At 46.7% G+C, this 566,376-nt stretch overlaps 18 protein-coding genes and 5 long non-coding RNA genes across 61 annotated transcripts; 9 read left to right on the top strand and 14 right to left on the bottom strand.

Moving 5' to 3' along the window:
- Positions 1 to 19,271: 19,271 nt before the first annotated feature.
- Positions 19,272 to 43,964, bottom strand: LOC110351701 (uncharacterized). Of its 8 annotated transcripts, none has more exons than XR_011809586.1 (3): positions 42,423 to 43,964; positions 39,716 to 41,916; positions 19,272 to 38,976 (listed from the first exon to the last, which is right to left on the bottom strand). It is a non-coding gene; the product is annotated as an uncharacterized lncRNA (long non-coding RNA). The 8 variants fall into 8 exon arrangements; XR_011809587.1 differs by lacking the exon at positions 42,423 to 43,964 and having other exon boundaries at positions 19,272 to 27,364; positions 28,060 to 38,976; positions 39,716 to 42,412; XR_011809589.1 differs by lacking the exon at positions 42,423 to 43,964 and having other exon boundaries at positions 39,716 to 40,591; positions 40,710 to 42,412.
- Positions 43,965 to 46,981: 3,017 nt separating this feature from the next.
- Positions 46,982 to 50,737, bottom strand: IRF2BPL (interferon regulatory factor 2 binding protein like). The gene has a single exon (XM_038180056.2). It carries the CDS (start codon positions 49,953 to 49,955, stop codon positions 47,730 to 47,732), a length of 2,226 nt encoding a protein of 741 aa, XP_038035984.1. The 5' UTR covers positions 49,956 to 50,737; the 3' UTR covers positions 46,982 to 47,729.
- Positions 50,738 to 51,994: 1,257 nt separating this feature from the next.
- On the bottom strand, positions 51,995 to 57,471 carry LOC140002598 (uncharacterized). Of its 2 annotated transcripts, none has more exons than XR_011809591.1 (2): positions 57,048 to 57,471; positions 51,995 to 56,245 (listed from the first exon to the last, which is right to left on the bottom strand). It is a non-coding gene; the product is annotated as an uncharacterized lncRNA (long non-coding RNA). The 2 variants fall into 2 exon arrangements; XR_011809592.1 differs by having other exon boundaries at positions 51,995 to 56,242.
- Positions 57,472 to 99,934: 42,463 nt separating this feature from the next.
- Positions 99,935 to 112,425, top strand: CIPC (CLOCK interacting pacemaker). 5 transcript variants are annotated; one of them, XM_038180028.2, is made up of 6 exons: positions 99,935 to 100,072; positions 101,018 to 101,138; positions 101,542 to 101,622; positions 103,052 to 103,226; positions 104,147 to 104,316; positions 108,084 to 112,425. In XM_038180028.2, the coding sequence occupies exons 4-6, from the start codon at positions 103,154 to 103,156 to the stop codon at positions 108,963 to 108,965; spliced, it is 1,125 nt and encodes a 374-aa protein (XP_038035956.1). In that variant the 5' UTR covers positions 99,935 to 100,072; positions 101,018 to 101,138; positions 101,542 to 101,622; positions 103,052 to 103,153; the 3' UTR covers positions 108,966 to 112,425. The 5 variants fall into 5 exon arrangements, with proteins under 5 accessions (XP_038035956.1, XP_038035959.1, XP_038035960.1 ...); XM_072038420.1 differs by lacking the exon at positions 99,935 to 100,072 and adding an exon at positions 100,121 to 100,228 and having other exon boundaries at positions 108,084 to 109,107; XM_038180031.2 differs by lacking the exon at positions 101,542 to 101,622.
- A 13,765-nt stretch (positions 112,426 to 126,190) lies between these two features.
- ZDHHC22 (zDHHC palmitoyltransferase 22) lies at positions 126,191 to 133,296 on the bottom strand. The gene is made up of 2 exons (XM_005013876.6): positions 132,407 to 133,296; positions 126,191 to 128,181 (listed from the first exon to the last, which is right to left on the bottom strand). Exons 1-2 carry the CDS (start codon positions 132,966 to 132,968, stop codon positions 127,916 to 127,918), a joined length of 828 nt encoding a protein of 275 aa, XP_005013933.1. The 5' UTR covers positions 132,969 to 133,296; the 3' UTR covers positions 126,191 to 127,915.
- On the top strand, positions 133,137 to 135,888 carry LOC140002597 (uncharacterized). The gene is made up of 2 exons (XR_011809583.1): positions 133,137 to 133,276; positions 134,717 to 135,888. It is a non-coding gene; the product is annotated as an uncharacterized lncRNA (long non-coding RNA).
- Positions 135,889 to 145,358: 9,470 nt separating this feature from the next.
- TMEM63C (transmembrane protein 63C) lies at positions 145,359 to 171,778 on the top strand. Its single transcript, XM_038180313.2, has 24 exons — positions 145,359 to 145,546; positions 159,568 to 159,682; positions 159,890 to 160,110; positions 160,491 to 160,570; positions 161,866 to 161,953; positions 163,047 to 163,084; positions 163,481 to 163,623; positions 163,854 to 163,905; positions 164,156 to 164,264; positions 164,836 to 164,909; positions 165,047 to 165,127; positions 165,223 to 165,343; positions 165,448 to 165,581; positions 165,829 to 165,951; positions 166,391 to 166,544; positions 167,111 to 167,217; positions 167,903 to 167,989; positions 168,147 to 168,212; positions 168,308 to 168,470; positions 168,689 to 168,794; positions 168,914 to 169,081; positions 169,355 to 169,470; positions 169,810 to 169,881; positions 169,993 to 171,778. The coding sequence occupies exons 3-24, from the start codon at positions 159,913 to 159,915 to the stop codon at positions 170,203 to 170,205; spliced, it is 2,493 nt and encodes an 830-aa protein (XP_038036241.1). The 5' UTR covers positions 145,359 to 145,546; positions 159,568 to 159,682; positions 159,890 to 159,912; the 3' UTR covers positions 170,206 to 171,778.
- A 1,371-nt stretch (positions 171,779 to 173,149) lies between these two features.
- On the bottom strand, positions 173,150 to 177,937 carry NGB (neuroglobin). The gene is made up of 4 exons (XM_038180538.2): positions 177,780 to 177,937; positions 176,990 to 177,101; positions 175,767 to 175,886; positions 173,150 to 174,990 (listed from the first exon to the last, which is right to left on the bottom strand). The coding sequence occupies exons 1-4, from the start codon at positions 177,881 to 177,883 to the stop codon at positions 174,844 to 174,846; spliced, it is 483 nt and encodes a 160-aa protein (XP_038036466.1). The 5' UTR covers positions 177,884 to 177,937; the 3' UTR covers positions 173,150 to 174,843.
- Positions 177,938 to 185,418: 7,481 nt separating this feature from the next.
- Positions 185,419 to 213,119, bottom strand: POMT2 (protein O-mannosyltransferase 2). Of its 3 annotated transcripts, XM_038180522.2 has the most exons (22): positions 212,887 to 213,119; positions 212,668 to 212,752; positions 212,180 to 212,284; positions 210,937 to 211,045; positions 210,642 to 210,750; positions 208,787 to 208,946; positions 205,985 to 206,091; positions 204,944 to 205,026; positions 203,971 to 204,080; positions 201,835 to 201,901; positions 200,859 to 200,931; positions 199,269 to 199,347; positions 198,393 to 198,544; positions 196,780 to 196,871; positions 195,434 to 195,510; positions 193,779 to 193,850; positions 193,537 to 193,596; positions 193,216 to 193,321; positions 191,586 to 191,726; positions 190,854 to 190,968; positions 190,160 to 190,294; positions 185,419 to 188,371 (listed from the first exon to the last, which is right to left on the bottom strand). In XM_038180522.2, the coding sequence occupies exons 1-21, from the start codon at positions 213,102 to 213,104 to the stop codon at positions 190,189 to 190,191; spliced, it is 2,226 nt and encodes a 741-aa protein (XP_038036450.2). In that variant the 5' UTR covers positions 213,105 to 213,119; the 3' UTR covers positions 185,419 to 188,371; positions 190,160 to 190,188. The 3 variants fall into 3 exon arrangements, with proteins under 3 accessions (XP_038036450.2, XP_038036449.2, XP_038036451.2); XM_038180521.2 differs by having other exon boundaries at positions 185,419 to 190,294; XM_038180523.2 differs by having other exon boundaries at positions 185,419 to 190,294; positions 200,859 to 200,928.
- A 13-nt stretch (positions 213,120 to 213,132) lies between these two features.
- On the top strand, positions 213,133 to 220,210 carry GSTZ1 (glutathione S-transferase zeta 1). 2 transcript variants are annotated; one of them, XM_038180533.2, is made up of 9 exons: positions 213,133 to 213,232; positions 214,257 to 214,308; positions 215,212 to 215,279; positions 215,847 to 215,927; positions 216,405 to 216,530; positions 217,030 to 217,105; positions 217,979 to 218,031; positions 219,245 to 219,294; positions 219,810 to 220,210. In XM_038180533.2, exons 1-9 carry the CDS (start codon positions 213,212 to 213,214, stop codon positions 219,934 to 219,936), a joined length of 654 nt encoding a protein of 217 aa, XP_038036461.2. In that variant the 5' UTR covers positions 213,133 to 213,211; the 3' UTR covers positions 219,937 to 220,210. The 2 variants fall into 2 exon arrangements, with proteins under 2 accessions (XP_038036461.2, XP_038036462.2); XM_038180534.2 differs by lacking the exon at positions 213,133 to 213,232 and adding an exon at positions 213,634 to 213,739.
- Positions 220,211 to 221,167: 957 nt separating this feature from the next.
- Positions 221,168 to 243,459, bottom strand: TMED8 (transmembrane p24 trafficking protein family member 8). 3 transcript variants are annotated; one of them, XM_072038414.1, is made up of 18 exons: positions 243,239 to 243,459; positions 243,040 to 243,118; positions 240,781 to 240,910; positions 239,711 to 239,852; positions 239,129 to 239,428; positions 238,018 to 238,146; positions 236,213 to 236,325; positions 229,604 to 229,780; positions 227,769 to 227,891; positions 227,018 to 227,237; positions 225,985 to 226,008; positions 225,058 to 225,180; positions 224,169 to 224,356; positions 223,222 to 223,421; positions 222,808 to 222,899; positions 222,420 to 222,474; positions 221,630 to 221,727; positions 221,168 to 221,469 (listed from the first exon to the last, which is right to left on the bottom strand). In XM_072038414.1, the coding sequence occupies exons 1-18, from the start codon at positions 243,309 to 243,311 to the stop codon at positions 221,255 to 221,257; spliced, it is 2,481 nt and encodes an 826-aa protein (XP_071894515.1). In that variant the 5' UTR covers positions 243,312 to 243,459; the 3' UTR covers positions 221,168 to 221,254. The 3 variants fall into 3 exon arrangements, with proteins under 3 accessions (XP_071894515.1, XP_071894517.1, XP_071894516.1); XM_072038415.1 differs by having other exon boundaries at positions 221,291 to 221,485; XM_072038416.1 differs by lacking the exon at positions 229,604 to 229,780.
- On the top strand, positions 243,363 to 248,201 carry SAMD15 (sterile alpha motif domain containing 15). Of its 4 annotated transcripts, none has more exons than XM_072038418.1 (3): positions 243,363 to 243,496; positions 243,609 to 243,707; positions 247,692 to 248,201. In XM_072038418.1, the coding sequence occupies exons 1-3, from the start codon at positions 243,374 to 243,376 to the stop codon at positions 247,983 to 247,985; spliced, it is 516 nt and encodes a 171-aa protein (XP_071894519.1). In that variant the 5' UTR covers positions 243,363 to 243,373; the 3' UTR covers positions 247,986 to 248,201. The 4 variants fall into 4 exon arrangements, with proteins under 4 accessions (XP_071894519.1, XP_038036464.1, XP_071894520.1 ...); XM_038180536.2 differs by having other exon boundaries at positions 243,374 to 243,523; XM_038180537.2 differs by having other exon boundaries at positions 243,399 to 243,530.
- Positions 248,202 to 249,344: 1,143 nt separating this feature from the next.
- NOXRED1 (NADP dependent oxidoreductase domain containing 1) lies at positions 249,345 to 254,429 on the bottom strand. 3 transcript variants are annotated; one of them, XM_072038417.1, is made up of 7 exons: positions 253,393 to 254,429; positions 252,719 to 252,958; positions 252,217 to 252,389; positions 251,679 to 251,859; positions 250,906 to 251,060; positions 250,487 to 250,709; positions 249,345 to 249,838 (listed from the first exon to the last, which is right to left on the bottom strand). In XM_072038417.1, exons 2-7 carry the CDS (start codon positions 252,871 to 252,873, stop codon positions 249,547 to 249,549), a joined length of 1,179 nt encoding a protein of 392 aa, XP_071894518.1. In that variant the 5' UTR covers positions 252,874 to 252,958; positions 253,393 to 254,429; the 3' UTR covers positions 249,345 to 249,546. The 3 variants fall into 3 exon arrangements, with proteins under 3 accessions (XP_071894518.1, XP_038036456.2, XP_038036457.2); XM_038180528.2 differs by having other exon boundaries at positions 252,719 to 254,429; XM_038180529.2 differs by having other exon boundaries at positions 251,679 to 251,856; positions 252,719 to 254,429.
- Positions 254,430 to 254,575: 146 nt separating this feature from the next.
- On the bottom strand, positions 254,576 to 265,357 carry VIPAS39 (VPS33B interacting protein, apical-basolateral polarity regulator, spe-39 homolog). The gene is made up of 20 exons (XM_038180527.2): positions 265,233 to 265,357; positions 265,057 to 265,149; positions 264,873 to 264,972; positions 263,882 to 264,025; positions 263,198 to 263,236; positions 262,806 to 262,870; positions 261,832 to 261,888; positions 260,797 to 260,889; positions 260,121 to 260,154; positions 259,569 to 259,671; positions 259,455 to 259,482; positions 259,189 to 259,262; positions 258,561 to 258,636; positions 258,129 to 258,263; positions 257,491 to 257,532; positions 256,985 to 257,074; positions 256,478 to 256,564; positions 256,004 to 256,093; positions 255,717 to 255,821; positions 254,576 to 255,497 (listed from the first exon to the last, which is right to left on the bottom strand). Exons 2-20 carry the CDS (start codon positions 265,147 to 265,149, stop codon positions 255,477 to 255,479), a joined length of 1,476 nt encoding a protein of 491 aa, XP_038036455.1. The 5' UTR covers positions 265,233 to 265,357; the 3' UTR covers positions 254,576 to 255,476.
- A 91-nt stretch (positions 265,358 to 265,448) lies between these two features.
- AHSA1 (activator of HSP90 ATPase activity 1) lies at positions 265,449 to 271,207 on the top strand. 2 transcript variants are annotated; one of them, XM_038180530.2, is made up of 9 exons: positions 265,449 to 265,642; positions 265,779 to 265,969; positions 266,142 to 266,224; positions 266,580 to 266,697; positions 268,300 to 268,388; positions 268,682 to 268,816; positions 269,565 to 269,666; positions 270,356 to 270,407; positions 270,798 to 271,207. In XM_038180530.2, exons 1-9 carry the CDS (start codon positions 265,563 to 265,565, stop codon positions 270,968 to 270,970), a joined length of 1,023 nt encoding a protein of 340 aa, XP_038036458.1. In that variant the 5' UTR covers positions 265,449 to 265,562; the 3' UTR covers positions 270,971 to 271,207. The 2 variants fall into 2 exon arrangements, with proteins under 2 accessions (XP_038036458.1, XP_038036459.1); XM_038180531.2 differs by having other exon boundaries at positions 265,470 to 265,642; positions 268,685 to 268,816.
- On the bottom strand, positions 269,996 to 272,596 carry LOC140002596 (uncharacterized). Its single transcript, XR_011809582.1, has 2 exons — positions 272,351 to 272,596; positions 269,996 to 270,197 (listed from the first exon to the last, which is right to left on the bottom strand). It is a non-coding gene; the product is annotated as an uncharacterized lncRNA (long non-coding RNA).
- Positions 272,597 to 276,896: 4,300 nt separating this feature from the next.
- Positions 276,897 to 294,807, bottom strand: ISM2 (isthmin 2). 2 transcript variants are annotated; one of them, XM_038179621.2, is made up of 6 exons: positions 294,217 to 294,807; positions 284,041 to 284,301; positions 283,352 to 283,736; positions 282,425 to 282,565; positions 281,139 to 281,216; positions 276,897 to 280,731 (listed from the first exon to the last, which is right to left on the bottom strand). In XM_038179621.2, exons 1-6 carry the CDS (start codon positions 294,352 to 294,354, stop codon positions 280,214 to 280,216), a joined length of 1,521 nt encoding a protein of 506 aa, XP_038035549.2. In that variant the 5' UTR covers positions 294,355 to 294,807; the 3' UTR covers positions 276,897 to 280,213. The 2 variants fall into 2 exon arrangements, with proteins under 2 accessions (XP_038035549.2, XP_038035548.2); XM_038179620.2 differs by lacking the exon at positions 294,217 to 294,807 and adding an exon at positions 284,456 to 286,188.
- Positions 294,808 to 300,968: 6,161 nt separating this feature from the next.
- SPTLC2 (serine palmitoyltransferase long chain base subunit 2) lies at positions 300,969 to 369,238 on the bottom strand. The gene is made up of 12 exons (XM_038179619.2): positions 369,014 to 369,238; positions 359,399 to 359,593; positions 350,632 to 350,786; positions 349,395 to 349,543; positions 348,941 to 349,065; positions 344,506 to 344,599; positions 341,923 to 342,028; positions 340,869 to 341,088; positions 339,011 to 339,137; positions 308,018 to 308,153; positions 305,966 to 306,095; positions 300,969 to 301,690 (listed from the first exon to the last, which is right to left on the bottom strand). Exons 1-12 carry the CDS (start codon positions 369,122 to 369,124, stop codon positions 301,571 to 301,573), a joined length of 1,668 nt encoding a protein of 555 aa, XP_038035547.1. The 5' UTR covers positions 369,125 to 369,238; the 3' UTR covers positions 300,969 to 301,570.
- A 402-nt stretch (positions 369,239 to 369,640) lies between these two features.
- On the top strand, positions 369,641 to 386,881 carry LOC113843916 (uncharacterized). Of its 6 annotated transcripts, none has more exons than XR_011809580.1 (8): positions 369,641 to 370,077; positions 370,168 to 371,638; positions 371,732 to 371,844; positions 376,140 to 376,268; positions 378,019 to 378,196; positions 379,311 to 379,544; positions 379,648 to 379,772; positions 386,746 to 386,881. It is a non-coding gene; the product is annotated as an uncharacterized lncRNA (long non-coding RNA). The 6 variants fall into 6 exon arrangements; XR_011809581.1 differs by adding an exon at positions 372,271 to 372,445 and having other exon boundaries at positions 369,641 to 370,323; XR_011809577.1 differs by adding an exon at positions 372,271 to 372,445 and having other exon boundaries at positions 369,641 to 371,638.
- Positions 385,835 to 399,081, bottom strand: ALKBH1 (alkB homolog 1, histone H2A dioxygenase). 2 transcript variants are annotated; one of them, XM_027459670.3, is made up of 6 exons: positions 398,948 to 399,081; positions 396,122 to 396,230; positions 392,841 to 393,003; positions 389,181 to 389,271; positions 387,834 to 388,027; positions 385,835 to 387,299 (listed from the first exon to the last, which is right to left on the bottom strand). In XM_027459670.3, the coding sequence occupies exons 1-6, from the start codon at positions 399,074 to 399,076 to the stop codon at positions 386,876 to 386,878; spliced, it is 1,110 nt and encodes a 369-aa protein (XP_027315471.2). In that variant the 5' UTR covers positions 399,077 to 399,081; the 3' UTR covers positions 385,835 to 386,875. The 2 variants fall into 2 exon arrangements, with proteins under 2 accessions (XP_027315471.2, XP_071894513.1); XM_072038412.1 differs by having other exon boundaries at positions 398,873 to 399,076.
- Positions 399,082 to 399,091: 10 nt separating this feature from the next.
- SLIRP (SRA stem-loop interacting RNA binding protein) lies at positions 399,092 to 402,697 on the top strand. Its single transcript, XM_072038413.1, has 4 exons — positions 399,092 to 399,250; positions 399,368 to 399,426; positions 401,063 to 401,170; positions 402,569 to 402,697. The coding sequence occupies exons 1-4, from the start codon at positions 399,160 to 399,162 to the stop codon at positions 402,626 to 402,628; spliced, it is 318 nt and encodes a 105-aa protein (XP_071894514.1). The 5' UTR covers positions 399,092 to 399,159; the 3' UTR covers positions 402,629 to 402,697.
- SNW1 (SNW domain containing 1) lies at positions 402,630 to 418,786 on the bottom strand. Its single transcript, XM_038179508.2, has 14 exons — positions 418,632 to 418,786; positions 417,472 to 417,625; positions 414,842 to 415,003; positions 410,736 to 410,831; positions 410,537 to 410,643; positions 409,826 to 409,930; positions 409,662 to 409,731; positions 408,917 to 408,982; positions 407,522 to 407,638; positions 407,027 to 407,168; positions 405,287 to 405,383; positions 404,658 to 404,775; positions 403,467 to 403,630; positions 402,630 to 403,382 (listed from the first exon to the last, which is right to left on the bottom strand). The coding sequence occupies exons 1-14, from the start codon at positions 418,718 to 418,720 to the stop codon at positions 403,178 to 403,180; spliced, it is 1,692 nt and encodes a 563-aa protein (XP_038035436.2). The 5' UTR covers positions 418,721 to 418,786; the 3' UTR covers positions 402,630 to 403,177.
- On the top strand, positions 418,175 to 503,380 carry ADCK1 (aarF domain containing kinase 1). Of its 9 annotated transcripts, XM_038179501.2 has the most exons (12): positions 418,802 to 418,940; positions 419,179 to 419,262; positions 427,184 to 427,321; positions 431,785 to 431,868; positions 455,293 to 455,496; positions 478,368 to 478,526; positions 482,307 to 482,465; positions 485,950 to 486,066; positions 497,271 to 497,420; positions 497,667 to 497,864; positions 501,260 to 501,453; positions 502,528 to 503,380. In XM_038179501.2, exons 3-12 carry the CDS (start codon positions 427,196 to 427,198, stop codon positions 502,697 to 502,699), a joined length of 1,563 nt encoding a protein of 520 aa, XP_038035429.1. In that variant the 5' UTR covers positions 418,802 to 418,940; positions 419,179 to 419,262; positions 427,184 to 427,195; the 3' UTR covers positions 502,700 to 503,380. The 9 variants fall into 9 exon arrangements, with proteins under 9 accessions (XP_038035432.1, XP_038035431.1, XP_038035429.1 ...); XM_038179504.2 differs by lacking the exons at positions 418,802 to 418,940; positions 419,179 to 419,262 and adding an exon at positions 418,175 to 418,305; XM_038179503.2 differs by lacking the exon at positions 419,179 to 419,262 and having other exon boundaries at positions 418,800 to 418,940.
- The last annotated feature ends 62,996 nt before the right edge of the window (positions 503,381 to 566,376 follow it).

Genomic DNA, 566,376 nt, shown 5'->3' with positions numbered 1-566,376 from the left:
GAGCTCCAGCCCTGCGCATCTCCACCAGCGCCTCTTGCCCCCTGCTTCATAATAAAAACTGCACCCCTCGCAGGGCCTGAGGAGGCTCCGAAGCTGTGATCTCATTATTTGCAAGCACTTGTAGGGGAACGGGTGTGTGGAGCCTGCTGCGGACCTGAGGGCTACCTGACTCGAGTACTGATTTGTGCCTTCCTGGCGCAGAGTTATCAGCGCAGAGCGTTCCTGCAGGGCCAGCGGACCAGGCCAAAGGTATCGTGGAGTTTACTTTCCAGCCATCACTGGATTACTTCCAACTCCTTCTCCTTTGTCTCTCCAAAGAAATGCAAGGAAGGAAAGCGGAAGGACCGTGAGAGGCTGTTTGTATTCTCCCCCTGCTTTGCCCCTTGTTTCTGAAGCCCTAGAATTTCAAAGCAAGATTTGATTTCAGTTTAAGGGAATTTTTGTGCGTGTGTGTTCAAATGGTTTGTCCTCTGGGACTATTTTTTCCTGGCTCCCATCGTTTCTGTTGCCAAGGCAACTACAGCTGGCTCAGATGTGCTGCTGCCATGGCAACTGTCTGGTCCTCCTTTCAAAGGATGCAGCCAGACAGGAATGATATTTGCATCCCCAATGCTGCACGGAACAAATCTCTTTCACCACTCCTGGGGAAGACATAAGACAACTGTATAAAATCAGCACAAAATCCAATCTAAATCCTCTCGGAGAGGGTTTTAGACAGCTGGTGATGTGAGAGAGCTGCAAAGAAATTGGGCTTGGGGGTGGACTGGCACTTGCCTGGCATTTTCAGAGGCTGTTCTGGGCAAAGCAGTACGCTTGGAAATACCCCTTAGAAATCACCCATGTGGCAAGAACACGAGATCTGCCAGGAACAGCTAATTCATGTAAAAACTAACACATTTTCTGTAAGATCTTCGGGGAAATTGTGATCTGGTAGGAAATGCACAGTGAGATACACCTACATGTAGGTATTTCAGCCCGGAGCACAGCCCAGAGCTTGCGTTCCGCGTGGCCGTGTGCTGGGCTATGGGCAGCACAAGTTGCCTGCATCCCTCTTAGACAAACGCTGCTGCAGACTCACGGAAGGATCAATATTCCCTGTCATTGTGTGATTTTCCACGCTGTCTGTCTCCCATCACCCTATCCACACACATACCCACCCAGCTGAGGAGGAGGAGGGGGAGGAAGAGGTGGATGAGGAGGAAGAGGAGGAGGAGGAGGTGCAGTGCCAGGCCCTGGCACAACAAAACAGCTGAGCCACAAGCCTCGAGAAGCCCTGACTCAGCCCGCGTGTCCCGCAGCGTGGTACCAGAGGGGTATTCCTTCCCAGTGGCACCGCGCAGTCGTGTGATTTGTTTTGTGGGCTGTCTACTGCCTGTATTCTTGAATCTAGCTCCCTCGTGTCATCTACGTGTGCCAGGCTGCGCTTTGTTCTTTGTCTTCTTGTTTGTTTCTCTCTCTTTGGTCTTGTTGCTGCTGCTGGGCTGGGTGGGAAAGGCAGACACAGAGAGGCTGCTGTGCGAGGCTCGGCCAGCCCCATCCTCTGCAGTTGTCTCCAGCAGCTTCCCCAAGGACTACGGCGTTCACAACAGATACCAAAAGACAACAACTGTGCAGTGGAGTACTGTGGAGAAAATGAGAGCATTTCCTTGGGGAAACAAGGAGTTGTCCCCTGGATTTCATATCACCAGCCACCAGCCCTGCCCTGTCCTGGTTTTCGTCACTGTGCTGGGCTGGATGTGATCTGCTAGAGGGGTGCAGCGGAGCCCGGCTGTTTTGCCCTGCAGACGTGCGCCATCCCTGCTGCCTTCCTGTAAAACAGTCGCTACCCGAACCACCGAATTCCTGACCCACTGCATGGCTCCGAGGTGAGGCACCTTTGGTATCTCTCCCATCAGCAAAGACCAATTAAAAGCAGTGCTGTTAGTAGAGAGGAGTAGGAAGGAGCAGGAATAATTAAGAGCAAAGATCACCGCAGGCTCCAGGCAGCTACTGCTAATTATTTATCTGCCGCGTGTAGGCCGAGCCTCTCCTATGTCACAGGGCACGGACAGCACACCTTATTTTTGAAGCATTTTGCCCTATAGCACTCCATCCACTTCCACTGCTGTCTCCAGGACTTATTTGGTCCCATTAGCAGAGAGAACATTGTAGACCGGCACGAATAAATCTATTCTACCACCTCATGCCAGAGGAAGATCATTATCCTTACTGAGCAGAGGCAGGGGAAGGATGGGGAACCTGCCGAAATGCGAGTTGGCCACACAAACGCAGGCGCTGGAATTAGGAAACCTTCTGCTCAGCCATCGCGTCCCTCCGCAGAAACCCTGGTGTCTCATCACTGCATCTTGTGCCCAGAGCTTTCGGGCAGTAAAACACTCTGCCATCCAGCTGCAGCCTCAATGTGTAACCAACAGATCCTGAGAAATTTCTGGATAAGGTGCCAAGTTCTGTGTGGCTTTCCCTCAGATATTTTGGGGATATTCAACAAAACTAACCTTTCGCTTCAGAATGATGGAATCAATATGCTTTGCCATCCGTTATGTTGGAAGGAGGACCATAATACAGCTCTGCTTCAATTACAGAAGATGGAATCAATACATTTCACCTCCATTTATGTGGTTAAGGTCTAAGTCAGCATGGCCCACCTTTTATTTATGGGGGCGGCCTCAATACAGTTCGCTTTCATTTAAAGGGGAGGAACTAATATGTCTTGCTTTCACTTATGGGGGGTGGGAAGGAGGGAATCGATACAGCCACCATCATTTATTGGGAGGAATCTACAGATCTCACCTTGATTTACTGGGGAGATCAATACCTCAACCTTCATTAAAACGGGTGCTGTGTTGGACTGAATAAGGCTCACCTTCAGGGAGAGCAGACTGACTGGACCTGGCTCGCCCCGTACGTGGTGATTCAGCGACAGCCTTCATGTGTACGAGGTTTGGGCACCGTGTGGCTCACCAGCTGCTTGGTGTCAGGCCTGGAAAGTCAGGGGCAGCTTCGATACAATTCAGCTCTATTAAAGCACGTGGGAGCCCGGACTCGGTGTAATATATCTTCCTTTCCAGGAGACGGTCTCAAGATAGTTCTTCATTTATGCAGAGGTAGATTCAGTGATGTTCTTCATTTGCAAAAGCCGGATTCCCTGTTCCTCATCTTCTTTTATAGGTAGCTAATGTGAACTGTAAATTAATTTTCAGAGTAGAGAAATGGCCGTGATGTATTCCAGGCCCACCTTAGGGCAGTCTAACTCAATGTCAGGGAGGGAAGTGCTGCTCTACAGCTCCTCGGAGCGCAGTGAAGCAGAGGAATTGAGTATATGGGTATGAAGCAAGGGGAAGATGGCAAGAGGCTCCTAAGTGATTTTTACACAAAGGCTGCTGCTGGCGTGATTTGTCTGTGCAGCAGCGCCCGGTCTCTGTGCAAGCAGCTGATCTCACTGCATTTTACAGCTGCTAATTCAGGCCTAAATCTTGCTGTCTTTCTCTCCAGCAGACACTAAGTGCCATTTTTTCCTACCATTCTCCCTGCAAAGAGCTCAAAGCCCAGCTAAAAAGAGTGTGACCTGATCTCCCATCACCTACTAACCACCCACGTCCCCAGGCCTGCCGGGAGAGCTGCGCAGACCGCGGCAGGGAGCCTTTATTTTGGCTCCTGATTTGTTTGCAGCTCGGATTATCAGTGACCAGAAGTAAATGCTACTCGATGCAGCCAGGGGGGATGCATGATACGCGTTAGGGGGCACCGGTAGGTTTCCTGGGGGAGAAATGTCAGAACAACTTAGGGAAAAACCTCAGCCCTACTGCCCACCTGGCTGGGTTTCTCAGCGGGGAGCCCGTGGACTGAAAAGACCCCAGTGACGGAGCTGCCCGGTCACTTCCCATCATGTGCAGCAGCTGCACGGCACACAGCACCTGCAGCTCCTGTTTCAAGGTGAAAAGACAAAAAGCAAACGGAGGAGGCTTTAATAACACCGCTGGAACACACCGCATTGAAAATACGGCCGTCCCTGCTGCCCCCTCCTTCTCCCTGCACACCCAGGGGAAATGGGTGAGGGTGGGGTGAGGAACCCAAAGCAGCCAGGTTCCGACTCAGCCCCACTGATGAAAGCCTGCAGCAGATTTCAGGGAGGCGGAAGGTGGAGTGTGCATTTTCCATCCCCGAAGCTGCAGGCACATTTATTTTCATGGCTGCAGCGTGTCTGCATCACTACTTCTCCACGCTGGCTGCTTGCAGCGCGGCGCTGAGCGCTGTGCGTGTCTCTGTGTCAAGTGGGGCTTTTCACAGGCTGCCTTCTACATCCTACTGGGTCAGCCAGCTAGATAGGCTGAATACGAGAATGCCTATTTGCACGCCGAGTATTTCTATGACAAATAGGTTAATTCCACAAAGAGTTTCGTTCTGTTCCAAGCCCTCTCATGTCTCTTACATTCTTGTCCTCAAATACCCTGCCTCTTCCCTCTTTTTTTTTTATTCTAATTTTAACATTAGGCTTTCTGAACCTCCCTTTCTTTATTCCCCAGTGCCCAGTGTCCTTTCTATCTCTCCCCAGATGCCTTCTTTACAATGCCCTTCCTTAGACCTCCAGGTAAGCTTCTGTCTTTTGTCCAAGCATCTGAACATCCTCCAAGCTCAGTCACCTCCACAACCCACGTAATGCCATATTATATCTCTGGCTAGTCTAATAGAGCAATAAATTAGAGGCAGAGTCATTCAGTAGGTCAGCCTTTTTCCTTAAAGCTTTCTGGGAAACCTCCAGCAGCTATGGGGGACTGCGTGAGTTGTGCTGCTACCAAATTCTGGAGGCCCACGGCACGGGCAGCATCTCCCATCGCCGCGTAGATGAACTCACGGGCTGGGATTTGGACAAGCACCAAGCACAGGGAGGAGATCCAGCAGGCTACCTCGGAAATTATTGCAAATTCCACCCAGAAGTGGTCTACAGCATGGGAAGGAATAAGAATGCCCTCCTTAGGGCAGAAGTGTGCCTTAATTACAGAATGCAAGGGACCACACGGTACGATGATGGGCTTCTTAGAATAATCAGCACTAATACCCAGCTCTTACATGCTGCTTTTTGTTAGGTTTCAAAACGCTTCACCAGTGGCACAGAAATGACAACGCTTGGCCAAAACCAGCCAGTGGCAGGACCACAAATGGAAAGCAGCTGTCCCCAGCGTCCCGGGAGAGCGCGCTAGTTTCTGGCCACGCTTCCTCCCATAAAAGGCAGAAAAAACCCAGCCCTGCTCCTCGCACCGACTGCACCGCGTAAAGGAGCAGGAGGGCAGCTATGAACCATTGCAGGGGTCCCCCTCGTTAAATATATATAGAGAGATTTATCTGTTTGCCCTACTTTTGGCAACCCTTCTCCCAGGCAGAGCTGCTCGGGGTACGATCTCCCCCTGCGGTCTGGGATCCTGCGTCAGCCCCCGCCAGCAGCCCGGGCAGGGGGAGAGGAGCCCAACCTGCGCAGGGAACAAAGCCAAGTGCCCATCGCTGCCGGCTTCCAGGCACGCCAGCTCCTCTCCTTTGTCTCCCCTTTGTGAGCAGAGGAGCGAATGCGGTGCGGTGATTGAAAGGTGCTATTTCGTGATCTGCGATGGATTTTCACACCTTTTCAACGTGGGGTGGCCACGCAGGCTTTTTGCACTCTTGCCGTATCTGTTTGATTGTGCTTTCAGAAGCTGTAAACAGGGACACAATAACAGTCTTCCGTCTGCACGGAGCCTTGCTCTGCATTATTCATACATTTCCTTCCCGTTTCACACACTTATGTCAGTCCTCATTCAGGCAAAATTCATGTTAAATGATTCACGCTCTCTTTCTCTCTCTGTGTCTTTCTCTTTTTCTCTGTCTTTGAAATAGGAACGAGAGAAAAATGCAAAAAAGGAACGTGTGATTAGACTCCTCTCTCTCCTTTGCCTTTCCCCTCCTCAGTCAGCCCCCCGTTCTCAACAAGATCTCTATCTGCTCTCTCGACTTCAGTGTCTGATGCAGAGGAAAATGAAGCAGAGGAGATGTCAGCGATAAAAAGTCCCATTGGTACCATCCAGCTATGCGCTGATTAATCCTAATTTCTGAAATTAAAGAAAGGAACGCCCATCTACGTATCCTCTTTGCCCCTGACAGAGATCTGGGCTATCTCCTTTTTGCCTTGCCTTGCCTTCTCTTCCCTTCCCTCAGGACTTTTGCCCCGAGAAGCCTCCCCACATATCCTAGGAGCATCCTAGAGATCTCAGTGGCAATTGCTCCGGGGCTTTTCACTTGCTGGGTGCTGTGAAGTTCTGCCTTGCCACTTTCATTCCTTGGTATTCATATGGGATTAATAGAAGGACGAGCAAGAAGGCATGGCTTGCGGCATTTGTTATACAGGGATGAATCCCGGCTTTGTGGTTCATCTTTTTTTGCCTTGCATGATGCAGCTGAACGCCTTAACCCACAGTTGCCCACCTGTGACTCTCCAGCACTGCATTGAGAGAAAACCGAGGTGCTGGTGACGGGCTGAAGGGAGCGACCTGGGAGATGGCAGGCCTGACAGAAGGCTCCCTGATGGCTGGGACCTGTTCTCACTGCCACAGCAGCTCGCACCACGGGGAAGCTGTCACAGCCCAGGATGGCTTTAGATTACCCCGGTGTGACGGTGTCCAGGAATGCATTTTTCTCTCTTAACGTGGCTGAAAGGTTGCAGCCATCCCTCTCGGAGCAGCAAGCCCTGCTGTCATCCGTGCCTTGTGCCGTGCCCTGCTCGCCCCAAAGCTCTGCACCAGGGGCCGTGCTCTGAGTGCGGCAGGAAGCCGAAAGCAGCGCAGAATGCAGATGACTGCCAGTGAAAGAGACTTTCTCACTGGGAGCTGCCAGTGCCAGCCAAGCTGCTGGGTGGCCACTGCTTCTCTTGGGGAATGCAAAATGCTCCTTTGGTTCCACAGAGCCCTGGGTGAGGTTTGTGTGACTGAGAGACACCCACCGCACACCGAGACCCCGCAGCGGCACCGCCACCGCGCCTCCTGCCCGAGGGAGGGGACAGGGAGCCCCTGGCAGGGCATCCCCAGAAAACAAACCCTAGTGCAGGGATTTGTTTTTCTCCTCTGGTTCTGAATTAACGTTTGTATTTTACTTTTCATCTGTTACCTTTCTCTGGAATTGGCTCCTGTCGGATGCTTACAGGGAAGGTGGGCAGACGGGTTGAGTATGAGAACGCTTTTTGTAGTACAGCTTTCAATTGCAGAATTGTCCTTTGTAATGTTGTAATGTTGCTAAAGAATTACCCTTTGCAAGGATTTTCACTGTTATCCAGAAATGGAACAAGCGTGGCCTTTTGCATTGAGAAAACCAGGGAATAGAACAAGCAAAAAAGCCTGACATCGATATTTCTTCTGATTTTGACAGCAAATGTTCTTTCATCTTTCTCACATTTGTCCTGGTTGGACCCTCTGAAGCAATCTGAGCACTTCCCTGTGGTGCTCGTGGCTCAGACACCTGTAGGCACATCGCGGTGCCTTTCCCCATTAGCCAATTTTTCTAGCAGCACCAGCCAAAGGAAGCTGTCTGCTGCGGAGGAAGCTGTGTAATTGTGAAACTGTGCAGCAAGACGGGCCAGGAGGAATGGGAATCATTTTATCCCATCCCGACTCTGCCCCTCTCTGTGCAACTTGATTTTCAGAGCGGTGATTGCCCTGACAGCTGGGTAACCTCACTGGGCTTGCCCTTGCTGGACTGTGGCAATTAGAGCAACGTCACTGCCCGTGACGCACGTTTCCGAGTGGCTTCTTGGCTCGGTTCAGGTGTGGGATCCACTTCCACGGGATCGCACCAGCTTCATGCTTCCGAGCTCCAGCACAGGGCAGGGCAGCTTCCCGGCCCTCCTTCTGTTCCTTTTTGCAGAGGGGGATTGCTGACATCCTCCCCGCTTCGCCTTCTTTCCCCCTCTCCCTTTTTTTTGCACCCAAAAGCCCTCGAGGGACCCAAATCCATCTTCCACACTCAGCAGCAGCGCTGGGGAAGGGAAGGGAGGGGGAGGGCGGGCTGCAGCCTGATTTCCAGGGGGACTGCACTGCTCATCAAAGGGCCTGTATCCAGGCAACCCGCTTCCCCTGCCTGAGACGGGCACCCGCAGCTGGGGCTTCGGAAAGCTGAGAAGGAGCTACTGTAAAGAGCAGCTCCGGGGAGGAGGTGGGGATGGCGCGGAGAGGGAGCCGTGTTATTTCGGGCAGGTTATTTCTGCCCTGGCACCAGCACGGCATCCAGGCTGCCACAGAAACCAACAGAGCCACCCAAATGCTCCTCTCCGGGTCCCCCCGAGAGAGGGAAGGTGCCGGCAGGTTCCTCACCCCACGGAAAGGCGATGGGGAAGGGCTCCCCGTGCCTCGCACAGCAGCAGGTCGGTTCCCCAGCTGGGGAAGGAGGAGGACAGCGAGGCACAACCCCTGCTGCTGGGGCACGGTGAGGATATGCTCTGTATGGCTCCAAAAGCTCGAACCCAGCACGTGAAAGTGCCAAACCCACAAGTGCACACGTGCAGGCAGAGATGGCACAGGCCATCTTAGATCCTAAGCTCCTGTTTTGGCCATATCCCTAGGATTTGGTTCCAGTTTAAGACCTCAGCTGATGCTCTCCCAGGCTGGAGCCAGCCCAGGTTGCGCGCAGCTCCCCAGGAAAGCCTCCCCACGTTGGCTGCCTTGATTCTGCAGCTGAGAGCTACTCCTGCCCCGTCCCAGGCATTTCCTGACCTCTCAAGCGCCTCTCTCCTCGGAGTACCTCCGCCGCCTGCCCTCTGACTCTTTTTTTCAGCGCTTTCTAACCTGTGGCTGAGCCGTTCACCAAGTGCCATTTGCTAGGCGGAGAGAAATAAGCTCTGGGGGGCTTGGAAAGAGCATTAAGGAGCTAAAAATAACCGTGGGTCAACTCTGAACCAGCCGGAGGCACTTCTCCTGCCCCGGCCCCAGCTGGTGCGCAGCCGGAGAGGACGCTCAGCCAGATGAATCCTCTCTGGCCTCTGCAGCCGCTCCTCTCCCTGCCCTCGGGGCATCGCTGCTGCCAGGACCGGGATTGCCACACTGCTATAGAAAGAGGAAAACAAAACAAATGAAAAGGAATCTGCCCCAGAATAACCCCTCCGCCTCCTGGCACCGCATCCGCCCGCCGCAGAAAGTTTTGTGAATCAGAGAGGTTAGGCAGGAAAAGGCCTATTAGTTCCCATGGCTGGCCAAGCAGGGGGATGGGAGGAGGAGAGGTTAGTGCCCGAATATCCCCTCCAGCACATTTCGGTCAAGTATCTTCAGCCAGGGAACCCTCCTGGGGCCCCAGGACAGACCCAGCTGGGGGCTCGGGCAGCCCCTCGGGGCTCCATCTGCGTCTGAGTCCACGCAGGGCTGAAGCGAGGAAGATCACAGCACCATGACATCACTCCTGATGTTTGATAAGATCTAACTTCAGAAAGGAAGAGAAAGGCTCGATGTGCTTTGACCGCCCTAACTGCTCACTTGGGCGAGTGAGAGTTTCAGCAGCTCGCGTGGGGCAGCACAAAGCAGGGGCAGCTGCTCCAAACATGCCTGGGAAATGGCGTAACATCACTCACTCCAGCACCTCTTACAAACAGCATTTAAAAAACCTGCATTAAAGTATAAATATTGCAGGGGCCAGCACTCCAAAATGAAGATGTGAGGAACGCGTGTGCAGCAACACAACCCTTCACTCGCATTCCTTAGCCTAAGCTCATGGACAAGGGCTTTAGCACCATTAGGAGGCTGGATGTTTTTTCAGATGCTCGTCCTGCTGGAGACGAGCAGTGACGCACACCTCGCTGATGGATCTCACAGCTGTAAGCTGACAGCTGAGAAATGTCGGTATGCAGAAATAATTATTCTCATCCAGATTCCGTAGGAGAGTGCTTCTGTGACTGCGTGTGCTTTTCCCAGCTTCATCAGTGTCCCTATAATCCTTCTGCTGTCACTCAGCCGCTTCCCCATCCCTGCTGCCCCCTCTTCTGTCCTGTCCCTGCCATCCAGCTCCGGCTCCTCCCGTGCTCTGCAAGGCTGCAGCCAGGAACCCAGGTGGGGAGGATCGAAGCGAAAGCGATGAGAGGCACGATCGGCGATGCTGCTACACGCTGTGATTCATTTCAAGCTTTGGGGAGCTTTAGCTCTGTAGCTATTTATAAGACGAAGAGAAAATAGATTAGTAGATAGCAGCTCTGCAGTGGGCAGTGAGAAGGGGGTGAGATCCTCACCATTTTTGTGTATTCCCATCCCCTCGACAGTAAAACGAGAAGGAATAAAAGTGCCTAGAGAATCGATTCCTTTCTGTGTGCTGGCTGCCTGCTGAGCTCTGCGCCATCATGCAGGAAAACATCTGCACGGGGAGTTGGTACAAACCAAGGAGACTGCCCAGCCCTCAAAGGCGGCCTTGCATACCCACTAATATGATCTGCACGATGCTCTTACGAGATGTTTGCTGAATTTACCTTCTCTTGTGTACACGGGGCATCTTCTAGCCCTCACAAAGTACTGTTTGACATGGCCAGGAAGCGCAGAGCTGCCAAGTCTGAGCAAAACCCTACTCAGCAGCAACGGGACTTTAAACTCCCAGCACCTGAGCCTGGAAGGCTGCCATTCTCCCCTAATCCCAGAGCACAAACCACGCCAGCCTTTTCCCACTGCAAACCACATCAAGAGCCCACCCTTTCCTTTTTTCTCCAAGGCGACCCGAGCCGTATCAATGAGCAGCCTGGTGTCCAGCAGGGAAGTGTGACTCATGCTTCCTTTGTCACGGCCACAAAAGCCACGATAGGACACGTTTCCCCTGATGGCAGGGGACAGGAGAGGATGATCCGGAAGGTCATCCTATATAAGCCTTCCTTCCAGCCCTGTGTTCCTTGTCCGGAGAGGAGCACTGTTTCCAGTACTGAGGGACAGGATCGAGAGACTTGAATTTGTCCCTGAGTTGCCTCTGAGTGTGTACAGCTGAATTTATTTGGTGCGTTACCTGGAAGATGCAGACAGTAAATGCATTAAACACGGAGAAAGTGTAGGATTCGACGACGGCTAATTGTGTATCTGAGGAACAAAGCATACATTTCTAATTAACTGAAAGGATCGTTCTTTATCTCCACCAGCCTTTGTGAAGTACTTTGCTCTGGAAGAAGCATATGATGCACAGTTAGCAGCACACGTTACTCAATTATTAATTCACCCTATTATTCTATATGCCAGCATATTTGTAACGTGCCAGTTGCTTTGGTTTCTACGTGAGGAATGCACAGTATTGAACCCTAATTAATGAAATCAAATACTTTCCACTACACACTTCTAATTAGAAATGCTACAGATGATTTCCAAAACGATATTGTTAACAAAACAACATATGGCTCGCCTTGTTCGCGAGCTTTTCAATGCTGCAGTTGGTGATATAGTTTGGGATCCCCAAGACAAAAGATGTTACATAAATATCAATTCAGAAGTATTTCAACAGTTTCCCTTGCCAACAAAAGCCCCAAGGCTTACTGCATACTGAGCATAGTTGTTTATTTATTACTTTTACTATTTTTATTGTCCCTGCTTCTAAAAAGTCAAATAATACAGCATATTGATTATGATTAAAGATTATTTGATGCATTTCCATTCAAATAGGAAATGAATCCCAATGACCGCCTTCCAGTTCGGACAGCAAATTTCGACTTTCTTTTATTTCCCGTCCAGTTTCAGCTGGATATAACCCGATTCCTCCCTTCCTTAGAGGATGGTGCAAGTGCTGCCCTGTGCTGTTCAACATTTGTCCTACTCAGCTCTAAGACCGACCGGATTTCAGCAACGGGAGAAGCAATTTCTGTGCTTTCTTCATAAACACTTGGCATATTCCAAATTAAAATGCTCGCCCAAATATTTACTTTTCAAATAGTTGCACGGAGTGATCCTTATCCCTTCTCTTTCCATTTCTTCCTAACCCAGATCTGCCAGTCAAACTGGGGCTGGGGGGAGGCTGTGGAAGCCAGAAGTGGCTTTAAGCTTCTTTACCATTCAGTGGCTCTGGGGCTCGGGTCACTTTGGTCACTGGGCATCATGCCAGGGTCACAGCCCAGCCAGCACAGGGCACAGAGAGGAGATGGGACCTGCAGATGTGAGCCTGCACAGGCCGGGGGAAGAGAAATCATCCAGCAAACTAAGCCTGGGCTGCATGCTCGTGGGATGAAAGGGCAGCAATTGTAAGAAAGGAAGATTTCTGGAGGCAGTTTTTAACTGCTGGTTAGAGAATCAGTCGTGATTTCAACAGCCACATCTACCAGACTGGACTGAACCACCTCCAGCACAGAAAAAGCCTCAGGGAGGAGATGAAAAGTGTAATTAATTAATGCTTGTTAAAATGCTTTGAGACCCTCAGATGGAACACACTAGAGAAGTAGAAAGACTTAATTATTTTTACCAGTGATATTAGGGGGGTTAACTGCTTCTCGCTGAGATGCTACAGTCCTCCTGTTCCTTTTGAGTTGGATCTGCTCTGCAAATGGCATCCCAGAGCAGAAAACAGCTGGACAAAAACGGTGAAATGGAAATCTCAAGGATTTGGTTTGTGGAAACATATTTCTCAGGGACACATCTGTTTGACGCAGTCAGACAGCCTCGTGTCAGACCTGACATTAAAGAGGAGCCGGGCTATGGCAGGAGCTCACCTTAATGCAGGCAGAGCTGTGCCTCTGGCTCCTGGCAAGGCAGCTCTTTTTCCCCTTATTTCCCTTTACATGATTTTGCAACAGGAAATGTAGCTATTAGCTAAATGGCAGCAAAATATTCGGACAGACATTATCAGAGCTAACCCCCCGACGAAGCACAAGGAAATATTGGCTAGCTTGGCAGGACAGGAAAACAGACTCCAGATCCTTTCACCTCCGCGTCACCAGGTCCAGCCCAGTCTGGATTGATCGTTAGAAAAATGCCATTTGACAGCTTTTTGGCACTCTGGACAAAATGAACCGGGCAAGGGAAGGATGGAAAATTCTCAGCCTGAGTCCCACTGGGACAAGTATCAACACCAGGAATGGCACCGCTTGCCAGCTCCGAAAAGAGGCCATCGCATTCCTCAGACACAGTACTTCCAGGAGGGCAGGAGGAATAATGTCAGGGCTATGTTAAAGCAGCTTGCCCTGTCCTGCATGTACCTTTTAGACTCCAAAATTAACTCAGCGCTTTCCACCAGAAAACTATTCACTTTGAAGAGCAGAGGAGAGAGAGTGGGCACCAGGCAGACAGGGCGAGTGTTATTTGTAGGCCATTTCCTGAAAGCAGGAGCATGCCTCGGGACAGCACCGTGAATTACTGCTAGTAAAAATCTGCCATAACTCAGCATTACTAAAATTGTTCTGTACCCTGGCACTGTACCCATCCCTAGCTTGTTCCCTGCATGAAGCATAGCTCATTTGGAATAAAACACAGCCAGACAGAGGCAGCACAGCTCCCAAAGTTATAGGATCTTAGATACCCTTGTCCTCCTTATGACACCTGAGCACTGCCTGGTCTTTGATGTATTTTTCCTTATGATGTCCTGATGAGGCAGCCCTTCGGCTGTTCTTTCAAACGCTGCAGTAACTCTGGATCTTGCCGCAGTTACACATGTACCTCCCGTGAAGATGTTTGGATGTTTTAAACAACAAATGTTGGCAGCGCTGAGAAGATCCGCGTGGTTCTGGTACTCCAAAGCTGGGGAGAAAAAGCAGAGCGGTCGAAACTGTGTTCCCCCAGGGCTCGGTGGCTGGGTTGGCTGGGGGCTCTGGCAGCACAGCCACAAGGCCCATGGGAAGCAGAGCATCTCAGATTTATTATCATGATTACCATCGGGTATCCATCAGGTACGTCATTCCTTCTTCTGTTTCTGGTGGGGATGCGGGCACTGCTTAGAGCAAGGAGAAGCAGCACTGTGGGACCGCTCACCCCGAGACCTGGATGCTTCTCCCCCAGAAATGGCACTGGCTCTGGCAGCTAGATCCAAAGCCCGATGCTGAGAAGAGGTAAGCAGGTTTCCCACGAAGCAGCGCCCCAGAATGCAAATAGCGGCATGTCCTAGAAACACCCAGCCCCTCTCCTCCTGTGCCGTCCTGCCACCAGACAAGGCCATCCCTGAGATCTGTTGTTGAAGGAGCAGAGGTAAGAGTTGCACAATGATATAATGAAAACTGAGGGCCTGAATTGGCAGTGGATCTGCCTTGAACTGTCATGAAGCGATAAGCCACTTCTTGACATTCACCGGGAAGGTTAAACGAGAGAGAACTCAGCCCATCTTTGCCCATGGTTCCTCGTGCCATCCCTATCTGACAAATCACATGTGTAAACAGGGTTAGACAGCCCTGATTTATTTTTTTACAAGGTGCAAGGCCACAGCAGCAAGGCCTGTGTGACGTTTCTTGGTCCTGCAGAACTCCAAGCCCACACAATTCCCCGTCCTTCCCGTGTGCCTGCAGTGCTTCGAGCCCTGCACAAAGTGGATTTGCTTCCTGTGGGCTGGCGGGGTGACGAAAGGCACATATGATGGTTTTAAAGCTCAAACTCGGTACATGGGAGTGTAAAGGGACGCGGCTCTGCCCGGCTCTGCATACAAAGGCCTACAAACGGTGCATTACAGTTCCTAGAGAGAAACCCGATGAACTCAGAAAATAAAACACGCCGAGCAACTTTCACCTCCGGTGCCCCATCCCTAAAAGCTGAAGCGGGTCCCTCCAGGTGCTGCCGGGCTCTCAGCAGCAGGGCTCGCAGCCCCGCGATTCCAGCTTTTGAGAGAGCCTCAGTGCAGCCCGGCAGGCCTCCTGGCACCCAGAAAGATGCTCACCAACCCCTGCTAGCTCAAAGCTGGGCCTTTCGGAGCTGGGAGCACAGCGGGACTTTGCCTAAGCCGCAGTGACCAACCCACTGGGAATGGGGACGGTGGCACGGCAGAGCTGGGCCTTCCAGGGAGAGGGAAAAGCAGCGGATGAAGGGGAGGTTAAAAAAGCAGATGGACTTGACCTCTCCTCCGGGGCCTTCTGCGTACTTTTAACTCACACCCTGTCTGAGAGCGCTGGTGACCTGGCATGGGAGATAGGAGAGGCAAGAGGAGATTCACAGGATTTTAACAACAAAGTGTGTTTGTAGTTCCAGGGGAGCTGGATCCAGGAAATGTCATTGTTCACAGCGTGGGCCGTGACCCCTGCAGCCTGCTTTGGAGGCAGTGACCTCTGCCAAGCGGTGACAGAATTCAGCTCTTAGGTTCGGCTTAATCCTGACCTGCAGCTCCACCTTTTAGCCCCCGGCTTCCCGAATCCCTTTGACAAGGCACTGAACTCCTGACCTGCGGAATCCCTTTTTATTCCAGCCCTGATCCCCCTCTGTCTCCATCTATCGTTTCATCACTGAGCTCCACCAAATCCGCTCGCTCTGGACCCGTGACACCCTTCTTATCGAACACTGAACGTGGGCATTGGCCACCCCGTTCTCCCCAGCAAACTCCTCGAGCCGAGCGTTGCCGACATTCCTTGGTTTTGCTGGCCAAGCAGGTCAGTTCAACTACACCCTCCCCAATCGCCAGCGCCGCTGCCACTGCCATGCAGGGCCCACCCTTCCTCCAGCTGTGTGGATGCACCTCCCTCCTCGCAGGCGTGATTCACAACGGCTCCAGCCTGCAAAGATGCCGAAACAGGAAGCCAAATGACTGCTGCGCGACCTTGGGAATGCAAATTCCATGTGTTTGCGAAGTCAAAGCAAGCCATTTCCTTCCCCAGGCCCTCCTCCCTCGGCGGGCGTGCAAGCCACAGCTAATGGGAAAACACAGAGGCGCACACAAAGCTTTGTCGATGCTAATTGCCAGGAGCTGAGGCCCAGTCATCCTGTTGACTAATTTGTCAGCCGCTGCTGACTCAGCAATCTGGGGGGACAGCTTCTCCCAAGCACTCGAGTGCATTGCAAGTAAATGCCTCTCATTGTTCTTCCCTTCCCCTCGCTCTGGTGTCTGTATTTGCGGATAATTCCTGCCCCGGGCTTGACCTTGGCTTCGGCGGGGACTGGAGGGCTCTGCTGGCCGTGGTGGGCCTCTCATTAAACCCGAAACCCGCGTGGAAGGAACGGGCTTGGCGGTGCTGGGAGGGAGAGGGGGGAGCTCATGAGCTGGGCTGGAAGCGGCCTCTGCACAAGCAGGCCAGGGCCGAGAGGAGAGGGCTGACCCGAGCTGTGTGCGTTATGTGGAAGAAAGGCAAGTGAGCTCAAAAAGCAGGCCCTGTCTGGAGCAACCGGCCCTAAAGCTGCCCGAAATACGCACAACTTCCTCGCTTAGCGAGCGCGTGGTGTGCGTGATGCTCGCTGGCACATCGGCACAGCCAGGGATCCTGCTGGAGCCGATTAAATAATTCATTATCAATAATATTGTGAAGTTTGGCAATATTTTCCCTGAATAAATATTCGCAGATACATTCCCATCATTTAGCCAGCCTTGGCGCTGTTCCATCCCGTTTGACGTGCAGCTCCACCAGACGTTGCTCCCAGGTAGGGAAATAAGCTGCCTCCTGTGAGACACGTGGAGCCCGGGAAGTTTCAGCCAAGTTCCCAATCAGCAGGTGGCATTTATGAAATTGTCTCTCTGTAAAAAGAGCTTTGCTATGCAATGCCTTTCTAACCATTCTGGAAATCCTAAAGGTGTTTATGGAGAGACCCAGGCACGTACCGAGGCAGTTACAGGATGTGCAGTTTCTGTTTGTGCACCTTCTTTGAATTCATTGTTTTGCAGCTTTGCAGAAAGAGAGATTTTGTGTTTTTTCAGTTCGATCTGTATGTCCTGCTGGCTGTAAACAGGCTATTTGGAACAAACGGCTCCTTTTGGAGAGTGTCCTGCGAGGCACTAACATGCGCGGGTCCACTGAAGGTAGCAGGCGTATTTCTTTCAGGGTCACTGGCTGGAGAAAGCCCTAGAAGACAAACCATCCAGGCTTCTCCTGCTGACATAAAGCCTTTCAAATCAGATATGAAATAAAACTCTGCAGGATAGTCTTCTGCTTTCTTCTAAACACTCTCGGTACAGCCCACTCTGCTCCTCACTTGCCAGAGTCTCGGTAGTTGTCTGGCTGTTAAAGAACCTGCTTTGGTTCCAGGCCTGAGACGTTTGCCTTCTGCCTCTCTTTCTGTCCATCTCACTTTTGTTCCAAATCTCTCTTCTCCTGGGAACTGCTCGTCTCTGCTAGAGAGTCTGCATCCTTTCATATGGCTCATAAAGAGCTCGTGGAGTCCTGAGAGGTTCGGCAGTCCATAATGAATAACTCAAAACCTAATCATTCAGCCTCATAAAAATACGGAGAGGCTCTAATTTCTATTGAGGACAAATCATACAACTGCGGCCCTTCGAAGCCAATCCCATTCGGAAATAGGATGTTCCAACAAATCACGGGAAGACTTTTTCAGAGATAAAAACCCTTCTCATTTTCCAGACATCTCCTTTATTAAATGTCTCATCCAGCTCGTTGCAATCTCTCTGTATTAGGCATGATACCAAACACTAAAAAATATCAGATAGAGAGGAAGATGAGAGTGACGATGCTGGAATATGAATTGTCACAGAAAATTACTTCATAGTGTTAAATTGGACTCGTGGCCGCAGTCCCATAAAAGTGGATATTTATCACGGAGAGAGGCAGACCCTTAATCTTGGCTGTGTTCTGTGTACGTGGTAAGCCCAAGGACAGAGGTGGCCTCAAAGCACCTTTGGTGTCACCAGTGGCACTGGGTTCTGGGATGTAAATTAGAGCTCCCCAGTGATCCTTGCTAATGGGGCTAGATTATTTCTGGAGATGTCATGAATCAGTCTCACACAGGGATATGGAATCAAGGCCCTTTACCTGCTTTCCTCTTCCTGGCAGATTAATGGGCATACGCAACCTGGCAGCAGACATACACAGCATTTCTCTGTCCTGTGAGATCCTCTAGCAGTCAGTCTAGGGCTTAGACTCAGGCCCCGTATATTCATTGCCACAGGATTGCGATCTGCACCTGCTCGACCAGCTTCGGAGAATGAAAGCAGTAAGCTCCTGAGAGGAAATGGAGGGTTTGAGCAGGCCAGACCCAGACCATGGGACAGAACAGAGCAGAAGAGCACAGCTCGGTTGGAAGGGACCTCCAAAATCACCTCCTCCAGCTGCCTGACCGCTTCAGGGCTGGCCAGAAGTTCAAGTGGATTCCTGAGGGCATCCACCACCTCTAGGCAGCCTGTCGCAGGGTTTGGCCACTCTCCTGGTAAGGAAACGTTTCCTGATGCCCAGTCTGCACCCCCTGGCTCAGCTGGGTGCTGTGCCCACGCATCCTGCCGTTGGCGACCAGGGAGAAGAAATCGGAGCCTCCCCTCTCTGCTTCCCCTCCTCAGGATGTGGTTTTATTCCCACTGCAAAGCGCCTTCCAGTTCCGTACAGAAGCGTTAGCTTTTGTGTCCCGAGACCTGAGGATGTTTCTCTTAGTGCAGGGAGAAGTCACAGAAAAGGAAAGCCCTGCTTCTTTTATTTTAGTGTGGATACTTTCATTTTACCTGTGAAACAAAACAGCTGCTTCAGCTGTCAGCTTCTCATGTGGAAATTATGACTGCTATCAAGAAGCCGGAGCCCAACAGAAAGAGATGAGGACATGACCCTGAATTTCTGCAATCTCTTTCTCCTTCTCCCTTTCTTTTTTCTTCATTTTTTTTTTTTTCTGTTTTGCTCTCCTTAGTCCAATATTCCTGTACTTTCTTTTTTTTGTGGGAATCAAGAATTTTAGTGATACAAATTTTAGCACCAAAGACATCTCCTGTAAAAGCTCCTCCGGATCCAGGGCTCTGTACCTCCCACTTAGCTTCTATTTCAGTTCCTGCTGACATATCCTTCAGTCTCTGCACGGGATTAAGCCCACGGGTTACCAGCCAGACCTGTCCGCTCGGCATCAGCCTGCACCACTGGCTTCCCACCCCTTCTCTTGCACTTGTGTGAGCTGCAGGATTCCCCTGATCCTTCTGCTACGTGTGACAGCTTATCCCCAAAGAGTTTAGTGCCTTGTGCCCTTCCCCTGGCTGAGGAATGAGAGCCCAGCTCTGCATAAGGAAACTTTCTGTCCTTCAGAAAAGGAACGTGGATTTAGGAGGTAAGAAAGCAGATTCCCATCAAAGAAAACAAGCGATTTCACTGGAAACTGCAAGGGCACAGGCTTTCGTGGTCCCCTTCTCCTCATCTTACCCACTCTCGTTACCTTGGCTTGCCCAGACAGTCCCTCAGCCTCTCCTGCCACTTCCCAAAGGGGCCCTGGTGAATCACCGGAGAGCAGCACAAGCCTCTTCTCCTCTGGGTGACCCTTCCTGTGGCTGTGCAGCCCTGGGGAAGGCCGAGGGCCAGCGTGGAGCTCCCACGGGGCCCCCTCTGTTCTGTGCCACAGCCCAGCAGCGTTTGGGAGGAACTCCTCCAGGAACAGTACCTGAGCAGGAAAACAACACTCAAACATGGGCTGCGTTGGTCCCTACAGCTCTTTCCTCCAGATTTTGGGCGACTTCTTCCTGCAGATTTTGCCTTCCCCTCTTCTTGTCTTCCCATCTGGTGGACCTTCTTGCTGGAGGACAGGAGCTGCGCGTTTCCAGCGCTGCTCTTTTTCCCCCAGGCTGCCGCTCCATCTCGGGTCAGTGGCCTTTCTGCAGGGACAGGGGCAGAGCTTCCTCGCACGGGTTATTTTTGCAGCACGGTTGCTGCATGCTGGGCTCCCGAAACCGGCTGTGATCCAGGACGAGGTGATTCCTCCTCTGCCCACCCGGCACCTCCTCCACGAGCTGGGCCAGGCGCCGTGCTGCAGCTTTGCTTGTGCTCGGGGAATTACACGCTAAGATGGTTCCTCCTCCCCCTCCCCCCTATCTCCAGCCACAAAACCCGAGCAAACGCTTGCAAGCTAATCCTGTGCAGAGACTTTATTCAAGAAACACCACTGGTGCTGCTGGCTTGTTTGTTTGGGGTTGCTTTTTTTTTTTTTTTGCTTTTGCTATCTTTGGAAAGCTAATCCGCTGGAGTTCACCCAGCGATTTCAGTCACCTCCAAATAACACTTACCAATAATCTTAATAAATCCGTCTGCTAAGCAGCAGCACTCCTGCCCGGCGCTGAAGCACACCGGACACCTCAGCAGCCCTGCTCCTGCTGCCACCCTTGTTTTGTCTTAGCCATAAATGACAACTTGCACTTGCTTGAGACGGTCACGATGCTCCCCAAAGGGCTCCAGCGGGCAGCGTGACCCCTGCACCGCAAGGGGAAGGCAGTCAGGAGGATGTGACTTGCAGCTTCCCCTCTGCCTCTGCCCCTCTCCCAGCCCGGCTGCTGGGCACTTTTTCACGAGGGAGCCACGTTAGGTCCATGTGTGGCCATAAGCACCGGGAACCCGCTTGGTTTCTTTTGGAAAAAGGAAAGCTCCTCACCCAAATAACGCTCCTAGCCAGAGCAGCGGAACCTGGGACACATTCTCCACCTTTCTGGTGCCTTGTCAGGTGTTCACTGCAAGAGACGGGGCAGACTCTGCTCTCATCTACTTCATCACCTTTTTGCATGAAGTCAGGACAAGAGCAGATTCATTAAGCACCAAGAACAGATCATCAGCGTGATGCATGCCCCAGACCACCCACCTAACACGCTTCCTAGGTCCAGCAGCCTGGTTTAGTGTCCACAGAAGCTTTGCAGGGCTCTTGTCCTTACCATTGTGTTTCCCCAGCTGCTTACAGACCCTCAGGCTTTATGGCTCTGAGGAGCCCAGTGCTGATCTCCCCGCACACACTTCCTCCCCTCTGCTCCTGAAGATCCTCAGGCAGGCAGGCGAGTTCCTACCAAAAGAGCCTCCTTCAATAAAGTCCCCATTTCCTCCAAAACAACCCGCTGAGAGGCACTTCAGTGTTATTAACCCCTGGTGCTGCTGCTGGGGAAATTAAAGAACAGCATGGAACAACTGGTTTAAGGCAGAGATACCAGGGGCAGATCAGGTACCAAGGTGGAAAAGGACCGCAGGTTTCCTGCGTGTAGATCCTCTGTCTGCACAGACAGACCCCTTTGAAGCTCTTCTGGTTAATGACTTAATTACAGCCTGTGATACGCTCTGAGATACCTGGGTGGCAGACATTATGCACGTTACCACTTCAGCTTGCCTGCTTGCCTCCCGCGAAGTGGCCGCCACGGGAGGCAGCTTCCTTTTTGTGCCAGGGTGACACACACGGGGGCCTCGCCGCGGGCTGGCTCCGCTTCTCCCTGCTGCTTTTCGGTGTCCCCTGCCTCACAGGGGCTGAGCGGCTGCGTCGCGGAGCAGGCAGAGTCATCTCAGCACACAGATGAGAATAAAATGGAAAAAGAAAAGAAAATTTGGGGAAGGATGCCGGGGTCTGGGCCTTGATTATATGAATTGGGAAGCGAGGGGGCTCCAAAGCAGCAGCTTGGCAGCAGAGGTCCGTACTGCAGATGCTGGAACTGGCACAGCGAGGGCTGGGCAGAGCGAATCCTGTTTCTAATACAAGCTCATCCTTACTTACCGCCATCTCTTCAGAGTCAAGGCAAGGTTAAGCCAAACACTAAGAGAATTAAGAGGTTTGCAGTTTTTATCCTACATTAACCATTTGGCCTCACCTCTCCAGGCGCCCGATTAGGATTTTCCTGGCTGAACCCTCCTCCGAGACCCTCGGGAGCCGCTGGGGAACTACAGATTTCGGGGGGCTTCTTTTTGTTCTGCTTCCCTGGGTTGTGCTCTCCAAGGCTTTGAGCACTACAGGCAGGGGCCCAATGAAGGGGGGAGACACGGAACCAAACAGCCCACAGCTCTACATCTGCAGTGTCGAGGTCCACTGTGAGCTAAGAGAAATAAGAAAGGGATGAGAAGAGGGCCCAGGAAGCAGTCTGTGAAAAGGAGCCTGAATCCACGTACGGGCAGGAGAGATCACGTTTGAAACATTTTTATTTGAGCAAGAATTTACAGTCTGATGGAGGAAGAGGCAGGGAAAAGACTAGGAGAGAAGACAGGGGAAGACTGCAGACAAAAGGGAGGAAGAAGAAGTATTCTCATTTTCTTCTTCATTTATATTTCTAAATTGTGGAGCCCCTTTTCGAGCAAGACATAAATGCAATGTCTGCTACCCTCACGTTGCCTTTCCCCTCGGTGTATAGTAAAGGAAAATCCATCTGGGCACAGAAAGAAATGCAACCCGTGCACTTAAAAGGGAAAAAGACTGAGCAATGCGGGCCCAGGCTGACAGATAAATACGGAGACAGATCCGTGTGGGTGGACAGTCTCAGGCAGTGCACACAGGGGTGAAAAAAAACCTCCAGGACACACACATGTGCGTGCTGCGGGCCCCCTGCCAGCACCATGAATAAGGGCAGCAGCCAAATCCTCCTCCGAGGGTGCTCCTGCTACCAGCCCATCCTCCCGGCACCGTCCCCAGCCCCGCTGTGGGAACTTCTCCCACGGCGCTGAAACCTCAGCAAGTTTTGTGTGCAGCTAAAAGGCTGAAATCACCCCCTCGGCCTCATGTGCACGCTCTGTTCCAGCTCCCCTTCCCCCAGCCTCGCTGCTCGGGCCCCGCTGCTGGCCGGCCGGCGGTGCACAAAGGCTTTTGGCTCTGCCCACGCGTCCCTCGGTCACAGCGCTGACACAGGGCCCGTGTGCTGGGTGGCAAAAGCTGCAGCCGGGTTCCCGTCGGTCTATTTGTGGTGCCGGGCGTCTATTTGATTTAACTCCATGTGTTTTAAGCCGAAAGGGTCAGGAAATGGGAGCAGGGCTGGCCTTGCCGTGGCCGATGGGAGTGCTGGGGATGGAGGCAGCGTGAGGCTGAGAGCACGGCTCCGTTTCGCCGGGTCTGGCCCTGGAGCTGGGGCGGAAAGCTGCGAGCAGTAACCCCTCCCTGCCTCGGCTGCGGGCGAGCCCGTCCCCACAATGTCCCCTTTGTCACCCCTCCCGCAGCCCCGGCCAACGCAGCCTTCAAAGCAAATCGCTTGGGGCCTGCCCGGGCTCCCATATTTCCTTTCCAAAAGGAATAAATCGCAGCGGCTCTGGCGGGAGAACGTTAACCATGGGGGGAGCGTGCCACCTCCACCGTGGAAAAACACAAGCCCCCGAAGAAAGCCTTGGCATTTCTCATGCAAATCCACAGCTGGGAGTGTGCAAGGACACGGACCTCCTGCTACAGACGCTCAAACCGGAGTAAATGTAGGCACTGCCTAAAGCCTGACATTTAAACACCCTTGTCTCAAGGCAGCTGGGGAGCCTTGAGGAAAGGAGGGCTCCAAGCCCTGCCTGCCCAGCGCGCCCGCCCCTGGCTGCTGCCAGGGGAGCAGGGGGCAGAGCACCAGGCAGCCTTCACCTGCCACCCCCTACAAACCTGGAAAGGTCAGGGCAGGTGTAAATGTCGCTGTGCTTCCACGCATCGCTCCGTGGCTTTGGGGCTCGGTGACGGTTTCTCTGCACAAGGCAGAGAGGGGGAACAGCAACCGGGAGGGCTGGAGCAGGCAGCACCCATTCAGCAGCTCTTGGGAATCTTTAAAAGCCTCTCTGGCGTGTACATCAGCCCTCTCCTTCGCCATTCTTCTCCGTGGTGGCATGGAAACAAGCCACAAAAAAAAAAAAAAAAAGGGTTCTGCAGGAAAACAATTTGAAGCTGTATTTGCACTTTTCCACAGTCAGCAATCCCCTAATGGTCTGGGGTCATTTTCTCTTGCCTATTCCTTTTTACTCTGGCATCTTATAAAAGGTCCTAAAAAAATACTTGTTCACTGTTCAAATAACAGAGAGGGACTAACTCGCCTTGCCCCAGTAATGCCAGAGAATCCCACAAAGAGCACTGACCTCTCCTTCACTCCCCCCTGTTTCACTCGGGGATTACAGCGGCCTCAATGCAGGCTTGTCCATGCATGGGCTGCGATTCCCAACCACTGCAAGACCTTTTATGAATGTAATTTCAGCCTTATCCACATTTCCTGACTTTCCTGCATTCCCATCTGACCTTTGCTGTAACAGTAACTAGCTCGGTGGTTAACCCTTTGGGGCAGGAACTCGGCATTTCCTCTCTCTGTAGGGGACCCCAAGGCAATCCTATATGTTATAAAGGAATTGATAATTTGGTGGTGTGTATGTGTGTGTGTGCATTAAACTGCAGAGGGGAGGATGAAGAGGAAGACAACGGTGGTTTGAAATACAGCATCTTTGGGATTTTTACAAGAAATCCTAAAGAAGAAGGAAGAAATATGAGATTTATAAGAAAGATTTCCCTTTATAAGACATCCTGAAAACAGGACAGCAGCACCAGACGCTGCTCAGGTGCGGTACAGCCCCTGGGCTCCTTCAGTTCTGCTGGGGTCCGCCTCAGCCCTCAGGTGAGAATCGGAGGAACACAAAAGCAAATTGGGAGCCAATTCCTGCTGTTTTCCTAAGCTGCAGCAAATGCAAATTGAGCTCATCCTGAACTCTGGTCCCGTCTGTTTAATTTGTCGGAGAGTGGCATTTATACGGCTGTAGCTAATGGATGAATCCGGGGCGCTGTGCACCACCCGCGCTGGTGACACAGCTGTACGGGTCAGGTGCTTGCAAGGGTATTTCCAGGGGTGTTACATGTGCATCGAGCACGGCTGTGGTTCCATTAAATAACACAGGTACATCCAGATATCTTCTCTGAGGGTGCCTGGGTCCGTAACATAGGAAGAACTCAAGCTGGGAGCAGAGAAAGGCTGCTTGGAGCACGAAGCACCAGCCTGCACGGCCTCTGGCTGAAGCACGGCTCCACGGCCACCCTGCACACCCTGCACGGGGGCAGCCCATGGAGGTAACTACTGATGGTGGGGAGCCTCAGGTGCCGGAGCAGAGGACAGGCCATTAGGAGGTGTTAAGAGAGCCTTGGCTGCAAAATAGGGGCACAGGAAGCAGCAGCGTCAGGCTTACATTCAGTGTATGGCTTGATGGGTCTCCATTATGTGGCAAATCCCTGTAAACCTTAAGCATCCCCTGTCAGCTACGGAATTAAAAAAGGCTCTGTGGTGGCTGGGAAATCAAAAGCCTTCCTCTGTAAGCTCCTGTCTTATTAACAAGAAGTAATTTGACAAATACTGCTCCACGAACCTTAGTTTTGGAGTCCCGAGCAGGCCAGCCGGACTCTGTTCCTTCCTTTATCCGCTTCCAGCAGAGGATTTTAACCCATTCCCTGGAGCTCAGGGCAGAGGGCAGGGAGCCCACAGCCCCACTGAGTCAGCAGCCGCTACACCAGCACCCTGCCGTGTGTGCCATGTCCCAGCTCTGGGGGCACGAGGGGAAACCCACTGCTCCCACGGGGTGCGTGTGCACGTGCCTGGGGCTCATGAGAAGCTTTGGGCAGCCTGCCTTCATTTATATGGCCGGGGGTTTATTTGTGTGCAAATCTAGGAGCCTGAGAGCGAGGAACAGCGCGGTTTGGAATCAGCAGATGGGTTTTTTGGTAGGAAAGGGTTAAGCAGAGTGCCCTTGCTGAGCTCCATGTCTCCCTGCATTCCAGGGTAAATGGTGTTTTGCAGAGCCCGGTTACCTATGGCAACAGCAGAGAGGAATATTGCAGGCGAATCTTCTGAATCACAGGATTTACAGCCCATATGTTTATTCTGCAGTGAAACACTTCCAGCTCCCGCTTCTGATGTGAGCTGGGAACCGCGAGAGGGCTTTGCAGAGCCATTTAAAAGGCAAGGCGAGCTGGAAGCAAGGCGTTTTTAATCAAAGGACCGGCTCAAAACAGAAAAACACTGCGGGATCAGAGGAGCCTTCGGATTGAGCCATCCTAGGGCGAAGCATACCTGTGTCCCCCCGCTGTCCCCATTCCACGCCAGGTCCCCAGCCCGTGGCCACGTTGCTCAGGGCCTGCAGCCACCCAGGGCCTGCAGCCTCTCTCCCCGTGGCCTGTCCGTATGGTTGCTGCGAGGATTTTTGTCCTGAAACACTCAAATTGTATTTTTTTAGTGGTCATGACTAGAGCAGGGTGCTTTAAGCAGGTTCACGGCGTCGGGTGCAAACCCAGGCAGCGCATCCGCGTGGCCCCGCGCAATGCTGAGCTGCCCAGGGCTGCGCTGCACTCGCTGCGGCTCACCCCGTCGCTGCTGAGAAAATAAGGCAAATAAGCAGTTCCAGGCCCGGCTAAACGGTGTGGGGAGATCATCTGGGAATTCAGGAAGCTAACGGCACAAGCCAAGGAGCTGTGGTTGAATGCTTGAGCGAGGATTCATTTCACCTAACTCTAACCCTCTGAAAGTCAGGAATCTGGCCCCGGCTCCCTCTGTAGTCAGCAGAGATAAATCCAGTTGCTCAAAGACAATTTATCACACCTAAAAGAACTACCTGCCCGGCTGAGTGCCTGCATGCAGGTGCATCTCGATGTCCTGAGGCCAGAAACGTGATCCTGCTACGGGCTGAGGACAGTTCGCTGTAAACAGAGCAAGACAAACACGTAGGGCCGAATTCACATGGAAATGTCCAGCTACATCCGTCTTTCTGCATCCTGAATGCTCCCATATGCTGCTACTTCACTGAGAAATCCGCAGTGTTGCTCCCTATTAATCTAGCTATCTCACAGCTTGGGAGGACAACACCAGCTGAACGCGATGCTGAACATTTTGCAGGAGTCTGCTGCTTAGTTTTGAAAGTACAAAGGCAGGTCACTGCAAACTGTACTTGCTGTAACCCAGGAGGAATTTGCCTTGCTGATAAATATTTAACAGTCACAAAGGAGGAATCTGTGACGCCTTGTATGGGCACCCTTTCAATGGCTTCAGAGCAGCGCACGCCATTTTTCAGGGCTCCAAATGTGCACTTTTTTGGAAAGGGAAAGCAAAAATAAGATACAAAACAGTTGAATCACAGGGCTTCTGTGCGAACCACCAGAACTCAGAAATGGCACAGCTGTTTAACTCAGATTTTTGTTCCATCTGGCTAAAAAGAAAACATTTACTTTTTCTTATTATTTCCCCTTCCCTCAATTTAGAAAAGAAAACAGAATCTGCGTTTATTGATCCGGTGAAATTTATTTGGGAAATCGCTTTGAAGCCCCGGACTAAGATAAACAGTAATTCATAATATATGTAGCAAACGATCACGCAAATCGCAGAAAAGGAGCGAGAGGAGGAGAGTGGGAGGCAGAATTCATCCTTCAGATGCAAAATGAATGGGTCTTTAAAATAGGAGCACTGGCGGGGTATCAGTCTGCCTATCTATAGATTGCTTTTTTAATGCAGCCATCGCTGTTGTATACAAGCATCAAATAAAAAATTAAAACTTCAATTCAGCTCGTCCATCCATCAGTCCCAGGTTCGGCTTTTTTGTCGGTTTGCTCCGAGGTTGTGTTCGAGCCTTTGTTGGAGGAGGGAGACTTCCGAGTGGCAGCGGGCTCTGCATTGTGCAGGGAAAACAGTCAGACTTCAGATGATTTTGGTCAGATGGAAGGGGGGGGGGAGGGAATGCCTTTCTTTTTCCCTGCAAATAAATCATGGATTTTGCCTTGCTTCTGGCTGAGGTTGTAGGGTTTTAGGAAGAGAAGCAGCTATTGTGCTAGCGGGAGGAATTTTGTGTGGTTGAAGGAGGGAGAATAAAAGCCATCTTTCCTTCAAACGCGTGCGCGCGCGTGTGTTAGTTTCTCATTCTCCACCATTTCCTGAAAACAGGGCTTGGGGAAAAAGCACACAGACACATAACATTTTTCCATTAGCAGAGCAAGCGGGGGAAGGTAATGGGCTGGGGGGAGGGGGCGGTAATCAGAGATCTGCTTAGTCTTCATAGAAAGAAAAATGCTTGGGCGCCTGCTTCGCCATAAATTGCATCTGGTGGTTGGAGCTCCAGCAAGTTATTAAAGCGACTGCATTAAAGTCATAATTCAGCAGGTCAGCAGCACGCTCCGCAGCCCCTCCTCCACCATCCCTCCCAGCCCCATTTTGTGCAGGGGCTGAGCCCCAGCGGCCCCAAGCAGCCCCCGCTGCGGCTCTCGCTGCCTTTTTCCCTTCGCAGGAGAGTCGGGGAAGAAAAGCCAGAGGATGCATGGTACCAGGGCGCTTGGCTTCGCACAGGCACAGCGAGATGGTGCTGCCCACCTTGGCCTGGCAATAGGGCCAGGAGAAACCCCACTTCCCCACCGGAGCATTCCTCAGGCAGCCGCCACAGCTCCCCGGCTCCAGCCCCTCTGGTGCTGTTGAAATCCCCCTCCTGGCTTTTCGGGGAGAAGAGGGTGTAAAAGACGAGATGTCAGCGTCCCTGGGGGGGCTGCAGGCAGGGGGCTGGCTGCTGCAGGATGGAGGGCCGGGGGTGAGGCTGCATCCCGCAGGCAGCGAGATGGAGGCCGGGGCACTCGGCTCGGCTCAGGCGCTCAGCGGCGAGGTCGGGAGCTGGCGTGGAGGAGGCAGCGTGTGGCTGGTGTTTTGTTTTGGGGGGCTTGAGCACTGCCCTGCCTCACTGCTGTGAGGAAAGCGCCCTTCGGATGAAAGCTTAGATTTCAGTTTCCTTTATAAATACACAAAAAAATAGGCACATGCAGCATCAGCGCTAAAAGGTGCAGGGGACCCCCGCAGCTTTTCCAGTGACGACCTTGTGCATGTGCGGTTAAAAAGGGATTTGTAGAATTAAAAAAACAAAGCAGAACCAAACCAAAAATGAGACAGAAAGCATCCCACGGTCCTCTAAAAGCCCTGGCTTGTGAGAAATCAAGATTATTACTGTAAGTGAATCACCTCGCCAAGATCCTTCTAAACATCCTCAGATGCGGAAGGCCACCACGGGTGGGTTTTGTCACCTTGTGAGCCTTTCCTCATGTTTCCAAGAGGCAGGAGTGCCCTGAGCTCACCCTCGCACCCTCGGTGTCCTCACCACGTCGGGAGGACACCAACGTGGCTGTGGGGAGCAGCAGGAGAGGCCTCGCGGGCCACGGTGCGCTTTCCTTTCTTCCCATGTTACATATTTTCATAATGAAATCTAAGGAGGAACACCGAAGCTGGAGCTGCTGAGGTGACAAGAAGGTGCATGAGGTCACCCAGCGATGCCAGCTCAGGGAGAATTGCGGGTTTTCTGTGCTCGCCTGTGGCCGTGGGCCCAGGGAGCAGCAGGAAGAGGGAGAAAGCACGCACACCGCTGTTCCAGCAGCAAGGGCTTCTTGCTTAACGCAGACATGCAAATGTGTATTTCTTCCTGCAGATTACACGAGGCGCTCAGCCTTTTCCTTCTGGTTTCCAGTGTGTGCCGTGCTGCCCGGGGGCTGAGCAGGACACGGGTGGGTGTCCTCCACCAGCAGGGTGCTGCCCAGCTCCCTGGGTGCGCAGCCGCGCTCGCAGTCACGACTAGGGAGGGCGAGGAGAACACGCCACTGCCTTCTGGGTCAGGACTTTGTATTCCCATTGAGATGTTATTATAGGCTTGAGATCCTCAGAGAATTAAATCTGCTGCTCGTCTCCAGAATAGATAATGGCAGGGCACGCTTCCCACATCGCTGCCTCCTGCCAATGCGGCTCAGTCCTGACCTGGCTACCATTCATGGCTGGACAGAGGAGAGTTCATTCTCCGTATCCCATTCATAGCTGCCGGCCTTTGCAAACGAGGAGGAATTTAAAATCTGATTTGATTATTTTTTTCAGAAGAGAAACCAACCAACAGACCAAGCAGGAACTGAGCTGCGATCCACTCGCATAACTCCAAATGGGTTTCCTCCCCGCGATATGGATGGCAGCAGCTTTCTGAGCGCTGCTGACCCAAGGAAAGCTTAGAATGAGTAACACAAAACTGAAATGTGGCATATCCTGTACCCACACGGGGCTGCTCCGTGCTGTGTGTGTTACGCAGGGCCACTTTGGAAAGGAAATACTGCTGCTGTTGCAGCCTTCTTCTCGAGCATTGCTAAGAGCAGGGTGTTTTTGGAGCTGCGGTGACCTAAGCATGCAAGGAAAGTGAGCTTGTGCAGGGCGAGCGTGTACGTACGTCTGAAAGCTCATCTGTATTGTGCAAGAATTAAAAGTCCAAAGCAGCTCCTGCCTCTGCCTGCACACCTCCCTCCCCAGAACTTGCCCCCGGTTCACATGCGCGCTTCCCAGGACGCAGCAGCCCAGGCAAATGCTCGGCATTGCAGCTGTAATTGCTCTATTTATTATTCCGGATACCACAGCAATGAGGCAGACATTCCTGTGCGAGGTCTACGACTTTCCCCCAAATGCGAGGACATCAGTCAAGCTCACAGCCCAGGGAGGAAGCAGGAGCCCGCGGTGCTTCCACTGTCACTTGCAGCAACAAGGGGGCAGCAGGGAGCCTCGCTGCGCCCTCGGACTCGGGCAGGAGCTGCCGGGGTTCAGCCTCTTTATTACAGCCTCCCCTAGGCAGTGATGGAGGAAAGCCCATTCCTTGAGGAGTCTGATAGAGCCAAAGGCCGGGAGGACACACGGAGACTTCAGTGCCTCTCCAGCAGCCTGTCTGTGTCCTACCGGGTCCCTGCGATCTGCCTCGCGCTCGTCCCCAAATAATCTTAGGATACGGATCTCCTCTCCTCAGCCAGCACTGCTGTTGTTTCACTTGCCTCAGAAGGGGCAAGCTGCCTTCTGTGGGATTTAAATGGTCAGGAAAGCATCCACAACTTCTACACAGAGGAACTGACTTTGCAGTTATACTGGTTCGCACAACACAAGCGGGGTTTTGGGTAGAGACCAGCCTGTGGGTGCACCTGCACCGTGGGCAGAAGAACCCCAAATTCCACTTCATTTCCTGCGGGACTCACTGCAGGCAGTGCCCCGAGGCAGCTCCCACCCCTCTCGCTTCAGGTGCTGGCTGCCCACCTCCTCCTGGCCACGCTCAGTGGGCTCTCGCCCCTCACCTGCCCCGAAAGACCACTCGAAGAACCACCCCGTGGCACGGCCCTGCAGGTTTGGGAGCGCTGGGTGTGCATCGCTGTGGGAATGCTCCTTGGAGGGGCACTGCGGGTGTGCTTGGGAAACACACTAAGGAAGCAGCACGTGTTGAGCCCTGCTGTTTGGACAGAAATGTAGAGCAATATTTGAGAAGAAATCCAAGGGCAGCTTCACTGGTCAGGCCTCTGTTTGGCCAGAGCTCCAGCCGCTGTCCTTCCCCACAACGGGGCTCCTCAGTCAATCACAGCAGCGTCCCTCCAGCGCCGGGAGCACAAGGAACCATTTTTTCTCCCTTTCTAACGTGGAAGCAACACAGGAAAGTCACGGCGCGGCACTGAGTCAGGGCTCTGCGGCACAGTGCATTTCTGAGGCTGCCTGGTATTCCAGGCACATCCTTACGGCAATAAACTCCTCAGCATCATCTCCCAGCCATGAGAGAATCTGGAGCAGCTAAAAATACCGTGCCTGCTTCTCAAAAGCCTGCGCACGGCAGCCTGCTGCTTGTGACCTCCGCACCCTCCTCTCCGGCACGGGCACGGAGGGCGGTGGGGCTCAGCCTCAGCCCTCGAGGCAAAGGGGAGAGGCAGCACGATGGGGATGGGTGCGTGGCGATGGGCACCGCACACAAACGTAGGAACAAACGCGGCTGCCTGGGGGGATGGAGAATTTCTCCTTGCCTGGCACGTGAGAAATGCCAGGTGGGGTCCGTGCTGTTCGGGGGGCGATTATTCCTCATTTTGCCGCACGTAGTGAAACACCCCAAAGATTCTGGCATTAGCGGGCACTATAAATCTCGAGGACACCACAGCTGTGACTGGATTATTTATAGCTCTGCTTTTACATTACCAAGTCCAAAGCATCGCACAAAGAGGAAGGTAATGAAATCTCCACCTCTCCAGCCGTCACTCTCTAATCTGAAGCGGCATTTCCAGGAGCCATTTTCACTCGACCAGGGAGTCTAGGAACAAACACGTTCTCACCCTCCCACTCCCTGTCAGACAGCCCCACAGCTGGCACGCACGTACACACTCACACATGCATTCTGGCTCTCCGTTTCTCCCTGCGAGATACAAAAAGTCTCCTGCATTTGCAGTTTATCGCACGCAAACATACACAGCTCTTCCCTTTCAGTGCCGCAAACACACGGCTGCAAACACATTCTGGGTTAAATTCTATTTTCACTTATGGTATGCAAATGGCAAAGCTGAATACTTCCATTAAGATAACAGATTTACAACTGTGTAACTGAGATCAGAATATGGTGCTGACTCCCTCATACATAAATTTCCATAGCTGCTCCTGAATTTGTCTTTTTCCTCAGCCGCCTCGCCGTGCATTAATCATTCAACATTTAAATCAGCCATCCACTTGCTTCTTTTTGCTTTGTCAATGAAAATTGTTCAGCATTAATTATAAAACTCATTCTCTGCTGAGGTTTTCTTGGCTTTTTTTCATTAGTGGGTGGAAGTGTCGATTTACAGTCATCTTGTTCTGCCTTCAAAAATACCCCGCGTCCCATCTCTATTGCAGAGCACGTTCCCCGGGTGCGAGAGCCTGCGAATGTGTGCGCGAGCTTGCGAACGTGTGAGCTCGCCAATGTATATGCAGGATTGGCATGCATGTGCATACATGTGCGTATGGAGAAAAGATATGGAGATTGCCTTGCAATTAGAAGGGCTGAATGTTTCACAGGGTTTGCTGGGCGGCTCGGCTTTCAGCCCCTTGCTGAACCTACCGATTTTCAGCCCGGCATTACGGATGATTTCAGGTTACAAAGCAAAGAGTTTATGGCAACTGTAAATGTGTTCTAAATTGTGCGTCTGTGGTGACAGCAATACAATACTGATCTAGTTTTACACAGTGGTAAAACCTCTCCAGATTAGCTTTCATTTTTTATAATCAAAAGGATTGGACATCCCCGGTCCGGCACGCTGTGCAATCCTGCAGCACGACACCACTGCGAGTACCGCAGTGCACATGGTAAGATAATAAACCAGGGTGCTGCGGCCAACAGCAAATCACAAGGCAATAAAACACAAAGGCTGAAGGATTTGGTTTATATGGGAAGTATTTCAGTGCACGGACCGAATACAGTAAGGGAGAGGCTGACTGAAAATACAGACTCATTAGCCAGAGAGTGACTAAGCGTGTCTTTGCAGGTATGATTTTCACAATGGTGAATTTTTACTCAATTATTACAAGGCATAAACTACACCAGCGCGTAAATGCTTTCTGATCTTTTCATTACACGGGGATGCTGCAACCTATATTTAACCCAAGGGGAGGGATGTGCTCCAGAAAGAATTCGCTCTTTGGCAAGCCTTTCTCTTATCGGTCGCGCAGAAATGTCAGACCCTCCAGTCGTCAACCAGGGATTACAAAAAGAGGAAAAAAAGGCGACCAGGAGCAAGCTGTGCCCTCTGCACAAATGCAGGGTGGAACAATGTAAGGTCTGAGGCAAGGAACTGCAGTGACCTCCGCAGCGACAATGCCAAGAGGCTGGGATGCTGGTGCCAGCTTGGCCATGGTGTGGTTACGGCGTCCTCCCCTTCATGGGGTTTTTGCTTTGGGATGAGCGATGGTGCTGCTCACCATGTATGTGTTAGGCTGACTCTCTCCCCAGCCCCAGATCTGAATTGTCTGGGCCGACAGCCGCTGAAGCACGCTGCCTGTTCTGCATGCTCTGCGCTGCAAGATGGGCTTGTAGTTTCAGTTCATTTTCCCAGAAGTGCCGCCCACCACACCAGCCTCCATTGCAGCAGGCAGTAATTGCCCAAATTGCAGAAAACACCCTGGGTAAAAGGCTGGGCGAAGAGATCGGGAGTGGAATCAATCCCGAGCGCTGAACTGGGGAGGAACGGGAAGCTGCAGAGAGTAGGAAGTTAATACTACCCAAGCTATACACATTCTGAGAAAAACAAGAAACCTTCAATCTCCACAACCATCAGGCAGTGTTTTTCACTCCTACTGAAAAATTGGAAAATGGGAAGTGTCTTTTTACTCGATGATGAAATAAAAATAAGAAGAAATAACAGTATTGAGTCAAATAACAGAGCATCCCTCCAATAGAGCAGAAGTTGTGCTTTAGCTAAACACTCAGATAGCGAGTTGGGAATAGAGCCCAGGGTTTTGGTTTATTTATTTTGTACAGAGCTCTGCGTGTGCTGCTCTGATGAAGGTAGCACACAAACAAAGAGGCAAGACGCGGTGTTAGTCAAGTCGTATTATCTCTCTCGGTGATAGAACAGTAGGAAAAAGAAGGTGAGCTTGAGTCTCATTTACATCAAAACTGTTTTGTTCTCCTGGGAGAGGAAAAAAAAAAAAAAAAGCAGCTCAAAGTCAAATCTGCATCAGGGAGCAGTGCTCTAGGGCAGGTAACCTGGTAAAGCGCTGCAGATGCAGGCAGGGCTCGCACAGTGAAGCTTTTGCAGTAGCAGGGTGGGCTCCGGGGTGTGGAGAGAAGGAGCTGAGGCTGTGCCACGCTCCCCACGCGGAGCAGGGGCTCCATCCACGCGTGGTGCCACGCAGCCCCCTCCCCTCCCCTCCTCCAGCTGCAGCTCTGTCCTCCTATGGAAAGTACCATTCCCTGCAGCTTGCCTCCCTGGCTGAAGGGAAAGAACCTGTTCCAAGACAAGCACAGGTTTGCCATTCCAAACACATCCGTGCTAGGGCTCCTTACTAGCGAGGCTACGCTGCTCAGAGGTGATCTGACACCGTAGCCGTGTCCGCAGAGCTGTGACAGACCCGGCCTCGGGTGGACACAAAGGGATTTTGTGCCAAATCCTGCCTTCCACCCAGTGCACTTACTGCACAGGTCTTGCCAGCACAGAGGGAGGGCAGCAGGGGCGTCCATCGCACCTATGTGACCCCCTTGTGCTTCATGCCTAAAGGAGAATTTGGTACTGTGTGTCCAGATCTGCCTCCAAATCGCTGCTAATTTTGCTCCCTGCTTATTTTAGTGGGATTTGTCACCCGTGCGTATGCAAATAAAGCTTGCAGAGGAGTTCTGAGTAATAGGGAGAAAACAGCCTCGCGTTGTTTATTAGGCTGCAGCTGACACCGCAGAGAAAAATGCTGTTGGGAGATTTCAGCTCACTTCCCCCCGGACGCTTCCTGCCCTTCCACACGGTTACAAAACCGCCGGTGACAGCGCATCGCCGCTCATCCCCGCGCCGGGAACTCCCAGGGACCCAGCAGCAAGCAGCCCGAGCTGTTCCTCCTCCAGTCATCCCCCAGGTCTTCCTCCCCTGGAGGTGAAGCACATGACACGGCAGAACAAACGGGGCTTTCACATCCCTTGCCCACCGTCTCCTTCTGCTGAGGTTAGATAACTTCATTCACAAGACCTGTCAGTCCCCTTCCTTCCCTAGCCAGGAAATCATCTGAAGGAATTTTTAATGCGCTCGGATTTTAGGGAGGTATTTTTACACTCCTCTTCTTAGGTTTCATTGTCTGCTGAACCACCTTCGACTTCGAAACCTCCATTTCTCTCCGAGTGATTCTGTCTTTTTCCACTTGGCGAGTGTCACATTTTCCTGCGATTTTCTGCTGGCTTTTAAAGCACCAGGATCCCTCTCAGGGACGGATCTCCCTGGGCATTCACACCACTGCTAATTTCTCGGGACAAGTGCACAGCCCCAGGGTTCCTGCCCCTGCGAAACCACCCACAGAAGCTCATCTGCATTTCATCTGACCTCCAAAACCAGCGATAAATTTTGCTTTTTCCTTGAGTGAAAATGAGGAGTGATTCAAACCATACACAGAGTCGAGTTTTCAGCCGCTCTACACATTAGGCATATACTAAATTTGAATAAAATCATTTGCACATGTGCAACCTACATTTATGCATGCAAATCAGGCAATTAGGTACAAAATTACCCGATTTGCATACATAATGCGAGAACCGAGCAAGTAATATGCAACAAAAACATATTCTATTAATATTATTTTCTTCTGTTCTGAAATTATCAGCAACTGGAATAGGATTTACCAAGTTTTCCACGGCCCCAAATGACGAGCCCAGTTGATGAACATCCCTAGGTCTGCTGATGACGAGCTAATTATACCAAATGACACCGGGTTTGTGCCACGTTTGGTAACCAGTCCTGAATTTTACAATGAAATGTACAATTCCACCTTTTTTATGGTTAGAGTTCATCTTAAAATCCATTTGCACAACTACACGTTGAGTGTATGCGTGTTGAGGCAACACAGCACGGATGCCCCCCGAATTTGCTTTTGCATTCAAACCCTTGCTGAGGTTTTTGTTGCTGCTGTGTGTGCACCCCAGCTGCTTTGCCGTGCATCCAAACACGCAGTTTGCTCGTAAAGCCAGCTGCACGCGTCGGAAAAGAAGCCGGTGGAAACCCAGGCTGTGGAGTCTGCAGGATATTTCCCGCAGGAGCCTAGCCGTAAGTAGACACGTCACACCTCAGAGAGAATGAAACCAGAAGCTCTCCCTCGGCACGCCAGCACCGCAGGGGGCCTGGCTTCCTGGAAGGTGAGTGCACACCCTGGGAGGGCTCCGGTGCCACCCCTGACCCTGACCTACCCATCGCTGCCTCTGCTGCCCTGCACGGGCACTGGCGCACTGCCTTTGCTCGGCCTCCCTTGGCTGTGCCCTGTCTTGCTGGGAAGGCAGGCTCCTCAGGCACAGACCTGTCCGATTTGTCTGCGAAGCCTTGTGCACACTGAGGCGCTTTAGCTGTGGAATAAATAAACAGTCACTGCACTGCTGCTGGGGCGCAGAGACGTTTTGCATGTCTCCAACTGTTCTCACGGGCTCATCTCCAAACCTCTTGAAACGCTTTGTTACCGTTTTTAAGATGGGGTCACCCAGAAATGGTTCATCACCATTTTTAAGATGGGGTCAGCCATGCTCTTCCAGAGGAGGGCAAACCTTTGGTTGCTCTCACGGTGTTACACAGCTCCGTACCATGGCTCAACACGGAGCTTCCACTCATTACACATCCTGAGGTTGTTGAGCTTCCAGCAAGTTACCCAGTGACAGCCAGGTCTTCCCCCAGATATTTTGGTATATTTAATTTCAGCTACGCAAAATGTGAGCAAGTGCTTGTGCCCTAAATTTCACCTGCTAGAACCTGGCTCCTTCACCTATCACCACCCAGTGTGCCAAGTCCTACTATTTTGATTTTTTTTTCCTGCTCAAACAGTGCTTTCCAACTTTTCAACATCCCTTTCTGTTCTTTCTCCCTTAATATTTAAATTGCAAGCATCTGGGGGAAGACCACGTCTTTGTCTTCTAAAAGCTCTGTTGCACATCTTTGGCTGATGAGGAAATAACAATTACCACCATTGAGATATTTGCAAGCTCAACATTTAAGGGCCGTCACCTAGTGACAGCGTTGCCTTTGATTATCTGCTGCCTCTCACTTCAGGAGCTCTCATTATTTCTTACTCACGGATGGACTGGTTACGAGGGACTCTTCAGCACACGACCTGCTGCCAGCTATCTCACGGACGGCACTCGCGGTGCTTTGCTGCTCTGTAAAGTTCTGCTGCGACCATCTGACTCTTATTTATCTGTCCGGGTTTATAAATGCCCCCCGTCACAACAGTTTCTGAGCATCTCCCTGGCATTTAAAAACAGAAACCTGCCTGCTGAAGGACAGAGCTCGCTGAGTTTTCCTTTCTTGTCTTTGCCTCTGGCACTTGTTCTTCCCCCAGCCTCTGTTTCAGGCTGACTCTGGAACACCTTGACGCATGTCCCCACCGAGGCACCTTTCCATTTCTTGCTCTTTCCTGCCAGAAGCCACCCCCCTCCCACAGTCAGCAATTTCACTTTTATTAAGGAAATAAATACCAGGGCCAGTCACACCGCCTTGGTACGCTCAAGTATTCCTAAGGGGCACTGGAGCACCACGCAGGCCAAGGATATAAGGACCTCTGTCGGTGATGTATATTTCAAACTATGAAGGTGAAAAATGACAGTGGCTCCTCTGTAACACGTACACAGGTAACGTGTACTCCACTCTGATCCCAACATCTATCGCACTTCCAAATAAACAGTGAGATTTAGAGAGGACTCGGGGCCTTGCAGTTCGCTCTTCGCACATACCTCGTTTACCCTCACAAATTCCCAAACAGGAAAAAGGTGCTTTGGTAGGAGATCCTGTGTTTACGCCATACACAAGTCTGCCTTGAGGTATTTGTAAACAAAGTGGTACTCGTGACCTGCCTCTTTAAGGACCTCTTTAAGGAGATGTGGAGCAAGGCAGCCAGGTGAGATTATCGGTCCCAGCAGGGAAGGAGGCAGGGGAATTACAGGAAGGACTTAGCAGTGGCAGCAAGTGAAATAGGTGAGCTTGTACGCTTTGTCTTGCTGGAGCAAACAGGCCCCTCTGGCTTCTGCCCCTCTAGCCTGGTGCTCAAAGGAGGACAAACTGCTGTCTGAACGGATTTGGGATGCTGAGACAGAATAATCCTTGGGGAAAGTAAACCAGAAGCCTGTGAAGCATGAAGCACGTTGACAGGCAAACGGACTGAGAGAAAACTGGAGCAGCTACATAAAAGATAGCGGCAAAGCCAATGGTTAGATACATCTCCATGGATTCTTCTGCTGTGAGGAGGAAAGACAGACATGCCGTCTGTCTGATGCTGAAAAAACACAGCAGCAGGGCAGGCACTCCTCCTGCAGAGTCAACAAAAGCAACAGGAACTGCAGCTCGCACCTCAGCAGGAGAGATTCCTGCAGCGCTTGCTGACCCGCGGGCTGGGGAGTGCTGCTGGGCTGTACAGGGCACTTTGGGCAGGCTCAGCCCCACGCCGACGGAGCTGAAAATCACCCTCCAACATCCATCTGCATCTCTGGGTGCCGAGTGCTGCTGGGTTAACACTGAGGAGCTGCAGAGCAGCTCCCCAGCGAGAGGGGCGACGCAGCACGGAGCGCCGAGCTCCTTGGCTCTTCTCCTGCCCACGCTGAGCCTGGCTCCAGAGGCGCAGTCACTGCATCTGGGCCGAGCTGCACGGCGGGGAGCGTGCTCGTTTACAGCAAGCACACAGCCCGGGAACATCACCAGCCATGTGTTCAGAGGCGAGAAGCGTAGCCTCGGAGTGACGTCTGCAGGGTCTGCTACAGCGCTGGAACTGATTGCCATTCCGGGCACTCCTCTGCAAGTGAAGTGATGGAGGAAACAGAGGTGGAGGGAATGAATTCATGTGACAGACTGGAGCATTCTGCTACAAAAAAGCAAGGAAGACTTGCAGCTTGCCAACAAGCTTTAGAAGAATATTTTAGTCCTGCATCAGCTTACAGAAGGTCCTCCTGAGAGCAGGGAAATTCTAGTAATACGCGGCTGGCACGCAACCGTGTGCACATGAAGGGATTGCTCGCCGGAGCGAATCTCTGCCACGTGCCACTTGAGCCACAGGTGGAGGTCTCCGTGCAACACGAACAGGCTTTCTGGACCAGGCAGCCAGAGAAAGTCTCGAGTGGAGAATGAGGGGTAAAAGCTTGAATTGAGACCAAATGGCCTCAAATTGTATGGGAACTCCACCGTTGCTCAAACAAAAAATCAGGAGAAGTCTGGTGGCTACATCGCCGGGCTTCCTTAGGGAACAACAGCCAGAAAGGCTTAAGAAGCTTAGCAGAAATAGCTACCCAGGCCCAGCCATCCTTAAGCATGAAGGAAAGCTGGTGGCTCAGCCTGCAGACCTGACAGTCTCGAAAAGAACATCACGGAGAAGCCCGTCTGGCCATGGGATGGGTCCCACCCAACTGCAGAACTCATCTGGACGAGACCCTGAGGGTAACTGCGTGTGTGCTGCTGGCGACTGATCCTTAAATGCTTGCAGCAAATAATACGATGCTGGAAAGCACCAAAATTGGGTGATCCTGCAAAGAGCTCACCTGAGGAGGAAACCGTGGAGCAGATGACACCGTAGTTCCCACAGCGCCGGACCGAGCTGAGCACAAAGGGCTTGCTTTGCTGGAGGAACAGCCCAGCTCTGCTCCTGTTGTTTGGGTCTAGGCTGAAGAACTCTTACTGCTTTTAAGCATTTGTCATCTGTTCAGGGCTAGAGGAAAGACCTGACAGCTACACAAGTGTATTTGCAGGCTGTGTGCTGAAAGATTTTTTCCCCCTTAAAATATTAGAAAATAAATACTTAATTTCATGTAACTCCTTATTTGCAACGGCAGGAAGGAAATGTGCTTTTTTTTAAAAAAGCAACTTTAATCTGGTGTTGTTGCTTTCAACAAAGGTGCTACATGCTATCTACTGTGATTGTTACCCAGTGCCATGAAGTTGTGCTGTAATTAATTGCCCTGCGCTGTGATCGTGGCACAAATTCTAGATTATAAAGCAGAGGGAGAGGGGATGGGAGAAGCACGGAATAAAGACTACAGAGCAGAAACTGCCCTGCTTGTTACTTGAGTCCTGAATGTTATTAGTCCAATTTGTTTAAGTAGTGTTTATTTGTAGGCAGTGTGGAGGATCCAGCCAGGCTGCACCTGCCTCCCCAGGCATGCTCCGACACGGGCTGGGATTGCACATCTTCAAGGGAGAGCAGGGTGGGGTTCCTTCAAATGACAGAGCCTGCTGCGAGGAGGAAGTTTCAAGCTGTAACTTGCAAAATATGCACAGCGCATTGCTGTACAAATCAAACCATCGGCACAAGGAAGACCGAGGCGGAGAGCTGCAGCTAATCATGCAAAAAGCCAGAAGGAGCTGCTCTTTGTCCTCTGCACGGGCACTGCAGTTCTCAGGGAACGCTGGCGTTTCTTCTAGCGTGAGGAACAGGCAGGTACACGAGAGCACGAGCATTTCCGTGCCATTTCCTGGCACTTAACTGTCACACAAGGCACCAGGCACCCTATGGAGGATGCTGAGTAATGGAGCTACCTTAGGCTGCAGGTCCTGGTCAGGGCACTGTGAGGAGATGGCCGTGGATCAGGGAGCGCTGCTGTCCCTGGCGGTTCTCTCTTGCTGCCTCCCCTCCAGCACAAGTGATGCAATGAGCACAGCTGAGCGAGCACAGCCACGGGCGGGAGAAGAGCTGACTGCAAAGGGGGGAGGAGGGGAGAGCAACCACTCGCAGCCACAATAAATGCTTGCCAAAATTGAGTATGGACACTTACCAAGGTACAGCTCTTGAAAGGCTGCTTCCTTTTGATAAGATACAGGGAATAATCTTGCACCAAAGGAGGTGGGAGAAAAGAGATGCACCAACTGGCCTCTCTTATCACTGCAGTCTGAGTTCTTCATGGAGGGATTATCTTTACATGTAGCACAGAGTCAGGCATATCAGCAACGCTGAGCGAGTAATAAGAAATGCTCAGAAATTTACTCCTGCAGGAAGGTGAGAGCATTCACTTGTTTTAATCCTGTATGTTTTGTACCTTCTTTTTTTGCCTTTTACAGGAATAAGCGGCAGACACTGGGAAAGAGAGTTCTAGGCACAAGCATATCAAGCTAGATCAAACGAGCCTGCCCCATCTTACCCAGTGGCCTGTATTTTCCAGCAGCAGACCAGATATTCAGGCTTCCCACTCCCTCCCTAGTTCTGCCCCCAGCTCTGACACGAATCAGCCCTACAGAAGCACCTTGTCCTTACCCCAGCTGCGTGCCAGCCTGGACATGTTCACATGAAAACCTGGGCTGCGCTCTGATCTTTTCCCTCGCTGCGTGCAGGGAAGAGGGAGATTGCCTCAGATAGCTCTGGAACACAGCGATTCAAAGCAGCCCCCGTCCTGCCTTTGATTCGAGCGCGCCGTGCTTTCCATCATCGCCAAAGGGGAGCTCCTACCTCTGACACACAGCTCTGCACTCTCCTTCACCCCGGCCCTCGCGGGGTTGCATCAGCAGGACCGGCTGCAGCCTCGGAGCTGTCTGGGGGAAGGACGGAGGCTGCGGGCACGTGGCGTGGCGCTGGGAGCTGCTCCTGGACACCCGTGTCGCACAGGCGCCTTGGGGTTCAGCTGTGCGCAGTTGTCAGTGCCAGGCCCTGTTATCCCAGGGGAAAGGAGAGCGGCAGCTGGGGCAGGAACCAGAGGCCGCCATCGCCCTCGCTCTGACAGGTGATTTGGCTGAAATGCTGCAGCTTGCCCGGCTGGGAGAGGGACAAACACAGAGCGCTGGGGAGAGTGGCATCACCTCTCCTTGCTGCAGCCCTGTTACGGCTAGCAGAGCCCTGTCCGGCTCTCAGCACCAAGCACTTACTCACAGAAGGGCAAAACATCATTGTGGCTTCGACGTGGGCTCGGGGCTGGCCCCGGGGCGAAGCCCCCACCTCGTGCCACTCATCAGTGGCCAGGAGGCAGAAGCAGGCGGCCGCGGCCAGCCCGAGGAGCGAGCGGAGGCTTGCAGCAGCAGCATGGCTGCTTTCTCTGCACATTCCTCTGGTGACGCCGCTCGTTACCCAGCATGCAGATAACCCTGAGTCAAGGCTCTGGTATGAGCGGCGCTGCCAGGAGCTGCGTGCTCGGCATACAGGGCTGCGGTTGAAGCCGAGGTGAAGCAGCCGGCTGCGCCCTGCCTGCCTCCCCTGCTCGGCCGCCCCGTCACCCATGGGCAGCTCAGGAGCTTTCCTGGCCCTCCCTCCGCCCCACCGCTCACCCAGGGATCATGCCCATTGAGAAGCTCTCAGCCTAGTAGTAATCCCGACGAATTCAGCCGCTGCTAATAAATCCCACCCCTCCGCCCCTCCCAACCTGCCTCCATGCAAATCCATTTGTAGGTTACTTGAACAATGGCAGCGCTGTGAGCAGCCCTCCCCTCTGGCAGCCCGCAGCGAGGGAGGGGAGGAGGATGATGACAGTGGGGAATTCTGCTCGGCTCCTTGAAGCTGCACAGACATGTTTCGTGTCCCCGTTCCCAGCCCCAGCACCCAGGCAGCCAGGCGGGCGGGGAGCGCACGGCACGGCACGGCTCGGCTCAGGCCCGGCACTGTCAGCCTCAGCCCTCACTCCCAGGGCACCCAACAAAGCAACGGGCCTTTACGTTGGCAAAAATAATAAAAAAAAAAAGGGTTTCCCCCAGTAAAGCCAGCTTAGAGGCAGTGCTTGCCCCGCTATGCCCAATGTGTGCCCCGAGAGCAGCGGCAGCTCCCTAGGATCGGTTTTGTGGTTTGGGGAAGGGGGAAACCACAGCCTTCTTGCCGTAGGGCCGCCCGGTGTGGGAAGGGGTTGTTTTCCTGAAAGTAAGCTGTTCTCCGTGGCCAGCAGCAGCTCACAGCTCTGGGATTGCTTTGCAAAGGGTCATAAAAGCAGCAGCACAGCGCATATGGCCGGGCGGGCTCCAGGGGGAAGGGCTGCGAGCGGATGCCAAATCAGCTGAAACCTAAGAAGCTTGACCTTCCTCACCTCCAGCCCTGCTCCCACCTCCTCCAAACAGCCCTACAAGGGCGCATCGGGCAGGCCGGCCGCCTGTCAGCAGGGGAATGCGGCCATCAGCAGGCAGGGCCATGTGCGCGGGGCGTGCGCACGCAGCGGCACCGCCACCAGCGCAGGGCCCGCAGCGCCCGGGCAGCGGGGCTGTGCCACGCCGAACCCACCCAGCCCCAGCAGCCCGGCCAGTTTAACCAGTTGGGGGGCCGTACTGGCCGGCCAGACCGGTGCAAGCATCCTCCCCGGCCTCGTTTGCTCGTCTGGCTGCTGCTCCTTCTCCCTCGCCGGTTCCCCGCGTGGCTGGAAGGAGCTGGGGATGGTGGCAAAGCCAAAACGGGCCCCGCTCCGCCGGCACACAGCGCCTTCCCTATCAGCCCATCAGCGGAGGCAGTGCCGTTCCCAGGCTGTGTTACGGGTTTTAAGGCAGGGAGCGAAAGAACAAAAGCTCAGGACACGCTTTCGAGATGCTAGGAAAATAAACCCAGCAGTTTCACGCGGTGCCTGTTTCTGCACGGGGAGGGTGTAGCCGTGCCCTCTGCGTCTTCCAGGGGAGGACTGAAAGGGCAGCGATGTAGGTACAGAGCTGTGTTTTTGGTAGAAAATGCATGCTGTAATGGATTCTGGTGGCTGAACGCCAAGGGGGAAGCTGTTCTGCTTCAAGAATAGCCTTACAAGAGTCAGCATTACAGTGACAGTTCAGTACTCTGCTGCAAATCTACAGGATGTGTCACTTTGGCAGAGAAAGAGGCTGCTAACGCACAACACAAACCACCCGACTATGAATGGAGAATGGCCGCATACCACAAAACAAAAAAAAAAAAAAGAAAGAAAGAAAGAGAGAAAGAAAAGAAAATGGCAAGAACGGGAGGAGAGGGAAGCTGCAAAGCAACTACTGCATAGTAAGCTGGGAACCTGAGAGCTCGGAGGAGACAAAGCCCTTTCCCTTGAGGGGAAGAAAAACTCAGCTCGCAAGACACGTAAGGCAGCAAAGCCAGCCCTTTTTCCAGTGACTACTGCAGCTTCGCAAAGCTCTGCTGGCAGGCAGCCGATGCGAAGAGATTGCAGTTTCAAAACAATGTTAGCCCTGACTAGTTTGGAGCTCAAATGCTGAAGGAGGAGGGGGGGAGGGAAGAGGAAGAGCGTGCTTATGTGCACAACATTGCTAAGCAAATAGGAAAGATAACAGGATTTGTAGGGAAGGAGGCTCCTGATGGAGCTGTGTAGTATTTCCCCCAAATGGACATAACATCTCCTCGCTGCACAAACACTTCCATCTCCAACTGGCGCAGAGCTGCCAACGCTTAAAAAACAAACATCCAGTGACACACATGTTCTAGCCCATTTCTTAGAAAATAAGGCTGCGAGGCTATTAAAAGAAACGTCAAGAATAATCTCACTGGAAAAAAAAAAAAAAAAGGAAAAAAAAAAAACTTTGGGAAAATAAACCATTTAAAGACTTCCCCTTTACAAGAAGCAGTGAGAGCTCAACAAATGGCCACCTGGACAAATAAATTCACGTTTATTCAGGCAAACACTGGGCTTTACCTTAAATAACTGGCAAAGCTGGGGGAGGGGAGCGCTGCCGTGAAATGCAGGCACCGGCCGAATGGCTGCACGTGAGCCTGGCCTGGCGGCTCTCCCCTTTCCCCCGCCTCGAAACACGGTTCCAGCCTGTTTGTCAGCTGGGGACGTCTGCGGAAAGTGAAAAACCTATGGAGTGGGTTCAAAGAGACGCTGGCTAATATGCCCAGACTGGCTGCCTAATGAGCCAGAGTAAAAGAAAAGGTCACATGGCTCCAAAAACCTCCCTACAACAAATGCCCCGTAGCTATGGTTAACTTTAATTAACTGCAGAATTACAATTCTCTTCAAGCTTATTTGCCACCTTTGTCCACTGCCCCTTACCTTTCCTTTGCCTGCTAAAAATCAAACCGATGGGGCTCCTAAGTGGCCTGACGCTTCAGAAATCCCGCCTGAGAAAAGCTTCTCCAGACTGCTCTTCAATTAAAGAAATCCACCAGGCTGGGCTCTGCCTACCTCTCACTCCTGATGACCGATTTCCACACTACCAGAGTGTCTCTGTTTGTACAGATCGGGGTATTCAGGCTCCTGTGACAGGATTTAATGTTGAACAGCCAGTAGTTTTTCCTTCTTGATAGCAGTTGCAATTCACACATGAATATTGCTTCTCTCCTTGTTAGGTTTAAAGTCAAATCTCTTGCATGTCTACGATTTTTTTTCCTCTGCCAGTCCTTAACCCACAACGTAAATCCCCCTATCGCTTGGTTTGGTCATAAAAAGCTGGCTGGTAACTGCATGCCTAAAAATAATTTAAAGCAGGATCAGTACAAATCCATACTCTAACTAAGGTATAGGTTGGATGCAATAATTAGCTCAAAACAGTCTTGCTCTGCATTATTCACCTACATTCACTACATAAGAACAGGACGTTCTGAGATTTTTAAGCAGCAGCATATCACTAGGGGGGGAAAATGGCATGTATATACAAAGGTATGGGCTGAAATAACAAATTTTGTGATGCAGAAGAATTAATCTGAGAACATAACCCCCAAACACAGGAGTATGCAGCTACACGAGAAAGCCAAGAGCCAGATGCACACTAAGCATACAGTTCTCAAGGCTTCTGCCATTGCAGTTAGCCTTTCCAGCAGGAATACAAATGAAGAAAGAGCAATTGGATACCAAATGCCATCCAGACTTTTGAAAAGTACCTCTTTGTGCATATATATCTAATTTTTGGAGGGTGGAGGAATCCTTACTGTTCAGTAAAACTCAGAGCTGATCCCTCTGACACTCTTACAGCTGGAAATCCCTGCGTTCTGCTGGTCAAACTGCAAAGCTGTGCTGCTGGGATTGTTCCGAGGTTGTTGTTGTTTTTTGTTTTTAAAAAATCTCTCCTCCATTTGAGTCATTGGAAAGGACAAAGTTCACATTAGGTTTGTTTGCCTTTTCTAGCTAGTGTGAGGCCCGCGTATTTACTTTGCCTGTTGATCACCTCACAGGTATTGCGCTGCTCCCCAGTCCCCACAAAACGCCAGTGTCACATCAAACAGTTAATTACACCAGGAATCACAAACGAGCCTCGCCAGAGGGAAAGCATTTCAATTCAGCGCTTTACAGGAAGCTTTCTCACCTGAAAACACAGCACACAACAGCTCAGATCACCAACCCAGTCCCCCAAAGCAAAAGCCAGTTCCCAGGCAGGGCAGCTCCCCACTGCCCCTTTTTGCGCCCTGCTCGGCTACAGCCCTGCCTCGCCAAGCCTCTGGCCAGCGTCGAGCTCGACAGCCACTTGTAAAAATCAGCTAAAAGTATTAACCACGTGATGCTGGGCTTTTTTGTTTTGCCTTTTTTTTGGGGGGGGGGAAAGAGGGCTTCGTTTCAAATCTCGAGCCTTACGGAAGGGCACAGGCAATGGACGCAGGCTGCATTGCAAAGGCTGCTTGCAGCTGGAGAGCTGGGGGTGGGGGGGGAGAGAAGGGAGGAGGAAATGAGATGCAGAAACAGTAAATAGAAAATGCTTAGTCAGCAACTGTTACTGCAACATTAAAGGTGAAATGCAAATAGGCACCGTGCCAAGATTTAGATAAGTTTGATAACACCATCAACATCATCGGCTCACTACACGTATGCGAAAGTGTGCGTACCAGTGCCACAATTATCACAAGGAACCAAAGGCTCTCGAGATAATGGAGACTTTTAAAAAGGCAGCACGGCACGCTCACGCTGCCGGAGCTCCGGGAAAAATAAAGCTTGCTACTCGAGAAGTATTAATATCAATTGAATTTATTACAATTTACTAAGCTCCAAGGCACATTACAGTGTTCTGTTAACTACAGAAATGTATAAAGGACAAACAGAGCATGTTTCTCATGTACAGCATTTTGCTCTACTGTTCAAAAGCATCCGTGCATCAATAAAAGCAAAAACAAAAAACACATGAAGATTAAAAACGTTCAGATCAATAGAAACAAACTGAAACATTTTCCTTACAAACTTGCAACAAAAAACACCCTCCCCCCAGAGCCACCCCACCGTTTTGCAAACAAAAAACGAAAACAAAAAAAATAAAGTGAGAGACTAACACTCAGGGCTTGTAAAACATAAGCTGTCACCATTTTTTGTAGCAATTTTTTTAGGCATCAACACTGGCCTTGGCAAAAAAAAAATTTTTTTTTTTGTATTTTTTTTTTGTGTTTTTCTTCTTCTTTCAGAGAAGTGCATACATTTACAAAAATACACACCAGCAGCAGGTAATCGCTAAGGGCTATTAACTTTGTACCTAGCCAACACACTGCCAAAGAAATGAGAACAGGTATTATGTAGTAACCAAACAATATTATATTCTGTTTAACAAAAACCAGCTCTATCCTTCAAATGAAGAAGAGTACATACCTTTGTTTCAAAATATAGAAACATACGACGAAAATAATGTCTATACATAAGACTAACTTTTGCAGTTTGTTATATTCACAATTCTACATCTTCAGGAGTCTGAAGGGATTGGATTTCCTATTCAAGGGTCTCTCTCCTTTTTCACTTTAACGTCCCCAGCTAAAATGGTAGCGATCTCGCCCTGCATGAAGGCCCAAGGCACATTGGAACCTACCAGGGGGCATTTCTCTCCGCTGGGGCAGTAGACCTCGCCCGTCGCCCCTTGGGCCTTGATGCTCTCTCTGGAACAAGGGAAGCAGAACTTGTGGCTGGGCACAGAGGGGCACTGAACAAAGTGGGTGTCCTCCAAGCGTTCGTGGCAAATGGTGCAGCACAGGGGCCCGCTGTTGGCCATGGGGGAGTCCGGAATGTTTTGGGGGTGCACTTGGTCCATGGCGGGGTGGGCGCTGGGGGGAGGAGGGGCCACTTGCAGGTTCATGTCCCCGTTGCGGGAGGCCAGGCGGCGCTGGCCCGGCACGGAGGCCGGCGACACGGGGCTGCTGCTGTTCCTGCGGGTGGACGTGGTGGAGTGCACCGAGCTGCCGTCCTTGGGCGAGTGGGCATTGCCCAGCGTGTCGGCCACCGACATGAGCGCGGCCATGGGGGACTGTCCGTTCTGGGGGGCGGACTCGGGCGGCGTGGTCCGGTTGGAGTGGGGCCCGAGGGGCGGCGGCGGGGGCGGCGGGGGGCCCCCGCCGTGCACCGCCCCGAAGCCCCCGGCCGACATGGTGAGCTTGAGCGCTTCGCTCTGGCTGGCCATCCACTGCTGCCGCTGCTGTTCGTCGCTCAGCTTCAGGGCCCCCTCGGCCGAGTCCGAGGGCTCAGGAGACGCCTTCCTCTTGCGCATGGCCCCGCCGCCACCGCCGCCGCCACCGCCAGGGCCCCTGGAGGCAGCGGCTGTGCCCTGAGCCCCGCCAGCCCCAGTCCCCGGTCGCGGGAGGCTCACCAGGGCCGTGGGCAGCATGGGGCAGCTGGCGTCCAGGTAGGGCTGCGGCAGCATGTCTGCACCCACCAGCTCCTTGAAGAAGCGCACCGACTCGGGCAGCAGGTCCCCCAGCAGCCGCCAGTCTCCAGAGCCGTGCTTCTTCTCGTACTCCAGGTACTTGAAGCCCGAGGAGAGGCCGCGGCCGAAGTCCTTCATGCAGTCCTGGTACATCTGCTTGGCCACGCCAGAAGCACTGGAGAAGACGGTGCCGGAGCCGCTGGGGTACTCGATGAAGAGCTTCAGCTCATAGTCCATGCCTGGCTTGGAGACGGCGTCGAAGGCGAAGACACGGCCGAGCAGGGCGTGATCCTTCTTGAAGCGCACCTCGTAGGGGGTGCAGCCGGCCAGCGTCAGCAGCGTGTCCCGCACGATCTTGGGCTTGCTGGCCCACTCCTCAGCCCGGTTCCTCAGGCTCTCGCTCAGCTCAGCCAGCGCCTCGGCATTGCGCTGCTTCTCCTTCAGCTCCCGCTCTTGGTCGCTGCTGGACACCGAGCCCGGCCGCTTGCCACAGGCCTCCGACGAGGAGCCACCGCCACCCCCGGCACCGCCACTGCCCCCGCCGCAGGTGCCCCCTTGGGAGGAAGCGGAGGGGGCCGGGGGCCCGCCACCGCCACGGCCACCCAGACCCCCGTGCGGTGGGGGCAGCGCCACGCCGGAGGCGGCGGGCCCGTTGAGCAGGGTCTGCGGCAGCAGGTTGGGGGGCACGTTCAGCTGGGCACCCGCAGCCCCCGGGGGCAGGCCAGACACCAGCCCACCGTGCGTGCCGCGGCGGGAGGAGGAGGACGACGACGAGGAGTTGGGGCTCTGCCGGTTGAGCTCCGGGGGCCCGTCCTCGGGAGGTTTGGGGAAGCCATTGGGGCCCCCCAGCCCGTTGGGCAGCCGGGCTCCGTGGCTGCCGCCCAGGCTGCCGGGTGGCGGCGGGTACTCGAAGCGGCTGCGCTGCTCGGCCGCCGCGGCGCTGAGCCCGTAGCGATCCAGGCTGGACTGGGCGAGCCCCGCCGAGGCCGCTTTGGAGGAGGCGTCCACATGGTTGAGCTGCTGCTGGGCCGCCGCCGCCGCCGCTTCCTTGGCGGAGAGGGGCACTGCCTTGACGCCCACCGGCGGCGGGGGCCCCGGGGAGCGCCCGTCCTGGAAGCAGCCGTGCGCCCGCTTGAGCTGCCGGGCCGTCTCGATGACGAACTCGATGCGATCGGCGCCCTCGTAGTTGACGCAGCCCCGGCACACGGGCTCGGTGAAGTCCCAGATCATGGCCCAGGGCATGCGGGGCAGGTCGCACAGGTAGCACGACTGCCGCCGGGACGACGACACCTGCGCGGCGGACATGGTGCCGCTGGCCGGGGCGCTGCTGCCGCTGCCGCCGGCGAAGGGGCTGGCTGGCTCGTCCCCCCCGGGCTGCTGCGGCGGGAGGGGGGGGGCTCCGTACCTGCTCCCGGTGCTCCCGGCGGCGCTGCGAGGGGCGGCGGGGGGCTCGCCCGCTCCTGAAGCGGCTCCCGCCGGGTCCCGCCGCCGGGCTGGGGAAGGGCTCGGCCGGCTCCTCCGGGGGGCCGGGCTGGGCTGGGGGGCGCCTTCTTCCTCCGAGCAGCCGCTTCCCTGCGCTCTCTAGCTCTCCGCCGCCGCTGCTCCTCCTCCGGGAGGAGGCGGAGGGAGGCGGGGGGGGGGTCACCTTCCACCCGCCGCGGCTGCCCGGCTCGCTCGCGGTCCGCCGGCTGCCGAGCGCCGCCGCCGCTGCTGCTGCTGCTGCTTCTGCTGCGGCTCGGCGGGGCTGGGGCGGCTCCTCCTGGTCCTGAGCGGCGACCCGGAGCGGGGGCGGCCGGGGGGCAGCGGCGGCAGCAGCGTGCCGGGCGGCGCCGCCTGCTCCGCACTCACATCCTCGCCGCTGCTCGCGGTCCGAGCGCGGGGTGCTGCTGCTGCGCGCCGCCGCGTGTGCCTGCCCTGCGCGCCCCCTCCTCCGCGCCGCGCTCCCCCCGCGCCGCCCTCCTCCTCCCCCCTTCCTCCTCCTCCTCCTCCTCCTCCTCCCCGCCGCTCTCCCGGCTCGGCTCGGCTCGGCTGAACCCGGGCGGGGCCCCCCGCGTCAGCGCCGAGCGCCCGCCCCCCGCTCCCTTCCCCCCCGGCCCCACTTGTTGCGCGGGGCGCGTGCCCGCCGGGCGCGCCCCCGCCTCTCCGTGCCCGGGCAGCACGTGCACGGCCCGGCGGCGTGCTGTGTGTGTGTGTGTGTGTGTGTATGGGGGGGGGGGGGTGTTGGTGTCCCCCCCCCGGCCGGGCGGGGTGTGTCTGAGCGGCGGGGGGACACTGGGTTTCCCCGGCGCTGTGCGCGCACACGCCTTCCTCCCTTCCCCCCCCACTCCTCCTCCTTTAAATGGCTCCTTTAACCCCCCCCCCCGGCAGCCCCGCTCCAAAAACAAAAGGCGCAGCCTTCCTCCCCCTCCTCCTCTTCCTCCCCCCCCCCCCCCCCAACAGCCGCAGCCGCCGCCCTGCGGGGCGGCCCGGCCTGGCACGGGGCTGCCTTTGCGTCACGGGCGCGCCCCCGAGCTGCCGCGGGGCCGCGCGCTCCGTGCACGGCGTGTGCGCGCCGCCGCCGCCTCCTCCCCAGCGCAGCGCCTGCGCCGCGCCCCCGCTGCCGGCTGCGGCGCCCCCCGGGGGGCTCCGGCGGTGGCGGCCCCGCAGCACCCCCGGGGGATGGCGAAACCCCCGAAGGTTGCAGGGGAAGCGGCGAGCACGGGGAGAGCGGGCTGGGAGCGAGCCCTGGGGGAGGAAGAGGAGCGGAGGGGGGGGGATTTCGCAGCGCCGCCACGGCTGCGGGCATCGCGGAGGCGCCTCCGGGCAAGGAAACGCCTTCGCTGCCAGCCGCTGCGCCCCAGCCGCGGCCGTGGGGTTGCTGTGCCGGGGTGGCTTGAGCTGAGCGAGCGGGCACATGCTCGCTGCGGTCAGCTCCTCGCACTGCCCCGCCTCGAGCTGCATGGGAGAAGCAGAAGTGGGCTGTGGAAAAGGTCGGCCCTGCGCTAAAAACTCAGGTTGCGAGAGCCGGGGCTGCGTCCTGAACGCCAGGATTGCGGGCTCGCAGAACATCCCGCCTGCCTTTCGCTCCGTGGGCTGCTCAAACCCAGCACAAACAACAAGGAGCTCGGTGTGCTCCGGCCGCCCCTCGCCCTGGCTCCTCGCTCCACTGAACCCTCCTGCAAGAAAGGCCTTTTTTGGTAACACTCACCTCCCAGGAACAGACTTCTTGGCTCACAAGAGCAGTCTTTATAGTGGGTGTAAATAATAATCACCTTAGATATAATCTAGCCTCAGCAAACCATTTACAGGTGCTGTCAACTCCCTTTATAGTTTGTGAATAGAGAAAGAGCAGAGATTAGCATCTGTGACCCGACCAAGCTGCCTTTACTTTTACTTGCAGGATACACAGTCGTGGAAATATGTTTGTTTTTCCGTAATGATTAAACCTCGATTTAAACTTTGGTCCCGGGCACGTACCGTGCCATTACGCAAGCAGCACTTAAGGCTGAAGTGTCAGCACGGCAACAATACGGCTAGCAGCGGCGGCGATCTCTGCGAGCTGATTGATGAAGAGAAGTGCAATGTAAATGCAAATAAATGCCACGCCGTGGCACCTTCACAGGGAACGAGTTGTCAGGATCAATCTCATCTGTTAGGGGAAAATAGATTGAACGGTGGCAACGTGACGGAGCTAAAACCCACGGCAGCGCGGCTCCTGCGGGGTAGCGGCACGCTCTGCTGCTCACCTTCCCTCTTCCCCGTCCTTCACCACACCGGCGGCGGGGCAGGGGCAATCCAGATCAGTCTCGCTGGATTTATACCGAACGTGGCTGGTGTTGATTTAGCTCTGAAATAATCCAGGAATTAAAATTACGTTTGGAGGAGGGAAAGAGGAAGCCCAAACAATGAAGCCATTCAGGTGCCTGATCTGGCTAAATGAAAGAAAGAAGCGGGCAAACAAAAAATAGCATGGGAGGGGGGAGAAAGGGGAAAAAGAAAAAAAAAAAAAGACAGTTGCTTGTTTAATAAGAGGGAGGAAGCACAAGGAGAGCTGGAGCTGGAGCAGCGAACAATTGATGCGTACGTATTGCTCTTTGCACAGAAAGGCGAGTCAGCACTTTGCATGGCGATCCCGCGCGGAGTGCCCGAAGTTTACGACCTGCCAGGAGTCCCACTGGACCCAGAATCTAATTTTCGCTATCAGAAGTAACATCTACTAACTCCTTCCTTTCAGTGCTAGGATAAAGACTGCCACCCAATAACCCCTTTCCCTTGATTCCTCTCACCCACTGTATTACAAACGGGCACAAGCATCTGCGTAACGTTAGGGCAGCAGGTGAAGCTTGGATTTGAGCGAAGGAGTCGGAATGATCATAGAAACATGGAGCATGTAAGTTGGCCAGCACCTTTTGTAGTCCAACTAGCAGAGGGTGCAATGCACCGTGAAGGAAAAAGGGCCAAAATCCACGGGCCTGGCCAAACCCCAGGTCTGCCAGGCTCTGCTCCGTGCCACCGCGCACGAGCGTCCCAAAACGCTGGGATTGCCATTGACCTCGATGCGAGAGTATTGCTGGCTATTGATCTGCAGCCCAGTGTTAATTACGCGGAATATAGGACAGGCCTGAAGTGCTCAAGCAGAAATAATTAGGAGCCCATGATCTGGGCAGTTTGGGCCTTGCCCTGAATGCTCCCAGCTTAACTCCTTCCTGCGTGCCTGCGGCATTGATGGGGGCAGCGGGCACAGCAGCTGCTCCGTCTGGAGGCGCTCACCTACAGAAACGGCTCCTTCCCCAGCAGCTTTGGTCAAAGCAGCAGCTACGGCTGGAAAAAAATGCAAGAACCAGAAGGGAAGAGCACTCCCAAGAGTGTGATTTACATGGATTTACCTCAGTACAGCAAATAAAATAAAATCCGTCACAATCAAATTACTGGCTTCAAAACAACGCAGAGATTAGCAATGAGCAGAGCACTTGGTGGTAAAGGGAGTGTGTTCAGCAAATGAAAACACAAACACTTCAGGAAGGAGTTGCAGAATTTTGTCAAATTAAAAGTTAAACAACATTGTCTTCTACCAGGAGCTGCCAGCAAGTGTCAAAACACCTAGTTACAAAGAATAGGAGTGTAATTACGTGTTTCTGTTTATCGTTTCAGTTCTCGTCTCATTATAATTCTGTTTTTTCCTACCATTCTTCAGGTAGTGAGCCTTGTTGACATACACAGAGCCGATCGCTTGCCTACCTAGGAATTCCTCCTTCCTTCCTTCCTCCCTCCCTCCCTTCCTCCTAACCTCAATCCCTTCCTTCCTTCCTTTCTCCATTCCTCCTCCTTTTTCTCCCTTCTTTTCCTTCCATCCTTCCTTACTCTCTCTTCGCTCTGCAGCACCAACACACTTCTCAAAGGACGCTGCCTGCTGTACCATCCAGTTTTGCTGTGGCTGTTGCCACAATTTTGCTTTCCACTCTTCCCGGCGTGCCTGCCCTGCGGCTGCACACCGAGGTAACTTCGCAACCCCACAGCCACCCAAATGCCCCATTTTTGCCCCAGAAAGCAGTTATGGCTTCTCCTTGAGACCCAGCCCAAGCGGATGTTCGTACAGCTGTCTCTATGGTTTTAAAACCTGTCTGCAAGCGCAGATTTCTGCATGTTAACCTTTGCCAAATCTTACAGTGCAAAGTAAGACACCTATAATGAATTCTGCTGGCTCCATGAGGGACTAAGGACTGGGTAGTATGTTTTGTGCCTGGATACGTAGAGGCTGGGTCCTCCGCTGTTGTTATTTTTACTTTATCCCTGGACTGTTTTCATCTTACATCCTGTGGACGTAGTAAACAATCAACAATAATGAATCAAGCGAATCAGTACATTTTTTTAAAGCTATTCCCACTGAGAGCCACTTGCACTTTCGTGACAGTTAAGAATCTGCCAAACATTAGCTTAGTTACCAGCAAGACAGGCTCCCCCCTCCCTTCACCCCATACACAGATTGTTTATCAAAACGTGCTGCCAAGAAAAATATCCCTGCTTTTGGCCTCCACCAGTGATTAATAACACTTGAGAACTGAACAAAACTTTACTGTGTTTTCCAAAAATGGGGGAGGTGGGAAGGAGGGGAAGCAAATTAAAAGAGAGAAGAAGGTGGGGGGGAGAGAGAGAGAGAGAAAGATAAAGAAAGAGGAAGAAAAGCAAGAAAGAAAGAAAGAAAGAAGGGAAGAAAGAATGGAAGAAAGAACAGAAGAAAGAAAAAAAGAGAATGAAAGAGAGAAGGAGAGAGAAGGAGAAAGAGAGAGAGAGAAAGAGAGAGAGAGAAAAGGAAAAGAAAGAAAAAGGAAAGGAAGGAAAGAAGGAAGGAAGGAAGAGAGGGAGGAAGGGAGGAGGAGAAGCCAAAGCCTGCAAAGTTATTTCACAGGGCACAACCTGCTTTTCCTCTGTAACTAGGCCATCTGAAAAGACCTGAGCCACTTTTTCTCCAGGAGCACGTTATAAATGCTGCTTGCCATTGCTACTGACCGCAGTATGTTACGGCCGCAGGACAAGGGTGAGAACAGAAGGGAGGGGAAGGCAGTTCCTTTTATTAGGACATATCAAGATGAGCTATGGGGGGAAACGGGGAGGAAAAAAAAGATCATTTACTTTCTTTGCAAAGACTGTTGGTAAAATTCCTAAGGGAGACTAAGTGCCAAAATTAACTGTCTTGGCGTATTACTTTTAGACACTACTGCCTGGGTGAATTAAGTCAAGTCTTTAAGCAGCAGACAAAGATAGCTGCGAGCTGAAAAAGAGGCACTACATTTCCTTGTTTTGTGGTGAATCTCACAAATTTGTGGAGATTGTCTTTGCTCCAGGGTTTTTCATCTCTCTCTCTCTCTCCTCCTGGGCTATTTTTACTATTTTCTGTTTGGCATTATAGATGTGTTTTGCAACGGGAAGGCAAGGTAAGAAACAAGCAATTGTTAAGAAAAACAGGAAAAGTTAAAAAATAGAGGTGCATCCATGTGTACTGCATCTATTTATACGGATACGTACATCCGAGAGTACCCGTACACACACGTCGTGTAAGGTATTTTTCATGACTCCGTCCTCCAAAAGGCATTATTTAGTAAAAGATAATAAACAGCTCTTGAACAGTGGGATATAGACTAGTGAAAACAGTTTACTGAAATTAATGATGCTGGATTGAACCAAACCTTCCCTTTGGAATTAGTGCCAGACATAGTTTTCCTGAACCCTGTCCAACTGCCTGAGCGACAGACAATTTTCATTCTATTTGTGCTAAAGGCTTATGACTAGTGCTGGAAAATGAAGCCCTTGCCCTTGATCTCAGTGCAGATTAAAAAAAAAAAAAAAAAAAAGGCAGAACTGTGCCAATTTGTTTCCTCTGCCAATAGAAGCCCTTGTGCTTTGGGTAATGCAGAACAATAAAAAGTTCACATGAAAACTCTCCATTGAAAGGAAACCCACCAAGAGCCATGTATCTCTGCTACATTCATCAGCCAGCTTCCGAGATTCTCACAATGTCAGCAAAACGCAGAGGGTAAGGGCAGAAAATATTTACCAGCCAGCAATACCGTCTTCTTTTTCTATTCCACGCCTCGCTGCTATGCATTTGATGATGCCTGCTAAAAAATATTCCACTGTAAATTACCACGCTCTCCCTTCTGCTGCCACCGATCGCCCTGCTCTCAGGCTCTGCATGCAAATCCGGGGCTGCGCAGCCCCTGTTGTCAGAGCTAATTTTATTTCTGAAGGATGAAATCCGCATTTGACACACGCACCCGGAGTTATAAACAGTGGCTACACTGTACTGCTGTCAGCCAACTCCGCTCCGATTGCTTTTTCCTAGATTATTAATAAAATTAGGATCCCGAGCAGAAGGCGTTTGCTTTCATTGTACAGTCTGCACTTGTGACATGGTACATGTGGAAAATTTTGAGTGCGCCGCAGTGAATGGTCGGGGGGTGAGTTTGGAGCTTCCGCTAAGTACCTGGCGGGCTGCCACGGCCCAGGGATTCTGGGAACTGAACGGCTCCCAAGTACAAACTGCCAGCATTAAGCAGTCCTGACAGCTCTGCTCCTTCCACACTTGGCAGCAGTTCAAAGTGCTCTTTCATTTGAAAGGCTGGAAGGCTGCCATGTGCAATGCAGATTTGCTGTGCCTGCTCTCATAAGGAACTGATAAATGCCGTTGCTGTTGCCATGGGGACAGGAGGCTATCAGAATGGCCTTGTGATCTGCAGCCTCTCAGCTCTGCAGGGTTTTTTTTTCCTTTTTTTTTTTTTTTTCCTTTCCCTGAGATGGTGAAATAAATGTTCTAGAAAAGGTTAACTCTTGAAGGCCGGGCAGGAAGCGCTGGTTTGAAAGGACAGGGCGAGCCTCTGTGCGTGGCTCCCCCAGAGAGCTGGGAAGGAGATGAGCACGTACCTGTGCAGCTGGGGAGCCAGGCCAGGAGGGAGGATGAAGAGGAAGAGGAGGAGGAGAAGGAGGAGGAGGAGGAGAGACCTTCTCCCTGCCAGGTCTCTGCAGAATTCCCTCCCAGTTCAGGATCTCCCAGCATAATCACAGGGCCCTCCCCCTTTCCTCCCCGCAGTAGCCCCACGCACAGTTTTCAGATGGTGGCAAGGAATTAATTTGCCACGGGCTCTTGCGCCATGCCCGGTGCCTTTAGCTCTCATTAAGGGCGCTGGACAGCTAGCGGGATCAGACGCATTATGTGGGCTCCGTGTGTGGCTAATGGGAGTAAAGGGAACGAGCTGTGTGACATAAAACTGCATGTCTAAAAGAGATCTCGGTGACAATGCAAGTCCTGAGAGTGAATCTCAGCTCGTTCCCATCCCCTAGATTAAAATAAACGCAGCCGTGAGCTATGCACAGCCTGACTGAGCACAGAAATGAGCGTGCACATCTACTTCTGAACAAGCACAGATAAAAACACAGGTGGCAAATATTTTAGCCAGGATTCATACTTGCTTTCCTCTTTCTCTTTTCCACATGTCCTTTCTCCCTGGTGGCACTACAGCAATAACTCTGGGTTCCCTGAAGACCCCTTGCTGCAGCGGAGCACCGCTGTGACGAGGCGAAGCCTGGGCACGCCAGCAGGGCGGACACAACGGGCGCATCCCTGCCCTGTGAGCGCTGCAAGAGGTGGAGGCGGGCACACAGCCGTGTCCTCGGAGCAGATACGAAAGCAATAAGCATTTATAAGCAAAACCCAAGAAAGATAAAGCCTCGAGGGAATTTTGTTTATCTGCTGGAACGTTATCGGTTTCGAGGGCTTTGTTTAAAACTGGGAAAAATCAACAGCCCCCCCCAATGAACAAATTCCCCTTTTCTTCTCTAAACACGGATGTCTGCCCTTCAAACCGTATACTTTCGCCTCTCCAATATATGTGAGCGGTATTACGTGGAACGGCACATGAAAGCTGAACAAACAGAAGGAAGTCAACCTCCACCCCACGAGCTTTCAAGTGAAACCCGACAGATAATCTGCTTTGCCAGTTGATGGTTAACCTGCAGCTTTTTCAATGAGCGCCGCCACTCTCACTTATTTTAGTTTCACTTCGCTTTAGTTTCACTTGTTCTTTGGTGGATTCCCTGCTCACGAGGCTCTTGGTTGTGATCGTGTTAAGCTGAGTTTGGACTGAATAAAGTGGCCACTCGAAAAACGCACGGGGGAGATGTCAGATGAGGGAGTTGCAGAAATAACACAACCGCCCAGGTTTGCGCGCACACACACAAACTCTTCACCTTTTTTGCATCCTCCTTCAGTTTCTGTTTCCAAACAAATTAAGGCATCTGTCATTCGGAGTTCTGTATCTGCCATCAAGCCCTGCTGGTTAAAACAATCTGCATATGCAAATCCAGCTAAAAGCTACTTGTACACATTTGCAAAGCAATTCCAAAATCGCAAACAAGGCTGCGTTTCACGAGCCCCTGAACCAGCCCGAGCTAGGCCAAAGGAAATATTTCTTCTCGACTGCCTGGGCTTTTTTTTTTTTTTTTTAAATAAATAAATATGAAGTTAACTGTAATTCTACTGTAATTTCTTTACCTGATTCTCCCTGGGTTCTTGCCTACGGTTGTCATGGTAATTTGATAATTCTGGCTTGCTCTCCACACATTCTGTTTGTCTCACTGGATTTCCTGATTATTCAGGAAACTCTTTTAAAAAACCTTCCCGTCTCTCCCCTCCTGCCCCCGTTCTGGGCTCAATCCTGCTTTTGTCATTCCTCCAGCACAGAGGAATGTGTATTATTTTGCTACAAACCTACTGAGGTGAAACTGTTCGCTCCACTTACCCGAAAATGGAGATAATGAGATAAGCATACATGCTAGAGCACTCCTTGTATTTTCTTTCATGGTCTGTGACAGGGGATAGGGAGGAAATGTGGAAAGATAACTACATATAGATTTCTAGTAAGGTTCCTGGATCTTAATCCTATAGATATTATTTAGGGTTTAACTGCTGCTTTTCTGACAGCAGAAACATGCATTTAACTGTTACCTTTTCAAACGTGACAGACACATTTGTACCTAGAGTGAGCGAGTTGGAATATGCTCTCTCAACATGACAGAGAAGAAGCAATATTTTTATTCAGGGCTTCAGCTGACAATTTATGCCAGAAGAAACAAGCTGATCATGCTTTGAATGTACTCGTGAAGCCCAGAGAAAAATGCACACTGCGAAGTCATATTTAGCTGGGGTGTAGAGTTACAAAAGGTTCATGTCATTGACGTGTGCATTTTTAAAAGTGCTCAGTGTTAGATTACATACACAAAACGCACACGTAATTACTGGGTATGTGTACATTATAGAGAGAGATCTCAAAGTACGTAAACTCTTTTTTTGGCGACTGTTCCCCCAGACATGATATTTTTTGGTAGGAGTACAGAGCTGCCATATGTATGGTTACTTTGAACAATTTGCATGACCATTCTGTTTCACATCACTGCCTTTGCCTGGGCCTTGTACCTTTAGCCTCTACACGCTTCAAGAAAGGGTCCGTGCTTTACTGTGCTGGTCGATGCCTCACACAGCGACACCCTGACATCATCAGGATCTCAAAGAATTCTTTCATTGCAAGCTTGTGTCATAACCGAAACTGTATTCAGCTTTATTACAATTTGGACCCAATAATTTCCACCATATACCTACTGTCTTTGCAGAAATAGCTGTACTAATGGAATCTACAAATTCTCCTGTCTCTTCTTTGGCTTCTCTTGCTTTCTTCTTCTCTTTCTTTTACTGAAAAGCACATTTGGGATTTCTTTCTAAATCATTCTGCTGCAGTCAGTCATGCTGTGGTGCCTGCAAAGCTCGGCGAGCATGCCAGCTGCCACAGCCTGCCCTGCCCCAGCCTACTGCCCTGCCCCAGGCCAGCTGTGACATCGTCTGGCAGGGTGTGACATCACCTGGCAGGGTGTGACATCAGCCCAAGACAGCCGTGACATCATCTGGCAGGGTGTGACATCACCCCGTGAACTGCCAGGCCCCAGAAGGCAGCTGCGTCTCATCTGGGAGGTGACTGCAATGTTCAGACTTGATTTTAGCTGCGAAGCTTCTGCTAAAATAAGCCTTTGTACAAGGCATAACGGGCCTATAAACCTGCTTGGAAACTTTTCAGCCACACAGACCCCACTTTCTTTCGACTTCAATTTTCAAATGTTCATTTTCAATAAAATAAAAATAACAACTTTTAGTCAGTTCCCAGATGGTGTAATAAATCAGCAAGGAACAGTCCCTCGTATGTGCTAAGCAACATAGCTCCCACCACTACGCAACAGAAGAAAGGGTTTCAGTAAATCACATGTATGATATCTAATGTTAAAATGGTCTTAAATTGACTCTAAACTATTTTTATGTTTTCCTACAATGCAGACAACTGCAGAACCTCGGTAGATCCTACGCTTCATTGCTAGCAGAAAAATGATGGCCTCTCTCCTCTCAAAAGAGGCTGAGCAGTGGAATACTCTGAGTTACATTCTGCTAACACCCAATTATTTTTACAAGATATATCCAGTAGCATTTCTTACTTGAGCGACCATAAATGTTTACAAAGAAATTACAGCCTCGAAAGCAGCCTACACAACCGATGCTTTTCTCTTTTCTTAGATTTTTGTTTACATACCTGCTAATTGGAAAAATTCCGTAATCTGAGGCGATCTTACTGTTATCAGAAGAAATTAGCAAAGCCTTGCCACACAAATTACCGAGGCATTGCCACGCAGATATAATAGGCTCAGCAATTTCTTCTACAAGTCAGCGTGCTCTAGTCCATTTTTTTTTTATTACTGTTATCTTTAGTTCTGCAAAGCTTTGGAACCTTTCCCAGGCTGGATCTATAGAAAGTTTCCTGGGAAAACGTATAAAGAGCCTGTGTTCTGATTTACTCCGTGCCGGCGGTGCCTGCGCGCCTTCGGTGAGCTAGGTCTTTGAAGACCTAGCCCATGTATGGAGTCCAGTCAGGCTGAAAAATTTAGCAGTTGAGACATTTTACAATCCAAAATCTCTTTTAAACAAAGGTGTGGTTTAGCAGGACTGGCTGCTTCTGACCTCTTTCAGCCTCTTATTATTGCAGCTGCTATGATGTAAGGCTGAGTATGGCAGAGCTGAAGTAGCTGAGGCTCGGGGAGAAATGCTGAGAACAGCTGTTTTACTGTAAACATTAACAAGGCTTTGACTTCATTTGCAAGCTGGGAGCATTCACAGCTTTTGCACAAATAATACTTTGGGAATTTGATCTAGATGTTCGCAGCACAAGGAAAAAAAAATATCCCTTCTATACGTTACTGCAGCTTTGAATGAAGCACGTTCTCTGCACAGAGACGCATCCCATTAAAATCAGCCGGGAATTTTTCACATTAATCCACAGCTTCACACGGCTGATACAGACACACATACACAGGAAAAGAAGCAGCAATATTTATCTGCCTTAGCTATTTCTAAAGCTCATATCACGTTGGGATCTAAGTGCCAATTAGATACCAAAAATACTCAGTTGTAGCAGACACTGATGTCTGCTGATTACTGCAGAGCTACAAACAGAATCCTATCCAAGAGGGCAGAGAGGGATTTGAACGCTTTCCCTTTAGCTTGGTGCTGCAATTCGTGGACATTAGGAAACAATTTTCAGCCCTCATTTCCCTCGTTACATTCTCCAGGTTCCTTTATTCTGAAGCAAGTGAAAAATCTCAGACAAAGTGACCTTTGCAGCAACTGGGGACGTTCGCTGCGATCACAAACATCTGCATATGCACACAGGCATCTGGGCCAGCTCCTCCAGACACTGAGAGCTGTTTCTTTTGCTTTTTTTTTTTTTTTCTCCTTTTGCCACATTATCTGCAAGGCCGTTCAGCCAGCTGCTTGCGGATCAACCAGCGTAGAAGGAAAAAAGCCTCAGCTATTTTACAGCCACTGTAAGGACTGCAGTGGCACTTCATTGCCCGAGACCTAGCGAAAGACATAACAGGGCTTAGAAATGGCTGAAGTGACCCTCTCGCTCACAGATCCCCAGTTACCAGACTGGTTGCTTGGGTCCACTGGTAGCCGGTGCAAAATACAGTAGCGCTGGTGGTGTTACAGTTCACACGAGGGACCACGCTGGCAGGGAGACAACCCCAGGATGATGCAAGGATGGCTTAAAGCTGCGCTTTCACCACCCTCTTTGAGACCTGCCAAGAACAGCTTGGCCAAAGCGAGGGGTCTGGGCAGCAGTCCCTACTTCCAGACTCCTTCCAGAAACTCCCCATATTAAATATAAGGCTATATAAATCCTGACTATCTTCCCCATTTATTATTATTATGGTTCACAGGCTAAGTAGCGTAAACCCTGGTCAGCCCTTTTATCAAAGACCAAGGGAAACTTGGGGTCCAGATAGGCTTGTTAAAATTCATCACTTCCAATGGAAATCTCCGAGTTGTGCTCCTGCTGCTGGATGCGGACCCCTCTGAAGGAGAAATGAACCAAACCAAAGGGACATCTGACCTTTTTAGAGTTCCCACAACATTCCCCACAAATATAGAAGTATCGAATTTAGCATCCCTCTAAAATTTAGAGCTAGTTAACTAGATTTTATTCTCAAACTGTTTGTGCTCATGCAGAGTGTGGGGAGGTTTTTTGTCTCTGTGCTGTTTTATGGCGTTAATCTGTAGTGCAATTGCCCAGCTACTGCCTCCTCCTACAGACTGGCTGCGTTTCTTCAGATTAGGATTTCTTCTGACGTTTCGGGATGGAGCAACATAAACGTTTGTCTACCTGGTAAAGCTGTAAATATTGGTTCCCCTGCATTCCTATGAAAAAAACAAAACAAAACAAAAATATATATATACACCGAATGCCAGTTATTCCTGACCCCAGGCATGTTCAAATCTCCAATTAAAGTTTCACCATCCATGTGTGATAATTGAGGCTTTGAAATGCACATGGAAACATCTTTCTCCTTTCCTTCCCTCTGACAGGATTTCAGAGCTCTGAAATCACATCCATTGCGAGCTGCCTTTCCCCTAGTCATACTTTTTTATTGAACAAATGTGCAGAAAACTGCTCGGTTGTTTGCCTAGATTAAAACAAGGCCCCATCCTGTCCCCTTCCACTGCCTGTGCCTATAATTTCTTCTCAAGCTGAATGCTGAATGGGGTTAAAGCCAGCACACTGTTACGTTTGGAACCAGCTTTCATCCAGGAAAATGATACAAATGAACCTGGGAAATAAGCTGCAGCTTGAGAAAGTAATAAAGCGTGTTACAGTGCTCGTGTGTAACTGGAGATGGAGGAGCTGCTTCCAGAACAGGGACTGGAAAGGACATACTGGCACCTGCGCAATTTCTGAACCGCTGCAGTCAAATTCTTTCCTCTCTGTCCTGGCAAGGCTGGAGACCAGATGAGATGCTGTGGCCCAGCCAAAAGAGATACTTCTTTGTGCCCTACAGCGATCTCCTCTGCAGCTGGTTCTTCCCGTGACAGCAGCTCTTCTCCTCACCATCCCCGTAAGTGCTCCCTGGGAGAGCAGCCCCGGCTGCGGTCACCACCAGCAGAGCCAGGGCAGCACCCGCTGGGCTCCGGCACCTCACAGCATCGTGTGAGCAGAGAGCAGCCCCGCTCGAGGCTGGCAGCGCGCGGCCGGGCAGCTACCTCGGGGCACAGGAATTCCAAAAGGCTTCAAAAAGCTCGCTGAGAAAATCAGGAACACCGAACAAAGTGTGGATTTCGTATGGAAATTCCCCATTGAACACCCCTGTAAGATGGCACGTTTGGTCTCACTGCCTGTTCCCATGTGCTAATCTCACCCAGAAGCCTTCCCGTCTCCAAACCCGCCAGACGCAGACAGTTCTTGACCTGAAAGCTGGTGAAATGGACAAACTCATCATCACCTTGATAACAGCACAAGCTCACACCATTTCTCCTTGCTTTTAAAAGCACGACTGTCAAGGTATTTCGAGATGTTAGAGAGCCTGGCCTCTGGTAACAGACAATCCAACCCATAAATACTATTTTTTATTACATCCATTCCTCAATTTCTCAGAAATAAAGTCTTACTTCTTAAATAAGACACTACATTTGAAAATCAGTTGCTCCTTTCTGGCTCTCACTGCTGCCCTGTGACTGATGTATCGCTGTGATAGCCCACTTCAAACATCCCTCACACCTGTAAGCTACCTGCGGTCACCAAACCCCTCCTAGCACCCCCTGATGAACTGGTTGAGCTTAAGGGAATGACTGCAAAGCTCCAGAACAACAGCAGAAACTGAACTCCCCAAGAAGCCAAACGTATTGAAAATGCTCTGGTTTTCCAAAAAAGAAAAAAAAAAAAAAAAAAAAGGGAAAAAAGTCCTGTGACTTTCCCCAAATGTTTTCCAAAGTCAGTTTCTCTCCAAATATAAACGAAAACTTCAGCTGGAAGGTGCATGTTTATTTCAGTCCAGGCTGTCTTCTGGAGAAATACGTAAACAGGGCACTGTATCACAAGCATTTCTGATTAGAAAAACAACTTCAATCTAGCTTGTTAAAGTTATCTGGAAATAAGCTTAGTCAAGCTTCTGTAGTGGGAAAATGGCTGCATTCTCTAGCAAGTGAAATATAAAGTAAAAAAAGTTTACCCTAGTCGAAGATAAAATCTGACCTGATTTTTGCAGCTTTTAATTTTAGTTATCTGGAAGAGCCAAAGCAATAATGGGGCACTTGTAAGAAGGAATATGAAAAAGCCAGTGCTAAATACAGTGGGAATGGAAATGTGATGGAGAAAGTACATCTCTAAAATAGATTTTTGAGGTGTCAGCATGAGGATCGGGTCCGATAAGGCGCTCAGTTATCCAGGACTTACACCTAGCAGAGCCAAAGCGAAAGGTATGGGGCTCCTAGAGGGGAACTCAGAACCTCGTGTTCTGTCTAGATTTCCTATATAGAGCATGGGAAAAATTAGGCACCTTTGAATACGGTATCCAAAACATCTGTTTCTGTATTTTATCCAGTGACTATTTATATGAAATATTTAAGAAACAGTTGTGAAAGCTGGGAAGGGAATCTAAGAATCTCTCTGCCAGATGGGTGCCTTAACTAGTACAGTCATGCTTTCTCTTACGTTGTCTTCGCTCTCCGTGTCTCCCATTCTCTCTCTCTGGCCCAATGAACTTAAATTATTTTCTGCACCATGGCACGGTTTCAATAGGAAGGGTGGAGAGTGCCTGCCTTCAAAACAGCCTGCAGCCTGGTGGTCAGGCCGCTCTCCTGGGACGTGTGAGTCGGAGGCTCCTCACGCACAGAACATTCCTGTGCTCGCAGCCAGGAAACGGCCAGGGTGCGCTTGAGAACTCACCTTGTTTTTTCTAAGCTCTGCCTCCTATTATACAGATAATAAAAGGAAATATTTAACAATAACCAAGAGAATTACTGACACTTACAGACACCTTTAATCCCTGAGATTCCAAAGCAAACAATGGGCTCTGCTGAAGCAGGTCTGCCCTTTGGACCGAGCAGAGGCACCCAGGAATGCAGAGATGGGCCTTGCTGTACTCCTTAAAATGCTGTAACACGTGCTCGTTTGTGTGCTAGATCCGCTCCATAGGCTGAGTCAGAAGAAAAATCTGCTTGCACAGTATCCTTTTTTGTCCACTCTACACCATTTCAGCTTTAACCTTGTTCAGCTCCTTCTGCTCTGAGTATAGCAGTTGTAAGTACGCCCTGTGCAGGGGCTCAGGGGTGTAAGTCTCACCCCAGGTGTGTACATTGGAATCAGATTGCTTACCATCAGTTTGTTATCTCCTCGGGCATCACACAAGCAACACCGCACCAGCTTAGGCTAGGGGATGAATAAAATTTCTACACATTGCTGTAAGTGCAGAGAAAAGCTTCAAGGAGGTGGAAAATAATGACATTGGATTTTGGCCAGGACAGTAAGAATTAATAACCACACTTCCAGCAGCATACCCTGGGACCGACACTAACTACAGCTAGGGCCAGTTGTCTGCCAGGTTGCAGGTTTCATTTGGATTTGACAGTTTTGCAGGCTGGTCCCCGTTGAATCTACTTTAATTCTTCCTGTACTGAAACAAAAGAAAAAGAGGAGGAATTTCTGAGTCTGCACAGCTCCTGCTGGCAAAGCTACACAGAGCTCACAGAACAGTAGGAAGGGAACTTTCCAGAATATGGAAGTCTGTTTTTTTCAGCCAAACCAACACTTGCTGCTCAGATAATGATGGCCAGTCAGCCTCAGGCCGCCTCCGTGCAGCCAGCCAGGAGCCCCAGCATTGCAGGTCCTACTTCCAGGTGACTCCACCATTCCTGCACCTCCTGCACTTGCAGGAGAAGCACTTACAGCGGCCCCATACTGTGCCTCCAGTGGAGTCAGTCCTCCTGTGCCAATTGCTCTGCCTTAACAGACCTCGTATACTGGAGGAACGTGAGCCAAACCTGTCTCAGTTTCTATTTTTTGGAATTTGGAAGTTTATGCAATGCAGGAAGTTATGGTTTCCCAAGTCCTTTCCATAAACAGTGAGCATTTTGCTCCTTTATGACCCAATCAAATAAGGGCAGTTAGCATATGAATGATTTCAAGTCTGTATTCAAATGCTTTGCTGAACCTGGGCCAAAGTAAAGATGTGTTTGGAGATAACAAGAGTTTCCTAAAATGATGGATTCTGAATTTTTGTGCATACCTTATAAAATCTAGAACTAAAGATGTTTTCTAATAGCATCATTAATATGAATGCCTTCCTTTTCCTATTTAAATGTATTTAAGACGTGTAAGACGTGCTTTTATCATTGGGATTTTGCTTCGCTATAATTTTGCTTGTGTATTTTTTGCCATGTGGTTTTCAACTTTATGCATTAGGAGAGCCCAGCTAGGATAAAGGAGGACCTCCTTTACAAGACCTCCCTTTAGCAGCACAAAGCCTCTAGCACAGGCCAGGGGAGAGAAAGGAATAGTACTAAGGCTGTAGGATGTAATCCTAACTGACACGGAGATTGTGTTCCTCTTTTTGCTCAATTCACAGGAATTGCTATCGCTGTATCTTATCATGACATTAACGAATCTGAGTAATTAGATGTTGAATACGACTCAGTTTGTCTCACAAGCAAACGCACAGAGACGCACATATGCAGCAATGCATTCCCCCCACTTGTAATTATTTCTCTTTATCCTGGTTTTCCACCTTGAAAAACGCAGTAAAATATACATCATGCAGAGGCTATTTTAAGTTAGGATTTCATTTTCTCTGCTTCCATTGCCAGTGACTACACTGTGATGTGGGCTACACACACTACTCAAGTCTGAGGACCTTTGGAGGAGTCGGGCTGTGCCCTTCCTCCCTGAGCACATAGTGAATGAGCAGGTAAGAACAGCAGAGCAAGAGCTGCCCTGCGAGCATCAGGGGATGAACGAGCTTTTGATCAACTGAACAAGGCTACCACGTCCTCCAAAGCTTTTACTGGGGTCCCTGAAAGCCCTTCCACCCAGAAAAGATGCTGCAAGCAGAGCCCTTCATAACAACTTCTCAAAAGCTAGAACCAGCATAGGCAGTGGGTCTGGCTCCTTGCTGGGGAGATGCCTAAGAAGAAATGCAACCATGGGTAAATGGCCACTGTCAGTGCTCCATTCTCCATTTCCCTTCACCACTCTTTCTTCCCTCATGACCCAAGCTTCCAGTTCCTCATGCCAGATGTCTTATTCCCCAGGAATCTCCATGGGCTTCAGAAGCCCAAGCTAGTTAGCACTTTCCAGTCACAGGGTCACATGCACTTGATATGGGCCCTCCCCTGTTCTTCCAGGAAAGCTCCTCTCTGAACTGCAGTGCCTCTTGGAGGGCATTCATCCCCCCCAGTCCCAGCCCCATTATCTTATTGTCCTATTCACTTCACAACTAGCTCCTTACTTTTGGAAAAAGCCCAGAACAGAGCAACAAACCTATTCTCAGCAAAAAGTAATTGGGGCACTAATAAGAATATAGCAGAAGGTTTGGGAGTTGTGTAGAAAGACCTTCTGTGTGTAGAAACACCTTCACACTTTGCCATCTCTTCTCCCATCAAGTCCTGCTTCTCACTGTCCACCAGCAGGATGCCAGGATCACTGGGAAGTGACCCTGGCAAGCCCAGAAAGCCCTGACAGAACATCTCTGGGGACACGCAGCGTGATTGGAAAGGTCAAGCACAGACTGGATTTGTACTGTTTGCCTATAAATTGAAGCAAGATTTTACACCCCAAGGCCTGTTTTGTTTGCCCTTTAGTAAAACCTAGGACGTGGGCACCAGTGTGAAATGGGTGCATGGTACAGGTACACGCCAAGTACAGCACAGCAGCTCCAGTTTTAGAATGGGTCGGATAAACTTTGCTGTTACCTTCATCAGGTAAACCAGGAAGGATAAACCTACAAGGAAAGGTCTAAGTTTAAGGCCAGTACATCCCCAAAACACTGAGAAACGGCCAAATTTGCCTCTTCCAACTGCTGTCACATGAACTGGCAGATCATTGATTTCAGATTGAAACAGTCCAGTATCGATGAAGCCAGAAAATCGATCAGCATACTCCTAACAATATTAGTGGGAACAGGGCCAACCACGGTCAGTTCGAATTTTGTTCTCAGGTGGAGCAGAACGAACCAAGGCAGCTCTTCTGCTCACAAGCTGGGACTTTTGAAAATCCCACCTAATATGGGTAGTAACACCACGCACTGCAGCAGCGATTCCAATTAGCTGGTTGACAAAAAGGAGCTGAGGACATATCTATTTTTAAAATTCAGTTATTAAAACGTCCTGGAATACATCGATGATAAATCACTTCATGATCAGCAGCACTGCACAAATGCTAGTAAATTACAGAAGACACAAACTGATGGAAATTGCAAGATAAAATGATTCAATTTTATATTTGGCCTGTGTGGTTTTGTTTCCAGCCAACAACCAAAATAAGCAAATTGTTTTGTTAGGGGCCTGTATTTCACACCACGGTCTTCATAACTCAGTTTATACTGACTAAAAATGCTGAATAGAGATAATCAATATAATTTTTTGAACCTCCCCTGCTAACAAAAATCTGTGAGATTGAATCCAAAAGCCCTTCAAAATGTTATTTTTCAACTATTAGGCTGGTTTGTTTGTTTATTGATTTCCCTAAACACTGGCAGGGAAATAAATCTGGTCTCTTTTGGGGTTGTTCACTTGGCGAGTCCCGTGTCCCTACATGTACCTCCTCCATTAAGGTTTCAGATCTTCCTAAGGAAGTTTGGCATTCATCAAGAGCAGGTACAGGACAGGAACAGTTACAAAGCACTTGCCATTATGTGGCCTTGTTTTAGTTACTTGTAACTGCCAAACTTTCATCATTTCAATTGAAATTTTCTGTGCTGCCTGCCTCCGGCTGATACTTTGTATAATGTCAGTATAAATGTCTCTGTCTTTGCTGATGAATAACTTATGGAAAGTTATGTTGTTTTGTCAATGATAAACACTTCTTACACTTGTTTTTGGATGGCTCCATACCTTGATGCTTCAGAACCACAGACAAAATGCTAGGGCAGCCCTGGGTGCAGAGGGAAACATTTTGTTGTTGTTCCCTAGGTAATTCATGCTGGTTATAAGTCTGCAGTGGCTGCCTGGTACACTCAGGCCATACAAGAGGCGAGTAGGTCCATTTGTTTATTATTTCATCCATATTGAGCACATCCTACTACAGGCTGAGCTGAGCTGACAGGGAGTTTCTTTCTACAATACAGAAGGAGACAGGCTGCAGAGTAAGATCAGAGGATCTTTCATCATTACTGCACATACGGTACCAGGACGGGGCTTCCTGAGGCTGTCACTCCTCTATTGACAGCAAACAGCCATGAAATCCCTTCGCAAAGTGGTTGTTTCATTTTGCCTTTAGAGGCTGGTTCACATAAAGGACAGCAGCCTGTTGGTAAGGTCAGTTAGCTCAAGCCGTACAGGTCTGTACAAGCACCTCCAGGTTCCAGCTCTCCTAATGATCCACGGGAGAGCTAACGTGGTTCCGCGTGATGGAATTAACACAGGAAATTATACATAAAGAGATTACGCTAGAAGAATATTATGGCTGAGGAATATTATAATACTAAGTCAAACACTCCGAAATTTGAAATACCAAGATTTACATTGCCCTGAAATCTTCATTCATTCATTCTTGTTGCACACAGAGCACACCGGCTGAGCACCATGGCTAACGAGCAGGCCCCAGGAACTCAGTTGCACCACCCTGTACATGGCAGAGAGCACCTACATACCTAGTTGTTGTGCCGAAGAAAACCCTAAACAGCCTAAAATGAGGACAATGACGTTAATGTTTTATGAGTGATGTTTTATCAGCCATCCATGTACCATTCGTGATGGGTGAATTCAGGCCTCTTTCTATCTCAAATAGAAAGAAAATGAGTTCATGTTTCTAGGTGTGTTTTGCACCATCAAAATTAATAATTTTTGTGTGTGTGTTATGCAAGTAATTGGTCCCCTCCCCAGACAGAAGGTGGGCTATGGAACAATTGAATATCCCAGTAAGTTTTCCAAGATCAAAATCCTGGGTTCTGCTTCTGATAAAATGGGGACTCTTTGGAATAACCTATAGGCTGCTGATAAAAAAAATCAGGGGCTTTAACAGCTCATTTTAGTTGCCTGACCCCAAGAATATTAGGCACCTTGACTTTCTATACCATGTCAGAATAAAATGAGATGCCCCAATCACACAAGTGAAAAGGATGAGTGGTGAGCTGTGCAAAGATGCATAAAGGAAGGGAAATATGAAATGCTGTTGAACCCAGGAATCCCATTTTCAGGGTGAGCACCAGGCTAGCAAGTCATGCCCCTTCTCATCTGCCATTCTTCTGGAACCATGAAGCCTCTGCTCCTTTCAGCACAGAACCAACAAGAAGATAAATGCTGCCCCTACCTCAACCAGTCTGCAAACTGTTAGGGCAGCCTGCTAGGGAGGAAGAAGATGGCAAATTGAACCTCCTCCATCAAACCGAGCTCAGGACCACAATGACTTCCTTGGTAAGCACTCTCAGCACTGGCTTGGAGGGTGAGGCAAGAGCTGTAGCATAAGGTAAAGAAACCACCTTATAAAAAGTGATCCTCATAACCTCATTTTAGGAAAAAAATAGTTACAATTCCTTATGTAACTTTTTCTCCTCAAAGTACTGTGTAGTGTAACAATCCATTGTTAAACAGCCACTAGATTCCAACGCAGAAGTGGCAGTATTTTAGCCATGAATGAGCAGCCACCTGGGATACACATAATTGGAAAAAGAAAAAGGGAGAGGATCTGATTATCTATGAAACACATTTTTCTATCCTTCAGGATGAATGACAACAGACGAAGATAGTATTTTTTCCCTCATAGTTTTACACCTTGCTAAAACAAAACAGATAAATCATGATATCTTCCATTCCCCTGTCTTCCTTGTTCTTTCCCCTGCAAGCAAGCACACACATTTACAACGGGCTTAGCTTTACAATCTTGATAGGGAGCCATCTGCCCAAGCAGAAAACAAGAAAATTAGTAGCAGAGCAGATTTTTACTTGATGCTGTGATGCTTTTTGTATTAAAGCCATAAACTCTTCCTTAAAAGAGTCCAGAAATAATAAATTCAACAGGTAATTATTATTTGAAGCTTGGCTACTTTCCTTGTGACCATCTTTTAGAGATATCTGCTTTTACATTTACTACAGGAATGACTGGCTGGTAATACAGATGCAGATACATTATGCTGGCTAATATTTCCAGATACTCTATACCGATACATTTTTATTTTTAATCCAAAAAGGCTGCAAAGTCTTTTTTTTTCCCTTTCACTCTTTTCAGTTTCCCCTGCACTCTGTCTTGCCTGAGCCATAATAATCAGAGTGGATTGAGAGCTGTCGCATAGAGACAGCCTCCCTCAGTACCTGCCCTGCATACTAATTAAGTGCTTCCAGTCTGCAGGCTGGGACATGGATTCAGTCTTTCAAGTCAGCCCAAGGCTGAAAATGAAAAGCTATAAACCTCACTCAGCAGAATGGAAAGCATAAGGTTGCTGGGATATTGTATTGTGCAAGTTACATTCATGAATACAGGGAAAAGGACAAACAGAATCTGCTGCGATAACAAATGCAGCAGAGCAGGGGGATTTCTTAGGAGAGCTGGGCATGGATCTGAATTCCAGCCACTTATTTGCTTTCATGTCACCTGTAATATTTGCCATCTCATTGTTCAACCCATTTTTTAAATAACTGCTCAATGTATTACACACAAAATTAGCAGTTAGTACTGGACCTTGTGGCACCCCGCTATTAACCTTTTGTCATGTGGAAAATCTAACAGTTCTGCCTTTTAATCAGTGTCGAATTCATACAAGTATTACCTCATACTTACGGCTTTGGTAACTTTAATAGTTTTGTCTGAAGCTTTGCTTGTGAGATTAATGATTAGTGAAGTGTGACTCCCTTCCTCTGTAGCACCCCTTCATGCTCTGAACAGAAAGCTGATGGGAAGGTGACATCAAGCAGCCGGGGGGTTCCTGGCAGAGTTCTGTGCAAGAAGCTCAGCCATAGCTAGGGGAAGACAAGAATGAAGGTTTGGATGAGCAGAGTATGCAAGCAGCCGTGCAGAGGTCAGGCTCTACCTGTACTGCGTGGTTACCTGTAACTGAGTTGGTTTCATTGTTTAGAACGTCAGAAGGGGTGAGACATCTCGGTTATTTGCATTTCACTTCAGTTGTGTCTCTCTTGCTCCTGAAGAATAAGCTCTACCTGTTCTGATTTGCAAGCAAAACCAGCTTGCGATTCAAGGATTCTCTTGAAAAATCGGCATTTTCTTTCCTTCTGGCAAGGAATGTGGAAGAACTCTGTTAATGTGAATGTTTACCTCAGATCTAGCAGAAGAAATATGTATCTTTCAATGACCTACTGACACACCAGAGCTGGGGTAGAATCCCCTTCCTCCTTCTGTTGGAAAGATGCTTCAGACCTCACCATTTCTAGGGGCTCTTCTAGGAACCTGGCAAGTGGGCTGCTTTAGAACCACGGATGCCTTATGGATAAACTTATTCTGTTGGTTCTTGATTCCTAGAGCATAGGATCAGATGTTCCCCACGTTTTCTTCTTTAAAGTAAAAAACTCTTTGCGAGAATGAACGTGTTTCACTTTGAAACTGATGCTGTAAGAAGCTTTGAGAGGTGCACAAAGGAGCATTACAGCATGGCTGCCAGAAAAGAGAGCTGGTAAATGGCAGGCTATAGTGTACTTGCTGATAAGTTTCCTCTGTGTTAGCATTATCTCCAAGGAAATATTTCAGAATTACTCTGTTATTGGATTGAAGACTCCTTAACAATCACAATTTTTGGAGCAGGATAAGAGAAGGGCATCTCTGTCAAAGAGTTGCATCACGTCTCTCATTTGGTGATGCTCCGAGTCCACACTTCAAGTGCTTATTTTGTACATTAAACTTTCTTGCTCTGGTATAGATCGTATCCAGACTGCACACCGTTCCTTAGTATAAAATTAACAAAATAATATAACCTGCTATTCTGTCATGGATGCAACTAGTCACCTGACTGCATATCATTCTTGGAGCTGTCCAAGAACACAAGAACTAGAGCCTGCCTGAGACACCGGGTGGCCTCTGTTAAGGGAAGAACCTGAAACTGGGCAAATGAAAGTCTTATTTTGACGGGAATTCTTAAAGTAGTTAATTTCCCAGAAGGCATGGACTACCCCGCTGTAAAAAATCTCTAATGATTAAGTTCTCTAGATAACTAATGCACCTGCAGACATGAACAACAAAGAACAAGATACAACCATTGCCAAGCATTTAATGATAGCCTAAGGACTAATGAAGATCTGAAGGAGAGCAACTTGAAAGGCAATGGTCACAGCCCACCAAGAACATGATGTATTTTCTTGTCTTACTGAGATCTAGATTGAAATAATTCAAAAGCCTAGAGACCTAAATCCATCCCAAATGTTGAAAGGATGGATTATTCTCCCCAAGCAAAGCACGTAGAATTTCCTTTTACTGAAGTATTTGTCCAAATTGCAGAGACCCAAAACCAGTATGTAGTTTGTGTGTGTGTGGTTAGAGAAAAAAAATACAACAATTCTTCCTCCTGGTAATGTCTTCCACGATTCACTTTTTCACCGTGACCAAATAATACTCTGCAGCTGTATTTTCATGAGAAGATACCTGGAAGGGAAGGAGACAAGACCTAGAGGTCTTGGTTGTGTTCCTAGTCAGAATCATCACCCTTCAGAGCCTTTCAAACCTAAAGATCCAAAGAAAATTCAAGACAAAGAATCATCACAAGGAGAGAAAGAAAAACATCTCCTCTCTGGCTTTTTATCTCTCAGCCGCATTCGTAATTGATATTTAGATTCAACTTAGGTTTTATCTTTGGATTTCTTTTTGAAGGGAGCAGAAGAGGGAGAAGGGAAAGAGGGATGTTGTGTTTTGCATTCACCTTTAATTTGGACTGCCAGATTCTTGTGGTCACTGCAGGTAGCCAGTGTGTAAAAGAGGCTTGCTACTGCTGTCACTTACAGAACTCCAAAGATGTCCTTGCAAAAGCAGAGTTTGATTCAAGGCCTGAGAACCGGCCATGAACTCTGTGGCTTTCAGCTCTTCCAAAACCTTGCCGGCCTCCAGCTAAAGAGATCTCAGCGAGTCCAGTTTCTCAGATGAACAGAAAAGGAATTCTCTCCTCTCTATTTAAGTTCCTATACTAGTCCCATCTCTGAGATATGAGGCAATAATATCTCCTGAGGAAACCCCTCATGCCTAAAGACCGTCAGCAGCACAAAATATCAAAGGAACCTTGAGGAAATGTTTGGACACCTCCTTAGCCTTTCTTGAACAATTCCAGATAATTCTGAACCCAGAAGCCAGCCACGAACAACAGAGCGTCTGCATCTGGCCATAACTACTCAATAATTGGCAGCTACAAGTATTGAGAGAGCCAAAGAATAAACCTTTCCTTCAAACATGTTCAATTGTTTGGACACAGTCTCCAGGGGCCGATGACACTTCTCTTGGTTTTAGACTTGTAGTCTTGCAGCCAAAACCACAACAAGACAGGGTAGGATGTAGGAAATAAATCAGATGCCACCCTTTTCTGGAAATTATTTTTCTGCAGCTCTTTGGCAACATTCTTAGGTTTGTGGACCGGAAGATTGTCAGACTGAACGACTCAAGAGACAGGGAAAGGCACAAGTTTCATCATGAGAGTTGCCATGGCTTCCTGCCTCTCTTCTCCCACACAGTTTAGTATCTGTTATCTCTCCTTTAAGGCCATTTTTAATTGCCTCTGAAAGGCTACACAAGTGGTTGGGTGAGGAGACAGTACTGGGTGATATCTGTATCAACCACATTTAGTTGAATCTGTAACATCTGGACTATGAACTTATGATTCTTATTAGCATTTTCTTCCCCAGAGTAGTGGTGTTGCAAGCTTTCCAACAAACTCTTTTCTGGTCTTTCCTATCTTCTTGAGGTTTTCTTGCTGTCTTTTGGTTTGACGCAGGCAGCCACAAAGATCCCCAGTTTGCATAGTGCTCCATGAGCCAGTGACCAGAGAGAGGTGCCTTAAACAAATCAAAACTAGGAAATGTCTTCAAGTGTGTAAGAAGAATGCTAGACCTGCCACTCCTGAATCAGCATGCTATGATACATGGAAAAGCTACTCTCACCCTGCATGCTATTTTTTCTTCCCGTGCATCTCTTTTTTTTCTTTTATAAAATAAACAAGAAAACAAACCAACCCAGTACTGGCACCCAGCACCACCAGCTCAATGCCACCTAACTAATTCTCTCCACTCCTCCACTTTTCTTGCTGTTGTTTTGCTTTGTTTACAGCAAGGACACTTAAAACCACTTTATAAGGCTTTTGGTAGAATGATCAAACCCAAGTGAAATAAAGATCTTGCTTAGCTTCCCCTCCCCCTCCTTTCCTTAAGAATAAATAAAATGGTTTTAAGTGATCACTTGCAAAGGAAGCCTACTTGCATATAATAGTACTTGCAAGGCATGCAACAAGCCACTCTGAAACTATCTGAAGAATTCCTGTGAAAGAGAGTGATGCCTGAATATTACCCTGACAGGTATAGGAATAACACTTCTTGCCAGAGAGCCTGCTGACAGATGAGCAGACCCGCAGTACCAACAGCCTGTGCTTGGAAGAAAATCCAAGTTAGAGGGTAAACTCTAGGGCTACATAAATTATCATCTGATCAATGGATTCAAAGGTGTTCTCTTGCTTAAACATGGCTTTCATAAAGCTGAGTTTCAAAATAATAATATGAAAGCAGCCCCTTGACCGAGAGATCCATGACAGCAAGACGGGATCTATAGATTTTCTGTATCTGATGACATAAAGTTGTCTTCGAACTTCGACTCTCCTTTCACAAAGAGCTCGTTTAATCTATTTTCATGGACTGTCATTTAATCCTGGAAAAAAAAAAAAAAAAAAGTGCCCTGAAGATGGTGTTGGCATTAGTAACTGTTTGAATACCTGACATTCCCTTCATAAGCACCTGCAGCGATGCTGAGTGATGGTTCATGGCTAAGCCAACTTGAGTAGCACATTTCTATAGATGAGTGATCCCATCAGTCTAGATGCAAGAAGCTTTTATCCCTGAGATAGAATCCAAGAGCAGTGACTAAACAGATCCTTTTGCTCTTGGAGCACCTTCTCTCTCTCCTTGCTCATATTACAGGAGCTGCTTTTCTTCATTTATCCAGCAAACTCTAAACCTTTACCCAGTGAAACCCACTTTGCAGTTCTGTGTCAGGGATAACACACACAAACTCCTTCCTGGTTCACTCTGCATTTAAATTCTCCCACTGTGTGAAAACAGGAAAGTAGCTCCTACATGCTGCTTGAACCAACAGCTGTGACTTGTTAGCCTACTAGAAAGAAGAGATGAAATCCCTCTTCTTAGTAGGGGAGGCTATAAAATAAGAAAGCAGAGGTAGATGGGAGAAGGAGGTGCATTCCTTCCATGGGGAGAAAGAAACTGAAAAAAACCTATAAACCAAGGAGGCTACCACAGTTTCCCAACAGCTTCTTCTAGTCTGGTTTTAAGAGAGAATTTCTCCATTAAAAAATCAAATGTAAAGAAGCTGTATGTGCCATATTTAGGACAACCTTTTAGGAGATGGTCTAGTTTTTTAGGTTTTAGCGGAAGGGTTTGAAAGTCTAAGTTCTCAAGCTGAGAACTGTGTCCCTTCTGGACCCCTTAGGGAAGGGCTTTCAACACCATGCCCCATAACAGCATGGTTCTCAGAGGCATAAAGGCAATTTTTGTGCCCTGGAATGACAAACACTCAGAATGAATCTGCTATTTTGGGCAAAGTCCAAAGAGCCTAAAAATGCCCCAAATTTTATAACCTGCTAAAAAATAATCTCTTTAAAATATATTGCACCCACCTACCTTTAAGATTTTTTTAAAAATAACTTACATTTCAGAACTTAGTTTCTTCTATAAGAGAAAGATGTGATTCTGCACACCAATTTCTAGTGCAGCTTGTAGAAACTGCCCTAAAAAACTCATTGCTTTCACTGAATTTAGTGTTGTATATCCAGTATCCTCCCCAGCAGCGTTCATAAATAGGTACTACCTCTATGCAAATATTTAAAACACCACAGTAACTTATTTCAGATTTCTAAAAGTACACTGAATATTTTAGTAGCAGCTCAACTCCTTCAAGAACTCTGTAAAAGCTTAAAAATTGATAGAAGATACTACTTTTTTTTCCTATTAGAATTTCTCATATGTCTTAAATTCTTCCTTATACCTTACTAGCTGCATTTGGGCAGTATTTTCCTTTTCTGGAGGTTAAAATACTCATTTGACTTGAATTACCATGTGAACTACTTTACTTAATGCTTTCCTTTATTATTTGTCTGGCTTGTGGTTTTATTATTACAATCCCTTTTAAAGTAGGGAATGCTTTTAAACTTTATCACATATTTAATAGTAAAGAAGTATAAATATGTCATAATAATTTAATAACAACATAAGATGATAAATATTAATGTTGCAGCACAATGTGTCTTAGAAATGGCTCTCTGCAAGATGGCATGATGATGATTATAAATTTCAACTGTCCCATCATTTAAATGCATCGAAACTCTCAAATGCACAGAAGTATGCAGCACGACTACACACCAGTTCGGGAAGTGATGAAGGATATCAGACCTCATTCAAACTTCAGAGGGAATATAATCAGTCAGCTGGAAACTAATCACAGAGCTGTAGTTAGCACCTCAATTCTTGAGAAGGATGCTACCAATCTTTAATAAAATCAAACAGCGAAGAGCTCAGGTTTATACCTCATCAATAAAACAGTACCTTCTGAGTCATACCTCTAGCATCAGGATCGTGCATCAGTTCAATCCTGAAACACACAACTTAGAAAGACACTACAAGCAACAAATAGGGCCCACAAGAACATTCATACTTTCCTGCTTTCAAAAGTCCCTCCCCAATACCTTTCAACAGTTCAAAGGCATTTTCATTACTCAGAAACTACAGTTCCACAGAAAGATATCAAGGAAGTCTGCAAAGCCTTGGGCCCCCATAATGACAGGTGATTTGTTAGGTGAAATGAACTTAAATGATCCTAAAATGAACCACTCTACGAACTATAGGGAAATGCTTCCTTTCCCCCATCCTCCTCAAGAGATAAATCATGAAAACTTGACCAGTAAAAATATTTTCTTTTTGACCTGAAGTCATGAACCAAATCTGAAATCCCATCAGAGCTGTGGCCAATTTCACCAGAGAAAGATGGGAGCGTGCAAAACAGCTCAGAAGAGAAATTATGCTAACAAAAGGATAGAAGAAACCAAGAAAGCGTTCTTTCTCCATTTTTCCAATCAACAGCGTCTCTGAAGTATGTGATACGTAATTAAATGCAATAAGTAATACATAAAGCTCATGATCCAGCAAAGGATGAAGTACCTAATCTAATGAGCTGTGGTGTGCTGGCCCATCTTCTGTCCTTGCACTTACCAGCCACAGAATCCTTTGTATCCCACACCAAAACATGTTCCTGAAAAGCCTGCTTCCATGGGCATGCCTAATGCCAGAAGGACGGAAACCACACCAATACTTAGTCTTCCCCTGTATCTGTGCCATTGTATCTCATTACCAACTTCTTCGGCTTCACTCTTTCCACCTACTAGTTTTACAGCACACAAAACACTCGACACCGAACACTTTCTGACACCGCCACGCATGGAGAGCAAATCTTCCTTCAGTGCTCTTCTAGGAATGACTGCAAACCAATTTCACAAGCCTCACTTCACAACCTTTACCTTCCAACTTCTTGGTTACCCTTAGCTTGTATCAAGCTTCACCCTGTAAGCCTTTCAGATTCCTTGCAGCCATTACGGTCTGGAAGACGGTTCCAGAAGTTCATTTTTTGACTGTTATTTCTTATAAGTTCCTGTCTAAATGTATTATTCATTAATTCATATCCTTCCTATCTACTCCCAAAGGTATTTCTAGAAAGTACTCATATTCTCTCTGAATTTTCATCTTGGTAAGCCAAAGGAGTCCATCTTCTTTTAAGAAGACTTTTTTGAAAGAATGGTAAAAATCAATCCAATGATCCTTGGAGACCTCCTCTTTATGGGTTCCAGTTTAAACTCACCTCTTTTTCCAGTACAGATGGCCAGACAGATATCAGTAATCCAGACAAGATCTTAAAAGCGTTTCGTCCTAACCATATCAGGATTTTGCAATATCTACAGAAAATGCCTTTTTAACATTTGCAGTGTTCTCTCACTCATAGCCAAAAATACTATTCGTGCATTTATCTGAACAAACTCAGAGGTCTGACCTCTGCATCCCTGCCAGCTGCTGTGAGCCTCCAGCTCCCAGCAGAAGCTCTTACAGTTAGCTCCCACCTGAAGGCTGTTGTGATACCACTCGTTTCCTCATTGTGATGCCTCCTGTTGGCAGCCACCTTGTTCTAGCGAGCCACCAGGCAGATTCACCTTAATATCAGTTACACCTCTCTGCTCTGGGTTATCTGCAGCTTTCATATGCACACGCCTTGCAGCAAGGTCACTGATGGGAAATATTAAACAGAAGCAGTCCCAAGACAAATCTTTGAAAAACACCATAAACAAACTCCCTACATTTTCACAACCTCTCTTTTGAAATACACAATGTCTTCAGCCATTTTTTTTAATTTCAATTCCTGTTCTCTTCCTCTTAAATAGTGGTTTCCATGAAAATTGTTTCAAATGTTTGGCTTAAATGTAGATATATTAGGCCCACTGCATTGCCCTTTTTTTAAAGAAGTGCATCATATCATCAAAAAAGATATGAGGTTTGTCTGACTTTTGAAAAAACCACCTCACATTCTGTCCCATTTTCCATTTACCTACGTTTACATGATCTTGATTACTCCAACCTTTCAAATCGTATCTAAGACCTTGCAGAGCACCAAGGCCAAATAACAATCCTGTAGCTTTTCCCTCCTTTCTATAGAAACAGAAATGATTTTTGACACCTGCCAATCACACAGCACCATTCCAGAACTGAAAGATTAATTGCAAACCCTCGCTAGCAGAGCGGCAATTTCACGTGGCAGCACCTTCTGGCACACAATACAGCCTTTCTGTTTCTTCAGAGTAAGAAGTCAATATTTGATGTGTGCTCCCATGTTGGTGATGGCCATTTCTAGTAACCTACCACGCTCCCCATTGGGTACACTACCACTGACCTTTGTATGTCATCACCCTTAACTTCAGCTCATTCACAAACCATGAAGATCACACTTCTTCCTTATAAAATCTCTTTTCATACGTAAGTGCAGTAGTTCATCCAACTAACAGCAGTGCATGCCCGGTACTGCTACGGTTGATGTGAAATAAGAACTAGGCTACACAGAATAAGCCAGTACAAAGGAAACTCCGTGAACATTGTCTCACTTCTCAGCATTTGGAGAACATCACTGAAATAAAAAACACATTCACAATGAGGTATAATTCCCATTGCTACTTCTTACTGGAGGCACCAAGGCTGTTGCAATTTTTCCCCTTAGTGAGAAGACAAACCTATTACAGGGATTTAATTCCTTATTTCATGAGATGAGGATGAGAAGAAAGATGTTGCGAAGGGAAACGAAGATCAGAGGAATCAGCAATTTTTTGCAATGAGATTTTATAAAACAAAAAAGTGTTTATTTTGCAAAACACAAGTCTGGTGTATAAACAGAATAACATAGAAATTCACTGGCTTGCTACATTTGCTTCTTATTACTCTGAATAGCTTGTTTTTTTACCATTACTAGTCCACGAGGAGCACATTTTAGTTCTTCCTCAGGTGGCATGTGGCAGAAAAAGCCATCACTATGCCATTACATGCAGCTGAGAGCGAGGAGCAACCACTAAATATACGTTCTTGCTCTCTTTTTATTCAGAGTTATGACTTTTTTCTCTATCTGCCTTTGCAGCACACAGATATGTGAAATAAAAGATCGACTTCTCACGGTTCTTTCATCGTAGTTTTCAATCACCCCTCAGAATGGAGAACCATATATAAGCAGTACAGAAATTACAGCTCTTCCCTTTCATTCCAGCATCTGCAGGCTTCCATCGAGGTCTGCTCTGCCAACCTACCACGCCTGGACAGCCATGGTCACCGAGCAGTCTGGTGATCTGTTAACCATCACAGCCTATTAGATTTGTCCCAAGTTATCTACAGCAGGACAAAGCAAGGGAAGAATTGGCTCTAAATAATTCTTTTGGAGGCAGAAACTATCCCGATTTTTCTTTCACAATATTTTTAAAGCACTCTATAGCTTGCTCAGAGAGATTTGACTTCAGGATTCCCTTTTTCTATTTGACTGCCTTAGCCTCTTTCTCATTCCTCGTCAATCTCGCTGCTCTCATTAAAGGATCACAGATGTTGCAGAGACAAGCATTCACAAGCTGGTAAATGCCAGCAGTAGCTTTTTTTTCATGCATATTCATTAGAATAAATTTATAATTACACGATCATGTAATACTTCCATAGTACTATTCCACTGCTCTACCCAGACGATGCCTTTTACCCTCCTTTGTACCATTTCTATCCATTTTCTACATAACTTCCAACATCTAAGAACATGTAATTGGACTATTTCATAATGCACAGATAAAGTGCTTCAGTCAAGTTTGCCCAGGAATCTTACATTCTGTTATTCCCTTTCTTGAATGCATAAATTAGAACTTTAACATTTTTTTAAAGATATTATTATATACTTTTCCATAAATGTGTGGGTCATAATAGACTTTTAAATCCTCTATATGGGTCTCAGACGTATCAAAATCTATTAAATCTCACTCTATGCTAAGGTACTAACTTATTTTCACAGAAGTACCTCCAAAAAAAACATCCTGTTTTGATTTGAAGGTTATTCGCAATTCTTCAGAGAAACTTTCAACCTTTCTGTTAGGTGATAAACAATCTCCATCTTGTTCTGCAGGTTGTTCCCTCCTTCAACCAATCTGAGTTTTGTTTCTAATGTGACTTTACCTGGGCTCAGGCTCCAGTACAAAAGGAAGTTGTGCCTATCTCCCTAAAATGAGCTGCCCTTTCGGATGTGGTATTTTTCCCATAGGGAAGTATTTATACCTTGTAATCACATAACCATTTCTCTTATTTTTGATTAGCTAAGCAGACTTGGGCCTTTCGGCTTTCAAACTACAAACCGCTTCTCCAGAATTATTTCTGTGGCTCTGTATCCACTCACTGTTCTTTTTAAAATGCAGGCCCCAGAACCATTTTCAAGCTTTCAGTGCCAATTCCGTATCCAAAATTTAAGTAACCTCTCAAGTGGTCTATTTCCCATTCAAATGACCTGACTTTGCCAAATCATTACACTGGGAACTCATGTTCAATCATTTGTCCGCTGTGACTTTGAAACCTTGTTAGAATCATCGTTTTCCAGGAAACGATTCCCTTCCCAACTGACCCTCAGACAGTATGTTCTCCGTCCCTAAATATACAATCTTGCTTTTGGCAGCGTTAAAATAAAACTTTGAACACACACAACTTAATCAAACAGTCCACATGATCCTGTAGGAATGCCCTGGCTTCATTAAGTATTAACCGTTTCTCCCACCTTTATGTTACCCACAATTTTTACCAAGTATGTTTATTACTATTAATTTATTAAAATAATGAGGAAGATATTGAATAGCATTAGAGTTTCACTAGCCTACTGATAGCGTTAGTACCAGTCCCTTCGCAAAGTAAACTCCAATCACGATCACTCCCTGTTGACAACTATGTTTCTGAGTTCAAGCTGTTAAACCAGAGCACCGTGTGCCTTTTTTACTCTGTACAGGGTTCTTTCTTGAATCGGGATTTTTTTTTAGTACCAATTCGAATACCTACTTACAATCTGTATATATTGCTTGTATAAATTAGTAAACATATAAATGTCAATCATATTTCTTCAGTTATACTGATTTTCTGTAAAACCACTTTGACCAGCACTCATTATGTTCCCATTCTTTCTTTTTTTAATCAGTCCTCAGTAATTTCCCATTATTTTGGCATGGACTGATGCCAGGCTAACAGATCTGTAATTACTTGTGTCAGTCGGCTTACCTTCTAGAATTACCTTATTACTTTTCCAGTTTCATGGAATAAATAATTAATTAAGGGCGAATGCAAACGACATCATATGGACTTGTGCTGTTCTCCAGAATCCCAGAATGGTCTAGCTTGGAAGTGACCACTGATCCCAAGTTAAAGGGGGTTGGACCCTATAATAATAGGGTTCTAACCTTAAAATTCACATTACATGCCACTGTCAATCAGGCTGCACTAACAAAAGCACTGGTCATGATGGTAAGCTGCAACGTAGGCTAAAGGGTAGAGGCGAGGAAGAAGCACTTTGCTACTAGATTTCAAATCTATTTTGGTAGCAGAAGAACAATGGGTCTCAGTTTTAGTTATATGTTCTGTTACTTAGAGAATTTCTTATTCTCCCTTTTTGTTTGCTCCTTCTGGTTTGTGCTGTTATTCTCATGTGTTAATAAATATTGTGCCCCTACCTGACTCCTGATGGTCCTTTCCTATTCATTCCTTTGCATTCCAGGTACTTTGCTCTCCCTCTCCCCCATTCCCCCTCTTAACAAGAAGTAGTTTTAAGGCACAAGGAGGAAGGTCTACCAGTTCCCTCTCTGCTGCCATAGCACTCCAGAAGAACAATGTCTGGGAAAATCATGGGCCGTGTTGGAGTGTGGTCAGAGAGGGTTTGGAAATGGACCATTCTCACTCCATTTAGGGAGGAGACCCACACGGGGGAAGGAAGATCAGTAGAGACAGAGAATGCTCAGCGGGCTTGGCTGCCAGATCCTGACAAACGGTTCCAGAATATTTTAAAACAGTAATTTTCAGAGATTAACAGTTCAACCAAGCTCATCTAAATTACCACAGAGGGATACTAAGCTTGCTGAACAGAACTGCATATACTTTGCAAAACTGACATCTTCCCAGATTTAAGTATCTATCCACCGTGATTCCACTCCCAACCTTCACAAAGTGTGACATAATTTATTTCCAGATGTCACATACAAAGTCTGTAAGTGTTAAAGGAAGGAAAAAACATAGGCTTAGAGCCTACTTAACGAATTCCTGCTACTTTTCTCTAATTTAGACCAAAATCTGACATTTGTATTAGCAATCAGTGATGCAGGCTAAATAACATTTCTAATTATAAAAGACAATAACAATCAAAAGCCACTTCTTTCTCCATGTGATTCTAGCTTATATTTAGACAAGCCATTTTTTCACTGTGCCTGTAACTGTAGACTTGTATGTTTATAAACCTTTTATCCCTCAAAAATGCTATGTAATAGCTTTTGTGAATACCGTCTTTGTAAAGCAAAACCAGTAATGTCTGTTGTGTTCTGATCACAGTTCCCTTTGGGCTCGATACAAATTTGAATGCCTGTGTTATTTGTGATGAAAGTGTAGAAACCTTTTAGATCTTCTTTCCTTTGACAAAAAGGTGACATAATTCTGCCTGGATGGTGTAAAATGGATTTCCAGGTGTGCTTAGGTCACTTGATGCAATGCAAGCCATCATCTTACTGTAAATGAAAATCAGGCCAACCATTTTCCATGGAGTTCATCTGAATGCTGTTGGGAAGATGAAGCATCAATCCTCTACTTTTAATCAAGTAAATATGAGACCGATGGCTGCAGGTGAGTATTTGAACTTCTGAAATGTGCCATATGACAGAGTTGGATGCTACATAATTTCATAATTCTATTTTTGAAAAATATTGAACATGTACCATGCAAAAATTTAAAGTGATTTTAAATGTAAATAGCTTTAATCTCTTTATTGCCATCATTATAACAAAGGCAAAGAACCCTTTCATGTTTTTCTTTTGAACTGGTGGGCAATATCTATTCCAACCTGGACACGACATTCTTTGCTTTTCTTTTCAGACACAAAATCGATAGCATTCAGTAGGAACTCATTTTTCTCTATGGATACTTGTATCCATTATTGGATCATTTCTCATGTGCAATGAACCATCTGCTGTAACGTCAAAGTTGATTCTTTTAGTTGTTCCTTTAATTTTTTTTCTTCTGTCTCTTCACTTGCACTATCTAATATGAAACCACAAATTTAAATCTGTCTGAATGAGTGTATTCAGGGCAAAGTGCTTCAATCACTTTTAAATTGCTCATTTTGTGCTACACTGAAGGTGATGTTTTTAGAAGAAAAGAAGGTTGCAACTTTCTATCAAGTTCAAGCCTTTGCCTTCATTTCTTTCTTTTCTTCCTTTTTTTTTAAGGTGCAGTCGCCAATTGATCTGTCATATTGTGGTTTTCAAAGATGAACTGAGAATGCTCTGAAAGGAGGTTGCTGCTGAAGAGCTGCTGGAAGACCTGGAGTAGAGAATTACATTTTCATTGTGGCTAACTTTCAATGACACTGAAGATGTCTCACTTGGAAGATCATCAAACCCATGTTTTCTCTTCCACTTCAACAGACAAAGCTTCATTCATTTGATGTGGAGAATCTGAAGAAACTAATTTTCTTTTTGAAATAAGTGTGAATTCTTTTTATCTTGTGATTTAACAACTCTTGACAATGCTTACATTTCACTTCAGAAAAATTAGCTGTTTTCCTAACTTCAGACCTTGCAATCACTTTTTCCCACTAAGTCTTTTAGTATTCTCTTTCTCAACCCAGCCTAATATACATGGAAGTTTAGTAATAACTACTTCTAAATTACCTATTTGTGGTATTAATAATAAAGCTTTCACATTTACTGTAATTAGCATAAAAATAACCATTTCTTGGATTTAGCACTGTAAAGAATGAAAATAAGATGTGCTAATCATGGTCTCCAATGCTTTACCTTTCATTAGTTTCTAGCAGATCAAATCCGTCCCTCATTACCTGATGTTCATATCCATTCTCTCCTTCACGACGTCTTTCATTTAGCTCCTTGCCTGTTCTCCCATGACTAAGACTATCACATATTCCCTGTAATGCTTCCAGTTCAGTTCCTGTGATAATGCTTGGTACAAATAAAAAGCATTTTGTGCTTTTGAAATATGTATTTGACAAAGATTTCGTGCACAAAATGGAGGCAGGAATACAAGTGAAATGAGACAACTTCTGGACGAGTATATTATTTGGGAGTTTCTTTGCTAAAAAAGAAACCTCTTTTGCCAAGTCACTGGAGGTCTGGAACTTGTTTTCCCTTTAAAAGTTCAACATTCACAGTGCTGTGACTTATCACCATGCTACTGGGCTATAAAAATAATGCTCGGAGATCTCTTTTTGTAAGTAGAGTGTAGTGCTAAGGCATCGTGATCTCCTTTGGTCAGAAGATGCTTTCCACTGAAATTGCAATTTCTCCCTGGACTAGTGATGATTTTCAGAAGTTTGTTCAGCGGAGCCAAGATTTTCTTACTAAATTAGAAGCCAGTTTAAAGCTCTGTACCTTAAACAGCTAATGAAGGAAAGACATGGGGGAAAGCAAAAATGAAGATGAATTACAGATGATGGTGACTTTTAGAGTGAAGAGGAGGAAGCTGGCTTTGGTTTAAATATCTACTACGTGTAAGTCTAACAGGTCCTGCCCCCTGCTCTGCACGGTATTTTACAGACACAGAGGAAGTCCTCCCAACAGCTGTATTATACAAATCAAAATCCCTGTTTCCTTCTTATAATTTTTTTTAAGTGATTAGTGGTGAAAAATGTTCAGCTGCTATCACTGTTGCCTGAAGTGCTTGATATATTCACAACATTGGGGCAGACAACTTTGGAGAAGGGCAAGCGTCTGACACAGACTGACCTAAGATGACACTGGAAAGGACCTTGAAAGCTCACCTCATCTATTTACTGTCCTAATGCAGCATAGAAATATCAACAACATTTCTGAGCACAGGTAGTCTGAACATAAAGAACTCCCATAACAGAGGCTGGATATCACCTCTTGGCACTATCTTCCCATGCTTCTTTACTCCTACTTTTAGAAAATTCCTCAAAATATCTAATCTGAATTTCTCTTGTTGCATTTGAAACCTCTTGTTTCTTGTCCTATCCATGCTGAATGTGGAGAAGAATCATTCCCTTTATTTCTGGGGTAGCCCAGAAGCCACATCTGAAGACATGCTTCTCCTCAGACTTTTTTCTTATAGACTAAACACAAGTTCTTCAAACCTTCCTCGTAAATCATATGTTAGGTCCTGATCATTCTTGTTGTTCTCCTTTGGATTCTCTCATTAACCCACTTCCTTTGCAAAGTGTAATGCTAGATGCTAACTACAATAATCTAGGTCAGACCTTACTGGTACTGGGTACTGTAATTTCATATGCCTTTCAGGCTATATTTTTGGTTTTGCATCCAAGGGAGATCTACTCTATCCTCCAGATCCTGTTCCAAAGGGCCAGTCCTTTATTTCCTATTCCAGGCTGCTAAAGCTGCTTATTCCCACCTAAATATGAAACTTCTCATTTCTCCCTATTGAACTGCGTCCAATTTTCCAGATTGCTCCTCCAACTGGCCAAGACCATTCTGAATGTGAATTCTGTCCTCTAGCTCGCTGTGACCAGCCCACTGCCATCTGCAAACAGAATAAACACGCTCTGTATTCCATCTCCAAGCCACTACTGAAAATACCACGGAGCACAAGACACAGGAGAGGCACTTGTACGACCCAGCTGATCGATCCTTCCAGTCTGACAGCGCTAATTGCTTCAGCTATTTTTCTACTACTATTGCTGACTATTGTTTGAGGATGCTTTCTGAATAATTCTGCACTCCTCTTACCACCACGCTGCTCATACCAAGTCTTCCCGTTTTGCTTGTAAGAACGTGCTATGTATCTATGTCAGGTAAACATTCTCAGAGACCTCGCTGGCATCATGACACTGAACATCCATTCATCTCTTGTTTCTCTCCTGTTCACAGCCCTATTAGCTCAAACCAGGAGGAAAACAGATTGATTTGACATGGGCTGCTCTCACCATATCCATTTTGCCTGTTAGCCATTTCTTTTCTGTCTTCCAGATGTTTCCATATAACTCATTTGATTATTTGCTCTAGTATTTTTTTAGGAATTTAAGTTAAAATGACTACCATAAAATTCCCTGGCTCTTCCTTTTTACCTTTTATGTGCTACATTTGTCCTTTTTCAATCTCTTACAGCCTTAGCAGCCATCTCCAGGTTATCAGAGATGCCTGCTGACAGCTTTAAATACCTTTGGCCAGCTTTCTAAATAAACTGGAGTCCATTTTATAGAGGGTGTAAGATCATACCCCTTTGGTTTTGATAATAATTGTATTAGCTATGTGATTGCAGTAGACTTTTAGTGAATGCTGAAACAAAAAAGGCATTAAATGTTTTGGTCTACGACATCTTACATTACTACTTTTCTCTCTCAACTGAGTATTGAATAGTTGTTCAATCTTATTCATTGCAGAATTCAAGTAGAAACCCAACAGCCATAAAATTCAATGTTCTTTTTTTTTTTTTTTAAAAAAAAAAAAAGATATTTTTAAGCTGGTCAATTGGAAAAGGCTTCTTGTTCCTTACAATGTCTTCTGTGTCTTGTTCTTTATTTCTGTCCCCACATACTTACACATTCCTTTATACTAATCCTAGTAATCTCACATAATTTTCATTTCCTGTATGACTTTTTCACGTGTTTGAGGTCAATGTATACGATTTAGCCAGATGATTTTTACTATACTTGCTATTCTTTCCTTTCATTGGGATTGTTAAACTCTGAATGGCTTGTTTTTCATCAGGAAATGCTTCGTTCCTTTATTCCTTCAAACTTTGCTTCCATGAGATGTATCTTCCAGTATCCTGAGCTTGTTGATGTTTCTCAAAATACTTTTTCAGTTTTCCCTCCTTTCTTTCAAAAGGATCAATGCTTTTGTTTCACATCACACAGGTTCTCTTCCACCTCCACATTCTCATCCACATCCCATTTAGCACAAGGCTGCTCTAGGGTGTATTCTAACCTCCCTTGTTGCTTCCTCTACTTTCTGTACCCAGATTCCTACCAAAACCAAATCACAGAACCAGAGTGGCTGAGGTTGGCAGGGACCTCATGAGGATACCTGGTCCAACCCCCTGCACAAGCAGGGCCACCCAGGACCATGTTCTCTCCAAGGAGGAGATCTTCAAAAGATCTTCCCCAACCTCTCAGGGCAACCTGTGCCTGTTTTAGCCATTACTAAACCAGCTGAGTTGGAGTTTTGCATTCAGAATTTCCGTTTCTTTTCATATACTTGATTTCTATTTTAATTTCTAGATATGGAAGGACATTTGGACTTTTGACCACCTGCTTAGTCTGTCATCAGGGAAGCAATTACCACCCGTTCTCCTGGAACGGTGTTTATTCATATTTTTCAATGAAAAACAAACAAACAGACAGATCTTTTCCTGACATGCATTCAGCACTAGGGTTTCTTTCAGTGACCCTCAGTCTGAGATGTTTTTTGCTGCTAGATACCATCAGAGGAAGGAATGGCACCTATAGTTCAGGTTTAGTAGCATTTGCTATATATAAAAGAAAAAGGGGAGGAACATTTGGGCTTAAAATTGGAAATGAATGAGAAATTTAAAGTTTTTTTTCTCTGCTCTACTACCTAGTTGGGTATTGTCTAATTTTTCTCTTCTGCCTAGGTGGATATTGAAGAATGGGTACTTTCGTTGTGCATTATGTAAGTGTGGCTATAACCCGAGTGAAGACAGAGTTACAGCACAGGTTCACACAAACAGGTTGAAAGATACTCAGATTAAAACCTTTTTTTTCCCCCTGGTGAAGACATCACCCCAGGAACGTGAACTTTGGCACATCATTTCTCCACCCTTTAATTTTTGGTTCCCCAGCTGTAAAATGACTATAATAATAGTTATCTACATCGTAAGTGGGGTGTTTGTCTTAAAGAATATTTATAAACCCATTAAGATGCTCATAAGATAAGTGCTACAGAAAGCAAAGGATGATTATTAATAATGCCCACTCAGAACGGTGCTTGTATCTCGGTGATAACTTTATCCCGAAAATCACTAGAAGAAGATTTAACAGCTTACAGAAAATGCTGAAATGAGGCAAATTTTCTCTCATCTCTGCAAAGCATCTTGCTGCACTGAGAGCTCCAGCACACATCTGTCATCTGGAGGCCAAGCAGGCCTTCCACGATTCCAGGAAATCAATTCCAAAGACTGTAGATTGTCAGTTGCTTGTACACTGGAGGCCGTCCAGGCAGCAGATTAAATTGTATGAGAAAATTGTAGCAGGCTCTAGACTGCACGTAATGGAGACCCCCAGTGACCTTTCTGAGGACTTGGGAAACATGCATTGAAATTACCAACAGGCCCTTTTGTAACACCAAAACAGCATGCTGAACTTCTCTTACGCATCACACAGGGTCATTCACAACCGAGCTATTTCTGAAGAAGAAAAACAAACCAGAAAATCTAATCACCATCCTTTCTTCTTGTAGAGAATGTACAGGGATCCCAGAGCTGCATTATTTGTAGGACAAAAAAAAAAAAAAAAAAGAGAGACCGAGGAGTTGGTACTTGTGAAAGCCTCAGTCTTTAGCAGTCTTTAATGGGGCTACTGTTCCTGAATCTTTCACCCCTGAGAGATTTCAGCAGAATACCCAAAATACTGGCCAAAATGATCACTGATGCAAAAGGCTGATTTAGAAGTGTAGCCGTTTCAGTTTGGTTGTTTTATTCAGAGCCTGTTGACTACCCTCTAGTTTCTGGTTTCATTGTTTCTAGAGTACCCTTGACATGGCCAGAGTTCAAACTGCTAATGTGACCCTTTCAGTGCTGCTCACTTGGGGGTTCAGGCTGTAGTGTGCAACCCGCCTTGTCGGGAACAGGAGCGCTGCATTACACAAAGAGCCTAATCCCTTTTGAAAATGATGTTTTGCCGTGCCAGGGAAGGGCGATTTACATAAAATGCTGATTATTACTTCTGATCGACCTTGGGTTTCAAAACCTGGGAGTTAACAACCCTGAATTCTACTTTCCTATTCATCGGGCCTCGGTAGGCAGGTCGCTCCAGCTCACCCCTGAACAGGGCTCCTGCTCCTTAGGAACACGGCACAGCCTGACGGAGATGTGTGAGTTGTTGTGGGGTTTTAAAGTCTGCGAGAAAAGAAATCGATTAGGAAAGAACATTTTAAGCAGATGGAGGCAGCACGCTGCTGGTGGTGGTAGGGGGGGCTGCGTTTTTTTAACAGCCCCTTCGACATTACATACATAGAGAAAAACGTGGTTTTCCTTTGATAAAAGATCATATGGAATCAGTTCCCCAACTGCCCATGACTTCAGCTTTGTATCTCTCTCCAAAGCAGCTTTTAGGGCAGCAGACCAAGCAAGTTCTCAGCCTTACAGCGAGGCTCTACAACCCCTCTAAGGCACATGATCAGAGAGGGAAATGGTGAACAGGAACTGCCCTTATCTTCCTCCCGTTTTTTTGACTCTGCCACAGACTTCCTATATGGCCTTGACCAAGTTTTTAAATTTATCTTCTAGTTCCCCATGTGCTATTTGGGGTTAATAATTCCCCAGGTCGGAAGGGCCTGGGTATAAATTCATTGCAAAATGAATTTAATGCTAAAACTTGCAAGTAATATAATCTTCCAAAGAAAATGATCTTTCTGCTAAAGTGGCAATTGCTCTAATGATTATAAAGTAACCTTGTTTGTATTTTTAACTTTCTGCTTCATCAGAGATGCTGGCCTGATCTGTCTGTACACTGTACTTTCTGCATTCATTTATACACTGGTAATTTTCTGCCACATATATTCGATATTTTTACACGTTTTGATCGCCTATAGGTGACTACTTTTAGTGCTAAGCACTGCAGAATTAGACCTCTGATGTTCTGCAGAGGAAAGATGGGAGGAAAGGTACGGAGCAGCAATCCCTGCACACGCGCACAGAAAGACAATCTCTGGGCTGAATGAATGAAGAATGGAATGAAAGGCACATGAATACGAAGAGGAGACTTTCAAAGACTGTTTTAGCCACAGGCCTTTTCATGTCAAATATCTGGTGCACCCAGGCTGTAAAAAGCAAAGCAGGAATTTCTAGGATCAATTTCACCCCTTTGACTCATCCCCTTCCTTTGCCCATTTGCTCTCACAAGACAGGACCAGAGTGTGCAACAGGAAACCAAGCAAAAACAATACAAGAAAAACACATTTTAATTTTAGCCACACAGCTGCCTCTGGGTTCTTTAAATACACTCCCCTCTAAGTGCTTCCATACACCAAGCCATCCGAGCGCTCTAGACAGGCTGAGTCTCAACTGCAAGCTCATTCCACAGCTAATCTCTGTCTGGCACTGCTTCAGCACTCAACCCAGGCTGGTCAAATGCCCAGTTGGGCAAACTGGGTCCTTATCCAAGTGCCCTTTGGCGGCCTCTGTTATGTGGCGAGCTACAGTCTCTGCATTCTTTGGGCAGGAACAAGTTTTTGGACGGGGACTAAAAACAACCTCTTTCCCCCTTATCATCTCCCTCTGCACGTTAATACACGGCACAAGAAACCAAAAATATCTTTTGAAGTCGTGCCTGCGAGTGACACCGTGCCCCAGTATAATGTGACGGGTGACCTATTCTCCTTGTGCCAGGCTGCGCGTAGCCTCGCTGTCTGGAAAACTATCTGGGGAATTTCAGGACTACCGAGAGAAAAATGGGAAATCTAAAAGCCCAGGCACATACTCAGTTATTCTTCATCTCGGGTTGTTTTTTCGCTTTGGCTTTTGAAGGTGAAACATAAACCACCTCTGAATTCCAGAGGTTTTCTACTGCCATCATGTGGAGAATTTCCTACTAAAATGAAAAACTGTCTTCCCTGGCTGGATATCATTTTTCCTGCCCTTGGCAAACTGAGACATCTAATTCAGGCTTACATCTGCAAAGGGCTAGCCCTGGAGCCACAAATGCCATAAACATCTGCTAAATATTCTACCACCCTTAGTATACTTTGCTTTTGCCCTGCAGAAGCAGTGTTTGTTGGCAGAGCAGCGCCAGTCGCAGCGCGGGTATGCCTGCCATTTCTGATATCCCATTACAGGTTGCTTTCCACCGGCTGCAGGAGCACACAAACATCTTGTAGCAGTGCTATTTCACTCCATGAAGCAACAAGACGAATGAAAACAGTATTACAGAAGGGGATTACAAATCCGGTTATATATATTATTGTAGGATCAGAAATTTACATTCTTCGGGCATTGCTGTTCCCTCTCTGCAATCCTCCATTTTATCTGACCACCACAACAATAGCACTTGAAGAATTTGATAAAAATTTTAAAGCAGTTCCAGCAGGCTATACATTTTAGGGGTCATATTCATTTTAATAAAAGAAGTATTTAATGAAAGAGCATTTCCACTTTCCAGGACGTTCCAAGATTTCAAAAGTTTTGACCCAAACCAGTGACCTCATTTCAATTTGAAACAGCAACATGGAACATCACCCAATTTACTTTCTATTTTATTTCTTTTTAGCTTTGCACTGTAGTGATTAACATTGCATTTAGTACTGTAAAAGTCAAAAGAAAACATTTAGGTAATTTTTCAGTGAGTGTTTCAGCAATACTGACACATTTGTTCTAAAGGTTTTACTCCTGTTAAATCAATACAATCTGTAAGACAAATATTGCCAGAAAAATTTCAAGCAGCTGTTAATTTTCCCCAAAACATGCAAATTAGTGGCCCCATTTTTAAGACTGGCTAGCCCTCAGTAGCTCCTCCTGAATTCAGCAGAAGAGAAATCAGCCCTGCGTGTTGTTTAGGAATCTAATTGGTATCTCCTGTCCATTCTGCTACCTCCCTTGAAACCAGAACTGTTTCCTAGTTTCTCCCTGAAGAGAGACTGGCAAACATACTCATTAGGCTCAGCGAGACCCAGAAACAACTCCAGACCAAAAGCATGTTCCAGTTGATATCAACATCCTCCTGTAGAACCAGACCTCTTCAGCAGAGCTGCTACACTCAGTAGCTGGTCTGAAGATCTTTGAGGACTGCAATCAAGGTGCTGCCTTCTACCAGTCTCATAAAAATCCATTTGCTTTTGGCTTCAGTATAGATAGGTTGTTAGAAAAATCAGCCCTCAGCTTCATCTGCTCCTACAAGAAAGCCCTCACAACTCTCGTAGCCTTGGACACAAACTGTTCAGTGTCTATCTGTGCAGCGTAGATTTCCAAGCCAGAGGTAAAATGGATCCCTTTATATCCCAGGGGATCCTCTACATCACAGGGGATCATACTTTATCCTGGGAATCAGAAGCCAGATCTATATATGGCTCTAGTAATTCTGCACGTTTCACTGTCGTATTAACAAGCAAAGCCCCAAGCACTGTAAGAGGACCCAGAGATGAATTCAGCCATCTACAGTAACAAACCTACAGGGAAAGTGAGTCACGAATGGCACCCAAGCTTTTGGGGAAGCCTACATCCCGTCCATACCCTGGGCTCTGTGCTATCTGTGTTATGAGGCACAGCACGCAGCTGCATCAACATCACTGCATCATATGATCTTTTTACAGACTAGTTTGTAGAAAACTTAATCCTTCTATGTGCAACTAACATGGCTATTCCTTTAATCCTTAGTAGCAGACGTCTGTACTGAAGGGTCAAAGTCCAAATTCTCTTCTGCATGAGGTACATTTGTTAGCCTTGCACATAACGTAATGAATTCTTGCCTTTTCATTTGGCTTTTAAAAATGATAGGAAGTAACAGGCCAAAATCCTTATCACAATAATATTCTCAAATACAGTTCTGTGCTCTTCTCATCAATTAGGAAATTACAGATTTGAGATTGCCAGTGCAGCCTTAATTCTGCTACATTATGCATTTGTGCTATCAGACTATCTTTAATTACCTACTGACATCTTAGTTTTTTTCCACCAATCTATGTGTCATTCCGGGAAAATGGCATTGGGAATAAATCAAAACCCTGTAGAGAATTAGGCTGTTGTACTTGCTGTCCTTGCTATATAAATAATGTTGTTTTAAAGGAAGATTTAGGACTATTTATTGTTATTTTATGTAAATTAAATAAAGCCCTTTTCATTCCGAAAAAAAAAATGTCCACAGTCCTTGATTGGACCGAGTTTGACCTTCTTCATCTAAGCAATCCAAAGAGCCACGCGACACCCAGTGGTTATTAGAAATAATGCAGGAATGCTGAAAGCCATAGAGAGTTCAAAGGTACTTATCCCCATTCTCAGGTTCACAAAATTAAGATGAAACTAGAAAAACGAAGACATTTGGACAAGTTACACTGCGTATTAAACAGCCAGTAAAGATGACCTTAACAGACTCAACATTTGTTACACAAACAACCCAAAGCAACCACCAACACTTAAACCCAAACCCAAATAACTTTCAAGTTAACTCAAAACTGAGTTAGCAAAGAGTTTAGGAGTGCCAAAGGTGGTATTAAAGCTACCTTCGTTGTCCTCCAACATAACGCAACAAAGAAGAGAGTCAAAAGCATTGAAGATGCTGGTTTTACATGTGGTGTGCCATCTTTGCTATTCATCCATTGTTGTTAAATAGCTTCTACTCTGCTTTTCCTTAATTTGGAGACATTTACGGTAAAGACGTAGTTGCAGATAGATACCTTAATCTGAAAGATGTGTACTTTGAAAAGGAAGCATTGCTAGGTAAACTTGAAACGTAGAAGAAAAACAAGTCAATGCTAAAATACTTCTCTAGAGAAAAATCTTGTTAAATAAAAGCTGGGTGAAACTCTATTACCTGTGAAAACTTTAGGTCAGCATAGGTGATCACAAAATATCTCTTTCATGCTTTAATACTTGTTAATTAAGATATTAATTATTAAAAACAAACAAACAAACAACAACACACATTTGTATGTGGAGTGTCTTTTTAAACAGATTTGTAAGTTAAATATTGCTTTAATGTACAGCAACCCAGCTAACACTATGTGAAAGGAAACATGTTTGAGATCTAGCGCCCCTCTGCTGAAATGTGAAGCAAATCCTTGTATCTGTATCTATTCATTCTTTGGTTAAGACTGACAAAATCTTAAAGGCATCATTTGAACAATATTCTCCTATTAATGTACTAAAATGGAAGAAATGAATAATAAAAGGAACCAATATATCTGTATCAAATACAGAAGTTGGACTTTGGTTCAATGAAGTGAGATGTATAAAGCTATTTATTTGCAGGCTAATACAATGCAATATCTACTGCAATGTATTTTGTTAGTGACAGCAAAAGAAATCAGCGAAGGTATAAAGAAAACAGACTGAGTACTTGCTGTTTTCAAACACCTAACCTCTCCATCTCAGACAATGTATTTTGAAACCATGTTCTTCTGACCTGATTATGCTTTACTTCCACAGTGTGCCAAACATTTATTTCTGCTGCTGAGTTAGGACAAAAGATTCTTTGTTCTATAAGCATGTATATGAAGTCCATGCATCATCATCTTTAATTATTCAGTTAACACTTAAGACCTATTATTTAACTGCTTCATTGGATAAATACTCACTTTTGTCCCTCTTAAGTCATCAAAGATTATTTCTACATCTTTTCCTGGAAGAAGAGATTTAACACCTCTTTTAAAAAACTAAAATGTTGAAACACCTAAACTGAGTAAACATGCGCTCATACTTTACCCACGTTCTTTTCACTCTTTTCCTGTTGCATTACCAAAATAAACAAGGAAGTGAATGAAAAGTTAACATTCATTTGCCAAAATGCTCACCTTTAGGATAAACAAACAAACCACAGTGCAGCATATGAAAAAAGGAAAACATCCTGTTGTCACTGAGAGTGAGCTCTGAAAGCACACAGTAAATGGGACTTTGTACCAATGAAGAATGAAATGAAAGGCAAAATGACATATATTATTAAAACCACAAAAAGGTCATGTTTTAGAGCAGGAAGAATTCAGGCGATAGCACTCAATATAAACCTAAGGTTTGACTCAACTGAATTCAGGGAGAATTCAGATGATAAGATTTATTTAAAACAGTAGTTTACCTTGACTATCTTGAGAAAAATTATCTACGAAGAAGACTGTAGTTCAGTTCTCCTACCTGTTGTCTCTTGGATGAAGGCCTGATTTCACACAGTCCAGGTCTGTTCTCAGTCACCTGAAGTGACAGGTGAATTCACCTGAAGTGAAGTGTCTTTCCCAAATACAGGTTGCTCTCCGATGAGCTGTTTTCAGTGAGCACCCACGGGCACTCCATATTCTGAGAAATCTGGTCTCTGTGGACATCAGTGAGGGTTGTTTCTGGGGATACGGCAATCAGGACCATGCCTGAGCAAACACCATGATGCAACAGCATTCTTAACATGCTTTTCCTCAGAACCCAAACATCTGAAACTGTAAGGGATCCAAATCTGCAGCCTAGATATCATACATCTCACAGTCCTGTTCAGATGTACTCAGAGACTCAGAGACAGCTCTGGTGTTTAAATACTTAAAAATGCATTCTAGAAGTATGTGTAATTACCATTCTCTCACAGCACTTTGAATTAGTAGGACTAGAACCCATTCTGTCACTTTTTCAAAATGGCAATGTCATTTCATGTCGTCCCAGCCATTTTTATTTGATTTGTATGTGACATGTTATTTGCGAGGCTGTGCTGAGATTAAAGGTCCTTTTCTTTTCCAATCAGTGATTATTAGATCATGTTGATCTTTGAAAGAAGCACGTTTCCTTTTTTTTTTTTTTTTTTTTTTTAAACAAGACCATTGTAACAAAGTATTTCTTTCATATATTGCTTTTCAGGGAAATCATTGTTGTTGTTCAGCCCTTCTACACATCCCTTTTCTGTTTTCTCTCATGAAACTGCATTTCATCTCCAAATGCAAAACATTCTGACAGACTTTTGGGTGCTGGCAGTGTTTATGGAGTTCTTAGAACATGAACAGCCATTCTTGCTGTATTCATTGATGCAGAAGATCCACTTTCACCTGCTTATTCCACCAGTGTGGACTGGCAGCCAGGAGGGCCAACTGTAGCCTGGGGTGCATCAAGCACAGCATTGCTAGTCAGTCGAGGGAGGTGATTGTCCTGCTCTGCTCTGGTGCGGCCTCACCTCGAGCACTGTGTGAAGTTCTGGGTACCACAGTACAAAAAGGACATGAAACTGCTGGACAGTGTCCAGAGAAGGGCTACTAAGATGGTAGCTGGAGTGGCTGAGGGCACTGGGCCTGTTCAGCCTGGAGAAGAGGAGGCTAAGGAGAGACCTCATCGTGGTCTACAGCTTCTTCACGAGGGGGAGCGGAGGGGCAGGCACTGATCTATTCTCTTTAGTGACCAGCAATGGGGCCCATAGGAATGGTGTAAAGCTGTGACAGGGGAGGTTCAGGCTGGATATCAAGAGAAGGTTCTTCACTGGGGGTTGTTGCACACTGGAACAAGCTCTCCAGGGACACAGTCACGGCACCAAGCCTGTCAGAGTTTAAGTAGCATTTGGGCTGTGGACTTAGTCATATGGTCTGAATTTTTGGGTATACCTGTATGGTGCCAGGAGTCGGACTCGATGATCCTTGTGGGTCCCTTCCAACTTGGGGTATTCTGATTCTCTGATTCTATTCAGGGACATCATTGTTGCTGCTCAGCCCTTCTACACACCCCTTTTACATTTTCTCTCATGAAGTTGCTTTTCATCTCCAAACGCAAAACATTCTGACAGACTTCTGGGTGCTGGCAGTGTTTATGGAGTTCTTAGAACAAGAATAGCTATTCTTGCTGTATTCATTGATCCAAAAGATCCATTTCCACCTATTTATTTGCCCTTGCTTTTCTGCAGTTCATGGAAAGCAGATCCAAACACTCCTTTCACTATCTTGTATTTACCTATTGTGTAGAAGAATAAGGGTATCCTTTACTCCCCATTTGCTCGTGACAGCTCCTCCATTTGCAGTTTTTCCTCTTGGAGATGACAAGCTTAAAGCCTTTGGACCTTTGATGCTGCCTCCCTCACTTTGTACGTGGCTGTTAGTGTGTGGCTTTTGTTACCCTCCCACTCCTGAGGTATGACAGGTTCTAGAGCAGCCTGGACTCCTGTGAGGGCGCTGAACTGCACTTTTTACACAGCACTTGGGAACTCCAGCAGCACCCCAAATTCCTCACCCTGCTCACCTGCCTGCCCCCCTAAGCACAGAGCCAGCTAAAGTTCCCCGCCACCTCCCTGACGGTGAGGCAGCTCCCCACAAGACTTTCAAATCGGGCTAGCCCTTCCCATGACAGACCCGAGGGCCGTCTGTGCCCCTACAGCCGCACCCCTTCGCGCCTTCCCGCCTTCTCCCCTCAGGCGGCGCCGCCATGACACCTCCCGCCATTAGCGGGGGGCAGGCAGCGGCGCTGCGCAGGCGCGCGGCGGGGCGGTGGGACCGCCATGGTGGTGGCGGCGCCGCGCATGCGCGGAGCGGGCGGCGCTGAGGCGGCCCGCGGGCAGGTGAGGGGCGGCGCGGCCCGGGGGCGGCCGCGGAGCTCGGGGGGGGCCCTGAGGGGCTCTGAGGGGCTGGCGGCGATGGAGGGCCCGGGGGAGGCTCTCAGGAAGGGAGGAGAAATAAATGCGGCGGCTCTTGCTGTGCCGGGTGCCGGGGGAGCGGTGTGGAGCCGGGACGGGGCAGGGCCGGGTGTTGGGGAGAGGGTCCGCAGCCAGGGTCGGGCGCTGGGACAGGCTCAGGGCGGGTCGGGCAGGAGGTCCCTGAGCGCCAGGGGCAGGGCTCGATGTGTGGGTACTCCTCTGTGGCACAGGGGTTGGGGCAGTGAGCCCCGCGGTCCCTGCCTGCTCAGGGTGCTCGGTGACCCTGTGATGTGAGGCCAGCAGCTGGGGTGTGCACATTAAGCTCGTGCCTAGCCCTCGTTCCATGTCCAGTTCTGATTTTTGGGGATTAACATCCATACGTATCGTTTCCTTAAGAGAAATGCTTTTGTTTTGGAGGGGGTAAGCGATAGAAGCGTGGGCCAGGACTTAACCATCATCTTCCCTTTAAACTTGTTTGTGCCATGAGCACTCAGCTGAGCTGTTCTGTTAGTGGAAGAGACAGTGGAGCAGGATTTATGCTTAATATTTTTTAATCCAGTTAAAATTCGTACTGATTAAGACATAGATATTGATATTTACCTTGCAGTGCCAGCGTTTTTTTCCTCTCTGATAAAAATACATGCTTTTCTTATTGGGTTACCTGATCAGAATCCCTTGACAAGACTTCATTAGAAGATTCTGTTAAGGGTCCCAGAGGAGGGGTGGTATCTGGGTTGCTTTTATGTAGTTATGTCTGTCCTCTATCTGTTAGCAGGTCAGCAGGTGGGACTGAAGACAGAAAGATGAGGCAGAAGGCTACTGAAGAAGTTCTGTTCTGTTCTGTTGAGCATTTTTCTGTCTTGCTTGTAGTTTTGTAGGTGGTCGCCCTAGCATCTCAGCACAGTTATCTAATGTACAGAGTTCATCACTGGAGGTGCCCAGGATCAAGAACTTAGAGCAGAATTCTGACAACCAGCTGTCAGGATTTAAGGTGAAATCTGCGTTTCAGCATAGTTTGTTCCAGAATGCATCTGCTGCAGCGTCATTTGACATAGTTATCAGTGGATACTGCAGTTAATGGGCTGCTGATCTGACCACTGTGTGGTCTCCTGAGTTCCTGTATTTGTGATTTTAAATACACAGCTCTAATGTGAGACACAACTTGAAAGGGTTGCTTCATAGGAACATAATTTCTACAAATATTATTAGACAATTTCTGCATTTCATCCTGTCACTTTTCTGTTAGCCAGTCTCAGCTTCCTTTTATGAGAAGCAGGAACTTTTTGACTTAATAAAGCCTGCCTACCTTTAGAAAGCAGCTGAACGCTTCAATGAATATGTGGTATAGAAGGTCATAACATAACTACGTTTTTATGGGTTTTGTTGATTTTTAGTTTCAGCCTTCCAGAGTTCTTGTTTTGAAAGGGTGTGAGGAGGCATTTCTAAGGCCGAGACTCCACCAGGAGTGATTGCAGGTATAGTATGTGTTGCACCTTCAGCAGTATGGATTTCTTCATCCCCAGCATGTTCTCTGATCACAAGACTTACCTCACTCTGAGAGTGAAGCAGGCTGTAATAACAAAACCACAGCTTTGGAGGTTCAGCACTGTTTGTTCTCTGGGCTTCACCCAGCACAGCTGACTTGGTTGGGGGTTTGGTGCCTGGGGTAGCTGCTTGTAAGATAGGTGTGGACTGAACGACTTTAATCCTTGAAAAATGTTTGTGAACAGCTTTTAGCTTGTTTTGCCTTTATGGGTGAAGAATTGGCTTTAATGTGTTAGTTTTCTATCTACATCTGGTTCTTTGACTCATGCGAGGTACTTCTGTTCTGGAAGTCCCCACTTAATTTACTGGCAGTGTGAAAAGAGATGCACAGCTATGCCACTTCACTCAGAGAGTCTTGATTTAATTACAGATAACAACCATACACAAGATATCTTCTATTTTATCTTGGTTACCCATGGTGCTGAACTTCAGAGCAGTCTAGAATTGCGCATTGCACTTTTGGCAGTTCAAGAAATTGCATTCCTATTTCCTAACTTGCTGTGCACAGTAATGGATTATTGCCTTGTCTGACAGAAATCGTAACAGAGTTAGAAATAACTTCAGCAGTGTCCTTTCCAGATGAACCTACCATGTACTTACTCAGTAATTTTAAGTATGAAACAACTCTACTTCAGGTAGTTCAGTAAAACTGGCTGACTTGTACTCTATGCTTGATTTGCTCAGCTGCTGAAGGAAGGAGATGAATGGCTCAGGCTCATTCTGCCCTTTCCACTGCATCCATGTCTGTAGTTCTTCTAAAATTCTTTCAATTAACTGATGGTGCTCACAGCAATCGTGTTTAAAAAAAATAAATTAAAAAAATCCATACTGCATTTCTGTCACAGTGAATTCTTCCTATGCCTTAGGTTTTTTGGCATCATTTAATCTATGCTAAAGGACCCAAAAGCCATGTCTACTATGGTATTGTTCCCTTGCAGTTGATGCAGGGGACTGAAAGATTGGATTGTGGGGTGTTTCATCCTGTTTCCTGAGGCAGAGGGAAGACTTGAGTCCCGAAAGTTCTATTAAGTTCTACAAAGTAATGCGTTTGTTGAAGCAAAAAAATTGTTGCTTATTTTTTCTGTTCTGTAATGCATTGTTAAACATGCATAGTTGACAGTATTTTGCAGGGCATAAACTGGTTTTACTGGGAGGTCTTTGCTAACCTAACTGGGTGATAAACAGAGCAAATATAAGGCTGGGGATTCTACTTAATTCTACAGATTGCTTAACAAATGCCTCAAACCTTAGGTAACCAGATTTCTCTAAGGATATAGTAGCCGCCTTTGTTGATTTATATTGTTGGAATTTTCATTAGATTCAGAGGAAGTCTCTATTTTGTTTTAACTGTTTTTGTAGATCCTCAATGGACAAGGTGTTGAAAAGTGCCTCCAGCACTGTGGAAGCATGGAGACAAAATAGCTGTGTACTGAGACCCTCAAGAAACTATTGGGCAAACTGATGGCAATGAAGAGCTTGAACCATCACTTCAGCATGGCGGCAACCGAATCTGACAAGGACTCTGGATATTCAGGTTTAGAAAAAGACTACATTACTTTTTTTTCTCTTTTCTTTTTTTTTTTTTTTCTGCGTGTGTTTGTTGGTGTTTTTACACAAATCTGATTCTAGCCTCTGACATTGTGTGTCTGGTTGCCTGTAAGGTCTTTGTATCTGGGACAGGTTGAAAAATCATCTTACCATCAATCCTGTTTGGGAGTGGAGCTTTACATTCATCCTGTGAATTTCAGTGGCATGGGAATTTAAAATGTGCCTAATAAAGAAATGAATGGAAGAATCTTAGACGTCATAGTCTAGAAGTAGGAATGGAAATATTAATTTTTGTTCTTTGCCAGTGATCAGTGAACTATTGCATCATTCCATCTAATATCTCTTACAATTTGACTAGATTGTCAGTGGTGCCTAATAAAAGAGTGCCTTTTATAACATCAGTAAAATGTAGATGGTGTTATGTTTTAATAATCCACAAAATTGTGCGAAGATTTGCTTTAAATGTTAAAAATGCTTAATTTAATGCTTTAACTTTAATGAGAGAGACCTGCATGACTGGATTTGTAGATAGATGTCAAGACACAAAATGACTGCAGCACAGACTGCAGCTGTGGCAGTGCTGGAGCTTGTAGTTCTTTCATGCACCAAGCTTTGGAGTTGTCTTCATAATAGCATGTAGTTCCTTGGAGACTAAATACAAAAGAACAAAAAGTAATAGTTTTTGGGGGGAGACAATACTTGCATGAGAACTGTCCTGAAATATGAAGCCTTTTAATAAAGGCCATTCAATAGCTGTCACAACAGTTCTAATTTTATTGGTATTCCAGAATTAAACTTTATTATTCATTGTGGCTCAGTTGAAAGGAAGCAGAATAGTGGAACAGAAAGGAGGTAGCAAGTGCGCTAGATATGAAACAACTGACAGCTGAATTCCACCTCTGGCAGATGGAAGTTCAGAGTGCCTGAGTGCGATGGAGCAGACTGACTCGGAGGACGTGCTGAACGCGTTGTGTTGGAACGCAGAGGATGGGCCTTGGCCATGCCCAGTGACCACAAGCAACTCCTTTCCTGCGCTTTCTCCCATGGTCGTAATGAAAAACGTTCTTGTTAAGCAGGTAAGGAAGAAGTAATATATTGGAAAATATTGCACATTTTTATTTTAAACTGTTTTCCTTTCAAAAAAAAATTTGTAGGAGGTTATTACAGCCTGGAAAGCAACGAGTAGCCTGAAAAGTTTTGTTAGTGACAGCCTGTTCTTTTGAGGTGCAGCTGAAATCACTAAGAGGAGAAAAATGTGGAATATAAAGGCTCTGCTACATTTGCTCTCTGTCTCAAATGAATCTGCGAAAAACAGATCTTCATGAATGTTATGTAAATAGCACCAAAGACTGAACAAAAAAAAAAAGTGTTTTTCCTTTTGGAATTTTTCTTTGTCTTTCAATTTAGACAGTACAGTAGGATGATTGCTTTTGCTTGATAATTCTTAGGTCCTAAAGGTGCTTTATATGTGATGTGAAACCCTAATCCAGAATGTCATAGATGAACAAATTAAACCTGTACCTAAAGTTAGCCATGGTACGTTTACTTCAACAGTTATTTCTCTTAATTATGTGTGATGGCTCTCACTGCAACAATTATATTCTCTGTTGATACCTTCCAGTATCACATCATGTGTTTTTCCTCCAACAGTTCTGTGAGACATTGAAAAGTTCTGCATTGTAACAGAAGGTGCAAGAGCTTAAAGTTCAAAGTATTGCCATACTACTAGATTTCTTGCTTCTACTCATGTTTTCTTAGCAGAAGAAAAGTTCTAATCATAAAAAAAGGGTTGAAGAATACTTCTGAGAATACAGTGAGAAGGGGGGAAAGTTTAGATCCTGATTCTTTTTCTATGGAATCTGTTGTGAAAACAAGCAAAACCTGTTCAACTTGGATGCTGTGTCAGTGCTAGCACAGAGATGGGTTTCTGTTAGTATTTGGCAGATTATCCGCTTGTGGAGGAGTTAATTCTGATCTGAGCATTGTGCTTTATCTTGACAAGAAACAATTTTGCTTTATAGTCATGTTCCGAGGTGCACGGACAAAGTCCTGTCTAAACAAATACAGAAGTTTTCACGTAGTACAAAAGAGGCAAGCTTCACCAAAGGCTGCTGGCCTGGGGCTCAAAAATTAAACTGTAATTGTAGTGGTAGTTTCATGTTAAAATCTTGGTCATGTCACAAACAGATAGGAAAAGTAATTAAATAATACATATAACATAAAAGTTGGTAGTGTAGCAAATGGGAAAAGTGGGGAGGAAGAGGTAGATAAAATTAACAGACCTGGTTCTTTTGAGCAATGCATAGTAACGTTCAAATCTAATTGTGTATGGCTAAGGACAATCACATTAAATTGGAAAATGTTTATTTCAGTAAACAAAAGCAACAAGTCGAGGTAAGAATGATGAAGCATCTTTCTGGTTCTTTCCACTAGGCCTAGTTACCTCAGGTAGCGATGCTGGTTGTCTTATTAAGATGGTCTTTTGAACAAAGTGCTCAATTGGGCTCACTGGACCAAAAAAATAACTCAGCATCCCCAGTTACTGCAGTTTATTTGTTCCAGTTTCAGTCAGAATCATCCTCCTGTCTAGATCCGCTCTGATCCTGCGTGGTGATGTTTACCTGCTGTCCTGGTTTCAGAGTGTAAACAGCTAACAGCGTTACAAAAAATCAGGCAGGGCTTAATTCCCTGAAACACAGTGCTGCTGTGGCAAGGCTTCTGTAAGGCTGGTCAAAGCCCTTAATAAGCAGGAAAGCTTTCTAGATGAGTGGTGCTGATATTTGCAAGACATTAGCCTTTATTTAAAAGAAACAACAACAACAAAAAAACCACAACTGCAGAATTAGTAAAAATAAATGTCTCCTCTAATGCAAGTTAGATTTTGTGTAGGAGAACAAGAGCAGAACTTTATAGAAGTGGAAAGGACAAGAAAGGGAATAGCAGAGTTAAGAAAAAAACGAGCAAGATGAACAGTTACCACAGTTCTCTTTGCCTCAATGAATTTGGGTCTCCGGTGTGCTAGGTGTTGTACAACTGTACAGTAAATGACAACTTCCGACCTCAAAGCCTTGCTTCCTAAGGCTGCATCTTCTGCCTGGTGTTAGAATCGTGGAATAATAGAGTCATTAAGGTCAGAAGAGACCTCCAAGATCATCTGGTCCAACCATCCCCCTACCACAACGTCACCCACTAAACTATGTCCCTAAGCACCAGGTCCAACCTTTCCTTAAAAGCCCCAGGGACGGTGACTCCACCACCTCCCTGGCAACCCATTCCAATGCTTGACTGCTCTTTCTGAGAAGTTTCTCCTGATTTCTCTTCTCCAGACTAAACAACCCCAGTTCCCTCAGCCGCCACTCCTTGTGGTCTTTTATATACACTTCACCACTCGTATTTCCAGATACCTTGCTTGTGAACGTGTTCTTTCTTCTGTGAAATAAGGACATAATGTTAACTTTTAGAGGTAGTTGTTCTGTACCCCTGTTACATAAATATCTTACCTACTTAATGAAAAGGATTTTGTGTCACAGTTGGTAATCAAGTCTCATCTCTGAGTTTTAGTGTCCAAATCAGTGGATGGTACCTGCTTTTGATGAGTTAAAAGTCCTTTGCTGGGGGGAATGGACTTCAGCAAAACACATTATCATTTGCCAGTTTAAACGTTATGAGACTGATGTAAAGGAGATGGATTTCAGATGAGTCAGTTCCAAAAATAATAGAATGTCTTAGTGCTAGCTAAAAACTGTGCCCTTGGCAGGCCTGCCAGCAACATTCCGAGTTGTAAGCTTTAGGAATTGGAAGAGCAGCTTGACAGTATATTGTATTCGTGTACGTGTAATGGTGATGACTTAAATATATGGGAAATGAGGTGGGTGGTAGTGGTGTTTTTTGTTTGTTTATTTTTTCCCCAGAAACAACATCTCTTACTAGACCATTTGATATGTTTACAGAAAAGCAGGCATGCTTTCTGGCCAGGAGATCTCATAAGGATCCCTGGTAGTGGATTTGAGAAGGAAGAGGTAGTAATGTCTTGTGAAATTGATGTATTCTCCCTCCCTGCACCGAAGAATATAACTTGTGGGAGGGAATAAAACTTGAACATCTTTCCTGAAATATAATGGTTTTAAGGCTTCAGCGCGCACCATTTCATCAGAGGTGTGGAATTCAACTGCTTGGGGCTTACAACAGACAGTTTTCCTTGAATTGATTGATATTCAGCATTTTTTCCCCAACTTCATGGTTTTAAATTTATTGAAACCATGTATTGTACTTAAGATTGGAAGACTTACTGAACAGCTGTCGTCTATGTTAAATAACCATTTCAAGAGCTTGCTATAAGAATAGAAATGACAGGATTGTAGTTGCTGCGTTTCGACAAAGAGGGTGTCTAAATTATTCCTCAAATATCTGAGCAGTCTTTGACTATTTTAGAATATTTCGTAACTGCAATGCTTAATTATATTTCAAGTTTTCTGTATGCTTCTTCTTTAGCCTCAAGTCAGTAATAATTTTACACTGGCATTTTACAATAAAGACATGCACTGTAATGCTTTCCTAAATAACTTCCCTAAATAGGAATGTATAAATTCAGACGGAATTGTTTTTAAATATTTGCTATTCCATAATAAAAGGATTATGGATTACAGCTTCTATTCTAGTGTTATGTTCTTTTGGCAGAGAAGGATGATTTTGATGGAAGGCTGCTCACAATGTGTTAGAGTGAATAGTATATATCAAGTATTATGAAGAAATGGCACAGTCCATCTGTTTCGCTGAAGGGTTTTTGGTCCTTTTCTACAGCATTGTTGTAAGAATTCTGTTTTTCCCCATTTATGCTTCTCAGGGCAGTTCTTCCCAGCTCCAGTCTTGGACGGTCCAGCCATCCTTTGAAGTGATTCCAGCTCAGCCGCAGCTAGTGTTTCTTCACCCATCAATCCCACCTCCCATTAACCCTCACCCTGCTGGGAAAAAGAGAAATGACTCCACTAACTACCTGCCCATCCTGAACTCTTATCCCAAAATAGCACCACAGCCTTGCAAAAGAGATCACTCCTTTGATCTAGAGGATCGTCAGGAAACCAGTTGCCATAAACGACTCTGCACAGAAGCACCCAAGATGGAGACTTCTCCTGTATCAAGGAGCACAGGTTTGCCTACTAGTCCTTTTGCCCACCTACCAGTTAGCTTTAAGACCCCTCAGGATTCTTCTAATCAGCAAAATCCTTCAACTTTAGTGACAAGTGGGAAAGTGTCAGCTCTTTCTGGTTTCCATCGTGTTTCTGCTGATGCTCAGAAACTCCCAGGTCTGGCTCCCCTCTTGCCTTTTGGAACTCTGCAGGCAGCAAAGTGCACCCCTCACGAGAATGAGAGTGCAGCACAGACTCCAATGCAGTCTGCAGTGTGGAGCCCCCCATTGATACCTGAAGAGACTTGCACTACCCCTGAGCTGCTGTTGCAACAGCAAAGCAAGTGCAGACGTTTTCAGAACACGCTCGTCGTGCTACGCAGGTCAGGATTGCTGGAGATAACTTTAAAAACCAAGGAGCTCATTCATCAGAACCAGGTGACTCAGGCTGAGCTGGACAGGCTGAAGCACCAAACACAACTGTTCATAGAGGCAATAAAGAACAACGCTCCGCAGTCATGGGCAGAGCTAGAAGCATCTCTAACAGGATCAGAGAAAACTAATAGCAACCTTGAAGACTCCGCTTATCCAAACATGTAGTAAAAAGGTACATAGCTGTTAAGTTATTTTTGTGCCTCCTATTTCCAGTCTCAGGCTTCTGCTTGAGCCTTCTCCGAGTCCAAGACTTGCAAAGTGGCATGCCATTAACAACTTGTCTTCAGTGCCGGTTGTGGGACTGGAACAGCACCGTGGGATCTTGACAGGATGGGTACTTACTGTTTCAACGTGCCGTTGAACTCCATGCTAACTCTGTAGTTACTTGGACTTGAGAAGTTTGGATGTGCTCTGCTGGCATGTTCTCATTCTTGCTGTGAGGAGGCAGTCAGTTGCAGTATTCTGCTAGCATTCCTGTTCCTATTTCCATCTTCAGGTAGTTCTGAGAATGGAACAGCAGAACAGGCCCCAGTATTGGGCCATCAGCAGTTGCAAGTAGATGAAGGGAGCTGGCGTGAGGAGAGGAAGCTTAGGTTTGTGGGGTCGTAAGTTTAGACCGTCACTGTCTTTTTTTTTTCTCGTAGCAGAGTCTTGCTTTTGGGGTTGTAACACATTTGAACTAGTGGAGATTTCCTTGTGCTGCAGCAGCATTCTGTGTTCATTGCAATCTTTGACCAAAGTGAAGAGTATCTTAGCACGTTAGTGGAATGACTTGTTTGGATGAGTGTATTTTCAATTTTGGTCTGTGAAGATGAGTAAAAATTGCAAGGCTTGTACTGGAAGTGTTTGTTCTAAAGCCGTGTTTATTTGCACTACCCATTAATAGCTAAGAAGTGCACAAGGCAAGTGGCTTTGGGTTTTCTTGGCAGGCTGCAGAGGCTGTTTTGAATATGGTATAAGGAAGATATTCATTCACCAGGGTTAACATAGGGAGACTGGTTGCTTACCATTTTATCTGTATATCTAACTTACAAGACTGAACTCTTCTTTTGCTGTGAAATTAGATTGCCAAGTAGGAAAAAAAGAGGTGAAAGGAAAAAGAGCATGATGGCCTGTGGTGTAATAAGTCCTCCCATCTCCCCTCCCTTTTGTTAGTGAGAGAAGTCAGATGAATATATCCATTATAAAAGAAGTGTCAGCTTGGATAATCTTCCTAAAAACTTGACCTACTTGAGTTTGAACTTAAAGAAATAAAACAAACACCAAAACTACTTGCTTCCACATCAATTTATCATTCCTAGCCTGCTTGCCTTGAAATACAGTTACACTGTGCATAAGATGTTAGACCTTATTAGTAGACATCCACAGTAGTCATGTTGCAAAAGCTGTTCTATGGATGCTTATTTCATTTCAGCTTCTCTAGACACTTAACTGTGTCAGTCCCTCCAGTGTGGAGGTTTTTTTTTTTTCCAGAGACAGGCTGCGTAAGAGAGCTAAGAATGTCTTTTCCTAAGAAGGGTAAGAAATCTGGATTGTTTATGGTGTGTTCATTTCCACTTGAAAATGCTTTCAAAAAATTGTTGTCTAGGTCACTGGGTATTTTGATGCTCTGATCACTTGTATCAGCTGCTTCAGATTTTTAGAAGAGGAACTTGAAAGTAGAGCAGATCTCATGCTAATTTTGATTAGACCTCTTCATTTTCTGAAGATGCCTCCAAGAATCGAGATTGCAGAAGGCTGAAGAATGTTTTTGTAGTCTTCCTAAAATACATGCATGAGAGAAAGTGTAAGGGGCTTCCCTCTCTAAGGGGTTTCCCCCTTTTTAGAGTGATGAAAAGAAATGCTGTACATGCCTCAAGAAGAGGAGAAATGTGAGTCAAGCTTGTACTACATATAGGTTTAAAGAGAAATTTTGTGGCAGGATTCACCCTAGAGCCCTTCTTGAACTGTAACAAACTCATAGCAATGCCTTTTCTGGTATCCTGCCCTCCTGCTGAAGGCGCTAGTGCAGTACGTGGGAATTCATTAAGAGAAAAATCTCATAGGCTGTGTTCTATCATGTTTTTTTTTTGTCTAAATATAACTGCAATGATTGTGTGTAATAGTACGTCTCGTAACTCTCAGCACAGCAATATCCAAACTCCAGCAAAACTGAAGGTAGCGTTATTCTGAGTAATAATGTAGAACACATCCAGCTCTTCTGGAACTAAGTGTGATATCCCCACATCTGGGGGCATAGATGTGATGGTGCCTTGGGCCATTTGCACAAAAGAATCCCAGAAGATAAGACTGTTTCTTCTGAGCTTCTTAGAAGGAGAGGAAGGAGTAGTTCCATTCATCTGATACCTGTAATAAGCATAAAGGTGAGGTGTGGGAAAGTGCATAGGATATCTTTTCTATTTTTCATAAGACTCTACCTATCAATTACAGAGGGGAACAGGAAGTTCAGAATGTATATATTTTTAGGAAGCGATTGTTCTACAAAACACAGTGATGGAGTCAGGCTTCCCTAGGAAGCCTGTTCCAGTGTTTGACCATCCTCACAGTACAGAAATTTTTCTTAGTATTGAGTCTCTTCTCCATTCTATTTTCACTGCTCTGATGGAGTAAAAGGAAGGGAAAAACTGCCCTTGCAGGGTGATGCCCTTTGACTTAGGGAGACCATAGCTGAGAAAACTCTCAGTCCACACTGCACCGAGGGTGGGCTGAAGTGTGTGTTTATAGATGATGGGCATCTCAGCTGGCGTAATTTATATTAGCATCTATCTCAGTAAATCTGTGAATAAATTCCAGCAGCTGGTTAGAAATCTACTAGCCACCAGGCCAGACTTACGGTATTTGCTGAACTAGAAAAATCTATTCTAGAACTATTATATTTAAATCTGGGGCTCCATAGGAAGGAACTATATCCCTAGATAAATGTTTCATCAAGATTTTCAGTTATAAAAAAGGTTGTTGAAGGCCCCTAATAATAAATCCATCCTGAAATACCTTTCTATTCAGTTTCTTATAGCTGCCTTTATTCTTGGAAGCCCTGGTAAAGCTTTAAACAGTAAGAGCTTTCCTTTCTTGGCTGCAATTTAATAAAATAGGTTAGCTTGGAGCCGTTTTGAGAAAATTAGTTGACTGTATTAGGACCAGAATAGATCTTGATTCTGGACAGGGTCTGGAATTGGTCCAGTAGAGATGAGCAGAAACATTAGCCTCTGATTGGAAACCTGTAAGCACTGAACTTACAGCTTTGTGGTGTTTGAAGGAGTAAGGCTTTGCATTAACAACTTTGCCTGAAGACAGCTGTCCCAGTCTGAAAAGTCAGCGAGACGGTCTGCTGGGGCTTCGGGTGCTGCTGACATGCATGCATGGTAGCTTGATGGCTCAGACAGACTGCCGTTTTTTCTATTAAGTTTTAATAAATGTTGGCATTTTTGGTTACTTTTGCTATGTATTTTTGAAGTTCTACTGCTCTAGTTGGAATGTAAACATTTTCTGTACTTTTAAGTCTCCATTGCCAGCTTTGAATAAAGTAGCCTAAGAACTCTGTTACAGAACATGACCTTTTTGTTAAATCTTTATAGAAACAGACTGTGAAATATGAATCAAATAAAGTATATACTTGACAAGTCTATGGGTTAGCCTAATGCTGTTGAACTGCAAAGTCCTTAATTCCAAAGCATGCTTTACATAGTTCCACAGGAGCACGTTTCCCATGTGGGAAAGTGCAGATCACAGAAGTGATACTATGGTTCCTCTCCGAAGGGCATCACGTGAGCTTTACCAGTATGTATGAATTAAAGGGTTTCTGGGAGGAGCATGGGTAAAAGTGGGCTGTACAGAACACTAAAAATACATTGCAGTGGGTGACCATTGCCATAGATCTGTCATGAAAAACCTGGAAGAATTTTTGAATCTCTTAACTGTTATCTCCATGTGATGACTGTACATAATGCTCACCGTCTGTGCGGGGTGAACTCCTACACTATCGCCATCCTGTCAGCCAGATATGCAGAAATTCTGAATTGTGAAGTGTGGGTGTGGGTATCTTGGCTGCTGAAAGAATTACTTGAGTGAAATTTTACTCTCTCTTGAAGAAGAAATGTTCTTCATCTGAATCTGTATGCCAACTTTTCAATAAAACACATTTTTCAAAATGTGGCCGTCCTTACATTTTTTCCTTTGTTCAGAGATCAAACTTCCAGCGAGAACTGAGCAGTTGTTCCTGCAACACCCAGCAGCCTTGTGGCTTGAGGTGCTGTTGTGAGGTAAAGAGATTCTGGTTCAAGTTCTTACTTGAACCAGACAGAGCCATACCTTGAACCTTGTTGCTTTGCATCCAAGGAGGAGTGACATCAATCGAAGTGCTTTTATTCCCCGAGAATGCAAACTCAGTATTTGCAACCCTGGTACTCCTGACGGGTATGGGTGCAATTCAAGCAGAAAATGTTTCACCAGAATTGTGTTTACGTCTCCTCTAGATAGGTTTTTCTTTAAACTGCAAAGTCTTATCTGCAGGGTGTCAGACCTTTATTTCACAGAGACCAAAAAAGTCAGTTGCTTCTTTTTGGTGCACTGAATCTATCTTTTTCTTGTAACACAAACAGCCTAAAAGGAGCAGAGGTCTCCATGGGCTTGGGCTGAGGAATCTCCTGGCATGCAAAATTTCTGGCACCCACTAGGCTGATTGTAGCTTGCTGTTACTGCTTGCTTACTCATGATTCCTGGGACAGAAATAGGGGCCCCTGCCTGCACGGTTTTACGCTCTAGCTGTATCTTGCTGCTTTTTGGGTATAATGTAGTCATACAGCCCCCCACTGTATTATATGGTCCAGAGTGTTGAAAGTGCGTGAGACTTCTCTCTAAATCTGTGTGTTTTGGGGTAAGTCCATGAGATGATGTTAATGTTGAGTATAAATTCCTGTAATCTGAATCAGAAGGCAGTAGGAAACACCAGGAGTTCTGGCCTCCTTTCTGTTGGAGCACAGTTTCCAAGACTTCTTCAAATTCTCATTTGAGCTAACGTGTGTTTTTAGAAGAAGCATCCAGCCTTGATTTGAAAGTGCCTAGCAATGAAGATCCACCCAAATTGTTCAGAAGGTAATTACTTACTGTTAAAAATGTGCCTTTTATATTGAATTTGAATGTGTTGTCTTTCGGTATCCAGCTGTCAGATCTTCTACCTTTTGTCTGCTAAGCTGAAGTACATGCTGTGACATTGCTGTGTTCTCTGTAGGCATTTATGAACTGAACAAGTCATTCCTTAGCTTTTTCTCAGCTTTCTTTGTTAAAGTAACTGATTACGCTCTCAAATCTTTTCAGTCTATTGTTCACCTGTGTCCATCTTCTTCGGATCCCTTAAATTTATTTAAATACATTTTTAAATGAAGCACTGAAAGCAAAACAGGATTGTAAGATGCGTTCTACCATGTCAACCTTCCGTACTGCTACTGTCTCATCTTTATAGCATCCATGGCATCAGGCTCGAAGTCTAAATCATCTCTGGACCTGTTGCTCCCAAGGTTAGTGAATTCCTGTCCCTCACTTATGTTTCCGTGCTCCTTTCATACTCCAAGCAGCCAGAAAGCAGAACAAACAGTCTCACACATTATTTACCTCTACTTCCGAACACTTCCACCTTCATTGTTACCTCTAATTTATAGTTGAATTACTGAAGACAATATTAAATACCGTCAGTCAAGAACAAATTTCATATTGTTTTCATTTTAACAGATGTTTGACAGATCTCTCTATACAAATAGGAAATTACACTTGTAATACATTTCACAACATCCAGCTAATTTCATGTAATTCTGGTTTCAGTGTGTCATGTGAGAAACTGTTAAATATCCACCAGAAGTATGAGTATATTCTTGTTTTGGCCTCAATCAATTTTTAATTCCAGTTCATCAAAACAAGACAGCGATTTTTTGACCAACTCTGTTTCTTTTGAGTCATGAATTTCAATTACTTTTACTTTCTGTTTATATACTCGATTAATACAAAACTAGAGGTTATTCCATTGTTTTCTCCCCATTACCCAGCTGATGTTCATTCAGATCAGTCTACTTACCCTCTGAAAAGCTGATGCTTTGTTAGTTTTTTCCCTCTCCTTAGACCACTGAAATTTTGCCTAGTGGTCTGAAATTCACTGAAGTAGTACTGATGGTCCGGAGATCTTCTTGCATATCTCCTGTTAAATTTTCAATCACAACTTATTCAGACTTGCTGACTTAAACAACGGCTATTAAACATTTTTTAAAATGTCCTGAATTACTTTTTGAAAATGGAAATCAAGCTGTTATGATATGGGAGGAATACATCTGGCTTTTTTCTAAGCGCTCAACAGAAATTCTTCTGAAAAGCTTCTGCCATTCTGCACTGCAGCAATATAATTTCCATCTTGCAATGGAGCAGCGCCAGCATAAAGATTTCTTCTGCATCTCATACATTTTAAGAAATAGAGGAAGTGTGGGGCTTTTCAGGGCCAAAAGGGGAGTTTCATCAACTTCTTCATCGTTTTCTTCTTGTTCTTCTGGTGATTAAATTAATTGAGTTAGTTTAATGGAACTGGAATGCCTCTTACCATGCCCACTTAGGCAATTTCACTTTTTTCCCATAGCAGTAGTAGGGGATATTTAGACCACTTAAATTTATGAGGGCTAAGAAATCCAGTAACAGACAGAAAACCAATGCTTATTGTTTTTTAATAGATAGGACCGCTTGAAAAATTAATGTGCTTTCAATGGAAAACTCCCATGTTTTTATTGGAAATGAAGATGTATTTTGTCTGGAAGCTTGGTGTTTTGCAGCATTAGTCACAGCACTCACTTTTTGGTGAATTTCAAGCAGTGTGGAAATGCTCTGGGCAGTGTGGGTGGGGGCAGATGTTATTTCCCTTAGCCTTCATCCTCTTCTCCTGGGTTGCCTGTATAGGAAACGGGTTCCAAGCTTTAACGTGTAGCTCCATCACCTCATGCTGAAGAAGCAAAATCTTGTAGAGACAGCCAAACTTGTCCAATCATCTGAGGTACAGGAGGACCGTAACAGGCAGCTCCTGATTAAGTGAAAATAAAACAGCTCTTCTTGAGAAAATTCGTAGCTCGGTGAATACAAATACCATTTTTTCTGCAATGTTGTCACGACAGCAGCATCTCATTTGAAAGGGAGGGTGTCGTGGTCATGACGCACCAGAACAGCCTACAAGGATTAGAAGGTTTCTTGCCATGGAGAAGATGGTCATGACTGGAGCCATGATGTTCCAGGTAAGAAGGCAGCAGTCTGATACCAGTATGCTGTCAGCACTATCTGCTGGACATATATATATCACCACATTAAATACTGCAAAGTTTTAAAAGTCTCAGTCTTATCCAAGGTGCCCGCTAGCATCCCAGTCCTTAGAAGTGCTTGATCTTTTGAAACTTGTATTTTTGCTGAGAGTTGTCTCCCATGCAAATGACAGTCCTATGCAGCATGCCCAAACACACTTGGAACTCAGGAAAGGAGTCTTCACCACACTGAACTTGGCTCCCCATCTCACTATGTAACAGCCTACGGCTGACCATGCAGCATATCTGCACAGCAATGCTGTCTGAGAACGCTCTGAAGGTGGGTGGCTGACCTAAGTTACATGAGAGAGGGCCAAAAAGAACTCCCAAATGTCTTTCAGCACTAATTGCACAAGTAAGGCAAGCCTGAGCTTGATGACAGTCATCTGAATACTGAAAAGCCTCCAAATGTGTAATAGGAGCTGCAGCCAGTCCAAACTGGAAGAGGAGCAGAGCAGTGACCTGCAGGTGAGGGTCTGTGGCTGTTGTGTTCGAGGTCTGCAGTGGCAGTGCAACTGTAGAGACTGTCGTAGTTAAAGAGGCGATGCTGTTTGGAGTGCTGTGTTGGTGCACAGATGCACCGGTGGCCCTGGTGAGTTTCTAGCAGTTCAGAATGAAGCTGAGCATTCAGGAGGTACTCCTCACAGCCAAAGCCAAGTGGTTGATTTCTTTGAAAGGCTGAGATTCAAAGATAACGATTGCTTGCACGTTATAAATGTTACCCTGCTCATGTTTTTCTACTGCCAAACTTAAGGCAGTGATGTTAGGCAAAGCAGAATGATGCACTGCCTCTGCCTGATCCTGGAGCCAGCAAACTTATGGGAAACATCACTGCAGCTTCTAGGGTTTTCTGTATTTCAAATCCCACTGCTTCTCCAGCACCTTAACAAATACCAACCAGAGAGACTGCAGCCAGCCCCTGTAAAAGCAGTCGGTTTATCAATGTGCTCGGGTGGGTGAGTGAAGCAGATGAACGCCAATAAAGACCCTGCATTCCTGGGGGTGAGGTTGCTCCCCAGTACAACTTTTCCTTTTCTGTGTCATTATAACATCTGTTTATGCATGGATGAATGCCTCAGAGGAGCACCTGCAAGATTATTTAGCTGTAGTGGCAGTTGGTTCAAGCACTCAGTAATCCTGCAAAGTATCTCTATTACCTCCTCAAAAATAATGACAGTAGCAGGCCACTGTCTGCATGCCATTATTAGTACAGGGAAGGGAGGAAAACACCCTGGTGTTCCCCAAAGCTTAATTTAATTTTGGGTGTGCTTCCATAATTCCCTTATTGTACCCTGTTCTGATGCAAGACCAGTCCTTAGCACATCCGTTTTCAGTAAATAGATGACTGCTTTTAAAATATAAATATGACTGAAAATAGGTCTGTATTTGCCTGGAATTGTTTCTGTTTGGAATGAAACCAAATATAGCTGCACTCAATTCATTTTGAACTCTTCTTGTGCATTTCCATGGCACCCAGGCTGCAAGTCAGAGCTGCTTTAACCCAAGCACTCATAACAACGTGAAATTGATATTGGCAATTATGTTTGCACTTAATGGCCAACAGGCAGTACCATTAGCACCGACATATCTAACATATGCTTTGGGACTTTTCCCTTTTCCTTTTTCTTTTTTTTTTTTTTTTTTAATTTGCCCTGGTCTCTATCACAAAGGAGATCTTGGTGTAGATGTTTATGATGTGTGATATCAGCGCTCAATCTCATTTTGGTGATCGGTATTGATGTGCAGTATTTTCTTAGCATGACAAAATGTTTGTTTTGAATCAAACGCTGCTCTCAATGCACTGTAATTTTCCATTCCTTTTCCATAGTCGAAGAAATCGCATCAGGTAGAAGATAAAATAAGAGGACTTTGAGTGAGGAACTGGTCGCCATATGGCTGACGCCTAAAATCTCAGCAGTTTGAGGGGAGGAAAGTGGAAAAAGATGAAGTAAATTCCACAAAATTTATACCATAAGTAGGTGGCAGCTGTTAGTGAAGATGAAGAACAAAACCAGAAAGGAAAAGAATACTAAACAGCAACATTATGAGGGTGTCTGAAAAGAGATTTTAAGGTAAACGTCCACACACACTGTCCTAAAACTGTTTTTCACATTTCTTATTAACAGTCTGAGCTCTGTATTTTTAACCACAAAGATTACTTTTCCCATTTGATCTAGATATATAAGCTGAAATGTATTTTGATGGTGGAGATGAACTCGCTGCTATCACTGAGTGCTTGCTGTTCTCCCCTCCTCTTCTCTCTAGCTCGAAGTATGCTGTAGGCTTAGGTTTGTGGCTTAATCCTGCAAATCACACCCAGCTCAAAAGCACCTGGCATTACCACATCTACTGCTGCACGAAATAATTCCAACCATTTTTATTTTTTAAACTGAGGTGGTCTGAGGTTGTTCCTTGTTTTACTTCAGACGAGGCACTTGAATATTCTCAGCCATAAAACGAGGAAAATCAATGGTCATCCCTTATTATAAATCACTTTAAACTTCTCATATAAGAACTTCAGTATTTGTATTTATTACAAGTCACGGCTGTGGACTGCCATGGTTTTGGTGCTGGATTTTCCAAAGGATCAACATCTATATGGTTATACTAACTTACATTTTGTTTCATTTTAATTTTATTTAAACTATATGGTTTTGGGGTTAATTCCCCCTAGTGCAACTGCAACAAGTGAATATAGAGACTTGTTCTTTTTGGTTTGGGAAACTGAATGGAAGGAATACAGGGCACTGAAATCTCTGATTCTGTGTCTACCCAGGAAAATTGTTGTTAATATCTCCAGGTTGACAAGGCTAGGGGAATGGTGAGAGCTAGCTTGCTATGTTGCAGAAACAGAAGGAAAAAAAAAAAAAAAAAAAAAAAAAAAAAAAAAAAAACTTCTGTGGTTTAAGCAGACATCTCTTGCCCACACGTGTATTAATTTGTGCCCACGCATGTCATTTTCCTCCACAGCATGTAAACCTGTTCAATAAACTGTAGCAATGCAACATGTGAAACTGGGGTCAAAAGCCTGGAGGCTTATCAGATGTTACATTTTCTTATCTAAAAAGTTACAATATTGGAAATCAGAAAAATATGTTGAAACTCAGTCCTGGAAGACATTGAGTACTGCAGCCTAACCGACAGAACTTAGAAGCAAGGGACTGAAATGAAGGATGTGAGCAGTTCAGCTGTAGTTACAGGACTATGTCTATGTTAGAAGCTAAACATATGCCTAAATCTTTTTTCCTGAACTGAGCTGCTCTGCAGCTGGCAGGACTGAGTATTTTCATTGTCTTTTCATCCATTGATGTTCTTTCCTGCTTCTTTATGCCTATTTGTATAGTTTGTACAATTTTCTTGCAGAGGCGGCAGGATTTATCAAAGTCCAAGGTAAAAAAGACCAGGGCATAGGATTTATTTTTATAAGGGTTTGACTTTTGAGACAGCTTAAATATTTATAATTCTCTCAGATGGTGTTGTAATTTGTAGTAATGAGGGGAAGTTTTGTATGCCTTGAGGGAACTTTTGGGACACAGACTTGCTATTTCTGCAACTATGTTACCCAAGCGATGGAGTTTCTTCCAAAATTCACATCTGTTACAAGACCTAACATTTGGAAAGTTAACTGCAAAAGGATAGACTCTTCTGATGTAGCACTGGAGATTTCTGACCACCAGAGTAGTGCTGCTGGTGCCTCAGGGATTTCTTATGGGGAGTGAAAACATGTGGAGCCTCTTAATGCTTTGACTTCAGCATAAACCTTAATTTAGTTGTTGTTGTTGTTGTTGTAAATTTAAATTATGTATTGGCTACATTTCTACTGAGCTTTCAGTGAGTAAATTTTATCAAATGAGTATAAAAGGTCATTCCAGCAGCTTCACAAATAATAATAGCTCAGATAATGAATTATCTACTTTCACCTCTTTAATATTTCCCAGACACTGTGATGGTCTCCCAGTTCTTCCACATAAATCTTTTTCAGGTGACCTGCTTTATGAAAAATATTTCCCTATATTAGGGGAGAAGGAGATGGAGCAAGGGTAGAAAGAAGGAAAGAATATCCTAAAATGATGAGTATGAGAGGCTAAAAACGAGCAGTTTGGGTTCTTTTAGTCCTAATGAAATGCTGAGGAAGATCATCACTGTACAGATAACAACTTTAGGGTTATAAAATGGTGAAGTTCGCTGCTGCCTGTCAGTCGTAGCATTTACAAACAGAAGCCATATGGGAATCACGTGCTTTAATCCCATGTTTACGAAAAGACCAAAATCCTGTTTTGTGCTTCTTTCAACACATCCCACTTATATATAATTATTTGCACAACTATTTGTATTTCATGTTACTTCAATTGAGTAAAGCACTCTGGTACTAATAAATATTTGGAACCCAGCTGAGATGGCAAGAAGCACTACCCAGAACAGAAAAAGGTCATAATAATATAAACGAATCCCAGGTGACTATGATCAGTACCGAGCCCCTCTTGACTTAAGCTTGAGCTACTGTCTGGGTAAAAAGTGGGAGTTTCTCTTTCTCTTTTTTCATCACTATTTTGCAGCAGCAGGTTTTTCTCTTTTCATTGTGCCTTTTTTAATCCTGTTCAATTCCGCAGCTCCCTAGACACAGAGTCTATCTTCTCCAACATAAGCTTTTTCTAAAGGTTAGCAGTGGAAGAACTGCTGTTTGGAAATATTTCCTGAAATGTTAAAGTCATTTCCTTTTACTGAGTTGAACTCTGTTTCTAGGTAGTGTCTGCTTATCCCACAAGAACTATTTCTCCAACCCTCCAGGTTGGATGGATGGTTGCCACATTTTCCTCACATCCACTTTGGCCATAGTTATGCAAAGCTAGGCAAATATAACCCCTTTTTTCCTCTTGCAAATCTATTTCTCAGCTTCTTAATCGTTTATGGCTTTTCTGTGAACACCATCTGGTTTGACTAGTGAGGGCAGAGCTGAATATAGTATTCCATGTCTTCACTGCATCAGAGCACCATGGAAAAGGCTTATTGTATTTTTTTGTTTGTTTTAAGATCATCTTCATATGTTTTCTGAAATGCTGGACCAGTTTTCACCAAATTAGTTCAAAACGAGTAGTCAGTACACAGAGCCAAAGAGAGATTGTCAAGGGGAGAGCTATTTGCCTCCGAACTGACTACAGAAGTTCTTCTATGCCAAACCTGGATCTGACAGAAAGCTTCTGAGATACATGGAAGATCCTTGCCTGAGCTAAGAGGCTTTCAGTGTGCAGTTGACAGCCCAGACAGTGAAACTCCTAAGCTGATGGCATCTCTTGCAGGACAGTGGCTTGCCCAGGCTGACTGTGCCTGCCAGCTGCATTGTTTGCACTGACAAATTTCTGAAATCTCTACAGATTGCACGACTTACCTGAAGTAATGGGGTGCTCCAAGGTGGTGTTAGGCTGAAATCATGCACCTGGAATATGCTCCAGTTCTGGGAACCAGAAACTGGATCTTATAGTTTGATTTGAAATTTCACCTCTCCTTATGGCTCTTACATTAGAAATGTAAGAGCTTTTTTGTTGTTTTTATCCAGAAGTTAATGGAGCTTTGTTTCCAGAGGTTTTACAAGAGATGCTAGATCTCCATGAACTATATAGCTGGTAGCCACAGTTTTCCAAGTCTTGAAGGAACTTCCATTGCTCAAAACATCAATCTTAGCAACAAGTGCTCAGTAGTCTTTGACTTTTTCTCAAAGCACCTTTCTTAGCATCTGGACCTTCTGGACCTGCTTGACTTTTTCTTGGCCAACAGTTTCCTCCCAGCAATCATAAACCATCAGGAGTCCTGTCTGATGATGCTGGGTTTGTCCCTTGTTTTTCTGTCACAGATCCTAAGGCTCCTCTGTGGTCTCCAGCAGTTTTGGATGACAAATAACATCATTCCTTGATAACAGCCTCCGTCACAGGGCTGCATTCAGCATTTGATTAACTCGCAGGACACTCACTTGGGGTCCACTGCGTTAACCCCCGTGCAGATATCAGATTTTTAATGGCACCATGATGGCAAATCAATCGATGCATTTTCAGCAGTCTGATAATAGGTAGGTTCAAGTCTTCACCACTTATCTAACATAAGCAGCTGAAAGACTGACCTGACATCCAATGGAAACCTTCCAGCCAGGCATGATAATAACCTGAATCTGGGAATGACTGGTGGCAGAGAGAGGCTGAGCAAAACAACTGAATAATATGTCAGAAGCTGTGCTTTCCCAATAGCCTTTGAATACACACCAATCATGGGAAAAGCAGGTTGATAACTATTCAAGATTAAGGTAGATCAACAGCAATGTCAAGAAAATCAGTAGCAGACGAATGAAACTTTCCCATCCTCGTTGATCAGAAGGTGAGTCTTTTCTTGTACACGCTGAGCTGACTGCTGCCATCCACCCCTTTGCCCCTTTTAAAGTAAGCGGATGCAGTCTGCTCCTCGTGGTTTTAATTTATATCGGCTCTGGAACTACTGTTAAGGTGCCTGCCAACATGTTAAATGAGGCCCTGTGCAAAGTGCTTGACACTGGTACTTGAGAACTTGTGTTTTTTATTTATAAATGTGTGGGGAGACTACGAGATGCTGACTCCAAAGGTCTTAAAGGACATGGGACCGGCCTGAAAAAGTGCCAGTGTTGCTTGCAGTTAGATCCCAAAGGGCACCTGTCCTGGTTTTGGCTCAGCTAGAGTTAATTTTATTCCTAGTAGCTGGCATGGTGCTGTGTTTTGGATTTAGGATGAGAATAATGCTGATAACATGCCGATGTTTTAGTTCTTGCAGAGCAGTGCTCATGCAGAGCCAAGGGCTTTTTGGCTTCTCACACCACCCTGCCAGTGGGGAGGCTGGGGGTGCACAAGGAGGTGGAGGGGACACAAACAGGACAGGAGGCTCAGACTTACCACGAGGATGTCCTACACCATAAAGCGTCATGCTGAACAATGAAGGTGTGGGAGGCAGGTTGGTGGTGGGGTTGTTGTGTGTGTTGCTGATTGGGGTTTGGCTGGGCATCGGTCAGCATGTGGTGACTAATTGCATTGTGAATCACTTGCTTTGGATATTCTTTTATCATTGTTTTCCTTTGAGTTTTTACCCTTTTTTTTCTTTTCTTTTTTTTTTTTTTCCTCCCCCAATTCTCTCCCCTATCCCATTGTGGGGTGAGCGAATGGCTGCATGGTGCTGGGTTAAGCCCCTACAGCACCCAAATCCAACCCCTGCATTGTGTAGTGAAGATGAGGAAGCTGGCTGGACAATTCCATAAGAGGTCAGAAGCACTTACTGGTCTGTATTTGCTGACTTCTGGGATAAACTCCAAGGGCTCTTTATTCCCTGGCTCTCTGGAAAAGAAGTTGAAAAGCAGAGAACCCACATTTGGGGACACAGCTATTAGAGAAGATCTTGCTGTTTGTGAATGTGATGCTTGACATTGTGATCCAATCAATTTAAATATCTAGAAGGGCACAGAGATTCCATGTATGTTTTATGTTTTCTTCTCCCTTTATTTATATTGAACAAGTCATTGCTCTACTCCAACCAGTCTCTAAATAACTTGAAGAGAACTGCTAGTGCATAGATTCTCCCCTTGCTACTTATGACTTCTACCCATTGGGCACATGCTTGTAGCATCATTTGTCATTCAACTGAGAAAAACTCTTTCAGCTCTGCTAGGGCTTTGAGTTTTGTTTTGTTGTTGTTTGTTTGTTTGTTCATTTCGTAAAAGTGATTAAAAATTAGATTTCTCAGGCTGGGCTTTCTCTGCGTCCTTTCAGTCAACAGTCAATGAAGATAACTTGAATTGTGTTGCCATACCTCCTACCACCTCCTGGACGTCAGTGCATCTTCCCTACCAACACAAAATCACTTCTGCTCTCGCCGGGGCCACTTTCTCTGATTGCTCTCCACCGACTGTTACAAAGATAGCTGCCCTCATCTCTGACCTTGGCTTTTCTTTCCCTCACTCCAGGACTGTCCGTCCTCCTCCAGCTATCTTCTTACAGCTAATGAGTCTCTTCATTCATTTATTCTGTCTCCTTGCAAGTATTTTTAGACTGTGATCATCTCCCTTGAGTTTGCTATTTCTTAAAGATGATAAATGCTGTTTCACACCACCTTTTCTCATATCTTTCCTGTGCCTTATTACTTGGGACTCTTCATATTTTAACTCTGTACTCTCTGAATATATCCAACGAAGCCTTTTTGCATGCAGGCCTTGAGGACTGCCCAGTACTGTGGTATGAAAAGGAGCGCTGCCTACTTCTTATTTTGTATGAGATTCTCACTGTATGTAAGAACAGCCTTTTACTGGTTAACTTCACATTTTCATTCCTCAGTTTGCTTTACATTGTCATTGCAAAGGATCCTGAGGCCTTAGAGGTGGCACTTCTTTTTTCAGATAGCCACACTTAAAATAGACAAGCCTTTCAGCATAAGTTTCTGGGGCAAGGACTTAGGCAACAGGGAGCTTTTCCTTCAACAGTTAGCATTACCAGAGAAGAACTGATGTTCACCTGATTTTCCAAAGCCCAGAAAATCATGAAATGTTTTATTTTAAAAAATGTTAGAAGTATTTAGGCATTGTCACAAGAAATCACGTTCTGAAATATTTTTGCTATTGCAGCCGATATTTAATAAAATGCAAATGATAAGTAACGTGTCTCTAAGCACAGAAAATGGGAAACGTATTTTTTACCCTTGCAAAACTTTAGAGCCATCAAGCATATTTAGCCAAGAATTTGTGACATTGCCATCAAGCTAAACCTTCATTTACTAATTCATAGCTAAGAGCAAAGGTTCTGTTTGGAGCTGTTGAGCTGTTACATTTTCTTCCCAAGGATTTCTACAAGAGAATGCACATGTATGAGTGGGAAGGGATGTCAGGGCAGCTGGATAGATAAAGAGCTGCTTTCTTTCAGCTGTTCCTGCAGAACTACTGCTCTGCCCCAAACAGGGCAGTGCACACAGCTAGGAATGAACAGACAAATAAGCCAATACGCAGGGTCACTGTAAGGTTATATTTTTATAGCTATTTCATCCCAGAGGATCATAACTGTAAAGGTTGCATACATTGGCAAGTCCCACCGCTGCTGCTGAAACCCAGCTGCCTGCTGCAGAGGAAGTGTTCAGCTGCACGAAATGGCGACACTGATTTGCAGTCAGGAGCACAGGTGTCTGAATATTCCTGGGGAAGCATAATTGGGTGAAGAATAATTTCAGAGAACCGTGCTGTGGCTGCTGAATTGGGATCCCTCTGGGCTTCAGCAAGGAGCGAGACTTTGCGGTGAGGGCAGACAGCTCTAACCCAGTACTGGTGTGAAGAGGTAGCAGGCTTCACGGACAGCTAACATTGTTGCCTTCATGGGGGCTGTCCTTGCAGGTGTCCCACCAAAACCGTGAGCTGGTCTTAGCGTGCAGCCCCCAAATAGCTCACCCCCCTCTCCCCCCGAGGCAGCAGCTCCGAGTGCCACAAGCTGCCCAAACTGCAGCATCAATCAAGTGCCAACAGCAGAGGGCAAGGATGTCAAAACATAATTTGTGCTGATGGGAGGAAGCTGCTGGCTGAAATCTTGGGAGCCTGTTGCCTTGAGAAATATCTGAAAAAGAAGTTGCATCAACCGGTCTGGGGAACGAGAATAATCCTGGAGGCTGTCCAAGGCGAGGTGCGTGGCACCAAGTGCTGGCTCAGCTTCCAGCGACAAGGTGACTGTCTGCTCACCTTGATGCCACCTTACCAATAAGGAATAATTTACTTAGAGATGCTGTTTGTGGGCAACGATAATACCTTAATTTTCCTGTAGCTTTCCATTGAGGTTTGTAGTGTAATTTATAAATAGCAATTAGAATGGGTCTCCAAGTTGCTTGTTAGATGCATTTTTAGATTGGGTCATTACATTAAAGTAGAAAGGATGAAAGGACTTGTCTAAAATCATATGATGAATTATTGGCAAACCAATAAGAAAATCCTGACTTTTTTCCTTCAAAGCGTTTGTGTATGTGGTGACAAACGTGGCTACTGCCATGTACAAAGACATCTAATGAACTGTTAAAAAGCACGATACAGCTACCATAAAAAGTCAAAACGCTTTTTATTGTTCACTGTTAGTGAAAATACAGCATATTACACATGGAAACAACGGTGCATTCATGCGAACACACAGTGTGGCAGGGCTTATATACTACAAGTTTTAATTACCCAGCTAGGGTTTGTTTTTTTTTTCAGTATATTTTCATGGTTATTCTGCTCATCACAACAGACTTTGTTTGTTATTGATCTGGACGTGTATGCAAGTGCGAAGCAGTGAAGGAAGGTTACGAAGCCTATAGGACTGCGTGCCTCTGCTGTGGCTCGTGAGAAATGCAGGAACACGAGCAGGTGCGCTCCTCTATCTGGGATGCATTGAGAGCATTTTGGAGGAAGGAAAACACATTTTTCACGGCTTATCAGCATACTCCCCAGCTTATTAAAGAGAAGCAACATATTCCTACCCAGCCCACATAACTTGATGGGTTTTACCAAAACAGTGGCTTCTTGTTGCAGCTGCTGGGCAGTCAGTCCAGCGCTACGATCCTGGTGGAGGAGTCGTGGCATCCTTTCTTAAGGCACCTATTAGCATAGGATCTCAGCACTGATCTCGGGGGCTGTTGCTGCAGCTGGAAAACAACTGACACATTAGGCTGATTAATCCCTGTAGTAATTCCATTAACCTCCTTAATGGAGTTATAACATGGATGAATTTACCCCTCTGCAGCAATGCGAGAGAATTGCCCTGGAGAGCCGGTAAATACGGTGTGGCAGGGATGTCTGAGGTAAATTTTTTCTTTTTTTTGTTTTAGTGCAAGGTGAAGCATGCTGATCAGCTGGAAAACCTCCCTGTCCTCTGGGATGTTGTGCTCCTCACAGCACTAATGGCTCAGGGGGCTCAGGCGCACCCGGAGGGCTCCTGGCACCCCAGCACCTCACCAGGCGTGCGGTTCCCTTTCTCCCTCACACACACAGCCTGATGATACATACGGCTTCCCAGACACTGCCTTTCTTTTCACCTTGGCGGTTTCCTCCCCCTGCACCTCTCTGCCTGAGGCTGATTTATCTGCTCGCTGCTCCCTGCCAGGAGGGCAGCCTGGCCTGGGCCGCGTCCCCAGGCACGGGAGTGCTGACAGCAGGCAGCAGAGCTGCAGTCCTGGCACGGGCTGTGCAGGGAGCAGGTCAAGGCAGAAGTGGAGAAATGCTGGATTTCTCTCTATTTTCCTCCTGCTTTCCTAGCCTGTGGGGAGAAGGTTTTCACGCTGCCATAGCCTGGTGCCTCACCTGCTCCTGTGGTGGCTCGACCGCACCGCAGCTCTGTCAGGAAAGGCCTCTCAGTGCTGGGAAGTTACCTCAAGTTTGGCAGAGCCGAAGGCACCCTGCAAGCCCGTCCCGAGGAGCAGAGGCTGTTTGTGCAGCTCCCACAGCAGCCCAGGCCCTCTGAAAGCTCCCTTACGGCCTGTCGGGGGGCACACATGGTGGCTGAGGGGGCTGGGGAGCCGTGGGGGGGCCTGGCCGGCTTCTCTGCGAGTTCAAAGCCTGTTGCCACGTTCGCAGGTGCAGTGATGGGGCTACTAAGCTGCGGTATCTCTTCATCTACGTGGTTTGTGATCTCTGTGTTAATACGCTGAGCTGATTCTGCCTGATTGCCAGCCCCTTCCTCCCACGGAGGCCGCAGTGCCGAGGGATGGGGTGGCCCAGCTCCTTGGGGATCCCGCAGGCAGGGGGAGAGCAGGGGAGGTGTCACCCACATGGGGTGCGTGCATGCAGGGTTATTTCCCTTTCTGCCTACGGTAGTCGCTTCCCACATTCAGCACGGGGATGAGAAGTCCTAGCAGCCACCTCTTGCCGAAGACCTCCCGCAGGTTCTCCCTCCAGGGCCGGGCTCTCACCACCACCCCTTTCCGCACCTGGTACCGCGTCTGCCCCCGTAAGATCAGCAGCATCTGGTGGCAGCAGAAGCCGGCACAGGCCAGTCCGATCCCGAGCCAGAGGTAGAGCATGAGGATGACAAACATCTCAGAGCTGAGGAGAGCGCCTGCGGACCAAGAGGCAGGGAAAGCGTCAAAGAAAGGCTTTAGGCACCCCTCACGTGTCAGAGTCACACGCAGCCCCGAGAAGCTGGCTGGCCCTATTTAGCAGCTGTACCGGTGGCGAGTTAGGAGAAAGGCAGGGTGGTTACTCTAACTACACAAAATTGTTTTCTTTGTAGTGCCTTTATTCAATGAACCCCACCGGGGAAGTACTAAAATAGTGACGGTCTCTGTAGACTTCTCCCTTTGCTGTTAACGTGAGGATCTGGATTGCAGGGGCAAACTCAGCCAGAAGTGAAAAGCATTTTATAAGAATTCAGCTCTATTTTGAAGAATGATTAAATTATTTAGGGGTCTGCCTGCTGATCAGAGGGAATCTGGAAAGCCTAGATTCCTTTTGAAGGGAGACGTGGGTCCTACAGCAAGTAGATGCTTCCAGAAGCCTTACTGTGTGCGTCAATACTAGACAGAATGATTTGGAGTTCATCACCATACCTACGTACAATCTATCTATCTACCTACCTATTCTATATATAATATATATATACATAATACATAAGATGATTAAAAAAAAATCAGTAATGACTTTCCTACCATCGTGCAAATGCAGTTTGCATATGAACACAAGAAACTGAAACAGAAAACTTCAAAATGCTATCCAAATTCCTTTTTTTTAAAGCTGCTGCCAGAATGCTCGAAATATTTTGTAGACCTAAAACTCTTAATTCAACGGTTTTTGTTGTGTGTGTTTATGCTGAATGTATTTATATAAAAATATTCTGTGGGCCCTTTCCTCGGCAATGATTTTAGAGCTCCTTCTGGAAAATAAGTATAATAGCAGTTATCACCAAGTGACCTTTTGGTGTGTAGGCAGATCTAAACCCATTGAAATAATATTCTCTCTGTGTGCATATGACTGAGTACACACATATTTTGTGTATATTGATATATTATTAAACACCCGTATTTGCACACAGGCACACAAAGGAAACGAAATATGTGTCACTACGTGAACAAATAGCTGGTATTATCTCTCTGGTTCCCTTGAGGTTAAAAATGAAAAAGCTGCTGCCTGCTGCCTTCCCTCTGGAGGAGCGTGGGTGACCAGAGCTCACCCCACGCCGGCGCGAGTCCCCCCGTGTTCCCAGGAGAGACGTGCTGCTGGAAAAGGGACTGCGTGCCAGGGGAGGTGTGCACGGCTGCTTTGGGTTTTAATTCAGTAACAGGGGCCTGGATAGGCACCTCTTGCTTCTCTTACACAGAAGGCCATGGTAGGTGGTGTCACCTGGCTCTGTGGTCCATGAATCCCGGCCTCTCCAGCTGGCAGTGTGGGCAGCGAGCGGCTGGGGCTGACCCGTGACAGGCGCTCACACTTTGGGCTCGGCCAGCAGGCCCCTCTGAGGATGATTCGTAAGGACACTGACTACAGCCTCGAGCTGTCAGAGATTGTTCTCACTTGAAAAAGGCACCGGAGTCATTCAATTTTCATTCTAAATGCAGAGTCATCTTTCCCTTCTCATTAGATCCCATTCAGCTCAGTGGGCTTCGTGTGCAATACGGCACGGGGAGAACAACCCCCCCCAGGATGATGACAAATCCTCAGACCAATTCTGTCGGAATCACTTAGGGCATCAGATGGGAAGTCCAGAGCCAAATTTGGGCTTCTCTGACCTTCTTTTGCTGGACCTGAGCGTGACAGGCACGTGTTCCCTTCTGCAGCTGACATTCAGATGGGATGTAGAGAGAGACAGCTATTTTCTTTAGAGCCTTTGGAAGACAGCCGTAAGCTTTATTTCTATGAGCTGCCGAAATTCAACATCAAGTAAGTAATTACCCTTGTTTTTCCCCTTGCAAATATTAAGCATACCTCAGCCATATTTTCCAGATATGTGAATTTTTTAACCTGGTTTTCAGGTTGCCCACAGAAAGCATTTCTTTGTGGCTCCAATCTGACCTGTATTTACAAAAGTACTCTCCATTTGTCCCTTCTCACCATGGTCCATTTTAGTCTTGGATTCACTTTTGCTCTAACTGACCTGATGTGATCTCGAGCTTATTGCCATACATTATCTTTGCCAGAAAAGCTGAATCACAAGCTGAAATTATAGACTCTGGGTCAGACTCTGAATTTCATGCCTGAGCACAGTCTAGGCAGAACAAGCCAAGTGAAAATTTTCCCAGCATGGAAGCAGGGATCACTCAGTTGACACAAGACCAGCAGACTCACCTTTGGTCCTCTTTCCCTCTTCCCTAGTGTCAAGGGCACGCTGGAGAAGAGGAAAGGTAAAGTTTTTTCTTTGTTATAGCAATGCTCCGTTTGGATCCTACCACAACCCATAAGTTATGTTAGCTGCATAAGAGAAAGACTACGTGGACAATCCTCCCTGGCTTCTTTTTCCTGAAATTCATTCAAACAAAATTTATTTTGTTGAATGTGCTGGGGGGAACCCAGAGGGCCCTTCCTTCCCAGGAGCCAAGACACCACTTGCCTGTGTATTGCTGCATGCTCTCACCCTGGCCGAGGCAGAAATTGTGTGGGATCTGGGTGCTGGTGCCTCTTGAGGGCATCCAAGCTCCCTGCCCTGTCGTGTCCCACTCAAACACTGCCAACATGCTGTTGGCACTGCAATTGCTGACACCAGGGCTGGGGCACTTCAGTGGCTCTTCAGACACACGCCAGGACCCAGCTCGGTGCAGATGAGCCCAGAGAATCAGGGAGAGAGAACTAATTCCTTGATAATCTCCTCCCACATCCCTGCTCCCCCTTCCAGACTGATGTGCCGAGCAGAGCTTAGGCACTGGGGAAAATCATGCCCAGTGTTTTTAATGTTACCGAAGCTAACATTATTCACAAAAATTCTTCTACTTGGAAAAATGACTCCATAAAAATGTCATGGCAGGATTTCGTGTTTATTGTCTCTCGGTGATTACCATGACAAATCTGCTCATTTGCCAAGTAGAGAGATATTTGTTTGTTTTCAGGCGGCAACCCTGCAAACCCAGCCTGGAATCCAAAAAGCAAGCTGGGGCTTCTCTGGCTCTTGTACCACCAGCAATGGAGATCCCACACTCAGATCATAATCAACACTTCTGGTGGTGGTGCATGAGCCAAAACAGACTCGGGGCCCTTCTTACTGAGCTCGGCTGAATCTGCAAGGCTAAAATATATGGAGTACCTATTTTAGGCTAACGAAAGCTGATCTGAGTGTGCTAGGCATGAGCTGCGTGTGGGGGAAAATGACATTTTTCTGCTGTCACTTTCGGGACAGAATAACAGTCTACGCTGTCTGCGGAGTCGCTTCTCCCAGCTCGGGTTTTATCTAGCTCTTAGGTTTGGGCAGAGAAAGGGAGGAGGTTGGAGAGTTTGGGGACACGTTGACAGGTGGAGAGATGAGGCTGGGAGAGCACGGGAAGAGTTATGGGAGCAGAATCAGGAGGAGGAAGGGGGAGGCTTGGGGAAATTCACAGGAGGGCAGGAAGAGAGGGGAAATCAGGAGGAGAAGGAGGGTAAGGGATGGTGAAAGGAAAAGAGTTTTGCTTTGGCTGCAGAGCTCTTCCAGAGAACAGGCAGAGAGGATTTCTCCTGGTTCTCTCTGGAGCTGTGTCCCAGCCTAAGCTCAAGAAAGAGATAGCTGATCACATCACATTTATAAACTCCCCACTTGGTCTCTTGCCTGAACCCAAATTCTCCGCACTGGGAAGACGGCAAGGTCTCAGCAAGTTTGTGCTGAAGGGAGACAGGAGATGGGTGACGGTGAATGGAGTGAGGGTGTGAACCTGGATGGAGAGAATGGGAATATCTCTGCTGGGATATGGGGGATCTTCAGACTTGCAGGCTGTGAAAACCCACAGACCCACCACCTCCGCCTGTAGGACAGGCAGAAGGTTCCCCTCACCTACAGTACCTGCAATGAGTGAAATCTCCCTCCTCTGTCTCAATGCAACGCTCCCTGGACAACAGACAGCCCTATTCCATCACCGGCCAGCTGTTTTTGGGGTGTTTTTCAGCATCTAACCCATTACAAACAGGGCTGCAGCTGTACCCTAGAGTGGGTCCCAGCCTCTATTTCAAAACACAGTCCTGTGCAAAGTGTCCCTAGCCGCTAAGAGGGGTTTGCTGAACACAGGCAGTTCTCCCACGCGCCCATTCCCCCCTCTAGCAGCCCCACACACAGCCACCAGGGAAAGAGCACGTCCCCCTGCCCCGGGGCCCTGCTCCCACCTCCTTACCTGAGAAGAACTGGCTGATGGAGTGAGGCAGAAGGGTGAGGAAGGCCAGCGGGCTTGCGAAGGACATGGAGAGTGCCGCAGAAATGTAAGCCATGCCTGCCACCAGGGAGTCGAGGCAAGCCAGGGAGGTGTAGAGGCAGAACATGATGAAGTTCCGCATGTTCCTGCTCCCGATGCAGTTCCCTGTGAAGAAACAGTGGTGGTCATGCCTCTGGGTGACTCTGGCACACAGTCTACAGAAGTGAGTGCTGGGCAGGGCTGAGCCAGGGGACCTGCTTCCAGCCAGCCAGTCCGCCACCACTTCGGCTCCTTCGCCCAAGTTTAAGCCCTTGCCCGAGTCCTCGGGGGAGCTCTGGATCACCAGGACGTAGTTGCCCAGGGCATTAGCTGAGAGGAAGAGGAAGAGGGCCCCATGCAGCAGAGCAGGAGAGAAAAGTGGGGTGGTGGAAGGGTCTCTGAACATGCTGGGGATGAAGAGAAAGATCTGGAGGACGAAGGTCACTAGGGAGATGCACAAGAAGTAGGCTGGAGCAACAACATTGAGCAACCTGAGAACTAGCATTGCGGATTACGTTCCTGCAGGGGAGAGCAAGGAGAGGACGAACATCACCGCTCCGGCCGCACACTTCATCCTTCCATTTCCAGCCGGCTCCCCGGCCCCGCTCGGCTCCGGGAAATGCCCCTGGGGGGGGGGCAGCTCTCCCTCGCCGCCTCCCCGCGGCCCCGGGACCAGCGGGCAGCCCCCGGGCACCCCCGGGCAGCCCCCGGGCGGCGGCCGCTCCCCGGCCCCGGTGGGCTGCGGGGGCCGGAGGGGCAGAGCCGGCGGCTCCGTGTGCCTGCTCGCCGAGCAGAGTCCCTCTGCCAGGCAGGGTCAGTTTTGGTATTGCATGAGAGGAAAAAAGGTGGTGCTGGAGGAGGGGGGAGTGAGCCGGGAGGGGAGGGTTGGGGGGGGGGGGGGAGGAGAAGAAGGGGAGGGGGGAGAGGTTGCTCTAATCCACTGCAATACGGATCAAATCCGATGCTCTAATTTATCCTTTAAAGCCACGGATCTACAGATTACCTCTCTGACCGCTGCCCTGCTCTGCACGAAATTAGAAAACGCTCCCAACAGCTGGGCAAGTGCCGCCCGGCTGCAACCTGCGGCGCTGGGCTACCGAGCCGGGGCGGCCCCGCAGCCGCAGCCTCGGCTCCGGCCGGGCACGGAGCATCTCCGGCGGCTTCCCGGCCCCCCCCCGGGGCTCCCCGGGGCTCCCCGGGACTCTCCCATCGCTCCCCCGGTCCCCCGGGGCTCAGCCGGCACCCCGCGGAGGCAGGAAAGGCCGGGGACCGGGGGCAGCGCGGAGCCAGCCCGGCACCCCCGGCACCCCCCGCCGCCTGCCCCAGGGGTCTGCAGAGCCCCGGCGGCCCGGGGGGGGGCTGGCACCCGCCGCACGCCGCCACCTTGCGGTCCCCTTGTCCCCGGCGAAGCTGTCTGGCACCCCCGGAGCCGCCGCCACCGCCCCCGGCCACGCCGAGCCCCCCGCGGCAGCCGCCCCTGCCCCTTGTCCCCCCTCCGTGTCCCCCCCGGGTCCCCGCCGCCCCCCGTCCAGCCCCACCGGCTCCGGGCTCCCTCCCCCGGTGCCCCCCAGCTGGAGCCAGCACCTGAAACAAGGGGAAATTCGGGGGGCAGGGGGGTGTCCCCGCGGGTCCGAGGCCTGCCTGGGTTTGCGGGACCCCCCCTCACCGAGCAGGGTGGCTGCCAGGCAAGGCTTGGGGTGGCACGGTGCTGGTGGCAGCGGGGCAGACACGTATTTCCCTCCGGCAGCTGCGTGCCCTCGGCCCCCTGTGCCCACCCACGCAGCCCCGGTGCCGTCTCCACGGGCGCTGTGCACAGCCCCTCGCTCTCCCGCACACCCACACGCTGCAGCCAGCAGCTCCGGGGGGGAGCAGCCCCGGCTGCCAGCTCAGAAGAGCCGCCCGAGGCAGGGGAAGGGGAGCGAAGAGGGCAGCGGGGCTGCAGACAACATTTCTGGAGACAGCCAGGCTCTGCACTGGTCAAAAGTCAAAAAAAAAGGTGGCTTTAGACAAATCGTAGGTCCTAGGCTTACTGGCCGACCCCTCAGCACACCCAGTAACAGGCTCTGCTTCCCCAGGAGAGACTCCCCCTTTGCCTGAATATAGAGAGCAAAATTAAAACGTGCTTCGTGTTGCATTGTCTAAGACCTGGAGGAGAGAGGGGCTGTGTTTGTCTCCTGCACGTGCAACAGCATCGGGTCGGTGGCAGCAACCAAGTTCAAGGGGCCTGTATCAGAAATATTTTTTTTCCACCAGATAACTTTCACAATTCAACATTTCTGAGAAAAACGGTGGCAATAAGAAAGGCAAGTGCAAACCAAGCCTGTAGCACCGGCTCTGCAGTGACAAGCAGCTAAGAGACACCTTCGGCAGATCTGGAGGTAAAGCTGCTCCGAAACGATCTAGCTCTCACTCCCACCTCCCTCATTCTCCTGTCACGACTACTGAGAATAAAAATCCTCCAATATTCCCTCAGCTCATCAATTTAAAGTAGAGTGAGCCTTGCAATAAAGATACGTGACCCAGCCAGGATTTTATCTTTCAATAATTAGGCAGTGTTTTCTCCATATTTTAACAGCTTACATCAAAATAATAATAATAATAAAATAATAAAACCACCACAGAAATCTTTTCATGTAATGAAAAGCTCTTAGACTGAAGGGACTGCATCTCATGAAAGCAATTAATCTTCCCTGTATAGGGAGCATAATAAGCTGCAGACAAAGGGGAGAAGGAAGGAAGGAAGGAAGGAAGGAAGGAAGGAAGGAAGGAAGGAAGGAAGGAAGGAAGGAAGGAAGGAAGGAAGGAAGGAAGGAAGGAAGGAAGGAAGGAAGGAAGGAAGGAAGGAAGGAAGGAAGGAAGGAAGGAAGGAAGGAAGGAAGGAAAAGGTGGTGAAGTGAAGAGGAGAATAGAGAGAAGAGAAGAGAAGAGAAGAGAAGAGAAGAGAAGAGAAGAGAAGAGAAGAGAAGAGAAGAGAAGAGAAGAGAAGAGAAGAGAAGAGAAGAGAAGAGAAGAGAAGAGAAGAGAAGAGAAGAGAAGAGAAGAGAAGAGAAGAGAAGAGAAGAGAAGAGAGAACAGAAAAGAAAAAAAAGAAAATAGAAAAGAAAAGAAAAAAGAAAGAAAAGAAAAGAAAAGAAAAGAAAAGAAAAGAAAAGAAAAGAAAAGAAAAGAAAAGAAAAGAAAAGAAAAGAAAAGAAAAGAAAAGAAAAGAAAAGAAAAGAAAAGAAAAGAAAAGAAAAGAAAAGAAAAGAAAAGAAAAGAAAAGAAAAGAAGAAAAGAAACCTGCTTTGCACTGGAATAGAAAAATGGTGAAGCAGTTTATCCCCCACGTTCTCATTAAAATGCTCCTGCAAATTGCTGCTTATGATTTGTCACTGTCAAAATACTGGCTTCATATTTTAGAATATAGTAAAAAAAAAAAATCCTCATTCAGTGCTGTTGTGTTGATATGATGAGATGTTGGCAGGATGGGGGAGCGGTTGTCTGGGAATGAATTTGCCTATTCACGTGGATGTGTATGCATAAGAGAGAGATCAGTAAATAAGGAGATTAGCACAAGGAGTAAGTGAATAATGAGAACAGTAGTTAATCTGGAGCAAGCATTAAAAAGTAGCAACATTTGCTGCAGGAATTTGATTTTTTTTTTCTGCTGTGAAATCAGCGTCATGAGAGAGCTTGGATGTGTGACACTCAGAAATGTTAGCTCCTTATTCCTTCTCTGGGGAGACAGACCCAGGAGATGGAGTGCTTCCCCATCCTGCTTTCAGCTGCAGATAAATCATGCCAGCCCTGCGTTAGGACTTTCCTGTATTTCCAGTAGCGTAGGGATCAAGCTACATGCCTGTCTCTGGAAAACCTTGACAAGCGAGCATGAGGAACACCTGTAAGAACAAAGTGTTGTTGTTATTACCAGCTGTGCGGATGTTCTCCAGAAACTGGCACAGCACACTGCAGCCCCAGCCCTAATGCTGCTGAGTCTCAGCTCTCCGCTCTCCCCTGCTGCCCATGTGTCTGGAGGGGGTTTCTCTGGCATGGACCTTTTCCCAATATTCCCCTTGAGCAAGTGGGGTGGGAGGCCACTGGCAGAATCTGTGCAGTTGTCAGCTGGCTGGTGTTTTCATCTTCCAGCTCAATAACTTGGGCTACACTTGGTCACGATGACTGGCAGATGAACGTCTTGGTGGCTTGGTCCCCGGGTCCCCTGGTTCCTTGTGCTCAGCCTTTTTAAGCAAAATAAAATGCAGTTCCAGTCAGTTCCGTGCTCTGATACACCTTACTTAACTTCTTTCAAGGTCTCGCTTTAAATTGCATCCCAAATTATGTATCATTTCTTCCATCTCAAAAAGTGCATCGCTTCAGACAGCCCCATTAGTTTAGCATTCAAGTTGCAGCCTGATGGTGATTTTTCTCTAAAATGAGCAAGTTAATATCTGCTATTTGCTGTGATAGTTTGGAAGAAATGAATGCTCTCTGTGGTGAACCCAATGGTGCTTGCTTTAAATTATCATTTAAATATAAACCTTTTCAAGTTCTTGTGGGCTTTTTTTTTTTCTTTTTTTTTTTTTCTTCTCCTTTTCCAGTTAGTTAACTTTCAAGATGTGAATGCCTGCAATGTCTGGAGAGGTTTCCTCTTCGGTTAGGTAAAGTTGAATGGTCATTAAATGTAGCAGGAGAGGCCTGATGTCTTCAATCTAGCACTAAAACAAATACAGCATGGTTGGCAGCAGGGCTGAATGCTTTTATGCCGACCAGCTTCGGATCTGTCTAGGTGGCAACTTGAACACTGAGAGAAAGAGGGGGCTCGGTCCTTTCCTCGCTCAGCTCTTGGCTGTACTGCTGAGGGTGTCAGGATGGACCTGAACTCCCTGAATTAAGAAGCTAATACCAAGCTCCTTATTCCCTCAGTCTTCCCTGTTGGGTTGTGTTTTGGAAAACTCTGACGGAGCCTGAAGGACCCGGGGTGTTGTGTCTGAGAGCTGGGGGCAGCCAGCCCTGAAGTCGGGCAGCTTGACAGTGTAGGTTTCCATAGCCGGGTTTTAATCATTTTGATCTAGATTGCCAGTTGTGCTGCATCAGTTGTGCTGGGGATTTCAGCGAGGAGGACACTTATTAACAAGGGAAGAGACGGTAACTAAGCAGCTGACAGATGGTCATGACTTTAACACCCTGTCAAGCGCATGCTGTATCTGAAATTATGACTTGAGCACTTCTGCTGAACCTCTTTTTTCAGCTCCCATCTGGGCAATCTTCACCTGCCCTCCCCTTCTCCTTTCTTCAAGGACGACGTTGAGAAAGAGAGGGGTTTTCACACAGCCATGCTTCCTGCCTCTGCGTGCCAAGCTTTCCCCAGGTTAATTCAGCTGTTGTTTTCTCGCTACAAACCTCCCAGCTTATGATTCAGTGTAAAAGTAAGCCGGGAGGTAATGCCTGATTGTGCAAGGCATTTAGGCAGAGACATCTTATGATTCAGATAGTGCCATACATTGGAAACTGATCCAGACATTTCTAAAGTAAATGAGCAAATAAGCTGCCACCTAAAGACATACCCATGGCTTGCTGTATCTTTGTATTTGAAAGAGACATTTTCAGGCCAATAATCCATGTGAATGAAGAGGAGAAAGGGAAAGGAAGAAAAAAATGCATCTAGATCCCCAGTCTTTCAAAAGTGCTTGATCACCACCTCCTCCTGAGACAACACCCTACAGCAAATGGATTCCCAGCACTTAAGAAGGCAGAGTAAAAGGGTTATTGACAAAGGGTCAATTGTCTGCAAATGAAGAATGTACTGTTGAATAGACTGTAATAGAAGTTTTATGTCTGTTGAGCAAACCCCACCTTCCGAATGTCTGAACAGCAACCCACAGCACATTTGTCACTTGTGCCACAAAGTCCACAGCTCAGGCAGCCTGAGCAGTGCGAGCACCAAGGATATATTTAGGCAAGGAAAAAAAATGACTGCTTTCTGAGATGTGTCAGCTGCTGTCTTCTAACCCACGGGGTTTAAACGGGTCTTGGTGCTGAAGGTACAAGGACAAGCCATTCTTCAAAACATTAGCTCCTTTGCTTCTTCATACTCTGCATGACGTGACAATGGTCACATTCCTCTGGTGCTAGCAGTGACAACCTCACACTCATTGAAGAATACAAAGCTCTTGCCACAAAAAATCAGAGCATTCACTGACACTGTCTCATCCCATGTGAAAGTCCTTACACGTCTGTCTCCCTGCTGTTCCTAGACTATCTCCCTCATTTCCATAGTCATAGATATATCTAAGTATCTTTCCCAGGGGAGCAGAGGAGAAAGGCTGCGCAGCCAGCGAGGTTCTGGTGGGTTGTAATATTGTGTTTTTGATGATAATCTGGGCACTTGGCTGCTCTAGCTGGCCCAGGCAATGGTACCTGGCCCCTTTGAAACAAGGGTACTGTCACGATGTATGATACATCCCGATGTGTAAGGAAAGCTGTTGCAAAAATCATCATTTGGTTTATTTGTTGCTCCCTGGTGGTGTTGGGAAACAAACTTTTGCACTCCAGTAAAGTTCAGTATGCCAGCAGGCAGAGAAAGTATTGATGATATTTGGGCAGCAAGCACTGCATTTTAAGGCATGAGCTTGTGGCTGTTGTCCCAGGGGAAGGAATAGGCACTGACTTGCCTGGTGGTAGTGCACTCACTCCTCCATCCCACTGGACCTGCAGGTGCCCCCAGGCCCTATCCCCATAATGGACCAGGGAGTGCTCCATAAGGGACTCGAGGTCCTTCCTGCAGGTGCCTGCAACCGACCCCTTCATAAAATCCCTTCATAAACCCTGCACACAATGCTGCTCAGCACCAGGTAAATGCCTGAATGCTTTAATAAAGGGAAAAAAATGTAGAAAAAGCTTGGGCAGTGAAAAAAAAATAGGGGCAGGCAAAAGGAAGGACAAGAGAAGGGGACAGTGCTGTGGGAATTTCTTCCTGCAAAGCTCTGAGCATCCTCTGCAAGTGTCGGGTGCTCTTGAATCCCCATCATCCCAGCACTGTTCAGTACCAGACATTATACCCTGACAACAAGGTGTCCCCCTGGGCCTCCACAGGAATCTTTTTGTTGCTTTCGAGATACTTTGTCTAGCAGGATAGCAGGAAAAGAGCACAATAAAATGTCTCCTTTTGTTTAAGCTGACTGATTTGAAGCTCCTGAGTAATAAAGCTCAAGCCTAGTTGGTGGTCCCCTCCCCAGGTGAATACTGCAGCAAGGAGAGGTGGCTGGCCAAGCTGCCTTTGTGCTGGGTCATTCCCAGACCTGGAAGAACAGCTCCTAAAAAATAGTGAATTGAAAACAAAAAGCAAGCAAACAAACAAAAATACACCCATAAATGCCTTTAATTGCAGGAGAGAATTCAAACCCAAATTAACTGGCATGAATTTGGTGGCCATCTTGAGCAATCTGCTGTTAGCAGGAGCAGTTGCTGCTCCAGAAGTTGTGCTCTGCCCTTTGCAGGGGCGGCATCTTTCTTCCCCCCCTGCAGCCAGCTGCCTGGCCCTCCTGTGCCACAGTCTGCTGCTGCCGAGCACTGAGTCACATCTGTGTTGTGCACATCCAGGTGCAGGAGCCCTTGTCTTCATTCCTGCTTGTGAAGTGTCAGGCACACCTAGGGAATCCTATAAATAATAAATAACAATCACACATGCACATATTCATAACCAAGTCACTGTTTACGTAGTGAATATTCAGCACCCACCAGATGGTTCTTCTTTCGCTGCCTCCAAAATGGAAATGACCAGTTACTAAAGATAAAATATTCCTTCCCTGTTGCTGCTTCCCCAGGGCTCCTACTTGTTGTTCTCTTGCAGAACTGCTGCTCCCTGGAGAAGCAAGCCTTTCAGCCCTGGAAACAGTGAAATCAGATCTGAAATATGAAATGTTTCAGCAAGAGCTGCAGATAAATGAACACAGTGTTAAATCAATTCCAGAAAATAGACTTGGATTAATCCTCCTGCCTGCCGCAGCGGTGTTCTGGGAGAAGCGATCTCCCTCCCTGCTGCCGCACGGCTGCTGCCCGGCCATGAAGATGCTCCTCCAGCACGTCTGTGAGAGCAGTCCCTAAATGACTTTGGCTCTGCAAAAATGCTAGCTGTCACCTAGTGCGCTGCATGCCCTGGATATAATTGCATTCTTCCTAGCCACTACCCCAGCTACCGTGCAGGTGGCGATGATTTTCAGTGAACACTCGCTGTATGGAGGGCCAGGTTCTCCCTGCTTAATTTCTGCCCGCTCCAGGGTGTGCCTTTTCCATTTGGGATTCACTGCCTAAAATGCACTCACAGCACCAGGGGCTGAGCCAGACCTGCAGCCACCTGCTGACCAAGTCAAACGCCATCCTGCCCACTGCCCTGCCCTGTCCCCGTGTGTCCTGTGAAGGGGCTGCTCCTGCCCCAGGCCACTGATGGCTTCGTATCAAAGGCTCTGGGCTCAAACTCCGGCAGGTGCAGGAGGAGCACTTGGCTTTCTGAGCACACATTTAAGCACTGGATGTGGTGCAGAGGAAGGGCTGTTATCCCCCCCAGCCCAGTGCCCACTGGAAGGGGTTCCTGCAGCACCCCTGAGTGGGTTGAAGTGTCAGCCTTCTGCCCATCCCCACCTCTGGGCACCTCTCTGTCCCTAACCGTGATCAACAGCATCTTGTCCTGGAGATCTGCCTTGATACCGAGAACCACCTGATGTGTCTGGTATCAAAGGAAGCCCTTAGCGCTGCTTCGACGAAGCTCAAGGTCAGGCTGGCGGCCACGTTTCAAGGGCAACTCTCCCAGGCTCCTGCCCGGCGGATTTGGGGCGCGCACAGCCGGCACCCAGGCGTCCGAAGCGGAGCCCCCCGCTCCGCGCAGGGGCCCGGGGAGGCCGGTAGGTGGTGCTGGGGGCCCGCCGAGCCCCCGCTGCCAGCTCGCAGCGAAACGCCACCTCCTCGGGGGCTGGCACGGGCTGGGCACGGTGCTGGGAGGGGGACAAGGCAACTGGGCAGCAGATTGGGTCAGTGGCTATAAGCAAGCCCCCCCCACACGCCTCCCCAGGTCGCTAATGGTGAGGACCTCGCCATCCTGCCCGCAGGAGGACAGAAGCTGCACCAGATGCGATTTTACCCGCAGCACTGGCTGCAGCACTTGCCCTTTGTCCCAACACGGCTAAATCTGCTCCATCCAGGAGCTTCCCAAGCTTTTGCTTCACTTCACGGCTTTTCTTGGCCCCTTACACAGCCCGTGCGCCCAGCTGGAGAGCTTGGGGGAGATTCCCTGGGCAAGGCAGAGGTGGAGACCTCGAGCCCCTTCAGTCAGCTCCTGGCATTTTTAAGCCTCTCCAAGGAAGTGCTTTGGGAGCAGAACATCTCCCAGCCTGTTTGGCCTGCAAGAGTCCCGAAGTAGGGCTGTGGGTTTATCACCAGGCTGCGTCCACCAGCAGCGGCAGTGTTTTTATCGCGGGGTGGCATTGCTAGCCATTAATAGCACGGCACCCACCCACGTTTCCCTTCCAGTTTCAGCTATGCAGAGACATCCCCGTGCTTTCCTGGTGTAACTCCAGCCTGACAGACACCACATTGCCTCTTCCTGGTGGTGGCTTCATTTCGGTGCCCATGGGAAGGAGCTGGGGGAGAAAGGAGGTGTAAGGCTCATTAGGAATGAAGTTGATGATAAATTATACACACAGTAAAACCAGTATAAGCAGGGAAACTAACCAATAATTCCTAGTTGATGAATAGGGCTCAAGCACTCAGAGGGTGGAGGTGGCTGGTGGCTGGGTCGGCACGGCTGGGAGGAGACGTGGTGCCCCCCACACAGCATGCAGGGGAGCTGCAAGGAGCTGTGGGTGCCCAAATTTTACAGGGCTTCCCGATCTCTTTCCAAAACTGGGTGTTTGCTTGTGCAGGAAGCCTTGAGCAGGACAGGACACTTCAGGAGGGGCATCCTGCTGCTCTCTTAGGCTCTTCTCAATGCATTTGCAGCCAGCTACATCCAGAACCACAATACCAGTCCGCACAATCCCCTTCCTGACCTTGGCTAGCCCTCTCTTTGTATTTTCTTGTGCTCTTTTTTCATTCTGATTCTATTCTGTCCATGGAGGAAAAGGCCCACAAGACAGTTAGCAAAGATGGTTTTGTGGAGTGTTTCGTGTATGAGACAGCCTGTTTAGAGTTAATGACCCTCGGAAAGGACCGTGCTGCTGTGCAGTAGCTAGCTGTGCGGCTGGCAGCTTGGTGTAGCCGGGGAGCACATCAGTGTGCTGTGTCTGCCACGTGCTCCTGGGCAAGCCAGGCATGTGCGCAGGGACACATCCTGCATGCAGAGCTCTGCCTTCAGCCCGAGTGCTAATATGGTTCATTACGTGATGTGCATCTTCCTCGCTGGCTTTCCCAGCTCAGGCTGTCAGCTCACATCTTTCCCCCCTAATCCATTGACATTCTCATTAAAACTACCACCGCTTTTCCCTGGTATCTTCGCAATCAATCTCTCATTGCTTGAAGCATCATCGCAAATGCCATTTCCTGATTAAGAAGGTCAAGTACTCAGAGTGGATCTTCTTCTAGTCCACCAGAAATTACCAGCAGTTCCTCCTGACGCAGGGGGGTTGTTTCCCTTACATTTGCAGGAAAGATTTGACTCTGATCTATGATCTTCATTTCAGGAAATTCTGCTTACCTCTCTGCAAGCTCCATATAGCTAAGTATGCATTTTATTTCTCTCTTCCACACACATGCATAAGAGAGAGATTTTTTTTTTTTCCATAGAATGAATGGACCCAGCTTCCCATCTGCACACATCGACGGAGCCACAAGCAGGCAGTACACACACCCTGCGCTTTCAGAGCCGACTCTGGCAGGATCTGGGGAGAAAGAAGAGGAACATTTGGTGAGGGGCAGGATGCTGGGGTGGAGAGGGGAAGGTCCTGGGCAAGAAGCTACACCAGCTGCCTGTGGGGACACGGGAGCAGGTGGGGACCCCTGAGAGGAACTGCTGGAGGCAGCACTGGCTGGGAGCAGGGGGCTGAGTGACACCTGTCAAGACAAGGAGTTGTGTTCAAACCACAGCAGTGGCTTGGACAATTTGAGCTGCCTGTGCTGAGCCATGCTGCCTGTTGGTGTGGGGCTTGGGGTGGTGGGCAGCACCTTGGGAACACCTCACGTCCCCCAGCCAGCCAAAAAAAGAAGGTCTGGAGCAGTGGAGAAACACCATGTCTGTGAGCATCGAGCCGCTCTGTCCCGCCAGGCCAGCAATTGTGAAGAGCCAATTAGCATATTTTAATGTAACTGATTAGTGCCTGGTCATGCAGCCTGGGTGGCGGGTGATGTTTGAGGCAGATTTGAAATTACAAGCATGCACACAGCAAACCGCGAGGGAGCCAGAGGTGGGAGAGATGATTTCCCATCTTAGCAGCTGTGGCCCCCATTTCTCTGCTATTACCCACAGAAAGCTGCCTTCAAACAGCCCTGCCAAGGCCCAGGGTGAGCACTTGAAAATTAAGAAATTAACTTCCTTAATTAACGCGGCGGAGGTGGCTGCTGTGACCGCCGGGGGGTACAGGTGGGGGATGCTGAGCTGTGTTTAGGCTCTGGGTGCAGCACGGGGCAGCCCGGAGGCCCCCACCCAGGCTGTAAAATGGGGGTGGCACTGCCACAGCCCTGGGGTGGCCATCACAGCTCCCTGGGAGTGCTCCAGGGCTGCAGTGCTGGTACCCAATAAAAGAAGCTGCTGCCTGCAGGAGCCTTGTTTCCTTAGCTACCGCAGCCAGGAGGTGTTTCGGGAGGTGGCAAGCAGCTAGGAAGGGAAAAGGCTGGGGAGAGGCTGGGGAGCAGCCTCTGCCTCCATCCCAGGGGCTGCCCTAAGCGGGGGGTTGCCTGCTTTTCCCTTGTGTGGTTACTGAACTGCTCGGACATCATCTTCTGGGTGTCTGGGGCCCAGTTTGAAGAAATGCTGAGCGCTTGTGGCTGTGATGGAGGTGAGCACTGAAGGGCTGTGGTGCTGTGCCAGCCGCAGGAGAACCACCCAACATCTCTGCATCATCGCAGGTTTAATCTCCTCAGGTGTGAGCTTCCCCCTCTGCCTGGGGGATGACCCCCCACTGGGCACAGGGATGAGAATGAACTCGTTCCTGCTTTCAAAGCATGAACATAATGTAATGAGAAAAAAATATACATCTCCCAGGAAACAGGTAATTCTGTCCTCAAAACAGCCTGCAGGCAAGGAAGCCTGGGGCCACATCCAGGGCTGTGCAGAGGGCGCGCTAACCCAGCCCTGTGTGCAGGGCTCCTCTGCCTGCCCCACGGCGTGGTGAGAAACCCCACTGTAATGCACACACATGGGGTGCCCCGTGGGTGACGGTCACCTCTGCCCATGGTCCCCCTGATGGACCAAGGGAGGGGAGCTGGTGTTCATTCACTTGGGAGCAGGGCACCTCACCATCCCTGCTCAGGTTCGCCAGCTCTGCTCAGGGGTCAGGGTTTCACCCAGGGCCCCGCTGATGCTGTAGGACTGGCGCTGGCGTGTCAGGGCGAGCGGGCGAGCAGAGTGACTTCACCCCCTGCGTGTCGCTGGAGCTGAAGGAGACAGAGAGATGGCAGCCCTTGTTTTTTTTGGCTGGTCCCTGACGCGTTACTCATGCTGTTCGGGCTGTGGTAGCTCCTTGGAGTCACGGCTGGGGGACACAGGTCTCATTTACAGCCAAGTTTTACCCGAAGGCATTGCCCTGAAGCCTGCCTGCGCTCCGCACGGCTCCAGCAGCGCCCAGCTCAGCAGAGTGCCAGCTCAGAGGCTCAGCCCTGAGGAGCTTTAAGGGAAGAGGAGCCTTTAGGGCCACCCCACGGCCCCGGCAGAGGCTCCGCAGCACCGGGGAGGCGGCGGGGAAGGAGGCGGAGGGGAGCGGGCGCCGCAGCGGGGCGGGCGGCGGGGCGGAGCGGAGCGGCGGCCCCGGCCCCTTCCCCTTCCCTTTCCCCTTCCCCTGCCCGTGCCGGGCCGGGCACCCCACGGCCGGGCAGGGAAGGAGGGAAGGAGGGAGGGAGGGAAGGAAGGGAGGAAGGCGGCGCTGCGCAGAGCCAGCGGGAGCGGGGCCGGGCCCCGGGCAGGTCAGTGCCGGGCGGGGGGCGGCCGCCGGGGGGCTGGGGAGGATGCTCGGGGCCGGGGGGGGATGCGACTTGTTGGGGGGCAGCCCCTGGGACCCCTCCGGGGCTCTCCAGGCACCCTGCGGGGGTGCTCCTGCGGGAGGTGTGCGGGCAGCTGGGGTGCTGAGCTGCGGGCTGCGTTACGGGGAGCGCACCCGGCTGGCTCTAAGCAGCGCCTGGGCGATGGGTGGCTGCGGCCCAGCCGCCTGCGGGGGCTTCCCCGAGCCTCCCGAGCAAGGTGGGGGCAGCCGCAGGGAGCCAGCCGCAGCCCCTCCGAGCGCCCGTGCTGCTGGCCCCCGCTGTGGTGAGATGGCACCGCCGCTGTGTCATGCCACGGCTGCTGCTCCGTCCCCGCGTCATCCTGGGCACCCAGGCCAGCCGCCACACCTGATGGTGACGGAGATGCTCCGTGCTAGCAGGGGAGCCTTGGCTTCCCCTCCTCTCCCCATCGCACCCCCCCAGCATCTGGCCCCAGCTGGAAGGGCTGTGGGGTCGCTCTCTGGCCGAGCTGCTGGCCCCCAGTTCACGACCACAGCCAGATTTGCCCACAGATCGAGGCCTTGCCATCCCCTGTCTCTCACGGCCGTGGTGCTGCACCCCCCCCAGGGTGTAATTCAGAAACCTCCCAGACACAATGGGTGTTATCCAGGAGAAAGAGAGACCTTTGTCTGGCCAAAGGATTTTTTTTTTCTGCATGATCATCTTTTTGCTTTTAACCGTTTACCCGCCATCCCCAGGGCTGATCCGCATGCCTGCCTCTCCCCTTGCGGAGAGTTCACTGGGGAGAGGACGCGGAGGCAGGAGGTGAGGGGAACGCAGGGTGGGCAGACGAGGTAGGAGTGAGCACCTCGCGCTGTGGCAGCCTGCCCTGCCTCGCACTGGGGTTTTACGGTGCTGTGACGAGCCCAGCAGCCTGTCTGAGCAGTGGAGGGGAAGCACCCTGTGCCGTTTTGGCTGCCAAAGTGGCTAATGGTGTTTGTCCAGAGGAGAGATGGAGGAAGGTGTGGGAGAAGCAGGAGGCAGGAGGAGAGGCCCTGAGGCCGCACCGGCAGCCGGAGGGGCAGGTGTTTCCCCCTGGCCACCTGGGAAGCGGTGCCCGGGGCTGGGTGGCAGATGGAGAGGGAGGCAGGGGCAGCCGTTGCAGGAAGGATTTGTCTCCAGCAGCCTGGCAAACAGCCCTTTGCAAACAAATGAGTAATAAATAAAAGCGTGGAGGCCGCCCGACCCCTGCAGCCTCTGACTCCATAGCACATATGGGCTTTTCCGGCTTCCCTGTAAGCTTCAACCTCTGCCTGCTCGCCACGGCAGCATCACAGCTCCTGCCTTCCTGCAAGCGCATCTGAACACCCTTCAGCCCCTTTTTTTGCATGATAACACTCGGATCCCTCTGTATTTGCTCTCCAAGGCACCCCGCCAGGTTAACCAGCACGTCCCCGGTTCGGGTGCTGCGGGGGGCACACAGCGCTGCTGCCTGCGGTCCCTGGGCCCTCACAAACAGACCCAGTCCTTCTGCCACGCGGACTGGTGGCCTGAGGTAAAGGGAGCGGGATTCAGAGCCGAAATCTGAAGAGTTGTAGAGGGAGGATTGTTGCTGCCTTGAAATGTTCCTCGTAGGAAATACCCCCGTCTTAACAGACTGTGATAGCTTTACCAAAGCGGCAATGAGAGGGAGAGATGTTTCTAACACCCACCAGTGAATTCAATTGATATTAAACTAATCAGTCAATCACCTAAACTCTTACGAAAACATCACTGTGCTTGCCGTGGAAGTGCTGACTCCTCGATGAGTCCTATAAACACCGAAGCCTTCTGCAGTCATCACTTCTGTGTCTGGTGAAACAGCTCTCCTTACCTAGTTTAATTGCTGTAAATATATTTAGCGTACTTAGGCCTAAGTTTGAAGAAAACATTGCATCGCTTATCTGCTGTGCTCAGATCGGGAGCAGTTTCGCTGTGAGATGGTTTCAGGAGAAGCAGTGGAGCATATCTGTTCTCTCTGGGTTGGTTTCAGTGCAGGAGCTCCAGCCTCAATTAGCTCCAGCTCTTCGTTATTGCATTCAGTCCCTGAACAGCTGTAAGGCCCCCAGCAAGGAGGTGTCTCAGCACTTCTGAAGATCCCACGTGGCATCTACCTGCACTTTAAGGTGCCTTTTAAAAACTGCCTTGAAGTTACTGCTGCTCGGGCTGGTAATTTGTTTGCAATCACCCGTTATTAGGTGGCAACAATGGCCTGAGTTTACTCACACCATTATAACAATGTGAATGACCAGGGCCAGGTAGCTGTGCACTGCCATTCCCACAGCCAAGGGACGATTGTTGGTGGCTAATGGGTGCGACGGGGCAGGGCAGATCCTGCACGGCCTCTACAGAGGCAGGAGGAGGTGGGATGGAGAAGCCTGAGCTCCCCTCACCCATCCTGCTGCCCCAACCCCTGCTTCTTCTTCTCTCTGTGGTGGTTCCTGCACCTCCTCGCTGGGTTTGGTTCCCCTGGTGGTCCACCTAAGCCTGAGCCCCCGCCTGGTCCTGCTTTGCCTGTCCCGGTGCGGCCCTCTCAGCAGATGACTGTATGGGTGGAGGAGTTTCATCCATGCTAAGGGCTGCGGAGCAAACCTCTTTGGCTGAGAAATCGCATTCCTAATTGAAATTACTGTAATGTTGCTCAGCCTCTGGGGAGCTTAAATGCCACTGTAAGGAAACCTTTCAGCACCAGGGTCATTTGTGGAGCTCCCAGCACTGCCTCCATGAGAGGCTGCGGGTACCACTTAGGCCAAGGAGGAGTTTCTAAAGCTGTTGTAGTTTGATCTCAGGTAAAGATGTGTTTAAAATGGAGTACCAGAGCAGAGTGGGAGCACGTGAAAGCTTTGGGTGACCTGAGTCCCCTACAAGTTTCCTCATGATTGCTCAGCATCGATGTCTCATTATTTGTAGATAGTTTGTGGGTGAGCTGAGAGGAGGGCAGGGTCTGAGTGAGCCAAGCTCCACTGCACCCCCGAGTGCTAAAAGGCAGGGTGTAAGAGGTAGGAAAATACATCTTCATGTACTTCTGAGTTCCTCCTAAGAGAGAGTGGAAAGGGCTCCAGCGGGGTTCATTTTATTGTTAGCTGGGAGGTGGTGGGAGGCAGCTGGGGACAGCTTGGGACAACAAGCCCCTGGGTGTGCCACGTTGGATGGTGTGGGGTAGAGCAAAATTCAGAGAAGGTAGAGGTGGTGCAGTTGAGGGAACCACAGTTTTGGAAGGGTATCTGGGTGCTGGTACCTGAGCTGAGGCCTGGGGACCCTGTGTTGGCCATTCCTAGGTGATCCTCCATAGGAGGTGGCAAAGGCTGAGGTGTGGAGATGTGGTGCTAGGGCTGGCAAGCTGAGGGGGTTGGACTGGGAGGTCTCCAGAGGTGCCCTCCAGCCTCAACATGTCTGTGATTCAGTCACCGCAGTGTCATCCCCAAGGATTCCTAATGGCTGTGGTTCTTGTGTTAGAAAATGGTGACACATCGCTATTAGATTTCACCTCATTCTTTATTATAAAATTGGTCCCACTACATTGCAGTGGAAAATGAAATTGTATTCAAAATGCAGAAAATAAGCATTGGAAAATGGTTCCTAGTTGGTTAAATAAAACAGCCTAAAATGTATGTGTCCATTTAAAAAAAGTTTATGAAAGCATTATTTGTATAAGTAATGATTTAACAATAATGACTCCATTATAGGAACAGAATTTAATTAGAATTTAGGAGATATAAAATAGAACTGCTGATATGATCAGATCATTTCTGGCTTTTAAGAATTCAGAACCAGCAGAGGTTCTCCTCTCACGCTTCGTTTTTATTGGGATTGGAAAGGCAACGAGGCTCTTCTGCTTTAATTTGCAGTAATTTTCTGAACTTTGAATAAACTAATCACTGTATTAATTAATTTAAGCTTTTTTTTTTTTTTTTTTTTTCTTTAAAAAAGGTTGCTGTGATCAGAGCTGATTTTGGAGTTCATCAGGTTTTAGTTCCAGGTGCTTAGGCAGTGAGCATCTCTCTGGCAACAAGGACATAATGTACAAATTTCTACTTATTTTTCACAGATTAGAGTGATCTGAAGTCTTAGCATGCAGCTTGTTATAATTTCAAGTTTTGAATTGTCTGTCTTTTAATTTAAAAAGTTTTTAGCTCAGACAAAATGTGATTACTTTTATGTCAGGTATATGTTTCAGAGAGCCATGGCTCTTTTATTTGTTCTGGTTCCAAGTCCTCTTTATTGCTTTTTCCTTTCATATTACACTGTTACTAATCTTCTGATCAGGCAGTTTCATTGGGTTTTTCTTTGGGGAGCTTTCCATTGAGTTTAATTTTCTTTCATCCAAGTTTTTAATTTCTTGTGTTTCCTTCCATGAAATTTCATCAAACTCTTCCTCGTTCAGAAACAGAACAAAAACAGCAACAAAGTGAATAATACTAATAACAGCTGCGGCGCTTGTGCCGCCTCCTGAGAGTGTCACATCTTAAAGACTTTTAGAGTAGTTCAGTCATTGCAGGGAAGTCAGGGTGTTATAAATCACTCAGTCCCAAAATAGGATTATAATCAAAGTTTACAATTTATTAAAAGAATAGAGGTAAGCAAACAGCGCTGGATGCATCGGGAGTCTCTGCTCCACCCAGACGTACACCAGTTACATCAAGTAGCTGATTTTTATGTTCCTAGGCTGATACATATTCATTACTACTTGTAAAAAAACCAGGTTATTATAATTAGCTTCTGGGATCCAAACCCTCCTACTGGAACATGCACATCTGTCTCTGGTGGTCCCCCTGGGGGTCTCTGGGGGTCTTTCATGCTGAAGGCTCGTAGTCTTCCTCTCAGTTTTTTTTCTTGTCCTTCCCCTTTGTACTCCTTGGCAGCATGTCAAAAGCTTACACAGTGTCCCCTGCAAATTTTGTCTCCTAGCCGTCCTTCAGCTTCTTTCTTTCTTCTCCTTAATCTCCTGGCCACCTGGCCAGATATCAGGGGCTTGCATAGTGTCCCACTCAGAAGCCATAACAGTCACTAGTTGTTAGCAGTTGTTCTGAAACCCCCAGACATCAGAGACTTCAAAGAAAGAACATACAAATACAAATAGCTCTCTATTGACACTTCACGTGTTGTTAGGTTAGATGTTAGGAAGAATTTCTTTACTGAAAGGGTTGTTAGGCACTGGAACGGGCTGCCCAGGGAGGTGGTGGAGTCACCATCCCTGGAGGTCTTTAAAAGACGTTTAGATGTAGAGCTTAGGGATATGGTTTAGTGGGGACTGTTAGTGTTAGGTCAGAGGTTGGACTCGATTATCTTGAGGTCTCTTCCAACCTAGAAATTCTGTGATTCTGTGATTCTGTGATTAAAACATTCCTCACAGGCCATTCACAGGGACACTTCAGTCACATCTACAGCAGTGCTAAATCAACCACAAAGAAGGCAAAAAGGCTGTAACTGTTAGGAATAAGAGTTCGGAATAACAAAAGCAAATAGGCTCATGGATTTGAGGAATATTTCTGAAGATTTGATAAATTGACTATAATGAGGGGGACTTGATTGACTATAATGACTGGGACACTGGGAGGAAAGGGAAGAAACCACATCTGTGGAAGAATTAAATTGCCAGTGCAGGACCCAGAGACAGACAGAACTGCTCTCTAGTGACACGAATTGTTAAAATATTCCTTTGCAAGGTACAAGAACTATATACATTAACCATTCTGTTTTTCTTAGACTTGTGGTTATACAAGGGTTTGTAAGACAGAAGGTCACATTCATCATACCATGCGGCCCTAGCACTGTTCCATACTGACACGAATCAGATGGACATATATCTCACAAGGGGATGAATGCTTCCACAGATAGGGTTAAGCCAAGTTATACAAAACTCTGGTAATGGGACTTATAATAAAAATAATGCTGAATATTGCCATGCCATAATTGCTATGCCACGACTATAACTGTACTTGTGCTCCAGGGTAATCATTGGGTTCAGGATTAATTCATCCCAGCAGCTACACGTGAGAGGAATTCCTCCGAATACCTCCCAGTTTATTCAGACAGGCCCTGCAGCTAAATTTCTGAGGTTTCTTTCCATCCAAAATGAGGTGAATTTCTGGTCCTGGTGAAAGAAGTGTTGCTGCTGGTTTCGGCAGGGAGAGGATTTCATCGTACATGTGATGGGGCTTGGTATTTTGGGGGACAGCCTGATGGTAGGGGGCAGAAGAAGGTTCCATATGCCCATTGCCTGCAGCCTTTAAAAAGGTGGTGGGCGCTGTGAGCTGGGCTTGGGGTCTGATCCTGCTCTCACTGCTCAGTGCCTGCTCCCTGAACAGGAGCCCAGGCACCAAGGAGAGCTCTCTGATCCCCATGGCTCAGATGGATCTTGAGGAGAGATCAGTTGTGTCAGCAGGCTGCTGTGGTGCTGCCTCACCCAGCTACCCTGCACGCTCAGCTCAGGTTTGCTCAAGCCAGCTGCAGGCTCTTTGTGTTTGTAGGTGGGGAGATGCTTCCCAGAGCTGGATGGCAGTACAGCGTGTGCAAACTGCCTGGTACCTCCACCCCAAAGTGGGAGCTTGGGCTGGGCCGGAACACCCCAGCTGCTGCAAACATCCCTTGGTATCAGCACTGCATCCCTGAGCATCTCTCCCAAAACAAATGCAGAGACTGCGTGGCCCCTGCTTGGCCTCCAATTGCCTCTGAGCTGTGCAGAAGCTTGCAGTGACTGTGTCTGGGTCACTGCTCCCTGCCTGGACCCCCAAATCTCTTTGACCAACTGCATTCCTGGTGCAGGTGCTGCTGAGCAGGGCGAGGGGCTGCCAGCCTTCCCCAGCGCCCACCTGGTGAGGTGGTTCTGCCTGTGGGGAAAGGCAGCCTTGTGTGGAGAAACTGCGGGCAGTTGTTGTGCCTCCCTCCCCTAAAACTGGCCATCTTGGTCTTCTCCCTGGATCCCGCTCTGATCTCTGGACTGCCCGGATCCCCACATCCCCTCTAGGTGCTGGGTGGGCACACGGCTGGGGCAATGCTGGGTGGCTGGGGGATTCCCCTGGGGAGGGGGGCACAGCGGTGATGGGGACGAGCTGTCTCGCCGGCACACCCGGTGCAGCAGGAGGAGGCCGGAACAGTGTGTGCCTTGCAGAGCCGCGGCTGCAGCTTGCTGGAGAGCCGCCTCCCTCCGCAGCAGCCGCTTCCCGCTCGTCTCCCCCCGGGGGCTGCAGGAGGCTGGGGGACTGGCTCAGCCTCCTCCCTTCTCCCCGTTCGAGGACCAAATTCACCCGTGCACTGGGGGAAGGTGGCCATTTGGTGGGTCCTGCTCCCTTCCCTACGGATGGGTCCCCAGGGGACAGAGGTGGCTTTGGGGGGCATTTTCTCTCCTTGCCCTCACCTCCCAGGCTGCCGTGTTCACCATCAAAGGCTTCCCCTTCCCTTTGCAGCCCTATTGACCCAAACCCGTAGGCTGAGAGCTAATCCCTGCAGCGCGGGTGAGGCTGGATGCACGACCACGGGGCCGGCCCCGTTGTGTAACCCGCCGGGGCGCAGCCTCAGCTGAGCTGCCAGCTCCCACGCGCTCAGGGCGGTGTGATTCAGCCCGGTGGCTGGTGTTACCCAAATCTGCCTGGGAGCTGGGCAGAGGTGGGAGGAAAGCCTCGCCGGGGCCAGGTTTGGCAAGCAGTGTGCCTGTGGGCTCCCACTGCAGCCCAAATCTCACTCTTTGTTCCTGGCAGCGAGCACAGGCGATAGAAAGTGTTCTAGCTCTGCAAATGCTCTAAAATTGCATCTTATGTGAGTGTGTGTGGAGTGCTGTAATCCACAGCTCTTGGGAAGAAGCTTTTGTGCTTGCAAAGAGGTGAGCTGAGCAGGGCAGGAGGGTTTCTTTGCTCTGGGAGCAGAATCAGCTGCAAGGGGCAATGCGGATGCATGAACCTCAGGAGAAAAGCCCAAGGGGGCAGCTGGCAGCAGCCAGGGGTGGAGGCCTCCCCGGAGGGCAGCACACAGGGAGGTGGCCAGGGAGAAGGGATGAACGGGACCAGTACGATGCTGCCCACCTGAGACCGGCCCCATGTGGATGTGGGGTGAGGATGCTCAGGGCTGGCTGTGGCTGACAGGGGCAGGGTGAGCCCAGGCAGTGCTGGGGGAGCTGTGACGGCTGCGTTTGGTGGTCCTGGGGGAGAAACCTCATAACAGTGGCTGGAGTGTGCCGTGGTGGGATTTGGGCATTCAGACAGGGGTTCCTTTGGCTCCCCAGCCTTCTGGTGTTGGGGGCTGCACAGCCACAGGCACAGTCCTTGCCTGGCCTCTGCCCCGGGCAGGTTCCCTGCCCTGCCTGGGGCTGTGCCGGTGGCTCCAGATGGAGAGAAGTCTCTGGGCAGCCGGTGGCTTTATAAAAGGCAGCACATGAAACTCCCACTCTCCTCACCACCTCCCACCGCTCTCCAAGCAGCAAAAGGGACCTGGGGAAGGAGGAGCTGCTCTCCTCCTTTTTCCTTTTCCGCATCTCCAGAGACCGCAGTGCTCCTGGTACCCTTTGGTCTAAGAACAGCAGCTGTGACCTGCAATGGGCCTGGACACAGCCACTGTCATTTTCCCTATGGATTTCCATGAGGGAGTGTTTTTCCAGAGGAGGTAGCACTTTCCTCCGCGCCTGCCTTGACACCCTCGTCTCTTTGAGCATGGTTACCTCGGCAGGGGAAGCAGCAATCTGCCTCCCAGTGCCCGACCTCCCACAGCAGCCTTCCTGAGAAGTCTTCCTTGGCTTTTGATGCCAAACGAGAGCAGTACGTGCTGGTTTGGCTCTGCCCAAACACAAGTGGTTGTGTAAACCCATTGGTTACTGGTTTTACAGGTGATAAAGACCCAAGGAGGACCCTTTCCTGTGGCAGCTCTGTCAACATGGCCTTAGGTTCACTCGGTGCTTCGCACATCCCAGGCGTGGCGCGTGGGGTTGAGCATCGTTACTGGGGAAACCCAATGTGCACAGTAGGGCATTGGGGTGTAAAGCAAACACAGGTTATGGCTCCTTCCTGATCACACACACGTGGAGGAGGAATGGGAGAAGAGCTGCTCTGCCCCAGGGGTGACGTGTCCCTGCACAGGGTTCCTGAATGCGGTGGCAACCTGTCCTCCTGAGAGCAGGGCCTCACCCGGCTCCCCAAAACAGAGCTGCAATCCTTCCCCCCTGGCAGGTCACGGAGCTGAGATGGGGGGTGTCGGTGGGACAGTTTGGGAGCAGTGGGCGAGGAGGTGGCCACCACCCAGGGGAGATACGGGGACAAGGGACATCCTTGGGACGGGGCCTGTGCCTGCTCTCTGTGACACAGCGGCCATCCTGCTGCTGGGACAGAGTCTTCTGCTGAAAGATCGTCTGTGCCGTGGCCTCAGCAGAGGGCAGTGCTTTGAGGCTTGGCATAAAGCAATCTCCCTCAATTTTACATCTGAGGAGTAAAATTGCAGTGCCCTGGGGGCAATGTCCTTAACACTGTCCCCAAGCCCCTGTGGTGGTGTCACACACCAGCTTCTCCTGCTTGCCCAGCTAAGATCTCAATCTACCATTTCTCTGTGCTCTCTCCAAGGGGGTTGAGGACTCTCCTTGTTGCTCTTCCCATCGTGTTTTCACATGGTTGATGCCCTCCGAGCCAGAGGGCTCTCTGTCCCCAGGCAGTGAGACGTGTCACCTGGCTGAGCTTTGCCTGCCCCACACAGGACATAGGGGCGGCCTTCCTGAACCTCCCCAGGGGCTGGAGGGGCTGGAGGCTGCTGCAAATGTTGGGAGGGAAGGAAAAGATCATTTCAAAGTGATTTCAGGAGGGACAGCAGGCAGTGTGAGACTGGCTGGTGGAGGGACACCTTGTCCCCTGGGGCCAGGGAAAGGAGCATCTCGCAGGGTGCTGGCTAGTGCGGTGCAAATGGATGCTGCTGGTGGCGGAGGCGGCAGCACCCGTGTAGGATCCTGCCTCAGCAGGAGCATTGCCAGAGGGCTGGTGCCAGCCAACACCATCCCAGCAGCCATGCTCAGTGGGTTTCCAAAGGCAAGGGACACGGTGTGATGGGGTGAGCTGTGCCATGCCAGCAGCATCCTTGGCTCAGAGGTGTGTGGGAGTGGTGACAGGAGAGCGAGGCCCCACTGAGGCCTGGAGAAAGGGCCATGGAGGTGGCCCACAGCGTGTACACTGAGCTACAGGGGCGGGGAGGTCACCGTGCCCTTCGCTGCCAAAGCTGCCTCTGCCAGGCTGTGCTGAGCTCAGCACAGGGTCTGGATGAGACTTCCCAGCCTGAGGCTCCGAGTCGTGCTGAGCTGGGTTTCCTGCCACCAGCAGACGTGAGTGATCCCCGTCCTGCCCAAACAGGACACAGAGGCTGAATGAGCACAGGCGTACAGAGAAACCTGGTTTAATCAGCTGGGCAATCCCAAAGCTTTGTTTTGGTGTTTTGCGACTCCAGCTTTCCATGAATACCCTAGCAAATGAATTTGCTGGCAGGGTGCTTAAAGAGAAAGACACGTTTTAAAAAAAAATTGCGTCCACATGAAAGAAAGCCTTTATATTTAATTGGAAATCTGATTCTCTGGATCAGTGCCCACCCAACCGGAGAGGAGAAGCAGATGCTGGTGTGTAAACAAAGCAATCAGGGCAGCGAATATTCAAGGCAAACCTTGTGTGCTGCAAATGGTTCCCAGAAATCATCCAGCAAATCACTCTGAATGGCCAATCTGATAAATCCGCTGCCCATTCACAGCCAGCGCAAAGAGGAAAAGCAATGATTGCCTTTCCTGTTATTCTGCATGTTTCCTGACCCTATTTCTCCTCTAACTCAGACCTTGATGGGTTAGGCCACATATTCTGCTTTCTGCCTCTCTGTTACTGCTTCATTTTTCCAGCTGCAGCCCTGCCTGCTCCTGTGTTTCCTCACGTGGCTGTCACTGTCACTGCCTGGGGACAGTGCCTGCCCGGGGGGACGCCTGCCTACAGCTGGCACACGGAGGCACTGGCCCATGCACAGCCAGCGGGGACCCCTCACAGCACCAGATGTGAATACACTCACCCTGCTCTGTCATTCACAACCACATCTCCTTCACTGCCCCATAAAGGTCAGGAAAATCCCAGTGGCAGGAAGGTGCCCTGCCAGCGGCGTAGCTGGGACTTGGGGCTGCTCTGCTGATTCAGGGCTTGGCTGGACCTCTCTGTGCTGTTACTGAGTGCTTCAAAATGCTGATTTGTCTCATAAATTTAGCTCTGACCTACAGTGCCCAGGTGACCTCTCACTGTGTGGACCTCTACTTTGTAAGGTGTCACCTTCAGTTGGAGGGGGGTTGACCACATCCTACAGGTCTGAGCTCAGGCTGTCACTGGTGCGCAGGAGCAGCAATCTCCTCTTGCCGTTTTTGCTGCATGCGCTGTTCCTAGGATATTTAAGTGATTTATTTATCTGTTTGTTCCCAATGGTTATTTTAATGGTAGTGCTGCAGCTATGCAACTTGCCTAAGCTTGTGGAAGAACAGCACCATAAAAGGTGAGATTAGCTGGAACAAATGGTCCAGAAAGGTACCGGTTTGGGTACCTGGGGGAGAAGGGAACAGGGAAAAGGCAGGAAAATGAGCTTGAGAGCAGCTTCAGAGGAGCTGTGAGGTGCCACAAGGGCTGTTTTACAGGACTGAGCACAATATGATGGCTCCTTTGGGCAGTGCAGATGGAGGTGCCCAAGAGAGGAGCCTGGGGGCTTCAGGCCTCTCCTGCTCCTGAAATTTCTCTGTGCAGGTAGAGTCTGGCATTGAAAAAACAATGTTGGGGAGACAGGGACCAGCTGGGCTGGGTGGATGAAGGTTTGCATTTAACAGGCTTGTGGACAAGAGAGCTTGGAGTGGATTGACCAGCAGCATCTCCAGGAGAAACCCATTGCTTTTGGCCACCAGGAGCAAAATATAATCAGCTACTGGGGAAAAAGGGCAGCAACAAGGGCTTCAGAGGGAAAGCCAACCTGGGCCAATTTCCAAGTCAATTCCCCTCACCTGCCATCCTGTGGCAGGATGTTCCTCCTGGGAGAGGGAACACGGTGCCAAGAAACAAGCTGTGGGATCCTACTGCTGGGTCGTGGAGTGGTGATGATAGAGGAGGGACCCAGGGGTTGCTAGGAGTCTCCTTGATTATTTGCTGAAGGTCCAGCAGCTCCCTCGGTCAGAGACACGCTCTTGGTGTTAACAAAAAGGCAATGAATTATTTAGCAGCTGAAAATGCCAGATGGTGATGGCTCTGCTGTTTACACGAGGAGGGGAGGGAGGGAGATGTGCACATGGGCAGAACAGATTGAGAGCACCCTGTAGGAAAGGGACGACCCTGGCCACAGGCCCCAGTGGCCCCCGTGGTTTCAGAGCCAGCTGACATCTCTGTTTAATTCAGAAACTGCCAGCACCAAGACCAGTTCTTAAGCTCATGAAGAGAACCCTGAGCTCTCAAGAGCTTGGGTTGAGAATCCCTTGGGAATTCTTGGTGTCCACCTGATTGCATTTGTCAGGCTGTCAGAGCCTTTTTTTGTCAACTCTGTGTTTGAAAACCTCTCTTCCTCAGTCTTCCCTTTCTGTGGATGAGAAGGTCAGAGACAGTGTGTTGGGCCTGTACCTGGGCCAGCTCCTGCCCCAGCACCCCTTCCTACCCGCTGTGCTCAGCAGTGGGACGGGGTCTTTGGTCCCCTCGAGAGCTTTAGGAGAGGACTGCAATCTCGGCTAGGAAGCTGCGTGGTCTGAGAGAGAGATGCTGAGGCTACAGCAGCGCACATAAAGCCATGTGCTATTGTAGTCTCCCATCTGTCACACTGACACATCGGAAGCAAATGTTTCCCAACAAAAGCAAAGCCATGTAGAGCTCAGGAATATCCCCTTTCTGGGCTGAGGCACTCTGTGCGTGCTCTTTCTGTGCTCCCCAAGGACCGCTCAATCAGGTTTCCTTTGGTGTCAAAGCAGAGTTGATCCTGTTTGGTTTTGATGGGAAAAAACACCATAAACACTTCGCATATCCAGGTCCCTTGAGGTGCTGGCTGGCTGTGTTTGCATCCTCTGTCACTGCTTAAACAGACCGTGCCTCCTGCTCTTCATCTGTCCTCTCCGTGTGGACGATGAGCATCCTGCAGCAGAGTCTCTGTTGTCTGGGATTTAGATAAAAATACAAAGCTCACAGGAGTCCATACTAATGGGCACAAGTGGGGTTTTGGGTGGCCTTTGCACATGCTGGAGTTGCAACATCACAGCTCGGCACATCTCCGGGGAGACCTTACAGCAGCCTGCCAGTATCTAAAGGGGGCTGGAACTAGGTGATCTTTAAGGTCCCTTCCAACCCAAACCATTCTGTGATCTACAGGGCAGGGCACCCCTATAACTCCTCACACACTCCAGACAGGCCAGGAGGTGTTGTCAGCAGCACAGATCCTCAGGAACAGAGACACAAAATAGCTGAGGTTGGAAGGGATCCCTTGGAGGTCAGCTCTGAAAGCCCCTGCTCAGGACAGAATCAACTTCAGAATTACGTTCGGTTCTTCCCCTGATCAGGTCCTTCAGCCCTTTGGCTTTATCTACCTATAAAGCACTAGGCATCCTACCTCAGGGCCTTTTTGAAGAGGCATTAGGGACCTAACTGGCTGCTGTAGGGTGGCTGTTCCCAGGGGCCCAGGTACTGTTGGTTTGGAGAGGATCCTTTCCCCCACAGCATGGTGGTCGGAGATGTTTTGGAAGCAAGCCACTTCAAGCATTTCCTACCAGTGCCAATGGCTGTAGCCTGTGCTATCAGCTCCCAGAGGAAAGGGGGGATGTCTAAAAGCTTCAGGATATCTTGGAGGGAGCAATCCTGCTCTGGTGGTAAGGCAGAAGGGAGGCCCCACGACTCTCAAATCACACAGACAGCGGTGCTGAGGCCTGGAGGACATCCCACAAAGAGGAGCTCTGGCTGAGGGCAGCGAGGCAGGCACAGCCCCAGCTGCCTGTTGGTTAACGTCGTCGTTTCTCTCATTCTCAGAAACTCAAGCAAATGCTCTGGCTCCTCGTTCCTGCCTGCTGACCACACCAGGGTAGCCATGGCTCAACCCAGCTTCCAGGAGTGAGGGGGAGAGGTGGCGAGAGACCTGTCTCAGGTATGATGGAGGCATCCAAACAGCGTGGGGTTTAATGAGCATGGGGAAAGGACACGAGGCGGCTGTGACATTTGTGCAGCGACACCCTCTGCCTTCTGTCCCACAGCCCTCCCCTGGGAGGGACTGGGATTAGGGAAGCACCAAGGTCACCTGCCAGCCCTTTTCAAGCAAAACTGCCCCATCCTCACCCCTGCCCCCGTGTTGCAGGCCGAGGCCCCGTGACGGCACCAATGGAGAGCGTGTACTCGGTGGACCCAGCGCCGGACGGTGCCGGCCCCACCTCGCTGGACGTGCTCAGCTTCCTGGACACCCTGGTGAACAGCACGGAGGAGCAATGCTTCAGCGCCCGCTCCCGCAGCACCGTCCTGCAAGGGCTGCCCTTCGGTGGCGTGCCCACCGTGCTCGCCATCAACTTCATCCTCTGGCTGGTGAGCAGGCCGTGAACAGGGCGCTGTGTTTGTGGGCAACACTGCCCATGGACCTCCTGGAGAACGTGGGGTCAGGGCTGGAATGGCCTCCTTGGCCAGTAAAGCCAGTTCCCCATGTCCCAGCCTCTCAGAGGAGGCACCCCTGGGAGACCAGGAACAGCAGGTGGTGGAGGTACACCTGAGGTGTGTGGGGCCGCGGGGGTTCACCTGTGCCGTGTGGTGTGTGCTGTCAGCCCCCAGCAGCAGTGGTGAGATCGTGGAGCAGGAGCAGTTTGTCCTGAGGCGAGAGTTGTGATGGGGCATGAAAACGGGAAGAAGGGAGGTGGCCAGACCCCATGACAAAACCCCAAAACCCTCCACCTTCTTCCCTCCTCCTGCAGCTTCTCCTCCTGATCTTCTCCTGCCTTCGGAAAGCGGCTTGGGACTACGGGCGCCTGGCACTGCTGATGGACAACGATAGGTGAGGAGGACACGAGGCCACTGCGGGTGAGACCAAGTGACGGGGTGGCCCCTGGAGGAGCCCCAAGGGTGCTGCTGTCCCCGTGGGCTAGGGGCGATGGCCTGGCTGCCTGTGCCCAGAGGGACCAGCCTTCCCAGCCAGGGGGCAAGGGCACTGTGTGCTGCAGGTGAGGGAATGCCCAGGCCAGCTTTGACCCCCTCCTGCAGGTTCAGAGCTGAGGCTTTGCTTAGGGACAGTATTTTAAGGGAAAAGAAAAGGAAACAGGGGCTGTTACCCAAACAGGTTAAGCAGTACATCCAGACAAGGACTGAATTAAAGCCATGGCTGCCCAGCTCCATTGCCTATTTCTCCAGGGGCAGCTGTTCAGTATGAGCATCCTTCTTTGCCCAAAAGTCCTGACCTGGGTCCTGGACTCCATCCTAAACCCATCAGTGGTTTATCCTAATCCAGGCAGCAGTGGTGGCCAGCAGCACCTCTAATCCTCTCCTTTTCCCCCGTGTCCACAACAGCCAAATCACTCCCAGCACACAGAGCTCCTGTGAGTAATGACACAGGGAGTCTGGTGACGGGGCTCTTGGTGCCAGCAAGTGCCCTGTCCTGGGAGAGAAAGAGGCCTGAGAGCTGCTTCTGGGTAGCACCGAGATGTGTTCCCCCCTCCTTGCCCCCTCAGGATTGTGCAGAGCTGGCCAGAGGAGGGGACAGGGGAGATCAGCAGCAGTAACACGTGTTCGTGTCACTGAGGTGGCCCTCCCCTGGCCCATCCATCAGGCTATGTGCAGAATCCTACAAAAAAAAATCCTGTTGCCATGGTGAAAGCAGCACCTGGACGAGGTTTCTGAGTAGGATGTGCTGCTCGAGCAGGGCTCGCCCCAGGCAACAGCACAGCTTCCTTTTGGCAGGCGGGTGCACGCAGGGGCTCTGCGAGGCTGGGAGCAAGCCTGGCAAAAGCCCCGCTCCTGTCTCCCCCTGCCAGCTTCTCCTGGGCTTGGGCTCTGGAGCCAACTGTGGAGGTGGCCGGGGGTGCTTCTGTTCACTGGGGTATCACATCTGCAGCCCCAGTGCAGGATGCGTGGTGAGGGGCAGTTCCTGGGGTGCGGGTGCCGTTGTAGCATCCTGCCTCCCCTCCTCTGTCACTTGATCTAAACTCACCTTGCATTTGGGTCTGCACGGCCCCACAGCGGCCAGGCTGCTCCCCGAGGAAAATCTCAGTGCGGGGCTTCCCCTGGGTGCCCTCCCTCTCCTTTCTGCTGCCTCTCCCCTGCCTCACTCCCTCCTCTCCTCTCCTCCCTCCAAAGCTTGACATCACTTTTCTACGGGGAGCAGAGCGAGAAGGAGAAGTCCCCGTCGGAGAGCAGCCCCCTGGATGCCGACAACAAGGACGTGGTGAGCTCACAGCTGTGGCAGGGACAGCCCAGAGCTGCTCTTGGCTTTCCTGGGTCACTTCATCACAGTCTGGGGGTGTTCCCAGAACACTCGCTGCCAGTGACACCACACAGGCAGTCCCAAGCTGCCCCCCAGCATCTCCCTGCCAATGCCACGAGCACCAAGAGCCCCCTGCATCCTGCATCTCCCCTCTCTCCACACAAGTGCATCACTGTGCTGGTGTCTTTTTTTCCTCTCTGCAGCATCAGGCATAGAACAGGTGTTGCTAGAAACAAGCAGGGACCAACGCATTCTGCTGTTTGTTTCTTTCTTTTTTTCTTTGTCAACAAAAGTTCAGAAATCAGTCACTGTTGTGGCTGTGGAGAAAAAAAAAAAAAAAAAAAAAAGAATTTATTAAAAAAATAAAAAGGAGGAAATTCAAAGAAGCAAAATCCTTACGGGTGGCTAGAGGACTAATTAAAGGCATGGTACTGGGTGCTCTGGGCAAATGTATATTGCTCATCAAAAATAACTGAGAAAGACCAAAAAAGCCAGCATGGCTAAAGAGCAGATTAAGGGAGATTAATAGATGTAAGAAGGCACCCTTTTAAAAGTTAAGCTGTTCCCAAATGAGAAAAATCTGAACTCTGCCAAGTTAGGTGTAAAATGCACTCAGAGGAGCGGCAGAGGAGTTTGAGGAGACATTTGTAGAAAGCTTAAAAACAAGTACTTAAATTCTTCAGACACATCAGGAACAGGAAACGTGCCAGAGGGCTTGTGGGGCTAACAGATGTTGAAGACAGAAAAGGATTGCTTGAGAAGCAGAGTGTGGCAGGAGCTCTGCATAAAGCCTCTGTGTCTGCATGCAGTGAGGAGCATCTTCACCCCCGGGTAAAGCTGGGGAAAGAGGAGGAGGAACAAGGTGTCAGCTCTCCCAGGAGGGTGAGGGCACCCCACAGGGTACTCCCTGGGCACCTGCCTCCGGCCAGTGCTGCAGCCAGGCTGCTGGGCAGGTCCGGGTGCTGCCTCTGCTCAGCCCAGAGTGGAGCCCCCTCAGACCCACACCTGAGGTCCGTCTCCATGTCCTGCTCATCCCGACTCTCTTCCCTTCCAGGGCTTCTGCTCCTGGCTCATTTCCATCTACCAGATGAAGTAAGTGTGTGCCGTCGGTGTTGGGGCTGTGCCCAGGGAGCTGGTGCCTGCGGGTGGTGGCCCAACAGCCCTGCTAAAACATCCCCTGAGGAAGAGGGCAGGGGCTCCCCTCTGCCTGCCCCCCGTGGCTCTGCTGACCCCAGGCTCCTGCCCCAAAGGAAAGGGCTTCAGCCTCTCCTGGGAGGAGAGATGGCAGCCTGAGGGCTGTTTGCTTCCCCCATTCCCTCTGTGCCTGAATCCCACATACCACGGGCAGGATGACACGAGTTTCTGTGGGTGCTGTGGGGCTGGAGCAGCCCCACGGTGAGCCCCAGGGGCCCGGGGGCGAGAGGAGGAGGTGGTGCTGACAGCGGTGGGGAGGCACCACCAACACTCACCCCCTCCCCTCTCCCCTAGGGATGAGGAGATTCAGAGCAAGTGTGGGATCGACGCCACCACCTACCTCTCCTTCCAGCGGCACCTCCTGGTCCTGCTGATGCTGGTCTGCGTGCTGTCCGTGGCCGTCATCCTGCCCGTCAACTTCTCGGGGGACCTCCTGGGTAGGTGCACCCCAGTCTTGGGGTGGCTCAGGAGTGTGGCACAAGGACAGGGAGCAGAAGGACCCCTCCATCAGTTGTGGAGCAGAGGAGAAGGCAGCAGGCTTGCTGGGGTCCTGGGAGGTGGGAGGAGAGGAGCGAAGAGGGGCCACAGGCACTGTTTGCCCTGCAAGCACTGAGATGCGTTGTGCACTGGCTTCCCGTAACCTCCTGCATGTCCTCTTCCCCTGCAGGACACAACCCCACGCACTTCGGCCGGACAACCATCGCCAACATCCCGACACAGTACGTGGCTCCCGCGTCAGGGAGCACCGACCCGTGATGGGCAATGGGCTGTGTGAGCAGCAGGGCATGCCTGGGAGACCGTGTGTCTGTGTGCACTGCCCGCAGCCTGGGTGTGCTGCCTGGTGTCCAGCCCTGGCAGCTGGCTCAGGGAGGCCTGGCTGGGTGGCTGGGGTGGCCATGGGTGAGGTGCTGAGTACCAGGCTGGTCCCTGTGCAGCAGCGTGAGCTGATCTCGGCCTCTCCTCCTCCAGGGACCGTCTCCTGTGGCTGCACAGCATCTTCGCCCTCATCTATTTCATCCTCACCATCCTCTGCATGGCTCACCACTCCATCCATCTGGAATACAGAGAGAACGAGAAGGTGAGCGATATTCTCCCCACAGCCACCACCCCGCCTTTCTCAGCTCAGACGGACACCTTGGAGCGTGCTTTGAGGAAAGGATGGTCCAAGCACATACGGAGAGCTTTAGAAACAGCCAGGGCCTGGGCAGACAGGGAAAGACAAGGTTGTTTTTCTCCTGCTTCTGGAAAAAGCCTGGCAGCCTGGAGGCAAATTTCCACTGCTGCCTTGTCACCGAGATGCAGGCTCGGCTGCATCTGGCTGGCTGTGGGGTGGCTGTGTCCGGCTGTGTCCCCGCAGCTGAGGAGCTCTGCAGTGACCCAGGCTGCAGGGCTGTCAGTCAGCACCCTCAGGCTCTCCTCTGCCTCCTGGCAGGTGGGACATCCACCAGGGGACCAAGGCTGTGGGTCCTGCACCTCCCTCTGCCCCCACCTGAGTGCAGGATGGTGCCTGAGCCCGTTCCCTCTGCGCACATCCCTTCCCCATCTGTACCACAGCAGATGTGGTCATGAAGCACGATCTGGTGTGAGCAGGACAGCTGCAAGATGCCTGTGGGCTCCAGCCCCATCGTCTGCCCCTTCTCCTCCCCCAGGTTGCCCGGACATTGATGGTTACCCACATCCCCAAGGAGATCACAGACCCGTCCCTTATCATCAAGCATTTCCAGTGAGTAGCTGTGTCTCGGCAGGACGTCCCTGTCCTACCTGGGCTGCCTGGAGGCTGGCCATGAGCTGCCCCAGGCCTGGGAGGAGAGGCTGTCCCCAGCCTTGTCCCCCAGTGCCACTGTGTCCGTGTGCCCGCAGCGAGGCGTATCCCAGCTGCACCGTCACCAACGTCCAGTTCTGCTTCGACGTACGCAAGCTGATGAAGCTGGATGTGGAGAGGTGAGCGCGTGGGGACCCCGCAGCTGTCCGTCAGTCTGTCTGCGTGAGGCAGGCAGCTCCCTGAACAACCCTCCTCTCATTCTGCTTCCCGGCAGGCGCAAGGCAATGAAGGGGAGGCTGTACTTCACCACCAAGGCACAGAAGGAGGGGAAGATCATGATCAAAACCCACCCTTGCGCCCGCATCTTCTGCTGCCGCTTCTGTGGCTTTGAGCAGGTCGGGTGGCGCGGGCAGGGCTGGGGGCAGCGTGTCCCCAGAGCGGGCAGGGCTGCAGGCAGCGCAGTGGCTGGCCCGTGCCCCAGCCCTGGCTGCTCCTGCAGGTGGACGCCGAGCAGTACTACGGGGAGCTGGAGGAGAAGCTGACGGATGAGTTCAACGCTGAGCGCAACCGCATCACGCTGAAGCGGCTCGACATGGCCTTCGTCACCTTCCAGGACGAGAGGATGACGGCTGTGTGAGTGCCCTCGGGCCTGCTGCTGCCAGCACGGTCCCCGGCCTGGCGGTGCTGTGGGATGGGGCCACCACCACTGGGGAATTCAGGGGACATGGGGCACCTTGGGGACTCCCCCGGCCACATCCCGGTGACGGGTCTGTCTCCGCTCTGCCTCTGCTGCCTGCCAGGGGCTGCAGGGAGAGGCTCATGAGAAGCAGGGGGGTCCCGAGCTGTCGGTTCAGACCTGACCCCGGGCTCCCTCCTGCAGGATTTTGAAGGACTACAGCCACATCCACTGCCGCAAGCACCCCCAGCAGTCCTCCGTCACCACCGTGGTCAAGTCGCACCACTGGGGCGTGCGCTACGCCCCCGCACCCAACGATATCATCTGGTGAACCCCCGTGGTGGGAGGGACGGAGGGAGGAAAGGAGGGCAAGCAGCTGGGAAGGGGAACCCACGCCAGTAGCTATAGGACAGCCACCCATGCCCAGAGCTGTAGCAGAAGTCACCAGTTGTGACCGGGATGATCACCCCACGGGTGGCAGGGCTCAGCCAGACAAGGTTCGGGGTGAGTGCCAGGCTTCAATTTTCCTGGCTTGACTCCAAAGCCTCCTCAGAGGATGGCACAGACCCCACTGCAGTACACCCAGCCCTGGGGGCTCTGCAGTGGTGATGCAGCAGTGCGGGGAGAAGGGAGAGGGTGAGCTCAGAGCAAGGGCTGCGGGGTGGTCAGCATGGGCAGCAGGACACAGAGCTGGAGGGCTGGGCTGGGAGACCCTGGACACATTTTTTCCTCCACACCACATCCAAGTCATCCTTTCTTCTCCCAGGGAGAACCTGTCGGTCCGTGGCACGTCCTGGTGGCTGCGATTCATCCTCCTTAATATCTGCCTCTTCATCCTCCTCTTCTTCCTCACCACACCGGCCATCATCGTCAATACCATGGACATGTTCAATGTCACACGGCCTGTGGAGAGCCTCAAGGTACTTCCCGGGGCCTTGTGCCAGCTTTCCTGAAGGGTCTGCATTTCAGCACTTGTCTGGGGCAGGGACAGAGCCCCAGCTCGGTGCTGGCCCCTGTAGATAAGCCATCAGTGGGATGGGTGTTGATGAGGGGCAAGGAGAGCTCCTGCCCCTGGCTGTCCTGTTCGTGTGTGTGGTTCTAGTGGCAGAGTCCTGGCCCCCTGGGTGTACCTGAGCATTGGTGTCCATGGGGAAGGGCAGGTTGGTGTTCATGCAGGAGAGGGGTGGGAAGAGCTCAGAAGCTGTCAGATGCTGCCAGCAGCACATTGCCTTCCTGCTCACGGACCCGTGAGCTGCTGGGAGGGCTCTGGGTCTTGGTGCGTGCCCATGGTGCACTTGGCTGTTCTTGAGCTCTTGTCTCCTGGAACCAGCGTCCCTGCTCAGGGAGGGGATGCTCCACATGCATCTGCCCAGGGAGCTGCCTCCAGCACGGTGGAGCGGTGGCAGCATGGACAGGCTCAGCTTGTTGCTCCCTGGAGCAGGGAGTCAGGGTCCTAAGAGGGTGTTCCCCATCTTTCCTACTGCAGAACCCCATCATCACCCAGTTCTTCCCCACGCTGCTGCTCTGGGCCTTCTCTGTCTTCCTGCCATTCCTCGTCTACTACTCAGCCTTCTTCGAGTCGCACTGGACAAGGTAACAGGGCCCTGCACTGCCCAGGGCTGCTCAGGGTCGTGTTGAACGGGAGGAATTTCAGTAGGACCCGTCAGACCCAACCTGCAGGGAGGCAGGCTGTGGTGTGGGAGACCCCACAGAGCCCCATGGATGTTCCCCTGGACAAAGATCCAGTTCGTACTCAAAGGAGCCACTTCCTTGCTGAACACTTTCAAACGAGTACAGGTGGAGCTGGCTTTAAGCTGGGTCTGAAGAAGTTTGCAGAAAGGATGACGTGATGGTAGGCTGGCAGCAGCAGGGCCCTGGTCCTGACTTGGGAGGCACATCCCAGCTCTCCGTGGTGGGCATGCAGGTTTAGGATGCTCAGGGTCTCATGGCAGAGGAAGCATTGCCCAGTTCCTACAGTTTGCTCTCTGTCTTGACCCTCTGCCAGCCCAAACCCCTGTGCCTGCTCTGCTGACCTCTTGCAGGAGCATTGCCACCACCTCCCACCCTTCCCTGAGGGGCAGGAGGTCCATCCCTGACTGCGCACAGTCTGGGAGAAGTTCTGCAGCACCCCAGTAGCTGCACAGCTCAAGGGCACGTGGCATCCTTGAGCTGGTGGCAGCTCCCTGCTGAAGACCTCAATCCAGCCCAGCCCCCTCTCACCCTGCTTGCTGCCTTGCCGCTGAGGAGTGCAAAGTTCTCTTTTTCCCCCTTTCCCCAGGTCAAGTGAGAACCAGCTCACCATGCACAAGTGTTTCTTCTTCCTGGTGTTCATGGTCATCATCCTGCCCTCGCTGGGGCTGACCAGGTAGGGGCCAGCGGGCAGCCTGGGGTCACGCTGGGCTCCTCTCCTCTGGTTGAGGGACAGGAGCTGCTTCAGCCACCGATGACACATGGAGGCTGGATGCTCCCCACATTGCTCTGTGCCCCCGCTTCTTTCTGAGCTTCTCCTCTGCTCCCCCCAGCTTGGACCTCTTCTTCCGCTGGCTCTTCGACACCCACTTTTTGGACGAGGCCGACATCAAGTTCCAGTGAGTACCGGGCTGCTCCCCGAGACACGGGGACCTGTGGGCAAGAGCCTGGCGCCATCCCCACTGTCCTCTCACCCTCCTTGTCCCCGGGGCAGGTGCGTTTTCCTCCCAGACAATGGCGCTTTCTTCGTCAACTACGTCGTCACCTCCAGCCTGATCGGGACGGCCATGGAGCTGCTGCGCATCCCCGGCCTCCTCGTCTACACCGCCCGCCTCTGCCTCGCCAAGTCCGAGCCCGAGCGGCTCCACATCAAGCGGGTGCGTGGCCACGGGCACCTCCAGGCACACACAGCTCCCGGGCACGGCAGGGACGCTCTGGGGAAGCTCAGGTTGTCCCGGTCCCGTGGGAGGTTTGTGTGGTGAGCCACCACACGAGGTGTGCTGCTGGCCCTGGCCCTGCGGGGCTAAGCGGGGTGAGGCAACCCTGTGCTCCCGATGAGGCAAAGGCAGTAACGGCGCTGCTGGTTGTGCCTCAGAGCCAAGCCTACCAGTTCCAGTTTGGGTTGGAGTACGCCTGGACCTGCTGCATCTTCTCCGTCGTCATGACCTACAGCATCACCTGCCCCATCATTGTCCCCTTTGGTGAGTATGGCCCTGCTGTCCCCATCCGTGCTGAGAATGGCTTGTCCCAGCCTGCAGGAGCAATGTGGGGGCTTCCCATGGGAGGCACGGCCGCCAAACACCCCCTGTTCTCCCGCCAGGTTTGCTCTACATGCTGCTCAAGCACATGGTTGACCGGTACAACATCTACTACGTGTACATCCCCACCAAGCTGAACCAGCGCCTCCACGTCGCCGCCATCAGCCAGGTCGTGGTGGCCCCCATCCTCTGCATGTTCTGGCTGCTCTTCTTCTCCGTCCTGCGCCTCGGTAAGGAGAGCTCGGGCTTGTTCTCTTACACTTCTCAGGGTCACCAGACTGAAGCTCTGGGGGACGAGCTTAACCCCTGACGGGTGATGGTGTCACCCCTGAGTTAGGCACAGCTGAAGGACAGGAAGGTGGGGTGGGGAGGTGCAGCAGGTGCAGGGGTATCAGGTATTGTTTTGGGGCTGTCAGAGCTCACAACACCCCCAGCACGCTCCAGCCTGGGGCTCGGCATGTCCTTGGAGGCTCACGTCCTCACCCTGTGTCTCTCTGCCCTAGGTCCCACCCGCCCTGTCACCCTCTTCACCTTTGTGGTCCTCCTCTCCTGCATCATCTTCTCCTTCTTTGGGCTCTGCCTGAAGAAGCTGCAGCCACGGAAACCATCCAGCTACCAGGTGAGCGTGGGCAGCCCTTCCCTCCTCCCGCCCTGTGCCCCCTCACTCCCCTGGGGTGTGTTTGCAGTGAGGGATCTGGGGGTTTGGCTGCACCCGGATCAGACCAAGGGCTCAGGCACCCACACGGCAGCTCCCCATCCCTGGATGCACCAGCGCTGGGTGGTGCCGTGGTTAGGGACGCAGGCAGCATTCCTGGCCTGCTTGGTTAAACCCTGGTTTGGCTGGGATTGAGCCTGGTCCTGCTGCGGAGGGGCCCCTGCACAGTGTCCCCAAGCTGGAGCTGCCCCCGGCTTTCCCCTGGCCCCATGCTGCGGCTTCCTCCCCACCTCCCCTCCCCAGATGTCCGATCAGTCCGAGGGCGCCTTCAATGATGCCGAGCGGAGCAGCGTCTCCTCCACCCCCAACTCCAACGTGAGTACCCCCACCCAGCCCAATGCAGCCCCTGGCTCACTCCCAGCCCGGGGGATGCGCCCCCTTGGGCCCAGCCCCTGGTCCCTGACCCCCCGCTGTCCCCCGGGGCAGCTCTTCGTGGCCACGGTCCTGCAGGAGCCTGAGCTGAGCCTGACGCCAGCAGCCTCCCCGGCACACCAGTCCTACGGCACCATGGGCAACCACCTGGAGCCGGCCGAGGATGGGGAGGACGGGGGCCTGCAGAGCTTCGAGACGGAGCTGGAGACGGTGGAGGGCGAGTACAGGACGGGCCCTGTGCTGGAGAGCCAGCCCCGCTACCAGTGAGCAGCCCCGCTGCCAGGCTGAGAGCCGAGAGCAGAGGATGTGCAGGGGGCAGGAGGGAGCCCGCCCGCGGCCCCCAGCTCCTCGCACCGCCCCTGCCGCCAGCACCGACGGGCGCCCACTTGGCTGACGGCCCCACGCACGGGTGATGCCGGACAGGGGGGCAGCAGGACTGATGCCAGGGGGGTCCCCAGCCCATTCATTGCGAGGCGGCGTGGCCCTGCAGTCCCAGAGCAGCTCGGCCGCCCCGTACCCCCCTGGCCCTGTCTGCCTCTTCCAGCCCAGGGTGGGGGAGAGGAGGTGCAGCCCCGTGGGGTGAGGTCTCCCGACAGACCTTACTGCAAGGAAAGGAGGGCGGCCCTGCCTGCAGCCGCATGTCCTCTCGGCCACGCCAAACCTTTGCTTGCCCACCCGCTGCTGCTGCTACCCATGACGGCTGTTTTGCTCCTTCCCGTGGCCCTGGGTGCTGGCTCCAGCCCCCAAAACCACCCCCAGGGCTTCACCGATCCAAGCGGGGGCTGCTGAGATGCTCGTGCTTTGGCCTGCGTGAGTGCACGGGGCTGGAGCAGCTCCTCCTGCTCCCACGCCTGCCTGAGCACTGTCTGCCCTTCCTGGGGGCAGCCTCAAAACGCACACCCCGCTCTCCCGTGGCGCCGAGCCCCCCATCCTGGTGGGGTTCACCCTGCCCTACGCCCTCCCTCTGCTGCTGCAACGTGCTTGTGCCCTCAGGTCTTCAGGGATGAGTGTGTTTCGTGGCCATGACAGCAGCTGCCTTTTGACGGTGGCTCCCATCCTCCTGCTCCTGCTGCCCGTGCTCCCCCTGGGACAGGCCATGGGGATCTGCACGGCTCCATCCCATTGCAACAAAGACAGGGGTGCTGGCAGCACCCAGGGGCAGTTTCTCCCCACTCTGCCGCTGTGATATGGGGCAGAGCTGGGGGAGAAAAGCTGGTGTGTGCCTGTGGGTGATGCGCAGGACCTCGCCTGGGATGTGGGAGAGCTGATTTGGGTCTTCCTCCTGCAAGGGGGACTCATGTTTGCATCGCAACACGGTGGGTGCCCTGTCCCCCACCCCTGCCCATCCCCAGGGGTGGCACAGGGGACACGTGTGCAGGGGACAGCACTGTGGGGACACCCCGTGCCACTTCCCCTGCCCAGCATTACAGAGGCTGTCGGGTGTGGGGGCAAGGTGTGCAAATCCTTGGGGGGGTTACAGGCAGCCCAGCAGTGAGCCATGGGTCTGAGCTCCCTGGACTGGCAGCCCCACCGACCCCTTGCCCCTGCATGCCCAGGCAGTGGCCGTGGCACCCAAAAAACACCTGGCAGGCTCCTGGATCCCAGACATCCTCGCCACTGCTCGTCCCGGGGCTGCCCCGGATGGCAAGATGCTGGTGGCCCCGTCTGGCGGCTCGGTGGCGTCTCTCCGAGGGGCAGCAGGTACCGTGAGCAGCACCGTGTCCTGGGGAGCTCGGGCTCCGGCTGCCCTTGGCTGCCACGCTGTAGGAATGTGCCAGAGGTCTGTACCTTCTCGTTATTTATTGCTATGACCGTGCCTTGAATAAAATGACTTCACCCAGCCGCTGCCTGGTGTCGTCACCCCGTGCGTCCCGCCTGGTGATGGATGCGTTGGCATCCTCTGCTCAGCCAGAGAGGGGCTGGGGCTGTGGGGAGTAGTGGGTGCCCAGAGGAGCCGAATGGGCTGGGAGGGATTTTTGGAGGTAAAGGGGCAGGCACAGGGGCAGAGGAGCACCCCATGGTGTCACCTCAGAAGGGCACAGCTCTTGGCACTGGTCCCCTGCCCGTCTTTCATCATTCCCCCACAGTGAGGGGCAGCTCGGGGCACCACCAGACAGCCCCAAAGCTGACCTGGCACAGGCTGCCCAGAGGAGCTGCGGGTGCCCCATCCCTGCAGGTGCTCAAGGCCAGGCTGGATGGGGCTTTGGGCAACCTGGGCTGCTGGGAGGTGTCCCTGCCCATGGCAGGGGAGTGGAACTGGGTGGGTTTAAAGGTCCCTCCCAACCCAAACCACTCTATGCTTCTATGATCCTATGTCCTGCCTGCCAGCAAGCCCTGGGGAAGCAACAAAAGCCGTTTTGGGTGCTTTTCTCTAGGTTTCAGCAGACAGCGCTCTTCTGCTGCCCTCCTCCCTCCCAAAACATTCCGTACCCAAATTCCCCCTGGAACCATCCCCCTCTGGTTTCAGCAGCAGAGAAAAGAGCATTGCCCTGGCTTACAGCATGGGGTGGGAGACATCCTTTTGGGTGAAAACTGGAGAGCAAGGCAACACCCACACCACACACACACCCTGAGGGCAGTCAGCCTGGAATCAGCGGCAGACTGGGCCGCACCTGGCAGGAGGAGCCCTTGCTGTGAGCAGGGCCCTCATGCTGGGGGAGCTCATCCCAGCCGAACGAGGCCCTACAAACCCCGTTATCCTGTGCCTTCACTGCTCAGGCCCCGGAGACTTGATTTGAGCCATGGGAAGAGGGGGACAGGACAGGACTTCGTGCCCAGGCCCGTGCGGCCCTGCAGGCCGCCCATCGCCCTCGGGGCTGAGGCAGAGCGCAGCTGCCGCCTCCCAGAACAAAAGCAGCACAGCACAGAAGGGCTCTGAGGCTGGTTGGTTGCCTAAAGGTGTAATTCTGTAATTCCATCTGGGACTGTCAGACCTGGCAGGCAGACAGCGGGCAGCAGCAGGCCGCCTCTGCTGCCCGTTCTGCGGGTCATGGCTCAGCCCTCCACCCCCCGTGCACAAAATCACCAAAAGACTTCCACTGCTGGGTGCCTGCTCCTGGCACAGCCCAGCTGGGCTACGTGAGCACTTCCAGCATCGCCAAGGCTACTGCTGACAAGAAACCAGCAAGCTCCCCCCATCATCCTTTATTATTATTACTTTTTTGCTTGCTCAGGCCTCTTATATTAAAATAAACATCAGGCAGCCAAAAGGGCAGAGGCTCACTGTTGTTCTTTATTAAACAGTACAGCTGGGTGTAAGAGGCACACGGACTAGTTTATTTCCCCTAGGCCTTACACAAAACGTGGTACAGAGGAGGAGAAGTCAAGGAGCTGGGAAAGCTGGAGGAGGAGGGGATGGCTGGGTGCAGCGCCATGCACCCCATCCCTCACCCGCCTGCCTACGGGGGGCCAGAAGGATCCTCCTTGCGATGCTGAGGGCTGCGGGGACATCCCCATCCCCATCCCCATCCCCATCCCCTGTCCCTGCTGCCCCATATCAGGGCTTCCCCTGCAGCTCCTCCATCCCTGGCTCCTGGACCAGAGCGGGGAGGAAGCCAGGGCCCCAGCAGGTCCTTGCCCTGGGGGCAGTGACAGCTGGGAACACCGCTCGGCCAGTCCCACAGCAGCTCGCCCATAGCGGTGGCCTCTTCTCCAAGCACTCACGTTCAGCTCCCAGCAGAGCCGTCAGGCGCTGCCTCTCAGCTGCTTCCTTGGCTTTCTTCCAGCAGGTGCTTTATTCCTGCTCCTGCCCTAACACAGCTCCACTGCACACAGTTAACGGGGCACCTGCTCCACCCCGAAGTGGCCGTGTCTCAAGTACGGCGGAGTTATTTCCGAAGGGCGAGGAAGCTCCGCAGATGGGCATTGTGTGCAGCTGGGAAGCACTCCAGGTCCCGACAGCATCAGCAGAGAAATTCCAGCTATGCTTCCTCTGGCCGAGAGCCAGAATCATTTCTGGAAGCCGTTGCCATGACATGATTGCAACCTTCATTTTTATTCTAAGGCATCGTTTCTTGTATTTACTTTATTCTCCTCAATACAAAGCATTAAATAGCCACCACTGCTGCTGCAATTCAGCGGGCTCTCAGGTTAAACCCAACCAGCCAAGCAGACAAAAATCCTTCCAGGCAGCAGCCCACACCCACTAGGAGCAGCCCTACCTTGGCATTAACGTGACCCCACTGCTCGAAACAGCCCCAGGACACACAGTAAGCCATGACCAACCTTACATAGGGAAAGACCCTGGGTGCCACGCAGGGGGAAGAGCACCAGGATGGACCCAGGAGCAACACCTGGGTGAGGAGAGTGGGTAAAAGCTCACCGCAGGGACTGGGGAGGATGGCAGCACTGCACGGCCAGCTCCTGCCTCTGCTGCCCAAGACGGCCGCAGCCACCCTGCCCCTGGAGCGAGCCGAGCCAGCCGCCACCTGCAGAGCTGAACCGGGCACAGCCGTGCACAAGAAGCGAGCGGTGACAGCCTCAGCAGGTCTCGAGCACAGCAAAGAGGATTTCAGGCAAGTGAGCCTCTGAGGACACCTCCCACTGTCATCTAACTAGGGTGGGCAGCGAGGGGAGAGGAGGGGAGGGGAGCCAGCTGAAGACCAGAGCACAGACACCAGCACTGGTGCTCCAGCTGGCCCCGAGGAGCCTGGGGCAGGGCAGAGGAGCTGTGCCGCGCCGCTTCCCCACTTCACTGCGGAGAAACACCCCACTGGCCACCAGCAAAGGCAGAGATGTGGTGTGTCAAAGCAAGGCAGGATTACCGAGAGAGACCTGAAGCACGCGTGGCTGGAGGAGATGGAGACGGGCTGGTGCACAGAGACAGACGGAGAGAGGCAGAGAGAGGGTGAGCGCCTGCCGGGCGCAGGGCTGCTGCGAGGCCAGCGGCGGGGAGGGCTGGCTGGGCTAGTCCCCCTCCGCGAGGGGCTCCCAGCCGCGCCGCATGGCTTTCACCACAGCACCGTAGAGTTTGGTCCAAGCCTCCCGCATGTCTGGGCTGAAGGCAGCGCCGAGGCATTTCTCCAGCATGTACAGCAAGGACTCGCCGACGGTCTGCAAACCAAACAGAGAGGCATCAAGCTTAGCAGCGGGGGAATAACAGGCAGCCCCTTCTCTTGCTCCACCACTGCTTAGGGCTTCTCCCATTGTGGGGTACCTGTGGAGGCAGCCAGCCCCATCCCTGGCTGTTCAGAGGAGCCCCAGAGGCAGCCTGGTTCCTGCTCAGGAGCTGACCCACACCATCCCCCTGCCCTGCCCTGCTCTCACCTCCCCACCAGCTCAGAGGGGAACAGGGCTGATGCAGGGTGGGTGACACCAGTGGAGAGCTGCACGCCATCCTCCATGCCTTCCCAACACCAGCAGCCAGCCCGGTCCCCTGGCACAGCAGAGGACCAGAAGAGCTGAGCCATGCCAGAGTGCCAGGAGACAGGGTGGGAGCCCCAACTGGAGGCTCAGGGCCTCCCTGCTCCTCATCCTGGGCTGTGTGGTGTCCTGTCCTGCCTTGCCTGGGCTGGCCGGTGTCACCACCTGGAGCAAGGTGGGTTTATGTCTGGAAACATGGAGGGGCTGAGGTTCAGCATTCCCTAAGTGTTTCCCTGGGAAACGCCTTGCTCCCCTCTGTCCTCACTCCCTGGGCAGGAAACGAGGGGAGCTCGAGGGCTTTTCTGACCAAGCCAACATCACTGCACAGCTTGGGGCTGCACTGAGCCTCCGGCTTTTTCTCCAGCCAGCTGAACCCAGCAGGTGGGCACAGGAGGGTGGGGACAGCCGAGGGCTGCAGGCAGCGCTGCACAAACACAGGCACAGTGGGATGGAAGGAAATGCCTCACCGAGAAAGACTCGACCTTCACGCCGATTGCCTGATGCTTCTTGCCGAGGTTGCAGAGATATTCTTCCAGGCAGGGCAAGTTTTCCAGGTGGCTCACGGCCGCATCAATCACCAGCATCACCTACAGGAGCACAGAGGCAGAAGGGCACTAACAAGGCTCTGCTGCCCTTCTGGAGGAAGGGGCTGACCCCTCGGCTTCACCCTTCTGAGCCTGACGGCCACCACCACCTCCCAGCACTGCAGGTACCCCCCGAGCTTTCCTTTGCTCTGCTGCAACCTGTGTGCCACCACCGATGGCAGCACACCCCACATCCTTCTGCAGGACACTGCCAGAGGTGCTACAGCAAGCAGCACTACTGGCCTCCCTGCCCCAGAGGAGGGAGGAGAGCCCCGCAGCAGAGCAGTTATGGGCCAAGATCTAATACTGACATGGTCTTAGGAGCCCAGGACAGCTGCAGGGGAGCCCTGGAATTGCCAGGACTAGAGTTGCCTGCCAGAAGTTACCAAGATCTAAGGTTAGCCAAGGTATTCTGAGGTGAGGGGATGGCTAGCACAGCCAAAAGACCTGGTCTGGCAGAGCACGTACCACGGTGGTCTGTGAGGTGCAAGAAGAGCCAAATGGAGACAAGACAGAGAAGGATTAACGAGGGATGAAGGAGCAGACAGACCAAATTGGAAGAAGAGATTAAAGCCAGGGCACGGTTGGCTTGGCAAAGCCAAGAAGTGATAGAATTGTGCTCCGCAATTTTAACAGGGAAATTATCTCCAACAAGAGCAAAGAGCTATTTCAGCTTAAAGCAGTAATAGCAGAAGTAAAAATGGACACAACTTGTCCAATAATCAGGGGCTGGAAAATAGCAAAAAGCTTGCAGCTATCAGAGGAGAGCAGTCCTGAAGCAGCCTCTCACAAGGAGCAAGGCAGGAACGCGAGGCACTGCGCTGGTTTAAAGATGGAGGCTATGAAAACCAGCCTGAAGATGGAGGTTACGGGGTTACGAAGGCATCTGCAAGCCACAGCTGTGCTCTTTCTCTGCCTGGCTGCTCCTCAGGGCTCGGAGGGCTCCTGCTGTGCTGGGTCTGGCTCCCTCTGTGCACGAGCTCCCGCAAGGCGACATCGGCATCGCTCCTCTCCCAGTTCTGGGGGGAGAGGAGACTGCTGTGTGCTCCCAGCCCAGCCCCAAACCCCAAACCCTGCCCGGAGGCTTCCTCCTGCCCTGCTCTCACCTTCCTAACGTGATCCAGGAACTCGGGGGCGGACAGGCACTCCTGGGGGCTGGCAAACTGCTTGCAGTTGTACTGGAAAAGGGGCAACAGGTCAGGGTCCAGATCAAACAACCTGCAACAGCAAGAGAGAAGCCCCCATCTCCTCACGTCCTTAATGTGGTACAGAGCCCCGCTCGCCCCACCAGCAGCGCCCCGATGCCCCCTTTCCTCCTGCTGCTCCCTCCCCACCTGTGAAGGACGTGGAAGTCCCAGAGACTTAGCCTGAGGAAATGCAGGTTAGCTGCTGGCAAAAGGGGTTCCCCTTTCCCTTTCCCTAGGTCCCAGCTCTCAGACCTGTGGCTCTGGCACCTGTGGATCCAGTCCAGCCCAGCCCCACTCCCCCAAATCCTGCTTGGTGCCTTCCCCTTCCCACTCCACGACCCCCTTGAGCCCCAAAGCTGCCCAAACCGGGGGATGCCCCGGTGCTGAGGGGAGCCCGGGTACTCCAGCAGCCTCCCCTCTGCCTGGGGACCCTCTCCATGAGGGGATCCCACACACCGCATCACCAGGTTTTGCTCTGGCCCCCGCTCCCCTTTCCTTCCACCAACTCTCTGCCGGGCTTTCGGGGCGACTTCTCACAGGTTTTTCCCCACAGCCGAGGCACTGATCTCGGGCGAGGGGCTCACCCACACTGCGCGTCCTCTGACCGGGGGTGGGGGGCACCGGGGCGACCACCGCCACCGCCACCTGCCCGGGGGTGACGGGGGACCCCGTCCCGTCTCTTGGCCGCCCCCCACTCTTAATCGCTCACCTGGAGAAGAGGACGAGGCCGTGCTGCACCGGGCTGCCGCTCAGCCGCCGCCAGCTCTCCCGGATCAGCGCCCGCTGCGCGCCTGACAGCATCCCGCTCGCCATGGCGGGGGCGGGGAAGGGCCCGCCGCGGGGGGCTGCCCCTTTCCGCCCGCCCCTCGCTCCGCCGCCACCTCCCCACCGCCCCCTGCACCTCGGGTCCCCCCCACCCCGCCACCGTCCCCACGGAGCCCCCCGGTTCGCACCTCACGGGCAGGGTAAGGGGAGGATAAAAGGAGCGACCCCGGACCCCCCTGAGGAGAATTGGGGCTGGGGGCGCTGCTCCCGCCCTCACCCCCTGCCTCCTCTGGGAGAGGGGGGACTGAGGCAGCCGGACAGGCAATGCTGCTAAGGAGAGAAGGCAGCTCAGCTCTGTCACACAGCTCCCAGACACCCAACTTCTTCCCTCTGATGCTCAGAGGGAAATGTGGCGTTTAATTTGGCCCAGGGCTGGAGGCAGCGCAAAGGAAACTTAAGAGCGAGCAGCCAGGGGCTGAAGTGGCACACCAGAAAGCAGAGCAGCACAGCAGAAAGCAGGCAGCCAGAGCAGTCATGCAAGCTGGGGGTAGCAGAAGGATGAAGGCAAGATGAGAGTGCAAATGGCACCAAAACCAGCAGCCAGCTCTGGAGTAACGATGGTGCTGATCGCATTACAAGTGTACTCCTACCCGTCAGGCTTAGTTCTTGTCATTAGGAGAGAAGACGGCAGCCTGGGACCAGAACAGGAGCACGTTGACTCAGTGGGTGCAGAAAGGAGGCTCTTCCACTCAAGACTACTGAAATCCAGCCCCAGAAGGAGGCAGGTTCAATGGCACAATACAACATCCTCTGCCCCAGCCACATCTCCACTCACCGGGGGTCTTTCTCCAAAAGACCCAGAGCTAGAGCTCTCTACCTAAATCCAGGCTCTTGAAGAGTCCCACGGACTCAAAGAAATTGAGCCATTAGATGGAACTATGGAGTCCCACAGATACTTCCAGATCTCTGGATACTGAGCCAGAGGAAAATGTGGTTCCAGGTTTTCTGTGCTTTGAATGTCATTGCTAGAAAATACTTCATTGATGCCAAAAGTCTCAGGTCCCAGTAAGACACACATGCAAGAATCGTTTTCTTTGTTAAAACTGCAGCATTTTATCTTTCACGATCACTAAGAAATGCCTGAAAAACATGACCTCTACACCTCTAAATTTTTGTAAAATGAAGACTAAATAAGGACCATGCAACACTGAGGAAAAGCCACAACTTATCACAGCTGGGCTTCTGGAGCACACAAAGCGACAACCCTCAGTGCTTCCCGCTGCTGGCACCATCTTCTGGTCTCCAAGTTAATGTTAAGAGCCGTGTCTTGGCCATCTGGTTGCAAAGGGAACACGGCCCAGTAATAAATCACTGCAACTGCTGGAGCTGCAAGGAGCCTGAAAGAGCAGCTAGGACAGAAGCAGGAACACCAGGTTGATCTGAGCAGAGCAGCGAACACGAGCACAGCAGTGGCAACGCAAACATGAACCTTTAGCTATCCTGCTGCTGATGGAGCACACCAGCAAAAAGCACGAAGCATCATCCCATCTGGAAGGATGTGTGTGCAGTCAGAGCACAGCCTAGGCTGAGTATCTGCCTAGCACCATTTTGGGTACAGTCAGAGCTGGGTGACAAGAGAGAAAGAGAAGCACCCAAGAAACAGGCTGGTGTAGTTAAGAGTGACCAGCTCCTGAATGCAAGCAGCATGGATACAGAGGGTGCAAGGGCAGGAGGGGAAGATGGCTGGAACAAGGAGCCAGTGCAGTGAGGCTCCCTGTGGTCTGGCTGGGATACAGGACACCTTTCCTCAGCTCTGTGCAGGCACCACACCAGCTGCCATGCCAAAAGTAACAAGGAAATGCAGGCCAAGCTGCTCATCCTAGTGGAAAGGACATCCCGAGCAGCAGCACTGAAGCCACGATGGCAATAGAAAATGGTGGCTCGCCTCCAGCTTCCCCTCCGTGCCACAGATGGTGGCTGCAGGCCGAGCCCTCGCTGTGGGTGCAGACGGGACCACAGCAGCAGCGACACAGCGACACCCACTGAGTCTTCTCCTGTGGAAGATGTGGGGCACAGGCAGGGAGGTGGTGATACCAGCAGCACACTCCGGTACTAAACCCAGCAGAGGCTGAGAACCAAAAGGAATTCCTTCCTTCCCACCACCACACCAGCTCCATCTGGGCAGGATGCGGGCACATCCAGGGGCAGGGAAATGCCACAGAGAAGCCATTCCCCTGAGGCCTATCCCACTGCTAAGGGGGCTCTCAAGAGCATTTTTTCCCCTAAAACAGCCTATGTCTTCCAGCACAGGAGGAAGGAGCTGTAAGGATGGATCTGAGGTGGGAGACAGGAAGAATTCAAGGGTGAGAAACACCCAGAAGCCATGGCTTAAAAACATGACTTAAAAGCGAGGGCTCAGGACTGGGGAGGCACGGTGCTTCTCCTTGTGTGCAGAGGAGCCGTGTGGCTGTCAGGGGAGCTCCTCCTGCTGCCACAGCACTGAGCTGCTGACAGGACGAGTGGCGTCCAGGGAGAATCTGAGGTACAAGAAAGAGCAAACAACCAACCTCCCCCTGGTTCAAGTATTTAGTGAGCCTTCAGGTATACAGAAGCCCAGGGATGCATCAGGAGGTTGAGCACTGCAAACATTTCCACAGCCTCTGGGTTTCCTGCCATGGCTGATCCCCAGCTCCCTTGGCTCCATGCACCTCAGCTCTTTTCTGAAATGTCCTTGGATTTCTACAAGACTTTCCTCAAAGCTGTCATGAGTGAAGAGCCACCAGGGCAGCAGCACAGGCTGCTCCAAAATCATCACTAGGCCAATTGAAGAAAGGGGAGGCAGATTTCCAGTGAAACACTCAGGCCTCCAATAAAGCCCTAGTGTGCTTCAGAAACCACACGCATATGTTTTAAATTTGTGGTGGATCTCATTAATCTAATCTACACAGTCACAACTTCCCTTGCCAAGTGCTTTACTTGTTCAGTGCCTCAGTTTACCCATAGGGAAAGAAATTTCCAAGTCTCATAAAATGGTTCAACAGGATAGGGAATAAGCTCCAAGCACCAGCCCCCAGCCCTGCCCTCATGGCCCAGGGCACCTGGAGAACAAAGCTCCCTGCCCAGGGAGGCCACCCGGGCCTGGCCTAGGGGTTATGGCTGTGCATGTGCTGCCGTGACACTGTCAGATTTTGTTCAGCTGCTGTTTGAACACAACCAAATCCCCCCTTTGGACTTCTGCTCATTTCCAATTCTACATCCGTGAGTCCTCATGAATAATGCCCCTCTGATCTAGTTGCTTCAGGCTCCCTGCTCGCCTTGGAGCCAGATTCCTGGGCTTGACTAACGCCCCCTTTCCACGCTTCTCCTCCACCACAAAAGCACAGGCCACGATGTCTCTTCCTTGCCCCAGCCCCCCTGTCCTCACCCTCAGGTGGGAGCAGGAGCCATGCCATGTTTCCAGCAGTCTTCTGAAGCTACCCCCTCAGGCCACGACGCGGCACAGCTCAGTGGCAAAGCACATCACAAAATGCTGTTGCATAACAAGAAGCAAAAGAGATGCAGGAGGGAATAATCTTACCCATAAAACGATTAAGGCAACAGCTGCAGAGCTTGCTGCCTGCCACGGTGCCTGCAGGGAGAGCAGGGCAGCACCACCGACCTTGAAGATGTGGGCTAAGGGGGGAGGAGGCACAGTGTATGGGAGAGAATTCAAAAGCAGAACAAAATGAAAATGTGTTTTTTTGATGTCCCTTTGGTGGTAAGCATCCACAGGTTCATCCTAGGCCTCCCAGGGCCCAGATGGGGAAAATTTTGTGCAGACAGGTGAAAACAAACCACAGGCTGACAAGGCAAGAAGCTGGGAGAGAATCCAAAGGAGACCACACATTGCTGCCAGCCTGAGTCTTCCTGCCTGTAGAGGAGAGAGGATGCCAGACCAGGTCTGGCAGCTACAGATGCATGGACCTTACCTTGGTTGTTATTCACGTTGTGCTCTCTTTAGCACAGTTGCTACCCGCACCACCAGGCCAGAAGCAGCCTCTGCCAGCATGCCCGGCCCCTCAGCAAGCAGTGTCAGCATGGTTACCTGGCTCCCGCAGGCTTGGAGCTTCCCCCAGCTGTCCTTACACTGGCTTGGATCATCTTCAGCTGCTGACACATCATGGCAAAAGCCTGGTGGGAGGATGCTTTATCCTCCCAAGAGGCTTCCTCTGAAGTTCCCCCACTGGTCTTGCCTCGTATCAGAAGCGCTGTTGGTACCAGTCTCTGAAATGCTCATTGATTGCCTTTCCTCTGATCTCAACTCCGTTCTTTCCTTCCTTCTTGCAATCCAAATGGATACTATTGACCAGGGCCTCTCCTTCAATCATTTGCCCTACAGCAGTTTTCTCTTAGAGCAGCGCCTTTGCTGTGATTTATTAAAACAGACATTTTGCCTTTAATTGCATCCCTTCCTTCATAGCAAGGCTGTGCTAGCATCACCACCTTTCAGCTCTGCACTCTGCCATCTGCTTTCAAAGCAAACCCCGTGTGTTATTCCTGCTACATGTACAATCCTTTTCTTGAGGAGGCTTCAGGCCTTCCCTTCACCTATCTGAGCCATCCCAGTTTCGTGTCCCTCTCAAAAATATTCCCCCAGTTCAGCAAGAAATCCTGCTGAACAGTTTTGTTGATCCCCAGTAAGAATGTGTTGTGTTGAATAAACATTTTGGCTGTCTTGAAGAGATTGACATACTTATGCCACATGATAAAGCACTTTCCAATCCATTAGTAACTAAATAGGATATTAAACAGCAACCATTAGCAAAGACTCGAAATCAGCAGGCACAGATAGCTTGCACCCATGAGTCCCACAAGAGCTGCCTGAGGATATCTCCAACCTACTTACATTGTTGTTGTTTTTTTTTTTTTTTTAATAATCCTTGGAATAAACAGAAACTTCAGGAGACCAAGTATAAAAATGCACTCATGCTTAAAAAGGCCAAACGGGATGATTAAGTAAGGAAGAAACCAACGAGCCTAACAAAAAACAGTGCAGACAATAAGAAAGCCAGGAGGACGTTTATAATAAAAGCATTTGAAGATGGGTGTGCAACTTCTCAGTATCTGTTAATCTGTACCTTTCCCTCTCTGCCAAATAGTGGTCTAATTCTTGATCCATCTCATACCACTGATGTCCTCCTGACAGTTCTTTGCTATCTTTGATATTCCTCATTGTGTCCATTGTGTCCTCCTTTTGTGAAGCTGCCTATTTTCTTTCCCCCTCCACAGGGCTCTTTCACAGCAGCCCTTAGTAACCCAACAGTTGTCACTTCATCTGCTTCTCTCTTGCATTTGGAATCAATTAAGAATTTGCTACTTAACTTTTGATCTTTGGCTTCTTTGGCTCTTCCTGACCTTGTTTTGCAAGTGGACAGTCTGTGCTTGTGCTCTTGTTATCCTTATTCTAAATCTCTCATCAGACTTGCTTCCCATGGGATTTTGCCTGGAAGTCATCAAATTGTTTAAATTCACTTTCTTCAGCTGTACTAGCTTTTTTGGGTTGCTACCACATAGTTCGTAAGTTTTACTAAGGGACCATTTCATGTACCTTCATGTTCTATCTCAACCATCTCCTCCCCATTTGTCAGCTAGTGTCCTTCTCTACCTTGTAACCAAACAATTATTGTCCCCAAAGTATTTTAAGGGATCGGCACAGCCAGGGCAGGACTCAGCTGGCCCAACACAGACACGTTCATCTAGGCAAGGAACAAACTCCCTTTCTGGTCAATGGAGCAATAAGGGTACTCCAGAACTACTTCATCCAAAACTCAACAGTGAGTAAGAGTTGGATGAATGAAGCTCAAGCTTTATCAACTGCAAGGACATCAGCTGCAAGACAAGAGGATGACGAGCTTTGGATGAAATCTGGAGATAAAAGAATGACTGCAGGAACAGTAAATATAGCAAACATTTTCCAGTAATCGTAATGCTTGGTAGGCTATGCACATTCAGGTAAAAGCACAAACTTTCTGTTTCCAGATCATGCATTACGTGGGACAGAACTACAGTTTAGAGATGGTAGATTAGAAAACAACTCCAAAGTCTAAGACAATCACATGTAAACCAGGAAGTAGTGGTAGGAGCAATGAAAATTTATATGGAACTGGGGAGACTGATGTTGGAAGACAGCATGCGGTTTGGGAAACCTTGGGGGTAAACTGAAGAATATGAAAAAAGAGGCACAGAAATCAGAGGGACAGAGAATGCAAGTTTGAAATCTGCAGTAAAAGTTTCTATATTTGGTTAGCAAAAAGATTAAGCAGCAGCTTGAAGACAGAGCACAGAATCTATATGAAGAGAAAATACCAAGTTATATAAGAAAACCCTCATTCCTGTTGAGTAACATGAAATGGAAAATGGCTGTAATTTAGAGACACAGAAACCTGGCAGATTCAGAACAAGATGTAATGAAAACCATGTATGGGGCATTATGCAAATGGCAATCATCACCTCCATGAGCTCAGTCACCTGAAGAAAGAAACCATTGTTTTAGAGGGCAGTGAGAAGTTTTATTTCACCTGTAATCAGCATACTCTGAACAGTATTTCATTCCTCTTCCTTCCAGTCATCTCCCTACACTCTAGAACAGCTTCTGCACCAGCAGTTCTTCCTTCCAGGATAATAGCCCGAATCAGGCAATACCCAGAGACCAAATTACACTTTCTGAAACAGTACAAAACATCCAAGGGCTTTCCAGTAGCCATCTGTCAGCCTATTTTATCACCTTGTGCAGGTCATACTCCAGTTTCCAGCTGTCCTGACTTTACTTCAACAGCCCTTGGACCATGTCTAAACAGACTGGCTGGCTCTCCTCCAGCAATGATTTAGGCATCAGTGTGTAGCCACAAATAAGGCGGCTGTATTTTTTCCACCTTCTGCTTTTACGTTAGTAATGGCAACCCCTTACTATCCTGTACTTAAAAGTAAACACTTCCCTGTCACTACAGCCTGGCGTACAGCCTGCCTCAGATTTACAACATTCCAGTTTTATTATGTTCTTACATTGTTTTATTAGATTTCTGCATTTAGTTCACAGCAAGGGCCTCATTTGTACAAAACTGTCATCAGTCTGATGTTACGGACACTACACACTCTAAGAATGACTCATAGAAAAATGTTGGTTCCTTGAAAAAATTACTCGATCTGTCAAGTTAAATGTCTAAAGGCAACCTACCAGAAGTCTGATGAATACACCCATTAAACAGGACGCATTACACATACTTACAATTTAACAGTTTTACCATAGAGAAATAAATCCATGTCAACAGACAGCACTTCATCTTCAGCCAAATGTACCAGCTTCGCTTCCTGCTGTGCTCATCAGCACATCGCTTGGACTGCAGCAAGGCCCGACCTCCGGGAACTGCAGTCCAGCAACATTTGCATGCTAAAAGCTGATGCTGGCACTGACGTCTGGTTTGTAGATCACTGCTGCCCTTAAGTCAGATTCACCATTGGAGAACTTCAGTTGTGCATGCGAGGAAAAGACTGGGATGGGGGAGCTGGAACAAGATATAGCCCCAAAGAGAATGCTAGAAAGAATAGGCATTTAGAGGTATTTATTACAAATTTGAATTCAAAATTCTACCACATTCTCCATGATTCCCTGTACAAAATACATTTATAGCTCAAGGGACGCTTTTCCCTTCCACATCGTATAGTGCAGTAATCCCACTTCTAGAACATGGTTCGTGGACAGATGGACACATGCACACGCACACACCAGCAGCATTAGTAAGAAAGGCTCAGATTATAGGACAGCTACAAATGAGCCCCTCTCGCCGCTACTCCAAGCTCTTGGTCCGTCAGGGACAAGTTCTCCAGGATGGCTCTGAACAGTTCCTCTTGTAAAACAATAAACTCATTCGCTGAGGTTTTAGGACCAAACACAAATTCAGCAGGAGGGGTTTCTGAGCTAGTACCTCCCCTACCACAGCTGTCACCTGTGACAATCATGGCCCTTGACATTCAAAGAGAAGAGCACAAGTGAATTAAGAAGTTAAGCAACTCACAACCAGCCATGCAACTCAGGTCTTAGTGCCTTAAAACAGACAATTTTCAGTCCTGGCTGCTTGCAGCCCACAGCACCATGAAGACAGCAAATATGCGATGGAGGTGGTCTTATCCTCATCTTCCCTTTTCCAGATGGAAAGAGCCTTATGATATTCTAACAGTCCACACGTTTCTACCTTCATAGCAGTCACATAGCAGTTAGATGAGGGGGAAGGTCACTTCACCACCCAAGGAGTGGTCACTTGCTGTAAAGGGGAAAAAAAATCTTACCTACATTCCTCAGCTGGTGGAGATGCAAGGCCAGAGCCAAGGAGATTTTCACATTGCTGCAGCATCTTGAGAGGAGGAAAGGGTGTTACAGCGGCACTTGTGCAGTGTGCCAACTCAGACTAAATCATGCAGGCATGGCCTCTGGAAGGGAAACATCTAAGTGCAACAATGGGGAATTTCAGGCAAATGCCTGTGTTTTCATGTTGACAGCTGGTTCACTCTCAAGTCCCTTGATAACGATTCTCAGATGTATACAGACAGTTGGCAGAAAAATCCTACCCTATGAAACATTTCTTTACCTTTCCATAATTTGGTTCTGGTTTTACTCTCACTGCAAGTGGTAGGTTCACTCAGGATACTGTGTGGTGTTCTGTCCTACCCCTTGTTCTGACTCCCCTATGAAATGGACGCACAGCCTAAAAAGTTGGAGGAAAACCAATGACATGTCCTGGACTGTGGGAAGCACTTGAAAAAGCAGAAGGGAGGAGAGAGATATAAAGAGGTAGAACCTATCGATGCTCTCTGTGCACCACCAAGGCCACCCGATTGATACAAAAAGAAAACTGCAGAGGAGAGTGGTGCTGGCTGTCCTATTCACAGGACTGCAAACCAGGCTGGTAAGTCATGCATGGCACACAATCCTCCACCTGGACCAAGGGTAATACTGATAAAGGAATCTCCACTCAAATCCTCATCACGGTCACAAGTCTGAGTGTGTGTAGTCCACCTCTTGGACACACACCAGTCCCTGCTGCTGGAATACATGTGTGCAGAGGTGTTCTGACGCAGCTGTTAACACATTTTTTAAGATGAATGGCTTGTCTAGGAGAAGCCAGATGAGCCTAGAGACCATCTATCTATCCTCCAAAGACTAAAGAGGTGAAAATATTTGCACACGCAGACCAAAAAAAAAAACAAACAGGGAACCTGGAGGCCTGCAGCTTTTTGTGTTCTGAATCTATACACACAGTTTGATGAAACACTTCACTAGTGATAAAAGGAGCCCTGTCAAACAAACTTCAAAGCAAGCAGCTGCTCCAGGGAGCAGCACCTTCTGGCACCTTCTGAAAAGCACCACTAGCTATTTTCCACGTGGCTTGGGAAGAGGACTAATAAGCAACCCTCAGGATGAACCTGAACACAAACACGTACAAAAAGCTGAACTAAAGCAGCCCAACTTCCATTCAGAATGCAAAGAGTGCCCTGTACCCATTACCTCACGCCTCCACCACTGAGACCTTCTATATCAGAGTCAATTAAAGGAATCCCATTCCATTTTAATGACCTAGCAAGATACTGGTTACTATTCTGTTCCAGACATGGCCTGACAAGTTGGTTTTGTTTGTATGTTTGCTTTTGAGAAGCAAATATTGAGAATCAAATACTATTTTTTTCCATTGCTCTTTTACTGTAAGCAAGCAGCAATATCCACTTACACTGACTTGAAAACCCAATCCTTGGAGTCCAGTGATTGCAGGTGAAATGCGTGCATTTTTTTTAATGCCTAGTCTTCAAATGTAGACCTTTTAATACTATTAACTACAGATTAAAAAAAAAAAAAAAAAGATTCAGCTGGAGGTTGCTCCCTCTTGTGGAATATTTGGATTATTTTTTTCCACTGTATGACACCATCCAATTACCAGCACACAAGACCTGAGAAATAGGATAGTCTCAATGCCAATCAAACGCTCTCGGAGGATTTCTGAACTGGCAATCCTAAAGGAAAAAATAAACACCTTTGTCTATATGGAAACAGAAGCAGGGGAGATGGGAGTAAGACAACTATCGCCTTCAGCCAGCTAACCCCCAGACTCGGAAGCATTGTGTTACTGCATAACACAAGTTTCTTGGTTTTTATTTTTATTTTTTTGCCATTAGTGTTAAAGACAAGTTAAAGGCTGGAAAAAAATACACTTCAAATCACAGCTTTTGTCAGTTTTTGTGGAAATTCCTCTCCATGGCAATGGGACTATTGTAAGAAATCTCTGGATCAGGATAGCAAGGCACTGGGCTGATCATCTCACCAAAGCAGATGCTGAATCACATTGCCACAGAGGCAGCACTGCAGTCTGTCTGCCATGCTGCCAGCAGTTAACGATTCGCAGCTCCTGTCACAGAGCTGGATCTGAAGAACTTTGCAGCCTTCTCCCCCGTCCTTCCTTCGTAGATATCACACCTTTGTGAACCCCTGGCTCATGCAGGTGGGGGCACTTCCTGCAACAGCCAAGTGGAAGAGAATCATCAAACCCAGTAGCTAATTAGTGCAATGACTTCCCACTAAGAATTATCAGCAGGTAATTAACTCAAAACCTTTAGAATCAAAAGCACACACCTCTACCTTCTGAGTTAGTTTCTATAAGAGTCAGCTTCTGGGGAGAGACGTGACACTCCACGCCAGAACCTTACAATAGCAAGCAGCTGCCTTACTGAACAATCCTATAACTCCTCTATTAAAAAGGAATGAAAGCCAGTCTGATGGAGTCAGTCCCCCATGGAGAACAACTATCTTGGGGATGTTAATGCAGCCCTTCTGTGCTGTAGGAGTTACATCAGAATTCAAGGTTTGATAGGAGAAATGAATGCACATTTAAACACAGACACACACACGCTGCACTTCCAGTACCCACAATTTTGATGCATGGCTAAAAAGCAGAGCAAGAAATCTGAAATGTTAGGCTTGAGTTCCTTGAAACAAACAAAAGTTTTGCAAATATTAGTTCTTGAGACAGGAACACAGCTGGGGTCTGAGTAGCAACCATGAAATGTGACAAGAAATTGAAACTGAGCAAAGCATAGATGGACTAAAAGGAATAATTCACAAAAGCAGACCTAATAGAGGAGAAAGGCACCTCATATTCCACTTTCTTGGAAGGGGTGGATTCAACATTCAAGAGCTGTTGACATTTAAGGAATTTTTGCCTGGCCTCACATTTCCTTCAATGCAGTAATTAATTAGCTGGACAGCCATCTATGAGAGGGAACTTACTCAGTATTGGAATATGGAGTGCAGATACCAACGGCCAGTTCTGTAGCTGCCACATTCATTAAGATGAATCCTTTTTCCTAAATGCCATAGGTACTGGCACTGGAATAGCTTGGATCAGAAGACAAATGATAGCTGTCTAAAATTTTCAAGCTATCATTTCAGTCACAATCACACACCCAAAATGCCCATCTTCACAGTGTACTGGGGCAGAAAATAAATCACCTGCTGTTTCCACTGTAATTTCCTTAGCAGTTTCAGAAAGAACTGCAAAACAGCTACGAAGTGCTGAGCTGGAACAGTCTGGCTCTGAGTGCAGGCCTGATAGGTGATTGCTCTAAATGATTAAAGGTGACCAGAAAGCAAGGCAGTATAAAAGGGTAAACAATCTCCATCTCCCCTGTCAGCAGAGCGCCTGGGAGACAGACAAGGCACAGTGGCTCAGGAGATTTCAAGCAGACCCCTTTCAGTCCCATTATAAAAATTCAGGGTCAGAACAAAAAAATTCCAACAGCCAGGGCTGAGCAGTACGGAGATCCCCACAGGCTTACTTGAAGCTTTAGGGAGAAACACCTTCCTGTCAAAAAGGTCATTAAATATGGTTTAAATCCCAATGCCTTGGACACTATCTGGCTCTCAAACTGGAGTGGTACTTACATTGCATGTAGGAAGACAGACACACACACACGTGAACATGCAACTGCACACAGTCCAGCTTGTCCTGCTCTGACTGCTGCAATGCCACCACTGTTTGCCTGTCAAGAGTTCTGATACACTGCTCAGAACTGAGAGTTAAGCAGCCCGCTGTCCAGGAATATAACTTAAGGATTCACAACATGAGTCTTTCTAAGAGAATCTTCTCATGGTCAGCTTTTGCATCCTCCAATGCAGGCAGTGCAAACAAATGCCAAAATAACAGGGCTGCTAGACCCAGAGTATGCCAGAGAGAGGGCATTTTACAGTCACATCTCCAAAGTGCCAGAATCAGTTCGACATGCAGCAGTCCTTGTGCTTCTTACTCTCTGTTCCCAGGCTCCCTTTGCTGGCTCTAGAACTCCCAGGAGTCCATCCATCGGAGTCCTGCCATGGGACTGCTGGGGTCGGAGGCCATCGGTCCTATCATCCCGTAGGACAGAGGATGAAAGAGGTAGAAGCTGTGGAAAGAACCCAGAATCAGAGACCACACAGTTTTCTGTCTCAAGAACAATGCAGCGTGTTAGTCCATACAGATATCCTATGGGACCTTTGTTTTTTGGATGCACTGGTGACATTCTAATCTCTGCTGAGCACAATATACACATAATACACAGTTCCTTTACAGGTATCATTCTTTTGTAGAAAACAATAGCTTTGAAGAACAGCAACTGAGAAAGCTTGCAGCAATGAAGAATTTGCCTGTGTTTGAGGGATCTGGCACCATCTGGCATGGGGACTAGAATCAGAAATCACTGAACTCCAAGTTGAGCAGAGAATGGAGCATTCATAGTGAGTGGTAGAATGAAAGAAAGATTCCCTGCAATGGAAAGATGTTTTAAAACATGTTGCTGGGACACAGATGCTGAATCTAATCAAATTTGAGAGTTTAGATTTGGGCTTGATGTTCAGCAGAGATGAGAGGCAGAGACAAATGCTAAGGGTAGTTACCAGGCACAAAGGTTCCACTGAGACTGTAGTTGTTACACATTCAGGAGAAGTTGAGCTTTCAGTGCTCACCTGTACACGATGAGTAGAACCAGCACCAGGATCCCTCCTCCATATACTCTTCTAGCTGCAGTGCTGGGGGACAAGAACCTAGCAAAGAACTTCAGTAGTGTGTCCCAGGTGATTCCTAGAAGGATGAGGCAGAAATCAGGAGCAATGCAGGAGCCAAACAAGAGTTGCTACATTCGGTCAGACTGGGCTGACCAAGCTCTATTAACACCAAAAAACCTTGTCAGTTTTTAAATCTATTTACCTTGCTAGAATTATACAGATTGTTTTCTATCAGCAGAGTTATTTTTTCTTTCTTTCCCACTTGAATAAATGCAAGAGATCTGGACCCCAGCCTGTTAACTAAGGTGGCACAAAAATCACAATAAAAACTACCAAGATTGAATTACAAATGGACATGACACAAATGTAAGGACAGCAAAAAAAAAAAAAAAAAAGGAAAGTAACACATATAAAAGCACAAAGTAACAATGATACAGCAGAGGATAGGAATCACATCTCAATTCAAATACCCTAACCACTAGACATGACTGCCTCTTCAGTGTGGCAATGAAAAAGAGACAGTTAGGCACTGCAAGCTGCTTTGTGAAAAACATTTTCATTTATTCAGTGCTTTCAAGCACTTTACACAAGCAGAAAAAAATATGAGAATATATTGTTTAGACTGAAAAATCTCCATTTAACAGAATTTCACCTGTTTCCCTGCCTCATCTTCTCTCAGTCTTCTGTATTTACCTGTCAACATGCTGGAAAAAAGCATGGCAGGAAAGTAGTGGTGAAAGTAGAGAACTCGGCCCATCATAAAGAAGGGGAGGTAATGAAGGAGCCAGCCCAGAGCAATCTGTCCTCCACCATGAAGCACAACTCGGTATAGTTCTGGAACACAAACAAACAGGCTTCAGCAGGAAAAAAGAAAAAAAAACCAACAACAAAAAAACAGATCCTGTTTACAAGCCTTGTCACAGTAAGTAGCATGTGAATCACAGCAAAATAAACAGGAATGATCTTTGGAGTAAGTCATGCATTGGTCTGAAATTGGTCCAAGCCTCTGCACTATCCTAGCTACATTCTTTATACATATACACAAACACTTTCCAGGAGAAAAATGAGCATTAGGTATTATATAACTGCATCTATGTTTATTATTGCATTTTATTATTATATAGCATTTTGTATGTTATTACATTTTACATAAGAATTATGTCTTAATATATCTTTTTTGATAAGTCTCAGTGGATTGGCAGGAGGTTGCCCTAGAGGCTCTATGTTAAGACCAAATTTGCAGTTTCTCAGGATGCACATTAGACTAATTAGGTCATTCCAGTTTCCGATGTTTTATGTTCTCTGCAATGAGACTACAAGCCATCTAGATGATCACTTTGCCAGCCTTTCCTGGAAAGAAATGCTGCTTAGCTTTCACAGCATGGGGAAAGGACTGAGAGTTCTGATGTCTGCATGCAGATTAGCTAATCACTTATTGTTTGACTTAATAGTGTCACATCACGTTTGATATTTCTCTTCCAACACAGATCTACAAAAGTAAGTAGCCATCGATGTAAACTGCAATGTATGACTTCTTAGGATTTGCAAAAAGCTGTATTACCCGGGCTGGGGTCAGTAGCTCTGTTAGAAAAAACATCAGATTTTATCACCTTCTCATACTGGTATGTCCAGATCAAAAACTGCTCCACAAACATGCAGCTGGTCATTTCTGAGCAGCAGTAATGCCATGGTTTTGGCTGAGACAGAGTTAATTTTCTTTATAGAGGCTTTTACAATGCTGCGTTTTGTATTTTTGATGAAAATAGTGGTGGTAACACACTGATTGTGCTGAGCAGTGCTTAGACTCAAGGACTTTTCTGCTTCTCGTGCTGCCCTGCCAGTGGGGAGGCTGGGGGTGCACAAGGATCTAGGAAGGGACAAAGCCAGAATGACTGACCCAGAAAGGGACATCCCATGCCATATGATGTCATGCTCAGTAACAAAGGCTGGGGGAAAAGAAGGAGGAGAAGGGGACATTCAGAGCGATGGCATTTGTCTTCCCAAGAAACCATTATGTGTGATGAGCCCTGCTGTCCTGAAATTGCCTGCCAATGAGAAGCAGCAAATGAATTCCTTGATTTGCTTCGCTTGCACATGCAGCTTTTGCTTCACCTAATAAGCTGTCTTTATCTCAGCCCATGAATTTTCACACTTCTACCTTTCTGATGCTCACCCCCAGCACCGTGTTCAACTTCCAGAGGCTTTAATATGATTTATGAGTAAGTTTTAACACAGAAATCCTAACATCAGCTTTTCTGTGCCAGGAAACGAGGGTGTTATAACAGATTCTATAATGCAGGATGCATAGGAGAACTGACCTCACCTTTGAGTTCAGATGACAGTTGGACACCTCTCTTCAGGGCCACAGCAGTGGAAATTGCTGTCAGAAGATACAACCCAATAGTGAACAGATTTAGCCACCAAACCACCTATGTAGGAAAAGAGAAAGACTTTTAGGACTTAAGGCTGTAAACAGGAATGAACATGTGAAAGGAAATGAAAAGCTACATGCAAACATTTAAGAATAAAATGAGAGAGACAGTCCAAAAGAAAGAAGAGTAAGAGAAACACTGTCACTGGAAAAAGCATGAGTAAGCTAAAATTTGCTAAAGACATTATCTTGGAACCTCCTGTTCCAACTTACCGGGTTTCCCAGCAAATAAACCCGATAATCTGTCTCGTTGACACCAGAAAAACGCAGACCCTGAAGAAACAAACCAGAAGTAAGCAAAAAGGGTTTGAATCCATGCAGCTTATTCTTATTTTCTACAGTGTCAAAGGTGAGACCACTTCCCTTCAAGGCAGCTTCAATGTGATTAAGAGGTCCTGTGCTTCCAGAAGCATTGTAAAGTACCTGAGAGCAGAAAGGAAGGGGGACTAACACACCTGGTAGTTGATAGGCCAGTGCCAGGGTTTGGATGTAACTTCATTGTCCTTTGGTTTCAGGCCGCTGTTCCCCTACAGATAAGAAAAAAAATGAAATGAGCGGGCAGTTGTGCTGCAAAGTCTGCTCATAAACATCTGAGTTTACAAACATACATGAATACTCTTCCTGAATAAAGACTGTTTTCTGACCACATGCACACATCATCTTCTGGAGATAGTATTAAAACATTCTTTGTCCTCATTGTAACTACTGAGCAAGTGAAAACATTCTTTGGGTATGATTAAAGGCAGTATTCTCTCATTTCTCTTCTCCAGGTTTTCTGTCACTAAGGAAACACGTTGCATAAGTAAGATGTCTGTTCAGTAAGAGACTACTTCAACAGGCTTCCTTTCACTCTGAAATAAAAACCTCAGAAAAGATTATTTTCATGGAAACTCTTGCAGGTGCTTTCTTACCTGAGACAACGTTATCACTGGTTGCCATGGAAATATTTAACATTACTAATAAGTTGTTTGACTACCTTTTGCAACTTTGAGAACACCTTTACAAACAAACAAATTAAACCTTGGACTCCCATATCAAAGTGGTACGTTCCATTCTTCAGGGCAACAGAGCTGGTAAAAGGGTTAGGAAGGCACCTCCTATGAGAGGCTGAGGGTACTTGTGTTGTCTAGACAGGAGAAAAGGCTCGTTGCTCTCTACAATTTCCTGAGGAGGGGAAGTGGAGAGGGAGATGCCAGCCTCTTTCCCCTGGTAACTGACGTCCGGGCATGTGGAAACAGCACAAAGCTGTGCTAGAGAAGATTCAGACTGGACATCAGGGAAAATTTCTTTAGTGCGAGTGTGGTTAAACACTGTAACAGACTTCCTAGAGAAGTGGTTTGTGTCCCATGCCTGTCAGTCTTAAAGTGGCATTTGGATAATGCCCTCATTAATATGCTTAACTTTTGGTTAGCCCTGAAGCAAGTCAGGCAGCTGGATTAGATGATCTTTGTGAAGGTCCCTTCCAACTGAACTCTTCTATTATTTTCAGATGGAGTTTGAAGCTAGAAGCGGAAGGGCTGTGGCTAAGATCAAAGAACAAACACAGGGAAAGACCACAAGACCAATCTACCCTGAAAATATTAAATCCATCTCTTTTGCATGTATCTTTAGGCATAAAGACGAAGCTGAAAATGCAGCATCTCAATAAGCTTTAAAAAAAAAAATATTCCATTTTCAATTCAAACATTTATTGTGTTTTTAAGTGTCTGTTTACCTAATTTTCCTGAGCGTGACCATAGTAGTATCCTCCTGCCCCACAAATACTAATTTAACTTCAAAACCTTCTGCTACGTTAGGAAAAAATCCTAAGCTCTCCTTTACAGAACAGGATTTCAGCAGCAAAGAGATTACAGAACTAGACTGTAGCTAAATCACCTTAACAGTAGAGCTAGGCATCAAGCCCAAGGCTTCCAAACTTTTGGAAAAATTAGCCTCAAGAGCACCTCTTTTTCTAAGCAAAAAGACAAGTAGGTTGCTGGGGCACACAAATTCTGCCCTAGCTTACAACCATCACCCAGGTATCTCAGAAAATGCTTTTTTTCTTTTTTTCCTTTTTTAAATGAAAGATAAAGGAAGAGAAAATGATCATCTGGAATTAATGGTATCTTACCCGGATCATAACCATGTGGGATTCTAGCAGAATTTCTGCAAAAGAAGGCTTCAAAACATCCAGGCTGATATTGGGCACTACAGAAAGAAAGGAAAGTAGATTAGAAATCTGTATGTTTTACTTTTATTTGCCTGTTGCATAATAAAACTAAACTCTCTCCTCCTGTGAGGAATCTGCCTCTAGCACCTCTTTTAATTCCCTATGCAATTCATTCATATTCTAAATGCAGAGGCTTGAATTCGAAGTAACCCCCAGTGAATTTCACATCTGATGTACTCCTAGATTTCCTCCTTTATTTCCAGGAGCAAGAGAAATATGTCTCTCTGAAATAAACAGATCTCTATTTCTAGATGAAATTAGAGACATATTGCTCATATGCTTCTGTTTATCTGTAAATGAGCCACGCGTGTGGGAATACAAAATGCAGTACAACAGAAGAGGAAACTCTACCAAGTCAACAAGCCCAGGATTCCTTTCCTCCACAGTTGCTCTGAAAAGGTGAGGAACACCAGGTTTTTGGTAACTCAGAACTCAGCCCAAGTCAGCTGCAATTCATGGGAGGAAAACTACACCAAACAATTCAGGCCAAATGAGGCTGTGACACATATCTAACTCTGGGATGAGGCTGCAAGGCCCATCTGTCATTACTGGCACACTGTTCTCTTCCCAGTCTTTGTCATACTTCTACTATCTATTACTTGATGGCACTGCAAAGTCATTACTTAGCATAACCCATAAGAGAAGGAAGCAAATAGAGCAGAGCAGGGTAGATCTTAACTTAAAAAACATCATTCAAATATACACAACATACTCATATTAAGAGCAACGATTCCCAATCGAACCAATGATGTTAACAATAACAGCTTACACTGCAGTACCTATAAAACTTCATACTTTTGTTATCCAGGAGAATCTCAAAATCCTTAAAATGTCCCAACAGTGAAGTCATAGAATCGTAAAATAAACTGAGCTGGAAGGGACTGTTGTATCCAAGTCCTATCTCCACACAGCACTACCTAAAAATTAAACCACGTGTCTGAGAGCATTTGCCCAAATGCTTCTGGAACTCCAGCAGGCTTGGTGCTGTGACCACTTCCCTAGGAAGCCTGTTCCAGTGCCTGACCACCCTCTCAGTGAAGAGCCTTTTCCTGCTATCCAATGTGAACCTCCCCTTGGCTACGCATCTCTGAACAACTGGCCCAAGTTTAGAAAGTTTGCGCCTGAGCTGTGGAAGAACAGACAAATCCAAATCACTGACTGCCAGTTCTTGCTGTCTGATAGCTCATCCTTTCCCTTAACAGGGAGCCAAAACGGACCCTCAAAGAAAAGGAAAATAAATGACTCACACTTGGGGTTGATATGATCTTCAAAGTTCCAGAGGGAGTTGGGAGTGTCCTTCAGGTATGGTGTGCAGGTGACTTCCACTTGTTCCCAGCCCCTGAGGAACAACAGAACAGTCAGACACTATCCCACCACGCAGAAACCAAAACAGATTTGAAAGAAAGCCTACATAAAAATTCCACTAAATATATGGGCCACATTTCTAAATTTGGGTGCCTAACGTCAAAACACTTAGCACAAAGAAGCTGCACGTTGACAACTTCAAGTCAACCGTTACAGTCTCTCCAGAAAAAAACGAAATCACCATCATTATTAAGTCAATCCATGCTTATAGAAACAAAGGATCAACTTCAGAGGATCCCACCAACATTTCACTTGCTCTGTCGCCCTATCTCTAGCAAGTCACATTAAATACTTGTGTAGAAAGTGCATCAGACCCTGCAGTAGTCTGACAGATTAATAAGGAATTTTCTATCAACTGCCACTTACCAAGCTTACTTCCGCTAATTAATTAATTACATTAATTAACCATCACTTAACTTTCTGAAGGACAGTGATTATTTCCCTTCAAAGTCTTAAAAAAAAGTCTTTATTTGCAGTTACCTGGGTTTTCTTCCCCCTCAGCTCTTAATGTCATAAATATTTTGCAGCAGTGACTTTCACTCACGGGGTAAGTTTGTGTTAGTACAAAAAAAATATATACCTCCCTTCCTGAATGCTGTTGTCAGAGACAGTGATTTATTTTTTTTAAACCAAACACATTATTTACTCATGAACCCAGCCTCGCTGAAAAAAGATATAAATGCCATTTACATTCCTGACCAGGCAGAGCTATCTGCCTGCACTCACCATGATTCAGCATCCACCGGATTTCTTAGTAGCTTTTTTTTTTTTAAACCATAAAACAGTGAAGGGAAACCTAAGATAGCAGTGACAGAAGCAGCTCTGGAAGCAGAAGCCTGCTGCTTCAGGATCCATGTTAGCATCCCACACAGTGGAGCTGTGCAGATACAGCAGCTTGTTTGGCATTAGTCTGGATGTCTCTGCATGCACCTCGTTTTGTGATAAAGATATATAATCCGTAAACATATTAAATCCCATCCCCTGTTAACATCAGATTGTTACCGTTGCCCTCACACTACAAATGCCTCATGTAAAAATAGCAGGACGGACTTCCAACAACAAAAGAAGTTAATACCAATAACAATAGGTTTGGAGGATTATGGTACGGAATGGCATGAACTGCCCCAGTTTCTAGCAATTTTGGTGAACCTTAAGGCTAAAACAGGCCTTGAAGAACACAGCTGTCATCCCCTCCTGGACTTACTGCATGACAAAATCAATACCTGTGCAAATCTTAGATCTCTTGGCAGGGGATATGATTTTTCAGAGCCACAGCCCAGCAGGCACCTTCACTGGAACACACTGCATAACCCTAGCCCTGATCATCTGGTTGCATTTTAAGTACCTGTTGGTTATTTTTTTATTCTTTTAAATATAAAGAAATGGAGGAAACGTGGTTACTGCTTAGTTTAAATTTAAAAGTACCAATAAGCAAACAAACATTGTAGCTCCTGGCCATGTGGGATGGGGCAGGGAAGGAATACGAGGTTCTTACCATTTTGGCAGAGTCTTTCCAGAAGAGCCCAGTAAACACCCTGTGGCCACATGGGTTAGCCGGACCTGACTCCGCAGGACTTTGATAAGCTTCCCAGGCTTTCTGCCCACCACTTCAATCCGCCAGAAGTCATTGGAGTCTCCTGTTCCGTTCTATCATGGAAAAACACCATAGGAGAGAAACAAACAAACCTAACCAAAAGACACGTGCAATTGAAGTACTGCAAATACAAACTTCTGAAACTCCAGTGATGACAAAGCTAAACAAAAGAGCCCACACTATCATTGCTCAGACTTCACAGAAGAGATTCCCCATTAAAAACAGAGGATTCTACACATGAGCAACTACCACAGACATTTTTATCTTGCCAGCCTTTTTTTTTCCCCTTCAAATTCATTCTTGACTATGGCTCAGAGTTACATTTCAAAACAGGGGTAACTTGGCTGCTTCACAGAAGGGGTTTAGGCAACAGCCTTTGGAAATTCAGCCCTCAAAGCAGATTTCATTTTCGTGATTCAAACTTCTGTCATCATTCTGTCAACAAAAGCCAGTTGTCTACGTGACAAGGCCAAATACACGAAATAATACTTGTCAGAGCAACTTCAGGGTTGCTCAGTTTGGCATTTATGGAGTTGAAGGCTGCCAAAGCTAGACTGACATTAAAGCTTACGTTATTTTCTTGTCTGTGTTCATATTAAATAGACCTTAAATAAGATAAGCTATTTTATACTAGACCAACTTCTCCTCTAATCCTGTAGATTTACAGCTACATCTACCACCCTGGCAAACAAATTAAGAGCAGAAATAAATCCCCCTGGCACAGTATGAACTCCCCCCCACCCAAACAGCTTTTGCTTCCTCTTGCCATTCACTTACTATTCCATAGCCAGTGACCTGAAAATGCTTCCTTGTCAGGGGAGCCTCGTGCTGGTGACTGTGAAGATTTCTTGAAGTTCTGGAATGAAATTAAAAGTCAAACCTTGTTTGTTTGTTTAAAATGTCTCAATCAATTTGTGATAAGATCTTTTGGTTTAAGGCATTTAGAGACAGCCACCAGCACTTCGACCACCAAATGGCAGAGCAAGATACAGCTCCGACAGCAATAGGGCCACAGAGCAAAAGAGCTGCTTCCCACCATGCAACTCTGAGTTTACGCCACACTGGGCACTTTTAGCAAAGAAGGACACCATGAATAAATCCAGCCCTCAGGCCATAAACCACCACCTCCAAGTGGTAATTTACCACAGCTCGTAAATCAAAAACATTTAGGTGAAACTGCCCTGAGGTCCACACACACACACACACACGTACACACACGTGCTTTTTTCCTTCTTATGAAAGGAGAAAGGTGGGACTGACAGTCCTGCTCTTGCAAGAAGCAAAACAAGATCCTGACCTCTCTACATTATCACTTTTACTTTTGAGGTGAAAGACTCTACCTTTTGGTCAGATTTACTGAGGTGGGGAATCGTGGCCCCCATTACACCAGCCACAGATGGAGCCTCTCACTCCAGCAGGGACTGGCAGATGAGGCAACCAGAAAAGTGGGTCCATATCCTGGTCAGTTCTTACTTATATTATGAACCTCCCTCGCCAACAACACAGCTGCATCTAGCCCTCCCTGCCTTATCTGCACACAAAGCCTCTGCCCACACTTGATGAAATCTGTCTGCAAAGAGAGGAGAGCCACCTGCTGGATCTTTACCCTAACGCTGCGGTTTTACCTCCCATTCTGCAGAATTCCCTTCCAACACATAAGTTAAGCAAGCCCAGTATTGCCAAACCAGGATTTTACCACTTTCATTATCGTATACTTAGCAGTAAAACCCAAAGTTCAATATATCATTTTTAAGGTCTTCAAATCTTTTTGGAAGACTTACACAATGACTTGTGGATATGCAATACTGAACACAGTAAGACATAATTTTCAGGCTCACAAATATAGAACTTCTGTTAAGAATTAAAAGCCGTGATAGCACAGAGCATTATGGCACTGTGACATTAGATGAGATGAAGATTAAATATCAAGTCACTAGGGCTCCCCTACGTCACCCTCATTTATTCATCACAAAGGCAAAAGCCAACATTTTCATTGAAAATGTCTCAGAGCTGTGATTTATGTCATTTTTGTGCACAAAATGACAGAACATGGGTTTTGAATGGCTTCTTCGCAGGAGTTGCCTTTACTATTGCACCTCACATAGTTGAACAAATCCCTGTGCCACCTAGGCAGGTACTGATAATGAAGCTGTATGGTTCTGTTAAAGGTTTCCCATTTTACAGACACTTCAAAACAGACCAAAGAAGAAAACCTCCACAAAGCCCGCATTGGCAATGCAGATGTACAGACATCTCTGCCGCAAAGCCAGCTTCTGCTGGCCTAACATTGTAGTCTTTGGCAAGCCAAATCTCCCTCCAGTTCTACTCAATCATTCAGTCTCTTCACATCCCAGAAATCGTCCTTACTCTTTATGTTCCAGGCGAATAATATCTCCATGCCTCACAAACTCCACAGGGCTGGAGGGGTCTGACAGATCTGCTGGAGGAAGAAAACTAATCACACCAAAGCACTGACAAACAAATCAGGGTCTCAAGGTTTTTTGTGAACATTCATGCCTCAAGCAGACAATACAAGGCAAACTAGTTTGTGTAAGCTTGGTGTAAATCACTACTCTAGTTTAAAGAACAGCCCTGAGGGTTACTCTATAGAGTAACATGACCCAAAGCAGCACATAGTGCCCTTAAATAAAGGGGATGCCTGGCTAGGCTAACTGAACTTCTTAACTAGATATCTACATTTTAATTTCATGGACTATAAAATGACACTTGTAAGACCGTTTATAGTTTTGTAATATATAGGTTACTTGAATTTTTTGTTGTTTAGAGTGTTCCTTGTCAGTTTTTAAATATAGGTGCTGTTTTATATATAGGTGCTGCAGGTGTAGAAAGGAAACTACCCTAGACCAAACATGCCTCAGCTACACTAATTGATATTCTAAATCAAGAGAATATCACCTTCAATAATCTATGTTGTCCAAGGAAGCATCTAAGCAAATCACTTGAACACCATGTATCAGAACATACCAAGAACCAACTTCTCCAGTAGTCACAGCCATAATAACAGACTCCACAAAATATTAACTGAGCTCAGATTAATTTCCTCTCTGTTATTGGCAACCCGACCTGACTGAAAAGTTGTCAATGCAACCTTCAGCCAAAAAAAAAGCTTAATTTACTTTTACTGTACATCCTGGAGAAAAAAAATAAAATAAAAAAATGGTAGATACAAATAGGGTTGATGAAGATGGAGTCAGATTCCCTTTGTTCTACCTCCTCCCCTCCTCTTATCTATGAAGGGCACTTTGCCCTGGAGGGAACTCAACATATTTATGTTAACAACTGAAGCAGCAATTATAAAAGGCTCTTTACTGGTATTTGTTACCTGTATCTGAGTCATGCTTCTTTATAATCCACAGGTTATTCAAATCTTTATGTAAGTAGGCAGTGACCTAAAAGCACAGGATAAATTATTTTACCAAACAAGAATAAAGCTGGTGATAGCAAAGATGCATTCGCCAGCAAATCAAAGTCCCAAACAAATGCACTACTAACAGAGAAAACCTGGGAAGATTTCTACAGCATTTCACTCTAGAAAGCCAGTTACTGACCGCTGCTTAACCAAGATCCCACCCTTTACTCAGGGTCCAGCATATCCACCCTGGAGCACTAGAGCACTACACTTAATGGCAGTTCAGATGCATCATGAGTAACTGCTTCCAACCACACAGCTTGACTTTAGAGGTTCCTTCTACAACAACAAGGTATTGAAATCTGGATTTTTTGAATAGCCACTGACCAGTGTGACTAGAAGGAAACAGCTCTGGCTCTACAGACAGACATTGTTGGTAGAGATTTATGACAACAGACTGCTTATAACAACCATAATACTTCTGCTGAAAGATCGGAAGTCGGAAGGATTCAGGGATCAGCTGTTGAAGCAGTATTATTACCCAGCTAATCTTCACCAGCCTGCTCAGCCTCACACAGAGTAACTGCTCTTATTGCTACCAAGAGCCAGGGAGATCATCTGGCCCGAGGGTGCTGCTACGTGAGGTTACCTTCCCAGCAGGACAACTCTGCCCTCTTTGCTCACTCTCCCCTTCCAGCTGCAGAAGCAGCAAGCCCTACTCTCCAGGACCCAATCCCAACCCCACACCTGTGCCTCCTACTCAGATGCAAGCACACAGCCCAGCAGACAGGTGACTGAGGCAGAGCACACAAGAGTATTTTTGTGTGGGAAAAACGGGGAGTTGGAGATAAAATCTCTTACTTTGAGGTCATATCATCAGAGGAGGTGATGGAGGAAGCAAAGAGATCATAATCTCCATATTTTCCTCCCCAAAATCTCCTCAAAGCTCTGCACTCCCTTCCCCTCTCCATACCCCAAAAACTCACCTAGTCCCCTAACTTGTCCCACCTTCTGGGTAGGGATCACAGGATGGCAGGGAAGTCTCTACCTTGTCCCATTTACTCTCAAGGAAACTCTCATCAGCATCCTCCAAATCCTTTCACTGTCAGGAAGCGTGCTCTGCACTTTAATTTGGCCTATCCTTGAGCAAGTTTTGGTATTATATCTCCACATTCAGTAATAAACATCAATGTTGCATGACAGTATTAGAATTTTTAGTTGACAAGAACAGCAGGAAAAGATGATTAATTAAAAAAGTGTTTTTGAAAACCTCCTCCTCATAGCAGGGGCTTCATGGAGTTAAGAACAAACACTTGTTTTTCTTTGGAAACTTTCAAGGAGTTCAGAACAATTTTTAGACACTAACAAGCAAACTGCAGAGATTATCTTGGGAAGGCTGCAGAAGCTGCAAAGATTTGTGAAGCTTAACGATGATAAACAAAAATAAGAAATTCACTTAATTTCTCTAAAACTTAATTAGCAATAGTAATATGGTTTCTGATTTATACTTCGATTTACTGGTTTATCACTTAAATATAAGCCCTTAGAGAGCTCAGCTAAGCACTTTTCATTATGGCTAATGAATGGCTTACAAAAATACAGATAACCAATTTAATGAACAAAGCCTTACAAATTCCCTGCTGACAGATGAGGAAAGCAAGGCACAAGAGGAAGTAATTCACATAAGGCCACAGAGCCCATGGCAGGAATGAAAACAACACCCAGCACTCCTATCTCCTGTTGATTTTAACATACAGCAACAAAACCTATAAGGGTAAGTAATAGATTTGTTTTAAACCTAAGTTTTACTGCCTTCCTTGAGGTAACAACAGCACTTTCATTACAGAACATTATTTTAAAGTCCTTATGGCCACTGTCTATAGAGGGTGGTCTTGCTACTGCAATAAAGTTCTTTTTACTGCAAGTCACCTCTTTGGTGCAAGCTGGTGGGCTCTCAAGCATCCTTTTTACTCAAGATTCCAAGTACCCAGCTGTGACACCGAGAGAATAACAGGTGCTGAGTAAATACATACCTCCTGTCACAGTGACAAATAATGTTAAGTGCAATGGGAATGAGTAGATGGTTGTAGTCAGAGGCAGGGCACTAACCTGCTGCTGGCGAGCCCCTACGCCCTCTGGGTAGAGGTGCCAGTGGGAGTGAAGGTATCCCCCTGCCATCCGAAGGTTCTTCATCGTGACCACAGATCCATATGCCAAATCTAAACAGGAAGGAACAAGAGAAAAAGCATAAGGCAGCTCTCCTATAAATGTCTCCCACAGCCAGCCTGTGATGCTCTGATTAGGCATATATGTTCCTACTTTGTTTTGATGAAAGCTCGCTTCCTGAGCTGTCCAAACGGCTCATTGCAAGCTTATCTTCCATCACTATCCACTACTCAGTAAAACTGTTACACAATATTTGAACCTTTTAAAATTCTCCCAGCCAGTCATAGCATAAACAGAAGTGCTAGGTTAACTGTATGCAATTCCCATAGAGAAAGGCTTGAGAAACCTTTCCATAAGCATAGACAGTCAAATTAAAACATAATCAATTTTGAAAAGCACGTGACTGGTTTGAAGCACTCCATCCTCCAACCCCTACAGCAACACAAGAGGAAAGGGAGGCAAGCTCAGGCAGCTATCAGCTGGTACTCTGCCTTAATACAACTTTCTTCCTTCACAACCTCCAACACAAGTGGATCACCTGGGAGAATGGACCCGATGCTCTCCCAGTAGCAGCTCTGGAGCAAGGACAAATCTTTTTTGTTGTCTAAAGCAACGCTGAAGGCCAACAAAAGAACAGGGAGCAGCTGCATGCATACAACACCGTCAAATCCCTCAAAATGGTGCCTTTCCCTCAAGAAGTAATATGAAGACACAGCTAGCAACCGTGCACCAAGCACAATCTAATTTTCAGCCTTTTTCTTTTCTGCTGATAAATAAAACCATACTGAGGAACAGCATGGACCTGACCATGACCACAAAGGAATGATCTGCACTGATTCACAGGTGATGTTATTTTTACTTAAACCCCTAAGTATACTGACAATACTCAGAGCCATTTACTCCCTGGGGCACTCACGCTCTGGAACAGAGACGTTATGAAGATTGTTCCCAATCAGCTGGGACTGAAAGGCAGAACTGAAGAAACCGTCCCCGGGACCACTGCAAAATAGAGCAAAGAACACGTCAATTTGAAATCTGGCAAAACGAGCATACAAAACTATCATGCACTACCAATTTGTTTTTACAGAAGGAAAATGAAAAAAAAAGGAAAAAAGACAAAACCAGATGGCCTCAGGAGAAGACTGACTGGATTTGCCTTAGATGCACCTCTAATGCTGTGAATCACAACAGATATGTGATACACACACTCTTGCAAGAAATTGCCCAGAGTCAGAAGGACTTGAGAACAAAGATGTATGCCTTCTGGCACCATTAACCATCTTTGGAGGTGTTCTTCTAACAAATAAATTGACTCACTGTCAGCTCAGATATAACAAAGTCTGTCCCTGTGGCTCCTGAAGTCTCATATCCACTAATAGGTTAGAGGTAAAAATCAGCTGACTTAACTGAAAATATAATAAATTTAATTTTATATTCTCTTTAATGGTGAAATGCTTTATTAATCTCATCTCTTAACATTAGCATGTGGGAAAGCATTACGTATTTTATTGCTGTTGTGCTCCTTCCACATAAAAAGCATTCCTTAGTTGCAGGCATTCAGAGTAGTCTTTGGGCACACCTACTAGACATTTTTAATCACAGTCAAAGCTTTTTTCAGGAATACGATGCCTTTTTTTTTTTTTTTATAGTTACAAAAAGGAATGGAGTTGAGACATTTTCAGGTCCAGGAAAGAAAGGGAAGAAAAAAAAGATACAGAGAGTTTGGTCAGGATCCTTCCTTGGCACATCAAAGCCTCAAGCTCAAATTCTGTTTCCCTGCCAGCTCAGCCAGAGCCTTTCTCTAAGAACAATGCGGGAGTCTGGGAAGGGAATTAAACAAAGACACAGCTTGTGGCTGTGCTTGTGATGCTGAAAATGGAGAAATCCATAATCAATGGTCTTTAAATCAAAGCACAGACAAATGATTTTTCTACTAGAAAAAAAAATAATAAAATACCTTTTATTTAACACTGTAAAATGAACAGCAAACATGGCCGTGTAGAGGGCAAGTGGGAGCAGGATGAGGCAGAGTACACGAGCCAGTAAATGCTTCCCAAACATGACCTGTAATAAACACAACCTGGATCAAACAGTGTAGCTTCAGACAACTCCACTACATACTCTGCAGGACCCTGAGTAGCAGTCTGCCATGCGCACATGCGCAGCAGGCTGCAGAATTACCTCAAAGAGGCCTAGAGAAAGGTAAAAGCTTGGGCAGAGTTTGCTGTGCATCTCAAAAGTGAGGAACTGTGGTAACCTTGAAATTTCAGGCTCTTGGAAGTAAGATAAAAAAAGACAATGGGACATTATAATTTCCCAAAATACCAAATATCCCTAACTTTAGGGAAGGAGGCCGGGCAGCTCCCATTGACAAAACTTTGAAAACAAGGACCTTAACCTGTTTACCAAGGACCTTAACCTGTTTACCAGTGGTACACAACTTGACATAAAATCACAGCAAGGAAATGGCTTTTAGAATAGCAATCCTTAAAGGTAAGCAAAAGGGAAAATGAAAACAGGAGTGCACAAGCTTCTAGACACACCACTCCCAACAACTGCAGATGTGGATGCAGTGAGGGCTAGATATGCTTCATTCACAGAAACCAGCTCACTTAGCAAAGATAGTATAATACTGCAACTTCTTTTGATGCTCCTCAGACAGCAGTTACAGAAAAGTCAGCAGCAAATCTTCCGAGTGTTTCAGCTGCCTCAACACAAAAGCAGAGCACTTGATTTAAAACACTGGGAGAGGTTGCTTGTACACAGGTGGCCAATATGTGGTTGCACATTCACATCCTCCAGACACTGCAGGTAACAGAGCACATAATATAAAGCACACAATGGGTAATAAATAACTGTGGGAGGAGAAAATAGCTTAAACAGCAAAAATTGTTTGCTAAATGTCCACATCTAACTACAAAGCTGATAAGGGCAAACACACATACTATCTTCCTTTTTCTTCCTATCACACAATCATTAAGCAAATCATTTTCCATCTGTTAATACCAGATCCAAAGATTTCAGAAGTAATGGGGAAAGAGAAATGGTCTAAAATTTTGGGTAGACCTGTGCGGTGCCAGCAGTTGGACTTGATGATCCTTACGGGTCCCTTCCAACTCGGGGATATTCTATGATTCTATGAGTTGAGCATTTTACAAAATAAAGAACCTACTGAAGTCAACAAAAGAGGCAGTTGCTCAGCCCAGGTTCTTGAGCAGAACATTTGATAACCACTGGACACTTGGAAAAATGCCAACTGATGGCACATAACCACATTTCTGTAGCACAACACCATATGAGCTAACCTCCAGTTCCCCAGTCAAAATGACTGAAATATGCTTTGATCTGTGTGAAAAAGATTTGTACAACTACAGACGTCAATGCAAAGGCCAAAAAGAAAATGCACATGCATGACAACACCAAGCAAAACAGAAGAGCGGTCCAAGTTAAGCTGAGAATTCTAGCAATCAAATTAGTCCCCAAAACCCTGCATGTAAATAATCATGAAGAGTTTCCTAACAAATGCAGAGAGAAATTATTCAGGCTTTGTGGGTTTGATCCTCGCTTTTTCTTCTCCCTCTCTCTTCACAAGCACTACAACTGCCAAATATTTTGTTATTCAGAAAGCATCTACCTTCTGGAGTAAATTTCTTTACATATTCTAACACTCAGGGGCTTGCTGCCTTTGCTGCCAGCAGCAGAAATGAAATCACTGTGCAGCCATCTGCTGGCAGAAAGCTTAGACATGATGGATTTGTTCCATTTCAAATGCAATTAACTGACTCTGCTCAAGAAGTGCTTCTCCGGAGCCGGAACATTGCATCTTTGCAGCCCATGTTGATCCACATTAATCAGAGAAAACAGATCACACAGCAGGAATAGAAAAAGTCCCCCAAGTCCCCCACTGTTTATGATAAGGGCAAAAGCAGTAAGTGAAAGAAACAGGATTTTTAAGTTTCAGAAGAGGCTGAGACAAGAGAACTGCACATCTCTTAAAAAGCGTGCCTGAAGAATTACTATTTTTTTCCTGCTGGTTGCCAGATAGCAAATGGGATATCAAGATAGTTCTCCAAATATCAGATTTCACAGCCCACAAACACAAAATGCAATAGATTAGAACAGGGCACCCAAATACGCTAGGGATTTCTTAGAGCTTACAGGAACTAAGTGGTGTGAAATCAAGCAGCCTACAGCTCCCTCCATCCTCAGGACGGGCTACAGAGACTGCATGTACAGAGCTTGCCTATGGCTCCTGATGGGCTACAGCATGTTACTGCTGTGCAGCCGAGGCCGCTGCACTCCCATGAAGCCTGAGCTTGCTCTGCTTATGTAAACCAGGCACTGCACGACATGCCTGTCTGCCAGGTAGCACGTACTCCTCAGAAGGTCACATAACAGCACTGGAAATCTTGCTTTGGGCCGTTGTACAGCCATTGCCAATGAGCATTTTCAGCCTAAACTGAAATAAAATCCATCCAACTGGAAAGGCAATAGTTTCTCTCAGGGAAAAAGCCACAACCTTTTTTGTGCTCCTATGAGATACATATCCTGTTGTAGTATGTGTTTCCTAAAAACATGGCAATAATTTTTCCATTGTAACTTTCACCTTTGATCTTCATCATCTACCTCAGGTGCCTGTTTGCTGCAGACAGAGCATCACTGTTTGCTTCCATGGTTGTCAAAAACTAGGAGACTTACAAAAGCAAAAGAAAGTAAAACAAAGAAACCCTTAGCATAAAGAGAAGTTTTTGACACTCACCAGTGACAGGCTGAGGTTCCCCAGCAAGTCCCACAGATCATAGATTGTGTTCAGACCAACCAAGAGGACTACAAAAAGGCCAACAAACTTTACCCCCATTGCTCCAGCAAGGTTCACCCCAGTCAGGCTCAGCCAGAACCACCAGGAGGCAGAAAATGGCCTGCGGGACAGACAGAGCAGGTCAGAGAGTAAATGATGGCTACACGAATGGGAAGCTGTGGTCAGGAAAACACACACCAGATCACTACCCTGTAAAGTTATATTCCATCTTCTTCCCAGGAGCCCATGAGGAATAGGAAGAAATGTTTTTCTTTAATTTTAGAACAATGGAAAGATACACTTCATACACCTTTCACACAAGCCCATCACTTAAGCCTAGGCAGCCCTCTATCTCCCCTTTCAGAGAGGGAACACAGACACAGGTATAAACTGAAATACTGGTTTAAAGAAAATCCCATGTGTGGAAAGTCTGAAGATGAGGACTTTTGCTGCATAAAGATGCAAGCTTACATCACTCAGAAAGCTAAGGATACAGTGGAGGACAGATCAAATAGAGCTACCACTTTCGGTAAAGCAGAAAGGCCACAGTGGAGAACATCTATCCAAAAAAAAAAAAAAACCAACAACAAACAAAAGCTGCAGCAAAAAGCAATAAAATTACAAACTAAACTAAAACTGAACCATAGAGAAAAGATGAGAGAAGATGACAGGAAATTTAAAAGCTTTTCACTGCTCACTCCTGATGCCTTGATAGTTGCATTTTGACTAAAAATCCCTGTGCCCTGCTAAACAACACAATGGAGCTGGCTTTTAATTGACATAAGATGAACTAGTTGGAGCTAATCCTGTTTTCCAAGACATGAGAGACAAGTTCGGGTCAAGACACACAGAGCTACATCGCAAGCTGATCAAACCCTGCCCTGTACCTCAGTGCCTGCACTCCCTGGGGGATGTGTTGTAGATGGCCTTACTTGATGCTGCAGGCTGTGTTTCAGCCATGTGTGCTGCAATCATGCTAAGACTTATATGAGCAGTACTTAAATATTGCATGAAACAAAAAATGCTCGTATCTAACACAATATTCAAAGCTTTTACGCCTTCAAATTCTGGATGCATTATGCAGTAAGTTCTCTGTACAACACAGCCACAAAGAAGCTTTCTGACATATCCAAACACCTATAAACCACCACTCCCCTCTTGCTAGGTCTATAGCAAATACCCCGAGCAATTTAACTGCCTTATTCAGAAACATCCTGGCTGTATTTCCCTTAAATTTTTGGTACCAATTTCCTTAAACCCAACAAATGTCAGTCTTTGCCTCGACTAGCAGGATTTTATAAATGTTCACAGGATTACAGTCACTGTTAAGCTGCGTTTCTCTGTTCTGGAGACAAAGTGACAGTGTCAAAATGGCATATTAATATTCTTGCCATTAAGGAGCAAAGCTTTAAACAGGCTATAAACATCTTTCATTCCTATGTTTCTAACCTACAACGCCCTATACCACATTCTTTCCTGTCAAGGATTTTTAAAAGCTTTAGTATTCATTTTCAAGATTTGCAGTTCCATGAACTATTTCTGCTGAAGTTTCCTTTCCCTGCAAAAACGATCTATTTAAGTTTCCATCCTGGCCTACTGTAGCCATGATACTTTCTCCCTTGTTTCACAAACCTTTGTTTCAGTTTTATCTCCCCTACCACAAGCCATTTTCACCTCCAAGTTTCCTGAAACAATCTGATCTGAGCCATTCACCCAGATTATCAAGTGTCAGACAGGTTCTAGGACTTTATTCATGTAAAAGTTCAGTACCAATAGCTTAAAAACAAAACAAACAAAAAAAAACACTTTATCTTACCTATCTGCACAGGCGTTACATTTCACCATACTCAGAACAGCTCCCATCAGGAAGAACATCAAAATGGGGTCCAGTAGAATATACTGGGACAAAGTAATACAGCCCGTATCTGTAGAGAGACACAGATGTCAGAAATGGGACTGCCAATTAAAAATCGTCATATAAAACAGAGTAACTTGGCTTTTGGAACCCTCTCTCATTAAGCACATGGAATGCAAGGTAAGTCATGATGATCCAGAAATGAAACCTTCTGAACAATTAACCTGTTCAATTTTGCTGTGGCAGCAACACCTACCAAAAATAAGGATGCAAGCTGTGAGTAAGGCTGCTGGCAGCGACTTGGACAGTTCCAGCACTGTGAGGTAGGCGAAGGGAACCAGGCAGGAGCCAAGGAATGCACAGAACTGCAGGAAAAGATTATGGGAGAAGTTATACCTCTCACCAAGGTGAACACAAACACACACAACCCCTTTCCCTTCCTTCACGCTACATACCCACCAATTACAGGGGGTGCTGCAGTTACTGAATTGACTCAGATCATCAGAAAAAGCTGAATGCTCACAGATACCATGCAGAGAACAGCTGCTTACTCTGCTCTGTCTCTAGAGGTGTCAGTAACAACAGTTAGTCATTCTCTTTCTAGACTGCACCAGGTATCCATAAAAACATATGTCAAGTAGACACATCCATCAGGCTCAACTCATTTTAACAAGATATTAGCATACGAAATCTAAGAACAGAATATATTGTATCTTACATCTTTAGCAGACCAACATCACCTCCTCATCTCAAATGAGAGCGAGAGTAGTTGGAGGACGAAGAACAGATCAACACAAAAGAAAGTAGCATCACAATGAAATTCTCCCTCTTTAGCACTTCTCCCACTTCAGACTCAGGGCAACAGAGATACAAATTGCTGGAGACTTGGAAAGTAAACCAAGAAAACAGACCTTCCTGTTTTCATCCTTCTTTCTATGCACCAGCAACTGGCAACTTTCTGCTTTTGACCTGTGTTATCTGCTGCCAGGTTTATGGCTCTAGGTCTTCCTGGATTACAGCAGAGCCATGGTTTCAGGTAGAATACCACTGAACAGTAATTCCTCCCATCAGCTCATTCAGCTCAGCGTCACTGGAGGTGGCAGCAAATGATCCTGGCTTTCCTGAAATCCCCGGTATCTCAGCCAGCAGGGTCTCCAGCAGAATAGCCAGGCACGACAGGGTGAGGAGAAGCCCAAGCTCAGCAACAATCCCCTTGTAGGACAGGCAATATATCCCTCCCACTCAGGAGTCTAGTCCCTCTAATTAGTAGCAAGAGATTCCCTCGAGAATCACCTCTCTTTTTCACCCGGCCTGTCACAGCTAGACGCCAGGACTTATTCACAATACAGCCACCAACACTTTTCTAAGGAGCTTAGAGACAAGGCACAAGGCTAAAGAGACCTCTGACCTAATCCACTAAAGCTGCTCTTAAGACGTAATACTCTTACTGAAAAGCACAGGAGAGCTAAAAAGCTTGATACTAGCCTGTAACGCCTTACCCCTCTCATTCCCATGTAGTTGTGCTGTTCGTATCTGTCCCCTGGCTTTTGGAATGGAAATGTGCCATCATATCCACTAAGGTAGCCAGCAAGTCCAATCAGCATCTGCAGAAACAAATAAAAAAGGGAAAAAAATGTTCAGGGAATCACACTGGAGGGAGAATCCAAACCAGCAGTTGGTAAGATTTTAATACAAGCCAAGTCTGAGTCACATGATAACAACTGAACTCAGACACATCTCCAAACAGTTTCTGTAGAGAATCCATAGCATCCACGTTGCTCTTGTCTAAAAGCAACATCAGAAGGGCTCAGAAGGACTTTGGCTGACTCTAAGTACAACTGCAGGCTCAGGAGAAGTAACCACGTGTGGGATTTGTCAGAGAGAATTCTGTCGCCACAGATTATCCCCCCACAGATTAAGGGAAGGGAAGGGAAGGGCAGGCTGCTGTGGGCTCCCCCCAGCTCCCGAGCCCAGCGGGGCCGTTTACCTTCCCCAGCGGGGGGTGGACGTCGAAGAAGAAGGTGCGGTTGATGTAGTAGCTCCCCATCTTCCCGAAGTGGGTTTCATCCCAGCTGGAAAAGACAACCACAGAACACAACCCTGAAGACGAAAACACCCAGGAGGGTCCTTTATTCCCCGTACTTTTTAATCTTACAGGGGGTCACCGCCACGCAGCCCACCCGGGAACCCGACGGGGTGCCCGTACCAGACGTGCGGCGGCTCCGGCAGGCGGTGGAAGCGGGAGGCGAAGCTGAGCAGGGTGACGAGAGCCAGCACCGACCGCGACCCCGCCGGCGGCCGAGCCGCGAGTGAGGCGGGACGGGGTGAGGCGGCCCGCGGGGGCGGGGGGGGCCCCGGCGGCCGGCGGGAGCCCCGGGAGCGCAGCGGGCCCGGCCCAGCGCGGCCGCCCCCCGGCGGCGGCATGGCGGGGGCTCGGCGGGGGCCCGGCGGGACGCGGCGGCCGCACGGCAAATGGAGGCGGGGGAGGGGCGCGGGGCACGCCGGGAGTTGTAGTCCTCGGGGCCGCCGCCATGAGCTCGGCCGCAGCCAAGGTAGCGGGGGCTGAGGCCGCGGGGAGCGGCCCCGGCGCGGTGGGAGGCGGGGGGCGGCTGGGGTTTCTCGTCTCTTTCTCTTCTTTTCTGCAGAAATTCTGCACGTGGCTTCAGTTTCCTCGATTCGATTCCCAGGGGTGTGTTATTGTTGCACTGGCAGCTGCTGAGAGCCTGGCAGTCGCTCTGCCTGTCCTATGGCTGTCCTGTGATTTATTCAGGGCAAACGCCTCGAGGCAGCAGCCAGGTACCCAAATGTCTTCCCGACCTCACAGCATGCCAGGGAGCTCTGACACCGGGGCTGCAGCTGCCCCACAGCCCGTGCAGCTGGCTACAATTCAAAGCCTGGCTGTGTTTGCATGTCCTGGGCACAGATCTGGGGGCATGGTCCTCTCCTCATTGGCTTTAGCATAAAGCCTTCCCCCCCCCAGCTGAGGTAACAGGGAAAGGTGAGGGGTGATTTTTATTTCCTGGAGCACACTGCACGCAGTGACCATGGCATCAGAAAAGGTGAGCGCTTGGGTGGGTGAAAGCACCAGGGAGAGCTGCCTCGGTGCTGCAGTCCAGGTGAGGGTGAGCTGCCTGCAATCTTGGCATTCACCCTGAGCAGCAGGAGCTCCTCTCACTTAGGAAGAGGTCTGGCCCTGCCCTCTGTGGCTGGAAGAGCGATTTGATGCCACTCAAGTGCCCAGTGCAAGTGCTTGGCAAAATCACTGGGGAATTTGCTTCGAGAATCTGTGACAGCACAGCAGTCAGCAGCATCTGGTAGGAGCAAAGAGGGAAACGTTGTAGGGGATAATTTTAAGATTGGTTGTGTGTGTTTAGAAACAGATGAAACTAATTAGAGAGCCAGCGTGAAAAGCAGTGGCACAACCTGTACACCCAGAACAGGAACGGTCGCTTCGAGAAAGGCACCCTCCTCTGGCAAAACTTGCTCTGCTGTATCTTAAACTTCCTGAAATGCACTGCCCTCCTTAGAATATTCTTTTATTCCCACCATATAACTACTTTATCTTTCTCTCCTCAGCCGATACTTTATAGCTATTTCCGAAGCTCCTGTTCATGGAGAGTGAGAATTGGTAAGTTCCAGTTTTACTGCAGCATCCTCCCCTTCACTAACTGAATTAATCAGTCACTTATTGAGAGATCAGCAAACATGAACCTGGGACAGTGACATTGCATTTTCTCCACCTTCTCTAGAGTGGGAGGGATCACCACAGCATACCTCGAGCTGGGGGAAAGGGTAGGAGGATTTCCACTTAGCACAGTATCTGAGAATATCTCCTGTAGCCATCTGACATTCAAGAGGCAGTGGGAAGCGGGAGGGGAGTACATGGTTTCTGCAAACTTCTACCCAGATTCCAAACTAGAGGGCAGAAGCAGCAGCAGTTCCTTGCCTGTGGACAAGCCCTGCTTCACGGGCTTTGGAAGGTTTTTTCCTTCCCTTGGTATTTTTTGGAGATTGGTCTGTGCAGTTAGTTAGAATGACTCCTTTTGTAAAGCTAACATGATGCAGATGGCTGTTTCTACCGCATTATTTAGTGGGACCCTACACTCTGTTGTACATCCGTACTGCATCAGACTGTGATCTGCCTTGATCCTGAGAGCTAAGCAGGGCTGAGAATGGACTCTGCTTAGACTGAGACAGCTTGGAAAATGATTTGGCAGGCAAAAACTGGAACCCCTGCCCTGCCTAAGCCCCCCATCAGGAAGGGCTATGTTGCAAAGAGTGACAAAGCTTGTTTTGAATAATGCAGTGTTTTGCCAAGACTGATCTTTAGTGCTTTGGTCCTTCATTTGCACTTGTTTTTTCATAGATCACTATCTTCTCATTGGATTCAGGCTGTCTTTCTTTGAGGGATAGGGTCTTTTCTACTTTAAAAGCCCTCTTTTTCTTCCTAATGGAGATGGTAAAATTTCCCTGAGGAAATGAAACTTGCCTCAGTGTGGCTGTCTGAAGCTGTGTTCTCTGTTCTCCCTAGCACTGGCTCTGAAAGGGATTGCCTATGACCAGGTGCCAGTGAACCTCCTGAAGGATGGGGGGCAGCAGGTAAGGATACAGCTACTATTGGTCCCTCCAGGGGCGCTGAACTTGGGGATCATTAGGAGAATTGGGATCAGCACTAGAAAGTTCACAGGGAAAGTCACTGCATTCCCCACTGCTTCTCTGTAATAGTTGCTTTCAAACAGTATTCCCTGGCATGCAAGACAGAAGAAGATGACTGCAGGAGACCACAGGTTTTCTCCTCTGCCTTAAACATCGGTGACTGAATTTCATAAGGCTGAGGATCTTGATGAGGAAGCTTGATGTGCCAGTATAGGCTGAGATGGAGTTGGAGAGCTAGAATGGTAATAGTAACACTGCTGTGGTACCACCCATCCTGAGCTTGTATTGATGGTTTATAAAGACGTAAGGCAGTCTGGCCATGGATGCAGTGATCCCTGAGCCCCAGCAAGAACTTGCTGTAGGCTAACAGTATAGTGTAATGTACCATGAATATTAGTACTGAGGTAAAGGGAAAAGTCAGGTTAAAACAAGAAAAAAAAAAGCTAACTCGGTTCAAGGGGAAGAAAATAATAATTTCTGGTTGCAGTAATCTCAGGTTCATTTCCACAGCTTTCTGCTGAATTTAAAGCAGTGAATCCAATGCAGCAAGTCCCAGCCTTGAAAATTGATGGCATCACCCTTTCTCAGTCGGTGAGTTAACAGCCACTTTCTTCCTAGTCATTCACCCTAACCTGCTGCCCAGGCTGGAGGGGAAGGCTTTTCTATGCGTCTTCCCCCAGAGCTTTCCTTTGTGCATTACAAAACATGCAGCATTTGTGATAAATAAAAGAATCCCACTCGGGGGTAGAAATAGCATGTAGTCCCTACTAGGAAACTCCTATTTAAACTCAACTTGGCTTTGGTTCAAAATCCCACCTCTTACTGAACAGTTTGTAGTCTGGTTTAGAAGGCTGTGCCAGGGTTTGCAGGAAATTACAGCAGGGACAAATCAGAAGATCCCAACCAAACATCAAAGGGATATGCAGTTGCTTGCATTAGTAACAAACTTCATTCAAAAGCTGTTTTATTCTGTTGGACCAGCCAGAAATTCTCCTTTCCTAGGTGTTCAGGATGCATACTTCTCCTCTGCTCCGCAATAACCTCCCCTTGTCTCTTTGTTCATTACAGCTAGCTATAATTCATTATTTAGAAGACACTCGTCCTAACCCCAGACTCCTGCCCCAAGATCCAAAGAAGAGAGCCCAAGTCAGAATGATCTCGGATCACATTGCCTCTGGCATTCAGCCACTCCAGGTATTGCTTTTTCATATCCATACAAATGAGAAAAACAGGCTGGATTTCCAGGAGTCTGTATGTGTTCAAAGCTCAGTCTGCTGCTGGCCAGCAGAGTGGCAGACCTGAAGACTGTGTGTTAGCAAATGAAATCTGTACTTAGCCTCTGCCTAATCTGTGAATGGCAACAGGATTTCATACAAAGAAAATCCCACAGCACCCCAGGGTTCTTTCCAGAAACGACTGAACCCGTATCTGTGATTCATATGGTTTCACTGCAGGGTCTACAGTGTTGTAGGAAGAAGGAGTGACCCTAAGGGCACAGGCAAAAAGGATACCCTGGCAGCTGCTATTACAGAACAGACCCAGGAGAGAGGGTGAGCAGGGTGCATCGTTCACTGAGGGTGAGGTCAGGGCTCAGCAGGCTGAGCTCAGGCAGGGCACTCAGGTTTGGCACCTCCTCATCCCTCCTCCCTGCCAACTGCAGTCAATCTAACCTGGAGATCGCTTACTTTCACAGAACTTGAGCGTCCTGAAACAAATGGGGGAGAAAAAAACAGAATGGGCTCAGAAGTGCATCACGTCTGGCTTCCAAGGTACATCCTGTCTGCAAAATGATCCACACTTTGAGTACCCTTCAAAACTCTGTGGTATAGCACACAGGGGCCCTACTTTGTCCTCAACCAGAACAACAGATTGCCTTAGGCTCTTGTGCTGGGTTCTACCCTGCTGGGAGACAAAATGCTCTTCTTACCCAGAATCCCATGTCAAGGACTGCTAGCTCTCCAGGGTCTTGGAGGAAAAATGCTGTCCATAGTGTACTTCCACTGCTATGCATGGAAGAGGGAAAGCCTGGGGCCGTTCTCTACACTGCAGCAGTTGATTCACCCTGAAGCACAAGGGCTGACAGCACTTCTGCTTCTCACCCAGCTGCTCCCAAACTAGTGGCTTTTGCTTTACAGTTCTATCAACCAATATTGGCATGATTTTTTTTCTGTATACAAAAGACATCTGATGGCAAACTCCCACAGAATTCAGCAAGTATTTCTGTACTTCCCAATGAGAAATACAGAGCTTTTTGTTTCCTCAGAACCCTTTCGCCCATACGCTAGAATGACAGGCCTATCTTCACTTCTAGATAGATACAAACTGACTGAATCTTTGTAATTTTTCTCCTTCCCACTCTCGCATATCTCCACATTGTGCTCTTAGTATTTCAGCTGCATTGCCCAAAACAGCTGAAATCACCCTGGGTACTAAAATGCTGAAGGACACTAAAGACTCCCATAACTGTGCTGTTGTAGGATTTCTGTTCTTTCTACTTTCTGGATTCTGCCCCAGATTGCTCCTTTTTCATCCTCAGCTCAGAGCTGAAATGCTCTTGTTCACAATTCCCAGTCTAAAAGGTCTCTGGGGTTCCTTCCAAATGAGTTTTCAATACCTTACTCCAGTGCACCCTCTCTTGACAGCACTGGAACAGGTTCTGCAGCAGACTGCTGGACGCTATTGTGTGGGCGATGAGGTAAGTACCTGAGAAAGTGTTGTGTATCACTGGAGAACTGGAAGCCCCAGCATATTACATAAGCTAGAAAAGGGAATTAGTTGTGGAGAGACAGCACAACCACATCCTGTATCTGAAGTTACATACTGTGCCTACACCACAGGAAAAACAGCTGCATGGAGCCTACTTTGGCCATTACTGATTTGCAAATAGTTACAAAGATGTTTATTTGTTCCTGCCTATAACATACTCATAGACAGGTTTGCAGCTCTATCTAGGATCTGGGAACTGGCTGCCACTAAATGATGTGGGAACAGTTTAAATATCTTTCATCCTTAGTAGATTTGGAGTTCAAAGCGTCCTGTTGTAGGGACAAAGCTTGGCTAAAGAAACAGATTCATTTTGTAACTTGGTCCTGTGTGAGCTTTAACCAAGTTGTATAATTTTCCTGCTCTGTTTCTTCAGTTTTATCATGGGCAGTTTTCAGAAAGAAATTGCATGCAAGCTGTTCTGACCCTTTCCAAGCAAGGGTCATTTAGGTCTTTTCCATTTAGCTGCCCTGTATTTGTGGGCAATCAGGTCTTTCCTATAAAAGGCTGGCAGAAAAGGAAGGCTACTGCAATATCCTGCGATGCAGAGGATTGTACAGCAGGAGCATTGTGGAGCTCTTCATGGGCAAAGACTAGTTAATGAGATCTTATGCTGAAAAATGTGTTCCCAAAAAGGTGCCCAGAGTTTCATGACCTGGAGAATGGTGTGGGCATCTTTTGTGCAGATAGGCAGCTAAATGTATCCCTGAGTCTTTTCAGAATGCATCCCTGAGCTTGTGTGCAAAAGCCCTATCATTCAACTGGTCTTGATCTTGTTGGGAGTTTTTTGATGCTCCTGTAATGCAAACAAGTGAAATTTACACATCTTTTCCCAGCTATGCAACACACACAGCCTAGTCTCCTCCCTCTGCAGCTTGCCAGCAGACTTGTTTGCTCAGTGGTGGTTGCTATAGAAGCAGTGTGTGCTTGAGGTCATCATGATCAGCTGGTAAATACAAAGATCCCTAAAGGCTGATAACTTCTTGTATTAGTGATTTCTGTAAGTTTCTTGTCCTTGTACCTTGTGTTATTAAAGCTCATTTAAATAATGACCTCTACACAACAAAACAACTTATGAAGTCTTATCAGATGCTACTGGCTGATAGCGTAATTACTGACCCCTTTTCTCTGTGCTCCATTTGCAGGTTTCCATGGCTGATCTGTGCTTGGTGCCTCAAGTTGCCAATGCTGAAAGGTAATTAATGCTAAAGTGTTAGCCTTAGGTACTCTTTAAGGGCACCTAATCTTGGAAATAAGAAGCTGGGCTGTCTTCTCAGGGGCCCCTGTAGGAAACCTGATTTATGTCCTTAGAAAAGCTAAGGCTGCTTGCACCCCACATCCTCTCTCCCTCTTTGTCTTATGTTTACTCTACATGTGGGGTAGGGGGTAGGGGAAAGTAATCTGGCTATATTTGTTTAAAAGCCTAAACCTATGCAAGTAGTGACTGCAAGATTTCCTGGCAAGCCATAGTGCCCTCTTACCATAAGCTGAACACTATGTAAAAACCTACTGAGCTTGGAGGAAATAAGTAGCCTAACTTTCCTCTACCATTTATTTTTAAACCTACAGGAATTAATCTTTTTTCTTAAGGCAAATGCACCCCAGCCTATGAGATTCACCCACACTGGGCAGGCACAGCACACTGCTCTATCCTGCTCAGCGCTGCACTGGCTGGCTGATTGTACCTCACAAATCCTCTTCCTTTTGCAGATTCAATGTGGATCTGGGTCCATATCCCACAATAACTAGAATAAACAAAGCCCTCCTGGAGCTAGAGGCATTCAAAGTAAGCCACCCATCCCGGCAACCAGACACTCCTGCAGAGTTGCGAGCTTGAAGCCCTTCCACCCATTAAATCAAGTAAGCTGGAATGGCAAAGGGGACAACAGCCACAGCTTGAGTAGGACTTGGTGCCAGCCAGAAGCCCAGTACTCAAGTCTCACTGTCACTTTGATGGGAAGGACAGAGGGAAAGCCTTACTGCTGCAGAAGTAACCTCAAGGAATTACAGAATCTGTGCCTGTGCTAGAAAGCTTGCAGCTACTTCTGAATATATTTTTCTAACTTCTGTATGTCCATGAAACAGATTAAAGCAGAAACATCAGAATGGAATTATCAGAAGCCCTCTTTGTGGAGCTTTGGACTGTAATATGTAGCCATAGACACCTAAGGGGCATTAAACCAATTCCAGATTCCACACAGGGGCTTCTCCTTTCCACTGTCTCTAGAAAGGACATAAAGGAACAGCATACACAGTGCACTGCTAATGCAGCACACCTCTTGTCCTTGCAGCTGCCTCAGAGCTATGGCATAATCCTCAATGCCATGGATATGAGCAGTAAGGACTAATACCTGACAGCTGAGAGTTTATTCCTAACCCATGATGGGTCCCTCTAGGCGTGAGAGCCAACAGTCAGCAGCTCTGTCACTCCCTGCAAGAGAATTACTGCCTGGCACAACTGATTTGTACCTCTTCCATATATCCGCAAGAAATCTTCTAGAATTAATGAAGGTCTGTCTAGAGCAAAGCAGGTGTGCTGTAGTCAGCAAGACTACAGCTCACTCCCAGATGGTGAAAATGATGGCATTCTTTTCCTTTTCCCATCCTTAGACACTGCTCTAGACATTTTCCTAATCCTCATCTGCAAACTGTTTCCCAAGGGAATCCAAGCTTTTTTCTTTCCCACCAAGCCAGAAACTTGCTGGTACTCTGACTGTGAGGAATTTCCAGCCTGCAGCAGTAAGTCCCATTCCACCCATCCCAAATGAAACCACACACCTGAGTGACCTTCGGAGCTCAGAGCACCCCAGAAATTCAAGCCCAGAAACCTGTAAGTCAAGAAGGAAAACCAGAAGCCTGTGACTGTGTTTCTGTGCAGGCTTAGCTCAGCTCCCACCGAAATTTCAGCAAACAAGCCCAGGTGCCAAGCCAGTAATACAGCAGGGCATTTCTGCCAATCTAATGCTGTGTATCAGCTGCCCTAAGAGGGCAATACCCACAGCATTCAGAAAGACTTCACAAATCAGTGATATCCTGTGCCAAGGCAGCATTCACCTGCATATAGAAACTTGGACTGCCACATTGCTTGGACTCATTTATTGCCACCTTTGTCTTTATGCTGGTGAGGAGTCATTGCAGTTCCAGACTCATTCTGATTATCCTATGTCCAGCTGGATCTTGATTGTGCTATTGTAAAAGGTCCCGGCACAGTTGGAGCCCCCAAAGACCAACACTGTGTGCAGGTTATGCTCATCTTTGTTCTCCTTGCCTACATCCATCTGGTGTGGCGAAGTCAGATGAAGCAGCGTGTGGCCAGCTCGGGGCACAGAGCAGAGGTCATGGTGTCTCACTGTACTCCATGAAAGAGTATCTGAAGTAGAAAGGGTCTATCAATACAGGAAAAACAAGCAAACAAAAATATATTCCTAATGCATTGGGTGAAACAAACAGATCGGACTAGGTGTTCAGAAATGGCACTGCAGTCCCGCAGTCACTGTCAACTGTGGCAATAGGGAGGGAGATTCACTTACCTAGGCGAAAAACAAAGGCGTCCTGCAGGGCTCCCCTGGCATTGCAGCCTCCACTGATCAGAACCTTGCAGTCCGACACAGCCAGAGCTGCATGAAAACTGGGACCAGAGCAAAACCTAAAGGTGACTATCACAGAACCTGCTGGGGTTGCCTCAATCAGGAATGGGCAGAGGTGGGTAGACTCGAACTGCAGGCTGGGGACTTAAACCAAAGAATGGAAGTTTTCTTCTTGTCTTCTTTTGCCCTGACTTGCTGAGTAACCCTGAAAAAGCTGTTTGTTTCCCTCTACCAGTCAAGGAATCTATCAGGCCTGAAAAGCACCTCATTACCACAGAAGGATCCATCAGAACTTCTGTGTTTTGCTCTACAAAATGAGATGATAGGCTAGACGGTCTGATTTAAGTCAGTATTTTAGTGGGTGATAGAGTCTCTTTAGGACCAGCACATTTCTGCTACAAGAGTTTCTTCCTCTCTGGGGATCTCTTATACTCCAGGTACCATGGAGACCAAGCAGCAGGCAATACAGTCCCATTAGAACACAGAAGAAAATTTCCCCTAGCTTGAAAAGGCAGACTCCCAGGGATCCTAAGTGATCTGCACCCCAACACCTTACAAGCACCAAGCACAGGCTTACAAGCTAGTAGGAATTTCTGGTCCCACCGCAGAGGAACCACCCACTGTATTTTGACTAGTGGGGCACAGATACATAACTGGGTCTGATCACAGACACCTTTTAAGCCTGGCATAACATAGAAAGGACAGAGCTCCTGGGTCTGCAACAGGATCTTACCAACGTGCAGAAGGCTGTCCTGCAATGAAAGGGACTGGTGTGTACTCCATGAAACCTGAAAGACAGGGAAAAGGTAGACAAAATGTCCAATAAGTACTCCTAGTAGCATTTCTCAGCCTCGCAACTAGACAACTGCTTCAAAAGTCTGTCACATCAGCAACTTACCTTTTCTGTTACCTGTCTTCCAGAAAAGGAGTTTCTTGGTTTTCTCCATTCCCTCCCTTCTTATCCCACAAAGGGTTTCTTTAGCCTGTAATTCTCTATCTCCACTGATTAAGAAGTGTTTTTACAACGTTAATGCTGCCTTCCCATCCTGCTTGCCTCATTTCCCAGTCCTTGCCTTAGAACAGACCCTCCAGATGTGGCTACCTGGAACACACTTTCTTACCCAGATCCAGGATGTGCATGTCACTGAAGTAGAGAGAAGTCCTCTGACCGCCAAAAATCAGCAGCTTGTTCTTCAGCAGAGTAGCTGAATGCCTGATCAAAGAAGAAACAAGTGAGCCAAGTGTCTTCAGCAAGTTCCCAGAAGTGATAGCCCTAGTTCACACTGCCTTGGCTTCTCCTAATCAGCTGCAATAGCTCCCTCCATCTGCACCTGCCCCTACCCTCAGCCACTGCAACCCACAGAACCCTATCAGGATACCTAATAGCACATTACTCAAAACATAGGGCCATTTTAAGGGAGCAAACAGTGAAGAAACAATCATGTATGTTTTAAGGAAACTACACTGGGATGGGAGGTTAGGTGGGAAGAGGCTTCCTGCTCTGTTCTGGAGGGCTGGAAGAAGAGCACTCTCACCCAAACCTAGGCAGAGGCTTCTCCCCTTCTGAGATGGGCTGGTACCAAATTTCATGCTCTGGATTGAAGACGTAGAGCACATTGCTGCAGGGTCCAACTGCCTGTGATGCCGTTTTATGGGAGGTCCCTCCAAAAACAAAGAGCTCCTTGCGGTAGATGGTTGCACTGTGGTAAGTCAGCATTGGCATCCTCCCTTTAGCCTGGGAAAAGTCCAGCACAGGTTTGTTAGGAGAAGTGCATTATTTGCTGTTTGTGCATTATTTGGCCTATAGGAAAGGGGCCCACGATGTGCCATGAGTTCAGCAAGTCTCAATTTTCACTTGATTGTTTCCCCAATCAGATCTCTGCCACGCAGGCATACTCTGCATCACCAGAATGCTCTGATGAGAGCAGGAAATCAGCCTCCTACCCCAGCTGCCTCAGAACAAGACAGGGAACAGAAAGACCTCATCGCAGGATTATTCTGTAAAAAGCCATCTATTGCCAGGAAGGAGACAGTCCTTAGCTGACATGGCCCTCTGCAAGGACATGACAGAATCTAAATTGCTCAGAAATCTGCTGTGCTCAGGGCAGCTCTCTGATTTGGAAAGACCAGTTCCTCAGTATCCAACGCAGCTGTGATTGGCACCATATAGAATGAGAGGCCATTTCCCTCTGCTACTCGCACAGTCCCTCCCACACACCGCCTTCATCAGACACAGCACTCTGCAGCAACCATTTTTTCACCTTGCTTCATTCACTGTAGGCATCGCCCCTGATTTCTGCCAAGCCTGTGGCCTTTCAGCACAACTGGGATTGACAGATCCAAGAAGACTGCAGCTCAGGCAGCCTGCAGCAACAGTGGAATGGGTCTGCTGGAGTACAGATACAGGCACACCAAATGCCACATTCAGGCAGGACCTGACACCCTTCCTGGGCTTTTATCTTAGAAGAGCTGCAGTACTTACAGCCACAGGAAGCCATTTCCAGGTGACTGTGTCCAAAATGTAGATGCTGCTGTAGTCTTTGTCTTCCTTTATGCCCCCAAAGACGTAGATACGCTTGGTGTCTGGGTCATATGTAGCAGTGTGACCATGCAGGCATGATGGCATAGCATTTTCTTGCTGGAGACCCACTGGTAACCAGAAATCACTGTCTGTGGAAGCAGTGCCAGGCAGATGGTATGAGTTTGAACATGCACTCAGTTTCTCCAGATTTAAAGAGTATGTCATAAAATCTTTACTCAAGGTCTTGTTCCTTTTTATCTCCTCCTCTCCTTTGGCTCGGGGCTAGAGAAGACTTACACAGCAATGTTTCTGTGTAAGGAGTGGAGGGGAATACTAACTAGGTGGAAAGCAGAAAGGTGGCTGAGAGGATCGATGAGGTGCAGAAAGCTGTAAGGTACTGCAGTTGTCTCTCACACTTCTCCACCAGTCATCACACACACTGCAAACTGCGCTATTGCTTTTGCCCTTCAAAAATCACCCAGCTGTGTTCAGAATGCAAATGTAAGCTCCTGGAGGGCTCTCACATAGAGCCCCACAGCCTCTGAGGGCGCTGAGCTATCAGCTCAGCCTCCTGCAGCACCACTGGATGCCCAAGGACAAGGGACATCAGTGAAGAATGGGATAAAAGCAGAGATGTAGAAAAGTAATAGAGGGTGGGTGTGGCAAAGAGAAACAGTACCTGAAAGGTGATAAGGGATGCATGCTCCTGCTGAGTGACTCACAAGCAAGACAAATCCACCCAACACCTGCCTTAGCACAGACCCCGGAGGACACCCTCCCACCCAAGTCATCCTGGATTCCCATCCCCCCATTAACATCCCATTGCCTCTGACAGCCCCAAACTCCTTACCAACTTCCAGTTTCCAGAGTGCGTCCTTGCAGGACCGCTGATCGACGCCTTCCCCGCCGACCAGAACAGCCATTGCCGGGTCGCTGAGGCACATGGCGTGGCGCCACCGCGGGCTGGGGCTGCCTGGGGAGGGGAGAGCACCGTGCTGGGAGAAGGCTGAAGAGGCACCTCCAGCTCCCTTCGCTGGGGAGAACAAGGCAGCTGAGGGCTCAGAGGGGGGAAAATGAAAAAGCAAAGGCCTCAAATCTCTTCTTGTTGGGGTGGCAGGAGGCACAGCTCCCTGTGGAAGATTTTCTGTTGGCTTTGGGGAAAATCTGCTCTACTTGGAGAGTCATCTGTAGCAGAGGGAGCTAGTAGAGAGGAGTCTAGCTCAATATAGGACAAACCGGCTGCCACTTCAGAGACAGGCAGGCATGGGCAGACTTAGATCCCACTGAGAACCTGTCCCCAGAAGGATATCTCATCTGTGCTGTGCCCTTGCGTTACTGTTCATGAGAGCACATAGGAGGGCTACTGAGGAACAGCTTGTCAGTGCCTGAGACATAGCAACCAGAAGCCTAGATCTGCTTCCAGAGATATTCCTCCTATTGCCCTGTTTCTCTTCCTTTCCCATGCCAACCCCTGCCATTTGCTGAACAAGCTAAAAAAATCCTTTTCATCAAAGCCTGTTCCACATCTTATCCGCTGTCTCAAAGGACTATGCACTCAGAGGTGTGCCTGAGGTTCAAAGGGACTACGGAAGCATATTGGAGAGCCTGAAGCACCTACACAAACGTAGTGAGGACACAACATATACCCACAACCTGTTTGCTATTCCTGATCACTGGGGAGATAAAAATAATCAAGCATGAGAGGCCTGTGACACTAAAGGGAATGCCATCACCAAAATTGGAAAGACAAATCAGGGTCCATGAGACAGATCCTCACCTTGCAACTCCTCCACTGCCAGATCTGCAAAGGAAACACAAAGATGTCCCATAAGGAAAGCAGCCAGCAGCCATAGCCCACAAGTCCTCAGCTCTCTGGTTTAAGAGCGCTTTGGCCTTCCTTCCTTCCTCCATCACCCAACAAAGCTACCTCATAGCAACAAAGAAGGTGCAAGACCAAAAATCCTGAAGAAAGTCTCATCAGAAGAAATGCAGAACGCAGGTAAGCAAGGCACGTTTCCTTTGACTGCCATCATGCTGTCAGTGTTGCATTTTACCCCTCTGATGAAGGGTCGTTTCCCCCCTCTTCCCACACTGCCTATAGCAGAAGCAACTTTATGGTGAAGTTACGTTTGTCTTTGTAAGAAGTCAAGTCCCAGTTAAGTGATTTCACATGGGAAGCACTAAACTATTGTCAAGTAGTTACACACAAACTTGGTCACACCTTGTAGCTGACTTGAAATTCACACTCAGAACCTAAAGATTTCATTTCCAAACCCCTTGGCAGCTACCTTCCCACAACTGAAAAGTCAGTACAATTATACTACTTACATATATGAATATATATATTTCTTCTTGTAGTCATTGTAACTTGAATAATAACCAATGTTTTCTACAGACCAAGTGGTGGTATGCTGTTAGCAGGGGAACAAAAAGACTAATGGATAGGTCCCAGGACACTGTGGTAGATTACTTTCTTGTGCCTCAGTTTCCTCTTTTGTAAAACAAGGCTAACAATACTTGCCCTCATTTATAAAGCTTTTACTCATATGAAGAGGTAACAGATATTATGTTATAGTACAGAGTACTGGCACTAAGAGTACCCCATGCTCTATTCGTCATTTTCCCAACAGGTAAAAATTTATCAGGCAATTTAACCAGGACTAAGGAGCAGTTCTCAGTAATTCACAAGGCACAGACAAGCCCACCTTGCCTTGGAGGTGCGCTGAGAAACGCACTGGAAGTTATTGCCAGCAGTACTAGGAGACAGTACAGACAAGACCTGTAAAATACACCTGGAAGGCGCCAGTTACCTTCTGCATCAAGATCCTTCTCAGATGCTCTGGGTTCAAATAAAACTTTCCTGGGCTTCTTAGGGCAGACAGGGCTCTTCCTCCAGGCCTCACTGGGTTCTGTCTTGCCAGATGGTGACTCCAGGGCACGGGGTACTGCCAGGGTCCTCAGTGGTGGGCGGAAATCCTTCTTCCCAGGCCTGGGAGCTCTAGCAGCTATCGCTGAGCTCTGACTCTTGACCTGTGAAAAAAAGTCCTAGCTAGTCAAAGCAGCTCCAAAGAGAAAGATCTGAGGCTACTGCAGATTTGTCTGGTACTGGGCCAGAGATTAGTTTCACATTTTCAGGCTTGCTTTCCTGATAAGTCTGAAGGGCCAGCATGCCAACAACACGAGCTGCCAAACATATGCCAAACCACGCAGCCTCCTGCTGCCAGGTGCCCAGCCAGGCCTGCTTTCAGACTGCTGGCTGCCCTGGGCACAGCTCGCACAGAGGAAAGGCAGGAGGGCCATCTGTGCTAGGAGTAGCCAAGTGGACTGATCCCATCAAAGGCTGTTAAATTCAACCCATCCAAAGGCATTTCACCTGAGAGTGCAATTAACCAATTTCTGTAGCCTAAGTGAGTCTTGGACTTCAAAACCTGCTTAACCAGGCCTTCACTAAGGGAATGACAGCAAGTGCTGCTGCTAGATGTGAACTGAGCAGCTTCAAGTTAGAGAACATATACTAAGGAGGGGTGAAATAACAAGAGGAAGAATACAGAGTACACATACAGCACTAGGATCCTCCAGGTCCTGACTGAGGGGCACATTGTCAGCTGGAAGCACTGGAGACGGGGTCATCTCTGGGACCAGAAATGGGCGGGCAGGCGTGCTGCTGGAGATTCCTCGGAGCAGCTGTGACAGGACCAGTGATGGGCAGTGTAAAAATAAAAGAACAAGTGAGTTAGTTTACTAGCTGTCAGCCACAAAGGGTGAGCAAAAATAAGTACCGCAAGGGACAGGTTCCCTGCAATGGAATAGCCCATATTTTTTGGGGAAAAAAAGAAAATCAAAGCCAGACAATGAAAGATACTACATCCAAGGACTTCAGCACATGGTAAAGCAATGGTTTATGTACCACAAATCCAAGAGAGAGGAGAATTGGAACTGACCCCATACCCTGTGGCACGCCTGCTGCAATACATGGAGCATTTTAGCAAAGCTGAGTTTAGTGAAAAGTGCTAGAATATCAAGAGAGTTGAGCTTCAGTACAGACATGTATTAACAGATCTGTGTGACATGCCTCTGCCTTGAAGCACTAAAGAGAAGAAAAATAAGTGGATAGGAAATGAAGTTTTTAGTTCCAAGCTGGCAAAGCTGAAATGGTTTGTGACCCAGTACAAGGAGAGAAGAGGTTCTTGTTTCTTTTACCTGTCCATCAACAGTCAGGACAAGTTTCACACAGTTGCCTTTGTCCATCTCTTTCAAGGAGGCCATAAAAATATCCGTCCTCCAGTCACCTTCCCACACCAGAGACCTGCACAGGGGATCATGGGTTTTCAGCCCACAACCAACACCAACCAGTGAAGAATTCTTGCTCCTGTACTCACAAATAACACCCCAAGGCAAAAAAAAATCCAGCCCTCAAAGCAGCTGAAAGGAAGTTGAAAATATCACAAGAAACTATAGAGACTAGGTTACGTTTAGATGTACAAATATAATCTCATGAAACAGAACAAACTAGGAGCTGTCTCTGATTTTATTTCACTCCACTACCAAGACACAAGCTGGTCTGGGAACTCATACCACCTATAAGAGGTAAAGAGGAAATGTTCTGTACTCACTCTCCTATCCAACTAGTCTTCACAGTAGACAGTTAAAAAAAGACTTCCTATTTTAAATAGATTGTTTCACAGCCATCTGTGATATCTTTAATATAAACAATGCACCTGTGGCATTCAGTTGCATCCCACAGTCCTGCTGCATTTACCCTCTCCTGAATCACCCCAGGAGTCCCTGGTCTCCTCTATATAAAGCCAAGGGAAAGGAAAACAAGGAAGGTAGAAATCACATTTCTCAGGTCCACCTTGTCTAGGACCAGCTCTGCTTGCAAAAATCCTACCATTATCCAAGTGGTTCCCAAAGACAGAGGCTGTACGTTGCTGCACCTGCTTTCATTAGCACAGGAGTGTTTGCTGCAAGGAGCTCCCTGTAGCCCCATCAGCTGTCTCTGAGGACAAGGGGAACACTGAGGAACATGACGTGGCACCTCACCTCCTGTCCTTTTTGTCGCTTCCCCCTTGAATTTGATACTGCTCAGAAGACACCCTTTGCACCTTCACTGCTCAAGGACTATTCATTTCTGTCCCCATCCAAAAAAAGCATCTTGATGGCATGAAGTCAAGGTCTCACCACCCCTAGTGGGACAGGACAGCTGCTTCCTGACCCATACCCACCCTCAGTCCTTACCAAAGCCCCTCCAGCCACTTTCCCTCTGAGCCACAAAGAAAAGACTCACAGCAGGCTGGGAGGACTGGCAGGCTGAGCGACCTGGGGAAGGTGCCAGCAGCACCCTGTGTTTTTAGGGCACCCCAGTGACACCCACCAGCACCCAGCCCTGACACTACCTGCGGGTGGGCCCCAGCGTGCCGACCCGCTGCGCTCCGACACCCGGCGCCACCAGCACGTCCACGGCGACACTCGTGTCCGGGGAGTACGAGCTCCAGTCCCCCAGCCCAAACACCACCAGCTGCTTGGGCAGCGGCAGGGGCAGCCAAGCCTGGTAGCCCATCTTGCTGGACTGGCTGGGAGAGAAAACAACAAGGGAGAAAAATCACAGAGAAGTACACAGCAGGCTCAAAAAGACATGCAAGGGTGTGGAAACATCTTTATAGCGGGTAAGAGAGAAGGAGAAGGTTTGCTTTGGGGTCGGGACAAAGCGAACAGGTGGCCCGAGAAGGGAGCGGGGCTGCTCAGAGCCCCCGGACCTGGGGGGAGCCCGGCCCGGCCGCACCTGCCCAGCCGCCGCGGCCGCTCCCGCAGCCCCCACAGCGCGTAGAAGGCGAGGCCGCCCTGATGGGCACCGCCGCCCGCTGAGGGACCCGGACCCGGACCCGGTCCCGGCCCTAACCCGCCCCAGGCGGCGGGGCGGCGGCAGGCGGGCAGCATGGCGGCGGGGACGGGGAGAGCAGTGAGGGGCTGCGGGCCGCCGCCATTAAGGCGCCGAGGGGCGGCGCAGCTGAGGGCGTGGGGCGGCCATCAGCAGCCCCCGCCGCCTCCTCCCTGCCTGGGGGAGAAAGCCCCGAGGCAGAACTGGGGGACCGAGCACCGCTGTGTCCGTGTGCCCCTGCTTCTGTGGCCATGCCCTGGTGGCAACGAGGAGGGACAGCAAAGCGCTCTCACACCCTAAACCAGGCGCCGTCCTTCTCTGTAGCGAATTATACAGCCACACATCCCCGTCTGGGGAGTAGTTGTCTGTGATTCCTGAGTAATGTTATCAGTGAATGTTTCTTGTAGCTTGCAAAAAGAGGAGCTTGTATTCAGCAGTCAGGACTACCACCGAAAGAAGACAGGATGGGAATAAATAATAATAATGAAAAACCAGCACATCCTTTACTACGGAGTGTGTATTCCATTGTGTATCCAACCCCACCACAATAGTGAATAGCACTGCTAAGTGTAAAACTGCTGTCGATAACGAGACAACACTGAAATCAGTGACAAGACTTCAGCAAATGAACAACGCTGCCCACACACACCTGGAAAGGAGCACGGCCTCCAGGCAGGGCAACCCAGCCCACTCAAGTGAGACCTTTGCTGAGCTGCATGAGCTCAGACCATTCCTGCTGCAGTCCAACCACAAAACAAAACAAAACAAAACAAAACAAAACAAAAAAAAAAAAAACATGAAAGGGTAGGAAATGACTAACCTTGTGAAATTTCACATCATTTCTCTGCATCCCTACCAAGTTGCTTCATTGTCCTCTTGGTCTAATGCCTGAGCCATGACAGAGGACAGAGATTCATAGCGAGCTAATGGTTATCAAATAGCTTCAGCACTGCTTCTTTTATGTGCTCTTTAAAATAAATAAATAAATAGAACAGACAAAATGTGTAACTTGGCAGTCATCTATCCCTTTGATCATCTTTCTGTATGATTGCGCCTGCCCATCAATTATTTTGTAGAAAAGTTCCAGGCAAACACAGGATGAGAACAAAGACATCTGAACTTCTGCAGTACTTGTCCCAAGGGGTTTTAAAACAAGACAAGTGAGAAAAGATGGCTAAAGCTCATTTCTCATTTTGACCAGGAGGTGTTCTCTGAAGATGTTTTCTTCAGGCTATCAGGCTATATAAATACAGTCTTTGTAGCAAGATGAAGCCCAAGGTCAAGCAGCTATGAGGAAATTGTGAAGGGCACTTTTCTTTAGATAATTTCATCAGTATGTGATAACTGAAAGGATGCTTTCAAACCTTCAAACTGAAAGCTTTAGTAACAGATTAATTAGTTAGCCATAGGGGATCTCTGCAAATTGAGGTGAAAAGTACCAGTACTAAGCACTGGGAGGAAGACCATTCAAATTCTACCTGGTTAAAATTATATGAGCTTGGCTACTAGCTTGTTCCTCTCGAGTTCTTCAAATATTCAGTATAATCACAAGTGCTGCAGAGAATATGAAGAATAAAAAATCCCTGACAGTCATTTTAACAGACAGAAAAATTCCTGGCTAAAGCCAGAACCACCAGCTGACAACAGAGCATTTTCCTATCCATTTGCAACTTGAATGTTTGCTACACTCCACAGTATATCTTTAATAGCTACTGCTTCTTTGCTCATAGAAGTTTTATTGCATTAATGTTTTGTTGGAAATTCTGTAGTTTGGTTTCTCATATGAGGACATTCACTTGCTTTCAACAGGAGACAAGAGGAATGATTGCATAGTGAAAAGTTTATTTAAAGGGAATAAGTTCCAATATACTATTACAAATCAGCCACAACACATTAAATATAAACAATACAAACAAAGCCTAGAAGGAATGCAAGCACACTATAAATATATCTTCACATGTGCCCTTCAGCAAGAGAGAGTCAGTGCCACCTCTCATTAAAATATCCTGTTCTCCACTTAAAACTCATCTCTGGGGAAGAGATGAAAAGCAACAGGTTGGTGCAGAGAACTCAGTTTTGAGATTACAGGACATCATAAATATATCACATAAATAAGGACTTACAGACAACCATTACAATTCACAAGAATATACATTTGGGGGAAGAAAAAAAAAAAAAAAGCACAACCAGCTACAAGACACTCTCCATTGAAAGACTGTGCTAGCAGCCTGGAGCAGCGAGTTGAGAGCAGATTGTTTCACCCTGAGGTGAGCAGTTAGTCACTTGGGCATCATGGAGGTTGCACAGAGATCATCACCAACTGTTTAGTTTCTGAGAACAGTTCCTAAACTTCAAGGTTTTTACTTGGCAAAGCCTCTTTAGCTCTGAACTTAGTGCTTTGGCATCCAGCTTATGTAAGGGACTTGACTCACCAGTCCAGATGGCTTAAACTAGATAACCCTAACCAACAAATCACAGAAGTCTTCCTCTCCCTAACTGAGAAAAGGTACGTATTTATTGTGATGATGCTTCTGAGAAAGCAACATGTAAAATTCAGAACAGAATACAGAAATGTCGAGTGGAGTCAGGTTCACTCAGGCTGATGATCTGTCTTCAGCTGCAACAGCACAAGTGTTTCAGAATAAGATGCCAGAGACTCTTTGGAGGCAAATGTGTAATAACTCCCACAGAAAATTCTCCTCCTAGCAAGATCTGTTTGAACTCTGCAGTTTGATGTACACTCTAAAGCACTAAAGTTAGTCTGTACATACTACAAATGCACTTATTTAGATGACTTAGCACTTTGACTCCTGCTTAACTCCTGACTTCTTTCACAGTCCAATTAGCTAACATATTTAACAAGATCAGTTCACAGTTTTCCCTTCTACTAATTCAGATGTTCTGCTACATCTACATGACATTGATCATCACATATGATATTTTTCCCAGATAAGAGAATTGGAGAAATTTCTCTCCCACTTGGAGATCAAAAAACCTGTGTTGCTTTGGTCTCTCATCTGGTCTCAATACACATAAGCACACACCCCTCAGCACTGAATTTAGATGCTTCTTAGGGAAAATGGTGAATGGCCACAAGGAATGCTATCTATGTCTATCTATCTAGTGTTTTTCTGGTCCTCAGGCTTAGCATCAGCATATCAAAAGGAGTAGTCCTCTGGTGTTCCCCAGTATCTGACAGCAGCATATGATTTCCAAAGGCAAAGATCCTATGGTGCCAGAAAACTCAAACAGTTTTACTACCATCTTACAGCAACAAGGCAGTCTAACAGACAGCTTAAATCTCCAGGAATGGCCTCCTGGGGCTCTCTTGCTTGACCTCTACTTGTGTGGAGTGCTTCCCCTCTACTGGAACGGGCAGAGAAACAGGGAGAAGAAACCCCTTGGCTTAATGACATCTATGGCTCTTATTTCAGACATGCTCCCTGCTCCTAAGGCACCTTGTGATAAATCCTCTATAGAGTGGCTTTAGTTGGGGTAGAGACAAGGAGGAAGGGTATAAGCAGTGGAGTTAAAAGAAATAAAACACTCATGTAGGGATTCATTCTCTACCCCAATTCTCAGCTTACAAGAATGAGTACTTCTTTCAGCAACTGGACGTGTGACAAGGGTCACGGCTAGCCCACCCCACCGGGTCCAGCACCACAACAACTGGCCCCACTGCAGGCTGTACGCAGTTACGTGCACACAGTTACAAGGAGACAAGTGCACAGGACGGAGCCAGAAAGAAAGGAGCGTGGCTACCTTTTAGGCCGAGTTGCATAGTAACTCAACTTTCATCTCAGCACCATAAGTCAGTCAATTAAGCTCTTTCTCTCCTTAGATTTAAGCATACATTTTCATCTTATCTGTGTGTAAACGGCTCTTTAGCAATATTAATTTACATAACTATTAAATGGGTCCCAAACCTTAACTTGCAAGTAGCCTATGCCTGACACCAATAATCTTTTACATGAATCCATACTGAAGGCCTCCAAAGAGTTTGTGAGTAAATTCAGTCAGTAATGTGGTCTCTAATTAAGCAATTTTAACTCAGTCCTCAGTGAAATGCATGCATTTTAAACTCCTGCTGCTACACCACTGCTAAGGGGCAAAATAAGAGGAAACTTAACATATGACCTTCTTTGACATTAAAAAATGTTCAACAGATTGTAACAATTATTATAAACAAACAATTATACAAACTAGTTTTTATGCAAGTCCTATGCTACAGGACTATCTAATGTCTCTGGCTGAACACCCATATCTTATTTTTAGATCTAAATTATATTTGAAACAAAATGGAAAACAATTTTATGCTTTCACAAAAGCAAACCCAATTTAAAAAAAAAAAAGACTGGTTGCAAAATGCAAAAGAAGCTTATCCCTTAATTGAGCTTTTTGAATTTCTAGACACAATCTACTGGAAGAAACACATTTTTTAAAACTGATCTGAAATCTTCCTTCAGGAGAAAAATAAGAAACTTTCCTTTCTTGAAGATTAATTTCCCTCTCTGAAGCGCAACTGCCTTTTAAATTCATTTTTCTTTCTAGACCCAAGGTCTAGTTCCATAGGTCTCCAATTAAAATAAGAAGGGCTTCCATCACTGCCTCAGCAGATAGCAGGATTAGATACAAGTCCAGGAGACACAGAAGGCAGAAAAAAAGACACATGAGAAACAGAATTATTTCTTTGAACCAACTGTGGGTTCAATTTTGAATAAGAATGGCTGCTGTTAATCACTAACCATACAGCCAAGCTAGTTAATTTATCAGAAAATGAATAAAGACTACATATCCTTCCAAAGAGAAGTCGTCACTTGGATAATGAATGATATTTGAATACCTGAGAAACAACATATTCATGTAATGTGGAAATTAAAGAATAAATGAAGAACAATTATCCTGTACAACTGTGAAGCTTCTGTTTCCTGCAGATGAAATATTCCATGTCTAAAACTATTTTGTGTTCCTAAGAGATACCAGATACATCTGGGAAACAGAAGTAGCAAAATCACACACAGCAAGCACTTTCAGTTCCACTGCAGCAGGCCTCTTTATGGGCACAGTGTTTGCAGGACAGGCACATACGGATTGGGATGCCATACCGTATTCAATGCTACTGTTAAGCTTAGGTCGGTGGGACTAGGAGATGGGGACAGTTCCAAACAAGTGACCTGAGCCTCATTAAAACGTTGTCCCATGCTTCAGAAAGCTAGAACTGAGCAATAGGATCACCACCTACGAGGCAATTTATCTTCACTAAAACCACTAACTAATACCTTGATAACTTGCACATAGTATTTGTTTCGGTAAGCAGCCAGAACGGGTAGCGAGGCAGGCCTTATTAACCTCTTACAACATGACAAAATGTGTTTTGAATTGTGATATAAGCAAAATATAGATGGTGTGGGGGGGAAGTGGCTGTGAATTAGCAACATGGAGGCCACATTATAGGGGCAACAGTTCTTTAGTGGTAATAACCCGCTAGTACAGATTAAGTTGTGTAACTGAGGGTCGATAATTCTAGAAAATCTAATGTATGTACAGGTCAAAATTCCTTCTGTGATAAAAAAAAAAATCCTAATTGGAAACCAGATCAGGTGCCAGACAGTGCCTCATACATTAACCAGCAAGCGCACACAGCACCCTGCAGATCATATCAGAAAGGACCAAAGGCAGTCATCAAGTGGGGTGACACTGTCGTTTTTGCAGGCAGACTGCAAGGTCTTTTCTGCCATCTTCTGCTTAGTGTCTAAGAACTTGATAGGCAACAGAAGAAAAACGAGGAGAACCTTATGCAGGTTGCTCAGGCCTGTCTCAAGTGCTGTACAAAGGCTGTGGCATGGTCCTTTCTCTCCCCAGGAGGGGCTAAAGGAAGGAACAGTCCTCCCTGGGCTGCTAAATGAAAGATCACCTTGCTCTGGCAGATACCAAATCCTACTGTTCTACCTCCCTGTAAGATTGTCCTATGCTTCCCTCTACTTGAATAATGCAGCTTTGCAGCTCCCCTCTTGCCAGGTTTTCTCTCTCCTTTGAGAAAGGCAACTGCTTTTCCCCCCATCACAGGGCCCAGAGTGGCAACAGCTCAGCTGCTTACCCTGATCAGCCCTGCTCCCTGCCTGCTCACCCTGAAAGTAATTGTGGTCCAACCAGTCTTCTGGTTTCCACTCTCCTGTGCTCCCAGCTCGGGCTGCTCCACTGTTAACGTCTCTCTCACACCTTCTTGACCTCCTAAGTGCTCTGGGGTAGTGAAAAAGTAAGCAGAGATAGTAAAAAGAAGAGCTTGAATATAGAGCAAATTGCACAGCATTACCATATAGCCTTAATAGGAAATACGCAGCCCTCCTAGGAGAGTTAAATCTTTGGCTTTAACTACCCAAAAATCATTTTGTCCATTGTTCCCTCTCAATAGAAGGAATGGACCAAGTAGAGGTGCTTTACCTGGAGGATTTAAAAATAAAACTCAGAACTCTACCAGAATCACCATGCAAACAGCCATTTTGTGTCTCTGCAAAGAGGTATCAAAATGTAAATACAGCAGTATTCTTAAAAAGAGCATGATTTTAAGTTAAAAGTAGTAAAATAAACACCACTTACAGATAAATGTGATTTAAAATTAATCTCCGAAGGATTAACTTAATCCTTGTTCAGCTCTGCCAATACTCGAGCAGACAGTGATTACTAGTGCCATCGCTAGCCACCAAAACAGGCAAGGAACTCCATCCTTTACCACATGGTCAGGGTTTGCAACGGCCTAGCTGATTCTGGTTTACAGAAAGGTTTGGTTAAATTCCATCCCTTTTGATTTTCTGAGCAGAGATACTCGTTTGCAACAATACCTTTGTAACAGAAATAGCAGCTGACAAACTACACTTCCCTGGGGAGCATTTTCCTTGCTACATATGCTATTATCCAGCTGGCAGCAATACCAGTGAACAAACATGCTGCTACTGAGAAACATTTCCTGTATATTTATTGGTTGTATCCTAGCCGTTTCGTAATTACTCAACACAGCAGTAAATCATTTCTTCTGTTTTACATCTGGATTACAGGAGGGGAAAAAAAAATAAAAATCTTTTGGTGGTCACTGGAGCTTTAATCATAACTTTTATAACCCTCTAATCAACAGCTGCAACATCCAATTTTTAATCCATAGGAAAGTTTTCCCATGGACTTCTGGTTGTGCACCTTCCTCCCCAGCTCCCACACCTAACTCCTAACCCGACCGGAGGTTGGGGCTGGCTGTTGTTAGCACGGCCTGGCCACCAGCACTGGCTGCCACTGGCCATGCTGCATCCCCTCCCATGAGGATGAAGGAAGCACTGGCTGCTGGTGACATTAGTGGTGGCAGGAGATAACATTATCAGTGGTTAGGAGCCAAGCCAGCCATGCTTTTGTCTCACTGCAGCTGACAGCTGCCCTCTAGTGATCCAGATGCAGCAGAAGAGTCTAAAGAATTATTTACAAAACAGTAACATATCAAGAATATTTTGACTTCATTTCGTACCAGTGCAACAGAACGAAACCGTGACCACCTGAACCTGGCCTCCAGGCATTTACTGGCTCCAACAAAGCCCAGCCGCATGCCCGCACAGAGCAGGACTTGTGAAGTTTTACAGAAAGAACAGCTGCCCACGGACAACCAGAGTCACAGCCACCTTTCTCCACTGGGACAGCCGGGAAGGAGGATGCGAGGAGAAACCAGGTTGTGTCTGAAGAGGAGGTGGCAGAGTTGTGCCTTGGTTCTGTCACACAGCAGTGCCCATCGGGGAGTACCAGGGCTGGGTGGCAGCCTGCCATGCTCAGTACTGCCTGCCTGCCACCCCTGCCCCTTCCCATCCCTTCAGCTAGTGTAATAGACATGAAAGAAGAGAGTCTTATTGCGGAGGAGAGAGTAGGAGTTATCAAATTTCAGCAGGTAGATGCCCTCGCCTGGGTAGTCGTGGCTGCCTGCCTGCACCTCCCGGTGGCTGTCCCTTCGGTACACAGGCATGATCTCTCCGTAGCGGTTCCGCAGGTAGCTCTTGGAGCCCCTCTCCACATCTCCAACAGGGGCGAGTCCTGAGTGGGAGAGAGTGGAGAAGTAGGACAGAGCCTGTTAATCTACTAGATGGTCCAGAAAAAGATAAGACCAGATTACAGAGACACACAAATATATGGAGAGCTAACTACGATAGCATTACACACAGTGTCTGCCCTGAGCTCTCTGCCAATACTGCTAACAAAGACCCACTTTCCTTACCATGGCAAAGGACGTGCTGAGAAACAGTTCTCTTGGGAAGACAGCATGCATTTGCCTGCCAGCCTGGCCTCCTCTCCCTGGTCTTACCTTCTAAACAGCTCGCTCCTTTTACACGTGTTACAACAGGGACTCCATAAAGTGGTCCTCTGATATGGACATGGAGCAAAGGAAAGGCAGGGAAGGTCTTAGCTATAACCTCACAGTGTTTGTACATCCTGGATTCACTTCTCCAATAAACTCCTCACATAAGAACCTATGTACTTTGGAGAACTTGCAAGATTAATTTCAGACAACAAACCCCCAGCTGCACTGGTCACAAATATGCTTCAGACAAAGAATAGGTAACGTGCTTTTCACAGCTACAAGGACACAGGCAGCAATCCTCCGAAATGCAGTCAACAGGAGCTCCTGCTATACTGGGAAAAGAAAAAAAAAAAAAAAAGAAGAACCTTTTTGCTCCCACCTGCCACCAGAAATTTGTCAGCCTCAGAGGCTGAGCAAAACACTCAAGTTAAAGTTTCAGACCCTAATCTCATTATCGGCTGGAAGCTGAACAAGTGATTTCTGATTTTTTTTTCGGCTTGTTGGATTTCAGGAATGTTCTTGGAGAACAGCAGCCACTCACATATGCTGAAGCAGGAAGGGTTAAATGCTTTCTCACTACAGCCTAACCAAAACCCAGAAGGCTGCAGAGATAAGCAGTCTGGGTAAGCAAAGTAGATGGAAGTTACAGCATCTGAAAGACACTCAGCAGCATGGCAACAAGTGCCAAAAATCAACCCTCATGAGCTTTGCACCAACCTTCGATTTCTTCTTCCTCCTCTTCATCCTCCTCATCACTGGATTCGCTGACCTGAACAGTAATGGCAGTGCTGGTAACAGTGGTCCAGTCAAAATAGACTCCAAATCCAATGTCGTAGTCGTCTGTAGCAAACTCCCAGCACAGACGTTTCCCATCAGGATGGGTTGGCACACGGACCGTCACCACCTCGCCTCGCTTCACCACCATCCTAGCATTCTTCTCCTTTCCCATCTTGGTTTTGAATTCCTTCATCTTCCCCATGGTCCATGTAGTGGGTGGAGCCAGAGGGGGAGGCTGAGCTGAGACAAGGGAGAAAGATCAGCAGCTCATCTTACTTTTCAATACCGACAAACTGTTATATGAAAACAGTGAAGCTACTTCTGATAAGACTCTTTTATTCTGGAGCCTGCTCCCAGAAGCAGATGTGAAGTTTTCACACAACACTAGCCAACAACCCACACTTCCAGCAGGAGTCAGCAGTGTCTCTGACACAACCTCTGCTCTTCTCTGGCCAAGGCAGGCACTTGCACTTTAAAAGTGCCCACAGAGTCATTGACAAATGGTGTCCTTTCAGGCCTCACCTTTCCTCTGCTCCCCAAGGAGGTCTGCAGTCTCCAGCTCAGCTGAAAGGATATCCACAGCACCAGTGTGATCCGACTGAATCATGACGATATCCCCTCCTCCTTGGTGTATGTGGTAGTTGGTCATTCGAACAACAGCTTCCTGCACAAAGCACAGAGTCACAAAGATTATCACAGTAAGAAAGTCCTCAGCTGGACTTAAAAAAAAATCAGTAATAATCTAAAAATCTTTCTGAAGTCAAGTCAGATCCTGCAGAAGCTTCTGTTACAGCTGAAAAGAAATGGCTGGCTCTGAGGCATCTCTGCATTATTCCACAGCACCAAATTCATAAACTCTGGAGAAAAACGCTGCATTAATGTCACAAATTACAGACCCCTCAGCCTCCCCAGGAGTCTGGGCAGGCACATGTTTGCATCTGCCTCAGAGCTGTCATCTTTCAGCAAAGCAACAGCCTTGCAGATTTAGAGGACTACTCTTGGAAAGCACTCCCAAGGCACTGCCTCTCTAGGGAGAGCTTTTCAGCTCTGTCTGCATTTAGACTGCACCATGATCACACTGACATTCACTGCATCCTGGGTAAAGGTTCATCTGGTTTATTAGTGCCAGCCCTCTCTCCTAATGCATAAAAATGCACAGCTCCTGAGCTGCATGCTACTTGCAAAGTATTTCCCAAATGTATTTGTAGTGCAAACAAATTGGCTGCTCACCAAAAGAAGCAAAAGATGGCAGATTCCCTTCAGCTCCCTCTCCCATAAATCCGCAAGAAGGGGATCCCAAAAACACCCACACAAGATGCAGAAGGTGAAAATAACCTTGAAGCCTTAGCAAGCCGAAAACTGCAGGGAAGTAAGGACTAGCCAAAGACACAAGGGATTTCACAAAGCTGATTGATAACTGTTACTTCCCACTAACGTATAGAAGAAATATAATCAAATCTACATTAATATTATTTTTATCTTAACACAATCCTTAAAGCCTCTGTCCCCCAGTCATTAAGCACAGCAGTAGGGTGGAAGAAATACTGCTGCACCTCTTTCCTTTCTGTTCAAGTTAAGAAACCCCCACTTACCTCTTTGGTGGGCTCGGTTTGGTCAGGCAGCTTCTCTTCTAGTTCAGCTGCTTCCTGGTCCTTCGAAGTGCTACCTTCTTCCTTCAAATCCTCTGTCGCTCCCACACTCACAGGCGACCTAATCTGCGACCTCTCGGAGGAAGAGAGCACTACAATTTAGCACTTACACCCAGGGCACAAGTGGCAGAGTTCAGCCGTGACAGGGGTCACTCTACTCTGCAATTGGAATTCAAGGGGACAGAAGGCAAGCAGCTTCCAGCGGTCAGCACCCACCACCTGTGCAAAGAGCCCCCCAACACCCCACTTCTGTCCTCATCTCCACAGGAGGAACTCACTAACACTGTACGAAGCACAGAAATCAGCAGTAACTGTTTCTGCTCAAGAAAGGACAACTTCTGCTGCGCCAGCTACTACTTGACATCTGCATATTCCAACAGAGGCCAGCTGGATTAACGAAAGGATTTGAAACAGTTTGGACAGCCATCCCGAAAATGCCCTCAGTTTAAGTGGTCCATCACACCTTTCCCATTAGCAATCCCAAGAAATACAGAGAACACACAGGTCCCTTTCTGCTGCGTGCAAATATGCCATACAGAAAAGCAAGCCGTAAGTCATACAGGGACAGCACAAGAGGTCCAAGATCTGCACTGTGACAAGAGGAGATGGACGTGTCAGAACAAAAAAGAAAGGTACAAAGAAGTAAACGAATGAGCAAGAAAGGAAACAACATCCTTGACATTCTTTCTCTTGTGAAGATTTTTCTAAATGACTGTTTAAAAAACAACTTCCTGCATGTTGTATATAACTGGAAAGAGTTGTCATCCCAAATTAACTCAAACGGATGCCAGAACAAGTCTTCTCTGCCATACTGTTAGACACTATGCGAAACCTCCTCGAGAAGCAACCTAGTCTTTAGTAACAGTTTCCTTTTTGAAAAGTTCAGCCTTCTCTCAGCACCACAAGACTACTGTAAACTGCCTCTGTCTGAAGAATCGTAAGTGTGAGAACACAGAAGTAATGAAAACTATGTATGTATTTCCTCAAATTTCTCCTTTCACAAAGAACAAATATTTTCATTAACAAAAGATCAGACTATCAGTCTAGTCTGGAACAGTTAATTTTATTTTTTTTTTAATCGCAGCTCAACTCAAGAGATATTCCGTGCTGCATCTGTACAGGTGGCCAGCACAGGGCAAATGTGACTTTTGTTTCCAGATCTGTACTCTGACTGAAAGAACGTACAAGCTCTGTGAGCAGATCTACAAACAAAATGTTCAGCCAATTCCTCTTGAATTAACCCTTTTGGACCGTCACCCTTCCTTTTAAAGGAGATTCAACTTACACAATTTATCAGGTAACTTTCATGAGTATCCAGCATCTACTGTGGCCATTCTGCTCACAGCCTACATTCATTCTTTAAAGAAAATTAGAGAACATAGTAAAGAGTGCTACAGGAACACATTTGGAGTCAAGAAAGTAGATATCAATATCATTTGCACCAAGCCAAGATGACATCAAACTGCTGTTTTACTAACTAGGGTCATTTGCTGATTTTTTCTGAATTTTCTTAATGAGGTAGTTATTTAATGAATTGTGTGATCTTCCGCCTGACAAATTTAACTTGCAAATTTCTAAAATCGTGCCACATGCAACACATGCATGCTGGTAAGTGACAACTCCACAGCACGCAGTGCTTGTGCTTGCAGCCAGCAGGCTGGCCACAAGCACCACCTGCCCAACAGGTAATGACGAGCCCCACGGCTGATAAGGAGGCTGATCAGCAGCATGAAGGGAAGCGTGACGTGAAAGACGAAGGGTGAAGAAGAAAAAGCAAACAACACTGTCAAAAAAATAAATGAAAAGCAGTAAGATGCATTTTCTAGCTCAGCTTTCACCAGAACCATACAGGGTGGGAATGCTTAATTATTAAGTTGTCCTTCAGTGAGAGCAGGGCAGATTTCCTGCGGAATTAGTTCATGTAGTTCATTAGCCCCTTAGTTCTCGCTGAATACAAACCCCCCGGCGTTCCCTGCAACCTGACTGAGCCTGGGATCTGAAGAGGTGAGGCACGAACTGCACTTGGCTATTTTGTAGGCTTTGTAACACCCTGACGCCTACAGGAACAGCCCCTCCAGCACTGATTCCCGCATACACCGCCTGAAAGCCGACAGCTGTGTCCTGTCCCCCCTCCCCACCCTGACAGTCTCCGCTGTGTGCCGAGGCGGGGGCGAAGGGCCCGCAGCCCGGGGGGCTCCCTACCCGCACTGCGAGGCGCTGGGCTCCGAGGGCTCCCCCGGCTGCTCCTCAGGCTCCGTCCGTGGGGCTGCATCCTCGTTTCCTGACCGCAGAGAGAACACAGGGCGAGATGGAACAACCCCGCAGCGCTTCGGGGCGCTCAGACACGAGGGAAACGCACCCGCACCGCCCTCAGCCCCCGCCCGCCGCCCCCGCCCCGTACCTGAGGCGCCGCTGAGGCCGCCCGGGGGCTCGAACCGCGGTCCCTGGGGGGCTGCGGGCGGCGCGGCCGCCATGGGCACGGCCGAGCGGAGCCGAAGCGCCCCGCCGGAAACAGCCGAGCGGAGCCGGGGCCGCGATGGCGCGGGGCGGCCGCAGGAAGCGCCGGTTGCCGGGGGAACGGGGCCCGGCGGCACCCGGCGGCCGCCATGGAGCCCGCGGCCCCGCCCGCCCTGCGCTGGGGCAGCGCGGAGGTGGCCGAGTGGGTGTCGAGCCTCGGCTTCCCCCAGTACGAGGTGCCCGGCCCGGGGTGAGGGGTGAGGAGGGGGGGCTGAGCCCGCGGCTGACCCGCTGCCCGCTCCGCTTCCCCTCAGGAGTGCTTCAGAGCCAACGGCATCAGCGGCCGCCGCCTCGTCCTGGTGACCTGCAGCAGCCTGCCCGCCATGGGCGTCACCGACTTCGGCCACATGCAGGTGCCCCGGCTGCGACACCCTGCCCGGCCCTCAGACGGGTGCTCCGCCAGGCCCCTCAGCCTAAGGGCGGCTCACGAGTCCTCGGGTGTAAAGCCATGGACACCGCGTGCCAGCAGTACCTCAGGAGCTTGGCCGTGCAGTTAGCCTGCACTGCTCCTCCGACCCCACAAAAACCCCTAGCGGGGTGCACACGGCTTTCCTAGAAACTCCCTCAGAATTTCTTCTCAGTAGTTTTCCGCTTGCTGATCTGACTTGGTTCGTAGAGCATCTATAAATCTGGGCAGCTTTAGCGTGCTGCAATTGAGGCACAGTTCTCAAGCAGCAGAAGGTCAATTTGTTATTGCTTCCTTGCTTTATGCCCTGCTGAACAACATCTTGGCCTCTTCCCTGTTTTATAAACACGTAATTTTCCTTTCAAGCTGTCCTTTCTTTAACAAACAACAATAGTTAGCTCTTAGTTATAGTCTGGCCTTCCAAGGATTGCTAAAAGTTTCAAAAAGAAGCATTTCATATCTAAAATATATGTATGACATTTTTCTATCCTTTTATATTCATCGAGTTTTCACTAGAACCATGGCGGAGGAGCGTGTTCTTGATCTTTTATTGCCTCATTTAGGGGTGATAATAGGAGGCAAGAAACCGTACCTGAACAGCTCATTGCCTAGGTATTACAGCTCAGTATTTGAAACACACTAGTTTACTCTTCATTAAACCACACTGTTTTTTTTACAGAATAGTGTAATTATATTAAAATCAGCAGAAGCGTAGTGGTATAAGATATTAGAGATTCTGGTTATGAAGTTTAGGTTAACACCAAGACAGTAAAGGACCCACTAAAACTTCTAGCTTTTGTGATTATTGTTTTGGTTTACTTCACATTACAGCTCCAAACCTCACCCAAAGCAGGCTTTAGCCAAAGGAGATGCGGATTGTTGAAAGAGTTCTTGCACATGCCTACACTGTGGAAGCAGCACAGGTGTTGCCTGTGCTTTACAGAGTGTAAAATGGAGAAATTAATAGCAATTTGTCTTTCTCTTTCCTGGGATCTGTGGTTTGACTGCTGTGGCTTACAGTTACCACACCCTTAAAGTCAGCAAACACAACAGCTGAAGATAAATACTAGCAAAGAGGTATCTAACAATTAGCATGTGCCCTACAAAGCAGTAATCATCAACAGAGAAGCGTGAGCTTAGGTTTGTTTGAACAGATTCGAGAGAGAGAGATTTCAGAGCCTTTAGTGGTGCAGCGATGGACCCACTGTCTGAATCACAGGCATCTACTGTTGGCTGTGGGTTTGGTTGTGCTGATCTCATGCTCCCCCTTAAATGCATTCTTCCCTTTGACATCAAGCTGTAGTCTGGTCTCTTGCAAAGTCGAAGGGCTGTACCTTGAATCCAAACAGAGGGTAACATAGGCCAAAGCAATCTATTTATGTACCAAAAAAATCTATTTATGAACCAAAAAGCACTTTAAAATAACAAACATAGAAGTAAACCTAGTAAAACTGCTTTAGGCTGATTTATGTTGTTGACGTTAGCAGAGATGCAGCTAATACAGAAGGATCAGGAGGAAATCTGATTTGGGATCAAAAGGCACTAGCTTTGAGCAGGAGTCTCAGTTCAAAGCAGGTATGCATACACCTGGTGTCAGAGCCTTCCGAGGCTACAGAGCATGAACACAGAGACCTGGCCTGAGATGTGAGCTCAGACTGCAACAGTGACTGCAGTGAGCATCAGCATCCCTGGGAGGTCCTCAGAGCTCTACAAAAATAGGAGCAAAGAGAAAAACACCAACTCAAAATCATGTGAAGGAACTAAGACAAGCCCAGGAATAAAACTGAGGTTTTGCTTCAGCTGCAAACTAACTTTGCTTTAGTTGCAGGCCTGTCTTTTGTTCCTGTTTTCAATATCGGCTGAGAAATTGAAACTGACTACACAAGTAATCCTAAAAAGGAAAATGTAATAGAAAGTTCAACTGATAAAACAGATCCAAAAACTTTACAGATGTTTCCTGGAAGAGCAAAGCTCTTCACAGAATAAGGACAAGACTCTGGGTCACAGATGGGAGAAGTTATCTGGTTTTAAAAGAAAGGTGGTATCCAATTGCATTTTTTTCCAGGAGTTAGAAGGGATAATTTACCAAGTTGCAGTACTTTGAGAAAGCAGTCTGATTCTGCTAGAACTGATTCATTAATGCCATTCTTTATCAGAGCAAGTTGACTTAAATTTCATTTTCTTCCTTCTCCTTCTCTGTAATGGAAACCACAGAGGGACTGGAGGCTGCAGTTACTGAGCCAAGTCGTTTGTTTCGCATTGTGATTTACAGTTGCTTTCCCCAGAGGACACAAGGTAGAAGTTCAGATAACCTGGGAGAGGGAAAATCTTTATGCTCCAATGAATAGAGTCTGAGCACTGCTTTTTTATTCTAGAGCACCAAAAAGCACTTTCACCGCTAAGCTGAACGATCTTCAGTCTTTGTTTGGAATGGAATATGCCACCACAAGTATTGATTAGCACCACCAGTTTGCCTGTTGATCAGAATCGAAGGCATCAAATTGCAGTGGTGATTTTTTCCAGACAGCCACCTTTCAAGAGTATTTCTAGTGCAAGCAATCGCAATCTTTGTAGTCAGTCATTGGCACTTGCCAAAGGTGGCAAGTATTTTACATGCTTTTTAATCCTCACCCTCACATCGGGATACAGGGATTTTGTATGGTGGTTGTTTAACAGCTGAGAAACACTAAGCCACAGGCTAGGAAATCAACTGCAAAGCCTGTTATTTCTCCTGCGGAAACTGAAGAAATTAATCAGAGCTAGAATAAGTGATAGCTGGCATAATTCAGCACGCTTGGAGATGAGTCTCTTTCAGTAATGCTTTCTGAAGCTTGTAAGTGATTTAGGAACATCTGACAGACTTCGGTGGAACCTAGATGTGCTTGCAGACCATGCTCTCCCCTGCTGTTTGTGTTTTCTAACTCTACCCTGCTCAGCTGGAACCCAGGTTTGCAGAGCTCTGAGCAAACTGGGGCCCACCTGGGTCTGTCAGTAAGGGTGGACTGGGGCAGGTGCAAAGGTGAGGCCGTAAACCTGTGTGCAGGGGCACACCAGCTTCCCAGTAAGAAATATCAGTGAAAGGCTGTAAATAGTCAAAACCCAGATAGTTACCATAGAAATTAGCATGATAGCATCGGTTCAGTGACACAGAAACATTTTGAAATTAGGGGAAATGGCAGTTTGATACAGAACTCCACATTACATTTTGTGAAAGCTGCTCAGCATGGGCAGGTGAAGTTACTGCTGGTTTTAATTCCACCATGTTGGTATTGAAAATGGTATCAAAACCACTGAAAATATCACTCCAGCGTTCTTTTGATTTCAGACAAGGTTCTTCAGTGTCAAGCCAAGGCTGGGGGAAGGTTTTGAGGAAATACTGTGAAAGATGAGTAAAACCTTGAGAACTGCATTTCAAAGCCTTAGTCAGATCAGGAGGGTACGTTCTCAGAGGTGACTCAAAAATAACGGCAAGTCTCTTCACTGAGGGTGCCAGGTCCAGCCGGCTCTTACAGCCACTCACCCATGATTTGAGCAATAGGGTTTATTGGTTTAATTGGTTTTTCCACCTCTTCTTCTGTGTATAGACTGTTGTTGACAATGTAACTCAGCAAACAGCAATGTTTTTGCATTAGGCAGTATAGGCTCCAGCTCAGTCACCCATAACTTGTTTGTTCTGCAAGTGCAAACAGGAAAGCCAAGATATTTGTGCCACTAAAGAGAGCAGCTCTGATGCTATCACCCACAGCAAATCTGGAGAACGAGAGGTCTGCTCTCCTTTTTCAATGTCATGCCAAGATCATGGCCCTTCTGAGTTGCAAATTCAAGAGTGAAAATGTTCCAAAATTCGGGAACTCGGTTCATTTTTCTGCTCAATGAATGATATATTGCCCTGTGAAGTGAGAATTCCTGATATTTTTGTCTTGTATTTCAGGAGATTTCACGACATGTGAGGGAGCTGCTGGGGATCGAAGAGCCAGTCTTCAGCAGATCCATTGCCCTCCCGTACAGAGACAACATGGGCCTCTTCCTGGAGCAGAAGTCCCGATCAGGACAGAAAGCAGATGCCCTCACTTTCTCGCAGTTTGTCCAAGAAGCAGGCCTGGAGCCCTATAGCACAGTTCCTCCTTCGCAACAAGCCCAGGCTGGGTTAGAGGCAGACGCTGTCCCTTTATCGCAGGACACCCAGAGGCAGGATGAGAGTCACACAGAAGTTCCACCTTCGTAAGAAGCCCAGCTGGGACAGCAGTATGTACCCTTATTACCTTGTAGTAAGGAGGTACAGTTCCACATTCTCCCCATACCACAACAGCCCATTGCAGCTCTTAGCTGTTTGATTACAACACATCCCTACACCAGCTCTTTTCCACGAGGATTTTCTGCAGTCCTTCATTTGCTTCCAGGATCTAAGAGAGGCAGAACCCATAAATCAGTCATGAATTTACCACTGTCTTTCCTTTCTGTTTTACTGTTGATTAAAGAAAAAAAAAACAACAATCATAGATGTGTTTTAATTACCAGTTTCTGCCATCAATGATCTGAAGGGGCTTAGTTACAACACAGACAACCAATCCCTGTCCTCATCACGGAAGTGATTTCCTGTGAGACAGAACCCGGCAGTGGTTTATCGTAGTAAACAGTACTGCCACACAAGGCAGGAAGTACGAGAGAACACTGTAAGGTAAACCAGAGAAGTTAGGGAATGACAAATGATCTGTCCTGGGTGGATCTAGACAGAACACCCAGTTAAATGCTTTTTCCCTGAAGTACCACAGAGTCTGTAATGGTGGGGGGACTTCAGTTTTACAACCTATCTGGAACATGTACTGTCACCAGCAAGGAAGTACAAGTAAATGTCGATTAAAGCCTGGCTCAACAGAAAGAGTGCTTCTGACTAAATCATCACAATTTTGTTTGGCCACAAAGCCTTCCTTGAGATCCCCATGGGGAAGAAAAAAGAAAAGGACAGGGCCCAATCCTCATTAATTATTTAGACCAAAGCTGTAGCCAGTACAAAGCAACTGTAATTCACATTTCCGTTGGAACTGATACAGTGAAGCTGTATCAGGTCATAGTCCGAGGTGACTGTGTGATAAGTAAGTTAAGATTAAAATAAGGCAAGATTCGGGTGGTCAGGAAAAAACAAGTTTACCAAGCAGTCTGGTGTATAAAACTTGTAAAAGCAAATGCATCAATAAGGTTATTGGCTGGAACATCTTTTAAGGAGTTCAAGAACAAATAGTGCTGCTTCTCTCAATCCCCAGTCCAGCCTGAGGCAACAGTCATTGTCATATTCCACAGCTGTCCAACAAGACCTTTGTTCACAGCAAAGCCATCCTTAGCAATTTATTCACAAACCGGATTAGGCTTCAAGTACATGGAGAGGTGGTTCTTGTCTCCAAAGGTGAGAATCAAGAGATCTCAGTGCCGATATGTTAGTAAAAATGCTGGTTTTATGCTTGGCAAAGCTGCAGATTGATGCAAAATGGTGTTTCAGAAAAGAGGAAAAAGAATGAAAAGAATGTAATTCTAGTTTGTAATCTTTTATAAGAGAAGATCTCCATCAATAGCTTGTATTACAACCGAGCAGTGGATAAATAAAGGTTTATTAGCTTTTTGGCATTATTTTTTTCCCAGCAATACAAAGTCCTTACAGTCTGTTCCTCTACCACATAAAACTGCATGAGTCCAGGAAGGGGAAATGATGGAAGAGGGTTATCAATATCTGGGTTTTTATCCCTTTGGGATGAGATCTCAGCAAAGCATTCTGCCATGGGCTTCATTATAGCTTACGAGGATTTAGAATCATAGTCAGCAGTTTCCTCTGGGATTTCTGAGAAAATGTTGGAAGCAGTTGTGGGCAGTGAGGTTTTGTGAGCCAATGCCACGCCAGGCTCCACTACAGCTGATGTAAGAGATGTCTTGGTGCTGATCAGCCCACGCTGCTTTGTAGGCCAGTCTCCAAAAGATGCCTGGTACAGCAGAGCAAGATGCTTCTGAAGAAATTCACTCTTGTCTAGCAGCTGGCTGAAGGGAGACTCTCTCAGCTGTGCAGCTGTCAGGTCAAACCAGGGGAAGGTTCTGGGAAGAGAGAACAAGCAGAATCTTTTATTGTAGCTTGCTAATAACTTACCAAATAATGTCTTTCTTCAGTGTCTGACTACTATTTTTTTTTCTGGTCTTTGAGAAACAATCAGACTTCGAGACGTGAAGCTGAAGTGTTCCAGGCATTACTGTGCCAGGCATAGCAGAACCAAACGTAACGCCTGTAGAGAGATCCTGTACCAGTAGGAGCCTTTTCCCTCAGTGCTCCCCTGACTTCACATCCTCAGTAACCTGGTCTTGAACTAATGTAAATTCATTACTCATAAAAAATGTCCTCTCCAGGCATTCCAATAGGATTTATTTATTTATTTATTTATTTATTTATTTATTTATTTATTTTTTGCATCCAGTGTCTCAATCCTGACCAGTGGCTTCAGACAATCCCAACTACCAGACAAACAGGAACAAGGGACCAGGACAAAATAACTCAGGGATGATAGTCCTGGTCTTTTATTGCTAACATATCTAAAGCGATCTTTCCTGGCAGGTGTGTGGTCCTGAGAGCAGCACTCATTTCAGCACCTTCCAACCCAGCAAGACAGCCCCATGCTTTGGCTGTGGCACATTTCAGAGCAAAGAGAAAACCCAAACAAGCAGCACCTTGGCACTCAACCTTTTACTTACTCCTCTTGTGTCATTGAACAGGCAAAATTTTTGCTGACAAAACTCTCGCACTCAAACCGCGGGCAGGAAGCTTTCTGCTCGGTACAGATGGGGCAGTGTGCAGGAAAGCAGAGGTCATTGAGCAATTTCAGTGCCTTCTGGTGAGGCAGGCTCTGCCACATGCTGCTGTTCAGGGCTGCATAGAAAATGCCCACCAGCCATTTGCCGTTGACTCTGATTTTCCCTGCACAACAAACAAAATCAAATGTCAACGACCAATATGCACACAGGTGTGAAGAGATTCTCGACTCACGGGCCTGCAAAGAATTGCATTAGCAATCAGGGCTGGTTTGTTTGAAACCTCTAATTTAGGATCATTTCAGGTGAGGGTATTAAAATTAATCTTTGCTATTGAGTTTAAACAAAGCAAGAGGTTTTACCCTGGGAGCTGAGGGGGCATGTTGCCTGCACAACAGCAAGGTCTTGCAGCGCTGCTGTGATTGTCCCCTTCATCCCCCACTCCTTCGTGGGCTCCTGGCCAGGGCATTGGTACTGTGGCCTCACGATGGCATTGTAGCAAAGGAGTTGCTTCAACCTGAAAACAAATGCACACGAAGAACTGGGTGTGCCAGAAGAGGAGGATACCTCAGAGCCCACCTCCTCCAGAGCCCCTGGCCCCTTCCCTCGGCCCTGCGATCAGCACCAGCACGGCCCTGCTTTGGCTGCTGGGGGAGAAGCGAGGAAGCAGCTGTCCTGTGTGGGATCTGCAAACTGAAAGGAAGCGCCTTGGGTTTGCTTTTTTTTTTTTTGCCTGAGGAAAATGCAGGCTGCTGCCTTGCATGTTTTTCTCTGCGTTACCTCACGGTTATCCTACAGCAGTAACCAGAGGCCCTGGCAGGAGCGGGGTTTCAGTACCAGGGCAGTGTTTGAGCTGGAGCTGCTTTGACACCTCCTGACCACGTCTGAGTTCAGAGCCACAAAGCCTAAAGCTTCCTTTAGGAAACCAGCTGAGATTCTGAAATGCTCCCATGCATCCAGCAGCTGGGGGCCTAGGGGACTGACTGACCACGACCAGGCTCACAGCAATGCTCTGCAGCAAAATCGTGAGGCACGGGAAGAGCTGTGCTCCCCCGCAGCTCTGGCTGGGCCAGAGCACACACGTTGCGCTCACCCCTTGAGCTTTGGGCTGCAAAAATGGCCCGGGCCATTTTACCTGGGCAGAGGGACCGCAGTGACGAGGCTGTACACCACGCAGGGTTTCCTGATGGCCGTCCGCACGGTGGAGCAGATGGCCGCCAGGTGTGATGGCAGGCAGCAGAGGAACAGGACGTCCGCCCAGGCCGCCAGCTGCGCATTGTCGTAGAGGCAGGTGAGGCCCTGCTCCTGCAGGTCTGCTGCAGCAAGAGAGGTGCACGGGGCTCAGAGCCCACGGAGCCAGCACGGGGAAGAAGCACCCACACGTGGGTGATGCACAGCCACCCCTCGCAGGCTGGCTGCCCGCCCCAAATGGCACAGGGGGTGGCTGGCTGCCATCACCGCTCCTGCAGGCAGCCTGCTGGCCAGGAATAGACAGCAAGCTCGGCCCATGCACGCTGATCTAAAGCCAGAGAGCCCAGCCCTGGGATCTGGCTACTTTTCAGCATCTATAAAAAGCCACGTAATAACCCCTGCTTCCTCTCTGCCCCAATACAATTATGAGGAGGAGTTTTACACCGAGTCCCACTGCCAGGCCCCGGCTGGGGAGCACTTACCCAGGCTCTCGGGGCGCCGGGTGGAGATGCGGATAGAGGGGCGCGGAGCCCGGCCCAGCGCCAGTAGCACTTGGGCCAGCTGCTTCCCGAGGTGGCCCCCGCCGATAATGCCGACCTTCAGGCCGCGGCTGCCCACCAGGGAAGTCGGCACGGCCTCCTCGGTCCCGTTTGGTCTGGGGAAGCAGAGGAGCTGCCGTCAGCCCAGCGGGAGCCACGTTTGCCCAGACCACCTGCAGCCCTGACCTCCGGGAAGGGTCCCATGCCACGGGCCCTGCTTCTCACACCCAGCCATGGTCCTCAGCAGGGCTACCAGAGAGGCAGAGGCTCCCAGGGACACATTGGTGCTACCTGGACCTGCACCAGACCTGTGGTGATGTGCCTGCGTCACACTTTAGCTCAGTAAGGATGCAGTACTTTGGGAAGAGCTCGGTGCTGTGAGGTCCCCCCGACATGACACCAGAGCAGCACACTTTGCCAACAGTGGGAGCTCACCTCGCCTTACCTGAGGGCCTGGAGAAGCCTGCAGAAGAAGAGGGAGTGGGCGCACGCGTTCACTGCCAGCCCCTTGTGGCGCCTTGTCAGGTACAGCCACCCCTCCTCGCCTTCTACAGCTTCATCAGCCTGGAAGGATGCGAAGGGCTCTGCGATGTCGCACATCTTAGCCCAGGACAAGCATCAGCAGCGAGGATTCAGAAGAAGGGCACGGCCTCCAGCCACACAACGCTGCAGCCCGTCCCAGCACCTGCTAGAGAGGAGGTAGAGGCAACACACAGACCCCGGCTCTTCTCGGGGGTTCTCCTTGTAGACATCTCTTACGTCCCCAATGGCTGCAGCTCAGCAGCAGCACGCAGGTGTGGGAGCCCTGCCTGGTAGCTGCAGCAGTGCTTGAAGAGGGCCACAGGGATGCTTTGGGGGGCACAAGGCAGTTGTCACAACAGAGTGACTATGAGCAGCTCTGAAAACCAGTTTGTGCCCATTGCCTCGTGCCAGGGAGCCCGCAGCACCACTCAGAGTACCACAAACCCGCCCCAGAGATGCAGAGACACTGAGGGCTTTCAACCATACGGCTCCCACGGGGTAAGAGGCACCACCAGGACAGAAACTCCCTCAGCCAAGCCTGAGCCAGGGTCAAAGCCGCCCCATGCCTGCCATACCACGTGTGGTTGGGGTCCTGACCTGCACCATCACTCACCCGCAGCCTGCCGAGGTTCCACCTGCTCGGGGTCTGTCCCAGTTTGTGTCCCTGCTGCCATGGCAAGCGCCCGGTTACCAGCTGCCTCGGGGCATTCACTCCTTCCTACAAGGAGCCGGGAGCATCGCCTCTTCCAGAGCCCAGCAGCTCCACTCAGAAATCCCACAACCAAGCACCGTCCCGGCCTGGGGCACATGGGTGAGCCCAGCAGCAAACCTCACCCCAGCCAGCAGCTTCAGGGGCATTAGGAAGCGGGTCACAGGAGGCAATCCCTCCTCTACACCCAGGGTGCTGCCTCATTCTGGGCTCTTAGCACAGATGTGGACATACCAGAGTCCAGCAAAGGGCTGCTCAGGTGGCTGAGGGACTAGAGAGTTTTTTGTATGACAGGCCAAGAGCTGGGACTGCTCGCTCTGGAGAGAAGGCTCAGGGGAAGTCTGATCAGTGTGTATAGATAGCTGATGGGAGGGAAGGAAAATAGGCAGACTATTCGTGGTAGCAGTGTCTAGAGACAGGATGAGAGGCAGCGGGCACAAATTGGAAGATGTGAGATCCCGTCCGAACACATGAAAACACTCTGAACACAAGAAAACAATTTTGTTGTTGTTGTTAAACAGGGGGGTGGTCAAATACAGAAAAAGTTGCCCAGACAGGCTGGGTAGGCTTCTGCTGTGGAGATACTGAAAACCCAACTGGAGACAGTCCTGGTCCCCCCGCTGTAGGTGCCCCCGGTTGAGCAGGGGGATTGGATGAGATGATGGTGAAGTCCCTTCCAACCTAATCAGTCCTATAATTCTGTGGGAAAAAAATAAACCAGCAGTGACCACACAAACTGAGATCACACTTAGTGCACAGTGCAATCGGGATCCTGGAGCCCAAACTTGCCCTCAAACTGGTGCACTGCTGCACATAACCTTCAACTCTCTGCAATCACCCACAGGGCAGCAGAGCTCCTGCAACATTCAAATGAATTCATGTGTGCTGACGGCTTGGAAGGTGTGAAATAAGGTAGTGCTGCAAGCAAAGCCTCTTCCCAGTGACACTCAATGTGCTTTTCAGGACCTAAGAAAACACCCTGCATACTCACTTTGTAGAAGGTGAGAAATTGCTCAGGACCTGCACAGAGTGGCAAAGTGCTCAATGCAGGAAGGAAATAAACAGCCCAAGGAGAAAGAGACAGCTTTATTTCAGGAATGGAAGTGAAGTCTGGAAGGATGGAGCCAGCAGTTGCCTGAGGAGTTGTTTTTCTGAGAAAGTGCAATTCAATCCTTTCTGGCATAACACTCTGAGAAAAAAAAAAACCTGCTGGGGCCAGCAGGGTTGTGCTGACTGAGAAGGGTCGCTCCTGGCTCTCCATCCAACACAGCAGGGTTCTGACCAGCTCTGCACAATGTGCTCACCCTTCCCTTACCAAGGTATCTGCTGAGAGCTGCAGAGTGCCAGAATGGGGATACAGGCAGAGGCTGCTGCCCTGCCTCTCTGCAGGAGTTCATACAACACTTCTTTTCCTAGGGTGAGCCACAACAAAATGAAGAAATGGACTTTAAGGTGCAGCTGGCCCTTTCCCCCATCCCGCTCTGACACGGGGAGAACACAGCCCAGTTGGCTTCACTCTCTCCACAGCCATGACTGGTGATGCCGAAGCCAGCTTGAACGTTACAGGGACTGGTCAGCACTGCCTGCTGGAGACCCATGAGCGTGGCTGACCTCTTCCTCTTGCTAGTTATAAGCTCAGACACCACACAGAGCAAATGTACCCTTGTCTTGCCCAGCAACTTCCCTCTGTAAACAAAAGCCATGCCCGGCTTACAGCCAGGTCAAAGAGAATCAGATTCCAAAAGGAATCAGCCCTGGTGGATCAGTTCCGTGGTTTCACTGGCTGCATCAGAGCCGCTGCCTTCAACCAGCCTGAACGCTTCTGTCCCGCGAGCCGCGGGCACCCACTGTCACTGACGAACACTGATCATGCAATGAGGAGTAACAGAGTCGCTCTGTTGGCGCTGGACCAGGTTTTGCAGTTCCCTCTCTCGCTGGCAAGGCAACGTCCAAGCAGGCTGCTTGCAGGTGCTCAGTTCTTCCATCGGATTTGCTAAAAGAGAGAAGAAGGCACGACTAACATCAGTGCTGACCGCAGATGTGCTACTTCTATCAGCTTCACCCTTCATTCCTACACTGAATGCAACCCCAAACATGACTGTAGCTTCCCAGGAGGGAGAAAAGAATGCAGGAGAGCCATGCCCTTTCTGCACACCTAACCAAAAGCCATCTCTGATGAGAGTTTCTGCAACAAGCAGTAGGTGTTTCTTACCGTGTTGTTGAGTATGCTGTTTATCTTCTCTTCCTCTGCAGAGCCTCTCTCCACCTTGCATTTATATGCCATCAGCTGGATGCGATCCTTTAGATCCCTGTACGTCTAGATAAACAGCAAAACCAGCACACATCTGAGCGAAGGGGACACTTCCACAGTTGGAAGTTTTCCCAAGACTCAGGAATAAGCAAACCCCACCAGGCACACAGCAACAAATTGGCATGGGAAAGCTGGGGAGAAAGAGCAGGCTCCTGTCCCCTCTCTGCACACACACAGCAAGGACTCACATCTATGACAACATCGTGGCACTTGTATTTTGTGGCAAGGTTCAACCGTGTCTCCACATCCTCTACCAAGCGCACGTATTCCTGCAGCACCTGCAAGGGAAGGAAGAGTGTGTCGGCTCCCTTCTGCAGGTACTTCCGGCACCATTCTTTCACTCCAGCCACAAATTCTTTCAAGGTCACTGGTCACACAGACTTGGCTCCATCCATCCTGAGGCAACAAGTGGCCAGGACAAGTTTGCTAAGGACTCCAAGGGCAGTAGAACTTTGCTCACAAAGCTCCAAGTCCTGTTCCACCTCATTTCTAGGGATGAGGTCAGCCTTTGCCAGATAGATGAAGCATATAGAAAGTAACCGTAGCAAACAAAGCTGGCAATGCACTGTGGAGAGCTCGCTCTGTGGGCAGCTCACCTGGGGAATCGATCATGCCTCAAATCCCAGTGAAGACCAAGAGGACACAGGCAGATCCTTGCTCACCTGGACAGGCGCATTGTTCCTCTGCAAGATCTCCACCACCCGGTGGAAGCCGATAGGTGCCTTCTTCTTGGTGTAGCCCAGCCAGTTCTGAAATGACAGCCAAACCTTTTGTTAAACCTAACAGGCAATCCCTCCAGCCACTGCAAGAGGAAGCAAGAAACTGGTTCTCCCCTTGTGAAGGAAGAAATAACATCTCTCCAGCTGCCAGCAACGCACCCCACCAGCCACCACACGCACCGCTGGCAGAGCCCTTCATCCAGGGGCTAGGCTCGGGCTGGCTGTGAACCATTTGGTAAAGGGGTATGAGGGCAGCCTGCAACTCTGGCCCAGTCACTGCAGCCAGTCCAGGCCCAGCAGAGCTCAGGGAGAGGAGGAATATATTGTAACACCCTGCTGGGCCCTGCTGAAATGAAACCAGTCTGTCTGGTAACTCCACAATGAGCCAGCTATCAGGAGGAGATATCAGCACTTGGAACTGAATTCCCAGCAAGGCTTTCCCCAACTCACCTTGGTGGTAAAGAGGGCATCCACATCCTCCCAGGCTCGCAGCTTGGCACGGGCAGCCAGGGCAGTCAGCACATATTGCTTATCAGGAATCTGCAAGGCAGAGAGCTGCAGTCAGAGCACTAGCACTGCTCAGAAGGCCTGTGTGGGATGGAGAGGAATGGCGCCTGTCCCCAGCCTTGTCAGAAACCACAAAAACAGCCAGGCAAGGAAGTGAGACACTGCCTGAGACCATGGTCAGCACTGCAGAGAGCAGGAGATGGGGATTTGCAAGTGCTGTTGCAGCCAGGATGCATGGGCCCCACTCAGTGGGACAGTGGAAGCCTCCACATGACTCCCACTTGCATTTCTGAGCTTCCACAATGGGCCTGCCCAACAAGAATGCAGTGCTTCTCCCAAACCCGTGTCTGTGCTGAGCCTCTAAAACTCCTGCCCAGCCCCCTCGCTAAACACAATTCAGTTGCCCACGTTTTCAGCTGGTGCTGCCACACTGCAGGAAGCTCACATACCTTAAATGTTTTCTTCAGATTGGTCGGGCTGCTGAATGTTCCCTAGAGAGAGCAGACAGGCAGTGCAAACTCAGAGGAGGCCAAGATAGAGATTCAAACACCTTTCATTGTAAGGCATTTGCCCAGCACATGATCAATCTCCCTGCTATCAAAGTCTTTATGAGCTTTTTGCTCATTACAGTGACAAAGGAAAAACTGACAGAAGAGAGCAACCAACCTACTCCATTAGGTCTCTGGTTTGGTTTTCACTACATTCTCTCAAGCTGTTGCACCTCCAGCACTTCAGAGACCAGAACCATACACCTCAGCCTCATGGGATTAAGGACTAATTCTGTCTGCTTGGTGGCAGCACAAGACAGTGATTTCTTTTAGGAAGCAACACTGTGATAGGACTGTGGTGGTTTTACCGTGCTGGGCAGCTAAACCCCACAACCCCAGGCTGAATGTCCTTTCTTAGAGCAAAAAAGAAATCTCCAACCTGGTCCCAGATGGCTGAGGTAGCTTCATTTCTCTGGTCTCTCTTATGGATGAAATAACCTCCTCTCCTTCTTTCCTTAACATGCCCAGCTTAAACACCTCACATACTGAGGGCTACAGGGATGAGATGTAACCTTGGTCCTCTACCACACCATCCTCACCTCGGCCTCCGTGTAGTGGTAGAAACAGGAATAGAAGAGAGTGGTCACTAGTGGCATGTTGAGAATTGAGGCCTTGCGAGGGTATTTCTGAAATATCTCCGACTGCCCAGCCGTCTCCAAGCGCCGATCGTTGGCCTGAGGAAACAGACAGAGAGGGTGAACATGAGTCAGGGCAGCTGCCTGACCCAGTTATGGGGTTTAGGTCTGGGCAGAGGGTTGTGATAGCAAAGCCCAAGCACAGCCTCAACACGCCACGCAGTCTGATGTCTGCTATTTCACACGTGGGCCTGGGTCTGGCACAGCAGCTTGCAGAGCAGTTAAACTACGCCAGCCAGGCAGGCTGTTTAGATGCAGTGTGGTATGAGTCAGGAACAGATACAGATCTCAGATAGTTGCGGTCACCTCCTGACCAGCAAAAGAAAAAGTTCATACCTCGATTATGATCTGTCTCTCCAGCAGTGTATAATGGTCTTGGATGTGGGAGATATCCTCAGGTGGAAATGGCAGCCTGGCCAGACAAGCAGGAAGAAAACAGTCAGCAGCTCTTAACACAGCATGCTTGGAAGGATGTTTTTCTCTGCTGAATGTGCTCTCCACATACAGGGATGTGGGGAACACCCCCTACTCTTCCCAGCCTGACAGTAGGTACTCAAGCTCTTGCCCCATCAACCCTGCACTCACTGCCCTCTCCAGCTGCCTTTCTCCTAGACAGGTTCCACAGAAGAAAAAACAATGTGCCATCCCATACAGAAAAACCTAAAGCTGATGTTACCAATTTCCTTAAGTGCTCAAGCACCCAAGCTTTCACCCTTCACAACCTGATGAGAAGGTCCACAAAGCATTTCTGCCCCCAGGTAAGTAGCAGAAGATGCTGGACTAGTGATCAACACAAATTCTTCTGTCTATGTTATGTCCACAATACCCCACTACCACTGAGGCAAAGCCAGCATCAGCTTTGGAACTACTTAAGCTGCAGTACTTAGACAGGGGTCTCATTTTCTTTATTACCAGCTTCTGTGGAGCACACATACCCCTCCCACCCTCTTTTGTTTTTCCTTACCCAATGCATCCTTTCAGAAATTCCCTCTTCTTTTCTACATCCTGGATGTTCAAATGCTCCCGATACTGAGAGAGCTGGAGGGAGTGGGAAAAGAAGCACAGTCTGTCTCATGAATTTAGGACGTACAGGACTCCAGGGGGCACAACAGGGATGCAAAGCTCTCGCCTGACAACCAGACACCCTGCAGCCACCTCTCCCTGCCCTTTTCATGCTCAGTGCACCCTCTTCACCAAGCAAAGGGAGCTTCTGCTCCTGGGAATACTCACAGCAACTTCCTCAGTCCTGTCTAGGAACCTGCAAAAGGGATTAAGCAAGCATTAAATGGAGGCAGATACCTAGCAGTGTGCTCAGATCTGCCACGTGGCTGGGCAAAGCCTCACCTGAGCAGATCCAGAAGCATCTTCTGCTCACCGGTCTCCTTGAGGAAATGGATCAGGTGGCACAAGGCCACCTGCCGCACCTCCAGCTCCCGAAACAAGATTTCTACAGAAGAGAGGGATGTGCACGTGTGAGCAAAGCAAGTTAGCATGACTCAGCCAGAGGGGGCTCAGCATGGTGCACGGAGCTGCAAGCAATTAGCAGGATTCAGCAACCTTACCCCACCTCAAAGCCTAGTCTCCAGGGGCTCCAACACAGAAGAGACACGTTCACTAGGCTGCTGGGTGAATTCCCAGCAGAATGCCACTCCTGCGGATTCATTCTGATTTACCCCTTCACCACCACCACCTACCAGTGTTTAAAGCTCCTCTCTGGGACCCTGATGGGCACCACCACCCCCCTCCCACATTACACCCACTGCAAGAATATTTCACGCTCAGTAAAGCAGCAATACCTCGGCTGCTGTCTCCCTGTGACTTGCAGCTGGTAAAGAACTAGCCTCTCTGTCCTTAACTGAAACACGCCCCAGAAACCCTCGCCCCAGTCACACTCACCTCTCCTTAGCGTCCGTTTCAGGAATATCAGGACCTGTGAGCACAGAGAGGCAGCTCTCAGCTGAGCGTACCAGTCTTCACCAGAATTAAGACAGAGAGACAGCAAACTGTCAAGTTTGGCCAACCTCTCAGGAAACTTCTGCAAGGCACAGCTCTTACAATGCTCAGCTGAATTCTGCAACCCACTGGACACAGGGCAAGCAGTGAGCCAGGGCCGCAGCTGCCTGGCTTCTCTGAAGCTTAGCTTAGAGAGACAAAGAAAAACCTTTCCCTGAAGCATCCGAGGACTTAAAAGACCTGGACAGGGGAAGCTTTGACACAGCTCCACCTGCTGCCTGATGCCGTGGAAACCAGAAAAAATAGAGAAGTCTCAAATCTTCTGTGCTGCAGGGAGCAGACTAAACCTTGGCCTTTAAGAAGTTGCTGCAAGAAGCCCTTTGAGGGCTGAAGGATCAGGTTCCTTGTTATTACCTGATAAATTCTGCAGACTGGCAGGAAAGCCAGCAGGAATATGGAACTTTCCAGCCTTAAGCTTTGACAATTTTCTGTAACTTCTTCACCTGAACTCAAGAAACCCCATCCTGCAAGATGAGGAGGCCAACTGACTGTTCACACAAGCAGCCTTTGTGGGGTCACCCCGGAGATCCCAGCCCTGTACGGCCCCAGTAGGACTCACGGCTGTAATGACATTCCCATCGTGCCCTGCCACAGCTTCATCCAGGAGCACCAGCTTGTCCTGCAGGGAGCGAAATCTCTCTAGAGAGCACACCTGGAGAAAGAAGAGGTACAAGCAGGCATACAAGACATCAGGCAAGCCCCCACGCTGAACCAAGCCCTAAGGTGTTACCCAATCTTTCCACATGAGCCCTTCAGTAACACAACTCACTGCCCCACCAACCACTGGAGGACTTCCCATTCAGCTGAAGCCATGTGCTGTGTGATCCCTGGGAAGCTGTCTGCTCAGGTTGTGGAGTTAGCCCTCATTACTGCCTGGGTTAGCACAGCAGACACCATACGTTTAGCACAAAGACTCTCACAACGAGGCCAAACTTCCCTGCATGCCACAATCCACCGGTCCTGACAGGAGGAGGGAACTCCATAGTGTTCTTCCCATGGAGGAGAATGGAAAAGTAGAACTGCACGACCCTTCCCCCCTTCTTTATCCTGTAATTGTGGCCTCTCTCAGCCTTTGGTCCACCTGCCCTCTGTCCAGCATGCCTCAGCACGGCAGCTATTAAGGCCAGGCAGCTTCGAAGGCAGTTCTTAAGGGCTGCACACAGCTCCTGGGCACTCACTGCGAACTGAGGCAGCTGACACTAAGATTCCATCTTCATCCCCCCATTTGCCACCAACTAAGCAATGAAATAAAGCCCCCCAGCCTTGGATATCTTCCATAAACAGAGCCCATGGAGATGAAAGGGTAGAGAGGGCTGCAGCAGTGCAGGTACCTCCTGTCAAAGCTGAGCAGACTCAGTTAATAACCCAACAAAACCCTCCAGGTCTTCTGCTGCTCCTGAGCTACAGCGATCTCTGCACTGCCACCTGGCAAAGCAACAGACAGGCACAGCACCATCCCTGCCAGATGCTGCAAGCAACACGGATCCCTTTCCTGCTCATGGAACAGCCAGAAGCATGGAGAAATGTAAAGCAGTTTGGGAGCATTCCCCCCCCCTCCTCCTCTCGAAAGCAGACAAAAGAGGAATATTCTTACCTTGCCCCTCTGCATTCGCCTGACTGTATCTTTGGGGCTCCAATCACTGCTGTAGTCCTGCCACAAGAAAAACAAAGAGCAACTCAAGAGAACAACAGATTACTGAAAACCCAAGTATAAAAGAGAAAAAAAAAAAAAGCTGCTCCAGTTCCTCCCTACTAGGGAGCCAGTGCACACGAGTGTCTCAAGTCAATATATAACTGAAGGTCAGATGTTCTGAGCATAAGGGCACAGAACAGTTACTGGAAAGGCTCACGGAGTGCTTTTATACTCCACTGGTAGAACTCAATATTGGTCAGATAGAAAGGAGACTCAGCGTCTGGCTTGAACATTGAGTGTCTATGTCTGCTGGTAAAGGCACCGGTTTCTGTCTGTGTTCATCTGTGTGGCCAGCTGTGCTAGCACTGTGCACGTCTGCAGCTGTTGGGGTTGTGTGCTCAGCCTTGTTACAGTCCGGACCTGTGGACAGGGAACCACAGCCTCACACCTGCTGGGCTGGGACAAGAGGAATTCACCCAATCCCCAGAACCCCTGGATTCTGCAGCACCTAGCACTGCCTCTATGGGAGGAGAACGCTCCTGCCAGCTGGTACCTTATGTCTGTGCCCTCCCTGTCCCAGGGATTCATGAACAAGAAGTTTAGAAACTTTCAGGTTTCTTTTAAGGAGCACGCAGTTCATCTGACCAAACATGAAAGCAGTTTACTGGCAAAGCACTATTTAGAAATCCTTTTCATAGAGACTGCTGGGCCTTCAGCAGGGGAAGGAATAACCAATATCCTCAGCAAAGCTCCCTATTTCTGGGTAAGGGCAGAAAACACCTAAATCAGCTGTGAGGCTGGGTCTGCATTTTGCAGCTCCCTGTCCTAATCCCTGCATTGCCCTCTGCTGTCTGAAATAGTCATTAATCAATTCCCATAAAACCTTCAGAGCACAAAAAGCTCTCATCTCAGCACTACAAACACAGGCTGCTCACCTTGTACTCAGCTTTCGGCCTGCGCAGCTCTGGGGCATAGTTTTTAACTCCTGTGTCCGAGAGGGCTGAAAGGGAAGGACAAAACTGAGGAGCACAACAAAATCCTGACTCATATCTACTTCCAAAACTGCCCTGTCCTTGGTTTCTGTGTCAGAAGACCCAAACACAAGCATCAAATGGCTATACAAAGTTGCTTTGAACCCAACAGTCATCAGTTGTACATAAACAGATTCCCTCAAATCATTGCGCCAACCCTTTTGCTGCTTTGCTGAACAACTTTCAGACAACCCATTTCTGTGATACCAGGAAGATGACACCGCCTTTTTTTGGAAATGCTGTGGTTTATGCAAACCTGCACCCATCCCACAATGATGCAGGGGTTCTGAACTTACCATCCGAAAGGGACTGTAAACTGGGAAGTTTGTTTCGTCCTGCAATCAAAACAAAACTCATGAAAGACTGTCTCTGCTCTGGTAACATCTCTTGCAGAGGGAACACGGGTCGAGACTGCAGTCCAGTGAGCTGCAGCCATGCGAGTGCAGAACAGGCCACTCTGCAGAGATACGTGCCATACTGGCATAGCTGGGGCTCACCTGCTTGCAGCCTGAGGCTTTGAAATAGCCTGTGCCATCACAAACCATGTGAAATAGCCTGTGCCATCACAGACCGTGCTGCACTATCCCATGTTGCACACTGCTACCAGCAGCAGCGAGCCAATGAGGGTCAGGTGAGGCCTGCATGGATCAAACCAGTCCTTTTGCAGCCTTCTCTTTTCCACTGTGCAAACAGATTGTGGTGAAGTGCTGTGCTCTACCTTGCTATTCTGTGGAGCCTAGCTTATCAGAAGCCAAAATCCCCAAAGCCACCTCCCACAATGGGAGAGCTGCCCGTCTTCTGCACAAGGCAGGCAGTCACCAGTTTCTGACCGGTGACAGATGCACCCTCACAGTGAAGAGGGACAGGAGCTTCCCTGTTTTGTAATACTCTTACTAATGATTTACATAAGGTAACTTGATTTCCCCTTGATATTCTTGTGGGAAAAGCCATTTGCCTGTACTGTGTATGAGGAACCTCACCTTTGAATAGGCTGCTTAGGGAGTAGGAGGAAACTTGCTTGGGTAAAGCAGCATTGGAGGAAGAACCCTTCTGTAGGCTGGAGTCTCGGCCATCCAGGGAGGTAGAGCTGCTGGAGGCGGTCTCTTTGATTGACCAGGAGATGCCTGTGCACAGACAGAGGTTATTCAGAACAGGGAAAGAGAAACCACTCTGTAAACACAGTTCTTATGGCAGGGCAGGAATATTACCAAGCATGACCCGGTCAGTTCTGCACTAACTGTCCTGGTTAAGTCTGACACCCAGCGCTAACCAAATGCACTGCACAGAATCCCAATTTCATGTAACAGTGTTTGTTAAACAGCTGCTTATTGCCCTCCAGAAACGGCTGCATTTCAGCAATGCCATACAGCTCTTTATGGCTTATATTAAAAAAAAAAAAAGTGTACGTCACCCAGCATTTATGTGTCTGTTATGAGGTAAAGCATCATCCATGCTCTGGAGGTACGCAGCCAAGACAGAGAATCTCTGTCTTACCTCAGATTACAGACAAGTAGGTCCCTCCCTGGACACTGGGGAACTAAGACAGGTTTCCTCCCCACGCTGACAAAACAGCTGTCAATGTTCACATGCATTCCTCTTTCTTCTGTTTGTTCAAGACATGGGTTTCCCTTTTTCATGCATTTTTTCACATGCTTTAGGACAAGGCGGTACAACAAAATAGCTGATGGGCAGAGACACTGGATGGGAAAAGGCAAAATCAGCACTGGTGGGAGGAGATGCAGCACAGGCCAGGAAGGGGCTATGTGGGTGATCCACACGTAAGGTGTCACCGCCTGGACGCTGCTCACTGGCTAGCAGGTGCCACGCTTTCTGCGGGCGATGAGCTCCAGGGCAGGGCACCCAGCAGCTGAGGCCCAGCAGGGCCCCGCGCTGAGGCCCAGCAGCAGCAGCGGGGGCACGGACCCGCAGGGGTGGGAGGGGGCCTCGGGACACCCCGGGGCCTGCACTCACTTCCCACGGGCTCCCCGCTCCAGCTGACCTTCTCCAGCTCGTCCTCCTCATCGTCGACGATGTCCCGCAGGCTGTTCACCGCCCGCTTGGACTCCTTCAGCTGCGGGCAGACAGACACGGGGGGGGCTCGCCTCAGGCCGCCTCACCGGGGAGCCCCGGGGGGGGAAGGGGGGGGGGGCCCTACCTGGCACAGCTCGTCGTCCTCGTCGTCGAAGGTGAAGGCCCGGCACTTGGAGCTGTGCCAGTACTCCTCCTCGTCCGCCCGCGGCCGGCTCATCTGCAACGGCAGCGCCACAGCGACGGGGAGCTCAGCGCCTCCTCAGCGCCTCAGCCCCCGCCCGCCGCCCGCTCCCCGCTCACCTCCCCTCACGCCTCAGGCACCGGCCGCTGAGGAAGGGCGGCCGCCTCGCGCGCGCGGGGCACGCCGGGACTTGTAGTCCGCCCGCCGCCCCCCCGCCCTTCTCCTCTTCCTCGCGTGAACTACGAGTCCCGGCGTGCCCCGCGCGGGCGGCTCCTGAGGGGAGCCGGGCGGAACGAAAAGTTGGCGGCGGAACCCCGCAGCCGGGGCGGGGGGGGGGGGGAGGGCGGCGGAAGGGAGCGGGGCCGGCGGCGGAAGGAAGGCGGGCGGCCGGCGGTTCTAGCAGCTTCCACGGGAGGCGGCAGGAGGAGGAGGAGGAGGAGGAGGTCCCGATGGCCAAGTGGGGCGAGGGCGACCCGCGGTGGATCGTGGAGCAGCGGGCGGACGCCACCAACGTCAACAACTGGCACTGGTGAGCCGCGGGGCCCGGCCGGGCCGCGGGAGGCGCCCCCGGGGCTTGGGGGGGGGGGGTCGGGGAGGGCCCGGTTCTGCCCCCCCCGGTCCCCGAGGGCCCCTGACGGACCGCCCGGCGCGGCGCTTCCCCGCAGGACGGAGCGGGATGCCTCCAACTGGTCCAGCGAGCGGCTGAAGGCCCTGCTGCTGCCCGTGCGGGTGGAGGGCGAGGAGGGGGCCTGCGAGGTGACCGAGGTGAGCAAGCTGGACGGGGAGGCCTCCATCAACAACCGCAAGGGGAAGCTCATCTTCTTCTACGAGTGGGCCATCAAGCTGGCGTGGACCGGTGAGTGGCGGCGGCTCCGGCTTCGAGGCCGGGTGAAAGGGGGAGGTTAGGGGGGCCCTGCACGTTGGGATCTGCACTAACGGGGAGCGCCGCGCTGTGATGCGATGTCACGTTGCTCGCAGCACAGCCACAGTAAGGGACGGTGGTCCAAGCAAAATCGCTGTCGTTGCAGGCACCTCGAAGACAGGAGTGAAGTACAAAGGCTATGTGGAGATTCCCAACCTCTCAGATGAGAACGATGTTGATGAAGTTGAGGTGAGCGTGGCTAAAAGCTGGCACTGCTGGGTGTGCGGCTGTTCTAGGGAGAGCCCTCAGGGCATGTTTCCTTTGCGCAGAAATTTCCTGCGTTAGAGACCTCTAACTTCCTGCTGCATCTTTTATCAAATTAACTTTTGCCTTTCATGTACGTGGGATCTGTCTGTAGCACACAGAGGGTTTTAGGTAGGTGTCTATGTTACTGTAGGCCAACAGTAGATGAAATAGAAGACTTTGTAAAACTGCACTGCAGCTTGTGAAAACTTAGCTGAAGTCCAGCTGTGATGTTGGATCAAGTAACAGAAGGACTGTGAAAGCACAGGCTTGTTAACTAGTGTTTGTTCTTCTTGTTTAGATCCTTGTCAGCCTTGCTAAAGATGAGCCTGACACTAACTTGAAGACCCTGATGAAGCAAGAGGGTGCAGAGAAGATCAGAGATGCAATAAAAACTTACATCAGCACTCTCAAAACAGGTACATGAGAAGGAGAGGGGTTATGGGACCCTTAGGGGTAGTACTCAATAAGGGTTGGGGGCAGAGAAGAGGGAATATTCCCCTCCTCAGGAAGGTTTTCAGGAAACAACCATTACCTTCTTATGTCTTTAGAAAATGGTTAGTGTTTGGCACAAAGCACTTCTGTCTGCAGACACTGTAGTGTAGTCCAGGTTGACTTTGATGGGAATTCATTAATAAAGAGCATTTTCTGATGGGTGTTTTTTAAAACTGGGACTGTCCTTCTCCTGCTGAAGGTCAGCTATAGGGAAAACGAACCTGGTAACGTGTGTTTGCTGCCATGGTGATGCTGAGTGTCAGCCACTGCGTGTGGCACAATCTGGCCTTTAGTGAGCTCGCTCCATTCAAAGGTGTTTTTTTCTCTACTAGTGTGGCAAAAGAGAAAAGCAGCGCACTTGAAAGGAGTCTGGGGCTACTTGGATTTGAGAATAGCTGGTAACTTAAAGGTACTCTGCAGGTTTTGCTGGTGTCACTGAGTGAGCGGGCTCAGCATCTGGAACAAAACACTTTTATAGAAAAACAAATCTCTGATTCCAGCAATGCTCTTTGGTAGAGTTCAGCTCTGCTCCCTAATCCAGGCTGAAAATCCTAATGTCACTTTTTGTATCTGTTTTATTACATTACGCCACACACACTCAACATTCAAGTTTCTTTCAGTATAAACCACCACAGGTTGCTGGATCAAGTTTCTGTACCCTCAGGTTTTTAAATTTCACTGTTCAAACTGGGAGGTGCTGTCACCCAGAGGAAGATGAGAATGATGTTCGGAAAGAACCGTATGATCTGGTGGGCTGAAATAAAGAGTAGCTGGTGGGAAATAAGTATTGCAGCATTTGGGATTATAGAATTTTTAATAAGGTTTTGTTATATGATGGAGTTTTGCCAGTTGGAACAGACAAAAGGGAAGGCAAGATCAAAACGTTCTATAAGAGGTAAAGGCAGAAGTGACAGAGCTGTAGGAAAAGCAAACGTGATGACGAAATGAGCTGAAACTTCTGGTGGAGTTACAAAAGTAATTGGGCAGGGCACCAGAGAGACCTCCTCCGGGTTTCTGTGTGTTGCCCTGGAATCTGTTGCCCAAAAAGGATAAATTGAAGACAGAGTTAGAAGTAACTTCATTCTGTACTACAGTCATCTGAGAAATGGGGAACCAGTCTGAAAAGCAACTTAAAGTTTGATTTGTTCAGATCATCAAGGTAAAAGTATCTGAAACCCAATTGCTATTTGTACTGGGGAGTGAGAGGGGAAAGAATCAACATGAGAGCAAGGCAGATGTTGGTAGAAAAGTGATATGTACAATGGCATATGCTGAGACTAGGAATAGGAAGAAAGTTCCTAACTCTTGCTGTAGACAGGTTTTCTTATGTCCTTCAGCGGTGAGTAGTGAGTGCAAAATGAGCCCTGTTTACCTTTTTTTTGTTTGTTTAACTGGTTTCAAGATGGGACTGACAGCAAGAGCAGGGAAGAAACCAGGAAGACCCTTTTGGTTGTATGTTTCAAATGAGAGATTAAAGGTCTGTTTGATCTATTATTGGTTTCACGGGCACATTGCTGTCTTTCCAGAATTCACCCAGGGCATGATACTGCCCACAGTGAACGGTGAACACATGGACACAACACCTCAGGTGGCACCTAAAGCAGAAGACCGCAAGGTAAATAAAACTGCAAACATGCTTTTGGGTCTCTGAAGAAGCGTATTAGATTTTGGGGCTTACAGGATCAATGTTGTAGGATATGTGTGCAGTAACTGTCAACCTGTGGTTCAGGCCTGTTTCCATTTGTAGCAGAAATTAATTCAAGCAGACCAATAAATCCACTTTTTTATACTCAAACATGATGTTGCATGTTTCCCTAAGGCCTTTGTTTTTTCCTTGGATATGTGACTATTTACTGAGATGATTGAGAAAAAGTACGTGTGTTTTTCAGTTGTTTGTTGTTTTGTTAGAAGGCTGCCAGCAGCAGTTCTGCAACGTCGCAGTCCAAATCCATAGGAGTCAAGATCCCTACATGTAAAATCAGCTTGAAGGACACGTTCTTAACATCTCCTGAGGAGCTCTACCGGGTATTCGTTACTCAAGAGGTAATTCCAGGCTCGTTCTGTTGTTGCACACAGGAGGTTGGTTATAAGAAGCTTTTTAAGACATTCTGTAGAACACTCACAATCCGTGAGAATGGAACAAGAAAGCTGGTCTGCACAACAGTTGCTTGAAGCTCGTGCGTGCATTTTTCATGCAGCTGACAAGAGACTGTTAATGCCAGCCAGCAGCCAGCTCCAGGCTGCTGTCAGCACCTGGCTGTAGGTGTGTCCCTTACTGCATGTGATCACATCTCTTGGGATTTACAGTTGCGTGCTTTTGGATTTTGTTGTTTCCTTTTAAGTTTAGGTGCTGTTAGCCTTATTAGGGGATAGATCCTCTCCCTGCATACTTTTACATAGTATAAGTACAGACAGCAGCATTGTATCATTATTTAAACATGGTCTTAGCTTTTGGTTCCTCCTTCTTCAATAAAATAAAGATCATCTTTTCATTGGACCAGGTTTCATTAAGGAATTAATCAGGGTAAATCAAAGCATGGTTTAGAGAACAAGTGCATAGAGCACATAGTGAAAGCTGGGGGTTCTTTTCCCTTGGTAAGCAAGATGCTGCTGTAGTGGCTATAGCTGTGCTTTTCTGGCCAGGCCAGGGGTTTTGTCTTTTCTTGTTGAAGACCTCATTCTGTTGACTCACCTCCTCTTCCAGAAGTTTTGTAGCTAGGTGGGAGCTATTGGGAAATAATTTTGCCGGTGGATAATGGCAAGTAATCCTGGTCTCCTGAATTCTTTTCAGATGGTCCAAGCTTTCACCCACGCACAAGCAGCTCTGGAGGCTGATAAAGGAGGCAAGTTCCAATTGCTGGATGGCAGTGTCACAGGAGAGTTTGTTGACCTAGTAAGTACCAACTAGTGCAGGTGCATCTTGCTTTGGGGCAGCCTTTTTGTTTCTGAAGCAGCAGTTCTGTCATACTGTATTTGAGTTATAATTCACTAATCAGGAATCCCTAGCTGGTGCCTGGTGGTTATCTATAATTGCTGTGGCTATTGAAGGGTTCTCTAGAGTATAAGTAAATGCATGGGACTGTAGCCTGGGGAGAAAATACGGCATCTAGTCCTGCATCTGCCCTGTCTTTGTGTGATTTTAATTAGTTATTGAGGGTGGGAGAGAACTGGCCCTTTTCCTCTTTAGCCCTTGTGCCAAAGAAGTCTTGTGGACAGGGAATCTGTCTCAGTGTTTGAATCAGAAATTGCAGTCTCGGTGACTTTCTTCCAGTGATAGGTAGCACCTGAACGTGGTGAACAGTGTTCAGAACTTGCACTCATATTCTATGGGCTACTATTGGAGTCTGAATCTGTAAGGCTTCCAAAATTACTTTTTCCTGTGTTCTTGCCCATGCCTGCTTCAGGTTTAGCCTGGTCTGCCTTCCTAGAAGAGGGGTGGAAATAAAGTGCCACTTAAAATCAGCTTGTGGTGTTCTTGAGGGACTTCGTAAGATCAAACACAGTTATAGTTGTTTTCAGTTGGACTGCGGGATTTACAAAAACTACTATTCCTCAATGTCGCTCTCTGTCTCTCTTTCCCAGGTCCCTGAGAAGCAACTTGTTATGAAATGGAGATTTAAATCTTGGCCAGCTGGTAAGTAGTCCAAAAGGGACTCTGGCATTACAACTTGAGCCTGTGTTTGAAGGATTCCAGCCCCACTTCTCACACAGCACTCCGGCAAGCAACCAGGGTGCCTTAGCCCTGGATCATATGCCACACAGTGGGGTCAGTCGTGATCCACTGGTTAGCAGCAGTTGGGGATCAGGAACAAGGAAGCAGCAGCTTCAGCCACAGCCAAGCAAGCTGTAACTGCTTTGAGCCCTATGAAAAGAGCTCTCTCCTCCCTCTCTAAGGAAGGCCTGCAGCTGTCATAAATAGATCCTACTGGGGAGGAGCCTGGGGAGTCTTTTTAAGCGGTGCTGTGTGAGAGGAGGAGGAGAGCATACTGCCTGCTGCTGACAGATTTGTTTTGCTTCCTCCTAGGGCACTTCGCAACAATTACCTTGAACTTCACTGACAAAGGTGGTGAGACGGAGGTGTGCTTGGAAGGCAAGGGCATTCCTGCCAGCGAGGAAGAAAGAACAAAGCAAGGCTGGCAGCGCTACTACTTCGAGGGCATTAAACAGACATTTGGCTATGGCGCCCGCTTGTTTTAATAATGGTTGTTGGAAAGGCTCTCCCTGAAGACTCTGCCACGTGGACTGATACATTTCTCACCTCTCCCTTTCTAATCTTGGCCCTGCTGCTGGGTAGAGTGGGATGACAGGTGATGAGGAAGGCCATTGAGCAGCACCACTTTCAGTCCCTCACTGCTTTGTGCATGTCTCGTGCTGCAGGGGATTCTCTTACATGTACATACTTCTATTGCTAAATAAACCTAACTTAAAAAAACACCACGGTACTTGCGTGTTCAGATCGGCTTAAGTTCAAAGGTTTGGTGGCCAGGCTGAGGGAGGGATCTGTCTGGAAAAACACTAATCAGTGAGGAGTGTTGATCCCAATGTGATTTACTCCTCACTTCTGGGTGAGCGGAGAGCATGAGCCTGATGCAGTTTTTAGTTTGAGCAGCTGCTTGCTTTCTCTCTGCTTTTGATCTGCTAGTAAATGTTTTGAACCCTTCCCATTTTTGAAGGGATTTAAGATCATGTTAAAGCTATCCCTCTCCTCCCTTGCATATCGCTCTCTAACACAATCCTTTCACACACTCGTACTAGCCTGCTCCCCAAGAATGACGATTATTTTGTCACTCAGTGTCCAAGGAAATCAGCAACCACTGCTGGGCAAACTCACCTACAAGATGGTTCTAGCAAGGGTCAGCTACCTCTAAGAGCTCCAGGCCAAAACAAACTAGACTCAATGGGGGTGGGATTTATTCCTCTAAGATAAACAAGGTGCAGTACTTCTGGCTGACCCCACTTCAGCTGCTGCCTCTGTGGGTGAGGAAGAGCCATTAGCTTGTTCTCTTCTACTAGTACAGCCTGTTCCCTGAGGTATCTTCTAAAGCACATGAACTGGTTGTTTGGGGGAAGAGAGGGAGGGGAGAGGTGAGTTCCACTTGGAAGTGGAAATCTGTCTAACCTATAGGGCGACTGAAGTGCTAGATTTTACAATTTAGGCATCAGCTTCTCTTGCTTATTATGGTTATTGCTAGTGGTGATCTGCAGAGCAGCACCAGCAAACTTGAAGTAATGTTGCTGCATGAGAATTACTGTGCTTTTTTGATTTTTTTTTTTCTTTTAAATCATTAACACATATCCATCCTCATCTGTAGAAGACAGGAAAAAACATAGCAGGAGGAATGTGGAAAACAGAAGGCTGGAAAAAATATATCTGTTTTTGTAAACAGACAGTCTGAGTTGCCTTTTAGCACATGGAGAGCATTTCTAGCCTTTTCCCTCCCACTATTCTGTGGTGATTATTTGTGATACAGTGCTAATGAACATCAAGAAAGTGGTACAAAACAGTATATGACAGAAAATATATCCGACTATATGGCAGAAAAGGAAGTTGTACAAAGCATGAGCACCTGTACTTACGGGAGGGCTTCCCTTTGTCATGTTTTCCTGGACGTGTCCTGCAGGGCTATCTTCCTTAAAGTGCTGGTTGGCTGGGAAAGGGGTGGAGATATTTTCCTGGGGTTCCTGTGCACAGGATACTCTATGCATGTGGTGGGCTTCAGGATCAGACATGGGGTGTGCACACCCCGATGTCACTGCACAGCATGCCTATGTGCTGCGTTTGGTAATTCCTGGGCAGAATTATGGGAAAATAAACAGCCAGGCCCAGTAGCCTGCTCACAGACAAGACGAGAGCTTTGTTAAGAGCAAAATCATTTAAAACTGAGAAGACAAGCACACTCAAATAACTTGAGACAAGCCTACCTGAATCCCGCTGCCTTTGCGGTGCTTGGTCGGCCGGCCACGCTGTGGCAGCAGCGTTCCCGTGCTGCAGGGCCCCTTGGCGCAGCTGAGGCAGGGCAGCAGAAGGCAGGCTGCACTAATCACCTGCTGCTGGAAGGTTAGGAAGTGGGACAGGAAGGCAGCTGAAGTGGAATTTTAATTGCCTTCCTTTCATCACAAACAGGGCTTGCTTTGGATGTCCTGCTGCTACTCTAATAGGACACGCTTTGGCCTCAGCCTGCAGCTCGCAGGCATGGGGCTCACGGGCTCGGGGTTTGCTCAGAGGCTGGCTGAGGGCTCCTCCAGCAAAACCAACAACCCAGGGTTGTGCTGGTGCTGCACCAGCTGGCTCCCTGCCCCTCTGGCTGGCAACTGCCATCCCCACAGGATGCGTAGCCATGCCTTGGCTGCTGTTCTCAACACAACGTATGGGATTAAACCACGGGGGAAGGAAAGCACGTGCGCAAACAGCAGGCTACGAGCTAGCACTTAGCCTGAGGCACAGTGAATCAGGATACACTAACTTTGTAAGGAAGCACAGCAGCTGTAATGCCTTACGGTACTCCTGCTGTTCACTTGGTGAAGGTGATCTGAGCCTTGCTTTACTGCACGTGGCTGAAACTCTGCAGTCTCAGCAAAGCATCCTGCTTGTTCACCTAAAGCTAACATCTGGTGTGGCTATACAGATGCTAATGAGACACCCTAGACCTTTGCTTTACTTGGAAGTGCCAGGAGGTCTAGACACAGTTTGCAGTCCCTCAACTATCTGGGGGAGGGATGACTCTGTACAATGAGGAAGAAAAGCAAGTTCATGTTCCCGTGCCCAGAGGCTCCTCAAGAATCTAAGATGATGTGGACTAAGAGGGAAAGTCATGAGAATTCAATAAAACAGAATTGTTTTGTTAAAAAACACACACACAAAAACAGATATCAGAAGTAAACAGCGAATTTTTCAGTGATAAGAGGTCAGAGGTGAATGCTAAATGGCTACACAGTTCTGAGGCACATGGAGATGATGAGTAATGCATAGCCTTATGAATCAAAGAAAAAGATGTGGGGTCCCAACCAAGGGGAGTTGGTCTCTGAATTTCTAACAGCTGGTGATAGGGTGCCATTAAAAGTTTATGGGGATTCAGAACAAGGGTGGACAAATTCATGAAATTAAAAAACAACTAAGGTCTATTAAGCAAAAATGACCACTGCATTTGGCTCAAGACATCTTTTGGCCACCAGCTGCTTGCAACAAGGAAAGCATTTCAGGGAAGTAGCAATATGCTTGTCCTTTTCTTTACTCATTCTTTCTAGTTACCAACTGTTGACTACCGTAAGCATCCGCTGGTTTAGGTGGACCTATGTTATGTCCCATTTGTCCCTCGCTGGTGTGTTTTAATTGTTTGTCTTTGTGAAACTTCTAAGGGAAAGTCAAGCCACAAATCAAAGCGCATGAAATCCCCTAGTTTAGGTTGCTACTGAGACCGCTTTGAAACATCATCCCAAACCTACTTCACTACCAGTGTTATAAGAACAGAAGTTAAAAACCAAACAAAAACAAAACAGTGGCAGCAAGTTAAAAGTAGTTGGATGTTTCCAGCATGACAAGGCCTGATCCAGTTTACCCTAGAAGACTTAGGGTAAAAACTAACAACCAGCACACCTGTATCTTCTAAATCAAGCACAGCTTGTATCCTAATTCCTGTCTTTGGTAGAGTATCTGGTCTGGTTGGAGCTCAGCACTTCAGGAAAGCTGTGACTTACCCGGAGAAACTTCACTGTTGGCAATGAGAATGATCTGAGGTCCAGAGGCACATCTTCTAGGGAAAGCCTGACAGATTTGCATTTGTTTAGTCTAGAGATGAGAAGATGGGGCAGGGGGGATAGGGAGTGGGGAAATAAGGAGAGCAGTGATAAAATTCTGCAAATACGTGAGAAGTGGGAGCAAATAAGGAAATAATGTGCTCTCTGTGACCATTGCAGATAAGATACAGTAGGCTTAAAATAAAGCAGGAAAGACTTCGGTTGGCTGCTAGGAAAATATGTCTCCCTGCAAGACCAGTAAAGCTGAGGGATACGATGGCACCTCCGTCACCGCAGCGCTTTAAGATCAGGAGAGAGCGAGACCTGTTGGTGAGGCATGATTTGCTCAGGTCCCCATGTACATGATTTCTGGTGGGCCTGTCTAAATCCTTTTTCTGTGGTCCTCCACCCAAGGTGCAAAGGTTGTGATGGCAGGGGGAGGACTTTCTCCTGGCACTTCAGAAACCTGTGGTGGCTCTGCCAGGGCAAGCCCCTGCAGGACAAGCCTGCGAGCCCACTGCGGCAGGGGGATGCAGGCTGTGGGTCTGTGTGGGGCCTGGCGAGGCAGGGCTGTGGTCCCTATGGCCAAGCCCCCATGCGGGGTGAGAAGAATAGCTGACATGCTTTCAGGGACCTGGAACAAAGCAGGGGATGGGCCTCACCAGCTGGGCTCGTCTCTGGCATTTCCAAGGGGCAGCTGGCCACAGCAGGCAGGGGAAGGAGGGTGAGAAATTCCTTTCCCAACTGTGAATGTGTGGGACCATCCTCTGTGGGAAGAGAAGGAGCACAGCCCAGCCCGTGGACACATTTGGCAGGGTTACCGTGGCCTGGTTTCACATCCCCAAGGCTGCAGCTCAGTGCCTCCCGGTGTGGTGTTGGTGCAGGTGGAGCAGAGGCAGCACCGGGCTGGGCGCCGAGCAGGGCCCACCTCTGGGCTTAGGGACAGAGCAAAGCCCAAGGCACCAGGTCGTGATGCAAGATGCTTAGACCAGTGTTTGTGCCATGGCCAGCAAGGCAACAGCTAAAAAAAATAAAAGATACAGCCAATGGAATTTCTTTCCTTTTTTTTAAAAAAAAACAAAACAAAACAAAAACACGAAACACGCTACAGTTTTCAGTTTAGGCCCAAGGACTGTCACAAACATGTGTTGCTGTTTTCTAGCCTAAGGCCAGACATTAGCAGAGGCCTGCTCTGCTCAGCTGCATGTCAGCTGCACAGGAGGTGGCACAGCTGAGCCACCTGAAGCTCTACACCAGGCTGGCAACCCAGAACAAGTCAGTTCAAACCATACAGAAGTCTTGTGTGTAAAGCAGCGAGCAAAGATGCAGCTTGAGACTTTGCCACAGACTTGCTCTGCTCTTGGGTGGCACCTGCAGCTCTGGTGCCTCTTGCCCTCACCTGCAGAACTGTGGTGGCAGTTCTTATTTCCACATCCTTGCCCCATGGGATCTCTGTACCACAGGGCTCAGCACCCAGCGCTGCAGGGACCTTGTCCTGCAGAGCTGAGCTCAGCCCACTGCCCCCAGATTGGGCTCCAAGCAAGTTTTGGTGCTTCAAAAAACCAGAAGGGGACTCACCATGACAGAGCAGCCTTCTTCTAGAGGAGACAGCTTCTGCTCCCTAGCAGGGGCCAGTGAAGGCGCCAGGCAGCTGTGGAACAGAGCCGTGTGCTGGAGTCCCAGATAAACCTTGTCAGATGTGCAGCCAGCACACAGCAAAAGGAGCAAGAGCAAAGGAGAGGAAACAGCTGGAAATAGCAAGAGCTTGGAAGTGGTCACAATTTATGCAGCAAATTAACGGCCACAAAAAGCTGTGATCCCTGGGAAGCTTTGCTAATCCCTCTGCTATCATTAGCTTCTGACTGTGGAGGTTGTTTGCCAAATCAGTTTTCCAGCTGGGGTGATGCTTTTTTTTTTTTTTTTTTTTTTTTTTTTTTTTTTTTTTTTCCTTTTTCATCTGCTCTCATGCTCAACACCTGTTTTCAGCAGCGTGTTTGTGTAAGGTCTGAGCACAGAATAAAACCTGGCATCAGGGCTGAGGCACAGGTGGTGCGTTTACTTCTCAGCAGACTCTGATAACCTCACGGGGGGTTTCCATCCCTCTGAGCAGAACTTCACACACCCTGTCGCTGCAGTGGCAGGCTCAGGATGGTGTCTGGGATGGCCCAGAAACACAGGGAAACCAGAGGCTGCAGAAGCACAGTCCTAAGGTGAAATGCTTAAATCCCTTTGAATGAAACATGGATGTTTTGCACCAGACCTGCATGCTTATGTATGTGGGGCTGTCTGTGGCTGCCAAGTTGAAAGCCCTGTTGTTTCCAAGCATCACAGACCAAACTGGCAACAGCAATCTTTATTTGCAAAGGATGTCTATAATACATTGGGTTGGTGTTTGTTTGTTTGTTTGTTTGGGGGTAGGGGAACAGCTGGATGGACAAAGCCTCTACATTCAGTTACGCACATGTTCATGCACATACACAAGGTCCCCGTCCACAGCACCACTCACCCCTGTTCTCCAGCTGCCACAATTGTCACAGACAATAAATAGCGTATACAAAGGAACCACATAATATAACACCCTGGGGATGGACAAAGCTTGTAAAAAACACGAGCTCTGAACTTTTTGTAACACCTCACAGTTCAAGAGTTGGGACTTAAATCACAGTTATGAAAGCATTTGAAAGTGTCCTGCTTTGCATCCCTCTGCTGCCATGCCTTCTTCTTCTTGGAAATGGGAGCATCAGAATGCCATCAGGTCAGGAAAATCAGATTCCTTCGAGCATTTGTGATCAGCTGGAAATCGCTGTCTGCAACATTCAGAAGAGGCTGCATACATCTCTGCTCTTCCAAGTGTGCCTGACACCACCAAATTCAAGTTAAGGAAGCAAAGTCACCAGGTTCCTTGCAATAGAGCTGTGGCCAGGGACCCACAGCATGCAGCGCTCAGTGAAGTGTCGTCACGCTCAAACAAAACAAAATGTTCTGGCAACATAAACTTCAGTCCTAACTGAATGACATCAGCAACACATTCATGTATAAAGTGCTTTATTGCAGTCAGAATAAAGAACTCTCTATCAAATTTTGTAGAAATTAAAAAATTATATATATATTATATTAAAAACACAATAAATTTAGGGAAGGGAAGTTAAGAGATTCATTATTTAAATAGCAATGAGCTGGACAGAATCTTTGATGGCATATAAAAATAAATGCTTACTTAATGTCTACTTTTCTTATGGTGCTCTGCAAAGCCTCCTGCTGTGTAAGGTGCTTGTGTGAGGAACAACGCTGCTTCTTGTTTCTCATGCTCCAGGTCATGTCTATATCTTCCAGACCATAAGGGCAGCCAGGCAGAATAGCCACTTGGCTTTCAGATTTTAGTGGGGACTTAACGCAAGAAATGTTTCTACTTGCCCTTGGACAGGAACTACATTTATTACAGAAATTATAGGTTCATTTTTGGGGGGTTAGACTGGTTGATGTTCCCAGTATTAAAAGGGGGAGGATGCAATTCCTGGGTAACAGTCCTTATTATAAGAGCACTTCCTCAGCGACCAGCCAGTCTAACAAATTGGCTGAGCTACTGAAAGCCTCTTTCAAGAAAGATTGTTTGCACAGGCACTGCTTCCATGTGTGGGTCTAGTACTGGTCACTAGGAACATACAGGTGGTTGTTTTACAAAGGGCTCTGGTGGTAAATAAACTTCTCTGAGAGTCCTCTGATGTTTGTGGTGATCTGCGGTATGGGAGGAGATGCTCTGCTGGATGACAGAAGGCAACAAGCTCGTCCTTCCACAGCCTCAGCCACTTGATTTGTTTGCTTCCAGTACAAACACCCCAGTGTCTGCTGGTGAGCCTCCTTGCAAGTCCCAGGCTCCCAGAACCCACCTGCCATTATCACTGCCAACCCCTCTTGCCCACCTCCTCGTGAACTCTTTATAAGAAGCTAGGGAGCTAATGACCACTTTTTATAGGGAGAATGTAATGGTAATGAAAATTTACCAGGGTCTGGGTCACCATTCATGCCCATTTGGTTTTAATCTTCCTTCTTGTTTTTTACATAATAACTTGTCATTTTTGATTGCATGCATTTTGGAAAAGGGGCTGTACCTGATTATGTTTTGATAGTACCCATAACCAGGTTTGGTGGCTACGAGTATGGAATAATAGCTAAACAAGAGTAACTCAGCAGTAACTTCATTAATACTTTTGTTCTGCCAATAATGAAGTCCTATGTACTGATGACCATGGATGCAGTATTCTACTAGTGACCAAAACGAAAGGATCAATAGATACTTAATTTATATAAGATAGTCCTAAAAAGACTGCCCAAGGAGCTCTCTGACTATGGATGCTCTCTCGTGCTGGAGAAGGCTACTGAAATAAGAACAGAATTAGGACAGGGCAGTCAACCCAAGGCCATCTGAACTGACACAGACACTTTTTGGTCTAACAGTGTTCTACACAAAAGGCATGGAATAAACAACTGCCTTTGTTGAAACTTCTAGTTTAGAAATGACTCCATTCAGTTGCTTGACTTACTCTTTTATTTCCTCTGATTCATAAAGCTTGCTAAATGAAAGCAGCGAACAGCTTCAGCCATGTTCAACTACTGAATGTCCAGAGATAAAAGTGCTCAATTCTGTTTCTCTGTGGGAAGTTTGGGAGCTTGAAAGCACCCCAAAATAGAATAGGAGAAACTGCCAAGAATCTATGAAAAGCTGGAAGAAAAAAACAGGCAACACCAAAGTGTCAGTGGAGAGTGTCACAATCTGTAGACACCGTGTATTGATATTATGAACCATTGTGTTCCTTGCTCATTTGGAGCCACGTTTGCTTGCCTGGCAAGCCTGGAGAGCAGCAGGATGTGACCAGGACTTGCTTTCTCTGGGCTGCCTCTTGTGGAGGATTTGGGCAAACAGCATGGAGAAGGATGAGAGGTGAGCAGCAGACTAGAAAGGGGACAATGCTGGGTGCTCCCAGTGGTGACTTGTCCCCATGTGCCATGAGGAACTTGGCTCAGTGATTTTTGCTCCTCTCCAGCAATGGCTTGGCTGCTGTGGGAGGGAAATGTAGGACTTTCTGCTGGGCCATGTTACAGTCACTCCCAAGCATGGAAACCCACTGGGGAGCCGAGATGCAGAGCAGGGCTGGTGATGGGCCTTGTACCAGTGTTGCCACCCTGCTCCCCTGAGCTCTGAGGGGGTTCAGTGCAGCCCTGTGGCATTTCCCCATGATGATCTCCTTCTGAGGTCCACCTTCATTCAAGCTCTGGCACTGAGTGCTCTCTTTGACAGCTAAAACCACAGAGGCAAGGTGATCTTGCCACGGGAGCCCACACAGCCATCCTTTTGCCTTGCATACTCCCAAGCTCTGCTCGCAAGCAGGCCCTTTTCCCCTGACACTGGACACCACCTCCTGCCCCCTGCACCTCAGCTCTGCACTGCCCACAGGTGAGTAGCAGAGGGGGACCTGCCCCAGGTGGCACAGCAGAGGTGACACAGTGACACTCCTGTGCCTTCACAAATTGAGACGAGACCCTTGTGCTCCTCGCAGCCCCACAAAGAGCCTGCCAGCAGGACTGGGGCTCAGAAAGGATGCACGAGTGATGGTTCCAGCCCTCACAGCATGGACTGGGGCAGGACCTGTCAGCAGCCAGGTGCACGGTGGCCCCGTGGCCTCGTGTCTCCTCCCATCATGGTTGCAGCTAGTACTCCTTGGCCTCCTGCAGCTGGGAGAGGTACTCCTCCTCGGCCGGGTTGTCGGCACACCGCTGCCCATTGTTGGGCGGCCGCACGGCATGGTACCGGCTCCAGTCGCCCTTGCAGAGGATCCAGGGCAGCATGTCCACCTTGTAGTGCAGCTCTGGGGAGAACTCAGTGCTGATGAGGTTGGGGACGCCAGCACCCTTGCCCCGGGTGATGAGGCGGGTGTGCTCGTCATAGCAGCAGTGCTGGGCCGCCAGCGTCGTGCTGTCCAGCGAGAGCATGGAGCGCAGGCAGAAGCGCGCCGTCGGCTTGTAGATGTCCAGGCGCTCCTTGGGGCCGCTGGCGTCCCGCCAGCGGAAGCTCTTTCCCTGCCTCTCATCCCGCAGGTTGACGGCGCTGTAAACGGCCTCCAGCGGGTAGGAGCAGGGGCAGCTGGGCAGGTCTGTCAGAACCTTGCTGAGGTACTTGGTGAGGAAGTCGCTCTTGCAGTTCAGCCACTTCTCGCAGCTGTCCACATCTGGGGGAGAGGCAGTGAGAGGGTGAGGGCACGAGCATGCCTCTTTGCCCCACCACTGCTCGCCAGTCCCACCAGGAGAACCCTCAAACTCTTGGCAAAGCCACCAAGCTCCCTAGGAGGGGAAGGACAGCAGCGTCCCACCATGGGGCAGCTGCAGGAGTGTGAGCCTCAGGCTGGCTTCAGCCAGTGTGCCATGGAGTAAGACCGTGTCCACCACATCCTAGCAGGCTGTGGGAGCCACTGGGCATCCCAGCATTGCTGGTTTCCAGCACCAGCCTGCACACAGCAGTGACAGGACTGAGGTTTGGACCTGGACCCAGGAGCCCTTGGCACTGCCCTCCCCACCAGCTGCATCTCCCCACAGGATTTTGCATGAAAGCACCCAGGCCCCAGTGTGAGGGGCTTACCCGAGTTGAACAGCTCCGTGGTGTTGTCACTTCTGAAAGGAGTCTCCTCTGTGGGGAAGACCATTTCTCCCTCTGCTCCTTCAGAGGGAAATAAAAAGAAAAAAAGAAAAAAGGAAAGGAAAGGAAAGGAAAGGAAAGGAAAGGAAAGGAAAGGAAAGGAAAGGAAAGGAAAGGAAAGGAAAGGAAAGGAAAGGAAAGGAAAGGAAAGGAAAGGAAAGGAAAGGAAAGGAAAGGAAAGGAAAGGAAAGGAAAGGAAAGGAAAGGAAAGGAAAGGAAAGGAAAGGAAAGGAAAGGAAAGGAAAGGAAAGGAAAGAAAAGAAAAGAAAAGAAAAGAAAAGAAAAGAAAAGAAAAGAAAAGAAAAGAAAAGAAAAGAAAAGAAAAGAAAAGAAAAGAAAAGAAAAGAAAAGAAAAGAAAAGAAAAGAAAAGAAAAGAAAAGAAAAGAAAAGAAAAGAAAAGAAAAGAAAAGAAAAGAAAAGAAAAGAAAAGAAAAGAAAAGAAAAGAAAAGAAAAGAAAAGAAAAGAAAAGAAAAGAAAAGAAAAGAAAAGAAAAGAAAAGAAAAGAAAAGAAAAGAAAAGAAAAGAAAAGAAAAGAAAAGAAAAGAAAAGAAAAGAAAAGAAAAGAAAAGAAAAGAAAAGAAAAGAAAAGAAAAGAAAGAGAAATGAAAAGAGATGGGCTGAAATCTTAGGTTTCCTTCCAAAGTGCACCTCTCCCTCCACTGCTTTGGTGACAAGGCCCTGTGTCTGCGAGGAGGGTCCATGAGGAAGACATGCAGGACAGACTGGGCCAAGAGGGCCCAGGCCCAGGGCTTATACAAATCCCAGTGGATGGAGCTGGCTTTCTGTAAGCTTTGGGACTGGATTTCAGACTCCCTGTGAGAGAGGTGCAAGGAGCTCCATGTGGAGCTGGGCTCCAGCTCCACCATTCCTGGGCTTCACACAACTGCCTGTGGAGCCATGAGGCCCCCCCAGAGCTTCTTCATAGAAACAAGCACCCACATTTGTTAGCCCAGAGCACATCCAACGCAACTAGCTCTTGAACCATGAGCAACACCCTGGAGAAGATGGACTTGGCACTTGAAACCTAGGCCTGTTCCCATTTTTGGGAACAAGGGTCCTCTCACTGATCTGTTTGCCATGAATGTCCCTGCCCTGGGCACAGCCTGCTCCCTGTGCCTCTCTCCCTCCCCATGGTGCCCCAAACCCAGCTGCAGCAGGGGAACAAACCCACACTGGGATGGGAAGTGCCCCAAGGGTGCTCGAGCACTGGGATGGCTGGGGGCTCACCAGGGCAGCGTGGCAGGTCACAGGTTCTTGACTCTGTTGCTGTGCAGGCATAGCCACAGGACCGGGTCCTCTTCTGGTTGCCGCTGCCACAGGTGACGCTGCAAGGGGACCACGGGCTCCATTCCTCCTCATCTTCATAGTCTGCACATGGCATGGGACAGGCAGAGAGGGATGAACCTTGCAGGAAGTCTCAGCAGGAGGGGAGCCAGCAGCCACCCCAGACATCCCTCGGCTCTGTCCTGCCCCTGAGATGCAATTTATGGGGACACAGGGCTACCCAGAGGTGTCTGGCTACATGGTGCCAAGGGCCAACCCTGCCCTTGCTGGCAGCCCCCAGGCAAAGGCTCTCATTCTCACAGCCTTGCTCATGGTTGTAGTGACCTATCTGGGCATCACTGCCCATCCCCATCCTCACCGGACCTGCCTGACCCCACAACCACAATGCTGCCAGCAAAAGCTGTCTGCTTACACACTCATGGATGGGAAGCTCCAGGAACTGTGCTGTGCTCCCCTGACCTGCCCACCCACTGGCCCCTGCATCTAACCTCTGCAGTACTTCTGGGAGATGCTCAGGCCTGCAGCAGAGGTTTCTGGCTCTGGTGTCACCTCAGAGAACTGTTACAAGGGGAGCAGCACTCACAGCTAAACATTTGCACCATATTTCTAGTCTGAACGTGTCTGCTGGAGCCCACGCTTTGTCTGATGACACACAAGGGAAACTCCCACTGTGAAGCTGGCGTGCCAGGCTGCTGGCAACCCCAGCCAGGTGCTGCCCATGCCCCCCCGGTGTCCCTGCTTATTTTCTAACAGGAGCTGAGTGCAAGCATGCTCTAGTCCTCGGGTGCCCATCCTACAGTGAGACAGGGCTGCAGTCAGGCCAGGCAGGGGAGGACAGTGCTGCTGCTGCTCATGCTTGAGAGGACTCACCATAATTATATTTTTCCTTAAAGATCCAGTTCTTCTGCCTAGCCCACCGCTGGTCCCAGTCACCTCCTACTCCACTGAGCATGGACTCCTCCTCCTCATAGTCTGCTGCTGTGTAATCTTCCTCCTCCTCCTCCTCCTCTTCTTCCTCCTCTTCCTCTTCCTCCTCCTCCTCCCTGTCCCCTACATCCAGATTGTCATCCTCTTCCTCCTCTTCCTCCTCCTCCTCTTCTTCCTCATTGGGGTCAGTGTATTCCCAGAAAAGAGGCCAGAAGAGGTCCTTGTGGGACAGCCACTCAGACGATGTCAAGGACCAGTCATTGCTCGTCTCCTTCAACAAGTCCATCTCCATCTCAGCCTGAGGATCGTCCACTACTTCAATGGTCACCTGGAAGCCAGACACAAGGCAGAGCAGTGAGACAACGACCCTGGCCACAGGATGTCCCCTGGCACAGGGACCACCTGTGTGCTGACTCCACGAACACCAGCACGAGAGGTCATCTCATCTGGAGGGGCTGAGCAGGGGCAAAGCGGGAGGTGCTGCTTGTGGCAGCTCAGCAGGCTGGCCAGGGGTCTGGTGGTCACCCAAACAGCGAAGCCACAGAAACAGACCCTGCTTTCAGAAGTTTTCCTGTCAGGGACTCCAATCAGGCTGTGGAGCCCAACCCATCCCGCCCAGCCCCGCTCCCCACCTGGATGTTGGGGTTCTGGGCACTCAGGTCGACGTTGGCCAGCCCGGGCAAGCTCTGCAGGTCCAGCACAAAGGGCAGGCTCTCCTCCCGGCCGGCACCACCAGGCTGGGGCACTGCCGGGCTCCTCGCCACCTGCTGAGCAGCTCCACGACGTCGGTGCCGCCGTGGGCCCGCCTGCCCACTCCGCCGCAGGCCCCGTGTCTTGCCCGACGGTGGCAGCTCCTCGTCCCCAGCAGCACGGGGGTCAGACGAGGCAGAGACCTGCAGAGGGAAGAGGCTGTGAGGATGGGTCCCTCGCCTGCACAGGCACCTCCTGAAGGTGGTGGCTGCCGAGCAAAGGGGGGAGCTGGCAGGAGATGGCAGGGACCCTTGGCTGCGAATGGCTGGGCTGGCCTCGTGTCCCCACGTCCCTCACCTCCATGCTGGTGCAGAAGGGTGTGAGGCAGAGGGATGGAAACTGGAGATGGGAACAACTGGCAAAGCCCCCCCGTGGCACGGGTGTCTCTAGGAAGGCCCCTGGGGCCCTGTGGCTCCACACGGGGCACAGAGGTGCCCGAAGCCCCAACATCTCTGCCAGCAGCGTCTATTTCTGGCTGCCCGGCTGAAACCCCCTTTTGTTCCCAAGCTCTCGCCCTCTGCACCAGCCCAGACGAGAGCGGCGAGATTAACGAAGAGCGCGGCGTGCCCCTCCCCACGGGGGATGCGGAGAGGCATTTCTACCTGCAATTAGAGCCAGATGGTTTGGGGAAGGACTCCCCTCCCTTTCATCCTGATCACTGGAGCACTTCAAAGGCAGCTGGAGCCCGGCCAGGCTCTCATGAGCACACACAGCCTGTCCCCAGCCCTGTGCCCGCACATCAAAGCCTGCGCCCCCCTGTCCCTGGGGGAGGGAAAAGAGCAGCAGGGACACTGCTGGGCCCTTGGCTGCTGACCAGAGCGGGCTGGATGCAGGGCAGAGCCTGTGACAGACTTCACCAGATGGGCCCTGAGGAGAGAGGGCTGCGGGAAGCAGGGAGGTTGTGCCCAGGAGGAGCCTTTGGGGCTCCCTTCTCTCATCCAGCACCGCAGGGTGCAAGGCAAATGGGGCAGAGACAGAGCCCTCTGCTCTCCCTGACCAAGTGTTTTTGGGGAACAACTCACGGGAAGGATGCTTGGCTCTGCCCCAGCTCCTTGCCAGCTCTCCTCTTGTGTCAGGCCCTTCGTCACCCTACGGTGGGGCATGCTGCAGTAGGACACCCCAAACCTTCCCCATGCTGCTCCTGGCCACAACACAGAGCTGGTGCCTCCTGGGGGAGAGGAACATCCCAGTGCAGGCCCTTCCAGGGACACAGGGGGACAGCTGGCTGTGTCCTGGGCACTGGTGAGCACTGGCCACACGGCACCGCTCGCTGGCACTGGGCTTGCTCCCAGCTGCGTGTGCCTAACGCAGCCCCTGTGCAAGCACGGCCAACAGCACAGTCAGCCAACAGACACTTGTGCATAATTTGCAATAAGCTTAACGGGGCTTGGTAAGCTCGTTTCACAGATGACCCAAATTTAATACACATGGAAAGTGAGGTCTCCTCTAGCAATGAGATCTGAGCTCACCCAAGGACGTCACAGTGACTGAGCCAGGAACAGACTCCAAGTCTCCAAACTTACCCTCAGTGCCTAATTCAGATTTTACGCCCAAACAAGCTCAAGAAATTCAGAGTGCTGTTCCCACAGGGAAAATGTAAAACTGCCACAGGGGAACTGGCTGTGAGAGTGTTACCAGGCGGGCAGAGCTCCCTTTGATCCCAGATCCTCTGGGGGCACAAATGTCTGCTCTGGATGGCCCCCATGGGTGACCCCCACCGAGCTGCACCCCTGGCAAGGAGCAATTAGTTCTCCATTTCACTTCCAGCAGCCCCCATGCATGCCTCCAGCTCTTCCACAAAAAGCTTCCTGGCCCCATAGCTGCTGAAGGGCTGCCACTACTCACGTGGGCTCTGCAGGGCAGGGTGTCCCAGGAGTAACTCCTCTGGTGACAAGTCACCACAGCGGGTACCCAGCCTTTCCCTCATCCCAACACATGCATTGCTCTGAGGCTTTGCTGGGTTAAAACTTGGCCCTACATCAGAAGACGTCCCTCCTGACCGCAGAAAGATGTCCCTCCATGACACCCACCCTCCCCTCAGCCCTGCCTAAGCAACAGCTGGATAAGGCTGTCAGGCCTGGAGCTGAGCTATTATGCATTAGCTCACAAAAAAAGAAGAGCTTGGCTGTCTGGAGTGAAAATGATCTGAAGGCTCTGTTGAGGCTTTGCATGGGGTTTGTGTGCATGAGGTCACACACAGCTTCTCCTCTCTGGGCCAAACCTGGCCATCATTAAACCACCGCACGGTCAGCAGCTCCCCTCTCCTTCCACCACCAGGAAAGCATGATTGCCACCACACGCCAGAAGCAGAGAGCGCGCTGCCTGGAGCCCTTCCCAAGAAGTCCAGGCTCTCCCGCATGTAGGGCCACCTAAACACTTCAGGGCACAAACTCAGCAAAGATGTTAGGAAGTGGAAGGAACTCGTCAGCAATTCACACGGTGCCAGGCCTGTTTTGTACAGGAAAGGGGTAACGAGGTGTATGGGAAAGGTGTAGGCAAGGCCACGCATCTTTTCTATGGAGACTGAAGGCTGATATTTTCCCATTTCTAGTCCAAACACCTCTATTAAAGTTGCTTCAAAATCTGAAGATGACGAAGAGAACAGCTGCAAAACCATTCTAAGGGATAGAGAGATTTTTCCAGTGAAAGAGTTGTACAATTCAGTTTGTTTGTCAGGTTAAAAAGATAAAGCAATGACTTGATTTCCTGGTCCTTTAAGGAAATAATCCATCAGGCACCAGGGACTCTTTAATCTAGAACAGAAACACATAATGGGAACCAACATTTGTGAGTCAAAGCCAGACAAATTCAACTGAAAAATAAGGACCATGCTTTTAACACTGTAGGTGACTAACCACAGGAACAAGCTAACAAGGAAAGTGGCAATATCTCTTGTGGAGACAGTCCAACACAAGGTACCATCAACGCATATGTACAGCATCTGTGCTGTGGAAGAAACTTGGAGATCTGATTATTTCCTCTGGTCTTAAAATATGCAGCTTGGCTATAAACTTCTCTGAGACTCTGAACTAAGCCTGTGTTAAGAAACCACAAGAATGACATTCACACACCGCAGCTCTGACATAAAAATGATTAGAGATGTGAGATCTCAGACCCTACAGCACTTTAAAAACCTGAAAGCATCAACAGATCAGTCCCTGTGCTGGGCTGTCCTATGACAACCAGGGACACAACTTTGCTGCCACCAATAATCACCAATACATGTCCTCCCCACATGTTCTTCGGCATCTCTGTAGGCACTGAAAGCTGCCAGGGCTCAGCACGTTAACCCACTGGCAGCACTCTTTGCAGCTCCACACATCGCTGAGCGGAGCTGCTCTTCGTTATGGGGCTAAGCCCAAGCCAAGCACGCTTGAGTCAGCTCCCCGGTGAGCGAAGCATCGCCGCAGCCTGTGCATCGCTTCCACATCTGCCCTGAGCCAATTAGCAGGAACATAAACTCATTTAGCTTGAAACCTGGGCACATGGGAGTCAGATTGGAGGCAATGTCCAGGTTGTGCTTTGGACTCGTTAACACTGCAGTGAAGAAAATGATGTGTTTGCTAACGGCTGGTGTTGCACTGTGGGCTGTAATTATAAGGAATGTGGTTTTTTCTTGCTTAATCATTACTGCTTGTATTGTTTCTTTTGAATGGCTTTACTGAAACAAGAACCCAACCAGAAGTATTTATCATTTCCTGAACAGAGTCTACACAAGTGTCTTCCTACTCTTTCCTCCAAGCTCCCTCCAACACTGTAAAATCTACCCTGCACTCTGCTGCAAACCTGCCTGCTTATGGAGCAGTAAACTACAAAGCAGAAATTGGGACTTTTTTTTTTTTTTTTTTGTAAATAAAACGTTTCCCTCCGTATTTATACAAATGAGCTGCAAAGATCTGGAGAAAACTTTCCAATTTTTTTTTTTTTAAAGTTTTAGACTGAAACCAGGCAGGAACAACTCCAGGACAAGCTTTTGATATAAAGCTGCCAAGCACAGGAGTGCAGGCTGATGGATTCAAAGGGAAGCCCATCCTGGCTGGAGCAGCTCCCAGGCCTCAGTCAGGGCATCTGTAGAAAGGCTCAGAACAGCTTTTGCTGGCCAGAGTGGGTGAAGGGGGGAGGTTATTACGTTACTAACAAGTAACACTCTTAGGTCTCCTTAAAATAAACATTTAACAGTAGGGAACATCAACATATTCCATCTTATTCCATCAGATTCAACATGCCACTCTGCCTCTGCAATGTAAGGCAGGGGACACCTCCAGCTCCTCTTCTTCTGCCTGGGTGACAGACACCACCAGCAAAGGGCTGTGGTGCAGGTAAAGCCCAGGACTGAGATCTCCCTGCTGCTCCCCTCACTCGTCCACCAACTCACACAAGTTCTTCCTTTGTTTTTGTTTTGTTTGTTTTTTGAATAAAGACACGAGCCAAAGACCCTTTACCTTTTGGGAGAGCTCTGCAAGTGCTTGTGGAGTAGATAAGCCACTGGCTGTCGTTCTGCTGTGGGCAGATCCTGTTTATGACAGCCCAGTAGGAGCTGGCAGCAAACCATGGGCTGTGTGGGTCATTGTTACACCCCCACGATTATAGTTTTCACGCAGTTATCAAAATACTTCAGATCATGAGGAAACACTCTTCTAAATGACCGCAACCCCATCGTCCCGAGCAGGGAGCTGCAGGAGGCAGCATCAAAGGCTTCCTCGTGTCTCTCAGTTATTTCACGATTGCGACAGCTGCAATCTCAAAACTCTTTCCAAGCTCTGTGACTGTGCTGTCTCGGAGGCACAGCCGGCCCCGGCGTGGAGGACAGCACAGCACGGAGAACCACCAGCACGCAGCGCTGCGAGGGGCAGGGACACGGCCTGGTTGTGTGCGAGGCCCAGAGCGGGGCGGCCGGGGTGCCCTCAGCGCTCCTCACCACACGTCCACAGCCGCACAGCCCGCACCCTGCAGCAGGCTCTTCTGCGGGCATCTGGACCTGAAATGTGCCCGTGGTGGCCTCAGCCAACTTCCCAGGCTTCTCGTGACATGAAGAAGCCAAGACCTGAGCAAGGTCCCCCTAAAGGCTACCATGGCTCAGCTTCTCCTCCCCGCCTGCCTCCCTGGAGGGATGCAGACAAACCCCGCCACACGTGACGCAGCACAGCGGTGGGTGCGGGACCAGGGCCCCACGGGGACCATGCAGAGAGGGGGACAGACACACAGCCGTACCCTCTGGTGCTCTCAGGCAAAGCCCCTTGCTCGGGCACATGTTTTCTGTTAACATAGTTGAGCTGTAATACGCGTAAGCTCTTAATGCATCTGCCTGAGTTGCTGTTAACTTGTTCCAGCTCTAAAACCCACGTGCTCCAGTAACCATTAACTTGTCCCAGCTAATGATGTACATTTGTCAGCCTGCACACCGCAGCCCTCCAACTGCTCCAGCTGCTGCCTCTGCCACCACTGCAGCCCGGGCAAAGCCGTGAAACCAAAACCCCCCAAACGCAGCAAAGCCAGTGCCCCCGGTCCCTCCCACCCCCCCAGCCAACGTGCCACGGCTCCTGCCAAGCTGCCTGGGTTTCTTTTTCCCAAAGAGAGAAATCGGAGGAACCAGCCTAAAGCCAGCCACCCACTGCAAAGGAAGACCCCAGCCATCACCCTGCATCATCCCCAAACCCACCAGCACTTGTCCCAAAGCATGCACTGCCGTGGGATGGGATGGAGGAGCACCTGCAGGGCAGCATCCCCTTGCCAGGCTCTTGCCGTGCTTTGTCACACAATGAAGGCTGCCCCAGCTCAGGATGTGTTCGCAGCCCAGACCGGGCCAGCCAGCAGCTTCTAGTCCCCGGTGCGAACCCCACCACAGCGACCAGGCTGCGTGCAGCTGGATCCTGGCCTTGCATCTGTCCAGCGGTGCCAGAGACCAGCAGAAGGCGGCAATAGCCGGGAGGAATTTACTGCATTTTGTTCCCTTTGAAGCCGTGTCCTTCCCCTGGAGACTAAAGCAATCCACAGCCGGTGCCCTTCACACCGAAGCCACCCGGGACTCGCAGGCATGTGGGTCACTGTCCTCTTGGCGTCATCTCTTAAGTGCCGACCAGCTTCTCAGATAAGCCCCAAACAGCTTCCCAGAGGAGCCCCAGGAGTCCCAACGCGCAAGGAAGGCACAAAAACTGAGCAGCTCTGAAACACACCGTGCAGCCTGATGGTTACAGCTGGCCGTGTCAAAGCACCTCATAGCCTAATGAAGGTGCCCTGCAAAAAGAAATGTTCTATTAATAACGATGCCCTTGTGTTTTTACAAGCTTCTGTCTGAAACAGAAACATTCTTACACAGAAACACTGCTGCCATCTCTTCCCTGCTCCTTGGCTACAAGCTCCAGCATTTTCAACGAGAATTGAGGCCGTGCTCAGGAGGCTGGAGCAGTGCACCTTGCTGTCATGACCACAGATTTCCCTATGGGAAGCGTCCAGGTGTCTGGCCTAGGAATTATCCTCAGTGGAAGAATATTTCTCGATGCCATGGGAAGCAGAAGGCTCCATTTCCCACTCCCTGCCCCAAGACACTGCCACAAGCACAGCAGCTGTAACTCCCTGGTGCACGCACCACACTGCCTCGCTTCTGTTTGCAGCTGGGCTTGAAGGGACCGTGGCTGAGGCACAATCTTCCCACCTGATCTGTCTTTAAGAAGGTCTGCAAGAGCCCGACACCCTTCCCTTATCCTGGCTGGTGCTCAGCCCCGGTTTCAGCTGCTGGGGAGCTTTTGGCCGCTGCTGACTGGGAGCAAATAAAGGGGAGCGCTTCCCAAGGGGTGCCTGGCTGACTGGGAACGGCTGCTCCAGCTGGGAAGCCAGAGGGCCGGGCAATGCCCCGTGGAGCGATTTCTGCCTAATCCCTTCCCTTACATGTGCCTTTTACAGGAACCCCTTTGATTCCCACAATGGGACCGCAGCAGACCCATGTGTGCGGTGAGAGGGGAAGGAGCCCCCTCGTCGAGCAGCTTCCCTACACCCGCTCCCCATTGTTTGCGCTCCTGACTCAGCCCCAGGGCGGGAGGGTTTTCAACTGTGTTGACTAAGATAATTTGGCACTTCTCAAAAGGAAATTTGCTACAAAGGGTAAAGTACCTCCCCGCGCACAAAGAGGCCCTTTCAGAGCGGAAGGATGCTTCAGTGCACGTTTTGTACCCGTAAATCCGACCTCCGCCAAGGACAAAGCCAGGGACAAGAACGCTTAATTGCTGAAGAAATGAAAAGGTAAAAAGCACATCCGCAGGCAGAGCGACTCTGCTACTGACCCAGCCTCTGCTACTGACCCAGCCGCACCGCACGGCCCAGGGGCTCCCCGGCCCAGCAGCCCCCTGCAGCCTCCCCCAGCATTCCCGGCACTTGGTTATAAACTTTATTTCCCTTTGCCACTCTCGCTGCCCATGCAACCAGTAAATAATAAGCTCTGTTCTCCCTCTCTTAATTTTCACGGGCCAGGCGCCAGCCTCGCCAGGTGCTGTGGCCAAACGCAGCCCTCATGCAAAGCCTGGCGTTTCTTTTGTTGCCGTCCCTTACCTCTTATTCGAGCAGCCGGTTTGCAGCCTCAGACCAGGGGAACCCCAACGGCAAGCCCTGGCCTGGATTTCCACCTTGCAGCCCCCCGGCAGCATGGGGGGCAGCTGGCAGCCCCCGGTGAGCCCACTGGAGCCAGGTTTGGCACTGCGGCATGGTGCTACTGCTGGGACGCTCGCTACCAGCGTCAGCCCTGCTGTCACTGTTACTGGTATTTCTGTGCACAGCTATTTAAGTGGGTGTATCTGAATGCAGTTTTAATCCCTTCCAGTGCTTGCCTTTCTATCGTGCTAGAGCATCATTTATTTTGTATTTACTGGAAGAGCGCGAGAACTGGTTTGTATCACCAGAAAGAAGCCAAACATCTATTAGCAATGCTGAAAGCCAGTATTTTGAAACCCAGGGAGTTTATCAAAACATATTTTGCATTTAAACGCCCTGACTTCATAAATAAACAAAGCATTAAGCAATGTGAAGAGCTGTCCCTTGTCACACGGGGGACGCAAGCTTTTCCAAGCACTGTTATCCAGCTGTGAAGAGCTGCTGGCCTGTGTCACCGCCTGGACCTGCTGCACGTCTGTCCAAGTCAGAGAGGGATGCATCTGGCCTGCAAAAGCACTTCCGAAAGCCCTGCTGTACACTTGTCTGCTTCTTTGGAGCCCCTGTAGCCTTCTGAAATGCAGTCAAGAAGCCTCACAATTAATGGATGTCTTCTCTCGTTAGATTTTCAGTCATAGTTTGGGGAGAAAGTATTCAACTTTCAGCTGCCTTTTCAACTGCCAAAGAGACTGAAGAAATAAAAAATACTTTTGCTACATCTGTTGCTTGTGCTGGACTCAGGTAATTAGGGCAAAGCTTTTCTGCACAGTATCACAGCAGAGGAAATGCAAGTGCTTGGTCCTTTTGTAAAGGCTGGAAGTGGCAGATCCTTACTGAAGTACAGGGCTTTGGGACATAGCCACAAGGCCATCACCCACAGACAAAGCATGCTTCCTCAGTCCTTCCTGCAATTAGAAAACTTTCTAACTCAAAAAGTTGATGATAGCCTTAATGTTTTTAATTTTTCTCAATTGTTTTAGTACAGAAGGGCAACTGCGAGGCTCAGTACAGCTTATAAAAAAATCCCATTAAAGTTTAAACAGGGGAAAAATGTTTGCTTTAAAGAAAGATGCTAAATTAGAGTAAGTGAATGTTAGGTAATTGTATAATCGTTTTGATCGTCTATCTGCTCTGCACCGTCACTTCTTTGCTTCCCCAGGCCCCCTTCCCTCTGCCCACATCTGCAGGGCATTACCCATAACGTAACCAATACTCCAGATGTGGTTGCCCTGCTGCCATAGAGACAGGACCTATCAGCTTTGCAACATGAACCATCTGTGCATATGACCCAAAATCACTCCGGCTTTTTTTTCTAACCACCATACTGCTGCGCTCATGCTGTCCGCTGGGCTGCTCCAAATTCGTCCCCACATGCACCAGAAACAGAGGATTTCCTCCCAAAACGTGGCCAATGCATGCAACGATGCCTGCTGCCTTCTGCTCACTGCATCAGCTGGATGCCCGAGCCCGGAGGGGTGCACAGAAAGGAGGAATGGGAGCAGTGACAGACCCTGGGAGGAGTCCTCCATCTCCTCATCCTTCTTGTTCCTGGGCTGAGCCGCCGCCCTGCAGCCCGTGCCTACAAACTCGTTTGATGTTTGTATTTCTGCAGGAAGCGCAGGTCCCGGGGACAGAGGCTCTGCTGTGTACGCACCGATGTGATCTTTGGCCCGCCGCACAACGCTCCCCATTCAGAGCCATTTACACGCCGGTGCTGAGAGCAGCTCTCCCCACTTTCCACGCGGCTGCAGATGTCGGATAAACACCAGCCTGAGGCAGCCCTCAGGGTCCTGCCGCAGGGACCCACAGCACTCCGTAAGGTGCTGGCTGTCCCTGCCCATCGCTCGTGGCCCCTTCTGCAACGTGGCCACGATCATTGTGCAGATTTCACGGATACACCCCTACTCTGCAGCCCAACAGCCGGAGCACGTCCAGCCTGGCATCTCCCTGGTGGCGTTCTCACTTCTGCTTGGAGTTTCCCCAGAAGCACCGACGTGGCGTTGGCAGTGCTGTGCCATGCAGCATCCCCGCGGGTCCTGCCTGCATCTCCCGCTCCCCGCAGCAGCCGGGACCGCAGCAGGCAGGACACAGCCCGTGCCCCTCTGTTTGATTTCGGGCTCCCCGTGCAGCAGATGCGTTCCCACACTTGTTGCTTCCTTGCCGTGCTGCGAGGAGCTCGGTGCGCCCGGAGGGAGCTGCCGGAGTCGCTCCCGGGGGCTCAGCCGGTGTCACCGTGCCCCGGCAGCCCCTCCAGCGGCAGCATTCCTCAGGGGGCATTTGGAGCCCAGCCCTGCCTGCCCAGCTTTCTGGAGAAGGGCTCCAGGACGGCGCGGCTCGCCCCAAACACCCCGGGGTCCCCTCCCCACCCAGGTGAGGGTCCCTCCCCGGGGGCCCCCCCCCGACCCCCGCCGCCCCCTCACCTCGGCCAGCTTGGGGCTCCTCTCCCTCGGGCTGCTGCCGCGCTGCCTCCTGACGGGCAGCCCCCTCAGGGCGGCCAGCAGGGTTGTCAGGAAGACAAAGCCGAGGAGCAGCACCACTTTCCCCCTGACCAGCGGCATCCCGCCCGGCTCGGGCTCGGGCTCGGCGCGCACCCCGCCGGGCACGGCCGGCCGCCGCCGGGGCCGTCCCTTCTCGGGAAAGGGGAAAAAAAAACAAGGCAGAGAAATAACCCCCCCAAAAAAGCGCAGGGCTCCCTCCCGCCGCTGGCCGAGCACGCTCGGGGCTCGCCTGGCGGTGCCGCCGATGCTGCGGGCTGGCTGCAGCGCCCCGTGTGCGGGCGGGGGGGCCGGGGGAGGAGAGGGCTTCGCCTCCCCACCCCCCGTGCTAATCCCGGCGGCAGCCTCATCGCCTTCCCTCCTCCCCCACCGGACTCGCTGCTCCCCCGTTCCGCCGCCGGGCCGGGCCCGGGGCTCTTTGTTCCGCTCCCCCCCAGCCCCGGGGGGGGACCCCTGGGGGCCGGGGAGCGGCCGGGGCAGGCCCGGGCCTCCCGCAGCCTCCCCCGGGCACGGCCCCGGGGCTCGCCAAAGGGGGCTCCAGGCGCCGGGCCCGGCCCCCAGGAAGGGTGCGGGGCTGCTTTCTGGGGGGCAGGGGGGCAGCAGCCCTCCGGGGAGCAACCCCTTGGGGAAAGGAGACGAACAAACCCCCTCACAGCCCCCGGGGCCCCGCCCGCACCCCCAGCCCAAAGCAGGACCCCAAACTCCTTCCCTTCCCTTCCCTCCCCAGCGCTGACATCTGCTGCGTGCAAACTTGGGGCCGGGACAAATGGAAGGAAGTGTTTCAAACAAGCCCCAGACTGCAAGACAGATGTGAGGTCAAGCGTCCCATGCGAGATGGATCAAGGAGCCCTTTCAAACATTTTGTTAGCAGCATGACAGCTGATAAGTCTGACAGCCACTGTACGCACTGCCCTGCCGGAGGGAAGCCCCTCCACCAGCACCCAAGGGCAGCAGGCGGCTCACGGAGCTCCCCTGGGTGCTGCACACCCGGAGCGGTCCCCTCTGCACACCCACCTCTCTGCAGCAGCCATGCAGCCCGTGCTGCGCTGGAGACGGATGAGAAACAGCCAAACGCACATCTCACAAGCAGAAGTTCCTCACTTCAGAGTCCTAGGACAGAGGGGGACACGGATCTGAGCTCTCACACAGGCTATAGCTCCGCTCAGCCCCAGTGGTGCAGCTTTAAGAAAAATCACAACAGAACTTTTATTTTTAAATTCTTTATTATGCAGAACATAGAATATATTTGAATGGATTTTTTTTCCCAAGCAGTTTTTTTTTTCTCCAGTGTTTTTTTCTTTACATGCATTGTTACCTTTTTAAAGCCAATGTACCATCTGTTTATCTTTTCCCTGCCCAAAGAGCATCCGACTTCATGTTAATCCCCAGTGTAAAAAAAATTAGACATCTGGCATAAAATATTTTGGGGGGAGCCCATTTAAAAATTTTATCTAAAATGTCTTATCTACAAAAAAATCCAATATATTATGTACATTATAGCAACACAGAGGCATAGGAATACAGTGCAATTCAAGACTAAGTGCTGTGACTTGGTAATTCTGCCCAGGGCTTGTGGAAATGTGGGCCACCATTGGCTTTGGGACTGCTAACCTAAAGCCTCAGGCTCCAACGTTACCCTCATCTCTCTCAAACTGTCCTGAAGTCACTATCGGAAGGCTGGAGATGCATTTAGCTTAATATACCGTTAGGGGGTAGCAGAAATACTGTCTGGACAGCATGAGATTTGGCAAAAAAAAGTTAATGCTTTACAATGTCCAGATGCTTTGGTGCACGTTTCACTTAGCCAAGGGTATTTTTGGAACTGCACCAACCCCTGGCGTATTCAAGTGAGACCTGTTCACCTAATGTTGAGAAAATTAACTTGCTAGCTGCCACTGCTTTTGAAGTCCCTGACCCTCTCAGTAATTCTGCTTTCAGCAGCCCAGGGACCAGTTACCAACGTTTGCTACATAGGAACATCAGTGCAGAGCTGCACTATTTCTGGCCTTCACATACAGGCACCTCTCCTGCTCCTCAAACAGCTGCTCGCCAGGCTCAAACGCAAACAGAGCCGAGCAGCAGTACGTATTGCTTAACTGCCAGCACAGGGTATTCTTCCGTGGGCTAAAATCCACTGCATGCTTCAAGGTCAGTTTTAATTTCAATTCTTCATACCAAGAGTCACAGTTTAAGGCCTTCGACACACACCACACTCATCTCCTTCACCCAGCCCCTTGCGGGGACGTAAACACAACAGCTCCAATGCCTGCACTAAACACTTCTCTTCAAAGCTAATGCACAGTACCTCATCACACAAACACCGTGTCTGTGCTTTCAATTCACATCCAAATCTTTCACAGGTAAACAACTTGCAAGACTGGGAATGTTTACAGGAATACGAGCCATCACAATGACATCCGAGTTGTTTTTTGTTTTCTTTTTGAAACCACGTTCAAGTTACACAGGTCACACGACCGGTGTTTTTCCCAAATGGTCTGATACCACTTGGGTGCCAGCCCCAGAGCTGAAGCCAACAATTCCCCTGGTGAGGGGTCAATACCAGGCATTCACAGATGGTTCTGTGCTTCACTAGTGTTAGAACAGACCGCAGGCACCTCGGCTCTCCGTACAGAAGGTGCAACCCACACAGATCCCAGCACGCTTGGCTCTTTCACAGAGCGAGCACAACGTGCGGGGTTTCAGACTGAGCATTTTACACTGGGGTAAATCTCCACAAGTTTCATTCCGTGATGAGCTGAGGGAGCTTATGCATAGCACTCCAGCTACAGTGGTGCTAGATTTCTCTTAGATGACTCTTAGATGAAATCTCTCAGATGAAATGGACATCTCATGCTCACGGCTCTCCTCCAACCTTTCCTATCGTCTGTCTGAATAGATAATAGATAGAACTGCCATAAGCTGAATATTTTTCAGAGGTACAGAAATGGAGATTTGCACAGAAGGAAAGGAAACACTTGTTTACTTGGAGTGATGAAGTTTTAGAGAAGTGTCCCTTTGGCCACTGAAAGTTGCATTCCTATCTTAAGGATCCTTGTTCCAGTACACATGGAAGATCCCTGTACAGCTGAGAGTAACTGGTGACTGACTGCCCCATTCCTCCATCTCTGCTGTATCAGGAAGTCAGATTTCCTTCATCCACACAGCACAGGGCCGGATCACCGATTTCGCTGGAACACTCCCCTTTCCTGCTCTGTGCAAAGGTGCAGCTCTGATGCTGGGCACCACTTCTGCACTCTCAGAGGAAACATCAAGAGAGGATGGATGACGCGATTCCTTCCCTGAATGACTTCACCACGGTAAGATGTTTGGTTGGTTCACTCCTGAGCCTAAAGCAGAAGCATGCTACACCAATAATCCAAGAACCAGAACAGCTCTCTAAGGACGCTACTTAGAAGGAAAAAAAAATAGAAACTGAACAGAATTAAATACACCATATACACAGATACTATACAAGAGTTTGTGTTTTCTGTAGAAACAAAACCAAACACTTCATTACAAAACAAACAAACAAATGAAACAAACAAACAACAAACAATAAAAAAAAATGGTTTTCCTCTCTTCCAAAGAACTAAAGAGAAATTATGAATCAGGCTCCTTAAGACAAAGGTCTCCTACTTGGGAAGGCCAGATTCTAACAAGAAGCAGATCCCTTACCATTCGCTGGGTAATAGGAGATTCTCTACTTTCTTAAAAGAATATGGCCATCAGCCTTGAAAACTATAATGGTTCTGAACTCTTCACTCAGCTCAGCAGAGGCAAAATCTTGCTTGCTAAGGTCTTCAGAGCGGTACTGGGAAGATAACTATTGTATATTTACAGGCAAGTTTAGCCAATGTACAGTACAGAGCAAAATCCTTTGTTCAAAAGCAGCCTTCATTTTCTTTTGAATTTTGCATCTCTTAAGAAATACCAGGAGTCATTTTCAATTACAATGTCTCAGAGAAGTTGGCAGGGACTGAAGTCTATTTCTTAAGCAGCTTTTCTTCCTTTGTGATGTCTCAAGATTGATTCTTTCATTCACTTCTACTGCCAGGACAAAAGGGAGACAGATTTCGGGTCGGTACATAATATCAAATCAGCAATCCACCCTACACATAACTAACCGTGACAGCATATGTGCTGTAGGCTCGCCTAGCACCAAACCAGTAGTGGTTTGCTTCTTAGGTTGTGGGAGCGGAGTTTTTCAGTAGGTGTGAAAAGATTTTCCTGGCTTTTAAGTTAACAATTCACTGAACATGAAAGTGCTAAATGTTAGACTGCTTAATTTTCAGAAGTAGTTTCAACAGGTACCAGACTATGGCAGAACAGGTTCCCCCAAATAAGAGACCTCCTTGGGTGTGTGTGGGGAAATGTTGCTTATCAGAAAGGATACAGGAGTGCTGAAATGTAACCAAGCAGTTTGCAAATGCTACTAACTGCCTGAACGATTTCTGAAATGTCTTTGCAACCCAGAATTCAAAGTCACGCAGACAGCATAACACAGCAATAAGATACTGAAGGGCCGAAGTTTAGCATGAGCACAATCTCCTTTAAACAAATACAAATGGAATCCCAGTACGGAGATGGATAATTTTAGAACACAGTTCCAGAAGCGTTATACAGGAGTTATCTGAGTTATCGATATTTATCCAGCCTTTTTTCCTCCCTTCTAAAAATAAGCTGCCCTAAAACTGAATCCCAGAGACAAGACTAAGACTAGAGACTTGTAGAATCTGTGATAACCCATCTCTGACTTAACATATTACAAGTTTCAAACGGACTGACTATGCAGTGGTACCAGCACGCTGTACACCTGGGAAGGCTCAAAATAGCTCTCCGCTGACCCATGCCTATGAGTTGGTTGGTTTTATCAGCTCTTAAACTGTTTCATGATCGAGTCAACCAACTTCCTCTTGTTCCCTGCTACAATCAAGAAAGAAAAAAAGAATAGTTCTTTGAGGTAAAACTTCTTGAAATCAGAAAGCAGGTCACCTGCTGGAATGTTAGAGCTGGTCCTGGGCAGAATGTAGGTGAGAAAGGTCGAACTGATAAAGCGAGCTTATGTAAGTGCAGTTTACTCACTCTGTGGCTGAACAAATGAGATTACTCCATAGCCATCAAGGCTGCACATGCAGGTTACAAACTTCTTGGACTGTGTGCACACTGTGTTCCAGAAGGCGAGCAAATCAACGTTCGGGGACTAAGACAAACACTTACCCAGACCTAGTTTGAAAACAGTCAGTTTTAGTTCTTCTTAAGTAATTAAACTTCTGAAATGCAATGGTAAAAAACTGAAGCAGTGTTTTGTAGTGCCGTTACATTAAAACGTAGTAAGATCTGTAAAGATGTGAAGATAGATATTATATAAAATAGAAACCAATGCTGCTTTAACTCACTAGATGTATTCTCAGAACTGCTTGGTGGCAGTGACCGAACAGCTCCTTCCCCATTAGCCAAAGAGTGAACATAAAAAAACTTATATATTTATTTATAATTTATAAACATATATTATAAGTAAATATATATGTATGTATATATATATAGCAGCACCAAATTGCTTTAAGCTGCATTCTGCTTTAGCTTTAAGATGAAGAATCTGTTTGAGAAACTCCACTGCCACCTGCAAAGGGCATCATGCTAACCCCAACTCAAGAGCTGGCCCACACCTAACTGACACAACATTAAAGCATTACTAGTTTTGCAAATAACCTACAAGTCCAGGGAAACAAAAACACACCAAGAACTATACTGCAACTGACTCCTGTTGTAATATTTTTGGTATCTCTTCAATGATGTGTTCTGTTCACTGAGAGAATTCAAGATGCTATGACTGTGAAGCAGACCACCTCTAAGGTGCACTAAAGGAAAGGTGTCTATTTTAAACTTTGATGGGAGTAAGACAGCGTGGAACTTGAAAAATAAAGATACCAAACAGTAACTGGCTCAGTGAACATTAATTTGATCTCACAGTAATAGAAATGGAAAAACATGAAGACCTCAACCCAACTGCAGTTGTGAGGACAGTTTCTCTTTGGGGAAGCCTATATAGACTTCACAGCTGCCAGTTATGAGACTTTGTTGGCTAATTGAAACCTAACATACGATACAAGACACAATCTGTCTATACTCTTTGCATAAGAGCCTTGGACAACAAGGCCAAAGAAGAACATCTCATACGTGACAAGAAAAGATCAGTGTGGCAAAGGGCAGTGATCATTCTTTCACAGATCTGCGTGAAATAAGTGGTTCCCTAATAGCCATCCATTGTACAGGCCTGCTTATTCAGAGGTTCTGGTCTTAAAAGGAAGCACGAGGCTTGCTATGGTTTGCTGAAGTCCAAAAGCACCCTTCTAGAACCTATCAGCTACCAGATATACTTGTTCGTGGTTTTATAATAGTTCTAAAGCAAAAGCAAAAATAATCTGAAGATGAGAAAGCAATACACACACACACAAAAAAAACCATTTTTTTAAAAAAAGTAGTATGTCAGAAGGAAGACAGATCATCCCAATTTAAAAATAACTAACACAAAAATCTCTTCATCACTTACCCTATATCAAGAGGACAATTACTGTCAAAATCTGATATCCATACTGGGAAGGAAAAGAGGCTAGAGTCCCCGAAGTCTCTCTGCCTGTGGCTTACAGAACTAAATAATGTTTGGAACAATGGTCCTGTCAGTGACATGTCAGCAACACATTTATTTTAAAAAAGCTAAATTCAAGTTTTAAACACAAGTAACTGCAAAAGGAAGAAGCTTTGGTTGATTATCCGTCTTGTCAAATACGCCAAAGTTAGCAATCAACAGTTTCTCTAGGCAGTTTCCAATGAACGGACAGGTTGGCTCACTCCTTACTGGGAAGGTCAGACATCTAGCAGTGACACTGGAAATGCTGCCATGCCAGCATCACACATGCTCACAACATCTCAGCCAGCATTCGGGAGGCTAATGGTGCATACAAAGTCTGAGCTGATCAGCCACAGCCAACTCGGGTTGCTGTGAACTTATTGAGACAAATAAATAAAAAAAAGCAACATGAAAAAATAAAGCCAAGCACCTCTAGGGCCAGACCCTGAAGACACAGGAATCAAAGCTTTTTTTTTTTTCTCCTCTCCCTATTTACAAAATGCCATTTAGAGCTGATGTGGCCACTTCAGTATTGTGAGGAAATGTCTTTTATGCTAAGCAGTCTTAAGTGTGTTGTTCACAGACTCTGCGGGCTGCGTGCCACCGTGTCCCACAGGGTGTGTCCCTCCCACCAAGGCACATGGAGGGAGTTCAGTCTTCTGTTTCTTCATATGTAGTCTCATCAAATGGCCGGTCCAAGAGAGGTACCAAACGGTGACGGGAATATTTCAGTTGCAAAAGGTCCCCAACTTCATTGATTTCTTTTAAAGCCTGAGAAAGAGATCACAGGATATCAGCAGAGGAAACAGATGCAAGAAAGCCATCAGCACATCTTCCTTTTTGCATGCCAACAGACCGCTCTGACAGCAAAGTAGGATTTCACCAGGCTGTAAGTTTGCAGGTTTGGAAGTGTGCAGGATTTGTTTTTGATTTTTGTATTTGGAAGCCTCTAGACCAAGTGAGCAGCACTGGTCGTTCAACTGAGAGAGACCCTGCGCTACCTGACTATTCCAACTCCAAGGCAAGAACATAAAAACCATCAATATTACCCCAAATTTCACTGTCAGCCAAAATAAAGCCATGTCTGTTCATAGGCAGATCAACTGGGAACAGTGCTCCTCCTGTAGTCCCAAGTCCCAATAATTAATATTTAATTAAAAAGACCTTTGTGTGGATTCCAATTGTGTGCTTATTGGTGGGGCGCACTGGGCACAAACCTACGGATAACTCTCTTCCTAAGGGATTAATAAAGCTGAATCAGAAAAAACATACCTGGAGGTTTGACTCTCATTCTTGTATCATACAATATGAATCATTGTGCATGCTAATATACTGTGCCTGAAATACTATGGTTTTTAAACTACAAGGCAGCGAAATGCAGCCTGTGATATTATGCTAAGAGTTTCCATTGATGTGTTTGTTGTATCTGCATTTGACTAATTTAAGTTGCTCATATGCAACTAGAGACGCAAGCTCTATATAATAAATAATATTGTATGGGAGATTTTTTTTTGCCAAGGAGAAGTCATTCAGGGTAGGACCCCAAGCATTTTTTATTATTTTTAATTCCCTGGAGAGCAACCCTCCCTGACTGTTGCCACAAAGACACCACCTCAGCAACTGATGGCCCAGAACACTGCAAGTGAGCTAACAAAACCTTTCACTATGATACGCATGGAAATCATGGGAAGTTTACCAGAGATCAAGCATCTGCAAGCATAATAAGGAAAGTCAATACTCATTTAATTGTGCAATCTCTTTGGGAAGACAGTCTCACAACAGGATTTGTTACAAGTCAAACTCTAAGCTTCGATTTATTTCTCTACAGATCATTCCTGGAACAATGTCCAAAAATAAGTCCGTTGCTGCAGAAGAATTTCTAACAGTATGTGATGCTTATTATCTTACACCTGGCAAGTGACAAAGATGTGTGCAGAGGATGACTTTCAGTGCGATTTCTGAACTCAGATGTTGGCATTCTGCATTCCCTTGAATTTAAAATAATGTGTTCAGACCGGTACATTCAACATTCCTTTAGAATGCCACCGATCCAACAGTAATGCTCTGATTTTACCATGTTTTGGGTCAGATGCCTGTCTCCTGAGAATAGTTGGCAGACCGGGGTTAATATCCCTACATGCTTTTCCTTCCTGGATGAACAGTCCAAGTTTTTGTTTCTTTAAACAATGGCCCCTCATGCTTGTTATATCTGGCAGCAAGAACTTCTCCACTCTAAAATCTGGAGGAATGGCAAGCCCAGAAGTTGGACCTCAGTTTAAAAAAAAAAAAAAAGCACAACAAAACACCAAGAGCATGGGCACAGTTTGCCAGAGCTTAAAGTAAAGACCCCATATGGAAACAATTTAAGGTTGAATTTCTGTTGAAAGAGTCTGTTAACTGTTATTCTTGAACGCAGATTTAGGATTTTATTAATTTAAAACAAAAAGGTCCATGTGACTAGCAAAGAGTACAAAGGAAATGGCATTGGTGAACTCTGACTTCAGGAGAGTGTAATATATTTTTCATCACTGAAAAGAAAGCACCAGCCCACAGGGATGCAGGTTATGAGGGACTTCACTCTGATCCTGAGCCAAATATTTTCAGGCAAGGAAGTTTTATTTACATAAAACGGTTAAAATTGTAACTGAGAACTGTTCCCCATCATGTGGGTTTATTTAATAAGAACAAGGAAGCATTACAAATATCAGCATTTACAAGACAAGCTTCTCTTCCCCATAGTCCAAACCCGGATTAATTTTGTTTAGAAGAAATGCCGTGATAACAGCAGTAGTTAGCATCCATACACACGTGGATGGGCTACCCAGTTCTCCTGTCTCGGACTCATACAAGCTCTTTGCCAGCTCTTGTACTCATTTCATTTTTTTCCTCTTGGGTATTGTTGCCATAGTTCAGCAGAGGGATCAGATCTGATGCCTGATGCTGTCTTAATTACTAGCTGCCTAAAATCAACTCCCTTTCACTACAACACAAGACAAACACAACACAAAGTCACTGACACAAAGACTTGCTCCTTATTAACTCCCCTTGCCAGTGTTCTGAGCATTCAGTTGTTTTGAACTTTTAAATGGTTTATGCCAACTTGGAACAAAGCCCTCACATGCTGAATTAAATCAAGATTTCTTCATTCACTTCAAAATTCACACCTCATTTTGTCCTCGATTAATTTTCTTAGGCAGACAAGCCCTAATATATTAAACAAGTATTTCTTTTGGTTTACTGCATTTAGCACCTACACGGGTACTCCAGAAATGAGTCTTTAGAATTAAATGCACAAAACTTGAAATATTTTCCGGAAAGTTGAAAGACTCGTAAGGAGGTTGATTAAAACCAAAAAACTCTTTTCCTCAGCAGGCTAATAAAAGTTGCAGATTGTTTTTGGAAAAGAACAAGTATAGTACTTGTAAATATTCTGTGAAAACAGCTTGGTAAGGTTAAGACTCCAGCTCATAGCTAACAGAGAAGACAAAGGCTAACTGACAGCAAGAAGTTCTGTGGCAGCGAAGGATGGGAAGTTTGAAACCTTTTTTTGACTTGTTGGCAAATGTCTGTTTATATTACAACTCCTACTCACTGTTCATGCTATGAAATGTTACTGCCTGATCATACTTGGACACTGGGCACGATTTCCCCTTTATAATTCCATGATGACTATTCCCAGCCACCTTCTTGTCCATAACATATTTTAAAATACTTGCAAAGATTTCTCACTGACTTCATGGGCCTTTATATTCTTCAATGCAAGTCTTACCAGTAAGGACTAACAATAAAAGGTAGCACGTAACTTGACTTTTTCCATATATTTTGTCACTAGATTCCTATGCCATTCAGCAGCAGCCCCATGTTTCCCTTAGTCTTCCTTTTGCTACAAATATCCCTAAAAAAAACCCTTCTTGCTGTATTTCATGTACTTCAACACATTCATCTCCAAGTGGGCTTTTGCTTTCCTGACCTCATCTTTGCATGCTCAGGACAACGTCTCTGTATTCCTTTCAGGTTCTGAAAAGAAAGGAGTGGGGGGGGGGGGAAGAGGGGAGAGTCAACCCCTTCCTCTTTTCAGGACTGTATCCTATGTGATTATTTCATGCAGCCTCTGTAAAGGGCAAAGTCTACCCTCTTTAAATTCAAGGTTGTGACTCACAGTAACTTAGGCTCTGAGTCAGAGAACAGCAGAACTGGAAAAATCACAATGGAGAACTTTGACTGAACCTAGGACAGACTATGTATATGTCTGTCTTATTCAGAAGACTCAAAAATGAATGTAGTTACCATATTCAAAATGTATAAAGGATAGTCAGGTTTCCTGATAAATCCCCTGTCGATTATATTAGTCAGAGAGTAACTGCCATGCTTAATTTTTAAAGTAGCATCTCCTAACTGAGATACAGACCTCCTTTAAGAGGGTTGCTGCTCCTGCTGGAACATGCCTAGTGTGGGCAGGAGCCAGCAAGGCATTGCACATGGCACAGCCTCATTCAGGAGGGGATCATTTATGATACAGTGCTCTGAAGCCATAAACAAGAGCTGGAATAGTAATGTTTGGAATAAATGTGCTCACTGGTAGGCCACATGAAGGGGTTTGCAGTTGCTCTTGAAAAGAATACGGATGTTTTGTGGGATCTTAGGCCTTTTTTTTTTTTAATCAACTTGTGTCTAGTATCAGAAGCAGCAGTTTTTCTCCCTTTTAAAAGATTCCATTTCACAAGCTCAAGAACTGAAGGCAAAGCCTCTAGAGAAGGGAAAAAGCAGTGTCTCAAGGGAACAAGACTGTCCCTCTTGCATATCTGAAATGGGAAGAAGTTTCTGAAATTTACTGAAGGCAGCCATTCCGCTTTGTTGGGGAAAGGAATGAGATGGTGTCATTGCCAGCTCTACTACACAAGGCTTTGAACATTAGGTTCTACTCATTTGCATACCAAACATCAAACCAGTCTACAAAAAAAAAAAAAAAACAACCACAAAAAAACAGAACTGTTATCTCTGTTTATAGAAGGCATAAGCAAGAGGGAGACAAGATGAGACACTTACCGTATCAAGCATCTCTTTGGTATGAGCTGCAGACAAACAGAATCTGGCTCTGGACTCGATGATTGGTGTTGCAGGGAAGCCCACAACCACAACACCAATGTTCCTCTTTAGCATCTCACGCCCAAATGCACTACCAGAAAGAACAAGGAAAATTGTCAGAATGATACCAGGTGAGGCAGAACATCAGCATAAAGGTCTCAGCATGTTAACTCATATTGGCGTTTATTAAACAAGCCAGTTACACTGAAACTGATCTTCCAGTGCTTTCTTGTGGAGGTAGAATGTCTCATCACAAGGCCCTCTACTTCAATCCCAAGATGGTAAACCAAGGATGACCGTATGTGGCGGGGGCTGGTCTTTTGCCAGGCTGTTTCCAAATGGATTTGTAACCCACACTTGAGAATATTTCTGATAGGAAACTGAGATGTGGGCTCAGAAGTTGGACTACACAAGGAATTGACCCCTGGCGCAGATGATACTGCAATTTCTAAATGGTTTGTTTCTACCAATTAAATGAAATTCAGGTACGTTATGGAGTCACAGAATGTATGACTTTTAAGTGCTTTTCATGGGAACATTAAATCTCCACAATAAATTAAGATCATCTAATGTAATACCAAACTTTTTTAAGGAAGGTGCAAAAATCTCACTCAACAGTCACAGAATATCTTCACGTATGCAATGAGAGGAATGACTAGATTCTTTCCATAATGGCAGTGCAATTGTGGGTGTTTCTAGAGGCCACAATAAATGGTTCAGCCCTTTTAAACTGACCTTCTTGTCTTTAGAAGTAGCAATGAACTAAGATTGATGAGCACCTACAACAATAACACCCTTTTACTTTTTTTTTTTTTTTTAAATGTTTTCTGCCTTCTGCTGCAACATTTTATAAATAAGTATATCCTAATATACTTCATTTTGGATCCAGTTAGTACTCTCAAACTTGAAACAGACTTCAAGAGAGAAAGAAAGGATGAGGTAGACCCAATGTAGACACCAATGGCCAATTCTCTCTGTGCTCTTGCCTATTTTTAACTAAGCTACTGGCCCAAATGCTCAGCTAGCAAACATTTCCATGAACATTTCCAGGGAAAAGATTGCACTGATTAGTAGAACAGCTGGAAGGTAGACACAGTATGCACTGTGTGCTGGACAGCACATATCGCAGGCTCCACAGCACCCATAAAGATTTTATGGGCCTTTTAAATTTGCTTGCACTGAGGAGGGTGGAAGACTACCATATCTAGCTTCATGAAGACAGCTACATGTTTGTTCCCTCACGGAATACAGCTTAGCCAGACCAAAGACTAGCTGAGCTAGAAGAGCACTAAAGGTGTTCTGTACTGCTTAAAATGAAGCTATGCTTTCCAAATCTGAAAGTGTTGGTTGAACTCTGCATTATGCATGGACACTAAAAAGCAGCTGTCAAAGCCAAGTTGTCAATGAAATCAGGATGTTTACATTGCAAAATATTTTAATATACAAGTTATATCCTGTTTGCAGAATTTCAGACTTAAGTATCCACACAGCAGTCCACAAGCATTTCTAAAAAAAACATGTATTAGCATTCTATTAGTACTTACAATAATTATGCCTGAGCTATTAAATCACTACAGTAGTAGCGTGTTTTTATTTTATTATCATTGTTGTTATTTTTTAATTTTACAAAGTTCAGCTATGGAAATGTTCACTGCTCCTGACCCATGAACTGTCGCAAAGTTTTTCCAGTAACATTCTTATATGAGTTTCCAATCAATTTCAGTTTCTCTTTAGTGAATATATGCACTCTATATATAAATAAAATCAAAGCTTTACTACTGCATGTCACGCTTTACAAATTGCTTCTCTGAAGTGCTCTTCTGCAGCCCCAAGCTACAAGCCCCAGTTTTCTCCAGATCACTTATAGGAAGTTTCTATGTTTTACAAAACTTAGTAATGGTCACAAGAAGTAAAAAACAGAACATTCTTTCCTTACATTTACAGAAGTCTTAATATTCTTTTAGCATCCTAGCTTTAAAGTAGATGGATGAGAAGTTACCCCATTAAACCTACCCAATTTTTGCTGGCATGTACAGCATCAGAGGCACAACAGGGGAGTCTTCATTTCCATAGATGATAAAGCCCATCTCTTTCAGTCGTCTCCTGAAATACCTTGTGTTCTCTGCTAGCTGCTGCACACATTCTTTCCCTAGAAAAGAAATTAAGATAAGACCATGAACACAACAGTCCTAAATCATGTGTAATTGCAGCACAAGACCTCTAGCTAAGGTACAGACCATGAATGTATCATTTGTGCTTATGGAAGTTTTAAAATTAGAACAAACTGAATTCTAATCTGTATTTCTCTCATGCAATCAAGATTAATTACTCATTTTCAGATAAGGCTGTAGCTGAATGGACTGACACATGCATAAAGGACAGGCATAATTGTCAAATCCAAAACTTCCCTAGTTTTTCTGCATGAGAATTGTATCAAGAGATACAAATCTGACAAAATGATATAGAAGCCTGTTTTTAAGCAAGCTGCAAAATTGGCTCAAAATTCACTGATAACTGCATGTTGAAGAAGAGTTTGCTTACTCTTTGAATAGTTACTGAACATGTATCAGCTGAGGCTCTTCACTACGCATTGTCCTGCCTGCCTGTATTGATGCAATTTACCATTTTTCTCCTAGATCTGCTTGCTGAACTGATCATGTGGCTGCTCCCTAACCTTTCTCAGTGAAAGTGAGCTGGGTTTAATTTAAACAGATTACTTCTGATAATCCAGATCACTTTGCACAAGCAGCAGCAGCGGTCAATTTATCATGTGTTCAGCCAATTTATTTTTTTTTGACATTTGGCAAAATTAGTACAGAGAACATCGGATTGCTGGTATAACTTAAATACTCCAGCTACTGAGATATGCGTTGGACAGCCTATTTATCAGTCAAATTCTAAAAGATCCACAAATTCTCAGCTAAGCAGATGAATGCAATAATGCATTTCTGATTAACTAATATTCTAATGCATTTAGGAGAGAAACGTCTGCTGTAAGACTATGACAGGTAGGTAACATTTATACTTGCTGGTCTCTGGTCCACAGCCTATATTTTTGGATAACTGATCATCCAGCCACAGCCTTCACTAAATGAGTAATTCATATAGTGAAGCACTAAATCTTCCGGTGCTGATATATGCCACATAGTGAAGCTGGCTGCTAGATATTAATAGTCTCCCTTTAAAGTCGCAGCTAACATAAGGTGATTACCCAAAAGGAACGCCAGGCCTCAAAGAGACATCCACACCCACATAGCTATGCTCCAGGCCAGAACAAATGTAGTTTTAAGAGCCTATATGGTTTTTGTAGCCAAGAGTATCAGACATTCCACCCACAACCATGCAATCAAAGGCAAAATCCCATCAAAGGCGAAGCATAAGAAAAAAAAGAATGAAACCTGTTAAGTTTGCAAAACTTGGCCCGTCATTAGTGGGCAGGAACTGGTATTTTTAATTGTACTTGCTGCCATTTGAAACATCTCTTCTCCTCCATTAACAACTTTATTTCTTAATCTTTTATCCCCCGGAGTTTCTGCAGAATCTTAATTCCTCTTCCCCCCAAAACAGCAAGATTTCAGTAAAACACAAATGCATTTTGTGCTTATGAAACTTATTTTGTATCTGGCTCACATTAGATCAGATCCTCTAGCTGAGATCCAGATTTTTCTCTCTGTTTTAAAACCAATTACTTGGTTATTTAAATACACCAGCCTGCAAAATGAGGTGAAAAAAAAAAAAAACACAAACAAAAATCTTCAACCTACTCCAGGAGACCAGAGATAGTGGACCAAATGTCACTTCTTGCATTTCTAACATTCAGGCAATCAATAAAAACACAGATGTCCAAGAACAGCTGGAAAGAGCTATCTACGATCGGGGGAAAAAAAAGGTGCCATGGTACCTCCTGAGAAAACTGCATCCACTTGTTCCTACACAAAAATGCACAACTTTTGACAACATTTCAGGTCAGTGATTTATAATCCCATCAAAATAAACATGAAATTTCACCGCTGCAGGAGTGGTAAGGTAATGAACACTGCTGGGTATCACTGCTGTGATCTGCCCCTCTCCCACAACCGGGGATGCAGATCCTCCCATACCACACAGCAGGAAGTTTACAGCGTATCAAGCAGGAGAAGAAACTTCTGCACCTTTATAGTTTTCCCCTCTATATACTCACACCACTTTCCAAATTGCTTGGAGCCTTCCAGGCTAAAGATTAAAGAGCAACCTTAATTTGTAGTTGGCAACTGCTTCATAGTCTTCCGTAAACATTTCTCCCATAAAAAGAGTTTGATTCTAGATTTGTCCTTACAGATTGAGGAGTGCTTTGAGATGTTTCATGTGCAAATCTTTCAGTTCCCTCCACACACAAGCACCTATTACAGCAAGCAATAGATGTGGAAGATGCTTATAGTCTTCAGGTTTGTGGTCTCAAAAGCCTGTCAGTGTTTACTCTGCTCCAGAATCACCTGTCAGTTTAATGAAATAATTACTTCTATAAAAGCTTGCTACCATGGCTACAGCAGTATTACTGAGAACCTGGAAGTGTATTTAGTGGTGTTTTCTCACTGCCTACCACACGTCTTTTTTTTCCTGAAAAAGAGCTGTAGCTGTAGGTAAGCAAAGCACCCAGGTATTGAACAAGAGCCTGGCACAGGTTCTTTATCCTGTATTTTTCTTTCTCCATGCATTGCATTCAGCTCCTCTCCTCTGCATGTCAGTGTATTTCGCCTCCTAATCCAACGTAAAATCCTGCACTTGAAGAGTGATGCCACATGCTATTTAAGTAGGATTTACAATAGTAGGCAAAAAGCATGCACCCAGTGCTAAGATCTGTTAAGATGTGCTGGTTCAGCCTCACTGATGCACAAAGGTGTAGCAGGCTGTTCATTGCTACTACAATTTTAGCCATGGGTCTGTGGCCACAAAGTTGACGCGAGCAGTGCTTGGAGACAGCAGTGACCAGGTAACCAGTACCACTAATCCCACTCCTACCCAAACCATGTTGAAGCATCCAAACAGGACTTCAAAATCCCTTCCCAGCCCAAGTATTTTCTGAAGCTCTGAGCTCTGTCCACATCTGCTCAACTGAAGGCCTAGAAAGACTGCCAGGACTGCAAGACTCTTCCAGCAGCTGGCTTTCTTGGCAGTACGCAGCTTCATTTTAAGACCACTCAAAGAAGGCTTGCTCAGACACCACCCTGCCAATTGTTCTCAAATAGGAGTTGTGCAACAATTCTGGTAACATCCTTTAATCTAGGAAACTGGAATGTGATGACCTTCAGGGAGGGAAGAAAGGGAGGATTACTGGAACTGAATTCTTCAAAAGGCTAGAAAACTAGAACCCCTTATCACAGCAACTGATCTGAAGTCCCTTATGGGCCCCGTAAATAGCTTAAACCAGCTACTGGCAGACCTATGCTGGAATTAGAGTATTAACTAATAACTTATCCTCTGCTTTTGTACCCTTTTACAAGTTTACTGCAGTCATAACAAGATTGCTCTTGTAATTTAGTAAAACACTTCCTTGCTTGTAGCAGTCAGGACATCATTTAATCTAAAGCCCACATTTATGCCCTGAAGCACATGCTGCCATAGTATCAGAAGTAAGGGTCACACGCCAGCTAAGGGGGGAAACTCTCCCTTTACAGCCCTCAGCTCAGAGCTGTAGTTGTGTGGATTCAGCAGAGAACAAAGCAAGAACAGAGAAAAGAAATGCAGCAATTGCCTGTGCTTGGGTAGCTAAGGTGAGCTCAGTATTTATAGCTGACAGAAGAGGAATGTGCTTTTACTTGACACAGCCTTATACCAGTCCACAATGACAACAGTCACTTTAAACTGCCTTGGCTCACTTCCATACCAAGGTTTTGCCCTACACGTAAGTGCAGAAGCACAGCAGACTTGGTGCAGAGCTGCAGCTCTCCTACGCCAAGTGCTAGTAACCAAGCATCAACTCCTGTATCAGCAGCAGCTTTGCTGAGAAAGCTACCAAGAACTCCTCTCAGACCTTTGCACTGCCCATAACACCATGGTTATCATCAACTCTGCGTGGCCAAGAATGCCAGATAGATGCTTTCGCATTTATAAACTCTAAGCAAATTACTTGCCCATGCTGTCAAGTGCAGTTACCTCAGGCTTCTAGAGTTTCTGCAGCAGAAGCATTCAGTGCCACAAGCTGGACCAATACAGTGGGGAATGGCTTAATGACTGTAGCATTTTTATCATTCTTCAAATATTTAGCACATACCTCCACAATATGAATAGCAATTTTTGCCCACTTCTAAGCAAGCTTCAGATGATGGTGTTTCTGGATTTGCACTGAGGGACAACGTATCTACTCTTTTGATATTTTACAGTAAATGAAGAATGGCATATCACATCTTATCAATACATAAGGAGACAAGTAATAATAAAACAATATAGCTAGTGTCTTCCTGGGGGGAAAAAATCCACTCAGTTATGAATCTGAAGGGGCCTGGGAAGTAAATCAGGACCTTTGCCACGAGAGATTCCCAGAGGTGAGAAGAATGATACATCACTTGTGACTGCCTCTGCTTTAAAAGTCACATCACTCAAACAAACATAAGTTACAGTGGAAAAAGAATCTAGGAGATACTTAATAAAGGATTTATTTGAGAATTTTGAAGCAGAAATTAAGTTGATACTTACCTTAGTTATATGCAGAATAAAAAAAAAGTTTGCACATTCCACCATGCCAAACCTAAACTGCTCTTGCAATGGGTGCTTTACCAGTGAGACAGGTGAACAAAGATGGCTAAACATTTAGCCACGCTGCTCTTCATGTCATAGAAATTTACGCTTACACTAGGCAGCCGAATACAAGGACTTGTACTACCTCTCTATTTCACACCAAAAATCATCCCAACAAAGAACAAAGCTGCCCTAGCATTTGTGGAAAAGACTCTGCTAACAAAGATCTAGTATTTGTATTGTTCCTGTCATCTATTAAGGCTGACGAATAAGCTATCATAGATGATATTGGACTCAAACGAAAATTTAGTCCAACTAGGATGTATTTGCTTTTTCCCTTCTTCTTGTGATCTCAAAGCAGTAATGGGAGGGCAATCACGAATCTGTCCTAGACAATGCAACACCTCATCAGCAAGGCTTCTTGAGAAATAAAAGGCATGTTGCATTGTACACAAACTGCCTACCAGCTGACACAGCACTCTTAGAGGGGCAAACCAACTTCAGCTGGGGAAAAAATAAACAAAACCCCCACAAGTGGGATTTTATCCTCTCATCACACTAGGGATCACTGTCACCTGGATCTAAAACAAAGATACTTGGAGGAATACAAGAGAAGCTAAATGCTTAAATTTTGAGTTAACTCTTATAGAGGCTTCAAAGCACATAGGTCATCTTTAAAAAGGGTTCCTGAGCAGTGAAATGCATTTGTATGCTCAAGCTGCAGTACAGTGCTAATTAGTGAACAGATACCTGTTCAATTCAAAGTGTCACATTAGATGGCTATCACAACTTTACTATACACTTGTTCATTAACTAGTTTTATAGTTCTTCAATGCAGTTTTCACCTTGCAGTTTTAATTCAACCCCTTTTTTTTTTTTTGTTGCCGACGCTGTCATGGTTAAGATGAGCAGTTTCATGCCTTTATCTTACATGCTGGTGACAGCTAACATCTTCAGTTTTAATGATTTAATGGAAAACTTGGAATAAAAGAAAACTCTTGATATGAACAGACTGCTATTCATTACATGCATAACCATCCCACTTGTGATATTTATTGCCCCAAGTACTCGGTTTCGCTGTAACTGCTCAAGCTGTAATATAACGGAATGTTCTCAGTTCCAGTTTCTATTATGTGAGTAACAAAATTCAAACATTTACTAGCAGATATTTCTAAGATTTCTGTGAAATCCCATGATGATGCAACTCTGATAATAGCACACTGCCTCTAAGAAGAATCAGTAAGTGTCTAACAAGAAATATGTTTTATTAAGAAGACTGGCAGCAGCATATTAAGGACATCAGTACAGTTACCAGCTAGAAGTAAAGATTAGAGCACATTAATCTTGATATCAAATCCATAAGGTCTCTGAGATGGAAATACTCCATTAATTCTTAGCACAGGAGTTACTTTCAATCTCTATTGTAATTTGTTTCATATTTTTCAAGCTTGTCCCACCTTATAAACGCTTGCTAGTGCAGAGGTGTTGGAGGTGAGCAGCACTAAGCCACTTACTGACAGATGGACCATTCCTGATTTGCAGCCCCGTCATTTCTCTTCACATAGCTTATTTAAGTCAAGAAAGGGGTTTACCCCAGAGTAAGTTTACCCTGACAAAAATACCACAGCTTTACTTGTGTAAGGATAACCTCAGCAGGAGTACTCTGCTAGGTCTATTGATTCTGCAGGACTCTACCTGGGCTGGCTTTTATCCTCCTCTTCTCCTGGTGGCCACAAGCTAGGGAATTTAATAAAACTTTCCTCCCATGTATAAATGTTTTCCCAAGATTAAACAATTTAATTTTCTGATCTCTTAACAAAAATAAAATAAGCTAACTAAAAGGAAGCACTCAGTCAAATAAAAGTTATTGTGCAGATTATGGTAACTGGGGAGGGGAAACGTGCATGTGTACACGTGTCAAAAAACATCAAAGAAGCAGATCTCAACCTCCTTTAGGAAACACCACGGAAAAGCATTTTATAACCCAAACAGTAACGTTTACTGACTGTTGTTAGTAACAACAGAGCCTCCATATCCTTGCATGGAATAAAAAGAACTAGCAGAAAGGGTACGTTCTGCAGCACCCACCATCATTTCAAAATGACATGGCTGATCTACGACCCGGTTTTACGGAAATCTTTGACTACGCAGCTTACTAACATTTTTACCAGACGTGTACGTAATTTAAAGATCACAAAAAATAGTAGGATGTCCAGCCATTGCTGAAAACAGAAAAAAGCCACAATTCATTATGCAGACAGAACAAAGTGATGCCATCACATCCTGCTCCCCAAACAAGAGATAAGGTGGCCAAACACATGCAACATGGAAAGGATATGGATCAGGTTGCAACATTCCTTGTTTGTTTTCCTGAGAGCATCAGCATCAATGACCAAAGATAAAGCATTATTTCATTAGCATAGAGGCTCTTCTCCCTGTATGCTTCTATCAACGGGACAGACAAGAAAAAAAGTGATAATTTCTACTTCAGAAAGCGTGTGGCTTTGGACATTTGGAACTATTTAAATCAAAGTAAGCTGGTGATGAAAACTTGGTTACATATATCATTCTCCAGAAGTTTGTTTCTTCAAATCAGAATGATGCTATAATATATTCAAGCTTGTAAATTTTTCCACGTTAAAATCCCCTTGTTTTTACAAAGGCTTATACTTCCATTCTGTTTATTATTCCTACATTTCTGTCTTTTGGTTGGCTGTTGCAGTGGAAGACATAATTCAGCATACTCTGTTTTGGAAACAAGCATTTTTCAAATCTCAACCAGGAATTCAATATTCTTCTGCTGATTTAACAGATTCTCCACTAAGCTTTCAGAAGCTAAGTTATTTCCCAAGGGCTTATGAAGATCTTTTGCAACGTCAACATAATAATTCAAGTTGTTTTCTGGACACTGTAGTTGTAAATACCTCATCATTATAACACACAACAGACAACTTTTTAAGTAGGCATAAAGGCATAATTTTTTTCCCTGCAATGAAGATATTTTTCACAGAAGGTATAGAAAACTGCCTCTTCAATGCTTCTTCTGAAAAACACAAGTCAAGCATGACTTGAGATAACATTTGCACAATCAAAGACCAACATGTTTTTAGATTTGCCAAGTGGTAGAAAGGAGAAGCACGAGTTAAGAACATCTGACTGGGAACACGGGTCAGATTCAAAACAAGGTAGTACCTATTTATTGGAGTACTACAGCCAGGAAGGTGAGAACTAGAAGAAGGAGAGAGAGATTTTAAAGTAAAGAACATTAACACTGAGCAAAACTCCAGTTCGATACTGATTAAATGCCACTTTTATCTTCCAAGGAAAAGTTGCACAAAGAGTGTGATGCTGTTAAAACGCTGTAATTGATGTTTAAGGACCTGTGATAACAGTATCTGCTAGAGTTAATTTTAAGAGGTTTGTAACATAACCTGTCACAAAGACTTGTAACATGAACTCACATCCCAGGGCAGACAGTGGGAAACCAAGATCGATTCACATGGACAATCCCATCAGAGGCCCTCACCTACACAGAGCCAGGAGGGTCGCCCCCCTACAGCAATCTACTCTGTTTTTCAGCCCCCTGAAACCAACATTTTCGCTGGTTTCTACTAAGAGATTATGCTATAAAAACTAATGAAAAAGAATCAGAGTGAAAACTTTATTATACACACACATCGGTTTCGTACCTTTCAGCATACTTTTCTTATCTCACTGTTTAAGTTGTAGGGACAAGGTGACTCCACACGTATCAACCTGCTTCCTCTGAGTTTGTGCTCACAAACACTGCACTGCTGCCAATATTTGCAATAAGAAGTTCAGATCCTTCGCTTCAGACGATGTCTGAAGATTTTCATTACAGATCTACAGAAAGTATTATACACAATTATACTATGCAATCTGAGATTGCACAGAGACATTAAAATGTGGAAGTCAAAATGCTACATTCCCACAGATTTGCTTTATAAAGCATCGGTTCGCACAGGCAAATGCCAAGAGAACCTGGGAAAACAATGAGGAACTTTTAAAAGGAAGTAATTAGCATCATCCTTTAATCCAGTGCTACAACGTGCATTACTGTTTAACAGCTCAAACACTAGTTTTTAGCGAACAAAACCAGAAACTCACTAGATTTTTCCACAGCTCTGCTGGGTGATTCAGGTTTAAAAGCAACTTGGAAATGGGAACTGGGCTTTACGGGAAGAGCCCGAGCAGCCTCCACTAGGGGCCACTGCTACATAAAGGGAGCCTGGAGCCATGCTCAGGTCCTGCAGCTGTGTCCTGAGCAGCCTGCCAGGAAGCTCTCCCCCCAAACCTCCACCACATCTCCAGCACATCACCGTAGAGCCACGCTTAACGCGGCCGGGAGACGATGCGAGCACTGGGGAACCGCTAACTGGGGTGGACAGCTGAGTCAAGTTATTTATTCTTCTGACACACTTGCATGCTTCCCAAGTTCACCACTCAGGAGATAAACTACAAATAACGTGGGAGGAGAAGGCTTGTTTAAGAGCCAGCACACTTGAAAGCATGCAATAGGAAATCAAAAGACTGCTGTGAGCTCATGTTTGTTGGCCACATGGCAGCAGCATTAGCGGCAATTTATTTTAGGAGAAGCAGTGAAGGGCTTGGCTCGTGACCATTCCAAGTTAACCCCATGCCTATGGTTTTGTAACAAGATTGTATGCAGGGGATTTGCCTGGATTACACGAGTGCGCCGAGTATGGAGCCAATGCAGAGGTGAGGGCGAAACGCTCTGTCCTTTAAAGGAGAGGAGAAAACAGTTAAATCTGATTTAAAAGAAAAAAAAAACGTTGGTGAAGCCAAAGAGATTAAGAAATGGAAAAAGGAGAAAAGAAAAATGATGGCTGATGTTCTTGGCATTGAAAGGTCTCTGAAAAACAAAATTTATGCTAATGCTAAGTATCTGTCACTGCATTTGCTATTAAGCTAAACAGTTCCAGTGGAGTTTAAAAGCATGACAAAAAACAGCTGGGTGCCTGTATTGTGTACTCATTGAGTTTATATATACTGGTGAGATTGAAGCCTTTGGCATATTCCAAAGCCCAGAGGAATATTTTTATATTTGCACTTTCCGATTTTGCCTGTAACTCCTGGCTGTGCTCAGAGAACGCCAAGGCAGCCTGTTCGCACCACAAACTTCATCATAACGAGATGCAGTTCTCACCATGAACAGATCATGTCTGTTAATGAGAATGGAAAAATTTGATCCGCTAAAGAACTTCAATTTAAAATCCACAGGTTTAAACAGGTTTTAAAAGAACTCTGGTGATGTGTTATGGCGGCACTTCCCCAGTTTCCCAGAAACTCTACATTGGTGATCACGGAGGAGCCTGACTGAGCAGGTTGCACATGCCTCAAAACATCATAAGGAAGTATCGTCTGTTTGGTTATTTTTTTTTAGCCAATTAGATGGTACTTCTATTAATTTTATTAAGTCTGATTTCTTCATATCTCCCTGATCTGTGTATCATTTAAACTGTCAGTTCTTTAGAACAGTCTATCTCTGTACAGCAGCAACCACGTAACCTTAGTTCATGTCCAAGGTGTTCAGAGATATGACAAAAAGATGCTACAAAACAACATGCCAATAAAATCAGCTAAAGTGGCCACTTGCCCATGTACAACCATGACAATATTATGCCTATTTTGATTATTATTATTCATCTTTTGCCTCAAACAGCAGGCTTTATTATCTGAGCAGAGACACTTTGAAGCAAGATACATGCTTAAAAGAGTCCAGCATGAATAAATATTTTAAGGAACAGCAGTATTAAAAAGCAATCGATTTAATTTAGGCAACATTTGCCAAACCAGAGGGGAGCACTTTTCTACAAGAAAATCCCTTTTATAAGAGCCTGAAAATTCAGGCTTTAAGCAACGGAGAGTAAATCAGTACAACATGACTGATGTCAGACCCACAAAAACAAGATGGGTTAACAGACCATCCTGCCTCAAACCTGGCCAGAGCTGGCTCCTCAAACCACCAGTTTAAGAACAGCATAAAAAAAAACACATTCAGTAATAGACACAAAAGGAGTAAGTTCCATTAGAAACACAAAATTTGAAAATTATTAACCTTTAGTCATTAAAGTGAGATTAAAAATCTTTTCGCCTAGACTCAACTCAGTACCGTTTTTATACAAATGAACAGCCAACAAAAAGCAGCAACAACTAACAACAGGGCTTTGGGACTAGAAAAGTAACATAGGCATAAACTCCAGCTGTGAATTTTTACCACTACCATGTGGCAGATCAGGATTCACACTTATTAACCACTTACGGGCTGTCTACCACCCCCAAGAGTACATATAATTTCTGCACATAGATGAACTAGGTACACCAGTGTTTAGAAGTATATCCCATCTACTTCATAGCTCCTTTCCATGGCAGTGGAAGGCATCTCATATACCAAGGCTCTACCTGAAGCAAGAGGCTGAAAAGGTTTTTCATGTTGAAATTTAAGTTACAAGAATGAAAATGTTTTACTAATAACAAAATTCTTTATTTTGTCTGCATGTATATTTAATCTTCTGGGTACACCAACGTTATTGGTAATCAACTGTTATACTTTGTCTTTGCAGTAAGCACAGCTATATAGCAACCTGCATCTTCCCAGTGTGACTGAAATGAAGTTAATGTTCAGCCTAATACATGTTCTCTATCATCTTTTAATATCTTACCAAATTATACAGTTAAGGACTCAAAGGGAAGTTACGCATGAGAATAACACATCCTCAAGTACTTACATTCCTCAAAAACAGTCTGTCTACACATCTACAATGTAGAAGACTAAGCACTCCCTACCATTACAATGAGCCAACAGTGGGTCCGAGTCGTTAAGGTGTGAACATAGGGCTGCTTTATGAAGTGTAGCATCATTACCAGATGCTGCATCACTGGCAGTGATTTTGATGAAGTTGCAACAAACATGAGGTGACTGACCTACAGGCATTAGAAATACAGTTTTACTTAGCTCAGGAGATGTCAGAATATTTTACCCAATTATGCCTCTGCTACTAGAAGACAATCTTCTGTAGCTAATCCCAACAGTCTGTGGATAGACCAGAGCCACCGATAAACTGTCTTGGACAAAACTTTAATAAAGCAGGCTTGTAAGGTAGATGAAGAGAGATTTTTTACAAGGGCATGTATTGATAAGACAAGGGGTAAATGCTTTAAAGTTAAAGAGGGTAGATTGAGATTAGACATTAGGAAGAAATTCTTATTCTTCACTATGAGACGGAACAGGTTGCCCAGAGCAGCTGTGGATGCCCCATTTCTGGGGGTGGTCAAGGCCAGGCTGGATGGGGCTTTGGGCCTAGTGGGAGGTGTTCCTGCCCATGGCAGGGAGGTTGGAACTAGATGGTCTCAAAGGTCCCTCCCAACTCAACCCCACCCATTCTACTTTTCTATGATCATCATGAAGAAACTATTAGCAAATGTCGTGAGTTGTGCAGCTATAGGAAGATGACCAGAACAGGAATCACAAAATGCTTTGCGCTGAAATCCTCATAGAAGGGCATAAAAACAAACTTACACTGAAGAGACACCTAATAAAAATCACAATTTGCCTTAGATTTTTTTTTCCACCAAAGGAAATATTTTCAGTGTATTGCTTTTGGTACTTCAGAGTTACAGGGTGACAGAACACAAAGGAGGGCATCTTGAAGACATAAGTGGCTAAGACAGATGCAAGAAACCTGTCTAGACAATGGGTAGATTTGGAAGACAGCAACCAAACAGCTCTGCCAGATGTGCTGATCTAGGGACATTTAATAACCTGTCACAAAACAGACTTGGCAGAATGAGGTTGTCCCACTGAATCCTGCCTGCTAATTAGCACATCCTTCGTGAGCATAGCAGAAGTGTTCTAAACAGGAATATCACTCAACTCCACGCAGACATTCCTTGTGTTTTCATGAGCAAAACCTGAGTTATTTGCAATCAGATCTGTATCTACTATATCTATATAGATAAATGTAGATATATTTAATATATCTACAGCCTATGCAAGAAATGAAATGCAGAATTATCCTTGCCAGCCCATGTCTAGTAAGATGGCTACTGCCACATAGTATTGACTTGTCAGAAACCATCAGAAGAAATCTGGTCAAAGGACAACTCAGGTTCCCTCACCACAGTTTGGAAACATGCACAAGTAAACACAGACATAAAACAGCCATGAAGCAGCAGGAATTGATATCATTAAGAAGTGTCATTGCAAATCACAAGGACAATTACTCTGGAGCCAACCGCACTGCAGTTTTCCTTCATAGGCCAACAGCACTGGAAAAGGTATTTGTGGAATATAAAAGGAGCACTACAGGTTTATTATATCCTATATAAAAAAATAAGTGCCCCAAGGTGCTGAAAAAAGGGTGTTATTGTTCTCCGAGGTATCACTTTCACTTTTCACAGAATTCTTTGATTTGGAAGAGATGTCTTGAACTTATCTAGTCCAATCCCCACCCCTGCTCAAGGAGGGTCACCTAGAGCAGGTTACCCAGGACAACATCCAGTTGTGTTTTGGCTACATTGCTGGATGGAGACTCTATAACCTCAAAAACCAGTTCAGTTCCAGTGTTTGACCACCCTCAAACTTCAGTTTTCAGAAACTGACTACCTCATTCTCTTTAATAAACCCTAAAATGATCTGAGAGTTATCATTTATTAGATACAGAAAACAGTTAAAATCACCCATGTTAATTCATTTCCATGTACTTGTGGCTTGTACTTTAAGTCACCTCCCACAATAGGTGTTAAAATTGCAAGCCTATAATTTTGACAGACTGGTAATAATGAGCACTCTGCAGGACTTTTGCTCATCAACATGCTGCACATCAGCATGAGGCATCAAGCACAAATGGCTGGAAGCTGCTGAGGTATTTTGCCTGCAAAAGGTGAAGGCCCAAGCTGCCAAACCCCAAAATAATACACATCCGCTTCTTATATACCTTGGCAGCCAAAGAGTGAGTCAAATTTGCCAGGGCACTTTCCTCATTATGCATAAAATGCTTGACTGAATTTTAGTTACTGCTCAACATGGCTTCAGTTATTTTAACCTGTGGCCAATCCCCACATGAATGTCCAAACTGCTTAGCCACAGAAATAACAAGCATAGCAAAGTCAGGTTCAAAGTGTTTTCTCTTCACATCTAAATCTAAGATAAATGTTATTCATGCCACACTGTGCAAATATATCTGCAAGGACTTCAGCTCTAAAAATAGAAGTGGTAGGAAAGTAAGAACTAGTAATGAGTGTTATTACTGTTACCTTTGCCCAAGCAAAAAAAAATAAAATACTAAAATGCTTTGCAAAACTAGTTGATGATACTTTCCTCTGCAGCAATTAGCCTCATAAAAGGTATCAACAGAACTCAGCAAGAAAAAAAATTCAGCGTGGTGTTGTTGTGATTATTACTTAAAGCACATACAGCAAATGGAGAGAATTTGTGGCAAAAGAATTGAGAATCACATACTGAAATAAAAGAAATCTGGAAGTGGACAGCAGCCAACATTCTCAACACATCAGACACTACAGTAAGTCTCACATTCAGTGTGCTCCACTCCTAAGTGTTTAACCCCACCTTAGAGTGGGGCTATAATTTAGATATTATGAGAACCAAAGCTGCCTCTCCTCTCCAAGACCCTTGCAGACATTTCTGTTTAACAATCATCATTGGCTCAGACATATTTTTTGGCCAGAGCACAGAACTGAGCTTGAATGTATCACATAATTAGGCAGGTTAGAAGAAATAACACTTTGGCTGGGACAGCAAGAAAGAGAAATAGCTGCCAGGAGGACCAATTAGCTAGCAAGCTGCCTAATATCACTCTAAACTTTTACTTATAGATGCAAACTGACTACTTGGCAAGTTTTCAGGAAAGGAACCTACCTCCCTGAAGCTACAGCAACCAACAAGCTTAAGTACTACCACTCCTTGAGGAAAAACCCTTTAATAATTTGCACTTTTCTTACTGCTGGGTGAGAACTACAGAAATAGTCCTTGGGTGGTAAAGTACAGTAAATGGTGCCAATTACACTTGAAGTACACAAGACTTTCATCACCAGTTATTCCAGCTCTCCCTCGACAGATAAAAGAATTGAACCTGCAGCAAGAATTAGCTGCTGAAAAATCCCATGCACTACCTTGCCTTCTGAAGCTTTCCCTCAGAGGTACATTTAAGAGACTTAAAAAGAAGCAAAAGCTTTTTGACCAATGACAGGGGAATACGTCATTTTCATAAACAACATATATCTCTTATTTTCTAAGAAGCTGGACATGAAACATTTAAGTCACCGTTGCTACCAAAAAGCTGCCTGCCAGGGCCATGTGATTTATCACAACCAGATGGTGTGTTGTCAGTAAAGGAGGGGCTGCTATCATTCCAGGGCTGAATAATTACCTTCCCTTTGAACCAAGGACAATGTTTTCAATAAAAACCCAAAGCTGTTTAATGCAACTTCCAGTCTGTCAGACTCCTACTGTGCAGCTCCAGGATTCATTAGACTCACAGAAGTGAAGGAGAACACTTGCTAAAAACATAGCACAATTCTCTCATGGAAGAAGACATTGATGGCATACAATTAAAAATAAACATAAAACCTAAAGAGGCATTTTGAATCATCCTTAAAAGCTGTTCACATAGACTTTATCCATCACAAGTTTTACAAGGAAGTTAGCTGTTCTGCATTAAGCGGTCTGTGACTTAGATGGCAATTTAAGTAAACCGTAGAAGATCATCACTGCTCTGGTGTGCAGTCCTTTCTGGCTCTGCAGTATTACATCTCTAAAGCAGAAATAGCAACACTTACTCTTTGAGGAAGACTAGTAAAGGTCCTGAAGTACAAAACTAAAGGCCAGCTAGTAAAACAAGCTAAAAGGACCAACAGCTTTCCCTCACTTCTAGATCAAACCACCACCGGACACATCTGGAAACACACCCCAACTCTGCTTGAGTAACTCGGAGATCTGGACCTTGCAGTGTAATTAAGCAAGTTATAGTACAACCAAACAGTACCTTGACTTTGAGCAATGCAAGAGACTGGATGAATTTCATTACATACTAAATTGCCCCTAGAGCTTCAAACTCTGCCAAATAAAAAGCAGTAATTATCTGAACACTCAAAGCAGTCTGCTTCCAAGCCAAATTTTGACTTCTGGCTTCCCCTTCTTTCAACGGTACATATTTAATGAAGTGGTTAAGAAACACATCCTCTTTTCACAAGAGCAGAACATTTTGTTCATCTTGGAAAGCTATAGTAAGTAACAGGCCTGGGAAATGAAAGGTGAACTGCAAGCCCAAGTTTGACCATTTCTAGGAACTGCATGTAACAGAACAGAATGGAAATGTTCACGTAGTTTTAATTCTAGGATGGCAAACAAAATATCTTGAAAGTGTTAGTGAAAGATGGCTTAGCCCAACTCACTCCTGAGAAGTCCTCTAACCAAGATCAAATCAACATGTTTTTATCATCTTACAGCAGTTGCCTAAAGGATGCTACTCAGATTCTGTTTTACTTTACGTATGAATTACAGCCTTTGAAGACAGACCCACACACAAAAAAAGAGGAAAATACAGAAGAAAAGATACCAAAACTGAAAAACACTGACGACTTTCCACACATCTCAACTGACTCACATTTCTGTACATCATCTCCAGTAACTAGTCTGTGGCTGATGGCTTACCACCCAGAAGACTATAACTAATCAAAAAAGGGGGGAAAAAGACAAAAACACAAGATCTCTCACTCCTCTAAGAAGCAGTTATGTGCAAGAACAAAAACCTTTGCAGGGAAAAAAAGTTGTATCCTTCTATATATGAAGAGGCAAGGGGTGATTTTACCTTAGGATAGTAGGGTCTTGATTAGTCTTTATCAATGAATACATTCAATGGGGGCGTAATACAGAGGCAAACACTAATAAGCTTCCATAGAAACAGAAATATAGAATTACTTCTGTGAAGACTTTAACTCTTCTCAGAGTTTGAGCATTACTTGTACCTGTGCATTAGTTTTTAACGAAAATTTTGCAGGCTACCCCAAAGACCGCTCAAAGTTGTATGCCAACCCATACTGGGAATGCACAGATACTCACAAGGTAAGGGCCACTGTTCATTTTCCAACACATGCTGGCTAAATAGTCTTACCTTGATAATTAATCATTTATAGTGTTCTTGTTTTGTACTATAGTGTTGTCTCAAGCTCTGCTGTATTACACACAGTCTACTAAAAAAATCTTCTGAGATCCCCACCAGCTATAAAGCATTGGTGGTGCCACTGCTATTAAAGCTATTTTAATGGGAAAGTAATGAAAAGTTAAGTACATACCGCATTGTCAGAAACAAAGCAAGCCAGTCAATCAAGCTAAAGGTAACTGAAGCAGTTTATTGTTATACAAAGAAAACGTTTTCAGAACTATCAATATTAATTAGTGCATGTTAGTTACAAAAGGACGCAAAGAAGCACAGGCTATGCAGATGATAAGCTGCTAATTATGTCATCACTTACACCAGGGCAGAACTGCATAAATATATGATTATATATAAAGACTATACATGACTAAAGAAGTGATGCCAGTTTCTAATTAACACTATATTAAATAACTAACAACAAATATGTCTGAACAGACTTGCTGTAGGTTTTGCTATGGCTTTCTTTCAGTTTGCACTGTATATTTCCTACTTAATCTGCATTTTCTAAAGCCAGTAATCCATGTTATTAATTGAAACTCCCTGATCCTTCTTGCCACACAGTTGGCATGATATTTGTATTGAGATGTCACTAAATTAAACAAGGAAAACATAACACAATGCAATTTTGCTAAGCTAAGTCCAGTGAACTTCAGTAGAGCTCTGGGGAGTTCAGACTTCTAAAAGCTCCACTGGTTTATGAAATCATGGGTATAAAAATAGAATTTTCAAAAAAAAATTAAAATATTTTCAGCATTGTGATAAAGAACAGCCGATAACTCGTTCTCAAAATTTGTCAATGTGTTCTTCAAATCTCTCTCATTCAAAATATTATTCCAAAATAGGAACAACACAATTCTTTGGTACAGTACAGCCAAAAGACAGGATTATTTGTAATTTAATATGGAAACATTTCAGCTGTCATAATACCAGGATAATTCCTATGTAACCCTGGCATTCAAGACATGCCATATATTTGTCACTGAAGCAAGTGCATTTTTTTGCCCTTATATATGGTCCATTGGATGATATGCTGCTCAGAACAGTACCCCACTCCCACGCATTTGCTCTCATGTTACCAAAGAGATTATTGGCCCTCTGAATCTAGAGCTTGTAAATCACACCATTTCTTTCCACAAGGCACCATACCGTCCTCTGGAGTTCACAGCTAAAGGGACTCCAACAGCCTATTCTGGCTGTGAACGATTCAGAAAAAAAAATATGCTCAAATTTGTAACCCCTTTAAAGAAAGATAGTAAGAACCATGGGGTTTGGAGCAGTAACCTTCACAAGGTTTAATACTTGGGCTACAGTGCTGCTTTTTTTCTTGAATTGAAAAGCTGCCCTTTACTTCTATATAGATAAGAAAGAGACACACACCAGGGATAGGGAGCCATTAGCATCTCAGACTCCCTGTGTGATAATTAGAGGAAATGATTTGCTGACCTCAAGCAGTCTTTGAAGTCTGCAAAAGGAGTAGCCAAAGAAAAGGGAGGGATTATTCAGCACAATATACCATCCCTTAGGTCTGCCTCTGCAAGAAGTTTTGCTGCACTGATTCTTCTGTCAAAATCTAGAAATACCTGGGCTGCCAAAAAATGTGAAGTTACAGGCAGTGTTCGAGGACTGCAGAGAAGAGTTTACATACCAGTGTTTTATCTTATCCTAATTGCTTTGCAGAAGCCTGAATAAACACTAAAAAAACCCTATAGATCTGTTTAAAGAACTCAGCATGATCCCATTCACATTTACACTAACTTTTATTTTATGTAAACTAGGATGCAAACTAAAACGAATTGCTCACATTGCTTATTATCAGCAGCACACAGATTTTAAAGGTACACAAATTACCAAATACTAGATACATATTGCCGTAAGTAATCTGCGTTAGCTATGTAAGAGAACCACATCCTCAAAACATGCCAACAACTTGTATTTATTCCAAGAACTCAGTCTCAAGAAGTGGGAGAGCATAATATAATCTTTACATTTCTATGCATATTAAAGAAACGTTTTTTAAAGACTTGTGAAAGTACTTTCTGCTGACAAACTTGCTGTTGCCACCAGGTTCCTTAAAGATTGCAAGAATACAAGAATCAAGTTTAGCCTGTATGTGCTTAATTTTTATTTTTTTTCTTTTTCAGTAGTAACTACCATGTTGTATCAGGTCAGAAATCACCCTAGAAATAGCAGATGTCTACTTTTGCAGAGTGTTTTTCAACTTTTTCAAGTTCACACAATGGAGAAAAATACCCTACACTTTTCCCTTATGTTCAGTGCGAACTCTTCAAGGGAAATCCACCTAGATAGAAGCAAGAGAATGTGTTTGGTCAAGTATTGTCCATTGATTGTACATTGATCTTGTCCAAGGCAAAGAAAAACAAAAGATAAAACTCCTATTGCCTGCTGTGAATGTCTGTCAGAAACACACAAGCCCCATTCCACAGAAAGGAAAATTCAAGATAATGCCTGGTCTGATAGAACTGATCAAAAACCAACATCAGAATACCAACAGTATTTTAGCATAAAAAAGAGCAAGAACGTGATAGCATGTGTCTGGGTGTCTAACTAAGACTAAACACAAAGCCATTTCACATACAAAAGACTTCATGGGAAGAACAACTCAGCTGCATGGCCACATCTCCTTTGCTGATGTTTAAATCCTGTACATAACGCACTGGGCTCCTGAAGGGGGCCAGTAGCAGTCAGGGTCACCCTAACTCCATCTCCGTATGTCATCACATGTTTTTTCATGAAGAACTTTTCCAGGAGCTTAATTTCTACTGAAAACAGCTTATTTCCAGAATATTATAACTAAATAGAGTAGCTATGCAGACAGCATCAAGTAACTGTCCTACAAGAAAAATTGAGAACAAAAAAAAAAGTCACACTATTAGCTCAGCAGATCCTTCAGCTAGTGTCAGAATGAAGCTAAGGAACGGCAGCATTGCCTGAAGCAAGTCAATTCTTTCTTCCACAGGTGAATCTAAAAAGTAATTTGTGAGTCACAGTGAAACATTTCACAAAAGTAGCATTTTTCCATGATTGTGTTATGTTTAGCAGTTCATTCATGTTTAACTACACTTTGTTAACTGACTCTTGTTACACAGCTGAAATTCACTGCATCCTAATAGTTATGATTTACAGACATCTTTATTTTGAATACAAAAAGCATAGGTTCAGATAGATCAATAGTTTTAAAGAATGTATTAAGGGCTATCACTCCAGAGCGAAGAAATTAAGTTTGTGTTGCCTGGGTATATGTAATTATCTAATTCTGTATATTAACTGCTGCAAGGCTCTGTGGGACTAGTATTAACACTACTTACAAACAAGAAATGCATAGTCATGAAAATAACATTCGGACACTGCAAAGACAGCTGTAAATATCCCGCTTGACAGCTATTCTTGTGCCTTGCTGAGACAAAAGGGAAGAGAAATGTTTGCTGATCAGACTGTTCTTCTAATCATGATGCCTCTACAGTAAAGAGGAGAAAAACAGAAGAAACCTACAGTTTCAGGAAAAAATAACTTGCCAGGCTAATGGGATTCTAGAGAAAAGATATATAATTTTAAAACTTTTTCTTTTGGTACCTTGGACACCAGAACTTAAAACACACATCTCTGCTCTTAAAACCTCATGAATAAGGCAAAGCATCAGTGAAGAAGAAGCAGAAGGAAACAGAATCAAACCTTTGTAGAACACAAATTGGTTGGCAGGCCTTTATGGCTAAAGTCGCCAAGAGAAAGAACATCAGGAACACATACAAACACCACATTTCTTTACAAGCTAAGGAATGTGCAAGCTTTGACAAAGCATGTTATATAAAGGATGTTTATAATCGACATCCATGGAGACAGTTCAGTAGCTTTACAACATAGCAACGAGTGCTAACTATATTTACCATCTGTTTTGTGCAGACTGTTTTCTACAGTGGAAGCCAGTATCAAAGCTAATTATTCTTTGGGATTTTAAACGGCAACACAAGCAGGATGAGAAATGCTCTTGGCCTTCACAGTACAAGAGAAGATGATCAAGGGTATGGCCTCTTCATGCTTTTCAACCAGGAGGATGTATTGCAAATAAATTGGTAGTCACCGAGGTTAAACTAACATTACTAACTGCCTTTACTCATTGTAAAACATCACGAAGACATGAAATACCATACAGAACCAGACGGACTATCACCTCTGGCTGAATATCTGCCATAAGAACAACCCGTCAGCCCACTTCCACGTTGCAAGACATCTACAATCAAAATGAAAGATACATTCAGTAAGGAACATGTATTCAATTTTAGCTTAAGTGTTAGAAGAACAAAAGCGAGAGCATTCTAAGAAATCCTTTTATCTCCAAAGCTCACTTACAGTTGGGCCAATATAAAGTTTCTTCTGAACTGTCCACCTCAGAGAGGACAAAAGCTGCTGTACTGCTGTATATTGCTAGTGGCATTGCTGCCATGCTACTGTTATGCTGGAGCTCATTCTACATCTATAGCACAGATGTTATCTACTTATATTACAGCATTAGAAATAGTGTAAGCTACATTATTTTTCACCTGAAAGTACACAAAAAGCTGTACTGCACACCACCTTTTCCAAGGCACAGTGCTCAAGTTTAGTAGGTCCGATCTACATAGACATTGATGTAAAGAAAAAGGCACGAGAAACACTCCACATCAGATATCATTATTATAAGAAAAACACAAATGTGCATGGATTGTACAGGCCTCATTGCCACATGTTAACCTACATTCGAACCTGAAGGGAAGTCACTGAGCATTTACAACTAATTTAGAAAAAAATCTTTGTGATAGGATCTTCCCAAATTCCCCTGTATCAGCCTTTGAACAACCCTTTAATCTTGCTGAGTACATCAAGAACTTGGATAATCTACGTGTTTTCCCCGTTGCCTCCTGCCTTTTTGTACTGACGCTGTTCTACCTGCTTCCCCTCTCAGACCCATTCCCCTCAGTGCCTCTGCTGCTGCTTCAGCAGAAATCAGTTCATCAGCTTCTGACCTTTTTCAGACCTGCAGGACACAATTTAAAACACTGCTTCATCTAAAAGAGCTGGCCACCATTCAATACATTAATTTTGCTATTCAAGGTACGCCTGTGTGATGCTTCTAGGAGATAATAAAACTTCACACTAAGAAGAATTTAGACATATAACTGAAGTGGCTCATCTATCCTGTTACAAATTTAACCTGAACTGCTCCTTTTGCAAATAATTTCAGTACCTCTCATCTTTCAAATGTACTTTTTCCTTCTGTAAGCAATAAGATCACTACTGATACTGAGGGCATCTCAAATAGGTCTGTTGAGCTAAGACTCTGTGATATTTGAGAAAAATCAAAAAACAAGAAGAGAGACAATGACAATGTAAAATGAACAAATGAATCCAAGACTTTGTTTTGTGTAACAGTTCTAGCAGTGAAGTTGCACAGTAAGCATACTCTGTACCATGTGGCTGCCAAGGACTATTTTCTTTGCTGAGATTTAACAGAGTAGACACAATCTCAAATGTGGTTTTGACTTTCACAAAATTGAACTTGTAAAAGAATCAAGCTTCACTGTGTCCAGACAAACAGCAAAGCTATTCTTTTCATGTGAATTAAAAAGTACAAGAACAGTCTTCAGGGAAAAGACTCCCAGTGGAATAGTTTGTAGAGTTTTAGGGAGAGGGCATTACTTATCAACAGTATGAACATTTAGTCTGAGAATATACTTATTTAGCCATTAAGGCAGATCTAAGGCAGCCATAAACATTGGAATACTGTCTTCTGGCCAAGCTGAACAGAAATTAGCTCCACAAAGAAATGATATCAGGAGCATTACGAAACAGGTTCCACGTGCTTGAGATAATAACAACACGAAGTTGTTTCATCCTACAGAAAGTAGGCTCTTACCAGTAACTGATAATGTAAAATACTATGAAAAGAACATTGTGTTACCACTTACTCTGAAAATCCAGGAAAAACTGGTGGACAGATCACTTCTACTGACAGTCTCTTGGTAGAAGGATCAATCAAGGTATAAGGAGAGTGAACAGAAGAGTCCTAAATACCTACTTTTTCTCAGGGGTATTAGATGGGACACCATGCAATGGAGCACAGTGGATGTGTATAGCCGATAAGTTCATCTAATAATCAAAGCTACGGCCTGCAAATCTGCCACCGCGTCAGAGCCATGTCTACTTGTGTGTCTGTTACAGCAGCCATAACTGTCCTACTCCAGGACACTCAGATTTACTCTAAAAGTCTGCAACACTTTCAACAGAAACAGTGGTGAGCATTCCCATGTTAGTAAGTTGTATTTGGCAAGCAGCTCCTGGTAGCCTGCCACCTGGAACTGCACCGAGGTGGAAGAGTAGGCTTTGTGCCTGAAAAGGCCCAAACCCTAGAGGCCTCGTCTCAGCTGTGACTTTTATAGACTTGCTTTTCCTGTGCTGCTATATTTTCCAAGGATCCTAGAGAGATCAAAGCTCTGCATATAAAATCCACAACCGTCTCTGCAATGCCAGGTCCTGAACAAAAAAAGCAACTTGTCAGTAACATAGCAATGACCCTAGAAAAGACAATTTATTCACTAAGGATCGAAGGTACTCAGTGTTCTGCTTCCAGCTCTTGGTATAGTTACTCTGCGAACGTATCACATCTGTTTGCACAGATGACTTACTTCTGAAGATGTTAGTAGCAGGGTAAATGAGTTCTCCACTAGCCATTCAGGGCCTGATTTGTGTAACACATTTATACAATACAAAGTTGACTAGTAGGAAGGCCAGCTTAGAAGTCTGAAAAAGTTTCACAACAATTTTACTATTGTTGTTGGTGTTTTTAAACCCCAAACAGTAGCCATAAATGAACAGCTAAGAACCCTTAGGAACTGCTAGCCAACATGAGCATGAGAAGCGATCATGTTCTGTAATGTATTTCCCCCGTGCAAACAGCCTTGCACCTGCAACTTTTCCACTAAGCAACACTTGGGTAACAACCTGCTTGTTAATACAAGCTTATCCATGGCAGCAAGAAACCCTACAGGTTTATTTATCTTGTTCTTCACAAGCCAATTCATCCTCAGCTGAACCCTACTGTTGAACTTATACTACAGCAGAACCTGAATGATCTCCACATTGTCTCAAATCACTACATTGGCTCTTAAAACACATTAATTGGCATGAATGTTTTCCAGCCAGCTCCTCCCTTCAAAGATTAAATCTGTACTATCTAATAACATTTCTTAATTCTGGGACATTAGCAAACTTCTGTACACCAGTAGGAGTTTAAGTACACATCTTAGATTGTCCAGATTGTTCATGTTTGGCAATTTGCAGCAGATCAACTACAATGAAGTGAAATGGCATGAGTTGACATGGTGCCAGTCACATTTTACATCAAAACTTCAGAAAATAGGTGAAGATGGCATTTCAACTGGTCTGTCAGACCCGACATAATTTAATATACCCACTTACAGAAAGGCTGTCAGTTACAGGTATGTTTCTGAAGAAGCTAGAGCCATTTACATTATGTGCACTTCACAGATTGAAGTTTTCCACATCTATACATTACATACACTGTAACAGCAGTAAATTTTATTTATTTATATATACATACACACACACTTTTCTACGTAGAAAATTGCTGCAGTTTCAAGGACTGTTGATAGACAGTGGTGCTTATGCAAGGACTACTGATAGACAGCGGCGCTTATGCAGGTCATTCGGGTATTTAAAAACAAAAAACCTCTGCTCTAGTAAATTATGTGTCATACTGTGAACCATGAGCTCAATTTTGCACTAGCCCAAAGAGCACGCATCACCTTATTCAGGGTTACTTCTGTTCAAATGCTTTATTTTGACATTCATTCTAAGAAACATTTTTGTCACGCTGCTGCTGACAACATATGCTAGTGAGCTGCTGCCCAGTATTTTCTCCTTTCGCAGTATGAGCTGTATACTAGAAATGTACTGTAGAAGTGTGGCACCTCAAGTGTTAGAGAGGAAAAAGATAGCCATGCATTTCATGTCAAATGTAGTGTACAAAATAAAGTGAAATTACTTCAGCAAAGCCACATTCCTAGTTATATTTCTGCTGTTAGAGATCAGTGTTTAGGCTACGCAGATAGAGAATGACAGCTTGCACCTGAACAGAAATAGCACGAACTGGAACATTATTAGAACAAAGCGTGTGTACAGTTATAAAGCTTTACAAGCCCTTGTACAAACACCACCCACAATGTTGATTAAAGTCCAGAAGAGGCACTGAAGAATTCTCACATTCCAATGCAAAACACAAAGGGTACAGCTCTCTTAGTGTCTGTAAACAGTCTTCAAAGCACCAAGGCTGAAGGATTTCTCCTTCCTAGCCCAGGTTAAAGCAATTTTTCTGGAGGCTTGCCACGCACTGTGGGAGGGAGCAAGGGATGCAGCAACAAGCTGGATTTAAAAGATCCCCAGCTGGAAGCACAAATACAGAGAGTGATGTTTAAAACTGTCAGTCCCCTGGAGAGAAGCAGGAAACTCTCTTTATGACCCCCAGAGTATTTGTTTTTCCAACAGTTTCCCAGCTCAGCTTGAGATCCTCAAGGGCAGCAACAAAAAAAGTTTTCACTTTGCTCAAATTAGTTTTGACTGGTCCCCGGGTTCCCAAGGTGATAATTTAACACCTCATTAACAAGTGCATTATTGGAGGAAATTCAAATGAACCGATTTTAATGCTAATTGAATGTTTTCAACCTCAGCCTGCACAAGGAGTATTTATTCCCCTTTTGAGTAGAACAGCAGCCACTGCTTCTATTTGCACATCTACTGTTAGCAATGACAAGGGACAAACTTCATTTACAAATATACTGTAAACAATGTAAAATTCTATACCAAGTTATATAGGGTCAACTGTTCTTTCATGACTACTTACTTTTTATATTTGCATATACTTATGGCTGATCTTCAGAAGGAAAAGAGGATTATTTATTTTCACAGAATACCTGACTTGAAGAAACCTACTGATGAGGCAGCTGAGTTAACTATAGAGGTCATATGTTCACTTGAGGGCCTGATTAACCACACAGAGGTTAGAACACTAATTGCAGTCTCTCTTCCCCTAGAATTTACGCAGACCAGGCTTAGTTCTGTTTCCAAGATGCTTCTCCCAGTGCATATTAACAGTATAACAATGACCCAGCCTTCTGAACTGGTGTTAGGCTCGGTTCTCTGCCAACACAGCTGTGCATCCTTATTCCTGTTGGCTATAATTGGTTTAACTACCTCTTCTGATTTAACTCACTCAAGTTTATTCCATGCAGCAATGGCAAGATTAGAAATCAACTTTTTTTTTTTAAACTTAAAATTGACCAGATATACTACAAGCTTTTCATTTCTGAGGTGCTAAGAGGTCAAATCCCTATCCAGCTATGTGCAGTTAACTGCCTAGCCTTCAAAAATCAGTTGTTTCTGACAGTTTAGCAGCTGGGATGAATATGCAACTTTCACCTCCATTGCCTGCACCATTAGAGCTATGCAGGATAACAAACTTCAATTTCTATACAGTGCTGCAGCCAATGTTCAAACAAATTTGAAGTGTCATCTTGTGCCCTGCCTCTCCACTACTAATTCTATACATGCTATTTTAGTATTGCACTGTTTGAGTGTGGGATATTTCTCTCCTGAAAATGAGACAGTCAACAGTAAGCTTGTTATAAGCATCAATGTACATATTTACTATTATTAAGTTAATGCCCACGGACACGGAAGGAAGAAGATCACCTATTTTACAAGCTATTATCAAATGCAGCTTTAGATCAAACTTAAAGCACTCCTAGATTTAATGCTCACCTTCAGCTTTTAATACACCGGAAAGCAAACTAAGCTTCATCTCTGAAGGAGGTTAACCAGTCCCTAGACCGGTTTCATCTTGCATGTTTTGATTTGCCCATGTCTCAGTCTGGTTACTTTATGATTTTTTCCCATTTGCCCCCAGCAATGTTATCAGGGCAACAAACAGGCTGGGTCCTGAACACCAACAATACAAGCAGAACCCCATTTGCACAGAAGATACTGCTAGCTCTTACGCAAGTGGCAGAATGGAGCCGACCAACCTGCCTGTCCTACTGAGTTTGTAACAGTGAAAAATCCAGCTTTCAACTCAAATCAAACAACTGAGGCTGAAAAATTCATCAAGGCAAATTAAGTACTTAATATCATAAAACCTAACAATGTCTAATTTACCAGGACAAGCATCGAGCTGGGTCATTTTCCCCACAGTCAATTTAAATAACCCGAACAACACATGAATGGTAACAATCAAGCAGCCCGCTGCTACACATTTCCAGAGCCCCATTCCAGGAATCAATTTTGTCATCCTTGTGTATACTGACTGTGACCCCCAAAAAGCTGCTTATTTTGTCTTTTTTTAATTACTATTATTGTTAAGAAAGCCTGTTCATCTATAAAACCATCTACAGTTCATTCATCTTTGTGACTGAAAACAGAGAAAGAAAGCATCCACTGAACTGCTGACAAGCTTCTGCAACACTTGCCTGTTCAGCTATATTGACTTTGAAGTGGAGAACCAGCTCAAAAAATTCACTCTTGTTGAAAGAATGAACAGTAGAAGGGCTGAGGTTGGTAGGGACCTCTGAAGATCATGTAGTCCAGCCCCCCTCTTTGGGCAACCTGTTCCAGTGCACTGTCACCCTCACGGTAAAGAAATGCCCTCAAAGAAGTCTTCCCCATCTCTTCTATTCACACTAGTCTACTATATATCAAAGTCAAATGCGATGATATGTGAATTATCCATGTATACTGTCACTGGAGAGTTCCCTGAAGACATGCTGCGTGCCCAAGATGTTCACCACACTTGAGAATGGTTCTGCTGAAGAAGTTGGCAAACTGAGCACAAATCATGTATGCTTTGTTCAAGACCATGCAACGGTCTTCAAGCCAAGTAAGTGCAAGAGAAGTAATGCCACGCAAAACAGGAGAAACATACAACACTGAGCCAATAGTGTAGAGGACTTTCAGAAGCAGTACTGGGAGTATCAATACCAAGAACCCATGAGATGGCTCTGCCATCACTTCAGCTGTTGAACTGTTTTTTGTAGTCTGGGGCAAGCAACATACTTGTATTCATGTATAAATATGTTCCCATATCTGTCTTCAGAGAGACTGAGGTTTGCTAGTCACTTACATGCATCAACAGCACCTAGAATTACCAGAGCAGTTTGAACAGAAATCACGACACAAGAGGCCACTGTCCCAGTCCAGGTGGCACTCTGGCATGCTATCAGTCCTACGTTCTCTGAGAACAGCCACTTAGCTTTTCATAGCATCTGTATTTTGTCTGTGCTGCCTCTTACAAATACCTTACTTAGTCACTGGCAGCTTGCTAGAAAGATCTGAAAGTAGATATTTTTCTTTTATAGTTATGCAAAGTTTTAGTAACTACAGTGCTTTACACTTTAAGGTCAGAGCCTCCACATATTTCACTAGATTCAGAAATAGTGTAAAATGAAGAAATTCAAAAGAAATACTTTATTATTCCAAATTAATACATAAAAAATCTTTTGTCCTCAAACGAATTACTTTCTGCTACTTATTCTCCATCTACAGACCATCTCAATCTGATACCACAATTTCCAGAGGCTTGATGTCATGGAGAAAGGTTACTTTTATGAATAGTATGTGGTGAAAAGAAACAAGTAGACAAAGTAGCCACAAAGACTGTTTTCAAGCAAGCATTCCTGAGGTCATTAAAAGAGTTAGCTGTGAATCAACACAGGGTTGGGAGCTAGCTGATGTCTACTGTTCTGACTCCAGCTCCAACTCCTGTGCCATTGGAAAATCATTGTCCTTGCTTAGTTTACTTTCATCCATTAGTTCAGCTTGACTAATTTGAAAGCAGTAAAGTTTTTGTAATACTTGGTTGATTCAGAGCTGCTTACCAGTGACCCAGCTTAACACTATTTCTCTGCTTGTTTGCCTTCCACATTTAACACCTCTCACCAGCACTACTCTACTTTAGACTTACTTGTGGTCAAACAGATTGCAGACAGCAGTCCTTCAAAGCCCCAACCCGTAATTCCACAGAATCAAGAGACATTTTTCAGCAAAAGCCCTTAAACAAGGAAAAGATTTGGTCTTGCTGTCACTAAGCAGCTGCTCAATTCACACAATTACACTTCAGTCGACTTCATCTGAAGAAAATGCCTATGAAGTACTACTACCTTTAAGTCTCTAAGAATTTAAAAAAACAAACAAACAAACAAACAACAAAACATGACTGGGAAACAGAACAGCACAAAAAAAAGGAACAGAAAAATGCTTTCAGGCAGGGATCATCCTAGGAGGTGCCTAGATTAGCTGAAGGATGGGTTAGATAATTAAGACAGACCGTAAGACTTACACGATAGCTGTAGCTGAGAAACCCTGACTATGAGTAGATGGGACTTTGGCTTCGCATTTTGGCTTTCTTGTAGAGAAAAAAACAAACAATAAAATTCACACAAATGTGAAATACAGAGGCTTCTTTGAAATGACACAGCTTTCAAACACTAAAAATATATATATTTTTTTTAATAGAAAGAATGGCTAGGACTTCGGGTACTCCTTAGCACCAAACTTGTATATAGCTTGACATGCATACTGAGAACATAACAAAAAGGCATTTTGAGTTTAAGGCATTTTTTGCCAGATTGGTTCCTGATCTGGTTCTCTTTTCAGCTGAGATGGATTTTGATGTCGGAATAGCAGGAGAAAAGCCTGGAGTGGAAGTTGCTTCCATTCTCACAGCTTGAATGAGCATTACATTGCAGCCTCGGAAAGGGGCAAAAATGCCTTAGTTTTCAAACCTTAGTTTGTAACTGGTTTCTGTTTGGAATATTCACATTCCTTGCTTCCCACTTCATTAAGCAAAACAGATATTGGAAGAAACCCAAAACAAGCAACGCTTGAGTAGACCACAAACTCTTGGCAAATCTTTAGCTAGAAAGAGCTCTGTCATTTTTAAGAAGATGGCAAAACCCAGCTCTCTGGCACAACTTTTCACGTCGTTTGAAGCTTGGTTAATATCTGTTCTGAGGGCACTACTGGGGACAATGCTTGGCAGGTACAGGTAACTCACATCAACTAAATGGTAGCACAGACACAAGCTGCTGCCTGGCTGTACTTGCCTCATGAATGACTTCTCTATTGAGCAACCACCAACACCTATTGCTGCCACTAAGCCTCTTCTCAGATAATGTAAGCAAATCAAGTGAAACATGCTATAACAGTAGAGTTCTTAATTATTTGTGCAAACTTTTTCACTGTTGAAGTTATCTGTCAGGTTAGTTGGTCAGGTGACCCATGTTCAAAAGTGAATACAGTTCTTCAGTATACACCACCACCTCGTGGCCAGATGCCTGAAACTCCTATAATATATTAAGGCACTTGAATTGTAAAAGCATCTGAAACAAAAAACATGGAGAAATCCTCAGCCAACTACTGACTTTGAAACTCAAGACTTAGACAGGTTTCCCCTTCCTTTTTTCCATCTTGAGAAAGTAAACCTGAATCAAGAAATCTGAATGTGCCTTCCCCAGTGTATTACTTCCTACAGCTCAAGTGAAAAGCAATTTCAAACACATCCTCATATTTACTTTAACCAAGGTGCAAGCATCAAGTTATACTAGAAATGAAAATAAAAAACATAAAAACATAGTTTTCAGCATATTTTGTTGTGTATTTTGCAGTCTTAGTTACTGTAGTGGACAATCTAAAAAGACGGGCAAATAACAAAGGACAGAAGAATAGGAAGAGCAAAGAGGAGACCTAGAAAAGCTAGGCAGAACAAAAATCAATTAAAGACAATACTGTCTCGTGAAACACTAGATGACTTACCTGTATATATTAATTCTTTATACCTTTATTAGGTTGATTTGCCAAGCAAGATCTCAAATTGTTTTGTCGCTCCAAAGACTCAAAGTCTACATGAAGTAACATACAATAATGAATGTGTACACTGAATGAGTTATCTGTCAAAGCAAGGTAGAGGTTCTGTTCGGTGTCCCCCTTCTACATGTCTAGTGTTCGAAAGACTCACCAAAAGTTGTACCATCTTCACCCATAATGCACTTCATGGAGGTGATGATTTGCTCCACAACAGGAGGTGACAATGATGTTGCATATACAGCACTGTGAGAGTATGTCCTGAGGTAATCAATCAGCTCCTAGTAAAACACAAGAGGCCATCAGACATTGCCTTCCCAGCACTCAAGAGAAATGCTTTAACCACACAGTAAAATGAGCCACTACTACAACGAACCTCTTCCAGAATGTCCTAGAAGAGAACAGGTCACTCAAGGATTTATTTTATAAGTAATAAGCAGTTGAAGTGCAAACAGTAGACACATGAAAACCCATAATTATGTCACAGAGCAAGAATATCCATTGATCAAAAACAAATGCCTGTGACAGACTTGTTTAGCTAACAATACCAGCATTAGATTGCGAGAAGGTGTTTGCATTACTCAAGCTGTGTGCAAGGCCATGTTTCAAGAGTGTTTATTGTAACAGTGGGAATATAAAACAAGTGAAATAGTAGGGAGCAGGATCTATGAGTACTTGCGTATCATGCTCAATATAATTGTTTCCCCACAAGTCACTAAACAGGGCACAGGTCACAAAATACTTTCTCCTATTTAGCAGCACAATATAAATTACATTTCCTGCTTTATTTAAGAGTGCAGGAACCTCAGACTACCACTCCTGCACTTCCCAGATAAATGTACCTTCTAGATTTGTTGGAGGATAAACACAGGTCATATGGGAACAAAGTACAAACATACCATAGATCTAGGCTGCTTGTTGTTTAACTGTAACAAAACCTCTGTAATAGCTAGACCACTCCAGTGAAGTACCATAAAAACCAGTACAAATGCCAGGACAGATTATGCCATCATAAAATTAATAAGGTTGATAGCATAATAACTGTTATAGTATAACTGAACGTATTATAAAAATGTGGAAATACTCCATTTCGTATTGTTGTCTGCATGGAATTGGAGTTAAATAAAAGGAAGTTGTAAAGGGATTTTGAAAAAAAAAAAAAAACAGGTAGGAAGATTTAAGGCCTCTTATTTCTGAAGCAATCTCTTAAACACAGTTCCTAAAATACAGCCATGAAGGACTCCTGGCTGCTTCACCTTACGCCAAGGGAGTTAATCCCACTGGCTCACTGCCTTGGAAAAAGAATAATATGGTGCTTTGTTCTGGGGAAGATGTCAGAGTCATTTTAGTCCAACTGCAGTAAACTATTAAAGAGGAGCATCTGCAAGTCCCATATCCATTTGGATGGACTAAAGTAATTGTCACTATTAGCATCTAAAAAATTATTGTCCTGAAAGGGAAATGGTAGAGGACATAAGAAATGGCAAGGATATAAGAAAGGGCAGCCTACACAACCCCTCCCAAAAGGAGCAGTTTGACAACTGGCAACACTTTCTAGCAGAACATGACTATAGAGGAGGATCCAAAAACAGTGTATTTTTCAAAAGGAAGCTGTTCAAATCCAGAGGGAACCAAATCCACCAGGCTGAGCTAAGAAGGGGATTTTCCACCAGATGAGCTGAAGAACTTTAGCTTCTGGCATTTTTCCCGCTAGTCTCATTAGAAATAATGTTGAGAAATCCCTGCTTCCTGGTTCCTAACACTTCCTAAAAAGAATTTACACCCCGACTGTACATTCTGCAAACTGAGCTCATCACTGACCACGTGGGATCTATAAAAGAGGCATTTTATTAGCCTCTTCCGCATTGCAGTCTTTCACTATAGTAGACAGCATGTAAAATTATGAAACAAATGGATGGTCATGGCAACTTGAGAAAGAAATCAATGTTGAAATGCTTAGTGAAGCAATCCACCATCAGTGTGAAACAGTCAGGACATTTCCAGTGTTTTACCTTCTTGCCCCCAATGTATCCTCCAGCAGCTCCAAAGCTTTTGGTGAATGTCCCCATCATAACATCCACATCTTCAGGATTGAGTCCAAAATAATCCACTACACCCCGGCCATTGGGACCCAGGGCACCTATACTGTGAGCCTCATCAAGGTACAGATAGGATTTGTACTTCTTCTTAAGGGCAATCACTTCAGGTAAACGGACTATGGAACCCTCCATACTGTTGAGAAACAGAAATTTATTTTAAGTTGATTTAATGGTTGGGACCTCTTTCTACAGCCCCAGAACACTAAACTTGCATTTTTTTTCCCCACTCTCATTAACTGTGATCACATAAGAATGGCTATACATGTTTTTATTCTACAGAGAAATTAAAAATACATGCTCTTTGCACCTAGTGCCCAGGTAACTATATTCTACTTGTTTATTCAGTACGTCAGTATCCTAGAGAGGTTCAACAGTAGCAGCAACAGTAAGTTAGAGGCAAAGGAATGTGTTCAGTGATTATTTTATGAAGATAACCTTTTTACTTCCACCCTCATGTCAGTATTCTGATCTGTCTTATTTACCTATTATTTTTAAGTCTAAGAGCTGCCTAGGATTTCAAAGACAACACTCCAAAACACCCCATTTTGTGCTGAAAGCCACCATGATTTAAATGCTTAACACAGCTAAACCTACTACATACTCCTACTCATTCAGAAAAAAACATTCAATTTGCGTAATTCCATCCACTATCATCATCTAGTGAGCACAGAAAGAACGGAATGGCCAAGCGAATTAAGATCTCAGCTCTGATATAAATAATCAGTTTAGATCAGCTTCTACAATCTGATCAAGATGTGGGCAACACTGTGACAACATCATGTGTAGCTACAATATTAGCAACACAAAGTCCAGGATGTGAAATATATATACCTCAACTTAAATCTCACATGAGATTCATGAAATAACTATAAAGTGATTAACATTGTTTGATTTGACAAAGGAACTCAAATACTAAGCAACTAGATCTCATGGGGAGGGTCTTAGGAATATAAAGAATAGTTTGTACCTGTATATTCCTTCCACCAAGATAAGGATTTTTTTCCAGGGCCTCCGTGTACGAGGTTGCCCATGCACAATAGCATCTTTGAGCAGCTTCTCCAGGCTTTGCATATCTGCACCAGAAATTACTGTTAAATGGTACCAAACAGCTATTGGCTTGAACTTTGACTACGACTAAAGACAGCAATACCACAGAAACACAAATTGGTCCAGTGGGGAGGATGGACCATACATAAGTCAATAAGCATGAACTTCATCTAGCTGCAGGCCTACATATGAGATTAAAGGGAATGGGTGACTATGAACTGCAAAGAAGAATTTGACCATCCCGAGTTGAAAGTACAAAGCAGCAAGACAGGGGGAGGGTGAGAGGAAAAGAGGAAAAAAAGGCATTTAGTTGTTAGGAAGAGAGAAAGCAATTTATGGAGCAAGAGCGTCCTTGTGGATAGAAATAAGTCAAAGAGCAACAAGTTCAAGGATAATCAAAGAAAGATAAGTAGAAGATAGACCAAAGTGCAGAACAAGGGGAACTAGTGTACTTTTACGTCACTTCTGTTTAGAAGCTGAAGAGACTACACAGGTGGAACAGGAAACTATTAAAAACAAACTGAAAAGGAGAAAAAAGGAAGAGCCAGTGTAGGGATGATGACAATGCTCAGCATATCAGAAACTACATGGCAACTAACAGCACTTTCTGTCTAATCTGAAACCTTATTAACTTCAGCTAAAAACACTTCATCTAATCCAAGGACACCTGACAGAGTGATGTGAGCAAATACATATACCCAAAATCAATCTTGGAAAGGAGGGGGGCAGGGGAAGCACTGAGGAAGGAATGGAGATGGGTGTAATCCAACCACAGTAGTTAAAATGTTGAGTAATAGACAGAAACACTAGGACATGAAAAAGAGCACGAGCAATCATGAAAAGATGATTGGTAAACTAGAGCAGGTGTAGCAGCAAGAGCAGCTTATGAACTAGAACTAGAGTAGGAATTAGAAAAATAGTTCAAGTTACTGTTGGAAGATAGATAACGTTCCAAAAAAGATGAAGTCAACGGTCGCCAACATATCTCTCAAAGAATAAAGGATGAAAGAAATGATGAGTTTAATGCAGTTATGGAGAACATTAGAATAAAATACTTCTGCTCTAATCTCTCAAAGAAGGGAGGTCTGAGAACTAGGTCTGACCTTAATAAACAGGACAAACTGCAGAATGAGGTAAGAAAAAAATCAAAACAATTTCTAAGAACTGCATGAGTGAAGCCAGTAACATCTCAGCGAAATGCAATGAATTAAAGCAGGATAGAATATAACAGGAGTAGTACTGAGAACACATGCAGTTTACTGCTTGCATTTGCCTTCTGATTCTGATGTGTAACTCCATTCTCTTTCAAAGATCCACGCCATCTATAAAGTTTCTAAAACATCCCATAGTCTCACCATTACTAGTTTGTATCTCATGCCCACAAACTATCTATTCCTCCATACAATACCAGGGCCTCTAAATCCCTCGCAGAATGCATTTGTCACAGGTGTTCTCTAAATTGCTGGAACTGGACACAACATTCAGAAGTATGCTTAAACAAATGCAGAAGCTGAACACAAAGTTTTTATGATCTTGCCCAGCAATTAAGCAATGCTGCGATCAAGGCTAATGATAAACCAAAAAAATAAAGCATTACCAGCACACTCTACGCTTTAAGGAAAACTCTTCAAACAACAGAGAACAAGAAAAACACAAAAGAAACAAGAAAAATAGTAGAAGATTCACTATCAAGTAGGACAAAAAAAAAAACAACAATTACAGAAACCCAAGCTTTCCTATCTCCACCAGAGGTTTCAAAGCAAGTCATCATGATCTCATAGAACGATAATATTAAAAGAGAAGCTAAAGAACGAAGGTAGTGGCTTTATGAATTAAGGAGAAGCCAGTACTTCTTTCACTAAGAATAGAAAGAACCTTATTTTTAAATCTGAGAATAGAATTATTCTAAATCTCTCCTTTGGAGGAGGCTGAAACTAGCAAAATGTCAATTTTTAAGTATTCGTTTCCAAAACAAACAAAACAAGTAATCCAGTTAAATAAATCTATGCTTCATGTCCTGGAACACCCTTTGTAATTACACTGTACGAACACATAGCTGTCAAGCTTAATATTTGTATTCTTAATGTTTTATCCTTTGGTGAAAAACTTCCCTAATTCCACAAAGTGTAATTTAGACCACTACAAAACCGAATTACATGTATGACATAGACCGTTAGATGAGTCTGTGCTGAGCTATCAAAGTAACAAGAAGCCATGATAGAACAATACTGCCCCTAAACTGCCAAAGAGCAAAATGTTCCTTTTCACATGCAGAGATGTAAGCCAGTACAGCTTCATGATAAAAGTGATACTAGTTGAGACTGAATGCATGGGGAATTTCCAATCCACTATGATTAAACAGTATGTAGCAGCAGTCTTCTCAGCTTTCAGGTAACCAGCAATTGATTTCCTTGCATGACATTTGATGTCCAACTACTAGAAGATAAGACAGATCGGATCCATAGCCCCTGCAGAAAGGCAGAGCCCACCGTTTTATACTTACTGTTGTGCTTAAAGATTCGAATAGTTGCTCCTGACAGTCTTGCTCCGAGCACTAGTGATGCATGATTCAGTTCATCACTCAAAATTAGACAGCCCTAAATTAGAAGGAGAAAAAGGAAGATATTAGAAAGGGTATGTTTTGTAGTCAAGCATACAACACCATTCAGATCTGAACTGCACATAAGTCATTTAAGAACAAAAAACCACAAAAGAAATCCAACATAAACATAGCCAGTTCAGGCAAGACTGCCAAAGAAACAATTTGCAGCCTTAGTATGGCAAATGAAAATACACTATTGTTATTACTTAAAAAAAATCTTAAATTTCACTACCAAGAAAACTTGCAGCTGAGCATGCCTGAATGCTTTATGATGACTATTAGTACTCATCTTCCTACACAGCCAGGTAAAACAGAGCATAGCAGCTTGCCACAGTTCACTTGGCAAGACTGCAGTGGTGCTAAGAAACAAAATCCAGGGCAATGAGTTCCTAGGTTAATGACTTTATCACTAGGTTGCACTGTTTCTTACATTCAAAGGTAACCACTGCCTAAACCTGTGTTCAGAGTGGTTACAAAAAAAAAAAACCACTAATTTTCTTTAATGCCCAGAATTATCAAGTACTTTGTAGACTGAGGTAATGTACAAGAGACAGTAACAGGAAAGCAAAAGTAAAGAGAAATTCCAAAGTTTTCTGAAGCCCTTAAAGATTACATTTATTATTTTTCCAAAAAAGGGAATACATATTCTTGAAAGGATATCTTAATTGGATATGTTTTCAGAGCAGCAACAATTACAGATCAATAGTTGATAAAATGCCTACAGCTGCAGCTGATCAATGCCTAGAATTACAAAATGCGGCAGCACAGACAATAGAAGTCTTTCCCAGGAATTGCATTCAATCTTAAGTGTTTCAACTGCTGTTACAAGAAAGGTTCACCCTGCATATTTTGGAGACTTTAACATGTGCAGCAGGGAAATCTCCAACTACTGTTTGCTCTTTGGCACAGGACAAGGGTATGCATGCTACATCACAGGGTATTGCTGTTAAACACAACTACAACAGCTGAAGAAACCAGTACTAGCATCCTTCTTAAATGGTAAATAGTAGGAAAAAAATGATAGATTAAGAAAAGGAGATGAGATTAATATTCTAGAAGAGGCTTCTCCACAAGTACCGATATGAGTGGTTGGTAGAGAAAGAAAATACAAGTTGTTGAGTAGCCCTTTTTTGGCCCTCTATAGCAGAAGGACATTCAATTAGACCAAAAATAAATAAAACTGAAGCAGAAGTAAAGAATCTAATAGTTCATGCTTCTCAAGAAAAGGCAAAGTATCAAAGAAATCACTGGTTCTGTACAGCAATAGCTGATGATCATACCTAAAACACAGGAGTGATGCTACCACAATAAGGCTTTGGCTGCATTTATCAGCCAACTTACGTTTGAGAGAGTAGCTAGGTGACTATGACTAACACTAATTGGGGATTACACTACAGGTATCAAGACAAATATATGCTAGTGAAGATCCTATCACTTGTGTTTTACAAAGCAGAAATGAAAAAATGTGGCTTTTGCTTCAGTTACCACAAAGTGCTATAAAAATGAATTGTTGAATTCAGACCTGAGGACTTAATTTCAAACTGACTATACACGGAAGATAATTTGGTTGCTTTCTTAACAACCAAAGCAAGATCCTTCAAGCACCGTTGCTTTACCTCTGCTATCTAGCCTCTGTCAGTCCCAAGCTATGATGCAAAGCTCTGTGCTAAAGGTATTACAGTATGCTGCTATTACCAGCTAGTTACTCTAACAAGATTAATGACATTTACTTCAAATTAGGCAAGTTTTGTAGCCTAGCATTCCCTCACAGTTTAATGACTTCTGACTACATAATCCTTAAGTCCCACATTATCTGTTGTCTACACTCAGCATACTTGGCAGTGACTGTACGAGGCAGCTGACAATTTGGCTGTTCACAGTGAGTGGGTCTCCTGCTGAAGACCACCAGGTGCAGGAAGACCTGTTTTTAGTGATGCTTTACCAGTGCTGAAATACAACTTCCAATATATACCAATTATACCTCTTTTCAACATCTGCTTAGTAGAAGCTACTGTTGACAGGGCATAGTGAACAAAGCCTGGGTGATGCTGGTGAAACTTTTGAATTCTTTTTGTTGACCAGATTACGGGGGTTGAGTCCAATCCTAGAATTGTCAGGTCATATTTGTTGCTATTAAGAGTGGATTACATAGCAACATAAACCACATATATAAGGATTCTAAAGAGCAAAACCAGAACCCGTGGTCCAGTAACACATACACAAATAACTTTATTGCAATGGCTTGTGTTTTAAGCTAATTAGTAAGTTGTAATATAATTGCCCAGATAGGATTCAAATAATAATTAGTTTCAAGTTGTATTAGTGACTGTCAAAGAAACATCTTCCAGCCAAATGATGTTGTCATTACCGATTATATTTGTAATAAGTAATGTGTAATAAACCTCCAAGAATTCATGTTCAAAGAAATTTTATACCTCAAAAGTCTATCTAGGACATACAAAAAGACACAAACAGTCGTGAGATGAGAGCCCAAGAGTTTAATCAAGCACAGGAGTCCCTCAGCTTTGCTGAAGCCTAACAAAGCATTGAAAAAACAGGCTATGCACACCCAGCCAATCATGTGCTGGGTGGTGCCAGAACTCAATATTTGATTTATGTGAGTTTTTATTTGCAGACAATGAAGAAATCAAAATTGCAGCAAGGAGCAATGTTGGGCAGCCAAATGAAAAAGCATTTAGTGAATGTTCTAAACCATTAAATGGTTCATTTGACGGGAACTCTTTTCTTCAGAAGAGAACATTTTCTGTTTGGAGTATTCACTTGAGTATAAGGGCATTTCTAAGGTTATGAGGCAAAAACCTACTACTTTAAATAAAGTGCACAAAAACTACGTAGGCTTATTACTAACAGTGCAGATTGTTGTAACCATCTGAGTATGAAAAGAGCTGGATTATTAAACATGCAAGTTATGTGCATGAAAACAGCTACAATACATACCTTGGTATTTACTGCTCAGATTCTTTTGGTGACTGTAAAAGCCAGTTAAAGTTCAAATGTGACAGCTAAAGAGCTGAGTGAGGTGTCTCAAGGATATTCTGATACGCTATTTAAGATGTAGCGGGATCCACATATTCATAAAGAAGGGTTGACTAACTGTGATAATTGGCAATTTCTCGCTTAGAACACAACACACAGACAGTCAGAGGTATGTTTATGTAGACTTCTAAATCCAAAAGTTCTCACAGAAATTATGTATCATTTTTCTGTCCAAGAGAAATCAGGGAGATGTAGGAAGACAAGAAGCAGCAAAAACCAAGTAAAAGACATAAGGACACATTATTAAAAAACAGCCTCGTGGAGACAATTCACTCCAGAAAAGACTAAATTTGAAACACTCTCAGGCATCACTTTGAAAATAAATAAGTTTTAAAAAATCAGTGGAAATCTGGTATTTAAAACATAACAGACCAAGAGAAAAAGGGCATTAAGTAGACACTGCTGCTTCAGTTACAGATAACATGAAAAGTAGGAAGACACTAAAGCTAGTCAAAAAGAGAATCACCAGGAGGAAACACTGCTGTGAAGAACAAATGCAGCAAATTCATAATCCTAGAAAGTGATTTCAGAAAAGAAGAATAAGTGGAATAAAGGAAAAAGTAATTCACCACAGAGGAACAAATAGGTTTGTAATGCCAGGCTAGCAGTAAACCATCTTCAAAAAGATATAGTTCCAGTACTTGCATTATTTTGCTCAATATAGCAGCTAAGAGAACATATATTTTGCACCAGAAGATACAAAGAACTCTTTTCCATTTCATTTTCCAATAACTTTAAAACTAGTTTGAGATGCAAGACACTCAGGCTGCATTGTGTACTGTTTTATGGGGCACACAGTAGATATAATCAGTGTTCCAATTTCGCATTATTTCTCTTGAATAGCTTTTCTAGGAGAATTTAGCTCCTTCAACATAAGGATTTTTCAGACGTCACTTGAACAATAAATCCTGTATGTACAACATGCAGTTCGGCTCTTCTGTGTGCCTCAAGACAGCCACTTCCGAAGTGTCTGAAGAGCACCAAAATACCTTCAGTTAACCAGCCACCATTTCATATACTAATGAGTAGCCTGAGGAAGCAAGCCATAACATGCTATGCTTTCTCCTAGAAAGAGGCGATCTAAAGTGCTATAATTTCCTAGGATGCTGTTGCCCAAAAGATTTTTGCAAAGGTCAGTGACGTGTACTGTGACCTATAGTTTCCACAGAAAATTTCTGCAAGGGCTTGCACTGAAGAATAAAATAAACAAATAGCTTTTAGAAAACTGGACCATTATGGTCTTCATTAGCCATGCTTTTACTAGTAACTTGAGCCATACCTTGCCAACTAAAGCAGGAATGTTCATAGAGTTGGTTGCAAACCCCATTCCGTATGCCATTGCAGATTCCACACCTAGAAATCTGGCAACTAGCTTTTCCAGCTCCTCATGTTTGTCCAAGTTTCCTGCACATAAAATAAATTCAGAGTAAGAAGCTTTCACTACTGCTGTATTCTACAAGAAGTATTTTCATCAACCAGTATGTGGTTTTGAATAAAGACTGTACAGGAATACTAAAAAAACTACAAGCACACACACATCAGAAAAAAAAAGCAAATAAACAGCAGTCCTGTATAAACTAAACCCAGCAAGTCATCTCCACTGAAGTTATGACTTTTTTATTGCTTAGTCTGAAGTTCAAGAGCTGGAACAATTAATACTTAAAAGACCTGAGATCAAATTTAAAGACTTAGAAACATACAGTCAGGAAGCATCCTATCTTACTCCAACTTACCCATCTCCTGCCTACTGCTGCACACCCCAGCTCCATACTGGGACAGAACTTTAGCTGCTGCTTGTTGGCAGGTCCCATTGTTCTGTGCAAATCCAAGGTAGTTGTAGGAACCCATATTAATAATGCCCTTTATCACTTTCCCTGTATACCTGTGTTTTAAAAACATCACAAGTTAGGACATACACAATTGTAAAACTAACTACACCAGAAGATTCTTATTCCTGTTTCCTAGAACTAAACATAAAAAAAAGTCAATAGAACCAACAGCATTTTTTTTTTCCAGTGTTGACCCTCGTTATGAAACTAAAATTATCAGTGAGAAAGATGTTCTCCCTTTCTTGTGGTCTCAAACTAAAAGTGGAAGTTCCCACAACAGTTTACACATTAAGAGGCATTTATGCTATTGTATCTAGCATTGCTTGAGGCTTCTCAAACTATTTGTTGTTTCTCTGACATGTCCCCTTCATAGTCCCAGAAACATACAACTTTCTTCCCGATTACAAAATATGATCTCTAGATCAATTAACTTGGCAGCCCCTCAAGCAGGATATCCTCTAACTGCAGAAAGGAAACACATCTGGCACTGCTGTGCTAATGCTACGTGACAAGGAGATTAAGGAAGAAGTTTACTGGAAAAGAGTTTTAATTATTTTCCTCCTGAAAGCTAAGGAGAGACACAACTAGTTTCACCAAATACTATGCTGCAAACCTCTTCACACAAACCTTGTGGTATGTCACTTCCAATTCGTAAAAACAAAACAAACAAACAGAAAAAACACCCTGTCCTTAAGCTTCTGGTTTTGTTTCCTCAGTCTATTTCAGTTCTGACTCAAATCAATCATGCTAAATTCAGTTTCAGCAGCAACATTTAAATCAAGTATTTAAATCTGGATTGATTCTAAACCAGCACAAGAAGTCAAAAGTAGTAATGCAATCCGAAGTATCTATCCACCCCAGGTTCTGGTCATCACACACAAAGACATTAATTTTACTATAGGAGCAGGCCAATGAAATCTTAGCACAGTCAGTGGCATCAATAGGTCTTAATATCAAAAGATTATATAAAAATAATCTTGGTGGCCAGATGTGGTTCAAAACAACCAAATTATTTAATTCAAGCCAGTAGATAACTCAAACATAATTCCCTGCTCCTTTAACCTCACATCCTTTAACATGCTTGTATAGACTCTCTAGTTAAAAATAACTGTTGGAAGCCTTTTCTTCCATTTTAACTCACGTGAATGTCCAGTTATAGTCATGAGAAACTCTTTCCATCATGTCCACTTTGGCCCCTGGCACACTGCAGATTGGACGGTTCCAGCTGTCTCGAATGCGCATGTAGAGGTTTCTGGTGTAGAAATTTTCAAAGTCTTGGTACAACGGGACAAAGTCCTGAAACACATCAAAAGCACTCAAAGTAAAAGGAAAGAATATATCACAGCAAATCGGAAATAAGAGGAATAAATTATTTTCTGAAACAACAAGCGCAATTTGTAAAATGAAAGGTCAAGAAAACACAGGAGAAAGGTAAGACCTCTTCACTGAGCTGAAACCAATTCCACCCAAAGCAGTTTAGATATAGTATTATTACTTCTGCAAGCACATAATTACTTGAAGGTGATACAGCAGCAAAACAAAGACAGCAACTGAAGAGATTCAAGTAGTGGCGCAAAGTCTATCTGCTAAATGCGATTTTCAAATTTTTTCAATCTGCAAATCCCCAAAGATTCCCCAAGGATTCTGCCCCCAAGGTTTCTTCAACAGTAGGTGTTTATTTGCATATAACAAATAAAATGCCTAGTGAAGAACAGGCATGCTTTTCCTAAGTACTTTTCATCAAACCTTAGTAGCTCGTATCATCTAAAAGCCATCAACCACAACTAGGAAAAAAAAAAAACAAACAACTTTCATAGCAATAGGTCATGCCTCAAGGTGTAAAGCCTCAAAAATTCTGATGTATTGGTGAGAGAGTGCTGAAAGCAATACAGAAACTGAGCTGCAAGGTCCTAATGATGCAATAAGGTCTTGTTCTCTGAACTTGACTGCGACTTGAAATCCCTTGGCTCTCGTTCCAGCTCTGTTATCAACCTGATGGCCAACCTTGTTGGCTAGTCAAGGAGAGAATCTACCTGGAAATCTGCAAAAACCCACTTTGTGGGATGCATAGCTGTATAATCTTTACAACAGACTTGTATTCAGCCTTCAGAATTAAGCAGAGCAAGGGAATATGCAATTGTTTTTTTTGCACCAGACAGTGTGCATTGCTTTCCTGAATACACGATGACTTAAAACTGAGGTACTCTGCTATATTTTATTTCATACATAAGAAATGCATTTAAAACAGCAGCATTACTGTTATCAGAGTTCATTCTCAGAGCTTACCACATTTTTTTAGCACAGAATCTGAACTCTTAAGCTACCTTACGGCACCTCTGTTCATCACAGCTTATCATCAAGCAAGTCCAACAGGATTTCTTTGTATGAGCATTTCCTGAGTTCTAGCTTCCCTTCCAACATTTTTCAGGAAAACTAAGTGACTGTCTTGAATGGATAACACACAGAAATGTCAAACCAAGTGTGACAAGTGTAAGGACATCTGAGCATTCAAGAACATGTTTTTCTGGCCTACTTAAAACGCTCCAAAGCCCTAAGATTCCATTATTACTTTTCAATTAAAGGGAAGTTTGACATTCAGTGGCGGTAAGAATGCATAATTAATTTCCTACTGTCACAAAAACATGCCTTTGTAAAAATCTATAAAAGGAAAAAGTAGATTTCATGACAGGGGTAAAAGCCAGCATCACATTTCTTCCTGTTTTTCACAATAGAAATGAAAACATAGAGAGAGGCATTTTATTTTAGGTGACAGGATAGGCAAGATAGAATATCTGTCTGACCAAATGCTAGTACTAGCCTGACGTTTATACCACTGAAGCAGAACTGGGACTATTTATGCCAGTTTTTTTAAATAATATCTCAAACAAATGAGCACTGACAAGCTTTTATGTGCAATGCTCAACTGAAGAAAGAGGAGTTTCTTTCCTTTACCTTCCACATTTAATGATTTCACAACTTTCAGCTTAGAGTAAAAGAACCATCTAGGTCCACCTCTTAGCATCCTCCTAGCAGAAGCTGCACAGGAAAGACAGAGAGCGCCCCAAAGAACTAACTCCCAAATAGACACATCTGCACTCAACTCCCCCTCTGCTTTGCCTGTGCATAATGACATGCCCAAAAGGCACAAAGATGCTCATTTCCATCATTTCAATTATGGAAAAACAAACCAAATTTAGCCAGTGGTCTCTCCTCCAGGGAATCACAAGCATATCATTTCTCAAATGAAGGCGTCATTTCTATGAGCTAAGATACACCAAAGGGCTGTTATTTCTTCCATGTTCTTCTACTTTACAATTTGACGTTATTTCACACACGCCACATCTTCTCTGAAGGTCCTCTGTCAAATGAGCTTAACAGAAACAAAGTTGTGTTTTTGCAGTAGAGAACTAATTTTCTGTATTCCAAGGTAGTTGTGTAGTCATAATAAGGAGAAATGCTCAGTAGATAAGTGGACAGGAGAAGGCCTCACTGTTCCAAAATAAGATAGAAGCTGGAGAAAAACAGGATGAGCAGTGTGAGAACAGTAAAACAAAGATCACAAGTTCTCAAAACATAAGAAAGGAGAAATTAAAGGGTAGAAAAAAAAAGAAAAATTGTACATCTGTGATGCAGAGAAGCATCGAGTAGCTTGTGAGCCTGTAGTACTCAGCCAATGAGGAAACAGGGGAGGTGATCAGGCGTCGGGTAATAGGGAATAAAGGTTATGATTTGTTTCCTAAAATGCACTGCTGATTGACAGGACGCCCACCATTGCAATTGCAAATAAAATAGCTCCACAGAAGATCCTGTCTGAAGAAAATTATTTGAGATGTTTCTCACAGGAATAGCTAGTCAGCTGAAGGAGTTGTAATCCTACAGAAAATCATTCATTTTCTGAAGTAGCTACACAGCTCTATCCTTCCTCACCTGCAGCATCTCACTGGCCCAGGCAGAAGGTTAGTTTCAAGCCTGAACCACTACAAAAACTTGGCCACTTTTACAATGGAGAAAAACACCTCGGTATTGACAAACACATATACGAGAAGCTACACAGCTACTGTACTCTACTACAGAGTCCTGCTGTGCATGACAGTATTTGAGGCAGTAGAGTGAGATCCTGACTCATGACACAGAATCAAACAGTTACCCACAAGCGTCAAACTCTGTTACAGCATTTTATAGGGGTGGGGGAAGCAAGGAGCTCAAAAAGAAACTGGCACGTGAACTGATCAATACTTGAGGGATTTGGACTTATTACATCTACTTATAATCTACTGAAACACTTCAACCATTTTCAGCTTTTCTCAGAGACCATCCTTGCTTGACAATTTAGCTTTGCAGTAGTTATTCAAGCACAGTAACTGTGTGACCCAGGAAATCAACTGAAACTTCAGCCCTGGTTCCTGGCGAGGAGTGGAGGCTGGAAGTGAGTCACTGTACTAACTGCAGCAGGTATGCCTGGGCTGATACAGTCCAATCTCACCTCAGATTTCTGATCAGATAAAGTGTGCTTTATTTTGAAAGCCAGGCTGACAAAGCAGGAAGAGTAACAAGCTCAGCTGGTGAGATAAAGATGATCACCCACAACAGGTTGATACCACTGAAAGAGATATAATGCAAGGAGGATCTTACAAGCCAACAGCGTAACTTGAAATTGATTTAACTGTGAAGTAAGAGTTTGCTAAATCCCAGATTATCCTAAGGAAAAAAGTCTCTTAAAACTCAACAGAAATTCGAGGAGTAAGTTATGGGTAAGGGAACTCATGTATAATACAGGATACTAGCCTCACTTTTTGGGGGTACCAGGGAAGCACTAAGATTATAGCAATGTGCTTTACTTGAGGCATCAGCTTGATGTCTGCCCCTTTGTATATCCTCCCCTTCACCCCCAGCAATAAACCACTCCCAGCTAGCTCTTTTAAGGGGCTTCCTTGGAATAGGATAAACGGGAAGTGCCATTTTGGCATAAAGCAAAACTGAACTACCTGTTCCCTCAATAATCCTAGCCCCACGCAGCTGAGAACACAAAAAAGGGAGGCAACAGGGACACTGCACCTTTGCAAATCACTGTAGGCTTTCAACTACAGCAAACAAACAGCAAGGAACTGTCCGTATGCTACTTCTACAACTACTTTTCAGAAACAAGTTTGGACTTTGAGAACCCTCTTTCAGAGCTGGCACACAGGGTCAGACGGTTTGCCTGCTGTTTGTTTTGGTGGGGCATTCCAGAGAGAGAGCAGCAAGGAGTACAGAACAGAGGCCAGCTGAGTTCTGCATGGAAATCAAATATTTTCAAATTTTTCAACTAAGAAAAAAACAATTTGGGAAGGCTCCATGGGATCTATCAATCCATACTGTTTCAAATGTTTGGCATTTGTAACTACAGTGCTTTATTGCAACAGTGTCCTAGCTGCTCTGCTGGAAGCAATCACTGCTCCATTTACATGATCTTTGGAGCTTATTGTTATTTGTTCCATTGAGTTCTCATCCTATTTCCAATCCATCAGTCTTTGTAGCCAAAAAGAGATATCAACCTTAGGTGGAACTGCTTTAGTTGGAGGAAAAACATTCTAGGAGTGAGCCGATTCTTTGAGTAATCTTCCGAGTAGCCATCCACTCAAACAACTGCAAAGGATATAATGTTCCTAGATCAGGGAGCAAAAGGAACATTTTCTTCCATCTGAAGTGATAGGAACGCGGAGCTAAGAAATCCTCCACAGTTCTGTTCCTGTCAGTTGAAGCCTAGAACACATCCCACTTAAAGCAATGCCAGATACAGAAACCTAAGTCCTAGTGATCTCCCAGAAGCCTGAAAGATACAGCAATTTCAAAAAAAAAAATAAAAAGAATGAGAAACAAGGGAAGAACAAAGTTCTCCCTTGCAGATGCAGCACCTTAGCATGGGTGATTTGTACACCCAAGATTTCATCATATTGTAAATTAATACTACAAATGAAGGTCATAATGAGGGCTTTGTACCATTAGCTTGGGGCATGGCAACATGCAAATGCAGTGATTATGTTGCTTTTATAGCCAGGTTCTCTCAGCATTGCACCTAAGCTAACAAATGGCGCTATGAGCACCAGCGAGGCTTATCTGCAGTTCACATAACGCATTCCCTGATAGTACAAAACTAGCTCTGAGTGGACACTTCCAACAAACTTCAGACTTCTGAAAGGAAGCAGAAATACTAGTTCTATCTCCTGCTACGTGAGTCAGGAAAATGTGGAGCAACAACTCTGGGTAGCCTTTGTATCCTCAGTGAGCCTACAATGAGCTGTACAGGTGCTCAGACACCACCGAGCGAAGGACTCCAGCTTACTGCCCCTAAGATACTTGTTCACAGGAATCCCACTGAAGACCCCAAATCATCCTCATTTAGATATTTTCTCCCATATACAATGTAATCAGTAAGGAAACCAGACTGGGATAAATGTAAAAGTGGCTTTCATCCTACCTGTAGAACGCTACGAGCACAGCAGGTGAGAAGGTTATGACTAAGCATTATGTTAAACTGGATATGCATAAACAGACTCCAGGGTAATTGAGAACTGTTAATCTTTCCACTCACCCATGCCTAAAAGAGACTGATAATGTTTCTGACAGGATGTGCCACGTAACAGGGGGTTCCAGGAAAAGCCCAGCTGGATATGTTTTAAATGAAGCCAAAGCCCATCAAAGACTAATTCCTGGAAATCCGTACTAGCAAAGCCTGTTCCTTTCTACATTTTTGTGTAGCATTGGTGAGAGATTATTTTTTCTAGAATCACTCATTGCAATGTGCTGCTCTCTAATAAGTAACAAGGAATTTACCCACTGTCAGAGACAGACCCAAAACAACCCTGTTAGAAAGCCTATTCTTAAAATTAGTCCCATCCGCTTTCATTTTTCAGTTCTGGTAAACATGCTGTCAAGTGACCGTTTAAGGAAGGATTTGCTCTACTGAAACAAAGTACCTTCCAAAATATATAAAAACTGAAGGCTTTTTAAAAAATATTATTTTCAATACCACATTTTGCACCTAGGCTTATTCTATGCTGTCAACTGCAATCACTTTCAGCAATACACCACAGAAGGCTGACAAGCTTCAATTCCATGACTTTCAGGACCAGTTCTTTCAGCCCTGTATGAAATCCACCCTCACACTACGTAATTTAGTTCTACTCACACAAAACATCTTCACACACTGTTCATTCACAGTTACTCTCAATGGCTTTGCTTTGAATTCTTCACCTGAAAAGTAATTTAAGAATTATTTCAGAAAACTAGAGCTAACCCTTTTGCCTGATACTTCAGAAAAACAATTAGCTAGGTCTTTAAAATTTATGTACAAAAAATGTTGCTTTCCACACAGAGGTTACAAATCTGCCCGCGAGTACTTCAGAGCAACTGCAGGGCTTCTTTAAACGACATGTATTAAAGAAAAGTGGTTTTTTTAATCATTTTATGCATATTAGTATCTATTTCCTTAGTAAAAGATAATTGGGCTGGCAGCCAGCAGCTTGAGAGATTCAAATATTTGAAAATCACAAGAAACTGTTTTAAAACAAGTCATTGAGCACCCTCCTATACCAAAATAAAACCTGGCTCCCACACCAGATACACTGCAACAACTTGTTTGCAGGCAAACAAAGCTCAAAGCACCAAAGTGCAAGTTAAGTGCGGCAGGTTCTGGATCTCACATGATCAATTTGCTGTTTGTCCAATATTGGAAACAGCTGTTCCTACCTAAGCACTAGAAGCATGAATTAGGGAAGTACACTACACTGGGATTTCTTCCACACCTAAACTCTTCTATGCAGGATTTCCTATTTTTCACTCTGCTGCAGTATTCACTGTGCTACTCATGACACGCCACCCAGCAAAGAGATCCTTCAGATAAAAAGCGCCTCTCACTAGATCCATCCATGGAGATCCTACAGACAAAACAAAAACAGAACACACGCAGCTCGTTCCTGCAAGCCATGATCCACAGACAAAGGGTTTCCATTCATCTGTCCAGGAGGTACGCTTGTTAAACAAAAGCCTTTCAGGAGAGGATGCAATACTAACATTTCTTTATAAAGGAAAAAATACATTTATTTTTTTTTAGAACTAGGACTAGTTTGCTAACAAACTGTGCCTTTATCACCTGTGACAGCCTTTATGGAGAGCCTCACATCGGTAATATATCCCCAAATTACAACTGCTGCCCAAGGTCTCCTCCTCATGACTGCTCCCACAGAAAAGGGTTACTGTAAGCAGTCTTGAACCTTACGCATTTGTAAGACAACAAGCATTTAACCAAAATACAGTAACTATCATATAGACTGACCTAATTTACACCAACACTCCCAGCTGCCCCTTTCAAGCCCTCAGGTACCATGAGTATGAGCCAACATTTCAACTTTTATTCTGATATCCAGCCTTGGTATATTTCTGCAGCTGTTTACTCCTTTCTGTTTCTATTTCTAGTTTACACACAGAAAAACAGTGTCTCAGGTGATATAAAACAAAGTAGCTGAAACAAATTTAAAGAACACATCAAGTTACAAAGCTTTAGCTAGCAATCCTTACTCAGATACTGTAACTGCTATAACAGATCAAGATTTTACTTCCCGATTCCACAAGTCAATTTTGGAAATAGTGTAAATTTAACTTCCTGTACTTTTAATGGGTATGTAGTATCTATTCTTCATTACATTCCTATAAGGATGTTTCTGTTTTGGAATTAAGAGCTTTGCTATGAGTCAGCTGAATTCCACCTCATGGTAGTTACACAAAGAAGCTGCTGTGGAATGATTTTAGGCATCGGTTGCTTCACTGTATCTTAGCTGATCTACCATAATATAATGTCAACTTGACCCCTGTGCTGCCTCCAAAAGGAGGCTTGTCTTTTCTCCTCCACCCTCCTATCCATAGTTATCTGTTTGCATTCCTGACCTCCCTCCCCCCACACTTATTTTCTGACAGCCAACTGCTCGTGTGGCCACTCAGAGAACCAGAAACCAGCAAGCGAAAGTCAGACTGCCTTAAAGTTTGTAAGCCAGATCAGTTCCCCAAAGTGGCTGAGAAAACCAGAACCACAATGAGCAAGAGTAAGCCTATCCACTCCACTTCAGGAGCAAAGCTCACTGGTATTCACACTATGCTAAGAGGGCTCACACAGCATTAGCAGGAAATGCCTTGTGAAATGCAAGTTTAAATGGCAGCTTTCAGACTGCAACCTCAGTGGGGACTAGAGGCCTCTAAAAATGATTTTAGACAACATAAAATTATCTATCTCAGACTAACTGCTGCAGCTGGCAAGACCTTTTACCTGTTAACAGAAGCTCTCATTAATAGCTTTTTTTTTTTTTAATGCTATCATAGAACCAGGAGTCAGTACCTCTAATTACTTATTAGCTAACTTGCTTGCAGTGTCTTGGACCTCATGTGAATTTAAAAGCATCCAGCTTGTGCTCAGGTTCTTACACACAAGATTTTCTTTGCAACTACTCAAGCTAATGAGAATTAATAGCATGCTTCCAAATCAAAACAGACGGACACCAGAGCAGCATTAGAAAACCTCCCACTGCTGTGAAGCTCAAGCCAGATCCTTCCAGTAGCACTTCTGTAGCTGCTGGTGCTGGCAGATCAGGTCTCTCTCTCCCTCAAACCCTTGTTTATGCTGCTCTCAGTTTGTTGATGTAACTGTTGATACAGCTTTGCAGTGAAGCAGACAACATAACTGGTCCACCAAAAAATAACCCAGCCAAAAAAAAAATTGTTTTGTATAATCACACACTGGTAGTAGCATAATATATGGGGTATTTAGAAGACAAAGAAAACAGCAGAAAACCAAGCAATACTGCTCTACAAAGAAATACCCAAACTATAGCCTCAGCCACACAATTTCCCACTAAACATTGGTGTCTCCTGGTGGTTACCTTTTGTTCTTCTCTTTCTATCGCGTTCTGACACTTCTCGATCTTCCATTGCCGCATGAAGTCTCGCAGATATCCAAAGAGAGTGAGAACACCATAGCCTACGTAGGTCAGCACAGCAACCAACATCGGTGTTTCTTCAAAAGCTTCATTGAAGGGCCGTTTGTATAATCCTCCATTGTGCACAACATGATTTATCTGAAGTGAAAATGTAAAGAGAGGTACCTGTGAGATACTCATTAACGACACATCAGACAGGCATTTCTGAGTAGTCACTGATCGCTTCCAAGTTGTGCATTCCCCCTGCCCATCTCAAAGCTCTTCTTGCTAGGTCCAGTTGTTATTAACAAACGCTATCAGCCCCCATACACAAGGTTGCTGTGACACAGCCTCCTCATCCACCGAGTTTTGATATAACTGAAGTCACAGAGCAGTGAGGCTTCCCAGACCTACTGCAGAGAAAATACTAACAAAAAACAAAACAAATAAAAAAAATAGTTTTATTAAGCTAGCCACTGTATTCTCAGGGTTATGAAAACTGAAAAACTAACTGGACAATATCAAAGGAGGCTCAACTTCAGAACCCTGAATTGCCGCAAGAAAACAAGTATCATCTGTGTCTCCATAGCCTTAGCCTAAAGATGCTGACGTAAATGTTGCACTTATCCATGTGGTGGACATGTCTCAGACAAAATGTCATTGTGCACAGGCTCCACATTGCATATATGTCAGCACCCAGAACAAAGAAGGGCTTTCTGTGCAAAGCACACACTACAAGTGTGTATGACTACAAGTCATCTTGTTACTTCAATACTACCTCCTGAAACTAAGAACTTGACCCGTTGGATAATACATGGGCATCTCAAGTATCATTGCTGTAACTTTATTTGTGACTATTACAGAAAATCTTTGCAACTACAAGGCTCTCTCAACATAACATTGGGGTGGGAAAAAATATCATAGTGTGAACTAGACTACTCACTCCAAGAAACAAGTTAAAAATCCAGATATAAAACATTACTGGATCAAAACCAAGAAACCTTGCCCTAGATGCATGTTGCTGTGTGTATTTCAAAGTTATAGACTAGCTATCCTATCATAGAACAGCTGTGTGTGAAACAACACAGTCCAAGACATAAATCCCCTACTTCCAGCAAAGCTGGGAAGTCTTACTCCTTGCAGAACAGATGATTTATTTTTGCCAGTGCTACCTGGCAAAAGTCACAGCCGTTTCCCTAAGCCTAGGAATCTAGGCAGATTAAGACTACTTATTGGCATATAATTTTGTAACTTTATGGTGTCCAAATACATTATGAAGGGTGTTGCCAGATGTGGATGGGAATAGCTGGAAGCCAAGATCAGCTTCAATAAATGCCTATATTAACAGCACGCTGGGAAGAGGGCTGGGATAAGGATTTGCCTAGGATGCCGTTTGAATTTTTCTGGACTGTACTCAAACTGCAGTTCATAGCCAAATGTAATAATATATTTTTTAAATATTATAGTCAAAGAAACATCAACACCTAAGGAAGAAGATAATCTTAAATATATCGAGAAAAGACAACAGCAAAGAGTGAGGGGGTGGGGGCCAGCAGACAACCTAAGCTGTTCTCCTACCACATGGGAAAGGAAGCCAGGGTTGCACAGTCTATAACAGCTAGGAATCAATGAAAGCACACACACAAAAGCCTAACCAGACGCTGCATTATTTGAAAACCATCATCTGTTCATCCCAGATGCTGAAGCAAGTCTGCATTTCAAGCCTGGTGCATAGTTTTCCAGAAGCAAGGGCCTTCTCGTAAGATACAATTACGCTATAGCTATGCAGTCAAGAATTGAGCAATATACTTGAACATCACCTTTCCCCCAAAACTCACTTCTGCCTCTTCCCTTTGCCAGCACACACCGAGATAGCAGCAGGGCAACATCGAGTTTAATTCCCAGTTCAGTCACTGGGGTTGTGCAGGCTTTGGAATTGGGCATGCGTGGAAACAATACAGCAGACACCACAGGAGCATCTTTTAGCAGCAGCATTTGTGCCAGATGTAAATAACTAAAAATAACTGAAGTGCTTTGAGGCAGGGTTTAATACTCAAGTGTCTTTAAAACCATACTGCCTATAGCGGTGGCTGAAGTTCAAAAACTTCCAACAGGTGCGGGAACCACCGGGCTTACCACATGTCAGCTAAGACGAAAGCAGCTTAAAGGTGTTTAATCAAGGCCACAGCTTCATAATATGCCTTCCTCAGGAACAATGCCAACCAAAGGATCTCCCCTGTCCCACTCGCTTCCACCTTGAGCCATCTGCATTGTTCTCTGCCTTGCACAACTAAGGCTAATCTGATTTTCAGCATAGCATCCCTCCAGCACTGACCTGATCCAGGCTGGAAATACAATGACTTGCAGAGGGCTATTTTTTTTTATACCCAAGCAATCTTCAGGCCACGAGCTCATTCAACAGCTCTCAGCAAACAAGAATCAACAGCTGTTAGAGGAACAGGAAGGGCAGAAGCAACACAACAACCAAGAGCCTTGGTGACACAACACTGCAGAGGAAAACTGATGAAAGCTTTCTCTTCACTGTTACTCTCAAGATCCCTCAACTGTATCGCTACGGCCCCAATTCACAAAGCCGGAGAATTTTTACTGCATCCTGACCTGAGAAAGATCACGCAGCAAAGCTCCGAGTTACTACAGTCTCACAGCTTGATGAATTGCAGACAAATTTGGATTCCTCGCACTGCCAGACTAGGCTGCGAACAGCAGCTGCTCGGAGGAGACATATGACATGTCTACTACCTGTGCCTGTCTATGAGGAGCTGATTTTTGGATACACAGATAACCAAATGGTAGTGACTGCTTCTCTGATTACTTAGCATCTAATAGAGATCACATCAAGGCTTCTAATGACTTTTCCAGGAGAACTCCCACTTACATGTAAGAGATGAAAGGTTATAACCTAAGGATATGCATCTGAGGTTAATACCAAAAAAATAGCTACGAGAGAAAATAACAAAATACAGTTTTAATCAGAGAAAAGTATAACTTCTTCCAGGTCTTTAGAAGCACCTCTGCTTGTGGAAAATGCTAATACTACACAAGTTGTTCTATGCTGTCAAAAGCAACATTTAACTGAGAAAGACTTTTGGGAATATCTCTGTTGATTCAACACATACTCAAATCTATGTCACCTCTTGGTGTTTTTCCACCAGTGCACTTGTACATCCTTGTACTCTTGTGTCAGCTACAAGATAAGCTGGGAAACATCTGTGCTATCATATCTAAATTAAATGTTACAGAAACATTCTGAATGCAATTATGTGGACTCTTCATGAAGCATACAGGGACCATACGTACACTGGAACTGCCTGTAGAAGAGATGTTCATAGCCACGTTTCAGGTACAAGCCTATCTGTTCAAGAGCGCTTTAGAAGTCTGTGTTAGCCTTCAAAAGCTTACATGCTGTGAGCTCCAAGTCTGCTGCAAAGGTGAAGATAGTTTCAGAGACCAAGAGAAAAGATGGTATAACTTAGTTTCAGAAAAAAAAAGTAAAAAGTTGCCAGATTAAGACTTTTATGGCTTTAGCAAATAAACCTTATCATAGCAAAGCAAACCATGACCTTTGAGCAAGAACATACTGCACATTTAAGTGGAGATGACTAAGTCAGAGATCGTCTAAGCGTGTGGTTCAGAAAAGCAGGTGTATGCTCACATAAATCGGTATTTCCTGGGGTAACACTGCCCAGAACATACGTACACCAAAGAGCACCATCCCATTCAGAAACTCAACTGCAAGAGAAAAATCAGAGCACTGGCCAGATGGTCAAGGAAGGTAGCAGAGGAAAGTCATCCCAAATCAGCTGCAGGTAATGCTTGTGCTGCTCCAAGCTTTGGGGGAAAACAAATGCCAGGAAACAACATTATTGCCAACAATTACTGAGGAGCAGCATCATGTAGCTACTGCCAGAAAGGATTGCATTTGTGGTCTAAGCAGAACACTTCAGTGCACTTAATAATCATCATCTCCACAGTCTGCTGACAAACAGTTCCAACTCACAAGGCAAGACAAAACTCACTTCAGATCTTGTTCACCCTACAGAGAGAATCCCTACAAGTAGCAGGACAGTATCCCTGGTACACAGGGTGGGATCATGGCTGTGCACACATGGCACAAGTACACCTAAACTCATCATCTTGCCCAACTACTGCACAAAGCTGTGCATTAAGCAGCCTCCAGACAGCATCAGATCTTGCAGTGCCTTCAGCCTGGGGATCGAGCCGGGAATCAGATTCCAGCTCCACAGACTAAAAAGGATTTTCTGCCTATCTCAAGTTATTCAAATTCTTTTATGACAAGTATGAAAATATCACGTGCAATAATCCTACAGCACTATCTCCTGCAGTTACCTTAGCATGATTACAGGCCATCTGACATCAGGGACAGAACGGTGTCACCTACACAAGAGTTCTCATTTAGCCACCCCACCCAGCATAAATTCACAGCTAGATGTGTAGCTAATCACAAGCCTCACCAATTACAACCTCCGCTATCTTACTAGATGTGTAGACAACTCTAACAGTTACCAGCGTTATGAGAGAAATGCGAACAATGAAAAAGCAATTAACAGAAAATTTGTTTTTATTTGTGCCTTGCACTAGTTTCCTTCGTCCAGATTTGGTTAGGTCTTCAGAGAAGGAGCACCATACCTCACCCTGTCATGGATTTACAAAGTGGGTATAAGGAATCCGGCAGATACAGGCTGCAGCATTATACTCCCACTGCCAGCAGCCACAAAGCTGGCGTTATTCTGAGCCTGACTTTGTGCTCATTAAAAGCGCCTTTCTGAAAGCCAACAGGAAAAAGGGGTTTCAGTGTATTTGTTATACCTGCGTCAGCAGCCAGCTCAGCTGGGAGCTAACTCTGAACAGAGCCCGCGCAGGACCAGGGGGCAGATGCACGGGAGCGCCCAGAAGCCAAGCACTCAGAGCGAGGGCAGCTCACCGTGCTGAGCCTCCAGGAGCACTGCAGCAGCTCCGCGAGGAGACAAAAGCCTTGTGTAAACACGGGGCTGTATGTGGACACTACGGCAGACCACAGGAAAAGGATTTAATCAAGGAATCTTTTACATAAAGTTGCCTATTAAAAGCATCTGCCAAGCTAAGTACCTCGTAGAGCAGGCACATACTTCAGGGAGCGCAGATGTCACCAGTGTAGCATGCAGGAAGAGTGACGGTTATGCTGCTAACCTGGGAAAACCACAACGTGCCATGTTAAGGAGACTCTTCTATTTCCTGCTGTAGGAAAAACAGTCTGATGAACCCGGCAGACTGGATGTAAATACCTTCGAAGGTGTATTTATACTGGAATGCAACTTCGCACAATCCTTACTAAAATTTAGTAGCTTCTCAATAACACACACCACACACACTGCAGGAGTTTTACTAGCAGGCTTACAGCTTCTGTTTTTAGATACATGATCTGGAATACTGCTTCCAAGTGTTGATTGCTTTTTTGTCGAAGATTCCTGCCAACTACAGGGAACACGTGGAAAAACAGTGAATGCACCTCTCCTCCAGGACGCATCTCTGCTGTCAAAAGCAGTCACGTTTATCATAAAGAATTAAGAGAATCAAACGCTAAGGAAAGTACAGCATTAAGTAATCACTCCCCACAGGCAGCTACATCTAAGGTATCACTGTATTCCGTGATAACTTTTTCCTGTCACCTCCAGTCCCTTCTCTTGTGCTGCTTTGTTCTTCGACTTCAGATCTCAAACTGCTGCACGGGTAAAAACACTAAAATGTATTTGCTACCAAAATTAGAAGGCACTGCTCTGCAACACATTTTAACCCTTCAAATAAAGTCCCGGGAGGGAAACTTGCTTTACAGAACAGACTTCACCATTCTGGTGTACTCCTAATTAAATATTTGTTCTTGTTGGCAGGTATTAACAAGTTATTTTGGCTCGCAAATATTGATTCCCAACAACTTCCTCACTCTTTTGATAACTAAGATGTACTTGCCACATCCACACAGACAGGAACAACCTTCATAAATGTTCAGCTTAAATGCATTTTTTTCTTTTAATGAGTTAATGATACAATTACCTTAGTACTAATATGTTACCTCAGCTCAATTGATTTGAGATGTACAGCATGTTGATAATGACTGAATGTTTTTGTTTGAAGCGTGCAGTTTACAATGAAGTTTTTCAAAGACAGAAGTCCAGTGGTTCACTAACAGACCAAGCCATAGGCTCTCAGGTACCTCTGAAAGTGTTCTTAAAGAACTTTAAGACTTACTCTTACTTCTTTGTTGATTTTTTATTATTATTTATTTTCTCCAAAAATGAAAAGTTCAGCAAGTGCCATGTTTTAAGCTCCTGTTTCTTCAACTATAAGCAGTCTTCAAGGCTGCACTTTTCAGCTAACCATAATTTTTTTTTCTAGGAGTGATGCCTTAATGAAGGTCAGTAGTTATGTGCCCAGCTTCAACAAGGCTATCAGTGTTTTACACTCCTACTAGAGAAACGTCAGTAGATAACTAAGACAGAGCTTTAGTCTTTTGGTCAACAATTTGAAAGCGTGACATTTAAGAAAATAAATAGCTTTTGCTGTACAATTAGGACAGGAAAATACAATGTATTACATGATGACATCACTCAAGTAGGTATACTAACAAAAAGCGAATTTACATATTTATTTTACCATTTAAGGCTTATCACTAGCTTAATTTGAAATGGCAGTCCCAACATAATGGAAAGATTTTAACATTTTATCCAAACTGGCTTCCCAGTAACACACACAAATGTAAGAGAAGCCAACCACATCAGCAGCTACCACAAGTGTTGGTTCTTATATCAGGACAGATAGACAAATTTTCAAACACATTTGACAATGACACTACATCAACTAATTTAATATGATGGCTTGTAATTTTCATTTAGCCAGATAAATATTGTGCAGCTAGTCCTTTCACAAAGGCTCAGCCTTTTGTAATTAAATTTGGTATTAGAGAAGTATCCTCATGCACAGGCAGGCTTTTTCAGGAACATGGTTTTATCAATTAAAACCATCTGAAGGAGGTCACAGTTTTTTCTAGGTCAGCCAATTTTCTACTCAATTCAGTTTTCTGTTACTGACGCAATACTCGCAGTCAATCAAATAGCCAAGCAGGAGGCAGAAAGTAGTAATTTCTTTCTTCAGGCCTGACGCAAGCCTCAGCCTTTGGCCTTAGGCTAAAATCCCTAAGGCACACATTTTTACAGGGGTTCAAGGATTAAATATTATGTCTAAACTTTGGCACACTCTCCTGCAATCCACTCATTTATCCATGCTATCATGGAATAACCCAGGTTGGGAAGGACCTCCAGGGGCCCCCTTGTCCAGCCCCCAGCTCCAAGCAGGTTGTTGAGGGCCACATCCAACCTAGACCTGAACACCTCCAAGGTTGGACAGTCCACCACCTCTCTGCAGAACTTCTTCCAGTATTTTCCTGCTTTCATGGAAAAATTATTTGTTCTCCTATCTAGTAGAAGTTTCCCATTCTTCCCGAAGACACCTGTTGGTTCTCATCCCATTGCCACACAACTCCAAGGAAGCCTAGCACCATCTTCTCCGTACCCTTGACCAACCAGTTGAACCTTCTCCTCCTGAGGCCAAGCAAACCAGGCTCTCTCAGCCTCTCCTCACGTGCTCCAGCCTCCTCAGCTTCTTGCCGGTCCCCCAGTGGATTCAGAGGCTCACGCAGATAATGTCATTGCCTTTCTAGGGAGCTTAAAACCAGACCCAGTACTCAGTGCGGTTTCACTTCCTTGTGAATAAGGTTGAGATTTAGTTAAGATACAAGGCTTTTTTTTTCCCGTCACAAGAACTTGCAATTTATACTTGCACAGAGACTTGGAAAAAAAAACCAATTCTGTACTCCAGTCCTTTTTTACATTAGTGGACAGGGCAGTTAATCAAAATTGTTATCTTATCATAACCATCTTAAGTAAGGTTTATTCACATCGCTGCTGTCATTAACTCCCTATAATGAGAAAAACTTCCCGTATTTGTTGCAGGCAGCTCCAGAAGCACATTCTCCCAGAGAGGTCACGCTCAGCCCGACACCAGCCAAAAGCCTCCACAAAACCAGGAGGAAGCCAGCATTCCACTGCCCCCGAATCATCTCAGGAGATGAGCCTGTAAGTAATCAGCCTGTGCTCTTAAGAAGTGCACACACAGATCACAGGACAGAGAAAGCTGTTTTCAGTATGTACACACCAAAGTTTTCAGGAAAAAAAATCCATGCTGATGTCTTGAATAGCTGTGAAAATTCAGGACTTGTAACAGCTTTAAAGGAAAGCAACTCCGTCCTCCTCCCCTCTTTAAACCAAACTGTTCCTTCCCTTCCTGAGGAAGTAGTATGGAGCTGTTTACTAAAGGACGTGTACAATCAGCTATCTGGAGCCTGCTCCAGCAGAGCACTCCAAGACCTTCCAGAATCATCAAGGAATTTACAAGTTGTTTGTATCGCTCCGGCTCCTACGTGACTGACCTGGAGACAGCGTGCACAACAGAAAATAACAACTTCAAACTAAATCCTATGTTCCAACTACTTGCTTGGTTTAAGATTATTTCTTCTCCAAGTTCTACAAGTGTAATAGAAGCCATTCTACCAGGAGAAGCTCAATTAGGATGTCTGAAAAAACACATTGCTGAAATCCTGTTCACAGTAACGGGCAGATTGCTGTAAGTTATCCTGGAGAATAAGGGCAACTTGTCCTGTTCAATATGCCCCAGTCTCCCTGTTCTAAGGAGGAATTTAGTATTTTTTAAGACTTTGCTGAATAAATATCTGTTGTTTCAGAACAAAACACTGCATTGGAGAAACACATTCCAGTCTAATATTGCACTGCAGGAAGAAACAGCAATTTTGCCTTCACTCAATTATTCCCACAGGTGCCTCGATAGATCCCAAGCAGCATTTCTCCAGCAGCCCAGGACAGAAAGAGCAGAATCACGCACGGTTTGGAGAGCTAACTTCATTGTTGTTGTGCTTGCCTTTCCTTCTCCTGGCTGAGCTCACTTCCTCCTGCCAGGACACTGCCCCTTGGGGTGCCAGGCCCTGACCCCACGCGGTGTGCTGGGTGCTGTGCGGCACTGTGACAGTCCTGGGCCCACTCTCAGGTTGCTCCTTTTCCTAACCATGCATTTCCTTAACTGTGCAAGGACTGGGAAAGAAGTCACTCACTTTTATCCCATACCCCACAGTTGTTAACTGCTGGTTGGTCCTTGGACCTGCTCTAACAGCGGTGCCCACAGCGGGTGCTGTACTCGCTGCATGTCAGTGCCTACAGGGATGAGCAGCTTGCAGAACCCAAGCCATTGGGGCGAAGGGCTTCCCAGGGAAGGCGAAGAAAGAGCTGCTGTTGAGCTCAGCATTGAAATAGTGCCTGTACGGTGAACCCCACGCTGCTGATCCCAGCCCCTGCTGGATCTCACTGCCCTCAGGGCAAACCCAGCCCCGTGCAGCTCTGCCGGGCAGCGGGCTGCCCTCTCCCCTTAGGGCACCGAGCAGCGGCTCAGGGCACGCAGCGCCCCCCCCCCCCGTGCTGCCCCCGGTGCCGCACCCACCTGCGTGCCGGGCAGGCCCCGCACGAAGCCGTTGCGGAGCGCCCCGTGAGCCGCGCCGCAGCCGTTAGCGCGGGGCTGAGCGCCCAGCGCCGCCCGCCCGGGCCGCTCCATGCCGCCTGCTGCTGCTCCTCTTCCTCCTCTTCCTCCTCCTGCTGCCGCCGCCGCCGCGCGCGGAGCTCCCGCAGCCGCCACCGCCCCGCCCGCCCACTGGCCGGCCCCGCCGCGCCGCGCCGCACCGGAAGCGCGAGCGGCCGCCGCCTCGGCCAATCAGCGGCGGGGGCGTCACGTGAGGGGCGGGGCTTGGAGAGGGAGGCGGGGCAAAGCGCGCGGGGCTCGCCGCGAGGGGGCGGGGCCGGCGCGGAGCGGGCCAATGAGGAGCCGCGCGGGGATCAGATGGGAGGGGGAGGAGGGGGAAAGGGTGCGGCCCGCCTCGGCGAGGGGGCGGGGCCAGAGGGCGAGCGCTGCCCAATCAGCTGGTGGAGACGGAACCGGGAACGGAGGGAAGGGGACGAGCTGGCCAATCGCGGCACGGTAGCGGAGGGAGGGGGCGGGAGCGGGAAGAGGGCTCTGTCCAATGGGAGGAGGGAGGCGCGGGGCGGCAGCCAATGGGCGGGAGGCGGGGCGGGGCGGGGCTGGGCGTTGGGCGGCGGCGGCGCGTGAGGTGCCACAACGGCCGCGAGGCCGGGCGGGGCGGGGCGTCCGTCCGTCCGTCCGTCTGTCAGTCCGTCAGGCCGGTGTCTGTCAGGCCGAACACCCGCCCGCTGCCTCCTGTCAAGGGCCCGGGCCTGAGCCCGGGGTCGTTCCGGGCCTGCCAGGATCAAGTTGAGGCCCAGGGTCCGGGTCCGGGCCCGTTGAGGCCCCGTCTGAGGCAGCGGGGTTGGCGCTGTGCTGAGGGCCCGCCCTGCCCCGCCGCCACCCCCGGGAGCTTGGGGGCGGCCGGGGGAGGCCAGCGCTGGTTGTGCTAAAAGCCACGTTGGGTTTGGGGTGATTCCTGCCCGTTTTAGTGAGTTTAGTTAGCACACGACGCGCAGGGCATGCCAGAGGGAGGAGAGCCCAAAGCACAGGTGTGCCCTGCCCCCTGTGCGGGCTGACCAGGCTCTGGGCAGCGCAGGGAGTGGCGGGGGGAGATGGCGCTTACCCTCCTCTTCCCCCAGCGCTGAGGACGAGGAAGCCAGCCCCAGGCGGTTCCCCACGTGCTGAAGAGGTGGCGGCTCGACCTTTGGTTCCTCAGGTGTAATTGGCAGGGAAGGGCTGTGGTGGTTCCTAGAACGTCGCCTGGAACAAATCTCGGTGAACACAATGGCAGGCAGGTGAATTTGAGAGAATGCTATCGTCCTTTCCTCTCTGATTTGCTTTTATTGATTGATATATTTCAGTATGATATAGTCACAGCTTGGGGCCTCTCTCATGAATCTCAGTGCAAATTCAATATGAACACAAGGCTCCTAGGAAAAATGAATTAACTTCCATGAAGGAGGCATTCATTTTTCTTTCCCCAGGAAGACTTCAGTGAGCTTTGTGGCTGGCTTCAGCCAATTTGTGGGTAGCAGCACATGTCCTACACACTTCATATCTCCAAATTATGGAGAAGAGATCTTTCTGTAATGAGGGTCCAAATGCAGGCTCGGGGTAACAAGTCCAGGCGGGGTGTGGGACCAGGTAGGGTTAGAGCTGTGTGAGGCCCCACTCCTTTTCTTGCTGTCTGCGGCCACTCCCATATCTTGACTGCCACAAAAGCAGGTTTGGGCTTGCCTGAGAAACATTCTTTCTTCACCTGGTTTCGGTGTGCAGCCAGACAGAGCTGTCGGCTGAGATGGGATGGGCCATGTCCCCTCTCGTGTTACAAGACAGGAGCATGGGGAAGACTGGAGCTGCTAGGGAGGACGTGGGGATCAAAGGAGCAATTGCCTGTGCTCAGAGTTTGGGTGCTTGTGCAAGTGGACTTGCTTCAGTGCAGGCGCGGTGACTAGTGCTGGTGGAGAAGCTCATGGACTGCTCTTGCTGCTGAGTTTTTTCTGGACAAGGAGGGGAGAGTTTCTGTGGAGTAGAAATTACTTCAGAGGAAATGAAAAGCAGATAATGAATGAAAAAAGAAAATAAGTGAGCAAATGAGAGACAAGTGTACAGGGGAACTACGTACTACAGAACATTTTTGAAGGATTTTTCCCCTGATGCCATGGTCAGCTGCAGGTATTTTCTTCACGGCACCTCTCCTTTTGGAGCAGATTGAATTGTACTGAGCAGCCTGCACCACGGGGCAGGTGGTCCACAAGCCAAGGCTCACAGGGTGCCCCTGCCCAGCCGTTTATGCAGGAGCTTCATCTGCTGATGCCCTGTTTTTAGAAGATAAGCTGCTTCAGCTGCCCAGCACTGGATCTCAGTGCCACATTATCTGTTCAGTTAGAGCCCAGATCCCTTCCACGTGTAGGTGCTTGAGGGACACCTGCCCCCCTGGCACAGAGTGGGGCAGGGAAAGCCGCTCTCACCCTGGGGTTGTAGTGACAGGAGAGTCTGGGATACCCATGGAGACAGGTCCCAGCCTGGGGCTGCCACAAACACATCCCAGAGACCTGGTGTCACCTGGACAGCTCTGACGTGGCGCAGCGGGACACATGAGATACCTGTGTGAGCAGCTTGTCTCTCTCGTCTACGTGTCTGCACAACAGAGGGTCCAAAGAAACTCAGAGCAACAAATTCAACTTCTGATTTTCCTTTTAGGTCTCAACAATACTATTCCTATGAGCTGGCAGAGCAAACAGCTTTACTCAGCCAACTGAATGAGGCAAGGAACTGTATCAAAAAATGAAATGAGTCGAAGGGAATAGCAGACCGTAAGTAACAGGTCGGACAGGCAGCGATTGCTGCACATCAGGCTCATATCGACAGAGAGCTTACATCACTGACATGAGTCAATGCATGCTGTTGCTAACCAACTGTGGGTTTTGGGGATCACAGAGCAGAGTCATGAACTTTGGAGACAGCAGAAGGCGAGCTCAGGAAGGAGCAGTTGGGTGACCAGTGGGACAGAGAGAGGTAGCAGGGTAAATTTTCCGTCTGAAACAGAACATGGGCCTTCTACAGCGAGTAGAGATAATCAGAGCTTGTGACCAAGGGGAATAATTTCTTCTGAGAATGGAGAGAGTTGACAACTGAGAAAAAGGTGGGCACGTGAATGATGCTAGCTGTGTAGGGAATCTCTCTGGAATGTCTCAAGGTGGCTATAGTCAGAAATAAGCCTAAATCTTTGACTTTTACAGTTGCCATGCAGACAGCTGTGACTCAGCCCTTGCATTTGAGGCAGTTAATAGCAGGTGGGCTGCTCTGAGGGACCAGTCTGCAGCCTCCAGGTATAGGCTCAAGTGAGCATGAACTGATTGTTGAAGGTGTAATTGAAAAAGCTACAGTTTGGGCAGACCTATGCTGTGCTGTGAGGTGAGTATTGCTTCCATATTTTTTTCCCCACAGTTACAGTCACTTAGCACTGAGACTTCAGGGACTGAGCAGGGAAATAACTCTAGGAGAGCCCTGCATTTTAGCTTGGGTCTGAATGGCAGAATGCCTGCCTGAACCACAGAAGAATTAGTAGAAATGCAGAAAGCTCTTTCAGGAGCTCATAGCTAATTAAATAGCACTTGAAGAAAACACAAAGCTGTAACAGTGTCCCTGGAGAATTTGACCAGCGCTTAGCCAAACTTGATGGGAAGCTGGAGAGGCCTTGGAGCAGCTCATAGGACGAAATGATGCTTGTGTGGAAGGTTGGCTAGTGTTCCAGTAACTGCCTTCTGTCCTCAGCTTAAGTAAATGTTGAATGGCTGTGGCAGATTGCTTCCTTCTGGTGGAGGCAAGGGGAGACAGGTACAGTTTTTTTTCTTTTTTGAACAATGCAGGTAGTTGGTTTAGATTTAGTTAAGCTAGGAGTTATGATTCTGTTCCAGGAGAGGCCTTCCCTGTCCTTAACGCCTTCTGCAGTGAATGCCACAGTTCCAGGGCCACCACAGCTTGTGTTTTACCTCACTGGCTCTGAGAGAATAATATTATTAAAATAAATAATATCATCTGGAAATAAATTAAGCTCTAAATCTATGTAATGCTAAAAAAAAGACTCTGTCCAGGCTATTCTTTTTTCTCGCTCTCTCTGCCTCTCTCTCTTCTTTTTTTTTTTTTTTTTTTTCCTATCAAAGTCTTGATTGATCCCATTCAAGGATTCTCTGATTTGGGTGATGTGGGCACACTGATTTGGACCAAAATTTGTAATCGTGGTGAAGTGTTTGCAGTTCAGTGTGTCTGCCTGGAGAAACCAGACGGGCTTGTACAATGTTACTGTGGTGAAATGGGGAAGGTGTCAGAGTGGGAGATTTGCGATCGGAGACGCAAGAGGCCTGAGAGGATGTAGGTACTGAGAGATGTGTATAAAGGCTGGTCTGATGAGCCAGAGGAAAACAGAGATGTAGGAGGGGGTGGGATGGAGGATCAGGGTGTTGGCCAGCAAAACAGGGCATGGGAGGGAATCCAGTGCGTTAACAGGGATTAGCAACAGTCTAACTTAACCACCTGCAGTTATTATTCCTTCTGATACGTACAGCTTTAATCCCTCTGTTAAGAAAGAAGTAGATAACTGTACCAAACTTGTTTATCCTCTAGGCTTCAATTGAGGCTGACTGCCAAGGTTGTCCTAACCATGTTTAGAGCCTTCTTCTCTGTGCTTTATCTGTCTTTCCTCATGTTTCTTATTCTCAAGACTCTGTAAAAAATAGTATTGAGAAAATGGTATTGAGAATAGCTCAGAAAGTTCCTTTGGGCAGTGACTTGGGAAGTGTTTTGGAACGGAGACTGACGATCCTCCATAACGGAGCCGGGCAGTTTGTCACAGCTACCTTTAGGCCGGCAGTAGCATCCACCCACTTTCACTACGTTTCACCCAACCCTTGGCAACGCCTGCTTCTTCTGGAGACTTAGGTCTGAATCTTTCTTATGCCAACCCAGTGGGAACATGTGGTGGTGTGTCTTCTCTCAGGTCACTTATTGGCATTGTAGGGCCAACAAAGGCTGCAGCTCCACGAGCCCTTGGATTCACCACTGAGAGAAGTTGCTCTGGTTTAAAACTATCCTAGCAAAAATGGCGAGCTCTGGGGTTTAACAGAGCAGGAGAAGCAGCTTTGGGAATGAATGGCTGAGATGGAATCTACAACTTTATCATCATTCTTGGCTTTTGTTGGTTTTGTTAAAGGAAATACAGCCTGAGAGAGTTTGTGGCCAAGATACAGAAGCAGTGGCAGAATGGAGGTGATTTAAGTGCACAGATACTTGGGAAATAGTGGTTGGAAGCAGGGTAATTTCAGCAGCTTCTGGTCTCATATGTGGTTCCTGTGATACGTTGTTAACCACTTGTACTGCTTCAGCTTTTGTGTTCCTCCTCTGTGGACTTTCATTGTCACTCGTGCCTGTTGCTGCTCAGTTTGGTGAGTGGTGAAGAGCTGTTTTAGAAACTTTGCTTAGGTCTCAGCTTCATTTCCTTGCCGACAGTGCTTCCTGCATCTAAACAGGCCTCAGGCTCCCGTCAGGTTCAGGGCTCTCTGGAGAGTTCATTCGTGCCTCCCCCAGCTCCAACACATCAGGGATTTGACCCTGCATACTCGGCATGTTGGGGGTTCTTATTTCATGACGTGCTCACTTGTCTCCCCAGCTCTAGCAGTGAAGAAGGTCCTGTTGGTGTAGGCAACGACCACGTTCTGTGTCTTTTCTGCCATCCATGTAGGGTGATACTGAACCCGAGCTTTTTTTTTTTTTTTCCTTTTTATTTTTTTTTGATGCATTGCTTTCTTAGTTCCTAAAATGAGGATAGCGAGACTATTACCCTCCCCATCCAGGATGCAGTGAAAGGCTGCATCTGTGCAGTATAAACAAAGCCCTAATTTACATGTAAATGTGTGTGATATCGCTGTAGCAGCAGAGTTGTACCAGTGAAGCCCTCCTTATGTGCAGGCAGCTTATGTCAGCAGAATAGGGCTCTTTTTTCTCTTTTTTTTGAACAGAACTTTTCCGAGCACTGTCAGCTATATCAGCAAAAAACATTCACTACCAATATAACTGCATTCTCATTAGAGCACAGATCCCCATGACATTTTAATTCCTAACTTCTTTTTAGGCACTTTTGAGGGCCTGTACCTAAGACTTTCTGCTATGTGGAAGAGACCCCAAACACTCCTCCCATTAGTACCCTGGCAAACGAGCTCAGAGCAGATGTGGCCTCATTTTATCAATAGCTGCAGAGCGCTTTGAGAGGTGGTTCAAGGCACTGAGCCTGGCAGAAGCTAGACCAGACTGTTAGGGCTGACTTCAAGGAGGACCACAGCAGTTTCTGCTTCTTCTGACAATGTTGTTGGTACTGCAGGAGTCTGGCCAGGTTCCCCCTTATTCACCTTTTCCTGTGTGAAGAGCAGAATGAAAAGCCCCTGTAGGCCACTGGCAGTATGGATGGGGGAGCAGAAGAGACTGTTCCATACGGTGTCACTTCGGTGGCCGTGTCTGGTCCCCGTGTGAAGAGCCCCTGACTGCTGCAGCCCCGTGGTTGCAGCACATATGGGAACCACAGGATGCTTGTCCTGTGCTGTGGCATTCTCTGGTGTAGCTGCTACCCTGGGCTGCCTGAGTCCTGCCCCTCTGCTTCAACTCTTTGTCCCTTTGGCCCCCGGTTTCTGACTGAAGATACCGGCATTAATAGTTCTGGTTAGCTAGGAACACCCTGAGCACTTGGTACAAGTCTGTAGGAAGAGGCATGCAGCGTTACTGACCTTTGGACATGCGTTGGCTGAAGGGAAATAAGCCGCAGCTCCTCACACAGGCCGTTTGCACTGACGAGCTGCCACAGGGGCTGTAGAGCAGCAGGGTGGGTAGCCGAGGCTGACACGAACAGTGGGGTGGCCAGATAAGTCAGTTGGTCTAGCAGAGAGCTTCATCAGCCAAGGAATTAGTGGCAGCAAGCATCATGTGTTTATTGTCCAGGAGCTGGGACAAGGTATTTTGTCCGCTGAGCAGAGAAAGAGGGTATGTAAGGCCATAGTGTTCCCTAGAAAAGATGTCTTTGTTTTTAGTTTTAATTTCATCCCTTTCTGATGCTGTTACAAAGGTGGCAAGTGAGAAGAGAGCATCCTACAGAGGAGAGAGAGATGGCAAGGACAGCACACTGGCACGTGAGCAGTGACCAAACCTCAGCATGGAGAAAGAATGAAGGAAGGAGCAGTTTGTCCCCGTTCAGGTACTGAGCACAGTTTTTCAGGTTTCCTTTCTCTTCCCTTTCCTATTTAGAAAAACCTGGATGAAGGGAGGTAGACAAGTTGACAGAAGACATGGCTAAACCCCAGTGAAGCTGCTGCAGGCCTGAGCGGGTGCTGTATCAGGCGTGGCCATAAGAGGGAAGTGTGTGCTCAGGCATTAGGCGCCTTCACTGCGTGCGGGAGCAATCCCAGCTCGGCCACTGCAGGCTCTGCAGGCAGCAGGACCCTGCCCGGCTCCCACCTCCTGTGCAGGGCTCACAGCAAGGCCTGAGCTCCTGGAGGTGCCAGAGGCCAGCCACAGGGACACCGCTACGGTGTGAGGTGGGAACTTCAGGCTCCAGCAAGGCCGTGCCTGCTGGCTGTGCAGGGCCCTTTGAGCTGGAGCTGTCACGTGTGTATGGCTGAGGGGTTTCTCTTGCAACCTGGCCTCGGTGAGGGGTGGTCTGTGCCCACCACAGTAACCCTGCCCATCCTCTAACCATGCCAGCGCCTCCTGGAAGAACTGGGGAACGCTCAGGGACAGTGGGAGCTGTGGAGAGGTCTCCAGGCTGTGCCTGGTGGTGTAAATGAGATCTGAGTTTGAGCCGCTTGATACGGAGTGACACCTGGCTGTTGCACAACAAAGGGGTTAGGGACACAGCTCATGGCTCCTTTCTACTGTGCTCCTGCTGTGCTGCGAGCTCAGTTGTGGCTGTTCTGTCCTTTTGCTTCCCTGCTATCAGCAAGGAGCTGAGCCACAGGGACCCACAGGGTGCTTCGAGGAGAAACAGAAGAGAGATTGAAGAGAGAAACAGAGATTGATTTCCTATAGTTATCTGCCAAGAAGTGTGAGGAGCACCACCTGACCTGACCACCAGCTTCCCATGAGCTTGTACTGCTGAGGGGCACACGGTCTCGTTATAGATGTGTTTCTCAGGGACGTTTTCTCCTTAGAAGCAGAAACAGAGGAAAGTGAATGAGACAAATCTCAATGTATTCCTTGTTCAAGCCACAGAATCAAAGCAAAACACATCCAAGAATAAACTGCATGAGAGCTGTACCCAGGTGCTGTGGCAAGGCTGTGCAAAAGTGTGCATCTTTTGGCAGCTGGCTGGGCACGTGTTGATTTTTGTGCTTTTAAAACCTCATATTCCTGCACAGCAGCAGGACCTACAGCTCCTGCAGCAGGAGCAGGGACTGCGAGTCTGGCTGGGATCTAAAGGCACAGGAGATACGAGTGAGAGAGAGCTGAAGGAATGTGCAGGGCTCAGCACATGCCTGTTGTGTGCATCCTATGGGGGGAATGCTGCCCAGCAGGGGACGTCCGTGCCCCGTGTGGGGTGGCTGTGGGCTGGGGGCTGCCCTGCGTGTGGCTGCCTGTGCTGTGCAGCTGTGTGGGAATGGCTGCGTGTAAGGACACAAGAGGTTACTTGGCAGTGAAATGAGGCGAAGCATTGCCATGGTGACCACACTCTGCTCTCCTCTCCCTGCCAGATGCCAGGCTCCCAAGCAGTAATGTCTGTGGGTTGTTCTGGGAGGCCCAGGTCACTCTCCCTCTTTTGAGAATGGATGGGGACCGTGCTGCCCCCTCTCCAGACGGGGAGAGTGGTAAACACAGGGGTGTCTCTTTTTTTTTCCCTCTACATTTCATCAGGGGACGCTGTCTGAGTAGGTCCTACATTAGTGGCTGGTGCAGTGCAAAGACAGGAGGGCTGGGGTTTGAATTGCTGTGGTACTTTATTGTCCATGCAGTGTCCTTGTGAGCAGTGAGGCGAGCCAGTTGGCACTTGTTAGGCACGCGGTGTGCATGTACAGAGCTGTCTGTTGGAGGACCCTGCACCCACACTGCAAGAGGAGGTGCTCCAGGGAGCTCCACCGTGAACCACTTCAACTCCAGCACCACCAGGAGCTTGGAGCTCACCAGCGACAGGTACTGCAAGGCTCTAAGGACACAGCAACTGTGCACCAGAGCGTAATGCCTCCGTGCACCTAGTGAATTCACGTTTGCTATTAGTGCCCACACAGATGGTGTTTTCTCTTCCTACTGAGTTGGATCAGATCATGTTCTGTGCTGCAGCCCCTGGCACAGAAAGTACAGCTGCATCTTCCAGGGACCAGAGAAGCTAAAACGCGTTCCTCAGAGACCTTATTCCTTTCATCTTCAGAGACCTTACTCCTTTCATCTTCAGAAGGCTTAATTTTTTCATCAGCTCTCTAGGTTTAGTACTTGGTGGTCTGTGAGGCCACGTTAATCATCTCCCTCCTGTGCTCTCAGTTAAAGGTTTAGAGAGCTGGCTGCTTTGTGGTCGGTGGAGAAAAAAATGAGAAAGAAGGGCTTTGTAGCCTAAAATGTTTGGACATGCATGGGCTGAGGAAGAACACTGATGCTTCTTGCACAGACCCATATGCAGAAGCTGGAAAGAGCAAACCAAGTAGATGGTCACCCAGTCCTGGAGGCTGAAGTGCCACAGGAGACCAGAGAGGGGCTGTAGGCCAGAAGGTGAGGTCATCACGGCCCTTCTGCTGTGCTGGAACCTGGCAGACATGCAGAACACAGCTAGAAGCTCCTCACTGATGTGTCTATTGTAGCATATTCCATTGAGTACCTGCCTTTTCCCTTTAAGGGTTTTTGTTTAAAGCACAGAAAAAAAGCCTGCTAGACACAGACAAACAGGTATTGTCATCTTGTCTCTTCTGGCAAAGGCAGTGAGAGCTGCGACTCAGTGAAAGTAAAGCAATCTCTCTACTCAGCTGAGATTTGCTAATTTGCGCTGTCATGAGGTCTCATTGGAAACATATTTTTAAATGAAAAAGCAAGGAAATGATGCAAAATAGATTTGAGCATATTCCAGGAGATAGCTAAATTTTTCATAGTGAAAACCAATAATAGATCAGTCTGTGTGCTATGAACATCTCATCACAAAAATACACCATGGGAGGCTTCTGCTATCTATTCTTGGCTGAGCACTGACCTTGGCTATTAGATCTCAATTAAGCAGCTCTATGACTAATGTTTCTCTTTCTCTCCTGCTTTTCTGCTGCAGAAAATAATTTTCAATAATATTGAACGCTGAGTACCTGTGCACTTACTCTCCAGATGGGACCCATGGTTTTGTGGTAGGCTCCAAGTCACCTGAAAAAAACAGCATTTCCAGTGAGATTTCCAGGGAAAGGAGATGTTAAAGATCTGTGGAGACAGGGATTGCAGTCTTCAGCATCGAGCAGCCTCTGCTGTTCCCTCAAAAGTATGCAATGATCATTGCAGCTTAAAGGAAGGGGTGAGTAGGCCACGGGGATCAGAAAGAGCATGCCATATCTTCACTTCTGTATGCTTGCTCACCTGGGATCTTATTTTCCTTTGACTTCTCTCCTATCATTTAGTCCTAGGAGAAGGGAAGAACAGACAGTGGAGCAGACAATGGAAGCGATAAGACTGTGCAAGACTTGCCTTGCTGCATAAATCTGTGATGAGGAGGGAGATGTCTGCAGACTGACTTTCAGCCCAGGTAAGTGCTGAAGCATCAAAGCACCGTGCCAAACCCTGATGTCTCCTGGAGCACACAGACAGCACTGGGCCAGGAAGGGCTTAGAGTTGCTATCTCTACACTTCTGTTTGACATCCAGCCATCGAAAGCAGGAGCAGTCCCTGAAACTGTTGCAGGAGAGGTGGGCTTCTGTTCTCAAGTGCAGACAGGGTGTCAGGAGTGAAGAGTTCTCACTGCCAGCTACTTGTGTGTTACCGATGGTTGGGATTCAGGCAGGGAACAGGGGACGTGGTAGCACCTTGGCTACAAAGATGGAAGAAGTAGTGGGAAAACGGCAGATCTTGTTGTCCTTGTGGCACTGCTTGGAGGGAAGAGTGAGGGGGAGAAACGGGTTGTGAGCAAGGACATAGTAGCTCCTACAAACTGCCATCCCAGTGTGAGGAGCAAAAGAGATGCCAGTTTTTCACCAGCATTGGGATGAGGACTTGACAGAGCAATCAGTATCAGTGCAAAGAATAGAAGATGGGTCTCCTACATGGTGGAACAAAACCCTTGCTTTGAAAGGACCTGCAGCATGTTTTCAGCTCTCTGGACTGAAAAAATGGGTAATTTGCATGCAGCATTCAGCTGGATTTAGAATGGCTACAGCCTGTTTGCAGTAGTGGGGCTAAAATCTTCCTGACTACGTGTCACAGACATCTGATAATCAGTGCTTTTGCAAAGTCAGGTTTCATCACAGCAATGAGAACAATCAGACAAACCAGTTATTACAAGATTAGTGCTATTTGCTCGGAGTCTTTCCAGGTGCTGGCTGTATTTGACAAAGGTCAGATTAACATCTGACGTTAGTCTTAGAGGAATGCTGCCTGAAAAGCCACAGGGAAAAAGTGTGTATGAAAGTGTGCTGACTGCTGTGGCAAAAAGCTGTACCTAGGCTTGATCTCAGTCACTGCAACAGGCAAGACAATGCCAGATCAGCTTTCTCTGTTCTACAAAAGATGGGACATGCTATGCAGCAAGTGGGAGTGAGAGGGGTGTTAGATCTTGGTGCTTGTGCCATGCTCAGCAATGATTGCTGCCTTTTCTCTGCCTACTTGGCTGTGAGCAATGGCGTTTTTTTTTCTTCTTTGGAAGAAACTATTTACAAATAATTTGTTGTTACCGCCACTGCTAAGGGTTTCTGGACACTCAGGTTTACTTATGTTCAGCTCCATCCTGTGATTCCTAGCTCCACAATCTCAAGATGTGTCTAAGGAGCCATCCCCTTACTAACCAGCAAGTCTTTCCAAAATTTAAATTCTGTTTGAAAACAAAGCTAACTTCAAAGTTTCAGTAACAACCAACACCTTTGCCCGGACTGATTGTTTTTAAGCAAGAACAGTGCTTTGAAAGATGAGTCTTCTTTCCAGTCTGTGTGTTCTGCTCTGGCCTCCTCCATCATTTCAAAATCAATAGCTGTCTCTGATTGCCCCCCTCCCCTCCAGACCATGCTCTTTGCTACCTCATTTTGGTTTTAATTTGCCACAGCAAAATTGCAGTAATTTTTCCCCCATCCTAATTAAGAAACCTATCCATTAAGGAGAAAGAAAACAAAAACAAAACCTTCTTATCTAAGCCCTTTGTGCAGAACAGAGACAGAAATGATTGGTGAGAAGATCAGCTCTAGAAAGCCAAGCCCTTTATTGATTCTTCTGGCCTTCCTCAGTAAATACAGAATGAGTTTTAAATTCACCTAGAAAGAAGCTAAAAGCTTGTGTAAAGCGCTGACTTCCCAACATCCAAGAAGAGTGAAGCAGTATCTCTTCTGGTCTGTCTCACTTTTTACTCTCTCTATAGTTTCACAAAAATATTTGGAGAATGTTTCATTGTATCGTGCCTAACTTCTGTTTCTCTTTTTTCACATTTTGCTGTAAATTGGCCTTGCTCTTAACTTTACAGAGTGTAGTGGTTCTGACCTATCTTTTGGAAGAACTTTGAGATGTGTACATGAAAGAGACTGGAAAAATCTCTGTTGTGAGCAAACGTCCTCCTTAGCTCACCCACCAGCACTGAGTACTTGAGTTAAGGAAAGAAACACCGGGTGATGGTGAAGGAGGGCTCAGCCTTCAGGCCATTCAGTTCATTGCACACTGCTGCTAAGCTCTGTTCTTACAGGCACAAAAAGGAAGAGAGAAATTCCCAGGTATTAGAGTGGAGACAGTCCACTACACAGTGGGATTTTGTGGGAGAGGATGCTCAGCAGCAACATAGGAAAAGGACAGAGATGGAATAGAAATAAGATGGGAAATGCCTACCCAGGGTTAGAACTTTGACTATCCAGAGGAGTAATCATAGCCTTTATGGTGAAGAGAGGGAAAGATACCGCACTTCTACAGACTTCATCCCCTCTCCCCTTCTCCCTGGAGCAGTGGAAGTGGGTGATATTTTCCGTGATGCCTATCTGAGCACAAGTGCTGGCTGTGAATGAAAATCAGATCTGACTCCCTGCCACACTCCAGACACTTACTGTCCTGGGGAGATGGACATGTAACTGATTAACCTGTTCAGTTTCTGTGCACAGTCAGGTCTTCCTAAGATGGGTCATACACTTAAAATAGCAGGAACAGGATGCGGGTGATGCTAGCTGGACTAAAATTATACTGATATTCCAGAATGTTCCTCTCCCTGCTGCGACCCCAAAAGCAAAACACCCTAGGATCCAGTTGATTTAAATGGATCTGGTGGATCTTGTGGGTTTGAGTTATGATTCAGCGGTCCAATTGTTGGCATCCTGTTTGTAGCAGAATCCAGCACTAGCAGAGAGACTGGATACCACCTGAAGCTGGAAGGGATGCAGAGAAGGGTTATTGAGGCATGTCAGGGGCCAAGGGCAGGCAATCTATGAGCAAATATTGTGGATCTTGGGGTCCCTTTGTGCGGTGTAGAGATTGAGGAGGAGAGGGGGATCAAATTGTAGACTGTAATTATTTGAAGGGGAGTTACAAAGGCAGTGGAACCAAACTCTTGGTAGTAATAGATAGTAATAAAAAGGCAGAGGGAATGTTTCTAAGTTGTGATTGGAAACTCAGGCAGGACATGAAAATTCTTCATCATGTGAGCTGGGCAACACTGGTGCAGGCTACTGAAAGAACGGCAGGCTCTGCCATCAGGGTTCTAATAGCACAGGTAGCCTGTGGGCACCAGCACTATTGCTAGCAGGAGGTCAGGCTGCACACCTGCAGAGGTGCCTCCAGCTGCTGCTCCTGGGGTCCCTTGGCTACAGGTACTGGAAGGTGACACAACGGTACAGCCTGCAGGAGGTAAGCTCTGACTTACGTGTGGCACTGAGCTCACCTGGACTCCGTTAAAGTAAACATGACCGTATCAGTAGTCAGTGTTCAATTCTTTGTATTTGTTAAGCTATTTGTGATTATCATCTGCTAAATATAAATAGCTGAATTTTGTACCATGCTAAACTTGGGTCAACAGCACCTTGTGCCTCTTGTACCAGATCTGTAGCATGCACCAGATTGTTTTCAACTAAATTTGGTTATTAGGGTATCCAGAGGCATTGTCAAACACTTTCTGCTAAAACCTGTCTCTTTGCACAGAGATAATACAAGGAAGACTTTTTATATAGGGGTCTTCTGAGGCCTCCAGCAACTTATTTTTCTGGACCATTAATTTCTGCAGTCCACATACACCTGTTAACCTTTTGAGGTAACGTCTTCAGATGTGGGCAATTTTTACACTTTCATCAGAACTGAAGTATGCTTAAAGCACCTTGAGTTATAGCTCAATTTTGCATCTTAATTAAGTGGGAACATGTCTTGTCACCAATGAGTTTGTTCTTTGTGTTTTATCTATCCTGCTTGAGCTGTGATGCAGAGAACGGGAATGGGTTATGTGAGTAGATGGAGACAAATCCAAGCTCGTCTGAATTTTGCAAGATGCAAACCAGTTCCAACCTGGACCTGCAGGCACAGCAGTGACAACAAGAAGCAAAAAAATGACAAGCTCTCAAAAAAACCTGGGATCAGAATCTTCCAGGCAGCAGGCACAGCTCTAGGGACTGCTTTACCAGTAAGTTACTGCCTGCTGGGCAAGCAGAGGGCATGCAGTAAATCTGTCTTGGGCACTACTGCGCAGCCCAGTTTGTAACACTGAATTTCCCTAGCAGAGTACTCTCAGGAGGCCTGAAATGCTAAGTTTGTACAGGCAGTTTCCTCTTCTGCTTCCAGCATTCATCCCCCTGTGCATTGATTCTGATGTAACTGTGGATTTTATTTTTCCTTTACTCTAGAGTACTAAAAAAATAAATTAGCAACTGCTTAAATTCTGTCGGACAGTTAGTTTATGTATAGATCACATAACAGAGTACAGGGGGTAAACAACATGCTTCATTTCCAGGTGGCCTTTGATTAAACACATCATTATCTTCTGGTAATCAGCTCATTACATAAATTCTCTTGCAGAGCTGGCCCAGATGACCTCTTCTTTCTCTCCCCTCTGCTGCACACAGCAGGGCATCCTAGAAGCCTGCTGCCAATGGCACCGATGCAGTTTTGTGCGTGTGGCCCTTGGGCAGCACATCTCCTTGACAAGAACTAAGAGCTACAGTATCTCAGCATGTACCTCTATCAACAGATGTAAAACTTTGTAGTATCTATAGATATAAAAAGCTGAGGTATGATCAGTGCTATGGAAATTATACTTATGGGATTATACTCTGCCATATAATCACAAATATGAATAGGTGAGGTGCAAATGTCACAAACTGGTGACTGTGTAGACTAGGTCAGGGGTTTCCTCAGTTGGACTCCACTCTTCGCTGCTAATATAGTTGTGGAATCAACGGCGCTGTTAGACTGGCAGTTCAGGAAATTCTCCCTTCTTACACTTGTTATTCTTCATACATGGGTGACTTTTTTACTTTTTTTTTTTAGGGGGGAGTAATTTCTGGTCAGCACCCTTCTAGATCATGGATTCTTCATTTTCTGGGTGCCTGGTACAGAATTAGATCAGGTGTATGTCTCCTAGTGGCATTAGATAACAGGGTTCTGTGCAAATCAGTAATTCAGTAGATGCTCAGCTGAGCCCTGTCTAAACACAAGGCTTCAATGAAATGGATCCTTCCCCTGAACAATTGCTATTGCTGTTTTGCAGCATTTCCTTCTATTTCAAACTGCAGAGGATAAACAGTATGGGTTCTTGTCCTTGAACCACAGAAACAACTGCATACTGAAATAAATAAACGTTTGGCATTTGGCATGTTTATAGGGAACTGAAGACAAAGAACTGGAAATATGAATATACTTAAACCTCAGCCTGCAACATGAAGCAACCAGTGCCATTTGGTTAATAGCTGTCTGGTTCCATGAATCCTGTCTTCTCTCATCTTCAGTGCTGAGGGAATAGGTAGATTTTAGCTTCCCTCTGAGTTAACAAGAGAAAACCTGTCTGCTCATTGTTGCAGAGACAATGTGTTCCTCTCCCCATCCTCTTCTTCAGATGCCACTAAAGGAGTTCTGCTCTTTCCTGAGACTTACCCAGATGGTCAACACTCCCTTCTGGTCATACTGTAACCTCTCTGTACCGGTATTCACTTTCCCAGGGCTCAGCTGTCAATATAAAGCCTAAGATATAGCAAGGAGACACTTCTGGCATAGAACATGGAAGTGAGATACTAAACCCCACATCTAATTACATTTCAGTCATTAAATTACTGGAGCTCATTGCAGTATTGTATGTAGAGGAATTAATTGTGCAGATACACAAATACTCACCTGCAATGACATAAACAGATCAGACACACACCAGAAGGAAAATATACCACATACATATTAAATTGGACTTGATACCACAGGCAACACCCCTCAAACTACCCAGCAAACCCCGAACAGCCCATAAGCAAAGTGGCCCTGCAGACAGAGATGCAGGGCTTCTCCACCAGCACTGGCAGATGGCTGAGGCAATAAATAGATCCAAAAGAAGCCTGAAGGGGAACAGCACAAGGGATGCAAGCAGCATTAACAATACATTGAAATAAGTAACAGGAAGGAAAGTAAAAGGAAAAAAAAAAAAGACTAAAACTGATAGAGATCTTTAATTTAAAAACTGAGTAAGTTTATTCATTGGGAAAGTGCAACAAAATACCCCAGGGATAGAACATTCCACACCAACAATTAAAATTGCATTAAAAAGCAGATAGGAAGGTCTGAGTCTTAAAGAGAATGGGCACAAAAGCCAGTTCTTGCCTTTGTTTCACTGTATTTATCTTTGGGTGACAGAGATAGTCAGTGATTAATTTCTTTTTTAGGTACTCCATTTACAACTTCATTGCTTCAACTTGCAAGTCATTGTTCCTTAAAGATACCAGCTTGGGACTGCAGGACCAGAATCTGCAGGCACTTAGAGGGGGCACTTCTGTAAGAATGGGGATGTAGGGCTCAGCCACATCCTAACTGTTGGGAGGAGACCCACTTGGAATTACCAGGTATTCTGAGTAAATATCACTCCCAATCAGTTCCACTTTAAATTTGAAATATGCAAGAAGTCCAGATCCACTCAAAACCAGTTTCTGCTGCAGCTGAGGGGTGCAAGCAGGCAAAAGGACAGCACTGAACTACAGCAAGCTTACAGTATGTGTTGCTCAGGGGAGCTGCTAGTTTCTGATCACTGAACCAGTTTTTACTGTAGAGATAATTCTCTTTGAAGTGCTGCAGGTAGGTTTCACAGCAACCTACTCTCCCTCACCCTCATTAACGCACTTCAGTTGAGCTTTACTAGGCCAATGGGCTTCTTTAATGCATGCCAATTGTACCTTTTGCAGGCACTTTCTGCCCAATGATTTTAAAATATTTTATGAGCATCACTGAACCAAGCTTGATAGTGCAATATACAGGTCTGAAACATGAATGTCTGCCACAGAACTTCAACAGAGTTCATCTCCTGACCCAGTCCTAAATGTATCCCTCTTTTCTGATTAAGTTCTCTCTCTCCCTCCCTCCCCCAGCTTATTTCTTACAGCACCAAGGACAGCACTGATTCTGCAGATGTTCCTCACTGCCCACACAGACAGGTGACTACGATCAGCTCCAGACAGAGGTTGCCCATTCAGTCCATGCCAACGCGATCTCCTGGTCTCAGCTGTCAGTATTTGCTCTGTGTCTCTTGGCTCTGCCATTCCCCTGATGGTAACCGTCTTCAGAGGGTGCTTGACCCTTTATTTCTGTTCCAGACTCCTCTGGAAAATTCTGACCCTCAGCCAGCACCTGCCGAATAGTCATGTTAATGCGGGAAGACTGCAAGTACTTGGCACAGACCTGCCAGTCCTCCTCAGAGCTCTGCTCAATGACTGAGCCAGCAGGAAGGTCTGAAGGAAGGGCTTGGTCCAGGCACGAAGGCAAAGCTGTCCCTTCGGGGTTGGGAAGGACGCGGGGCACAGCATGGTGCAGCAAGCGGCTGAAGCCAGACATCACCATAATATCTCCACTGTGCATGAACATGGCTGTTGGGGCCTCCTCCCGCTTCAAGCCCCCAAGCAGAAAGATGGAGGACTGCCCAAAACTGAAGATGGAGAGAGAAGAGAAAACAAATTGAGCTACAGAAAATTGTGTGTACAATAGGAAAACGTTAGCACCACTTACATTTCTTTAGAAAACACACGAGAACAAAACCCCAGATGGATTCCTCATCTTGACTTTGTATCGAGAACACAGAAAGCAGACCAACAGGCCTGGTTAAAGTTAGGCAAAGTGTGAACCTTGGTTCACAAACTGTGTGACCTTGCTCAGTTTGAAGCTCTGCTGAGATATTTCATGCTTGTTGATCAGTACCAGAATTGCCAGTCTGCCACTCTAAAACAGAACTGTCCCCTGTGAAAAGAGCTCTTCCACAGAGATGCCACATGCATGGTATTCAAGCAGTCTTCAAGAAACCTATGCTATTGTGCTACAGCTTCCTAATATTCAGGTCTTCAGAGAGTGAAGATTATATACCCAGTTAGCAAACTAAATCACACCAACTTCCTGTAACCTTATGCAACCACAGGAAAAAAAAATAAATCCACCAATCCTCCCACAACAATCACAATGTACTCACCTGAATGATAAAAGGGGCCGAGAATGGTCTAGTTCAGACTCATCCACATGAATTCCCAGTGAAGAATCAAAGTGATAGTAGTTCAGGATCCCTGCTTGAGCTTGGAAACCCTGGAACCCGCAGGCTGCAGCCACTTGTTCTGACAGGAACGCGAGGTCTGAGGGGAAAGGAGTGTGGTGATTTGGTGTGTACTTCTGGAAGAAGGAGAATGGGAAAAACAAAACAAATTAAAACATCAGGACAGCACATACAATTGAAAACAGACGGTTAATGAGACCTCAGAAGTCTGGCTGACAGTCATAGAGAAGATCATACCTGCCTAGAGAGTGACTACAATGCAAGTATAATTCAAGTTTTTCTCTTATTGTTTAATTCTGGGCCTATGCTGAAATTGGCAGAGTTAATAGTCTTGGATTTAAATTGTGGAGTTAATCATTATTATTAAACAGGAAGTCAGTAAGATTAGTACCAACATCCTATCTATCACAGATCACAGGTCACTTAGTCACCACCTAAAGCTTCTGATGGAGATTTCTTTATCTCATCAACAGAGCTCTGAAACAAACATCTTTGTTCCTTCTTTGAAGGATAAGACAAACAGGCATCAATTGCAAGCCTACTTTTTCCTCTCTCCCTTGAGTGATTTTGACTGAGAAGAATAGAAGAGAGTAATCAAGTTTTACTAAGGCCACACATTAACTGGCTGCTCTAGGAAAAAAGAAAAAGCTGCAATCTGCTTTGGTTAAGTATCTGCAATATATTGATGAACTGCATATATTCACTCTGCCATCTTTTCTCAGCCTTCATCTGACTCAATCTGCTGAGAAAGTTTATTTAGGTCTCCAGAATGTTAAGGAGCTCCAAAATAGCTGTTAGTTGGTGAGACTGTGCTATACTGCTTCAGATAAGTTGAAAGTCACATCTTAAGCAGTCTCTTCTGACTCTCTCTTGCTCTTCCATCAAGAAGCAGCATTTCAAAGAAGCACTCAAGGACACTCATACTCTAAGTAGTTAACAATGCATTTGAGCCTATTCCTTTTAGCAAGGTAAAAATGCTCACTTACCCTGAAATGGAGTCAGGGGTCTAAAGCGAAGTACACGCTACCATATTACCTTTGAAAGCAAAGATGGCAGCAATGGGCTTTTGCTGTTAAATCCTCCTTAGTGAACTCATACATATTAAAAATGTTCTTAAAAGCATGGTTTGTTACAGCCTTTCCTCAAGACTGTCTTGTAGAATCATGTGCATTTTACTAAATACTAAATTTTATTCCATAATACCCTATTCTGTCTGCCTTTCTGAGTACTTATACTGAAGAAGAGAAATGGAGAATTTAATTTTGGTACCTTGGTATCCCAATTATAATGGTAACCGAGGGTCACCCAGCGCAACTTCTCCAGTAAGCTTCTGGGCTCACATTTACTGGAACCCTTCCTTCTGCAAAGACAAAATAGAAAGAAATGGGATACATGTTAATTTCTGAAGGGTTTTATGGCAGTTAAACACACAGTAATGAGATTCATTCATCTGCGTGACAGTCTATTAGAACCATCATTGCTAGACTTATTTTCAGTAATGCTGTTGTTTCTTTCTAAGACCCTGAAAATTCAGTTCATGCAATTAGTGTAAGCTGTAGGGCCTACCACCAATTGTTAGCAGTTTGAAAAGCTGTATTTACTCTGTGGTACCTAACAGAGGTTATCAGATGGAGACAACACAGTGAACTGGAGCAGATTAAGATGTCAGAATTAAACGTGTACTGTTTATGCACCTGCAAGTGAAAGAACAGAATCTGTGAAGATCTAAAGGTGTAAACCCAAGGAAAAAAAAATATTCCCGTCACTAAATGGAAAATTACAAGAAAGGAAACTGCTTCACCTGACAGTGAAGTATATCAAGCTGTATAACGCTCTCCTAAGTAGAGGACCATTAGTTCTTCTGCTTGGTACTTTTACAAGAAGTGCTTAGGATGAACTGACTCAGTAAGACTGCTTTAGCTACGACAATACACATCTTTGAATGTCAAGAAATCTAGATGACAGGTGTCTCCTATCCAGGCTGCCATGCAGGACAAAAAGCACAGTGGATGTTTTAGGAAGGAGCAGCACAATGCATGTCGAAAGTGTTCTCAAGTGACAACCCTAATTCAGTGGTCCAGCAGTCTGAAACCTCACACAGGGGTGGGCTATGGAAAAGTCCTCACAAAGTTGGACCAAAAAGTGTTAACTCGAGTATATCAGGCAGACATAAAAGCATGTTAGTGACAATTATGAAAAGGAAGGTACATATATCTTCTAGTCCGGTTCTGCCAACAATTTCAGCTTCTTTTCTCATGCTAAGTCATATGTTATGGTAAAGAAAGGAAAGGGAAATGTACTCAGAACATCATGATAAACAGTAGCACCAGATGGCTGGCTCTCATTTATAGCCTCATTAGTTCAGTGTGACATGCACTCCTTCATAAAACAGAATGCATAATATTTGTGCTGCCACGGTCAAGTCTTTGCCAAGTATCTGCATTTAACGTGCAGTTCTACCTGGATACACAGCTTGCTGCTGCCCTGCACTATACTGATCTTTAGTATTAATAGCTTATAAGCTAAACCAGGAAGAGGACTTACGTTAAACCAGGAAGAAGCCAGTTTCTTTACTTGCAGAGATTTTTCATAGCTCACTGAATATTGAAAGAAAATAATCTTTCCAATTTCCTTCTTTGTCATAAGGTAATAGTAACTGTGATTACTGTAACACAGCAACTGTCAGATACATGCTGCTTGGAGCAATTGAGGGAGCTCCCAACAGGTAACACGGCATTTCCAAAAGGGAGAGCCCACAACTCATTCCTCTATGTCTTCCAACCAACGAAGTTCATATTCATAATGAAACGTTTTTAGCACCTGCCTTTTCAAAGTGCCCTTCGTCTTCTTTCGCTGCTGTGTTAGTGTTTGCACAACAGCAGGAACTCGAGCTCAGTACATCCTTAGTCCCGGAATTTAGTGTTTTGCACATGATTTCAAATGTGATTGTTAAGAAGGGCAAAGCCTGAGTGTTATGTATTTGGAAATAGGGAGTTCCTAGAGCTGTACCACCAGCTGCTCCTACGAGAAGGCACCGAAAGATTCTGGTGTAACTACTTCAGAAAGAGAGCAAGTCTGAATAGCAGTGGGGTTCTTCTGAAGCACCGTTTTTTCTTTATTCACTGGTAAATGCCTGCATCTATAAAATCTCCCCCAGCCTTTTTCTTATACAGAGGGAGATATATATAAAATCTCCTTTGTAGGGATGCTCTACCCTCTTTGATACTTCTAATTGTCTTCAACACTTTAAGAAAATACCTGAACTCCACTTTGTGGAGAGACCATGGCATACATTTCCAGGAAATTTCCTTGTGATTCCTGCATCCTGCAAACAGCAGATATGCTATGACCCAAGCAAGACAGGCAAGGTACCTTCCTGATGGAAGATGAAACAGTATTAAGACGATGGAAAGATAAAAAGCATTAAAGCTGTGTCCAGGCTTGGAATTAGACCTCCTTTTAGTTAAGCACTCTGTTTCTCCCCTCCCTGAAAAGCTCTCACTCTTAATAATAGACAAGTTGGCTAGTTTGATCCGCTTTCCCCTAGGGTAAAGCAGAAATACAGCAGTTTGCACACTTGAAGACTAAGGCAAGTGCTTAATAAAACTGCCAGTGTTGCTGCCAGCCATCACTCTTCCAAACACTGTTTTCAATGAATTAGATTCAGCTGCAAATTAACCTCTGTTCTGATCATTCTCTGTGTGTGCAGGAGGTACTGTTGGGAAAGGCCTGTCAAGCTGCAACAGTCCTCAACTTTTTTCAGCTGTAGGGCACAATCCACAATGTTTTCAAAGAACAATTTTTCATCCTTGATAGAACACAAATGTAAAAGTCAATATTTTAAAAACAAAAAAAGTATCTGGATTTTTGCAACTAATTCTGACTGAGCCTGGAAGTAACAAGTACGGTCATAACTTCTCTCCTAGGTGAAAATATTCACAAGTCCAAACCTTACTTGTGCAAACCTGTATCTTGTGGATGTTAAGAATGTATTTAAAAAAAAATAAAAAATCTCACCAGGTCAATTTCCCTAACAGACTGCAGTGGAAGATGAGAGCTGCAGGGAAATCTGGTCACTCCATCACATGACACAACCTTCTTGAAAAATGAGCAATGAAATCAACAAGGTAATGATAAATAACCAATAACTAAAAGATCGTATACTGTAAGCAGCTTCTAACTTGTTTTTATTTTTATAGATGATTAATTAAAAAAAAAAGCTTTAAAACTTGGATTTTAGTTTTCTACTTGACTTTAAAACTTGGACAAATTCTCTATTAACCTCTAAATTGGGTAGAGGAAAGGCAGCTGCATTGCCACAGAACTCTGATAGCATAGAAATCTTTGAGAATAAACTGGATTGTCAAAGTGTTACATTTAATCTCCATCTTATATGGCATGAAAGAAAAATGTCTGGAAGAACACCTTGGAAAATAAAACATAGAAATTAGCAGATTTGAGGAGTTCAAAAAATACAAGTATGGCCTTTCAGTTGCAGCACACTAGATCCAGCATCTGACTGGAAGGAGCTAGCACATGCAGCATGTTTGGAAAGGATCTGCTTTGCCTCAGGAAAACAGAGGCCTAGAGGGACCTCATGGTTCCACCTGTTACTGAGCTTAGCAAGCTTCTGAGCACCATGCCATCAGCCAGGGTTGCTGTTTTACCCTAGACGTTTAACTGATAGATTTGGAATAACTTACTACTGGAAAATCCCACTATGAACATGACAGAAGAGACTTAACAAGGATGCATATCAAGCCATGCCATAATTCATCTTCAGCTTGGCATGTCTGACACAACCTGTATACTGCCAGCACGTACACAATTTTTTTTACGTTTCCCTTCCCTGGTTATTTTTCTTCAACCTTCTCAGAGCTGAGCACTTCTGGCTCTGTTAGTTTAGAGCCAGGGTTACTCTGGACTCACCTCAGCTGCTCCTTGCTCTGCCCCCACAGATCAATGGTCTTCTCAGGAGCCATGTGCAGGTCCAAGTTGCAGACATTGGGTTTCTGGGTGTATAGCTTGAGACACTGTTTTACCCAGTGGCGCTGGCAGCCCGGAAGGAAAGGGTTTCGTATGAAAATAAACCCTGACCATAAAGAAAGAGGGAGAGGGTAGGGAGAAAGTACAATTAGGCATATCCCTGTGTTTTCTAAAACCATGGCAAAGAAGAGTGGGAGGTACTGGAAGAACACCTTAGATATACAGCTCCTGAATTTGTAAGCTGATGAAATCTATTAATAGGTCTGACTAATTGAGATCTACTGTTTCTTCATTCCAAACAACTGGTGGCTATAAGGTAGAAGGCAGGGGGGAAGCCACAGCTGGTCTGAGTCAAAAATATCTGCATAAGGCATATTGATTACAGGTAGATAAAGGGTTGAGAACTTGGAAAGCCAGTTGCTTTGGAGTAAATTTGATACTGAAGTGCTCCAGCAAAATCCTTTTCAACTCCGCAAAGTTAAAGTAACTCTATTCGAGTTTTTACAGGCTTCAAACTAACCTTGGTGCTGCCTCAGAACTCACTGTGTCTTCTTATTGCTCCTTCAGTGTCAGAACTGCAGAGAGCAGTCTACAGACTGAACGAGTACTTAGTAATGTAAACTGTTTCTCTCCTTCGTTCATGCTTGCTTCCAAGTAAGTCTGGTTGTATCAGTCTTTACATTTTTGTATGATAGTGCTCAAATGGGATGAAAATCCAATTATAATCTGAACTGCCTGTTGCTGTAGCCTTTGTTGATACATTTTGCAGTCATTGCTAATTAACAAAATGAAGTGAACAGGTAGCTAGAGTGCACATTCGTTTAGGCAAGCATTTCAGACAGAGTTCAAGCAGCAGCCCAAATAAGAGAGTTAGCAGAAATGTAATGGATCGATTTGGTCCATATCTTAACAGACAATAGTCCTTGACATAAGATATACCATTGTGAGAAGAGGTAACAGGATTCTTCACTGGAATTTTCTCCCCAACACCCCAGGGGGGTTTCCTTCCAGGCCAGGACTGACAGTATCGATGAGTGAGCGTGCTGAGGGGAAGATGCTGTTAATCTGTATCACACCTGCTCTGAGAATCAAGGCACTCTTTCAAGACTGTCAATTCAGTAAGGCTCACCAACACAAAATTCACATATAAAGGGAGATAAGGGTTTAGGGGGAACAAAGGAAAAAGAGGTTTCAAGGTTTTGCCCTATTGTATCTTTTTGAACTTCTCATTCATATCAAGTTAAACAGACAAAAATAGATGAAAAAGGAAGAAGCAAGTCGAGGAGTCTCAGTAGGCTACAAACTTGCCTTGTGGCCTTTATGAAAGCAGTAATAAAAGCATGGAAAAAGCTTCCTGCCAGCGTATCTCACAGACCTCACAAGATTAAATTAACTGCTTAGAAAAGAACCCGCAGTGTATTAATAACATACTGTCATTCATTTCACTCCGTTCCCTGCACCTTCAGTCTACAGGTAGCTTTCTTATAGGTCTGACTACAAGAATTTTCTTTGCCAGAAGCATTAAATTTACTTTCTGTTGGCCTCTGTACAGAACAGAGTAATAACATTGCCCTTCCTGTCTACAGCTTTTGATGTGTGTTTCTCAAAGCACTTCAGTACATACATGAATTACGCTGCGCTAGGCATGTATTGTCTCCAGGTATTAATGAAGAAATTGAAGCCTGGAGGGCAACTACTTACACACAGAGCTGAGAACAAGAATCCAGGTTTTATGACTCTTGTATCAGAAAGTCCAAACATGTTTGTGTCTCTCCAAACCGTTCATTGCTTACTGGTAAGAAATCAGATTAATCCAGATTTACAAAAGGGAGAGCAACCAAAAAGCAGGAAACTACTATGCTGCTGATGTCAAAAAAGGCAGAGAAGCCTGAATTTCTAACAGTTGCTGGGTTTTACTATCAACTTTTACACTTGTATTCAAGACTGAATAGTTCCTGAAGGGGCTAGTTACACTAGAAAGCAGAGTCAGCCACACATGGGAGGGAGATGAGTAAGAACTACAATTCTTCAGCAATATCTCTAAGCTGACTAAAGAACAACTCAAGCTTTAGATACAACATAAATGAACCTTTTGGCCTTGAAAGAGTTGGGCTGAGTAGAATAAGCAAAGGAGGAATTATTTGGGGATCTGTATACTAAAGGAATCTGCCATGAGAAAGCAGATACAATTCTTACACTGCGCCAAAATCTTGCAGCACACTAGATATTACCTTACACCTCGTGAACGTGACTCCAGCCTCAACCTGGGTAAGACATGCAGGTGTCTAGCAACAGGAACAACCCCTCATAAAACTAATTTGTCTCAGAGGACAAATTGAGCATGAGTCAGTAGTGCACCCTTGCGGCAATTAAGGCTGATTGCACATGGGCCTGTATGACTTAAAGCTACCTGGGGATTCCAGATTCTTCTCCAAAGCACATGGCAAAATTATAAGAAGCAATAGTCACAAACCACAGCAAGGCAAATTCTGATTATATATAAGGTGAAAAAAACATCACAATGAGAATTACTGAGCATTGGAATGTGTGCCTAGAAAGGCTGAGTACTCTCTGTCTGTGGAGATTTCCAAAGCTCACCCAAACAGAGCTCTCAGCAACCTGATCTAACTTTCAAGCTGGCTCTTCTTTTAAGCTGAGGTTGAACGAGAGACCTCTGGAGGTTCATTCCAACCTAACATCTTTGTGTGACTCTACTAGGTGTCCTGAAAACCTAATATCCATTTCAGTTTTTGAAATAACCCACCTAATGAAATTATTCTGTACCTTGAATAGGACAAGAGGTTCATATTCACTTATTGTACACCAGTTAAGTAGAGACCACACTTCAGACTTGAAGTGACTGTATTTCAGTCACTTATCTCACGTTCATGATATACATGGAAGAAAAATGGATGCTGCAGAAATACAAAATTTCTATTGAAGGCTACAGCAAGTGGAATCCATTCTCACAAGGGATGGTCTGGTAGGTAAGAGACCATGAAACAACTGGTCCTTCTGTTTGAAGCTCTGTATGTCACCACATCCCACCCTTTAACTGAGTTGTTTGTTCTACTGCACTTAGAAAACGCACCACCACCATTAAATTATGCTGAGACAAATCAAAATAGATTTTTTAGGCAGAACAAGGAAGATAAGATGGAAGATACCTGAATGAGAAGCAATGAGGTTGCATGAGATTTTTCTAGCAATCAAGAGGTACCTACCTGGATAGCCATTGAGGCCATAGGCTTTCCACCGGCTAACTGGCTGTAATCCCGCTCGGGAAGCATCTTGGTCACTGACTGAAGAAATACTGAGATGTGATCTGAACACCTGGCAAAAGAAAAATGCATCTGTTAAAGGGAGGGAAAAAAACAACTGGAAGAGAGACAAAACTCGTCTAAAAACAACACCTGTACAAAAGAAAGAGTGCTACCCTATTCCAGAACATCATACTCAGGGAATCTTGGGAAAATGCCATCTGTACCACAAAACTATTGTCTGAATAATCATGACCACAACAAGGCAAACAGCTGCTAACAGGGCTGGTAGGTACTCAATGTAAGAATCAAAAGGTACCTACAATTTCTATGAGATTTAGGGATCAGGAGAGATGTCCTTCATTCATAAAGAACAGTTTATAGTTAAAAAAAAGCTGCACTATTAGTTCATTTCCACAGTACAGGCTGTAAAATAATACTCTGCCAATAATCCATCTCCATGAGAGAGTGCAATATTTACTACTCGTAACACTTTATACCTTCAGAGCATTTTCCAATTACTGTTTTTTGTTCCTAATTCCATAGGGTGGATAACTACCATCATCTGTAATTTACAGGAGAAAAGATACAATGATAAAACATGCAAAGTTGTCTGATGTGAAAGACTGTAGAAACCTTATAAATGCTGAATACCACATTGTTGCTCCTGTTTCCTACACAAGGGTCAGCAAGATGTATTTTCTCACCGTACTGGGCCACAATAACATGTTTTAAGCTGCAATAAGCCTATACTATTGCTGAAGGAAAGAAACTTATCCAAGCTCTCACTGCCTTCTTCCCTCAGGACTGCAAAGTTTCTTAGGGAGGACAGGGTCGAGGCAGGCTGGTTTTGTTCCAGCTCAGTTCCCCGGTCCAGCTGTCAACACAGCTGTGCAAAAGTAGAGGCTGGTGTAAGGAAAGAGCTGGTTAGGCATTGTAGGAATAAGCAGGCAGAGGCAGGCAAGATTTGGTTGACGCCAATTTGAAGTGTATACAAAATTAAGGCCCAAGCGCAAGCACTCAGATTCTGCAGAGGTGAGCAAGGCATAAATTAGTCTCTGCAGGCTGACCGGTCTGTTTGCAATCTTCTGAGCAATGAGTCAAAACTGCATGCATCACATTTGTGAGAAGTTGCTAAACTGCTGCTGGGGAACAGTTTCTGGAAACACGCTCAGTTTTTCCAATTTCTCAACTACCTGCCAAAAGCATCTCTGTGACTGCCAGCCTTGCAGAGCTTAATTCTGAGTCCTGTCTGTGGAACAACCCCAGGAGGGCAATTCCTTTGACTGAGCCTTTGCCACCTCTGTTGCCTCAAACTGCTGCTGCCAGGGCTTCCTGAGAACAGGACCTGTTTCTGTGATGAAGAATTACGCGTGCTGAATCAGTTAAATACTCTTTGTAGCAGGGCAGCTGGGGCATGTCACACTTCACTGAAGAGCTCAATCACTTGAAGCACTTTTCTGAGAAAAAAGGAACAATAGTATCTGGGTCAATCTGGCTGGCCTGTAGCTCTTCTTTAAGGGAAAAGCCACATGTTTTTAACCTGGGGGAAAAGAGGAATAAAAGATGCTTTCACCAGTGAGCTATCAACTGATCTCAGAAGGTAGCCTGCACAAAAGAAAGACATGGAGAAGGGACAGATGCTTGTGATGCTTTCAAGGCCTATGAATTTCCCAGAAGGGTTGTAAGGCTGGAATCCTTTATTTGATAAAGGATTGCTGCAAGCTCAAGAAAGGCTGAAATGTTAACAACTCCCTTGTTTAACGCTAACGCCTTGAACAATTTCAAATAGGTCAGGTTTTGTGTCCAGTTCACAGTATCAAAATTGTTGCCTGAAAAGATAGAAAAATATTTATTTTAAAAGAACAGTAGAAAAAAAAGACTAAAGATTTGAAACATGAAAAATTAGGTCAAGTTTTGTTTCAACTATATTCTCTGTGCCCTGTATTTGTATAGGTTCATGGAGAATCCATGCTTAGCAGTACTTTCGGAAACATCCATTATCCTTTTGCGATGTGACAAAATGGGAGATGAGTTTAAAGGATCACTTCTCAGTAACTCAGGACATCTCAGAACTACTAACTGTGATTAACTGAACGCTACTTTCAGATGGACTCCTGACTGCCCGGACTGACAGCTGGGCCAGATGCTTGTGGGATGACAGGAAGAAAGGAAAAGAAACTTTTCTAGAAGACAGCCAGAACTGCAGCCAACAGCTCCTCAGGTGGGAGAGCCAAAGCCTGGCTCCCTGTCCAGCTCACCCAACTATTTCGGGACTAAAATGGTAACTGACAGGCCCAGGAAATAGCGTTAATAATAATAAATAGCGTTAGCTAACATAAAAGGTTACTTTTTTTTCAGTGTGCATGACACTTTGATTCCCTTAAATAACGTGTGGTTCTATTAGAGACTTTAGAGATCAGTTATCGGGGCATAACAAGCTAACAACAGCAGTAAATAAATATAAGCAAAACCAAAAACCAGCAAGCAGGATTCCTGTTACAGCGGCAGCTTCAGCCAGCTGCCTACACACGGCACCAGGCACGACCGCCCCCTCCCTCAGCTCAGGCACCGCCGGGTGACCGGGGCTGGCTCTGGCACCGGCCCCACTCGGGGCCCCGCCGGGGACGGCGGCAGCAGCCCCACAGCCGCGATGCCTCAGGGGCTGAGGCCGCTTCACCCCCCGACACCTCACCTCACCCCCATACGCCTCACCCGTTCCCCCGGCGGGGCCACACCGCGCCAACTAACAGCCTGCTGTGAAAGCAGCCGAGAGCATCCCGCCGTTACCTGCCCCCCCGGCGCGGAGAAATCGAGCACGCCGCGCAGCTCGGAGGCGTCCCGCCGCCGGTAGAAGCGAAAGAGCCGCCTGAAGGCGTCCTCCCCGCCCTCCCGGCCCAGCGCCGCCGCCGCCGCCATTTTGGGCCCGGCGCCGCGGTCGGGCGGGGCGCGCAGCCGGGGCGGGCCGGGGGCGGCCGCAGCAGCAGCAGCAGCAGCACAAGATGGCGGCGGCCGGCGCGGTGCGGGCGGCGCGGAGGGCACGGCGAAGCTTCGACATCTTCGTGGCCGATGTGCCCTGGACGGTGTCGAGCAGTGAGTGCGCCCCGCAGCGCCTCCCCTCCCTGCCTGTGGGCCGGGGTGGGGGCTTGGGTCTCCGGGGGTCGCGGGGGGATTGGGGCCGTGTGATAACCGCGCTGTTTCCCCCCGCAGAGGAGCTGAAGGAGTACTTCGCGCAGTTCGGGGCCGTGCAGCGGTGCCAGCTGCCCTTCGTGAGTAGCCGGGGCGGGACGGGACGGGGCGGGACGGGCCCTCAGCCGGGAGCGCTTTCGGCAGCCCCCCCCCCGAGGGCATCGCCGGGCTCCCAGCCCCTCAATTCCCTTCCTCTGTGGGTGCTGGGTTTGCTCTGTTCAAGTTTAACGTTTTTCATCCAAGTGTTAGAAAACGCATCCCTCAGAGTACTGTTACTGCCCTTTCTCAATAATCAACATAAAAATACCTCTTATTAATTGACCCAAGTAGGTTCTCTGCTGCAGTTTCGCTTTATTTCTGCCAATAAACCATGCACGTGTTTCCTCTCCTGGGCCTAACAGAGAGGTTTTTGCCTGTCCAAGGTGCTCACACACTGCCCAGAGCAAGGAACTCTCCTGAAATCCTTTCCCCCTCACGTGCTCCCGAGCTATCAGCTGTCCCTGCCTCTCTGCCCTTCAGTTATACAATTTAGAGCACGTAGATTAGGGATTCCAGTGTCTGGTGCAGTTTCTTGGAGACAATAATAATAATAAAATAAAAGGCATCCATAACAGAGCAGAAGAGGAATGCCTACAAATAATTGCTGAAGGAGCAGAGGTTCTTTTACTTGTCTGTGAAGCAGTTTGTTAAATGAAGCTAAGTGTGTAGTGAGCTTCTGTTAAATTAGATTTGTTATCAGCTGGAGAACAGTTTGGAAGAGCGGAAAGCAGTCTAGTTACTGCTGAAAGCTGAAGTTCAGGGCACATTCAGGAGGTGTCTGCCACACACAGCTCGGGTTTGGAACAGAATGTGGTGCTCCATTGCTGAGGTAGGTAGGGTAGCTTACCTTAAACCTGCCTTCATTGTTGATTAAAGCCAGAAGTGTTGCCCATGTTTTGACGTGGTGATAACTTTAGGAGCATTCATTAATGTGTAGAACTGCCAGAGTTCCCAAAGTCTGCCTGTAGACACCTTGGTAAAGACTTAATTGGGATACTGAAACAGGGCAACATGACCCTGATACCTTGTGAACAGAAGCTTTGCTGCTATTTGGGAGTGCTGGCAGTCATGCCTGATGTTCAGTGAATTCAGGAGCTTGCGATAATAGGCACTTCAGTAGACCTGACCCTCCTGCACCGATCCCTGCTTTATTGACAACTGTCTCTTCAGACTGGCAAATTATTCTTAAAAAAAATAACTTCTTTTCTTTTTGGTGCAGTTAAATGCTTGTCATCTAGAATTGCAGCCTGCTTTTCCAGTGCTGTAAGCAGCTGCTTTATCTTGCTGAATAGCTTTCAAGTTGTTGAGAAGGCTTATTTTCAAATCAGGGAGCCATTTAAATGTCAGTTCTGTTGTGACTGGCTTAATAGCAGGTAACTGCAGTTTGAAACATCCAGCTATGCATTATTCCAGTCTTCAACTATAACTTAAAATCTTAAAATTTTTTGATTGCTGGACTCAAATTGAGAAAAAGGGATGCAGAACAGCCTCTGCTAGGCCCCCCACGTGCTGTCAGTGAAAGTAAACGCCTTAAAGTATGAAACAAGCTTCTGAAACAGGTACACTAAGTTTTCTGATAAATTCTGAATCCTTAAGTTGAACACTGATAGAAAGTTGTTAACAGCCTATGTGAACACTTTGTATATTAACTGCTTTTTCTCTTTAATTGGTGACTAGGACAAAGATACAGGCTTTCACAAACGTTTTTGCTGGATTAAATTCTCATCTCCAGAAGATGTTCAGAATACACTTCAAAAGGACTCTCACATACTTGAAGGTTCCAAGGTAATAGATGACAAATCCTTTAATGAAATAACATAATGAGCTGGGTCTTTAACTCCATCTTCTTTTGAATATAGTAACATCAAAATACTGCCATACAAATTCACGTGAGATTATGTGTTTTGCCACTTAAGTATGCGTTTGGTGTGTTTTAAATAAGTCATATTGTTTATTCCACCATCTCCGCTTGACTAATTAGGGTCATATATCCATAGACACCATAGAGATCCCATATCCAGAGATCAAAGCTTTTTCCTATGCTAAGGTAAAGGAACATGAATGTGGTAAAACTGTTCAGAAACCATTGTGCAACTTATTTGTAATAAAGCTTTCTGGAGGCAGACTCCAACATTTAATTTCTGTGTTGGGGAATAGAAGGAAGATGACAGAGTAAAGCTAAGCTTTAAATTTCAGTGAAAACAAGTGATGGTGGAATGACAACGAGAAATTTGATTTTGGTATAGTCACTAAATAGGGAGGAATTACTGAGGGGATTTCCTTGTAGATTTGAATGTGCTTCATCTGACCTAGCTACACAATATAGCACAAGAAATCTGATCAGTTAATGTCTTTGAACACTCAGTAAGAATCCAGCCATATTGTTCTGCAACGAGGCTCCTGAAACTTTCAATGCAGAGTTGTCAAGAGTAGAATAAATTTGCAAGATGCTGCAGAGCTGCCAGCAGTATGTTGACTGTGGTTATCTCAGGACATACTCCTAAGAGCTGACCTCTGTGTTAAACTGTAGTGCAGAAGGGGAGCAGAAATCAAGCAGTAGCTTAGTGAATTCAGTCTTGAAATGTGACAAGCCAGACCGTAAGCTAATGTCATAAACTGAGCTGAAAGTACCAGAGCTGCATACAACTACCATCCTATTTAAAGTAAGTACTATGACTAGCAGAGAGCAATATTTAGTGTCGGTTTCTTTATTTCTGGAAACATTGCTACATTTTATTCTTGAAGTTGTAAAATAACCGCCTTCCTTTACCTGCTAGGGCGGGTGTGTGTGGTGTGGAGTATACTCTAAACAGGAGCTATGATGCTTCTTTGCAGTGAAATGAAAAGCAGAAGGTGATTTGGCTTCTTCATTTCTTAAGAAACGCAAGGTTCTCTAGAAGGAAAATGTATGATCACGTCTCCCATTTTCTGTGCTAGGTTTAAATAGTTACCTTCTGTTCCACTTCAAATTCCAAGCTTAGAAGAGGTTTTGCTGATAAACATCACTGTTGCCATGTGAATCTTTTTAACTTTCCTACCAGGAACTGAATATTTGTGATTCTACCTCATGCAAGAGGAGAGGTCTACCTTCCATACAAATGTTTTAAAATATCAGAAGTTTTAAAAACAACAACAACAACAAACAACTTCTTGCCTAATGCAAATACTATCCATTGTTTTCAGCTCTCTGTCAAACCGCAGCAAAGTAGAAGATTCAATCAGCAGAAAGAAGACAACGAGTAAATGAGTGGTGGAAGGTGGCTTTATTTCACTAAACGTAAAGAAACTAAAATAAAGATTATGGAGAAACTATGAATGAGTATTTGATTTAAAACAGAATCCAGCTGTTTCCCCTCCTTGTTCAAATAAAGTATAGAACCACACTAAAGAAACACAGAATCATTATAGCATGAGACAGTAATTATATACAGCAGGAGAGCTTTTTAACAGATGAAATAAAAGCTTCAGCTACTTACAAAAACTAAAGCTGGAGGAAGGGGCTACATTCTTACCCTGAGATGCTGGGCAACAGGGAATTAGCAAAGTCAGATCACTTGCTACAGAACAGTTCCCCTGTGAAATGTTTCAAAGTGGTCTCCATTCTTCCGCTCTCCCTGGGTAGCTGTCCTATGTCGAAGAACTAATGTGTATATGCATCTCCACCTGGCACAAGAGTTCTGAACTGCTTTACGTACTGCCATCCCCCTACACACCTCCGTGATATTAAAAATGCCTTTTGAAGGAAGTCCAAGCAAGTAGTCCATTTCTTTGCTACTCAGGGAACAGAGGCATTTACTCCTTCCTCCGCTTTTTGCTCTCATGCTCGTGTTCTTTAGGGCGGCTGCTATCAGAAGGCCGTTTTGAACCACCATGTTGCTTGGCTTCTTCCAGAAATTTGTCCAAACCAAAGGGATCTTCCTCAAATTGAACTGGTCCATCTCTGCCTCTCCCTCTGGTGTTACGATCCGAGTTAGAGAACTCTTTGTCGGGAACAAACCTGGGAGGGCGGAAGAGATGATACTCAGTTGCTTTTAACTTCAGAACCCTAATTAAGAATATTTTGTATTTTTTCCCCCCTTACCTATTTGTCTTTATTCGAGCCTCTAGATCATCACCATACATGTCCTTATCCACATTTTTACTTGGTCTGTAGATGTTTTGGGCCATATCTTTTCCACTTCTCCAAGGCTGGTCATAAACATTATAAATTTCATCCTCCCCTCCAGCAAAGCCGCTGTCCATACCCTGTGAAGAAGAAAGATGTACGGCTGTATAATACACGAGTCCAAAACCTGCTAAATTAATTTTAACATCAAGATACAGGCATGCTGTCAGACAGATACAAAAAGATGCTGTTGTGTGATTTACTGCTGATTTCCAGCGGGTTCAAGCACTTCATTAGGATATGAGTAGTTTTGGCTCTGGGATTAAGACCAGACAACATGACACAATGATTACCAGCCTCACTTAGCGCTACTTCTACTCTGTCACAAAGCAACGGGAAGGATTGCTGGCCATTCATATTTCAGAATAATGGATCATGTCAGTGTGCCCTGCAAGTACAGCTGTCTATAATGGCCAAGTACAACCACACAGAAACGCACATTTTTCAGGATTTCTGGAAAACACGATTTAAGCTGACTGATCCAAATTGCACAAGTTTATGTAAACCATGGAAGTAGAACTGCCTGCTTGTTCAGTTTTGATTCGTCAGCTTCCCTTTCTGCCTGCAAGTCTTTCATTGGAGACTTGAAAAAGAATGATTGACACGCTGCAGGACTATTGAGGGACTTTTTAAAGCCTAATCTACTTTTTCATCTCTCAATAGTACAAAGTTCAGGGACAACAAATGTTGCCGTTCACTATTTATATCTTCAGAAGGGTTTTTCACAGAAGCAGTAATGGGAATGGCAAGTATTTACTTGCTTCTCTTTCAGAGCACATTTCCCCTATTCAATCAGTGCATTTATACAAAGAAAATGAAGTCGCTGCAACTTGAGGGCAAAAACAACCCCCACATACACTTTCTCCCCACAAACCCAATCCACTTTCATCCAGTTATACATTTTGAATATCTCATTTTTGTGGCATCAGCTATGGATAAGGAAGATCAGTAGTTTGCTACTAGTTATGTAGAGATGTCTTTCAGAGCTCATCCACACCATCTGTAAAAACAAGGTCCCTTTAGGACTCTAGCCATGCTCTCTAGGGCAGGATGAACTGTTGGTGTGTTCTCATAGAAAAATACACAGCTGTGAAAAGGTATTTTTACCTTGGTCTGGTTGAACAGCCTCTGGTCATATTGGACTTCATTGGATGGCCTAGGGTTGGGTACCCCTAAGGCAATAACTTCACTGATATCTCTGTTTTCATTTCTCTGCAGCTTTGACCTGAATTTAAAATTTTAATAAAGATTGAGTCAGATAAACCATACTTGTTGATATACTCAACTGCAAGCCAATTTTGTATGAGCTGCTAACAATTTGCCCCAGATACCGTATGTTAGCCATTACTGTTCTTTACTAGGTAACATTTAAAATTTGTCTCCTAGAAAAGGAAACATTTGTAAAGTTATGTTCAGCTGGAATTAACATTTAAATTTACTTTCCACTGTCTGCACTTTATATCAAGCTGACTTGGTCTAATATGTCTTATTTATTTTTTTCATGAAACAGTGTTCATTATATTCTAGAAAGGCTGTGCAATCTAATTTTAATATATTAGAGATTTTAAGCATACAGAAGCCATTTAGACTCAGAGATCTTACTGGCTGAGAGAAACAAGATGCTTGAACTTACATTCATAAATCTAAGCTCACTTCCAACAATCAGCTTCAAGGAATAAAGCCACTGATGCTGGTCAGATCTCATTGAAAATACAGGATGTATCACTGTGACTCACCTTTTGTCAGGGGCTGCCCTGGAGAGATTCCTGTCATGCTGCCTCTCTTTGCGCCGGTCATGTCTTATTTCATCCCTTTCTCTAGCTTCTCCATCCTCTGAACAAATGCAAAATTGCTCATTATACACAACTATTGAAGTCTGAATTAACTATGGCACAATATTGGCACAGTGATGAATTCAGTATGCATTTCCAAAACAGAAGTGGCCCTTAGCACTGTTTAAAATGTTACATTTTAAGTAAACATCACATGGAAAACTTTCTCATGCCACAAGCAGTTAACTGTCCTTGACAAGAGACCCCAAGCAGGCATATCCAACAACTACATTTTCCCAACTTAAAATGCCTTAGAATGCTTGTCCATCCATCTACACATGAATATCCTGAAAACCCACAGGCGATTGTATCATACACTTATTTCTATTACGTGTCAGTATAAAAATATTGTTCAACCACAGGCATCTAAGCACTTGGAAGAACCTTCTGTGACCCAGTATCACTAAATCACTTGGATTGGAAGGAGCGTCTATTTCAGCCTCCTGCTCAAAGCAGGATCAATGCTGAAATCAAACCAGATTGCTCTGAGCTCTGTCTACTTTGGTCTGTAAACCCTCCAAGGCCAGAGACTACCTCTCTGGACAACTCTTTTCACTGGTTGTTGTCCTTATGGTGAAAACTCTTGTCCTGATACACAGCTGGAATGTCCCACTTCAAATTTTGCCTACTATCTCATTCTTCCACTGGGTAGCTGTTGATCTCCTTGTAAGAAGGCTTCCATCAGGTACCCCCAAGCCATCTCATCCCCAGGCAGAACAAGCTTCATTCCTCTCAGCATCTTACTATGGAGATGCTCCAGCCACCTGACCATTTTGGTGACCCTCCACTAAACTCACTCCAGTTTATCAATGTCCATCTTGTACCACATTCCAGATGCAGTCTAACAGATGATCAGCAAAGGGAAACTATTCCTTTCCTTAACCTCATGCCTACATTCCTACTGATACAGCTTAGTATGCCCCTTACAATATTGCTAGTGCCAGGGCACACTGCTGGCTTCTGTTCAGCACTCCCAGGTGTTTTTCAGCAGAGCTGCTCTCCAGCCTGCCAGTCCCCCTGCCTGCACTGTTGGAAAGAGGTTAGTCCACCCCAGCTGCAGTATTTGCTACTGTATGACCATATCCTCCACCTTTTAGCAAAGTAAGAGAACTGCTCTGTAAATTCAACACCTTGATCTTTGAAATGTAATTTATCACAGTGGTTATGACTTAGGTTTTTAGATTTTGGGCCTAGTGGTCAACATTACTATAGCTCTATAAGACCAGGTATAATAATATGAGAAACGAATTATTATTTACTATCTTTGAAAACTTAAAGATGGTTTAGTTCTCATAGATGAAGTCAGAACAATTGTTTTCTGAAAAATTATCAATTATAGCAGTCCACGAAAGCCATTACATGTACCAATCCAGTTGCAATTATGAATTTCTCAAAGTCCTAAACCTGTATACACTCAACCTCACAGCAGTGTATTAAACTCAGATCCCACCAAAACAGACCCCCACTAAGTAACCAAACACACTGACTGTCAAAGTGAAGACATAAGAAGAGATGTCATGGTTAATGTTGACATTTAAGTATTATAAATTCTCAGGTTATTTCTGCAAACATGCACTTCAAAAAGTGTTAAAAAAAACAAACAAACAAACAACACTGTAGTTTCTTAGTAACAAAGAAACATACCTTTTTCAACATGGGTTTTGATCCCAGCTCTTCTCTCCCTTGCTTTTTGGGCCATTTCTCGGAGCTTTTCCTCATGTTTCTCCTTTTCTTTCTGAGCCATTTTCCTCTCCACCTGGGCACGCATCTCTACAGCCTCACGAGCCTGTACATATAAGACCCCTAGTTAAAATGACAGAAAGCTAACACCTGGGATGCAAGCAGATCATCTGTCCTAGAACTGCACAGTAAACAGGGAAGGAGCTGAGCTATAAAGTTAAAGTTCAAAGCCAGATAACCACAGCCCTTCAAGCTGAGAAGAAATAGACACAACATCCAATAATTTAACCCCACACTGAGCCACCGACTCAAAGATAATAGGGACAAAACCTTATGGAAGTCCAGAAGCAGGACAGACCAGAATGCTATAGACTATTCCCAGTTGATTTTCTCAAGGAAATAAACATATAATGAAGGTTAAAACCGCATGAAAGAGAACAGTTTCAACAACCACCTGACCTTTCTGTCAGCTATATAGAGAGCCTCAGCGAGCTTGGCAAAGTTTTCATTAATATGAACGGTCTGCAATCCTCTGCCATCTGCAGCCAGACGCTTGTCTAATGGAATTGTGTAACCCTAAAGTGGAAACAGATAGGCAGTTAATCACAGACATTGACATTTTTAATAGCAAACTATTAGATTCATTGTGTAAGGAAAAAACACAACACAAAACACAGAACTTGGCCATTCATAAATAGGCTGAAATAAACCTCTTTTACATGTACTCCAGATTCATACCAGGCAGTATTAAGCTTCCCTCCAATTCCACCCCATCTCAAATCTAGATCATATTTTCCCTTCAAGTTGCATCTTCATAAAAATGAGAATGAGTTTTTGATTAATAAGCTCCACTTTTTCTTTGTGTTAAGAACTACAGGTATTAGCTTTCTTAGTCTACACGGTTTTACTGTTTGTGCTTAAAACTTTCCCCAAACTGTTTTCATACCTACGAAGAAGTCAGATGATTCAAAAATGAGAAAGTAAGGGGCAAAGCTGTTATCAAAAGCAAAAGACACTAAATGCCAGCTTTGCCTTTAGGAGCTGAAAACTGGAAGTATTTATAGAAGATATTTTAAGATTCTTTAGAGAGCTCTACACATTTTTTGCTTTGGTATTAGCATCTGTAACCTAAAATTCGATCTACTAATTAGTGTCAGTCCCAGTTATACAGCTGTGTTTGGGTAGAAAAATAACATCAAAACAGGCAGCTTTTCCTTCCTCCATTCAGAGAGGCCTCCTCACAACAACAGCTTGTTATATTTGAGAACAATTAGACTGGTCATTGCAGGATATTATAAATTCTCCTTCTCTCTGAACAGAAACTTAGCTACTGAAGAAAAATGAAGGTATAGGACATACCTACTCAAACAAGAAATAAAAATAGCTAAGCTAACCACTAATGAGGATAAATTAATGCAGGAACACCAAAAGGGTAACTTTCCAGAGACTGACTGCAACACTAAAAAGAAACATGCTTGGTTCTCTAAAAACTACCTTTCCCTTCTTCAGTGTAGACGGGCTTACTTTGTGAGCTCCAAAGAGTTTGGTTTCAGGCTCCACATAGTGCACTATTATAGGGATTTTAACTAATGTCATTTTTTTCCTCTCAAAATGTATAATCTCAGCCATGAAGTAATATATTCTCTCTGCTCTATAGTGTTGTCAATTTGACAACTCTAATATGCCAGAGAGAAAAAAACTGAGCTGTACAATTGCATGTTCTGCACACTGGAAGAAGCCAGTTTGTGTCACTCTTGGGATTTGAAACCAGTATTATTCAGGCTGTACATCATTCAGAGATGTCCCCCACTAAGATGCAGCATTAGAAAGGTGATTTTATGACAACTTAATTACCTTTGCATTTTTCCAGTTTGAAATGCACGGAGGAATTTTCCACTCTTGTTGCTCTTTCACAGTCATCTGATAGAGGAGAGAAAGCAAAGTCATCTTTAGATTTATAGCAAAAGGACATACTGTTTTCTTTCTTAAAGGCAGCTATAAAACTATTGACATCATTTGGAGTACAAGTTTCAGGACACTGCTACAAGAAAACAACTCTTCTTAGCAGCAAGGAAATGTTCATTTCTGCACTGTACCTTTGATAACACTAAAGAAAGTTACAACATAGCTATTCAGCCACCCTCTTGAACTGTCATCACAGACCAGAACTTACAGCCAGCTTGTTAACACTTGAAAACTTAATGGCAGTTCAACTTGTAAAAAACTGAAGAACCACTACACTCATCTCTTAGAAGATAATCCTTCACAATACAAGAAAAGCCTTATGTCTTATTTATGAGTAGCATGAGTATACCAAGGCTAAAGTTTGTCTACTCATTCACACCACAGAGAACCCCAGCAATAAAGACCTGCATAAAATACATAGGAAACCTACTCAAGCTTTGACAAGTTACATAAGAAAAGAGGTAGTTTTGGAACCATTCAAATGAAAAAATAGTCTTTGTTGGGCACCAATCTATCACTTAACATCATACTAAAAGGACAAGGAAGAGAAGGTGCACAGAAATGAACTGGATCAAAGCAGAATTTGGGAATCCACCTACAAGTTAAAAATTAGAACAGCTACGGTATTTCATACCTTTCTACTGGGAGAATGCATTACAGGCGCTGGAGGAGAAGGTGGTCCACGTGGAATCTTCTTGTTAATTCTGAACAAGTAACAAAAAAATTGCTATGAGCATGTTGTACGGGAATACACTTCAGAATCTTTTTTTTTTTTATGAAGAAGTTGTGACTACTTACTTGAATCTTGGAGGCTCCATAGGATCCTTCTGCATTTCCACCATCCGAATAACTCTCTGTTTTGCTCCAGAGTTGAAGGCAACGCCTTGCTGCGATGGTGTGTACCTGGATAAAACAAAGCGCTTCAACTCTCTGCAGGCAGCCAGTGGGGTATTCCCTTCCCACCTCAGATTTTATTCAATTTACTGCTCTAGTGGCATTTTAATTTTATCCACACCAGTTAAAGACTCTTCCACTGTAAATGCCAGGAGCTGGTAACTGCACTGGACTACATGCAGATAATCAACTACACCAGACAGAACGCATCTTCCCAGGGCCATGCTCTCCTGCCTCAACCCAGATTCAGGAAGTCATTATAAGCAAGGACCAGCTTCCTAATAATTCCATATTTTTATTATTATTTTTATTTATTATTATTATTATTATTATTATTATTATTATTAGGGCAGCATCATCCATAGTCCTCCCTGACAAATCTGTATTTTTGTTGTTAAAGCAATAAGCCTCCTTAAGTGCCACAACTCATGACACGTTGACATACTTCAGCACACTTCAAACTGTGTTGTCATCAGCAGGTTAATTCAAAATACACAAACTAGTTTCATCCTACTTACAGAAGAAAAGAATTTAAGAGGAATTTCTGTTCTCATAAATTAAAGGAACATGCTGATTTTATATGTAATGTCATACACATGCACCAGCAATACGTACCGGATGTACTGTGCAGGAGCTAATTTGTCAGCTGCTCGAACTGGCATGGCTGCTGCAATTTTCTGTGAGACTGATTTCTCCAAGGCTGCTCTTGTCTTCTCTGTTATCTGAAGGCAAAAATACCACAGTATGCACCTCATCAAATATGCAAGACATACAATGTACCTCTAATAACCAGGCACATCAGTGCCTACGATACCTCTCTAATTGTCTCCTCATCTGGTCTTTGCAGTTCAGGATCATCCACATTCATGACCTCTTTTGGGACAAGATCCGTGTATTTGCTGTAAATAATCTGAAAGACAACATATTTTATTAGTGCTGGAGAACACAAATAAATTGAAGTATTTCAAAGGAATATTTCAGGCCTTGATTAAGTTCTGGGTATTAATTAAATTGTATACAACAGTATACAACAATTAACTGTAATGTATTTATTGTATACAATTACACATTGCTCAATGACTTCCACAGAATAAGAATGTACTCTTCAGTCCGAGTTACAGATGGGATATTTGCAAAAAAACAACAGCAAACAACAATCTGATGAAATACAAATACATAAATCACTTTCAGAATGGGAATTAGATACAGTTTCCTACTTCCCTTTCCTATGCTGCTTCTTCAGGCTCCAAAACAAACAGAAAACTCAAGTTTATATTTCTGTTTTCAAGGATTTCTTAAGATTTTCATATATGTCTTTTTCAGTATCTAGAATTTTTCATTTCATTACATTTGCTATGTTCTTGGAGAAAAATGCTCAAGAAATCTTTTCTCGACACTTCCCCTTATTCAGGCAGTTCAGTCTTCATAGAACACGCACCTAGCTGTCACCAGCTTTTAAGTTCCAATTTACAATGTATGGAAAGAATGTTATTAGATAATTACAGGGGGAAAAGTGCTAATATACTGCACTAATGTCTCACATTAATCCAACAAATAACATCAGAGAGTCTTAACTCAGAAAGTTAAAAGTTATTATAGCTATTATTTCAACTTTATAATAAAGTGCATGTCCAACTATGAAACAGACCTTTAGCCTCAGTATTAATTTGACACATGAGCCATTTACTGCTTCTCATCTTTCACTCCTAAAATTTTAATCCTTTCTAATACTATAAACAATATCGCAGCATCTTAAAGGCTGAATGAAGGACAACTGCAGAGCAGTGGTCCTCTAATTCTAAATCCAGATGTCTCGCTACCCAAAGATTATCCCAGAAGACATAATAGGAAAAAAAAAATCGAAGAGGTTCACTCAAAACGACAGCATACTGAGGTACAAATGAGTTACGTGAACTAGTTAAACCCCAAAATAACGCATGCCAGTGGAAAGCTGCAGTAATGTGGAAGAAATCAATAACATGTATGAAATTTGCCTGAAACCACCAAATATTTTGTCTTCCTCAAAACCCGACACACTTGCATGTCCTAACTGGAGTCCTTTTTCTGAGGTGATACAGACAGGCAAATGAAAGATGTTGTTGCACTGTGATGTTTTTCTAGACATTTACACCATTTTAACATGAAAATACAGACGTTTTATTGATCCAGGATCAAGAGGAAACTGTGTCCGTTTGATATTGTAATATGCTCATTCCCTACCATTTTTCATGTAGGGAATTTAAATGGAAGCATTGGCCTAAAAAGCAGAATCTCCTAGCCACAAATGAAACGCTTCATTTTTGGTACAGACAGACAATTCTTTTTCTGGATGAGGCAGCCTTAACAGGCAGCAATTAGAAATCTACATGCCATCGTAACAGCAGAAAAAGAACAATCTTACCTATCTATCTCATGGTAGGATTTAGTCATCAATTGCATTCAGAGTTCCCACAAGATATCTGATAGAGGCAAGTGTCTTGACAGAACGTTCTTCATTTAACATTTAAATCCCTGCTCTCAATACATTTTATTCTATATATCCTGAAGAGCTCTGTACAGCACTCATCAATCTTACATGTAAGTCAAGAAGCTACTATTAAGCCTTGCAGAACGAGTGTCTTCCTCTGATTCCTCCGTATGAGGCATGTAACACCTCAGAAGTCGTTACAACGCTGTTTGGAAGCCTGACAAGCATACCACAGAAACAAAACAGGCAACAAGCTCTCAAATCAAACTCTGTGAGGAAGGTGAATAAGTTATGAGTAACAAGTACTTCAGAAATTATTTTAGTTCTATTCATGTTATCTTAACCTGTCCCCTTGCTGTGATAGGAGTTCCTTCAGCATTGGAACTATTCCCTTATGAATGTTTCAACTGAATTCACAATCTTGAGAGAAAACCGTAGACAAGATTTGTGGTCCTTTTTTCTCCATTCACGTCTAAGCCACAGCCTTGGACCTGAAAGAAAAAAATCTATCTCCTGCATAGAAAAACCACTTTTGCCAGGAAACAAGTAATGGACCTAATAATTCCATTCCTTAATTTCACTCTCTTTTCTGTCCTAATAAAAATGCAGCAAGCAATTACATATCCTTTTTTTTTTTTTCTCCTATTAAGCAGACAGGGCATTAGTTTCACCATTGTATGTCAATTATTGATTCCCCAAGCCTTATTTTAGCCTGTCTTCCAGTCATGCAAGTACAGGAAGTATTGGCAGAATTCAGAGCAGCACAAGAGCTAGTCGTAGTGCTGGAAGTCTTTCCTCTGGATAACCACATGGAACTGCATCCCCAGATCCATAAGGTCGTGCATCCACATCTATCAACATTATCCCGTCTTTCACATCTAGCAGACTTTCTGCCAGCCCCAAACAGAAGGCTTGTCAGACTATCTCAATTATGTCAGCATTTTTAAAGGAAAATTCTCTGAAGCAACTATTTTTTAAATATCTAAGGGAACAGATGCGAGAGAGATGAACCAGTACAACAGCAGAAATTGCTGACAAGCCACCTAGATACAGGGCCTGATGATGGAACTGCTGCCGCTACAAGAAGGCAGAACACTAAATTCAACTTCAAAAAAATCCATAAACTGTAGCAAAAGCAAAGTCTGCTTCTTAACTCAGACCAAACAAGCAGGTCACAGAACAGTGTCAGAAATTCCATCTTATTTCGTACAGGCTACTAAGTATCTGTTTCTCTTAACTCTGAGTATTAAGATTGAAGAAATATTTGAATTATGACTGCTACTCTCAGGATAATAAAACTTTTCTATGTAATGCTATTGACACTGTACTATCAAAACCTCTATCTTACAGAAAATATTTCTCAGTATTCAGCTCAATACTCACTGAAGAACTGCTCCCTATGGCATATTTACTAATAGCAGGTCTTCTAGTGAAAGTGTTTCAAACACCTGATTTTCCCGCAGTTTTACTCTCCCTGAAATCACAAAATTTTGTCTTTAATCTTAGCATCTACATTCACCTGGATGCAATCAGAATTCAACTGATCCAGAAGAAAGAGCTGAGCGAAGAAAGTTAGGAAACCATGATTCCAGTCCAGCCGCTAACAGAGCTCAGTTATGGAAACGCTACTCAGCTCTGCCGTACTGCTCAGTATGGCCACAAAATGAGAATATGCCTATATGCATACAAAGAGAATGTTCTTTACAGTAGTTTCCGAATTCTGAACCAATAAGGCACGGCAGAAGATCAGTCATTCTGTGCTGAAGTTTATCATCACTTCTAGTTCTTTTTCAAATATACTTAGATCCTGGTATTCAAATCCAAACAGGTTTACTATGTGAAAATTGAATCTGATCGTATAGGTGAAGATGTATTTTGACAAAGTTGTAAAAACTGGGGGGTTTAACTACACTTTTTTCTTTTCTCCCTTATTTGCCCTAAAGCATCCACCAAAAAAAAAAAAAACAAAAAAACAGCATGATTGTTACTTCTTATCTCTGCTGCTCCAAACAATTATTTTTTTCCATTTTGGGATAAGTCAAATGTCTAATTATTATCAAGTGTTTAGCATCACAGAACTCTATAAATGTATTTAGTATTTTAGCATCCTCTTCTTGACAAATAATTCCAGACACTAAAGTCTGATAAAAATACAATGAAAGTCCCCACAATAACAATGTTACCACTGTATTGTTTACATTTTGTCAGGCTACTTTCTATCTGTATGACAGCAGGGAGTGTAATTGATTTGAACTCACTTCTTTCTGAAAGGTGTTGCAATCTTCTAGGATAAACAGGATGAGAATAGACAAGATGTAACACTTTTGTTACTCAACTGAGATACAGTTAAAATTTGAAATCCTACAGACATCAACTTTCTGCAATTTTGGCAACTGTACATATAGCTCCTCCAGGTATACATCCCAATCTACACATTTGAAAAAAAATATTACCTTGTCCTTTGACTGTCCTTGTCGAGCAATTGCATCGTATTTTATTTTTCCTTCTGCATCCACCTGAACAGCCAAAGCATTGGACATTTTCTTCTTTCGGCCCATATCCAGTGGATATTGGGCCACATGAATTTCTGGGAAAGCACCGCCATCTCCAAAATCCTACACAAAAGAAAAAGTTGTGAATGACTGAAAGACAAACACATAGCATAACATTTGCACTGGTGGGAAAGGAACAAAACAGTGGATTGATTTTAACAAAATGAAACATAAATGCTCTAGCAAATTTACAATATTAGCTTGTAAGAGAGCAATTGACTACAGAACTTCACTTGTTAAAAGAAAAGACATTAAAATGCATAGACATCTTGCAGAGAAGTATCTTGAATTATTTCTTGCACAGAGAAATAGCCTATATCACTGACTCGAACATGCAGGCACTACAATATGACAGACAGTACGTGAACAATTCACATGCAAGTTATTAATTAGAACTCCAAGAACTTATCTGCTGTAATAAAGCAACGCTGGAAGTAAAAAAAAAAAAAATAACCAGTAGAGATTTTCATCATAAAATTACTACTATTGTAATTTTAGTTATCGCACCATAATGAAGTGAAGAAATTTAAAAAGCTTTCCATTCCTTTCAAGCCTGCAGCTCATGGCTGTACAATGGCACGGATGCCAGCTATCTATTTCCTTATTTTGACACGCAAATACATTGAGAACTGGGCAAGCACCCAATAGCCCAGTATTCTTAACAGTTTATTTCTCCTCTTGTTCAACCTGTTGCTCTAAAAGCCTCTGAGGAACACAAGTAAAATAAAGACCTCCTCAAACAGACCACCCTGACTCAGTAACACTGAAGACTCACATGGAATTGGTACTACTGCTAGACCGACTTCAGGCTATGGGTTCAAAAGCAGTTCTTCAAAGGAAGCACTTGCTTAAAGCAGTACCAGCATCTCCCCACTCCCTGTTGCAATGGCATTGCTTTTGCCTGATAGCAAACCAGACCAAGAGAAAGGAATGGTTGTCTTAGATAGATCCCCCTCCATACTCACCAGGGGACCAAACAATTAACACCACTGCAACAACCAGTGCGGACTGAGGCTGGAGCAGTTGGGCAGAAGGCTTCCTTCCAAAGCAGCACATGCTTGTGCTAGCTTCAAGTGCTCCCTGACATGCAGCTTCAAGTATTTAACTTCTACCACTGGCTATCCAACATTCAACAAGCAGTTACAGAATCAATGCTCCAGTACCAGCCAGAACAAAAGTCAGTCCTTCCTCAGAGTTTTTTACATAACCAGATCTACTAAGAACAGATACCGTTTTTCAGTGATGGCATTCTAGGACCATTGCATAAAGGTTGTATTTCATAAACAACTACTACTGAAGAATTTGCATTTGTTTATGAGGCAGAAAGGGAAGTCCCTAACAGCCTTTTGAGATGTCTATCATTTTGTGGCCCGGTGATGCTGGAAACTGTTTGACCTGACTTCTGAAGTGTTTTTGCTAACTTCTGAAAGAATAAGCATGAAAATATTAACACGAGTAATGAAAACTGTAGGTGGGAACTTAAGTGAAAGTATAAATTTTAATACCACATGCTTTATTAAATGTGGAAACCCCATAAAACTATCAGACAACCAGAGGAATGACTGTTTGAAGTCACCTTATCTACCACTAATGGATCACCAAGGTGCTGCATGAATCTTTAAGACAAAAGGACTAACTCATAAATATGAGAGTAAGGCTGTTAAAAACTCAGGCAATGGAAGCACTTTGAAACAACCCAGGATCATACAACAAATATTGTATCAAAACCTGAAGAGCATGCCTTGTCCCAAGAGTACTGGCCTCTGACTCACCACAGTAGGTCTCGGATATTATGTCTAATACCATTTCAAATTCTGCAATTTGTGGCTCACAGTAGAAAAACTGTACCAAAATCCTTTGGAATTGGAACCATACAGCTGTATTTGCCATTCTAGCTTTTAACAATTCTGGTTGAGATTACGTTGAAGTGACACAGATTATAGCTAAATACACCAAACACCATCCAGAAGCATTTTGCCGGTAACATACTTAAATAATGAATACCTGACAAATTTATAAGTTTTCTCCCAATTCTAACATGAATTTCTCCCTCCCAATCCCCCACTAGCAGCTACCTTTTGCTACCCTAAGAACACAATACACACAGAACCGCACAGCATTCTGTTCTTGGCTATCCACCTGTTCACTTACTCCAGCTATGATCTGGGTGTGTATTAAACAACTAATGATGGAGGGACGATACGGATAACCTTCACAGAGCATCACTGCATTCTCAGACCATAAACCAAAAGTACCATAGACCTATTTCCATAAAACAACATCTGAAGAGAAGAAACCTTAAAACAGGCTGTTTGTCACCAAACTTTTAAAGTAACTCGGTTAATTACAACAACTTCCCCCAGCCCAATAATACATCCATTAGGCTGGATGGGAATTCTGCACGTGGTAAGGCTGTGCACAGTTCTCTGCATTACATTTGTGATGCTCAGAGTTTACTTTTTCTCTAGAAAAGATATTTCTTTTTCTCAACAATACATACATATTGCTACAGTGTCGGTTTAAATATCTACCTCTAGCACGCGTGGTATCCATCCTTTCCGGTAACCATACGGGGGTGGTTCCCTTCGTGACGAGACTAGAGCAGTCTGCCTAGATCTCTGAGCTCTTGCTCTTTCTTCTAGTTCTAGCTGGTCTTGAGACAGCTGGGTTGGAGCTGGTAGAAAACTGTATATCCATAGGCAGCCACCAAAAAAAAAAGAAAAAAGACACAAAGTTAATTCTCATAATTTTCCACAGTGAAACTCAACCTACATTGAGTCTGCTACTAATTTAAATCCATTTAAATTATTAAATCTTCTCTACCATAGGTCTACACAGACTTACTTAGAAACAACTTATGAAACACTTATGCATTGCTCTCACAAACCAGAGAGGTTTTTTGGAATGCTGCAGAAGCAGCTCGCACTTTCTCAGCATTCTAGAGGACTCCTGTAGGATCTGATATTAAATCCACCCATATTCCGTCTTGCTTCAGCTGGTGTGTGACAACGGCCATTCTCTAACAGGAATGTCACACACCTCTGTGTACTCTTTCCACCAGCATCAAACAAGAAAATAAAACTGTCCAGCCGACTCTCCCTCCCCTGCTCTCACGGCAAACGCCCACAAACAGACCTGTCAACAGCCTCCCCCCCAACCTTAGACACCTCCCGGCCGAAGTGGAACAGCCAAAATTCACTTCCCCAACTTCCTATTTTCCAGCTCACGCCGACCCCGCAGCCCTTGTTCGCGTATTTTCAGGCCGCGCTCAGCCCCCGGGAGGCCGGCCCTTCAGCCCAGCCCAGCGGAGCGCTGCTGAGGCGCGCAGGCGAGGCAGCAGCTCGCAACAAAGCCCCCAGCCCTCGGTAAGGACAAAAAACAACAGGGAAAAACCCCGTTGCTCCCGTCACCCCCGGCCCCGCAGCTCCCCGTTCCCGCGGAGGTCACAAGCGGCGGCGAGACCCCTGCACCCCCTCCCCAAACACCCCCCCCCCAGGCCCCCCTCAGCGCCCCGGGGCCCGGCCCCCTCAGCAGGCCCGGGGCCTATGGGGGGGCCGCGGCCCTGCAGAGCTGCCCCCGAGCGCGGCCCCAACGCCGACCGGAGCCCCCCGCGGTGCCCGGGGAGCCGCAGGGAGGCCGGGGGGCGGCAGCGGGGCCCGTGAGGGGCCTGTGAGGGGCTCACAGAACGCACCTGGTGAGCGCCATCTTGCCACCGCCGCCGCCGTCTTCTCCACAGCCAGGCCGCGGAAGCGAGGGGGGGAGGAGGGCGCTGCTGCGCATGCGCCGCAGCGCGCAGCTGGGAGGTGTAGTCCGGGAGGCTATAAAAGGGGAGGTGCCGCGGCTGCGCGGGGGGTGATGGGAGTTGTAGTGCGGCCGCCCTGCCCAGCCCCGCTGCTCGCTCCCGCTCCCGCTCCCCCACCGCCTGCCCCAGCCTCGCTGCTCGTCCTCGGAGCTGTGCGGGGGCTTTCTGCGCCCAGCCGGCAGCTGCTGGGGTTTGCGGGTGTGTGTGGCTGCCTTGGCTGCCAGCAGCACCAGTTCTTTGCAATACTTCGTTTTCTTCCCCTTCAACCTGTTTCTTTCTGTGGTTTAATTTTCCTTGGCGAATTGGCTAACTTGGGGTTTGTGAATATGCGAGGCTTTTATCACTCTGGGTAGAGCGGACCGTGTGGTCCGAAGGGGCTGTACGAGTTTATTCAAAACCATGTGTCTGGGTAAACACATCTCCATCTACGTTTTAGGCACGTGCTGCTAATCCTGCTGTGAATAACTTCTTTTCCCTGCTCTGCGTTACTTACCACGTATCAAAACCAGAAAATGCTTACGTAAGTGGTTTAACTAGTCAAAAATGTTTACTGAGGGTTTTTTGGAAAAGTTCTGAACTCAAAAAATGTGCAAAGTTTGGAAAGTGTGAATTCTTTTTTCCATTTTCAAAATGGAACATTCAAACTTTGCTTTAAAGCAATGTTTGTTGGCCGAGATTAGTCTTGTGCTTAATTTTTTGAAAGTGGGTAAATCCTTAAAACCTGAATGTTTAATGTTTAATTTCAGATCTAATACATTTTATTCCATTTAAAACTGTGTTTATTTCCTTTTTTCTTCTTGAAACGAGAAAACATTTTTTCAATGTTAGGTTAGCCACTAAACCAAGAAAATGAATTATTCATGCAGTTGGTCCCTGAACCTGACCTGGTACACCTTCCATTACTTATTTCTTCTGCTTCTCGTGATGTTTTGATTAAGGAACTAGCACTGTGCAGCACATAGATGTGTGCTAAATGGGTGCTGAATTGGCTGGCATAGCAAAAAGTGAGGGAATCATCAATGGGGGTCAACCCTGAGTAAGGGTATTTCTGAGGAAGTTACAGAGGAATGGACACTGGGGCTTCTGCCAGTCACCATTTTCATCAGCTGGCAATCAATATGAAGTCATTATCCTGAAAATGTACAGCTCTCAGAAAGAATGGCAGAATGTTCAGCAATACTGAAAAAAGAGTCGCACAGATTACTAGATTGCTTGGTAAGTGGGATCCATTTAAAAAAAAATGTGGTTTAATATCACATCATGCAAACTTCTATGTATGGAAGTAAAAAACTGGGGTGAAGTACAGACTGTGCTGTCCTGGAAAAAGTGATTCTGAGAAAGATCTGGGAGGGTGAAAGCAGAGCAGCAACTTAAAGTAAATTAGTTGTGCTATGAAATAGCAAAAAGCCTAATGCAGCCCAAGGATGTAAGTAGGGACATGGTGAACTCCAGCGGGGCTATGTTATCCTGGTGTTCATATTTTTAAAACAATATTGGAAGATTGAAGAGGGTTAGGAGACTACAAAGATAGGTAAGGCTAGTGTTAACTGAAATTGTATGAAGAAGTAGACTTGTTCTGTGGTGAACTTCTAAGAGGTAAGTGTTAATTGTTAAATTAAAATGGGGTGAGCTCCATTTGTCTGTTATTATTTTCAATTACAAGGAGAAATAACCTGAGTGAGCAAATTGAAAGATTTAGTGTGTTTTACTCATCTCAAAAAGATTGAGAGGAGATTGGGTCATCGTGTGCGTATACCTCTACAAGTTAGAGAAGCAAGATCTGAAAGCATTCTCTAATCTCCTAGTGGAAAGCATAGTAAGGACTGGTGACTGGAAGTTGAAATTAGAGAAATTCAAAAGGGAAATTAGGCAGAAATATTTAATGATGAGAATGATTAACCTTTGGAAAACTGTGGAAAGTGCTTACTTCTCCTTTCCTTGTTACTGCAGAATCAAAGCTGAAAGTCTCTCGGGAAGAGATGCTGTCATTATTACAAGATTTCCTTTAGGCAAGTCTGGGCTCTCAAGGCCCATACATGAGTAGCCAGGTGGAACATAATACCCCACAATATATACAGAGTCAGGCGGGAGAAGTTCATACTCCCTTCCAGCTCTGTGAACTGATTATCTCTGTGCATTTTCATGTGTCTCTGAGTTGTGGACCTTTTCTGAACCAGACTTGGTTCAAAGATGCCAGCTCTGGGAGGTTCTTTGATGAAAAGAAACTTTAGGCAGGGAATGGTTCTGAGATCCTTAAACGCATTTTTCTCAAGTGAATATCTGCCCTTAAGAAAGAAAGGTGATTTCCTTTCAATTTTTAAAATGATCTTTTTTGCTTAACATGTCTGGACAGTCATGGTGTCAGGTGTCTGTAAGCATCACTTTTCACACATACCCCAAAATGATCTGTGTGGTGAGTAAGGAGTTCAGGCCCTGCAGAGTGCTTTATCCTTAGCGTGGCTGCCAGTGGGGATGTTTTTAATTTGATCTGAATACCACAGCTGGTTTTGAGAACGCTTCTTATAAAGCATACTTCTCAGGAGTCTTTTGGGGTATATTTAGGCTGTTAAATCCTCTACACCTTTTTCATCTACTTCAGCACTTTTCACATTTGCAGATGCAGAATTAAATGGCTCATGAAATATCTTGTAACAAATGAAGTTGACAATACAAAGTAATGGAATAAGCTATTGCTAATATCAGATATCTGTATGCCTAACAGTCACTGCACATTGTGGGATAAAAATGATCAGAACAGATGACACTTCTTAACTCAAGGGATAAATTATGCTACAGGTAAGATGCTAAAACAGTGAAACAGAAGAGATTTACCTAGATGGAAAGGTTCAGCCACATCAGCAACCCCTGCACTTCACATTCCCTTAGGGGTTACAGGCAGCATTCAGAAGGAATAATTATAGCTAGGGGAAAAAGATCAGAAGGTCTATTAGATTAGTGCTTTTGTAAGAATGTTTAAATTCTTCAAGCCACATCTGCGTTATCTGGAATGACTTTAAGGGAGAATGGCTTCATTTCTGTTATTCTTTATAGCTAGTAGAGAAGTAAAATTTTGCAGGTATGCAAAAATCATCCCATACACTTCTGTAACACCTTGCTGTTTCCAGGGTGTTTTGTGAAGTTCGTTTTGGAAGCTTTCCGCTCCCAGCTGATGAACATGCTCTTTCGACAGAGGTTGTGGTGGCCCACTGCGATTTCCCCACAGGTTGTGAGAGGAAGTGGAGTATCCTTTAGCCACCAACAACTTCAGAAAACAAAGTGAAGGGAATTGTTATTTATTTTTATTGCTAACAGAGATTATAAGAGATGGAGGTGGAGTGCAATTGTCTAAAGTGATACTGAACAACAATGCTGAGCAAAGGCCCTGACTTTTGCAGGAAGGAACAAAACCAGTGGAAGTGGATTTTGAAGCTCACATAAAGTGCATCTCTGAGCAGCACATCACTTTTGTTGTCACATTCAGGCAATTTGCATTAGTGATTGCGCGGACTGACTGGCCTGGGGCAATGGGCATTTTTTTCTTGAGAGATGTCTTATCCAAATCTTGGCCTTGTACAATATGATCTGTAAGAAGCCCCTAATCTGAAATTGGATGGCTCCCAGAGTCAGCTCTGAGTTTTCCAGTGCTGATACAAAGGCAGAATCTGTCAATCTCTGTATAAAAATCAACCAAGAATGTGGGAGGGTTTGGCCCAGTGGGAGACCTGTAGGTGTATGTTGTGTTTTTTTTCTGCAATTAGCTCCAAGTAGGTTTTCCATGTTGATTTGTACAACTATCGAGCCTTATACAGAGGTGTTTGTAGTATTTCTTCTGGTGGCCCAAACCAATCGGAAAAGAATCAAAATATTTTAGAATTAGACATCTCTAGCAGCAGAGATCCTGATGGCCAGATCTTCAGCACATAGGAATTGGCATTGCTGCACTGACTCTTAGAGCTGAACTAGTGTGTAAGTGCAGAGGATGCACCTGCCTCAATATTTGTACTGGTACCCATCCACAGAAGGGCAGGGCAGAGAAGTGAAGAAGGGTCTGCCAGGTTATGCTCTTCTCATTCTGCTGGTAACAATTTCTCCTGATACCTTTTCACCTCTTCCTGTTGAACTTGTTCCTTGGGTACACAAAACCACAGGGTCTCCTGCTCTCTGGGACTGCTTTGATTTCTCCCTAAGCCTCATCCTCTACCATACATTAGGAATGTCTGGTGTCAGTGAGACCTCCCAGACATCTTTCTATATTTTTCATCTAAGGGAATCTAGAAAAGAGGTGGTTTCTCGGTAGTAAAGGCTGGTCCTTTGTTGAAGTAATCTGTCTGCTCTTCCCAATCCAGTGCTTGGGACAGGGAGGCCTGAGTTTTGTTTTAGAGAGGCCTTTGGATTTGTTTTAACGCTTCATGAGATGCGCACCTGGGATGCAATGCCTTAAAAATGAAAAGGAAATACTTATTGCGTTTCGTCTTTCACAGCAAATTGGGGTAATCTGAGATTTAATTTATTCACTAGTTGAAAGGGAAGTGGAAATCAAGCCAGCATCTTTCTTTTGAGCCAAGCGCTTTCTTGTGCACCCCTGTGGAGGCTCACACAAAAGAGCTCTGATCACTCTAACTAGGTGCTTGTCCTAATTATAGAAAGATTTAGCTTTGCTTTCATAATTGCCCACTGCACTTGGGCACATGGCATTGTTATACTACAAAAGCTTTTTTTTTTTTTTTGTCCCCAGCAGGCCCAGCATCAGCCTGTTTAAGGGAGCTGCAAGGAGCAGTATTACTCTGAAGCAACCTCACACAGTTTTTCCAGGAGAGGCCAACAAAGTCAGCTGCTGACCCACTCCCTTGGCTGAGAACATTGCCAGTGCCTGTGATCTAGCAGTTAAAATAGGGGGTTCAAAGGCTGGGCCACAGCCTTGGGCAGCCTGTGTTGAACCAGTGAGCTGTGATCAGGAATTAGGGATTTTGTGTGCCGTAGTTTGGGAGCTTTGGATGGGTACTTCACTGTTAGGCCCAGTTTCAGCCTCACCCGTGGAGGTAATGAATTTACAAACACCAAAATCTACAGCAGAACTTCCACAGGTTCAAGGGGATGGAGTAGATCCTTTTGCCATATGTCTAAGCTTGTTTTATCCTCAGTGTGTCGGCGGGGTAATCACCCTGAGCTCTGCCCTTGGTGAGTTGTATCTTGAGAGAATGTTTACCAGTAAACCTGCCTCAATAAACAGATCGTTTGCTTCATAATGTGAGTATTTCTAAATACCTTTTTTTCCCTGTCTCTACCTTTTTGTGTGCAACTGTATCCACGCAAATATGAGTGGAATCACAGTATGGAGATTGTTTCCAGAATGCGGTTAGAAACAGTAGCTCTCCAAGAACTATTGATTACCTATTTGGTCTCCTTGTGGTTTTGGTTGCTGGCATCCTTTTATAGTATTTTTGCTTGGATTAATTGTGGTAGCAGCATCCTTCCAAAACCCCATCCTAAATACTTCCAATTTGCCACCAGGGATTCCCAGGCATTACTGAATTGCAGTTTTTCTTATCTGAAAGATGCTGAGTGAGAAACAACATAGTTCCTTCTTGCAACGGGAGAAAAATTGTATCAGGGTGACAGAGCACTGGCACAGGTTGCTCTGGATGGTTGTGGAGTCTCCTTCTCTGGAAATACTCAAACCCCACATGGATGCCACCCTGCACAATGTGCTCCAGGTGATCCTGCTTGGCAGGGGGGTTGGACTAGGTGGCCTTCAGAGGTCTTCAGATCTTCCAACCATGGCCATTCTGGGGTTCAGAAATGCTGAGTTGAAATAGGTGACTACTAAACTAGGTGTTAGTTTCAGGGAATATGAATGCTTTATCACAAATGTCTATTTATGACAATTCAGCAATGTTCTGCATTCTCTGCTCTGTGCCTCCCCTCCCAGGCACAGCAAAGTGGCTGTGGTTTTGTTCACCTGTCTCTCAGGCCTTTTACCCCCACCTTTATTGCAGGAAGGCTGTGGTGAGGAGGTTTAAAAGACGTTTGGATGTAGAGTTTAGCGATTTGGCTTAGTGGAGGACTGGCTAGGGTTAGGTCAGAGGTTGGACTCGGTGATCTTGGGGGTCTCTTCCAACCTAGATGATTGTGATTCTGTTTCGCATAGCACCTCTAAAATGACATTTATTATCAGTTCTATTTCTTCCAGCAAGGATCTAAACGGGAAACCTTTTTATTATCATGATTTCTCGGCTCCGCGACCACTCCCCTTGTGGCCCCCAGCCCCACGCAGGGGGCCGCGTGATGGCGGCCCCGCCCGCAGACTACATTTCCCGGCGTGCCTCGCGGGGCAGGGCCGTACCACGCGCGGGGGCTGCGGCGGCGGCGCTGCGGCGGGGCGGTGAGTGCGGGCACCCCGCGGGGGGGGGGGACACAGCAGGGCAGGGGGGGTCAATTAGTGCGGGTGTTAATGGGGGGGGGGGGGGCCCGCTGGGGTGCCCCCGGGTGTCACGGCGTGCAGGGGGCTCCTTCAAAGCGCGGCTGGGTTTGGGCAACTGCGCTTCTGTGTCTCGGGTGTAAGGGTTCCGTTTGTTTTATGGGGTTTTTTGTCACTGCAGTGCATGGGCATGGGGCTGGGGGCGAGCTCGGGTGCTGTGCCCCTGCCTCTGGCACCACAACTGCTCCTCGTGCTCGTGACGAGCACAGAATTAATATATTAATAGATATACACACTATATATATTAAAAAAATGGCTGTTTGGGACTTTGGCCATCCAATGAAGGAGATTTTACAAAAGCCTGCAAGGAGCAGCAATGCTTTAATGAAAACCCCCTGGGGAAAATGCCTTTTGAAGGTGCTGAGGAATGCAAGAGATCCCCAGCAGGGGAGGGGGACAGCTGTCCTTGGGAGGTGCACCTGGAATTGGCTGTGGCTGGAGGGCCAGGTGCATTTTCTCTGAGTTTGGCCATAGCTCAGAGGAGCCCTGCTCGGCCAGCTGCCCCTTCCCGTGTGAGAAAGAGCTGGGGTGCTGCGGGCAGCTTTGCCTGGTGCCAACAGGTTGTGTTGTGGCTTTTCTGTCCTAGAGCTTGTAAGGAAATAAGCAGAAGTAATGAAGTTTAGGTAAGGTTCATGTATAGGGTCCCTTGCGTTATATTACCCTGTTCTGCTGATTGTGTTCTTGTGGACTGTTCCTGAAAGGCTTGACCTGTGTTGCTGTAGGTGTTTTTGGTTACAAGGCTTCCAAAAGGGAAGGCACAAGGCAGACCGACCCCACTACAGGGTCACAGCAAGAAGTAGGAAACTTTCTTGATCAAGTTTAACCGTAGGAGAATGAGTGGGCTCCGTCTTGATGGGGTGAAAATCCCACACTGTTATGGATGTTCTGGAGAGCTGCAGAGCAGGTGACCTGTGCTGCTTGATCCATGGCGTAAACAAAGACTGGTCGGTTGTGTTTGCTAATACCTGCCTAAGGGAAAATAAAGAAAAATACAGCTAGTTGGTAATCTTTTTTTTCAGATTTGAATCCTCTAAAGTGACATAAAGAGTCCTGAAATCTGTATCCTATATTTAATGAATTAGATGTTTACTCCAAGTAATGAGTACAAGTGCTCCAAAGTTGTTAGTGTGATTAGCATGTATTTTTCACACCCTCATCTTCCAGAGGAGGGGTGAGGGAGGAGAGGAGTGACATACCTCGGGCTTATGCCAGGCCTGTGAAACAGCCAGGATTGGGTTGTTGATATCCACAGGCATCTGTCCTGGCAGAGCAGTCCCTGCCTGGCGCCTGAATGGGATGGAGGTGATGGGAAAGTGAGTTTTGTTCAGCCACCCCATCAGGTCCCTTCCCCTGTCCTGCGTGCAGCTGTCTGCCACTGACCCCTGGAGCCTGTGCAGGGCTTCCAGGGATGCATTGTGTCTCCTTCCCAGTGCTCGTCAGTGCTGAGGAGCTTTTGCAACCAGTCTGGCAGAATTTCCAATAAATTTTGGGCTCTTAGTGTTTAAAGAGCATTCTTTAAAGCCTGCTTTTAAAAGAAGTCTTCTAGTATCCCCTTACAACCTGCCTATGCTACGACAGCTTCAAAACACGTGCAGCGAAGGGGCAGCCTGTTCCTGTGATCTGAACTGGCTTCTGGTGAGCACGTGCTCCCTGCTCTCCCACCACCTGTTGTTTCTCCTTGTAAAGCCTTTGGGACCATGAGCAAATGTTGAGTGGTGGTTACACAAGGTCTAGCAGAGTGAGTTACTTCTGGATTTGCGGCCTGTGGACACTTGATTTGGAAATAACAGTGGGGTGAGAGCAGAATTGCTTGTGTTTGGTTGCTGCGTGATTGCATGAGGTCTTGGCTGGGAGCAGTGCTAGCAATGCATAATTAGAAAAGGAGTGATTGAAACTTAAACTCTAAGGTCCCTGTAGGCTTCACTACATCATTCTCAGGTGTTGCTTTTTTGTGTCTTGGCAGGGTTCGTCAGTCATGGCACGAAGGGCCTTGAAGCTTGCCTCACTGGCAGCAGCCACTTCTGGCATCTATCTGTATGGCAACAGGTTCCTGGACCCCAATGATTTTGGAGTGGTTCGTGTGGGCCGAGCCATTGCCACAGTAAGTGTCGTACAAGTGAAGTACTGGAAGATTTCTAGGTGGGTAAAGGAATTGGAGTTCACAAAAACTTGGGATTCCTTGCAGTCCCTCTCTCCTTTTCCATTTAGCAGTTGTCTCCCTGAGTCAGACGGTCAGGAGGGGGCTCCTCAAGTTGTTGACACACTGAGGAGAAAATGGGTGAAAGCATAGAAGGAATAGGGTTGTTATTTGCACATTTTGGGAAGAGCCAAACAGATATTGGGCTGCAGAGAACTGTCCCTGTCTCCCTGGATTGGGTGGGGCCTTCAGAAGAAGGGCTCACTTTGGGCCCACATGGCCATCAGCCACCCTTCAGGGTCAGTTATGTGGTAGGGTCTCCTGCTGCCTTTAACAGTGATGTAGTTCAGACTGCTGTGTCTTGATTTGTAACTTGCACATGCAACTTTTTACACTGAGACCTTTTGTTTAAAGCATTGAGGTTGTCGTATTGGTGTGCTATGGCTGCCATTGCCCTGAGAGCCTAGTTATAAGAAATTTGGGCAGAGAAGGGCAGGTGCTTTGTAGATCATTCTCAAAGCAAATGTGAAGTGAGAGTGGGAGGTGATCTGTTCCTGAGATTGTGTTGGCTTCCAGATATAGAAAATAAATCCTCGTGTCCTTAATAAAGGTGTCCTAATAAACCTTCCTGGCATCATTGCTATTTCACCGTTGTGTTGATCACAGCTTCAGAAAACCTAAGGATGGAGACTGCCAGCCAGGTTGTTGCCTTCTCCTGGGGGCCATTCAGTGATGAACCCATGAGTAGCCAGGAACAAGGAGAGCAGAGACTCAGGAGGGGTTATTGGTCTACCTGTGCCTTACTTGTATTATGCACCTGTCACTTCAGGCCACAATCTCCATCATTTACAGACCCCTAGTGCTAAGCCTCTGTCTGTCTGCATGTTCTATGACTTCTAAGCACTTAATTAATGAGTTTTACAGGCAGTCAGCTCCTGAGGGCAGATGCAATATGAAACAAGCTCTGCTGGTTGGCTCACATGCCATGCCATTTATATGTGCGGGCTGCGCAATGAATTGTTGTGAAAAAATGTTGATTTTGAAAAGCGTGAGGGCAGAAATATGAATTTTAGTCTTTCCTCCTTAAAACAGGTGTTAAATTTTGTGTTCTGTCCCTGACTATAAAGCAGCACTGCCTGGTGGCAGGGAGCAGCTCTCCCTTTTTCTGCATGTGAACGTGGGCACAGAGAGGGAGCACAGGTTATTGCAGCTCAACAAGAGTCTGTTATCCAGGGTGTTTGGGCTGCCCTGTCTGCCCATGAGTTCTGTCTGCTTGATCAACGTTTCTTCATCTACTTGAAACCGGTGTTTGTTTGTTTGTTTTTTGTGGCTGTCTTCTGTTTAAGACAAAAAAGAGTGAGAAGTATTCAGTGATCAGGCTGTGCAGTCGGTCTGTGTTTTGAGTGGCGGTGAGAGTATTTCCCCAGTGAAAAAGTAGGGGGAAGAAGATTTTCATCAGAGAATCACAGAACAGCAGAGGTTGGCAGGGACCTCTGGAAGTCACCTGGTCCAACCCCTGCTCAAGCAGGGCCATCCAGAGCAGGTTGCCCAGGCCCATCTCCAGGTGGTTTTTGAAGATCTCCAAGGAGGGGAGACCCCACAGCCTCTCTGGGGAGTCTGTGCCAGTGCTCAGTCACCCACACAGCATAGAAGTCCTTTCTCATGTTTAGACAATGTTCCTGGTGTTCCTTTGCTTTAGATGCTGGTGAATCTAAAGATGTGCTTGACTTTTGTGTCCCCTGCCTTCAGGGAAGTCATAAGTCATGGGCTGAAAAGCTCTTTGCTGGCCCTGCTCTTTAATGCCTTTGAGGGTTCTGCATCCATGGCTACGAGCCAGAAGTGCTGCCAATGCTCTGATGGCAGCATGTGCTTGTGTCTGGGTATTTTTCAAACAAGAATTTTCTGTCTCTGAATTTTCTGTTGCTTTAATGCATGGGACTGCATATGGTCAGGTTGTCCTGAGAGATCCTGTAGTCCTGCTGCACCAGTGATCTGTCTTCCCACCTTGGGGTCAGCTCTCATCTGAGCACTGGCAGCCCAAACTGGTCTCATTCCTGGGCCATACACAGGCTGAAGCCAGTAGAGCAATTTAGCGTGTTCATTTCTAAGAAGCTTTCAGCTTCTTGGGATTGCTCTTTCTGTAAATGAAAGCTGAGGTTCTGTAGCAAGCTTTGGATATTGGTGGCATCTACACGGACCTAACGTGTCTGTGCTTCAATCTAGCCCTGTCCAGGCTTCTTAACTGGATGCTTGACCCTATCATTGGATTGTATTCAGACAGAAGGAGGCTGTAACTGGAAGGCTGTAGTTCTTAAGAACTGAGTTCAGCAGCATCAGATGAAAAAATATAAGATAAGGTACGGTGTTGGGGCAAAAAAAAACAACCACAGCAAAACTTGAAAAAAGAACACATGGAGGTCAAGAAACCTGAGTTTGAACTCTAAGACTCCAGGCAGTTTTCATCTGAGTTTGATTAGAAAGATTTGAATGTGCCTGTATTTTAAGCATGTTGGTTCGGTTGTCCTTTGCGGACTTCCTGAGAAACACGATGAAGTTCCCTAGTAGAAAACTTCTTTCCCAAGCCTCAGTTCAGGGAACTGGCTTTTGCTTACATGTGGATAGATAAGTATTCAGAAAAAACATTTTGCCATGACCTGATGAGATCCAAGGATAGCTGTAGGAGTCATGGAGAGAGTGTAAGGAGTGGAGAGTTAATGGAATCGAAGTGGAAGCACAAGTCTTTGGGATGCTTAATACTAGATACAGGATCTGTTGAAGTAATCCAGCATTTATAAGGGGAGGTTGATCTCGTAGGTCTTCTTATGTCTTGGAGACTCAGCCTCACACTAACATAAATTATGGTGCTAGTCTTGTATAAGAATGAAGTCAGTAGACTGGGCGGCATCACATTTCAGACAGTTCCTGTGCTCTGGTAAAGGAACCTGGCAGAGCAGTTGTGCGTTTGCCATATTTCTTTGAGGGGCTCCTGGTTGTTTTGGGTCCATGGAGTGAATATTCTGTGCTGTAGCAGGGATATATCTCAGACACGAGCAGGGATTTGGCAATGTCAGGGTTGCCTATCAGGATCATCATAATACTAATTTAGTGTTTAAGATTATGATGTAATTAGCAAACGCTAAATTAATTCCCTCTTCCTCTGTAATACAGGCCAATCTGTTAGCTGCTTCTCTTCAAGTTGGAGGTGATAATTACCCTCGTGGGCCAGAGATAAAATGAGAACCAACTCAAGCATTCATGCCAGGCTGATTTGAACGTCCCTCCACTTCAAAGTTATTCTTTGAGGTTGGAAAGATGCTTTGAATTTTTTTTCTTCCAAGTGTGTGTCTGCATAGCAGTGTAGCTCCTGAGTTCATCATTAAGGGCAAGAGAGCCTGAAAAGCCAGAAGAAAAAAAATTAATGTTGTACTCAGTTTCCAATCTGGGAAACAGGCAACGTGAGCAACCTAAGCTCCACATGGGAAAAAGTGTGTCTATTTTTAGCTGATTCCCTGTTGATTTCCTTGTGGAAGCATCTCTGGTCTTTTGACTGTTTCCCTTGTGTCTGCTCCAGTAATGCTGTTTCAAACCAGACTGGATCCTATCTTCTCCCTGGCTCTGCTGATCCCTTGTCTATGCTTGATGTGCTTGATCTGTGTCCTTCCTAGGCATTTTGCAGTGAAAGGGGGGGCTGTTATCCCATCCCATTGTTCAGTTGCTGGCATTCTAACTGTGAAAAGAGAGAAACTTCAGACGGTGGATGGAATTGTGAAATACCCAAGATCCATTTTCAGAAATCATTAGGACACTTAGGAACCTAATTCCATTGTCTGTGGCTATATTTAGCTAATAAGCTTTAGGTGGATCCCCATACTGTACCTCTGTGATTTGGTATCTGACCTTTTTGCCCTCTAGTCCTTCAGGGAGTTGAATATCCCGAGTACTTGAGCTAATCAGGGAGCTTCTCTTCAGCCGCTCCATTCCCTGCTGAGCCATCTGACCAGACTGAGCTGACCAGTGTGGTTAGGCAGGCAGGAGGTGTAAAGATGAAGTGTGGGGTAACTGGTAGGGCACAAACAGGACTTCATGATCTCTTACTGGCAGTAGACCTTATTGTGGAAACCCCAGGTGGCTGGCTGAGCATAGGAGCCACAGTGCAAGGTGCTGTACAGAAATTACAAAAGCTCTTTGAGTTTCTCACATGGAAGACAATATAGGTGTGTCAAGTGCTGATTTTTTTGGGGGGGGAGGTGCATATCAATGAGATCAATGCACTGTTTTCTATAAATGTTCATTCAAATGTATTTTTTGTTGAATTTCTTCTGAGTCTGTTACTGTAAACTCCACTCTAGAGTCTAGTCTTTGGAGCCTAAGCTACATACATTTCTCCTTAACAGACAGTTTATTGTTTTTTCTGGTTTAATTTGCAGACGGCAGTAATCAGCTATGACTACCTCACCTCCCTTCGGAGCGTCCCGTATGGATCAGAGGAGTATGACTCCCTTAAATCACAGGTAGGTGATACACTGAACTGTGTTCCTCAGAAACTGCACAAGGCAAAGGTGTGTTGCTAAAGCCATTGCTGTAATGCAAACTATCAGGCTGTCAGCCTAATAATTCAATATGCCTTCTACTGAACTGTTGATAAAAGCAGAGCCAAACTGCAGCATATTGAATAAAATCTGGCAAGACCTACACTGCCTGATGGATAAGTCACTTTGTCAAGAACAGGCATGTGCAACCAGTGCTCATGTATGCCCTTCAGACATTGATGTTCTTAGTGTATGGGGTAAGATGCATCTGGGCTCTGTTACTGGATCCCTGCTGCCCAGACTGGTAGCGTGGAAGTCAGCTGCTGGGAGGGGTCTGGCAGTGGTTTCTTATCTTACTTATCTAAGTAGGATAATAGCTGTAATATGAAGGCTGAGAGATTTAAGTAAAAGGAGTGTGTTGGATGGAAAATAATAGGGGTGTGAATCAGGCTTGCAAATCATTAAAGAAATTAGTAATTGGGCAAATGAAGGTAGATTGCACTACGAGACTGTCTTCCGTTGTGTTTTGATGTGACTAATTGATGTGAATAGAGAAAGCATTTCTAGTGAGAGGTAAGATAAGCACCTCTGCTGCTCCTCTCAGTCCTGTGCCTTCATCTTTCACTCTGTCCTGCAGCCCTACGGTACCTTGAGCTGTGAGTGACGCTGAGTCGTACTTGAGTGTATGTAGTGTAGCCAGTGTCTCTGCTATTGCAGCTCAGGGCCTCTTTGGATTGGGAAATACAGGTTGTGCTGAATTATACACATCTGTGTAACATTTTTAAAGTATGGTCTTTCACCTTATTTCTCTTAGTACTTGTTGGATTTGGGCCACTGGTGTGGCTGTAATGCATTGGGTAATGCTCTCCAGGGACGTTCAGACCGGAGGGGCTCTGAAGCTGGAAGCAGCGATGGGCCTGGCTTATGGTTGAACATTGGGCTCTGTTTCATGCACTGTACCAACCTGTGTCAGCCATGCTGGTTCAGACCTTGTCTGGAGTTAGAAATCAATAGCATTTGACTTCAGTACACCATCAGTGTGGTCTTCGAGTGTTTGGAACAGTTTGCAGAGCAGCTTTTCTGTTTTTTTTTTCTTATCCTCTGCTTCTGCGTGAAGATGCTGAACTGTTCTGCTGAAGCTCCTCATCCCAGGTGAGTGGTGCTAATGCACCGGCATAAATAGGGATAAACACGTTGGGAATCTGGAGCTCTGCTTTCCATCTTCCCATGTCTCTGCCACTTGCTTTTGAATCCTGGTTTGCAGAAGCTTTGTAGCTTTCTTGAGCGACACCCAAGTTATGGAGTTATCAGTGCTGTGGACAGCTTGTTACTTGGCAGCAGCTCATAGCAGCCCTTGCAAATTCCTGACCTTTTGCCATGTGCCTTCATGGCTTCATTAACCTCTGTCATGTAGGCATTGATGGTTTGTCAATTCGTGCCCCAGGCAGCCAGGACAGGCCTTGTTTGCTGGCACTGCACTGCGTGGTGCTCTCCCTGCTTGGCAGACAGGACCAGCTGAGGCAGCCTCTGCGTGTGGCATGGCCCCTGGCTCTGTGTGGCCAGCACTAGCCCCAGCTGCATCAAGCAGAATGAGCTGGGAGACAGAAAGAAGAAAGTAAGTGCAGGCATAATGTGATTTGACAAAGCTCGTTGGCCTTTGGAGGCCTGTCCTGCTGTGGGTAGGTGTTTTGGAAGGCCACCACTGAGCCTGGAACTAGCAGTAGTCATGGGTCTCTCAGCAACGTCACTGCAGTGCTTGTGCTAGGAAAGCATCAGCTTGGCAGCAGAGGATTTTCTGGGCTTAGAGCACTGTACAACAAACCCTTTATCTCACTGCAGCTCCAAGTAGATGGCAACCAAGTTTTTACCATCTTGCAGCTCTTTGAACTGCCTGTGGGAGCTGAGTTTGTTGGTGTTGGACCAGCTCAGAAGGGGGTGACTTTTAGGATCTGTTGAGTTGGTACTGAAGGTTAATCACTGGATGGGACCAAGAGGATGTGAATGACGCTCCCAAGTGTGTGTTGTATGTAAAAGATATTTATTTGGATGTTACTTGTATTTGCCTCTCTCCTGGATAGATCTTTGGTGCTTTCAGACATTCATTGTATTCTTTTGGCTTGCTGTTCCTCCCCTGAAGCCAGCTGCACCTCCTCTTCATATGCTGAGTTTGGACTTTCCTTTTAAACGAGTGCGTGAATTGTTTACTGATTTCCAGCTTCATTTCTGGTGCTGTGCTTGGAACAGAGATGCTGCGAGGCAGGGGCTTGGTGTCCCCGGGACTGCGGATAGTGCCAGCAGGTCTGGGTGCAGCTGCTGTGCCTCTTCCTCTGGTGAGGGGGTCAGTGCAGCTGCACTTGTGTCTGGGCTTGCATCTGGGAATGGGGAAGGGCTCCCTGCTGTGTAGCTCCTCCTGGTGCTCAGCATACTGATGGGTGCTACTCAAGTGCAAATGATAATGCTCAACTCTTGGTGGATTCCCAGCCAGCCTCCAAACCAGGGCTTCTAAAGGAACCCACGGGCTCAGCTGGGAGATGGGAAGCCTCAGTGGCAGCACCAGTCCCTGAGCCCGTTGGGGTGAAACAGGGACATAGTCATTAGGAAGCAATTAAATGCTGAGCAGATTAAAAAGGAAATGGGTTCCCTGGGGGCTTTTAGCCAGGTTCCAATGTAGCTCCAAGGAAAACTCTTCAATCTTACTCTATTTTTCTGTTCCTCACGCACCACTTTGATGCTAATGTCCTCAACTAGCCAGATCTCAGCACCTTTTATGGTCAGTAGATCAGGGAAGTATTTTCTGCTTTCCACAGGGCAGGAAGCAGTAGCTGGAATGTCACTGTGTGTCCCTGGGGCTGCTTTAAATCACTTACGCATCTCTGTTTTTTCCATCAGCCAGGAGACATGAGGAGCCACCTTCCTGAAGGCACTCGTAGCTCTTATTAAACAGCAATGAAGAGGAAAGAAGTCTTATCTTTTCCATTGCTGCCACTGCCTTAGCAGGGGTAAAGCAGCGCTCGCTTCAGCGCACCACTGGTGGCTGGACCATACGTGGAACTGGATCGTTCTCCTCAGCCCTTTCCTGGGCTAACTGCCTTTGTCCTGCTTGTGATGGTATTGCCAACGTACTGATGGCAAGGCCAAGTGGTAGCCATGGTTAGCTCCAAGACTCTGTATGTCTCTAAGTCCAGTATCAGTAATGTTTGGGGAGCTTTGAGCTTTCTTCAGTGCTTGTCTCTTCCACAAAGTGGTTCTGACCATCTTTGTACTAGTACACTTGGATATTTCTTCCTATTCCTGTGTCTGCTTGTACCGAGGATCAGAGGAGGGCACAGAGCCATTTCCCAAGTGGGACATTTCTTACCTGTTACTTTCTCAACAAACAATTTTATTCTGTAGAGGGCTGCATTTCTCTGATAATCTTCTGCCTCCTTGAGTATTTGTCTCCCCAGTCCTGAGTCAGCCTACTCTGTGACATTTCCAGCGTGGCTCTCATCACAGCACCTGCATGTCTTGGTTGACACTTCTTATATTGCCGGCATCAATTTCTGTTGATCCTGCTGTCAGTCAGGAGGTATCTCACAACAAGCTGTTTGTTTAAGGGCTGGCATCAGTGGGCTCCTATGTTGTTGTCATTGTAGTGAGAGGATCGCAGCGGGTCAGTCATCTTGCAGGTTTCTGCACTAGTGGCCACAGCTGAAAATCTTGTCATCTTCCGATGTACGACAGAAGGTACTGCTGCAAATGTTGATGCAGGTGTTTTTTTAAACTGAGAGGAGATGGCAAGGAGAGAAAGGATCTCTGGTCCAGGTGTCTCTGGAGACGGTGAGAATCCATTCTTGAATTAACTTTGCTGGCAACAGAATTGCTTTGTCAGGGAAAAGACATTTGGGGAGGTTAATTAACTTTCTTCCTTTTGAGAGCAGAATGTGGTTGTTCTCATTCAAACTCTTGGTTATTGGGCTGTCAGTAGCTGGGCAAATATTTGGAAGGTGTAATCTTGTGCCATCATTACACAGAATAGGATTTCTTCCTCCATAAGAGTTATTCCTGGCGTATGTTGACTTTATTTCTCAAAGTGAGGTGGGTATTATCAAAAAAGAGATGTTTCACAGTGAAGTTGCCTGACTGAAGGATCCTACTGCCCTGGAAAGAAAGGGTGAGCACACGTGCATATTTTTTCCAAAAATAGCCTCCGATTCCTGGATAGCTCAGACCAGTAAAACAGCCTGTGTCTGTGGCCCTTCCCCATGGTTAAGTAATGCTGTGTGCCTTAGTAGGAAGGGCTATCTTAAAATAGTTCCTTCATGATGGAGCTGGGCTGTGTCTGCAGAGAGCAATGCCTGGGAGGTCTCCGTGGCATTCCTTCAGCCAGCCCTGAGCAGGGACTGGGGGCTGTTCAGCACCACATTCAGGGCGTGCAGTGGTGGTTCTCTTCGACTTGAATGTGTGGTGAACTGGGATGAGGAGCAAAAGATCTCCCTTACAAGACATGGCATAGCCATTAGGTGGCAGTGACTTCCTGTCACCAAGCTAAATGGGAACCAGTAAGAGGTGAAGAGCCTCACAGCCCATCTACAGTCCCTGAGCCGATCATGTGAGGTTGCCCCATTATGTCCTCCCCAGGATATCTCTTCATCTAGAAGGCAGGGTTGGTGCTAATGCAGTCGAAAGAAGCTACTAGCAGGGCCAGCTGTTGGCTTGATGACTCTCCATTTGAGCACTGCTGTCTAGCAAACTTCCTGCCAACACATAAAGCATGAAAGCTTTGCACTGAAAACACATAACAAGCTGTAAAATAAATCTTACAATTATAAGAAACTTCCTTTTCCTCCTTCTGCTTTCTAGAGTGCTGTCAGCTGAACCTTATGGCCACAACATCTCTAGGTTTTAATTTAGTAGCATTGCAGGAAGGTCCATTTTTTGGGATGTGTGCCTACAAAGCAGGATGTTCTTCAGTCCTCTGCAGAGATTTATCCAGAGAAATGGGCCATTGTGACACTTCTGGAGGAGGAGGACGGAGAGAGGTGAGGGGACAAGAGGCAGTGCCTCATCTACTGCACTTGTCTTGCTGGCTCTGCACCCTCATTCCTGAAATGCTTCTCTCCAGGAGCATGTGTGAGGTGTCAGACATGCCTCTGGTCTGCACAGAGAATTGCCTAAGTGGTCCTGCACATTCCTGGCAGCTCCCCAGCAGAATGAAGCTGTGGGCCCTGGGAGTGTTTTGCCTTCTGTCCTCCAGGTGGGGCTATCCCTTTGCATTTGAATCCCTGCATCCTTAGAGCTTCTGAAGAGGTACCTAATAGCCAGAGGAACATCTGAAGAACATTTCAGCTGGTGCAGTGAGGAACCCATCAGGGAGCTCTTGAAGGATGTAGGCTGCGAGGAGCTTGCACCATGAGGAGCACTATAAAAGGAGCAACTGGGAAGTGAAGAAATAATTTTATTTGATCTAGTGTTTGGACTACACCTTGAGTCCTAATGTAGAATGAACACTTAATGCGAAGTGAGACTTGGAAAGAGAGGCTCTGAAGAGTGTGTGGTTGAGACTTATTTGCCTAGATTTACACCCCAGGTGTGAGTGTTGCAAATAGACACAAGATTTCTCAAAGTTGAAGAGGGAAGGAAGCAAAAAGAAAGCAGGATTGCATAAAATGCTACTTAAAGGAACTTAAGACTGCTCCCATTGACTTTGGGTCAGACCCTTTGATAGGATGTTTCCTTAACGAGGGATTGTGTAGCCTTGAACACAAGGTTGGTTTAGATAACCTCAAAGAATCATAGAACAGCCCATGTTGGAAGGGACCTCAGAAGAATATGGCCCAGCCCTTCATGGGAACTGAGGAACTGACAGAAGCTGAAACAACTTGGTTGTAGGAGGCTGCCTGTTAAATCAATAGAGATGACAGGTAACCAGTGCTTTACCTATTAAAAAAAAAAAAAAAGACATCTGTCTTGAGAATCGAAATAATACTGTCTGAGATTGGGGAAAAATAGGTATCTAAACCTTCAGATGGGGATAGAGTACAGCAAAGTTGAAATGTTGCATGCAGAGGATATTTCGTATAGCAGGCCAGGTTGGAATTTTAGAGAAGAGCTGAAAATGGTAGATTTGCTCTGCTAAACCAGTGACCTTATCACATTCTCCCCAAAGTGTATCTGATAAAAGAATGTGCTGGAGGGTAGCACACAATTACCTTACCTGTCAAGCCAGTGTCTTCATTTGGTCTGGGAAGTGAGTGTGGAGGGGATGACTGTGCTGGGTGCTGTCTTGCAAACGCTTCCCTGAAGTTCTTGCAATGTGGAAGGCGTCTTGGTGGCTTTCAAACAAACCCTTTCACCTGTGTGAGGGCTACCCAAGTTGCATACTCGAGGTAAAGATATCCCTGAAGGCAACTCTGCTGTCTTTCTCCATCCAGTGCCTCAGGGCCAGGCCAGACTTTGTCAGGCTGAGGAAGCCCTGTCCACTGGGAGAAAAAGGCAGCTGTTTCTCTGAGTTTGTCTAGAGACAAAACATAGAATCCAATGCCAGGCTTGGAAGCTACTGCTTAATTTATTGTCTATGGTGTCTATGCCCTGCCTAGAAACCTACTGATGTGAACATGTCTGCGTTTCGGTAGATCTGGACAGAGGTGTGTCTACATGTAGATGTGTGCCTGTGTGTTCGGTGTGAGCATTTCTGCTCAAATAGCCACTTCCAAGACAGAGTCAAAGATGGCTTTGAGTGAATCCAAAATTGTAATCACATTCCCTGCTACCATAGTTAAGTGTACTTCTGATCCCAATAGCATTGGTTTGGGGTTTCTCCCATTCCTCTTTTTTATTTTGAGAGAGAAGGAGCCCTGTCTGAGTGACTGCAAATTGTGCTGATGGTGCACCATCAGAGCAGCTTGCTGTTCCCTCCTCTGCAGCAGCAGCATCTTGGCAGGTCTGACACCAGTAACAACTTGTTTTTGTCAGTGTACTGAGCTGATGTGACTTGGAAGGGGCCCACAGGGAGCAGATAAACATAGTGGCAAGGGTCATCTTCATACAGCCTCTGCTCTGTTCCTAGCTCCACTTCAACGATGAAGCTGCGTGTGAGCCTGCACATACACACGCATGCACGGTGCTTTATGAAATGCCTCCTGCCAAGCTTGCACCCATTTACTGCCTTGCCAGCTTTGCTGAATTTAGAGGTAAATTCACTGAAAAGGTCACTAGCAGAATTGCTTTTCAAAAAAACAGCTCCTAAAATGCCTTTACTGCCCCTGCGGTTTCTGTTGGAAAATATATTGGCTTTGAGTTGCCTGTGAACTCTGTATCCGTGCAGCCTGTTTGTTATCGTAGGGTTGCTCTGAACACAAGTTGTTTTTTTCAGCATTGCTGAAGGGCAGCAGGCTTTGCACTCCTATTTGTTTATTGTAGGATTGTTGTGTGAAAAGAAGTAGGGAAGATAGGCTTTCTTCCCCGGAGCCCTTTCCTTTGTGTTCACAGTCAGGCATCGCAGCTGGGCATTTCCAGAGCCCAGCAGGAGCTTTCTCATCTCTGCAGTGCCCTGGTAGTGCCTGTTCTCTATCTCTTCTTTTACAGGACAGCTTCCCTGCTTGTATTTCTTTCAGTAAGCTGAGGTTTTGCTGTGGTAATCTGAATTGGCAACATCTTGGCAACATCCATTGCCAAGACACAGAGTGGTGATCCTTGACTGAGCAACGTCGTGATGAAATGATCACTCCTGAGCGATGGGGAGCGAACAGCGGCAAGGCTGTTAGCTGGGGCCATGTTTTCCTCACCCTGGGCTGGTGCTTGTGCTGGGCTGTTCACTTGAAGATGAGATATCTGCAACCTGCTGCATGTGGAGGGCTCCCAAGAGCTGTACGAGCTCCTGCCTCCCTGACTGCCATGGCTTTCATCCACTGCAGCTTCCCTCCACCTTCACTGGCCCCAGACGCCATGGGTTAGGGACTGTGTGTACCAGGAACGAGGGTGATGTCTGATTGTTCCAAACCTATATTTTGATTTTGGGGTAGCAAGAGCTTGGTGTGGCTCAGGACTCGGCAAAATACAAGCAGCAGTAGCTTTACACAGGCACCTCTCCTGGTGTATTCCCATCTGAACACAGGCAGCTTCCCGTGCTGTCTCTGCACAGACTTACTCCCCCCTCCTGCAGGGCTTTTACCAGAGGGGGCACAGACTTTCTTCACCCAGCACCGCACTTACTGGTGCCTCACGTGGCAAAGGTTTGCCACAAGATTGATTTTTTTCAGAGAAAATCAAGACCCAGGTCCTGTGTGGATTTATGTCAACCCCAGGCAGGTCTTCCACACTGCAGCTTTGCATGCTTGTGTCAATAGCAGCTGAGCCAGGAGAATTTCCCTTCCCAGTCCTTTTCTAGAGTAAGGTTCCTTGCAATGGCTGAGCTTGATCTTCACCTGGAGAGATGAGCACCTACGCATGCTTTAACTTCTTTCCTAGAAATCTCACTCCCAAAATAGTCAGACATCAGGTTCCATAACGTGCTCAAATTTAATGAGCTTCCAGTTCAAGAAACTCTTTCATTTACGAGCAGCCTACAGCGGCTGTTACCTTTCATATTAGTATTGAAAGACTAATGCAGGTTTGTGGCTTTTATTTGAAGGATAGTAAATTTAAATAAAGCAACAACAAAAAAAGGTGTTCTGTCCTTTTGCAAAATCTTTGAAACGGTTGGGCATATATGCAGCTAATGAAGGAAGGTTGCTTAAAATATCTCCAAAAACATTTACTGCTTATAATTACTGGACATATGTGTAGTTAATTAAAGAAATAATGTACAGATAAGACAGAACCACCATCCCAGTAGCAGATGCCCCTCCTTCCACCTGCATTGCTCAACAAATTTCATCTCAAGAAGGGAAATGAATTCTCAATTGCAACATGCCTAGTAATTAACCGCACTGTAATTCCGATGTGCAGTGCTGTCACCCACCATCGGGTGGGAGTGGAAAAGGCACTGCATTTTGTTGATGGTTGAACATTTGTTTTCCTCATCATTTTGACACCAGAGGTAATTGCCATTCCTGAAATATTCTCTCGCTATCATTACAAAGCAACTGTTAGGGACAAATTAATTATGAAGAGTCTCGTTATGACAGATTAATAGGCCAACAGAGGAGATTTCTTTTCCTCCTTTCAGGCAATTGAATAGTAAAATCTAACAGCTCCCATATAACTGTTAGGAACATGTGCTTTACTGTAAACCAATACGTATTTTGCTGGAGATGAGGGATTTGCAAGCCTAGGAATAGTGTGTAGAATGTGTTTCCAAACTTGCTTTTATTGAGCTTTTGGCTTCCCGGTATCACGTGCCAAAATAAGCATGAGACAGGGCATTGCCATATGGAGGGGAAGTTTTCGTGGTTGGAATTGGACCGATGGGGTCATGGGTGAGCAGTGTTGTGAAGGCTTGGAAGTGAGGAATGCTGGACGTGTGGGTTCGATGGATTTTAGAACCAGATGAAGTCATTACTTAGACTGTTTTATGGCCATGAGGGTTCCTGGTGTGAGGAATGTCAGATCCGATGTGCTGGTTGAGTTCCAGATGGCCAATGATGTTCTGCCTGCACGTGTCCCTCTGGAAGTTGCAGACTACCTGTCCTAAATTATGCTGAGGACTGGTGTGGGGTGGCCCTAAGACAGCTGCATTCCTGTGGTGGGAGTGATTGAGGCACTCTGCCTCCCTGTGACTGAAGCATTGTCCAAGCCCAAGAGCACAGGAGTTAGAAATACCTGAATTGCTCATGGCTGCGTTTAGGAGTTCACCCAGCTATGTGTAGTCAGGACAACAATTTATGTAGACTTGCTTACAGGGCGTTTGAAGAGGCAGTGAGATGTGCATCTCATCACTGACTCCCTACTGTGGGATGCCAGTGAATCCTAGGTGCTGATGAGCATACAATTAAGAAGGAGCTTATTTTAGGATCTAGAATAGACTTAACATAGACTTAAAGCAGCCTCCTGGAGGAGGCCTGTTCCTGTTTCATTGTGACTTCGGCCTCCTTCATAGGATCTCTGCGTCTCTGTCAAGTATGTAAATATTTTAGTCTTAAATATACTGGAAGTCACAGACAGCATTGCTTATGGATTACTAGCATCTGATTTCTTCTCATTGCTTTGCTTCACGTCAATCTGGCATGATGGCAATTCTCCGTGGTCTTTTTTGGCATGCAAGTTTTGTCTTTGGGACTATCGCAAGTGATTGTATTCTGCCAGCAATGTCTAATTCTTCAGAAAATCCTCATAAGTATTATTTTTTTCAGGTTTTGTACTGATTGCATTTGTGATTGGCCTTTTGCCTTGAGCTTACTGTTTACCCTCTAGTCAACATAAGAACTGGCCTATTTTTGACTTGTCTGTTGATGAAGATTCTCTTGCCTATTGTCTCCACTGCAGTGCCACCTTTGCGTTTTTTTTTTTTGTCTGGTGTTAATCTCTTACATCAGGTTCTTGTCCTTTTCTCAAAGGAACCTCAACATTTGCCACGTGAGATTCAGACTGAAACCTCCTAGATGATGTTTTGTTTCTCAAATTGTGGCAGGCGCTGCCAGATTTGTAGTTTTGTCCACAGAAGAGTTGTAATTGAGTGATGATGGAATAGGCTTCTCTTACCCTGCTCCTTGGGGTACTTGCAGAGGTGATCTGTAGTAATCAGCATCTCATATTAAGAAAAAAACTATCCTAGATTTCCACTGGATAAAGCCCATTTCTTGCTGTTTGTAGCTGCTTCTCTGGGAGGGTGGAGGAGGATAAGGGTAGAGAGATTCTTTCACAGGCAATTGGGCAGAGATCATTTCAGAATGCCCTAGGCTGAACCACTCATCCAGACTATGGACCAGTCACTGTGGTCTTGGATGGGTTAGGTAACCTGAAGGTGGAGGCTTTCTGCTCTTTTTCTTGTTGGCTGTGTGCCCAGCTCCCCATGCACTGACAATATTTCTTGTACCCGGTTCCTCAGAAGTAAAATAGTGGCTTACAGTGAGTCTGCAGGTGGAGGGATGCTCTGTTTTCTTAAATTTAGAATGAAAGAAGACATTCAACAGCTTTACTGACTCTTTTCCTCTTGTTTCTTATAATATATTTGACATTTACAAATGCAGCATCCCTACCTTGTGGATGCTCATTCATCTCTTAGATGAGAGAGAGAACTCAACACCTGGCAATGGAAAGGGCAAAATGTTGAATATGTAAGCGTATATAAAGATGATCTCAATTTTATTCCCTTCACATCCTCAGTGAGCCCCAGCCAAGTGTTGTTCATTGTGATACCAACTGCAATAAAGGCAATTGTCTCTGGTAATTCCTTCTGCCTGTGGTGGGAGCAGAAGTAATCTGCTCTGGATAATGACTTACCAACATACAGGTTCACCTGGGCTGTTGTTTTGTTTATCTCAACATGATGCCATGCCAAATATTTTTACTTTTTTGAACTGCTATCTCATGCCTTTTTTTTTTTTTTTTTTAGTGGCACCTTCAAAGCCAATATAGGTTCTCTCTTGCTTGTGCAGCCAGGAAGATTCAGTTGACCAAGTGCTATCTCCAGTAGCACCCACATAAGCCCATTTTTTCCCAATCCTCCTCCCATCGGCACCTATACAAACCTAATGTTTCCAGTATGAAAGCAGAGGAGTGGCCATGAGGAAGGATCTGACCTTCTAATTGCAGTTTAGCAAGTCTATTGATTGTACATGGATCAGGAGAGACATTAGCTCAGTCTCCCATGGTGGGATCATTGCTGGGGTGCCAATAGACACCAGCAGCCTTTCAGGGTGTGTAGCTCTGTGCTCTTCGCTGGAGGAAAAAGCTGGAGAGTAATTTATGTATTTTTCACTGAAGTCAGCAACTCTGGCTGATACCCAGAGGGGAACAGATCTGCTGAGTAACAAAGGGACATTTTTTCTTTTTTTTTTCCACTCTTCATCATAGGATTTTTTAAATTAGGACTGTGCTATACCACTGATGATGACTTAGTGACACCACAGCCACTCTCCTTCTGTTGGACGTAGTGCTATGACAGTCACTGCAGTTTTTTGGAATTGACAGCATAATCCCATGGTTGTTATCTTTCCTGACTTCCTAGTCAATCTAATTTAATCACTTCTAGGTATTTCATGTGTTGCTGTCTCTCTCCTCTTCAGGCACCCCGTTCCTCTGGGAAGAGGGCTGTACTTTAAAGGTCAGAGCTTCTCAGATTAAAGAAGGGGAAAAGAATCTGCCTCTGTCAATTTGGTAAGGCGATGTCTTGCTGAGGTCTCTAGAGAGGCTGCGATGGAATTTCTTCTTTCTGTGCTCTGTGACCAAACTGTGAGTGCTGGTGCTCGTCTGTGTGGCCATGACCGAGGGAGCCTGGTTGCTGTGCTGTCCCGGCCGTTGGAATGACCTGCCAGGAGAGACGCTGCATATGCACAAGGGGGAGAAGCTGCTGTCGCAGGGCTTCATCGCCTGACGTTGACTGAGATAGGTCCTGACTGGAGGTCAGCTGTGACGTGCAGCTGGTAGGGTGGGATTCGACTGCTGGGAAGAGAAAAATGTCAGCCCGGATTCTGTGGTGCTGACAAAGTGGATGTGACGATTTCTCCCCTCCAGCTGCAGCGGCTGCCTCTGCGCTTCCTTCTTCCCCGCACCCCCACACTGGGGAGAGCAGACTCTGTGATGCTGCCCCGTCTTGGCCTACTGCTGCTGAGCTCGGTGAGATGTTGCTGAGCTTTCTCCATCTTTCCTTCTGTTAGGAACATCCATCCTGACATACCTCGCCCATCAGTGTGGTTCGTCCGCACTCTGTGGCTTTTCCAGCTCCATTTTATTGCAGGATGGAGTATGGGTACTAAGGGAAGAAGCTGTCAGGTGTTCATCTTCATCTCTGCTGCTAGGCTCCTTCACTTTCCTTTGGAGGCCAGGAATATTCAGCACTGAACAGATGGCCTTGATACTGATTTTATCTCGTCTTCCACCTCTTTGCTCTACCTGGTAACACTCTGTGTGCTTCCTTTCCCATTTACAGTGTCTGACCTCTTGATCAGTTGGAAAATGTTACCAAGTTTATCTGCCTGGTATCACCTAGTTCTATTATTAAAGCAAGTCATGAAGCTCCTCCTGATGCCATTCTGGTTCAGCTGTCTTGTAGGGGCTCCTGACATACTCCGCCTTGTTTGTTTTGCTCTACTTTATCTGGGACTTTGGACTTTTTTTTTTTTAAGTGAAGAGACCATCCCCATACCCTTCTCCCCAGTGTGCAGCTTCCCTGTGCATAGCCAGAACTGATTCAGTGGCAGCTAATCCCTCCTGTGGCCTTGATTGAGCTCATTTCCCTATCCTCCCCATGGCCCAGGACCAGCACTCCCATCCCATGCTACTGCCTACCCAGTGTTTCCTTGCATGCCTATGGCTGTCTGGGGAGCGTTCTCCCTTTAGGTAATTTTTGCAGCTCAAAATTATTTCTTGCTGTTAGGTTATTAGTCTCCGGAATCTGTAGGGTGTGTTGTCAGCAGTTTCTGTTTAGGGAACACTTGTGAATATAACATATCTCAGTTGATCTTGCTCCTTACAGCAACTGAAAATAGCAAAAACAAACAACAACAAAAAAAAAAAGCAGGGTTTAATAGGACTGATGGCTGGGAGCCCCCCCATAGCTAAACACACAGACATTTAAGATGGTGTCTTTACAACCCTCAGCTTGTTTCTACTGCCAGCCCACATGATTTGATCCAAGCTGAGCTGAATTAATTTTGTTAGCAAGGTTCTGAAAGATGCTGTGTCACATTTATTATCGTTTCACCTGCCTCTGTACCAGGAGCTGCAGGCACTGTGATCAATGGATTAAGACACGTGCAGCTTCTGCATATGCCTCCGTGCAGCCGCGGTGCTGAGCGAGTTCCTCTCCTCCATGGGTGCTCTGATCTTAAGACCTGATCTTAACTTATCTCGATGAGTAGGTACCATTCATGTAAGCATACCTACCCCAAAATAGAGGCTGTGTGAAGAGTCTGTTGCATCATGGGTTGTTTTTGGAGTATTGTTTTCTAGAGAGCGCTTCTCTCAGGGTTGAAAGCAGCTTCAAGAGAGAATGGACTTCACGCTGTGTGTTGGACACAGCTCCACAGTTTTCCTTTCCAATAGGAAAGGTGGATGCAACAAGGCATCTCCATACCTGTGTGAGATCATCTGGGGGATGGCTGTAGGGGTAAGCCTGCAAACGGCCTGCCAGCAGAGTCCTGGCGTGTGGCACGGTGCCTGCACTGCCCCGAGAGTCCTCTGCCAGTCCAGGAGCCCAGCCGTGTGCCAGACATCCTCGGTGGGTGGATTGCAGATCTGGCAGAACCCAAAAAGGGTCTGAGAACAGCATTGGGGTTGTCTTAGCATTGTAAATAAAAGATACAGGCATGACAGTGATAGGAGGGAGCTACGTGAGAGCTTCACTCGTGTGAGATACAAAATGTCTGATTTAACATACGGAATGGAAACCAGCCTTCCTTTTGCATTGGTGCCCTCCAAGTTTCCTCAGAACTAGATCAGGCTTTGGCGTGTAAGTTTCCCATACTGCCCAGAGGCTTCAGAACATCTTACTGTTGTAAATTTCTCTTCCCTTCTTACCTTCCAAAGTTTAACTTTCATATCTCTAGTGAGGTGATACCTGCCCTGGTTTTACTTTGGTGTGTATTTACAGTAAATCATCAGCTTCTCTAACTGTGAAGGAGAGACCATCTGAAACAGACAGCCATAGGTGCTAGAAGCAAAAAATGTCTCTGAGATAAACCTGACCGCTAAGAGATGGTCTTTTTGCAAAGTTCTGCCTGTCCTTTTGTGTCGGGTGTGTCATGTAGGTAATCTAGCACAAAGAACAGATTTGGGAGCTTTGATTTTTATTCCCAGTCCTGCCAGTGGTGTTTATTGTGGGACCCAGTTGAATTGTTTCATTCGTATGAGTTCATTTTCTTGGATCAAAGGAGAAGAAAGAGGGTTTGCCTTCGTGAAATGCTTTTAGAGGTGTATGTGAAACTGGCAGTAAGAGTATTAAATAGTCTTATGGTTAAGGCTCCTAGACTATGAGCCTGTGATGTCTGGAGGCAGAAGGGGGTCAACTTGACTCTCAGATTGCCGTGTTCAGCAGTTTGATCTGGAACCATTATTTGGTGAGCTTGGGCAGGTAATGCCATAGCTGTAGAAGTGCAACATCCCAGTTATTTCAGCTGTTATTTTCCCCTTGTATCTGACCATCCCTTCTGTGCACTCCTTGTTGTCCCTGCTAAGGAGACTTAGAATAGTTGCATTATATCACAGAGGTGTTTAGATGGGAACAGCTGCTCCCTTCTGATTTTTTTCCTGAACTGCCCCACAGATAACTAATTGCAGCTCAGTTGCTTCTATTAGCTATTTACCTAAAATTGAGCTGGCTAATGAAAATGTTTCTAATTAATACGAGGCAGATTAAAACTCATTACAGCAAGGTCGTCAGTAATGAGAGATAATCAGAGCACAAATGACCGAGCTTGGAGCAAAATGAAGATGGAACTCAAGCAGCCGATCGGTGCTGGCCGTGCATGCACCAGCCGGCAGGGATCAGCAAGGTGGCTGCTGGTGCTCGACGCTGGCGTCGAGCTGTGCTGCTTCCTTCTCCTAGTGCAGCCTGGATGAGACTGGTCAAAGAGATGGACCTCAGCTGAGTGTAAATGGGTCCCTAATCATGGGGTGTCCCTAACTAGGGCTTTGTGCTAGACCTCCTGTTAGACACCAGTCCTCCAAATGGTTGAGAACCACCTTGTGATATTAGTGCACTGTAGGCAGGAGGTCAGTGCCTGCAGGTGCTTGTGCTTGGAATTTGGAGTTTTGATGGTTCAAAGGGTGAGAGGTTGCATATCTGTTTAGTGGGGAGTGGGCTGGCTTGGAAAAAGCTGTTCCAAACTTTCTGATTTCCAGAGAGGATTTCATTTAATGGTGAAGTGTGTTCGTTTGCTTTAGCACTGGTGATGCAAGGCCAACACCAGATTTCAGCTGATACAGGTTCACTGCATATATCCTTCTGTTTATGCAGTTCAGTAGCCATCCTGCTGGTTGTGTGACACTGGGTTCGTGGAACTGAGGGGCTATGACCTTGTCACTTCAGGACAGAGATGATCCCTTAAGACTGTATCCTTTGCAAGCTATAACTCTTTCCTACTTCCTGGCTGTCCCGCTGGCTACCTGCTGTTGTGCTACAGCTTCTGAAGGATTTTGATCTCTGCTAGGACTCTTTTGAGCTCTGGCAGTCCAAACTGAGAATTGGTGGATGCCTTTTTACCCAGGGTTTGTCCTACGTGGAACTAACCAAAAAGTACAGGACTAAAAGGGTGACAACACACCTGCTTAAGTGAGGACTTCTGAAATGCCCTGGTCTCCTATGGTTAGACACCCACAGATAAACCCATATGAATGTTACACGTACCTTACACAAATAATGAAGTATTAGATTGTGGGGTACGCTGCACCAGGAGTTATTCCAATTCCAAAGATGCGTGCTCAGCCTGCGATCAGCAGTGTGATCGGTAAGTCCTACTGTAAGGAAGCATTTGAATGGGAAATATCTGGTGTGCAGAAGATCAAGCTTCTGTAAAAAGCAGGCAGAAAAGATAACATATAAAAGAGGTAATAAGAATTCCATTCAGAGTTGTGTCTCAGTGCAGCATCCCTGCTGTCAGTCAGTTTGATTACCAGGCTGATAGTGTTAGTGCAGGCTATAGCAGTTTATATGAACTGTGTGCTTACAGTGGGTGGAAGAGGAGATAAGAGCCCCTTGGACCCAACCACACTGTTGCTGCAATGGGTTCTAGGTTTTCTGTTGTGGTTTTTAAAGGACCCAAGTACCCTATTCACCTCACCAACAGCTGCATGCTCCCTAAACATCTCCACAGATACTTGGCGTGGCACTTGCTTGAAGTCTCTGTGTGAAGTGGGAGTGGACTTCTTTGTTCTTCTCCAGTTTGTGCTGCCCTGGGTCATTTAAAGCCGTTCTGTAGTTCTACCAGTCATGTGCACGTGGCCCTGTCATCAGGTGTGGAAGAGAAAGGGATGTGTCTAGATTGCTTTCCTGTCTCCTCTGACATGTGTTGTCTCCACACGCCGCTGAAGGTGTTCTGGGGATACCCACTGCAGGAGGGTGATGCTGTCTTCCCTTCCACTGTGTGGGACAGCGGAGTCCAAGGGGCAGCCTGGCTCTTCCAGTGCAGTGTCCTGCTGCTGCAGACATCCCTGGGAGAGCTGTCTCCTGCAGGATAGCCCACAGAACACATGTACGTACCTGGGATGTTCCCATACACCCTGCACCACAAGATACCTCCCAGCATCCCAAAGGCTTAATATAAATGACCCTAAGTGGTACTTCTGCTGTGCCATGGGAAGGAAGCAAGGAGTCACAGACATCACCAGCGTCCGAAGTCCTTGCAGTGATAGAGAATTTAGCTGATACAGAAGATTTTTGGGAACCAGTTGAACCCCCAGCAGAAGAGGTGACTGATATAATTGGAGTGTGGGAGATGAATCCACCAAATAGGTTCTTAAGAGATTTTAATGATGCTGGGAGCATCAGTGCACCCTGTTTGCATTCTGTCTCTCACTGGGGCCGATCAATAGGGTAATTCTTGTCTTGATGCCTTGAGCAAGAGTGTTTAAAGCCCTTTAGACATTTTATTACACGTAATGTTCTTATGAGTCTGTAAAATGGGGGATAGCGATCCTGAGTTTTGTAAAGAGCTTTGTAAAAGCACTTTTAGAGATGAAAAGCTCCATATTAAATCAGGTATGGTTGTTTTATCATAAATGTCTAAAGCCTTTCTGAATTCCATTAAGCTCTTGGCTTCTCTATCCTCTGACAGTGAGTGCCATTGGTTAATGCTGTACTGTGCAAAATGGGATGTAAAAAGATAACTAAAAGGGCTGTTGCTTTGTGGAATGCCCTATTATTTGCTGTTTTGTGAGAGCTGGAAATGGGAGTGGGAGATTTGATTTTTATTTTTTCATGTAACTCCTTTCTTTCTTATGCATCAACTCTCTAATCAAAACTGCCCCCTAACATTTTAAATCTCTTTTTATGGGCTCTTTTCAGGACCATGATAATTTTTTTCTCTCCTTCTCTATCCTCTTTGTTTTTTCTTCCATACCTCTTTCTGCGATGGTATGTCCAGCATCCAAGGTGAGGTTTGCGCTTTCAATTTATACAATGGCATTTTGATATTCTTAACATTTTTTTCTTTCCCTTTCCAAACACAGTTAAGCAGCTTGTTTGTTTTTTCCTGACCCCCACTGTGCATTGAGCAGGTGCCTCCACTGAGCCGTCCACAGCAACATGATGCAAGTGTTCAGTGGTTACAGTTAATTTAGAGCCCATCAGTGTGTGCAGGAGGATAAATTGCTCTTTCCAATATGTGTAACCTTGCAGCCATCTATGCTGGGGGTGATCTGCCCGTCTGTTGATTGCTCACCTATCTTTGGTAGGGATGTGGCAGGGTTTATGTTCCCATAGTGGAGAATAATTTCTGTTGCTTCTCCTGGAAGTTTTGTCACTGCACTGTTGTCTCCTTCCTACCACTAGCAGGGAAATTAAACTTTGGTGCAGGAGGGGGTGGAACAGGATGCTCTGATGTTAGCTGTTGACAGCGATGCAGGCAACTCATTTGTAGTAGAGCCCCTTCTGCCTTGTGGGTACTACCTCTACCTGCTTTTTCATCACGTTTCTTGGTGTTTCTCCTGCTAGTTCAGCCTCCCTGGAAGTAACAACATTGCAGGTGCTAATGTGGACAGGGCTTCTGCAATATCACCTTGTCTAAAACTGCTCAGAGCAGGCTGGAATGGAGCTGTGGTAAAAACACCACTAAATGTGGCACTTCTGTCCTAATCACTAAGTCCCCCACTGCTGCTTTCTGTAGTGCTGGGCTTGGTGTGGCAAGGAGGGATTTCTGAGCAGGGAATGGGATGAAATGAGCAAGTAAAAGGGTGTTCTTGCATCTTGTCTAATAATTGCTTGATTTTTTTTTTTTTTTTTTGTGGAGGAATTTATTGAAAGCCACTTGAAAGTCCTGATAAATATCTTCCCTTTTACTTTCATTGACTGTTGCATTAACATGCTCGGAGTATTTTAGTGGACTGGTGAAGAACGATTTTTTTTTCCTCCTAACCTCCCTGTTTTCCTTTTGCTTTTTCTGTTCATATCACATTTAGCTAGATTATTTTTGGTACTCTTCGTAATTATTGTCTCAACTAATTTAGTTCAGACAGAATAAAAGCTAATGGGGCTATAATTTCCCAGATTACTCTGGACTTTTCTTAAAAACAGGGCAACATTTGTTCTCCTTCCTAACACTTTTAATGTGTGATCCCCTTTTTGTTATGATTATTAATGTTTCAGCTACCTTTTAAAATCATTTGTAATTTTTATGTGATTGAGGTGTTCAAGGTGTTTCCTGGAGACGTATTGTTGAAATGCTGTATTGGAATGGTTGGTGGCATGAGAGGGCATCTCCTCCCCTCCCTTGTTCAGGTAGGGAGCAGGTGGGATGTGAGTGGGCAGCCAGGAGGTGTGGAGCTGGTCCTGCTCACCTGTCCTGGGGTGCTGTCCAGTGTGGAGGTGAGTGGAAGGAGCAGCTTTTCCAGACCTGTCTTCCACAAAATGCAGCCTGATGTCCTTTGTGAGGCATCTGTGTTTGTAGGGTTCCTGGAGGCAACAGTCATCATCGGGAATTTCTGGTGACTTGTTTGTTATGTCTTTGACTAATTGCATTTCAAATTTTCTCTCTGCATTCCTAATCCTCATTTCACGTTTTGCCAGCTGCGAGGATGCCCCTCAGGGTTGGAATGACTTTTCTGAAGGATTTTTCATGCAGAGAATGGCTTCCGCCACTTACCTTACTGTCCTCAATGGCCTTTCTGAGCCCTTTTATCACCAGATCTGTCAACAAATCCGATACTCAGCTTTGCACCAGTGTGTTTTAACTTTGGTATTTATTTTTTTCTAAATTAGTTCCTTTATCCTTAAGGCTGGGTTAGTGCCTGCCTGTTTGTGACACCTGTGCATCTGGTGCTCTGAAGAACAGCTCTTTGTCCAGGTAAAAATTTCTTCAAAAGCATCAAAATGACTGGAACAGAACAGATCTGCTTGTACATCGAGGGTAAACTTAAAAGAAAAATGTCCCTTTGCACCTGTGTTTGCAGGGTATGTGCTTTATCCCAGAGTTGTGTTCTTTCCACACCTGAGACTTACTCCTTCTGTTATGGCCCAGATGGAACAATTTCAATCATCAGTGTTAATCCCACTCTACAAAGGGTTTAGGCAAACCATATAGGTCTGATAGCCATGTGGTGGGCCAGTGGATAACTGGTCCTGCTGAAATTGGAGCAAGGGGGGGAGAGAGAGAAAGAGATGCCCATGTGGACTGGGGAAAGAGCCCTATACACACTCAGGCAACATTTGGGATCTGAAGTGCTTCCTGAGGGAGGCTTATTCTTGGTAATCCTCCGTATATTCAGTGCTTCCTTTCTCTACAGGGTGCTCCTAGGCATGATGTGTAGAAGCAGGTCCATGCCTAACTAGCTGTTATTCCCAGCTCTTTTCCCTGATAAGAAGAATCTTCAAAGTATTGCATGTGTAACAAAGAGCAGTACCTTGTGAGATTTGTTGGAGAAAAGCACTGAGCCATTCTGGGGGATTTCCGTTTACCCAGTTTCTTAAAGGTAGGACAGTAACGTGAGTCAAGAGCGTCAGACACTGTGGAAGGAATGTGACACTTCACTTATGATTAGGAAAAGGTCCTATATCAGAGAAACAAATGCTGTGTCTGGACCATGACCTGGCTTGCAGAGATCCAGGTGATTAATAGATAACATTAGGAACATTTTTCTGCTAAACATCCTGACCTGGTTGGTAAGAAAAGACTTTGGAAGCTGGAATCACAGCCCCACTTCATTCTCAATTCTGCCTTCAATGCAGACTGGAGTTCTGTTAAATTCAGGGCTACAGGTAGATTTCCTTCTTCCCAAACATGCTGTCGGGCCATCTCTTTCTCTAAGAGAGGCAGGAGCTGGCATTCCCTGGTCCTGACCACCATCCAGGGTGGCTGTCTCTCAGGAGTGTTAACCAGACCAATCACGAAAGCATTGGAGGATGCTGTGCATAGGGTTTTTGACCTGTTTTGTTCCTAGAGCCCTCTGTGAGGATGCCCTCATCTCTGTTGTTGAGGACTGCTGAGTTCATGAGGCAAAACAAGTTCTCTGTAAGATGGATAAGTCTGGGAGGGCTGAAATTTCCTCTTCCACTGCAGGCGTAAAGTGACAGGCATGACCTTGCATCCGTGTGTATGTTCAGTTGTACACTCAGCTACTTGACTTATCCATCCTCTTGGCTGCTTTTGGTCATTTGCCAGCCCTTGGTGATCTGGATGGGGCAGGTGGGCACACTGGAGCTGGTGCTTCTAACCCGAGCTGGCTGCCCCGGGGTCGTGGCTGCTCTGCCCTGAGCCACACAGCACTGTGGGGTCTCTCGATGAGCTCCTGCTGCATCTGGGGGGATGGCAAGCCCTGGCTGGCCCTCGCTCAGTGCTGGAGCTTTTGGAGTGTATCTGCGAGGAGCTGGGCCTGGCTCCTGCCCGTGCCCTGGGCTGCAGCTGGCCCCACACCCTGGGGGGAGCCAGGCACGGCTCTGCTGTCGGCAGGGGGGTTCCTCCCCTGCTGGAGGCAGCGTGCAGAGGGCAATTATTGGAGCTGCATTAAAGCTGTTTCCCTGTAATGGGCTGAACTCCCTGTGCTGTGACAAACTACCCAGCTGCTCTGGCTCCCTCCCTCCCACTGCCTTTCTCTTTCATCCCATTACTCCCTCCCTGCTCTTCTTGCTTTCTCGGCCGCTTTCACAGCTCCTTTTCCCTATTCCCTTTTGGCCTGCTTTTGCCTCTTGACACACAGAGGAGAGCAGAAAAACAGCCAGGGCAGAGCCCTGCTTGTTACAGCAGGAGCTTTAAAGCAGGTACATAAAATGCAGCACAATAATATGGGAGGCTTCAGGGATGCTTGCGGATGTTGTTTTCTACCTGTGCATCTGTGAGTATTTTGGGCAGGCAATGTGCTGGGACAAGCACGCTCCGAGTGCCAGTTCTGCTTGCCTGTGCGTGCCCACCTAGGAAAGTGCGGGGGGGTGTGCGTGCGTGCAGCAAGCTGTCAAGTCTCCCAAACGGAGTGTGAGACTCTCACATCAGGCTTTCTCCTCACACTCCCCCAGGCCTGTATTTTATGTGCTTGCAGCTCAGCACCCAGCCTGTCCCCTGACACATTCCCCACAAGCGAGACATTCACTCTGTCCTGTGATGTGACACCGCGCTGCTTGGCATGGAGGGCAGATGGGGAATAGGGGTGTGTGTGTGTGTCTGTGTGTGTAAGGTTTTCATTGGAGTCCTTCACAGGATCTTGGTGTCTCCTGGGCGGATGGGGTCTGCAGACACAGGATTTGACCTTCAATGACATACGACATGGAAGCCAGAGGAATGAGGAGCCTCCATTCAGATAGGTGCCAGGCATTGCCAGGAGATGGGTGCAGAACATTTTTTTTTTTTTGTCATTGATTTGCTTAGATTTTATTAATGTATCAGGGTAAGCTTATCTGAAATTTATTAAAGAATATTGAGTGTAGCTGTGTCCTTGGCAGGAGGCATTCCTAGTGAGAGCAATAAAGGCAGAATAAATCAATGTCACTAGAAGATGTGGTGGCTGGTCTGGTTTTGAGCGGCAGAATGAGCTTCAGGAGCTGAAATCCAGACTGGGCAAGTGGTGGGCGATAAGTTTTGTCATTTGGGTACCTCTTGGCCAATGTGAGCAAAGCTGGCAAATCTCCTAATCCCAAGTTTCTAAAACTACTGCGTCAGTGGACTTCGACGATGTGAGCAGTAAGTCTAAGACGTGGCTTGACTGGAGAGATGCAATGTCCCCTTGTGGTGTTTTGAAGTGAGCAGAGGAGGATGAAGGACAGCCCACATAGTGCCCTTCCTCGCTGCCAAAGAGACATCTGTAGTACTGGTGATTTTAATGATGGTTTTAACTTTTCTTCCAACTTTCTGGAAGTTCTTGGGATGGTATCCATGGTTTTCTCCTCACTTGATTTCACTGTGCTCTTCTTGACTCTGCTAGCCATGGTTGTGGTCCTGACAATTGCCTTCTGACAGGGGCTCATAGCAGTGGATCACAGTGATAGATCACAGTGATGAACCAATGCTGTCTGTGGGTGGACATCGTGTGCTCAAGGATGTAGCCCAAGGCAGAGCCAAAAACTAATTTTCTGTCACTGATCACGATGCCTATGTGCCATGTGCATGGTGCAGATACACGTGGAAGTCCCTTTTGCTGTGCAACAGGCAGCAAAGGGGCCTGGCTGATGTTCTGTTCTCTCTGCAGGTGCACCTGCGTTCTGCTGAGCGCCTCCGGGAGCTGTGCTGTGCCAACCGAGGCACCTTCATCAAGGTGGGACAGCACCTGGGAGCGCTGGACTACCTGCTGCCCGAGGAGTACACCCGCACCCTCAAGGTGCTGCACAGCCAGGCCCCGCAGAGCACCAGGCAGGAGGTTGAGCAAGTCATCCGCGAGGATCTGGGCAAAGAGGTAGGGGCTGTTCGGGACAAAGATGCATTAGCAGGGCTCTGGGAGGAAAGACTGCTCTCCCCTGGCTGCAATAGACCAATTCCAGCTGGCACTGACAGCCCTTTACTTTTTCGAGCCCCTAATTAACCCCCAAAGAAAATAATAACATAAATCACTTCTGGTGCTTGCAGTCAGGTAGTGCAGTATCCAAGGAGTCTGTGTCACCGTTAACCCTCAGCAGGCTACAGCACCGAGATCAGAGGTGGGTGCCTGCGTTTGCTAGGTATAAAAAAAGTAGCCCTGGCATTTAGAGAGGGCACTCTGCTGCTTGGAGTCCTGCTCTGTAGGAAAGGAGGTCTCCTCACAACTCCCAGGTGGAGGAGAGGAGTTCCAAGGAGCACAACTAACATGGTGAGAGGGAGGGAGGAGGCAACGGTGTGCAAAGGCAATAGTAGAGAAGATGGGAGTGTGGTGGGGGGAGAGAGATGGCTGAAGAATGGAAGCAGCATGTACATGTATATCTGCTTATATAGAGAGGTTTATGGGGCTGTCTTGGGGTGTTGTGGGCAGTCTGTGTGTTGAGGAAGTATGGGGAGAACACGAAGGGGTAAGTGCAGTATTTGCACCTAGTGGATATGTTGTGGGTGGGTTTGGGTGGGGTATGTCTGCCTAGGTGTAGTTCTAAGGCCTAGGTATTGTGTACAGTTTAATTTCCCTGCAGTTTAATGGCAGGGTTAATGTGTGCCCCTGACCTGCCTTCCCTTTGCCTGCATGCGAGCCAGCTCCTTCCTCTCTCAGCACTGCATCCTCGTAGCATGGCCGGTACCAGCTGTGTTTCATAGCTCACTGGGTAGATGGAGCAGGGCAGGCTGTCTGCTCCCTGCAAACCCCTGCTGCTCCGTGGGGCTCCATCCAGCAATCTCACTTCTGCAGGAGATGTGGAAAGCCACCCCGAGGTTAGCCCCTGTTCAATTACCAAAGCAGCCACCTCTGCCTGTCTGCATGGTGCATCTCAGAGGCTGAGCCAGGCGCTCAGAGGTGGGCCCCCTTCCTTGCTCTCAAGTGCATATTCAGCTGCCACTGATACGCCCTGGTTTCTTTCAGCGTTTCGGGAGCTAGACGAGCCCTCCATGCCTCATTGATTCCCAGCGAGGCAGCTCGAATCCAGTCTCCACAGCAGCCTTCCCTCTTAGCATTCACATCACCCACATGGGCAGTGCTGGGCAATATTTAATTTTAAAGAGACAGAGGAAAAAAAGATAGAAATGGGAAGAAGGAGAGAGGAAATGCTAATGAGGATGAGAGCAATGATTACATAAAGACAGAAATTAAGAGAATGAAATGTGTAAAAGTGAAGTAGCAGGTGAAACTGGGCAGTACTAAAATCACAGGTAAGTGCCCATGCCTATTAGTTTCCAGGTAACAAATCCAAGTATTTAAAAACAGAAATGATGTCAGGAACCTAACGCACCACAGTTTTCTTTGCTGAAGCTCAGAGGATTAACAGGGTTATGTCAGGCACAAATTTAACTCCAGTGTAGCTACATCCTCAGTACATGTTAAATACAAAAACCTTAGCTGAAATATAGATGGCAGAAGGGCAAGGTGGAGTGTCAGAGCAGTGGAGAGTGCAAGGAGGGATACTGAAACCTTCCCCCTTGGGGCCAACATCAAACCTAGGAACTTGCAGATGAATCCAAAAAGAAGAGAAAATAACAATGAAGGAATCTTCCCATGGGGCCTAGGCCTAACTAACCCTGCTGCTCTCAAATTCAGTGGTAAGACTTGCAGTCCTCCCTAACAAGTACGAGAGTGGGCTCCTCAGATAAATCTCGTGTATGCAAGAAGTAATCACATACAGTCGGGATCAGTGCAGAATAAATGGGGGGAATAACAATTGGAAATGCAGATACACCTAGGGAGGAACGTGACAAGCTGACAAATTAGGCAAGAGCTTGGAAAAGGACATGAGAAATCAAGAAAAGGCAACAGACCAAACATTATCATGTGTAGCAGCATTGTATCTCCAGTCAATTAGAAGCAGCCTGTCTTCTGTTGTGACCTACTCCTGAGAATCTTATCAGGGGCTTGGATGATTGTAAAAAATGGAGTGGCTTTGTGGGAAAATTGGTCTAAATGGAGAGCACGGTGATGGGGGATGATCTTTGAGCAAAGGCAGAGGGCTTGTGAGGTAGGCTGCAGCCATTCCCCATGCGTTGTCACCATGCAGACTTGCACAGCACCTGCCGGTAGCAGAGCTCCCTCCATGGGCCCAGCAGCATGGCTGGAGACTGGGAGCTGCAGCACATAGATCCAGGTGAGCTAATGGACTGATTACAGCTGTGTGGCATGTGTGCAGGTAGGAAACAGAAGGGAAAACATCATACATGATGGTTTGTGTATTGCCCGGACAATCCCCATTTTAAGTCTAGGGGGGTTATGTGCACCTATCAGGGATTATAGGGATAAAAATAATTAGTAGAGAGTAGATGCTATCTCTCTCATCTCAGCCACAGTGGTTTGGCTAAGTGATGGTGCAAGGTGATCATTCTCTAGGGTATTACTTAAAAAAAAAAGTGTCAGTGAGAGAGCAGGCTGCTCAGGACAACACAAGGAGTAACAACAGGAGAAACTGCACAAGTAAATCTTTACCATGACTTGTGGAAATGCTCACTGGAAAGATCACAGAGTAAGTCTTTTGGGGAGACAGTGGCCATACCACAGGTTGGGCTTGCTCCAATGGATTTCCTGGATGAGTTGGGAAAAGCTGTGTGTATAAAAATAGGTGATAGGATATGAATGAAAGAATCTCTTCTACCTCTGCTTTCGTCTTTCCTGTTTGAGCAGGATCCTGAAAGTAAATCATGTCATGTGTTGAAAATGAATGAGAAATGAGTATGTTCCCTGCCCCACAATTACCATTTTCTCTGCAGGGCTACTGATGACACATAGGAAGATAGCTGGTTCAGCTAAATTCTCTGATTCAACAAGGTGCATGCAAGAGCAGAGCTAGGCAACTTCTGGTGAAATGTGGACACCAGACATTTCAGGAGAAAGTGATAAGGGACTCTGGAAGCTGAATCTTTCAGAGTGGAAACACCTTAAAAGTGCAAAACCCTTGAGCTTAGGAACTAAGAAATGATGGAAGAACTGTTTGGCCAACACTGGGATTAGGAGCACTTCCTCCCTCTGGCAGGTGTGTTGGGAGAGATGGACTTGTGGCTGTGGGATACAGAGGTACTGGGGAGGTGATGACAGGTTGGTCCTAGAGCAAAAGCAGAGGACCCAGGGCATCCCTGAGTTTGGCTAAGCCAGACAGGATAAAATTAGCACCCCCATGAGGCTAGTGTGATGCCAGGCAGGGGCTTTCCCATGCAGGCAGGGTGCTGGTGCTGTATGGCTGCTCAGGTGCTTTGTCCCAGGCTGTGTCCTGGCCTGTGGGGTAAGGGTCTGGCTGTGGGAATGAGGGTCACTCCTTCCTCCTCTCACCCTTGCATCCTTGGCCCCTCACTAACAGCTGCTGAAGCTTTTTCAGAGCTGAGTGGAAACTGCTGAAGCTGGAGCACTCTCATCCCCTATTAAGTAAGGAGTTGTGAGAAATTTTGACCAGCTGTTTTTTGGTTTTTTTTTTGACCCCAGGTATCCACACGCATGCTTACACAACTTCTGGAGGTTTTGCTGTGTGCCAGGAAGACAAAGAGGCAAAACAGGGTCCCTGCAGGGAACATGCCAGTGATTGAATTCGTTGCTTCCAGTGCTCACTTAGTTCAAAGCTGGGAGAGAGCGCTGGGGAGAGCCCAGGGGTCAAGGCTTCGCTGTGATGAAGCCAAATGATATAAGGGGTTTGAATAGATGGAAAGCCAGACATTTAGATAGAAGGATGTCAGTCCAGCCCTGCTTTGTGGGAGCACAGGTAATGGGAAGTAGTTTCTAATTGCTTGATTAGCCGGCACCTCCAAGGAGACCATCCTTTTCATCCACAGTTAGTTAATTGTGGCTTTTACCTGTTCAAGGACTATTTTGCCATTTGTAAGAAGCCTTCTGCAGCTGTGCAGTAATGGAGCTTGCTGGCCAAGTAGGGCAGGGTACACCAACATTTGGACTGTGATTTGTAACCTAAGCACGTGTGGTAGAGAAGCCTCCTGTGCTGTAGTTCGTGAATCAGAACGTGTTTTTACAGACAGTGGTGTATGGGGGACCCAGCCTTCAGTTAAAAGGCTTTGCTTTCCTTGGATTCCTACCCTTGTACCTGGCAAGGCACCGCTGCTGTGCATTAAGAAACAGATACATGCTCCTTGTCTGCGAAGTCGTCATACCTGCAGCAAAACCATAGCTAAGAGGGAGGCTAGCTTTGGTTCCTCTACCTTAAACTGCTCACAAGGTTCCCGAAGTGTTTTATAGGTTGGGTACGGGGAGGTTGTGGAGTCTCCTTCTCTGGAGATATTTAATGCCAGTCTGGACGTCTACCTGGGCAGCTTGCTCTGAGGAACCTGCTTTGGCAGGGGGGTTGGACCCGATGATCTTTTGAGGTCCCTTCCAACCCCTTCAATTCCATTATTTTCAATCAGATTACATGAGGTTTATTCATCCCCTGTTGAAATATACCCATGTACACCTGGGAGCATGGTCACTGCAATGATGCCCAGCAATGCTACACAGCCATTTGGCAAGGAGAGGCAAAATCCTATGCCCATGTGAACCTACCAGGGAAAGGAGCTGGAATAAGACTGTAGCAAGGTACCAATGTCCTGGCTTTTGCCATGCAGCCTTAACCATAGCAAGAAGCTTCCCTGCACTTGAGCGGTTGCAGTCTGATAAAGGACAGAGGGAATAGGAGAGACTTATTTTTTCACTCCTATTTCTGTAGGCACTCTTGGTACAGCAAGGCAGCCTTTGCTGTGCCAGCAGTGGGGGGAGGACAGTGATTCCTTTCTTTCTGGAACTGTTTCTCAGCACTTTAAGCTCTGGCAAGACATACGCTTACTTCTGATTTGCAGAACTGTTGAAGCAGTGTGCAGCCCTGTGGAAAAGTAGCTCAGGCTTCAGTAGGCTGTTGGGTATTACACTGCATGTCCTACAGCATCCAAGTTGTTCCCAGGGGAATGTGAAACGCTTTCTGTAGCCAGCTCCATATGCTGTCCTAGAGAAGATTTGCTTATCCTTCCGGATGACAAGGTCTTCAGGTCATGATGCTGCAGATCCTATCGTGACCCCAGGAAGCCTCGTCCCAGATGGGCAGTGCTGTTGAACTGATCTTGGATGCCAGGAGACGTGCCCACTTCCTCCAGGTTCTGCAACCTTCTGAGTTGCTTCTGCAACCTTCTGTGTTGCAGAACTGGGGTGTTCTGCCTGAAAGCACTGCTGTGTGGCCCGGTCAGTGCACACACAGTCACTCGTGGCCTCTCAGAGCTGAGGGTCTGATGCCAAATGGCGCCATTGAACAGGCTGCGTGTCCTGTGGCAAAACCTCCAAGTCTGGGCCTCCTGTAGCTTGTGACCATGGTTCTGTCCTCATGTACCCTGCTCCAGCAACGCTGTGCTTTGAAGTTGGGCCTGCTTTGAAGTTGGTCCTCCTGCACATCACCAAGAGGCATGGGGAAACTAGAACTAGCTCAGCAAGAGCCTGCTGTGGGCTCTGTGACCATCCCAGGAAATCTTTTCTGTGCTGTTACCACCCTCATTGTCCACGAGAGTGGTGGTCTGGCTGTGATGGCCACGACTGATGGTGCAAGCTGCTGTTGTAAGCACGGGGCTGGGGATTTGGCCCTTCTCCCGCTCCTCTGCTGCTCTCTCTCGGTAGCCCCATCAGGGTTTCCAAGCAGCTGTCAATAAAAAATACATTTGTATTAAAATTATAATGAGGAATAAAAAACTTTACTTTTTTTTCAATAACTCAAGATATAAAAAAGATTTTTATCAATTATGAAAAGGATTTTGGCCATAAAAAGGTAATTTAAAGAGTCTGAGATGGATGGCGAATAGCATTAATGTCATCCAGAACAAATGGGCCCACATTACTCAACTGGAAGGCAGGAGCAGCCGCTGCACCGGTCCTGCTGCTGCCACTGCCTCCACCGGGCCCCCTCTCTGGGTAAGGGGAGCCCCTTGTTCCTGGTGGGGCTCGGTGCAGCAGCCCCTACACCGGGCCTGTGCAGGCGGTAGCTGCCCAGAAGCAGTGCTGCAGTGCTACAAGTGGGCAGGGAAAGCAAACAAGGGACTTTGTGTGGCTCAGGTGGTCCGCCTTGCTTTGTCCCTCGTGCTTCTGCTCGCTCTGTTTTGCAGGCTCCAGAGTACTTGATCCTTATTGTCACACCAAGGGCAAGCTCATGCCCTTATTCCCAGGGGAGCTTCAGGACAGAGTACTCCCTCCTACTATGTGTGAGAAGGCGGTTTTCTCCCTCTAGGTGCTCAAAGCCCCATTGCCCACGAGAAGGAAGGTTGTGGTGGATACGTTAGAAAATAATCTTCTTTTCCTTCCTTTAAGTTCATGGTTTACAATACAAGAGGTTGGACAGTGGATTTTCTGAAGGATTTGTTTTTTGTTTTTTTTTTTTTAAGTCTTCTATGAGAAGGTGAAACATCTGAGGTCAGAAGATGGAATGGGGAATGGCCTGGTAAGGAGTAATTCGGATTGGCACGCTTAGTGACTTTTTTTCTGTAATTCACAGATTGTTTAGGTGCATGGGGACTGGTATATGATATACCTGCGTGGAATTTGTTGGCTCACAGTGTCTTGTGTGCAGATGGTAGGATCCCTTCAGTATAGTTTTCTGAGAGATTTGATGGCACCTGAAGTGTTTCTTTGATACAAGTCTTGGCTGCCAGCGTGCAGCACAGCTGTGTCGGGCTGTGTTCAGTGTTCATGCCTGTGGAGGCGGTGGATATGGTGCTCAGCAGAGCTCTGTCCATAGGCACAAACCACATCTCAACACGTGGGTCACCCTTCCAGCAACAGTCACTGGAAACCTGTATCTCTAACTGTAATTAGTAGTCCTTGGGTGGCCTTCTTGCATGTGGAGACTGTTTTTTTGACCTCGGAGTGTATCTCACTTGCTCAATAATGTTGGTGTGCTTTTAAGACCCAGCAAGATCTGAGTAGGGGCAGTAACCCTGAGCTGCCATGAGGGGGGACTGGCTTCTGTTTCAAAGCCTGCTGCTGATACACTCAAAAATATTCCTACTTGGTGCTCAGATCTAGGCAGAGGCTGGGTTTAGCTCTTAGAGAGCAGGGAATCTTGTTATCTGCCCGCCCACTGATTTTCTCATTTCCTACTTGATTCTGCCTCATTTGCATCTCCTGTTTTCTCTGAGTTTTATGTCTGCACAGTTATTTGTCTCTTGACCCATCAGGAACATGAAAACCTGGCACAGTGAGTCTGGTGTCTTTTGACAGAAGTTCATTTGAGGATGAAACAAAAGCGATTAGATAAATTAAGGAGTTATGGGGCCTCAACTTGGCCTATCTGCATTTTCCATTTATTCATTCACATACATCACATTTATTCAACATACAAAACAGACATAGCATTTTTACGATTTTTTGAGGTGTACAGGCAATCTAATAAGTTCTGTTTTCTGGCACTTCTGGGATCAGTCTGATGTCCTTATTTTTGAAAGGACACTGAGTTACAGAAAGGACTTCAAGCCTGTCTGCAGGTTTTCCTCCCTCTGAAAAAGCTGCTGTGAGTGAGAATGTGGGAAATCCTCTTCATAGGAAGCCTCACACTCAACATGCTTTTGTGTTTTTAAAATTGAAGGAAGAACTGAAATCTCAGGGGTCTCAAGGGCCTTTCCACCATTAGCGAGCTAAGTGTTTCAGTTCCTAGTAAGCAGGCCAGCCTGAGGGTGAGGAAGTTTTTGAATGTTCTCTGTGGAAATCAAGTTATGTTTGTGACCATTATGCACATTTTTGCACTTATTTTCTCTAAGCTTTGGTTTTGCAGGCCGCATGGTTCAGAGCCAAACCTACGAAGCTGTCTGTGACAAGCGAAGCAATAATCTCATGTGACCTGCTGCTGGTGCCAAGAGAGCTCAGCTGAAGCAAACCGATGAGTTTTTCCCTTACAAAGCTCACATAACCAATCCGTTTCAAATAGGCAAATTCTTGGAAGAGGCTTTTCAGCACCAACCCTTCCAAATTTCAAATGATTAGTAGAAAATATACATTAGCTGGCTCATTTCAGAAAATGGATGAAACTGAGGTAGCATTGGTTGTGAATGGAGAACAAAGCTAAATTTTGCCAAACATCATATTGGATGTAACTGATTGGTTCAGGTCTATTAAGCATTATTCCCATTTATCAAGAAAGGGTAGAAGGTGACTAGAGCAATTAAAATCACCAGGGCTTGTTAGAGGGATTATACTAAAGAAGTCACTCCACATAAGTTATACTGCCCCATCTTTTGTGAACTGCTAGTGTCTTTGTTCCTGATGACAAGGAAACATCTAGGCCCCTGAGGGGTTCCTGTGTACCACGCCACTTATCCCAGGCTGTGTTTTGTACTTTGGACCATAGCCTAACCTTTCTCTTCTTTATTTTTCTTATTTTTTTCTATTTTTTTGTTTGTTCGAAAGAGTGATGAGTGGTTCTTAGTAGCTTATCCTGTCAGTTATGCCCTTGCAGTGATCAGGACCAGCTGAGGAATTACAGGTTGGCAGCTCCAAGCTAACCATTTGAGATACGGGGTGGTTCTCAGTGGGTGAGCAGGGCAGAAGGAAAGGGTTGTGACTGTACTGGCTCTGTGAGTTTCCTCTCTCTGTTCACTACACAGCCATAGCACACTGCTGATAGTGTGCTGGGCTCAGCGTCTCCAGTGACTCAGTGTCCTTTACCTGATGAAGAAAGGTGCAGCCTGATCAGTGGCTGGTTCTGGGCCGCTCTCACCTGGCACTGCTGACAGGGGGCACACCTGGAGTGGATCTCAGTCCTCAGCCCTTCTCTGGAGAGGTGCCTCCTCGGCTTATGATGAGGGTTTTTTTTGAGATGGGTAATATAATTAGACAATCCACCAAACTGCTTCACTTCAGCCACTGGAGCCCAATGATTTTGAGCTAGAAAACAGAGGTAGATACCAGGAAGTGTTTAGAGGCTCCCTGTCCTGTTCCTGTTCCAGGCGCTGACTCTTGCTCCATCTGTTTTTGAGCTGCAGCAGCTCTAGGGATGAAGGGCAATTGGATTCTGGCCTTAGAATAGTGGGTTGCTGAATTTCTCGGAAATGTGTGTGAATTAATCAAAATTAACCCCCTACCTTTGTTTTCTTAGCCCACTTTTATCCTTGTAACAACCTCTAGCAGTACACCCTGGGGGTGCCAGGCAAGAACTTACTTTCAAGGTGGAAGACAAATGAGCTGTTTACCACTGCACCCCGGACTGGCAGCCTTTCCCTTTGCAGCGCCTGTCACCCTGCAGTGGCAGCAGCAATGCTGGGCCTGTAAGTGCAGTTGATTTATGTTAACTGTTGAAACGATAATGTTTAATCTGTAAAGTGCTAATCTATTTTTTATGTTGATTATGAATAGGCCAGCTGTGCCTACTTTCCTATTCATAGAGTTTAGCGAACAAGCCCATTTCACAGGCTGGGTTTGGAGGGTGATTTACGTGAGAGCAGACACTGCTTTAAGAAGGGTAAATCAGCTGAGTTATGTCACTGAACCAGAGACCTGGCAGCCCAACAGGAAGATTCGGGGGCAAGGGAAGAAACATGGAGGGAAGAAAAGGAAGGCACAGAGAATAAGCAATCTGTAGAAGGAGCAGGTAGATCAGAGTAGAGGCACAAGAAGTAGAGGAAATATAGGCAGGAGAGAAAAGTAGAGGTTGATACTCAGAAGGAAGTTTGACAAGGAGGGAGCAGGAAATATGTGGCTAGCTTAACACAGGACTTTCCTCTCTCCATCAGTGCAAAGAGCTCTGGGCTGCTGGGTTAATATGACTGGTCATTAGGAGATGTATAGATGCCTTTCCCCAGCACAGTGCCAGTGATGCTATTGGCAGAGTCTGTTGTGGATTTCATTTGCTGTGCAGTTGGTTCTCTTGTATGACTTTTCTGGGTCTCCATATGTTTCTTTTGAGAATAACAAAGGATACAAGCTCCTGGGTACCATCCAGATCTCCTTGTAAGTTATTCTACCTCTACTTCTTCTCAGTCCTGGCACCCTGTTCTCTGTGGTGTGGACAATACACATGTGCCTCTTTTTTCTGTTGAGTGGTCTGCTGGGTGTGCAGATGTTTCAGTACCCCATCAAGGCACAGTCAGTATCAGTAACTAGCTCACTAAAAGAGGGGAGGTTTAGATTAGGTGTTATGAAGAAATTCTTCACTATGAGGATGGTGAGGACCCTGAAACAGACTGCCCAGAGAAGCTGTGGATGCCCCATCCCTGGAGGCATTCAAGGCCAAGATGGATGGGGCTTTGGGCAACCTGGTCTGGTGGGAGGTGTCCCTGCCCATGGCAGGGGATTGGAACTAGATGGCCTTCAAGGTCCCTCCCAACCCAAACCATTCTGTGCTTCTATGATTCTGTGATTCATGAGTTTTACATTTTCAGCAGGGATTTACTACCTTTTTAGCATCTTCTTTGTAATGTAGTGACCTCATTATATCCACTTCTTCATATGCGTTCCATTCAGGCAGATAACCCATATCTGCTAGGCTATGTGTACTTCCATGTCTACCTGAAATCTGCACTCCTGCATCTCTGTTACCTGTATTACTCTGGGGTAATGCTATGCCCAATAAAACTATATCACACTTTGATCAATTTTTCATCAGTTTTGGCATTGATATAATTATGGCCAAAGCCAGAGGAAAGGACACATCTGGGCAGAATCTGGCTGAGATTGGACTTTGCTCTCCCCGTTTTCATTGTGCCATGCCTCTGTCCACCCTGGTGACAGGCAGTGCAATGCAGCTTCTGCCATTCCTGCCTTTTGTTCCAGGCCTAGAAATATTTTCACCTCATCACTTTCTGAAGAAACCCATATAAGCACTCCTTGTAGTACTCACAGGAGCACCCATCTCTCCTCCCTCTGACTTTCAGGAGGTAACTAGGTCTGCCAGTGCACCATGTACTCACGTGCAAGCAGTGCTGTCCTGACAGCGATGTACCCTGCCAACCAGCGCTCTGCTACCCATGCACACCCAACCTCTGCACACACTGGAACACCCATCCTGGCCCTCTACTTCACTTACCTCTCTACGGATGGACGATTTTGCTTCCCATTTCCCACAGAAGCTGTGCACACAAATGCACTGCCTCGTGCCACCTCCTTGCTGCTTTATGCACAGCTCTGCTTGCCGGGACGGTGCTCATAGCTCACCTCTCCTAACTGTATACCCCAGAAATCCACTTACCGCTCTGCATAGGCACATAAACCTGCTCATAGACATTCCTCCTCCCCATCCCTTCTCTCTTGCACTTCTCAAAGCCCCGAGGCTTCAAAAACTGAATCAGAGGCATTTAAGATGAGGCACAGGTGATGTCTGTTCCCGAAGGTCCCTACATATCCTCAGGCTCTGGCAGCTGGTTATTTCTCACAGGACTGCTGCCGTTGCTCAGGCTTACAGCTGACAGGGCCCTTGGGGCATCTCTGCAGTCCGTGGCAGAGCCTCCCTCTGCCTGGCTGTGACTAAGCTGAGCCTGTTGTTGGGGTCCATTGACCCTTTCCTACTCCGGTTTCAGCCAGTGCGTGGCAGGGATGTGTTTATGCCAGGAGTCAAAATTCTCTTGGAAATTCATTTGTTTCTGGGTGCTTTCTTAAATCTTACTTTCTTGCTTAACGTGCCACTAGCCCCATCTCTGTGGCATTTTCTTCCAAATGTGCTGCTGGCATCAGTAGGGGTGATGTGTCATTTGGGTATGTCTGTGGGAGTTTGATCAAGGTGCTCTGGGTGCACTGGAGACCTGCATGTGTCTCGCTGTGTGCATGGCTCAGGAGGAAGGGGAACTTGGGGGCAGAAAGGGGGAGGACAGTGGAATTGTTGTCACCTGTCACTTGTGGGCACTTGTACTTGGTGAGGAGTTCACTGTGCCAGGCGCTACACAGGTGTGAGTAAAAATCAGTTTCTGTCCTAGAAAGCTTACAGCTTTGTTAGAAAATAGAAGACAACAGATCAACACAGTGTCAAAGCCAGAGACGGTACTGGACTACCAGTTAGGTGGAAAATAAGCCCTGAAGTCTTGATGGTAAAGGAAAGCAGGCAAGTCTGGTTAACAGAGGGGAGGAGTGATCCTTAAAATAGGTACAGTCCAGGCCAGACCTGTGTGCATGTGTCAAACCCAGGGGAAGAAAGCTGTTTCGGTATCAAGGTGTGACAGGATGGGAACTGGGCTGATAGAAGAAAACATTTTGGAGGTGTGTTGTGCTTAAGGAACATACAAGATTTTTACCTGGCTTGGAAATGAGATCGAGAGGAAGGTCACTGCTGGTGGAAAGGCCAAGGTTGCAGGAATGCTTGACAGGTTGGTGATGCTGTCTGTTGTAGTGAGAAAGGAAACAGGAGGATGGTTTGAGGCGGAACTTGGTGGAATGTTTCCAGAAAGCTGGGAGAGAGATAAGGAAGCTGCTCAGACACGCTAACAGAGCTGTTAGGAAAGCAGAAGGCTGTTGCTGTTGTCTTCCTTAGGAGTTAGAGGGATGTTCCTGCTGTGTTAGCACTTTCAGCTCTATTGCTGGGGAGCTGAAGAGGAACTTAAAGGGAATGCAGTAAGCTTTAAAGCCTAGGGTTTTGGTAGAAAGGAGCCACCACTGCCTGAACCGTGGAGTAAGAGAATCCATTTGGGCAGATGGGATGTAAAAGGAAGTTTTTTGGCAATTTTCACTGCTAACTAATGTAGTAAGGATGGGGAGCTCCTTTATTATCGGAAAGAGTGATTTATTTCAATTAAAACAAAAAAAAATGGCAAGGTGGTGCGGAGAAGAATTGTCCTCTTGAAGAATTGTGATTCCAGTCTGTCTCAAAAATTGACAGGTATGGCTTCATCCTCACAGACAGGAGAGGTGCAGGAAAAGTAATATTTCTCTGAAAAGACAGATAAAACGGTGGTCTTAATGAACACTGCTCAACTCAAGTGGAAGACAGCTCAAGATGAAAGAGCAAATTAAGAGAAAGGGAAGCACTTGCATGTGCAAGGGAGGGTGTGGAACACGGGGCAGGTTGGAGCCCCATGGCTTGCACCATTGGAGGGAGTAAGTGGCTCACAAGTCACTGCTTGATTTTTCAGCACGATGAAATGGAAGTGAACAGGATTTTATATTTGTGTACATGCCTCAGCTTTGCTCTGCGTGGCTCTGTGTGTTTTGTGGAGACTAAGTTGCTTATATCATGCAAAACAGAGTGTGCAGTGACACCACTTAGTGTGCATGTTGAGAGATTGTTGTCTCCTTCCTTCTGTTCCACAGAAGCACAGTTGCTGGTGGGCTGTGGCTTGACTTTGGGTCAGAAAGCACTGGCTGCTGTTGGAGGCAAGTCACAGAGTGGGTTTGGGAAATTAAGATAGCGGGAAGGCAACCAGCTGCACAAGAAGCTTATTCTGAGTTGGAAACAAGGAGGCTGCTGAAGAAGCCGGGTCATTGCGCTGATTAACTGCATCTGGCAAGAGGAAATGGGCATAGTCCCAGCAGCAACATCAGGGTATTAGAGGGACCAGTAGTTTGTTTTCAGTCAGGGGGATCCTGAGGAAATGATTCATTTCAGTGATGCAAAGTTCTTCCACCTTGCTGTCTCTGGTTTGCTGTATGTGCTTGTGATGCCGAAGATGTTGTACCAGACCTGTGGTAATGTCTGGATTCTTTGTTTTCCTGCTATCCAGCATGATCTCCATCTTATGTCAGAAGTGTAACATGCAGTCCCTCTGCTTTAAGAGTGTTTTGTAAAACCAGCACCTGGACAATGAACAGCACCGACAGCTGAGTGAAACCCAGCATGGAAGAGGCTGTAGTGATGCTAATAGAAAACCTGTACAACTCCAACTGGTGAAAGCATTTACCAGGATGCTGAGCTGAGTTAATCTTGGTATTCTGTCTCTCTGGAAGGTAGCAGGACACCCAATAGCTTCACTGATGAAAAACATTTATCTCCTTGTGACAGTCAGAAGGATGTTCTTGAGACAGTGAGATTCCAGTCTGGCCATGACAATCCTTACATTTACGGGAATAGATTTTTCAATTTCCTTTGTTTAGAACTAAAGCCTTTAAAAAAAAAAAAATTCTTCTTACCCTCTCAGTAGCATAGGTTGTAAGGAATCCAACCAAGAACCAGGTGGCTTGATTTGTCACAGTCTGATCTCACTTCTCATTGAATACGGTTGTTTGAGGTTTCTGTCCTGCTTGTCCAACCTGGTATGAGATGGATCTTTGTTTTCTGAATCCTCCAAGGCCAGCTGCATCTTACCACTGCTGAAAGACTCTTGGCTGTCGTGGAAGGTGCAAGGCTGGGAAGGGCAGGACCCACTGGAACCTGGGCCTGAACTGTGGGATGCTACTTGATGCTGACATGGGCTACTGGCAAAAACACTGTTCTGGTAACTTTATTGCAAGAGTGCATTTTCTCACCATCACATTCATGCTCTGGAATTCAATCCAAGGGAAAAGTAAAACTTGGAGAAGAATGAGGTTGCCATTTGATCTGGATTATCATGATGAGCAGTATTTAAAGGTATGCTGGCTGGTCTTCCAGGGCTTTGGCTTGTTTTTAGGAGCCATGGGTAAGCGGCTCCCCTTTCAGAGAGACAGGAGATGATGCTCACCTCTCAGGCTCTCAGGTAGGATCTCAGGAGATGCGCATCGGCTCTGTTTTCTTATTGCTGCTACTGCCTGTGGAGCTGTCACACTGGGATTGGTTTCGATCCAGCATGAGTGATATTCTCAGACAGATCTATCTTGTCTTAAGGATCTGACTTAACTTGGGAAAATGAATGAAGGTTCTGTGTGTGAGCCTGAGCACAGACTATTAAGCAGGAGTAATAAGGGGTGGAATAAAAGGTGCTTTTCCTCAAAGTATGGCTGTCTATCAAAGTTACTATAGCAAGTAGACTGGTACTGTTGTTGTACAGCTCAGTGGATGGATGAGAAGAAAGCGAGGGTGTCTTAACGTAGGCTTTTCTACTGCTTTTCTAGCCACAAGAAACTACAGAACGAGGATTGTAGTTAAGCAGAACAGGGTACAGGGAAGATCCTAGGTACAGCGCAGTGGAAGAGTGGGCATACTTTGGTCTCCAGGTGATGGGATAAAGGACTCTTCCTTTTGTGGAGTTCTTTTTCTGTAACATTGATGGTTTTGTGACTGGGAAGCACTGTTGATAGGATCCCAGAGAAGATTCTTGGTGGTATAGCTGCCAGTGGGCACCGAAGTGGTACAAGGTAGGGAGAACGGGAAAAGGTGAACTTCATACTCTGGCTTCATCTCAGCCCTCTCCCAGAAGACTGATGGTCGATGGACAGCCCTCAGTGATTTTGTGATAGTGCTGTGTGGTGTTAGCAGTGATTGGTATGTCAGGAGCAAATGTGTACCATTTCAGGTGAAGTTACGTGTCAGTGGCTCTTCGTATGACAACTTATGTATGTGTATTAGGCAGACAGGTTTTAAAAAGATATTAAAGCTACAATTTTTGTCCTGAGAAGTTAGGTAGGAGCAGATTTCTAGCTGAATGGACAGCCCTAATTCTGGTCATCTAGGCATGAGCTCTGCAATGGTGTGTGGCCCAGAATCACAGGGCAGGGTACCAGGGGGAGACAGTGGGGGAGCTCAGCTCTTCTGAGCTTAATGTGCATCATCTCTGGAGAAGGACCACGTTGCTTTCCCTCCTGTGTACTGAAAGTTGTAGGGATTTTGGGTAATAAGCCATGTGTTGTTTCAGTGTGTCAGAATACATGTTCCTCTTACCTGGATTCATTTGAATGCAGTGTATGCCCCTATATACTTGGACACTTCCATGTATGTGTAACACAAACACCATGGAACCCATTCAGAAGAAACCACTATTCTGCATATATCCACAATATCATTAAGAATATTGAGTTAATAAATACATATTCTTGACAGATGCATTTAGGAACCATCAATTAGTCTTGGCATTCATTAGGTGGGGAGAAGTCCAATCAGATTTCACTGACTCAACAAAGCCTCCTATAAATTCTGGGCTGTTTGTTCTGACATTTGATAAATTATTCTTCATAATCCACTGTCTGCTGCGATAAATCTAATCTTTCAGTTTTTGCTGTCTTAATAATTCTTGGAGCAACACTGTGACATTTTGTTTTCATAGAGGGGATAGAGAAGCTGGAGCAATAGAAATAAAATGTTTGCTGTCTGAGAAGTAGCTTGCTCTACTCCAAGGTAACATTTTCTCATGCCTAGAACTTGCAGTCTTGCAGAGATCAGAGATCAGATCAGAGAATGTGCTGTGTCCACAGCACATTCCATGGTGCTGTGGACAGTTAAATGTATTTTCTTGAACAGGTGATCAGTTCACAGTGAGGTTCACATCCCTTGGACCTACATCCAGGAAAGGTGTTTTGAAATTTTGAAAGCAATAGAGTCCTTGTGTCAATAAAGAGAATTCCAAAAGTCTGGGAGCTGTGAGTCTTTGAAATGTTATATCAGGCTTAGAGCTGAGTATCTCTTCAGCTATTCGGCCACCTGAATTAGAAGGGACACCATCCTAGGCAGTGTTAAGATGGCAGCTACAGCAACCAGAGCTTCCCTGGGAAACCTGCTCTGTTCCCAGAGTGCTATGTGTGGTTCTGTCTTCCAGCAAACACACAGCTCCCATTATCACAGCGCTCCGTGATGTTTCATCTGGGAGGCTATAAGGCAGCATGATCCTTGTGTAAATCTGGGAAGGTTCTCGCAGACTGGGCTCACTTATCTTAGCAAGTTGCCATCTGCGGAGCCACGATCAAGAGGGGAATGTTCAGTGTTACCTCTATCAGGAATGGAAAAAAAAATTGATGAATCAATTCACCTTGTCAAAGGAATTCCAGCTTGGAAAATCACAGCACAAGGCAATGTACAAAACTTGCCTACTGTAAGCCCTCTGTTGCTGTCATCTTCCTCCATGGACCACTCTCCCAACTGTATGATCCCCTTTGTCTTGATATGATTTATAGCTGCTCCCCCATGTGCACCTTCCTGTGCTGCTGCATGGCATCCAGATGCTAGGAGGTTGAAAGCTGCTCCTGGCCATCAAAACCCAATCCTGGTTATTAAAGGAGCCCTGTTGTATCATTGCCTCTGAGGTAAGAAGTTCAAGTTAATTGTGTATCACCTAGTCACCCCTTCAGGAATAGCAGGACTTCTCATAGATTGCTATCTCCAAATATAAAATGCAGGACTCAGGAGCAATTACAACATGCTGTGATCATAAGAGGACATCTGCTGTGAAATTGTGGAGGTTTTGAATGTTTCAGTTAGCATTGATTTTTGGGGATAAGAGAATAGCATCCTCACCCTCGGTTCCCTGTTAGTCGATGGATTTGAGTAGATTGGGGAAGCTGTGGAGCACGGGGAAGTACCTACAGCTGGCCTCTGGCTGAGATGGTTTCAGCTTCTGCTGCAGTTTCTCCAGATGTGCTAGGCTCTGGCACAGTCCCCTGATATGGGCATATTTGTGCTTAATACTGGCATATTTACAGTACTTCTGGTTACAACAGCAACTCTATTATCTGAATGTTGCATGACAGGCATTTCATGAAGCTGCACAGTTATCAGAGCTAGAGCTTACCCTGGAGAGTGAGCCACCTCCAGCTGTTGTTCCCTGCACCCTCTGAACTCCTAGAAACTCCACAATCTGTCAGTAACTTTCTGGGCTGTCACACAGCAGCTGAGCCCCAGGCTAGCAGCAGGTGAAACACCACCTTCATTTTCCATCCTCCTGTCATCGATCATTGAGACCGGTCAGTCTGGCAGGAAGAGCTTCTGGAGAACATAAAGATGGAGATACTTGTACCCAGAGTACCAAGCCACTGCTCAGTCTCCAAGTGTAGCTAGTGCTGGCTAAGAGACAAAGGTTGTAAAAGCAGGGCAGGCATACAATTAAACTTCACCTGGTATGATCTCCCAGCTTCCTAATCTGATGGCAAGAGATTTCTTGGGCAAGAGTTTGTATCCTGTTGTTTAATAATTTGGGCTGGGTTTTCTACATGGACTTGTCAACCCACCTGGACCTTTGGAATTCGTAACACTTGGCAGTGAGTTCCATGGCTTAATTAAACAGTATGGGGAAAAAAATATTTGTTTTTGCTTGTTTTAATCCTGCTGTCATCTTATCTTGTGTCTTAATTGACAATTTGCTGTTCCTGAGGTATTCTACAAAGCGAATGAACATTCCCAATCCTGTTCTCTATGACTGAAGTGATTTTATAGAGCTCTGTGACATTCCCTCCCCATTGTCTCTCTTTCCACACTAAACAGTCCCTTAAAATCCTTGAAAAAGAAATTGTTGAAGGCAGTTTTGAAAGGCTTTGGTGCAGGACTTTTCCCAGGGAAGTGCTGAGCATTTCTAAGTCTCCTGTACAATGTTGTCACCCACCTGTACTGTACTGGTTCAGTACAAAACCACCCTGGACTCTGCTGGAAACCTTCTGGGTAGGACCCATAAGTGCAAAAGATGTTTATTTAGACTTATTCTGGCTGTACCATGTACAGGAGTCTGGAGCACCCTGCAGGAAGGGTTCAGCCTGCCAGCTGAACAGGGCTGGGCATTGAGGCAGCTCCTATTCGTGATCCTGCATCTCACTGCATCCGGAATTTGTCCTGAGCAGATGGTTGACACGTGGCCACTGTCCATCTGCTGATGTGTAGCGCTGGGCCAGAAAGGGGCTCCATGACTTCTGCTCCAGGGTACATTGTTAGCAGCCTTTCTGGGGAGTGAAGGAAACGCACCTCTCTGTGGAGCGGGCAGGTTGAAACCAAGCTGTAATATTGGATCACTTGCTACAGCACATGGATATAAAAAGGTTGGGATTAAGAGGCAATATATTTCAAAAGAAATTAGCTAGCAAGACATGCACATTTAACGTTTATGGTTGGAAGATTAAGACACCGAGCCGTAACTCAGGATATCTGGGTTAAATCCCAGCTCTGCCAAAGACTTCTCAGAACATGCTGGGCAGGTCGTGTAAGGCAATGCTTTCAGAAAGGACTTAGGAGCTTAAATCCAATTGACTTCCAGTAACTTCCTAAGTGTTTAAGGATGGGATTCACAAAAAAATCTGAGGCATCCTGGTGCTCAGCATTGCAGCAGCAGCTAGCGTATGCCACAAAACTTGGGCAGAGCGGTGTGCGCGTTGGGAAGGCACTTCAGTACGGGAGGAGGCCTCTAGGTGACAACCTGGGCCACCTGCAGTCTGTGAGCTCATACAGGGCCTGCAGTGGCTCTGCACCTCCTACAATGGCACTCTGGTCCTAATGACAGTCTCTAGGTGCAACCTCAGCACAAATACATACTAATAAGTGTCTAAGTAGATAGATCCTGTAAGAGCATTTATATCGGCTCCCTAAGGTATGAATACTAATACCAACAATCATGAAAAGATTTTGCATATTTTAAATTAAACAAGCTTCGGTCTTTAGAATTAGACAGTCAGGGCTGTGTTTCCAACCAGTAAAGCACAATGACACATTCATTTGCTGGTTGAGCACGTGCCTGCTGGGCAGCTGGATGTACAGCAAGCTAATGAGGGAAACCGCTGCGTGCAGGGACGCTGCTCACCTCTGCAGCTGCAAACCTGCAGCTGGCTGTCCCACTCCTTTCAAAGAGCAACCCTAAAGTTCCTTTTCCCTCTTTTAAACCTTTATTAAGCCTGTCTGGAAACTGTGCTTGTTTAATCTCCTGCCAGGATTACAGATGGTAGCAGCCAATTTGATAAGGCCCTTTGAGACCAGCTGTGGCCTGGAAGAAGCTTGAGAGTTCCTCAAGTACCGTGTCAGGTGGGCTCTGAGACCGTCCCAGACCTTTGCTTAGTAATTATCCACCCTGGAAATGATGGATAGAGTTTTTGTTAAGGGTCCTTATTAACTGGGTACTTGTGAGCATCAAGAGCCTGCTCCAGTGAGTCCCTCACCTGCATGAAATGGGTGCAGCGCCGTCCCTGGGGAAGGAGCCCCGTGCTCCAGCAAGCAGTGTGGGCGTCTGGCTCACCTCCTCTCTGCTTCCATGTCATGCAGCCTCTTACTCGCTTTTGCCTCTTTGGGACACGCAGCCTGCTTCAGAGGCACTAGCTGCCTCCAGTGTGCTGCAAAAGGACAATTTCATAATGAATGAGGGCAATTTGCTAAGTGGGGTCCTGGAGCCCAGCTGTAATTGTGCTGCTGCTTTATCTCAGCCTCACACCTGCTTGTGTAATGGCCTGGCTGTGATCTGCTCCCTCCCCCAAACGCGTGCTCTACCCTTCTGCTCATGGAGGAGCCATCAATTCTCTGACCCTGGTGCAGTCCTTCCCCTTGCTGCCCTGGCCTGGAGCCCGCGGGGGCGCACAGATTTCCCCTCGAGCTGCAGCAGGGCCACTGGGCTGGCTTTAATGGACGTGACTGCTAACCTGGCTTTCCTCTTCTTAATAACAGGATTTTAAATGAAATCCTTCTGCCCAAAAAATTCCTCAAGACAGCTTTCTTCAAATGGTATTTCTTTAGATAACTTAGTCACATAATAATATTGTATATATTATTCCTGCCAGAGGGAGTAAGTGCAGCTTCATTTTTCCTGCATGTATTCAGTAGTGGTGAAAATGGTTGGATTGACAGTGTAGGCAATTAAAAGCTTTTGAAATCCAGAGCAGGTGGAATTCTCTCCAATTTATATGTAGTCTTACTATAAATGTACCTTACATGGGATTCAGGCCGATGAACTCCCAATTCCGTGCTTTAACCTCTAGAGGATCTTACCATCTTAATGACAGGTGGACTAGTGATCTTGGCTGGTGTTCTGTAAAGGGTACATCCCGTTAATAGAGGATGTAGGGTAGTGGAAGAGGTACAGAAAGCCCCAGCTTGACCTCATGTAGCAAATTCTCTGGATTTTTTTCTTCCCTTAGGGATCTCATAGCCCAACATGCTTCTCCTGGCCACCTTAAGTCTCTTCCCTTTAACAGTCTCTCTCTTTGACAGACAAACTTCACAGAAGGGTAGAAATCCCTCTGTCTTGAACATGAGTCCCCTGAGACATCTGTTGTCCTGTAGGTGCTTCTTTCTTTATACTAGTCTGAAACAAGAATCCCTAAATTCAGTGAAGTGAGAGAGAAAAGAAGAAAGGGATGGGGAGGAGAGAAAAACCCTCTTTCTCTTGAGACGGGAATGTCAATAGGTTTGAATTATGGACCTGCTGTAATTAAAAAACACATAACTAGTTGTTTTTAAATGCAGTTGTTTTGCTTAATTGATTTCGCCGCCAGGACCAAATGGAATTAAATAAATAAATAAAGGCACCTTCCTAGTGAATTATTGGAGGCAGCTGAGTCTCTGTTGGAATCTAATTGCTGCAAACGCTCCCGTTTGTTGCTACCAATGGGGTTCTGTGGCAGGGGCTGGGAGAGAAGGGGTACGGTGGTGTGGGAGGGGGCTCATTCCCTGGCAGCTGCAGGAGGGAACAGGCTGCTCCTCGTGTAGTGTTTTTCCCCCTTATCAGCAAAAAGAGTATTCGTTTAACACTTTGCATCAAGACTTTGCTTAGAAAGTCTTTATTCATATTTAATTACTAGCTCGCTGCAGCTCCCATCTTTAATTACCTTTTAAAAAGCAGGTTGTAAAAATGCACTGACATTCTTTCCTTTTTGTTGCTGCATAAATTACAGGCTTCTCAGCTGCTCACTCGAGATCAGTCCATCCCAAGGAGATGGTGGGGAAGGTTCCCTTTGCTGAGTCTTCTGGAAACCTTAGTGCTTGTCTGCACCTCGCTATACAGAGCAGGACAGGAACCCTTGACCAGCATTACGTGAACTAGCTCTGTGCCAGAAGCAGCACCATAACCGTGTTGGCACCCCCTCTGGGCTTAAATGTGCTGAGGGGCCTGGCTAGTCAGCCAGGGGGATATCACACTACGGTGGTGATAGTGTTTTCAGGGTGGCATTATGCAAGGCAGACAGACCTTTGCCTGTCTTCTTTTGCCTCACCTGCATCTGTCTAGGTTTTTTGTTCCTGAGCATCCCCCTGGTGAATCTACTTCCTAATCTGCAGTTTTCCATATAGTCTAGTCCTGAGTTACACACCCAGAGCCACTGATACTTTCCTCTCTGGCCCACAAAGTGCTTTGCTGGCCCCATCTGGTAGTTTTTCTGAGCAGAGATTGCTGATTGATTTCTTTTGAGGCATGAGAAAGTCCATCACGTAAAACATATTTTCAGGCCAAGTGACAGGTGTAAACTGCAATAGGTGTAAACTCATTTTTTGAATCCAACAAGTCCAGCTTCTGGTCGTGTGCTGGCTTTCACCATGTAAGCTGGCTGACGTTGCTGTAATGGGTGGGAGTGTGCACCGTGGTGTTTCAGGAGGGTGATGGTGGGTGGTATTAAATAGCTGCAAAAGAATGACACAAAAGGCACAGCTGGAGGCTGCTGCACCCAGTCATAGCCAAGGATACTGACCATAATCGCTCCAACCTGTTTTAAGGACAGCATGGAGGGGTACCTGAGATGCTGCCTGGCCACTCCATGTCCTAGATGAAATGTGCTGCTGGGGCTCTGATGCAGGTTTCCACAAGCAGAATATCTTCAAGGCACTTCCTTAGTGAGCTTCCATGGGAAGCCAAGCAATGACAGGGCTCAGGCAGGGGGCACAGGCAGGATGAAAGGGCTGAGCCTGTCCAGCTTTGGTGCATGCTGTTACTGGCCTGTGGTCAGGGCTTTCCTGAAGGATAGTTTCTGGCACCCCAAGCTAATGCCTTTTTCTCTTTTCCTGACAGATAAAAGAGCTCTTCCTGAGTTTTGAGGACACACCCCTGGGAGCAGCGTCACTAGCCCAGGTGCACAAGGCGGTGCTGCAGGATGGGAGAACAGTGGCAGTGAAAATCCAGCACCCGAAGGTCCAAGCTCAGAGCTCCAAGGACATTTTGCTCATGGAGGTAAAGCTACACATTGACTTTGACTTACAGAGCAGTTGCCATGCAAATGTGTGGGTATGTGTTCACCCAAAGTGTGATGAGCTATAAAAACAGCATCCTGTAGCTCTGAAACCTGCACAGGGATAAGTGCTCTCTTACAGGAATAATACAGAAAGTTGGTGAAGACTGCAGTAAGGGCAATTGTGTGAATGGAGAGACTGAACAAGAGCGTAAGAGTGAGGGAGGGCTGAAGAGATGACTGGAGAGCATGAAAGACATCTGAATAAGTTCTGAGATTTAAAAATCAGTCAGCCCCAAATGTCTCTCTACTGCCAGTGTGCCCATTAGCTGGTAGATTAAACTGGTCTCAGTTCTCCTTGCAGTGAGGTCTGTGTAAACAAGGAAAAGCGGCGAGCATGTTTTTCAGTTAAATTTCAGAATGGCTTCAACAGTGACTGGGGTTACTGTGATTGGTTCTGTTTCTTGATCAACCTCTAAAGCTGACCTGACTCACGCTGGAAACAAAACCGCTGAAATATGGAGAGGGTCACATAACAGGGGCAGACAAATGAGGGATACAGCTGGGAAGTAGTTCCTCTCCTGAAAGGTGGGTATCACTCATGTTCCTAGTGCAATTCTTTAGCTTCTCCCAAACTTCTGAAGCCCAGCCTGTTGGAGGGAGGAACTGGGGAAAAGCTGTGGCACTGCACTGCATCCAAATAGTCAGAGATGCCAGTGGTATGGTAGGGAACAGAAATAGAGATGGAGCTGAGGTGGAGAACAGGGGAGTGATTAGGTCTGTAAGTGATAATACCGATGCTTTTAGCTCTCATAGTAAGCACACATATGCAGTATGTGTAGCACCAATATACAGTAATACGCACATCTATTGACAGTCATTATGTCCGTGGGATTAAAGAGAGGAAGGTGGAGTTCAGGAAGTCTGATAAGTGTTCCGAGGGTACTGCTGATGCAACGACACAGAGTTCTGCATCACAAGAGATCAGGAATCAAAGATCCTGACAGCATCCTCTCAGAGCAGTGCATAACTAAAGCTTCTTAGGCAGCTGAAACACCCTGCTCTGAGCAATACTGGCTAGTCTGCAAAGCAGCACAGCTGGTTCCAGCTAGAGCACATCAAATTCTAGCAGAACATTTACGTTGAACTGGTAGTAACATAAATTTTGAGGTTCAATTAAGTTATTCCATTGATATGGGGTACATCTGTTTCAGTGCTAGTTTGAGAAAAGAGTACTGTTTGAACTGGCTTTGGGTCCAGCTGCAGGTTGGATTGGATCAGATCCTCTCCAGAACTGACTGCAGTGGGCTGCCCGATGAGTTTGCTTTTGAGAGTTGTCACATGCATAGCAATTCTCAGGGGGCTTATGGCATTCTTCAGTCCTGCTTGGGATGGGATAGCAGACACTGAGCAGCTGAGGATGAACCAGGTATTGAAAGACTAATATCAGGGCAATAAGAGGATTGTGGATGAATGAAGCAGGACCCAGGTTGACCTTGAGATGTTTGTGCTTTTAACAGGGGATATCAGAGGAAAATTCTCCCTTCGTTCTATGATGCTCTGATTGGTGGCTATACTGTTAAGAGACATTCAGACAAATAATTTTACAATGATTCCTGCCTTTTCTGGTTTTAGACTAATCGTCCTGGGAAACTTTAAACTAAAGGTGTATTTCCTTTTGGCAATTCAATATTGTTCTTGCTTTACAGACATTCTGTTTTGCCATACTGGAGATTTGTTGTATGCACACAGTTATGCGACAGTAGCTCACAACACGACACATACAGCCTTGTTTATAAAGGTTCTCCTGCGGACTCTTGGTTTACATGCATCATCATATCCTTGTATGGAACTATGTTTGTGTAGGCTTCACTTAAGGACAGGTTATGTCCACTGAGGTTCTGGTCCTTCAAGAATCAGACAGCCATTGCAGCTAGGTAGGAGGTTAATTTAAATACTTGTGGAGGTAGTCGTCTTTAGAGATTGATGGGAAGGAATCTGACTGGGAAAACCTAGGTGGAAAATTCCTAAATTCACTTGAGGTTTCATGACGTCAGTGCTGACTCTTTAAAAATCAGGACAGCATCTGATAAATCCAGAGAGAGATCCCTCGCTGCTCTTATATCAATACTTGTTTCAGGACAATACGTTAGATGTCAGAAAAGTGACAGGCCAAATACTTTTTAAGTATGTCACTGCTGATGATCAAGTTGGCAAATTGATTCAAAAAAGCATTTAAAGAAAGCGAAAAACAACGTATGAATTTTCTCACATCAAGCACCGATAAAATAATCCTGCAGCCCTTATAAAGTTTATATACATCTTCATGAAGATCACTGGTTACATTTCATTTGGGTGACATAAATTTGAAAGGATTTATGCCTCTAGATATAATAGTAGAAAAATCATTCAATAGTGTCTGGAACCTGGTGATTACATTTTAAAGGAACATTGAGTTTGGTACTGACATTTAGATAAGAGAAGTAGAGACAGAGGTGGAGAATAAATGTTTTTGCACAGCTGAACAGGAGCAGTGATGGTTCATGAATTTATTTTTTGTCATACATTTCAATGACAAGAGCTTTCTGTAGATGTGTTTTAATGTTCCTCCTGCAGTCCAGGAGTCCTCACCTCAGTGGTGGAGATCTAGAAAGGGAAACTGTCCGGGAACACACACTGATAAGTTGGTTTTCATTTTCAGATGGACATATAAGTAAGATAAAGACAGCAAAGTAGATTGTGCTTTAATGACTCCAGTAGTTAAAAAAACCGACAGATTATTTTCCTTAATACATGGTCCAAATTGCCAACTTTTGTAGATTTGTGACACTGGCAGAGAAACTGGCCCTTTATTTGAATAGAAAGCATGCTTGGCTGCTGTGCAGCTTTGTTTATGCCATCCAGCCACATAATCTTGAATTGCTTCAGGAAGAACTGTCTGTCACTTGCCCCTTTATTAAATCTTGCTGTAAACAAACATTTCCAGAAACTTTTTGTCTGGTCTTTTCAAAGCCACGTGCAACAGAATACTTAATCCCCTTAAGAAGAAGAGAAAGCCAGTTGGTGGAGATATGATACTTAGAAAACACCGCCTCAGTGTTGCTGAGGACATGTGTTGCTGACACTGAGGGGGAAATGCCTCTCTGACCTGTGACCAGAACTGTCCCTTCAGAGATCTGTAGCCTACCACCTGTATCTGAACTCCACTGTCTTCTCTGAACTGCCTGGTGTGTCACCAAAGTTCTTGCTCAGAAGTGGAAGAAGTAGCATAGAGGTGAGAAGCCTTAGTTTGAGATATTCGTTTGCGTTATGTGAGGGCTGTTCCAATGACTCCAAACAATGTCTTGTAGAATTAGAGAAGTTAGAGACTCAGAAAAGAGTTACTTCTGGGCTATTCCCTTGGCAAGATCTGGCCTCGTCCTCTCTTCTTCAGAGGTTTGCTCACTTATTTCTAGGTAGGGGGCAGATGGGCTCCTAGCACTGCCCTTTTGTGTCTGTTCCATCAGGCAACTTATAGATGTGCCTGTGTGGAAGGGCAAGACAAAATTTGTGTTGCAGAATCAAGGCATGACACCATATGTTGTACTATGATACTGCAGGAACCCTACAAGCACTTACGGTGCAGGAGGAAGGTTTTTTTTCTTTGGTGGGGGGTCTGTAAGTTACATGGAATGAATCTGTCAAAACAGCATCTGCTCTGTGTAGCTAACAGCGCAGCACTGTGTATAGCTGTGTGGCTTTGGAGCTGGCTAGTGGCTGATTGTCTGCTTCATTGTTCTCAGGTTCTCCTCTTGGTTGTGAAGCAGATCTTTCCAGATTTTGAGTTCATGTGGCTGGTGGAAGAAGCAAAGAAGAATCTACCTTTGGAGCTGGATTTTCTCAATGAAGGCAGAAATGCTGAGAAGGTTGCTCATATGCTGAGGAACTTTGACTTCCTGAAGGTGAGGGAGTACATATTCTCATGCATGTATGTACGTTAATAGTCCCAGTTTATGCCTCACATTCACCTCATTCATCACCTGGAAAAACTATATAGATGGAGAGAGGAGTTCAGTCCCTTTGTGTTGTTCGTTCTAGACTGCTCTGCTAATATGGACAGCAAAGGCTAGAATGAGGCCGATAATGTCAAATAGTGTTGGGTGGACTGTGTGCATATCTCATGAGGAAGTAGGTTGCGTGAATCTTTCCTCCTGCAGAAAAGCATGTTTTCACTCTGAAAGTGAGCATACATCCTGCATACACATCGACAGCTAATGCATTCATGTTACCTTCATACACAAACGCAGCTGCTCCCATACCGCGCTCTTCCTTGCTGATACATGTACCCTACCTCTCCAGCCGTGCACAGACAGAGGTCACTGACAGATGTCTCAAGTACAGCCAGACATGCACCCATCGCCATCTCTGTAGACATATGCTCCCATCTTCAAACCTGCACACAAACATCTTCTGCTGACATAAACGAGGCACAAGCTTCCGCTGTGTGTATTCTCTAAGTACACAAGTACGATCAAGCCCATGTAATGCTGTGGCTGCAGTCACTGACATAACTGCATTTGCACATATATAAAGGCAGCAAAAAATGCACTCTCTTTTGGACGCTCCCCTATATGCACATTGAAAAGAGGTTTTAACCTCCTGTTTGTGCAGAAGTCCCAAGATGAAAGTGACGGATGCCTGAAACGAAGTGAGTTTTTGCTAGACTTCACAGGCCAATGCACCCATTTTCTCCTTGTTTCCTCCATGCAAGGACTATAATTCCTTGTCACCTTAGGTTTGGGGCAGTCCTGTTGGAGCCCAGGGGCAGGAAGCAGCCTTTCCCTTGACACAGATAGCTGAAAGCCACTGAGGCTGCGGAAGACCAAAGGCCAGTGATTTTGCTGAGTGGGCGCTTATCAGAAGAGATGCACCTTGGTGAGCTGCAGCTCTGTTGCAGCTGTAACTAGGATACTGGGAAGTAAATCCCCATGGAGACGGCCAATCGCCTTCTTGCTGGGTTAAGGAGCTATCATGATATCAATATGTGTAACAGTAACAAATGGCTTGAGATGGCTGAATAATGGATCCTCCTGTCTGACCTGCCAATTCAGAGATGTGTTCATCACCCAAAGGCAACGGAAGAATTGGGCTCTGGTATCATTAATTTTCCTAAACATGAAGGAAAGCTGAGAAGTGGATTTTGTGCTGTGAACCTGGTTGAGCTTTTAAAGCCAGAGATAAATTGTTTCCATGCACTGGCATTACAGCCAAACATCTGTGAGTAATTAAAAAAATCACTGAAGAATTCATGTGTGAGTGAGAGAGGCGTTTCCAAGAGCATCGATGGTGCTTTGTAAGCCCTGTGACTTGCCCCTGTAAATCCTGAGACAAGAATGGGTGTCAACTGAAATGATCTAAGGCAGCAAGGATGTGTGAGTCTGGAAGGCACACCACTGAAGCTGGAAGGGCTGGGGGACTGTTAGTGACTGTTAGTTTTGGAGTTGGCTTGCTTTCTCACTAAACTCTGCAAAGAGTGGACATCCAGAGAAGCTGGGAAGGCTGCTGCAATTGGGCTTATGTGGCAAGGTTTTGGTAGCAGGAGAGCTGCTGGGGTGGCCTGGCCTCTGTGAGGAGAGCTGAGAAGCTGCCCTGTGTTAGATAAGAGACAGTTCCAGCTGGCTCCAAAGGGACCTGCCTCTGGCCAAAGCTGTGCTGATGAGTGACAGTGGTTGCACCTCTGTGAGAGCAGATTTAACAAAGGAAAGAAACTGCTGCAGCTGGGAGAGAGGAGTGGGAAAATGTAGCAAGAAACAATCCTGCAGTCACAAAGCTCAGTGCAGCAGGAGGTGCTCCAGGCACACAGCAGCAGTTCCGCAGTGGCCTGTGGAGAGGCCCCTGGTGGAGCAGGCTGTCCCCCTGCAGCCCATGGGTCCCACACGGAGCAGATCTCCACGCTGCAGCCCCCCCATGGGTGGAGGAGCCCCCGGTGGAGCAGGTGGATGTGGCCTGGAGGAGGCTGCGGCCCATGGAGAGCCCCCGCAGGAGCAGGCCCCAGGCCAGAGCTGCAGCCTGTGGAGAGGAGCCCACGTGGAGTAGAGAGTGACCGCGAAGGAGTGGTGGAGGTGAAGGGCTGTGGAGTGACCACAACCCCCATTCCCTGTTCTTTTGAGGAGGGGGAGTGAGAGAGCAACTTGGTGGAGCTGTCCATCAGTGTGCAATCACCACAGCTGCAAGTAACTGAGTCCTTGCTGAGTGTGCTGGATCCTTGGCACTGATGAACCGCAGCGGCCTGGCTGGTTCCTCTGGCTTTGGTTGCACTAGGTGGACAACATCCCTTACCCTTTTTCTGTCCTATATCATTGTGCTACACCCTTGCAGTATGTGAGTCCTGAGTCTATGGCAAAGTCACGTAGGTGAGAGGAGAGAGCTGCACGGCTGTGTCTCTCTTTGCAGGATCCAAAATGTGTTACTGCTGTACTGGGGCACAGTAATGGGGGTGGATGAAGCTGCCTTAAGTCCTTGGTAAAATATACCTCTCTGATTTCTTTTGCATGCGAAGTTGAACCTGGACAGCTTGAGAGCACAATGATGTCAGGAATATCCAAAGGGAACTTCATCAATGACTCTGTTGGCAGTAGGAACTTCCTCTCAGAATTGGGCTAGACAGAGAGGCTGGAAAAGGGGGAGCCAGCCCGAGTGAAGGCTTTTCTTATGCTGCGTCACTGCCTCCCTGTGTGACACAGGGCCTCTTACTTAGACCTCACTCAGCTTGGTTTACTGCAGACTGAATGAAAAGTGCTTTGACATTTTATGCTCGTTACTGTGTCACGTTGGCAATAAGATAGTTAAGGGTCTCCCAGGGTTTCTATGACAAGCTCCTTATTTGTGACACTTGATTTTTCTCCCAGTTTGATTGCAGATGGCCTAAGTACACAGGGTTTGTCAGCTCAAATGCGTCTGTGTTCCAAGGGGCACTGCTGAGATACAATTTATGACGATGGCTTATCATTTTTAGAGCTGCATAAGTGAGTTCTGTACATAGCAAACGAGATGCAGTTCCTGTCTAAAGGAGCCAAGTGGATGATTCAGAAAGTTGCAATAGGTGCTAAACAGGCCACTTGTAGGAGCTCCAGAGCAAATAAGAAAGCTATCAAACAGTAATGGCAGAGGGAAGTGGTGAAGATTTTGTAAAGTGGGGCCTGAAATGTTGCACAAGCACTTTTTATGCTGCCATTGTATTGGTGCATTGTCCTTGCACACATTGCTGCTGCCCTGGGGAAGAGGCCTGCAGTGACAATAGTTGCATTTACCTCCCTAGTGCACAGGAAAGAAACAAGGCCTCGCTTCAGCCTCTTCCTTTTTTATTCCTTTCCTGGGTTGTGTGTGGTATGTTCTCCTTCCTTCCCCTGCCTGTTATTTAACCTAACCCATCTTTTCTTGTTTCAGGTCCCCAGGATCTACTGGGAGCTCTCAACAAGGCGTGTCCTTCTCATGGAGTTCATGGAAGGGGGGCAGGTGAATGACAGAGCGTACATGGAGAGGAACGGCATTGATGTCAATGAGGTAGGTTCTCAGCCATTTCTGAACTGGGCATGGTGGACAATGCAAACCTGATGTTGGACAGGAACACTGATAGAACGGGAAGGGGCAGAAAGGGGAGCAGCACATACAGATATGAACAGAGCAATTAATCTGAAAAATCTTGTTTCTTGTGCTCCTGGGAAAGTATATAATCCCTTTTGGGGAACACTGTCCTGTAGGATTGCACAGCTAGAGATATCTTCAAGGAGACAGATTGCGAGTGATAACCATGCTCTTATATTAAATACACCGATGGCATGTTCCAAGATGGCAGTTCCTGTTATCCTAGAGAAACAGCTTCAGCTTCTGATCTTTTTTCGTCCCTTGTCCTCCCCTCTCTTTCTTCTGCATTAACTTTCTCCGGGGCACAGGATGTAGCCTTTGTAACCCAATAGCTGTGTCTCCTTATAAAGGAGATGTAAATTACAGGCCTTAGGTGATCCTTGTTGTGGGAGTGCTGGAATCTCAGCCATGGTGGTTTGCATAATATTCTGCCATGTGTTGTTCTGGTCTGCTTTCCAAAATCTCCCTCTTTCTTCTGGATGCAACTGGGTACAGTTTTCTTTGCTTCTTGGTCCTATATTGCTGTAAAGTTTTGCTGCCCTTCATTAAATAGCTGCCAGATTCCATTCCTGGAGAACCTACATTTCCCTGATGAGTGAAATAATTTGTATGTGTGGCATGATGTCAAAAGAGTGCTGGGGATTCTTTGTTGCTAAGAGATTCTTGAGGAAAAGAAGGCATTGCTTCTGAGAAGGTCTGAGAAGATGCCTTGGGAAAGGGTTTTGAGTCATTCAACAGTGTAAAGCCACACGTCTCAGTGCGTGAGTGCTGATTGAGGCAGTGCTGCTTGCCTTTCCCCTTGTGCCCTATTGATGAGCCTCAAAGTTTCACTTGGTTGATTGTCTGTCAAAGAGGTACAACATAAAATCAATTGTACTTACTCTGTCCATACACTTAATTCTGAAATCTGAACACTTCCTCTCTCTCTGCTCTTCTTCCTCTCCACTCCCTTTCTATCCATGGCAAAATTCACGTGGCATTGGTTAGGACATACCAAAGACTTTTCAGGGAACAGGAAATGTGAGTTTGGTATGTGCCACAAGGGGGGAATGTTATGTGTATCTTCTCAGCTGCCTCCCTAAGTCAGTCTGAAGTCTGCCAAATGACAGGACTGACGACTGAGTAACCTGCCTTTTCTCTGCGTAGATCACCTCTTCCTCTGGTCTTACACCCAGCAGAAGCCAGTTAGGCTTTTTCTAGTAACTTCTACAGGCAAAAAGACAGGCACCTTGTCACGTGTTTCTCCACTGAAATACAGGAAAGTGCAAAGGTTAAAGTAGGTTTTAAGACTCTCTTTCCATTCTAATTGTGATGAACAAGCCAACGTCAGTGGGCAGTAGTGAATGACCTTCTCTTCCCAGCAAGAAGTCCAGTCCATTTTCATTAAAGGGACTTCTTAAATGACTCACCTGTAGATAGTGCAGTCTCTATTCTTTCACATCTCCATCAGGAAGAACTTGGAACATTTGGGTCACTAGTATTTCTCCTCCCTCCCAGAAGGGCATCAGAGACGTGTTTGTCAGCTGTTCAGAGGTAGACACAATTCTTTTGCTGTCTATTTTGTGCTGATGATCTTTCTTTATATTTACCAAGGTAAGTACCTCAATGATGCATCTGGTCTGCAAAGAGCACCATTGTGTGACTCGTGAGAATATGATAGCTCATATACTTTGTTATCAAGAGATTTAAAAAGTCTGGTCCATGGCAGAACTCCCAGTCAGCTCCATTCACCCAGACAGAACAACTGGTCAAAAGTGAGTTGTTTCTTTGAGTGAACATGTCTTACATAAGTCCTTTTCTTCTGCTGTATGGGCAGAGGTCAAATCTAGCCCACAGCACTCAGACACAAAACTGAATATTTCTCAATATTCAGTCTTGAAACTGGCAGAAAGGCTTGTTCTGATCTGATGCATTAGCAGGAGGACTCTTGAACAACGTTCAGATTTTGAGCAGGGCTTCCTCAAAGTTGTTGGGCAGCAGATCTGTTCTGATAGGAGAGATTTAGGATGAAAATTTAGCTCTTATTTTTGTTCATCCACCCCTTTTGTAAGGTTGTTTTGTGACATCTTGGCACAATAGGTTCCACGCAGCAAGGAAACAACATATTTTGCTGGTCTCTAAATGATGTCTAAAATGCATTTAAAAAAAAAAAAAAAAAAAAGTTGTCAACAAGCTCTTACTTACAGCAAAGTATAAGCCTCAGAAGTTTTGGCAATCTGTCAGGTATATAATGTTACTCAGCTCAGTTGTAGGATTCGACATTTCTGCAGTTTCAGTACCTGTGCTGAGCTGTTCTTTGTCCCTTTTCTCTCTCTGTCCCCCAAAATTAATGATTATCTTTTACTGATTGCCAATGAAGTAATCAAAGGAGTGGATACCAAGCCCCTCAGAAGCATGTGATGGGGAATAAGGTCTGTTGTTATGGCCACAGGGAGATGGTAGGAGCCATGCACACCCCAGACCACTTCTCTGGTGAGGTGCAGCAGATGGAGACAAATACAACCAAGGTCCATTATCAGCTGCTGCTGTTGATGCCATGGGTAAGGAGCTTCATGGCATGGTGGCAAAGTGAACAAAAGGCAGTAGGCACTGAAAGGAGCATGGGGGGGGGGTGGCAACAAAGGTTTCAAAAGTATGATGTGACTTAGACAGCAATTCTGGCTTTTAAGAGATGCATTAGCTCCCTGTAAATCACCTCAATCTATCTATCTATCAACTCCTCTATCATCTTACTCCATTTTGTTTTACTGGGCAGAGGAATACGAGTCTTCACTAAGCAGGATTTCTCTTGTGTGACAACGCAGCCTTGAAAAGCAAGCTGAGCCTCTCTCCTCTAAATGGAAAGGATCCCTGAGGTGAAAGCTCCCTTCAAACCAGGTTACTGACATTTACTTAATACCGTCTGTAGCAGGATTATCATTAAAGCTGCCCAAAAGCACATTAATCTCTCTGGATCCGTCCAAGCGCTGGACTGTAATGGCATTTAATCAGAGAAGGCTTTGATTTCTAAAGACAAGTGCAAACACTGAAATATCTGCCTGTGGAACAGTTACTTATTCATGTGTAAGTGTAGCTGAAGATGAGAATGCAGCTAGGATATTGACAATGGGAGGGAAGCCTGGAGAAGGGAGTTATGAGGGAATGAGCTGGCGTGAATTTTGAGGGAAGACCAGGGTTAAGAAAGGGGCCGCTTGGAAACTGGGTTGTTCCTGTTTCAAGACACAAGTTACATGCTTGCTTGGGAACATACATTTGGAGGAGGTGGGCAGAGCAGAGAAGGGAGGAAAAATGTAGACCGAGGGGCTCTCAAGTTGTTTGTAGCATACATAGGAGGAAAGGAAGGCTACTTAGAGCAAAGACTTCTAAAGAAGACCTCAGATGGCGCGCATGCCCACTTTGCACCTCTTCTGATTTTAACTGATCCATTTAGAAAGACCTCATCCATATACAAATCTTGACATCATCTCTGATCTGCTGCATAGGTCCTCCTTGTAGGTGCTCTGACTATCTCCACCGAGGCTGCTGGATCTATGGGAGCTGTGGAGCTTAGAGGTGTGCTTGTGGCACATGCTGTATTGCCTGCAGGTAGCCAGCCAGTAGTGGCAGGCAGGTGGAGAGCTCACCATGATTGCCTTGGTTTGTGTTGGAGTCAGGAAAGGAAATGGTGCTGTGTGCTTCAGCTCACTGAGTGCCTGGTCATGGGCTGTGGATGATTCAGAAGTCAGTGAAACGTTTTGTCCAGCTGAGAAGTGAAAGCAAACAGCTAAGATACTTAAGATGAGCTACTGTGTGCAATTATTGCCATCTGTCACTTCATCCTATTGTGGCTTTTTGCTTCCTTCTGTTACTAAATGGAATCCTCACTGCAATGATATCTCTTAGCTCAATAAAGAGCTCAGCTACCTTCTGATGGTTGACAGCTTTGCAACTTGAAATATGCTTTCAGCGTGGGATTTACCCTTCTGCCAAGAGCCAGGAGCCGCTGGCTTGGGGCTGCTAAAATTTAAATGGGATTTCCCAGGGTGGAATCCTTTTGTCAGTGCAAGTATGGAAACCTCTCATGTCTCAAGTATTCGTGCTTATAAAACTCAAGTGTTAGATGAAATGGAGCGTGGAGTTCTTGGGGAAAATGGTTATTCTTGCTCTTTGCACCTGCTGATTTAGTCTGGGGAGAGGTTTCCTTACAGATTCTCCTACATTTCTTCTTGCCTGAAGCTTAATGACAGTTCACAAGGCACTGGTAAACAAGGATGGTGACCTCCAGCATTTCCAGCTTCTGAAGTATGCAAAGACACCACCTAAAGAGTTAAATTACACACAAACCCTTCTCTTACTGAAAGTCAGTCTCAAGCATAAGTGTGAATCAATTGCTCAAGAGTCTCAGCAAGATGCCTTACGTTAAATCCAAGGAAATACAACTCAACTTAAAGCCAAGGGAAAATGATCCCCCTGTCCATTTCAGGCCTGTCAGAGATGCAAATAACAAATGAACAACAACTGGTCTTCTCTGTAGAAACTTACTAAGCTAGCCCCCCAGTTCCCTGGCTAGTTAAGTCAGAATATTTCTTCCCATTTAAATGCAGTAGAAGATGGGGCATTGAGCAGTAAAATAATTTCCTTAGTTCCCAAAAGAGGGTATGGGGCATGCTAGGAGTACACTATGGAAGCCCTAAAAGCTGCTTCAGAATCTTAATGACATCTTATATGTCCAGATATCACCTTGCTGTGTTGCTAGATCAGTAGATAGCAACAGTGCTACGTTACAGAGCGCTGTGTTTTGATCCTCACAACTGCATCATAGAGGACAAAGTGTGAAATTGGATCTCCTGTGTGTGACCATCCTAATCTTCTATGGACAAGTGCCATTTCAGAGCAGAGACATACAGCAGGCTTCAGATTGTGGGTCTTCTCTATCCACACCCTTCGCTAATTTGACACCAGTTTAATTGGGCAGGATTGTACTAGCAGGATTAAGCAAACCCTTAGACGATGGCCATAATAACAACTGCAGAAGAAAGCAAAAACCCAATACGCTCTTCAATCCAATTAACCTTCGATTAAGGTTCCAAAATCAATGCTATTCTTTTGGCCTGAGGAGCTAATATTGAGCCCTGAGAAATGAGCTGCACAACGACCTTTACTTTTAATGAGATCAATAGAAGTTAGTGTCGCCATGTCTTAAAATAATTGGCAAATATTACAGCCAAATTAAGGCCGGAGACTAGTATCTGCTCCTGATCTAAAGAGACAGTCACAAATGGAGGTGGGACAAGAAAAGATAGCGCCCTATCAGGCAGTTTCATCTGGGTCTTATCAGAGGCAGGCAGTGAGATCAGCTCTACAATGACCATGCACAGGATGATGTTTTTCTTTGCCCTTCTTCTTTGTGTCAGTTGGAGGCATGTAGCCAGGACTGCTGCAGATTACTCAGGAGGCCAGGAAAGTATCAGTGACTCTTCCTGGATAACTCTGGCCAGTTTTTTACATTGCAGCTACCAGTGAACATGGTATGTCTGCCGTCTTGTTGCTAAAGGAGTTTTGCACTCACTCATCTCTCCCTTGCTAACTAGGCATATCAGCCTGGTGTTTGTAAGGGTTTTTATTTGTGATGGACTTTCCAGTGCTTTGTTATTATCAGGTTGTTCTGTCAGCTGGGCATGCTGTTTTGTTAAGAGGTGGCTTGTATATACAAGAAGAAATACATCACTGCTGCTACCTGCGCTATGGCTTGGGGTCCTCTGAATTAGATGACAAAAATGCAGTAGGTGTACTTGATATGCTGGGTATGAGTCAGCTAAATGGAAAGGGTGGGGATTCGTAGGGAAGTTGCAAAGTAGGTGAGAAACTGATAGAGGCAATGGTAATGAGAGGAATTATCACAGTGGAGTTTTGCAAGGTTTGCTCTTCAAACTGATCTTAATAATTTCAGTAACGACCTTGACACAAACAGAGCTTTGTGAAAGAGGTTGTGAATGGCACCAGTTTGGGATGTTTTGTCATTGTAGAAGATTGAAGTAGCAATTGCACTTGGTGGCCTTGAGGATTGGAATGATAGAAAGGGACAAAAATGAGAAATACCAAGTGAAAAGCCATGCACTTAAAAGCTAATGAGAAGAGTTTCCTAAATATGCTGGGAGTTATCAGAGGGAAGTGAATGGAGTTAAATCCTGCTGGAGGCTGGTCACTAGTGGTGTCCCCTGGGGCTCTGTACTGGGGCCAGTTCTCTTCAATATCTTTATCAGTGATCTGCATCGGGGGATCAAGTGCACGCTCAGTAAGTTTGCAGACATCACCAAGTCAGGTGTGAGTGACCTCAGGTCAGGTGTGAGGAACCTCCTACCTGCTCAAAGGTAGGAGGGCTCTGCAGAGGGATCTGGATATGGGATGACTGGACCGATGGGCTGAGGCCACCTGTAGGAGGTTAAACAAGGCTGAGTGTGGTGTCCTGCACTCGGGGCATAACAAGCCCAAGCAGTGCTACAGGCTGGGGGAAATGTGGCTGGAAAGCTGCCAGGTGGAATGGAACAGGGGGATATTGGCTGAATATGAGCCAGCAGTGTGCTCAGGTGGCCTGGCTTGTATCAGAAACTGTGGCCAGCAGGACTGGGGAAGCGATCATCCCTCTGTACCTGGCTCTGGTGAGGCCACACCTCAAATCAAATACTCTGTTTAGTTTTGGGCCCCTCACTACAGGAAGGACATCGAGGTGCTGGAGCGTGTCCAGAGAAGGGCAATGAAGCTGGAGAACAAGTCTTATGAGGAGTGGCTGAGGGAACTAGTGTTGTTTAGTCTAGAGAAAAGGAGGCTCAGAGGAGACCTCATCATGTTGTACAGTCACCTTAAAGGAGGCTATAGCAAGCATTTTTATATCCTGTAAGCATTTGTTTTCCAATATTAAAATTGTGGGTTGCAAAGGTGTGGTTTGCCTGACACAGTGTCATGGTCATGTCATATCACGTGGCAATGGCAGGTTGCTATTTGTGTTGGCTGGTGAGGACACGGGCTTTCTTGGTGGCTGTTGTTGTCATGTTCTGCTGCAGCACAGAGGGACAAATTGAACTTTCTTGGCAATAACACACCTTCTGGCAATAGGCAAGGATGTGCCTCGGGCCAAAGCTCGAGTTTGGTGTCAATCTGACATATCAAGCTCAGCTCTGCTTGCTGACTGGCACGTTTTTTTATTGTTTCTTATAATGTTATGCCTAAATTATCCTATTCTTGATTACACCTGCTTCTACCTAGTTGTATTTCTCGTAGCACATTCAATGCTACAAGTGCCTCTGTTTCCTTGGTATTCAAGCCTTTTAAAATTGGTAGACCGTCTTTTCTCTGGTATTCTTTAGCCAACTCCAGAACCGTCAGTTCTTTTAATCTTTTTCCTAGGTACATTCCTCCTGCATCCTGCTCATTTATTTGCTTTCTCTAAACTCGCTCCATGTTGTCTGCATCTCTCTTAATGAGGTGTCTTGAAGTGAATGCAGGATTCTAAGGGTGATTATCATTATTTTTTTTTTTACCATGCGCAGCAAACAATGCTGGGAGACCCTGGTATTCATAAGGACCTTGTGTTGGATGATAAACAGGGAAAGGAATGATGCCCTCACCGTGTCATAACAAAATGCCTGTGTGTTTACTTTGGTCTTTGCTTCCGTAAATCATTGCAACCTTTTGTCTAATTTGCTATGCACCTTCACCCCGAGGTCTTAAACAGCCTGAATGCATGCTGAATTCCACTCTTCTCCTGAGCAGAGGTTTTCATGTGTTCATTTTCTCATTTCACCTGACTACATTCTTCCAAAGTGAATTGTTTGTAAGTTATTTGTCCAGTGGCATTTTCAGTAAGGATGCACCGAAGGCCAGTAGTGATGGGGCACTATACTGGAGAAAGCAAAAGAGGGGTCAGCATCTATGGGAAGTTTGGTGGCAGGTTCTTCCAATTGCTTTTCCACAAGTGTTTGAAGAACCTTATTCTATGAATATTCAAAAAGTAAACTGTGTTGGCTGGTGATTGATTTGGAAAATCATGTACTGCTGTTAGTCTTCCCTGACCAGGGGAGCCTGTATACACTCCAAGCACCAAGACAAACTGATCCCCTAGGGCACCCTGTCTGTGAATCTCTCTTGAAACTGCTTAGAGGGTGTCAATAGAAGATGAGTGATTCGGAGTTTAGGGGAGTTCACTCCAGGCAAATTACTGGGAATCATTGTCAGTAGTCACTGAGGTCTCAGAGAGAGAAACTCAAAAAGCAAGCACACGTGAAACAACAGCCCTACAGTTATCTACGCATGAACAAACACTCATTGACATATACTTTTTCTGATACCAAGAAATCATATTTTTGCTAATATACAGGCACAGAACTGTACCAAACATACATTACCTGCTCCACAGGTTGTAGATGCATAGGTCTTTTGCAAAGCCTTGTATCTCATCCAGAGAGCAAGCTTGTCAGTGGTGGTACTTGTTGCTGCTCACTGCTGTGTGTAATGATGATGTGAGTGCTAGGAAAAAGATGAAAACTTGAAGAATGAATATATTTACCTTTATTTTTAGTTTTCCTTTTCCTGTCCCAGTCCCCTTTCTCTGGCCTCTTTGGGATGTAGAGCTAGAAAGCTGGGAAACTTTGAGAAAAACAGAATTCAATTTTTACATTCCCTTTCCTTTTTTTTTTTTTTTTCTCTCTGAATCATTAGCGAAAGTCTTTTTGTACTAAGTTTAAGAATCCTGTAATAATAGCCACATTTCAGTACTTCAGTAAGTGCACATTAGATAACTATGTACAGAAAATGAAGTTATGTAAGTAAAAAACTTACAGCATTGGACACATGACACATTTGTACCAAAGGTCCTATATATAGTATATGTGTCTCTTTGAGGTATATTGCAATTAATGTATGTAAGGGCATCGTGGTTATTTCTTAGCTTTTTGCTCTAGAAACATGAATTCCTTTTGTCTGAATTATAATGATGGGTCACCATTTTTATTTTATACTCTGATTTCTAGAAATATGGCCTTCCTTTTTGTTTAGAACTCAACAGCATTGATGCTTTCTATCTTAAATTAATTTCTCTTCAATTTCAGAGGTATGTCACCAGCCAAAAATAAGCTAAAATACTTTAGTGTGCAGCTCCATTTCTTACTCTAAGTAAATTTATTTTTTTCAAAGGTAAAGATTGTTTTATTTTATCATAAATCCCTGTAACATATTTTCTGTATGCTAACTAAATTATATGGAATGCTTTCCTCTCTCTTAAAGAAGCTGTAAAGTTTAGTTTCAGTGCATTAACTACTGGAAATATTCAAGGCTGTACTCTGGTGAAGTAAATATAAGGATGGCAGAGAAGGGAGAGGGGATGAGGAAGTAAAGGTTGTCTTGTACCCATGACCCAGCCTGTGGGGCTGAGCAGGGCTGTGACCCCTCTAAGATGACCCGTGGTAAGGTGGGAAGATGAATCCCAAGCTTCTGTTGTGTTGTGTTTTGGGCTGTAAAAGGCTATGACCACAGATAGTAACCTGTCTGCTGATGGTGGCTCAGGAGGGGACACCTGCCCTGCACCTGAAGCAGTCACGATGTCCAGGTCCACTTCTCCTGGTGTGCAGGTCCCTGGGAGTCTGCATGAATGAGTGATTAGCTCAGGACAAACTATCTGACATGTCCTTGGACTGCCAGGTTCTACTTCCCTTTTCTATGCTGTCAGAACACCTGGCACTTTGGACTTTCCAAATTTTACAGCTGTAGCACCTGCGTGGGTGATTTGGCATGAGGCAGCATCCCCGTGATTCGGTAGTCGCTCCAGGTGCCACCTGAGGGAAGGGGGGTGGTCCCACCTGCTTCTACAGCTGTTCCTGCTGCTGTGCTGCAGGAAGGGTTCCCATGCATCCTTCTCACGTGTAGTTACTTGGGCATTCCTCATCAGGATGCTGTTCTGCACCTGGCTGGTCTGCTTCCAGCTGCTCTCCTGGGCTCTTGGTGGCTCAGCCAGACCTGGAGCTCCGCATGCCCTGTCCTGGTGCAGTACCGTGGCATTGTTCTGTGGCTCCCTAAACAGCCACTGCGCTCCTCTCAGAGGTGGCTGCATTTCACTGGTGAGTAAAGCAAGCCCTTTCCTAGCTGTCAGGTTTTCTGCGGGACAAGCTGTCGTTGGTATAACCATTGCCTCTTCCACCCCCTCCGCTTGTGGGGACAGCTGCCTGTTCGCTGCTTACGTCGTGTGTCTCCTTGAAATCATTTATAACGATTGACTTTTAATTGTCTTTTAATTGCTTGTTCAGCACTCTGCTGTGGAGCACTGTGCCACTTCCTGATGGCAGGGAGGACCAGCAGTGGGATGTCAGGGTGAGAGGTTGCTGTGCTGGTGTGGTGAGGGATTGATCCGAGGTCCTGGGGATGTTCAGTAGCTCCTAGGAGATGTTCACTTTAATAACATCTCTGGGTGATGAGAAGCAGTGGCATGGAGGGACACGGCAATGACAGGATGATTTAAACAGCTTTTCTGTGCTGCTTCATCTTCACAGACATCGTAAATCAGATAAGTGTGGGACTGAGGAAAGGAAGGGGGAGAGTAGGGGACAGTGTGATGGAGGGAGGGCAGAGGGAGCCTGCGTTCATTCCGGTAAGCAGACAGGCAGGCTGATCTTCCCCCACCCCTTCTCCACCAGGCCCTGCTGTCATCCATGGAGGAAACACCTGAGTCTTCATGCAGGTGGCATTTCACCCACCCCAGCAGCTTCTTCAGTACCTTCCCTGTCAGTGTCTATCTGCCACCATCTGCTGTCTCATTTTCCTCCTCCTTACCAGAAACCCCATTCCTTCCCACAGGACCAAAACCCTCATTCCTAACCCACATTCCTACCCTTTTTCCTGCCAGAAAATGTTCTCAAATAACCCCAAACCCTGCAAACATCTTCATGATACCCCGTGTGGATCCCTGTGCAGCAGACACCAGCAGCCGTACTGTGCATTTGTCAGCACGAGGGGTCCCAGGAGCCCTGTGTGGGGATGCTGGCATGTGCCAGCCCCTTGCTCCCCGGTGCTGGCACACAGGGGCTGCCTCCCCTCTCCTCCCTGGCACGCACCCTGCTGGGGGTGGCAGGGTGTGACCCGCTCCTCTCTCCTTACAGATCTCTCGCAACCTGGGGAAACTCTACAGTGAAATGATCTTCGTGAATGGCTTTGTCCACTGCGACCCGCACCCAGGCAATGTGCTGGTGAAGAAGTGCCCGGCCTCTGGCAAGGCCCACATTATCCTCCTGGACCACGGGCTCTACCAGGTGTGTCACTGGGGGGGCTTCCCAGGCCCTGCGGGGCTGCCGGTGGGTGTCGGGCTGGAAGAGCTACCCAGCTGCAGCCTTGCTCCTTGAAGCCTGCATGAATACATTTTTCTTATTACTCCCATAACCTTCCAAGGAGATCTCCTGGCTCTGAAGTGGGGGATAGGGCATGGCTAGGGGGCACGAGGCTTTCCTCCTTGTTCCCTGCCCTCTGCAAACTTCTGAGGGCCGTGTCTCCCTCCCCAGGTGCTGAGCGAGTCGTTCCGCATGGACTACTGCCGCCTGTGGCAGGCCCTTATCAAGGCCGACATGAAGAGGGTGCAGAAGTACAGCCGGCGGCTCGGGGCGGGGGATTTGTACCCGCTCTTTGCCTGCATGCTCACCGCCAGGTCCTGGGAGTCTGTCAACAGGGGCATTGACCGCTCACCAGTCTCAGCCAGCGAGGTAGGACCTGTGTGCCCTCCCCTGCTGCGTGCCCTCCTTCTTCTCAGGTACCTTCCCTGATCTAACCACGTGTATCACTGATACCAGAGTGATCCTGGGCAACCCCTGGCAGCTCCATAGCAAATTCTGCCTTGGCAGCTGAGCTAGAGTAAGCCAGGAATTCTTCTACGCTGTGTGTTATAGCGGCTAAACTTAATCTCCCTGTTTTACTTGTCATGGGCTGCTTAAATTTTATATGATATTTTAATGGCTAAGTGTTCACCGGTTCTGGCAGGAGAAACATTTGTAGATCAACCTTTTCTTAAAATGAAAAGGAGTGTTTAATGCAGCTGTGCAGGGAACCAGCAAGGAGGATAGGGTGAGGTAGAGGAGACATAAAGGCCTAGTGGGAAGATACGAGAAGGATAATGCATTATCACTATTCATGTAAATGACTATCAGCACTGATACAAACTCCTAAAAACCCTCGGAAATTACCTCCCAATCAGAAACCCTATTAACTTGGAGTCAAGGTTGCTTAACTGCAGATTCTGTCAACTCAATCACTACAAATCTAGGAAATTGCCACTTATATTCTCCCTGCTTTCCTATCCACACATGCTGGGATCCTTCTCACGCCTGCTAGCACTCCTGACATGCACACATTGCCTTAAGAATAGTAGCAGCCCCTGCCAGCTGTGCTTTTTTTTAGAGGTGAGCCTATAGTGATGTGATTTCAGGAAATGGACCAGAGTCTGTAGGGAGAAACATGTTGTATCCTCTGGTTTGTTCTTATCTGCACACATTTGTAGCAGATAGAATGAAATTAATTTAAGTAGCATTAAAATATCGTTCTGTGAAATCCTCTCCTGGAAATTCCTTTGGGTTGGTGTTTCGTTTTGATGGATGGGGCTGAATTTGCTGTGCTGGCTCACCGTTACGCACAGCAATGAGTAGGTCGGATACCTGGGGTAATGGAACCCCCCCCCCCAGTAATTTGATTGCTTCCTACCTGAGTTAATTTTCTGCGTATCAGAAATAATATAATGACTGTTCAGCAGATCTGTGCTTGATCTGAGGAGTTCTGGAGCTGATAGCTCCAGAAGAAAATTCAGAGACACCACAGTGAATCTACACAGAGCTGGCTCCAGTCCTACAGGGCCAGTGTTGAACCTGAGCTCACAAGTGGTGTTTGTCCTAAGCTGGCTCACGTAAGTTATGCAGAGCTGTGGCTGTGGCTGCACGGCACACTGTGTGGGCTAATGAACTTTGTCAGAGCTGAATTGCTTGTATGGAGCCAACTCTGTTGTCTTGGCCTGTATGACACAATTAATGCTGAAACTGGATAATCCTGCAGCAGATAATGGGGAGCTGAGCAGATTTACTGTGACATTAGGAAATGAGCTGCTGCTTGCCCTTAGTTTAGAGGTGAATTGGAAAGATCGTATCAGCAGCAAGAGCCAAGTGCCCCTGTAGGCAGGTGCCATCAGCACAGAGCTCGGGTGAATGTGCTTGAGGATGGATTGGCAGCAGGGTGGTCTGAGAGACAAGTAAACCCTCCTGATACAATATCTTAGCTGTAGCCTGCTATGTCCAGCCTGGGGCACTGCCTCTTGAGAAAGGTTTGATGAAACTGGGAGAGGCCAGTGGGGAGCTGCAAGGACTGATGGTCAAGCAGATGCAACTCATGAGCTAAGGCTGAGCAAGCTAGGGCAGAAAAAGTCCAGAAAAGTGCAGGCTGAGGGGAGATGCAAGTGTGATTTTCAAATCTGGTAAAGACAGATTGCAAACAGGACAAGAAATAATGGGTTTAAAGTTTAGCTAAGGAGATTTTGGTAATAACACGAGTAAAGCAGGATCTAACGGCAAGGCCAGAGAGATGCTGGTGTGGATGGTCTGGGGAGGATGCGGGTCACATCACTGGAGGGTTTTAAGAGCAGGCTAGGCAAATGTGTGAGGGTTGCCATAGGTGTAGTTGTTCCTGCCTTGAGCCAAGGCCGGGCAGCTGACTGCCCAGGGTGGCTGCTAGCCTTATCTCTTCAGATTTTGTTTGTGTTTTGTTGCATCCTGCAGCAGCCTCTGCGACTGCAGCCAAGGGGCTTTTCTCAGGTCCTGTGGCATAGCTCATTTCTTCCTCCGTGCACAGGCTTCACCCTTCACAGAAAATGACAGGTCTGATGACAGATCTTGTGGTTGCTTTGTGATGTGTACAAACAGCTGGAGCTAAAAATAAAAAGGAAAGAAATAGAAAAGAAAACCTATGCATGGAAAATAAAGTAGCCTCTGCAGTGATGCTGGCAAGGATGAGAGATAAGAATATCAGGAAGGAATTTTCTGCCAAGAAATACTGGAACAAAACATTTAACGTTTAGGAGAGCTAAGCATGTTCTTACTGAAGATTTGTGTGTTAGATTGGTGATGGAGGCAGGACAGAAAGATTTATGTGTCGACACCAAAACAAACGTGATGGTGTGTAAACTGGATACACCTCTGACCATCATGGCCTGCACACGAGATTTGTGTGGGTCTTTTCCTCTGTAATAAGTCTGAAGTTCACAAAGGGTGGGTGTCACATCCCGTACCATGAAATACAGACCTGCCATCGCTCACTCCACAGAAGAGAAGGTTTTCGAGCTGTCTTCTCTCCCCCACAAAGGAGCCTCACTCTCTGTAAGAAGTCATTTACTACCCTTTGCATGTGTCTTGCTGGTTTCTGGAGATTTCAGGTGTTCCAGGGACTTTTTTTGGATTTCCTCGTATGGGTCTAGATGGATCTGTAGTCTGACACAGATGGCAGTTCTGTGGTCTTTTGGGTTAGCATAAAAGTCTGCATAATGCCTTCACACCTCCACTGAGCTGCATTGAAGACAGGGGACTAAGCTAAGCTTAGAAAAGAGCTCCATTGGTATATCATGAAGCCATCAGTTGCACGGGACAGCAAAATGCACAGGGCAGGGAGCAGCCTGCTTGTCCTTGCAGCATGCTCGACCTCCCAAGCAGTCCTGTGGTACTTGCAGCACTGCCAGCATTGGGTCTGTTGAGGTGAGACTCAGTCAGAAAGCTGCAAGGGCAGTAATGAAACGGTGGTGTGGTCTGCCTGGGCCAAGAGCTGAGATAGCAACAAACGCCCTGTTCTCCTGAGAGGCTGTTACTGCTGCCTGTAAGGTGGAGGGGCCTTATCTCACTGAAGGGCAGGTGGAATATAGCAAGAGTGCTGTGTGCCTATGCAGTGAGTGCTGGGGACAGCCAGCTGCCTGCTGCAAAACAGCAGGAAGAGCTCTTCAGCACCTGGCCGAGTCATGGTCTGGCAAAACGCTGTCTCCTCCTGCCAAATCTCAGCTGCATCTGGATGGGGGTTTCCCGTGCACTCTCAGCTTCTCTCTCCTTTCTTTCTGGCATGGCCTGGCCGACTGCAGGACGTGGAGATCCGGTCCAATGCTGCTGCTTACCTACCCCAGATCACCCAGCTCCTCAACAACGTGCCCCGCCAGATGCTGCTGCTGCTGAAGACCAACGACCTGCTAAGGGGGATTGAGTCAGCCCTGCACACGCGGGCCAGTGCCAGCTCCTTCCTCAACATGTCTCGCTGCTGCATCAGAGCTGTTTCCACGTGAGTGTCTTCTCCAGGCGCCAGGGCCCAGACATGGAGCAGCCTCCAGATCAGGAGGGCTGGCTGCTCCCCGGGGGCCAGGAGCCAGCAGGCCAAGGGCCAGTCCTGAGCAAGGCAAGCAGGGCAGGCCCTGTGATGCTGCCCAGGTTCAACCAAAAGTCCATATCATAATGCAACATCACGGGGATAAGGCAGGTCCAGGGGCAAAGGAGGAAGCTGACCTATAGGGCAGGCAGAGTGGTTGCCAGGCAGGTCTGTAGGGACAGGACAGGGTTGAGGTTAAGCCAGGAGGTCAGTGTGCTCGTACCTAAGTACTCCTCCAGTACTGGGCAGGCACTGAAGGCCCAGGCCTCAGCTTAAAAAATGGGGACAGGGATGGAGGTGCAGCCCGTAGGATAAGGTTTTAGGGTTTGGCCCTGTAACCCAGAAGAGGGCAGAGTGCCCATTACAGGCATCAGCACTGGGAAGTATTTGTGGGTAGGAAAGATCTGCCAGTTCACTGCTGCCTGCTTCTGCAAGGTGTTGGGGCTGACTGTGACGATGAGGCTGGTGTTCAATACCCAGGAACAGGAATCAGGCAACTGATTTCCACCTGTGAGTCAATTCATTCCCCCTACCTCAGGTTCCTCCTCCTTGCAGAAGAAATAACTGGTATTTGTCTGAATGCTGAGAGAAATGCAAGGCCCAGTTAACCTTTGCTTCTAAAGAAAGGGGAAGAGTTACTTTTCTCGGAATCAGTGTGTCAGGATTGTTGGACTCTTACGAATGTACTACCAGGAAGGGCTACAGGGGTGTAGCCATGGCCCAGGCTCACTACACGCAGCAGGAAGGGAGCTGGGCTCACACAGGAGCAGGCTGACTCTTCTGCCAGATTTGTGCCAGAAAGGGAGTCCCCAGCTCCTCAGGAGCATCTCCTTGGAGAAAAGCCCTACTCCATCCGCTGGTGGTGATTCTCCAGGAGCGGGACGGTCGCCTCCCCTTGGGGGGGTTGGTTGTACTGGGGCTGCAGGACAGGCTGCATTCCTGTCGGGCTGCGTCCTGCCGGAGCTAACGTGGCTGTTTCTCTCATTCCAGGTATCAGAGGAGCAAGAGTCGCTCACTTTACAGGAGAGTCCAGATCTCACTCACAGAAGGACTGAGCCTGTGGCAGATCAACCTGTATGAACTCTTCCTGTGGCTGAAGGGATCCCGGCTGGGGAACTGGGTCATCGCTCTCCTGAGCTGGATGCACCATTCCACATACTGACACGAGCTGGTGGGAGAGGCCTGGCTGTTCCCTCTCTCACTGCTGCTCTCCACGGCACATTTGCCTTTCTGACTGTTTCTGTCTATCCTGTGGGCTATTTTTGGGTCTCGTTCCTTGTTACATGCTGCACTGTCCTTGCATGTTACAGCATTAGCTCTCTCTGTGGCAGCAAGAGGTGGAGTAGGTACCAGGGCTCTGCTGATTTATGGGTTAGGAAAGGGAGGTGTGGAGTACCGTGTGTCAGGAAGGGCATGGTGCTTTCTCTCCCCATTTGAACAGGGGAAATTCCACACAGATTCCAGCGGAACTGCACTGGAAGCAAAAGCCTTTCCTCGGCTCTTTCTTAAACAATCTTAAAAAAGTTAAGAGAATCACAGCCCTGTCTAGAACGCCCCAAAACATTTGTCTGACCCTCAGAGAAAGCTGGTATATCCCTTAAAAATCCGATAGGGTTTATATTAGTTATTGCAGAGTCTCCCTGCAAGTGCCTGTGTGTTTCTGGACTTTCCCAGGCCCATTTCTTTGCAGTTGAAGTGGGGGAAGGGGACAGTGGTCCTTCTTCTTTTCCAGGATTCAGGGAAGGCAGGAAGGATGACGACTCAGGGCTCTGAAACTGCTGGTGATGTACGTGTACTGTACGGCGCTGCCACACAGCAAAATAAATGTGTTGCATCAAAGACATTTGTGGGAGGGATGCTGGCTGTACACGCAGGGTGACATTGTGGCCTCTGACCTCTGTCCTGTTCCCGTTTCTCCATGGAGTGAGCGATGCCAGGCAGTGCTTGTTAACTCCTTGCAAGTCAAATGAAAAGCCATCTTGCTCTGTCCTCTGCTCAAGAGGTTTGTCCCACAGCTGGGTCCTCTGGTGCTGTGTCAGATGTGTTGGGATGGGATGGGGTGTTGTTCTCCTGCAGGACACACCGCTCCTTGCCACCCAGATCCATGCTGAGCCTGCCTCCTCCCTGGCTGCAGCACATCTGTGAGACGTCATCATCCCCGTGTTGCACATCGAGCATTTTGCCTCGTCCCTGCCCGTGACATCTCACTGCTCCTGCCTCAGATGAAAACCTGCCACTTGCTCGGTGGTGCAAGTGATGGGTCTGATGGGTCTGACTCTGCAGCTATGGGATGGTCACTGTGAAGCCCTGCCCAGAAGCCTCTCTTATGCCAGCCGTACTTGGCATCCTGGGAGACAGCCCTGCTGCTTTTGAGGATTCCTGTAGTCCGCAAGATGGAGGTGGCTGCTGAGATCATTTCAGCTTTTTCATAAACGGTCTTGGTGAAAAGCGGCTTACATTCAGGGCACAAAGGATGGGCTGGGAACACCCCTTTGCTGCCAGCAAGCTTGCTCAGCAGAGGTGTGTTACTTGGGCACCAGGCTGTGCCTGAGTGTAAGTCCCAAGAAGAGCGTGTGCTGTCTCCATTTGCACGCAGTTTCCCAGTCTGCACAGGTGGCTCCTCACCTTGCAGCGTGTCTGCTTGGGTGTGAGGGGAATCAGGGGGCAGAAGTGGGGGTTTGTGTGTCTGTCAGTCCTCAATGGCTCTTTTTGGCCCTGTGGGAGAGGGGAGGGATGTAATGCACAAAAGGTACCTGGCTGCACGAGTGCTTGGGCATGAGGAGGGAGGGAGTGGGGAAGCGTGGCTTACAGCAGCGACTGTCTGCGTGCCCACGCACAGACAGCTGGCTCGGGGCTGTCAAAAAGTGGTGTGTGATTGGCAGAGCTGTCGATGGGGAATTACTGAACGTGGGGTTTTGGTCTCCTATGCAGTCAATTGCCTGACCCTGGTGTTAACTCTCTGATCCCTTCCCATGAGGGGGACAGAGGCAGGAGTGACGTGCTGCCTCATCTTTGCTAAGAGCAAAAAAAAGAAGCCTAGGTAAGACCAAATGTCCTTGCAAAGCTTGTCCCCAGCCTGTGCAGTGACAGATCAGTGATTCCCCATACTTGTGGGTTGTGCAACGGTGTCAGGGACTGGACTGGAGGTAATTGCAATGGTGAGACTCCTGAGTCAACAAGGAGTCACAGGGTTAGTGGTCCTGCAGCCTGGATGTGAGTAATCTTTGCTTATGTGAGCAGTCCTGCTGAATCAGTGCCTCTCTTGGGTAATTACAGCTGGTGGGCTGGCCACTGTGGGTGGGCCTGTCTTGTTCTCTTCAGAGGTAGAGCTCTGCTTGAAAAATTGCTCAGGTGCACTCAGGGAAGTCTGGGAGACCCTCTAGTGATGGTGACCCACTGCGCAGCCCCTTGTAGCTGCCCCTGCAAATCTCCTTACTTACCCACGTCTGTGTATAATGCCCAGAGCACTGCTTGGGCCTCTCAAACACCTGTAGGAAAGCTCATCCCTCAGCAGGACCCTGCTCCTGCAGCACCAGCCACGCAACTGCTAACGATGCTGCTTTCAGGGTGCAGGCTCTAAAAGTGGACGGGAACCAGCAGCTCCTCAAACTCGTTTTTGGCAGCAGAAAGCAGGGTGTATTTGAAAGAGCTTTGTCTATTGACATTATTCTCTGCCGGGAGGCTGCGGGCTGCGGAATTAGCAGTGGGGCTCCTCAGTCAGTTTCGCTCAGCTCTCACCATTCCCACAGTCAATCAATGAGGGTTTGCCTGAGGAAAGAACAAGCAAACACCCCGCGTTTGACCCTTTAACATTCCTGCCTTGTCTTTTCGCTGAAAGCTCGCAAAGGTGAATGTGTTAAAAGGGTTTTGAAAAGACACCTCCTCATCCCAATTGTGGTTGTCAAACACGGGTAACCTGGATCAGCTCTGTGCACTTGGCCTTTCCTCGCAGCCTGAATTTATTGGAGTTCTCACCACCAGCAAATGCTGGCTCTGCTGCTCCGCTCGCAGGCGGCATGGGGCTGCGCTCTGGCTGGGTTCAACTGTGAATGAACTGAAATTTCACAGTGCTCCCCGCGTGGTCCAAGCACTAAACGCGTGTTGTGAAGCAGACTCCTGAACCCACAAACTCCTTCTGAGGACTGATGAGGGGTGTGGTTGAGCTGAGGCCAGAGACACCAAAATGATGGGCAACTTTCAGCTCCTGTGGTGTGAAATCCTACGTTGTAGCCTGGTAAAGTCTCACTTCTGAATGTGCTCTGAAATGCTGAGGCAGCAGCAGCCATTTCAGCTGGTACTTAAACATGCATCATTGGGTTGGCTGGAGGTGGAAAGGGGATAGTCAGGGTAAATGGTGTTACCAAGTAAAACTGTGCAGGAATTTAGGGTAGGAAGTGAACAGGCTTTTTTTGTATCCACCTGAAAAAAAAAATAAAGCATTAGTCCAGGCTAACCAGCACAGCCTTTACCTAACACATCCAACGAACTTTAATGATGACAGGTCGGTGGCATACAGATTTGCAGATCAGGGCTGCAGGGTGCCCTCTGCCATCTCACAGGGACGCGTGAACCCAGTGCAGTCGCAGCGTAGAGGCTTTCCAAATGAATCACTGCTCGCATCCCATAGCAAATACACTGAGCCTGGCACGCAGCCTGGCCAGCACCAAAGCCATTCCCTTTCCAAACGACTCCCCTGGTGTCACTGGGGCTGCTTCCTAATGCATCTCAAGGCAGAGCTCTTGCCCCCTGCCACTCTTCTCTCCATGTCCTCCCCCCCGTGTGTGTCCCTGGATGTGCCACAGCTGCTCCGTGCTCACTGCCTCAAGCTGTGCTATAGGTGCAGTCAGCCTGCGAGGCCCAAAGGCTTTCTGCTCCTGATCGCCAGTCCTTGGGCACTGCAAGACGGATGGGGCAATGCCCATCCTGCCCCTGCCTCCTGCATGAGGAACCAGCCTCGGCTGTTTTGCCATGGCAGGGTGGTGGCCAGGCTGTTAATAGCAGTGGTGGCAGTCCTGCCAGGCAGCAGGCAGCTCTTAGAAGGGTGGTGTGAGGATCTCTGTGATGCTGCATGCTCCCTGCAGTTTTATTTTGCTATTTTGGGTCAGGGGTTTGGGGCTGGGAGGGGAGGAGTGTTGAGGAAAGGAAAGAACAAAAGTACAGAAGTGCTCCCCCCCTCCCTATTTTGTTAGTAAATACCAAAAAACAGCGTGACTGTAAACTCATTTGTGATCTTTAAAAGCTTCTGGATTGCTCTGCCTTTTGTTTTGCAGGTCACCCAGACACTGGCAGGCACGCTGAAGGGTTCCCCCTCACTCCCACAGCCCCACGTGCCACTGCGGCGCGGCGTGATGCTGAGTGAAGCACAGCCCTTTGCAGGCAGCTCTGAGCCTTTTTTTGGCTCCGTCTCCGTGGAGCTTTCATGTGGCTGCTTCTCTCCCTCCCCCAGCTGGGACTCGTGGGCTTTTCTAAGCTTTTTGTTCCAGCCGGTCAGCCAGCAGCCGTCTCTTGCTGGGGATGACGGGCTGGCACATGCGAAGCCCCCGGTTGGGAGGGGATGCTGGGTCTGCCTCGGCTCCCCGTGGTGCGGGGCTGAGCCGGCCTTGCCCTGCAGGGCAGCTTTCTTGTCCACCTGGTGTGGGGCTGGCCCTCCATCAGCCCTACCAAGGTGCCCAGGGGCTGGGGTCATCCTCGTCACTCCAGGAGTTGCTCAAAATCTGCCCCAGACTGTAAAAGAGCTGGACAGCAGGAGAGTGGCATTAGTAAATCATAAATCACCCTCCCGAGAAAAATCATCCTTCCCAAGTGTCGTAGGGGTGACCACAAGGCCTCCTGCTTTTTTACTCTGGTAAGTGTCACTAGGACCTTCCTGCTGAAAAGAAAACCTACCAGCAAAGTCACGGCCCTGCTGAAAAGGAGCAACGAAGGGTTGTGGTGGAGGTTGTGGTAGACCCCACACAAACACGAGCTCACAGTGCACTGTCACTGGGACCCGTGGAAACCACATCCAGGGCTACATCAGGAGTGTGGCTGGTGAGGCTGTGAGGCTGCTTGTTGTCCACTGCTTGGTGCTGATGAGTCCTCACCTGAACCAGCACCCTCTTTTGGGTCTCTCAGGTTGAGAGGGATGCTGATAAACTGGGCTGCATCTGATGGAGGGCTAGTGGCATGGCCAGGACCTACTGCCCATAGCCTGCAAGAGAGATGGGCTTGTTTAGGCTGGCAAAGAAGCAGCAAAGGGATAATCTGATAACAGCCAGCAACTCTCTGAAAGGGAGTTAGAGAGACAACAGAGCCAAACAAGGGCTGACGGCCACAAGTTATAGCTTGGACAGTTAGATTAGATACAGGGAAGAACTTCCCCACCCAGGGTTTATCTTTGCTCTGAAGTGATGCCCAGGCCAATGCTTGCCAGCCTTTTCACTTGCAGACCGGGGCTGTGAGCTTGGGTGTCCCGGCCAAAAGCCAGGCTGGGTAGCCCACCTTGCAGCTTGCAGTCAGGGATTTCTCAGATCCTTCCTGGGTAAAACCCACGTGTTGTGGTGCTTTCATGTGCAGGGGCTGCGTGCTGCTCTCCAGGATCCTGCTGTGGTCCCGTTCGTTCGCACCAGGGCTGCCTCAGGCTTTAAACCAGGAGTAAATTCTGCGTGCATACAGATGAAGGCTGCTTGAGCGAGCTGGAGGGATGTGAAGTGACCTTTGTGTAATGGGAATTGGGGCCCACGGAGAAAGCATTAGGTATTTCTCTGGCTGAGGGCATTTGGTCTTGTTCTGCCAAGAGCTGCACCCAGCTGAGAGACCTCCCCTGCCTGGCCTTGGATCCTTGGGAGGCTGCAGCCAGTTCTCCGAGGGGTAGCGATCCAAGTCTCTGTCATCTTCAGGGATCACTGCAGTGTGTTTGCCCTCAGCTAGGCTTGAAGGAGCCCTGCAAGCTGCAGCTCAGGCAGGAGATGATTGTGCACTTATCTGTGCTGCTTCCACTGAACCTGTGACACACTCGGCAGCACCAGCCTCCTCCTGCAGGAGCCTGAGTGCTGCTCAAGGTGACGTTTTCAAAGGGGAACAGCCTTCCTGGGTTGGCTTGTGTGACCCGGAGAGCTTCCCTCTGTTTTCAGTCCTCCATGGCGCTTCAGATCAATGACAGTGTCAGACCACTGTCTGTGGTCTTTGCACAGCTTTCACCTCGACCCAACTTGGCTGTAACCCAGATATTTTGATTTTTGGTGTTCTGGTGAAAACTGCTCATTCAGTCTGCACAAGCAATATGGAGTAAGGAGGAGCTTTTTTTTTTTTTTTAATAAAAAAAAATATTTATTTTATTCTATTAATTCTGATTTGATTCAGATTCTTCTTTGCAGAGGCTACTTTTCTCTGCTCGTATGCATAAATAATGCTCACAAAGCCCCTTCCTATAACCAGAGCAGTGCAAAGAAGGGACAAGAATTAGGTCTAACCTCGCAGGACCTGTCTGCATGCACCAGGTCAGCTGCCGGTGGTTTGCAGCCCTGCAGTCGCAGGCTCAGAGTGGATATAAGCAAGCAAGCAAGCAAGCAAATGCCTTTCCAGGGTGGCTGTCCCTGTGGGCTGTCGGCTGTGGTGCTTGGCCACAGGAACCTGCTGTCCTCTCAGCTGACTGCCTAATAGCGCCTCTGACTTTAATAAACCAAAGACAGAAGAGATTACTAAATGGTAGCTAATAAACAAAGTGACACGCATGAAGTCTGGTGATATAATATTGCTCTTAAAGAAAGTATGATAAATAGTAATCATGGTCATTGTTATTACTGTCTTGTCCTTCAGGAGGCTTAAACTATCCATCATGCTGATAAGGCTGAAAGGAACACCCGGCAATATAAGATGCATATATCACAGGGCTGGCTGCCTGAGCTGCGCCTAGTCTGCACTGGGACTGCGTTTGGTCCTCTCCATCATGGGGCCAGCAGATAAATTGGAGCAGAAGCGAAGCCGGGAGAGCCAGCCCACAGAGCCACCATTTGCAGAAGATCAGTGCTGAAACAGCTGCTCTGCAACAGAAAGCATGGAGGCCTGAGCAGTGGGGTGGCATGGGCTGGGGATTGATTTTGGTGTAGCAACACAGAGAACACATGGGTGTGAGCTGGACCAGCAGAGGGAGGAAAGTGGATTGATTTATGTGGGGTGGGCAGCCAGCTAAGTGTTGTAGCTCTGCTAACTGCAGGCAGGCCGAACCGCCAGTTTAATGGGAGAAGGGTAGCCCTGGGTAAATTGTACATGAGTTTTCAATGGCATGCCCAGAGAATAAGAGTCACTAAAGATGAGGACAGGACCAAGAGCTGAATGGGCTGTGCCGGGTGCTGGCAGGGGCCTGTGCCCTGCTGTTTGCCCATCAGGCCCGGTGTCTCAGGCAGGGTGGGCCTGGTGGGCCCGCTGAGCCTCACTGTCCAGCTCTGCCTGCCTCATGGCAGCAGGCTCCGCAGGCCGGCCACCCTCTGGGACACCCAGCGTGTCCCCCCGGCAGCCACCAAGGCAGTTTTATGGCCTTGGTGCTGGGCTGGGGCTGACGGCCTTCCCCGGCCGCCTGCCCGCTGCAGCGCTCGCCTGGGACGAGTGGCCCTGTCCGTCGGCGCCGCGCAGAGGTGAGCGTGGCTGCGATTATGAATGCGCTTCTTGTTTGTCTTTTCTGTGCCGAAATCCTGTCAGCGAGGAGAAGCGATAATAACATGCTATTAAGTTCTTTCTGGATAATGTAATTCAGGAGTCAGGAGGCAGTTTGGTCATTTATGCCTTTGAAAAGCTCAGAATAATTTTCAGTGTCATTATCTTCCCTTTTAAAGAGCCCGTCTCAAACATCAATACATGGAGCCCCTCTCCTCACCGCCCCACGCTCGCTTTTGTGGTTTTCTCCCACCTTTTGTTCTTGTTTTCTCTTAAGTTTTCAGGGATTTTGTTTTTTGTTTCCAGTCAGCCACACGCCATGAAACACATACTGCACCCAATTTTCCTGTTATATATTTATTTTTTTGAAGCTTTTTTTTTTTTTTTTTTTTTTTTTTTTTTTTTTTTTTGCTAGGGGGTCTGGGAGCTCACTCCATTTTTATTTCACAGCTCTGGGCAGGGGCTAGTGAGTGGCTGCTGCGTGGCCCCGAGACGCTGCTGAGCCCCAGGCAGCCACGTGTGTGCCCAGCATGCTGGGCACAGCCTCGGCAGATGCGAGATGTGGAGCGTGGTGCATCCTTACGTGCTTTCCTCATGTTTTTGTCAAGCGTGTGCTTCAGTGTAAGTGGTTAATGGGCATTTTTGCCCTGAAATAGCCCCCAGGATAGGGAGCACAGTGGCTCCTTCCAGATGCAACTTCAACACCAGCTTACGCTGTGGGCATGAAAACAGACAGCTGTCTCCCAGTGAATGCAGGAAAAATTACTACCCAGAACTGGGGCAGGAAAACTATCCAGCTCCTCTCCTGCATGCACAGGGTGCCAATGAAAAGGAGATTTTTATTCATTAAATTAATTGGCAACAATCTGTGAAATGCCAGTCTTGATCTTAAGTTTGTTTCTAGTTTTGGAAAGCATCCTAGCCATTCTGTTTTTAGAAGAAGAAGGTACATGACTCTTTCAATTTTTGGAGCTCTGGCAGTGCTGTTTCTGTGCAAATAGGAGGGCTAATGCCTTTCCATAGGCTGCCTTCTGCCTTCAGAAGGGAAATGGGGTCTCCCAAGCAGATACAGAAGATCTGCGGGGAGCAGGAGGGAGTCACATCCATTATTAATTCTGGTCCATATTGTTCAGCAGCTTCTGAAGGAGCTGACTGGCACTCACATGCAAACAAAATCAGTGCTGTAGTACGGATGTGACCCGGCATGAGCTTATTTGCAGAGGTTGTGGGAAGTCTTGCACAGGGAGCAGGAGCATTAGCAGCACAGCATGGCCTCATCAGGGAGCTGGCCTGGCATTGTTAGCACGGGGCATGCAGTCTCCTTCGGACAGGTGCTAGCGGGTAGTTCCGAGAAGGGAAACCACATGAGAACAAACATTGCAACGAATGCAGCCGGTCCCAGACAGCCGTGTGCTCTGACTGCCCAAAGGCTACGGGAGCAGGGACCCGGTGCTTGCCCAGCTGTGATGGCCGTGCCCGCTTCCCTCACCAGCCAGCTCCCTGCTTCCCATGCCAGTGCAAGTGCCCTCATGAGCATGGGGGCTATGAAGTGGTTCCTGCGGCCTGCTCCCAGCAAGGAGCCAGGGTCAGACAGAGGGCTTGGTACTGCTGCAGGACCTGCCATAGAAAGCACGGAGAGTGTGAAGTATGTGGATTGTGCAATGCTCCAGCTTCTGCTGCTGAGAGAGGCCTGTCCAGGACGTTCCTGCAGCACTACAAGAACAGGGGGCAAGGCAGCTGTGTGCTCAAGGTAGGTGAGCTCAGTGAGGACATGATGTTCAGCTCCCCTTCACTTTTGCATTTGCTTTAGATAATAACACCCTGTGCAGGGTCCATAAGTCACCTGAGACCCCTATTTGGCTCCTGGTAAGGGGAGTTCCCCCTTCTGATTTCAAGAGAAGCTCCTAGGGTGTGAGAGCAGGCAAGATGTCTCCTGGCAGCTAATTCATTCCTAAGCTCCTCTTCCAGCCATCTGCTGGGAGGTAGTTGGAGCTGCTCTTAAAAGAGCACACGTACACGTGCTCACATTTACGTGACAGCAGGAGCACCGAGCTGCAGCCCTGCTGGTGTCACTCACAGTGCACTGCCTTCTCCACGCTCTGCCAACCCTGCAGCCAGAGACACCTTCCAGCAGGAGTGCCAAAGGACTGTGTCAGACCCTTGGGTGGCAGCCGGCAGTTTGGTTGATGGATTATCCACTCTGAACAGGAGACAGTAATCTGCAGAGGAGCGGACCCAGAGAAAGTGGCAGAGTTAATCTTTTTGAGTGTGGACAGCAGTCAGAGTGGGATAAGGTGGACAAATCTAAGAGAGAACAATGCGGTTTGGAGGGCAAATGGAAGCAAAAGGGAAAGTAAAAGCACAGACAAAGAAGTCAAGAGCTGTTGGTTGGCTAGGAGGGTCAGAACAGGACTGGTGTATTACAGCAGGATGGGACTCAGCCTCCACCAGCACCCTCCTTTTGTCACTGATTTCTCACGTGTTCAATAGAAATGAACTGCCCAGGATGTCTCCACGGCGGGACAGCACAGTGTCTGCACAGAAAGCCAAGCCACACGCTTACACCACGGAGAACACAGACCTCTCTCCCCATCACCTGTACTGGGAATGCAATGAGAAGTGCTCAGGCAGGTATTTTATGCCTCACAGATTCAAACAGATCTGCTTGAGACTATACTTAGCAGCAGGAGAATTTAACTTATGAAGGCAGCTCTGTGTTACTACTGTATTCACATAAAGATGGTTTTGAACTCCACACTACATTACTCCAGGGAAGCCATTCTGGGCTTCACACCAAGCGAACTGCGTGTTGGACAGAGGGTGCTGTCACTTCCCTGTACATCTTCAGCTGGGTCAATGAGCATATTAGCCACTATGACCCAATCTGAACAGGTTATCTCTAGGCTCCTGCCAGCCTACGCAGTATCTCTTTCCACAGAAGTGCTTTGAAATCCATGGATTAAAAGCATTACAAGTGCTGAGTGTTAATGCCTCAGTTGAAAATGTATAGCCGGTGTTGAGAGCCACGATATGCTTATATTGTTAAGGTATGTGCCAGTTGATGATCCCACTACACATAGTCTTTCAAGTTATTTTCCTTATGTTTGGCCATGGAAGGATGTGATGTGGATCTGGGTTTTTTAGACAGAAGCCCTAAAAGAGAAAGAACCTTGTAAAGCACCTCTGTTCTGCTTTGGTCTTTTATTAATATATTTCAAGGGGAAATCCACACCTTTCCTGGACTGAGGTCCCTAGCAGAGCCCTTGCAAGCTCTTCAGCACCTCTGCTCCAGGGTTGTGTAAACAGAGAAAATGTTTAGAATATTCCCAGGTACCAATCTTCTAGTTCTCCTTTGCCAGAAGGACAAGCTACATGCCCTGAGTATCTGTCATTGCACAGCCATGGTGATGTCTGAATGGTAAAAAGTCATTAAAATATTAAAATGATTTATAATTAAAAGCCCATTCCCAACACGAAAATGGGCTCCTAATGGCCAGATAAGACCAAATGCTATACTTTCTACTTTCTAGCTACTGAAAGTAGTTCATCTTGGCAGGTCCAGGGAAAGATGGAAAGCCTCATAAATGGAAAAAACTTAAAATTGCCAGCCGGAGAAGTTTCCTCCTACTCCATACTTCCCTTTATAGTAGGTCTAAACTTTTAACAGGAAAGCTTACATTTCTTATGTTAATACACAAAAACATATACATGTGTATTTATATATAACGCAGCTGTGTTGGTTTTCAGTGACTACTGAGGACTTCGAAATCTTTATAACCAGTGCAAGGCCATGACTAACAATTGGCTACGTCTGTCTGGGCCCAGCCACTTCTTATGACACAGCAGTGGCAAAGACTGAGTCAGAGTGGTCACCAGCGTGTCTTGTCCAAGTCCTCCTGGTCATATGAGTCACTGGGCTCAGTCACTTCACCAGATCATCTTGGGTACTTGGTTCTGTGGGCTGGAGTTGAGTCACCAAGACCAGATGAGGCATCTTGGTTCCTGAGATCAGTCACTCCAGTAAAGTGCAGGTAAACTCAAAAGATGACCTTTACAAGTACAGTAACTTATGTTCCCTCTTTAATATTTAATCAGAGCAATTAGCGTTTGTTTCCTTCTACCCAGACTGATGCTGCCTTTGACTGTTGACTCCGTGCACTGCAGTATGAGGTTGTGTCATAAAGTAAGCTGGGCTTGGAGAACCTCTCTTGCCACCTTACAGCCCTTGCCCTGCCTCACTTCTGGCTGTAGGAAGGACTGTTGTGGAGCTGGAGACAAGGCATTGCTTGGCACTGTGAAAGGAGGAGTAGCCTGAAGAGAGGAGCTGGTGGCTGCCAGAGCTTTTGGAGAAGGTGTCAAGAATGAGGAGGGCAGCATGGGAATTCTTGGCTGAAGAATTTGGAAGAGGTAAAGTGGAGGGCCTTGAGGTGGAGACAAATGGACAGGAGCTGAATGTGGAGGACTCCATGTTTCAGTCGCCATCCCTGGAGGTCTTTGAGAAATGTGTAGGTGCAGAACTTAGCAGCATGGTTTGCTGGTGGACCTGTCAGTAGTAGGTTAAATGCTGGACTAGATGATCTTTAGACGTCTTTTCCAACCTGAATGATCCTATGGCTCTTCCATGGTGTGTAGTCTCAGAGTTTCATTGTGGGGTGGAGAGGGGCTGGCTTGCCCTATTGACCACTGCTGCCTGCATGGACCTGCAGTGCTGAAGGAATGTGGAGGCTGCCAAGAGACAAGGTCTCATGGGGATGTCTGCATGCCAGGCTGAGAGAAGACAAGAAACCTCTTGATGGGATTCAGAGAGTGCCCTTGGAGATATGCTACAAACCTACCCTGCAGGGAACTGCCTTAGGATGATGGGACCATGGAGGTTCCCTATCATGGTCTCCTCCTGAGGTCCTACCAGCAGGGAGGACCTCTGGGAGAAGCGTGGCAGTGCCAGATCTGCATTTCTGCCTTGGGAGGAACACAGCCCATGCTTTTGTTGTAAATATATTTTGTGCATCTGTCCTCTGCTGGAAAGATCACCTAATGGTATCCATTGCTTGAGGGGGTGGTTTTTTAATGGCTAAAATATAACAGAAAAACAGCATCCTGTTTTTGAGCACCTGTTGAGAGTTCTTAAAACCCCAAGCCCCTGCACTCTCTGGGTGCAGCGTGACTCGGTGGTGTTTTTGGAGACATTGCTGGTGACTAAAGGTTCTTTCCTAAGCAGGAGAGAGCTTAACCCCTGATTTACAGCAAGGGCTGGTACATTAATACCAGCAGTATTTCTCTCTTGCTGCTGTCTGGGCGTGGTACAGGTTTGTGAGGAGTGCCTGTGCCTCTTGCTGTGAGGCAGAGAGGAGGAGGTTCAGAAGGCGTGCCAGAAGCTGCCCCACCACTACAGGTGGGACAAAACACAAGGCCAGCTCCTAATAGCCAGGAGCTCGTTAAGGATTCTAATCAGGCAGAAATATTTTCCCGTTAGCTCGTTACAAACTGTAACGAGGTTGTAGCTCTGGGTGGTGGCTGCTTTCTCTCTTGCTGGAGGTAAGGGGTATGCCTGCTGAAGGCTTCACACCAGCTCCTTTCACCACCACCTACATCACGATGTGGAGAAAGAAGGGGGCAGGGGGCAGAGCCAGGAGCAGTGGGGCTGCCCCAAGGAGGAGGTTGTTTTGCCTGGTGTCCCAGAGGAAGGCAAGTGTTTCTTTGCTTCTCTGTCTGGCAAAAAGTCAAGGGAAAGGTGGCCAGGGAAGGCCCTGCTCCTGGAGGTGGCTTTGGAGTGCGATAGCACATCTCTCCTTGGACTTGCAGGTCTGACAATCAGTACAGGAAGGGAGCTTCGTCCTGCCTTGGGCATGGGTTGTGGCTTGGTGTGGTGTGTGGTGGCAGCTGGGAGGAAGCGTGAGCAGTGTTTTGGCTTTTGGGGGGTGCCATGGTCTGTAGTGATCTCCACCTCCCTGCTCTTGTCCTCAGCCCACGTCACTAAGGGGAGTTCTGGCTCTGTGCACCAGTCACTGCTCAGCCTCAAAGCACTGCTGATGCAGGCCCGCCAGCACCTCTCCTGCCCTCTCCCAGGACTCTGAAGGGGTTTGGCCACGTGAGGAGCAGCTTGCAGCAGAAGTCCCTGGGAGACTTAAAACATAAACCATGTTGAAATAAGCAGGAATTGGCGCTTGTGCTGAGTCTAACACTAGGTCTTACTGACTGACCCAAAGCCTCTGAGCCCACTGACCCTGAGAGGCTTCCCTTAATATGGAGACTTGTGGCAGGCTGTATTTATTGCTGAGATAACCCATGCTCTTGTTAAGCCTCCCATGTCAGCTGCTGAATAACCTCACGGATGCCTTTGGATCTGCAAAGCCATCTATTTGCTGAGACAAATGTCCTCCTTGCCTCCCGTCAGTGGCAAAGGTCGTCATCAAGGTGGAAGCAGACAGCCTTCGTGATGTGACGGAAATTTGTGGCAAGGCTGCTTTGGGAAGAAGACATCGTTCTGTAAATTCACCACCTGCCTTGCTGTTAAGAAGCTAAATAATAGCTTTTGCTCGTGCAGACCCTTCAAAGCAGTCTTGGCTTTTACAGGTTCTGTTGAAAGCCCTTGTTGTGTGCTTTGTCCCCTGAGCTCCTCTGTGTGGTCACTGGGCTGGAGATGCTGCAGCCCATGGGGGAGATGTTTCTCTTGGCTGCAAGAGCCCACTAGAAGCTTGAGGAATAAACTGTGTCAGAGGGACCATATCAAGATGGATACGCAAAGGTTAGGAGGCTGCTATCCAAGAAGTTTGCAAACAGAAAGGAACAATTGAGGGTAAGCTAGAAAAGCACCCTTGGGCTCTATTGCTGCCTCTCCCGTACTGCAGAGTCAGGAAATGAGTCTGAGAAGCATCTGCTGGATGCAGTTAGCATACAGTGGTGTGTCTTCTGGGCTGTATAACCCTCCAAGTACCCCTTGTTGAAGGATGGGTAGTTATAGCTATGGACAGAGAGGATCGAAGACACAGTCTCTACTATTTTTCTTTCTTCCCAGTCCACAATACATAAGACAAAAACCACTTGGAGTTAAAATAATGCTGTTGTGATGTGGTGTCTAGGTACCAGCTAGCAGCAAATGCTTTCAAGGAAAAAGACACTTGCAGTCTGTTTGTGTCAGGGCATTAAATTAAATTAACTTGGACAGAAGAACGTTAAGTACAAAAACTAAAATGAACAAGTAATTAGCATCTGAGGTTGCGGGAAGCAATTCATTTAGTAGTCCCACAGTGAGCTTGCTGGGTTTAAGGTTCTTGGGCATGTTCTAAGTATTTTTTTTTTTTTTTTTTTTGCTTCTGACAGTCTTCCAACTGCTATCTCTATGCTACATTGCTTCACACCTGGATTGACCTGACTTTATAACGTGTCCTTGACATCCAGTCAAGGTGGTTTGAAACAGAAATGCTTCTCTTAAAATGTTAGTGGGAAACTTGAGGCTCTCTTTCCAGTGCTAATAACAGTAATTTTGTATCCTCCACTAAAGTGGCCGTGCTCTTGTGCTCCCAAGTGACCCTTTCCAGAGTCCCTGGATGTGACTGACTTTGCTAGGAACACTCATCTGCAATACTGGGTGAGCGTCTTGGAGCTGAGAAGGGGCACCAACAGGGCTGGCGTCCAGTCCAGGTCTGGTGAAGTGCCTGAAAACTAAGAACCAAAACAGTCTTCCTGGTGACGCTTCTGCCACTTACTCTTTTTGTCTATTTTCCTGTGAACGATGCCATTTCTCCACCTGAGGATGAGGAGGTAGAGAACTTGGTGCAGAGACTAGGAAGCCTTGTTTGCATCTACCAGGAACCACTCAGGTGCCCACGAATTCCCTTCTCCCGGGGCTGGAGGGCACCCAAGAAGTCATGTGGCCGCGTCGTGCTGAGGTGGCTGCGCAGTGCAGCTCTTCCAGCAGGCAGCCTGTGCAGGCTGTGGAAGGGAGCGTGATGAGTAATTACGTGCTGTGTTACAACACAGCTACACGGGGAGGTTTAAATGGCTCTTAGCAGCTATTGCCTGATTGCCGCTGTGTTAACGGGAGCAAGGATCCTCTGTCTCTTGGCATTCGAATGCCCTTCCCCCACGTACACGCTACAGCATCTGTGGCAGAGACTTCAGCTTTGAGCTAATTTTACTGCTATTTTTGCCTTCGCTATGGTCTCTGTCCTTCCTTTCCAAATCTGTGTCATGCCTGCTGTCCATCCATCTATTGCAGCCCCTTGCCTCCTGCTCGAGATGTTGGCACTAAAGCATTAGCGAGGCAGGAGGAGCATTGCTTGGCAAACAGTTTTTATAGCAGCAGATTGACAAGAGAAAGCCATAGGAAAGGCGCGTTGGCTCAGTTTCATTAATGCACTTGGCTTTAGGAAAGTTGAGACTTTTCTTGGAGCAAATGGCCCAAATCAGGCTACAGAGACACTTCTGAAGCACAGAGATCTTCAGGCTTTTAACTTTGGAACAGCTCTACTGCAGTCTTTTTTCTTTCTTTTTTCTTTCTGGTGTACTTGAGGATGGTCCCGAAAAGGGACCTGAAGCCTGGGGTTGTGCTTTAGACTATACCCATCTCCCACCAATATCCTCAATGTTTCCTTCTACTTCTGTATCAGCTGGGGAAAGGGAGGCAGAAAATGCAGTAGTAAGTTGGTAAGGTAGCCTGGCTTGTTTGCTTGTACATCAAAATCCTCTGTTTCCTGAAGCATTAATGTGACCATTTCCAGCATAAATCACCTGCAGGTAGCGCATGCCCAATTAATACCCTTTGCGTGGCTGCTTGTCTCGGTGCCATCAGCTGAGCCACGCAGCCAGCCTCTGCCTCAGATGTATGTCCTGTGGGGTGAGTAACTGGAATTTATCTGCTTATCTGGGTTCCAGACCAGGAAGGAAAGTTGGGATTAATGCATGATTAACCTAGAGCCTGGAGTTGAGTACTGGGTCAGGAACATGGAGCAGGAAAGAATTGGTGTATTATTGAAACTGGTAAACCCACCTTGCCACAAGTCTATGGAAGCACATTTGGGGTGGGATTTTAGTTTTTCTGGAGGGCTAACTGAGAATGCACAGCCTTGGGGAGGGCCGAGATGCATACGGTGTGGAAGTAAACACCTATTTTTGTTACAAAAAGGTTGAGCAGTTCATCCCGGCCTTCTAGTCTCCTGGCAACTGTGAAGAACAGACCATACTGGGACCACTATTTTAATCAACCAAATTGCAGGTCCTTTCTCTCCTCCCCCAGCAATCAGCCTCCTGCGAGATGGAAAACCCTTTTGAGCACGTCATCTCCAGGACTTGGAAACTCTGCTTTGCTAAGCTGCAGTTACAGGTTGCTCAGGTCCGTGCAGGGCTCTTGCTTCATATTTCTTGCCTGAAAACAAGGCATTACTTTTGTTGTTATATTAAAATGTGTTATATTAAAATAAACGTGTTATATTCGCTTCACACACAAAAAAAATGTCCACTTTGATATTACTTCAAAATAGGAATACTTTACACTTCCAACTTGTTTCCTTGCCTACCTCTCTGCCTGTGATGTCCAGAAGTTCTGTCTACCTTCTGCTCCTGTCCGTTCTCTAGAAGTGCTTTCTTGCCTACGCAGATGTGCAGAACAATAACAGTTTTGTGTACAAAGCATATGATGATCAAAAAAGTCTACTCTGATCATGAGATCGTCTATTTTCAGCCTTATAGTAAAAGTATCTCCTAGCACTTTAACTTGCTCAGCAATCAGGGCAATTAGCTGAATTCTCACCTGCTCAGACTCCTGGACTTCTGTAGCTATCCAGGCTGCCTTTCCAGCACGGGCAACAAGAGAAATCGGCCCTGGAGCTGAGTGGCAGAACATTGCACTACGGGCAGTTCTGGCATCCAGGATAATAGCATGAACAAGCTCAGGACTGCGTGGCTACACCGACAGGCTGCCGTAAGGGCTGGGGTTAATGTGCTTCAGGTCACTCTAATTAAACAGCTGTGCTCAGTGCAAAGGAACCAGGGAGTCTCTTTACCCCTTGCTCTCTTTCACTGTCTCTGTCTGTAGGCCCTACAAGATGAAAATAACTCTATTTTGTACTTTTCTCCTTGAAACTGGTATGCCTTGTCTACACAGTACTGGGTATACAAAACCTACTGCTCTACCTTGCTGCCCTGTGGCAGCAATATGGCACAGCACACAGGGAGGCACAAACCTGAAAACAGGAGGCTGTTTCTGTCCCCCTCATTTTTTTTTTTTCCCCTCCCTTTTCCTGGTTATGCCTTTTCCTGCTTTGTTCAAAGGCTTGACCTCAGATCTGTCCTTATCAGGTGATGACCTGAACCGCACGCTCCCTTTCAGCTCTCCTCGTTCAGGGTTTCTGCTGGAAAGCCTCTGCTCTCAGGCATGAAAGCAGGCTTCTGCTTCCACAGCTGATGTTGCAGCACCCCTTGACCCCAGAAAACCTGCTTCAGAAATGTGTAGGGCCAGGCACTGAGAACATCGGTTGCTGGGGGATCAGGGTTGCCTGAGAAAGCTCTCCTGCCCTCTGCAAGTGTATGCTGGAGCTCCGGGCAGGACCCTCAGCTCTGCTCTGAAACCTGATGGAGGCAATTTGGTAGGAGGGGAGGAGGCTGATGCAATTCTTTCTTTTTTCCCTATTCTGGTCTAGTGCCTGGAGCCCAGCAAAGGCCTTTTTGTCAGAGCAGCATGTGGTCCTCCCAGGAGCACTAAATAAAACACCAGGTGCTGTTCAATGGCTCCTCAATTCCCGTTGTTGCTACAGGAATTGTAGTTTCTTTTTTCATTTGTATCTTTGCCCTCCCTAGCCTTTTTCTTTTTAGAAAATCCACTGAGTGATTAGATTTGCAAATGAACGGGCAGGGAAGTGACAACAAAAGGGAGCTGGAGCTGAGGAGCGCAGGTATAATTACTGTAATTAACTCAAGCAGCAGGGGCACAGCCAGCTCTGGGAGCATCACTCAGAGATGCCGTGGGCGAGAGATGGGAGAGAAAGGATGGCCAGCCACAGGGAAAGGCCTTGGCCTCACGGGTCCCTGTGATGATAGGAAAAGCTCAGTCCTGCCCAGCCCTGAAGCACCACCACGCGAACACGCTGCGGTGAGCCCATCTCCCCAGATGAGATGCAGGGGGACCTCATTTTGCCCCGTAAGGAAATGACTGTGCTCTTCTTGGGCAGCCCGTAAGGGGTTGCCCAGAGCCTCAGTTTCCTCTTGATCCCCAGGAGCAATGGATGCTCTGCGTGCTGCAGGATTAGCCCCTTGCTCGGGAGACAAAACCTTTTCCCGTGCAGTTAAACCCTGCAGCAGCCAAGGCCTCATGGGAGGAGCGGGGATAACTGGCCCAGGTGCCAGCATCTCTCAGAAGCCTTTTAGCATCAAAATACATTACTCCTGGACTTTGCTACGTGCTGGTCTGGGACTTTATGGTTCATCTAAGAAATAGCATTAATTGCCTTCATCACTGACAGGCTGAACAGGGAGCACAACCATGGCAGGACACATCTATAGAGTGGAAGCGTGTTTGATGCTCTCCTGATCATTGCAACACCAGATGTTTATGGTCACTTGAGAAGGAAGGGGTATGTGCTTGTCTGTCCTGCTTCTGCTAGCTGCAGCCAGTCCTGTGGTCACTTTTTCTCCTCGTGGTAGTGTGCACGTGCACAGCCCAGGCGCTGCTCAGCTGGGAGCACGGCAGGGCACAGCGGTCCCAGCAGGATCTCCCCATTTCCACTTGTGTGCTGTGTGCTGCAGCATGACAGGGTGCACAGCGGGCTGTGCTACAGCTCTAGACCTTCATTGAAGGGTCACCTCTTCCCTGCCTCATAAAGAGACTGGCAAAGGGGACGTGATTTCAAATACAGGTATTGTATGATGATATTGACCCTATGCTTGGGGTCTGTGGCTGATACCCGTTTTAGGGTTTTATAATTGTTTTAGCCATGAACTTTGCTTACTGGGGAGATACTTAAGATTTAACATGTGAGAAGTTTGCAGACCAGAGACCCTGGCATGCCAACACTTTTCATAGCTGGAGCTATTGAGCGAGGAAGGCACATGCAGGGAGCTGCAGGGCTCTGCTGCTCTGTACCCACCCCTTGGAAGAGTTATGCAGGCTTGTTAGGAGAGGCCTGTGTCCCTGCTCCTGAAAGATTAATGTCCCAAGCGCTGTTCCACATAGAGTTGAGAGCACCTAAATGTGTGTCTGGTATATTTAGAAACTGCTATGATTACAGCCCATAGATTTGCTGAAGCTGCGTAGCTGGTGTGTGTTTTGCTGCTCTGTCAGGACTTCACATCTCACCCTTCTCATTGTGAAAAAGATCTGATACAAGGGAGGGGGAACGGAGAGGCCTGTGAGCAGCTTCTGCTTAAACTTGCTACTACTGATCAAAAAAGCTATAGGAAACAGGATTGGAAGGGGCTTTGCGAGATCATCTAGTCCATCTCCTTCCCCCAGGCATGTTCAGCTGCACCTCCTTTGCCCTTGAAAATATTCGACCAAGTTCTGAGCATCTATTCCAGTGCCTCCCTATTCTAAACAGATTAACCCAAATCTTCCACGCTGAAGTTTAACTTATTGCCTCTCTTACTCACCATGGGCATGGAAAACAGATTATTCTTTTCCTTGCAGAAGCTTTTCAGATATTTGAAAACTGTCAGCATGTCCTCCCCCAGACATCTCTTCTTTATCTATACATCCCCTCTCTGTTCTGTAGCTCTTGTTGGCCAGGGATCCCAAACTTTTGACCATCCCCCTTCTCCTCTCCTGGCCTCTCTCCAGCTGGCCTCTGTCTCGGAGTCGGACACCCAGCACTGGACATAATCCTCCCTGGAAAAGCCTACATCACAGGTCTGTCAGGCTAACCTTCTTAGCATCCCAATCCGATACTTGACGTCCTATGCGTGCAAGATGCTTTTTTGTCTCCTTTTCAGCTTGTGACGTACAGTAACTTCCAAACCCCTTTTTGCAAAATTGCCATCTAGCTGCCCGATCCTTCTTCTGTGTTTTTGAAGTTGATTATTCCTGCTTAAGTCTAATTACACGAGGATGTCCTGGTTGAATTTCATCTTGTGTTCTCAGATCATTTGTCCAATTTGCTGTGATTGTTTCGTATTCTATTTCTGTCCTCCAGCATGTTTAATCCCTCCCAGCTTGATGTCATCTGCAGATTTAATAAGTATACTCTTTATTCTGTTATCCAAGTCGTTAATGGAAGCACTGCCTGGTGCTGGACCCACCAGCTAAGGACTGTAGAATCCACTCGATACATCTTTCATCCGGCACTGAAATAATGATAACTATTTTCAAGAAATGGTTTTCTAGCCAAATGTTATTATCCCCCACTAGGTTCATCTAGACAATCTTTTCTTGAGTATTGTGAGTCAGATGTCAAAATGTCAAAAGCTTCACTTGAGTTGAGACACAGCACCTGCTACCTCCCAAGCCTTGTTCCTGTATTGGAAAAGGGACGTAGAGCAGAGTAGCACTTGCAAAACCGTATTGGCTGTTACGCTTCTTCATGAGAATAATTTCTGCCTAGGTTCATGTTCCTGTCCCATTGGAAGGGTACAGCTCAGCGCTTTAAACCCATAACCTCTCAGCAGCAGCACGTACACTGATAAAATCAGTATAAGCTCCATGCTTGGAGGTAGTTGCTTCCTAATAACATTATTTACACTGAAGGGAAGGCTGAGTCCCAGGAAGCCCTGGTGACCTGCTCAGTCACACACAAAGGAAGCTGAACCTACGCACTGACCCCAGCAATCTTGTCCCTAGGTCCAGGCCCCAAAATGAGCAAGGATGCATGCCCTGATGCATGTGGGCAGCACCGTCCTGCAGCCGCAGCTTTCTTCAGAGATGCAGCCACCAGGTGGGGCTGGTTGTGGGCACCAAACATCCTCAGGCTGAGGAGGCTCCAGCCAGCTGCTGCAGGTACTGGGCTGCCTAACACGCCATGTAGGGGTGGTGCTTGAAAAACAGGTCCCACAGATGGAAAAAAGCTGAAAGACTGATTCCCCTCCACCCCCCAACAAGCGCAGTTGGGTATTTTTAGAAAGCAAACGTGCCAAAAAGCAGAAATTGTTAAATATAGAAGTCTAAACTTTTTTTTTTTCTTCTTCAGATCTTATCAATGAGAACTCTGCCTCACGTACTTAGGAAAGAAATGAAGTAATTCAACAGCAATGTATTTTTTTTTTTTTCTGGTTTGGGGAAAACTTTTAGTTCTGTCCCATTAATTCCCAGCTGTATTCCAACATCACTGGTAGCATTAGAATGACTGAAGGAGCTCTCTCATTTTAAAGTTAAGATTTTTAGTTTCTCAGCTCTGCCAAGGAAAAACTCACCTGTCACTGTACTACATTGAGAGTGGGTGAGATCTGAATGGAAAATTCAGAAGAAAGGGAAGAAAAATCATAACAACCAACATGTAGAATACTTTCTTACTTGTCTTGGGTTTTGTCCCATTCTTGCCTGTCCCTTGTCCATTTTCTTACCTGCTGCCATGATGCTGAAGCCAAACTCCAGGTACATGCGTAGGATCAAGGGGCTCAGCCTGGAGCTTTTCAGGGCAAAGGCTCACTAATTAGATGCTTGAAAAACTCATAGCACACTTTTAGAAATAATTGGAAAAATAAAGGCTGATGCAAATTTGAAATAAAATGGTGTGACTCATCAAAATGTCATCAAATTACAACCAAAAATGTTATCCTGTTGCTTCTTAAATTAACTTTAAGCCCAGTAAATATGCTGTAAGACACGAGTCCTGCTGGAGCATATAACTGCCAGCAGAATTGGGATGAATACTTGCTGTTACAATAGATCAGCTAGCCACAACACATCTAGTTTAGGGTGGCTTATACTCGTAGAAACTGGGAGTAGTTGCAATGTAGAGAGCGGGTGCTTTGGTCTAAGGAGATGTCTGGCCATGGGCACCAAAGTCCTGCTTCCCTACAGCTTACATTTTTTCCCCCAATGTTGACACAGTGCTTGCTTTTGCCAGAGCCCTTAAGGCAAGGCTGGGGAATGATATTTGAAAGGCACAGTGTGCTGCCCTTTTTGGAGCTACCTGAATGTGGAAGGAACATCTAGAGGTGTTTTTGCCAGAACAGGATTTCCCATCTCCCTAGGCAGGTAGGAGCTGCATGTGGGTGATCGAGCTTTATTTCCCTTCTGTACTGAAAATGTCCCCCCTGGTTGGGCATGGCCGCGGAAGGAGAGAACAGATGAACTGGGAAATGCGGGAAGCAGCAGAGCCCCTCTCTTCCTGCTGTGGGGTGCAGCACCCCAGCCACACACAACTTCTTGGGTCACAAATCTGCAGAGCTGCAGCAAATTCTTGGTGAATTTCAGGTGAGACAGTGTAGGAGAGTGCCTGCTGCCTGGGGAGCTGTGCGCTGAGCTCACGTCCTCCCTAGGAGGCAGCCCCACATCATGGTGGGGGTCAGTGGTTACAGGGCACAGGGAGACAGAGGTTTCTTCAAAGAAAATGATTGCTGGGCACCTGGGTTTGCACTTTGCTCAGCAGGGCTCGGCTTGCTGCCTTCACTGACTGCTGACACCTCAGAGGGGACATCTCCAGGGAGCAGGCTCAAAGAGAATCAGAGGGAGAGCAGGTATCAGCATGGAATAGCATCTGCGGGTCCACCACACTCAGACTGTAATGGTTTGGCTCAATGACTGGCTGAAAAACTGCTTCTCAGAGAGTTGGAATTGGAACTTGGTTGTGACACTTACTGGTAACAGCACTCCCCTGTTGGGGTTCTCCGCTGGATTAAGGGTGGAAGTCACATTTCGATGTGTTTCTTCATAGAAATGTGGCTTCCCTCTCTGCTTTCCATTTGCTTGTTTTCACAAAACTTGTGAAAATGCAATATTAGATGGAGATGTAGCCATGTTAGAGATGTAGCTATGCCACGGTGGGGTGGGAGAGGCAGGAGGGAAGGCAGGCAGCTGTATATAGCAATATACCCATGTCAGCCAGGCTTCCCTAGGAAGTCTCGCTGCATTTAGCAGAAAGTCCCAAGCAAGCTCTTCATCGCTCTTGCTGTCAGTCCCCAGAGGGTGCCTACAGCTTGCCTGCTTGGGATGCCCTGGGGATGGCATCCTCTCCCTGCCCGCTGCCAGCCCTTGCAGGGACTCCTCTCTCCACACCCTGCCATGGTCTGCACGCACCCTGTCTCCCATCCATCCCGTCCTCCTCCCTGCCCTGCCTCACTTTCTTCTCTCCTTCCAACAGCCCCTTGTTCTTCCCACCTCTGCCTCCTCCCACCTCTCCTCCCTCCCCTCTTACAAAAGCCTCCTCGGGGAGCAGCGGAGAGGGTTCAGCCTGCAGGGCCTCCTGGCTGCAGGATCACTGGTGGCCTCATGCACGGCGAAGTGCCTTTTTGGCATGCAGAGCCGTGAGCAGCCTCCCGCTCCCTCTTCTCCTCCTCGGGCTCCGTGCCAGTGGGCAAGCGTTTGCGAAGCAAAATTACAGAGCTCTCCGGGTGACGATCTGCCCGTTCCCTACAGCAGGTGGCTGCAGGCTGAATCCACACCATTCCCTCGCAGCCCTGCTCCCAGGCACGTCAGGAGGAGGTGGCTCTTCCTTCCAGCTGCTGCCGGCCAGAGACACCCGCAGTCACCCTCCCAGCGGGAGGACACCGTGGGCGTGATCCTCTGCAGTCCCCAAATCAAATCCAAGCTCCGAGAGAAGGCCAGACCAGCTATTCCAGGAAAACTGTTTGTGAGGTCTGGCATTGGGATGCTGGGAAGACCTCCGGGCACAATGTCAGTTTGGCCCCGAGAGAAGCACAGCTTTCAGAGACAGTACCTGGTGTGTATGGGAGGAAGGGGCGGTGGAGGCCTGGTGGCAGAGCACACGATGCAGCTGTGTTACTTCAACCAGGAGATTCCTTTCTCTCCCACCCACGTGCATTTTGCACCCACATATTACGGCCTGGCTCTCTCCTGCCTTGTGATATTTGAAGTTGCCAGGAGGAAGGGGTTATTCTGGGTGAGGGAAACAGAAGTCATTTCATGCCATGGGCGGGGATGGAGTGTCAGGCCCCAGGCAAAGGGCACAACACCCCTGGGCATGTAAGATCCACTTCCTTTTGGCTGCTGGGGACAAATTCTGGGAATTAGGAAGATGAAACTGTTTACCTTTTACAGTGTTGTAAAGGATGGATGGTGTATACTGTTTGGGGTAAGAACTCAGCCTGGATCTCTGTACCCTCTTTATACTGAGACAATTTATATGGAGACTCTGAGACTCTCTCCTCCCAGAAGGAATCCCGACAGGAACTCCTTATCCACATTTATCTTGCAAAATAAATATTTAATAAACAAAGCCAAATACCGTTAAAGGGCATTCTGAGACATTAACTTATTCCCTTAAGCAATAGAACAAACAAAGCAACTTCATTAGCAGTAGTATATAACGTAGTGCCTGAGTATCTCCCGTTGGACTTGCACATGTAAACCTGAGCATTCGGGAACTGGAGAGGACCATGTTTTGTTTGCAAGGATGGAAGCTCTCCCATGGCACAGAGGTGAAGCTCTCCTCAAGGGTGACATCAGCCTGGCCCCTTCAGAAAACCCGTGTGGCCACAGCAGAGCTGGGAGCCCCAGACCCATAGCCCTACAGCATGTCCGAAGGGCCGTCAGTGCACCTGGAGGAAATACCTGACTGCTGCCGTTGTGGTGTCACTGCCTCGGTGTCTTCGTGTTAATTCGTTCTCTTTTTATTTTCCGCATGAAAATAAAACCCAAAGAGTAACTACTTCACAACAGTGGAGGGAAGAAGATAAGGTGAAATGGGGGATGAAGAAACAGTGGATTGGAGTGAAAGGGGAAGCAAGGGGAAAAAATGACCACGTGGAACAGATGAGTCTAGGGGATGGAAATCTGAGTTATGCTCCCTTCCTAGTTTTCTTTTCAAAGTTTTACTCTTTTTGATGCAGTGTGGGCCCGATAAGTAATAATGTATGACAGAGCTCATATTTATATGATAGGTGCATGAAATATTTTAAAATTTGCTGTAATCTGATAAAATGTTATATGCATAGTAATATTTTGCCTCTTGTGTCTCCTGCCTGGTGATCTTAAAGCACATTGAAAACTTTCCGCACTATGTTTCTCAATGTCTTTGTAGGGCAGGCTTACCTCTGGTTTACAGGTACCAAAATTTAACCTACAAGTTCATGTGGCTGAGCTAGGAAAGCGACCCAGCAGTGCTGGCTAACGTGAGCCTGTCCATCCAGGCAGTCAGTCACTGGTGTGGTTGTACTGGAGGAGCCCACGGCAGGATCCAGGGAAGGGCTGAGGAGGAGGAGGCTTGTGGTGCTCCCTGCTAGCAGACGCTCTCCTGGTCTGAGGCTGGCCCCAGCACAGCCCCAGCTGTGTGAGCAGGCCCTGGAGGGAGCTGTTGGGTGCTGAGGACACGGCCCCTTTGGGCTCTGAAGTCTGCGGCCATGCTCGGAGCAGGTCCCTCATCGCTGGGGTCGCCGAACTGGCGCAGGTCCTGCAGCCCTTCTCAGTCCATTTGCTGCTGTCATCTCTGCGTGGCTCAGCCCAGAAGCGCAGGGTGGCTGTGTGCGCTGCCGTGCTGGCGACACCATGGCAAGGGGGCTTGGCTGGTGCTCGTTTTGCTCTTACCACTGTCATCTGCAGAGGAAATAACGCAGCACCAGCAGAGAGAGATCTGCTTCTTTTGATACGTGATGTGCTTCTGGCAGATGACAACCTGGTATTTGACACCAGAAGAGATGAAGCCAGGGATGGGTAATTTGGCCCTGTCGGACCCCTCCTCTCTCTCTTTCTTTCTTTTTTCAGAGCGGTGGCTTCTCCGCCTCTCCTTGCTGCTGGACAGCCCTGTCACAGCCTGTTAAATCAGCCACGTCTCGCAGCGCTGCCCTGGCCCTCACCGCGCTCCCTCGTGCCAGTGGGGTTTGTGGGCGTGCTGTAAAGGGACGGAGGGTTCAGGAGCTGCATGCCTACCCTAGGGTCCTCCTACCTAGCTGGGCCAACAGTGGTGGCCTGGGGGAGCCCAAAGGGTGGGCTATCTGCAGACACGTTCCCAGGTCACCTCATCTCGGGGGCTGCCCCTTAAGCCCCCCTTGCCTCCTGGCTGCCCTGCTGCCCTCATTGCTGGTCTGCCTGCAGAGAGCAGCACTGTGGGGCTCGCTGTGAGGTGACTCCTGTGGTCCCAGGTCTGGTGGCCTTCCAGCTCCCCAGAGAGCTTCTGCTGCTGTCTGGGTGCTTGGGTTGTTTCTGTGAATACAGAGAAAGGCAGGGTTGGGTTTTGATCTCAGATACTGCTGCACTGAGCCAGAACCATTGATCTTTGGTAAATCGGGGCTGGCTCAGGTCCTTTGGGCCGCCAAAACAATGCAATTTCACCAATTCCAAGTTCTCCTCAACTGAAGATATCCCCACCCCCTGGGAGGATGCGCTGCAGAGCCAGGTCAGTCCGACCTGGAAATGGGTGCCCAGCCCAGATCCCAGATCCTGGCCCTTTCCTCCCACTGCTCTGCCCCACGCTCTCCTGAAAGAGATTCTTCCCAGTGCCCTGCACGTGTGCCAGAGCATACGGAGCAGAAGATGCTGCCAGAGTTCACAGCGAGTGCCACAGGGATCCAGAATAAATACTGCCATGTAATAGATTTTTATCCACTGCCTTGCCGTAATCCCCATCTGAATCCCTTCCAAATTGCAGTCAGGCAGCTGTTTGTACAAGTCAAACATTGATTCAGCTGCTCTCGAAAGGGATTCGGGGAGCGCAGGCTGGAGGGAGCGCTAGCCAGGGAGCTGGAATAATGGGATTTATTTGCTACATGCTGAAGGGTTAAACTGTTTTCACAGCGCCCCGCGCCAGAGTATCTCCGCTTTCCACACAGAAGCAGGAGGTATTCACAGAAGGGATAATTGCTTAAGCAGCCAGCCTGGCACCTCGAGGAGCTCTCGTGTCCCTGCTCGCCGGGACGTGGAGGGCAGGACCACAGCCACACACAGTGGGGCTGTGTCTTACTGGGATCTGCAGGCTGGAGACTCTGTGTGTGTGCTCCTCGTGGGGCAGAGCAAGAGGCGTTTTCTCAGCATCCCCGGTAGGGTACCTGGGGTTTTGTGTTCTGGGTTGTACCTGGAGCTTCAAACAGTCCCTGGGGAGGCCCTTGGCTGGGATTGCTCTTACTGCTGGTGGTGCTGGGTTCTGGGGCATGATCTGGTGCCTGGGACACGGGGCTCGTCCTGGGTGTCTTTAGCACATCTCAGAGCACCTGCGTGAAGGGGAGGAGTCCAGAAAAAGTCCTGGAGTCCTGGGCAGTGGGTACTTGTAACTCTCACCTTATCTGGCTTTCTGGTAGATTTAGATTCGATATTACGAAGTTCTTCCCTCTGAGGGTGGTGAGGCACTGACACAGGCTGCCCAGAGAAGCTGTGGGTGCCCCATCCCTGGAGGTGCTCAAAGCCAGGCTGGATGGGGCTTTGGGCAGCCTGGTCTGGTGGGAGATGTTTTACTTCTACTTCATTTTCTGCCTCCTCAGTGGGATTTGGCATCATGCTTTTCTCTTTGCCCAGCAGTTCCCCATCATTGGCAGGGTCGACACACTGGCTGAAGACTTGAGGAGCCTTGGCCTTTGGGACTGAGGTGGTTTTGGGCAGCTCACAGAGGGGTTCCATGCTTTGGTACAGACCAGCTCCTCACACCAGCCTCTCAGCTGCCACAATGGTGGAGGGTCACAGTGAACACATAGCAGGCAAGACCGGGATGGTTTTGCTTCACCAGCTGCTGCAGTATCCCTTGAGATTCCTCCAGCAGTGGTGACTTCAGCAGGGCTCAGCTCACAGGGTGCTTCTGTACCCATGCCATGAGCACAAGGGGGGGAAATAGCATAGCCAGTTGCAGGTTGAGTAAGCATATTCCCCTTCCCTACACCAGGGTAGGCTGGAAAGAAATACCATAGTGGATTATAGGTCAGTGGGGCAGAGATCAGTTCTTGCCCTGTGCTTTGTACAGCACTGAGCCCAGAATTTACCCATTAGTAAGGAATTTACAAATCCTCTTTCTTTTCTGCTTGCTCCAGATGGCCACGCCTGCCACTTACAAGGGTCCTGCTGGTGCTGGATTAGCTATGCAGCATCTCCAGGAGGTGAGAGCTCACTGGAGGTGTTCTCCACACATTGGTCCATACGGGATTCATGAGCACAAAGAGCTCGGGGACCACACTGCATGGTCCCAGGCACTCAGCCCAGGCACTGCCACCTCGGGTCAACAGCCACTGCTATTGCCCAGGGAAGAGCAGAACAAATAAGGCAGAGAGAAGCAGAAGCAAAGGATGCAAATTCCCTGAATGAAAGGTTGCTGATCACTGTTCTAGATGGGGGTGGGGGGTAGATAACTGGCAATGATGGTCAGCTGCACAGGGGAAAGAAATGTCCCTGGCTGCTGATCGCCAACAGACAAATCAGGTTTAATCTAACCAAAGTGAGATTTGAGCAGAAACCTAATCCACCTGAGCCTACCAGGAGTGTTGAGCTATCAGGGAATTTGCTGAAGAGTTTCAGTGTGGGTTTTTTAGGTTCATTTCCACACCTGCAGCAAACAAACAGGATTATGGCACCAGTAAGAGTGGTTAGGGGCTTGGGCAGCCTTCATAAGGGAGCTAGGAGCTTTTGGCTCCTACTTGGCTTCAGCTTCACAGATCAAGTCAAAATTCATTGAAGGAGAGGAAACAAAATAAATCACTTGATCTGGGGAGAATCTGCTGCAACCAGCCTGGCCGCAGATTCAGGGTCATCTCAGGATGGGAGGGAGAGGAGCGGGGCTGTCCACTCTCCAGGAGCGCGAGAGCAAGAGGCTTAAGGCTCCTCAGCGCTAGAGAAAGGAACTGAGTGCCCCGGAGCTCACAGCCCTGCTTGAAAATGATGGAGGCTGACAGATCTGGGATTAATCTAAAGGTTTCAGCTCTCTGAGCACCGAGTGGAAATTCGCCTGGAAACCACAGCGCAGGAGCTCGGCGTGACGAAAGCACTAACTGGAGCGGGGGGAGGCGGAGGCGTGCGTGGGTCAGATAGCTTGCCCCGCCTGATTATGCACAAAGCTGGAGCCCTCGTCTCCTGCTTTCCCAGCAATGTGTCTGGGTGAGGAGGGAAGGCATTCAGTGCTAATAAGAGCATCAGAAAATAGGCCACTTTTTTTTGGACACTAGGCCTAAATGCAGACTCTGTTCCGGGTGCAGCTTTGCGTTGCTAATTGGATGTAGAGGCAAAGCTGTCCCCGCAACGAGCAGCTCTCCTGCTTGCACCTGGGCACGCTCCTGGAGCAGCAGGGTGTTTGGGTGGGTCAGGAGGCCTGCACAAATACTACAAGCTGTGGTTTTGCCCATGCTGGTATCTGTAGGTACTGGACTGCTTGTGTGGGATGGGAAGGAAGAGTGGGAGCTGCCTGAGAGCCGGAGCCAGGGCGTGCAGACCTGGCCTTCTGTTCAGCTGCTCCAGCTGCATAAGGTAAAGCCTGCTTCCCCTGGTGTCTACAGCTTTCCTGGAGGCTAAGTTGCTGATTTAGCTCAGTCTTGAATGTGGAAGACCAGGGCACTCTTTTTGGCCGATTCAGGATCCACTAAAACTGCTGCTAAAGGGTTGTGGGCAGACACCAACCTTCATACTTCATCTGGGCACAGCCTGCGAGGACAGATGTTATATGTGGGCACACTTACGCTCCCCTGCCCTCAGACACCAACAGCCTACAGCTGGGGTGTCTGAAAGTCTTTTCTCAGCACAAGAAACCCACGAATTCCCATACATCCTGCACTACACAAGTCCCCGAGCATTAGCACAGCTGTCACAATCCTCAGCCACATCTGCACGTTCATGCCTTCATATCTGATTTCGATACAACGGTGCCATCACCCCTGCTGCTCACCTCGAAGGACTGAACGCATCACAGCGCACACTTAACTCCTCTAGTTTGCTCTATAAATGCACGACTCACGGTGAGCAGGCGTGTAATATATACCTGTGTACGCTTCTGCTAAGTGCTGCGCATGGATTTGCTGATCTGGTTGTTTTGTAGTCATTGGGCTACATCTTCAGTGGTAGGAATAAACTGCTGCAGCAAAATGGGGCTGCCAGTTTATTCTCCGTTGGGATCTAGCCCATAGTGTTAATCTATCGTAGAGGCTTGCTTTTTTCTGGAAAGCGTAGGCATTTTGAGTGTGCAATCAAATTGGCATTTTATCTGGGTTTCTGCATGGTATAATTGCAATTTCCAGATGATAATTGTTATAAAATTATTAAATAATGTAGCAGTGGAAGGTTAGCATAAGGTCGTGGTGTGATTTTTACTTCTTTGATGTGATAGTCAAACTGAAATCAGCGTGGCAACATGTCCCAGTGCACAAACTGGGCACGTAGCAGGGATGATCACAGGCATGGTTGCAGACAAACCAGCCGAATCTGAACACGTGTCCTCTTCTAAGAAAGGAGTTTAGGAGAAATAATTTTCGGCTTCCTGATCCACACACCCAGTCATTATCACAGACATTATGATGGTCTCTCCCTGCTCGTGTTTTAGAAAAGCTCAAAGGCTGAATTGCAAGACAGTCGTTGCTAATTCAGAGTAAGTGGGCGACGCTGCAGCTGCTGTCTGTTTGCCCATCTAATATATGAATAGCAATCGATTTGGACCTTTTCTCTAAATGTGATGTGATACTGAGTATGAGATCATTGCCAAATCTCCACGAGGAATTAAGCTTGGTTTAGCAGGAAGGCCAAGGCAGCTTTGTGGGCTCTTTATGGGTGAAGCCCAGAGTCCCCCCCAGCCTGGAGAATTGTCTCCCCATGGATATCTTCCTCTGTATTTAGCTTCATAAACTAAAGCACCTTGTAGCAAACAAGGGAAATTAGTGCTCCAGTTCTGATTCCTGTACTACATGGATTTCCAATAAATACACGCTAATATTCATCCTAGGTTTATTTTATGGCCTTCTTTTTGTTCTTTTCCATTTTGTTCTTTCCCATAGTTTCACCCTCATAATTATCTCTTCTCCAGATGTATTGTCTGCCGATATTTGAAGCTGGTTGCCTCTTTATTCTGCTATTGTATTGTTATTTTCTATGACGTATGGTTAGTTACTGGTAATCTTATTAGTTGCTATCACAAATATCTAGTAGCATAGGTACACTGACTGTGTTTTACAGCTATTTTAGGATTGCTTTATTTTAATTTATAAATCAGCTCCTTCAGTCCTGTTGTCATTGATTGCTCTTTTCTGAAGTCTCTCCTAAACTGTTAATCTCGTTCTGGACTGAGGTGTGGGGAGAAGCCCTTTGCATGATCAAATCGCCAGCAAGTCTGCTCCTTTGAGATCTGAGGGGGGAAAGCACTGCGTAAGTGGCACATGCAGTTGGGAATATCAGAGGAGTACCTCTGCGACGCAGCACTGCGCTTTGTGTTTATTCTCCCTCGGTGATGTCCGCATTAAAGCACTTCGATTGCAAGTGATGACAAAGTTGTTCTCTGCTGCAAGCTGAGCCTGAAGGCAGGAGGCCAGCATGTGATGGAGAGCTCTGAGCTTCTCAGAACGATACGTTGCCTTCGCTCCCTCAGCACGCACTTTTGAGGAGGGAATTCTTTGGCTTGATGTTTGAGTATCAGAGACAGAGTCAGTGATGCTGGGAAGAATTCAGGTGTAGGAGGGGGGTAAATGGGCTTGGATGAATCAATAACCAAGTTAAATCTTTGATCAAAACATGAAGTGACATGCCTGCCTCCTCCCTCCCTGCCGCTGTCTGTGCCAGGCTTGGATGAAGCTTGGGGAACTGGGGAGTTAATAACAAATCTTTGTTCTGTAGCAACTGACTTTGCATCTCTACACCATCTCAACATAAGGACATATATTGTGCCTGTCCCTAGGATGATGTAACATGACAAGTGAAGAGACAAGAGATGTCCAAACCTCATGTAAGAGCCCCTGTACAATTTACATTTTTCTTTTCCAGTGTGTGTGGAGCGAGCTGTTCTGCGCACAGGCATCCCAGCAAGAGAACAGCAGAGATGGGGTTTGTCTGGGTCCCGTTTTCTTCTGTGCTTGCTGTGTCTTAGGGTGGAAAAAGGCTGGGCTGCCAAGATCTGAGTCTTGGTGCTTTCCTTCAGCCCGGTGCTTCTGTCTCAATCCTGACCTTTCTTGCTGAGCCTCTTCTGTGTGTCCTGCTGTCAGTGCTTAGAGCCCAACACTGCTTCCTATCGTGTCCCTGTCAGGGTGGCAAAGGCAGCAAACATTGGCTCTTGCAATATGGGAAGCTCTGAAAAATGGGCTTTTCTGAGCAATTCACCCTTCCTGCAGGATGCAGACTCAGCAAGGCCTGCAAGAGAAGGAGAACTCTTGGGGCTGGGCAGCCACTGGCCGTGGTTCTTGGCACCACGAGAAAAGCAGTAATGTGCTTTAGAAGCAAATCGGGCCATCACCTCAGGCCCTTGGCTGGCTGGCTGCTTGCTGGCATGAGGTCACTGCTGAATTTTGGTTTTCCACATGGATTTCAGAGCTGCTATGATGCCCTAGCCTCCGAGTTTTGGCATTGTGCTATTAATGCAATTTTTTTCCTTCATCAAGGTGGCAGGAATTTGCTTGTGACATTGCAATGGAATGAAAACATAAGAAAATGGGTGTAGTTTAGCCCAGTGTACCTGACTTTTGAAAGTAGGCTTTGATTCCTGCAAGGTCCTGGTTCCAGTGGGTGCTCGCCTGGACTTACATGCATCCCTGAGGCAGTCTGATTACCTGAGGCACTGAGAATAGCAGCACTTTACACAGATCTGGGCAAGGGACTTCCAGCTGTGGGAACACCTTGGTGTTTGTGGTCAAAAGCTGATGCCTATTAGTGCCAGTAAAAACAGGCCTGGTTTGGATCCTAAATCTGACCCTCTGCTCTGCAGAAGTTTGAATCTAGCTTTATTTTTGGCCCCAGGAGACCTAACCTGCAGGATGCCTTTGAGCCCACACTATAGCCCCAATCACTCCTTGCCGCAGGAGTACCCTGAGTGAAGAAGTTGTTTTCATGGTCCTGCTGGTAACTCAGTGCCCTGTTCTGCCAACACCATTGCTCCTGTCTGGGCATCGCTGGTGCGAGCCTGTGCTGGAGGGTTTTGTTGACTGAATGGAGGTGAGATAAAATACTCTGACCCTGGCTGTGTCAGTGCACGAGAGCACCCAGCTGTCAGTGGGTGTTTAGACAATAAATCATCTGCATTTACTCCCTGGGTGAGTCTGTAAAGCTAGATGTGCAAACAGCAAGCTGTGTCAGTGATGGAGAGTCACCAACAAATGCGGACACAGTGGGGGTGCCATGCCAAAGTTTTTACTTGAGTTCTAGTAATACCCAAGCCAATGTGTGGAAAAGTGCTAACTGGGAGGAGAATCTGTCAGAGTTGTGTTTGGCACAGCTGGTGTCTGATGTAGGGAATGTGCTCGTGTTTGGCTGTGCTACGTTTCTCCAGAGCTTGACATGTTTGGAAGGTCTGAGTTTGCATCTGTGTTTGGAAAGTTCAGTAGAGGTTGCAGTGGTGCAAAGTGCAGGAACCACTGCTTGCCAGCCTGTCCTCTCAGGAGCCTTTGAAATTAAAGCCAATGAACCCAGCATCATATGAAAAAGGATAATACTTAGGACTTGTAATCTTCATAGCACATCACAAATAATACACAAATAAATCTCCCCATGTTGGTAGACTCCATGCTTGCCTCTGCTGTCAAATGGGTATTTTCCCTCTGCACATGCCTTGGTTTCCCTGTTTGTCTGCTGGGGGCAATAAGACACTGTCTGTTACCTGGACAAGCCAGAAAAGTGGGCCCATGTGAACCTAATGAGGCCCAGCAAGGCCAAGTGCAAGGTGCTGCTTCTGGGTTGGGGCAATCCCAGACATGAGCACAGACTGGGTGAAGAACCTGTTGAGAGCAGCCCTGTGGAGAGAGACTGGGGGGTTCTGGTGGATGAAAAGCTTGGTACCAGCCAGCAGTGCACACCTGCCGCCCAGAAAGCCAACTGCGTCCTGGGCTGCATCAAAAGTGGCCAGCAGGTTGAGGGAGGTGATTGAGGCACCCAGCACAACCCACTGAGCTGTTGTTATTGCTCTGATTGGCACTGTGGACCCTCCATCAACCAAGTCACCTGAAAATTACTCCTAACTTTGTACTCCAGGCCAGTTTTGAGTTAGCTATCAAAGATTTGAGCAAGAATTTAGCAGAACACTGAAACACAATAGGCTCTTGTCTGGATAAAGGAAATATTTGCAGTCACAATATACTAAAAAATGTGTCAGCTAGCTCTTGTTTGGTGGTAAGAAATAACTTCTGATAGGCAACTTGTTACACAGTTATTCTTTACTGGTGGTGAAAACTTCTTCTGAAGCATCTGGTACTTACGAACATGGAAGATATGAGCAAGATGAACTAATGGACTCATTAGATATGGAGATTTGTGTGTTTAATGCAGAAGGTGCTGCCTATACAATGAACCTCTCCAACATATAATATGTTGCCATGATTTTGGTCACTCTGTATGTTACAGTCTTCGAAGCCTACACTCCTGTGTTAAAGATGAGAATTATTTCTGGTCCGTTTTGTAGCTTTGTGCACCTTCCTTAGCCAGGGTTGCAGCCTCGCAATGGTGTAAGTATATCAGGCCTTGCCTTGGGGCAGCAGGATGGGTTATATAACCCTGAAAGTCTCCCTTCCAGACCGATTTTCCACGATTGCAATGCACAAGCACCTTGGAGGAATATCTGGCCTGCAGCTCCACTGCACTCTCTCCACCAACCCTTCCCTCAGTGCCTCCTTCCTAGATGCAAATCCTTTGCCCATTCTCTCCTCTTTTTTGCATCTCTCTGAGTCTCCCTAAGCAGCTGCAACACAATTGCTGTGTGAATAACCGTCGCTGGTTCCCCAGGAGGCAGGGTGGCCGTGTCCCCGGCCCCACGGTGGGACACCAGAAGGAAGATGCTCCAGAAGCAGCGTCAGCTTTTTTCTGCCGCTGAGCTGTGCTGTGGCTCCCCTTCCCCAGCTGCTGCTGGCAAGGCAGCAATTTGCTCTCATCGATCCCTCCTCTCCTGGAATCGCCCCGCGTGCACCGGCACGGTGTCACAATCAATAGCCCAGCCCTCGTGCAGAGACAGTGAGGGGGCCAAAGAGGCAATTTGCTCACTGGACAGGTTACGATGAAATAATATTGTGTCAGGAGGTGAAGCGGCAGAGCTCCTGGCACTAAAGATTTCCCTCTGTGGCCACAGGGAAAGGCAGGGCTGCATGAGATTTAGAGTCAGGCTCGAGAGCTGCTGCTTAGATCCTGCTGGTGATAAAGTGTAACCGAAATACTGTGAGGAAAAGATTGGTCAGGAAACAAAAAGTGATGAGGACCTTTAAACCCATCACTTCAAAATTATTATGGCTCTGTAAGCAGAGGGGGAGAGAAAATGCCTTTATTTTTTGACCTCTAGCCAATAGGCATTAGATACATACAGGGTTCACAGCAGACAAAACTCGTGGCTTCCAACAGCCACACTCAGTCAATTAGTTTATTAGTAAAAGCAAATATTGCATCCAAACAAAGGAGGTACTTGCCTTGACAGTCACTGCTGTCATCCTGTGTTAGATGCATATTGCAAAGTAGGTAATCAAAGGTACCACTTAGATTTTCTGCCAATTTCTGACAGACAAGCCAAAGGGAGTTTCAAGACTTCTCTGAAATGCTTTTATTTTGTTTTGAGTAGCCCCTTGACTTTGTATCCCAAATGAAATGAGTAAATAGCTTTATGCCTGTTACTCTCTGATGCTAAGCTCATGCTTTGTACGTGATAGCCATCTCTCCCATGTAAAGTATGTTGTAGTCTTCTGCCTTGTTTAGTGTAAGCAGAGAGGGCACTGTACATACAGCTTAGCTCAAGGGCAGCGGTGCTCTCAGTACTTATTTGCACCCACTGCTCTCTTCCCAACATATTTGCAATACTTAGAAATACATACAACTACTTAGAAACCTAATACTGATCTCTAACATGGAATCTATGTTAATATGTTTATATAGAATTAACACAGGTTTCTGTAGGTATAATAAGATCTCCAGTCAAAGGCGAGCTCACGGGAAGAGAAGACCTGGTGGTGAGAGCAAGGAAACTGCCTGAAGACTGTTGCTCTTCCCAGCTATGTCTTGCCCACACTTTGAGACTCAGGCGTATCATTTAGACCCAATTTTTCAAAACTGTCCAGTTATTTGAAGTGCCTTATTCGTAATAACCCAGGTGTAGATCACCTGCAGATCAACCTCTGAACAGCAGGATCTGCCAAGGCTCCACACATCTGCCCATCAGCTCCAAGAGGCCTGCAGTCAGGCATCTCGCAGTTCTGATGGAGGCTTTCTGCTTTCAGCACGTCTCAGTTCCCACCTCTGTGAAATGAAAGCAGTGCTGCAGATGGAAAGCCTTTGATTCTGGCCTTGAGGCCAGAACAGCCTGTTCACCCTGCATGGCAGCAGGGAAATCTTGGGTGACTTGGTACTTCTAAGGAAGCATGGACCTTAGGAGTCATCACAGGCTGCACACCCCAGGAAAGCCTGGCCTCCCCTGACACCGCAGAGGGAGAGGGTGAAGTGTCAGCCGTCCTCTCTGCTCTGCACAGCTCCCGCCTCCACCAGTCTGGTGGTGCTTATTTGTCACTGTGGAGAGGGAAACCCAGCCATGTGCAAGCATGACATCTGCTCGGTGGGCTGCCTCCACTTGGCACTGATCACCGTGCAGTGTGGCACTGCTTGCGGACCCAACGCAGCTCATCCTGGGGCTTTGTGGCGGTGCTGGCCACAGTGGGTCCTAGCACAAGGAGGGACAGGGGAGCTTCCTGCCTGTGGGCTCAGAGCTGCTGCATCTGAGCCTAAAGCAGAGCCTCCAGGTGGCTGATTAGGGATATGAGCAGGGACCCAGGGCTATGCTTTATATGTTACCTCCTGGCCCCTAAGGGTTAGGAGGTGTTGGGCAGAGCAAGCTGGTAGCTGATGGATGTCTAACTGTGAGAATTTGGATGAAGTCTCTCTCCTTCTGTGGGTTAGCTCCTGCCTCCCAGAAGGATTTAATGCATTTAACAAGACATTTGAAGATTTCTTGATTATTGTCCTTCTTCACAGTGCAAAAGGATCTGACTCAAATCCCTAAATGCCAACACTTCTGGGCTACTGATTTAGCTCTAGATATGACAACAAAGTCTTCCCCTCCCCTCCAAAATAGTATGGCCATGTTAAGCCATGGCATAGTCCTGCTTTGGGGCAAAGGGCAAAAGGAGAGGGCTCCTGTGCATGGTGGGAGAGCTCTGCCCCAGGCGTGGGGCAGCAGCAGCCCTGGGATGCACAGGGCATCCATGGGGAGCAGGTCTCCCACAAGTGAACTGAAGATCCCACGCCTGTGATCTGTATCTGTGTAGTGATGAGGGCTTTCCACTAGAGAGAGACATGAGTACACACAGAAAACCTGTTTGCTATTTGTATCACACAGTCCACCTGGCCAACATGGTGCAAAAGGGAATGGCTGGAGCCAATCACAAAATGAGCTTTTTGCACTCCAAAATTTGTGTTTATCTTTTCTGACTGAAACTTGTTTTCATGTCTTCTGGGTTTTGACAAAGACAATCCTAAATCTTCTTCATTCTTGCTTTAATTTTTTAACTCTTTTTGGTTCTTTCATTAGAGGCCCAAACATTTTCAAATACTGGACATTCATAAATAAAAATCAAGAAACTCGTCAAAAGTATTTTATCAGAAATATAATCGCAGAGAAATTTTTCAGGGAGTTGCTGTTTATCTGACAGGGAAACTGATATTACCCAGCCAAAACTGGCAATGCTCATTGACCTTTTTGTTCCTGTTGACAAAAACCCAATTCAGTGACCTCTAAAATACGAACTTCTGTGGGAGGACCATGGCAACTATTGAAGAGTGAAAGAGCACCTTTATGGAGTGGAAGTAAGGAATAACTTTCTTAGATGAAAATCCAGGGGAAATAGAAGTATGGCTAAGGACAGTGATGTTAATAATACTATAATTATGCCATACCTTAATCCTTGCAGGCAGCCAGGCCTGTGCTTTGCACACAGGAGGGAGCTGGTCCTCTCAGCTGTTTCTTACCAGAGACATGGTGCAGCCAGCAGAACCAAGCCTTCATAGCACCGTGCTGGAACAGCGCCCATTTGGAGGTAAGAACACTGTTGAGAGAGATGCCTTTAGCACATTATATATATATATATATAGGGTAGGTTTTCCTTTAGGGTCATTTACAGCTGTCAGTGTGGAGGGTGTGTAGCACCTAACACTGCTTTGCCAGGGATTTCTGGTGAGTATGTAACTCAGGGTGACAGGGCTGTGAGTCACACAGTTTGTTCTATTTTGGGTCCTGTTTTGAATGCTTTCCCCTGTGGTATATGGGTGGTTGAAGGAAACACACACATGCAAACTCCGCATACTGCAAATAGAAAGTCTGCATTTAAAGGCCTCCTATTGCTTACTCACAGACCCTGCCAAGTTTCAATCTGCTTGTCTTAGTAAACACACCCTCCTGTGGTGTTGCTCACCAGGAACAGATGGTCCCTTGGGGGACAGATGGCCCCAGAGCTGGGAATTTCCAGGGGCTTTTAATGGGAGATGGGATCCCATCCTTTACCTCACAGGCCCATTCTAAAGGCTCAGTGGGAGCATTCTGCTTTGGTACTTTTCTAATCCCATGAAAAATCCCTTTTCATTGCCATCAGGTGTAAGGCGGGTAGGTCCTCATCGTAACCCATGCTGAAGCAGTGGGTTCCAACATACAGGCACTCTTTCTTTTTGCGGGACATAGGAGAAATCAGAGGAATGAATAGAGAAATTTGTAAAAACACAAAGACTTGAAGACCATGAAATAGGGACCTTTTTCTGTGGTACCTCCAAAATGGCTTCTTGCCCCCAAAGATGCTTCCTGCACTACTCAGGGTAAGACCACAGCAGATCTCTGTATCATGACTGGAGGCAGGAGTATAAATCTATGACTTTAAGAGTTTGTTGTGAGTTCATGTGGATCTGAAAGACACTCTATTTTTTTTTAATTTTTTTTTTAAATTCTCTTAAGTTACATTCCCAACTTTGCTCCATCTTATCATTTTGGGGGAACAGAGATGCAGGACTGAACTGATCCCATCAGCAGCCATTCCTGGAAGTAAATTCCTTTCTCTGAGATTGTTTCCTGGATACTTCCTGCAGACAGTCTGATACCTCAAAGAGATGTCTTCTCTTTTTCTGTTTATCTGCACTGAAACTATTGGGATCACAGGAGCTGTTGGATTCACAAAAGCAGAGGTAGAAAGCCTGGTTGTATCCTGCCCAGTGCATCCCCCCTCTCCTCCTGCACCATAGTTTCCTATAGCCTTTTTTTAAGGCTTATGGACTAGACCCAACAAAGTTAAGCTCCCAGTTCCTATTTGTTCTTAATTTTCCTGTTGAAAGCTAGTCCTAAAGGTCTCAGAAATGGTAATCCTTTGTTATACCAAGTTTTTGTTTGCTCCAGCTTGAAGCACAGCTTTCCCATGGGGAGATAATACCACACGTAAGGGACTCACAGTGGAGAGGTAATATAGTTGGGAATTTTTACCTCTCAGTCATATTTTATTGTAGATCACTTTCTCCCTTTGTAATCCCCCTTCGGGCCTCCTAATAAACCTCTCTCTCCACTTGTTTATGGACTCTCATTCTGTTTCAAAAATCTGGTAAATGCAGAAGCATTTAGACAGAAAATGTAGACTAAAAGCTGCTCTAAACCAATGTTTCTTCCCTTTTCTTTGTAAGCCCAGTGCACATTAAATGAAACTTATATGCTTCTTGAAGCTGCCTGTGTTATTATTGGAACTGATGCACATTCACTCCAACCAATCTATTTTTATTTGAACCACTTACGCTGCACGAAACCAAGCATAATAACTACAGTCAATATAGATATATTTGTTTTTATTTAAACTCCTAAGTGTGCTAAAAGCAATAAATGCTTTTCCCCCTGAAAACCAATATATACGTATAATAGATGGAAAATGTATATATCAGTCAACACAGGAGTGACCAGAGGCCCACAGGGCTGCTCCTAAAATCCATCCTGCACCACCATTACAGGTGGCTGCAGGGGATGTGGGCAGCAGGAGCTGTGTGCCTGCTTGTGGCTGACCTCTGGTCACAGCCAGTCACGGCCAGTTCCAGCCAGTTTAGGCCAGTTCCACTCAGTCATGACTGGCTCCAACCAGTCAGGGGCCCTTCCAGCTAGTCATGGCCAGTTCCAACCAGTCACAGCCGGTTGGTTCCAGTCAGCCAAATCTGATTCCAGGCAACCAAGGCCAGTTCCAGCCAGTCACGGCCGGTTCCAGCCGGTTAAGGCCAGTTCCAGCCAGTCACAGCCGGTTCCAGCCGGTTAAGGCCAGTTCCAGCCAGTCACGGCTGGTTCCAGCCGGTTAAGGCCAGTTCCAACCAGTCACGGCTGGTTCCAGCCGGTCACGGCCAGTTCCAGCCAGTCATGGCCGGTTCCAGCCGGTTAAGGCCAGTTCCAGCCAGTCACGGCCGGTTCAGGGCAGCTCTGCATGGCCCCAGCATGGGACGTGGTGAGCCCTTGGGAACATGTGGAGCCTCTAAGCTAGGCAGGGCAGGTTATGGCTCCTCAGCAAAAGTGTGTTTAAGACAGTAGACGACAAGTTAAGGGAACAATGATGCCAGAGGAGGGAGAGGAGGCAGAAGAAAAGCCCAAACCCGCTCTGGTGCCGCAGGAAGAGGACAGCAGCTGAGGGGGCTGCAGCCTGAGCGAGGCCAGGAGGTGCGACCCTGAGGGGTCAGGGGGAGGGGGACCAGAGAACAGAAAGGGGGAGCAGAGGTTTGGCACAGGCAAGTTACATGTTAGTAACTTGCATGTTACTTTGATTCTTTCAATACCAGAATCAGTAATTAGAACATTGTTAACTGTCAGTAAATTAAATTGATTGCAAATCCCCCCAGATCAGTAAACTGGTCTCGCTCACAACACCGCTATGCCTTTATCGGTGTTATAAATTAAGTAATCTGGGGATGGACTTTCACCCAGGGACATTGGAAACAGGCCTCACGCAGGTAGCAGTCATCCTTCTTCTGCTCTGATGGGATCTGCTCTTTTGCTTTTGTTTCTCAGGCAGCTTGTCAGTTTTCATCATGAAGACGTTAATATGTAGAAGGAAAGCTTCGGGAGTGATCAAAATGGCTGATCAAGGTTGGAAGAGCAGCTCAAGGTAAAGTCCAAAGGGGTTTCTATCTGTCCTGGTTGCTTTTGAAATGCAAGGTCACATCTTCTAGCCTGACCACACACACCATCAATTAATACTTGCACAAAGTACAGTAAACTGCTTCTGCTTTTTGTATCATTTATCCACAAACACATAGTACGTCAAAGGTAAGAAATGCTGTGATCTGATATCACAGCCATATATATGTGTGTTCTGCAGCTCCTCCTAGAGCTCACAGACCATCACCTATGTTTCCTTATACTTGCCTGTTTTTATCGTTAGAGTAGTCCCCCCTTCTTCTAACAGCTTTGTTATGCCTACTCTTCCACAAAGAGGATTCAAACCCTCTAGTTTGGTTATCCTGTTCCTATGCCCCTAGGCAACATCAGTGCTCATTACGAGGCTCTCATTAAACACACTGAGTTGTGAATGGCATGTTTCCAACTGTGGCCTTTGTTAGGCTATTAAATCGTTGTAGAAAGAAAGCTTTTGGGGCATTTCAGTTGGCCAACAGCTGCAGCATGTCTATATCCTGAATGCCACATGTTGTTCATTTGTTAATGTGACTTCTATATTACCTGGAACTGCTTTCCTTATATCCAGTGGCCTAGTCAAGGCAGGTGGGTACAGACAGTTCACACTAGTTGGTCATGGCATTAAGTGATGCACCAATAGTTTTCATAAAATGCAGTGTCTAGCTCTTTAGCATGTACCAGTCTTTCAGAGACAGATGTGCATATTCAGCTACTGGATGAAAAAGCAAGTTCAGTGTTGCTGAGTGAACCTGCAGGTAGCATTTATGAGCTATATTACTGTAAGCACTAAATTTACATTTTGACTCATTCATGTGTCCTTTAGAAAACAGTATGCAGTGGACTATCGCTCTTTGCAGTTTGGGTTGCTGGAGTGGGTGGCTTGTGCCACATTCAGGCTTACAGAAAGTTCCTTGTTAGCTTTAAAAAGTGAAAGACACTCATATGCATGCTAGATGGGTTTGTGCATAGTTAGTGTTCAGTAGTGATCAAAGACCCAGAGAGCATTAACAGTAATATAGCTTTGGTTTGGCTGAAGTCTTTTGTTTAGAGAGTTGGTTTGTTTGGATAGCAGTACCTATGCTGGCCATGCACTTCATCATCGACCCTTTTTTGTCAATGCACTTCATCATTGACCCTAGCTGTTAAGCAGTATGAGTGCAAGTATACCTCCTTGTGGTGAGCTGTTTTATCGCCTGCCTTTAACCATCTCCTTTTGTTTAGTTTGAGGCCAAATTGTTTTCTATTGGGGCTGATACTATCGTATGTGGGCACTTGAAGTGTGGAATTTGCCACCAGCAGAGGTAGGCATCTGGGTATCTGACTTGACCATCATGGTGCTGAGCTCTTCCTTTCCCCTGAAGAACCTAATTTCTGGCCTGTTACCCACCTTAGTACAGAGTGAGCCTTTATGTCTAACCTAGTGGCTCTGATGAGGGTCTACATCCTTACTTTGTCTCCACAAGTAATATGGGCAGCATGTGCCAAGGTAAGCCCAGCTGTTCTTGTGAACTCCATCAGAATGAGTGGCTGGTTTGGGAGTCAGCTGAGGTACTGATGTCTTGTCCTGCTTCCAATGTGCCACAACCCTCACAGACACTAGTGCACTGTGGTAATCTCCATGTCCGTATTAGAAAAGGCCAAGGGCTGAATGGACCTTGCTGCTCATTTTGGAGAGGGTTTCCCTGGCCAGGAAGGAAATTAGATAGTCTCTCCCATACTGCTCTAGTCTATAGAGAAGGTTTTCAGTAGCACAGTTGAGCACACCGCCCAGCTTTGGTCCTGGAATCAAAATGCCTCTCATGCCTCTGCTGTTTGCTGCCAGTGCGTGTGGGAGTCTCTGAGGGCAGTTCTCTGGTGTCCAGGGTGTAGGGCACAGAGCCACCAAAACCAGTGACTGCCTGTGCTGCTTGGTCTGGGGCAGTCCAGTAGCACGGCACCACAGCCTGGCTCAGAAGCCCTCCCAGCTGGACATACGGACCCGTGCTCAGCACCAGTATGGACACAGAGCTCTCTGGCTGTGCACAGTGTGGTAATGGCACACCTTCGTCTCTCTCCGCCTCAGATGTCTCAGCTTTACAATGAATTAGATACTAAAATAAGTGGTATAAGACAGATGGACAATATGGCAATAACAGCAACCTCCAGGGGATGTTTGGAGGCTAAATTCATGTCTGGAAAATGTGCTGTAAGGACCTAAAGATGGAAGAGCATTATTGCTATTATTGATATTGCAATAACATCTTTGAGGCCTCATTTTGGGACCTGACTGCCAGTGTGCTAAGCTGTCTGTATACCCATAAGAGAAAGATAGTCCTTGCCCCAAACACCCTTCAAAAGAACAAAATGACAATTTCTGTAGCATGTGGCGATTAACCATAAAATGGGAGAGAGGACAAGGTAAAAGTGAGAAATCTGGCATAATAATCTGCAGTCGTGACACACCCACTCCTTTGCCATTTCCATGTGTTAAAATCCTGCAGTGGTTCATCATATTACCAAGTAATTAGCTCCCTCTTACAGACCAGATATTCTTCCTCCCTTCTGCCTCTCTTGGAAGGAAAAAGTTATACCCAGCATGCCACTGCACCAGTGCTGAACCCCAGAAGGATTGGGAGGAGCTCAGACTGTTAGCGTTGGTACACAGGGATTATCCAGGAACATCTCTTCAGGCACGCTCCAGACCCCAGTACCTGCCAGTTAATCCATTTAGCAGTGTGTTCCCATGTTTGCTGAGGTATTCAAAGGGGCTTTAAGAAAAAGAGGACTTCTCTGTAATGAATGGAAACAAGCAAGATAAAAAGGTAGCGATAAGCAAAGAGACAGGATTCCAATCCTAACCTCCATTTAAACTGAGTGGCTGTCAATACTAATAACGTAAAGGCAGCAGTGAAGTGTGGCTGACACACGCCAGGTAGAGAATGCTCAGAGACATCTGAAAATCCCATCAGAAACTGCAGTGGCAAACGTAATCAGTACATCTGGAATTGTCTAATTCGTTGGTTTTATATTTTCTTTAGAAGCTGACAGGGATCCTCTGCACATAGCTTGTGCGGACACAACTGTGTCCTTTTACCTCTTCTGGGTACTCTGTGAATGCAGGTGGGGGGTGATGCTAATGCGAGGTGTTCCTGCCCACGGGATCACTGGGTGTTGCTGCTGTGTGACACACCTCCTCAGTGAGTTCAGAGGTCAGCAGCAGTTGAAATTGCAGACCCAGCATGTCAGTCCTGCACGCTACAAGAATTCGACTTTGGTCTGACTAAGCGTGACGTGATGCAGGTCAGGGGGGAGAGGCGCTGTCAGAGCAGCGTGGAGGCTGGTGGCTGGAGTAGCTGGCAGTGGCGTCAGCTGGGACAGCAGAGGTGTGTGGGGAGGCACAAGAGAGGCACGTGAGGCTGTTAGTCCACTGAGAGTGGCTGAAGTGACAGGGGGTTAGCTATGCCTTTGTGGGACCATGCCCAAATATTGGTACAGCACAGTAAGGAACAGAAAATTGGTGGGTGAGGGGGCAGATCTGAGAAGTCAGAGGTTACAAAGGAAATGCAGGAGCCCAAACTGCAGCTCAGTATATCCCCAAGAGCACATTTAGCAGGCAGTGGTTGATGATAACATGGGGATTTGGGGGCTTCACAGTAAATATCCAAAGCCATTTGCACAGTAGATTAGTGCGTGACCCGGGAAATCAATAGGCAAAAAGTGCATTTTTTGCTGAAGCTTGCAAACAGGTACAACATCACAGTAAATGGATGCAGAATGAGTAGTGACCACCTGTGGCTGATGCTGAAAACTGATTCTGTTTCACATAAGAGATGCAGTTTGAGCTACGCTGACATGTCTGTATAAATACATCCAGTGGAGTTGCGGGAGAGCTACGGTGTGCTCAGCTACATTTTTCTGACGCAGCTTTGGCAAGGAAGAGGGAGCCTCCACTGGAATATTTGGCAGGAGGATTTGAAGTAGTAGTGGTAGGACTACCTGTGAGCTCAGGGTGGAGGACAGGCTGCTTCCAGTGTCAAACAGGGTGCTGGCCTCATACAGAGGGAGTGAAAGATCAGCTGTAAGAAGAGGTAATTTGATTTAATGAGCTCATCCACAGAAGTACAGAGCCAATATGACTGCTAAAATACAAACACTACAGGGAAATCCATTACCAGTGACTAAACTAAAACCTGAGCTGGGAGCGACTCACAGACCCACCTGTGACAGAGCAGTGGTTCCTGGCCACCAACGCATGAGCACAGAGCACTCAAGTGAGGGGACATTGCTAATCCAGAAACTCCTGACTCGTTCTGGAGAACATATCCTGCTTCCAGTCATACCTACCAGTTGAGGGCCAACGTTGGCACTGCTGTTGTCACCTCCAGAGCTGGTGAGGAAAAGAGGAGGCAACTCTGCAACACCAAACCAGATAGAGAAGCAGCGTAGATGGGTGGCACAGGCTGCAGGTGAATGGAGGAGAGAAGACAGCTGTGACAACAGCTGAAATAGAAGAAAAGGGTTGAGGAGGTCAGCTAAACAGATGCAGAGCATTGCTTCATTTCTCAGATGAGGCTCAGCTGCAGAAAGGTTGTTCTTGAGTAAATAGGGGCTGCTACAGTAGCCTGGATTTGCAAGCAAGGAGGATTGATGAACAAGAATAGATTTGCTAAAAAGTAGTTTGGGTGAAGCTAGAGAGCCTTGGATGGGCAAGGCTGGGAAGAAAGAGACTAGAATAAGGCAGAAAAAAAGGCAAGGGTTTGCTGGCAAGGAAGCACAGACTAGCTTTCCAGGTAACTTCTAAATGTGGTGATCTGTTGCCACTCTGGTATTGCAAGATCAAGTGAATGGCTGATTTTGCTTCCTTGGGGAAAGGGCAGAGCTGGAATAACTCAGCAGCCCTGCACTGGTGCGTTTGTTTTCATTTAGAACAATAATGGTAATATGTCCTTCCTCTCGCTGCCCTTTTTTTCTCAAATGTTTGGAGTTGGTGTTTCTGTTATAACTAGGTCAGGGAACCTAAGTAGGTCACGGTTACTCTCTAAACGTGGCAAATCTTGAAGCAAAGCTGGTGAAGGAAGACCTGATGTTGTGTAAACAAAAGGCAGGAAAACTTGGCTGAGGGAGAGGGATGATCCCAGAGTGAAGCAGGGAGGGCCTGAGAAACACCCAAAGGATGTAGGCAGGGACTGGGGATGAGGGGGTGAGAGGGTTGGGGAATGGCTGGAGCTGAGGGGAAGAGAAGGGCAGAGAAAGGGATCACAGCTGTGGGCACGAGGAAAGCAGGGAAGGGTGTTAGGGCCAAACACTTACAAGGAGGGTGGTCAAGGCGGAGGAGTGGGAGAGCAGAGATGCGTAGGCAGGAGCAGCTGGGAATGGGGTGGTGTGGCGGAAAAAGGTGGGGAAAAAGGCTGAGATGGTGAAGTGCATCTGAGAGAGTGTGCTGGGGACTGGGAAGAGAGTATGGCCTGAAAGAGAGGGATGGAGGAAGGGAGTGTAAGGGGATTAGTTGAGGAATGGGAAGCAAGATGAAGCTGAGAGAGCGGGGAACAAGTTTAATGAGAGGGTGAAAAATGGCAGACCAGGGAGTGAGAGAGGGATTCATGTAGTGGGGAGCTGCTGATTCCAGCAAGGCTATGGTGAAACGCTTGTGTGCCTTCCCTCCTCTCCTGGGGAACAGAGGCATGTTGAAGGCAAAAATCACGAAAGGAAAAGGTATCCTAAATCTGTCCCTGCTTTATAGTTGCCCTTCATTTTGTATGGGATTTGTTCACTTTGGTGTTCAAGTTCTGACTGCCATCTGAAGTTTGCTGTTTGTCTGCTGGAGTCATGAAAATATCTCTTCCCTCAAAACTGAAGAATAATAACGCTGCAACAATAAGAAGAGCTTTTAACACTAAAGGAAAAAACCCTCAGGATTTGAAAATTAATCATTTTTCATGTGACTAATTTTGGGCCTCTGTCATGCAGCATCTTGCATGTTTGGGGTTGGCAGGTTGCAAACGATGTGTGCTCCCTATGCTGCCCTGCAGGACACCTCAAGCTAACGTTCCATGGAAATGAGACTTGGTTCCCAAGTGCAAATGTGGCATGGGTGCAAAATCACTGCAGGCTGAACGTACTGTGTAGGGTGTTCTGGGTGTGTTCCGTGTGCTGGGAAATGCTTCTTTGAGGACCCAGCAGGATGCCACATTGCATCGTGTTTGGTGGGCTCTTGGGCAGCGTATGCCAGCACTCAGCCTGGCTCCCCCAGCTCCTCTCGATAACGTGTGTGCTGTCCCGTTATGGTATGCGTGCAGTTGCTCAGAGGAGAGTTAGGGTAGCAGCCCGCAGGGAGGGATGTCCGGCTTCATTGCTATTGCCTGTCGCTGCGGTAAGGTCCTGTGGGGTAGTGTCTGCAGTGGGACAGCCCGAGCCATCATTTATGGCTTGAGTGCAGAGATCTGCTGCACCTGAGCCCTTACCCCACAGCCCTGACTGCTGTGCTTCCCCTAGCCATACTGAGAGCATTTTAATTGTCTTCTGTGGGAAGTATTACTCCTGACTTAGCTGCTGATCAAATCATAGCCACTTCAGCCTTTTCTGTTTGTTTTGCATAGCTGCTACAAGCAGTTCTACAGAATTTTACCTCTTAAGGCTAAGAGCAGTGGATTTGGATGAGAGGGAAGAAGGACAAAAAGGAAATAGTTGTTGAGGAGAGTGTCTGTTCATTAATGATACCAACCTGGTAAGCCTTTCTTTCTCTTCTGATTAGTAGAGATGTTGCTGTGAAGGGGCTTTGCAGCTTTTGATTCTAGCAGCAAAATCCACTGATCACCTCTGGGCCATTGGCAGCTCTGGTCTGCGAGATCTATAAAGTTACCTCAGTATAGACTGGAAACAGATGCAGTCAGCTGGAGTCAGTATGCAGATAGGTACACAGAACTGATGGGTCACAGTGCTGTAATGTTAATAAAGGTTCCCATGTACCAGCATATACATCCTCCAAGAACAGGGGAAGAAAAGCTTTAGGATTATGTACTTTTAAAATGTTCTTTTTAAGTGGAATCTGCATGAATTCAGGAGCAAGGTGGGGCATGTACTTCTCACTCAAGTAAAACAGTTTTGTCTGCAATATTCAGATGAATAGAGAACAAATCAGGTTCTTATTACAGAACAGTGCAGATGTCTCGGCCGGAGACGGTCTTCAGGACAAATTAAGCCTTTAGGACAATTCTAGCTTGACTGTGTTTCCAAAACTATAATTTGACATCCTCTGGTGACCAGGTTAAGAACATTAGGTGAGAGTTTGAAAAAGTGTGAAACAAAATATTTTCCCCACTTCTTCTGGAGCAATAAGTGCATTGTTCAAGGGGGAAAAATTTCCTCAATAATTTAATATAATAGGAAAATGGAACTAATTGTTTAAATACCTTTTATATTCTTCTAGCTATTCGACCTTTTTTTTCACCCTAGATATTTCTACTGAACATGAATGTATATATTGATTTAAAAAAAATATGTTTTTTTTGGGTGGTGGTAGAGTCTATGTGGAGTAAAAATATTGTGGTTAGAGAATTTTCCAATAACTTTGCTTTCTGAAATGCCATGAAATTGTGTAGAAACTGGGATGTTGAAGTGAAGCTGGGAAGTAATGTCCCAACATTGAACTTCTTTTTCGATGCAAATTTTGTGAAGTTGGTGGAAATTTCAAGAACTGTGATGACAGCATTTGATTTATTATTGCCCCTACTATTATTATTATTGTCAGTGTTAAGCTTTGCCTGTCTGCTTTCTTCTGTGCATGCATTAAGAACAAGGGCCACTCTGGGACTTCCCAGCCGAGTTCAGACAGCAGCAAAGTGGTGTAGTTACATGCATTAGACATGAGGAAGATTCACCACTGCGATGAGGCAGACGCCTGGGGTTTGTGATGGGCAGGACCAGTGAAATCTTTCAGGGTACTGATACCTGTCAAACAGGGCCAACAATCGGTGAAGTACAGAACATTGCTGTGCTTTCTGGGTGGAGATCGGTAGCAGTTCTCAGAGTTAGTCTTGTTTATTTTTCTTTTCTTTGTTTTGGTCTGCTCACTCCCATTCATCTTGTTTGTTCCAAAATCAGACACAGAGTTCCGACCCAGCTGAGTCTCCACCTGGATGAATCTGTTCCTTCTTCTCCCAGCTCCCCAACCTCCTTTACCTGCTCATCTTGGTGCCTTCACAGCCTCCCACGCAATCCCATTTCCACAGCAGCTCAGCATGCACTGCTGCCCGGACATCTTCCTGACAGCCTGTTGCTTCCCAAAGGAGGCTTTATGGGTTAGAGTGCCCCCTACATTTCCCCTCCAGTTCTGGAGAGACGGTGGGAATGCATTCTGTGTCACTCCTATCTTCAGGAAGAGCCAAGGGAGGAGGACTCAAAGAACTACAGCAAGTCATCCTCACCTAGATCCCCATGATGGTGACGGAACAGCTAATCATGGAAACAATTTCCAAGCTTACAAACCACAAGAAAATGATCAGGAGTAGTTGGCAGGTTTGGTAGGTGAGGAGAGAGCAGTGGGCATTGTCCACCTGCACATCAGCAAGGCTTTTGGCACTGTCTCCCATCCGACCCTCAGAGCCACTGATGAAGCATGGGCTGGATGAGCAGGCCTGAAGCTGGACTGGAAACTGGCTGACCAGCTGGGCCCAGAGTGGGTGATCAGTGGCACGAAGACTAGTTGAAAGCCAGTAACTAGCAGTGTGTGCTGGGGTCAGCACAGGGTCTAGTCCTGTTTAACGTATTATTTAATTTAAAGCTGGATGGTGGAGCAGAACTTATCCTTTAGCAAGTTTGTAGGTGATACAAAACTGGGCGGAGTGGCTGATGTGGCAGAGGGTCGTGCTGCCACCCAGTGGGACCTCTACAAGCTGGAGAAAGGGGCTGATAGGAACCTCATGAAGCTCAGAAAGAGGAATTGCAAAGTCCTGCCCTGGGGAGGAACCACCCCAGGCATCAGTATGTGCTGAGGTCCCAGTGGACACCAAATTGAACGCGAGCCCACAATGTGCCTTTTCCACAAAGAAGGTTAACGGTATCCTGGGCTGCAGTAGGAGGAGAGTTGCCAACTGACAGGGTGGTGAACCTTCTTCCCCTCTGCTCAGCAGTGGTGAGGCCACACCTGCAGTGCTGCGTCCAGTTCTGGGCTCCCAAGTACAAGGAAGGCATGGGACTACTGGGGAGAGTCCAGCAAAGGTCCATGAAAATGACAAAGGGACTGAAACACCTCCTGCGAGGAAAGGCTGAGAAGTCTGGGACTGATTTAGCCTGGAGAAGAGGAAGCTCAGGGCGATCTAGTCAATGTGCACAAATACATGAAGGGGGGATGCAAAGTGACTGGAGCCAGGCTCTTTGCAGTTGTGTCCAGTGACAAGATGAGAGCCAGTGGGCATGAAGTGAAAGGGAAGAGGTACTGTCTGCATGTACAGAAATGCTGTTTTATTGTGTGGGTGACTGAGCACTGACACAGGTTGTCCAGAGAAGTTGAGGAGTCTCTCTTCTTGGGGACACTCAAAATCTGTCTGAACATAGTTGCCTGCAATAGGTGGCCCTGCTTGAGCAGGTGAGTTGAACAAGAAGACCTCTAGAGGTCCCTTCCAGCCTCAGCTATTCTGTGATTCTCTGGAAAAAGGCACAATGAGCTAGGGCAGGTGAGGCCAAATCAGGCTTCAAAGGGCAGGTCAGAGGGAGACAGTGCACATCACAACATAGCAATGATAATACTGTGTGCTTTGAGGAACCCAGGATAGCTGTACCACTGAGATATCACTAGCTGAGATGACAGTTTCCTTTTGAAAGACTTAGGGTAGTAAGTTTTTTAGGAGAGAGATGAAGAAAACATGTTACACACAAGGAAGGGGATAAGTCTGATCATATGGAGCAGCAGGAAGCATCTGTGAAGGAAGGAGAAGGAAGGTTAAATGAGGGTGCTTAGCAGGAGTTTGTATAGAGAGCAAGAAGAAAGGAAGGTGCAGGTATGTAATTATTAAACTGCAACCCTGACAATCCGTAGCACTACTAGAATTTTATACCTACTAATATGCCTTATGTTAAATTGTAAGGACAATTCTGTGGTTGCAATTTGTTAGTGCTGAGCGTTAGACACTGTGTTGATGTCAGGTCTTCTCCTGGACTAGTACTATGCACAATAGAAGCCTACACAAATGTCTTTGTCTTACATGAGATACTGAAAAGGCAATTTGTAATTCTGCAGGTAGATTGTGTTGCTTTCCTCTTCCCTTGATCTCTGTTTACCTGATTCTTTGAAATTCATCCAACTCTTCCTACAGATAAACCGAACACAAGAAGTTCAGTTCTTCTCCCTTAACACACATTCCTGCAGAGTGCCTTATAATACGCTGAGTTTGATCTCCACTATGCCAGCAGGGCAGTAAGATTTTGTGTTCCAGGCCTTGACCTGCAGCTCTGGAGATCTGCATTTAATTTTCAGCTCTGCCACTTACTTCCCAAGTGACCTTGTGCAAGTCATTTATTCTCTCAGCATTTAATTATCACCCTTTTGCAGATGAGAAGTTGACACTTCTCTGCCTTCCGGAGAGTAATGTGAGGATAAATTTATCAACCTTCATGTTCTGCTGTGAACAATGGGAGTGCGCTGAGGCAAAGCAAAGTCCAGCAGGGGAGATGAGACAACAGAGGGAAACAAAGCAAGGATGAAGCCCTTTTTGGCTAGTTAGAGATCTATCCTCTATGAATGGCCTATGATGTCTTGCAGGATTTTACATCAGTCCCAAGTGTACGATGCCGTGACTGTATCATCCGATCCTGCCATAGACTGCAGTGACAAAACTGGAGGTGGGGATCACGAGATTACTTGTGCTCTGTTAGTAAGTAGTCATCAGATGGCTCATTCGCTTATGTCACGTCTTTATGTAGCCTGAGCCTTTTCATTTCTGTACCTAGTCTGAGTCAAGCATGGCAAATGGTCATTTATTGAAATTGTGTTGTGAGTAGGAGAAAATGGTGCAAAGCAGTGACATGCTGTCTTGGAGAGAGGATGCTCCATGTCAGTCTGTGTTGTCATTGTACTTCATTGCCCTAGGGCAGCTGAGCATTTGTACTGTCACTGCCAAAGGACTTGAGCTGTGTGGAACACCTCCTGCGTTTCCTGGAGAGTTAGCTTTCATTCATACAGGTGGCAGTGGTGGGCCTGGAACGCATGAACAAGCACCTTGACCCGGGGGTGGGGATATTAGAAAGTAGGTGCAATTTAGAGGAGCAGGACTTACTGCTGAGGTGTTGGAGTCAGCTGCTTATGCATCTGCTGGACCACTGTGCTCAGTCACTAGCAGCATCCATCTTTCAATCACTAAGTGCACACCACAGACACTTAACAGTTCAAGTAGTGCCTCCCTTGAACAGCTTCCAAGATCCACAGAGGACTAGCTACCCTTTCTTCCTTCATATCTGTTCCTCCAAGTAAGAGGTTTAAAAGTATGTTAATGGCAAAGCTTTTGCTGTTCTTGCGTTCAGAAGGGAGGATTTCTAGTTCTTTTTTCATCTTGCTCCTTCACAAGCAGGTGAGCAACCTTCTGTGTAGCTAGTGCAGGAGATCAAGTTTGAAGAAATTTGGGATGCCAGGTTGCATATGGCTGATCAGGGCTGTCTGACGGTCATTTTGTTGCTCACAGCTTTTACTAAAGCTAAATGGGCCTACAGGTTTTCAGTATGTTGGAAGGGCATGTTATTGACTGTGTGGATGGAAAACATTTATAAAGAAGCAGACTGCATTATTTTTATTATTTTTCAAGTAGTGAAATACTACCTTTCCCACTGCTGCTTAGTATTAGATTAAAAAAAAATAAAATCCTTGGTAATTGATTCAACTTCAGAATGATGTTCTCCTGCTTTTTGGCTTCCAGGAAATGTGGGTAGTCTGTCTGGAAACGGCATTCATAGATCTTCTGGAAACCTTCTGATTGTGTGAGCCACACACGTTCATAAGCTAGCAGGGTCCAGGATGTAGAAAGTGAAGTGAAAAAAGTAATAGATATACTGGGGCCCAGATGCTTGAGTATTTAAGTGACTAACTGTAATCTGTGTTAGTTTGAATTAGGTACCTGTATATTCTTAAAATTTGGGATCTGCTTTGGGAAAGTTTTTTTCTTTATTATTCTTATTTTTTCTATCCCAATGACACTTTAAAATCTCAGGGATTAAGGACTCTATTCCTACATCTTTGACCTGACCAGGCCCTGACCACCAAGTGCCTTCCCAGTATTTCTTAAGCTGGGGATGCATTCCAAGAAAATCAAGCAGCCTGTGAGAAGTAGATGCTGTCTTTACTTCATCTTCATTCTGGCTTCTCCGGAGTAATCCTGGAGGGGTATAAAACATGTTTCCCGTTAGGAGAAAACATGCTGTAAAGAAAGAAGCCTAAGTAAATATACAATAAAGGGATGAATAAAAGTGTCTGAGAGACACAATTCATGGCTCTGTTAGGATCACAAGGAGATTTGGTTCTGGGTTTCTATAGGCCATTTCTGCAGTTCAGGGAATGATTGTTGTGCTAAACTTTACCTTTAAACCCCATGCCGAAAACAAACAGCCAGCATGTTCTCAGCCTATTCAGCACCTCTGTTAAATAAGGGAGCATAAAGAAGTGTGCTGTGGCTATTAGAGGTTTGGCACACGCATGGTATTGCTGTCACCGGGAAAGGGTTTTATAAAATGTGCTATGGAGCAGCTGTGGTGCTGCTGCTAACAGTGAAAGAGCCCCAGCAAAATGCCTTTGGAACCCACGTGAGCTGTGTAAGGTAGGAAAACGCAATGAGACCTTCTGTCAAAATATTTCAGAGTGGGGGATGAAGAAAATGTTCCTCCTCTCGCAGTGCACGCCAGGTTGCATGGGTGGGTGCAGCTGATGTTCGGGCACACGCAGCAGAACTTGGCAACAGGAAGTGAAGTCACATGCTTAGCAGAAAATTCAAGGGCACGCTCGGGAGGCAGAATGTAATTACTCAGTTTGGATTTTAGCCATGACACTGAGTTAACCCTCAGAGCAAGTATGATTTTATTTCTCTCCCATCGCGAGAGTTCCTAAGATTAGAGGGAGACACGGAGGATCCTGTATTTAATTTTCTTGATAAGCTTTCTCTGTGACCTGTATTCTTGCCATATCTGAGCCTTAAAACATGAACAAATTTAGTTCCTAACCTCTGCAAGGCCGGGAAATACTTTCCCAGCTGCCTTTTCATGCCTGCAAGTGGTCCCTGAGAGGGACCCCTGTCCTTTTCCACAAGGAAAGGACATAAATATCCAGGTTAGGAAACAAGCGGTAATTTAATGAGCCTCAGAAGACTTGAGGGGAGAAAGGGCAGTTCCCCTCACTGACATCCTTGTTCTTTGTGATCTCTTTTGAGATCAGGCAGAATAAGGGGCCTATCACTGTATATTTCATGAACAAAATATCAGGTTTGTTCTTGTATAGGGTATTGGATGCTATGCAGCTGGCCTGTCCCCTTTTCCTCCTGGCTGACAGTAGGATTCTCTGCTCAGGTACATTTTCCTGTTACGTGAGCCCTACCCATGGGGCACACACAGAAAGAAAGCAGGCTTTCTAGGTGTTGCTTTTTGAAAGAGATAAGATGGTTTTCCCCCATTTTACAGGCTATTTCCTGCAGGACAGCTGCACAGCTTTTCTTGGGCCTGCTGTTGGCCCAAGTGCCTGTGAACATAGAAATAACCGGTTAGGTGGTGACCCAGAACAAAAAGACAAGGCAGGTAAGCTTCCCTGCTCCTCCCCTCCAAATAAAATAATATATATACGTGTATATATTCAGGCCAGAGTACACAGTTATTGCTCCTTCCTTTAGTTTTCAGGTGAATGGTTAAGAATGTAGGCAAGGACACACTTCAGGGTGCATAAAGCTGTTTGAAATGTTCTACAGCAGACTTCCATACCCAGAGAGAGTTAGACCCATGGCAGTACATAACTTTGCCTTCTGGCATGGGAGTGGAAGGAGGGATGTGTGTGCTCAGAGGTCAGGTGAGATCACAGGGCTGTCATGACCCGAGCTGCCCATAGCGCTAGGGAATGGCTGGGCCAGCAAGTGCCATTAAGCAGGGACACGGCATCTGAAATAGAACCAAGGCTTGGAGCTCGGGTTTGCCTGTTGAAACAGCCCAATGATGCATCGCTGTTATTTGTGGGAGCTCTGTAGTGCAGCCCAGGCAGTGTGTGGTGCAGAGGGAGTGCTGCTGGGTGGCCTGCAAGCACCCTGGGGAGAGGTGTTATCCCTCAGCTCTGCATGCCCCTGCCAGGGTGCAGGCGGGTGCCTTGCAGCTCTGGGTGTGCCACGTGCTTGCCAGACATTCAGCTGTTTGCAGAGAGCTGGAAAAAAATTAGTAAATTCGAAGCTCTTCATGAGAGCACTCAGCAAAATGGCAAGTTGAAATCTGCACTTGGGCAGCAATTTTCTTGCAAGGGTCTTTAAGCACTATATGAATATTAATTAAGCCAGCTGCAAAACCAAATCATCCCCGTATAGTCGAGGTAGGTTTTGTTGTCCTTTTCTAGTTGGGGAAACTGAGGCAGATGAAATGCATTTTGCCTCAGCCTGCTCAGCCAGCCAATATCAGATCTAGGAAATAAAGATTATGACCCTTATGCTTTTCCTAATAGAAATTCATACAGCTCCTACAGCTCTGCTCCTTTCGGTTTTAAGAGATGTATTTCCTTCTCTAAACTAGCATTCACTTAACTGATCTAGACTGGCAAGCTTATGGCAAAGGATTTTCCAGCTAGCCTAATTACAGCAATGCTCACCTCCTGCCCTTCTGTATCCTGAGGTCCGATAGTGTTTTCAAAGGGATAAGAGGCAGTCACTGGCCTTATTTCAGTTGCACATCAGTGCGTGTGTGGTGCTGGGTTTGTTATTCTTAGTCTTGAAAATCTTAATTTGCAACAACTTGCACCCTTAATGCTCAGAAATACATAAATGCTTGCGCTGCTTTGCACTCAATTGTCAGGCATGTCCCATGCTGTTTTGTTGTTTCCCCGGACAGGTGGAGATGGAGCAGTTAGGCACTGACGGCTTCTGTCTGGTGAGCTGGCTCTTGATTGACTGATTAGCTTCTTTGTATGGCAGGCGCTTCTCTCAGCTCCTTCATTAAAGATGCATCATACCCCCTTGCAAGAGGTTTTTTTTCTATTTTATTTTTTTCCCCTCAGAGACAGAGAGAAAGAGGGACAGAGAAGGAGTAATTGTGAATGTTTTACAGTAGGGAAACTTAGTATTGGAGGTCTTTAGAGATGGAGTGCAGCCAGGTTTCTGGCTCCAAAACTACCAGAGAACCCACAACATGCAAAACTGATATATGTGTCTGTAAGCAACTTCAGAAAGAAAATGTAAAAAAAAAATAATTGAGGGAGTCCGTTTCCAGTAATAACTCTCATGTCTCTCAGGATTTTTCCTGTATATCATCCTATTAATTTTTGCCTGAGGAAGCTTTCTTTAGTATTAAATAGTTAACCTTTGGAAAATGCACGGGAAGGAGCTGGAGAGGTACTCTTTGTTTTACAATCAGATAAAATGAGGCACGGAGAAGGAAACTGGCCTACAGACATGATTGCAGGTGTCTGGACTGTCAAGTTCCAGCTCTCAGTTGTTTAAGCGTGACACGAAACCGTGCTTTTCTTCCCAAGGTGGGAGACAAGACCCAGGAGATGATCCCATTTCTCTGTCATTGCTGTTATCTGATGTAGCTTCTTTCCACGTTGCTGTTGATAATACTCTGAAAGTCCCATATCTAATAGGTTGTCTGTCTGGAGAAGTGATACCGGTGTGTGTAAGTCTAAACTTAAATTGATATGCTAGTATAACTTCATTGTTTTGTTAGAAGAGAACTTCTCTCAGATCATCTTGCATCACGCTGAAAGGAGTTTAAGGAAAACAAAACAGCAACTCCTATTCTGCAGCAAGCATTTGCACAGGGAGTTATAACACTTGTTTGTTAAACAAGATTTCTGAAATTATACTGATAAACCCAGAGAAACTGTTTCAGACAAAATCCAGAGTGATTTGCTTATAATGAAATGCTTTATGCATTATCCTTGCAGAAGAGGTGATCTGCTGTGGTGGTCGCTAGTGTCACAAGTAGGTTTAGCTGTAGTCCTAGGATTGTTCCTGGCAAAATGGGACAGGATGATCAATGTCTTCTGTCCGCAGGTCTGTGTGCTAAGTCAGCTGTGGTTTGGAGAAGAGTAGCAGGAAACAGAAGTGTAGCTGGATCGGGGAAACCTGGAGTACTCTTGTGAATTTGTCTGTGCATAGAGTGATCATAGGCTGTGCTTCATATGATCGCCGTGACTCCTTGCACAGAGTTGAGCACAGTATGTTCAAGGCACTGCAGTTTGGCTGCAGCTGACACGTGCCATGTTCAGGCTCTAATAGTCCCTTTGGCTTAACCCCTCAGGCCTCTTGCTGAGACAGTGACAGGCTAGGCAGAACTTTGTTAATTAGAACCTGTTGGAAACCTTTTCTTTTTTTTCAAATGGTAATAGGAGATATAGCAGCTGCAGACCCGGTGGGTCTTTGGGCTGTTTCTTCCCTTCAGCTAAAGGATTGGTTCCCATAGAAGGATTCCGACTCTCACTTGCAACAGGCCAATGCTGAGAGGCACTGCCTTATCACTTAACCAGGTACCTCCATTGCTTTTTATTGCATTTCACATCCCTGATCCGAAGAGCAGAAAGGTTCAGTGTCTCCAGCATGAAGTCTAGGGATCCAAACAGCATTTTGCCTAGCAGGAATATGCTTATTATAGAAATGTAGTGGTAATTCTGTATTAAGCCTGCAGAAGGATTCACAGAGCTTTCTGCATGGTGGGGATCAGGTCTACGCAGGCATTTAGACAACAACATATGGAGCTGTGTTGGGTTCTATATGTGGTATAAATCAGATCTGCAAGTCTGAAGTTGTGTATTAAAATCGTAGAAGAAATCCTGCCACTTCAGAGCTCTCCATAGTGAGGACCTGCTCTCCACTCAGAGTTAGATGTTCAGCATAGGTACATCCTGGCATGTGTCATGATGTCTGGTTTAGTGTATGTGTGGAGAGCTGAGAGAAAGCAGTAATTCAGCAGAGCTTTATGTTGGCTTCTTTTTAATTATAAGATATGTTTATTGGCATCTAAGAACGTTTTATTCAGTCATCTTCAGCCAGGGGAGTATTGATAGCGATGGAGTATTATGGAGCTGTATTTGTGGTGGTGTGAGAGGTGCGCTGTAGGAGGGCTGTGAAGGCTACTCTATTTTTGGGATACAAAATTGCAGTGCAAGTAGGAATGGATGGCACCTTGCTGTGAAATAATCTAATTTATACCCGTTTCTTTACGGTATTGCCCTTTGAATGGCCAGTGACATGGCAGCCTGGTCTAAAGGCAGCTGCCCAGCCCCTGCTCATCCATGTTCAATGCAGAGTTTCAGCTCAGTTAGGAATCGTTTGCATGCAGCAGATCTTGTTCTCTGTGAGTTGCATTGGTGCAGTGCCAGTCAGCTTGGGGAGGAAAGGCAAACCTGCTAACAGGAGCTTTTGCTTGTTTATTGTGTATTTTTATCTCCCCTTCAATCTCTCTCTTTTTTTAAAATTTAAATATTTGATGTCAGTTCATTTATTTTTATGACAAATGATTTTTTTCATTCCAGAAACAGAAAGTGCTAGAGATGCCAGCATCACGGGGGCATCTGTTCTCTACTTTTAATTAGTCCTTTCTCCCCACTCACTTCCAGCCCATATAAAGAGCTGCGTGACTTTTTTTTTTTTTTTAAAGTACCTGTGTCATCCATTACAATGTACCTATCTGGGTGCTGTGCCAAAGACAGACCATCTGCAGGGTCTTTAGCACTGTTAAGGAATCAGTAGAAGCCTTTTGCATGCAGTTTGTTCCAGAGGGTCAAAGTCCGTGTTGTAAGGTGTGTTCTCAAGGAAGATTCTTGATTTTTTTTTTTTTTTTCCCCTCCTTAAGTGCCAAATATCTATGATGTAGATTCATTATGACCCTGTTACTTTTGTTGCTGTATTTAACCTCCAGCCCTGTGCTCTCTGTCATTGACCCCTGTGAAATATCATAAATACCATGTACCCTCCCCTTGCCTTTTTCTCCTAGTAAGAAGACCCAATGTTGTGCCACCTTTACCCTCAGTGCCTTCACACAGGGTCCTGTCTCATCCTTCAAGGGGATCTAGGAGTACCTTCAGGATTGACCAAGTTGTTTATTTGAGATGTGGTGGACTGTGTCTATCCTGGGTGCCTTTATGCTTACTACTCCAAGTTGGGGGCTGACTTGGTTGGTGGAACAAAGGAAGGAATCCCTTGGGAACTGTTGTCAGTAGCCACAGCCAGCCTTTGATAGGAGCCTTATGTTGTTTTCAAGGAAAAGAAGAATGAAAAACCTGCACCAGGAAAAGGAAGCTTGAAAGTTGGACCATTAAACCATACAGGGTATCATGAGTTTAATTTGAGCAGGGAAATATATAGATGTAATGTCCCTCAGTTCATGCCAATAGGGAAATTTATGAGGCTCTGAAAGGGCATCAGAAGAGGCGGCAGTGAGTGTTGTGAATTGCATGGGAGAGTTTAAGTGAGGCAGCGATAGCACCAACAAATAGATCATGGGGAATAATCCTGCTCTGATTGTGAGGGGGATGGATAAACCATCACCTTAGCTGATCTTTCTCACCTGTAACTCTCATATGGATATGACACTCTGAAGTGCTGAGAAGCCTCAATATCCGCTGGAGTCTGTGATAACTAAAGGCATGGATCATTCTGCAGCCAGCAGTATTGCTTCTGCAGGTTTGAAGCATTCTTCTCTGCCTCACATGTAGCCCACTTTTCTGTGTGTTCCAGCACTCCATGTGTCTTGCTTGCCTCCCTCTCTGCTTTGCAGATGCTACATTAAATCTACCCGTGGACACGTAGAAGATGCTATGGAAATGTATTGCTTGCCTTCAGCAATAGCAACGGTCGGCCGGTCGCATTGCTCCCCCAGCCCATCAGCCCGAGCACTGTGGTGCTTGTGTTTGCTGGACTGTTCCTTCTCAGTGTGTGGAGGTGAACACATGTTCTGTATTAATCTTCATTTCAATGAAGTTGTTTTAGTTCATGCTTTATTGCAGCGCTTTGTAATAATGCATCTGTAATGGCAGCCCTTGGGGCAGCAGTCGCATGTGGCAGGCTGAGTGCCTGAACTGCTCCTGAGAATGACTCCAATCATACAGAATGAGGCACTCCCTGGTGCACCATCTGAATTTATAATACCAATTTATATAGTGCCCTAAAGCAAGCTTTGTATTTGGTCTGGGACACAGGGGCCAGGCTAGAGGAGGGGAACTGCTCTCCATTTTGTGCTGTCCCTTTTTCAAATATATATATTTGTCTAGCTCTCCAACCTGCCTATCTTAAAGCCCAGGCTGAACCCTGAAAAGGCAAGAATATACGCTGCCTCACGGTGATGGGAGCAGAATCGGTAAGTGGCCAAAAAAGGGCTGCTGCCTCATGGCCTCAGTCAGAGCCTCTCGGTGTGTGCAGAGGGGCGATGTGTGAGGAGATGGGCCTGCCAACAGCACAGAGCAGAATCCTGCTCTGGCACTGTTGGTTCACTGCCCTCACGCTTTTGTGGTTGGGATCCAGTGCTAGATTAATCTCCTCTGAGAAAACAGGTGTTGGGACCCAAGCCACTTAGGATTCAGTTTCAGAACTTGGTTAGGGTTGGGTTTTCAAAGATAGGTACCCAGTAGGATTTTCAGAAAGCACTTAAATACCATGGATATCTAATTTGTATTAACTTTGAAAAAGGAGCATATAGTACTTTAAAGGTCAAAATCAATGCTTTAAACTTGCCATGGAGACATGCTGCACCTATCATTAAACATGGACTAAAAGAGTTTTGTCAAAAGTGCTGTTCGCTAAGTGGAAAGAAGGTATGTTTTGTACTCTTTGGCTCCTTGGAGGACTTAGCTAATGCTAGAAAATTCCCACCCCCCAGTGTTCTATAGCAGCAGGGAGAGAATTCTTTCCCTCACCCTACTTTTATTGGAGTCTTGTTTGGGGTTTGTAAACTCATTTTAAATCTTCTAGTTATAGACTCACACAAAAATCAACAAGTTTATTGTCACCTGAGAGCCTGTGTTGTCCTGCACCAATGTCCTTATTCCACCTATGTTTCTTGGCTGGGGAGGGTTTCTGTCTTGTGTGGGTAAGCAGCCAGCCACAGATAAGTGTTTGAAGTGAGATAGCTAGCAGCTGATCCCAAAGAATGAACACAAGACGAGATATAACCCCCTAGTCCGACTGTGTTTCCTACATTGTTTGGAGTATTATCTAGTGCTTACAGCAGGAAACGTCCCTATCTTGTACCACTGATAGACAGCAATCAAGGGCTCTACTTCAGTGTTGCTGAAGGGGTCAACAGCAATGTGGAAATAATACTTAATCTTGGCTGGGGAAGTCGCTGGAGCTCTTCAGGAAGTAGCTTTTAGTATTCAACCATACTCCTTGCAACATTCCCTGTTCTTACCTGAACCTGCTAATGGACAAGCAGGTATGGCGTGGTATTTGTTGCTAGGGAATCACCCTGATGTCATCAGATCATTATTACAGCTCCATCTGAGGATTCAGGAACAAAAAGAGGATTCAGAGTTCAAGCGGAGGTGGTAATAAACACCAAGGAGCTGCTGGAACCTAAAGCAGAGGGGGCCAGTGACATCTCAAACTGGAAGGATCCCACTGAGCCAGAAGATTCAACGAGTAAGAAAGGTTGGAGTTCAAAACTGGTGGAAATAGTCATTGGATGGTTTATGGGTTACCTCTGAACCATGCCTTTGGTCTTTATTTTTCTGGATGCTGCCTGCTGGACAGCACAGAGCAGGCTTGGTTAACTCCACTCATTTTGTGCATGAGGGCATGTAGAAATGGTTGTCTTGAGTCAGCCCTGAGTTAGGGTCGCAGTGGAATTGTTGACAACATGAAACATGCGAATGGAGGTCTTTCTGTTGAGAGCATGTGATGGGGGAGTATCCCTCTCAGAATGAGGTGTAGATACAATAGCTGGGGGGTGGGTGGGGTGGGGTGGGTTATAAAGAAAGTGTAACAACCATTAAATTTCATACTGCTAGCTGAAAATGTACAGCTTCTCTTTCTTTGCAAACTCGTGTGCAGGTATCATCTGTTGTTATGCTTACGTATTCAGAAATGTAAACACAGATACAGAAGACACCCCTCCACAACGACACCTACAGATAGTAGAAGACAATGTGTAAGACTTTGAGAAGGGCTTACCTTTTTTCTCCCAAAATATATTAATTTTGGTAACAAAATACTCTTCCTTTCCCTACACATCTTGCTCTGACTGTGCTCCTTTGGTATTTGCACAGTTGTGACCCCTAAGCCCTCCTTCACACTCCTCCTCCTTCAAGAATGCTCTCATCTGAATGGGTTCATCCTTACATGTATGAATATGTGCATCGTTTTTTGGCACATGCTCTCCCCTTCACAGAAGGCCACACATGTCTACCTGTATACTTTCTGCCCTTTGCGCAGTGTGCTGAACAAGCAGCACTCAGCAAGTAACTCCATGCAGTCTATTCCTATGCAGGAAACTTTTTTTGTAGCTATTGAATAAATGCAACACAACATGCATTTCGTAGAAAGAGGAAAAGGGCTGGGAATCAAGAATAAGGAGATGCATCTTGCAAGTGGCCAGAATAATTCTGGAGGTTGGATCTCCTGCCAGAGTGAAAAATGACGTTTACAGGAGAAGAGCTTAGACCTAACCCTCTGAAATGATGGTAAAGTGAGTTCTGACCAGATGCTGTCATTATTACTCTTTTCCCATCTGTTTCTGCTTATTGTAATGAGTTTTGCTCTCTCAAGTAGGATAAGGTCACAAGTGAGAT

Source organism: Anas platyrhynchos, chromosome 5 (assembly GCF_047663525.1).
Source record: "Anas platyrhynchos isolate ZD024472 breed Pekin duck chromosome 5, IASCAAS_PekinDuck_T2T, whole genome shotgun sequence".
Taxonomy (NCBI): domain Eukaryota; kingdom Metazoa; phylum Chordata; class Aves; order Anseriformes; family Anatidae; genus Anas; species Anas platyrhynchos.
Note: the sequence above shows the minus strand (reverse complement) of the source record. Positions and strands in the feature narration are given on the sequence as shown.

Coding starts and splice junctions, on each gene's coding strand:
- AHSA1 (XM_038180530.2), top strand. CDS start 265,563: ATGGCCAAGTGGGGCGAGGGCGACCCGCGGTGGATCGTGGAGCAGCGG. Junction 265,643..265,778: donor AACGTCAACAACTGGCACTG/GTGAGCCGCGGG, acceptor GCTTCCCCGCAG/GACGGAGCGGGATGCCTCCA. Junction 269,667..270,355: donor CAGGAGAGTTTGTTGACCTA/GTAAGTACCAAC, acceptor TCTCTTTCCCAG/GTCCCTGAGAAGCAACTTGT.
- CIPC (XM_038180031.2), top strand. CDS start 103,154: ATGGCAATGAAGAGCTTGAACCATCACTTCAGCATGGCGGCAACCGAA. Junction 103,227..104,146: donor CAAGGACTCTGGATATTCAG/GTTTAGAAAAAG, acceptor CACCTCTGGCAG/ATGGAAGTTCAGAGTGCCTG. Junction 104,317..108,083: donor AAAACGTTCTTGTTAAGCAG/GTAAGGAAGAAG, acceptor TATGCTTCTCAG/GGCAGTTCTTCCCAGCTCCA.
- SAMD15 (XM_038180536.2), top strand. CDS start 243,374: ATGGCGCGGGGCGGCCGCAGGAAGCGCCGGTTGCCGGGGGAACGGGGC. Junction 243,524..243,608: donor TCGAGCCTCGGCTTCCCCCA/GTACGAGGTGCC, acceptor GCTTCCCCTCAG/GAGTGCTTCAGAGCCAACGG. Junction 243,708..247,691: donor CCGACTTCGGCCACATGCAG/GTGCCCCGGCTG, acceptor CTTGTATTTCAG/GAGATTTCACGACATGTGAG.
- NOXRED1 (XM_038180528.2), bottom strand. CDS start 252,873: ATGTGCGACATCGCAGAGCCCTTCGCATCCTTCCAGGCTGATGAAGCT. Junction 252,390..252,718: donor AGGCTTCTCCAGGCCCTCAG/GTAAGGCGAGGT, acceptor CTGCTTCCCCAG/ACCAAACGGGACCGAGGAGG. Junction 251,061..251,678: donor ACTGCGGTCCCTCTGCCCAG/GTAAAATGGCCC, acceptor ATTTGTTTTCAG/GTTGAAGCAACTCCTTTGCT.
- VIPAS39 (XM_038180527.2), bottom strand. CDS start 265,149: ATGAGCCGGCCGCGGGCGGACGAGGAGGAGTACTGGCACAGCTCCAAG. Junction 264,026..264,872: donor GAGCGGGGAGCCCGTGGGAA/GTGAGTGCAGGC, acceptor GTCTGTGCACAG/GCATCTCCTGGTCAATCAAA. Junction 263,237..263,881: donor CCTAAGCAGCCTATTCAAAG/GTGAGGTTCCTC, acceptor TTTTGATTGCAG/GACGAAACAAACTTCCCAGT.
- POMT2 (XM_038180521.2), bottom strand. CDS start 213,104: ATGCCGCCGCCGGGGGGCGGCCGCGCTGGGCCGGGCCCGCTGCGCTCC. Junction 210,751..210,936: donor AGCTTGCATCCTTATTTTTG/GTAGGTGTTGCT, acceptor GTCTCTCTACAG/ATACGGGCTGTATTACTTTG. Junction 193,322..193,536: donor TTTATTTGCTGGGAAACCCG/GTAAGTTGGAAC, acceptor TTTCCTACATAG/GTGGTTTGGTGGCTAAATCT.
- TMED8 (XM_072038414.1), bottom strand. CDS start 243,311: ATGGCGGCCGCGCCGCCCGCAGCCCCCCAGGGACCGCGGTTCGAGCCC. Junction 236,326..238,017: donor AGGCAGCCACGACTACCCAG/GCGAGGGCATCT, acceptor TCACTACCCCAG/AGCACTTAGGAGGTCAAGAA. Junction 221,470..221,629: donor CGCCTTTGTTTTTCGCCTAG/GTAAGTGAATCT, acceptor TTTCTACTTCAG/ATACTCTTTCATGGAGTACA.
- ALKBH1 (XM_072038412.1), bottom strand. CDS start 399,076: ATGGCGGCGGCGGCGGCGCTGGGCCGGGAGGGCGGGGAGGACGCCTTC. Junction 393,004..396,121: donor TGGCCTCAATGGCTATCCAG/GTAGGTACCTCT, acceptor CTTTATGGTCAG/GGTTTATTTTCATACGAAAC. Junction 389,272..392,840: donor CAGAGCAAGGAGCAGCTGAG/GTGAGTCCAGAG, acceptor TTGTCTTTGCAG/AAGGAAGGGTTCCAGTAAAT.
- NGB (XM_038180538.2), bottom strand. CDS start 177,883: ATGGCGAGCGGGATGCTGTCAGGCGCGCAGCGGGCGCTGATCCGGGAG. Junction 177,102..177,779: donor GGCCTCGTCCTCTTCTCCAG/GTGAGCGATTAA, acceptor TTGCTGTTGCAG/GTTGTTTGATCTGGACCCTG. Junction 174,991..175,766: donor TGAAGGTCGAGTCTTTCTCG/GTGAGGCATTTC, acceptor TTTGGTTTGCAG/ACCGTCGGCGAGTCCTTGCT.
- IRF2BPL (XM_038180056.2), bottom strand. CDS start 49,955: ATGTCCGCCGCGCAGGTGTCGTCGTCCCGGCGGCAGTCGTGCTACCTG.
- ADCK1 (XM_038179498.2), top strand. CDS start 426,787: ATGCTACGACAGCTTCAAAACACGTGCAGCGAAGGGGCAGCCTGTTCC. Junction 497,865..501,259: donor CACCAGTCTCAGCCAGCGAG/GTAGGACCTGTG, acceptor GGCCGACTGCAG/GACGTGGAGATCCGGTCCAA. Junction 501,454..502,527: donor TGCATCAGAGCTGTTTCCAC/GTGAGTGTCTTC, acceptor CTCTCATTCCAG/GTATCAGAGGAGCAAGAGTC.
- ZDHHC22 (XM_005013876.6), bottom strand. CDS start 132,968: ATGCTAGTTCTCAGGTTGCTCAATGTTGTTGCTCCAGCCTACTTCTTG. Junction 128,182..132,406: donor CATCAGCCAGTTCTTCTCAG/GTAAGGAGGTGG, acceptor CTTGGTCCGCAG/GCGCTCTCCTCAGCTCTGAG.
- ISM2 (XM_038179620.2), bottom strand. CDS start 284,608: ATGTTGGGGCTTCGGGCACCTCTGTGCCCCGTGTGGAGCCACAGGGCC. Junction 282,566..283,351: donor TAAGGAAAAATATAATTATG/GTGAGTCCTCTC, acceptor TGCCATGTGCAG/ACTATGAAGATGAGGAGGAA. Junction 281,217..282,424: donor TGACCTGCCACGCTGCCCTG/GTGAGCCCCCAG, acceptor TTCCCTCTGAAG/GAGCAGAGGGAGAAATGGTC.
- GSTZ1 (XM_038180533.2), top strand. CDS start 213,212: ATGAGCTCGGCCGCAGCCAAG. Junction 214,309..215,211: donor TTCATGGAGAGTGAGAATTG/GTAAGTTCCAGT, acceptor TGTTCTCCCTAG/CACTGGCTCTGAAAGGGATT. Junction 217,106..217,978: donor CATCACGTCTGGCTTCCAAG/GTACATCCTGTC, acceptor CTCTCTTGACAG/CACTGGAACAGGTTCTGCAG.
- SNW1 (XM_038179508.2), bottom strand. CDS start 418,720: ATGCGCAGCAGCGCCCTCCTCCCCCCCTCGCTTCCGCGGCCTGGCTGT. Junction 407,639..408,916: donor CAAACTGGAAAAATGCAAAG/GTAATTAAGTTG, acceptor TTTCCACTTTAG/GGTTACACAATTCCATTAGA. Junction 403,631..404,657: donor GGCTGTTCAACCAGACCAAG/GTAAAAATACCT, acceptor TCTTCTTCACAG/GGTATGGACAGCGGCTTTGC.
- SLIRP (XM_072038413.1), top strand. CDS start 399,160: ATGGCGGCGGCCGGCGCGGTGCGGGCGGCGCGGAGGGCACGGCGAAGC. Junction 399,427..401,062: donor AGCGGTGCCAGCTGCCCTTC/GTGAGTAGCCGG, acceptor ATTGGTGACTAG/GACAAAGATACAGGCTTTCA. Junction 401,171..402,568: donor ACATACTTGAAGGTTCCAAG/GTAATAGATGAC, acceptor CATTGTTTTCAG/CTCTCTGTCAAACCGCAGCA.
- SPTLC2 (XM_038179619.2), bottom strand. CDS start 369,124: ATGGAGCGGCCCGGGCGGGCGGCGCTGGGCGCTCAGCCCCGCGCTAAC. Junction 349,066..349,394: donor CAGCAGTAGGCAGGAGATGG/GTAAGTTGGAGT, acceptor TTTTATGTGCAG/GAAACTTGGACAAACATGAG. Junction 342,029..344,505: donor TCGAATCTTTAAGCACAACA/GTAAGTATAAAA, acceptor TTTCTGGTGCAG/ATATGCAAAGCCTGGAGAAG.
- TMEM63C (XM_038180313.2), top strand. CDS start 159,913: ATGGAGAGCGTGTACTCGGTGGACCCAGCGCCGGACGGTGCCGGCCCC. Junction 161,954..163,046: donor ATGCCGACAACAAGGACGTG/GTGAGCTCACAG, acceptor CTTCCCTTCCAG/GGCTTCTGCTCCTGGCTCAT. Junction 169,471..169,809: donor GGAAACCATCCAGCTACCAG/GTGAGCGTGGGC, acceptor TCCCCTCCCCAG/ATGTCCGATCAGTCCGAGGG.